This window comes from Halichoerus grypus, chromosome 6 (genome assembly GCF_964656455.1).
Source record: "Halichoerus grypus chromosome 6, mHalGry1.hap1.1, whole genome shotgun sequence".
In the NCBI taxonomy this organism is placed as follows: domain Eukaryota; kingdom Metazoa; phylum Chordata; class Mammalia; order Carnivora; family Phocidae; genus Halichoerus; species Halichoerus grypus.
In genome coordinates, this window is record NC_135717.1 from 82,509,732 (window position 1) to 83,068,438 (window position 558,707).

The 558,707-nt window shown below is 48.9% G+C and overlaps 24 protein-coding genes, 2 long non-coding RNA genes, 2 other non-coding genes and 1 pseudogene across 90 annotated transcripts in view; 13 read left to right on the top strand and 16 right to left on the bottom strand.

Moving 5' to 3' along the window:
- Window positions 1–2,567: 2,567 nt before the first annotated feature.
- CD9 (CD9 molecule) lies at window positions 2,568–35,764 on the top strand. Of its 3 annotated transcripts, XM_036117633.2 has the most exons (8): window positions 2,569–2,795; window positions 23,977–24,079; window positions 30,288–30,385; window positions 31,098–31,172; window positions 33,003–33,101; window positions 33,236–33,325; window positions 33,973–34,056; window positions 35,200–35,764. In XM_036117633.2, exons 1-8 carry the CDS (start codon window positions 2,730–2,732, stop codon window positions 35,263–35,265), a joined length of 681 nt encoding a protein of 226 aa, XP_035973526.1. In that variant the 5' UTR covers window positions 2,569–2,729; the 3' UTR covers window positions 35,266–35,764. The 3 variants fall into 3 exon arrangements, with proteins under 3 accessions (XP_077931642.1, XP_035973526.1, XP_077931643.1); XM_078075516.1 differs by lacking the exon at window positions 31,098–31,172 and having other exon boundaries at window positions 2,568–2,795; XM_078075517.1 differs by lacking the exon at window positions 23,977–24,079 and having other exon boundaries at window positions 2,570–2,795.
- LOC118551706 (uncharacterized) lies at window positions 22,460–25,124 on the bottom strand. Its single transcript, XR_004925206.2, has 3 exons — window positions 24,950–25,124; window positions 24,636–24,774; window positions 22,460–22,726 (listed from the first exon to the last, which is right to left on the bottom strand). It is a non-coding gene; the product is annotated as an uncharacterized LOC118551706 (long non-coding RNA).
- A 65,351-nt stretch (window positions 35,765–101,115) lies between the features above and the next one.
- PLEKHG6 (pleckstrin homology and RhoGEF domain containing G6) lies at window positions 101,116–117,357 on the top strand. 4 transcript variants are annotated; one of them, XM_036117643.2, is made up of 17 exons: window positions 101,121–101,588; window positions 101,933–102,088; window positions 102,809–103,014; window positions 104,307–104,462; window positions 105,023–105,187; window positions 105,543–105,638; window positions 105,919–105,969; window positions 106,358–106,507; window positions 107,431–107,541; window positions 107,696–107,845; window positions 108,035–108,172; window positions 108,480–108,599; window positions 108,990–109,122; window positions 109,240–109,355; window positions 115,392–115,537; window positions 116,240–116,932; window positions 117,139–117,357. In XM_036117643.2, the coding sequence occupies exons 3-17, from the start codon at window positions 102,877–102,879 to the stop codon at window positions 117,146–117,148; spliced, it is 2,373 nt and encodes a 790-aa protein (XP_035973536.1). In that variant the 5' UTR covers window positions 101,121–101,588; window positions 101,933–102,088; window positions 102,809–102,876; the 3' UTR covers window positions 117,149–117,357. The 4 variants fall into 4 exon arrangements, with proteins under 4 accessions (XP_035973540.1, XP_035973536.1, XP_035973537.1 ...); XM_036117644.2 differs by lacking the exon at window positions 101,933–102,088; XM_036117645.2 differs by lacking the exons at window positions 101,121–101,588; window positions 101,933–102,088 and adding an exon at window positions 102,117–102,577.
- A 195-nt stretch (window positions 117,358–117,552) lies between these two features.
- TNFRSF1A (TNF receptor superfamily member 1A) lies at window positions 117,553–130,269 on the bottom strand. 3 transcript variants are annotated; one of them, XM_036117648.2, is made up of 10 exons: window positions 129,807–130,269; window positions 122,350–122,503; window positions 121,978–122,106; window positions 121,606–121,755; window positions 121,300–121,378; window positions 119,616–119,689; window positions 119,382–119,489; window positions 119,050–119,078; window positions 118,597–118,873; window positions 117,553–118,443 (listed from the first exon to the last, which is right to left on the bottom strand). In XM_036117648.2, exons 1-10 carry the CDS (start codon window positions 129,843–129,845, stop codon window positions 118,127–118,129), a joined length of 1,356 nt encoding a protein of 451 aa, XP_035973541.2. In that variant the 5' UTR covers window positions 129,846–130,269; the 3' UTR covers window positions 117,553–118,126. The 3 variants fall into 3 exon arrangements, with proteins under 3 accessions (XP_035973541.2, XP_077931644.1, XP_035973542.2); XM_078075518.1 differs by lacking the exon at window positions 129,807–130,269 and adding an exon at window positions 126,304–126,408; XM_036117649.2 differs by lacking the exon at window positions 129,807–130,269 and adding an exon at window positions 123,143–123,204.
- A 3,179-nt stretch (window positions 130,270–133,448) lies between these two features.
- Window positions 133,449–173,746, bottom strand: SCNN1A (sodium channel epithelial 1 subunit alpha). Of its 12 annotated transcripts, XM_078075519.1 has the most exons (16): window positions 173,223–173,746; window positions 171,643–171,747; window positions 170,900–171,160; window positions 162,365–162,401; window positions 156,017–156,376; window positions 144,816–145,083; window positions 143,778–143,968; window positions 140,315–140,418; window positions 139,756–139,919; window positions 139,216–139,314; window positions 138,903–139,020; window positions 135,852–135,930; window positions 135,661–135,718; window positions 135,435–135,490; window positions 135,211–135,286; window positions 133,449–134,851 (listed from the first exon to the last, which is right to left on the bottom strand). In XM_078075519.1, the coding sequence occupies exons 3-16, from the start codon at window positions 171,102–171,104 to the stop codon at window positions 134,471–134,473; spliced, it is 2,196 nt and encodes a 731-aa protein (XP_077931645.1). In that variant the 5' UTR covers window positions 171,105–171,160; window positions 171,643–171,747; window positions 173,223–173,746; the 3' UTR covers window positions 133,449–134,470. The 12 variants fall into 12 exon arrangements, with proteins under 12 accessions (XP_077931645.1, XP_077931647.1, XP_077931646.1 ...); XM_078075521.1 differs by lacking the exons at window positions 170,900–171,160; window positions 171,643–171,747 and adding an exon at window positions 158,560–158,610; XM_078075520.1 differs by lacking the exons at window positions 170,900–171,160; window positions 171,643–171,747 and adding an exon at window positions 158,560–158,798.
- Window positions 173,747–173,880: 134 nt separating this feature from the next.
- Window positions 173,881–254,357, bottom strand: VAMP1 (vesicle associated membrane protein 1). Of its 6 annotated transcripts, XR_013449064.1 has the most exons (7): window positions 254,112–254,355; window positions 251,270–251,396; window positions 250,678–250,836; window positions 249,908–249,959; window positions 224,624–224,786; window positions 185,642–185,723; window positions 173,881–174,518 (listed from the first exon to the last, which is right to left on the bottom strand). XR_013449064.1 is itself a non-coding variant. In XM_036117654.2 (5 exons), coding segments are annotated over exons 1-5 (423 nt in total). In that variant the 5' UTR covers window positions 254,114–254,350; the 3' UTR covers window positions 185,758–186,549. The 6 variants fall into 6 exon arrangements, 4 of the variants coding, with proteins under 4 accessions (XP_035973547.1, XP_035973546.1, XP_035973548.1 ...); XR_013449065.1 differs by lacking the exon at window positions 224,624–224,786 and having other exon boundaries at window positions 254,112–254,335; XM_036117654.2 differs by lacking the exons at window positions 173,881–174,518; window positions 185,642–185,723; window positions 224,624–224,786 and adding an exon at window positions 185,758–186,632 and having other exon boundaries at window positions 254,112–254,350.
- LOC118551714 (calcyclin-binding protein pseudogene) lies at window positions 189,965–191,015 on the top strand (annotated as a pseudogene).
- CD27 (CD27 molecule) lies at window positions 234,148–238,858 on the top strand. Its single transcript, XM_036117652.2, has 6 exons — window positions 234,148–234,669; window positions 234,813–234,944; window positions 237,514–237,696; window positions 237,893–237,982; window positions 238,237–238,356; window positions 238,612–238,858. Exons 1-6 carry the CDS (start codon window positions 234,534–234,536, stop codon window positions 238,734–238,736), a joined length of 786 nt encoding a protein of 261 aa, XP_035973545.1. The 5' UTR covers window positions 234,148–234,533; the 3' UTR covers window positions 238,737–238,858.
- TAPBPL (TAP binding protein like) lies at window positions 238,803–246,511 on the top strand. Its single transcript, XM_036117651.2, has 7 exons — window positions 238,803–239,791; window positions 240,553–240,771; window positions 240,891–241,148; window positions 243,287–243,625; window positions 244,235–244,537; window positions 245,746–245,829; window positions 246,023–246,511. Exons 1-7 carry the CDS (start codon window positions 239,725–239,727, stop codon window positions 246,064–246,066), a joined length of 1,314 nt encoding a protein of 437 aa, XP_035973544.1. The 5' UTR covers window positions 238,803–239,724; the 3' UTR covers window positions 246,067–246,511.
- Window positions 254,358–271,023: 16,666 nt separating the features above from the next.
- Window positions 271,024–272,197, bottom strand: MRPL51 (mitochondrial ribosomal protein L51). Its single transcript, XM_036117686.2, has 3 exons — window positions 271,945–272,197; window positions 271,750–271,860; window positions 271,024–271,341 (listed from the first exon to the last, which is right to left on the bottom strand). Exons 1-3 carry the CDS (start codon window positions 272,021–272,023, stop codon window positions 271,145–271,147), a joined length of 387 nt encoding a protein of 128 aa, XP_035973579.1. The 5' UTR covers window positions 272,024–272,197; the 3' UTR covers window positions 271,024–271,144.
- Window positions 272,198–272,292: 95 nt separating this feature from the next.
- NCAPD2 (non-SMC condensin I complex subunit D2) lies at window positions 272,293–299,983 on the top strand. Of its 2 annotated transcripts, none has more exons than XM_036117669.2 (32): window positions 272,293–273,035; window positions 273,604–273,753; window positions 282,301–282,376; window positions 282,655–282,713; window positions 283,200–283,378; window positions 283,688–283,830; window positions 286,164–286,291; window positions 286,364–286,487; window positions 286,660–286,807; window positions 287,766–287,963; window positions 288,286–288,420; window positions 288,518–288,605; window positions 288,699–288,879; window positions 290,049–290,173; window positions 290,764–291,000; window positions 291,282–291,456; window positions 291,720–291,804; window positions 293,729–293,862; window positions 294,232–294,364; window positions 294,456–294,540; window positions 294,617–294,784; window positions 295,086–295,255; window positions 296,046–296,157; window positions 296,230–296,353; window positions 296,435–296,590; window positions 297,256–297,433; window positions 297,520–297,614; window positions 298,031–298,111; window positions 298,223–298,406; window positions 299,042–299,168; window positions 299,255–299,416; window positions 299,654–299,983. In XM_036117669.2, the coding sequence occupies exons 2-32, from the start codon at window positions 273,627–273,629 to the stop codon at window positions 299,737–299,739; spliced, it is 4,203 nt and encodes a 1,400-aa protein (XP_035973562.2). In that variant the 5' UTR covers window positions 272,293–273,035; window positions 273,604–273,626; the 3' UTR covers window positions 299,740–299,983. The 2 variants fall into 2 exon arrangements, with proteins under 2 accessions (XP_035973562.2, XP_035973563.2); XM_036117670.2 differs by having other exon boundaries at window positions 272,293–272,952.
- Window positions 282,795–283,123, top strand: LOC118551742 (small nucleolar RNA U85). The gene has a single exon (XR_004925222.1). It is a non-coding gene; the product is annotated as a small nucleolar RNA U85 (small nucleolar RNA).
- A 2,622-nt stretch (window positions 299,984–302,605) lies between the features above and the next one.
- GAPDH (glyceraldehyde-3-phosphate dehydrogenase) lies at window positions 302,606–306,749 on the top strand. Its single transcript, XM_036117685.2, has 11 exons — window positions 302,606–302,665; window positions 302,933–302,973; window positions 304,626–304,725; window positions 304,813–304,919; window positions 305,040–305,130; window positions 305,257–305,372; window positions 305,471–305,552; window positions 305,763–305,914; window positions 306,009–306,087; window positions 306,187–306,368; window positions 306,472–306,749. Exons 2-11 carry the CDS (start codon window positions 302,951–302,953, stop codon window positions 306,539–306,541), a joined length of 1,002 nt encoding a protein of 333 aa, XP_035973578.1. The 5' UTR covers window positions 302,606–302,665; window positions 302,933–302,950; the 3' UTR covers window positions 306,542–306,749.
- Window positions 306,750–307,567: 818 nt separating this feature from the next.
- On the bottom strand, window positions 307,568–319,998 carry IFFO1 (intermediate filament family orphan 1). Of its 4 annotated transcripts, none has more exons than XM_078075526.1 (9): window positions 319,183–319,997; window positions 315,159–315,219; window positions 314,940–315,035; window positions 314,132–314,272; window positions 312,997–313,154; window positions 312,748–312,868; window positions 312,378–312,473; window positions 309,810–309,940; window positions 307,568–308,869 (listed from the first exon to the last, which is right to left on the bottom strand). In XM_078075526.1, the coding sequence occupies exons 1-9, from the start codon at window positions 319,947–319,949 to the stop codon at window positions 308,773–308,775; spliced, it is 1,668 nt and encodes a 555-aa protein (XP_077931652.1). In that variant the 5' UTR covers window positions 319,950–319,997; the 3' UTR covers window positions 307,568–308,772. The 4 variants fall into 4 exon arrangements, with proteins under 4 accessions (XP_077931652.1, XP_035973575.1, XP_035973576.1 ...); XM_036117682.2 differs by having other exon boundaries at window positions 307,568–308,873; window positions 319,183–319,996; XM_036117683.2 differs by having other exon boundaries at window positions 307,568–308,873; window positions 312,378–312,470; window positions 319,183–319,995.
- A 466-nt stretch (window positions 319,999–320,464) lies between these two features.
- NOP2 (NOP2 nucleolar protein) lies at window positions 320,465–332,719 on the bottom strand. The gene is made up of 16 exons (XM_078075529.1): window positions 331,860–332,719; window positions 331,473–331,579; window positions 328,983–329,028; window positions 328,727–328,815; window positions 328,307–328,551; window positions 326,471–326,526; window positions 326,193–326,355; window positions 325,895–326,092; window positions 325,649–325,738; window positions 324,720–324,807; window positions 324,502–324,642; window positions 323,767–323,906; window positions 323,528–323,617; window positions 323,243–323,365; window positions 322,895–323,123; window positions 320,465–321,243 (listed from the first exon to the last, which is right to left on the bottom strand). The coding sequence occupies exons 2-16, from the start codon at window positions 331,573–331,575 to the stop codon at window positions 320,588–320,590; spliced, it is 2,457 nt and encodes an 818-aa protein (XP_077931655.1). The 5' UTR covers window positions 331,576–331,579; window positions 331,860–332,719; the 3' UTR covers window positions 320,465–320,587.
- A 130-nt stretch (window positions 332,720–332,849) lies between these two features.
- CHD4 (chromodomain helicase DNA binding protein 4) lies at window positions 332,850–363,424 on the bottom strand. Of its 8 annotated transcripts, none has more exons than XM_036117666.2 (40): window positions 363,265–363,424; window positions 362,210–362,387; window positions 358,524–358,645; window positions 358,101–358,295; window positions 357,763–357,881; window positions 357,400–357,641; window positions 357,016–357,143; window positions 356,637–356,772; window positions 356,305–356,483; window positions 355,879–356,118; window positions 354,821–355,024; window positions 354,497–354,702; window positions 354,007–354,138; window positions 353,830–353,926; window positions 352,687–352,878; window positions 351,992–352,192; window positions 351,664–351,801; window positions 351,259–351,380; window positions 350,991–351,164; window positions 350,500–350,641; window positions 350,282–350,413; window positions 350,044–350,161; window positions 347,246–347,370; window positions 346,667–346,904; window positions 346,327–346,502; window positions 341,982–342,162; window positions 341,811–341,897; window positions 341,632–341,720; window positions 341,394–341,527; window positions 340,723–340,867; window positions 340,450–340,615; window positions 340,102–340,199; window positions 339,861–339,990; window positions 339,385–339,456; window positions 338,932–339,069; window positions 338,565–338,673; window positions 338,320–338,452; window positions 334,761–334,956; window positions 333,652–333,815; window positions 332,850–333,473 (listed from the first exon to the last, which is right to left on the bottom strand). In XM_036117666.2, the coding sequence occupies exons 2-40, from the start codon at window positions 362,307–362,309 to the stop codon at window positions 333,456–333,458; spliced, it is 5,718 nt and encodes a 1,905-aa protein (XP_035973559.2). In that variant the 5' UTR covers window positions 362,310–362,387; window positions 363,265–363,424; the 3' UTR covers window positions 332,850–333,455. The 8 variants fall into 8 exon arrangements, 7 of the variants coding, with proteins under 7 accessions (XP_035973559.2, XP_035973558.2, XP_035973560.2 ...); XM_036117665.2 differs by having other exon boundaries at window positions 334,758–334,956; XM_036117667.2 differs by having other exon boundaries at window positions 334,758–334,956; window positions 356,305–356,444; window positions 358,101–358,316.
- On the bottom strand, window positions 340,285–340,424 carry LOC118551741 (small Cajal body-specific RNA 11). The gene has a single exon (XR_004925221.1).
- Window positions 363,425–371,355: 7,931 nt separating the features above from the next.
- On the bottom strand, window positions 371,356–384,162 carry LPAR5 (lysophosphatidic acid receptor 5). 12 transcript variants are annotated; one of them, XM_078075532.1, is made up of 3 exons: window positions 383,909–384,162; window positions 375,250–375,796; window positions 371,356–374,962 (listed from the first exon to the last, which is right to left on the bottom strand). In XM_078075532.1, exon 3 carries the CDS (start codon window positions 374,764–374,766, stop codon window positions 373,660–373,662), a length of 1,107 nt encoding a protein of 368 aa, XP_077931658.1. In that variant the 5' UTR covers window positions 374,767–374,962; window positions 375,250–375,796; window positions 383,909–384,162; the 3' UTR covers window positions 371,356–373,659. The 12 variants fall into 12 exon arrangements, with proteins under 12 accessions (XP_077931658.1, XP_077931660.1, XP_077931662.1 ...); XM_078075534.1 differs by lacking the exon at window positions 383,909–384,162 and adding an exon at window positions 382,667–383,485; XM_078075536.1 differs by lacking the exon at window positions 383,909–384,162 and adding an exon at window positions 381,228–382,095 and having other exon boundaries at window positions 375,701–375,796.
- Window positions 384,163–385,397: 1,235 nt separating this feature from the next.
- ACRBP (acrosin binding protein) lies at window positions 385,398–394,516 on the bottom strand. 2 transcript variants are annotated; one of them, XM_036117700.2, is made up of 10 exons: window positions 393,650–394,516; window positions 393,129–393,347; window positions 392,852–392,946; window positions 392,227–392,344; window positions 391,149–391,593; window positions 390,532–390,664; window positions 387,909–388,088; window positions 387,620–387,787; window positions 386,382–386,465; window positions 385,398–385,734 (listed from the first exon to the last, which is right to left on the bottom strand). In XM_036117700.2, exons 1-10 carry the CDS (start codon window positions 393,690–393,692, stop codon window positions 385,612–385,614), a joined length of 1,608 nt encoding a protein of 535 aa, XP_035973593.1. In that variant the 5' UTR covers window positions 393,693–394,516; the 3' UTR covers window positions 385,398–385,611. The 2 variants fall into 2 exon arrangements, with proteins under 2 accessions (XP_035973593.1, XP_035973595.1); XM_036117702.2 differs by lacking the exon at window positions 387,620–387,787.
- A 142-nt stretch (window positions 394,517–394,658) lies between these two features.
- Window positions 394,659–401,738, bottom strand: ING4 (inhibitor of growth family member 4). 5 transcript variants are annotated; one of them, XM_036117705.1, is made up of 8 exons: window positions 401,584–401,738; window positions 398,542–398,613; window positions 396,674–396,840; window positions 396,388–396,493; window positions 396,126–396,231; window positions 395,738–395,885; window positions 395,418–395,479; window positions 394,659–395,306 (listed from the first exon to the last, which is right to left on the bottom strand). In XM_036117705.1, exons 1-8 carry the CDS (start codon window positions 401,618–401,620, stop codon window positions 395,267–395,269), a joined length of 738 nt encoding a protein of 245 aa, XP_035973598.1. In that variant the 5' UTR covers window positions 401,621–401,738; the 3' UTR covers window positions 394,659–395,266. The 5 variants fall into 5 exon arrangements, with proteins under 5 accessions (XP_035973598.1, XP_035973597.1, XP_035973596.1 ...); XM_036117704.1 differs by having other exon boundaries at window positions 396,379–396,493; XM_036117703.1 differs by having other exon boundaries at window positions 396,126–396,234; window positions 396,379–396,493.
- Window positions 401,739–404,136: 2,398 nt separating this feature from the next.
- ZNF384 (zinc finger protein 384) lies at window positions 404,137–423,263 on the bottom strand. 9 transcript variants are annotated; one of them, XM_036117711.2, is made up of 13 exons: window positions 423,113–423,263; window positions 422,840–422,901; window positions 421,911–421,970; window positions 416,154–416,224; window positions 415,632–415,869; window positions 415,349–415,396; window positions 414,817–415,150; window positions 413,865–413,957; window positions 409,978–410,202; window positions 409,092–409,274; window positions 407,489–407,567; window positions 406,086–406,244; window positions 404,137–405,514 (listed from the first exon to the last, which is right to left on the bottom strand). In XM_036117711.2, exons 4-13 carry the CDS (start codon window positions 416,217–416,219, stop codon window positions 405,113–405,115), a joined length of 1,827 nt encoding a protein of 608 aa, XP_035973604.1. In that variant the 5' UTR covers window positions 416,220–416,224; window positions 421,911–421,970; window positions 422,840–422,901; window positions 423,113–423,263; the 3' UTR covers window positions 404,137–405,112. The 9 variants fall into 9 exon arrangements, with proteins under 9 accessions (XP_035973604.1, XP_035973605.1, XP_035973606.1 ...); XM_036117712.2 differs by lacking the exon at window positions 422,840–422,901 and having other exon boundaries at window positions 423,113–423,256; XM_036117713.2 differs by lacking the exons at window positions 415,349–415,396; window positions 423,113–423,263 and having other exon boundaries at window positions 422,840–423,102.
- A 4,320-nt stretch (window positions 423,264–427,583) lies between these two features.
- PIANP (PILR alpha associated neural protein) lies at window positions 427,584–434,375 on the bottom strand. Of its 2 annotated transcripts, none has more exons than XM_036117727.2 (6): window positions 434,316–434,375; window positions 431,861–431,920; window positions 431,082–431,593; window positions 430,246–430,327; window positions 429,197–429,418; window positions 427,584–428,871 (listed from the first exon to the last, which is right to left on the bottom strand). In XM_036117727.2, the coding sequence occupies exons 2-6, from the start codon at window positions 431,875–431,877 to the stop codon at window positions 428,850–428,852; spliced, it is 855 nt and encodes a 284-aa protein (XP_035973620.1). In that variant the 5' UTR covers window positions 431,878–431,920; window positions 434,316–434,375; the 3' UTR covers window positions 427,584–428,849. The 2 variants fall into 2 exon arrangements, with proteins under 2 accessions (XP_035973620.1, XP_077931665.1); XM_078075539.1 differs by lacking the exon at window positions 434,316–434,375 and adding an exon at window positions 433,836–433,855.
- Window positions 434,376–455,198: 20,823 nt separating this feature from the next.
- COPS7A (COP9 signalosome subunit 7A) lies at window positions 455,199–462,794 on the top strand. 2 transcript variants are annotated; one of them, XM_036117729.2, is made up of 8 exons: window positions 455,199–455,348; window positions 455,827–456,031; window positions 457,926–458,001; window positions 458,245–458,333; window positions 459,552–459,754; window positions 460,418–460,523; window positions 460,687–460,838; window positions 461,014–462,794. In XM_036117729.2, the coding sequence occupies exons 2-8, from the start codon at window positions 455,870–455,872 to the stop codon at window positions 461,051–461,053; spliced, it is 828 nt and encodes a 275-aa protein (XP_035973622.1). In that variant the 5' UTR covers window positions 455,199–455,348; window positions 455,827–455,869; the 3' UTR covers window positions 461,054–462,794. The 2 variants fall into 2 exon arrangements, with proteins under 2 accessions (XP_035973622.1, XP_035973621.1); XM_036117728.2 differs by having other exon boundaries at window positions 455,217–455,375.
- Window positions 462,795–477,621: 14,827 nt separating this feature from the next.
- MLF2 (myeloid leukemia factor 2) lies at window positions 477,622–482,376 on the bottom strand. The gene is made up of 9 exons (XM_036117731.2): window positions 482,167–482,376; window positions 481,510–481,587; window positions 481,093–481,219; window positions 480,801–480,836; window positions 480,098–480,151; window positions 479,571–479,699; window positions 479,241–479,400; window positions 478,425–478,637; window positions 477,622–478,175 (listed from the first exon to the last, which is right to left on the bottom strand). The coding sequence occupies exons 2-8, from the start codon at window positions 481,557–481,559 to the stop codon at window positions 478,450–478,452; spliced, it is 744 nt and encodes a 247-aa protein (XP_035973624.2). The 5' UTR covers window positions 481,560–481,587; window positions 482,167–482,376; the 3' UTR covers window positions 477,622–478,175; window positions 478,425–478,449.
- Window positions 482,377–487,183: 4,807 nt separating this feature from the next.
- LOC144382339 (uncharacterized) lies at window positions 487,184–491,103 on the bottom strand. Its single transcript, XR_013449066.1, has 3 exons — window positions 489,974–491,103; window positions 488,147–488,346; window positions 487,184–488,000 (listed from the first exon to the last, which is right to left on the bottom strand). It is a non-coding gene; the product is annotated as an uncharacterized LOC144382339 (long non-coding RNA).
- Window positions 491,104–492,501: 1,398 nt separating this feature from the next.
- On the top strand, window positions 492,502–497,866 carry PTMS (parathymosin). The gene is made up of 6 exons (XM_078074150.1): window positions 492,502–492,530; window positions 493,195–493,654; window positions 496,583–496,654; window positions 496,857–496,935; window positions 497,078–497,139; window positions 497,311–497,866. Exons 1-6 carry the CDS (start codon window positions 492,502–492,504, stop codon window positions 497,359–497,361), a joined length of 753 nt encoding a protein of 250 aa, XP_077930276.1. The 3' UTR covers window positions 497,362–497,866.
- Window positions 497,867–499,338: 1,472 nt separating this feature from the next.
- Window positions 499,339–505,464, top strand: LAG3 (lymphocyte activating 3). Of its 2 annotated transcripts, XM_036117722.2 has the most exons (8): window positions 499,340–499,760; window positions 500,069–500,216; window positions 500,602–500,888; window positions 501,518–501,775; window positions 502,195–502,470; window positions 504,128–504,370; window positions 504,607–504,737; window positions 505,283–505,464. In XM_036117722.2, exons 1-8 carry the CDS (start codon window positions 499,703–499,705, stop codon window positions 505,397–505,399), a joined length of 1,518 nt encoding a protein of 505 aa, XP_035973615.1. In that variant the 5' UTR covers window positions 499,340–499,702; the 3' UTR covers window positions 505,400–505,464. The 2 variants fall into 2 exon arrangements, with proteins under 2 accessions (XP_077931666.1, XP_035973615.1); XM_078075540.1 differs by lacking the exon at window positions 504,128–504,370 and having other exon boundaries at window positions 499,339–499,760.
- Window positions 505,465–514,260: 8,796 nt separating this feature from the next.
- CD4 (CD4 molecule) lies at window positions 514,261–554,377 on the top strand. Of its 2 annotated transcripts, XM_078075541.1 has the most exons (10): window positions 514,261–514,392; window positions 520,491–520,595; window positions 520,699–520,863; window positions 548,420–548,578; window positions 548,990–549,247; window positions 549,902–550,234; window positions 551,235–551,435; window positions 552,006–552,130; window positions 552,467–552,534; window positions 552,898–554,377. In XM_078075541.1, exons 2-10 carry the CDS (start codon window positions 520,547–520,549, stop codon window positions 552,926–552,928), a joined length of 1,389 nt encoding a protein of 462 aa, XP_077931667.1. In that variant the 5' UTR covers window positions 514,261–514,392; window positions 520,491–520,546; the 3' UTR covers window positions 552,929–554,377. The 2 variants fall into 2 exon arrangements, with proteins under 2 accessions (XP_077931667.1, XP_077931668.1); XM_078075542.1 differs by lacking the exon at window positions 552,006–552,130.
- A 916-nt stretch (window positions 554,378–555,293) lies between these two features.
- The window catches only part of GPR162 (G protein-coupled receptor 162), a 5,775-nt gene continuing 2,361 nt past the window's right edge, over window positions 555,294–558,707 (top strand). The window contains exons 1-2 of the mRNA XM_036069324.2: window positions 555,294–555,423; window positions 557,033–558,339. Coding sequence (XP_035925217.1) covers window positions 557,473–558,339 — 867 coding nt within the window. The 5' untranslated portion in view covers window positions 555,294–555,423; window positions 557,033–557,472. The remainder of the gene's footprint in view (window positions 555,424–557,032; window positions 558,340–558,707) is intronic.

Below are 558,707 nucleotides of genomic sequence, written 5' to 3' on the forward strand. Positions count from 1 at the left end.
AGATCGCTGCACTCACATTATAAGGACCCCCTTGATTGTATGTAATTTGGAGCTTCACCATACCCCCCTCCATTGCTTCTGTAACAGTAACAGGCGTGTGACAGGCACTGTACTTAGCCCTCCTAGGGGATTACCTCATTCAATATGCACATTACCCAAGTAGTTTCTCTTATAAGCTTAAATATTTAGCTTTAATATTTTAATATTTTAAATATTTAGCTCCTCCCACCTGCACTGGTTAACGGGTGGGGGTGAGGGAAGGAGAGGAGAGAGGAATATCAAAAGATAAAATCCTCTTTCCCTCCACCTGTTCTCCCTCCACCGGGGAACACCCACCTGAGAGCGGCACAATGGGACATTGTCTGATTTTCTACCGCCCCCACATACTGCCCTGCCCCAACCATCCTCAGTGGACACTAGATTAGGGTGAGTGACGAAGGTGAAGCATTACCAAAATTCCTCCACTCAGCCGCTCTTGGTATTATGCAACACTGAAGGGAGCCCTGGTCTTTCTGCTTCTGGTGCCTCCTCTCAGTAGGTTCCCAAGAAGCATTAGAACACGTGAATGGAGTTCCCCATAATCTGCCTCCAGCTATTCTGGCTGGGATCTCCCCCACCCCTCCCGCCTACACACGCATACACACACACACACACACACACACACACACACGGTCCTCTCTTCTGGTTTTGCTGCACTGTCTAGCCTACACCCCATCACCCCATCTTGTTCACTTCTCTCTCACCTGACCTATTCTAGAGCCTCCTAACTGCTCTCCACATGTCCTCACCTCATCTTTTGTGTCCCATGCTCCCCTCATACTACCCAGTTGCAGGGCCCCTGATACAACACATCACCTGTCACCTTCCTCATAATCCCCCAAAGCTCTGAGCCAAGGTCAGGACAGACAAACAATAGTCCTTATCCTCAAAGGGCTTGCTGTCTACACCTCCTGCCCTCCTCCACCCAACTGCCTAAAATACAGGTAGCCATCAACCTAAATCACACAGCAAGGGGAGGCCCCCCCTCAACTCACCAGCTGGGTCTCCAGCTTTACCTACCCGGTACCTCCCCCAGCTATGAGCTCCAACCCAGACCCCAGACAGCTCCAGGCCCCAGACTTTGATTCTCCTGTGAAACAACTGTTCCTTTGGTTCTGCAGCATCACTTCCCAGTCTGTGTCAGAGGCTCCTCCTTTGAGCTCCCTCAGCCCCCAACCCTATCTCTGTAGCCCCAAACCGTACTCTCCCCCATCGTCTGGCTGCCTGAATCCCTCCACCGGGGGACACCCAGCTCCTGCCCCTAATGATTCCCTTATGAGTAGATCCTGAAAAATGTTTTTGAATGAATCAATGAGACAACTGAGAGTGATAATAAGCAGCAAAATAAGAGCTACAAAGGGCAACATCCTGTTTCTAGTGGGTGAAATTTGACTTATGTTCTTTTTTTCCTTGTTGGTATTTTCTGATGTTTCTTGCTTTTTTAAAGGAAACTTCATTTTGAAAAAAAAAATACAAAGGGGTTTGGGGACTTCAAAAGAAGAGGGAATCTCCTCATCCTCTGGTGAGCAACAGTAGAGGAATGTTGGAGGAGCCTCGGAGTTTCTACAACTGAAGAAGGTAGGGCCAGGCAGCCAGAAGGCACATACCACATGCCAAAGGCAGGGCTAGGCCACGCGGAGGTGGGGAGCTGAGGAGGGCAGCGTGGGCCAGGTAGAGCAGCGTTCAGCACAGACACAAGAGGAAGAGAATGCAAGATGGGGAATTTCAACTTGGGTCATTGCATGTGGGGAGCTACAGAAAGTTGTCGAGCAGAGGAGAAAGGGGCTCAGACCTCAGCATCTGGAGGTCAAAGTGCAAGAGGGAAGGTGGAGGCAAGAACAGAAGCCTGGCTACCAACTCTGTCTTCTCTCAGGGCATCTAACCCCAAGGCCAGGAAGCACTGCAGGACCATCTGACTCTCAGCCATATTACTGTTCGGCAATCGTATTTGAAACTTACTCCCATAAGCCTCCAACCTCTCTTCCCACCTGGACTGCCAGCTGTGCCAAATACAGAGTGTCCTCCATGAAGGAGCAAGGAGCCGCCTCAAGGAGAAATAAAGCCAGGCAGCTTCCCTTCAAATCGAGCCCAGCGCAAGAAGAGCCCTCATTCCGCGGGCAGGCTGCCTTGAGTAAGGGGACTCGACCCCAACCCCCAACGACCCGAGAAAGGTCTCCAAGTAGAGGGCTCAGGCAGGAAGACCAGAATCAACAAAGCGAGAACTGAAGGGCAAGGCCTCCATAGAACTCTTAGGTAAAAGCCGGGGGGGTGGGGAGGGGGCAGCCTGGAAAGATCCCAGGACGGTTGAGAGGAAAGGGGGAGGTCCGCGGCGGGAAGGAGGGTATGGCCAACTCGGTGGGGGAGAGGGCTATGCCGGAGGCAGGAGGGGAGAGGGGAGTGCGGGCTCCAAGACTGCTGAGCCCCGAGTCCCCCCGGAAGCTGGGCTGGAGCCCGCCTCGGGGCATGGGCGGGGCAGGTGGGGCCAGGGGCCGGGTCGGCCGGGGGCGGGGTCCGCGGCACATGCGCACCGCAGCCACCGCGCGCAGTAAGGAGTGGCACTTTTTAAAAGTGCAGTCCGGAGGCCCACCCGCAGCCGCCGAAGCCTCGGTCTGAAGTGCGGTGCCCCCCGTCCCGGCCGCGCGTCCTCCCACTTCCACACCAGTCCGGCCCAGGCCAGTCTAGCCCGCACCATGCCGGTCAAAGGAGGCACCAAGTGCGTCAAATACCTGCTCTTCGGATTTAACTTCATCTTCTGGGTGAGTGAGCGCGACCGCCGCGCGCTCCTCTCCGGAGCCACCTGTTCGTCCCGGGGACCCTGTCTGCGGTCGGGGCTGCCGGTAACTGGCACTGCCCGCGCCGGGTGGACTCCCGGCGGGAGGAGACGAGGCACCGCGGCCGCCAGCTGGCTCCTCGACCGGGGCCGGAGACGAGCGGGGCGGGCACGATCGTAGGGGGCTCCTCCGAAGCCGAGCCGGCGGCGGGACGCGGGGGGTCCTGGGGAGCTGGGGCGTGGAGACCGGCCCTGGCCCTCTTTTTCGCCGAGGGTTTGGGGTGGGAGTCGTGTCTGCTCCCTTCCCCTCAGCTCCTCCGAGTGAAGGAGGGGAAGGCGTCAGGGAGAAACGGAGCACCCCTCTTCTGGGAACTTCAGGCCCTGGCCAAGGAGGACTGTGGCGGGCAGTGCGGTTCGCGATCTGGGTGGGGTCTCGCGAGTGGCGGGGGCCGCGAGGAGGGGGGGATGCGGGCGCTCTGCGGACTTCGGTGGAGCGGGGAGAGCTCAGCCCAGAGCTGTTGACACTTTTACACTGGAAAGGGAGAGGGAGAGAGGACTGGGACCCCGTCCCTGAGTGAGAGTGGGAGACCCCCTCCACCCTCGAGGTACCTGCAGGCTTGATTCTGAGCCCGCCGTGAGAAAGTCGGAACTCCCTCGAAACTACCTGAAAGACTAGCTTGTCTTGATTTTTTTTTTTTTCTCCCAAAGGCGATAAGTATCAGAACTGGAGAGAACTCTGGGAGAGTTGGGGAGAGGTGGGGCAAATGCCTGTTGGCGCTTTTAGTCCTGTGTTTCTCCATTTCCGGGGGAAGATGAGGTGCCATCCGCCCACTGCCAGCCCGGGTCCTCCCGCCTCGCCTACACCCCTGTGCCGGCCCACCCAGTGGCTAGGCGGGGCCGCGGAGAGTGGTTCACCTGGAGAGGGCGCCGGGCCGGGCCGGGAGCCGTAGGACTCCCACTGCTGGCCGCACTCAGCCTTTAGGCAAATGGAAAGCCTGAGGCAGGCAGCGGAAAGGGGGATGTCCCCTCCACACCTTCTCTTGCGGGATTAAGGGACCACCCAGAGGCAGAAAGAAGCAAGGAATAGGGAACCTTGGTGTCCTGAGTCTGCACACAGATGGACAGAAGGGGTTTGGAAAGGCAGCCCCTGTACTACTAGAGAGATGGCTGTAGAAACAGGCTTGCCACCAGAGCCTTGTAACAAAAGATATACTGTACTTATTCCCCGGGAGCTGGTCACTGGGGTCCCCACGAACCTTGGGGCAAACCTCTTGAGATTTTCATCCTCCCTCCGGAGCTGAAGGTAAGAGACTGACCTGCCCTTGCAAGAGTCAACATACACAACACATGTTCTAATGAGGATGGCACATAGATGTGCCCCTGCCCAACACTTGGCCTGTTTTAGGGAGACCCCTCCCTGGCAGTGGGCAGTTCTTCCTCCTGGTGTTCCCACCAGCCCCCAACAGCCAGCCAGCTCTCTCCCAGGCTTGGTTTCCTCCTCTCACCAACCTCTGGCACCAGAAAAGAATGTGAGAAGGCAGGCTAGCCACGCCCCACCCCACCCCTGTCCTTGGGGGGAGTCTTCCTCTTCCCTCCCCAGCGCAATCTCCCCTGCCAGGCTGTTGCTTCGTCCTCAGCTATCTGCCTAGGCTGCATCAGGGTTTCAGGCCAGGAAGGAACCACAGACTGCCATGTGCCTTCATTACACACACACACACCCACACACACCCCTTCTGCCGTGTGGCACATGCAGGAGCCTGATGGGAGGCTCCAGGTCTCCTCTGGTATCTGCTCAGTCTCTTATTGTCTCCAGCCCACCACCCCACCCATATTCAGAGCTGCCACTGCCTGGACCAGCGCTGCTGGTCAGCTATGTCATTTGAAACAGACATGACTGAATCTGGAAATGTTTGGGTCCAGAATTAGGAATGACTTCAGTGGTCATCCAGTCCAGCCCTGGTAGTCACAGTGAGGAATCAGAGAACAAGAGAGGGGTGATGGCCCAGGATCCCAGAGACCAAACCAATACCACAAGCCCTTGGGTCCCTGACTTGAGTCCCATCCTCTTCTGTCTCCGTCACAAAATCAACAAGGGGACCTGGTAATGAGCGGGGGGGGGGGGGGTGGAATAAGCTACGTTTTCCTGAATTAACAATTGTTCAGTAGTCCTGTATTAAGGTCCCTGTAGAGATGATAGAATAAAGGAGTATCAGGATCCACTTGTGCAGCGTTTTACAGTCTGCAGAGGCTTTTTCCAAGTCCCATGACATAAGCCAGAGCAGGAAGCATTATCCCCATGGTACCGATGACCAGGAAACCAGTCCCCAGAGAGGTTAAGTGACTTACCCAGGGTCATGTGTAGCATCGAAAGTAAGTTTGAAGGCAGGTCTGGTTAGCTTAAAGTGCAGCTACTTTCCATCCCAACCTGGTGCCATGCCCAGCTGGGCAGAAACAAGCTCTCAAAAATACCTTTAAAGGGAACGGCTCGGGTTGTTATGATGGCACCAGTTACCTTTCTCTCTTGAGACCAGAAATTTATAAACTTGGCGTTTGGGATCTGATGTGGGCCTTGAAAAACAGGAGTTGTGAGGCCAGGAGCCACCAGCACCTCATGAACAAAGGATGCTGAGAGGGGTGGCCTAGCAGGGACCCAGAGAGAAGAAACCCACCTCAGTGGCAGTGGGATGATCAGGGTGGGGAGAAGATACACCTCTGCGCGGGCCCCGGCCTCAGCCCCATGGGACCCTGGGTGACAGCTGAGCCTGCCCTCCCCGAGTAGGGCATCTGATGCTCACAGCCAGAGCAGCAACCAGTCTGTTCATCCAACACCCCCACAACGCTAACTTCTTGGCTCTCAGTTGTTTCTCTGTTTTCCTCTAGACCGCCCTGCCTTCCCCCCCCCCAAAAAAATAGTGGAAATCTGGACAGGGACCTGGGTATTAGTCTAGCTCTGTCCTTACGTCACTTTGACACCTTGGGGAGGTGGCTTTTGTGTTCCAGACCTCCGTTTGCTCATCTGTAAAACCAGTGGGTTGAAATAAATGGTCACCAAAGGTCCCTTTCGCTCAGTCTGTGAGCCCAGCCCCACCCCCAGTGCCTGCAGAAACAGCACTTTCCCACACAACCCAAAACCCGAGTCAGGAGATGGAAATGCACAGGGGCTACTAAGGCTTGTCCTCGGAGCCTGGCTTCATTGGGTCTTTACCTCTGAGGCCTGATTCTTGGTCTCTTTCCTTTTAACCTCACACTTCCCTCTATTGCCCTGGGTGGGGTCCCTCTGTTTGGGGGTTTTCTGTTTTCCTGGCCCTCAGCTATCTGTGGTAGTCCTGTGCACTGGTCAGTGCACGGCTCTGGATTCAGCACTCCCGCCGCCATGAGCAGACGGAGCTGGCGTCTACCCCATAGAGTTGCCGTGGGTTAAACAAGACAATGTATGGGATGCCCTTGGCATAGTAGCTAACCCCAGACACAGTAAACTTCCAACCCAAGCTGTTGTTACGCCACAGTTGAGAAAGTAGATTGAGGCGGTGGAGAGGGTGGGAGCCCTTCCCCAAGAAGTGTGGAAATTGAAGCCAGGGATGTAGGCAGGCATCCACACTCCACACATTCCCCCCCGCCTTCTCTTCCTGCATCCTCGCGATCCAGCCCACCTCTGTGATTCCTGCTTCAGGACACCCACTCCACTGCATGTGCGGCTCCACGTTTGACTGTGGGGTGGCCCCACTCCTGAAAATAAACTACACGGCAGAGAACCCCTAAGACCTCAGGCTTCTGGGTCTGGGCAGGGTACGGACCTAGCGAGGCAGGCAGAGGCAAAAGCCCCTCCCACCCAACTTGCTGCTTCCCCCAGAAGCTGTTGGCCTTCAGCATCGGGCTGAGCAAGCAGCTGGGACCGTTGCCTAAAATGGCTCCCCACCTTTGGCACACAGACAGCGGGCGCTCTGGTAAGGCTGGCAGTGTTTGCACCGAGGCTGGCAGGTTGGGGAGAGGTGAGGTGAGGCCAGGTGTCTGCATCTGCTAAGGAAAGGAGGACTTCTCCCCTGCCCGGAATCTTGATGGCTTGCCCCTCGCTTTTCCCTGCAATGGTTGTCAGTAGCGAAGCTCCAGCTCCTGATTTGGGGGGGATGGGGGATTCCTCTACACATACACACACACCCTACCCCTTACCTTTCAAAGTGCCCCATGGCACCATTCCAGACCTTACTCTTTCGTACTCAAAGGAAGAGGTTTTGGGATTTGGAACCACTTTGATAAGCAGCCCCGTGGAGGGCTGTCCTTGCCAGAGCACCTAACTAACTCTGCTAACTGAGTCCTCTGTGGCTTCAAATGTCACAAGTCTGTGTTCTCACACCCTTTTGTATTAGAGGTGAATCTTCCCTGTTAAACGCAGTGCTGGGTGTCCCATGTTTGATTTGCGTGTTTGTTTTCCAGTTCAATTCCATTTTATAAGGAGGTGTGGCTTTGGGTCGCACAGTTTGGAACTTAATAATACACCTTGAGCTGGCAAAAGCGCCTTTTCTTCTAAAGAACCCAAGCCTTGACAGTTCTTTCCTGGGTGTGCCTGGCTGTGGGTGAGGGTAGGGGACCTGAGGTCATGGGTCATCGTGGCTTCTGTGGCCTGTTGTCTCCTTAGTAGACCAGGAGTATTCTCGATAGACCTGTGTCCAGCTGGGGAGAAGAGAGTGAAGTTTGAGGAGGTGCATGTTTATATTCTGCATTCCCCCCCACCAGTTCTGGGGGACGGGCGGGGGGTTCAGTGGGACTGCCTCTGGGCCTGCCACAGGTCTTTTCAACCAAAGCTGTGCAGAAACCGTCTCTCCATCTCTTCCATACGGGAGAGCAATGACTTACTTGTTCCGGGGTTTTGAAACTCGGCAAGAGCCTGTTGGCCCCGTGTTCTCAACTACTCGGAAATGTCCTCTGCAACTGAGGGAATTCAGGAGACCAGAAGGGCTAATCTTAACGATACATTTTTTTTTTTTAATTTATGTTTTTGAAGTCTGATGGGAGATCACTTGCCTGTTTCATTCTGTGGAAAAAGTAATGCTGGTCCAGGGACATTTTCATTTTCCATCAAGTGATGGCATGCAGCTGTGAAAAGCAGCATCCTGTCTCCAGATGAGATAATTTTATAATAATTACATCCATCCAGTAATTCCAACTCCCCCCCCACCCCCAACCACCACCACCACCCCAAAAAAGTACTTTGTTCTGAATCGTTTTTTTTTTTTTTTTTTTAAGATTTTATTTATTTATTTGAGAGAGAGAGAATGAGAGAGAGAGAGCACATGAGAGGGGGGAGGGTCAGAGGGAGAAGCAGACTCCCTGCCAAGCAGGGAGCCCGATGCGGGACTCGATCCAGGGACTCCAGGATCATGACCTGAGCCGAAGGCAGTCGCTTAACCAACTGAGCCACCCAGGCGCCCTGAATCGTTTTTAAGTACTATGTGCCATCATCCTAGACTCATGGACCTTAACCTTTTTAGGGAATTCCACAAAATCAATGAGACCTGCCTCCACAAAAAATGCTTTTGCTTCTTTTTTTTTTTTTTTTTTTTTGGCTTGTGTTCTGGAGGCCAATGAACACCTCATATTGGTTTTTCTCTCTTGGTTTCCAAGCAACCTCTTCTCTGTTCTGAAATCCCGTGCTTCAGCCATGAGCAGGGGGTTGCCTCGCCACTACCCAGGGACTGTGTGGCAGAATACAGGGTGATTTGAGAAAGGCTAAGTTCCCTGATGATCAAGAGCAGCCTAGACTGGAGAGCTAGACTCCCCACCCATACTTGCTCTGACTCTCAGCTTAATCATTGCCCAAGGAGTGGCTTTGACTCTGGATTAATTTAATGAGTATTCTGTATTTCTAGTCCACATGAAGAATCCAACTTTATGAGCTTCTAGCTAAGTTTTGCTTCTTGGGTTAGGTTTTCCCGTAGCTTGGGTAATTTGTATTTGTTTAGGAAGAACTGAGTTCTGTCTTTCCCTCTGCCTCCTTCCCACCAAATGGAGACTAAGATCAGCCAACCTTCCCTGGCCTTGTCCTTGAGGACTTTGGAAAGGGAGGAGATTGGGGCGGGGGGGGGGGGGGGGTAGTACGTTGTTTGGGGATTTGGACTCCTGAGGAGATGATACTCAGCTTGGTTGAATAGCAGGGGAGGGTGAAGCCCTCTGATGGAGAGGGGCCTGGATTCATTTGATTCTAGCAAAGATCCCTGGGTGGAGAGGTGTGGGGACTATTGACTTGGAGAAAATCAGAAATCTGGTTTTGAAAGGTCCTTCTTGTTCAGTCCTCTTGCCAGGCATTGCGCAGGGATGCTGAAACAGTGACTCTTGCTGGCCTCTGTTAAGAGTCACCCTTCAAAGCTTAATCCTGTTACTATTATGATCAACGTACATTCCAGGTTCCAGTGTACACCTCTTAGACCAGGCAGGCCAATGGCCCATGACTTCTACCAATCCCTCACCTCCAAATTGCTCAGGACATAGCCCTTTGCTTCTGTTCCCAGTATGAGCTGCATGTCAGTGTCCAAGTATAAAAACAATACAGCACATGGATCATAGCAGAAAATCCTTGACTGGGACTTAAAAATACAATAAAGTAAATCAGACAGTTTTACTGAAATCAAAACAGGTTTCTATAACATTCTAGTTTTATTTTTAAACCTACATTGATTGAAGCAATAGCATGATAAATGATAAACTGATTTATTAAAACTTGATATAGAAAGATCAGCAAAGGGACATCTGGGTGGCTCATTCGGTTGGGCATCTGCCTTCAGCTCAGGTCATGATCCCAGGTTCGTGGGATCAAGTCCCATATCAGGCTCCTTGCTCAGCGGGGAGCCTCCTCCTCCCTCTGCCTGCTGTCCCCCCTGCTTGTGCTCTCTCTCTGTGACAAATAAATAAATAAAATCTTTAAAAAAAAAAAAAAAGATCAGCAAAATCATACTTATGAACTCATTGCTTTGCAAGTCAATGGAAGTTTGGTGTTTTTAAAAGACAGTTTGCTATAGATTGGAATGTTTGTATTCCCCCCAAATTCATATGTTAAATCCTAAAACCCAGTGTGATGGTATTTGGAGGTGGGACCTGTGGGGGTGATTAGGTCGCGCGGATGGAGCTCTCTGTGAATGGGATTAGTACCCTTATAAAAGAAGAGGCCCCAGAGAGCACCCTCCTCCCTTCCAGGATGTGAGATTATAGCAAGAAGACAGCCCTCTGTGAGCCAGGAAACAACCCCTCACAGACACCAGGTCTGTTGGTGCCTCGATCTCAGACTTCCCAGCCTCCAGAACTGTGAGAAACAATTTTTGTTGTTAAGCTGCCCGATCGATGGTCGTTGGTTACAGCAGCCTGAACGGACTAAGACATAGTTATTTACAGGTTCGAATCGACATGCCCTCTCCCCGTCTAGGGGAGTAGTTGCAGTGCGCCATTTTTCACGCCCAGCTCACATCGGTGTCCCCCTGTAGTGGGCAGCAGGCCCCCTCACCCCCACAGCAGCCCTGCTCCAGTCCAGAGAGACAAGAAACCCTTCCCGCTAAGACTCTCTCCCCGCTCGCCCCGATGCAATGTGAAGGCCTCACATTGCTTCTCGTGATACGGGGCTATGGATTTAAATCCGTTATTATGCTCGGGCTTTCTAAAGCTTCCTTTCTCCCAGCCTCAGAACCTCTTCTCATCCTCTACTTTCCCCCACTCCCACCATAGTCTAGTCGCTCTGACTCCCTAAGACAGATAACCCTTAAGAGACCCCGAAAGCTTATTTCAAATGGAAATTAGCTTCTCTCCCAGTGCTGGGGAGGGCCCATTAGGATGAGAAGCTGGCATTATCCTCCTCCTGTGGCAGGTGCTTCCCAGGACCCCATAGCCAGGGCTGTAACACAGGCCTGTGGTCATGCCCGCTCGTGCCCTTTGGTGGCAGGATGGTGCTGTGGGGAAAGGGTAGGGTTCTGGGCCTCCCCTTGGGGCCATTCCTATAGGGGCCGCAAGGACGGTGGCCAGTGGGCAGCTGCAACCATGTCTGCACTGTGAGGCTTGCAGCAGTAGCAAAGCTGGGGTGAGAAGAAAACACGCCAAGTTACTCTGGGGAATCTATTTCCCAGAGCAGTGCTGTGTCCACGCTGACTTTCTGGCCAGTGCAGCAAGGGCATGGATGAAGTTCTCGGGCCAGAGGCCAGCAGGAAAAAGCGCATTCTCTCTCTCTAGACTCCGTCCATCAGGCAGTTGGCCTCAGAGAGAGGCCAGGGTCAGGTGGCACCTCTAGGCCAGGTGGCTGAGGCAGGTGCCTTCCCATCCTGAGAAGGTAGGGCCCTCTGCTAGTTCAGGTGGGCTCCCCTGGGATCCTTTATGGATAGAAAGTGCACTTTTGAAATGGGATCAGTTATATGGCTGGGAGGGAGACAGGACAAAAGTGAAAAATTCTGAAATTAATGACACTGATGAAAAAGACAGTTCCACAGAACAATTGAGAATCTGGGCTTTGCAGTCAGACTGTCCAGGGTTCGAGTTCTCGCTCAGCGGCTTATTTGCTATGTGATCTCCAATGAGCTGCTTCTGTGCCCAAGTCTTCTCAGCTAAAAAATGAAAGTGAATATTACCTACTTGGTGGGTCTGTTGTGAAAATTACAGAGTACAGGTGAAGTGCTGCAGGCGGGGTGTAGCACATAGCGAGTGTTACAGGCTCGCTGGTCAGGAATACAGTTGACCCTTGAACAGTGTGGGGGGTTAGGGGCACCAACCCCCATGCAATCAAAAATCTCTTTAGAACATTTGCCTTCCCCAAAACTTTACTACTAATAGCCTACTGTTGACCAGAAGCCTTACCAATAACGTCGTCAATTAACGCATACTCTGTGTGTTATATGTATCATATGCTGCATTCTCACAACAAAGTAATCAAGAGAAATGAAAATATTATTAAGAAAATCATAAGGAAGAGGGAACACACTTATAGAACTGTACTGTATTTATCCCAAAAATCTGCATACAAGCTGAAACCCGTGTTGTGCAAACGGCAGCTATAATTAAGAGACCCGAAACGAAGGCAGAGATCATGGCAAAGGGATAGGATAGACGATAGGTCGGACGCAGCAGTTGGAGACCTCGGCTCCTGCCCCTCCCCTGGCTTGGTGTTCAGAACGCGCCATGATGGGGAAGGAGGGCCATTTAACGGAGCGGTGCTCAGTGTGCCTATTGCCCGCACCGCCAGTCCACACGCCACGTGGCATTGCTTCAGAAGTATAAACAAAGGGGCATCTCCCACCACTCGGGGCCCTGCAGGCAAGTGGTAACCGGTCCCGCCAATGGAATGAAAGCTAGCTGGTCCACATGGCTGAAGTGTGTAAACAAGAGTGGAGTGTGTGTGTGTCTAATCGCCAGGCATCTTAGTGAGGCATACACAATGAAAACAAATGTGTGGTATTCTGGAATTTAAAGCAAAACATCCCCAAAACAATCCCCCACATCAGATGATTTTGGTTAAGATCAGAATGCCTGCTTTCAGCAGAAACCAGATTTATGGGCTGGCTGATGTATGCTCCATGTCTGGCAAACAGGCCGTGGAAACTTGCAGTGAGGTTCCTTGTTTAGAAAGAGGTTATCTTGGGCAGAGGCCCTCCCTCTGGAGCCTTCATCCCCAAACTACTTAATATTAACACACCATATTAGCTGAAACTCTTCTTCTCTTTTGGGCCGAATAGGGCTCTGGTTTTTAAATGATGCTGACTTTGTCCTTGGAAGGGAGGATTTGTCATCTCTTGAACTTGTTCAGACCAGGTCGCTGCCTAATTACCATAAAGGTGTGCTGACAAAAAGCCTACAAGGCCCTTCATCCCCTGCCACACCCCAGAGAGGGGACCTCGCTAGCTCCCTTCCACCAGGGATGAGCCAGGCAGTCAAGTACCCGACCTCTGCATGGCCCGAGCTATGCATGTGACAGAGGGAGAGAGCTGATGGCTAAGTTGCTCCATACCTGCTCTGTGACCTTGGGCAAGTTACTTTACCTCTCTGAGCCCGTTTCCTCATCTCCAGCTGGGATGTTCCTAACTACTTCAAAGGGTATAAGGCAGTCCTACCAGCCCTCTTACATTCAGAAGGGGCAGCAGGGCCTTACTGTAGAAATCTAGCTCCCTCATATTCCTCTTCTCCCTGGGAAATCCCGCTGTTGCTCCCATAGGGCATGTTCCCCTGAGGCCAGGCTGGAATACACCATGGCCCCAAAGAGCCATGCTTAGCAAACTGAGGGCACCCGTAGGCTGGTAGCTGTTGAGCCCCTCCATCCAGGAGACCCCCCCCAACCAAGTGCACAGTATCCCCAGAAAGTGAACCCCTGCAAGGTCAGAGAACAGGCTAAGCGGGTGCTTAGGACATCAGCAATGCAGGTAAGCCCGAGGAATCATGGGGAAACTAAGCACTTTTTTGAACTTCATTATATTTATTTTATAACTCCAATTTTTAAAGTATTGAATTATATAGGTGATGGGATAGGTGTCATCATTTTTTATACTGCCCGTATTTATACATTTTTTATACTGCCTGTATTTAGGGCAGTAAATGGTCACAAGAGGCAGAAGTGTGCCTCCCCAGGGGCCTGGCTTCTCAGGGATGCTTGGGTTTGTCATTGACCTCCCGGTGTGCCCGCCCGACATGCCCCGACGTGCCGTCAGGGAGCAGCACACAGTGGTTGGGGTGGGAGGAGTTGTCAAAAATGCAGATTCCTGCTGGGAAAGCAGCAAATCAGCAACTCTCCCTATGCCTCACTTTCCTTATTTGAGTCATGAAGGTAATACCGCCGAAGTCTTAGGGTTGTTAGAAATGATGGCGTATTTAACGTAAAGTGTGTCGAGGTGCCTGGCTCAGAGCAAGAGCTCAGGTGTTGGTTTGGGCAGCTATGGCTACAGTGACTGTTACCACGGCCTCTCAGAACGTTTCAGAGATTGAAGTTGTCCTAAGCACTCACACTCCTCTGTGTCTTCTTGCTTCAATTCTGTAAAGCCGCCTCACACAGGATTGTTCCGGGCTGAAACTTTACCACGAAAGGCATCCCTTTCAGAAGGTGAATTCGAGAACTCCTCTTTCCAACTGTCCACAAAATGCCCATTTCAGAGATTTCCCCAGTGTGGGAAAGGTGAGTGAGGAGAGGGCCCAATTTTTGAACAATTAGCTGGCCGTGGCCCCGGCATCAGGGCCATTTGGCAACACCCCCCCCCCCCCACCTTGTGGAGTCTACCTAAAGCCATAGGGAAGAAGAAATCTGCTCTGCCTCCAAACCAGGAAGGGTAGCCTTGGCACCTCTCCTGTTCACTTCTCATGCTTCTCAAAAAGAGGTCGATTCCTCTTATCTAGAACTCTCTTGATACCTTGAAGCCAGGCCCCAGAGCGGGGCAGGGCCAAAGTCGCCACGGCTTCTATGTGGACACCACAGGGAGGAAAAAGAAGGTAGAGCTGGCCCCAGGGGGTGCCTTTTCATCACCCGGCGATGGTGGGCTTGACACCACCACCTTTCCCAGCCTCAACAGAGGGGGAGGGGAAGAAGAGAGAGAGAACAAACCCCAAGAAGTTAGTGGTCAGCACTCTGTCCCTCTTGGCTTTCCCCTCGGCGGGGGCCGGTGCCCTGAGTCTGAATCGCCTCGGCGTAGCAGGCAAGGTAAGGTTTAGGTCAGAGCATTTTGTCAAATTCAGCATGTCCGGAGGACCTTCTTGTCCCCCAGGAATAGTTATTAGGGGTTCCCAGTCTTCCCATTCCCCAGCTGGGCAGGGAGAGAGCACAGTGTCAGGAGGAGGGGAGCTTTGAGTCGTCTATGTGGATTAGGTTCAGTGTGAACACAGCCCCTTGCAGGCTGTCTCTCTTCAAGCAAGTTGTTACTTAACCTCTTGGAACCTGTTTCATCTCTAAAATAAAGGTGATTAGATGATTAAATGAGATGATGTACGTCGGTCACCGCCTGTAATGTGGGACGCGCATGGATACTCATAGAGAATAACTGCTCCTGTTATTATGTTACTGAGTTTCCTTTGTCTAGCCTCTGAAGGAGTTGCTCATGGCAGAAAGGCTGCCAAAAGTCAACTCAACACTAGCCTACAACGTCATTACCCATCAGCCTCTGCATGTATTCTTTAAAAAAAAAAAAAAATTTCCCCCTAGGATTTAGGGTTGGCTGAGGAAAAGAATCCACTCACACGTAATGGTAGCCCAGCCTGAGGAGAATGCGGGTTGCAGAAATCAGGAGGAAGTTTTTACCAAGAGTACCCTGCTACGGAGGCTGTGGGAATCATTGTGGCTTCTTGGGGAGGAGAGTTCACAGGGCTGAGCCTGTGTAATGAATATACTTCTTTGGAAGCCAAATGCAGGTTCTAACTTGACCCATTTACTATGAATGCCCAAGCTCAGTGGGTTCAAGATGGAGTTGTCCAGCCATTATCTCTTTCATACCTCTTGCTTCCTTCCTGTTTACCTGCCCTGTATCCTCCCCCTTAACTGTCACCATGCAGCAGTTCAAGGTGGCCTGAGGCCCAGTCCCATGGCTCTACAGCGCAAGGTGGGACGGTTGAGCCCCCACTCTCCGGATTGCAGTGTAAATTGGAATGGCGAAATTCTGCCCCATGTTGGGTGGAGCCCCGTGAGAGCTCATACCACCCCCCCACCCACCCCCTCCATGCCTTCCTGCCCTTCAGCACTGGCATTTAGAAAGCTAGTTTCCAGGTTCAGAACCCCCAGAGAAAGCTTCTCCATGTGGTTCCGATTGTTCGGTGCTTATATAAAGGCCTGGAGCATTGGTTCTCAGACATGAGGGAGCATCAGAATCATCTGGCGGGATTGCTGGGCCCCACCCCACTCACCTCTAATTCAGTAAGTCTAGGATGGGGACAGTGAATTTTCGTGTCTAGTAAATTCCCAGGTGATGCTGCTGGTCTGGGGACCACATGTTTCCCAGTGGCCCAGCTTCTTTTTTTTTTTTTTTAAAGATTTTATTTATTTATTTGATAGAGACACAGTGAGAGAGGGAACACAATCATGGGGAGTGGGAGAGAGAAGCAGGCTTCCCGCTGAGCGGGGAGCCCAATGTGGGGCTCGATCCCAGGACCCTGAGACCATGACCTGAGCCGAAGGCAGACGCTTAACAACTGAGCCACCCAGGCACCCCTGAGCCACCCAGGCGCCCCCCCAGTGGCCCAGCTTCTGCCCTCGGTGGCTCGGTAAAAGCCCCAGAGCAGAAGGGGTCCAGAGGGCCGAGATGACCCCCAGGATGACCGTACTCACAGAGGGACTTACTCTCCAGGACCGTCACCTCCAGGGTTTTTTCCGACTCGTCTCTACAAAACTAAAGTTAATGTTGATATCTTCAAATTCTGCAAGGAAGTAACTTGGGATCCTCAGCGAAGGCAAGGCATGGCAGTTTTTCCTGCTCAGTAGAGCAGAGTTGCGTTTTTGGTGGTGTTTCTCTCTGCGGTGGGACCGGGTCCCGGAGGACTCCAGCCTCGGCTCCCGCAGGGTGCCCGTGCCCTTCCAAAGATGACAGCTTCAGCCTTCGTCAGGAGGTGGGAGAGGAGGGTGCCAGCAGAGGATCCGAAGAGGTGGTAGGGACTGGGCTCCTGTTTGTGCTTGTCGCCAGGGCCCGGCCCGGCCTCCTGACGAGTGAATCAGCCCATCCGAGGCTTGGCAGTCCACCGTGAGCCAGGGTTGCCATGGAGATGGGTGAGGCCCGAGCCCACAGGTCTGGGTGGCCTGACTTGTTTTTAAATGCTGAAGCCTGTGTCCTTATCTCCACTTCTGAGGTTTTCTTAAAGTGTGACTGGTATTTTGGGGCCCGGAAAAGGCTGATAGGGGAAACTCACATCCTTGGCATTCGGTCCGTTACTGATTTCCTGGGTGCCATGGGCAACTATGCCTACAGGCCTCCCAGGCTTGGTACCTTTTAAAAAATAAATAATAACAACCGGGGCTGGTACATATCTTTCTGAAGGAGGGAAGTGAAGAGGTAACATCCCCTCCATTTCTGGTCCACAAATACCTCCTTCCCACAGAGGTAATTCGCATTACCATTCCTGCCGCATCCTCACAGAGCTCCCGGGAGGCGTTATTGGTGTGGGGAAGGTAAATTTATCCATCGTCCCTCCACCGCAGGGCACTCGTGCAGACCCACAGAAACCAGAACCCCAGTGTCCTAAATCGCCCTGCTCCCTCCTGCCCAGCCGCCGCCTCAGGTCGTAGAGGGACACAACCGAGAGCCACCGAGTGCCATGAATCACCCCCCTATCGTCTTGTGTCTTTCTCCAGGTTTATTATTCTCATTCCTGGCATTATTTTCCCTACAGAATCCCACCGGCTGTGCCACGTCGTGGCTTTCAGAGTGTTGTGTGTGCCTCACCTCGCTCAGTCCTCCCCTCCCAGCTAGGTGAAAGGGAAGGCAGGCGCCATGCGATCTGTTTTCACAAATGAGACCTCTGAGGTGTGGAGAAGCCAAGGAAAGTGCTTAGTGTCAAACAGCACTGAGGTGGCAGAGCAGAGTGAGACCCAGAGTCCACGGCCGGCCACAAATCCAGGGCTTCTCAGCAGAAGTGTGCCAGAGGGGTGCCTGGGTGGGCTCAGTCATTAAGCGCCTGCCTTCAGCTCAGGTCGTGATCCCAGGGTCCTGGGATCGAGCCCCACATCGGGCTCCCTGCTTGGCGGGAAGCCTGCTTCTCCCTCTGCCTGCAGCTCCCCCTGCTTGTGTTCCCTCTCTCTCTCTCACTCTCTGACAAATGAATAAATAAAATCTTTAAAAAAAAAAAAAAAAGAAGTGTGCCAGAGACTCCCCTAGTGGGATGGGGGACTCTATGGACGCACGTATGGCATCCCCTCAGGGGCCTCTGACACCTGGCGCACGTAGACCAGGCCCTGGGTGGCACAGAGGGCGGAGCCGGGGCCGCCACCTCCTTGCTTTGCCCTTCTTTCTGTGAGGCCGCCTGCCCCTCACTGAAGAATGCTACGGCATCGCCCTGACCACAGGTTCACCAGAGCCACAAAATGGCCATTGCTTTTCCAGAAGGACAATGGGAAGCGGGAAAGCAAGCAGCCCATTTCCCCTAGCCCTAGCCCTAGCCCCTTAACTGCTGCCTGCCTCCAACCCCAGCAAAGTGCCAGTGGGACTACCTAAGGTCTGAGGCCGGCCTCGGAGAAACGGCATGTGGAGAATGAGCCACTCTGCCCCTTCTGGGCTTTCTAAGGCAGTTGGATAGAGACATCATAATGAATATTTTGTCTTTTAAAAACAAATGTATGACCAGTCAGGTCATATTACAGAAGAAAAGAAGGCACCAGGAGGAAAGGGGGGGCCTAGCCAAGACCACCCAGTTTGTTCACCATGAGAAGATTTTTCTTTGAAGTGGGATTTGTCCGAGGCAAACAGGGCTCTTTCCACCTGAGGGGGTGGGCTGCAGGGCCGCGCGCGCACACACACACACACACACACACACACACACACACACACACACACACACACCACAGCTGCTCTTTTCCTTCTTGTCACATCTGTCTGCAGGCTTTCTTCAAGTGCTTCCGTCAGGGTGGCTGCCTGTCTGTAAACACTTCCTCAGGCCCTAACTAGAGCCAGCTTTGCAAACTCGGCATAGGGTCCGGAGCAACGAGGTGCCCCTAACTGACGTTACACTTCGATTTGTTTTCAATCTGCCTTCGGCATTAAAGCCATTGCCTCTAACTCCAGGCGTGTTTTAGCATAAGATTTCCGGGCCTGACCGTCCAGCCAGGTTTGTGGGGTGACTCACTGAAGTACTCATCTTCCCATGGGTGCCTTTAGCGAGGTGTGCGTTCAGTGGTGGCAGAGGGGATGACCAGGAAACGGTTCGCCATGGGCCTGAGTGGGTGCACTGCTGGGTTCTCGTGTCCCCTGGAACCAGCATAAGCCCCAGGTGACAGGGTTACCTGTGCGCTCATCAAAGACCGGAGTGTCGAACTGGACTTCTTTGTGGGGTGAGGACAGTGACTCATGGGCTCTTCATAAAGTCTCATTTTCAAAAGACTTTATACGGATTTGTCCCTAAGTCTCACTGCGATATTCGTCACATGCCCTCGTGGGTCTTTCTCAGTATTTTCTCTGGACAAGTTACTGTTCTTGGCAGTTTCTGACTTTTATAGTGAGATCTGGATGAAAAGCCAGGTGGGAAAGGAGGCTTGTTGAAGGGAAGAGGGGAGAGAGAGAGAGAGGAGCTTCTGGTGGGAGTTTCAGAGATTCTGTCCCCTTGAAGTAATCCTCTTATTGATGGGATAATTATTTGTTGATTGACTGATAATTTATTCACTGTTATGCTCGAAGTATGGACAGGGCAAGGGACTAGAAAGCCTGAGAAACAGCCCTGCCCTGAAGGAGCTTGTGCTTCAGCGAGACCCGAGCCCAGCACACCCACGAGAGGAAAGGCGCGTGTGAGGGCGCTGGAGAGAACATGCGCGAAGCTCGCGGGTTTGCGTTTCCTTGGGAGGAGGCTGAGGACATCTTGGTGGGGAAGCAGCGGGCCTCAGTGGCCAGGACGGCCTTGCAGGGGGAGGGGCTGGTATGAGCAGAGGCGAGAACGCAGGAGACTTATTTGGGAACCTGAGTGATTCCATCTAAGGGACAGCTGAGGAGGAGGTGGGCTCAGGGTTCAATTGTGTCATGCTGCTGAGAGATCAGAAAAGGTGAACCACAGCTAACGCCTTAAAACTTAAAACTGAGGGGCGCCTGGGTGGCACAGTCTGTTAAGCATCTGCTTTCAGCTCAGGTCATGATCCCAGGGTCCTGGGATCGAGCCCCACCTTGGGCTCCCTGCTCAGCTGGGAGCCTGCTTCTCCTGCTGCTCCCCCTGCTTGTGCTCTTGCTCTCTGACAAATAAATAAAATCTTAAAAATATTAAAAAAAAAAAAACTTACAACTGAGCAACTAAGCCACGTGAGCCTTTCAGGGAATTGGCTGCTGCCGCACATGGAAGGCGGGAGGCATGGAGGGCAGGAGACAGGCTGGGTTATATAGCAACTACTTTCTGGGGACCTGGAGGTGGATAAGCCACCAGCTCAGGTGTCAGAGCACCGGGCAACCAGAAGGGAGCAGTGAGCCTGGAGGAAGAGAGGGTTTGTTTCTGTTTCGAATTTTAGGATAGACCTAGGATAGGCTTTGAAAGAAAAAAACCCAGCTTAGTTTTAGAACCGTTTCAGATGTACAGAAAGGTTGCAAAGAGAGTATAGAGAGCCCCCTACTCCCCCATCAGTTCCCCCTATGGTTAACACCTCTAGGACCACATTGCATGTGTCACAACTAAGAAAAAACCAACGTGGTACATTACTATTACCTAAACCAGGCTCCCTCGGGCCTCACTTGTTTCACCAGTAACATCCTCTTCCTGTGACACTTCGGGTCTTCCCTGGTTTCTCAGAGATGACCTTAGCACTTCTGGGAAGTGCTGGCCAAGTATTTTGTAGAATGTCCTCAATTTAGGTTTTTCTCCTGGCTATCTTCTAAGAAAAACAAACATGCATGAGGAATTCAAGCATTCCCAACACAACAGTGGGGAAAAGCTCTCCGTTTTCTGTCTGCACTGTCAGGTAGATGGGCCCATTTGGGGGCAAAGAAGCTTTTCTTGGCAAAACTTAAATGTTTCCCTTTGGCTTCCTTTGGGAACGAGGTAACCAGGTAGACTCTGCGGTGCCTCGGGCTGGGAGTCGAGGCTCTGGACTTTTCACTTCCATCCCTACCACACAGTTGGTGATCTTGGACAGATTGCTGTCCTTTTCGGGGGGGGGCCTGTGAGCAGGAATTGGCTCACTGAGCGTCTACATCAGACCTGCTCAGATCTTGCATTATTGCAAAAGCAAGATGGCAGCCATGGTAACGGTGTGGCCCACGTTTCTGCCACAGGTCAGCTCATTCACCCGGGTGGAAACCAGTAACTTCTTGGCCTCCCGGACCCCTGTTTTCGTAGTTTATGGAGTCCCTTCATAATTGACTCCATGCCCTTTTTTCAAAGTTAAAGCTCTCTCTGGTTCTTGCCATTTGTTTTCTCCTAGTATTCCAAGTAGCTAGGGGTAAGAGCCAGGTGGGGGGGCTGGGGCACCCCCCAGTGCCACACCAAAAAGTGAATTCTTCTAGAAAGTACTCCAGAGCTCCTTAGATAGTGCCACCTGCACACCCAGGAGCCATTATTAGGTGGTGCCAATTATATGTGACCCTGTGACCCCGAGCCATCCATCATGACCCTGCCGACTGAAGCAATTTCTCCCATAGCATTCCAGAAAATAGGGCAGCTAATGGCTTACATATCTTCCCCTCAGGCCAATTAACTCAGTAATTCAATCCAAAAAGGCTGTAAGCGCACTCCTCTGATTTCTGTGAACCATGTGCTCCCAGTCCTACCCCCTGACCCTCCCTTCCACCTGGGTGTTTTGAACCTTCCTCCTCCTCCTCTCTTTCTGTGAGTTTATAGGCATAAGAAACTGAGATCAAGCACTGCTTTTTCCATTTCTCCAGAGCCAGCCGCTTTTTCTTCCTCATTTTAGTGAAATGCTGTAGCTTTGACAACCAAGCAGCATGATGCTAGGTTTTGGGTAGGGTCCACATGTGTGGGACCCCCAACTCTCTCTGGCCATGTCCTTGGCCGGGGTGAGACCTGAAGTCTTTCTTCTCCTGGTTCCAGTTCTCTAGCATGATGTCCTTCTCGCCACCAGTGTGTGTAGACCAGGTAAACGATCGGACTTCTACAGATTTGGCTCAGGCTCCTTGAAATGGTAAAATGGAAGAGGCCTGACCATTGCAGGGGTTTTTTGGGTACCACTGTTGTTATCTGTGGAATCATTCCCAAAGAGAAATAATTGCGCATAATGGAGAAAGCATAGAGCAGAAAGGACAATAAATGGCACAGGCCTTTCTTCGGTCCCAGGCGTTCTCAGCAATAGCACCAGCAAGATGAGGGCAAGAGGGAGGACTGAGGACAAGGTTTGTGTCCAAGCGCTGACTGAAATTGAGACCTCCCTCCTGTGCATGGGAAGTCCCTGCCTATAGCATTCTCAGGTTAACACGGTCATGTGCACAGGGAGGCCAGCAGCCTCAGTCTCCCATTGTTCAGGGCTCTCATTGGGCCTCCATATGTTGTGGGGAGATGAGAAAGCATTGCCTTCTTTCCTTTAACTCTCCAGGACCCCAGGGGAGCTAGGCCAGGGCCTGACCACCACAGTCAGGACCCACTTAGTGTGTGCTTGTCCTGGACTCAGAGCACGGGCATGTCCCAGCTGGGCCCCACCGTGTCCCTGCCCCAACGGTGGCACTCCTGAGTCAGGAGAACCCAGTCTGAACCAAGGTACCCAGGCTAGAAATGGGGGAGTGACTCCTACATCTCCCCCCCTTCCCAGAGCCATGTCTGCTGTCTTTGGATTAGGCCAGGAGCCCCTCACTCACCTGCAAGTCTTTTGTGAATAAGAAGGAAAACCTGGCATCCATGAGTTTTTCTTCTCTGCATTGTGTAGCTATGGGGCACCTTATGTTCCATACTTACTGATGTGTGGTGTTGCCTTCCATCAGATGAGAGCTAAGAGGTCTGGGGAGATGCTGAATGACTGTCCTCCTCGGGGAGGAGTGTGACCCTGGTGACCTGAGTGCTGATCGAGTTATTCTCACAAAGCCCACTTGGTGGTACCTCCTTCGGAAGGACTTCTAGTATCATCTCCTTTATTTCTAGCCATACTGAAATAGCAAGGAGGGGCCACATGTCACCATTCCCGTTCTACAGATGGGAAAACTGAGGCAATAGAACTCTGAGCCAGGAATTCCTGAGCCTCGCTGTGGAAACGCAGTGCTGGAGGCATGGGCAAGGGTTTGACCCTACTGCAGGCCGCGGCCCTGGGTCGTCATGTCCGCTGTCGCCACCTCCACTCATCACATCTGCGCCCATGGCCGAGCCCTGGGGGGGAGAGGAGCAAACAATTACAGAGGGAGAGGCCTGGCCACACTGCACCGCGGCTGTCCCAGCTCCCAGGGCAGAGAGCCAAGCTCCCTCAGGAGCAGGGCTCTGACACAGGGCGCCTCTGTCGAGGAGGGTGAGCCACTGTCCCTTGGGCCCTGCACTGCAGCCTGGGAGTCACTCCCGTGCAAGCCCCGGGCCGAGTGAGAGACGGGGAACTCAGCTCAGCACTGGGGGTCGAGGACCACTTTGCTGGGGGCCTCCTGCACAGGCCTCTAGTTCCACAATGCCGGGCCGGGATTTGGCACCTTGGTTGTATTCCTTAGTGGGAAAGTCTGCCCTTCAGGGTCCAGTATCTCAACTTGCCCACCTATAAAACAGGATTTTCGGAAAATTGGGAGATTACTCAGACGTGTCTTACCTGATGTTTATAAGGATTACTCGTTCGGAAGCGTGCGCCTAAAACCTGGAACGGGGCAGGTCAGCCTGTCAGGTTTGCCAGCGTGAAAAGGAAAGGACAAATGTGGGCCACTCAGGGGAGACTCTGCTCTGTCACTTACTGAGCCGTGTGATTTCGTGAGGCATCACGGCTGCCCTCGTGGGTGCTAGACTGCCCACTGAGCAACTGTCTTCTTTTTTATCGTATGGTACATATACAGGGTAGTGCATGAAACACCAACGGTGTAAAGCCTAATTATGATGTGAATATCCACGGCACCACCACCCAAGTCCAAAGCTAGACTATTACCAGTGCCCTAGACCCTGCCCTTGCAAGGGCTGTGCCCTCCCTCCCCCTGCAGGGCACCACACACTTGACTTCAGGATAATCGCTTTCTTTTTCTTTTCCTTTGTCATTTACACGTACCCCTAAGCAGTAGAGCACTTTCTAACTGTAAGGGGTCCCACTGTATGTGTTTTTGTGTGCCTTGCTTCTTTTGTTTGGCATCATGAGATGCACTCACAGTATTGCACGTAGCTGACAGTGGTCCGTTGTCACTGCTGTGTAGTATTCCAGTGTCCGTAAAGGGCCCGTTCTGCCGCTGGGCTGCTGGGAGGTGACTGTTCCCAGCTGGCTGATATTTTTAGCAAATGGATTGATCTCCGCACTGGCTGCTGTTACTAGCAGGTGCACGGTGAGAGGCATAGATGGAGGCGGCTCCCAGAGCCCTTTGCAAGTCTCCCCTCCGGTGTCGTGGCACGGTGCCCCCCTGGCAGCCAGGACTAATGCCCATATCCGGGATATCTTGCAGCTTGCCGGCATTGCAGTCCTTGCCGTTGGACTATGGCTCCGATTCGACTCTCAGACCAAGAGCATCTTCGAGCAAGACAGTCAGCCTTCCAGCTTCTACACAGGTGAGGGGGACGGGGGCACTGAGAACCTCCTCAAACTGTGGAGATTCTGTGCTGATCCAGGGACTGGCCTTGGGAAAGATTTTTGCTCTGGCCCCTTTGGCCTGTCAGGTCCCTTTCAAGCCACACTTGGTGCAGTCCAGCCCACGAATTTGCATTTGACTGATGTGGTTTCTTTAACATGATGACTAAGTCTGGCATCCTGAATATGCCCCCAGTAGGAAGTTGGCTCTGCCCAAGGTGCAGACCCTCTCTTAATGCCGTGTCTTCGTAGTCTTGCTCAGTTCCTTAATTCAGAAAACTTTGTCCTGGGGACCCAGAGTGCCAGGAGTAGGAGAGGTGAGTCCTCCCCACTGTGCAGATAGATAGGGGCTCTGAGACCCCAAAACACCTGCCTCCTGGATCATACAGTCAAAATGAATAAGAGACTAGCAGAGATGCCAGTCCGGCAGACCCCGGGTGCTGGTAAATGCCCTGGGTATTGGGTTTTATTCGTTTGTTTCCTAAATTGCTTTTGCTTTGGGGCAAAGGTGTGCAGCTTAGACACAAATAGACTTACCAGCTTACATGTGGCTCCTGGGCATCTTTTCATCTTTTCTAGCATTTTTCTGTCCTTTCCGCCCACCGCTGAGGCTTGTCAAACTGTGCAATTCCCCGGTTTCTAGTCAACTCACGAAATCTGAAATCCGCAGCTGTTTCTGTATGGGGGGATAGGAAACACTTCATTTACGAGAAACAAGAGCAGCCCCCTATTTTTAGGACGATGCTGCCATGTCATCAGGCTCAAAGTGTAAGTTTGGTCATTTCCTTCCCACCCACCAAAGAAGTTATTTAAAAAAAAAGGTGGAGAACACAGCCTGAAGAGAGTCATACCCCAGGCCTTCTGGAAGGACGCGGCAGCTGGTGGGCACACGGACCCCCTTCCCACCTCCCAGACGCCAGCTGAGCCAGGCCTGCATGGGCCACTTGGCTGCACGCACCCAGCCCTGTGGACGTTTCCCTGCTTGTGTTGCCCGTTGCTATTGTTTTGGGGATTTTTTAGGGTGTGTCTCCCTATTTCCGGAAAGAAAGTGAGGGAAAGAAAAGCACAAGTATGTTTTTTGAAAGAAACTATGTGCACGCGCGTGCGCACACACACTCATACGCCGAGTTTTTAGGGAGTAGGTCTCTAGAGTGCCCTGACTTGTTTTAGCAACAGCATTTTTGCAGGGTGGCGGGGGAGGGGGGCCTGGAATGCTGCCCTGTGGAGAGGGAGCAGCACAGGGGTGCTGTGCCGAGGGGGACCTGGCGCCCTCCTGGCCCACTCGTTGTCACGTTGTCACGCCAGGGAGCTGCCAGGGAGCTGCGGGCCCTCTGGGGGAGAGAGGAGAGCAGATCTGCGCAGGAATGTGGAAGGGGGTGGCAGCCGATGGGGCCGGTGTCCTGAGGAGAGCCTGGCCTCCTGCTTGGCTGCCATTGCGCTCTGCAGAGGGCCTGGCTGGCTTCCATCTTTTGTTTTCTAGGACTCTGGCTAATTCCCCGTGTTTTTAGATGTAGGAGGCAAGGATCTCATTGGCGAGTGGAGGAATCGGGAGGAAGACAACCCCTTCTTCGTGTGTTGCTCACTGTCTCACACGTGTTGTTACGTGATTTAATCCTCGTAAGTCTTTAGGGTACATGGAATGATTTCCATCTTACCAACGAAGGAACCAAGGCGTAGAGGTTAAAGAGCTTGCCTGAGCTCGTACCCGTCAAGAGGCAGGGCTAGGATTTGAACCCAGGCCTACGAAAGCTGCTGCTTGGATTGTCCGTGCTAGGTTGTGGGGAGCACTCCCCATGGAGGAAGAGACGGTCTCTCTACCAACTGGATGTTCCCCATTGGGGGTGCTGGGCAGGGTGGAGGCTCCTTTGGCCTTTGACCTCACCCAGATTGTAGCTGGGGGGCGGGAAGCCTGCAGCGCTGGTAGCCCTGGCCGGCAGATGACAGGTGGGGAAGGGATGCAGGGTGGCCGGAGAGTGATGAGCCCGTGGTTGGAGGATCCACAGCTTGCCTGGGAATCACAGGATGCAGGATGGCCAGTGGTCCTAGCCGGAGTGACCAGAGGCACGGTCCCAGAGAGAGACACACAGGGATCCCTAGTTGGAGGCCAGCGGCCCCTGCCCTCAGCTGCAGCAGAGGAATATCGACATTTTGCTTCCCTGGGAAAGGGCTCAGCTCTGGGATTGTTCTCCGCCTGCAGAAGCCCAAGCAAAGGAGAGCAATGCAGGTGACACTAGAGCATCAGTCAGACAAGTGACCACTGGGGTCTGGCTGGGCCTTGCCCTCCACCAAGTGCGCTGGGAAACGGAGTCATCGTCATTCATGGGCAGAGGGCCAAGGAGGCTTCATTCTCTGGATCCCCTTCCCCCTTGAGCTGTGACACCAGCCTTTGTATTGGTCCGTGCCCCATCTTCTGGCAGGCTACCAGCTCCACCCCTGCCAATATTCTGGGCATCATGGGGTGACTGTACCTTGCACGGGGGCCCTCACCCTCTGCCAGGCAGCCCACCGGCCAGCCTGACCACACAACCGACCCTTCAGAAAACCTGAAGGACCCAGGGGTGGATTTTCTCCAGGAGGGCAACAACGGCTTTTAAAATAGAGAAAGAATGCATAACCAGGCCGAAAAGCAAGTGAAAAAAGAAACTTTCCAACATTCACAACAGTCAGTAGTGAATCCAGAACGTCTGACAGCCTTATATGGGCCTTCTCTCCAATTCAGGTCCTGGGAGATTCAGCCCGTCAGCAGTATCCATAATCCCAGGCCGCAAACGTGTTGGGGAACTTCATTTTCTTGGTCCCAGGCCAGCAGCCCTTCTTAACTCCTTGGTGTCCTTCCAGAACCATAGCCACTGAGTGAGGGCATCTGGGGGCTCCAGCCAGAGGCCGTGGGTGTCCATCCACCCCTCCCTGGGACCATTCCTCTTTTTATAACAAGGTGCCTGACAGTTTCCAGGATACATGGCTTTTGCCCTCAGTGAGCTTGCGGCCTCGGGCACTTTGTTTTGTTGCTCTGCACCCCGTTCTCCCCAGCCTGAGACGGGCAGAGCTCACACACCCACACCTCTCCAAGATAGAGAAGTACCGTGCTTGGCAAATGGAGTACCACCGTGGTGCTTATCAGTGTCAACGGCCATCTACGGGAGGGAGTGGGACCAAGAGAGAGCCACTGGGGAGCAGCATAGGGTTCCTTTGAACCCCTGATCGAGTATTTGGAGACCAGAAACTGTTGTTGTAAGCTGCACGCCGGGGCTGGGGCTGGGGCAATGGGGGCTGGGGCTGGGGCAATGGCCAGGGGCTGATGTGTCCCTCTGGAGCTAAAGCCCAGAGCCCTGATACGCAGGTGAAAAGAATGCTCAGTGTTGTGTATAAAGGACACCCTGGCATATGCTTCTGCTCTACCAAAGGCTTTTTTTCTCTGACCGTATAATGTCAACCTGAAAAAAGAAGAAACAGCCTCCAAGCAAATTAATACAGTAATCCTGGAGAAGGCTCCGTGACGAATAACTTTTTCCATGAGTCAGACAGAAAGCTAACATTCACTTGTTTTGTAAAGGGGAACGCTTTGTCATTTCTCATTGGCAGCCTTTGCCAACAAGCTCAGGGTGTAGGCTAGGAGGAGCCTGTCCAGAGGAAGCCCAGCATGGCCCTGCTGAGAAGCAGCCAAGCCCTCCAGTGGTCCCACGGCTTCCGGGGGGGGGGGGGCTGCTGTTGCAACGGAGCCACCCTCTAGTTTCATGGCCACTGCTAAAATGCCTGTAAATAGCTCCCAGGGAATTGCTTATCTTCCTCCCCAACCGGAGAGGGTGAAGCCAAGACACCCCACATCTGCAGCTGTCCGAGCAAGATGTAACACCAACAACCTTTGTCCTGCAATCTTCATCTGCTGAGCCCAAGAATGAGTATTTACCACTAACCAAGAAGCCATTAGGAAGAGAATCAATTGCATTCTCTCTCTCTCTCTCTCTCTCATATGGGGAAATGCTTTTTCCTTTAGTAGCTCACTACTGCTGCCAGCCCAACTCCCCTCGGTTTACAAACCGGGATCTGGACTTAGAGAAGACATGTCCATCTGTCCATTCCCACTCGACTCTATTCCATGTGCTTGCAGATCCTTTTGATCTCTTAATACCCCCTATGTATTCAGCCCCTGCTATGGAGCTCAGAGGAGTGACCTCATCCTTCGTTGCCTTGCCCCGATGAGATGGGGAGAAACCGGGGCCATTTGACTGCTGCAGCTCAGCTCGCTGGTGTCCCCATGGCAGAGCCTAGAGCCGAGCGGGGCCGCCCCTCCCGCGACACCCGTGCAGTGCGTGGGGCCGCGCTGCCTGTCCGAGTCCGGCCCGCCACCTCACACTATCGGACAGCCCAGGAGGCTAGGACTTGACTCGAGGACAAGCTACATTTGTCCCCATGCCCAGTCTGGGCCGGGCATGCAAGGGAACAATACCCATATTCATACGACATAGGGGTTTGCCAGTAAACCCACGTGACTTGACATCACGACAGATGGGGGGGAAAGAGGAGAGACACAAATGCTCCCTTGTGTGCGCTCCACTCGGGGCTGCCCGGGAGCCTCAGCTGCAGGCGGGCTGCATGGTTTGTTGCCTGCAAAGCCTCGGCTCTGGACTAGGGGTGCAGATGTGGGACGGTGAAGTCACTGTAACACCTGCCAAGGTTCTCACTGCACTATCCTGTTGTGCATTGTGTGGAAACATCACAAACACTCTCTCTCAGCTTCGGCCAGCACTTTGGGGAAGTCTCTCTAGTCCCAGTGAGTAGGGAGGGATCAGCAAGTATATAAAAATGCATCACTGTGGTTCTGAGTGATTGTCATCCATCCCTCGTATTATTCAGAATGACAGCAGCTAGCATTTGTTGGGCACGTTTGGATCCTGTCCCTTCGTCTGCACAGCGAGCCCTGAGGTAGGCATCGTTAGCGCCCCCGTTTTGCAGCTAGAAAATTGTCGCACGGAGAGGTGCAGTGGCTGTCCCAGGGTCACAGCTAGCTCGCAAACTCAAACGTGCTCTCGCCACGTGACAGGAGCCCCTCCCCAGATTGAACAGAACTCGCCTGCCAGACAGGAAGGCCCGGGACCTCTGCCAGTTTCCCCACGGGGCCTGTGCGCTGGCGAGCAGGACGGCTGTGGCTTCTGCAGAGTAGAACTGCAAGACCCCTCTGGGCATTCCCTGGGGGGTGGCGGAAGGACAAGGGCCAGGCTCCACTGCGTTCCCCTCCCAGGGTTTTGCACTGCGTTGGGTCCGGGAAGAAGTCACTGCCCTTCTCACTCAGATTGAGGACTTAGAAACCGTGTCCTCACCCTCCCTTTAAAGGAGGATCCTTTTCACCCTTCACCTGGAACAAATGAACTGCAACTGTAAGACCTCTTCACCAGTGTGCTCTAAGGGATGTTTTGAAATTTCCTAGCCACCAGGCTCTCATTTTACTGATAAAGACACCGAGGCCCAGAGGGGGAAAGCATCTCAGCCAAGATCACACAGCAGTTAATAGCAGAGTTGGGATCAAAGCGAGGGTCTTCTGACACCAGGCCGGTGTTCTGTGCACTAAAGCACTTATACCTCTGCCGACACATGGCCTCGGTCTTACTGACCGCGCGGGCCTCACTGCCCCCGGGAAGCAGGGCAGGGAGGCATCCCTTCTGGGAATGAGGCAGAGCTGGCCCACCCTGAGCATGGCTGGCTGAGTGCACAGAACCCCTTCCTGCTGAAGGCTTGTGCTGACACACTCTTCGGTCCAGGGAGAGGCCAGCCCGGGGCTCATCGGAGTCCCAGGAAGTCAGCCCCGGCCTGGAGGGTCTATTTTAATTAGTGTGAGTGGATTCATCTTGCTGGAAACAGCTGACAGACTGGATCAGTTTGTGTCCTGAGCCGAATCTGGGGATTTCTGTGGATCTCTTTGTCCTGGTTAGGGGGTTGTGAGTACCTTCCAGGAAGGTGAGGGTAAGATGGGAGTGAGGGCTTGATGGGGCCGGGTCCTAGAAGAGAGATTGGTGGGAAGAGATGGAGGAGGCAGTTTTTAAGGACGGGACACTTCTTTCCTGAGGGAGGGGCAATAAGGATGGGGCACGGCCCAGAATCTTACAGAGGGAAAAAAGGAATTGCAGGACATATCTGGGCCTCCACACCAGTGACTCCATGCCTTGCCCTCTGTCCTCTCCCTTCTCCCCACAGGAGTTTATATTCTGATTGGAGCCGGTGCCCTCATGATGCTGGTGGGTTTCCTGGGCTGCTGTGGGGCCGTGCAAGAGTCCCAGTGCATGCTGGGATTGGTGAGTACCCCTTCCGCTCCCTGCGGCCACTCTGACCCCTAGGCCCCCGCCCCCAAGATCTCATAGAACACATGGGGTGGGATGGGGTGCAGAGGGTACCCCAAGGGCTTGAGCTCTCCTCAGCTCCTCCACTGCAGGCCCCGCCCCAGCCTCCGAGCCAGGCAGCTATCTTGTCCTCCTCCCCTGCAAGGATGCCTTGCTCCTCTTCCTTTCTCTGTCTTATCACTTCCCTTAGGCGACTAAATGCCAGGACTTTGTTTTCCCCTTTTTCGAGGACCGCGTTTGCTTTTTTCCCCTGAATCCACAGGTACCTTTGCTTTCTCTTATTTTAAAATTTGTTACCGTTTCCTTCAAATTCCGAAGTGTATTCACTTTCTTTATTTCCTCAAATCCCTGTGGTTTTTGTGAGTGAGCGATGGTATTTTATCACTGACTCTTCATTAACACCTTAGAAATACCAATTTTGGGGTTGGCTGTGCCCTGTTCTTTTCCTCCTGAGGAATCTCTTCCTACTATGGCTTTCGCTCCTCTCCTCGGCTTAACGCTCACAGTTCCCTAAACTTCTTCCCCGTCCTTTCCAGGCTGTTCATTTGTTGCCCAGATTCCTGACTCATAGAGACTTGTTGTTCTCCCTCGTTCTCCAGAAACCCTTTGGTTGCTCTCATTGGCTGGCTGGGATTTCTCCTCATCCTACCCCTTCTTTGCCTTCTAGTTCTTTGGCTTCCTCTTGGTGATATTTGCCATTGAGATAGCTGCGGCCATCTGGGGATATTCCCACAAAGATGAGGTAGGTTTCTCCTGTAAGATCTCTTGGGGGTGATACAGGTTTGGGAATTTGGGGGTGGGAGTGATGAGGGCGGAAGGGTGTCCCAGCTGGCCACTTGGGTCAGCTTTCAGCCATCACACATGCCTCTTACTTCACCACGTTCCCACGTGCCCATCAGAGCATGAGCCCCCCCGGGGCAGGGGATGTGGGTGTCGTGCCAACCACTGCTTCCGGTTCCCTGGATGGTTCTGGCACATAATAGCTGTTCAGGAAAGATTCACTGGGTCCGTGTATGTGTATGTGTGTCTCACAACTCAGCAGCCCTGCCCCCATCTCCTCTGCAAAGATGGCTTAGGAAAACAAGGCTTTGTGTGGGCTGAACCCCCCTGCCCCTTCATCTAGTCTCTGAATATGTGTCACTATAAGCCAAGTGCTGGCCAGGCCCCATGTAGATCCAGAGATGCGCAAGCCGTGGGCCCCTCTTGAAGCAACTGCCACCTACGTGTGGGAGAAGGATATGCATTTGATAAGTGTCACAGAAGTCATTTATATCCAGAAGTTCCATGGGGTTGGAGAAGGTAGCATGCCAAAGGGAAACCTCTTCTGGCTTCGTGGAGAAGCAGGCATCGACCTGAGCTTTGGATGAGAGGATTTCAGGAGGAAAGTTGGTGGGAGATCGAGTACTTTCCTTTATTTTATTTTTTTTTAAGATTTTATTTATTTATCTATTTATTTGAGAGACACAGAGAGAGAGAGAAAGAGAGTACGAGTGGGGCAGGGGTGGCAGAGGGAGAGGGAAAGGGAGAAGCAGACTCCCCGCTGAGCAGAGAGCGCGACGTTGAGCTCAGTCCCAGGACCCTGAGATGATGATCTGAGCCGAAGGCAGATGCTTAACCAACTGAGCCACCCAGGTGCCCCCCTGAGTACTTTCCTTTAAAGAGAGCTAAATGTGGGCCTCCACGGAGAGCCACTGAAGAGTTGTGGGCCAGGACGGGCCACGTCAGAACACTGTTTTAGAAAGGGCTGTCTTGGCATGTTCAGCAGCAGGGAGTGCAGGGAGACTGGGTGCTGGAACCCTGTTTAAAGAGAGAGAGGGAGAGATTTAACTATCCAGATATAAATGCTGCAACCGTAGAAATAGGAAGGGATGCTAGTGGAAGCTGCTGAAGGAGAGATTCTGGATGTTGGTCAGTTAACTGATTGGGGATGGGGGGGCGAGGGACAGGCGTTTGTTAAACTAGGGTATACCCAGGTACCCAGGTACAGGAGAACAATTGTCCATCATATTATAATAGCTAGTACTTATTCCAAATTTACTCTGTACCAGACACTGTGCTAGGGCTTAACATGCAATATCTCATGTAAATCCTCGCCATAACCTCTGAGGCACAGACTGCTGTAATCTCCATTCCACGTACACAGAAACGGAGGTACAGAGAGGTTTAGTAATTTGCCAAAACTCACACAGCCTCTAAATGAAGAAGAAAAAAATGGAAGCCTGAGGAACTAGTAGGGTCAGGAGTAGGATTTTTTTTTCTTTTCTTTTTTCTTTCTTTCTTTCTTTCTTTTTTTTTTGGCTATTACTGTTCCTTAGATTGAGGAGAGTCCATTTTGTTCACAAGTGGAAGGGAAGGCGCCAAGTGGGGTGGAAGGGATCCGCCAAAGGTACAAGGGAAGAAGGGAAAATGGCCGGAGTGGGTTAGGGATGTGGGAGGAGACGAGAAGGGCCCCGGAGGCCCTGGGAGAGGCAGGACAGTTTGGTGGCTTCAGTCAGGAATCTTGTTGGCTGAGCATGAACAAGATGGAACGGGTGACATTTGTTCAAGAAAATGCCCTGTCTGTCCATCGCAGGTGATTAAGGAAGTCCAGGAGTTTTACAAGGACACCTACAATAAGCTGAAGTCCAAGGACGAGCCCCAGCGGGACACCCTGAAAGCCATCCACTACGCGGTACGTCACCTCCGCAAACGCTCCGTCGGGACACGGGTGCGCACAGGGGGCTGGGCGCACCAGCCCCTGGGTCTGTGTACCGGTCACCTGCATCATTCGTCTCTCCCACCCCATCCCTGCCCTGCCCTCTGCAGTTGAACTGCTGTGGTCTGGCTGGTGGAGTGGAACAGTTTATCTCCGACATCTGCCCCCAGAAGGATGTTCTGTCAACCATCGCAGCGAAGGTAAACTCGTGTGCCCCCCGCCTGGCTGCTCTGGACAAATCCCAGCAGCGTTGTCGTGAAATCTCGCCCCCTCGTTCTGGGAGGACAGGCATCTGAGTGATCCAGAACTACTTCTCGCCCCTGTGAAAGGGACCCACGGTGGGGCCATCTCTTTCCTCCCTGGCCTGGGGCAGCAGAACAAGGACCAGAGCAGGGAAATAACAGAGTATTCTAGCTGCCTGCAATGATTGGGCCCCGGAGCTGCTCGCTGCTGCCTCACATTCTGCCTCCCCCAGTCCTCAAGCCAGCGGGTTGGGTGTGCTCTGACTTCTGGACTCTTCGCTTTTTAGGTGTATCGACAGCTCTTGATTGGAAGTGGGAGCTAACGTCCACACTTCAGAATAATCAGATGGCCTGATATGAGCTAGACCCCAAAGCAGGGCCTTACCCTTCTTCCTTCCCTTATTTCTTACCGGGACTTTAGGGACCCACCTCCATATCCCTCAGTTCTCCCTTCTGTCCACCAGCCAGGACACCTGGGCACTCCCGTCCCCAGCCCTTTCTCTGGGACCTGCAGCACTCCTGGCATGAGATGGGTGCTGTGGGAGGGAGGAGGTGTGCCGGAGCAGGGATTGTATGTGACCTAAGTCTTGGTTTGCCCTCCTCAGCCCTGCCCTGAGGCCATAAAAGAGGTCTTCCAGAACAAATTCCACATCATCGGCGCGGTGGGCATCGGGATTGCCGTGGTGATGGTGAGTATTGAGGACACCGGGAGGGAATGAGCGTCTTAGTGGTTAACATCTATTAAACACACGGTCTGGCCAGGCACTGTGTTAATACATCAATTCGTTTATCAACTGATTTAATCCTCACCACACCTATGAGGTGGGAGACTAGGGAGTGGAGAGATGGAGAGGTTGAGTTGATCAAAGCCTCTGAGCTCATGAGTGAAGCATCTGGGATTTGAGCTCTGTGTGTCTCCAGAATGCGTTGTCTTAACCATTAAGGTTCAGGGGTAAATGTAAGGTGATGCCGGTGCTGCTGGTCCACAGACCACACTTTGAGTAGCGAGGGTGTAGGTCACCCAGACCTATTAGTTATCCTGGGATCATCTTCAGGACATGTTTTTGTTATGTGCCTGCTTTTCCTTTCCCCAAGAAAGTAGTTCAGTAAAAGTTACATGGATGGGAATTGTTTCTCTCTCACACACACACACACACACACACAAACACACACCATAGTCTGAAAGGCATCCAAAGGTGGACAGCCATAAGGAAGATTCCAGGCTTCAGATAATCTACTGTCCTGCTAATCGGCCCCTAGAAACCATTAAGGGCAACCAAGGTTCCCTTGGGTCACCACCCCCCTTGCCCCAAGAGGAAGTGATAAGAACCGTGTAGGGGACTTAGCCCTCCTCTGCCCCAGTAAGACTATCCCAAAAGTGAGAATTGCTTCCTTTTCTTGGGGGTTATTTGCACCTAAGAAAGGCTTGAGGCCGCTTTCAGTAAAAGCCATAACAATACTTTTTAAAATGGAATATAAAACACAGACACACACATAGATGGAAAGTATAGGCCCGTGTGGATCATTGGAGTATCTGGCCTTTGAGCATTAAATTTAGCTCTGAGCTTATTTGTCACATTCTGGAAGTTTCCTCAGGGAAGTGGCTTGTGCAGTTTACATGAGCAAGTGGCCACAGACCTGCAGAATCCCAGCAGTCAGTGACTCTTCCCATTACCCAGCCCCCGTCTCTCCTCCTTTGGCACCCTTCAGCATGCTTGGCCCTGTGGTCACTATTCCTGTTTGCCTTGGCCCAAATGACTCACGTCTTTCCTCTCCCTCACCCTTCCCTCCGGAAAGCCGCCCTGTTCCTCATGTTCCTTTCTGTCTTCTAGATATTTGGCATGATCTTCAGTATGATCCTGTGCTGTGCTATCCGCAGGAGCCGAGAGATGGTCTAGAGTCAGCTTGCCCCCCCTGAGCAGGAAGGTCCACCCCTAAAGATTGTTGGTTATTTTCTTGCAGTTTTGGTTTTTTTGTGTTTTGGGGGGTTTGGGGGGTTTTGTGGGGTTTTTTGGTGTTGTGTTGTTTTTGTTTTTTGACTTTTTTTTTTTTTTTGCCACTAACCTTAGTATTCATTCTGCATTTCTAAACAAAAAAGTTATTCCATGTTTGTCTTTTTAATGCTTTATTCAATATTGGTATTTGTAGTTGAGAAATTTGGGGATTTGGTTTGCTTTGGTTTATATTTTTTTCGTTGGTTGTTTTTGCTTATTATGTTAAGCAGAAATCCTGCAATGAAAGGTACTATATTTGCTAGACTCTAGACAGAAGATATTGTACATAAAGAGAATTTTTTTGTCTTTAAAGAGATAAAAAAAAATGTCTATCAAACTTAATCAGGTTGTAACTTATGTTGAAGACAATTTGATACATAATAAATAAATGATGATGACAATATCCTGGACCGGTTTTTGTTTTTTGCTTCCTTTATATTTTTAAAGATATTTATTTTTCAAATGTCTTCTAACCACATTTATATGAGAAATAGGTTGGAAAGTTGGTCTCCCTCTTTGACTAATGAAGAAAGCAAGAGAGGAAGGGATTTTGATCACAAGATCACTCAGTTGTTAATAGAGTCCACACCAGAACCTAGCCCATGACTCTTTCCTGTAACATCAGGTTGTATCTCGGGAAGAGAACAGTAAATGTGACCTCCCTGATGGCGGGGGACTTGTTTTATTCACTGCTCTACCCCCAGCACCTGGAACCTACTGTCTCTAGTGCGTAGTAGGTGCTCAATAAATATTTGTCGGCAATTAATATTGGTTGGTTGAATAAATGAGGGTGTTTGATCAGGGAGGCAGAATATTAAATGTTAAATATTATAATTTACATTTTATGTGTGTGTGTGTATAATTTGCTGCATAGATTTGACCTTGTACAATCATTAGGGTTGGTTCGGCAGTCTCTTTAAGACCATTGCCTTTGCATCAGACATGAACTTGAAGCCCTGTGGTCACAGGTCAGATAGGAAGGACAGCTGGATGTAGTTGGGGAGAGCAAGAACAGGCCAGAACTCAACCAGGAGCTAACACCCGTGAAGACAGACAAATCTGTGTCAATTCTTGTTCCTCTCATGGGGGGTGTGGGTCCTGCAGAGGCCAGGACCCTATGTGTTGGAGCTAAACACACACAGGCCAGGAGCTGGAGGAGCTGATAGGAGCCAGCAAAAAAAGCAGCTGCAAAATGCCTCATTGCCTTTCAGGCCTCCCATGCGAGGAGGGGAGGCCTGAAAGCTTGCATCTCATTGCTATTCTGTGGCCCCAGGAGCCTTATTAATCTGAGCATTTGAGGGCTAATTGTACTGTTTCAATGTGGAAATTGCAGGTCAACTGTTCTTTTTATGAAAGTGTGAATGAGCCTGTCTTAAGTCAGCATCACAATCCCTGATTAATTCTAATATCTGCCAGTGCCCTCTAGGAAAAGCAGGTTCCATCTACACACTTTCCACTCTGCTTCTGTGCTGAAGAGTGGATGGGGTCAGATTATACCAGGCTTGCTACTACTTAAATCGAGGAATACCTTAGGGTCATACCCTGTCTTCTCAGTTTGTCATAAATAATGGGCCCACTGACTAGCTTAAGCGACAGCTTAGGAACACAAGTGGTGACTCCTGGAACCCAAGAGTGGAAACACAGTTGAGCCATAGGAAGTTTCTAGAACCATGGACTAGGAACTCTTGGAGCTCTGCACTTCTGAGTGCTGTGTTCTGCTCGCCAAAGAGACCACTTGTCTCTGCTACTCAGTCCACATGGGTTGGGAAAAGGGCTGGTGTTCAACCCCCAAGTTTATGCAGACAACCTCCAGTAGCCTCACTTGAAATTTCCAGAGAGAAAATCTGCCCCAGTTTTCAGTGCCATATCTATCCCCGACTTCAGTGGAGGGGTACATGTAGTAAAGATTGAGCCACCCTCTGACCTATAGACTGAACCTAAGACCAGAAGAGGAGGGATCATTGAGAGCTGGCGGACACCCAGAAAGAAGCCAGCTGGTCCACGCTGCCCTCAGTCCAGCCCAACGAGCTCACCCGGACTCCTGGTGGATGGGTCTAGTTGAAGCTCTGCAACTAAGGCAAAACCAAGATGTGCCACAGCTCTCGGGGCCTGAAGGGCTTTTGGAACAAAGGCCTTCAGGAAGTTTTAGGTCACAAAAAGGCAATAGACTGGGGACGGGGGTGGGGGGATGGGTTAGCCTGGTGATGGGTATTAAGGAGGGCACATTCTGCCTGGAGCCCTGGGTGTTAATACGCAAACAATGAATCATGGAACACTACACCAAAAACTAATGATGTAATGTATGGTGATTAACATAGCGTAATAAAATAAAATTTAAAAAAAATAAATAAATAAATTTAAAATAAAAAAAAAAGGCAATAGACGCCAATAGCAATAATAGCTATGGGTCCAGAAAGAACCTCCTTGGGCAAAAGAGGAATGGATACACACCTGGGTGTGTCGGCCTCCTGGTTCAACTGTGAAAGGCAGTGCAGGGGCAGCAAATTTGAATATAAACAGGTGGATAGTAAAGGTTATTAAAGGTGCCCTTCAAGGACTGAAAGTGCTTTAAAATTCCCGAACTCCACGCCTTCTAGGGTGGAGCTGAGTGGTGCTAGGGTGGAGGCAAGACCACAGGTATCTGGCACTCCTTCCATGCTGCTGCAACTTCCCTGCAGAAGGAGTTTTAACTAGTGCATTAGGACACTCCGGAAGGGCAGTGTATTTTTGTTTCACTGAAAATGAGGGCATCTCATGAGCTGCTTGGGCACAGGATGGAGTAGTATGGGTGGTCTTCCAGCACAATCAGGCAGATCCATAGCTGGGTGAACACTCCCATACAAGGGGAGAGATCCATTGGTGGGCTGGAGGGGGGAGGGGGCTGCTTTGCCCCATCCGGTCAATGTTTTAAATAACTTGGAATACGATTAAATATTACAGGTTTCACAAAGCTCTGAGGAATACCCAGTAATGTGAGTAACGAAATTATAGTTCAAAGAGATCTCAGGATCTGGAATAATGGATTATGACACCCAAAGGATATATCTTACGAGGAATAAATAGTAAGTAAATGAAATCAAGCAGTCTACATATGTTTTAACACAGCTCCTCATCCCTTAAACTTGTAGCTGAAGAAGAAGTTAAGTGCATGTTTGGCTGGCTAGATAATAGGGTTTTTTCCCTTATGCATTAAGCCTGGAGGCAACCACAGGTGTTGATTTAGCAGCTGAATACTCACAAAGAGGCCATCTCTGTGATTCTCTTGGCTTCCCTCACTCTGTCAACAAGGCAGCTGCCAGGGCTCCAACCATCTCTACATTCACAGCAGGAAGTAGGAGAAGGGCAAATCCTTGCTACAAGTACCCCTTTTATCTAAAATGCAAAAGCTTCCCCCAAAAGCTCGGAAGCTGACTTCCATTTGTGCTTCATTGACCAAAGTCTGTCACATGAGTACTCAGCTACAAAGAAGATGGGAAAGGGACACATGAGTTACCGGTATTTTATTCCATTTTAAAGTTAGAGGACTTGAGGTTTGGAGAAGCTAAGTATTTGCCCCCAGATCATACAGTTAATATACTGGATACAGATTTGAATCCAGTTCTCTGTCCCCAGGCTTATTGCACATTTCACATAGTGGCGTCTCCAGGATTAATATCATAGGAAGAAATTTAACAGGAACATACTGGAACCACTTGCTTGGAAGAACTCATTACATAAATGCAGGATGGAGAAAGAATTTCATTTGAAAAAAAAAAAGGCAAGGAAATACAGCTTACCACAAACTTAAAAGAAGCCAAAACTATGAAGTAAGGCTGTCTTGGCTTCCATCCGGAGAGGTAAGTGTCCAGATGGAGGGAGATAATAAAGCCACCACGGATGCAGGAGTCAGGCCCCAGGGCAGTATGATACTCCAATCTGGGGCCTCTCCTCAAAAAGTGAGGGAGCCTACTACAAAGACCTGGAGGTAGGGGAGACCTTATTGGGGAGGGGCCTAAAACCATGTCATCCAAGAGGAGAGTGAAGGACCAAAGGATTCTAACCTGGGCAGGGTGGGGGAAACCTACAATACAACAATCTTGGTTTTCAAATATCTAAAGGACTGTAAGTTGGACCAGGGACATATGTGGTCCCAGAGGCCGCAATGAGAACTCATGGTGGAATTCACAGGGAACAGATGTTGGCTTAATAAAAAGAAAACTCCGTAGAAGCTGGGGCTGTCCAACAGAGTAGTGGGCCCCAAAGTGTGAAGGAGGCTCCAGGAAAAGCTGGAGATGGGGTGTGCCAATTCCTGTAACAATGGGGCCTTGAGGAACTCCTATAAGCCTCCCATCTCTAAAATTATATAGAGATGTAAGTCTCCAAGCAAATATTCAGTGTTGGGGAGGAGGATTTTTCTCTGCCCTTCAAGGTCCTTCCAGTTGGACTAAGAATCAAATTGACATGAGACAGATTAACAAGAGAAAGCCATATTTAATAGCGTACATTTGGGGAATCCACACAGACATGGAAATTCCAAAGACAGGCAACATGATGCTTGTATGAACTAAGGAGAGGAGTAAATGTCTGAGGGTACAAAGGGGAAAAAGACCAGGGAGGTGAAAGGAGATGTTTGGAAAACAAAGGTTGCCCTATTATGTAGGTAAGTGTCTTTGGTAAAGAGGAATCTTTGTTAACAGCTCTCTTCCTGGTACACACAGTTAGTTGAGGGGGAGGTAGAGAGCTTTTCCTGAATCTGCTGGGTTTTGATTACTTTTAGCTCAAAATAATGTTCATGCCAAAGTGGCCCATCTTGGAGCGCCTGCCCTTGGCCCCTCCATCAGGAAAGCAGTGCTCTCTATATATGTTTTTCTTTTCATTATGGGCGGAGGGGGGCAAGAGTGAGGGGAGGACCTCTCATCAAGGTTAAAGTAATAGGAACCTTGAATATTTCTATGGGCAACCCAAAAATATATCAAAATAATGTTTTATATCTGAAACTGTTGCATTTTTTTTTCATATTCAGTGCCATTGTTGGGCTCTTCAAGATGCAATGAAAAGAGCACCCCAGCCCTTAAATAATAGAGTTTGTTGAAAGGATATTCAGCATCTCAGCAGTCATACCACAACTTCTGAATTTTTGTACTTCTAGCCTGGATGGTGCAACAGGCCTAGCAGAGGTCTGAGATGGGCTCATCCCAGCTCTGCATATGCATCTCTGCTTCTCCCTGCATCTCACATTCAAGCTCCCTTAGCAGAAAGGATCTAATGACTAGTTTGGCACTGTCCAATAAGAAGCAACCCCATTGACATCTCTTGTCAGGCACCCATCCCTGGTCCCATGGTTGTGGCCAAGGGAGCAATGTTAATGTTCAGGATGCCCTTTGGATGGCGTTCCAAGCACAGGAAATTAGGCAGAAAAGACTCCCTGGGACCACTTTCCTGGTCAGAGCTAACTGGCTCAAGGATGCCTAGGTCAGCCACCCTAGATGAGCCCTGCCACAGAGTTTTTACCCCAAGAGGATCTGCAATGGAATTCTCAGAGTAAATATGCCTGGTGAGGATGTTCTCCTTAAGTGTGACCACACCCCAAGAGAGGTAGGATTTTATGTGTGGGTCTCTGAGAAAGGCAAGTTCCAGAGAGGTCTGTGAACCATGGAAAGTTAATGGCAGAGGCAGCTACAGGTTCATGAGTCCCAAGCCAGGGATCATCAGAGGCTAAGGACTTTTACCCCACCGAGCTAAGTTCTCTCCTTGTCCCCTCAGCCCACCCCACCTGCCCTCAGTTTTAATGCTGGGTTGGAGAGGCCTGAGAGGCTAATGTAATAGTTTTTACTCAAGCATTGGCCAGCAGACCCCTGGAGAGCTAATTCAATTTCTTTACTTTTAAATTAGATTTCCCCAAACCATCTGCTTCCCCTAGACCAATGCAGGCAGAATCAGATCTTATCCCAATGTGGAATCGCTACTACCCTGCAGGGCTCTAGGAGCCAGAACTGACATAGCCAAGCAAGGCAGTGAGGGACCCTGGGGGGCTATTCCAACACACCCTGCAGGGACAGTCACTGGTACCCACAGATCTCATAGCAGGGTTTGGGCTATCCAACTGACCCTCAGCACTACCCTGGGAGTTAGGGAAACATGAGGAGTATTCTCCATTCTTAACACATGGGGACACTGAGGACCAAAGAAAAAGAGGCAGTGACGTGCCCAGGACCACAATACTCAATCAAGCCTAGAGAAGCCCATTGGCTATGGGGGAAAGGTCAGAGAGAGACACTAAAACAGATCTACATTCTAGCATTCAACTAGCATGGTCTTGGACCTTGGTTTCTTCGTGTGTAAGAGCTGACACAACATATCTCACAAGGAAGTTCTGAAAATTGAAAGTGTTTAAAAAACAAAAGGGACCAACAAGCTGTGAAAAGACATGGAGGAACCTTAAGTGCATATTGCTAAGTGAAAGAAGCTAATCTAAAAAGGCTACATACTATCTGATTCCAACTATACAACATTCTGGAAAAGGCAAAACTAAGGAGACAGTAAAAAGATCATTGGTTGCCAGGCATTAGGAAGGGAGAGAGGATGAATAGGTGGAGCACAGGAGATTTTTAGGGCAGTGAAACTATTCTGTATGATACTATATGTAATGGTGGATACATGGTATCATGCATTTGTCAAAACCCAGGGAATATACAATGTCGAGGTAAACTATGGACTTTGAGTGATGACCGTGTGTCAGCATTGGTTCATCAGTTGTAACAAATGCACCACATTGATGCCAATGTTGATGGTGTGGGAGGTTATATGTGTAAGGGGCATAGGGGAGGAGGAGGTATTTGGGAACTCTCTGTACTTTCCAATATTCCTGTGAACCTAAAACTGCTCTAACAAATACAGTCTATTAATTTAAAAAAATTTTAAATGTTAATCTGTGTGTAACAGGATGGTAACATGGAAGTTTCAACTCAGACATCAAGATACAGTAGATATAAGATTCCACAGTAGGGTGCCAGATGCAAATTTTCTATGGATCCATCTAAACACTGGTTACAGAACTCTTGAGCCTTCTTGCCATGGTGGTGCTGGGTGGTAGCAACTTCCATGAACTTCCATGAGGAGTTGGAGGCTACTCATTGGCATGCAGGCCAGAGTAATGATTCTTTTTTTTTTTTTTTTTTTTTTTTCTTTTTTTCTTCATAATAAGGGCACTCTTTAACTCCCATCCCCTATTTTCCCCCAAACCCCCACCCACCTCCTCTCTGGTAGCCATCAGTTTGTTCTCTATAGTTAAGAGTCTGTTTCTTGGTTTGTCTTGCTCTCTTTTTCTTTCCTTTGCTCGTTTGTTTTAGTTTTTAAATTCCACATATGAATGAGATCGTATGGCATTTGTCTTTCTCTGACTGACTTATTTCATTTAACATTACACTCTCTAGCTCCATCCATGTTGTTGCAAAGATTTCATTCTTTTTTATGACTGAGTAATATTCCATCATGTATATATATTGTACATCTTCTTTATCCACTCATCAGTCGATAGGCACTTGGGCTGCTTCCATAGTTTGGCTATTGTAAATAATGCTGCAATAAACATAGAGGTGCATGTAACCATTTGAATTAGTGTTTTTGTATTTTGGGGGTAAATACCCAGTAGTGTGATTCCTTTCCATTTTTAACTTTTTGAGGAACCTCCATACTGTTTTCCAGAGTGGCTGCACCAGTTTGCATTCCCACTAACAGTGCAAGAAAGTTCCCTTTTCTCCACATCCTCACCAACACTGGTTGTTTCTTGAGTTTTTGATTTTAGCTATTTTGACAGGTATGAGGTGATATCTCATTGTAGTTTTGATTTGCATTTCCCTGATGATGAGTGATGTTGAGCATCTTTTCATATGTCTGTTGGCCATCTGGATGTCTTCTTTGGAGAAATGTCTGTTCATGTCTTCTGCCCATGTTTAATTGGACTATTTGTTTTTTGGGTATTGTATTGCATCAGTTCTTTATATATTTTGGATACTAATCCTTTATTGGATATGTCATTTGCAAATATCTTCTCCCATTCCATTAGTTGCCTTTTAGTTTTGTTGATTGTTTCCCTCACTGTGTAGAATCTTTTTATTTTGATGTAGTCCCAATAATTTATTTTTGCTTTTATTTCCCTTGCCTCAGGAGACATATCTAGAAAAATGTTGCTACAGCCAATGTCAGAGAGATTACGGTCTGTTCTCTCTTCTAGGATTTTTATGGTTTCAGGTCTCACATTTAGGTCTTTAATCCATTTTGAATTTATTTTTGTGTATGGTGAAAAAAAGCAGTCCAGTTTCATTCTTTTGCATGTAGCTGTCCAGTTTTCCCAACACCATTTTTCTTTTTCCCATTGTATATTCATTCCTCCTTTGTCAAAGATTAATTGACCATATAATTGTGGGTTCATTTCTGGGCTTTCTGTTCTATTCTATTAATCTATGTGTTTATTTTTATGCCAGTAACATACTGTTACAATTACTACCATTTGTAATATAAGTTGATTTGTCCCTTGACTTCTCTTTCTCTATTGTATTCTCTTAGCAATATCCCAACCCTCATTGCATCTAGATTTCTACTTACACCACATGTACATCTGAGCAGTGGTGACTGATACTTGGCTGACTGATACCTTTTAAATTCCTACCCCCAGATCTCAACTGGGTCCTTAACTATCTTATCGTATTTTTCTGATGATCTCCTGCTCTCTCAAAGGACACATTTATATTTTCTCGCTCCTCTCTGACTCATTTCTATAGAGAAATAGTCATTTTATTCCATCTTCTGTGTCACTTCCTCCACTTCTTCCTCACCATCCCTTTACCAAATCTGCCCCTGCACATGCCTCCCCTCACCGTTATAGGGAATGGATTTCTCTTTGCCCCAAGTACAGCCAGCATGAATACATTGCTCCCATCCACTGTGCTCATTCACAGAAAGCTGTGGACTCTCATTTTTTACTCCTTTTTCACTCCCATCAACATACAGTCACAAAAAACTAACTCTCATATTTAAAAATAAATCCCATCTTAGACCCCACAACTTCTTTCAACTATATTCCCATTTCCCTGTCTTAATTTATAATAAAAATCCTTGAAAATATAAAAAAAAAAAGAAATCTAGAGTTGTGATACCTCCAGTTTTGTCTTTCTTTGTCAAATTGCTTTGGCTATTCAAGGTCTTATGTGGTTTCATACAAAATTTTAGGATTTTTTGTTCTAGCTCTGTGAAAAATGCTGTTGGTATTTTGATAAGGATCACATTAAATCTGTAGATTGCTTTGAGTAGTATACACATTTTAACAATATTTGTTCTTCCAGCCCATGAGCACAAAATGTCTTTCCCTCTCTTTGCATCATCTTGAATTTCTTTCATCACTGTTTTATAGCTTTCAGAGTACAGGTCTTTCACCGCCTTGGTTAAGCTTATTCCTAGGTATTTTACTGGTTTTGGTGCGATTGTAAGTGGGATTGTTTTCTTAATTTCACTCTCTGCTGCTTTATTATTAGTGTATAGAAATGCAACAGATTTCCATACATTGATTTTGTATACTATGACTTTACTGAGTTCACTTACCAGTTCTGGTAGGTATTGGGTGGTGTCTTTAGGGTTTTCTATATACAGTATCATATCATCTGCATATAGTAAGAGTTTTCCTTCTTCCTTACCAATTTGTATGCCTTCAGAGTAACTATTCAGACATGTGGGATGATTCAGCTTTGATTAAGGTTGATGGTAAAGTTATAGCTTTGTTTAAGAGTGCACTAAAGGTGGTGAAATTTGTGAAGCTTCTGACCAAAACTGTGGAACACATAAAACAAAGTCTGTTAAAAATCATTAGAGAGAAGAAGGTGGAGAAGGAGGAGAGGAAGGGGGAGGAGGAAGTCAAAGGAAGAGGAGGAGAAAGGGGAGGGAAGAAGAGAAGAAAAAGAAGGGGAGGGAAGGGGAAGGAGGAGGGGAGAGAGGTTGAGAGGAGGAGGGATGGGAGGAAGAGGAGGGAGAAAGAGCAGGAGCACACAACTCCAAAGAAACAATGAGGAGTGGAAGCAACAACAGACAATTACTCTGACATTTGGACGGAAGGCAGCAGCATTTACTGAGCTACCTTGGTTTGGTTTGGAACTAAAGAGGAGCAAACTCTCCCTGGTCCATTTTTCTTCCTCTTTAAAGGAGTTATCAGTAATTAAATGAACCAGAGAATGAAGATGAAATGTAAAGATGATATTCAGCAAATCAAAGTTAGGAGTCCTCTGAATCTCTTGAAAACAAATCCAACCCCATGATGTCAAGAGAGACCCAGGGGAACATCTTTTCATCTCTTCTGCCGTGTCTCCTGCCCCCACTAGCCCTAGAAAAATCTACACTCAAATTCAGTGGCCACCACCTTTTATATCAGGCTGCCCGCTTCGTTTCCTTCTGGACCAGAGTAGAGTCCCTCATCTCTTCCTCACTCCCAGATCCTACTGATGATGCTGATGTGATGGAAGGTGTATTCATAGTTTGGTCCATGAATGACATATTAGGCGCCCTCTGGGTTAAAAGTGGAGGCAGAGAAGGAAGGTCATAGCACTCAGGCAAGTACAAATCTCTCCCAGGGAGAGCAGTACTTTATTAAACCCTGGCTTACATAAGCAAATGTTACATCATTTTCTCCATAAATAACTCACTGTTAGATTTAATATAATTTACATCTTTCAACTGTGACTGGTTGGATATCGTTAAATAACCAATGTATAATCAGAGTCTGACCAAGAAGACAGAATCTAAAATAGGTAATTCATCAGAAAGAATTGAATACAGGGAGTTGGTGAAGGACATCTATTCTGAAAAATCAGAAAAGAGAAGGAGGGACTGCAGAAGTAATAACCACAGGGTAGGGGAGCAGAGGGAGGAGGTAAGGCTATCAGGCCCCAGAAGCCCAGAGGAGGGGCCATGTTCCCACTGCTGCTGGCACCCAGAGGGCTGCGGAGAAGCTGATTCTATGCCTCTGATCATTGGCCTGGGATAGCTAAAACCTTCTCCAACTGGGAGCACAGAAAATGCAGTTAGGTGAGCAGAGGAGAGCAAGCAAGAAAGGAGACGCTGGGCACACTCCTTTCCAGGCCCAAGGAAAGCAACCATATCTTTAACTATAATTGGAAGCTTTGACTATGACCTGTGACTAAACCTTGTAATTCTGGAAGGAAAACTGTGTTTTGCAACTCAAAGTCGCTGTAGGACTTTACCCAGAAGTCACCAGGATAGTCCTAAGACTGCCACACATCCGTCCTGGACAAAAATGAACTGCTTCCGCTGCACACAATTTAAGAACAGGGCAAGACAAAAGAGAGTGGCTGTAAGGTTACAACCCAAGGCCCTGATTGTTGGGCCTACTAAGTGGAAATAGAAAGTGCCTCACACATAGTAGGTGCACAATAAGTAGCCTTGTTACTACTAGATCCGAGGGCTCTGACCCCTCCCGCAATGTTACATGGACACAGAGCTCATTGGGATCAGGATTCCCCTTCTCCGAGTGGGAGGGGCTGCCCCAAACTCAGCCCTCCCACAACTTACTATCCCACGGAGCCAAGGTTGTCCCCTACTGTCAACAGTGAGCACCCACATCCAGACTGGCTGGCCCCAAGCAGCCCGTGGGTTTTTTCACTAACAAGGTTGCTTTTGTATTTGCCCTATAAAAAGGGCCAGGGTCTCTCTACTAGAACATGACAACTTAGTTTGGCTGACCCTGGGCCTGTACATTTTCTTTTTCCCCACCCCTCAATAAATAAATAAAGCCTGCTGTTCCTTTATCCATGCCATGGAATATTGTGGGCTTCATCCTGAATCCCGATGCTTACCAGGTAGGGACCCAGATAGAGCCCATCTGCATAACAGCCCAACTCAACTCTGGGCACACAGACATGTGAGGCCCTCTGTATTCTGGTCTCATTCCCTCTTTTCAAGTTTATAGACCTCTCCACCCCAAATGCAGCCCTTACACCAACCAGGTCCCCTTTGAATCAGCTTCTTCCCTTAATACACCCTGTGCCCACCACCACCCACTGAAAGCCCGTCCCTTCCCCCCTCACCGGGTCCCTCCCCCCTCAAGGCCCAGACCCTCCCTCATTACCCCACCATCAGAGCTTCCAGCCCAGAGGGCCCGCTGACTCTCAGGTGTCCCTACTCTCCTCGTGGAGGATGCAGTTGTTACTGGAAGGGGCTGCCCCGCCAGTCTCCTTGCACCCAGGAGGGGCTGCATGACTCCATCTAGCCAGTGAAATAAAAATACAGGTGATGAGTATAACTTCCAGCCAGAAGGGCTTAAGAAGCAGGTGTGCCTTCCCCACCCCCACCTGGCGGCTATACCCCAAGCAGAGAGAGGAAGGAAGACAGGATCTTGGGTCCCCGAATGACCACACAAAAGGCCACCTGGTCGGGACTGCGCACTGACAGGGACACAGGGAAAAACAGCTTGTATTGCATTAAACCCAGACTTCCGGTCGCTAGCTTGCAGCTCGGGCTGCCCCGACCCCTGCTTTGCTTGACCTTGCACGGCGCTCACAGCCAAGGCCATCTGATGCCACACTCGGCCTTAACTGGTTAAGATGCTTTGGGCTACAGGTTTCAGGAGGCTGAGCTCAAAAAATCTTAACCAATGAGGAATTTACTCACGTGCAAGAAATTCAGAGGGAGAGCAGCTCCATGGCTGGCCGTCCTCGGCACCCTGGCTTTCTCCCTAGCGAGTGCCTTCGTGGTCACAAGGTGGCCATACCAACTCAAGGCTTCATCTCCTCCCACAACATCTGTATTTAAAGAATAGAAGAGAAAATATTTCTTCAGTATGTCTTTTCCTTTTAAGAACATAAAAATTCTTCCCCAAATTCCCTCAGAAGACATCCCCTCACATCTCACTGGCCAAAATAGATTACATACGCATTCTTTTTTTTCCCCAATACTCGTACTTTTTAAAAATTCTTTTTAAAAATTTCTTAACTGAAGTACGGTTGACGCACAATGTTACATTAGTTTCGAGGGTACAGCATGGTGGTTCAGCGCGTCGGTACACTACGCTGTGCTCACCACGAGTGTAGCCACCATCGGCCACCATAGAAGGCTAGCACAACCATTGACTGTATTCCCCACGCTGCGCCTTTCCTCCCTGTGGCTTATTCACTCCATACCTCTGTACTTCCCACTCCCCTTCACCCATTTTGCTCCTCCTCCCACCACCCTCTTTGATTACACACTCATTCTTTTTTTTTTTTTTTTTTTTTAAGATTTTATTTATTTATTTGACAGAGAGAGACACAGTGAGAGAGTGGGAGAGTGGGAGGAACACAAGCAGGGGGAGTGGGAGAGGGAGAAGCAGGCTTCCCGCCGAGCAGGGAGCCCGATGCGGGGCTCGATCCCAGGACCCTGGGATCACGACCTGAGCCGAAGGCAGACGCTTAACGACTGAGCCACCCAGGCGCCCCTACACACTCATTCTTAAATCCAGGCAAGTGGAGTGGAATTACCATAAGTGGGTCAGACTAAGCAAGACTCATTCCCCAGGGCCCAGGCCCAGGACTCGGAAGGGTCGCAGCCTCACCTGGGGCACATGGCCCCTGGACACCTGGAATAGGATGGGATCTGGTGATTAGGTAGGGCCCTAACACTGTGAGCCAGGTTCATCGATGTCCCATACTCTCCTTTTATCGTCTCAACCTGTGGAAGGTGTAAACTACTGGGCAGGAGACCTGGATTTTGAAGCCACCAAGATTTTATAGGGATAGTGTTGGAGATACTTTTTACCAGGTACTAAAAACTTCAAGAAATGATGAGGAGTGACCTAGGAGTTTATAAATGACTAATCCTTAATCATTGTTCCATGGCTTCTAATTCTTTCCTGCATTATGACTCAAGCCTCAGTTTTGTCGTTTGTGAAATGTGGAGAATCTCTGAGGTCTCAAGTCTCCTGATTGTAACCTCCTGAAGCCAGGGCCCAGCCTCCACTCTTTCCCTATGACCCCAGTGCAGCTCTGGGTACAAGGTTGGCATTCAGTGGAAACAGAGGCCATTCAAGAATTTTGTTGTTGGGGAGCCTGGGTGGCTCAGTCAGTTAAGCATCCGACTCTTGATTTCAGCTCAGGTTTTGATCTCAGGGTCATGAGCTCAAGGCCTGCATTGGTTGGGCTCCATGCAAGGCGTGGAGCCTACTTTTAAAAAATAATTAATTAAAAAATAAAAATAAAAACAAAAGAATTTTGATGTTTACATTTCACTCTGTGAGAGAACCTGTGACGTTGTGAGTTATCATAAGAAATATGTATTTGTAGGGCGCCTGGGTGGCTCAGTTGGTTAAGCGACTGCCTTCGGCTCAGGTCATGATCCTGGAGTCCCTGGATCGGGTCCCGCATCGGGCTCCCTGCTCGGCAGGGAGTCTGCTTCTCCCTCTGACCCTACCCCCTCTCATGTGCTCTCTCTCATTCTCTCTCTCAAATAAATAAATAAAATCTTTAAAAAAAAAAAAAAAAAAGAAATATGTATTTGTATATGTATTTGTATCCCATTTCTGGCATAGAGCTCCTTTAGGAACTTCCTTGGAACTTCCTTAGTGATAAGAACAATAACAGTGTCTCGATATTCATAATAAACCCCTTTCAACCACACCTGCGGTTATATGAATGAGGTGACTTTTGGAACAGCACCCAAGGGTGGGCGCTGGGTGTTAGGGGAACCAACCATGTGATTGGAGGGTTGGAACTTTCAGTCCCACCTGCCTGACATGTGGGGACAGGAGAGGGGCTAGAGGTTGAATTAATCTCCAGTGGCCAATGATTTAATCAATTTACCTATGTACTGAAGCCTCCATAAAAACCCTGAAGGAGAGGGTTTGGAGGGTTTCCACACTGGCGAACAAGAGCGTATCCACGTGCCACTGTGTTGGGCCCCAAACTCCATGGAGACAGAAGCTCCTGTATTGGAAACCCCACCCTGTGTATGTCTTCATCTGGCTGTTGATTCATATCCTTTAACATCCTTTGTAATAACATGTAATCTAAGAAGTAAACTGGTTTCCTGAGCTCTGTGAGCAGCTCTAGCAAATCAATCAAATCCACAGAGGGGATCCTAGGAACCTCCCACTGATAGCCAGTCAGCTAGAGGCACAAGTAACAATTTGGGCTTGCGATTGGGGCCTGAAGCTGGGGGGGGGGTACTCTTGTGGGATTGAGCCCTCATCCTGTGGCATCTGTTGCTGTCTCCAGGTGGACGGTGTCAGAATTGAGTGGAATTGTAGGACACCCCACTGCTGTCAGACAATTCCTTGGTGTAGGGGAAAAAAAACCCACATATCAGAACTGGAGTCAGAATTGTAGAACCCAGCCTCCATGAAATGTAGTGATTTGTAGTTGTATTGAAGCGTGAAATCTGAATGTCATGCTGTGAGGACGGTCTGTAAGAGGGAATCGATCAGCTGTTGAGGGAGGCTGCGGGGTTACATTGCAAAGCCTTCCCTATGAAAACAGACCTGAGTTCAAATCGTGGCTCTGCCACTGAGTGACCTTGGACAAGTCACTTAACCTCTGAACTCCCGGCTCTCTTCCTTAAAAGGAAGGGGAATTTGTACCTTGCAGGATTCCTACAGAGCACAGAGAGGAGCTCAGTGAATGAAGGCTCACCTTGATATTGTATTGCTGTGATCACTAGTGAGCATGCATAGAGACAGTGGAGGGATGAGTGAGGAGACCAGCCCCTAGGGCTGTGACCCAGGAGTCAGGAGCAGGTTGCTAGGGCTACTGAGGCAGGTTGGAATATGCTGGTGAGGAAAAAAGAGCCATCAGGCTCCTGGCTGGGGAAGCACAGGAAAGGATTAGAACGAGAAGTCTTAGAGCAAGGAGCAAGCACCACCTCATTGCAATCATCGACAGACTCCCAGGACATTTCTTAAAGAGTTTGGACCCTTTATCATAGGTAAAGTATCTTTCTCTCTGGTACTACCCCTGTAAAGTCTTGGTGATTTCAGGGTTCACAATAAACTCCTTCCAACGACCTGGCCCGTTAGTTGTCTGACCTTCTCACCCACTCGCATGGCCAGTGGCTTTCAAACTTGTTTGTCCATGACCCAACCATACACGTGACTCCGTATAACACCCACCATATATAAATACCCACATCCAAACATACATAAATGAAATAGAGTTTTATAATATGATACTTACCCTTGCCACACGTGTTGTGCTCTACTATTTTCTATTCTGTTCTACTTCATTTTTATAGATGCACCAACTTAAATTTTATGATGTCTCTCAATTTAGAAAACACTGCCCTAGACTTTTTCATTACTTCACTCCAGTTTTGGAAATCGAAAAGCTGAAGAGAAACCAATGAAGGAGGGTGCCTGGGTGGCTCAGTCAGTTAAGAATCTGCCTTCAGCTCAGGTCATGATCCCAGGGTCCTGGGATTAAGTCCCACATCTTGTTCCCTGCTCAGCCGGGAGCCTGCTTCTCCCTCTGCACCTCCCCCCTGCTTGTGCTCACTCTCTTTTTCTCTCTCTCTCACACACAAAAATAAATAAAATCTTTTTTAAAAAATAAAGATTTATTTATTAAAAAAAAAAGAAAGAAAGAAAGAAACCAATGAAGGAGATTGATGTGAAGTAGCCAATGAGGTAGAAGAACGGAGAACCTTCCTCCACTCAATCCAGGTATCACACTCTTTAATCTCTCCCTGTCACTGAAACTCATTGTCTCTCATAGCCCGGATCCAACAATCTCCCAACCCTACCCAGGGCCTCCCAACCATTGATCTTATCACCTTCTCCCTGCCTCTCACCCCCATGATGTAACTTCCTCTTTATCTGGTTTAGATTACATAGCTCTTATAATAATAATCCATTAATTGATTCATTCAAGAAATAACTGTCCACTCTGTGCCAAGCACTGTTCTAGATGCTGGAGACACAGCAGGAAAGAAAACAAAGGCCCTGCCTGCAAAGAACTTTTTATTGGGAGGAAGCAGACAGTAAGCAAATAAACATGAACATTGAAGCTCTTTCAGGATAACAGGCAGTGCAAAGGCCTAAGGCAGCAGGGTGCCCACAGGTCCTGGGGTCAGCACAGAGGCCAGCAAGGCTGGAGCGGAGTGAGCAAAAGGGGGAGTCACAGGAGAGGAGGTCAGAAGGAAGCAAGAGGGCAGGTGGTCTCATAGGCCATTCCAAGGATGGCAGGTTTTCCTCTGAATGAGATGGGCAGTCATTGCAGGATTCGAGCAGAGGGAATGTTCTGATCTGATTTATGTCTTAAAGATTTCGCTCTGGTTGGAGAATGGATGGTAGGAAAACCAAGGAGGAGGAGGATGCAGGTTAGGATACTATTGGATTAATCCAGGTGAGAGCTGAGGCTGGCTTCCACCAGGGCAGTAGGGGCGGAGGCAGTGAGAAGTGGGCACCATTTTGAAGGTAAACCTAATGGGATTTGCTGATGGGATAAAGTCAAGGATGACTCCAAGGTTGGGGGCCTGAGAAGGGTATGCGATATAGGAAGGCTTGAGGAGGAGGTGTGGGGAGTGAAGGAATCAGGAGTTGAATTTTAGACACGAGAGTTAGAAACCCCAGTAGAGAAAGACTAGTCAGAAGTTCAATATATGAAGTTCAGGAGTGGGGGAGGGCTGGTTCTGGGCAGCAGCAAAAACTGGGAGACATTAGCATATACTTGAGAGGAAAGCCACGAGTCTGGATGAGAGGACCTATGAATAAGTGACAACAGGAGGGAGAGGACAGGGCCAGGAGGTCAGGCGGGCGAGGAGAAAGGGGCAAAGGAGACCAGGAAGGAGCAGCAGTGAGGGAGGGGATCTGCCCGACAGAAAGGCCTGCACAGGCGCACGCAGCTAATGTTCCCAACGGTGCTGTTCATTACTGCAAAGAGCTGGAAGAGCCCAAGAGGTCATCGGAAGGAGAGCAGATAACTAAACTCTTCCCTTTGCATGATGAGATACTACATAGCACTGACCGCGAATGAACGGAGTCACCCTTTTAAAAATATAAGTCAGAGCATGTACTCGGCTCAAACCCCTCAGTGGCTTGCCCTCTCTGGGTGAAAGCCAGTCTTTACCAGCGCCTGCAGACTCTGGCGTGCACCTGAGATCCTCATCATTTTCCCTCCAGCGCGGGCCGAGCAGGTGCGCACCTCCACTCCTATCTGCCTTAACCTGCTTGCTTGCTTTCCATAGCCCCTGTCACCCCGATTTGCCTCCCCTGACCAGAATAGAAGCTCCTGGAAGGCAGGACATTGTTTTGTTCTAGTGTGTGGCAAGGTGCCCAGCGCTAGGTCCCCCTCCAGCGGAGGCATGGTGGTCCTGGGCAAATATTCCTTTTCTGGGCCACTGTCTAGATACACAGTTTGAGTCACACAAAATCAACATGTCAGCACCATTCCGGCAACTCAACCTTCTGGGATCCCACACCCGCCAGCAGGAGCAAGCCGACTCCAGGCTGTTCTCCTGGGGCTGAGGCCTGGCTACAGAGCCCCCGGAGGACCCCTGGGCATGAGTCCCAGAGCTCCTTGGACCAAGTTCATGCACGGCGTAGAGAGGGCCAGAGGGCCCGCTGGAGCGGGAAGGGGGCAGTGAAGCCCAGGCCCGTCTACAGGTGGTACTGCCCAGTGCACTGCATGTGTCCCTAAAAATTATTGAACAAATACCCTGAACTTGATTTTTTTCCTTCCCTCTTCTTCGGTCCAAACACTGGCTAAGAGACCTAAGTGCCCGCCTAGACAGAGACTCCCTGCCACGGGGTGCAGTTTACCAGCTCACATAGATGGGTACGCACAGAGAACGGCAGCAGGGCCCCTGTCCATGCCCAGGGCTGTGGGGTGTCATTCAGGGAAGCAGGAGCAGCTTGACCTCCACGAATGAGCTTTCTGGGCCTCCAGGGCTCAGGGTGTCGGCCTGCAAGGCTCACACAGGGGATGCTGTCCCCGCTGCCTTCCTGAGCCACCTTGGCTGGAACCACAGATCAATCTCCCAATGGAGATCTAGTGAGGCTTTTCTAAGAGCCCAAGGGAGCCAGGCTGGGGGATGGGTGGGGGCGCCAGGGGAGATCCCCCTCCTCTGAGGGCCCGGAGGCTATAGAGGGCAGGGCCAGCCTCTCTGCTCCCCGGACCTTGACCTTGAACATGGGGGTCTCGTGCAAAGCCCGTGCCCTGTCTTACCTTCCTCGTCCTCTGAGCAGCCCTCACCATGAAGGTGTTGTGATGCCCGTGTTTACAAATGAAGACACTCAGGCTCAGAAAGTTTAAGAGATTGGCCCAAATTGACACAGTAAGTCATGGAGATGGGAGTCAGGACTGAAGCATGTCTGTTTGCCTCCAAAGCCTCCAGCACCAGCGTCCCATACCCCCATGCTTTTCGGGAACCCAAAGGCCTCCAGAGCCTGGGAATGTGACTTCTGTAGTGCTTCATGGGCAGCCTTCAAAGCCCATAACAGGGGACAGGGCATGTAGATACCGAGGAGGCAGAGGAGGGGCTCTGAATACAAGAGCCCAAAGTGGAGAGGGATACTATGGGCTTCATGCTGGGGGTGCACCTGAGCTCAGAGTCTGGCAAGCGCCATTTCAGACCAAACCCTCCTGCCCTCTGGCCAGGGTGCCCACTCACTGTGGCCAAGTCACAGGGGAGAAAAACCACAGAGCTGTGTGGGATGAGAGGCTGCAGCCTTTAGCTGAGGTCCAGTGGGGACTTGTCCTCGCAACAGAGTTTCACCGGCCACAAGCCAGACAGGTGGAGGTGGCCTCACCTGGCCAGTCCTGGGAAGGGCAGCGCCTCGGTTGGCCTCAGACACTGTCTCATCCCCGCTCCTGCGGGAGAAAGAGCCAGACCCTACTGGCGCAAGAGCACAAGGCAGCCGCTGACTCAGAGAATTCTCAGAAAGCATCTGCCCGCGCCCAGGACCCCCGGAGGAAGGCCTGGAGCCAAAATGAACATTCTGGGTGAAAGAAAGTGGAATTCCCTAAGAAAGAAAATGTGGGGGCGCCTGGGTGGCTCAGTCAGTTAAGTGTCTGCCTTTGGCTCAGGTCATGATCTCAGGGTCCTGGGATCAAGTCCCGCATCTGGCTCCGTGCCCATCAGGGAGTCTGCTTCTCCCTCTGCCCCTCCCCCTACTTGTGTGCACTCTCTCTCTCTCTCTCTCTCTCTCAAATAAATAAAATCTTTTTAAAAAAGAAAGAAAGAAAATGTGAGGGAGTTAATTTTACTTCTGAGAGGAAGAGGATGGTGACAACAGAGGGCATAGGAAGGAAGATGAGGAAGGGGGAATGCCAAGCAACAGAGAGCAGGAGCTGAGGCTGTAGAAATGGCCACGAGAGGCCTGAATGAGAACACGCAGTCTAATACCCAATTTGTAGTCCTCACGGCTGCTCTGTAACTCCTCTCCATCTCCCCAGGCCATCAGGAAAACCTGCCACACAGACACTTCATGGTGGGGTGGGGAGGAGGTGAGTTTTGAAAGAAAGGGGAAAGGTTATGAGGTTGACAAACAGGATCTGCCGAGTCAGTCGTGGTAAGATCGCTGCCTGGGCAGAAGCAGGAACTCAGGGCCAACTGACCAAGAGAATGAGTTCCAGCCTCCACCCCTGGCAGTCCGAGAAATCTTGAGGAAGACACTGGACTTTCCACAACGGAGGTGAAGGAACGAGGCAATCTGATCTTGGTATGGAGAGGTGGCATGACTCAGGTGCCCAGCCGCCTCCTTTCTGGTAAAAGTGTGTGCGTACTTTCCATCTGGGTCGAACGCGACTTCACATAGCTCTGCTCTGGTCCGCTGCATGTTGGTTTTCCAGTGTCTCACCCAGAAAGCATTCTTGGGTCCAGTAAAGAGGAGATGACTCCTTGATGACTGTATGCCACTGTAGCTCTGTGGCCCTGAGTTAATCTTGTCATTTCTCGGAGTCTTTTTTCTCTCTTCATCAATAGGGATCCCAATAACTACCTCCCAGGTCGCAGGGATTAGACAGAAAGGCCCCTGTGATGGTTAGCTTTATGTATCAACTTGGCTTGGCCACAGTACCCAGATATTTGGTTAAACATTATTCTGGGTGTTTCTGCAAAGGCGTTTTGGGGTGAGATTTACATTAAAATTGGTGGACTTTGAGTAAAGCCAATTGCTCTCCATTGTGTGGGTGGGCCTCGTCCAATCAGTTGAAGGCCTGCATAGAACCAAAAGCCTGACCTCCCTGAGCAAGAAGAATTTCTGCAGCAGGTGACCTTTGGACATGAACCACAACCTTGGCTCTTTCCTGGCTCTTCACCCTGACAGCCCACCATGCAGATTTGGGAATTGCCAGCCTCCATAATCACATGAGCCTGTTTCCTAAAACAAATGGTTTTCTAGGTATATAGATGCATCCTACCTGTTCTATCTCCCTGGAGAACCCTAATAAAACCCCTCACCATATCCAGCATGCTCTAAGTGTGTGGTCACAGTCTTTGCTGTGACCAGGGTTACTGTGAAACTGGAAGGAGATAAGCTTTGCACAAAAGTTGGGTCTTATCGGCTCTGGGTCTTATCAGCTCTTCTTGCCTCCCCGCTGGTGGGATGCAGCCAGAGTCTATGCGATTCTGAAGCAGCTTTTAAGAGGCATAAACAACTTCCCTAATTGCTCCTCTGGTGGGCAGGGGCCTGCTTTCTTGTGGGCATAGGATTGCTGGGTGAAACCTCACCATCTTCTTCCTCCAGGAGAGACGGTCCCCGCTGTGGCGAATGTGTAAAATCTGAGAGGTATCCCTCAAGCCAAAGAGGCTTACACACGGAAGGGCCCTTGGAAACACTCTGGCCACTGCTCTCGTTTTGCAGACGGGGAACAGAGGCACAGAGGGGAGAGGCTATTTGCACAGGACAGTTAGGGACAGAACCACGAGCAGAACCCTGGCCCACCAGCATCATGCTGAGCACTTTCAAGTAACTTCCATCACTGAGAAACAGGTCCAGGAACTTTCCCTAGATCACAGCGCAATATGTAGAGGAGCTGGGATGTGAACCCAGGTGTGCGACACTGGGAAACCCACTTGCCCCCAGGACAGCAAACCCAGACTTAACTGCAGTTTCAGCTTCTCCAGGAGTGGAATTTTAAATCAGTCAATCTGGAATTTTCTGGTCAGCTCCAATGAGGTAATCTGTCACATGGGCGCTCTCCATCCTTCAAAAGAAGATGAGGAAATCCACCTAAAGAGACCCCTTGCCCTTCTCCCTAAAGGAAGATGACCTGGGGGCACCTGGTTGGCTCAGTCAGTAGAGCAAGTGGCTCTTGATCTCGGGAGTTGTGAGTTCGAGACCCATGTGGGGTTTAGAGATGACTTAGAAAAATAAATAAAGGAAGGAAGATGACCTGGCCTGAAACAATCTTTGCTTTTGCTAGTAACAGTCTTGCCCCTCCCTCCTTCCTATAAAAACCCTCCATTGTGTACAATTCCTGGGAGCTCCCCTCTGCCTGCTAGACAGGATGCTACCAAATTCATAAAACACTTAATAAAGCCAATTAGACCTTCAAATTTACTTGGCTGGATTTTGTTTTTTAGCAGAGGTCACGGACCTTGCACAAATCAGTTACTAGAACACTGCCCACAGGATGCAGGTAATGATGCGGCTAAGCACACAGGTTCTGGAGGCAGATGGCCTGGCTTTGAAACCGGAATTACTTACTTGTTATGTGGGGATTGCACTCAGTGTGATCACACTTAACCTCTCCAGCCTGGGTTTCCGCATCTGTAAAATGGGCTCATAGTAGTATCAACCTCTTTGGATTCAAAGGGTCAGTACATGTAAGTGTTTAGAACAGCACCTGACACATAGAGCTCAATAAATATTTGACCAAGAAACACAGGGCTGAGGGGATGAAACTGGGTGAGGGCAAGGAACCGAGCCTACGCTAATCTTTCAAAAAGTTTAACTCTGAAATGGAAGAGGAAAACAGTGGAAGGCGATTGGGGGGAGGGTTTACTTTTTAAGACACAAAGAATCTGAGCACATTTAAATGCTGATTGGAAGGAGCCAGAGGACAGTTTGAAGATTTGGAGAGTGCAGGGGAGGAGTCAGATTTCAGGTGCCCAAAAGAGGGTGGGAGGGAGGTGAGGTGGGGTAAATGCCCATAAATGGGTAGGTGGGTGTGTGTGGGAGACCCAGGAGACCGTCTGTTTACTCCCTGAGGTAGAGATGGTGCCACCAACTCAAAATGAGGAGGTAGGTGAGAGGGAAGCAGAGAAGGTCCAACCTGCCCTTCAGGAAAATGGAGGAAACCACTTCGGACTCAGGCTGAGAATAACCTTTCACCGCATAGGACTTGACAATTCACAGGCCAATTTCTCACCTCATCCTCAGTCCATCCCTCAACAACCCCAAGGAATATTCCTGTTATCCCTTTGCAGGAAGGAATCAGCCTGAGGGGGGTTGAGGCCCCGGCTTGGTAGTGAGATCCTAGACCCAGAGCCAGGTTTTCTGAGTGGGACCTCTGCACTCTGTCCTGCAGGCCTTGTTGCTGGCGCACACACAAATGCACACAAATACTTGTGCACTCAGCACGCGCACGCACGCACACGTACACACCCCTCCCTCCATGCCATTCCCGCTCACCAGGGCAAAAGGCCTTCAGAATGCAAATGAGCCCTGTTATAGGGCCGATCTCGAGTTACCGATTCACAAGTGAAAAACCAAGGTGCAGGACAATGGGAAGAGTATGCTAACACTTACGTAGTAAGTGGGGGGAAAGGATGTGGGTGTGAATGTGTCTGCCTGTATGTGCCTAAAACATTTCTGGAAGGAGGCCGACAATTCTACAACAGTTCCCTCAGGGGAGGGAGCTGTCAGGCGGGGAGGAGGGAGCTTTTTCAGTGTATTCCCTTCAGTGCCTTTGGAATTTTAAAATAGTTAAATAAGTAAATATATGCTTTGAAATACAAACTAGTGCTTTGACTATGATGAGGGACACACCACTTAAAACACAGCCCACAACTGAGCTATGTTGGGACGCAATGACTGGAAATTCACCGTTCCTCCCCACGGTCCTCCTGGCCCTTCCTTTCTCTCCCCTCCTTGGCTTCTGGTCCAAATCTTACCCCTACATCAGGCTCTTGCCCCAAGGCATCGCTATGAACCACAGGAACCAGTGACCCAAGTGTGGGCGGCCATAGGCCTCAGGCACAGGCCTTGAGAATGCGGCAGGGCAGACCACATGGGGCTCTGGGACCGTCCTCGTGCATCTCCCAGTTGCCACCATCACTCTCACTCAATTAGATCTCAAACGGATGGGATTTTTGTAAGGAATTTACAGCAAGAAGGCTCTGAGGATTCCAGGAACAGCCATACGGTGGGCCTTCTAATTCAGGAAGGGGACAGTGCTCAGGACCCACGCACTCCGGAGCCCGGATCACCTCTCCGGTGGGCTGTCCCTTTACCCCTCCTTCTAGGCGGCCTCCTGCTTGTGCCCCCTCTCTGTCAGAAGGCCCAGCCCATCACTGACCATCAGTCCCTTGTGGGCACTGTCCTGACACCAAAGCCTCACCACAGGCCCCTGGCTCAAGATGGTTCCTCTCAGAAGGCCTGAGGGCAGGTTGGTCATATGGTACACCCCAAAAGCCTCCAGGACACCTCCAGGCTGGCCTGGCCTCACCTGACCCCCTCGCTTGGATGAGCTCCTGTGAACAGTGGTGTGGATACCTTCCCCGAGTCTAAGAGCCAGAAGAAATAGCTCCGATATTTGCTACAAGGGAGAAGGTCCAGGTTTATAAATACCTGACTACAAAGGGCCCACACAGGCACACCCCCGCCTCCTCTCTCCTCCTCCGCCACAGCCTCGGGCGGCCACCCTCCACTTCCTGCCTTTGCCAGCCTCCAGCAGTCGGAAAAATATTTGGAGATTTTGGACAATCCACGCACACAAAAATAAAGAAAAACAAACCACAGAAACAGCATGGGATTTTTAAATCAGCAAGATCTCAATGTGATTTCTACATCTGCTACTTCCTAGCTATCCGATCTTGGGTCACTTAACCTCGCTGAGGTTCACCTGTGAAGAGAGAGCAACAATATCTAATTCACAAGGTTACAAGAGAATTAAAAGAAAGAATGCGCGGGACAAAGCACACAGACGCTCCACAGATAACTCTTACCCCTTTCCCTCTCCGTGCACTTTTCCTCTTCTCTCTTCCCTGCAATAAAATCCCCTGACTTGAGTTCGCCAGAGTCCAGCTCTGTTGGCTGCCACCGAGAACACAAGATACAGAGAGATGGAGCCTGTGACTCTCTCTTGCCCTCACCGCCCAGCCCCCACATAGCTTTACAGTGGGGGACATTTGTCCTGTTTTCTCGCTGCCCCACACTCTGAATACCCTCCCGGTGTTTGGGGAATTGCCCTTTTCCGAGGTAGAAGTCGGAAAACTTGCTTTAGCAGCCTCCTTTGGAGCTAGGTAGCAGTCACGTGACCCGTGCCCCACCAACCAGAGGCAAGGAAGTGAGGTTTCACTTGCAGGTGAAGACAGAGAGAAAGGAGGCGGCTACCCCGTGGTCCGCACGTCGGGCTGATGGGGGAGATGCAGGCACCGGCGTCTGGGGGCTGCTGGAGAGGCCGTGCCGGGGTTGGGGGCCAGCGTGGGCCACCTGAGATGCACCTCCCGTGACCAGGGAGGGTGGCGGGCCTTTCTGATGGAGTCAGAGGAGGTAGGGTCCCGGTAGACGGCTAGCTAGTTTCCCTGGTCCTCCCCGAGGTTCCCCGGGGAATCGAATATTCCAAAACAAATTCCTTTTCCGACCACAACAGGAATGACTTCTATACTTGCAACTAAGGACACTGATACACACACACATATACAGTACCTGATTGTTTTTATTTCAGCCTTACCAAGGTGTAATTGGCATGTAAAGTCGGAGATAAAGTGTACCTCATCGTGGTGATTTGATACACATATGCACTGTGAAAGGGTACCCCATTCCAGTTCATTAACGTCTCCATCACCCCACATACTCACATATTTATTCTTTCTTTCCTTCCTTCTTTTCTTCCTTCCTTCCTTCCTTCTTTCCTTCCGTTCTGTTTTCTTTTCTTTACTTTTCTTGGTGAGAACATTTAAGTACTACTCTCTTAACAATTTCAATTATACAACATGTTATAGTAACTTATAGTCACCATGCTATACATTAGATCCTCACACATTCTTCATGTTATAGCTGAAAGTTTATACCCCTTTACTAACCTCTCCCTATTTCCCCCAGGCCCCAGGCCCTGGCAACTGCTTTTCTACGTTCTGTTTCTATGAGTTTCTATGAGAAAACTTTGTTTTCTTTTTAAGATTCCACATATAAGTAATATCATGTAGTATTTGTCTTTCTCTGTCTGACTTATTTCACTTAGCATAACGCCCTCCAGATCCATCCATGTTGTTACAAACAGTAGGATTTCCCTCTTTCTCGTGACTGAATAATATTCCCCTGTGTATGTGTGTGTGTGTGTGTGTGTGTGTGTGTGTGTATCTCACATCTTCTTTGTCCATTCATGCACTGGTGGACACTTAGGTTGCTCCCATACCTTGGTTGTTGTAAATAATGCTGCAATGAGCACAGGAGTGCACATGGCTCTTCAGTATCCTGTTTTCCTTTCCTCTAGATAGATACCCAGAAGTGGGATTTCTAGATCATAAGGTCATTCTATTTTTAGTTTTTTGAGGAATCTTCATACTGTTTTCCATAGTGGCTGCACCAATTTATATTCCCACCAACAGTGCACAAGGATTCTCTTTTCTCCACATCTTCACCGACACTTATTCTTGGTTTTTTGATAACAGCCATTCTAATAGGTGTGATGTGATATCTCATTATGGTTTTGATTTGCATTTCCCTGATAACTGGTGATGTTGAGCACCTTTTCATGTATCCTTTGGCCATTTGTGTGCCTTTTTTAGAAAAATACCCGTTCAGTTTGTCTGGCCAGTTTTAATCCAGTTAGGAGATTTTTTGTGGATTTTGTTTGTTTGCTATTGAATTGTATGAGTTCTTTATATATTTTACATACTAACCCTTAGCAGATATGATTTGCAAATATTTCCTCCCATTCAATAAATTAACTTTTCATTCTGTTGATGTCTTCTTTTGCTGTGCAGAAATTTTTTCATTTGATGCAATCCCTCTCATTTATTTTTGCTTTTATTACCTTTGCTTTGGGGTCAGATCAAAAAATCATTGCCCAGGCTGATGTCAAAGAGCTTATCCCCTATGCTTTTTTCTGGAAGTTTTATGGTTTCAGGTCTTACATTCAAGTCTTGAATCTATTTTGAGTTGATTTTTTGTCTGATGTGAGTTAGGGATCAGTTTCATTCTTTTGCATGTGCCTGTCTAATTTTCCCAGCACCATTTATTGAAGAAACTATCTTTTCTTCATTGTATATTCTTGTCTCCTCTGTCATAAATCAATTGACTAAATATGTGTGGGTTTATTTCTGGGCTCTCTATTCTGTTTGATTGATCTGTGTGCCTGTTTTTAATGCCAATACCAAACTGTTCTGATTACTGTAGCTTTGCAATATAGTTTGAAATCAGGAAGCAGGATGCCTACAGCTTTGTTCTTCATTCTCAAGATTGCTTTGGTTATGCAAGGTCTTTTGTGGCTCCATACAAATTTTAGGATTGTTTTTTCTATTTCTGTAAAAATGGCCATTGGAATTTTGATAGGGATTGCTTTGGATCTATAGATTGCTTTGGGTAGTATGAACATTTTGACAACATTAATTCTTCCATACATGAACATAGACTATCTTTCCATTGACTTGTGTCTTCTTCAATTTCCTTGATCATCTTATAGTTTTCAATGTACAGATCTTTCACCTCCCTGGTTAAATTTATTCCTGGGTATTTTATTCTTTTTGATGCAATTGCAAATGGGAGTCTTTTCTTTTCTTTTTTAGAGAGGGGCTGGGGACAGAGAGAGAGGGAGAGAGTGAATCTTAAGCAGGCTCCACACCCAGCGTGGAACCCAATATGCGGCTCAATCACAACGCTGAGTTTATGACTTGAGCCAAAATCAAGAACTGGATGCTTAGCCAACTGAGTCACCCAGGCACCCCACACATAGGAGTGCTTTCTTAATTTCTTTTTCTGATAGTTCATTATTAGCATATAGAAACCTAACTGATTTTTGTGCAATGCAGGGGTTAGAGGTGTTGACCCCTAACACAGTTGAAAATCCTTTTATAACTTTTGACTCCCCAAAAACTTAATTACTAATAGCCTACTGTTTTTTTGGGGGGGTTGTTTTTTGTTTTTAAGATTTTATTTATTTGACAGATAGAGACACAGCGAGAGAGGGAACACAAGCAGGGGGAGTGGGAGAGGGAGAAGCAGGCTCCCCGCCGAGCAGGGAGCCCAATGCGGGGCTTGATCCCAGAACCCTGGGATCATGACCTGAGCCGAAGGCAGACGCTTAACGACTGAGCCACCCAGGCACCCCATTAATAGCCTACTGTTGATCAGAAGCCTTACCAATAACATAAATAGGTAAAAAAAAAAAAAGAAATCCAATAACATAAATAGTTGATAACTTGTATATGTATTATTTACTGTATTCTTAAAGTAAGGTAGAGAAAAGAAAACGTTATTTTTTTATTTTTTTTTTTAAGATTTTATTTATTTATTTGACAGAGAGAGAGATAGCGAGAGCAGGAACACAAGCAGGGGGAGTGGGAGAGGGAGAAGCAGGCTTCCCGCTGAGCAGGGAGCCCGATATGGGGCTCAATCCCAGGACCCTGGGATCATGACCTGAGCCGAAGGCAGACGCTTAACAACTGAGCCACCCAGGCGCCACCGAGAAAAGAAAACGTTATTAAGAAAATCATAAGGAAAAGAAAATACATTTTCAATACTATATTTATCGGGGAAAAAAATCCACATATAAGCAGATCCATACAGTTCAAACCCGTGTTGTTCAAGGGTCAGTGGTATATTGATTTTGTATCCTGCGACTTTACTGAATTTGTTTATTAGTTCTAACTGTTCTTTGGTGGAGTCTTTAGGATTTTCTATATATAATATCAAGTCATCTGCAGTTAGAAACAGTTTTACTTCTTCCTTTCCAATTTGGATGCTTTTTATTTCTTTTTCTTGTCTAACTGCTCTGGCTAGGACTTTTAGTACTATGTTGAATAAATGTGGTGATAGTGGGAGCGCTTGTCTCGTTTATGATCCTAGAGGGAAAACCCTTCGGTCTTCACTGTTGAATACGATGTCAGCTGTGCGCTTGTCATACATGGCCTCTGTTGTGTTGTGTTCCCTCTATACCTAGTTTTGTTTGCAACATATTCCTGTTTCTCCACTTTTCTTGACTCTTTGCATTGGTTTCTACACATTAGATAAAACAGCCTTCACTCCCAGTGAAAACAGTCTTGAAGGATTGGTATCATGTAGGAGATGAACCTTATCGTTCAGTCCAGCCTGAGCCCTTAGTTGTCTCTCAAACTATATGATTGTCCAAGCCACCTTCTTTGTTCTTAGTGGCTCCCAGCAGTTTAGAGCATGCCAAGACCTGTCAGTATCCCAGAGGGGAGGACTTTAGTCCGCACTTAGATGCAAGCTTATTGGAAGCTGGACCCTTAGGTAACAGCTTTTAAAGTATGCAAATAGGTCTCCGTCAGAGAAAGACTGAGAGATGGACATTTTTGTCTGCCCCCTCTGAGCCCTAGGAGGATAGCTGGTTAAGAACTGTTTCTTTTCGGGGGCGCCTGGGTGGCTCAGTTTGTTAAGCATCTAACTCTTGATTTTGGCTCAGATCATGATCTCAGGGTCCTGGGATTGAGCTCCACATCAGGCTCCATGCTCAGCAGGGAGTCTGCTTGAGGATTCTCTCCCTCTCCCTCTGCCCCTCCTCCCTCTTTCTCTCTCTCTCCAAAATAAATAAATAAATTTAAAAAAAAAAAAGAACTGTTTCTTTTCTCTTCTTCCTTCCTTCCTTCCTTCCTTCCTTCCTTCCTTCCTTCCTTCCTTTCTTCCTTTCTTTCTCTCTTTCTTTCTTTCTTTCTTTCTTTCTTCTCTTTTTTGGCCACAGTCCTGTGGGATCCACAAACACAAGCCCTGCCAGCCACCAGAGCCAAGTGATCAAGGGCTGCATCCTCTAGGTAGCAGTTGCAAAAGCCAAGGCACCAAGCATGTGCACAAGCTCCTTCCACGGAGACCCAGGCTACTTGAAGCAGGCCAGATGGTGAACACAGAGACAACCCTCCCAGCCTCCCCATCTCTGCTCTCTGGGAGGATCACAAGTTAGCCCCTAGACGTGTCCTAAATTAGAAGGCTGACCCTCGGGCAGCAGATTTTAAAGTGTGCAAATATGCCTCTTTCTGGGAAATACAGAGGTGGACATTTCTGTCTGCTCTCTCCACACTGAGTCCTGGGGTTATCCCATTAAGGACCATTTCTTTGTTTACTATAGCCTTGTGGGTCCTATAGATGCAAGCCCCATTGGTTTTCAGAGCTAGGTATTTTGGGACCTTAGCCCTCAAGTAGAAGTCTTAAAAGTTAGGATATAAGATATTGGGTCCAAGCCCTCTGCTCCTCAGGGAGAAATTGGGAGTTGTGAGTTCTCTCCCAACTGCATGTTGCTGTGCCATGGTGGGGGATAGGGGTTATGGCAAGAGTCTGTCCCAGCCTTTCCTACCCATTTTGATGTATCCATCCAATGTATAGAAGTCACTGATTTGATTTCTGGATTTCTTTCAGAGGAAACTGCTCCATGTGTAGCTGTACATTAGGTGAATCCATGGGAGAAGGTGAGTTTAGGAGAAATAGAAAATAGAAATGTTGCCATCAATCTGTTACACTGCATTAAATTTCACCAATGTGAAATTGATTATAAAATATCTACTTTAAAGACCCCTAGGAGCAACACTTGTTGCATTTATCAGGAGCCTTTGCTTTCCTTATCAACTGTCCATGAGATCAGATGCACGAAGGAAACAGGAGATTTGGCTACTTAGAACAATGGGAACAGAGGTAGTCTGTATTGGGTTAGGGGGTTCAGTGAGGTTCTGCAGAGGCCTCCTTGGAGGCCTAAGGGCTAGTGTGGGAGACCCTAAAAGGTAGGTCAGACACAGAAAAGGAAGCAAAAAGATGTCATAGCAAACCACTTCTGCCTTGCTCACTCTGCTCTGAACACACTGGCTTTTTATTGTGTCTTAGTGGTGCCAGGCAGGTTCCTGCTCGGGCTCTTCCTTCTGTGTGGATCACTCTCCCCTTCCAATAGCTGCAGAGATCCCTCACCGCTCCTGCAGGTCTGCTCAAATGTCAACTTCTCAATAAGGCTTACCCCAAACACCCTACATTAAATTTCAGTCACACCTGCCCCAGCACCTTTATCCCCTTTATCCTGCTCTTTTTTTTTTTTTAAGATTTATTGATTTATCTGAGAGAGAGATGGGGGCAAGGGGAGGGCAGAGGGAGAAGGAGAGAGAAACCCAAGCAGAATCTGTGCTGAGTGCAGAGCCCAACGCCAGGCTCGATCCCACAACCTTGAGATCAGACCTGAACCAAAAAGAGTCGGATGCTTAACCAACTGTGCCACCCAGGCGCCCCTCCTTTATCCTGCCCTTTTTATTTTTCTATGACACTCATCATCTTCCAACATTATATATACATATAATTTATTGTCTGTCTCTCTGCCTGAGGGGGATCTTTGTCTCTTTTTTTTTTTTTAAGGTGGGGTCTTTGTCTGTTTTGTTCATTAATGTATCCCGAGCACCCAGACCTGTGCCTGGAACATAGTAGGAATCAGGAAGCAGTCACTGAATGGTGACTAAATTTATACACCAGATATTTAGATATTAGATAAGATCTTAGATATTTAGCTTCACCAGACCCCATGCCATCCATGTCTACACAATGAAGACACAGTCCTTGCGTTTATGAAGCTTACAGTCAAGCTTGTTATCTGATGAAACTAAGACATGTTGAGAAATGAATGACTAGATAACGTGCTCACCTTTCTAGGAAGTGTGTCATCTCTACAGGTAAACTTTTTAATCCAGAGAAATGGTCCTCCTCTGACTTGAGGATTTCAGCCTGGCCATTTCTGAGCTGGGCAGTCTTCTGGGTACCTCTCAGATTACAGCGAGGAGGCTACCCCACCCACACAGACTGCCGGAGTCCCGACCACAAAGGAGCCCTGAGACTACCTCCTTCCTTCCTCATTGTTAAGACCATTCTCTGGATCTGTCAGAGCCTCAGCAGCAGACAGAGAATGCATCCAAAAAGGGCAACTGAGAAGAGTTTAATGCAGGGGCTAACCCTAGCGGGACAGGCAGGGTTGAAGGAAACCACCTAAGGATGGTGCAGCACCCCGGGGCTGGCAAGAGCCGGAAGCCACGGCCTCTGTGAGGCATGAAGAAGCCAGGGGAAGGAAGCAGGAGCTGGTGAGGTCTGAGCTTCAGCGGGGGCTACCTGCCAGGAACTGGGGCTTCCCGGAGAGGAACAAGGCCACTGCCAATGAGCAGCCCAGTGGCAAGTGAGCCGGGGGGATGAGTGCCCGTCCCATTGTCCTCTCATCCTCCAGGTCTTGGGGTGCCCCCCATGGGCTCTGACGAGAAGCCAGAGGGCAAGGGAGCCCACTAGAAGAGGTCCACAACGGTCAGCCTGCTGGGGTGCAGAACAGGTGGAGAAAGGTGGAAAGTTAAGTATGGAGGGGCAAACGGAATATCCAACACACTCTCTTTGTCTTCCTTTGGTCAGGCTGGGAAACTGAGGCACAAGCAGCTAAGCCTGGGGAATCTGTACTCCATATCAGGCATGGGCTTGAGGTTTTCAAGTCGCAAGGAAAAGGCACAACAAACATTCAGTTCTGAGAAGAGGGGAAACAGCAGTGTGCTTGTCTGAACATCACCATGGCAACCACGGCTCCGCCTTCCAGCCCCAAGCCCTGGGAATGGCTGGAAGTCACTTTTTCCATCACCCACCCATTCCATTCCTGTCCCTCTTTCCTTCCTCCTCAGTTCCAGAGCAAATTCCCTTGTTGCCTCCATTCCCAAAGAGCGTTTTTAAGAGAACAATGGGTGGCAGCCCCGGGAGGGCGGGCAGCCTTCGGGTAGGGACAAATGATGTTATGTTGGGGCGGAAGCAACAGAATGAGGTGGCAGAGGGGTGCCAGAGAACCCAATGAGAAGGAGAGCCAGTTATGGGGGAGTCATCTATGAGGGGTGACCTGGCAACCTCACATGTTTAGACTGTTGTCAATAAGCACCTTTGACTGTGTTGGCCGCACAAGGACGTATCAAAGTGTAGCTGCCCTGCCCCTCCCCCTGCCAGGGAGATGGGAGGAAGAAGCCCTTCATTCATCCTTCCTTGTCAGCGCACCCAAAATGGCTACCAGTGAGCGGCAGATTCTAGAGGGGCATGGCACCAGGTCTCCCTTCAGAGGAGACTACTAGAAGAAGGATGTGCCTTTTTTGCTTGGAAAAGGAAGGGAAGGGGCCAGAGCTTCGTTTGGTGAGCGCTTTATGACACCCTTTTGTGATGCTGGTGCCTAAGAGGCCTCCAGGCCCCCGGTCAGTCCTGCTGAGCTGGGGTACAGGAGAAATCAGAGCAAGGGGTGGCCTGGAAATGCAGTCTCTCTCCCTCAGGCCTCCCCCTCAGCCCAGCTCTGCAGCTCCTCTCATGGCACATTTACCCACCCTCCACCCAATTCCAACCTGTCCTTCTTAGACTGAGCTGGTTCCAGTTCTTTAGCTGCATAAAGTATTTATTCTCTGGCCATTAAAGCTACACTCTCCCTCTGAAATGCCAAAGCATATACTGCTTATGGTACTCAGTTTTCACCCAGCGTTACCCACTTCTTTTTCTCTGTGGATTGCCCTGCTTCCCAACAAAAAGCCTAGAACCCTCTCACACCTAACTCCATACCGGGTACATAGGGTAGGCTCTCAGTAAGTACACTCCGATTCAATGAGGAAGGGAGGCAAGCTTCTAGGATGTACCGTTGTCAGGAACTTTAATATCAGCTGCTGCCATCTTGGGAATTCCCTACGAAAGGGTGTATTACCCCTCACTCTGCCAACCAGGAAAGAGAAAGCTCAGTTTATCCAACTCAGTGAATATAGATAACATGGTGTCACCATTGATTTGCAGTTAGCAAAGCACACCTTTGCAGACCATCTCATTTGAACCACACAGAAACCTTGTGACCATTTAACAGATGCGGAACCTGAGGTCAGAGAGGTTAAGTGATAGGACCCGGGGCACACGATTAGTTCAGCACACAGGTAGGTCCCTAGTCTCCCAGCCGTGCACCTACTATAGTATGTGCACCTAGCATTCGGCTTAACACTTAGTACCAGGGTCACCTGGGGGGCTCAGTCAGCTAAGCATCTGACTCTTGATTTTGAGGGAGGGACAGGCATTAAGGAGGGCACGTGATGTGATGAGCCCTGGGTGTCATACGCAACTGATGAATTACTGAACCCTACATCTGAAACTAATGATGTCTTATATGTTGGCTAATGGAAAATTTTTAAAAATAGTGAAAATTAAAAAAAAATAGAAGAAAGTGGGTTCTACCCCAGAGGTTGGCAAACACGGCTGTACAAGAAAATGGCGACAGCTGTCTCTTAAAATAACCGATTCCGGGGGCCACTCAACCCTACTGGCTCAGTCCTTGGGGCAGCAGGGCTCCATCTCATCTGTGCACCAGCACCATCCCAGTGCCCAGGCAGACTCCCAGAGCTATTCAATCAGCATCTCTAGAGGGTAGAACCTAGGCTTTCTTCAAGTCCTAAAGTATATATACTTACTGAGTATCCGTGTAGGACCAAGGCTGAGAATCTCTGCTCTCCAGTGAGCTAGGGATCTGTGTGTTTAACAGGCTCCCTAACTGATGCTAATGAACCCCAAGTCCACCTCACTGTGTTGACAAGTATTTGAGAAACGCTGCTAAAGGTAACTTTCCTTAAAGCCACAAGTGTGGTCTACCAAACCAGCAGGGATAACGGTGGAGGCCAGAGGCCAGGTCCTGGCACAATGCAGATGCTCAACAATGGGACAAGAGTGCCACTCAGCGATTCTCTTCTGGCCTGTGGCACCTCAGGAAAGCTATAGAGCTTGGGCCTCCAGCAGGAGGAGCAGAGCTGACAAGGCCAGAGGAAAATGGCTCCTCCCTCTGGTTGCTGGGTTTAAGGCTGTCCTCTTCAGACACCCCGAACCCAAACCATTTCCAGTGTATTACCTGATACCACTCATATTCGAAGTCAGTCGCATGTACATGGTATCTAAAGGCAGGGGATCTGGGTTTAATCCCACACTGCACTTGCTAGCTGTGTGATCTTGTGCAAGTTACCTAAGTTCTCTGAGCTTCTGTTTCCTCAGCTGCCATATGGAGCTAATCATAGTATTTATGTCTTTGTGTAGTTGTGAGAATCAAACAAGATCATTAATACGTGAGGAGCACTTGGAACAATACCGGGCATGCAGTAAGTGCCCTATAAAGATTAGCCGTATAACTATATTAGGGCTGACTATGTGCCAGGCACTATTTTGGGCACTCTCCTTGCACCTTGTGAGTGGTGACCCAGGAGCTCTGGGCTCCCTCTCCGAGGCCCTGGGACAAGTCACTTCCCTTCCTGGGAGGGATCTCCAAAGCGAGGCTGATAGCCCAGGCTCTGCGACATCTCCCGAAGCCTTTACAGCCCAAAGTTCTGAGCCAGACCCTCCCGGGGCACCTTCTTCAACCCGCAGTTAGGACCCAGGGGTTCCTATTCTTTCCGACTTGCTCTGAGAAGAGGTGAAAACACCCGGGCACACCCAAGAAACGGAGCAGGCTCTTTCCGTGTGGTTTTGGCAGGGGGCATGTTTCCCTCTGCGCTACGCCCACAGCCCAGCCCTGGCACACAGAGAAGGCCCACAGATCCCGGCCCAGGCCAAGGCGAAGCCCTGAGCCCCTTCTAGCGGGAAGCAATTCCCGACGGGAGGGTGAGGGACACCCCGTGCCGCAGGAAATGCCCCCCGGGGCCCAGACCCAGGACCCCCTCGGGGCAGCCAGGGCCTCCGGGGGACGGGGGGCGGGTTAGAGGGGGCGACAGCCCTGGAATCCCGGGGGCGCCCAGGGCCCAGGCGAGCAGAGTCTCCTCCCGAAGCCCTGGTCCCACAAAGCAAAACTGCGGGGTCCAGCGCGCACCCCGGCTTCGCGAAGGCCTGGAGTCCCTGGGCTGGGCCCAAAATGAGTCCCGAGAGGGCCGGGCCGAGGAGAGGGGGCACGCCGACAGGGCGGCGCCCAGGGCCCGACAGGCTCCCGGGGCCAGCTCGGTGCGCGCGGCCAGGGCCGGCGAGGGGGGAAAGCGAGGCCCGGACGCGGCGCGGGACAGCTGACTCATCCTCCCACCGCCGCCGTGAGTCACCCGCGGGCGCCGCCGCCCCACGCGGCGGGTTCTGGCCCCGGAGGCCGGCCCGCGGCGCCCCCTGGCGGCCACACAGGACGCGCCGCCCGGGTCCCCACGCCCCCTGCCCGCCCTCGGCTCCGCCCGAAGCCCAGCGGCTGAGCGGGGAGTCTCTCTCTCTCTCTCACTCTCTCTCTCTCTCTCTCTCCCTCCCCCCACAATGCGTTGTCCTTTTAAAAGATGAGTTTCTGGGCCCTCTCAGGGACTCCAAGGCAATGCCACATTGAAGCCGGAAGCTGGGGCCACCTCCCCACCCACCGCAACCCCCAAGAGGAAAGACCAGACCATTAGCTTCCAGGGAGAAGACCAATGACCGAGGCTACCACCTACCGCTCCTATCCACCTCTGTCCCCACCTGGGATGTGGGCCCGAAGAACAGTGAGCCTGTCTGGCTGGCTCATCCCCACCTCCCCCACAATCTCCACTCCCATCCCCGTACACCTCCCCCAACCCTTCACCCCTTCCCCCTGCACTGTGAAGCGCAGGATTTTCACCCAGCAGACCCTCCATGAAAATGTACCAAATGAATGAATGGGTGAGGGACTTTGGAGTGCAGGGGAAGGGAGCAGGCAAAAGGAGAGCAGGGGTCCCCATCCACTCCTCCAGCTACACTTACCCCTAGAAATCTCACAGGCCTTCTTCATCAGTGGGCCTCTTCCTCCTTCATCCCCAAGGAACTGAGGCACCTTGTGAGCCCCCCACCGCCCATTGCCTGCTCACCATGTCAGGCCCAGGGGGATCCCAGGCCTGGCCCCCAGCATCCTAAACCCCAGCCCTCAGCCCAGCACAATTACCCATTTCCCCTTCCTGGTGGAGCTTCGTGGTCAAACAGCAAAGAATTCTCTGGAGATGAACAGGGGAGGAATGATCGTGGCCAACATTTACCCAGCACGAGTGCCAAACATCTTGCTAAGACTTTTACCCGCTTTATTTTATTTAATGCTCACAGCCACCTGGGGGAAGTAGGTGCTGTTATGTGTCCATACTCAGAGAAAGAGATAAAGACTTAATAGCATAATGACAATTTATAAAGAACTTATTTAGGCAACACTTTCATTTAATTCCACAACAATCCAAGGAATGAGAGATTATTCCCCTGCTTTACAGATCAGCCAACAGGACAAGTCTTTTAAAAAGTAAACAATTTATTCAAGGTCACAGCCCCAGCCCTCAGACACCAAGCCCCCTGGTGTTCTTTCTGTCTCCTTCCAGGGTCACCCCACCTCTTCCTACCCCCAAGCAAAAAAAGTGACTCACTCTCTTAACACACTCCACATCCAGATTCCAGCACCCGTGAGTAATTTACCCTGCTGGTGGCTTTTGCATCAAAAACAAACCTAAACAGGGGTGCCTGGGTGGCTCAGTCAGTTAAAGGGCTGACTCTTAACTTTGGCTCAGGTGGTGATCTCAGGGTCATGAGATCTAGCCCTGCATCCAGCTCCCTGCTCAGCGTGGAGTCTGCTTGTCCCTCTCCCTCTGTTTTCCCCGCACCCCCACCCCTACCCCCCCACCCCGAGCTCGCTCATGCTCTCTCTCTTTCTCTCTAAAATAAATAAAATCTTAAAAAACAGAAAAACCTAAACAAATCCTCCTGCTAAGCAGCCAGCTCCTGGGACAAGGATTTCTTTTTCTATGTTATGCTCCCTGCTGTTTCTCCAGTGCCTAGAACAGTCTGCCTATCTAGGGCTCAGTAGACTTGTGTGGAATGAATGAAATCTCTACACCAAATGAGGCCAGAGAGCCCCTAACAGACTTCAAAAAGATTGGAAGATAGGGAAATGAAGGATTGGGAGGTGGGGGACAGTTGTGCTCCTAAAGCCTCTCCAGGAAGAAAGGGCACCTTCTAGGGCTCTGTCAGCTGCCAGTCTTCATGCCTCGTACCCTGTCAAGGTCAGGTATTTCTTCTTCAAATCTAGCCTTGAACATACTCTCACATTCCCCACATACTTTAGGGGCCAGAGTGAGGTTGGCGTCCTTCTGGCTCTTCATGGCTGCTTCCAGAAGTTACGTCCCACCACCACCCCTGCCATCCCTTATAAATATCCCTGAAGAATTCGGGCATCAAGCTTTAGCACCCTGTTCTCTCTCTTGCACCATCTTCTGGCCTCCTGGCCACTCCCCTTCCTTCCCTGCAGACTGAGCTCCTGGTCCCCATCACCGTGGCCTCTCTTTCCCTGGTCCTCTTCCTTCCTGATGACAAATTCCTCGCCCCTCAACTTCCCACTCCTGAGCCACACCTTGGATCTTATCATGTACCTGAGACTGCCCCACCTCCCCAGGCACCTGTCCCATCATCCCAGCTCCGGCCACCTGCTCAGGGACCGCCTGTAAACCAATTCTTTGGTGTCACAGAGACCTCCAGCCTGTCGCCCCTCCTCTGGCTTCTCTTCACTCTCCACCAGCCGAGGGTCAATGGATCCTCATTAGACTCACTCCCTTGCACAAGTCCTCAATCCTTTCCCTCCCCTCCCATCATACTCACCTAACAAAACCTCAGCCCTGGATAACTTCTCCAGGCCACACAAACACAGTCGAGCATTGCTGGAGAACACACGGCAACCAGGCAAATGACATTGCTATGATTTCTTCCTTACCAGCCTCCAGGGGGCTCCAGAAGCAGCCCCTGATCCTAAGATGTTTTTGAACCAAGTTCTCCCTCCCACTCTCCTTGCCCCTCAAAACTGCTCCTGGCCCCTGCCCCTCCCGAATTTCACCTGACCGCTTTCTTCTCACTTCCCCAGAACATGGAGCCATCAGACAGGAGCTTTTTCAACTTCCTGTGACCAGATTCACCTACACCAGACCCCATCCCCTTTTCCTCTCCTGAGACCACAGAGGACGGGTCCCTCCTCCCAGAGACAGGCAGTCTGCAGGAGCCCTCAATCCCATCCTCCAACTTCTCCTCTTAGCCCTCTCTCTCTGCCACCCCCATCCTTCCCTCCAACATCACACATGCTCTTATAAATGCATTTGCTTTCTAGTTGGATTTTCTTTCATTTTCTTCATTTTTATTTGTATTGAAGTACAGTTGACACACATTATATTAGTTTTAGGTGTACAACATAGTGAGTCTACAGTTCTATACGTTATGAAATGCGCATGGTAAGCGTAGTTACCACCTGTCACCATACAAAGTTATTATGCTAGTATTGACTATATTCCCGATGCTGTTCATCCACGTGATTTATTTATTTTATAATTGGAAGTTTGTACCTCTTACCCCCTTCCATGTGTTCCGTCCATCCTCCACCCCCGCCCCCGCAGTAGGCACCAGTTTGTCCTCTGTATTTATGAGTCTGTTTCTGTTTGTTTGTTTGTTCATTTGTTTGGTATTTTAGATTCCACATATAAGAGGTCATACGGTATTTGTCTTTCTCTGTCTGATTTATTTCACTTAGCATAACAACCTCTAGGTCCATCCATGTCACTGCAAATGGCAAGATATCATTCTTTTTTCATGGCTGAGTAATATCCCATTGTCCATCTACCACATCTGCTTTATCCAATTCATCTGTCAATGAACACTTAGGTTGCTTCCTTATCTTGGCCATTGTAAATAAAGCTGCAGTGGACATGGGATGCCTATATCTTTTGGAATTAGTGTTTTCATTTTCTTTGAGCAAATACCCAAGAGTGGAATTACTGGATCACAATGCTATTTCTATTTTTAAATTTTTGAGGAATCTCCATACTGTTTTCCTCAGTGGAAAGCATTTTAAAAGCCAAACAACTACCAAAACCCCTGTTCTTTCTCCACATCCCTCTTGCTCGGGACTGCCCATTTCTGCCTAGCTTCCTGATAGAGCTGCCTGCCCTCCCGTACCCCCATTCTCCCTTCTGCTGGCCTCTGCCCCTAGCTTGGGCTGGAACTGCTCTTGTCACCAACGGCCCACCGTGCGGCCCAGCCCAGGGGGTGCTGCTCCTCTGCCTTCTATTGTCACTGCAACCACCCCACAAAGGATTACTCCCTCCTCTCGGCCCCTGGGCCCCACAATTCCTCCTTGTCCTTCTAGTCCTCAGCTGCTGCCTCCTCCAGCCAACCGTAAACATCAAGGTCTGGTCCTAGGCCCCCATCTTCTCCAGTTTGCTCTGCCTCAGCCATCTCCACCATCCCCACGACCTCAGAGACCATCTATGTCACCGCGACTCCCGGAGTCTCTTTCCTGCCCACAAGGCTCATACCCAACTGCCGACTTGACGTGGCCCCTTTAAAAATGGAACAACACTGTCCACGGTTCCCCATCAGCAGGCCAGGCCACCCCGTTGCTGACCTGGACTCCATAACATCCTTGCACTTTGGGCTGTCTCCAACCCTTCTCCACCCCAGACAGGGTGATTTTGTGTCATTTGAAATTTGTGTCAAACTCATATAGTATCATTTCTAAAACAGGAATTAAAAAGAAAAGAAAAACAATTGAAAGCTGGGTCTGGAAGAGATATTGGTACACCCATGCTCACGGCAGCATTACTCACAATGGCCAAGAGGTGGAAACAACCCAGTGTCCTTTGACAGATGACTAGGGAAGCAAAATGTGACATACATACACTGGAATATTATTCAGCCTTAAAAAGGAAGGAAATTCTGACACAGGCTACAACCTGGATGAATCTTGAGGACATAACGTTAAGTGAAATAAGCCAGTCACCAAAATATACAGTATACTTGTGTATCGTATGATTCCACTTGCATGGGGTACCTGGAGTAGTCAAATTCATAGAGACAGAAAGGAGAATAGGATTGCCAGGGGCTGGGAAGCGGGGGGGAGTTGTTATTTAATGGGTGTAGAGTCTTAGTTTTGCAAAATGAAAAGATTTGTAGAAAACCATTGCACAATGTGAATGTACTTAAACTACTGAGCTGTACACTTACCAAGTGGTTAAGATGGTAAAATTTATTTTATGTGTTTATTTTTACAATTAAAAGTAAAATAAGAAAAACATAAATGAGCTGGCGTTTCTCCCCTGTCTTAAACCCTACGATGGCTTCTCATTTCCCTGAGAATATTGATGTCGTTTTTTTGGAGAGGTCTTGGTGAGGTCCGGAGCCGACAGCCAAGAAAGAATTCTTGAGCTGTCTTCGGTGCAAAAAAAGGTGATTTTATTAAAGCACGGGGACAGGATCCATGGGCAGAAAGAGCTGTTGCTGCCCCAGGATTGTGAGGGGCAACTGATTTTATACTTTGGGGTTGGGGGACTTAAAGTTAAGGAAAGTTCCAAAAGGATTTTCATATGCTAAAGAAGATTCACCGGATACCAGAGGCCTTGCTATTGTCAGACTAAGGCTGTCTTTCCCCTCTAGCAAAGCATTCACCTTAAGACAGTTGGGAGCTTCCTGGAGGAAGGTTTTCCTCTGCAGGTTATAAGGACATTTAATTTTATCAATGTTTCCTTCTGCCTTTGTTGCCCACATCAAATATGACTTCTGCTTCCCTGTCACCCTCACCTCTGCTCCTGATCCCCTGCTCAGCCAGGCCATCAGCCTCTCAGATGCATACCCGGGCCAGGCTCTTCCCTTCTTGGAAGGCTCTGTCTCGGCCTCTTCCCATGGCAGGCTCTTTTATTTTATTTTATTTTATTTTTTTAAGACTTCATCTGTTTATTTGAGAGAGAGAGAGAGAGAATGAGAGAGAGGGCACGGAGCAGGGGGAGGGGCAAGCAGACTCCCCGCTGAGCTGGGAGCCAGAGGCGGGACTCGATCCCAGGACCCTAATGAGATCAGGACCTGAGCTGAAGGCAAGACGCTTAACGGACTAAGCCACCCAGGAGGCCCTGTTTTGTTTTGTTTTGTTTTGTTTTTAATTTTATTATGTTATGTTAGTCACCATGCAATACATCATTGGTTTTTGATGTGATGATCCACGATCCATTGTTTACATATAACACCCAGTGCTCCATGCAGTATGTGCCCTCCTTAATACCCATCACTGGGCTAACCCATCCCCCCACCCTCCTCTCCTCTAGAACCCTGTTTGTTTCTCAGGTCCATAGTCTCTCATGGTTCATCTTTCCCTCCAATTCCCCCCCTCCATTTTTCCCTTCCTTCTCCTAATGTCCTCCATGCTATTCCTTATGTTCCACAAATAAGTGAAGCCAGATGATAATTGACTTTCTCCGCTTGACTTATTTCACTCAGCATAATCTCTTCCAGTCCCATCCATGTTGACGTAAAAGTTGGGTATTCATCCTTTCTGATGCAGGAGCCCGTTTTATCCTTTAGTCTGAGCTGAGCTGCTATTTCCTCAGGCCTCCCCTAGCCAACCTCCCCGGAGATTTCCCCATCTTTCTGTGTTGCTGTCCCCTATTTATTTACTCCAGAGCACTTTCCTTAATTTGCAGCTGCAGGCATTAATGTTCACTCTGTTTCCCACCGACACAACCACCACCAGCAGCACTCCTCCAGGCGCTAAGCCTCAGGAGCGCAGGAAGCAAGCCTGTCCCGTTGCCCCCTCTACCCCCGGCGCCCAGCACGCCCCTGGACACACACCAGTGCCTCCTGTGTGTTTGCCGGTGAGTGGGTCCCACTTGCTTGTGTTCCCCGGAGTAGCAAGAGCACAGCAAGAGCCAGCCGCTCCTGGAATTAAATCCCAGCCTCCCCACTACGTAGCTGTGTGACCTGGAGCAAAAGGTCCTTTCGCCTCTGAACTTCAGGTTCTTTATCTGTGAAGTGAAGGCATCTTGCAAGGTAGTTTCGAGGATTGTGTTAAATAACATCTATTAAGTGCTTGCCACTGGTAGATGTCAACACGTTAGTACCTAACATCACTGCAGCCGATACCGTCAAGGGGACGCATTACGTTCTACACCTTCAAAGGAATGGCGTTGCTCTGGGGGGGAGCGGGAGGGGAAACGTCACAAATCCCTTTGAGAGTTTGATTAAAACTAAAACTTTCCTCTGACTGGAAATACACAGCTCATCCCAGGGACACGTATTTTACATATAAATTCTAGATGTTCACTGACCACAGTCACCAGGTTAAGAACCCTGAATATCAAGGAGAAAAACAAAACGAATATCATTAGACTGCTGAGGCTTGGGTGGCGTTCAAGAATGCCTGTCGCCAACAGCATTCTAGGTGGACTCACGGAACAACCTGGCTGGCGTCCCTAGTTGTACAGTGCCCCCTGGTGGTGGGCTGTAACTCTGGCATCGGACTCCCGGGCCGGAGGAGGAAGGGCAGGATTCCCTGGAAATGTGCTCCACCCTGGGAGGCTACCCTCAACACTTCACGTGGTCTCTGTCTACCTATTCAGCCTTCAGTCACCTTCCCCGCAGCCCATCTCGTTCCTATTAAAATCTCTTGGAGCAGTGAAGTGTTTCCAAGAACAGCTTTATCAGGGCGCCTGGGTGGCTCAGTAGGTCAAGCATCTGCCTTTGGCTCAGGTCATGATCCCGGGGTCCTGGGATGGAGCCCCGCATCGGGCTCCCTGCTTGGTGGGAAGCCTGCTTCTCCCTCTCCCACTCCCCCTGCTGTGTTCCCTCTCTCACTGTGTCTCTCCCTGTCAAATAAATAAATGAAATCTTCAAAAAAAAAAAAAAAAGAACAGTTTTATCAACTGTAGACTGGTAGTTTCAGGAGGAAAAAAAAGGTGATAAACAATTTTGCTCCCTATCTTTCACAAATTGGAAATATGACATTGATTATGGCTGTCACAGACATCTCATTATGTTAATAATTATTACATTCCCAAAGATTTCAGGACTGCTTTAATTAAAGGGGCCAACTTACGCATGCTTTTGCTTATGTTTTAAAATGTACTTTGTGTGTTCACACTGTTGTGTTATGTTATATCCCCAAATTATAAAAAGTCATTAATGGTTCAAAAGTGCTTTATGGAGTCATAAAAGTAGCAATGACGATAGTAATATAAATCTGACAACTCAGAACAATGTCATCTGTACACAGTGAGCAGGAATTCAGTGGGAATATAATATGTCTGTGTCTACTGAGACAAAGAAAAATGTAAGAGTGATTATTTTGCACAACAAGCAAAAAAGAAACTGCAGATAGGAGCTGCCACAAAGATTACCTGGAAACTCGGGTTTCTTGACCATTCACCCATTGTCCCCAGTGCATTATCAGCTGTGAAATGTCAAATCATGGCTCAAAGTCATCAAAACTTGTTTATCAGTCACAGGCAGAGCCTACTGATTTTTTTTTTTCAAAATAAGCACAAAATATTTTTTAAAAAAGAAACCATTAGTGCAAAAGAAGAAAGACCAAAAAAAAAAAAAAAAAAGCACTTCCCAGACTAAAAATTTACCAGAAATAGAGCACATCACTCCGAGTTGTCCTCATTCCTCCGAGCAAATACAGGTAAAAGTCACACAGCAACAGAGAAGACAGACGACCCAGTTGTGAAGTTAATGACCTAAATACTTAGACAGAAAGCAGCTTTATCAAACGCCATGGTTGGATATCACATAGCTGGCAGATGAGGTGCTACACGGACTATGAAATCACTGTGGGCGTGGGGACCACATACACGATGGCAAAATAGTCAACGAAGTTTTGTTCTCCTTATCTCTAAAATTCCCGACTACAGGAGAAAAATATTTTGTGCTATTAGAGATTATTTTGTGAATGAAAGGAACACATTGGCATCAGCACAGATGGAGAACTGGCTTTGGGAGCAAGAAGGCAGGAGGCTGAAGTTGTAATAAAAGAAGTTTACCAGGTACCTGGGTGGCTCAGTCAGTTAAGTGTCTGCCTTTGGCTGAGGTCACGATCCCAGCATCTTGGGATCGAGCCCCACATCAGGCTCCCTGCCATCTTCTCCCTCTCCCTCTACTGTTCCCCCGCTTGTGCTCTCTTGCTCTATCAAATAAATAAAATCTTTAATAAAAAAAAAGTTTACCTCTTTGGGGTTCAGTTTTTTCCCTTTAAAAATTGGAAATCATGATGATACTAATAATGATAACAATACCTATTTCATATAGCTGGGGTAAGGATTAGTGAAGAAATACATATGAAGTGCTGAGGACAATGTCTGGCAGACAGCAAGGACTCAATAAAGATTATTATTGTGAGCATCACATGAACGTCAGTTGGAACACTTTAATTCACAGAGAACCACCGAGAGTCTTCAATATGCCTCCTGAATCCAAGTTAATGTTGAAGGAAATAGAAACATTTCACCGTGATTCAGATTGCAGTCACCAAGGATGTATTCTTTCCAATGTGTTCAGGTAGAAATAAACAGCACATAGAAGAAACTGCTTCCTCCTCCCAATGCCTAGAAAGTACTCTGACTCTAGAGGGCAAAGGTCCTCACATGAATTTGTTCTGTTCTGTTTTAACACTTTTATTGAGATGTAACTCACATAACATAAAATTCACCATTTTCAAGCGTATGCTCCAGAAATTTTAGTATATTTACCATATTGTGCAACCATCGCTAACTCCAAAACATCTCTATAACCCCAAAAAGAAACCCTACCCCTATTAGCAGTTAGTCCAAATTCCTTCCCTCCCCCAACCCCTGGTACATGCTAATCTACGTTCTGCCTCTATGGATTTGCCTATCCATGGAATCATACAGTATTTGGTCTTTGGAGGTTGGCTTCTTTCACTTATCGCACTGTTTACAAGGTTCTCCCATGTTGTAGCAAGTATCAGTACTTCATTCCTTTTTATGGCTGAATAATATTCCATGAGATGGCTATATCACATTTTGTTTATCTATTAATTGCTTGACGAACATTGTGTTGGTTCTACTTTTTGGCTATTGTGAGTAACACTTCTATGAACATTCACATACAAGTTTTTCTGTGAACATGTTATCAGTTCTTTTAGGCATATACCTAGGAATGGAATCGCTGGGTCATATGAGAATTCTATAACCTTTTGAGGAATTGCCAAACTGTTTTCCACAGCCGCTGAACCAGTTTATATTCCCAAGAGCAGTGTAAGAGTGTTCCAATTCCTCTACCTTCTCATCAACACTTGTTATTTTCCTTTTTGTTGTTATTATTATTATTTTAACTATTCTAGTGGGTGTGAAATGCTATCTCACTGGTTTTGATTTGCATTTCTCTAATAATTTTTTTTTTTTTAGATTTATTTACTTGACAGAGAGAGAGATAGCGAGAGCAGGAACACAAGCAGGGGGAGTGGGAGAGGGAGAAGCAGGATCTCCGCTGAGCAGGGAGCCTGATGGGGGGCTCGATCCCAGGACCCTGGGATCCTGAACTGAGCCAAAGGCAGACACTTAATGACTGAGCCACCCAGGCGCCCCTGCATTTCTCTAATAATTAATGATGTTGAGTGTTTCTCCATGCGTTTATTGGCCACTTATTGTATCTTTGGAGAAATGCTTATTCAAATCCTTTGCCCATTTTTTAATTGGGTTGTCTTTTTACTGTTGAGTTGTAAGAGTTCTTTATATATTCTGGATACTAAACCCTTATCAGGTATATGATTTGCAAATATTTTTCTCATTCTGTGTGTTGTCTTTTCACTTTCTTGTTAGTGTCCTTTGACCCACAAAAGTTCTTAATTTTGATGAAGTCCCATTTATTTATTTTTTCTTTGTGCTTTTGGTGTGCTAAGAAACCATTGCCTAATCTGAAACCACACAGAGTTTCACCTGTGTTTCCTTCTAAAAGTTTTCTACTGGGGCACCTGGGTGGCTCAGTCGTTAAGCGTCTGCCTTCGGCTCAGGTCATGATCCCAGGGTCCTGGGATCGAGCCCCGGATCGGGCTCCCTGCTCTGTGGGAAGCCCGCTTCTCCCTCTCCCACTCCCCCTGCTTGTGTTCCCTCTCTTGCTGTGTCTCTCTCTGTCAAATAACTAAATAAAATCTTTAAAAAAAATAAAAATAAAAATAAAAAAATAAAAAAAATAAAAGTTTTCTACTTTCAGTTCTTTTATTTAGATCTTTGATCCATTTTGAGTTAAGATTTGTGTATGGTATGAGATAGAAGCCCAAATTCATTCTTTTGCATGTGGATATCCACTTATCGCAGCATTATTTGTTGAAAAAGTTTTGTCCCCATTGAATGGTCTTGGCACCTTTGTCAAAAATCAATTAACCATAAATGTATGAGTTTGTTTCTGGACTCTTAATTCTACTCCATTGGTCTATGTGTCTATCCTTAGGACCACACTGTCATGATTACTGTAGCTTTGTAGTAAGTTTTGAAATTGGGAAGTGTGAGTCTTTCAACTTTGTTCTTTTTGGTTGCACAACTTTGTTCTTCGGAGGGAGAGACGAACCATGAGAGAGAAGATTTTTTGGTTATTCTTGGTCCCTTGCAACTCTATATGAAATTTAGGATCAGCTTACCCATTTCTGGGGGAAAAAAAAAAAGCAGTTTTGACAGGGATTACATTGAATCTGGAGATCAATTTGGCAAGTATTACCATCTTAACCATATCAAATTTTCCAGACAATGAACACAGATGTTCTTAGATTTACATTACATAGACCATCTTTAATTTCTTTTAACAGTGTTTCAGAGTGTACAAGTCTTGCACTTTTTTGGTTAAATTTATCCCTAAGTATTTTTATTATGTTTGATGCTTTTATAAATGAAATTGTTTTAATTTCACTTTCATTTTTTTTAAAGATTTTATTTATTTATTTGACAGAGAGAGACAGCTAGAGCAGGAACACAAGCAGGAGGAGTGGGAGAGGGAGAAGCAGGCTTCCCGCTGAGCAGGGAGCCTGATGCGGGGCTCTATCACAGGACTATGGGATCATGACCTGAGCCAAAGGCAGACGCTTAAAGACTGAGCCACCCAGGCGCCCCTTAATTTCACTTTCAGATTGTTCATTGTTAGTGTATTGCAACGCAACTGGTTTTTGTATATTGATCTTGTGTCCTGCAACTTTGCTGAAATTATTTATTAGCTCTAATTGGTGTTTTTGTAAATTCTTTAGGGTCTTCTCTGTATAAGATCATGTCATCTGCTAATAAAGATAGTTTACTGCTTCCTTTTCATTACATGAGTTTTTGAAAGGCAAGGTGACACTTCATGACATTGATAATGCCAACAAAGAACATTTCTCCAATTGCAAATGGTCTACTTACATAATGTACCTTAGTGATATGTCAGAACCTATCACTCAGAAAGTCAATTATCATAGGGTCTCACTTATTTGTGGAACATAAGGAATAGCATGGAGGACATTAGGAGAAGGAAGGGAAAAATTAAGGGGGGGGGGAATTCGGAGGGAGAGACGAACCATGAGAGACTATGGACTCCAAGAAACAAACTGAGGGTTTTAGAGGGGAGGGGGGCGGGGGATGGGTTAGCCCGGTGATGGGTATTAAAGACGGCACGTTCTGCATGGAGCACTGGGTGTTATACGAAAACAATGAATCGTGGATCACTACATCAAAAACTAATGATGTAATGTATGGTGACTAACATAGCATAATAAAATTAAATTAAATTTAAAAAAAAAAAGAACCTATCACTCAGGACCAAAATTTCACAATTTTAGTGTTGGGGATACAATATCAGGATGTCTCAAAACTAGAACTGGCACAGTGGCAGCATCAAAGCTTTACTATTTCCCAACATTTGATTTATTTGAAAAAGAAATAAAAAATATACTATTGGATATATTTAAAACCACTTTGATAAAATGGGAAGCTTTATGTTATGTATTTTACCACACACACACACACACACACACACACAGAGAAACCCTTGAAATTCTACATCATAACAAGAAGTGCTTTCCAGTGCTGAGCAAAGCCAAGGATTGGAGAAGGAATCGATTTGCCCCCACCTCCTAGGTTAAAACAGTCAATATTCCAAATTTTGTGCATAATGTGCTTACAGACCTAGGTCCTGGTAGTCTGGCAAACCATTTCCACTGACAGTGCTCTCCACAGTCCTGAATCCAAGTTTAATCTGCTTACCCAGGACTGTCTGATGAAGCACTTGATGCCATTCCTTCAATTTTCCTTAGTAGAAATGGTTAAAAAAAACCCAAAAACCCTACGGGATATGGGATCTGAGCTATGGTTCAAACTATCTGACATCAAGCTGAATATAAATACTTTAGTGAAGATTACAAATATATCTTTCTCATTGACTTAAATCAAAGCCATTGGGGTGCCTTGGTGGCTCAGTGAGCGAAGCAACTGCCTTCGGCTCAGGTCCTGATCCAGGGGTCCTGGGATCGAGTCCTGTGTTGGGCTCCCTGCTTAGCGGGGAGTCTATTTCTCCCTCCCCCTCTGTCCCTACCCCTGCTTGCACTCTCTCGCTCACTCTCTCTCTCAAATAAATAAATAAATAATTTTTAAAAAGCCACTGATGTGGGCGCCTGGGTGGCTCAGTTGGTTAAGCGTTTGCCTTCGGCTCAGGTCATGATCCCAGGGTCCTGGGATCAAGTCCCGCATCAGGCTTCCCCTACTCTGCGGGGATCCTGTTTCTCCCTCTCCCTCTGCTGCTCCCCCTGCTTGTGCTCTCTGTCAAATAAATAAAATCTTTAAAAAAAAAAAAAAAGCCATTGATGTTACTTCTTAAATGTTTCATTATATTACTTTAAATTTTGTGACAATTTTTTAAATGTATCAAAAATTTAGGTACTTTGTGTATACCAGACATCCATTAAAATGGTCTATGGATGCCAAAGTTTGAGAAATGATGATTTCGTAAAAAGAACATTGGATTGGGAGCCAGGAAGGCTAGATTTTAGCCCTGGATTTGACCTTGGCTATGTTAATTAACTTCTATAAGCCCCATTTTAGAATAGATTGGCATTTTTTGTCCTGGCTTCCTCCCAGGGCTTCTGTGAAAAGCAAATGAGACAGTAGATACACAAGTGCTTTGTAACCTGTAAGACTGTGCAAATGTATGAAATGAGATAATCTTTTAAAATCTATATTTTGGCTTCCCCTTCTTTTGGTTCCTTTGTGTACATCCCCACCACTTGTCAAATAGACCATTCCTCCTGGTTTTGCATTTGTAAATTTGGCCTATAATAGGGCACAGACCCTGTTTGGCCCTGGTGAAAAATGTTGCCAGGTCTCCCAAATCCTGCTCTGACTCTTCTGTGTCCCAAGGTTCCCTGTCTCTCCGTTTCCTGGGGTCCTCCCATAAGTATTTGGAAAGGGTGGAGGCTGCACGGTTCTTAGTCACACACTGCATATACCCCCGAGTCCTGATGACAGCTCCATACCCCGGCTTCTTTCATCCTCTCCCAAGGAAATTCACACCTGAGATTCTGTAGACAAAGACATTCTCCCACCAACCACCTCTGCTACATCCCGGGCAGCTCTGCTGTCCTCGACCCTTGTGCTGAGCCAGACAAGGGAGAGAATAGCCCCATCTGCAGACCCCACCCTCCAGGACCGGATTTATGCTTTATTGTTGGTGGCAACCATGGAAACCACAGGTGACTATGAGTCAGAGGATAATAAACAGGATTCTTTACTAACAGGAGTTGCCTGGGGCAACCCTGCGAAGGCAGGGCCCTGGATTTCTTGGTTTGGCCTCTGAGAACCTCCAAGAACAGCAGAGGTCCCAACTTGGCTAACAAGCACGGGTAAATCATTTGCCATTCTTCTAGAGTTCCTTCTCAAGACCCCCAATATCCCCTTGAACTTTGAGTTTCCCCATCTTGAGCTTCCTTCCATTCCTCAAACTCACCATGCTGTCTCTTGACTTTCCTACCTGAGCTTCCTGCTCCCAGAAATTCTCTTATTCTTTTTACTCGGAAAACACCTATTCGTCCTTTACATATCAGGCCCCTTAAATGTCCAGGGCCTTCCCCACCCCTGGAAGTGTCAGAACCCCAGAAAACATGGAATCTTATTTCTCTCTCACTGGAGTAATGTCTAGAGATACAGAGTGCTCTTCATGGAGTCCTCGAGGCCCCAGGCTCCTCCCCACTCTGCCAGCAGCCCTACAGTGCGTCCCTCAGCCTCATGATCCAGGATGGCAGTATCTGCTCCAGACAGCAGGATGGAGACAGGAACAAGTAAAAATGGGACCAAGGGCTTGTGCTGGCTGAGGCGTATACAGGTCCTTAAATCTGCCAGCAAGTACTCAGCACCACTGGAAGGCAACTGATTTCCACCAGCTCACATTCCCTGTCGCCTCCTTACTAAAACATTCCTGCCTGCAGTCAAGGCAGCTGCCAATTCTCTTGTCCCACCAGCCTACTGGCATGCGCCACTGTTCTGCCACTGTATAAAAGAAAGGTAGACCTCTTATCAACGGTGTGCAAGACCAGGGTAGTGGGAACTGTCGCCCCACCACCAAGGGCAGCCTATGGGCTGCACTGTAGAGAACGTTAAAACAGTGATCAACCAAAAGCCGGCTGCTCTTTATTATCACCTCAACCAGCAATTCTAAACAACATCAATGATAAACTATTCCTTTCCTGAAAATATATTTTGTTGGTCTAAGTTTTAAATCTAAACTAATGCTGTGGTTCCCGTTGGCTTTCCACAATAGGTATTAGCAAATTAGCATTTTTTATAATGTGTTTCTAAGAAACATTATATTCTACAGAGAATTTCACTTCTGGAATTTCCAATGATACAGCGGGCCCCTCGCCTCCCGACTGAGCCAAGTGTGCCCCTTTCCAGTTATAAGGCCCCTTCATGCTAGGTCAGCGCATCCATCTGGGCAAACTACTTACCTCTGCGTTTAAACAGGAGATTCAAAGGAAGGGATGACAGCAGTGAGGATGTAAAGACAAAAGAAATAAATTGAGTTATTTTACCTCTGTCTACTTGGACTTTTTATCTGTGTTTAAAATTTAAAACAGTGAAAAAGAGGATAGATTCCAAGTGGGACTATTTTTGTTTAATAAGAGTAAGCATGAAATGAAATCATTTCATTTCATGATTACTACAGAAAATAATTTTGTCTAAAAGAAAAGAAAGGTGTTAAAAAAAATAATCCACGCTGGGGTGCCTGGGTGGCTCAGACGTTAAGCGTCTGCCTTCAGCTCAGGTCATGATCCCAGGGTCCTGGAATCGAGCCCCGCATCGGGCTCCCTGCTCGGCGGGAAGCCTGCTTCTCCCTCTCCCACTCCCCCTGCTTGTGTTCCCTCTCTTGCTGTCTCTCTCTGTCAAATAAATAAAAGTCTTTAAAAAATAAATAAATAAATAATCCACGCTATTGTCAAACACATCAGCCTCAGCCTCTCATCTGTCCTGGCTTTTATTAAGATATAATGCCAAGAGGGCGCCTGGGTGGCTCAGTTGGTTAGGCGTCTGCCTTCTGCTCAGGTCATGATCCCAGGGTCCTCAGATCGAGTCCCCGCATTGGGCCCCCTGTTCAGCGGGGAGCCTGCTTCTCCCTCTCCCCCTGCCTCTCCCCCTGCTCATGCGCTTTTTCTGTCAAATGAATAAATAAAATCTAAAAAAAAAAAAAAAGATATAATGCTTAGAGTGAAAAAGCTTGGTGGCCCCAAACAAAGAAAATACCAAAATATGGTTTTCAGTGAATCCCCTTGTAATCAAATCAGCACAAACCTATGCTAGGTCTTCATGTCTTCTCTGTCATGTATATATTGTTCTTACAGGCACACTGCGAAATTAACAGGAAGATATCACGGCCCATTTGGAAGCTGTGGATTCAGTTAGAGCTTAGTGCAGGGCAGCCGGATGGCAGTATTAATTTCCACGTGCCCCAAGTTGTCCCAGACTGGCGGGAGGGAGAACCCCTTAGCACAAAGTAATGAAATACTAAAGGTATCTTATATCATACAGGTGACAAACTCATAGCAGAGCTCCATGCCCGATCTACCCATCTTAAAACTATTCATGATTTCAGTTCCAGTTCCAGCTGACAGTTCCAGCTGAGAGCCAGGCCACCCGGCTGTGCCCCCGGCAGTGCCATGCAGGCGGCCAGGCCTGGGGTTCCTCCCCGGGCGCCCCCAGGGGCCGGCAGGGTGCCTGGCTGGTTCAGTCAGTAGAGCCTGAGACTCTTGATCTCAGGGTTGTGAGTTCCAGCCCCACGCTGGGTGTAGAGATTACTTAAAAATCTATTCGTGGGGTGTCTGGGTGGCTCAGTCGGTTGGGTGCCCAACTCTTGATGTCCACTGAGGTCAGGATCTCTCAGGGTCCTGGGGTTGAGCCCCACATTGCAACAGGCCCCACGCTCAAGCGGGGAGTCTGCTTGAGGATTCTCTCCTCCCTCTGCCCCTTTTCTCTCTCTCTCTCTCTCAAATAAATAAATCTTTTTTTTTTTTTTTTAATCTATGCGTGGGCACCAGCGTGGCTCAGTCAGTTAAATGTCTGCCTTTGGCTCAGGTATGATCCCAGAGTCCTGGGATCAAGTCCTGCATCAGGCTCCCTGCTTGGTGGGTAGTCTGCTTCTCCCTCTACCCCTCCCCCCTGCTTGTGCTCACGCTCTCTCTCTCTCTCTCTCCCCCCCCCAAATAAATAAATAAAATCTTTAAAAAAAATTCATGATTCCTAAAAAGGATCTGGACAGTGCTGACCTGCTGCGAAGCGCACTCTGCGCCTTCACCAAGCAGCCTGCGGTTAGATAGAGTGCGGCCAGCCAGCGCCCTCAGCCATCCGGTCTGGGTCTGTTCTCCTTTGCACATTTGCATGACTTCAAGGAGGAGGAAGTGAAAAGTTTCACATTTACTTTCAACAGAGGAACACAACATCTTTAAATAAAAAGAACATATATCAAAGGCACATCAGTGTTTCATATTTTTGTAAACATTTATTGACTTGTAGAAAAAATTTTCATTAACTTTTGCCCCCAAATTATTGGATGATGGAAACATCATGGTCTTTTCTTTTTTTAATTTGGGTACGAGTCTCCTGCTTGCTGTCAATTATCAATCACTTCTCGGCTCATTTGTTTATTCTGACCATGTTTCTATTAAATTAATTTAATATCATCTGTGATGTGCTCTCCTGTAAATAATGCATTCAACAACAATCATTAATACATCTTTCGTAAGCCTCCAATTTACTGGTAATCCATATTTTCTTGTTAATTTGCCCTGAACCTTAATTATTTTAGCAATAAATATGTGTCCATTGATGCATTGTATTTACATCATACACAATATATCAGGTAAAGTTCTAAGGACCTTATAATATTAACTCATTAGGTCCTCATCACAACCCTCTGAGATAGATATTATGAAGAGATTGAGGTGCAGAGAGGGTAAATAACTTGCCCAAGGCCAAACACCTAATAAGTGGCAGAACCAGGCTTCCAGTCCAGGCTACCTACTCCATTCATAAGCTAAACAACTGCACTCTGCTGCCTCTCTAAAAAAATTTAGGTCAGGGGAAGCTCTGTCCATCTCACTGGGGAAGTACAATCCCAATAAACTTTTAAGTTCAATGTGAGTTTAACATATATTTCTGTTTTGATCAGTTTTATACTAATCATCCTAATGATGTTGTAGGTTATGGGAGACAGCAAACAGGGCAAAATATTGATAACTGATGAATCCAAGGAAAGTGTACATAAGCAGTCATTGCATGATTTCGCAACTTTTTTTTTTTTTTAAGATTTTATTTATTTGACAGAGAGAGAGATAGCGAGAGCAGGAACACAAGCAAGGGGAGCGGGAGAGGGAGAAGCAGGCTTCCCTCTGAGCAGGGAGCCCAATGTGGGGCTCGATCCCAGGACCCTGGGATCATGACCTGAGCTGAAGGCAGACGCAAAACGACTGAGCCACCCAGGCGCCCCTGATTTTGCAACTTTTAAAAAATGTTTTAAAATTTTTTAAATCAGTTAAAATAAAAGTGAATCCTTTTTTGATGTTAATATTAATAATACACTAAAAGTTGCATTTGAAACTATAAGGAAAAATTTTAGATCTAAAAAACATGCAAGGATGTATATCGTTTCCCAAAATTCTTTTAGTCGTGGTAACAAGTAACAAAGTTTGAAGACAGCAGTCTTAATAAGGAACATTTCAGGAAATGGCCATGTGATTCTTTTGCTTTCACCCCATTGGCTAGAACTCACCACGTGGTCATTGGCCTACCCTCTCATGGGTGAGTTCCTGGAAATTAGAATGTAAGATGAAGATATGAATGGAAGAGGTTTATTGGAAGCACTCTTGGCCTCAGCCCTTGTGGAGGGCAAATGAAGCAGGCCTGGGCGGAGGGAGAAGTAGGGAGACCACACAGTTGCAAGAAAAACCTTCGGGGCCCCTGGGTGGCTCAGTCATTAAGCACCTTCGGCTCAGGTCATGATCCCAGGGTCCTGGGATCCAGCCCCGCATCGGGCTCCCTGCTCGGCAGGAAGCCTGCTTCTCCCTCTCCCACTCCCCCTGCTTGTGTTCCCTCTCTCGCTGTGTCTCTCTCTGTCAAATAAATAAATAAAATCTTTAAAAAAAAAGAAAGAAAGAAAGAAAAAGAAAGAAGAAAGAGAAAGAAAGAAAGAAAAGAAAGAAAGAAAGAAAAAAAAAAAAAAAAAAAAACCTTAGCTGACCCCACAGGCAGCTCCAGAGCTGGGATGGCCCTGCAGAGTTGTCCCAAATTGGAACAAGGGGGCCAGAACTTTATACTTCCAAGTCAGCCAGTCATTGGATGTAGGCTATCCCAGAGGAGGGGGCAGACACTTGAGTAAGGCAGCTCTTCAGCTGAAGCAATCCATGGAAGGGGAGAGAGCTGCAAGCTGTCAACAATGTCTCCTGCATCCGCATTTTACAGATAAGGAAGTTGAAGTGCCTGGAGATTAAACAGCTTACCCAGGGGCGCCTGGGTGGCTCAGTCCATTAAGCATCTGCCTTCGGCTCAGGGCATGATCCCAGGATTCTGGGATCGAGCCCCACATGGGGCTCCCTGCTCAGTGGGGGGGCCTGCTTCTCCCTCCACCTCTGCCACTCCCCCTGCTTGTGCTCGCTCGCTCTCTCTCTCCTGCTGTCTCTCAAATAAATTAATTAAATAAATAAAATCTGTGAATAGCTTGCCCAAGGTCACAGAGCCGGTAAACAGTTGTATCGGTTCTCTACTGCCACATTAATGGTGCATAACAGACATCCACAAAACCTCTAATAACAGGCTAATGATAAGTAATTAGTTTTGTGCGTGAGTCTCTCAGTCGGCTAGGAGGTTCTGCTGATTTGGGCCGGGCCAGGCTCACTTCAGCTGGGCTCACTCATGCATTTGTGGCCCTGGGTCATGTCCTCTGCCTGGCCTCAGCTGGGATGACTTGGCTGTCCTCCTCATGGTCACTTGTCCTCCAGTAGGCTACCTTGGGCTTATTATCATGATGGTGGGAAGGTTCCCAGAGAGGATGAAAGTGCCCAAAGCCTTTGGAGGCCTGAGACTGGAACTAGTACATCGTCACTTCTGACACTCTGTTGGCCAAAGCAAATCACCAGGCCAAGCCCAGAGAGCCGCAGAGGCATGAAAACCCAGGAACGGTCCGCCACAGTGAGGCAGCAAAGTTCAGAGACCTCCCTTGACCATTATTTCCCAGCCACCTCCCTTTCAAATCTTTTGTAGTCTCCATTTCAAGTTCTGTCATTTCACAAGCCCAGCACCTTGGCGGGCACTGTGGAGAGACAAGGTCCGACTTTCAAGGAGCCCACAGCCTAGTTAAGGAGATGAGACACCACCGTGGAAGGCTTGGTGACAAGAAAGGCAAGACAAATGGTAGTGGGACAAAAGCAACGGGAACCAAAGGTAGCAAAGGCCGCTGTGGACTGGAGAAGTGGGGAAGGTCGGATGGGGGTTCATTTGGGTCTCGCACAATGTTCAGCATTGAGTCAGATGGTAAGTAAGGAGAGACAGATCACTCCACGTCCTCCTCTCTCCCCCAGGTACTGAAGGAGGGGGGAACAAAAGAGATGGAATGGGGGGCCCAGGAAGAAATCAACTTTTTAATCCCCTCTCCAATGTGTCCTCAGCTCATTAGGGTTTCCTTCCACCTCCCTTGGACGTGCATTCTGTGCCCAGCATGCCAAGGCCAAGCCTATTCAATTTGTATATGGGTTTACTACACCCTTTAGAGAATGGTAGGCTCTGAAAAATCTTTGGTTTTACTGAGCAGAAGGGTGGACAGAGCTGCAGAAGGGAAGATGAGAATGGATGGCTTTGAAAAGGGAAGGGAGTGGAGCTAGGCAGAGGGGTTGGAAGGAGACAGAAGAGAAGATGGGAGAGGTTTGAACAGAGGCTATGAGGAGGGATCTTTTGGGGACAGGGAATGATGTGCAAAGAGGCTGCTTTTTAGGAAATGCTGCTGTGTGGTAAGCTGCAAGACCCTGTGCTCCAGGTCAACAGCCTTTAGCAAAGACCAATGTTACTTTTCAAGGCTTCAGGAGTTAGATTTCTGTTTCTTTGAATGCTGAGATGACCTTGAGGGTTGAAACAAGACAGTTGGTGTTCCCTGGTTTTCTTGCCATATGGCAAGCTACACACAGCAACCCATTTATTTTCCCATAGGATAGTGGGAAAAGGTGCAGGCTTTGGAGTGAGACAAATGTGAGTTCAAATCCTGGTTTTTCTTCCTGTTGACTCAGTCATCTGAAGCATATTATATAACCGCTCTGAGCCTGTTTCTTCATTTGTTCTAGGAGAGTAATATCTAACTCAGAGCTTTTGTGAGGATTAAATGAAATGAAACATGTCAAGTGCTTAATTATGCTTGCACATAGTAACTGCTTTATTAAAATATTAGCTGTGATTATCATAATGATCCTAAAATTTAATATTATTATCCTCATTTTACATATAAGAATGGAGACATAGCGGGCGCCTGGGTGGCTCAGTTGGTTAAGCAACTGCCTTCGGCTCAGGTCATGATCCTGGAGTCCCTGGATCGAGTCCCGCATCGGGCTCACTGCTCGGCAGGGCGTCTGCTTTGCCCTCTGACCCTATCCCCTCTCATGTGTTCTCTCTCATTCTCTCTCTCTCAAATAAATAAACAAAATCTTTAAAAAAAAAAAAAAAAAAAAGAATGGAGACATAGAAAAGTCAAGTCCTCTTGCCCCAGACGCCCTTGAGAAGGGCTTGTCTTTGAACAAAGACACTGACACGGAACAAAGAGCAGGAAGGAATGGGTAAGGCCATGACTGAAGGTCATTTAGGCAGACAGAAAGGATTAAGGCAAAATTAGGGTGCAGACCAATGTAAAATGGAAGTAAGGTCAGAGGAAGACATCTGTCCTAAATGCTCACAGAGGTTTCCTGTTTGGAGGCTAGTGGTTGGACCAACTCCCAGCTCTAAAGCCTTGTTAGATGTGGGGATAGGATCCCAGTTGTTCTACATGCTGGCTTTGTGACCTTAGCCAAGTTACTTTACCTCCAAGACTCAGCCTTGCATCTATCAAATGGGATAATACTAGTCATACCTGTTTTCATTGGGTCGTAGCAAGAGAATGTTGATTAATCTCCACGGGGCATCCAGCACAGTGCCTGGCGCACAGACCTGGGGGCCTCAGACCTGGGTGCCTGTCCACATGAACCCAAACTGACCACCAGGGTCTCTGAAGGATGGTCTCTAAAATGACCCAAATTGTGGTTCAGTGATCTGAAAAGGGGTTCATGCTACAGAGAAGGACAGTTCTGGGCGTATGAGGAAATTATCTTAAGTTTGAGCTGGAGGTATTTGGGTCAGAGATGAGAAAGAACTTCCTGAAAATCAAGGTTGTCAAATTAAATTAGAAATAATGATTTAGGACTGTGGTACTGGCATCCACCCAAAGAATAAAATATCTGCCCATCTTCCTGGACTGGGCAAGATGTGTCATAATGAGATGGGACGAGACAGTCCGCCATCCTGGGCAAATGAGCCTTAAAATACATGTGCCATGAGCAAGGGCTGGCTGCAATCTTGGACTAAGTAACGAGGGCCACTGTGCTAGAAGTTGACCATGGCAGGGAGCCAAGATGTTCTAACTTGGAGAACATTTGCAAAGACCAACTGGAGCCTTAAACTTCACAATTACAGGTACTTTTGAGTTAACCTCAGGCTGAAGAGGTGGAGACCCATTGTCAGGATAGACCTGAGGGAGGAAATCAAATGACTCCTCAGGAGGAAAGGGACTTGAAGGAAGTGAGCACACCCCCATTAATCAAAACCACTTGAACAAAGGCACAGACTCTGGGAGCAGCACTGCAAGAGGTTATCAGGTAGAGGCCTGGGCCATCTGCCAAGATCATTAGCCAGTGTTCTTGCCTGAGGAGGAATGTTGGGTTGTAAGACCATATGGGTCCCATTCAAGGGGGAAAGGGCAGGGCTTTGGGACGTGTCCGCTCCTGACCCCAGAAACCAAGTCATAGCATTTCCAGGGGATGCCACTAGGGGAGACCATGGCCCTCAGGTGCAACGGAGCAAAGACAGGAAGCCGGGAAATAAAACATTTCTAGGTATTACTCACTTTTGATACATTCTTGTCATTCTTTTAAAACTTTCTTTTAAGATTTTATTTTTATTTATTTATTTGAGAGAGAGAGAAGGTGCGCACACTGGAGAGGCAGAGAGGGGGAGGGAGAGGGAAAAGCAGACTCTGCGCTGAGCATGGAGCCCATCACAAGGCTTGATCTCACGACCCTGAGATTGTGACCTGAGCTGAAATCAAGAGTCAGACCCTTAACCAACTGAGCCACCCAGGCGCCCCTCTTGTCATTCTTGAAGCCTCAGCTGCCTAGGAGGAGAGAGGAATCAGGAACATTCCCACAGGTGGGAAACTCCTTGTCATCACCTTAGCTTTACCTGCTAAGGAACCTGCTGGGGATCCTGAACCACTAAGCCCTATTGGTCTGGCTGAGTCCACAGCCCCCTCTGGGGACTGATCATGTCAAGACCATGAGGGCGCCCAGTAAGAACACAGACCCGGATGTTCAGACACTTGACTCCAAGGTCTGCTCTAGGAAATCTCAAGAAGGTAAATCTACCTTTGGAGTCCTCAGCTCCTCTTCTGCTCACTGTCCTCCTTCAGCTTCCACCAGAGGCAAAGGCCCTGGGCTCTCCCAGTGCCCCAGTCTTGGCTTCATGTAAGTAAAGTATCTGATGAACTAACAGAAGGCAGAAGGAGCCCTGCCTCCTCACATGGCAAGTGTCACTAAGCCATCTTAGGGCCCTTTCTTCTTCTTCTATTTTTTTTTTAAGATTTTATTTATTTATTTGTCAGAGAGAGAGCACAAGAAGGGGGAGCGGCAGAGGGAGAGGGAGAAGCAGGCTCCCCACTGAGCAGGGAGGCTGACATGGGCTGGATCCCAGGACCCTGGGATCATGACCTTAGCTGAAGGCAGACGCTTAAGCAACTGAGCCACCCAGGCATCTGAGGGCCCTTTCTTCTGAGCCCTCATCATCCACAGAATCCTTCTTGGCCTAATATTCTAAGGAAACCACTACTAATCCATCAGCAGTGATGTGCAAGGTAAAACTTACACGGCGTGTTCGTCCTAACGGGTCAGAAACCTCTAGCAGTAGCACTGAGGAAATGCTGAAGCTCCAGTAACAAAGCAGGAATGCCAAACTAAAATTATGGAAGACTCCCAGATATTTAAAAAACAAAGGTGTTTCCTTTGAGCAGGGACAGAGAGATGACAGAGTAGGCAAGTCTACCCACAAGTTGATTCTATCTGGATCCTCTAGCTAATCAATGCGGTTCAACCCCACAGACACTGGTCGCCAGTCCTAGGCCAGGCCCTATGCTGGTGGCTGGCTGCCCTCAAGGGGCTTGGAGTCTAGTGAGGGACATGGGCATATTGAATAGCAATAGTACTGGGCACGTTAAGAATTATGTCTTTTACAAAGCAGGAAAGAATGTCCAATGGAAAAAAGACAGTCTCTTCAACAAATGGTGTTGGGAAAATTGGACAGCCACATGCAGAAGAATGAAACTGGACCATTTCCTTACACCACACACAAAAATAGACTCAAAATGGTTGAAAGACCTAAATGTGAGACAGGAGTCCATCAAAATCCTAAAGGAGAACACAGGCAGCAACCTCTTCAACCTCAGCTGCAGCAACTTCTTCCTAGAAACATCGCCAAAGGCAAGGGAAGCAAGGGCAAAAATGAACTATTGGGACTTCATCAAATAAAAAGCTTTTGCACAACAAAAGAAACAGTCAACAAAACCAAAAGACAACCGACAGAATGGGAGAAGATATTTGCAAATGACATATCAGATAAAGGGCTAGTATTCAAAATCAATAAAGAACTTATCAAACTCAACACCCAAAGAACAAATGATCCAATCAAGAAATGGGCAGAAGACATGAACAGACATTTTTCCAAAGAAGACATCCAAATGGCAAACAGACACATGAAAAAGTGCTCAACATCGCTCAGCATCAGGGAAATCCAAATCAAAACCTCAATGAGATACCACCTCACACCAGTCAGAATGGCTAAAATTAACAAATCAGGGAACGACAGATGTTGGCGGGGATGCAGAGAAAGGGGAACCCTCCTACACTGTTGGTGGGAATGCAAGCTGGTGCAGCCACTCTGGAAAACAGTATGGAGGTTCCTCAAAAAGTTGAAAATAGAGCTACCGTATGACCCAGCAATTGCACTACTGGGTATTTACCCCAAAGATACAAATGTAGTGATCTGAAGGGGTACGTGCACCCCGATGTTTATAGCAGCAATGTCCACAATAGCCAAACTGTGGAAAGAGCCAGGATGTCCATCGACAGATGAATGGATAAAGAAGATGTGGTATATATATACAATGGAATATTATGCAGCCATCAAAAGGAATGAGATCTTGCCATTTACAACGACGTGGATAGAACTGGAGGGTGTTATGCTGAGTGAAATAAGTCAATCAGAGAAAGACATGTATCATATGACCTCATTGATATGAGGAATTCTTAATCTCAGGAAACAAACTGAGGGTTGCTGGAGTGGTGGGGGGTGGGAGGGATGGTATGGCTGGGTGATAGACATTGGGAGGGTATGTGCTATGGTGAGCGCTGTGAATTGTGCAAGACTGTTGAATCACAGATCTGTACCTCTGAAACAAATAATACAATATATGTTAAAAAAAAAAAAGAAGAAGAAGATAGCAGGAGGGGAAGAATGAAGGGGGGGAAATTGGAGGGGGAGATGAACCATGAGAGACGATGGACTCTGAAAAACAAACTGGGGGTTCTAGAGGGGAGGGGGGTGGGAGGATGGGTTAGCCTGGTGATGGGTATTGAGGAGGGCATGTTCTGCGTGGAGCACTGGGTGTTATGCACAAACAATGAATCATGGAACACTACATGAAAAACTAATGATGTAATCTATGGTGATTAACATAACAATAAAATTGAAAAAAAATTAAAAAAAAAAAAAAGAATAGTGTCTTTTAAAGAAACACAGGGACCAAGGCCGTGAAAGCAGGGAGGAACGTGGTCCCTCTGGTTGGGGGAGTAGCGGGAAATGGTTCATGAAGGAAGCAGCCCTTGGGAAGGACCCTGAAGGGGGCAGAAATGGAGATGGGAGGACAAGGGGCCAAGAACATTGAGCGAGCTAAGGGGAAGGGCTCAAGCAAAGGCATGGAATCAGGGCCACTGAGGCAGACTTAGAGACTGGGGACATGTCCAGGGATGGAGTAGGGGAGTAGCAAGGGAAAGGCCGGAAGTGTAATTGGGGTCATATTGAGGAGGTCCTTGAATGTCAGGGAGAGGGTTTGTCCTCCTAAGCCACACCGCCCAGCGATCAGCTGCTCGGAGGGTGGGAGGTCCCCAGGAAGCCACCACGGCTGGCTTTCAGGAGGCCTTTGGGAAAGCCTGCCCTTTTCCTCTTGCTTTTTAAACACGCTCCTCCAACATGTCAGGGTCTTTGTTCACGCTGTTCCCTCCTCCAGAAATGCCTTCCTCCTCCTCAGTGCAGCAAACTCCTACTCATCCTTAAAATCCCAGCACAAAGTTCTCCTCCTCTATGACGCTTCCCTGGCTCCTTTATGCAGCTGTTAGTCCCTCCAAAGTGTTCCCGTAGCTCTTGGTTCGTTCCTTATATGTTCAACTTGTAGATCAGTGTTCTGTTCACCATCCGTCTGTCTCTCCCTAGTCTGTAGCCTCCTGGAGGCCAGGGACTGTCTCTTATACTAGGAAGAGGGCTATTCCTCATACTGGGAATATGTGTTCTATACACTCCTCGTACCTTCTTGCACCAATGAACACTGTCAGTAAGCATGGAAGGAAGACCAGGAGGGAGTGGGGGGAGAAGGAAAGCAGCAAAGGGAAGGAGGGCATCAGTTCTGGTCTGTGCCCAGGGGCCTGGCCTCCTGGCGATTAGCTGCCTCACATGCCCTGGTGCCTCCCAGCTGGAGCCCTCAGGTTCCCCTCCTCTTCCTGACCCTGGGCCCAGGAGGATGCCCCTGCTAGCACCTCATTAACCCAGATGGCCTCCGCCCTGCCCTGAGAGGTGCTGGCTAGGCAGAGCTCCGAGCTCAAGTGAGTCTCCCTGTGAGGGAAGGGAGAAAGGACATGGAGTCCCAGAAAATTACCCTCATGCTCTGGATCCACAAAGCTCCGATCTTGAAGACAGACACCTTCTCAGGAGCTGGGGCATACCCTGATGAAACTTATCCACACTAAGGGAGAAACTCAGGCTCGGAGGAGGGATAGGACTCAAGCTAGAAGTGTGAGGAAAGTCCGGGCCAGCCAGGAGGAAAGACAAGCATCCAGGTGCCCCTCTCCGGGCCAAGGGCCAGGTGCTCCCCAGTGCCCCACAGTAGAGGCCAACCGTCCAACCCCCCTGCTCTCTGGGCTTCATTCAGCTCCCTGAGCTGTGTTCCGCCTCAGCCTGTCTGAAGGCGGCTCTCCACAGCACAGCCAGGGTTTCAGGGAAACAAAGGTTGTGAGGGCAAGGATCTGACAAGGCCAGAATAGAAGGACTAGATCACAGGAGTCCCGCCTCCCAGCCCACAGCTTGCATCCAGCCACACCTCCCACTTTCAGAACTCCAGCTTTCCCTGGGAACCTCTCCTCCCAGAGAGGCTGAAGACAGGCCCCGAGGCAGTGGCGGATAGAGATTGGATCTCAGACTTGAGGGAAGTGAAAGGGTTAACTCTCCGCGTGTCCACCGGGCCAGTCCAGCCAGCTCACCCCAGAGCGCTCTAAGTCCGGGCCTGTCCCTGGTGTTCTTTCAATTTCCATTCCCCGCTTACTCCTCCTTCCACCTCTTTCTGCGAGACTTTGGGAGGAGAAGCTAGGGGCCCCTTGGCACCAGCTCTCTCTGGGGTGTCATTTAATACTGCCGGTAATCACCATCTCCTGGTTTATTAGCTCTCTTTCCCTCGTGGCTACTCTTGTCACCCCTGAATATCTCTCTCTCTCTCTCTCCCTCTCTACCACACACACACACACACACACACACACACACACACACACACAGGCTGTGAATGGAAGAGAAAAGGGCTTCTCTTCACTACTGTTCCCGCCCCACCCGACTCCTCTCCGGAAAACCAATGCTGATCTACCTGGAGGCAGGAAGCAGGAGGTAGGATACAAGGACCTAGAGGAACTCTTCTGAAACAACAGAGCAATCACGTAACAGCAAGCTCAGAAAAAGAGACTTTCGGAGGGCAAATATGAGGAGGCCAGAGGAAATTAGAAACCATCCCATAATAAAGATTCCTCTCCCAAACAAAACGGAGTCATCAGAGTCCGAGTGAGGACTAGAACACTTCCAATCACTTATGGGTTCAAGGTGGCAGACAGGAGAGGAGCATGGAGACCCCTTTCCCTACTGCTACAATGAGATTATGCTTTTGAAAGTGCTTGATAAATTTCCCAATGCTCTACAAATGGAAGGAGGCCTATCGGTCACCGCATAGCTGATTCGTGGGAGGAAGACCACAGGGCAGGGAGGAGGGGTGGAGGCACTCAGGCCTGGCCATCGGCACCGCCACAGACTCTTCGGCTTCCTGATTGTAAGATCACAATGACGCCGCATCCGTGGACACTTCTGATCACCAATATCCAGGGCTTCTGTCAGGCGATGTGTCGTGAGGTGGGGATGTGAGAATGTGGTCCTTTCAGGCAATGCCCAGCGAGTGCCCTTGAACGGTGTCTATGTCAGCAGCCCCCGTGGGTGCTGGGATGGCACCCTCACTGTAGGCGAAGCCCGTTTGCCAGTGAAGTGTGGGGATGCCCCCATCTGACACCCCTGTCCTCCCACCCCCGGTTTCAGGAGTGGGAGAGGCGTTGGGTCAGGTCTCAGCCTGGCGCCCGGTGCCATCCCTGGAGCAAAGGCAAAGTCCAGAGAGAGCCTTCCACCCGATGGCCAGGGCAGCCATGTGAGAGATAAGGGTCACACTTTGGACTGACTCAGCCAGAGAACCGGCGTGAGGGCCCCAGGGTCCTGTGGCCCCTGTGCCCCTTCCGCTGGCAGTCCCACTCCCCTTAGGCAGGGGGAGGAGGGGAGAGCCAGCCACTCACTGCACCTGAAAGCAAGGTGGCACCAGAGATCACCGGGTCATTACCCGCACCGCCTCCTCCCGCGACGCCCAGCCTCGCATTTGTGCCTCATTCCTCTGGTGCCTGGAAGGGGTCTGGCCGGGAGGGGAAGGGCGCCGGGGCGGCGCGCGGTTCCCGGCCTTCCGCCCCGGCCAGGTGGCTGGTGAGTTCAGGTGCGAAGGAGGGAGGGGAAGGGGAGCCCTGCGCAGGGAGCTTTCCTCGTCCGGGGAGGGTGGCGGCTGCGTCCCGGGCACGGGACCCTCCGTCCCCAGGGCCCCACGGGCGCCCGCACAGCGCGGCCGGGTCCGGGACCGGCGGTGAGAGGGCGGCGCCAGCCCGCGTCCCCGCCCCTCTCCCTCCACCTTCCCTCCCGGCCCGGTCCTGCGCTGCCCCGGGTCCCGCGGGCCGCTCGGTCCCAGATCCAGCCCGGGCAGCGGGGCTGGCATTGCCGGGGGAGCCGTCGGCGACCGGGAGCCCCGCGGGCGGGGGTCGGCAGCGCGAGCGCCGGGACACCTGCGGACACAGGTGAGCGGCCGCGGGGCCGAGCGGACGGGGGCGGGGCGGGCAGGGGGGCTGGGGCCGGTGCGGGCGGCGCGGGGGCTAGAGGGGAAGGCCAGCCGGCGTCCGAGCTCGGAAAGGACCAGGGGGAGGGAGAGGGAGAAGGAGGGGAGGCAGCCCTGGGGGGGGGGGGGAGGATTATTGGGAGGGGCCCGGGGAGACAATGGACTTTTTCCTCTTTTCGCTCAGAAATCAGAGAAAAGGGGAGGGCTGAGCAGGGGCCTCAGGCCATCTGAGGGGGGACAAGCACCTGCTTAGGAGGCCTCTGCTCTCCAGGCCCTGCCCACTCAAAGGGTGGGTCCTCTATCCAGGTTTAAGGGGAAGGGATGGAGCCCCCGACCTGGCTCCCAGCTCCGTGGAGGTGTTCCCAGAGGCTGGGGAAGACCAAACATAGCCTGCTGTCTCTAAGCCCAGCGGCCTGATAGCTGTCCTCCCTCACCTCCCTGTCTGTGGCCAGGAGGGTCCAGGTAAGGGGCGGGCAAGCTTTCAGTAAAGGGCCAGATAGTAAATATTTTAGACTGGACGTCTATAGAGACAGTCTCTGTCACACCTAGCAAGAAAGCAGTGGTAGACAGTTGGAAAGGTGTAAATGTGGCTGTGTTCCAATAAAACTTTATTTATGGACCCCGAGATTTGAATTTTATATACTTTCTATGTGTTGTGGAATATTATTCTTCTTTTGATATTTTTCCAACGATTTAAACACATAAAAAGCATTCTTAGCTTCGGGGCTGTACAAAAATAGTGGGCAGGTGGTACAGTCTCCAGCATGCCCCCACCCCATGCCTCCCAGCAGCTTTTCCCTAGGCTACGAGAAGGGTGTGGCTCGGTGCATGGGAAGGAAGGACACCCAGGAAGCCTGGGGACCTGCCTGTGACCCTTGCTCCCAGCTACTCCGAGGACTACAGCATCCTTTGAGGCCCGTGAGGGAGCTTGTACACCAAATGTGCATACATGTAAGGGAGGACGCATAGCTCCAAGGGGTTTTCTCCCCAGCATGCGGGGTCATACCCTACCCCCACCAAGTCACAGATAGGTTGCTGTGCTCCCGCAGTAAGTGACAAGCCCTTGGCCCTTCCTCCCCCACTCCATCACCTTTCCCTCCCCCCCTCCCCCTCTTGGTCCCCAACCTGGTGCCACCCACTGATCAAGGCTGGCCCTTCCATTCCTTTATTTTCTCTTTGCAGCCTCAGGGGACCCTTTTCTCCTGGATATTGAAGCTATGACCCTTCAGAGGTGACCCAGGAAAGAAGAGATGCAGACCTTTGCTCCTCCAGATGAGGGTCCCCTCCAAGGACTTGTGGCGTCCCGCATTGAGACTTACGGGGGCCGGCATCAGGCCTCCAACCAGGGCTCTGCTGGCAGTCTCCATTCCCGAGGAGGCCCTGGGCTGGTTAGTCCAGGCTGCCCCAAAAGTGACCTGCATGGGGCAGGAGGGAGGATAGCGAGGCTTTCAAGTCTGTCTTCCAGCTTCATGGGATGCTCTATTCCTGTCCCTCACCCCTGCCGTCTTTCCTGGGTTGCGAGGGACAGGAGGGCCATGTTGGGCCAGGCTCCCAGGACTCCACACCCATCCCAGGCAGATGGGTGAAGCCAGGCCCTCAGAGGAGGTGCTGTTAGACAGGTCTGAGGCCTGGAGCTGGGGGGGTGGTTAGGGAGAGAGCGGGGAGTGTGCCACCCGCTGGGATGGGCACCTCCCAGACTCCAGCCTCTAGTTGGGAGGAGCCTGTGGGCTCCCTGAGACCTGCTCCCTCTGAGTCAGCACTGAAGGAAGAGCAAAAGTTCAGGGTGTCCCTACTCTTCAAATGGGGAGGGGTGAGGGACCTGCCTTGGCTTCCCCGCAGCTCCACCCTCCTGGCCTGCCTCAAATGCTGACCAAGGAAAGGGGTGTGGAAGCCGTGCAGTCTTTCCCTCAGCCTCCAAGCTTCCCCTTCACCTTGAGGACAGTTCTGCTTCCCGCTCGGGGTATCCCCTGCTTTCCTGGAAGAGGATTTGGCCGTGGGAGACCGGGAGGACAGCTGGGGACTCTCCCAGGCCGAGGGCAGGAAGGGAGACTAGGAAGTATGTGGTGTTTAGTCAGGCCACAGGCAGATCACGGAATGTGACCAGGCCTGCCCAGGAGGAGACTTGTGGCTTTGGTGTCGGTCTCTCATGAGGAAGCACAGCCACTCCCAACTGGAAAGGACACAGGCTGCATGCCCCTGGGGAGGAAGCCGCACATGTGCGTCCCCTCATCCCCACGTGCGAGGGAAGCCGTTCCCACGCAGGGGAAGCTGGGAGGGACCCAGAATGCAGCGCGCACTGTGCCTTGTGCATGCAGGCCCGTGGGACAGGGAGCACACGTGTGAGTGGGCAGATCCTGGGGGCTGTCCACGCCAGAGCCCGGGCGTGTAGGTACCTGTGCTCCTGCTCTGGAGGAGGCCCCACTTCAGCCCCGGGGCCCACTAGGGGGGCCAAGTTGGCGTGCCCCTGCCCAGCTCAGCTTGGCCTCCCTGGCAGCCGCTGCTGTGACTCAGAGCAGTAGTGACTCACCCCAAACTGGTTTTCAGGGGAGGGGTGAGCAGGCCCCACTTGCAGGGGTAGGGGACACCATCTGGAGTCAAGCCCAGCCCTCACTACCTCTCTGGGACTTCTGGGAGAAGGGAGGCCCCCTAAGAGCTTACCCTGCTCTTCCCTCTCCTCCAGGATCCCAGTCGCCGACGCCTCCACGGCTACGTCCCCTTTGCCAAGGGCTCTGGCCAGGTCCGAGCCGTGTCTCCCCTGAAGTTGCGAGAACCAGAGCCTGAGAAGAGGCATGGAGGCCATTTTGGGGCTGGCCCACCACACTCCCCCAAACTCAAGGTAAGGGGCCCTCCTTCTCCCATCCCCGTGCTCACAGTCCGAGCTGTAGTGTCCTCCACAGATGATCAGAGCAGAGAGCATGGCCAGCCCCTCCAAGAAGTGGGATTCGGTTCTGTGGAGAGACCCTCTCAGGGATGCATCTGCAAGCCATGCTGCCTCATAAAAATGTCCATTTTATAGGCAAATGTCAAAATGTCACCTGAGACCGTGGGTCCCCTGGTCTCTACCCGCAGGTCCCTCTGAAGGGTTCTGTCTCAGGAGAGCCCTGGAAAGTATCTTTCTGGTCAGGGAGACTAGGTCAGACTCCTTTGTCAGGCACCTTTCTGCAGGCCAAGGTGTCTCTCCACCCGTGTTCCAGCAACGCCCTTTCCCCTGTCCCCCAGGCTTCCGTGTCCCCACTCACAGACAGTGCTACTTGCCACCTCCCATTCCCAGACATACATGCATGCGCACACGCGTGCACACACACACACACGTGCACACGCACACAGCCATCCCCAGGCCAGGGGTCTGCGTGTCCAGGCCATGGCCAGGACTGATCCCCTTTTCGGCTCCCCCAGGAAGTCACCAAGGCCCACCAGCTGGAGGTGAGGCTGCATACATTCAGCATGTTTGGGATGCCCCGCCTGCCCCCTGAGGACCGGCGGCACTGGGAGATAGGAGAGGGCAGCGACAGCCGCCTGGTCATTGAGAAGTCCTGGAAGGAGCTGGTGCCTGGGCACAAGGTGGGCCTGGAACAAGGCGTCTGGCCCTGCGGTGTCATAGACGCACACATACACCTCACCTCCACCCTGGACGAGGGAAGGGCCTTGGGAAGTGGGGTCACGTGGGGAAAGCATTTGGAGACATCTTGCTCTAGGTTCAACTCCTGGTTCTGCCACTTACTAGTGACACCTTGATGGAGACAGGAAACCTCTCTGGGCCTCAGTTGCTTCATCTGTAAAATGGGGATAACACCACCTACACACTTGGGGATTAAAAGGTCATCGTCTGTGAAGTAGATCTAGTAGCATTTAAATCGGTGGCAGCTGCCATTCTTGTCATGATTCCCCAACTGAACCAGGGCTGCCCCCACCGCAGGAGATGAGCCGAGAGCTTTGCCACCAACAGGAAGCGCTTTGGGAGCTGCTGACCACCGAGCTGATCTATGTGCGGAAGCTCAGGATCATGACTGATGTGAGTTTCCCCCAGCTCTGGGCCAGACCCCCACCTCAGCCATCCACCCATCTCCCTTGCATGGTCCCCCACTCCTCCCAGGCCAGGGAAGAAGGACCATGGAGGGGGGTGGGGGGAAAGTGGGGACAGATAACCAAGAGATCCCCCCATTGGAGACCTGCTGGGGATCTTGGGAGGCAGGTTAGCAGTGACGAAGCCGAGGGGACACGTTGAAGGGCTAGGCTGGGGTCCCCAGAGGAGGAGGTCAGGCGCTGACCCCCTTGGCCTTCCCTGCTCCCAGCTCCTGGCCGCCGGCCTGCTGAACTTGCAGCGAGTGGGACTGCTGAGCGAGGTGAGTGGGCGCTCGGGAGGGCCTGGCACATGCCAAGCTCTGGGGCCGCGGAGTGGAGGTGGGCTCCCAGAGAGCCCCCCAGGCTGCTCTGTCTGATTTCCCTTGACCCCATTTCCCAGGACACCCCCTGCCCTCCTACTCCCCTTCCTGCTCTAGACCCCAAGCAGGCTGGCCTCCCCTCTTTTCCAGACTCAGCAGAGCTCAGCCCAAGTGCCGGAGGAATAGAAGGGAGAGCCCCAGCCCCTTAGATCTCTCAGCTCCCCTGCAAGTTTCATCCTGACCCCCCCCCCCCTCCCAGCCAAGCCTGTGGGTCCTTGCCTGTCCACAGCCAGGGCTGACTGACGGTGACCTGCCAAGGCTTATGGCTAAGTTCTGCTCCATCCTCCAGGTATCAGCTGAGACCCTGTTTGGAAATGTCCCCAGCCTGATTCGAGCCCACAAGAGCTTTTGGGAGGAGGTGCTGGGGCCCACCCTGGGGGCGACTCGAGCCTCAGGCCAGCCTCTGGACCCTGTGAGCCTGCAAAATGGCTTCTTGACGGTGAGACATGGCAAAGGGCCACGTCTGGCTGGGGCGGGCCTGGGAAGGCCCAGAGAGGTCCTATCTGCAGGGTGTGCCTCTGCCCCTTGGACTCTTCTGTGACTTGAGGGGGTCTGAGAGCACAGCCCCCACCCCAGAATATCACCCCACCTTCTGCCCTTCATTCCACAGGTATGATCTCTGTCCCAAAGGTTCTTTGGTCTTTTGGTGACTCTTTTGAAATGAAACACAGCTATCTCAGGGAAGGGTTATACCTAATCTCTTAACTATAAAATCTTACTTCTTGGCCAGAGATGCATTGCCAAACAGCTGGGAGAAGAATGGGGCCTAAGCAAGGCATCCCCCAGGTGACTGGGGGAGGGGGCATAAAGGCTCCAGAGCACCCCGAGCATGGAGAAATGTGATAAGAGAAAGCAAGAGGCCTGGGGTCAGACTTTCTTCCACAATTTTACCCAACCAGGAAGACGTGGGCCTTGCAGAGCTGGAATGGGGTACAGAGGTGGGGGGCTCATCTCCTGGGAGCCATAGGCAGGCCCCTTCCCCAGGAACAGGGCTTCTGGGCAAGCCGCAGGTCACTAGCCACCACCTGTGTGAAATGGGACCTGCAGTGTCCTGAAAACATTCCAGCTGAATTATTGATGATGGGAGAGTACGTCCCCAGAGCGGCAGGGCACAGCAGGGGCTGTGCAAGGGGACTCAGAGAGTGGCAGTGGGTCTGCCTGCTGGGACCTCAGTTTCTCCCTGGAATCCAGAGAGAGGGACTGGCAGTCACGGGTTGGGGAGAGCGTCATGGGGAGTAGGGATTGGCAGGAGCTGGACTAAGGGTCAGTGAGAGGCTCCCTCCCCACTGCCCCCCATGCTCTGCAGCTGGAGGCTGGATTTCATGACCTTCTTACCCCTGTCTGCCCATGTCTGTCCCTCAGTTCAGCCAGCGGTTCCAGCCCTATGTCCAATACTGCCTACAAGTGAAGCAGACCATGGCTTACGCCCGGGAGCAGCAAGAAAATAATCCTCTCTTCCATGCCTTTGTGCAGGTGGGAGAGGGGGTGCCTGGGAAGGGGCCTGGGGCAAGCCCTAGACAACCAGGTCATCCCTGATCGCCAGCTGGGTCCGAGGCCGAGTCCGTCACTGGAATGGGGCAGCAGGGGGCTGGCAGACTCCTGACCCCCTGCCCCCCTCTGCTGGCAGTGGTGTGAGAAGCACAAGCTCGCGGGGAGGCAGACGCTGGGTGACCTGCTCATCAAACCCCACCAGCGCATCACCAAGTACCCACTGCTGCTCCAGGCTGTGCTTAAGAAGAGTCCTGAGGCATGCACCCGAGAGGCCCTGAACACCATGGTAGGTGGCCTGGCAGGGCCATGCCCTTGGGAGCTGGGGACTGATTTCCAGAAATTCTTAAGGGTCTCTTTCCTCATATGTATGTGGCAGCGTGGCACCGGCTGGCCGCTCACGTTGTCACGGACTGGGGGAGACGTACAGGGTAAGGAGCTGAGCTGTTCCTCCTTCCACACCCTGCCCGTCACCTAGATTGCCGCTGTGGAGGCATTCCTGCGACACATCAATCAACAGGTCCGCCAGGGCGAAGAGCAGGAGAGCCTGGTGGCTGCAGCCCAACGCATCGGGCCCTACGAAGTGCTGGAGCCGTCCAGTGAGGAGGTGGAGAAGGTGAGGGAGGGCAGAGGGAAGGAGGCTCCGAGCAAGCAAGGTCCCCAGGGGAACAATGAAGCAGCGGCCTGGAGGGTAAGGGGCAGAGCGGCCACAGAGGGGCCGTGCGCATCACTCCTTCCCCATGAGGAGGGCCTAAGGGGTGATGTTCCAGAGACTGAGAAGGAGGTACTGGATGCTCCCTCTCCCTCCAAGAGGGCAAGGATGAGGCGGGAAGGTGCTGGTGACAGAACAGAGAACCACCGTGGCTGGGAGGGGGAGGCAGCCCTGCCTGGCCCCGTGATCCTCCCCACCCCGTGTCCCTCAGAACCTGCGTCCGTTCTGCACCCTGGACCTGATGTCCCCCGTGCTGGGGGTTGCTTCTGAGCACACCAGGCAGCTGCTGCTGGAGGGACCCGTGCGAGTGAAGGAGGGGCGAGAAGGAAAGGTGAGGGGCTATGGGGAAGCTCGGAGAAAATGGGAGGTAGATTGAAGAGAAGAAAGGGATGCCAGGAGACAGAATACAAGTCAGAAAAGCTGGAAATGGGCAAAGAGGTGTGTTTATGTGTGTGTGTGTCTCTCTGTCTGTCTGTGTCTGTGTGCGTTGGGAGGAGGACATGGCGTGGTAAGCTCTGGTTGTTTGTACGCCCCTGAGTCAGCCATGGTTCCTGCCTGTGAAGTGAGAGACGGGACCGAAGTGACACCCCTTCCAGCCCTAGCACCCACAGTTGTGCACGTGTGTACACGTGCACACACACCACACAAGAGCCTGATCCGTGTCCTGCCCTCCCCTGCTCCAGCTGACCCTTGTCTCTTTCTCCTACACATGCCCTCCCAGCTGGACGTGTACCTCTTCCTCTTCTCTGACGTGCTCCTGGTGACCAAGCCCCAACGCAAGGCAGACAAAGCCAAGGTCATCCGCCCCCCACTCATGCTGGAGAAGCTTGTGTGCCAACCACTACGAGACCCTAGTACGTCTCTCCTGTGGTGGCCTTTCCCTTCTCCTTTCCTCTTGGTAAGGGGAAGGAACAGCCAGGATGGGCATCAAATAAGGTCTAGCCCTTGAACAGACCTTCTTCTCCACGCAGACAGCTTCCTGGTGATCCATCTCACTGAATTCCACTGTGTCTCCAGTGCCCTCATCGTGCACTGTCCCAGTGCTGCAGACCGTGCCCAGTGGCTAGAGAAGACTCAGCAGGCCCAGGTGTGTGGAAGCCAGAAGTGGGGAGGGCTGGGGGGCTCCTCAGAGGTCAGAGATGGGAGCACAAGAGGGAAGGAGGGAGAGAAAGAGGCTGGGATGGATGCAGGTTGAGTCTGGTTCAGCCCCTGGGATGGATGCAGGTTGAGTCTGGTTCAGCCCCTCAGGAGGGAGACACAGCCTTGACCATCCATAAGAGCAGGAAAGAAAGCCTTTGGCCAGCGACTGTGCCAGTCACTGGGAGAGCCCAAGACAGCATCCCCTAAAGGTTTTTACACCCTGAAACAATGGTCCTCTGGACTTTGTCTTCCATTCAACATCAGTGGAGCACTTGCTAGGTGGAGGCACTGGCTGGGTGCTAGGGACTCAGAAGAGAATAAAGCACCATCCCTCCCCTCAGGGAACATGCACTGCAGCCTAGCTAGACATGTTAGTATACAAACGATAGAAACCTGTACACAGACTGGAACTATGGCCGAGAAGGGAGATTTTCATTCTGTCTGGTGGGTTGGTTGGGAAAGGGACAATTCAGAGGGATGGATGCTGAGACCCCTTCACAGGCGGCTATTGTCTGAGCACCATTTGTGGGGATATCTAGGAGTTCGTTAGGGGAACAAGGATGGGAAAGAAGGGTATTCCAAATGGAGAAGCAGAATGTGCAAATGTGGGAAACATGAAACATCATGTGTGTTGAGAGAACCACTGGCCTAGTAGTTCATATTACCAGGATATAAAGTCCAAGGTCAGGTATACTGGCAGAGAGGCTGGGAGGTAGGTACTACCAGATCATGCCTACTACTGGATGCTATGCTAAGGAACTTGAACTTTGTCCTATAGATGACGAGGAACAAGTGAAGGTATTTAACAGGGCAGATTTATGTGATAAAAGCTAGAAGAATTCAAGAGATCCAAATAGAGCTTTGTTAGTTACCAGAAACTTAATGGCTTAAAGCAACAGAAACGTATTCTCTCACATTTCTGGAAGCCAGAAGTTGAAAATCAAAGTGTCAGCAAGCCCTCATTTCCTCTCCAAGACTCTAGGGGAGAATCCTTCCTTGCGTCTTCCGGCTTCTGGTGGCTTCAGGGGTTCCTCAGCTTGTGACTGTCTCACTCCAGTCTCTGCCTCTGTCTTCATGTGGCCTTCTTCTCTGTATGTCTCTGTGTCCAAATCTCCCACCCGGGTCTCTTATGCAGACACCAGTCATTAGATTTAGAGCCCACCCTAAATCCAGGATGGTCTCATCTTGAGATCCTTAACTGAAGATCTTTGCACATCTGAAAAGACCCTTTTTCCAAACAAGGTCACAATCAGGTTCTGGGGGTGAGGACCTAGACATATCTTTCTGGGGCCACTATTCAACCCACCATAGAAGCAGAATGACCAAAGAGTAAAGATTTAAATTGGCCTTTTAAGGCTAGGGAAGACCATGAGCAGAAAAATCAAGGGAGCAGTTGGGCTGGATTATCTGGGGGACAGGGACCATGTCTGTCTAAGTCAGGAGCAAAGGGTTTATGTGAGCAAGTGATGAGAGGCCAGGTTCTACAGGACCCCCAAAAGCTACAGAAGAGGGTGGACAGGATGAGGTTGAATTGAATGGGTTGACAAGAGAGAGCCACCATGGATTCTTGAGCAAGGGAATGCCATGGTGAAATCAATGTGTTCATCTTGAATTGACAGCTGGCAGGGTGATAGGTGGGCTGGAGGGGGCAGAGATTGGTGGCAGGAGATTTACTGTACTAGTTCGGGTGTGAAAAACAGAGGTTTAGTGCCATGTTCTTAGGGACATGTTGCAAAACAGGGGAAAAAAACGTGGGGGGGTGGAGGTAGAGAAAGGAACTAAAGAAGAAGAAAGAGACAGGTGAGCCTTTGGGAGACTGTGGTTAAGAGCCCATACTGAACGCAAGAACTGGTTCGGACACCCATTCTACCTCTTCCTAGCTGGGTGACGTTGGGTGAGTTATGTGCCCCCCCACACACACACAAATAATAACAGTCCTTGCCTCATGGGGAAGAGTCAAGGAAGTCATTCTAATTAAACAGGCAGCCTACTGCCCAGCTCTAGGTAAATGCTCCCAATGCAGGTCACAGGTTAGGAAGATTTGAAAGATCGCTTTGGCAGTGGAACCCCTGAGTAAAACTAAATCTTACAAAGAGAGAAACCTGTTGGGTTAGATGTTGCTTCCTGGGAGGGGTGGGTCTAGGGTACTATTCAGTTTTAAGCGAAAGCACTTTGAAAATGATGTAGTGGGGGATAGCCAAGTGGAGATATCTTAGGGGCTTTGGGAAGGATAGAAATATAGCCCTGGGGTTCAGGTGGGGACAAAGGATGAACTATGAAAGTTGCTAAGAGAATAGATCTTAAAAGTTCTTACCACAAGAGAAAAAAAAAAATTTTTTTTGTAAAGTGTATGGTGATAGATGTTAACTAGACTTACCGAGGTGATTATTTTGTAACATATACCAATAGTGGATCATTACTCTGTACACCTGAAACTAATATAATGTTATATGTCAATTATACCTCAATTACCAAAAGGGCATTTTGAACGAGGAAAGACTATTTCTAAAGAATGCAACTTCATTACTTTTACAGTTTAAATCAAATTGGTGGTTCTCATAGGGCTTGCTTTAATGAATAGATAATAATGATTTGTCATTAGCACATTAGGTCATTAGGGCTTCTGGAACTTGTGAAAATAGTTTGTCCTTTAAACAATTTTAAGCATTCTTCCTGCAATCTTTCCTATAATACCATATCATAATGTGGAGAGCTTATTTAAGAAAAGGAAAGTCAGAGCTTAGTCTCTGTTTAAATAGTGTATTTAAAACTATGAATTAGGAGAGTAAAAAATAAATATGAGGATTTTGCCATTTAAAAAAAAAAGAATAAATGAAAGACAGAACCTCAAGATCTTGTGTCTTTCAGCTCTACGGGACTGCCACTTCCTTGAATACCTAAACAAGCCACAGGGCTCCCCAGGGCAGCAGGCGGGGGACCCTTACTGGAGCCCCTTTCCTTCACCACCCCACTGTCAGAACTTTTTCTTCTTCCTTTGGTTCCCAGTCCCAAGATGACACCCCCCTCCCACCTCCCTTTAGGACTCCCAGGGGACCACTACAAACTGTTAGGATTTTATTCCAACTAATTCACCTTCAGAAGTCTCACTCCTGGTTAACAGGGGAAAGGAGGTCACTTCTGATACATAACCAAGCAGTGCACCAGCTCCCTGGCCTTGCTTAGCAAAACAAAGAACAAAGAAATTGAAATTAGTTTGTCCTGCTATTGTCTCACACCGAATTCTTAAAGAAAACTGCTCTCTGTTGCCACCAGTCTTTGTAAACTGATGGGAGCAATAGAATATCTGTTGGTCCCCTTGATAGAGCAACCGCCCGGGGATGGGACTGTTGCTTTCTCCCCCTCACAGAAATGTAGGTGTAGATTTATTCCCCACAGGTCTAGCCTGGGTAGCTTAAACTTTTAGGGGAAAAAATGAGCTTCTCCAAGGAAGACAGACTAAACCTGGGAAATGCCCATGCTTAGGGACCGGGAAGAGGAAAAAGGAACCAGTGATGGGAACAAAAAAAGCTGTCAGAGACAGAGGTCCAAAAATGACCGGAGGGGAGACTGAAGCAGGCAGCTGAGGGAATAGCCGGAGCCCAGCTCTCACCTGTTATCTGTGTTCTTACAGGAGTTATGTCATCTCTCCAACCCCAGTCACCATCTGGGGAATTGCAGTGATAGTGGGCACTACCATGCAGGAGAGGTGGGACAATTATTGTTGCTGCTTGGCACAAGGCCCAGGACTTAATGGGCGCTCCATAAATGTTTGTCATTGTCACCATTAAAAGACAGTGGTGGTCAGTGGCGCCAGGGCAGGGCTATGTATAGCTGACTGGGGAAAGGCCTCACAGGGGCTGTTCAGAGTCCGTGGGCACCTTGAGAGATCCGTGTTAGTCCACTTGGGGAACTCTGGGAGGAGCAGATGAATCGAGGAGCAACCCCAGAGGCAGCAGCGGGAAGAAGAGGTGTTTCCCGTCAAGGCTGTGTTCTCCACCAGAGCAAAGGACAAGAATCCTGCTGGGGGAGCCCTCCCTTCCTCTTCTTGGCTTTGTGGAGGGGTCACATTTTGGCTCAGGCACCAATTTCCTCTTCCCTTCCCAACTTGTCTCTCCTCTTACCCAAGCTGAGAAGATCCTCCCAGTGTTGCTGGAGAATCTTTGGGGTGTCTGGGAGGACCTCAAATAGCCCCATTCCCTGGTGCCTGAAGTCCCCTCCCTCCCTGCCTTTTCCTATGGTTGGGCCAGGGGCACGTTTAGTGGACATACTTGCGCTACCCCACCCCTTCCTTCCAGTTCTTTCCTTCCACACACCATTCCTATCCTGGACTTCCCAAACACTCAATTGAACTTGGGTCATGTGGGGCCAAGGGCATGGCATCTCAGCCCGACAAGCAGGCTGTTCCAGCTCCACCCTGGCCCCAAGAATGACTCCGCCCACCGTCCTTATTTCTTGTTCTATCCCACATTGGAGAGGAGGGAGGAGGTCATAGGACCTGGCCCTGGTGTGCCAGTTTCCTACCCCCAGGCACCATCATCCCTTGCTCTGGCCAACTAACTAGTCTTATGAGACTGCTAAGAATCTTTGCACTGCTTTGTCACTCATGAGACTGAAGGACTGGAGACCCAGAGAAAGGAAACTTGCAGTATAAACCTGATGCCATTTTCCTATCCCTGTTCATCCATTTTTCCAACATGTCTCTTATCCTGACCCAGCTACTGGCTGTGTTTCTGGAGAGGCTTTGGGAAGGTCCAAGTGTCCAGGAGTTGCTGGTTCATATACCTCAAGCTGGGGAGATAGTCAAAATATTTAACAATCAGTATGGCATGGTCATCATCCAATCAGAGTGGAGCATCTTGGGGGTGGGGAGTGTCCTAGAGGTCCCCTGCTGTGCCATGTTATCCCTCTAGCTGCTGGATCTTGAGGGATGGGGTAGTCCTAGGGAAGGGAGGCAGGAGGCTCAGATAGCAGCCCTTTGCTTACCAGTTATGCAAGCACTCCAATATTTTAACAATGATATGGCCATACCAGCGAGTACGGATATCAGAGCTGCCCACAGCTGCCACCAGCACCTCCCTTCTGCCCAGCCTCTGCCTGCAACCTCTCTGCAGGTTCTGCTGCCTTCCCTCCCCCTCCCCAAGCAAATGTCCTTTAGCAACTCTTTACCCTTTAAGGCTGCCTTTCAAAAACAGGGCAGTTGCTGAACCAGGACTCAAAGAGAAGGCCCAGTCCCAGTTCTGCTTCTCTTCCCATGGGACCTTGAGCAAAAGCCTTTGTCTCTCTAGGTCTTGTTTCCTCATCTGTAAAATGGGCTAATATCCATGCTGTCCACCCTGCAGGGTGATGGTATATATCATATGACCACATGCATGTGGAGATGCCCTATAAGCCACTTCTCAGATGTCACTACTTGATTATCAGGGCACCTGTGTGAAAATGTTGAGGGAAGAAGACAGAAAATATAGTGTACCCTCTCTCTATTCCTCTTGCAATGGTCTTGCTTTCACCTCTGAAGGACAGCAGAGGAGAATGCCTGACCCTGTCCACCCTGGTGGCAGGAGCAACTTGAGGCCCAGCACCCTTCAGAACATTTACATTGCCATCACCATCTATCAGGGAGGGCTTCCTGAAGGAGGGGACAGACTGGATAGAGGGCTTGCAAAGGGGGCTTGAGAAGCAGGAAGACCTGTGCAAGCAGGAAAAGGGGCCTTCTGTTCACCCCACCCACCCCCAGGGCCAGCTCGAGAGTTCAGATCCTGGCTCCATCCCATTGTCCTTTGCTTCATGACCTTGGCAGTTACATAGCCTGAGTTTTTCCGTAGTAAAGTAGGAATAACAAATAATATCTGCCTCATAGACTTCATAATATATTCAGAATCTGTGAGGATTAAATGAAATAATGTCTGTAGAGCACTTAGCACCAGTCTGGCATACAGCAAGTCTCAATAAGTGAGAGCTCTTAATGAAAGTATGCCCATCCCAGGTCACCCTGCAAAAGCTGAAGGCAGAGGAGTATGTCCAACAGAAGAGGGAGCTCCTGGCTCTCTATCGGGACCAGGACCAGGAGTCCCCAGGCACCGGGCCTTCCTCGCCTTCCCCTGAGGGCTCTCAGAGCAGCGCAGAAAGGAGGTAAGACCCACAGGGACCACAAGTCTCTCAAAGTAGGGGAGCTGCGGGAAGGGAGAGAGAGAAGAGGAACCCACAAGACAGAGAAATGTCAACACAGTTTTGGGGGGCATTGGGAATAGATCGAGGAACCCAGGCTATGGGTTGGAGCAGAACAGGTTTGGCACCAGCCCTGCAAACGGTCACATGGGACAGCCTAGGGGGTTAGCCAGCCTCCGGTTGCCCGGATGAAGGAAACAGACGCAAGCAACGAAAGCTCCCTGAGAGGAGCAGGCTCCCCAGGCCCAGGGATGGAGAGGGAAAACCAGTATGGATTTGCAGAATGTTCCAGCTGCAGGGATCCATTGAGTCCAAATCCCTGGAGAGGGCAAAAGGTTCATTCACAGTAACACAGCTGTTCAGCAGCATGGTTAAGGAGAAAACAGATCCATCACTGGGGGATAACCTCAGGGGAGCTCAGGAACCCTTCAGCAAATACCTGAGCACCTGCTTGATACAAGGTCCTGGCCCAAGTGCTGTGGCTAAAATGCCTTAGAGGAGCTTACTACAGTCTAGCCAGCAAGGTGAGAAAATAATCATACGGTGTAAAGGCGATACCGAAGTAAGTTTGGAGGAGGGGCCATTTCTGAATGGGATGAGACTTCCTGGACTTGAACTTGACCCTTCAGCACGGGACTGACCATTTACCATTACTATTACTTGTAGGACTCCTGAGTTCTCGACCATCATCCCACACCTGGTGGTGACAGAAGACACAGATGAAGACTCTCCGTTGGTACCAGATGATACCTCAGACTCTGGCTACAGCACCCTGATCCCAGGCTCCCCCAAGGGGCCCCACTATGTGAGCCATCTGCGCCCACAGGCCCTTCGGCGTGACCCTCGCCTCACCTTCTCCACCCTGGACCTCCGAGATGTTCCTCTGCGCCCTCAGCCTCCTAACCCCCAAGCTCCCCAACGCCGAAGCATCCCTGAACTGCCAAGGGAAGTTATCCGAAGAGGAAGCAGCCTTCCCAGGGGAGATCAACCAACCTGGTCTGAGGAAGAAGATGGGACCTCAGTGGGAGGGAATGTGGTAGCGGAAATCTTGCATCGGGCCCGACTTCGGGGACAGCTCCCCCCATCCCCAACCCACACAGACTCTGCTGGGGAAAGCCCCTGGGAGTCCTCAGGGGATGAGGAAGAGGGGTCCCTCTTCCTGGGACCTGGCTGCACCCTCTCCCCCCACCCCCTCCGGGCTGAGGATATGCTCAGAGAGATCCGGGAAGAACTGGCCAGCCAAAGGATCGAGGGCATCCCTGAGCCTGGGAACAGCAAGCCTCGGAAGCTGACCCGGGGCCAACTGCAGAGGATGCGTGGGCCCTACATCATACAGCTGGACACCCCCCTGTCCACATCGTAAGTGCTGAAGGGAAGGTGGCCTGGGAGGGAGCAAAGAAGGCCCATATAGAGTGGGAGGGGGTGCCAGAGTAGGATGTTGGTGGGGCGGAGTCAGTATAGAAGGAGGGCACTACCAGAGCAGGGGCCATGGCAAGGAAGGGCACTTAGCCTCGCTCTTCACCCCACATCTGACTTGACCTAACACCCACCTCCTTTCTTTTCAGAGAGGTGTGAGGGACACTCAGGACCTTTGGCATTTCTCCCAGAGGAAATCTCTCCCCGAGAGTGCTGGTCACCACCCCACCCCTGGACTCTACCTCAAGGACCACACTTTCCACTAAGAAGCCACTCCGCCTCTCCTGCTCAGAGGGCTTTGGGATCAAGTGCTGTACATTTTTGTACCATAGACATACCAGAGCCCCACATAAAGTCGTGCATAAAAATGACTGCCTGGCTAGATGAGGGTGGGAAGAAAGAGAACCTGATGGGGAGGGGCGTGCTCACAGGCTACTCCTTTGTCAACTGGCATCATGGTGGTGGGACGTCTGGCCCAAGCTCAGGGCCTTTCCCATCCCACCCCATCAGGAGCGGGTCTCTGCCCCGGCCTCCCATACCCACCACTCAGAAGGACCACCCCCTCCAGGAGCAGAGCTTTAATTCCAGAGTTTTAGTGTATTTACAAAAGTCCACAGCTCCAGCTGGCGGCCCCATTGTTCTGTGCTCGCCCCTGCCTTCGGACAGGTCAGCTCACTCTGTGCTTGTCCAAACAGGGGGCAGAGGAGTGCCCAGTTTCTATTAGTGTAACATAATTGATACAAACATTGCTTATCTACTGTGAAAAAGGCCCAGGGACCAACCAGAGGCCCCTAAGCTGCCCTGCTTGGTTCTCCAAACCCAAAATGGGCGGTGTCTCTGCAGCCACAAGCTTGGGCTCCTGGCACACTCAGCCACTCTCAGGATCACACACACACACACACACACACACGCCTGTCACACACACAAGGCTGAGCCTCTGGCAGTGCTCCGGCAGCTGAGAAAATCTATGTACACTGAGAGAGTAGCACCAAGTAGGTGGCTGACAGCCATGCCTGCCCTTCCAAGGCCCCTGTCCAGAAAAAAGGGTCCGAAGGGCATCTTGCACGGTCTTTCCGGGCAGCCCCGCCAGAAGGCATCGGTCCTCAGGGCAGGCCCCTGCCGGGGCGGGGCGTGGCCTCATCGCAAGAGGCGGGGCGCCGGCGAGAGGGAGGCGGCGGCACACAGCGCCTCCTCGATGTCCTCCAAGCAGCCGAGCAGGTCCATGTCGCGGAGCACGCGGCCCAGCAGCTCCAGCGTGGCCTCGCGCCGCGGCGTGCGCCGCCGCCAGGCCGCCAGCATGCTGTAGTGCGCCTCCCGCAGGCAGCGCCCGTTCTGCAGCTCCAGCCGCTCGATCTCGTGCTCGCTCAGCCCCAGCCGCCGCACGAACTCCTTCCAGCGCGACGGGGGCACGCCGTCCACCACGGCATACAGCGTCGCCGGGTCCGCTGGGTCGGCTGCGGGGAAGCGGGCGGTGAGCTTCCAGCGGCGGCGGCGGCGCCCCGGCCCGCCCCCCTGCGCCCCGTGCCCCGCCCCCTGCCCCCGCCCACTCCCCGTCCGCGCACGCGCCCTTTAGGAGCCCCGCCCACCTGCTCCGTCTAGGAACTCACTTTCTGGGCGCTGAGTGTGGGTGCTGTCCTCCCACTTCTGAGCAGGGGTGGGGATGGGGGTGGACGCTGGAGCTGCGGTGAGGATGGGGCCGGCCTCCTGGTAGGGTGAGGCCATCTCTCCAGAGACTGATGCAGCCCTGAACTTAGACCAGTCACTAGGGGTGAAGACGGACCTGGGGCTGAAGGTGGGGTTGGGGATGGGACTGAAGCCCGTGGTGGGACTGAAGCTCGTGGTGGGACTGAAACCTGCAACCGAGGCCAGGGTCTCGGGCTCCCCCTAAAAGAGAGAAGGCACAGCATTAGCAGAGGAGAGGAAAAACAGCCCCAACCCTCTTTACTCTGGAAGGGCGTGGGACTAGAGGGAGTTAGGGGTGGCCGAGGGTCATTTGGGTATCACAAGATTATAATGGACCATCAGGGAAGATTGGGGGTAGGTTCCTAGTTTCATCTTACCTCCTTTGTAGGTGTCGATTTCCCACAAACTGAGAAAAAAGAAACAAAGCGTCACAAATTTCACTTCCTCTCTCAGCCCTGGCACCCATACTGGGGCTGGCCGTGGGGACTTGTGGTGACATGCTTCGGGGCCAAAGTGGCCCCGGGGACAAGAGAACTACTGATGCAGTGTGACCTCTCACAAGCCATCAGGGCCGCCTCCTGCCGACGGGATTCTCGGCAGCAAACGAAGGGGACACTCCTCATTTCCCTCAGTGCTGGTCCATCTTGCCCACTCACCCTCCTCCCACATCCCCGCCAGCATGCTTTCCCCTCCCAAAGGCCCCACTCACCAATGGAGAAGAACCTGGGCTTCTGCCATTGGTAGCGGCACATTACACCAATGAAGGATAAAACGCAAATGCCAAAGAAGATCACCAGGGGCAACAGCACTGCGGTACCTGGAGACAAGGCAGACTGTGGTCAGAGGAGGGGATAGCAGGAGGCAGCAGGGCTGGCTGGGTGGGTGGAAGGGCAAGGATTAGGACAGGGCAGGTGAGCATGGGAACCGGGTGATTTGTCCTCACCTGGGTCCTGAGGGACCTTAACCGTTTCCACGGGGGGTAGACACCACTTCGTGCACTCTGTGTTTTTCTTACAGCTAAAAGAAGAGATAGCACAGGTGAATAGGGGCCCTCCCATAAGAGGAAGACGGGGGGTGGGGGGGGGGGGAAGACAAAGAAAAAGAAAAAAAACTCCACCTCATTGCAAATTCTTTGCTTTACGAATATTTTAGCTCTCTCTTGATATAATGGAAATTAAACCTCTCCTGGGAAATTAAACCTTTCCTGATGCAGAGGAATGAAACCCCAGTTAATCACAAAATCATTTAATTTTAGAACTGGTCTTGAGGAGGCTGTGTAGAAAAAAATTAAAAGCGGTGAGAGGCAGGGCATGAATTCCAGCCCATTCATTGGCTAGCAGCGTGAAATCCAAGCAAGTCATTTAACCTGTAAGCCTTAGCTGGCCCATCCACAAAATAAGGCTCTTACCCACCTGCCAGAATTGAGGAGTTAAGTGAAATCAGTCTGCCTGACATATAGTAAGTGCTCAGTAAATGGTAATGGTCACTGAATCGTTTTACTGATGAGAATCCCATGGTAAAGAGAGGCTGGAGAACTTTTTCTTGAGATAACACTGCTAGTGACAATCCCTGACTTTGAGAGAGGGGTTAAACATGCATGTGAAAAATTTTAAAATACATATTGTTGGGGGCAGCCAGAGAGCACTCTAGAACAAGCGCATCTTCCCCCATCGGGAGTTGTCACTGGCAGCGTGGAGTGATGAGAACCCCATGGGGGGCTAGAAGGAACTCAGGGGAAGGTGAATGCTCAGCAGGAATCTGAAAGCAGGAAGAGGCACTTTTGCCCACCTCACAAGCTCATGGTGAGAACCTCATGGAATGAGTGTGAAAGCTCTTTGAAGCAGCAGAGCGGACTTAGTAGAAAAAGAGAAATAGTTCGGTGTCAGACACTTTGTAGCCATACAACTTGCCAAGTGGATGTCATTAGCCTTACTTTAAAGTTGAGAAAACTAAGGCTCCGAGATGTTAAGTAACTTGCCCAAGGTCACACAGCCCAAGTGGCTCGGCTGAGATTTAAACCCAGGTCAGTTGAACTTTAGAGCCCTCAGAGTTCCTTCTTTGCAAGCGAGTGTGCAAGACCAGGCTCCGTGGAGCCAAAAGAGGAGGCCTGAACAGAGACTGGGGAAGAAATACCATACTGCAGCAAAGATGCCATCGAAAGTAAGAAGACTCATTATTTACATACTACATACACACACACACACACACACACACACACACGGAGCTGCCAGGTAAATCATGATACATCATCAATTGTTAGATGCAGTCTGATTTCAGAGATGTGAAAATGAGCGTCCTAGAATCGATGAACTGTAGTAGACCCTGTCACCCCACAATCCAAATGTCTGAATTAAAAGAACTGCAAATCCATGAAGTATGCGCTCTATTCCCAAAGACTTCTTCAGATTTTAGGAGCAAGTCCCCCCGTGGTTGGGAGGGGGGTGTGGGAGGAAGGACTGTCTGATGTTTTGACACTAAGTGTCAACCACTCAAACAGCCAGTAAAAGCCAGAGCATCCTGGGGTGTCTCCCTTGCCCTGCTGGTGGCTCTCACCGGCAGTCACCGCACCCCAGCCCAAGCCCCCTCCCCACCCGATCCGGTGCCCAGCAGATGGCAGAGATACTCACTGAACACAAGAGACGCATTCATTCTCTCTTAGAAAGAAGCCCGCGTGGCAGGTGCACACGGTGTTCTGTCTCTCCTTGCCTGTGGGGAGAGATGCAGCACAGCTAGGAGAGAACTGCCCTGCACCCCAAGGATCATGGGGAAAGCCAGGAGGGGCAGGAGAGTGGAGGTGGTCCCACAGACTTCGGGAGTGGGAAGGAGGGGAAGTGTTGCATCAGGGAGCGGGGGGCACAGAGGCAGAGAGCTTCCTCCTGAGCCGGGGCCACCCTGGGGCAGGGAGGGGGCTGGAGCGGGAGAGCCATGCTCACAGGAGATCTGCACCGTGCCATTGGGGCAGAGGCTGCAGTTCACGCACTGGAAAAGGGTTTCACTCCAGTAATGCCGGTACTGGTTCTCCCGGCAGCCGCACACAGTGTCCCGGTACACGGTGCAAGGAGAAATCTCCACTTGGTTCATTTCTGGACAGGGGAGGAGATGGGGTGTGAGCCCCTGCCCCACTGCAGTGTGTGTGTCTTTCTCTGCACACACGTCCCCACCCATGCACTCACCCATGCACGCACATTCCCGCCCACACCCACCAGCAGAGGTCTGTCCGCCCTCACGGGGACAGGCGCGCACCCTGCTCTAACCAAGCCAACTGGCGCTCTGTTTAAGAGCCCTTGCCGCTTCCTGAGACTCACCTTTTCGGCATTTGGAGCAGCTGAGGCACTGTCTGAGGTGGTTCTCGGAAGCTGTGAAGGTGCCATTTTCACATTCCCTGCAGTCCGTGTCCAGCCCTGGGCCGGGACAGTCATTGTACAGGTAGGTCCCTGTGAAGGGGTGGCAGGGTTAGAGCTCAAGGAAAGAGCCCCACGCTAGAGAGAACAGCCAGGGCCACCCTCCTCCCCAAGTCTCTAACAGAGGAAAGAAGGGAGAAGATCCCAGCCCAGGAGAGGCAGCAAAGTTAGGAGACTGGAGGTGAGAGACCCCTAGGTTCTAGAACCTCTGGAAAAGGCAAAGGAAGAAGCAGGACCGCATAACTGAGCAGGTTCACTGTTACCGCATTCTCCTACCTTTGTGGCACTTTGTACAGCAAACGGAATTATCTCGAGGGTGAATATATTTTCCTTGGGGACACAGAATAGCTCTCTTCTCCCGGTCCCTGAGGTGAGGGACCAGTGCTGTAACCCTTAAGGGGTATATTTCCACCAACAGAGCCAGGAGCACCTGGGGAAGAATCAGACAGAGGAGATCCCATCAGGAGAGGGTGGGTGGGAGCCTTAGAGGTAGCAAGTCCAAAGCCTTCCCAGCTGAAGTCCTTTCTCAGTGGAACATTCTCCCCAGGCCAGGCCACTCCCGCTCACACTCAGTGTTCTTTCTCTAAGCTTAGACAGCTGGCCCCATGTGATCCAGTGCTTAATTCTTCCCTAGATGTTCTATGGACTAATTTTTGTCCCTCCAAGTCAAGGCTATAGACCCCAAGCCTGGGCTCTATTTTATCCTTCTTTCCCCATAGCAGCTAATAGTGCTGGACACGGGGCAGGTGTTTAAGGCATGTTTTTTTGATTGAGAACTGGCAGGTTACCTCAATTATGGCCTTTCCTTCCAACAAGGAGCCCTAAGGATTGGGGTGGTGTTTTTCCATCCGGGTGCTATGTTCGTAGTGTATTCACTTTGTGAACATTCACAGAGGTGAACAGTTAGGATCTGTGCACTTTCCTGGATTGTGTTATACCAGCAAAAAGGTTTTTTATAAAATTGGATTGGTGTGGAAGTAAGTGATGTTTCTGTGGGCACCATTCCTGGGGAGTGGGCAGAAGCAAAAGGAAGAATTTCTTTATAAATCTCTATCAGAACCTCACTTACGATTTTGTCCTCAGACTCCAGGCCACATCCCCTTCTACCACCAAATCTGCACAAAGGCCCCAGGCTGGCCAGGGCAAATGGGGAGGGGAATAAAAGGGAAAGTTGTGGGTCAGGAAAGAGGTTGGTGACTGACGAAGTTTAGGGGCAGGCAGGAGCGGACAAACGCACGTAGGTTACACGCAACTAGAGCTGGCCAGAGGCTGGTGTCCGGCTCAAAGGACCATCAAGTCTAGAGCTGAGCACGGCTCAGGGAGTCCTGCAGCTGTCTGCACACCAGGGCATGCTGGGAGGCATGTTTTACAGCCTCGGGGCAAGCCCAGGGCAACTGAATCACCTGCCCAGTTCTGGCTGCAGAGCCGGGGACAGCAAAGCCAGGAGTGTGGGGAGCTCCAACCCAGACTTTGCCCCTTGATCTCCTGTCAGCCTCGTTCTGGCTTTCCCTGGGTCTCGATTTGGTTTTCCCTCTGCTATAAGCGCCACTTTATGTAAAGATAAGAGGATATCCTCAAAGTGTGTTAAACACTGGGGAGCAACAGATCACAGAAACCCCAGTCTGGGACAGGAGGGCATCACAGCCAACAGCCCAGTAGGCAGGCAGGTGGGCAGGTGGGCAGGTCATGCTCTGAGGCACCCTCTGGGGGACGCCGCAGCCTGGAAGCTGGAGCCTCAGCCTCAAACAGAAGCCACCCTGAGAAACACAGCAGCAACACCCCCCCCCACCCCCACCCCCCGCAGGGCTGGACTCCCCTACTCAGAGGGCAGCACCCTCCTTGGCCCACTCCGGAACTATCTCCCCTGAGCAAGACTGGGGCGTCCAGGGCAACAGGAAGAGTTTGGGGTGGTTATGGGAAGACCTTCCCAATCCTGAAAGTGTGGTTCCTTTCCCTGAAGAAGAGCTCCCAGCACCTAAGGTTACTGGCACTTGAAATTCCACGTGGGCCCGCCCACCCCCCACCCCCAGGAGCAAAGACAACCAGCAGAGACAGAGTCAGGGAGAAAAACTAGGGGCTCCAGTCCCGGGACAGCCTTGGTGGGGACCTTTTCAGGGCCCACCGGCCTGTGAGGTATAAGCTTCCTGGGGAGCGAGAGAGGGAGGGAGAGAGGCTTTCTCAAGCCTAGTGTCTCCCTCCCTCTCCAGCACTTTGGGGGTTAAGTCAGATCCGGGAAAGGGAAATCTTTTCCCAGCAGCTCCGCCCAGTGACTCAGGCCAGGGAGGGAGGGCATCTAGGGGAAGGGAGTGAGAACCAGCAGCTTCCCCAGCTCCTCAAGGGTCATGAGTCAGCACAAAGATTGAGGGACCAGCCAGCCATTAAGACCCCAAGTGAGCCCTTCCTCCTGTGGGCCAGGCTCTGCCTCCAGTCCCCACTAGGAGTACGCTTCCTCCCCCTCCCCTTCCTCCTCAAAAGAGCCAGGCAAAGGACCCCTGTCCCACTTGGCCCACAGATTTCGGGAAATGGCTCCCTCTCCCATTCCATCCCAAAGGGAAGTCTCCTCAACCCCTGGCTTCCTCCCATCGGGTCACTACCCACCCCTCCCTGAGGGGCCTCTCAGCTCCTTCCCGCCCCTCAGCATCCTTCCTTTAGACCAGGCCCCGCCCTGGCTCCTCCTCCCCATTCAACCAGTCCCCAGCCGACAGGCCTTTTCCCTGGGTTCTCACAGGAGCCCCCTGACACTCCCCAGTTCCTTCCAAAAGAAAGCAAACCAAGGCCGCCCTCCCACCCGGGGTTCACTGCATTCCCACAGCCTGGCTGGTTCTGGCCAGTGGGGTTGGGGTTGGGGACCTCCCTGAGGTCCCCAAACAACCCTTAGGAAATAAGGCCCGTTCTGAGTCTCCACAGCCCGCCCCCAACCAAGTCCACTGGCAGCACAGGAAACATTCCAGAGCCCTGAACGCCCACGTCCAGGAGTGAGGAAGCAGGCGAGAAGAGATGTAAGACAGCCAGCCCCTATTTCCCAGGGTTCTCATAGCCCCCAGCAGCACCCCAGACAGCCCTCTCTGACCCCTAGTAGCCAGGGCCTCAGGCCCCCACCACTGGGTACCGTTTGCTGGCATCAGCTGGCTCCAGGGAGCAGGTCCTCAGCAGCTGTATCTTGCAGCTAAATTAGGAGGTGAGCAAGCTCTGCGCCCCAAGACCCTAGCCAGCCTGCACCTGTCATCTGGAGAAGGGGAAAGGCAGGAAGCTGGGAGGTGCCTGAGGAGAGATAGTTGAGGGGGTGGCCCAGCACCCCTCCAACTCCCCCACAACTTCCGCCTGGGGAGACTTTAAAGTGTGACTTCCTGTGCTGGGGCTGCAAAGGGGGCGGAGAAGCCAGAGAAGCGGAGAGAGCGACCCTGTGGTCTAACCCTGACCCAGCACCTCATGACCTTCGCTGTGTCCTTCCCCTGCATTAATTTGTTCATTAAATTAAAACGTGTTTGTTCTTTGAATGTCAAAATCTTTGGGGAGCTTACGACAGCTTCTCCTCCAAGAGCTCAGTCAGGATCCCACCTCCCTCCCCTGAAGCCCTCCATTAACGCCACTTCCTCCACTCAAGCTCATTAGATGCTCAGCCCCCTGTGAACCTCAATACCATGAATTAACTATATCTACTTTGGGCTCTTACTATAATATAATTATCCTGGGTGAGTAGATAGGATCTCCCCAAACAGACCATAAACTCTATGAGATGAGCGATCAGAGAGAGTGTATGGTCAGAGATGGTGTCTTATCCTCCTGGGTATCTTCTCAGCTCCCAAAACGAGAGGAGCAAAATAAGTATAGACTGATTGGCCGATCTAACAACTCATCTGTGCTCCACTCCAGTTGAAGCCAATGCTTCCCAGAGAGGGAAGTAGAGAGTCAGTGCCCCCTTGTAAGAACACACTTATCTCCAAGGGAGAGTTCTCAAACCATGCCCACTCCTTCACACACACACACACACACACACACACACACTCCCCCACTGGAGAGTCTGACGAGTGTTCCTCTCCTTTTGAGCATCACTGGTGACTGAATGCAGCCCATATGAATGATACGAAGGCAGATAAGAGTTGGAGAAGCCCTGCTCTAGCCTGTTAGGTGCGCACTTCACCTGGCTGTTCCAGAACCCTTAACATGCCCCACACTCAACGGATCCATCTCCTGGTCTAGACAAATGTCACACCACCAACTTCTCCGCACCAGTGCCGAGAGCTCTGCTACCCTTCTCTCCTCGAGGCCTCCCTGTCCCGATCCTGCGGCCACTGGGTCTGTCGGTTCATCTTGCCAGTCCTTCTTCAGTGATCTCAGTCTTGTCCATACCCATGGGTTGCCTCACATTTGGATTATTGCAACTGTCTTCCAGCGGACTGTCCAGCCACCAGCCTCTTTCCTGCTCCAATCCATCCTACACACTCCTTTATCTGTGTTCACGCTTCAGCCTGTAGCCACATGTGTGGGAATCATCTTCTCCAGAACCTGACCTGGAACATCATTTCCACAGGTCACTCTTTCCCTGGATGAGTACTTGCAGAGGTCCCTCACTGCTATTCTGAACACGTTCCCAGGCACCATGGGCCCTCAGAGAACTGTTTCTGAATGAATGAATGAATGAATTCCTCTACCTGGGACCACATTCAAGATTCTCTCTTCATCCCCTCCCCCACTCCCTCTAATTTTCTCATTCTCATTTCTTCTTGTTCCTCAACATGCTCCTTCCACTCCAGCCAAGGCGTTCTCCTTCCTGCCACTGCCACTCCCAACACAAAATCCCACCTCTCCCTTCCCCTACTCTCCCTCCAACCAGTCTATCTTCTTTCTAGCCACCTGCCAGTCAGTGACTTCGAATCTCAGCCCCAAATCCACTTTTCTATGAGGTTTTCCCTTCCTCATTCCATCTGACCAATGCCTGTTCCTTGATTCATGCAACAAAGAGTTAGGGAGCACCATCTAGGCACCAGGTCCCATTCGGCTGCTAGGGGTCTATAGCGAATACACTGCTCATGCTGTCCAGTTCTCAGCTGGGTCCCTTGTAGGCTCTTCGGTCTAGGCAGGGAGTGCTCCTGGAGCACTGCAGCCAGAGTTGAGGCAGCTGGATGATGCTCATTCCCTTCTCTGGTTCTGCCTCCCATCGGTGTTCTAGGACACTACATCAAAACGCTTTTGTGGGTATTCCCTCCCCCCCCCCCCCCCCCCCCCGCCCGCCGACTGTTCTGAAACCATTTTTTTGCTGCAGGCTGTCTTGGCTCCCAGACTGTAAGCTCTTTGAGAACAGCAAAATCCTATGAGCTTTGTCACAGTCTCTCCAATATTCTTCCCCACTATCCCCACACACACGGCATACTCCTGTGCTCAGCATTGCCCACCGAATGGTGAGCAATTGAAAAGCTCAGACACCTCGAAAACCTTCTGTTTCCCTTCGGGCTCCAGGATGAGCTCGGGTCCCTTCCCAGTCACACTCCCACAGGGGCTGGATGCTCCACCCCAGCCCCCAGGCACTTTCCTCTATCTGTTCAGACTACCCATACCCTCTGTTTTCCAAACACAGTAGCCACCAAGCAATCACTACCAATACTACTAATACTAACAAGACAAACCTAACATTTATTGAGTGCTTTCTATTTGCTATACTTTATTTCTCTACTAGAATGTAGACTCCATGGGGGCAGCGATTTTGTTCACTGCTGTCATCCCAGCACTTAAAATAATGTCTAGCACAGACCCAGCACTTGCTAAGTTGAATACTTAACCCACAGTTGACCCTTGAACAACGCAGAGGTTAGGAGCGCCAGCCCCCCACTTAATGAAAAATCCATGTATAACTTTGAATCCCCCAAAACGTAACGACTCATAGCCTACTGTTACTGGAAGCCCTACCGATAGCAGAAACAATTGATTAACACACATTTTGTATGTTATGTGTAGTATATACCATATTCTTACAATCAAATAGGCCAGAGAAATGAAAATGTTATTAACAAAATCATAAAAAGAAAATACATTTACAGTACTGTATTTAATGGAAAAAGTCTGCACGTAAGTGGACCTGCGTGGTTCAAACCCATGTTGTTCAAGGGTCAACTGTATATCAATCTATTTAATCTTCAAAACGACATTATGAGGTAGTGTTTATCACATACGTTTTAGAGATAAAGAAACTAAGACATGGAAGGTTCTGTAGCCTGCCCAGGTTCAGGCAGCTAGTTGGTGAGGGAGCCAGGATTTGAATCTAAGCGATCTACCCCTAAAGAGAGAAAAGAAGTAAGAACAGGCAGCTGGAGGGGGGCGGAGGGAGCCTGGGAGAAGGACAGTCTTGAGAGAAGTCAAGAGACGGGGCTGGGGAGACAGGAGGTGGGACAGTGAGAAGAATAGTGAGGCCCAGATGGAGAGAGGTGCTGCCTGGGGAATCAGGGTCTAGAAATGTGGACTCCAGCAGAAAAGACAGGGAGAGGGAGGAACCAGAGAGAAAAAGTTTCTTTTCTTCTTTTTTATTTATTTATTTATTTTTAATTATGTTCAGTTAGCCACCATATAGTACATCATTAGTTTTTGATGTAGTGTTCAATGATTTATTAGAGAAAAAGTTTCAAAAAAGGAGACCGTCGTGGGGAAACTGACAGAAAAGGAAGGAATGCTTAGGAGAGACAGCACAAGACCCAGAGGAGAGGACAGTGGGGATGTAGGCCGGGAAAGGGCAGAGACCTAGAAGAAACTGGCCAGCGCAGGCCGGGAAAATCCACCCCAGTAGGTGGGAGACAGGGGCTCAGAGTATGGCACAGAGTGACTCCAGGACAAGCAGGGAGATCAAGGATACATTGAAACGAGGCTGAGGCACAAGAAAGGGACATTTTCCAGTGACGAAAACAACTTTCTACTAACTTCCCCAAACCAAGCTGTAAAAGAAGAAACCAAGACATTGTTGTTTAGGCCTGTGGGAAGGGGGCTGGAAGGCTGGCACAGGGACGGGGACAAGGCACCAGGTGGAGGTGGTGCTGGTTGTCCAACAGAAGCCACCCATCTAGAAGCTGAGCCAGAGGTAGAGGGTGAGGGATGCCTCCAGGTGGGCGTCCTGGCCCTGGGGAGGGCACTGGGGACGCTCTCCATGGGGTTGCCCTGCCCCTACCCAGTTCCCACTCTACTCCCAAATATCCCCCTCCACACAGGCACACACACACACACACAGCATCCCAAACTTACCCACCAACCCATGTCCATTCCCGGACTCAGTTTCCCCCTTCACTAGCATCCAACTCCTACCCTCTGCCAGGGTTTGCTCAGCCGGGGCCCACCGGCAGCCTCCCCTCTCCCAGCCCCACACACACCGGCTGGCCAGCCCACCAGAGGACAGAACTCTGAATCATCGGGACTCCGAAGCCTGAATGTCCTTCTTCCACTCCTTCACTTACTCTCCCGAATCTGCCCCACCCTCGGGGATCACCTGCCCCCACATTCCCGGCCACCTCCTGGCCCCAGCAAACTTCCTTGGCTGTCCTCGACTTCTCTTTCACTGTCCCCCTGGCCTCCGACTCAGGGCCGGCGGCCGAATGGGGAACCCGAACGTCTGGCCGCGTTTGAAGTGGGGCCACGCTGGCCCGAGGCCCCCCCGGGAGGCCGGGGCGAGGGCCCACTCCTGCGGGGCGGCGCCCTCCTCTCCCCTGCCCCTCTCCCCTCCCCCCAGCCCACTCGGCCCTGGTCGCGGGGCTCACCAGTGGCAGCAGCAGGCCAGGCACGGTGGGGAGGCCCATGTCCGGCCAGCTGTGGCCTCTCACTCCCCCATCAGGGCTCAGGCAGTGGCGGCGGCGGCGGCGGAGTCCGGGATGCGCGGGCCCGGCAGGTCCCGAGAGGAGCCCGGGGCCGTGGGCAGGGGAGCTGAGGTGGAGACCGGGGTGAAGATCACGGCTCGGTCGCGGGCCGGGACCTCCAACCCCAAAGGCCAGAGCTGGAGCCCGAGTCCTGAGAACTGGGAGAAAATTAAAGCCGAGAGGAGCGAGGAGGTGGGAGGGCAAGGAGAGTGGCAGATGGGGTGTTGCAACTGCGGGACAGGAAGAGCCTGGGGGCGGAGAAGGGAGGAGGCGGGAGGAGGGGGCGAAGGGCTGTAACCCTTTGGAGCTCAGTCTGAGGCGCCCGAGTCCCGGATCTGGCGGCCTCGGGCCCCCAACTCACCAATCCGACCCCTCCCGAGCCAACGCCAAGGTGCATAAGCCCCTCCCTCCGCACTCACCCCGTCACCCGACCTTTCCCACGTGAACAGTAATAAACCAACTCAGGGCTCTGGAGTCAAACTCACTGGGTTCCAGTTCAGAAGGCTCTACTTTTTAGCTGGCTGGTCCTGGACCAACAACCTACACCCTGGGAGTCTGTTTTCCAATTTGCTACAGGGAGAGAACCTAGCTCGGGGGGGGGGGGGGGGGGGGGTCTGTAAAAGTTTTACTGAGACAGGACAGGTTGAGGGTCTGACCCGTGACAGGTACTCAGTGTTCCTTAGTAGCTCTTCCCTTGCCCCGGAGTTCTCCACTGACATCCTGATCTCCCACTTTCTTGGGTAATTATCCCTCCAACCCAGACTCAGAGTGAACCCTCACCCTAGTTTTCTGTCCTGCCTGGGGCCCTGACACCCTCCCCCCACTCGGGTGCTCATCCACTCTACCTGGCTGGGGGCCCCAGCTGCTGATCCCGGCTATGCCCCAAAAAATCGGGGACCTGAGGCAAAGCCTCCACCAAGCCTCATTTACTAAGTGAGAGTAACATTGCCTGGCCCACCTACATGGGGAAAATGATGTCATGAGGATAAATGAGATCATACCTGTGAAAATGCTTTGGAAATTATAGATACCTCGATCACATTTTACCAGTACATTCTCAGTGCCCCTCTCCCAAATATTCTGATATATAAATCCAAACTGACCTTAGACATAATCTACCACAGCCCTCTGTTGTATAGATGAGAAACCTGAGGCCTGGAGACACACAAGGCATGTTCTCTGCACGGCCAGCTGAAGCCTCTGAGCCCCAACTTCAGGCCAAGGGCCTGTTTTGCTATTATAGACAACATTACCACTTTTCTATCTGTCCCCTTGAGTCAAACACCACACTCTGGGTATTTCAGGCCACCCCCTCTGTGCAGGATATATCCCAGATGAGTCCCACAACAAGGGTACAACGTTCACCCACATATCCTCTGGGCACAATGACTTTCAGGTCCCCCAGCCGCTGAGGTTGCTAGAAATGCAGGGAGACCCAAGAGGTCTCTGTGACTTGGAATCAGAGCTTCTGGCCCCTTCTCCCCTGAATCTACCATGTGACCCCACCTCTTGGACTCCAGCCTCCCTGGCTCTCCCTGGCCTCCCCTCTTTGATCCCAAGGGCAGGGCCTCTGCAGGTGAAAATGGAGCTCAGATGCCCCCCACCCCTGGCTGACTTCACTCCATTTTCCAGCTTCTGAAAAAAGAAGTGTTTACCATATATTAAGCATTCAGTAAGTGGTAGCAATGTTAGGAGTTGCACAATGAACAGTATTCCCAATTAATAACAACTTTAATGTCCTATTTTTAATGTTACAAGGAATTTTTAATAGTCTGTGCCAACTGTCAAAGCCATTATACATAGCCTGACACAAAAAGAGAGTTTCTTTCATTGTTTAGGATAAATGTGTATTTACTTTAAATTTTGAAAAATGTGGTATTAAATTGTTCAATAAAATTCTGTCTCAAAAAGATGGTGAGAGGTGGGTGCTGGTAGGAATAGGAAAGGCTAGTCTCATGGAGGAGGTGAGAATGTGGCCATGACCCCTCCAGGGGAAGAAGAAATAATGGTGAGGGAGGGAATGGCAGAGATGGAGAAATAGGAGAGGGGTGAACTAGGGGATGACAGAATTGGCTGTTAGGGCTTGTGGAGCAACAGATGAAGAAGAAAGAGCACAGACCCCCCTCTCCCCTGCCACATCACACACACACACACACCCCACACAGCAGCAGAGTGATGGAAAGGACACTGGACTCCAAGTCTGGGTGACTTGGGTTCTAGGCCCAGCCCTGTCATCTGACTCCATGTCTCACAGGGAGACAGGATGGGTCATAGCAGGAGATCTGGCTGGTTCTGTAAGAATTAGGAGCTTGGGCAAGTCACGTCACCTGCCAACCTCCTCAATAAGGAAGAGAAGGCAACCTAAAGCCTTTCTCCTCTGACATCCATTCTGACTCCTAACCCTGGGGTCCAAGGGTATGTATAGATAAGACATAAACAGCTCAGGGTGGAAATGCAGTGGGCCGGGAGAAACTCCAGTGTGGGCTGTTGAGGGGTGGGGGGGTGGGGAGGAGCTGATTGAGCTCGTCCACAATAGAGCCAGCTTCGTCCTGCAGCCAGAGGAGAGGGGCTGGGGACCGGAAGAAGCAAGGCCCAGAGAGCAGACAAGGACAGGCTGAACCTGAGGGCTCGGACCGAGGAGACTGTTGTGACACCACCATTTTCCCCTCATTGGTTCGAGTCTAGGAAAGGGAAGTCAGAAGTCCTCACGTCAGTTCCTGGTCACAACCTTTTCTACCTCTCTGCTCCCTTCACCGCCCCCCCCTTCCCCAAGGTTCCCGTGGCTCCTCAGGACAGGGAAGATTGTAATTGAGAGGGGTAAGACCAAGGCAGCAGGGAGGTGTCCTCGAAGATGGTGAGGAAGAGTAACTTCCAGGATCCAGGTCTGATGCTAGAGTGGAGAAAGGAACCGGCATTCCAAAAACTGGGGTTCCACTCACACATCCCTGTTTCTCCTCTAATAAAAGCAGGCGGATTCCTGCCGCTGCTCTCTGCAATGATGAGAGAATAAGAATATACCAGGCTTTGAGGTTCCAGAAGGAACTGGCCTGAGTCTCATCCTCCCCCGCACCCCGCCCCCACGAACTACTGGGCAGTTGATGGGGAGGTAGGCAGGTGAGGGCGTTATCTTGCAACTGGGAGGAGAGTCACTCCAATTGCACTTAGCAGTTGGAGAGGTGGATGACTGATGACGGTAAGCAAAGTTGGGGAGGGAAAGGAAGTTCAAACCGTGGACAAGGGTGAGTCATCCCAAGCGCTGCCCAGTAGGTGTCCTGAGGGGAGCGGCATCACGGCTTCGCCCTCCCACCTAACGTGGTGATGGCCACCTAGCAGATGTCCAGCAATGCCCATGGCAGAGCTGGCGGTCCAGTTTGTCTCTGCCAATGCCCCTGAAGAATGGTTGCTTCCATAGTGAAGCCAAGGGCTATGGAAGTCTGGCCCCTCGCCCCACCCTGGGACCTCTGAGGAGCTTGGGCAGTGACCCAGGGACTTGCATCCACTCCCTACCCCCTTGATGGTGCCCCCGTACAGCTCTCCAGACATTCCTTATGCAGCAAACATTTATTGAGCACCTGCCTACTTGCTCCAAGAGGGACACTGGGCTAGACTCTGAGGATACATAAATGAACAAGATTCCAACCCTGACCACAAGGAGCTCACAGTCTAGTTGGGGAGGCAGACACAAAGGAACAAGAAAGCATAAGCCAACATCAACTCTCCAACAGATGTTATGCCGTGCTATGGGAGTCCAGGGGAGAGGGAAGTGATCAATTCTGGGGAAGACAAGAAGGAGCAGAACTCTTCACAGAAGTAGTGGTGCCAGGATAGGGTTCTAAGGGATGCATAGGAATTCTCCAGATGGTGTGGAAGGCTTCCAGGCTGAGGAAAGAACTCGGGCCAATATGCAGAGGTATGAAGGACTCAGAGGCATTGGGGTATGGCTCTGTTGGGGCACAGGGTAGATGAGGCTGGAAGAGTCTTGGGGCCAACTAGGCATGGCCAAGCCTTTACTACATCGGTCTGCTCCAGCCCCTGCCCTGGGAAGGAGAATTGCCCAAGAACTAACAAAGGGGGCTTTTGGGTGGGGTTCCCCACTCAAGTTCAAGAAGAGGAGCAAACATGTCACTGGAAAGCAGCGTGGCCAGGCCCGGGGTTGGCTTTAGTCATCTCTGGGTAGGAAGTGTGCATGCCTTTGTGTGCCCTTGTTTTTGTTTCCGGTCGCCAGTGGTTTCCTAGGAAGGTTCCTTGTCGAAGCTCCAAGTTTGGCCTGGCTGATCCAAGGGAAAAGTGGACTTGTTTGCGCTCGGGTAGGGAAATCAGCATCTTCTAGAGGCAGGACCAGAGGGGACAGGGCAGAAGACAGGGCAATTCCAGGCAGGTTCCTTGGCCCCTGTTCACTGGGCAATTTCTGTAGCCCCTTGTCCATCCTGCTTCCCTCCCCCACACCAAAGGCAGTTGGGCAGTTCTGAGAGGAAGTCCCCAAACTTTCTCTCATCCTGCCAAGCCTGGTCCCCTCCCACCAGGGGAAGCGCCTGCCTTGGGTGGAGGGGGGACATGCTCCTTCCCTCTCAGGGCTCCTCCAGAGTATAGGCAGAGTAGTCAGTCCGCACCAAGCTGGACGGAGAAGGGCAGGGGCCCAGAGTGGCATAGGCAGGCGGAGGGGCTGTCAAGGCTGGGGAAGTGGCAGGGCCTGGTGGGGGTGGGGAGGGGGATGTGGAGCGGGGGCAGTAATGGGAGGGGAGGGAGGAAGCCGGAGTGGAGGCCACCTCCTGGGCACCCCTGCCCCCTCGGCCCGGAGACCAGTATCGGCTTCGGAACCTCCGGAGCAGCATGAGGAACGTGATGACCAGGAGGTCAAAGATGAGCTCGGCCATCTCTACCACAGACAGCACCGAGGAGCCGAACCACAGGCTCCACTGGCTGCCCAGGTTGGACAGGAGGGTGACCGTCTGTAAGGGAAAAGGGCACACTGATCACTAGGGCAGAGGTGGAAGAAGAGCCCCATCCCTCCTTCCACGAGGCCCTCACCCACCCCTTTCGGCCTCTTGGTGGTCCCCTGGACCCCTTCCTTCTGTCCCAGTCATACCCATCTGGCACACCCTCCCCTCTCACCATGCCCAGAGACTTCATCCCCCAGCCAAGCTCCCCTTCTTCCAACCTTCTCAACCTCACCCTTGCCCTCCCATCCTTTCCTTTTCCCCTCCCTTCAAGGCCCAGACCCCTGTGGCCCCACAGAGGCACCCCTTGTTTTCCCTGACGGCCATCCGCTAAGACCTCCAAGAGAATCGCCGGCTCAATAAGGACATACCGTGACAGAGGGAGACTCAGAATTGGTTTTGTATTTCAGCTCCTTGAAGAAGATGTTGAGTTTGGCAACCCCATTTCTTTGGAGTTGAGGAGAGGGTAGGAAGAAATAGCAATGGATTAACTTCTCAGACCCTCACAAACACCCTCCCCCAATCACGTCCTCTTCCTAGATTGGTTTTCCCTCCCAGGGACTCCTCTCCACAGCCAGATCAGGGTAGGACTGACCTTTTGTTGTTGATGGTATAATTGTTCTGTCGGGATAGCATCTGGAAGACCCAGTCCTGAAAAAGAATGGGGGTGTCAATGGGGTCACCCCATACTCTTTAGGCTTATAGGGTTGGATGTGGCATCAAACACATCCATATACATACCCAGAGAAGACCACAGTGTTACACACACACACACACACACACACACACACATCCCCTATCCCTCCCCTTCCCCACTTTACCTGGGATGTCACTGAGGGCCATCGTGAATAACCGGCAGAGAGCTCGTAGCCGGTCACACTGGGGATGGAGAAAGCAACTCAGTGATTGAGGTGAGGTTCTCCCGCTCAAAGGCTTAGCCAAGTACCCTGGACTCTCCCCAGCCAAGTGGCCAGCGATCCAACCTGTGCCCCCAGGGGACGGAGACACTCACCTGCATGGCTTCCGGCACTTGGTGAAACAGCCCAGGCGGTCCGAGGAAAAGGCATCCTGAAGCTTATAGTAACAGTAACCTGTGGGTGCAGAGAGGTGCCCATTTTCCTGGGGCACCTCCACCTTCTCCACCCCAGACCCAAGAGGTCTCCCAAGATAGGAGCGTACCCACATTACAAGTAGCGTTACAGGGATGCCTCCTGAGTGGTAGCACGAGAAAGTGTTTAAGAAATTAGGCTAAGTCAGGAAAATTTAAAAACAAACAAACAAACAAACAAACCAAAAAACAACCCAGGACACATCTATGTAAAGATGAGTAGGATATGGACAAAAATCTAAAATCAAAAAGAAAACTGGGAACAACTGTGTAAGAAATATGAGCTTAAACCACAATGAGATGCCACTTCACACCCACCAGGGTGGCCATTAAAAAAATAAATAAATAAGTATCGGGGAGGATGTGAAGAAACTAGAACCTTCCTACATTGCTGCTGGGAACGTGAAATGGTGCAGCTGCTTTGGAAAAGAGTCTGGCAGTTCCTCAAAATGTCGAACACGGAGTTACGAGATGACCCAGAAACGCCACTCCTAGGTATATACCCAAGAGAACTGAAACATAGGTTCACACACAAAAGAGAAACAGGAAATAGAAACAACCCAAGTGTCCGTCAACTGATGAACGGGTAAAAACACGAGGCAGAGCTGTACAATGGAATATTATTCAGCCCTGAAAAGGAACCAAGTACCAATAGATGCCACAAGGTGGATGACCCTTGAAAATGCTATGCTAAATACAAGAAGCCAGTCACAAAGGACCACATAGCACAGGATTCCATTCACATGAAATGTCCAGAATAGGCAAATCTGTAGAGACGGAAAGTAGATTAGCGGTTCCCAGGGCTGCGGGTGCAGGACATGGGGAGCTCAGAGAGTGCTAACGGGTAAAAAGTTTCTTTTGGGAGTGGTGGAAATGTTCTAAAGTTGACTGTGGCTGCCACACAGCTCCGTGATTATACTGAAAACTAAAACTATACTAAAATCAAATTGTGCACTTTAAATGGGTGAATTACCTGGGACAGAAATGATCTCAATAAAGTTGTGACCTAAAAAGGTGGGGGATGAGTCTATGGATCCCCCTTCTCCCCTATTTGCCAAGTTCCAAGTAAGGTTATTGTGTCATTCTTGCTACTTTGTTGCCCGTTCTGGAAGTCCTCCATTTCTGACCCAAATCACTTCGTCTGCAAGGACTAGGGGGGTCTGGAACGGCAAAGCATGGGGGGCAGCTGGGCCCTTTCCTCTGGGGAGTCAGGAGTCCTTAGGAAACAGCAGACCATGTCCCCCAGTTCCTCTCCCCCATCCTCCTGGCTTCTCAGCAATCAGCATTATTATTTTTCTCTCACAGATCCTCAAGCTCACAGCCATTTAGAAATCATTGGGGGCAGCGAGGAGCAGTGGGCGGGGAGTCCCTGCTCTGCACATGGGAGGGGGGACATCACATCACATCTTCCCCCTGGGCCTCCGCCTGCTCATCTGAGAAAGGAGCCGGTGACGCCAGATGGCCCCGGAGTTTCCCTCCAGCTCTGGTGCGCTCTGACCTAAGGCAGGAGAGATGAGAACAGGAGGCCGGGACTACCAAGTACAGGGCAGGGGAGAGATCCGTGGGGAGCACCCCCAGGGAAGGGAGGAGGCAGAAAGATCCACAGGGACAGAACCAAGAGAGGGGTCTGCCCCATCCCCTTACATGTGTGGAGGCTCATCTCCTCCAGCAATGGCCACCAGCAGGAGGAGAGCTGGGCCCAGGGGAGCCCGGGGAGGAGGACCTCGGGAGGACCGGTCAGGTGCGCCAGGATTGCCAGTCCTCTATTTTCTAGTTTCTTTTTGGGATTTTCTTTCCCTCTTAGGTTCCTAGAACAGAGCTTCCATGCAGCATAACTCAGCTATAGTTATAGAAAGGAACAGGGATTTGTCTACTCCTAAACCAGGATAAAAAGGAGATTTCAGTGCTCTCCAAACTTTTTTGATTATGCCCTCCTGTAGGTAAAAAATTCTTAACTTCGGGTGCCTGGATGGCACCCCTCTGACACTTGGTTTCAGCTCAGGTGGTGATCTCAGAGTTGGGAGATCGAGCCCTGTGTCAGGCTCTGCACTCAGCGCAAAGTCTGCTTGGGTTCCTCTCTCCTGCCCCTTCTGCACCTCCCCACCCCCCCATGTGCTCTCTCTCCCCCCAAAATAAATAAATCTTTTTAAAAAAATCTTAAATAGGGGCGCCTGGGTGGCTCAGTCGTTAATCGTCTGCCTTCGGCTCAGGTCATGATCCCAGGGTCCTGGGATCGAGCCCCGCATCGGGCTCCCTGCTCCGCAGGGAGCCTGCTTCTCCCTCTCCCACTCCCCCTGCTTGTGTTCCTGCTCTCGCTGTGTCTCTCTCTGTCAAATAAATAAATAAAATCTAAAAAAAAAAAATAAATAAATAAATAAAAATAAAAAAATCTTAAATAAGTAACTCTGTATGTATTGATTTATAAATTCCATACTTGCTACTACAGAACTGATCCATTAGGTACATTATAAAACATATATAGAATGGAAGATGTTAGGGAATTGGACAGATACATGTAACTTCTAGTATTTTCTTCCGCACCCAGTGAGCGGTCTTGTGCCTTGCCCAGCACCTGGCAAGTGAGACGGGGAAGCTACAGGCAGGGTGTGCACTAGAACCTCAGCAGGCAGAGCGTGGAGCGAGCGAGGAAGACTTTCCTCACGTGCTTTCCCTTCCTTACGCTGTGAGTCATTTTTAAATGGGGCGATTCTCTATAAACACACAGAAGCCAAAACACAGAGAGAGAAGCTGGGAGGGAGGAACAGGGATAGAGGAGAGAGGAAGAGTGAGAAGAAACTGAGAGGTGAGTCTAAGGGCTGGAACACAGGAGAGAGAGAGAGAGAGAGAGAGAGAGAGAGAATTAGCGTCACAGAGGGACCCAGAGGGGAGCACGTGCTTCCGCTCCAAGAAAGCCCTGGGGCCCCGGGGCAGACCAGGGGCTCCCTGTGGTCTCACCCCAGGAATTATGCTTCCTGTAGTCACAGAACTCTGCATTCTTGGGCAGCGGATAGAAGATGTAGGCACAGCCACACTCCTTGATCATGTTCTCCTGGAAGCAGGAGCGGATACACACCTGGAGGAGACGGGGGTGGCGGGAAAGGGGGTTCAGGCCTGCCCTCCCCCCACACAGCCCCAGAAGGGAAGGACAAACCATTCTCTGCACCCTTCTTTCCACCTGTAACTCACACACACATACACCCCTCCAACTTTCGACGGACCAACAGGGCAGGCCTGGGAGATGGTTGCCATAGAAACAGGCTGGTCTCACCTGCTGTGTGTACTTGGAAAGATAAAGGTTCTCCACAGGGACATCGCTGCCATTCTTGGTACAGTCACCATAGTTGCCCCCAAGTCTGTCCAGGGCTTCCTGCGCACCCACACACACAATGAAGTCAGGGGTCAGAGGTCAGAGGTCAGAGCAAGTGGCCCAGGCCCCTTCCTGAATTCTCTGTTTTCCCTCAGTCCAGAGGGTTTATATCTCCTACCCTGCCAGCCTCTCTGGTCTGTCTCGCCATTTCAAAACATGCCCCCAGGGGCCCCCAATGCCCATCCCAGTGCTACTTGCAAGGACAGAGCACCCTGGGAACCCTAGGCACGTCCTGAACCCTTCTCAGCACTCCCACCCATGGTCCCTCCTCAGGTCCCTACTTCTCCAGCCCCTCGCTCCTGATTCTGCTCCTGAAGACCTCCACCCGCCTCAGACCCACCCCACATGAACTCCCTCTCCGGTCTTCTGGCTGTCGAGTCACCTCTCCTGCCCTCTCCAACCTGCGGCTCTCCTCCCAGGCCTCCCAGGCAGCGCCCTTGCCTTCCTCATGCTGATGGAGGTCTCCACGCCAGGCCGCAAGTTAAAGCCGCCGTCATCCATGAAGGCAGGCTCATCCTGCCCGTGCACCATTACCCTGGCCCCAGTCACCGTGGACAGCAGCGGGATGAAGTCATTCTGCTCTGTGCGCAGCGTCAGGGACAGGCCTGGGGGTGCAGAGGGAGCAGAGTGGGGGAGGTCTTGGAGAAGTGGTAGGGGACGGAAACCCCCTCTCCCACCTGCCCAGTCTCTAATGCTTCAGGGGAGGGGAAGGCCAGGAAGACTCACGTAGGGATTTGGCAACCCCTGAGCTGGATTCGGGGGTGGGCAGGCAGAACTGGGACAGGATTCCTATCACACCTGGAATCGAGTCTGTGGTGCCCATGGGGGACAAAGAACAGAGAAGACTCCTTCCAGGATAGAGATAGGCACGCTGTGGGGAGGCCCAGCGGCACACAGCATCTCTTAAGACGTGAGCACGAGGTGGGTAAAGGCGGGTGAGCAGGGCCATGGGAAGCCCTGAGGCAGAGGCCAGGGATGGTGGGAATGAGGAGTGGCTCACCATTTTTGATCCCGGGCATGGAAGACATCCAGAGGTTAGAGTTGTTCTTGCCATTGAAAGTGTAGCAGTTCCCATATATCGGGTGGTGAAAGTGAGAGTAATTCCTGTCCAGGAGAGAGAGAAAGTAGGATCAGAAAGGAAAGTGTAGGGGGTCAGAGAGAGCAGGACTTCCAGTGACCTTTGTTTCCTGACCACCTACTATGTGCCAACACACCCTGGGAGCTTTACCCACGCTCCCTAAGCCACTCCAACCAATAGCCTGGGAGAGCATCACCCCCACATCACAGAAGAGGAAGCCAGGGCTCAGAGAGGTCAAGGAGCTGCCCAAGGTCACACAAACAGTGATGACAAACTTGGAACTCAAAACAGGTCCTCTACCTTCTAGCCCAGTCTCTTCCCTCCAGGCCACCTGACCTCACTGGCCTTGTGAGCGCTCTTGTGTCACTGTGTTGCATTATGAAGACTTTAGCAGTTTCCCTAGCTTGTCACATGTCTAAACCTTAGTTCCCCCTTTGGACTGTGATCTCCTTGAGGACAGGGGTCACACCTCACTCATCTCTGTATCATCTCTGGGTTAACTGCATGGTTCCTGGCATAGAGACGACAGAGGAGATGGCTAATAAATAGTGGTTGAACGAATGAAGTGGAGAACTGGGAGGGAACAGAGTTAGAGGAGACAGTGAGACCAGTGGTGGAACATGGAGCTGGAGGTCAGATCCCAGGGCAGGAATGAGCAGGGTTCTGCTGGGATGGCCCTGAGCAAGTCATTTTCTCTAAGCTTATCCTCCTCATCTATCAAGTAAGGAGACTGGAACTAGATGATCTGGACTATTCCTTTGGCCTTAAAGAACAAAAGCCCAGAGATGTGGAACACGGGTGCCCGTCCTGGGAAGTGCTAGGGAGGATGGAAGAAGAGGCTCCGGAAGTGAACAGAGGCCAGTCCTGAAGGGCCTGGGAGCCCTGCTCAGGGGAGAGAGGGCACAGACAGGTCTGACAGACAGTGCTGGGGTGCCTGAGCATGGCTCAGTCAGTTGAGCATCCAACTCTTGATTTTGGCTCAGGTGGTGATCTCATGGGTCATGGGATCGAGCCCCGTTGTCAGGTTCCCTGCTCAGTGGGGAGTCTGCTTGCAGATTCTCTCCTCCTCTCCTTCTGCCCCTCCCCCTCAAACAGATAAATAAATCTTTTTTGTTGTTATTGTTGTTGTTAAAGATTTTAGTTATTTATTTATTTATTTGACAGAGAGAGACACAGCAAGAGAGGGAACACAAGCAGGGGGAGTGAGAGAGGGAGAAGCAGGCTTCCCGTGGAGCAGGGAGCCCTATGCGAGGCTCAATCCCAGGACCCTGAGATCATGACCTGAGCCGAAGGCAGACGCTTAACCGACTGAGCCACCCAACCCAATAAATAAATCTTTTTTAAAAAGGTAGAGGGGGCGTCTGGGTGGCTCAGTCGGTTAAGCGTCTGCCTTCGGCTCAGGTCATGAGCTCAAGGTCCTGAGATCGAGAGGTCCTGCTCAGTGGGGAGCCTGCATCTCCCTCCCCCTCTGCTTCCCCCCCCCCCCGGACCCCTCATTCATGCTCGCTCTCTCTCTCTCTCTCAAGTAAATGAGTAAAATCTTTAAAAAAATAAATAAAATTAAAAAGAATGAAGTGCTGTTACAACATGGACGGGCCTTGAAAACACTGTGCTGAGTGAAAAAAGCCAGAGACAAAAGGCCACATAGAATATGATTCTATGCATATGAATTGCCCACGATAGGCAATCCATAGAGACAGAAAGTAGATTCCTGCTTTCCAGGGCCTGGAGGAGGGGAGGGAATGGGGAGAGTGACTGTTAGTAGGTGCAGGGTTTCTTTTCAGGGTGAGGAAAATGTTCTTAAATTAGATAGTACTTGCACAATTCTGTGACTATACTAAAAATCACTGAATGGTATACATTTAAAGGATGAATTTTATGGTGTGTTGTATCTCGATCAAGCTGGCATTAAAGAAAAGATTATGGAGAGAAGGAGAAAGCCATGATAAGGGGCTTCAATTCGATTCCGGAGGCCATGAGAGACAGTGGAGGATTTTAAGCAGGACTAACTGGAAGAGCTACAGAATAAAGAGAGGATTTGGAGTCAGAAAGACAATGGGAGGTGAGGGGATTATGATAAGCTGGGTGAGAAATGATGAGGCTCTGAGCTAAGAAGTGACCTAACTGTCAAGACTGAGATGAACTCTGGACTTGCCGCTGATGGGGAGGTAAGCCCGGGGCTGGCACAGTGAGAGGACCATTGGGAAGGTGACATTTAGGTGGCAGGTGTAAGCCTCCCAGCAGGTAGCACCTGTCTTCCAACAAACATGAGGACGAGAAACAGGAACAGAATCTTGCACTGGCCAGAGTGTGTGTGCCAGGTGAGGGTGGGGGCAGAAGCAGGTGACATGAGAAGCAGTGCATTGCAGCGACATGAGAAGGAAGGGCCCCTCAGCACCCTTCCTCAGCCTGGCAGAGACAGCGAGATGGCACCTGAAAACGTGAAGATCAAGCAGCAGCAGGAGGAGGGGAAGGCGGGAGTAGGAGAGGCCAGAGGCTGCCACCTGCCATGACCTCTTTGCAAGGACATAATGACAAGTTCTGGCAGAGGGAATGCCTGGCGGGCAGTGCAGGGGAGTGGGAAGGATCCTTAGCTAGGGCTGGCCTGGCGGCCTAGGGCAAGCCACATTCACCTGTTGGAGTTCAAGAGCAATGAGACCCATTTCTCCCTGCGGTTTACAAAATGCCCTCACATTTATCTCATGAACTTGGAGATGGGTATAATCAACATCCTCATCGCTTGAAAAAAAAGTGCCAAAAGGCCAAAGATTATATTATTTTTCCCATTCGGTATATCCCAAATTCCTAAAACAGTGACTGGCACACAGCCCAGATAGTAAACAGTATTTGTTGGATGAACACTGAATGGATCTCATTTCCCACCCCCCACCCCCCATTTTACAAAGAAACGGGCTCTGCAGAGTGATGTGAAATGCCTAGAGTCACCTGGCTGGGAAGTTACAGAGCCACAGCAGGGACCCAGGTTCGCTCCCTCATTCAATCCATGCTATTTCCACCAAACCATTACTGTCCACCTTCTCCAAGAAGATGACCTCCCAGGCACTCTTAAGTTTGGGGCTAGTGACAAAGAGGCCTTAGAAAGATGGAGAAGCATACTTCCAGCCATTGGAGTCTCAGAGCCAGGGCTCAACTCCAGCCTTCCCAGGGCATCCATATTCAGCTGTCTGACTCACACCCAGCCCCGCAGGCAGCGAGAGCGGCAGAAGCCCTGCAGGATAATCCACGGGACAGAGGTGTGGACCTGAGGCGCTTCCCTCTCCTCCCTGCACCTGAGCATTTCCTGGGCGCTGCCCACATGAGCCTCAGATGGGCCTCAGGGAAGGAGACCCTGTGGGGAGCAGGGAGCCAGGCAGGAGGGACTCACGCCTGATTGCAGGGGGCCTGGTTGAAGCGGCAGGCGAAGATGAAGTTGTCCAGCATGTCCTCCCCCGGGGACGGAGAAGTGTCCCCCAGGCGCGAGAGAATGTTGATGTAGTGGAAGCGGTACCACTCCCTCACTGCATCCACCCCTGACGAGTAAGTCTGGTAAAAGCAGTCCGATTTGTTCTGGTTGCACTAGACACAGAGACCACAGGGTGTCAGAGGGCCAGCAGCAGGGTCCAGGCTGCAGGGGAGGCTGAGGTCAAAGGATGAGTGGTCTGGGGTCCCGAGGACTGCTAGACAGGGGTGGGGAGCCAGGAGTGGGGAAGAACAGAAGGCAGACAGAAGCTGAAGCCCGGAGGACAGTGGACCAGGAAACCATGGGCTTAAGGGAGTGGTTGGCCAAGGAGACCGGGAGCTGTGCACACCTTGTGGGTCATTTATACAGTCTCCGCGAGAGGGTGGAGCAAGCATTCGTCTCCCCATTTTACTGATGGGAAGACCGAGGAATCAAGAGGTTTGCCCTAGCAACTGCGCCAGGACGAGAACCCAGGTCTCCTGGCTGTATGGTCCACTGTCCCCAAACGGGGTCTCTCTTCCTTCCTGTGTTACTCTCCCACTTCCGCTTATTCTCCATTTTATTTTTTATTAAAACACTTTTTTTAAGTCTTTTTCCTGTCTCCTTATTCTCTCTTAGGCCCGCAGAGTCCCAGTTCCCTACTGATGGGTCCCAACTGAGTCCCACCAGTGGGGCCTGACGATTCAGAAAGGTGCTTTTTCCACAACGGATTTGACTTCCGGCCGCTGGAACGCTCCCAACGGAGGCCGGGGCGAGGAGACCCCACAAGCCGGCAGAGAGATGATAGTTATTCAATTAATGTATTTTGCCAGCGGGCCGGCGAGGTCCCGCCTCCCGTCGCTAGGCAACAGAGGCGGGGTCCGGAAAGGCAGCCCAGTCCAGGGCGCCGGCGGAACCCGGGGGCCGGGGCGCCGGGGCGGGGCGGGGCCTCCGGGGGCGGGGCCTCCGGGGGCGGGGCCTTACCAGCTGGAAGCCGATCTTCCAGTCCTTCCAGTTCACTTGGGGGTTGTTGTCCCGCACAATGGAGGCGGTGCTGCGGGCTGCGCGGGCCCGGGAGGGCGGGGCCGGGACCGCCAGGCGCTGCAGGGGGTGCGGCCAGGTCTCCCAGAGGTCGCGGCGACCGCGGGGGTGGGCCCCCAGGGTGTTGGAGGAGTTGTATTTGTACAGGTCGTAGAGCGTCTGCTCTGTGATGCGGTCCAGCTCCTCCAGCTCCTCTTTAATTTGCGTGTACCTAGAAGGGGCGATGGGAGGAGGGTCGGACTGGGGGACGGCCTCGCGCGAGTGCCTGGCCCCTGCGGGCCTCAGTTTCCTCGTCCGAAACCGGTGAGGTCGGTTCATCAAGGAGAAGCCTGCGGGGAATAGCTCTGGTGGCTCCAGGGCTCTCTCGGAGGACGGGGGACGTGGGGGTGTAGACAAGGTGTTCCGCGGGGGCAGTGGAGGCGACCGTGAGCCCCTGCGGTGACGGCATTTATTACGGCCTGTTTATCAGAAGGGAGAGGCGGGAGGCGCCTGGCTGTGGGGCGCTCTCCTCCCACTCGCCCTGGCCGCGATGGGAACCCGGAACTCGTCTGCCCTTTGCCGAAGCGGGAGAGGGTGTGGCCTCGTCCTGCGCCCACACGCTCGCTCGGACCGCGCTGTGCGGGTCGGGGCCTTTGGGCCCGTCTGCCACCCGGCACCTTCTAAATTAGGGGTGCTTAACTGCACTTCTAGAATCTCCCCAGGAACTTTAAAAGTACAGATGCCGCACACGGCCCCTCCCATCAAAGACTCAGTTTTAATGAGTGATGGGTGGGGCCCAACACCAGAAGTTAAACACTGTCCAGTATAAATCATCACATTCCTTCTCAGTACAGGCCCTATTACCATCTCCATCATGAAAGTCCATAGTAGCAGTGCCTTAGGGCTAGAATCTACCAAAACAAAATACACACAACCTAGAACTAATAAATTCAACAAGGTTGTAGGATACAAAACCAATGTACAAAAATTAATTGTATTTCTACATATTAGCAACAAAAAGATGGAAAAATGAAATCACAAAACAAAACCATATTAAATAACATAAACAACATCAAATACCAGGAATAAATTTAATGAAAGATAGGCAAGAGCTCTATCCTGAAAATCATGCTGAGAGAACTCAAAGGCCAAAACAAATGGAGAATTACATGAGTTCATGGGTCAGAAACTCTGTATAGTTAAGGTGTCTCCCAAATTGGTCTTGAGGTTCAGCACAATCCCTATCAACATTTCAGCAGACATTCTGAAGAAACGGACAGGCTGATTCTAAGGCGTATGTGGAAATGGAAAGAATGTAGAGTGGCCCAAACAATTTTGTTTTTAAGTTTATTTATTTATTTTTAACTAATCTCTACACCCAACATGGGGCTCGAACTCAGAACCCTGAACTCAAGAGTCACACACTCTTCTGAGCCAGCCAGGCACCCCTCAGACAATTTTGGAAAAGAGCGAAGTTGGAGTACTTTATCTGACTTCAAACTTATAGGGAAGCCACAGTTAGCAAAACAATGTAGTGCTTATGTAAGGACAGACCAAACTCACATGTATACGGTCAACCGAGTTTTGACCAAAACACCAGTTCAATTCAATGGGGGAAATAATTTTTTCAAACAGATGGTGCTGGAACAGCTGTATGCTGTATTGAGAAGAAAAAAAAAGGAAACTCAAGCTCTACCTCAGTTTATACACAAAAATTAAGTCAGGTTGGATCACAGACCTAAACATAAAATTCAGAACCAGAAATATTCTAGAAGGAAACATCGGAGATACCTTCATGACCTTGAGGTAGGCAAACGTTTTTTGGAAAAAAAACATCTAAGGAAGCAACTGATGAATCACTAAACTCTACCTCTGAAACTAATAATACATGACATGTTAATTAATTGAATTTAAATAAAATAAAATAAAAAATACCTTAGGAAGAATTTATCCTGCAATATAAAGACCTCTTACAAATCAGCAATAAAGAGGCAAATTGTTTTTAAATGAACCCAAAACAAAACAAAAATAATAAAGTAAAAATGCACCAAAACATATACACAGTCACTAAACACATGAAAAGTGTTCAACATAATTAGTCCTCAGGGAAATGCAAATTAAAGCCATAATGATTGATTCACTATGGTATACACCTGAAACTGAGAGAATATTGTTCGTCAACTATACTTCAACAAAAAATACAAATTTTAAGAAAGGCAAACTTCTAAAAAAAAAAAGGAGGAGGAGGAGGTACCATTTAACATCCATTAGGAAGGCTAAACCTAGTGCCTGGGTGGCTCAGTCAGTTAATCATCTGACTCTTGATTTCAGCTCAGGTCTTGCTCTCAGGTCCTGAGTTAAAGCCCTGCATTGGGCTCCACACCCAGCGTGGAGCCTACTTAAAAAAAAAAAAAAAAAGCCTAAACCTAAGGTATAATTGGGCGCCTAAAAGACTGACAATGTCAAATGCTGGTGGGAATGGAGAGCAGCTGGAGTTGCAGCTGGTGGGAGTCTAAAATGGCACAGTCGGGTAGCCCTCGACTACCAAAGTTAAACACACATCTACCTGATGACTCAGCAATTTCACTTCCGGATATTTTACCAGATTCCACTCCTAGCTATTTATTCAAGCACAATGAAAACATAAAGACTTGTATGTGAATGTTCATAGCAGTTTTATTCATAATAGCCAAAAAGCTTGAAAACAACCCAAATGTCCATCAATACCACTCAGCAATAAAAGGAGGCTGATACAGGCAAAAAGAATGGGAGAATTTCAGAAACATTAAGGTCAGTAAAATCAGTAAGTTGAGCCAGACACACGCAAAAAAACCCAAAGTCACATTGTGTCAAACTAATTGATGGTGACAGAAGTCAGAGAATGACCATGGGAGAGGGAGAGGAATGGACTTCAGATGGCCACCAGGTAATGGAAATGTTCAGGATCTTGACTGTCAAACCTCAGTGAGGACTTAAGATTTGTGCATGTTATTGTATATCAATTATACCTCAATTATTTTTTAAGATTTTATTTATTTGAGAGAGAGAGTAGGTGAGAGAGAGAGAGAGAAGGAGCAGGAGGAGGGGCAGAGGGAGAGGGAGAAGCAGACTCCCTGCTGAGCAGGGAGCCCACCGTGGGACTTGATCCGAGGACTCTGGGATCATGACCTGAGCCCAAGGCAGACGCTGACCCGACTGAGCCACCCACGCGCCCAATTATACCTCAATTAAAGAAAAAGTCAATGGGGCGCCTGGGTGGCTGAGTCATTAAGCGGCTGCCTTCAGCTCAGGTCATGATCCCAGGGTCCTGGGATTGAACCCCGCATCGGGCTCTCTGTTCAGTGGGGAGCCTGCTTCTCCCTCTCCCTCTGCCTGCTGCTTCCCCTGCTTGTGCTCTCTCACTCTCTGTCAAATAAATAAATAAAATACTTAAATAAATAAATAAATAAATAATAAAAAAATAAAGAAAAAGTCAAGGGGCGGTGAAATTGAGCCCTGCATCGGGCTCCTCGCTGGGCATGGAGCCTGCTTAAGATTCTCTCTCTTCCTCTTCCTCTGCCCCTCCCCTCACTCACACTTTCTCTTTCTGTCTCTAAAAAAAAGTAATAATAAGAGGAAGGAAGGAAGGAAGGGAGGAAGGGAGGGAGGGAAGGAGGGAGGGAGGGAAGGGGAAAGGAAGGGAAGGGAAGGGAAGGGAAAAAGTCAAAAACCTGTGTGTCAGGGGCACCGCCAGAGATCCGGGTTTCGTGGGAAAGGGTGGGGCCCAAACAAGATTGTTTTACAAGAACCCCAGGGGCCCTAACCAGTCTCTAGGCCATATCCTCACTACCTCCTCCACTTGGCTCGGTTTCTCTCTCCTTCATAAAGTCTAGCTGGCTGGGCCCCAGGCATCAACTCCAGCTGCCCCTCCTCTCCTCAGAAAATGTAGCTCAGGTCAGAGGTGTGTGTTTGACACTCCCAGAGACTTGCTTGTGATTGGTAATTATAAACGATGGCAGAAATGGCTAGTCTTTATTGAGCACTTACTCTGAGCCAGGCACTGTGGTATTAGAATGGACATTATTTAATGTACTCTTCAGTGTAATTCAGCAAACTATTGGCCATGTCAGCTAATACTATTGTCATTCCTTTTTACAGGTGAAAAACCTGAGGGAGGTGGCTTGTTCAAGGTCACCCAGCCAGGAACCGGGTCAGAAAGCGCTCTATCCACCACACTGTCCTCCTCTCTGTCCCTGCCGGCTCTGGCTAGTTGAGGAGGTTGGCAAGCTGCCCCAGAAGGAGCACCGGAGCCAGAATTGACCAGATGTGGGTCCTGGTGTTCCGGCCACACACTTCAGCAGGGTAATGTTGGTAAGTAATTCAACCTTTCGGAATCCAGCCTCAGTTTCCCCACCTGTAAAATGGGCATAGCACTAGATCTGCATATGACGTGAAGCTCTCAGGGGGTTAAGAAAACATTCAGTGACACAAAATAAAGAAGCCACTGAATATCAGGAAGACACGGGCAGGAGCCTGAAGCCCGGGAAACGCAACCGTCTTTCTCCTGGTCACATAGGAAGAATCCAGGTCCCCCAACCTTGGCTGGAGTTATTTTCACATAGGCCACCACATCTCTGGCTGAGCATTCCCTTTCCACATCCCCATAAGCTGTCTCAAGTTCCTCTGTGCCCCTCTTCTGCCTTGTACACCCCCCTCACCCTCATCATCGACTCAGAGTGGTCTATCACCTTCTCTAGCCACATTGCTCCTCCCCACGGAGCCCCAGGCTGTCCCTATGCCAGTTCTCCCCTCAGCCCACCCCCCCAGTCAGCTCCTTCCTGCCCCTTCCAGAGAGGCCTCTGATGAGACCCCACCCTCCACCCCCAGAAGAGGCCAGGCTCCATACAAAACACTCCCTCTTCAAGGTCTTCTCTCCTTTTTTGGGGGGGAGAGACGCATTCCCATATCACCCCTTCAGAAAACAAATCTCCCTCCCCTTCAGCTGACACCTAGAACCAAGAGAAGTGACACTGAGTAAAACCCACTAATGACATCAGATCTTATCCTGCAAGCAGGAGGGTGCTGGCAAGAGGAGAGCAGGGCAGGGGAGGGAGTTAAGAATGCAAACATGGGGCTTTAGCAAGACAGTCCAGCCTTCGAACCTTGACCTCCTACCCAGTCACCGCCCCCCCATCTGCTCTGCCGGACAGCCCTACACTGGAGGGTGGGCACACCCTCACAGAATTCAGTCAGGCAGGCATTACTATCTCCCTTTGACAGCTGAGGAAACTGAGGACCATCCATCACCTGGGCAGCTTCTCTAGGGCCACTCAGCAAGGAAGTCCCAGAGCCAAGATTTGAGCCCAGGCTCTGGCCGACTTCATGGTCCCTGCTTTTCCCACTACTTCTGCCTCTGGGCTCAGAAGCACTTGAGAATGGGCAGCAAAACCTCCTTTCCCTGCAGCTGGCCATCTCCCCTCTGGTCCCTCTTCTCCTGCCCAGGGCAGACTAGCAGAAGCAGGGAGACTGAGGGACTTAGGGGCTGAGACCCCGGCCGCCTTCCGGTGTGCATCTCCTCCCTCCCCCTTGCCCCTCGATGGCCTCCTCACACAGGAGAGCCCTTCTCACTGGGCATTGGATTTGCCCAGGCCTTTGTCCCACCCCCCAGGAGGACCCTCAGAGAGCATTCTCAGCCAGCACTAGGCAGGATGGGCACTGGAAACTCACCAGCTTCCTCTCTAGCCAGTGTGCATCTGGGGACCTACTCCCCTCCCTCCCTCCTCCAGGGACCACCTAGAAACTTTGACTTCCCTTTCTTTGGCCCCTTCCTCAGCCCCATTCTTCTCCACATCTCAGCGCTTCCAATCTGCCTCCCAGGGGAACCCTTCAAGACACACACACACACACACACACACACACACGGCCTCTGGGAGCTCAGCCTTCACCACGCTGTGTTCATGGGCAGGTGCCCTGGAGCAGCCCCTCAGCTGTGAGCAACTCCTGAAGACAGAGTCAGCCCCTCTAGAGTCAGTTCTGAGCTCTCAGATTGCATGTTCAATTCAGTTCTGGCCGCAACATTTTAAGAGCAATAGATGTTCACAAACTAATGCTTGTTCGGAGGAGGGACAGCCTGGGGGGTGAAAGCTCTAGAAACCATTTCATCCAAGGAACTAAGGAACTAAGTTCTAACAGGCTCTGCAGGCGGATGTCTGAGCCTTGCCCACTGTTTAGATGGTTTGCCTTGGAGCAGTCACTTATCCTCTGTGCCTCTGCTTCACCACCTATAAAATGGGACTAAATGTGGCATCCAGTTGTTACGGGAAGTAAATGAGAGTTAATACATGAAAAGTCCCGAGAAAAACACCCAGCAGAGGAGGCACTGTGCAGCTCCTGCTATTGTCTTATTATCGCTACTGTTGGTGGGGAAGAGCAGGCCACGGAGACATGGGGGCACTGCCTGCCTCTTACCCACCATGTAACTCTACGGGCTTAAAAAAGTAGAGCCTAAGAGCAGATTCCAATGCTGGCCCCTCCGCCTAACAGCCGGGCGACCTTTGCAAAGCCTGTAGGGTCTCAGAGCCTCGGTTTCCCATCTGACTCGGGGGAGGAATCTCCTTCCTTATCTAACAAGCTCAGGAGGAGGATCAGCATTGATCGTGGATTTTGCAAGCTGCATGGCCGGTGCTGCTGTCCGAGTCAGTGGGTGAAGAAGGAGAAGGTGTCTACGGTTCCTTCCAAGAGACAGAACCAGGAAGAGACGCTAGACGTTTTAAAGAGGCCAACTGCAGCTCTATCTAAGGAAGACGTTTGGTTCTTTTTGAAGAACCAAACGAAGGCTCCATGCCCATCCTGGAGCCCAACACGGGGCTCGATCCCAGGACCCCGAGATCGTGACCTGAGCCGAAGGCAGACGCTCAACCAGCTGAGCCACCCAGGTGCCCCTAAGGAAGAATTTTCTAAGGACAGCTGCTACAGAAGTGGGGAGGGTCCTGAAACGAGAAGGAGCCCAGCCCTGGGGGCCAAGGAGGGCAGTTCTAAGAGTCTGGGCTCTCGACCCTGCCAAGCCTGCCACCTTGCAGGGTTAGGACTAGAAGGCCCAACTCAGAGCCCTCCCTCCCCACAGCGTCTCTCTTTGGGGAGTTGCCCCTCTCCTCATCCCACCCCTGTGCCGTGCCTCTGCTTGGCCATCTTGGGAAAGGGTTCCATGACCTCTTTTGTTGTCTGAGAATCTCAAGCTCTTCCTTAGGTCCAGCCTCAGTCCCTCCCGGGACAAGACGAAAAATATGTTCTCCGGCTCTGTTTTCCCTCGATGTGGATATGACTGGCTCTCTCTCTTGGGTCAAAAAAGCCCTTTGTTTGACCAGAAAGAAAGGGACTGCGCTGGCTGACGCTTCCCACTGGATTCTTAGTGCTTCCTTGCTTAGTATGGAAGGTCTTCAGCCCTTGCCCCCTCGCCCAGAAATGACAAAGCCGCCCAGGACCGCTCCGCCTCTGCTGGCCGTGGGCATCCTGCTGCGTCCCTGCTCTGACTTTGCCTCATTCCTGTTATCTCACCAGCTCTTCTGTCCTGTCCACTGGTCTCCGCCTCCTCCCTGCTGCTTGCCTGTAGGAATCACTCGTCGGGCCCATCTCCTATACCTGGCCCTGACCAGCAGCCATGAGTCACGCTTGGGTCACCGCCCAGCCAGCTGCATTAACCTGTCCACCCACCCCTGCCTCTCTCCTGGAACAGGAGCCAAGTGCCCTGGATCCCTCTCTCCTGCTGAGTATTCCTGATGAGTACCCCTCATCTTTTTTTTTAAGATTTTATTTATTTATTTGAAATGGGGGGGGACAAAGGCAGAGGGAGAAGCAGGCTCCCCACTGAGCAAGGAGCCTGATGTGGGGCTCGATCCCAAGACCCCGGAATCATGACCTGAGCCAAAGGCAGATGCTTAACCGACTGAGCCGCCCAGGCGCCCCGAGTACCCCTCATCTTATTCCTCCTCTTCCCCATGGGCCCCCACCAGCAGCCCAAAACCCTGTGGTGCTTCACCCAGCCCCTCCTTAAAGTGCAGAGGGAGAAAGAGCTTTGAAATCAAACACACTTGGTTTGTGACTCAGCTGTAACCTGAGATGCACTGGCTGCTAGGTGGGGTGGGTGGGGGTGGCAGGGTGATTATTCACCTGTGTGAACTTGGCCAGGTTACTTAACCTCTCTGGGCCTCGATATCCTCATATATAACACAGGACTAATACTAGTACTTACTTCAGAAGTCTTTTGTGAGAATTAAATAATTTCATATAAAATGTAAACTTATATCTGGCACATTAAGTACTATAGAAGTGTTAGCTATTATTTTTTTTTAAGATTTTATTTATTTATTTGAGAGAGAAAGAGCTCACAAGCAGGGGGAGGGGCAAAGAGGGAGGGAGAAGCAGGCTCCCCGCCCAGGCAGGGAGCCCAATGCGAGCAGGAAGCCCCACGCGGGGCTCGATCCCAGGACCCTGAGATCATGACCTGAGCCGAAGGCAGATGCCCAACCAACTGAGCCACCCAGGTGCCCTGAAGAGTTAGCTATCATTGTTGTTATTTATTATTTGCTGTGTGACCTTGCTCAAATTATTTCACCTCCATTTCCAAATGGAAATAATAATAATTTCTTAACCATGGACTTGCCAAGATTAAGTGAGATAGTGCTTATAAAGCACCCAGCACAGGGGCGCCTGGGGGGCTCAGTCGGTTAAGTGTCTGCTTTTGGCTCAGGTCATGCTCCCAGGGTTCTGGGATGGAGCCCCATGTAGGCACAGGGCTCCCTGCTGGGTGGGGAGCCTGCTTCTCCCTCCCTTTTTGCCCCTCCCCCTGCTTGTGAGCTCTTTCTATTGTGTCCTAAGGTGTGTCACAGACCAATCCCAAGACCTCTCCCTCTCCTCACCTCTCATGCTGTCTCTCGATATCTCGGTCTCTCTCTCAAATTAAAAAACAAAACAAAACTCTAAAACATGAAAAAAAGAAAAAAATAAATAAAGCACCCAGTGCAGGGATGAGCATGTAGCAAGTGTTCAACATTGTTCCCCATGCTCGGGGGCCTTCCCTGGCTCCCCTCCCATCCTGGGTGCACTCTCTCTGCTAAGCCCTGTGGCCACCAGTTGCCTGGTGAGAGAGGCACGGAATCTCACGGAGGAGAGATTCTTTCTGTGCGGACACCTGCTTCCCAGCCTGCCGCTCTGGTCTGGCTCCCGGGGCTTTTTCCTGGCCTGCCCATGACCTGGCCCCTGCAGAACCTTAGGTAATTTGCAGGCCTCAACAGATGGAGCCCGGTCCTCTCCATCTCCCACCTGTGTCTTCCAGGCACAAATATTTATGAAGAACCTACTACCCAGCCTGTTGTCCCTCCCACCTGCCTGCCTTCCCAACTCCCTGCTGGCTCAGAGCGGTCCAGGGTCCCACCCCTCCACCATGGCCCAAGGGGGTGAAGGAGAGTAAGTGGGGGAAAGATCAGGGCAGGGAAGCAGCAGAGGGTCAAGAAGAAGGGGAGCAAAAGCCCATGGGCACCAAGGAAGAAAAATGAGGCTGAGCAGGTGTGGGAGGAGGGGAAGGAGAGCCAGGAAATGAGATGTAAACATCTGACTACAGACTTCATCTACTCCATGTCCCGCACCTGGGGTATTAAGAGGAGGCAGGGGTTTGTGATCAGAGAGAGGGTCAGAGAGTAAGTCACAGCTCGGTCACTATCTCGGTGACCTTGTGACTTGTCTGTCTTTGCCTCGGTTTCCTCCAATGTTAACTAGGGGTAATAACAGTCCCTGCTTTGGGGGGCTGCCGGGGGAGCTGGGGTGCTGCAGAGTACTTAGCAGTGGGGGGTGCACGAAGCAGCTTCTCAGGAAATGCACCCTTCACCGTGAGGGCATAGGGAGGCCAATCCGTGAAATAGCCGGCAGTGTTTTCTCTGTGGCACAGGACGTCCCAACCCTTAATTGGTCTGTGACACACCTTAGGACACAATAGAATGCATGGGGGGCCTCCACCCCTAGTAGGTGACCAATCTCCATCAGCCGTGATCGCACACACACTCATGCAGTCACACCCGCAGGCACTCATAAATCTTACACTCCCTGAAGGCAGAGACTATGACTCTCACAGTCTTTATTAGACTGATCACACTGTCCTGCTGTTCTGGTTTTTGGGGTTTTTTGTGTTTTTTTTTTTTTTTTGTCCTGCTTTTATTTGTGCTGCCTGTCTCTTCTGTCTTACTCTATCTTCCGGTCCCCAGAACCTAGAGAAGTGCCTGGCCTTCGGTGAAGATTGAATGAATGAATGAATGAATGATCCCATTTGCAGGGGGCCTAGCACTGTGTGGGGCATGCTCCAGGTGCCCTAAAGGTGCTGCGCAACCCAGTGAATGAATACAAATAAAAGGCATATATATATATATAAACACCCAGCCCCGACCTCCTTTCTTCTCCATGGTTACCATCCCCTCCGGCTTCCAGAAAAGCTGGCAGAGTAGTGATGAAACCCAAAACTGCAGGACACACCCAAAGTCAGGCACCTGGCAGGTGAGCCGTACAGCCCGGCAGGGGTCACCGCTGGACCGGGGGCTGCTTTCTGTCCTGTCCTGGTCTCCTCTAGCTCTATCCCCAGCCTCAGGGCTCTGGGCCCGCTTCGCTGCCACCCCCCACCTTGCTTTCCCGGAAACAAACTCCCCCTTCTACGCCAAGACCAACAGACCGGGGCCCAGCCCCTGCCCGCTCCCACCCACCACCCACCACCCGCCACCCGCAGCACCAGCCACGGCTTCACCTCTCCATCACATTCTTCTCTCCAGGTGGAGGAGGCCTTGTTCTTCGCCCTCCTCTTGCTCCGGGAAGGGATGGGAAGGATCTCTACCCGGCCCTTTGGAGTTATCCGCATCTCACCTCATCAGCACTCCCTCCCACTCGCGGACTTAGAAGGCAAGTGAAGAGCGGGGCGCTGTCGCTCCCACAACCGCACCGTGAATAAGCCGCGGGCGCTCGGACGGCCCCGCGGGTCAGAGCCGCCAGCCCATCAAGTCGGGGAGTCCCTCTCCTGCCCCAAGGGCGGTCTACCTGGGCGCAGGAGTACCACCTGCTACCGCTGGGTCTGCGGGTCGGCCTCTGGCCCCTGTGAACCCCCCCTTCCCGGCGCCCGGGACGCGGCGGAGGGATCCGAGGGCTGGACTGACCTGTAGGGATTGAGGTTGCAGATGGTGACGGCGGGGAAGACGAGCTTGTCGGAGTTGAGGTTGATGTTGAGGCTGACGGGGTAGCTGAAGTACTCCCCGAAGAGCTGGCCGAACTGCCAGTACATCATGCCGAAGGCGCAGAGCCACAGCACGGCCCAGAAGGCCGTCTTCATGCGGTTGTGCTGGGAGCACACCAGGCGGATGGCGCCATGGATGGTGGTGGTGGTGCAGAAGGACTGGAAGAGGTCTCGGTAGGAGCGGTAGAACTCGATCAGGGCCTCCTCCTCCTCCGTGGGCTGCGGGGGCGCCGCGGGTTCGGGGCCCAGCCCCTGCTCCTCCCGCTGCTCTCCTTTCATGAGCCTGGGCGGGGGGGGGGGGGGTCATGGAGGGCCGGGGGTCAGTGCCGAGTTCTGGGCCCTCGTGCCTCCCCCATCATCACCTTGACCCAGAGTGAGGCTGCTCCTGGCCAGGCCCACATCCCGCCCTGAGCCCCCTCTTCTCCGCCCCTCCCTCCCTCCCTCCACCTTCCCCGGCAGGAGCCGGCTGACCTGCGGGAGTCCGGGCCAGAAGAACTGCGGCTGGGCTTCCCTGGGAAGCTACCCTTCGGGATTCTGTCCCTGCACCTCCCTTTCTGTCTCCTCAGCTGTCAGTCCGCCCTATCTTTAGTCCCTCCTGTAGGACCTCTGTGTCCCAGTGCTGGCTCGCTCGCTCTCTCTTCTTTCTGCTTCTCTTTGGGTCTCTTTCTCAGCTCTCTTCTTCCTTGCCTGTCTCCTGTCTGTGTGCCAGGCTCTCTGGTCCTGCCTCTCTTCCTCTTCCTCCCCGCCTTGCCCCTCTCAGTCCTGGTGGGCTCTCTGCTGTGTCTCTGGCCCTGGCCTTGGGCCGTGTCCCGACTCCCTCTCTGTCCCAGGGACTGAAGGCCTCCAGGAGGTCTGAACCGCCTCCTACTCCCAGCTCCCGGGTTGTGGCTGGACTGGGACTGGTTCCTTTCCAGTTGAATCTGGCAGGCGATCCTCTCCTCCCCCTCACCTGACAGGTGCAGGGGAGCCCGCCCGCCAGGCTGGGATGGAAGCGACAGAAGCCTCATTAGCATCTCAATTAAAGGTGAGCAGGGCAGGGGGGAGGGGCAAAGGAGGAGTCTGAGCTGAGAGTTCTCCAAAGGGAGGAGAGCTCTGAGGGCAGGTGCCCAGGGAGTCCTGGGACTGGAGGGAAGGTGAGATCCCCCCCCCCACACTAGTAACAGTGGGGGGCTGACAGACAAGGAGACCAGAGACAGATTGACAGGGGAGGGCCGGAGATCATGGACTAGGACAGGAATCCTGAACACCAAGCCAGGAGGGCAAAACAAAGAAAACAAACCAACCAGGATGAGGGGGACTAAAGCAGGGGAGACTAGGAGAACAGGGAAGGCAGAAAAAGGGAGATCCATGGAGGAGGACAGGATGGATGCCTGGGAGGGGGACAGAGTTGGAGGAGAAGGAGAGAGATGAGGCTGAAGGCGAGAGAGCCAGCCCTGAAGGGACTCTCCCCTCCCTGGCAGGAGATCAAGGGGAAGAAGCCCCAAGTGGGCTTCCAGGAGCTAAGTCCCCTCCCTGGGGACTCCTTCCAAAGGCACCCCTGGATCAGCCTCACCCCCAGGTCTTGTAGAAGAAGAAGGGGTATCTGCAAGGTTCCTCCCTGCTCAATAAAGTGGGAACACCTCCTGGACCCACTGGGCCCTGGAGCACAGAGTGCCCCTCTGCCTTTCCCTCCATCATCTTCCCTCCTGACTCCTCACTACCACCCCCTACCTTGTCCAGGCCAGGGAGGGGCCCAGGTGAAGCTGAAGGTTGGGCGGGGCCCTGGGACATTCTGTTCTATTTTACACCATTGGCTGCCAGGCCAGGAATGTGTAATGTCCCCTGTTGTGGTCACGGGGTTGCAGGAATGTGGTCACCGAGAGGCAGCACCGAGAGGGGCCAGGCAGGGCACCTGGGCACAGACCTGAAGCCCAGGGCACATTAGGGACAGCAGGCACTGAGGGGACAGGGAGGGATGTGGGCAGCACTGGGTGTCAGGGAGGAAGCGGGTGGGCATGGCCCCAGTCTGCACCAGCCCTGGAAGGAAGGAAAAGCTCACTGGTCAGGGCTGTGTTTTTCCTCCAGAATCTCTGCTCCAAACTTAATCCAGCAAGAGGATAAAGAGTGAAGTGGAAGCAGTGAGCACACAGAGAGGGTAGGGGCAGGGAGAGGGCTCAGAGAGAGAGCCAGGGGAGGCACGGAGTCACAACCACACAGCCCAGGCCCTGAGCCTGACGGCAGGTCTGCCCCGGTGGACCCCCACCGGACCCCCACCGGACCCCCACTGGAGGCAGCCCAGAGCACGTTCCCTGGCTTCTCCCGCCTCCCGGAGGAGCAGACCTGGGATGTGTAGACACAGGCCCCGCCTGAGCACTGATGGAGTCGCGTGGAAGAGGACAGGCATGCAACCTAAGATAAGGACTCTCGGTGGCAGAGATAAGAGCGAAGTGCTGAGGGAGCCCCAGGGGGGCAGGGAGAGGCACTCACCCTGCGGAGACTCAGGAAGACTTCCTGGAGGAGGTAACGTCTCTGCTGCATCTTGGGGAACACGGAGGAGTGTACCAGGCAAATGAGAGGGAAGTGGGATACACCAAACTCAGGGCGCAGCTGGGTCCTGTGGCTTCCTCTCGGGGCAGGAGGTCTCTTGCAGCCTCTTCAAGTGAGAGCTGCTGTCAACCAGGATTCCCAGCCCGGCTTCCCCTGATGCCTGCGGAGGACAGCCCCCTCTAGGAAGGGAAAGACTGGGTTTTCTTTCATTTTTCAGATGAAGAAATTGACCCTCCACAAAAAGAAGCCAGTTTTCTGAGGGCACAGAACAAAATGGCAGCCAAGTGAAACACAAAATCAGAATTCTCCGGTGGGGTTGTCTGCTTAGGGTATTTGCCATTTATTTCCCATGACAAACCAGCCAGAGACTCATGGGGAATTGAGGCTCTCCCCGCACCCCCCCTTCCCCGCACCTGGCTTTGAAAGCTAGGGAGGTTCGCACACAGAGCCCGTGGGCTCATCAGCAGTCTGGGTACCAGTTTACCTCCCTGGCTCTGTGAAAAGCTCTCTACGCTGTCCCCACGTTCCCACGGGACCGCAACACTCCTAGATCTTCCATTCTCCCTGGAGCCAGGTCCTTAAACAAGGAGCAATCCTACCTACAAATAAGGTATGCAGCACCCCGCCTGTTGGATCTGAAAGGTTCACAGAGGCACCTCCCAGGCTTCTGGATTCGCTAGCTGGTATCTGAGATCCAACCGCGGCTTAAAGCAGCGCAGCACATAGTTTTCATCTCAAGGGCTCTGTGAGAAGAATTGCAAGGTCTGGGCTGGGATGAGTGGGAAAGCTCGGTGTCCCTGTAACTGCCCAGCAGGGTACCGGGAGGCAGCGCATGCTTTGAGAAAGTGCCCTTCTAGATCTGGAACGGGCCAGATCAAGTTTGTGGTTGTGAGAAACAGAAATCTGAGACCTGCAGTTCTGTTTCTGTCGTGGCGCCATTTAAAATATTATCTTTGAAAGTGCAGAAATAATGCCCCAGTACATTGTTGTCGCGATGCAGCTTTCCAACAATACAGAAATATACAGAACAACAAAAGCTCCCCTTTGTTCCCTTTCCTACCCACCCCTCTGCCCAAGGAGAGTCGTCGTAATCTGTATATCCATCTGGATCTTTTTGTGTGCCTTTATAGGCCTACGTGTATTTTTTTTTAATTTATGCTTTTTTTTCATAAATGGGACCATGTCATAGGTATTCTGTGACTCCCATTTTTGCCTTTAAACTATGTGACTTTGAAAAAGGCACTTTACCTCTCTGGGGCCCTGTGCTCTCATTTGAAAAGTGAAATGGCAGAGGGGAGGGAGGGCGAGGCAGCCCAGATGGTCCCAAAGGCCCCTTCCAATTGACTTAAAGCAGGAGGGAACCAAGGCCCGGAGAAGCAAAGTGACGTGCCCACAGTCACCCAGGAGTCAGGAGGGGGGCCAGATGGAGAGCTGAGCCTCTTCATTTTCCACGCTCAGTGCCGCTCCCCTGACTTCCAGAGAAGTGGAGTCTTGCTCGGTTGGGGACCCAGGGCCTTGTTGTCCTCATTTTGGAAGTTCCCCCAGCCTCTCCCAGAGCCAAGCTGTTCCTTCCCTCCCAGCACTAGCCATCCCCTGACCCTGGGGTGTGGCCATAAAATGGGCAAAGGCTACAGGGAGAGAAGTAAAATAGAGGGTCTGCAATGGGATGAGGTCATGAGTTCAAAGGGTCTTCTGGCCTCTTGCTCTCTGGGGAACAGAACGTGATGGAAATAATCACTTTCTCTCCCACACTCCCAGAGAAAGCCTTGTTGAGAATTCTCTGGCGGCACTTACCACTGGATACTATCATTATCCTGGTATGCGCATGTGGATGTGTGTGGATTTGTGTGTGTGCGTATGCACAGATCGTACTATGAGTTCTCTGAGAACAGGCCCTAGGCCTATTCGTCTTGGTGGGCCCACTGTCTACTGGTCACTGTTTGTTGACCCACTCTGCAGAAGACAGCAAAATTAGCATCTTCAGACTCAAGGTTTATCTTTGGCAGAGAGTGACGTGCCATGAGAAAGCATCTCCATCAAATATCCTGATTTCCTCTGATAACTTATTAATTTGTAATCTATTAATTTATCTAAATTTCCTTCACTTTTTCCATTTTAGCCCCTATCCTTTCTAGTGTAAAAAATGAGTCACTCAATTAAATGCAACTCTCTCTATTCTCACTACTTAGAGCTAATTAGCCTTTCAACACTGGGCTGCCCGCTGTGGAAAACAGCGATCCTTCTGTCTGCACTTATATGGTGTGAATTTCTCCTTAACCTAAAAGGATGCACCAGAAAATTCCTCCTTGCCACTCCTACTCCAGTCACCTGGCAGGAGGCTTAGAAGTTCACCATTAGAAGTTTATTCCTTTGGGTCAAGGCAGGATTTCTCTACCTTGGCACAAATGACAATTGGATAATTCTTCAGGAGAAGGATGGCCCTCACCCGTGACACGTCTCTCAGTGTTTCCCAGACCCTTTCTAAGGGCACCAGTTGGCTAAAGAGCAGTGTGGGGAAGAGGAAAGAAAGAAAGAAAAAGAAAGAAAGAAAGAAAGAAAGAAAGAAAGAAAGAAAGAAAGAAAGAAAGAAAGAAAGAAAGAAAGAAAGAAAGAAAAGAAAGAGAGAGAGAGAGAGAGAAAGAAAGAAAGAAAGAAAGAAAGAAAGAAAGAAAGAAAGAAAGAGAAAGAGTATCTAAAAGAATCCATTCCTGGGGTGCCTGGGTGGCTCAGTCGGTTAAGCATCTGCCTTCAGCTCAGGTCATGATCCCCAGGTCCTGGGTTCGAGCCATTGGGTTCCCTGCTCAGTGGAGAGCCTGCTTCTCCCTCTCCCTCTGCCTGCCACTCCCCCTGCTTGTGTTCTCTCTGGTGCTGCCCAAAAGAAATCAGTAAAACTTGAAGGAAGCTGGTGAAGAACACAAAGGAAAGAAACCAAGACAATGCTCTGCCCATAAAGAATTCATGGATCCCTGCTGTGAGTTTCCTCCACCCTCCCGGAGAAGGTTGGGTAGGCATAACAACCATTTATTGGTAAGCTTTGTCCATCGTGGTCCAGCTTAGAAACAGGAAAAGCTCTAAGTCTTTCAAGTGGAAGAAATTTAACTCAAGGAATTGGTCCATGGGTGATGAAGGAGATAAGAAGCCAACGGGGTACAGCGAGACAGAAAGCAGCAAAGCAGGAAGCTGCTACACCTCCCAGGGCTGGAAAGTCAGCAAGTCATGTAGCATTATAGACCCAGAGGCCCCCTGAGCCATTCGGCAGGAAGTAAATAGTGGGCGCTGCCCGAGAGGAGAGGGGATCATGAAAGGAGAGAAGAAAGAAACACAACCAACCACAGGTGAGGTCCGATGTCTGAAAGCAGAGAGACAGGGAGAAAGAGCCTGGCTTCCTTCCTCCTCCCACCTACCTGTCCTCCTCCCACCTGTCTTCCTATTGGTTGAACCTACCCAGAAGCCGGAGGAAAAAGGAATCTGGGAAATGTAGTTTCTAGTAGTGAGGCCGCACAGAGCAGAGGAAACTAGAGAACAGATTGGCAAGCAAACCAGCAGGTGACTGGCAAAGAAAAAAGAAAAAAAAAGAGGCCCAGAGAGGGGAAGTGATGGGACCAGGCTTAAAGTCCAGATCTTAAGGCTCTCGTTTAGGACCCAGAGAGTCCTCGAAGGCTGATGTGACAGCATGAGATTGGCAGCGGAAAAAAGAACGTAGTCCAGCCAGCTGGGCTTTAAAAAGATCTGAGATAGTGCTTACCTGTGAAGCAGGAGCCTTTTGAAGTGCAGGAAATGTTCTGGGGAGATATACAGAAGCGAAAATTCACTGATTTGTATATATGAGATTAGTGTACTTTATGCATTTCATTGTTTATAAATTATACCTCAGTTAAAAGAAACAAGAGTTCCTCCTGTATTTTTTATCAAATCCTGTCATATTTTCGAATGAAATATGTCTGGGGTTTGCTTCCAAATAATTAAGGGAAGATTGGAAGAATGGAGGAGGGCTGTATGGAAGACATAAGACTGGCCGTGAGCCGAAGCTGGAGTTCACAATATTATTTTCTTCCTTTTTGTGTATGTAAATGTTATGTGCGAATTTCCATCATAAAAAGTAAAAAAGAAAAAAGATAAAAAAGGCTCTAGGGACCCTACACACACACACATACACACACACACACACACCGCTTTATGCACTGAAGAGCTCAGTGGTGAGTCCAGTCCCAGCCCCCAATTCCCTTGACCCGGAAAGGGCATCGCCCTGAGCAGTGCATGCTGCTCTGAAATGGGCAGCCTTGGACCCTCCGTGTAAACACTTGGCACAGAGTGCAGATCTGAGGCCTGCACCAGGAGGGAGGAGTGAGATGTCTAAACTCAGGCAGGCCCATCACTGTCTTGGGAGCCCTCCTCCCCAGAGGCGCTCCTGCCCCAGGACTTCCCAGCTCCCCCCACCAAGAGCCTGTCTAGCCAGTCAGACCAACCAACGACCAACCACCGACCAACGGCAAGGATGAATGCAGAGCCCTGCAGGGAGAGGGGCAGGACAGGGTCCCGGTGACCTATCTCCAGAGAGAAATCCACCCTCAAGCCAAAGGAGGCAGCGTGGTTGCTGGAATGAGCGTGGGACCCAGGAATCAGGAACTCTGGAGTCTGGGCTGGTTCCGCATAGACTGGCTAGGTGATGCGGGCAAGGCCTCATCATTTACTCCATAAATGTGTACCAGACCCTTGGAATGGGCCAGACTGGGCTAAGCACTGGGACCCAGACTTAAGGATTCCATCCAGGCCGTTGCAGAACTCACTGCCTCGTGGGGCAGGAGGCCAAAAGCAGCAGGTTCCAGACTGCAGTGGGTGTGGGGGTGCTTCCCAGAGCCTTGCTGAACCTCAAAGGACAGATGCGAACTAGCCAGGAGCACAGAGACTTGAAGACCAGCGAGCCTGGCATCAGGGGACATGGGGGTGCTGTTCATGGGTTGCAGGGAAATGATGGGAAGAAAGGGGGTTAGGGACGAGACCAAGCCCCCCGGAATCCCGATCTCCTCTATGTGGCCCCCCTCAGCCTCTGTCTTCTCACCCTTAAGGCGAGGGGGCTGGACAGGTGGGCTCTCAGCCTCCTCCAAGTGCAGAGGGATTCAGAGGCTGCTGGGTGAGGAAGATGGGCCTGAGGGCCGAGGCTGCCCAGCTCCAGCGCAGCCGCCCCTACTCGTCTTCGGGAGCTGGGTCTACCCATTCCTCCCTGTCATCTAAGGACTGGGGAGCAGGGGCCACTGCCCTCTCAGCAGTGTCTTGTAGGTGACCTGTGCCCACTAATGTGGATCACGCACAGGGAGGGCCGGCTGACTCGTGATTCCTTTGTAGCTTATCTTTAAAAGTCACACAACAGGACAGGAACCCCCAGGCGTCCAGATGGATGCCAAGTGGGACTTCTGTTTCCCAGATGCTGCAACTGGCTGGCCGACTGGGGGCCTCTGCGGGTCCCTGCACTCCCCCTGTGTGTGTCAGTCACGGGCCCTTCCACTTTCAGCTCTGGCACCCAGCTGGACATGGCTCTGTCTCTCTCCGTCTCTCTGTTCCAAGGCAGCTCTGCCCTGCTCTCGGAGGCCCATCTCTGTCCCCCTGGCTCTGCTGCCCGTTTCCCACCTAGCCTGCCCCTGCAGTCCTCCCCTCCTGGCCAGGCTTCCGAAGAAGGGAGGAGGCCCGATTCCGGCCCTGCTGCCCTCACGTGCTTTCCCGGCCGCCCCCTCCCGCCCTGCATCGGGGCCGCCAAGCCTGTTCCTCTTCCCCGATTGCGACAGCTGCCTCTGCTCCCAGAGCTCCCTGTCCCCGCCCCGAAGGCCGGCTCGCTCCACTCCCACTTCCTGAGCCCAGCGCTGGAGCCCTGGAGGCCAGGCCAGGCCGCTGGGCCCCCGGGGGCGCGTCAGCCCCAGCCCTGTCGCAGGCCCCGGGCTCGGGAGGCTGCCCTCACCGCTGCCCAGGACGTGCAGGCCTCCCACCTTCCTCCCCCGGCCTCCGCCCCATCTGGCCGACTGGCCGACTGGCCGCCATGCGCCTGCCCTGGGCCGCCTCCCCCTGCGGCCTGGCCTGGGGGCCACTCATCCTGGGCCTCTGCGGTGTCCTGGCAGCATCCCAAGCCCAACTGGTGAGGGCGGGGCCCGTGCAGGTGGGTGGCGGCGGGCTTGGGAGGGGAAGAGGGGGTCTGGGCAGCCCACTCTCTAGTCCCTCTGCCCTCCCCAGCTGACCCCCGAATAATTCTCCCCCCACCTCCATCTCCCCTTGAAGGAGCCCCCATACCACACAGAGAACCAAACCTGCCGGGACCGGGAAAAGGAGTACTACGAACCCAAGCATCAGGTCTGCTGCTCCCGCTGCCCCCCAGGTGAGAGGCAATGGCCCAGGAAGCGGGGGACGGGCGGTGGGTTGCGGGGGACTCGGGCCACCTCGCTGCCTCGGGGGGAAGACAGACACCATCTTGCAGGAAAGCCAGCCGGCCATCCTTCATGGGTGGCCAGCGAGAGGACAGGGTCCCACAGCAAGCGGCCGAGGCGAGGGGGGGCCGGGCTGCCCTGACACCGCGGTGGCCCCACTCCCATTCCCGCATTCTAGGCACGCACGTCTCGGCCGAATGCAGCCGCAGCCGGGACACCGTTTGTGCCCTGTGTCCCGAAAATTCCTACAACGAGCACTGGAACCATCTCTCCATCTGCCAGCTGTGCCGTCCCTGTGACCAGAGTGAGTGGCGGGGGGGGGCGCGGGGGGGCTGGGGGGGCTGGGGGGGCCGGCATGTCCCCGACCGCGGCCCCTCCGCTGAGCCCTCCTGTCTCCCCACCAGTGCTGGGCTTCGAGGAGACCGTGCCTTGCACCAGCAGACGGAAGACCCAGTGCCGTTGCCAGCCGGGAATGTTCTGCGTGCACTGGGACACTGAGTGTGTGCACTGCGAGCCACTCTCCGACTGCCCGCCTGGCACCGAGGCCCAGCTGACAGGTCAGAGGTCACTGCGGGAGGAGGGCAGGGAGGCCGCCGGGTGTCGGAGATCTTGAAAGGGGGCAGGGAGCACTGAACTTCGCCGGTGGGGGGAAGCCCCCCAGGTAGTTCTCTTCAGTATAAAGAGCCCCTCTCCCTCCCTGTGAAAGTCCCACTGGGGGCATCTGCAGAGACATGGAACCAGGACAGAGGCAGGGCCTCTGGAGGCTTCTCTGAGCAAGAGGGCGATCAGGAAAGGTGCCACAGAGTGAGGTGGGCGGGCAGGGAGGGGCCGTCCCATGGGAGCAGCGGAAACTCACGTGGAGAGACTCTCCCCTTGCCCACTCACCCTGGCTGGCCTTGCTTTTCTCCTGCCAGATGAAGTCGGGGCGGCTAACACGAACTGTGTGCCCTGTAAGGCAGGCCACTTCCAGAACACCTCCTCCCCCAGGGCCCGCTGCCAGCCCCACACAAGGTGAGTGTGCCCCCACGCCGCACCTCCACCATCCCAGAAGTCCCAGCTGCTGACCACCCTGTGCTCGCACCCACGGGCTCACCTTGCCACCCCCAGCCCTGTGCCCACCTGAATCGGGCCCTCTTTCCTCCGCAGGTGTGAGGAGCAGGGCCTGGTGGAGGCAGTTCCAGGCACTGCCCAGTCTGACACCAGCTGCAGAAATCCACCAGAGCACCCTGAGATGCCAGGTGAGGGACCTGGGGCTGAGGGGCACATGGGGGCCGGGGGAGGCTGGGAAGATGCCTTTATTCCTTCCATCTAAAAAAATGGGGAAAAGATGAATCCTCCTCTCTCAGAACGGGCAAGCAGAGAAGTTCCCTAGGGTGTATCCCTAGGCCAGCTTAGCATACACAAATACATATACTCTTTTTAAGTTATGTATTATACATATAACTTGTAGGTTACACATAATATTGTGCCAAGGACCACTCCTACACTGATAGGTAATTGTAACTGACATCACTGTCATCATTCTGGACCTGCCACCATCACATAATCTACTTACTAGACTGAGAATCTCTTTATTAGATTACACACTTTCATTATTAGACAGTTCATCCCACATTTGACTCTTTCTTGGTTGTTTTTTTTTTCTCTGTGAAGTTACTGGTTTCCTAGCCTAACAGATGATTAAGGGATATTTCTAATGACTGTAAACATTATTAGTTGGGAGAGAGTTTATTAACTTTTTTTAAATTACCAAATCTTTATAATAATAGCTTTCATTTATTGAGAGCCAAGGTGTCAGGCACTCTGCCAGCAATTGACAATCACTAACTCATTTAATCTTTTTTTTTTTAAGATTTTATTTATTTATTTGAGACAGAGAGAGAGAGCACAAGCAGGGGGAGGTGCAGGCAGAGGGAGAAGCAGGCTCCCTGCTGAGCAAGGAGCCCGATGCGATTTGGGGCTCAGGGCTCAATCCCAGGACTCCAGGATCATGACCTGAGCCCAAGGCAGATGCTTAACCAACTGAGCCACGCAGGCGTCCATAACTCATTTAATCTTGCTTAATGACCCTACAAAGTACAGCTGACTGTTGAACAACATGAGTTTGAACTGCGCGGGTCCACTTACCTGTGGCTTTTTTTTTTCAATAAATACAGCACAGTTCTGTAAATATATTTTCTCTTCCTTATGATTTTCTTAATGACATTTTTTTCTCTCACTTTATTGTGAGAACACAGTATATAAATACATAACCTACAAAATATGCATTAATCAACTGTGTTACTGGTAGGGCTTACTGGCCAACAGTAGACTATTTACATAGTTAAGACTTCTTGGGAATCAGAAGTTATACATGGATTTTCGACTGCCTGGGGGTCGGCGCCCCTAACTGTCATGTTGTTCTAGGGTCAATGTAGTTCTGTTATTATCCTCACCGAGGGGAAGACGCTCAGCAGAGTTTATGTGACTTGCCCCAGATCACCCACGTGGTAACTGGTATTATGAAAACCTATATTCGGTTCTTTCTTACTCCAGAGCCCGTGCCATAGTGCATGCACACCATAGAAAATTAGAAAATTCAGAGAAACAAAACTAAAAATCGCCCACATGGGACGCCTGGGTGGCTCAGTCGGTTAAGCGTCTGCCTTTGGCTCAGGTCATGATCCCGGGGTCTTGGGGTCGAGCCCCACCATGGGCTCCTTGCTCAGTGGGGAGTCTGCTTCTCCCTCTCCCTCTGCCCCTGCTCATGCTTTCTCTCTCTGCCTCTCTCTCTCAAATAAATAAATAAAATCTTTAAAAAATAAAAAATAAAAATAAATAAAAATCACCTATAGGACCATCACTTAGCATATCTACTCAACATTTTTAAATAGATCCTCCCAGACATTTTTCTGTGTATGTCTATACATATAATTGTTTTTCTAAAAGTGGAGTCATTTGAATATTTTGTAACTTGGTTTTTCATTCAAATACATCATAAGTGTTTTTCCATGTCCTCTTGTTACTTTTTAACCGTGTATCAAATACTATTGGCACTTCAGAGCTGGAATTTTAGACAGTATGTACCTAACCCCCCTCATTTTCTTTTTGAGGTGCTCCAAAAGGAGGAATGACTTAAAAAGTCACCCAATTGGGCCGGGACCCAGATGTCTCGGACTCCAGGTCCAGTTTTTTTCCCATGCCTCCCACTCTGTCTTCCCTCAGGCCCCAGGTTTAGGTGGATCAGAAAGGGCAAGCTCCCAGGATGCAAATGTCCAAGTCTTCCTGACCTTCCCCAGAACACACTTGGTGGGCACTGTAGACTCTGCTGTGAAAGACAGAAATTATCCACGGCTACATACCAGAACCTGAGAATCCCAAGTCCCAGCCTCCCTTCCCTCCCTCTCCTGGAACCTGCCCTGAGCAAGGGAGTGGAGACCTTGCAACCCCTCCTCTCCCACCCCCATAAACACCCCCACAGAGATAGAGGGGCAATCTCAGCTCCTACAGTGGCCTCCCTCTAGGATGCTCATGTCCACAGAAGTGTGGCTCTACCCTGTGGCCTGAGTTGCTTATAAACCCAAGCCCCACCCTCCCTGTACCGCCTCCCACCCCTGCTCCCAGCCCTGGAAACCCAACTGCGCATGCACCTGTTCTCACCCACAGGCTGCCCCAGTCCTTGGGTCTCTACGTGGTGGCCACCAGCACCACCCCCAAAGACCTCCATCTATGACAGAGTTTCTCCTGGCTGTCAGGAGGTCCTCCCCAAGTCCAACTTGGTTCCCCTTCTCTGTAACCCAAGGGAAGTTTCTCTAATTCTGCCTTTAGGAACTGCAGTGGGTCTGGAAGGGGAAAGCTGCTCTCCCTTTTCTCTGGGTCACCCAGAGAACTAGAAAGCTGGTCCTTAGCGCCCCACCCCCACCCCCAGACCCTGCCCTCCGTGGTGTCATCATGGCTCTCCTGTCTGCTGTCCTGGCAGGAACTGTGATGGTGCTGGCCATCCTGCTGCCGCTGGCCTCGTTCCTGTTCCTCACCACCGTCCTGGCCTGCACCTGGAAGAGCCACCCCTCTCTCTGCAGGAAGCTGGGTAAGAAGGAGCTGGATGCAAGCGGGGTGGCGGGCCTGGCCGGCTGGCTGTCCCCACCTGCATGACGGAGGGAGTTTGGGGGAGACAGTCAGCTTCCCCGGGCCAACCCTTCCGCCTGTCCATGCCCTGAAGACTTGCAATGCCCACCCCCAGCACAGACATCCTCTCCACCCAACCCCCCCATTCTGAGGCTGAAGATAAGGCAATGATAGCTCGTTCCTTCTGGGAACCCAGGGTGGGGGGCAAACGCCTCAGTGGGCTGTGAAGGGTGCGAGCCCGGGGGCCCAGGGCCTACTGGAGGCCTGACCCCCATTTCATTTTCCATTGCAGGATCCCTGCTCAAGAGGCGTCCAGAGGTAATGGGGAAGGCTGAGAAGGCAGCAAGCAGGACAGGCGGGGCTAAGTGAACAGGGAGGGGTAGGCAGGGTAAGAGTGTACAGGCCTCAACATTCACTCAGCTAATAAGTGATTGAGCCTACCACGTGCCAGGCACCGTTCTGGGTACCATGGATATAGCAGTGAGCAAAGCAAAGTACCTGCCCTCCTGGATTTACAGGCCAGGGGAGCAAGACTAAAGTTAAAGAAATACATTATCAGGGGGTCATAGTTGCTAAATAAAGCATGGTAACAGGACAGTGAGTGACAGTGGCAAAGGGTGGGGTACATTATCTTAGAGTGGACAGAGAGGGCCTCTTGGATAAACTGATATTTGAGCAGAGAGCTGAAGAAGTGAGGGAGCCATCCATCAGAACATCTCGGGGAAAGTGCCCCAGGAAGAGGGACATCTAGTGCAAAGGCCCTGTGGCAGGGAGCATGAAGTGGAGTAGAGAACAGTGAGCTGCCTAAGCATGGGGTGGGGGGTGGGAATTAAAGAAAGCTGGGGTCCGAGGCCCACGTCATCGGTCGGTTCTCTGCCTCTCTCCTACAGGGAGAGGAATCAAATTCTGCTGACGGAAGCTGGGAGACTCCAAGGGTCAACCCACATATCCCTGACCTGGTAAAGCCACTTCTGCCCTTCCCTAGAGATACGGCCCTGGCCTCGGCCAGGCTCCCAGCGCCCCCGAGTTTGGAGGAAGAGGTGCTACAGCAGCAGAGTCCTCTCAGCCAGGCCAGGGAGCTGGAGCCTGAGCTCCCAGAGCAAAGCCAGGTGGCCCATGGTGAGCCTAGGGCAGGCAGCAGGGAGGAGAGGGGGCAGGGAAGGGAGGGTGGGGCGGGAGGGATGGTGGGCAGGAGGAGAGTGTGAGCCAGACAGAAATGAGAAGACTAAAACAGAGCAAGACAGAGATTCCAATAGCTCGCCGTTGGCCCCTCTCACTCTGCCTCCTTTCCCACAGGCACCAACGGCATTCATGTCACCGGCGGGTCTGTGACCGTTACCGGCAACATCTACATCTACAATGGGCCAGTCCTGGGGGGAGCACGGGGCCCTGGAGACCCCCCTGCTTCCCCAGAGCCTCCATACCCCACCCCTGAAGAGGGTGCCCCTGGCCCTCCCGGGCTCTCTACACCCTACCAGGAGGATGGCAAAGCTTGGCACCTGGCTGAAACAGAGACACTGGGCTGCCATGCCCTCTAACAGGGCCAAGGACCCAACTCGTCACCCATGCCTCTTGGTGTCTGGGAACAGCCAGGAGAAGGGAGGTGCAAGAGCACCTTCTCCCTGAGGCTACCCTACCCACACGGGATTGACCGAGGGCCTGGGTAGGGCCCCTGAGAGGCAGACCGTAAGGGGCCGGGCCTCAGACACGTCTCCGAGAGCAGGGCCAGGCCCTGGCTGGGTATGTACCCGCCACAAGACTCTCACCACCATCTGAGCAGGCCTGAGACTTCATTGCAGACCCTCCTGCCCACTGGGCCTGCAGCAGCTCAGCTTCCAGCACGGACAGGGCATATGATGCTCGCTGCTGCCCACCACGGTGTGCTGCACCCTCAGCATGGCACACAGGGAGGCCAGTCCTTGTCACTTGCAAGGACATCAGTGGGACCTCCAGCAGATTCGTGGTGCTCATCCCCAAGCTTCAGAGGCCCTTTGAGAGCCCACACGTCACACGGACTGAAGTAGACCCTATATGAAGATGGAGTTACATGGAGGACCACCCCTCCCCTCTCCACCTAGACAGGAAAGGGAGTCATTAAAAACCGGGGGTTTGGACACACTTACTAGGTAGAAGGGGGAGTTTGGGAGGGGGAGGAAAATGGCTAGTGTATTTATAAATTGTAACCACATGCAAATAAAGAGGAGATTGAGACCTAGATCACTCATTTTCTTGGGATTCACATAGAAACACTATTCCATTGGGGCAATGTCAAAGGCAAAGGTCAAAACATTAAAATACAATCCTACAAAGGTATTTCTGTGAGAGACTGGTGTATGTAATTCAGGTGATAACTGTATTAGCCCGCGATCGCTAACAAGGTGCCAGACGGTGTTCTAAACGCTTTATAATATTAACTTACGCAGTCCTTACATCTCCCTGAGATAGATGCTTTTACTGTTCTCCTTGAACAAATGGGGAAACTGAGCCACAGAGAGGGTAAATGACTTGCCCAATTCAGCTGCAAATGGCAAAGCTGGATTTGCACCCAGTCGGTCTGGCTCTGGAGGCCTCTCAGGTAAAAACTTCACATAACACACACCCTTATAGAATTTCTCTGAACAAATAAAAAAAAAAAAGGGTTTTCTCAATCAGATCTCCTTCATGTCCTGTGGGCATTCAGTCGGAGCCAACTCTCACACCGCCAGCCACAATGCAAAGTGAAAGAGTGTTCTTTCCAGATGGCCGGTCAAAGGGAAAGATAGGCACTTTAGACATAAAATATGAGAGACCAAGTTCACATCCTGTTGGTGAAGGGATCTAGGCCGACCTCCTTCAACTCAGAAGGGGCACTCATGATTTTTACTTGTTTATTCCTTTTTGTCTTATTTTATTTCTCCCCCAAAGAACTTTAAATATTCGCAAGCTCTTTTATTGGGAAATGTTTGGGCCCAAGACTTTATCTATCTCACCGCCTGGTAGAGACAACCTGAACTTGAAGGATTGTGACGGAAGCGGCTGCTGCGGACTTCTCCTTCCATAAAAGGCCACCGTCTGGGTTTGATGTTAAGAACCCTGTCGCTGGGGCTCATCAAGATGGCATGGCTACAAAACACAGAGCCCTCTGATCCAACTGAGTGGTTGGGTTATTTAAGGTTGACCATGAAAGTATTAGATCCAAATTCCTTTTTTAAGAATTAAGTCATGGGGCACCTGGGTGGCTCAGTCAATTAAGTGTCTGCCTTTGCCTCAGGTCATGATCCCAGGGTTCTGGGATGGAGCCACGCATCGGGCTCCCTGCTCAGCAGGGAGTCTGCTTCTCCCTCTCCCTCTGCGCCTCCCCCTGTTCTTTTTCTCTCTCTCTCAAATAAAATTGAAAAAAATCTAAAAAAAAAAAAAGTGGTTTAAAAAGAGTTATAGTGAGCTGTATTTTTTTAAGATTTTACTTATTTATTCATGAGAGACACAGAGGCAGAGGGAGAAGCAGGCTCCCCACTAAGCAGGGAGCCTGACACGGGACTCGATCCCAGGACGCTGGGATCATGACCTGAGCGAAGGCAGACGCTTAACCATCTGAGCCACCCAGGTGCCTGACCTGCATCTTTAGAGTTAATACCCCTCTCTTCCAGTATGCCAGGGCCAGACCATGTGAATCCTTAATCATTGCTCCAGTGTATTTAGATAAAAACCAAATTTTATACATTTTTCAACAAAATAAAAAGGAGGAAAGCTTTTTAAAAGAAATGGTGCTGGGCACCTGGGTGGCTCAGTCATGAAGCGTCTGCCTTCAGCTTAGGTCCAGATGGAGCCCCGCATCGGGCTCCCTGCTCAGTGGGGAGCCTGTTTCTCCCTCTCCCTCTGCCTGCCATTCTGCCTACTTGTGCTCTCTCTCTATCTCTCTGTCCAATAAATAAATAAAATCTTTTAATAAATAAATAAGTAAATAAATAAATAAATAAAAGAAATGGCACTAAGGTCCTAGGTGATGCAATTCACATTTGGGACTATACCAGCCTGTGTTAATTTGTTAGGGCTGCCGTCACAAAGCAGTGCAGGCTGGGGGGCTTCGAGAACAGAAAATTATTTTCTCACAGTTCTGGAGGCTAGAAGTCCAAGACCAAGGTGTCAGCAGGGTTGGTTTCTTCTGAGGCTTCTCTCCTCGGCTTGCCGATAGCTGTCCTCTCCCTGTGTCTTCACATAGTCTTCCCTCCTGTTTGTGTCCTAATCTCCTTTTTTTTTTTCCTTCAATGAGAGAGAAAGAGCAGAGGGAGAGGGACAACCAGACTCCACGCTGAGCATGAGCCCAGTGCAGAGCTCCATCTCAGGAGATCATGACCTGAGCCGAACCCGAGAGTCAGACACTCAACCTACTGAGCCACCCAGGGGTCCCCTAATCTCCTCTTCTTATAAAGACACCCGTCAGATTGGATAAGGGCTCACCCTAATGACCTCACTTTAATTTAATTATCCCTTTAAAGACGATCTCCAAGCACAGTCATGTTCTGAGGTACTGGGGTGCAGGACTTCCACATACGAATTTCGGAGGGCACAACTGAGCCTCTAACACAGCCCATGCTTATTTTGCCAGTGCTGAGTTCACATGGGCTCCAAGCCACGCTAACAGAGCCCACTTTATATTGAGAAGAGCTCTGTCTAGAAGGGAGGCTGAGAGAAAAATCAACGAAGACAGCCTCTTGATTGTTGTCTTCAAAAGAAAGAACCAGATACAAGAATAGTTGAGACAATTAGGTCCGAATCCAGCTAGCCTCCCATACTTTATTTTTGAGAATGCCCTTCCTATATCACATGGGGGACAGAGCCAGTGCCGAAACCAATGACAGCATGGGTACAGGGAGGCCAGGAAGGAGGCTAAGGCAGCAGTCCATAAGAGAGATGGACATAACTGGGTTTAGAGTAGTGGCAGTGGGAGATGTGGGGTTATGTTGTCCTAGGGTAATTAAGATTTTTTTTTTTCAAAAGATGGAGTGGCTCACATCAACAGCTGTGATGTCTTTCTGCAACCTCCCCAACAGACTTCTGTACCTTTCCTAGGAACAGAACCGCATTTCTGTACTAGGGCAGAGATTCCATGATATGAGGAGAAGAGGCCCTTTCCTCAATCCCAGGAGCCAGTAAACCCATTCCCTTTTGCCAGAAATTGGTTTAGATGGACATGAGATCCATTTCGGACCAATGACACGTGTAGGGAAGTCTTCCTTCCCAGGACAAAAAGCATCATTAGGAGAAAGTTTTTGGCCTTCCTTGTCCCTTCTTTCTTGTTTGGGGGATGTTTGTGTGAGAACATGATGACTGAGCTGTGGTAGCCATCTTGCTATCATGAGGAAAAGGCCATGGAGATAAAAAGCCAGTCCTCTGAGGATGGAGGTCCTGGAAGAAAAGAAAAGAACATGTTCATGAGACATTTCTTTTTGTGTAAATCAGAGTAAGTTATGTTTTCATTTTCTTTTCTAGTTTTAACTTTGTTTCCTTTCTTTGGGTAGGTAATTTATTAATAAGGCTCAAAATTCAGAAAATATCAAAGAGTAAACTGTGAAATGTCTCTTCCACTCCTGACCCTCAACCACCAAGGTGCCCTCCCTGGAAGCAACCAATGTTACTGTTTCTGATGCTTTTCCAGGGGTAATTTACAAATATATACACTTATAGTCTCTTCCTCCTTTTTTCCATAAATGGTAGCACATTCTCTGTATATCCTTCCCCTTGCCTTTTTCTTTTATCAAAATAGCTTGGCCATAATTCTGTATCAGTATCAAAAAGCTCCCTCCTTAATTTTTATATCTGCTTATGCATAGTATCCCATTATATGGCTGCCCCATTTAACTAGATCTCTTTGAGGCTTTTTAATTCATTTCCAATCTTTACTATCAAAAACAATTCCAGGGGTGCCTGAGTGGCTCAGTTGGTTGAGTGTCCGACTCTTGGTTTCAGCTCAGGTCATGATCTCAGGGTCATGAGATAGAGCCCCTAGTCGGGCTCTGTGCTCAGTGGGGAGTCTGCTTGAGGGTCTCTCTCCCTCTCCCTCTGCCCCTCCCCTGCTAGCATGGGTGCATGCTCTCTCTCTCTCAAATAAATAAATAAATATTTTTTTAAAAGTTCCACAATAATAACGTATATTGTTTTGCACATGTGGGAGTACTGCTATCAAAAAATTGCTAGAAATAAAATTGGGGGTCAAAAGATAGGTATATTTTATTTTGATAAATATTACTAAATAGCCCTCCATAAAGACTGAACATGAGCTATTTTTAATAGTGTCCATTTCCATATGCAAACACCAACTTTGGTGTGTTATCAAACATTTTGATCTTTGCCAATCTGAAAGGTGAAAAATGTTATCTCAGTGTAATTTTTATTTGCATTTCTTATTGTGACTGAACTTTTTCATTTCATTTTATTTTATTTTTTTAAAGATTTTATTTATTTGACAGGGAGAGACACAGCGAGAGGGGGAACACAAGCAGGCGGAGTGGGAGAGGGAGAAGCAGGCTCCCCGCGCGGGGAGCCCGATGTGGGGCTCGATCCCAGGACCCTGGGATCATGACCTGAGCTGAAGGCAGACGCTTAACGACTGAGCCACCCAGGCGCCCCTGAACTTTTTCATTTTATTGCGAGTAAACACTTTCATTATGTTAAAGAGTCATTTGTAATTTACTTTCCACTGTCTGTTACCTTTCTTACTATTTTTCTATGGGACAATTTCCAAATGTTATCTTGCTATCCCTGAAATCACCTATTAAACAATGTTTTTTTCTTCACTAATTGGAAACACTGCCATTATCATAAACCAAATTTGTGTAAGAACTTGCATTTACTTCTGGATTTTCAGGTCTCCTCTTTTGATCTATCTTTTTAATCTGCTAGCACCCACAGTCTTTCAATTAATTTAGTTTATATTTTAATATCTTTTTTCTTAAGATTTTATTTATTTATTTGACAGAGAGAGAGAGATAGTGAGAGAGGGAACACAAGCAGGGGGAGTGGGAGAGGGAGAAGCAGGCTTCCCGCAGAGCAGGGAGCCCGAGGCGGGGCTCGATCCCAGGACCGTGGGATCATGACCTGAGCCGAAGGCAGACGCTTAACGACTGAGCCACCCAGGCGCTCCTATATTTTAATATCTATTAGAGCTCCTTTTGATCTCCTTCTCCAGAATGTTCCTATGTTTTCTTACTTTTTTTTTTTTAAGATCTTTATCCATTCATTTGACAGAGAGAGAAAGTGTGAGCACAAGCAGGGGGAGGGGCAGGCAGAGGGAGAGGGAGAAGCAGGCTCCCCGCTGAGCAGGGAGCCCGACGTGGGACTCAATCCCAGGACCCCGAGATCATGACCTTAGCCAAAGGCAGACGTCCAACTGACCGAACCACCCAGGCAGGCCCTGTTTTCTTAATTTCTTTTTCAGAATGAATTTTAAGATCAGCTTCTTTAGTACCCCTTCCCCCAAAAAACTCCTATTGATGTTTGTATTGAGATTGCACCGGATTTATAGATTACTCAGAGAGAACTAACATCTTTCTCATGCTGGTCTTCCTTTCAAGAACATGGTGACTTTTTTTTTTAACGTTTTATTTATTTATTTGACAGAGAGAAAGAGAGAGCACAAGCAGGGGGAGCGGCAGGCAGAGGTAGAGAGAGAGAAGCAGGCTCCCCGCTGAGCAGGGATCCTGATGCAGGGCTCAATGCAGGACTTGATCCCAGGACCCCCAGGATCATGACCTGAGCCAAGGGCAGACACTTAACCGACTGAGCCACCCAGGCGCCCCAGAACATGGTGACTTTCTCTGTGTTGATTCCTTTTGTGTGCCTCGGTAGTGTTTTAATGTTTAATTTTTTTAAATATAGATCTTGAGTATTTCTTGCTAAGTTCATTCCTAAGTGCTTTATCTTCATAAATGCTACAGAAATGGGATCTTTTCTGACTCAATTTTTTTAACCCGGGTACCTACTGAATTCTCTTATCAACTATAATAGCTTTTCAGTTGATTCACTTGGGTTATCACCTTTAAGTCCTGTGAAATTAATCTCTACTGTCTAATTTTTATACTTCTAATACATTTTAATCTCATCAAAATACATTGCCTAGTACCTTGAGAACAATGTTAAATGGTCATGGCATTAATGAACATTACTGTCTTGATCCTGATTTTAAGGGGAATACTTTTAGTATTTCCCCATTCAGCAGGAGTTGTAATAGGTTTATTTTATTTTGCTAAGAAAATATCCATCACTTACTATTTCACTGAGGTTTTATTTTATTTTTTTTTTTTTTGAAGATTTTATTTATTTATTTGTCAGAGAGAGAGAGCACAAGCAGGGGGTGCTGCAGGCAGTGGGAGAAGCAGGCTCCTCGCTGAGCAAGGAGCCCGATGCGGGACTTGATCCCAGGACCCTGAGATCATGACCTGAGCCACAGCCAGCCATTTAACTGACTGAGCCACCCAGGCATCCCTCCACTGAGGTTTTAAACTTACAACGGATATTGAGTCTTTACAAGAAGCAAACACATGTCATTTAAGCCTCTTCAGAGTTGATCACACTACTTTTCTCCTTAAATCTATCAGCCTGATGAATTACATAAGTCAGTTTCCTAGTACTAAACTATCTTTACTTTTCTGGAAAAACCCACACTTGATCTTATTTTATTTTTCTTTTAATGTACCTCTGGAATCCTGTTTGCTAATATTTTCAGATTCTCATTAATGAACTGGGCCTATAATATTGGTCTGTTTTATATTCCTCAAAGCTTTATAATTATATTTATATTTCTGACAGAACAGTTCATCTTAAAGGAATTATACCTTAGAGTTAATTTAGTTTAGTATCTAGGACTGCCAACCTTTCACCTCCCCCAACCCAGTGTAAACACATCCTCCATCCATGCTTCTGCTCAGCACAGAGTTATATAGTTCCGTGTTAGGAGATCATCTTCTAGGCATCCGTTCATTTTTATGTGCTTATCATGAAAAGATTTATTTGTTCCACGTCGTATACCTCTGAAATCCTCAAATTATGTACTGACCGTCAAAACACCTGTTTGATAAAGCTGCTTGTCCAGTCAAATAGGGCAATTCATGCAGAAGCCATTCCAGAGCAACAAGCCCTCAAAAGGCAATTATTTTTATACTCAAGGCCCAAAGACTCCCTTTGGGATTAGTTCATTTGTAAAAAGCATTGTCCAACAGAACTTTCTGTAATGATAAAAATTATTGGGGCGCCTGGATGGCTCAGTCGGTTAAGCGACTGCCTTCAGCTCAGGTCATGATCTCAGGGTCCTGGGATCAAGCCCCGCATCGGGCTCCCTGCTCTGCAGGAAGCCTGCTTCTCCCTCTCCCACTCCCCCTGCTTGTGTTCCCTCTCTCGCTGTGTCTCTCTGTGTCACATAAATAAATAAAATCTTTTAAAAAAAATTATTATCTGTGTTGTCCAATATAGGAGCAGCCAGCCACATGTGGCTAAGGAACTGAATTTTATTTTAAAGATTTATTTATTTATTTATTTATGAGAGAGAGAGAGGGGTGGAGGGGCAGATCAAGAGGGAGAAAGAGTCTCAAGCTGACTCTGCACTCAGCTCAGAGCCCAAGGTGGGGTTCCATCCTGGGACCCTGAGATCATGACCTGAGCAGAAACCAAGAGTCGGCCGCTCAACCGACTGAGCTACCCAGGCACCCCTGGAGAAACTGAATTTAAATTTAATTTAATTTTATATTTAAATAGCTACATATGGCTAGTGGTTACTGTACTGGACAGCACAGCTCTAAGAGGTCTATGGAGAAACTGGATTCAATGAGCCTGTGGTTACCAATAGCTGGGAAGGTACAAAGAGCTCAGGCACTGAGGTATTCATGCATTCATCAAATCTCAAATATTTAACTACTGAGCACCTACTATGCGCTGCTAAACATTGTTCTAGGTATCAAAGATACAGAGCTAAACAGACGATAAGGGCACACTCTTGCTCTCATTAGATGAGGCAGATGATCAAAATAAATCGGGAACAATAAGTATTATCCTGAAAACTGAAATAGGGCAAGTGAGAGTAACTATATAGCTACTTTAGACTGAATGGTCGTGGAAATCTTTTTGAGGAGGGGACATCTGAACTGAACAACCAGAAGGAACCAGTCATAGGAAGACCAAAAGGAAGAATGTTCCAGACAGAGGGAACAGCTAATGTGAAAGTGCCTAGGACCTTAGGACATTAGAGGAGTTAGGAGAATACAAGTCTAGGCTAGAGTTGGGGGGGTGAGGGTGCTCCAGACGGAGTCAGATAGTCATAGCACATAGGGCTTCATAAACCAAAATAAGGAGTTTCATTATATTCTAAATTCAGAGAAGCGATTGGAAAGTTTTGAGCAAGGGAGAAGTGCAATCTCTTTTCATGTTAAAAAGGATTAATCTGGCTGCTATTGGGAGAATAGACATTAGGGCATTATTATCTGTAATAATCCAGTGGATAATGAATAAAGAATGGAAGCAGAAAGACCAGGTAGAAGGCTCCTGCAATAGACAGATGAAGAGAGTACACAGTTTGAAGATATCCCTTGGAGATAGAGTCAACAGGGTTTGTTGATTGAGTCTCAGATCATACTCTGTGGCCTTGGACTACTCATTTGTTAAATGAGTAATCCAAGGCTCACTTTCAAAATTAGCATCCAGTAAATATTAAATGAGTATGTACTATGTACCGGACATCTGAAGATAAAACAAACAAACAAGACGGACCTACTACCTAACCTTCTGAAGCTTGAAAAATAATTACAGTGAAGTAAGTACTATAAAGTAGAAGCACACCATATAATCAGAGACCTAATCTAAGCTTGAGGATCAGGATATGCTTCCCTGAGGAAATTCAGGATGTGACCTGCAGAATAATTAAGGTTAGCTAAGTGAAGTGGGGAGGAGAGAATTCTCCCAGTGGAAGGTAGGAATGGTGCATGCCTAAGCCCCGTGATAGGAAGAATAGTTTGGCTGGAGCTTGGGAACAGAGAACAGCTGGAGAAGTAGGTAGGAAGCAGATCACTCTGACTTATAAGCTATAATAATGATTTTGGACTTTAAAAGCAATAGGAAACCACTTAAGTTTCTTTTGTTCCCCACTATAGTTTTTATTCTTCTTTATTTCACATTTTCTTACATCATAAGATACATATGGTAAACTATGTAAAGTGTACTGATCTTAAGTGTACAGCCCGAAGAAGTGTTACATATGGGTAGACTCATGTTGCCATCCCAGAAGATACAGAACATTCTCAGCACCCCAGAAGACTTCACACCCCTCCCCCCCCCCGCCCCCGGTTATCCTTACTGCTTGGATCTCAGTTAACATTCTGGGAGATAGGTAATATATCTTGTGATACAGGATATCTCTAGAGTTATTCACTATTTAACTTATGACTTATCCCCGTCAATTAGTCTATAGAGATATTCACTATTTAACTTGTGACTTATCCCCATCAATTAGTCTATTAAGCTGCCTATTTAGTCATTTTATGTCTGACTTCTTTTAATCAATGTCATGTTTTTGAGATGTATCCTTGTTGTTGCTAGTTGGTAGTTTGGTTTCTTTTTAAAATTTTGCCATGTATGGGGTGCCTGTGGCTTAGTTGGTTAGGTGTCCGACTCTTGATTACAGCTCATGTCATGATCTCAGGGTTGTGAGATCAAGCCTGGCATCAGGCTCCGAGCTGTGGAGCCTGCTTGGGATTCTCTCTGCCCCTCCCTCCTGCTCACGTTCTCTCAATCTCTCTCTAAAAAATAAAAAAATTATTTTGCCATGTAGTATTCCACTGTATGAATACACTTAAATTTGTCCATTCTCTTGGTTCTTTCTAATTTAAGGGTTGTTTCAAGTTTTCAGCAATTCTGAATAAAGTTACTACAAATGTTCTTATACATGTCTTTTTACAGACATATGCACTCATTTCTCTTGAGTATATACCTAGAAGTAGAATTGCTAAATCATAAGACAGAAATATGTATAGTTTTAGTTAATACTGCTAAAACATTTCTAAAATGATGGAAGTAATTTACAATCCCACCTGCAATGCTTGAGACTTCCATTGTTTCACGTATTTACCTTAACTTGGGATTGTCAGTCACCTTAATATTAGCCACTTTAAAGGACTGTGGGGTTTCCTTTCTCAGTAAAGTATTTACTTTAGGACAATTTTAGAATTACAGAAAAGGGGCGCCTGGGTGGCTCAGTTGTTAAGCATCTGCCTTCAGCTCAGGTCATGATCCCAGGGTCCTGGGATCGAGCCCCACATCGGGCTCCCTGCTCAGCGGGAAGCCTGCTTCTCCCTCTCCCACTCCCCCTGCTTGTGTTCCCTCTCTCGCTGTATCTCTCTCTGTCAAATAAATAAAATCTTTAAAAAAAAAAAAATAGAATTACAGAAAAGTTGCAAAGGTAGCACAAAAGTTTTGATATCCTTCACTCAGCCTCCCTTATTTTATTTTTTTTAAAGATTTTATTTATTTATTTGAGAGAGAGAGTGAGAGAGAGAGAGAGAGAGAGCACAAGAGGGGGGAGCGGGAGAGGGAGAAGCAGACTCCCTGCTGAGCAGGGAGCCCAATGTGGGACTCGATCCCTGGACTCCAGGATCATGACCTGAGCCGAAGACAGTCGTTTAACCAACTGAGCCACCCAGGCGCCCTGGCCTCCCTTATTTTAATATCTTACATACTCATGATTCATTAGTTAAAAGTAAGAAATTAACATTGTTGAAATACTAATTAAGCTATAGACTTTATTCAGTTTGCACCAGTTTTTCCCTAATGTCCTTTTACTGGTCCAGGATCCAAACCAAGATACTAAAGGGTCATGAATGACCCTTTAGTCTTCTCTGATCTGTGACAATTTCTGTCCTTATTTTTTTTTCTTTCCTTATTTTTTCCTTGGTAGTTTTGAAGGGTGCTAATCAGTTACTTTATAGAATGTCCTTCAGTTTGGGTTTGTCTGATGTTTTCTCATGATTAGAAACTGCCAAACTGTCTTCCAAAGTGACTATAGAATACCTTTTTGTACTTCCCCTGCAATGAGAGTTCCTTCTGCTCCATCACATTTGGTGGTGGTGGTGTTGATGTTAAGCAATTCTGGGAGGTGAACAGTGGTACCTCATTGTATTTTAATTTGCATTTCTCTAATGACAAATGTTGACCATCTTTTCATATGTTTACTTGCCATCCATATATCTTATTTGCCAAAGTGTCTTTTTAAATCTTTTGCCCATTTTTAAATTGGGTCATTTGTTTTCTTATTCAGTTTTAAAGATTCTTTATGTATTCTGGATACAAGTCCATTATCAGATATGCAATCTGCAAATATTTTCTCCTAGCCTGTGGTTTGTCTATTTATTCTCTTAACATATCTGTCACAGAGCAAAGTTTTTAAATTTTGATGTGGTCCACTTTATCAACTTTTTTCTTTTATGGATTGCGTTTTAAGTAATCTCTACACCCAACGTGGGGCTCAAACCCACAACCCGAAGACCAAAAGTGGCATACTTCACTGACTGAGCCATCCAGGCACCCCATGGATTACATTTTTGATGTAGTATCTGAAATCTGATCACCAAACCCAAGGTTGACACAGATTTTCTCCTGTGTTTTTTGTTGTTGTTGTTTTTAAGATTTTATTTATTTATTTATTTAAAAGAGAGAGAGTGAATGCACGAGCAGGGGGGAGGGGCAGAGGGAGAGCAGACTCCCTGCCAAGCAGGGAGTACAATGCGGGGCTCAATCCCAGGACTCTGGGATCAAGACCCAAGCCAAAGGCAAGTGCCCAACTGACTGAGCCACCCAGGTGCCCCTCTCCTGTGTTTTCTTCTAGATATTTTGTCACTTCACTATTTCAATTTAAGCTTATGGGCCATTACTTTTTGTGTAAGTATGAGGTATGTGTTGAAGTTTGTTTTTTTGTGGTTGAAAAGACTGTTCTTCCTGCATTGAATTTTCTTTGCATCTTTGTCAAAACTCAGTTGATAATATTTGTGTGGGTTTATTTCTGGGCTCTCTATTGGCACCGCGGGCCTATGTGTCCACCCTTTTTCTAATACCACACCATCTTGATGACTGTAGTTTCCTAATAAGTCTTGAAATTCAATAGTGTAGTTTCTCCAACTAGTGTTCTTTTTTTAGTTCCTTTCAGTTCCTTTTCTTTTCTGTATAAATTTTAGAATCCACTTGCCATTTTCTATCAAAAAAAATTTAAAAGGCCTGCTGTGATTTTGATTGAGGATACACTGACTCTATAACTCAAACTGGGGAGAACTGACATCCATACAATATTGAATTTTCCAACCCATGAACACAGTACATCTCTCCATTTATTTACATCTTTGCTGATTCCTTTTATTAGTGTTTCATAGTTTTCAGTATACAGATCCTGCCCATACTTTGTTATATGTATACTTAAATACTTAAGTGGGGGGTGAGGGGTGGGGGACTATTATAAATCATATTTTTTTAATTTCAAATTCCAATTGTCAATTGCTGTTATATGGAAATATGTTTGACTTTTGTATATTGGCCTTGTATCCTACAAACTTGCTAAACTTACTTATTAGTTCTAGGAATATTTTTGGAGATCCTTTGGGATCTTTACACAGATAATTATGTCATTGTCAAACAAAGACAGTTTTATGCCTTCCTTCCCAATCTGGAAAACTTTTATTTTCTTGCCTTATTACATTGGCCAGGACTTCCAGTATACTGAATAGGTGTTCTGGTCATAGATTCCTTACAGCAAAATGATCATACCTGTCAGAGCATTCACAAATGGTGTAGCATTTATAGAACAGACACAGCAATAGTACCAACATGATACACCTAACATTTAGAAAAGCCAGTACAGAATAGGGATAGAAGAAAAGAAACTAACATGTTCTAGAGAGCCATTACATACATTTTATATTTTTGTACTAATTTGACTACCCATTTTCCCCCTTAATCTACTGCTATTTGTACCTTACAGTAAGTTTGTACATTACTATTTAGCATAGAAATCAGCTAATGGTTAGCTAGATCCAGGTCTTCCTCAGGCCAATCATTTTCCATAGGTATTATATCCTGAGGAGGATTTAATTCAATCCCCCAATACATTTGACCATTGATATCAGTATTACCACAAGACTTATTTGCATGAGGAAGGTGAATTTTACCAACATCAGTATATCACAGTATGATCATGGTACAATTCGCTTTCATTACAGAACAAATCAGTAAGAATGACAGAGGTGTTTGCTTTGCCTTCCCAACAGAAGCTACCTTTGCCCAAATACCAGATATTATTAAGAATGGGCCTTGTTACAATTGGCTATTGGGTTATTTCTGGGTTCCAAGTTAACTAGGGACAAAGCCAATGATCCCACCTCATCTCCCAGGCTTACTGAGACTGGTTTCCATTCCACAAGTGGTATTTAAAATAGTTTCTATCTCTACTACCTATACTACAAGATACAATTTATTTCTACCTATCTTGGGGTGGATAAGTGCTTCCAGGGAACTACCATGAGTTTGCCATAAGATTCCATAATCTTCCATAAGATTCCCATTGGTGTGCCCCTTGAGCCTCAAAGCTAGGACTGAAGGCTGTTACCCCATGGCCACTTTAACTTCCTTTAACCTGTGTTAAAATAGTCAAGAGACTCTATTGGGCCAGGGTGCAAGTCCTTTCCCTGTGCTGGGTGCTAGCGTTATCCAGCATTATTTGTTAAGTCAGCCTGATTCACTCTGCTAAAGCCTTGTTATCCTTCCAGGCTGACTCCCATCATTTGCCTTCCTCCTGAAGAGAACTCCCTCTAATCTGCCTAGTCTAGTTAATGAATCTTTTTCTCTGAATATCACTCTTTATTAAAAGCAAAATCCATTTGTCCCAAGATATCTAGACTGGCTAAGTGCTCTCATAAGTCCCTTTTCTGTCTTGTGGGCCAGTATTGTTTAATCCACCACTCATGCTGTTGCCATTGTATACTAATGGCCCAAGTGCAGTTAGGAAACAAGTTTTATACCCAAAAATGATGGGTCTCCTATACTGGAGTTAGATGAGAGGTAGCCACACCGAGATGTAATTTAGTCTGACTATGCCACAAGGCCTCCCACAGCCTTCCTTGTCTCAGGGTGTGGCCATTCTCTGAGGGAACTCGAACTCACCACATCATGTCCACTACTTTAATCCCTTCAGGTCCCATTGTATTTCCCTGTTTTGCTTAATAGCTTTCTATCCACAAAAGCAAGGGTGATATGTATTTGTGTATGCGGCCATTATATATTGTCAATTATAACCAGGGACATTTCTAAGAATTTGATCATCAGGATTTAGTTACACAACCATCTGTCAGTTGGGAGCTGTACACCACACAGTTTGAAGTCCCAACAATTCTCAGAAATTTCTTCCCAAGTGATATCCTTTGTAATAGATATAGCCTGAAAAATAGGACTTAAGAGATATGGAACATCACTAGAGGCCCACTTAGTCATTAACAGTTGGTCTAGCTCACCATCATGTCGTATGAGCAGAATGTCTCCAGAGCAATGCCCACTCAGGTTTCCAGTCTGCCATTTGCCCTTGTTGGTGTCAACCTAAATAAAGGAGGTAAAATAAGGCAAGTTCACATCACTGGAAATTGAGTTTATTTGGGAATAGCAGATGAGTTGCAATTCGGGAAACGCACGCTGTAGCAAGCGACAGGCAAGTCCATTGACTGCTTGGGGTTGGCTGTATTTATGGGAAAGGAGTGCAAAGAGGGGGAAACCCAGCTGGAGTCCAAGCACAAAGTTCATTGGCTTGAGGATGAGGAGAGGTTCTTTGTTCATTGGATGTTCATTGATCAGGAGATACGTCCCGGTCTTCTGTAAATCAGGCATTTAATGAAAATCAGAATCTTGGTTCTGTTCTGAGAGCACATGTGTGAGGATCTTCGTGTCATATCCTCTGGTTCCATTTTAGATTGAAATCCTTTCAGATCATAAAAGCAGGGGTTCTCTCAACAAACACATAGATTTACCCTTTCCAGGCATCTGATATAACTGTGCTGAAAGATAACAGTATTCTCTTGCTCTGAGCCTCTCTCAAGGTATTACTATACGTTAGATTCCTCTTATTGCATAACCCACTTATTCATTCCTTTATCCTCAACCATTATTTCTCTTTCTCTCCATATATGTTTACCCAAACATTTCCACCTTTGGAAAGCACACCAGGTTCCGGCCACTGAGCTGGTCCAGGTTGCTGACAGCAATACTAGTTTAGCAAGTTCCTCTCTGTCAGTCCACTCCCATTCCTACAGAGAAGGGTGACACAGGGGCAGAAATAGTGGCTGTCTTGACCACGAGGCAGCAAGCAGTATCCACCATTAACCCCAGTTTTGCCAGATGTGGTCCAGGCACAGTCCACCCTATCAGGCCCTTAAGATTTCTGGCATAAAGTTGTAAAGGTGTCGTTAATCCCTGCTCCTGGTGCCCACAGCTGCATCACTGGTCCTGGGACCACTGCATCAGATAGGAAGAAAGAAAACACGGTGACATGGGGAACCATGTAGTCACACCAGCATCCTCCCCCACCCACTTCCCCAGGTCCCCAAGAGAGTTGGAGGACCCATCCAAGGGGCCTCCCCTGAGCTCCCCCTCACACTTGAGCGTGAGCACACACTCAGGAAGGCATGTAAACATGGTGACATGGGGAACCATGTAGTCACACCAGCATCCTCCCCCACCCCCTTCCGCAGGTCCCCAAGAGAGTTGGAGGACCCATCCAAGGGGCTCCCCTTAGCTCCTCCTAACACTGAGTGTGAGCACACGCTCAGAAAGGCATGTAAACCAGCCCCTCATGATTTTATCTCCCCTGCTTTTAGGCAGCAAATGTTGCAACTACCTATTCCAATTCTCTATTGGACAGTTACTCTGAGGATGATATATGGCATGATTCCTTTATTCGACGTGATATCTCTTTGCCTCCCTGTTGGACACTATGGACCATAAAGTGCATCCCTTGGTCTGAAGAAATGTTCCTCAGTGGTGCAAATTGGTACAGTGTCTTCTGTACCAAACCTTTAATAGTATTTTTAGCATTTGGATCTACTATCAAATATGCAAAGCCCAGCCCAGCATAAGTGTCTATTCTGGTTAGGACCTATTTATAGTCCCCTGGGGCTACCAGCATTGGTCCAATGTAGTCCACACACCATCTATGTGCACAGCCTTCCCCCGGGCATCTTTCCCAGAGCCATCTGCAGTCTCTCTCTTATGGCATTGTGTGTCTCAGAGCGCACAAGAGGAAGATGTTTAGATCCAGCCCACCTATGTACTGCTGCAGCACCACATACCCACTCACCTCAACGGAGTGCCCCAAAAGGTCTAATTCGTGGTGTCAATCACCTTCTAAATCCGGAAGGGAGTCCTTCCAGTGGGGATCGACATGCCCTGCTTTAATGTGCCCCTTAAATTCCCAGAGTGATTTCCACATGGCCACGCCCTATTCAGGCATCCCCTTACTAGTCCAGTTTTCTCTTGCCCATCTACCGTGGCCCTATGGCCAGGCCACTGGCTACTGCCCATGAGTCTGTAAAAACCCAAACACGGGGGCTTTTAACCAGTGTTCAATTCTTGCATCACCGCTAGAAAACAGCATGCAGTTGAGCCCATTGAGAGATGATCCTCTTCTATCAGTCTCTCCATCTGACAGTCTTTTTTTTTTTAAGGTACAGCAAGTGAGCATATTTGGCTTCTTAGAACATACATACTGGTTTTCTTTCTTTCTTTTTTTAAGATTTTATTTATTTGACAGAGAGAGACACAGGGAGAGAGGGAACACAAGCAGGGGGAGTGGGAGAGGGAGAAACAGGCTTCCTGCAGAGCAGGGAGCCCGCTGCGATGCGGGGCTCGATCCCAGGACCCTGGGATCATGACCTGAGCCGAAGGCAGACGCTTAATGACTGAGCCACCCAGGCGCCCTCCATCTGACAGTCTTAACACGGCAGTCTTTCAAACAGGATACTGGCCATTCATCTCAGAACCATCATCAATTTTCATCCCAGCTTTCATTTAATTCCATCAACTGCTGCATCTGCATATGCTCCTAACCTAATTTTAGGCCCTGTTAAAACTCCACCCACAGGTTTTGGATTCCCGGTGCGCTGGGCTGCTGTGTCAAGGAGCATCTTGTCGTATGTCAAGGGTAATGGGTTTATTCAACAGGTGAATATCCTGGTCATCATAAAGCCACAAAGCCAGTCCCACATGGCTTGTATAGGAAGCTCATCCGTTGCTTCATCTGCAGTGTTCCACTTGGCATTTATAGGGGAAGTTGGGCAGTTCATCTTCTCAGGATAAACACACTTTCCAGTGTTTCCTATCCCGTCCACCAGGCCTGGGGCACTTTTGGGGCACTCTGTTGAGGTGAGTGGGCATGTGGTGCTGCAGCAGTACATAGGTGGGCTGAATCTAAACACCTGAATAATCTCCTGTGCATTCCTGGATCGTGTATCATCCATCTGTGATTATTCCATGGTGAGCTGCAGGTCCTATATCAACCCAAACATGCTCTTCCATTCTGCAGCATTCAAAACCAGAGACACAGCCCCCAAATCAATTACTCTTACAACCCACTTCAGTAAAAGTTCTTCAGGGAGCCGATGATACCAATCTACAAAATAAGACAACTCCTTCACACTATACTCCTGCTTTCAGTAGTTTCTCAGTTTTGTTCCCTACCCCCACCCCCATCTTGACAACCTTCATGGGAAACGGAGGCCTTAGAGCATAATTTTCCTCTTTGCAGGCAGCTTTGAGGCTAGTGGCTGAAGCTAGTGGTCCAGCATCCAAGTCCAACCCACCAGTTTCTTCGACTTTCACTTTGGCTGTTACAGATAATAACCAAGGGAGTGTATATTTAGCCTGCTTCTCATTATTTTTGCATTTCTTTATATATCTAATGAGCCAGCTCCTTGAGAATCAGGTCTACCCCCATTTCTAAATTCTATCCATGGCTGATCTCAGCCCAGCTGCAGTTTCAGACCATGAGGGACTAGGTGGCCGTCCAGGGATCAAAGGTTCCTTATTCCCTGCCCTTCCTTACTTTCTCTTCCCAAGCCGTAAGTTTCTGCGAGCCATGGCTGTTTTAGCAAATCCCACTCCTCTGATGCCAATTAATAGGATCTGTTCCTACTCACAACACTTGTGACACCAAATGTGTGGGTTTTTCACAGCAAGAAATTCTCCAATTCTCTGCAGATACCAACTTAGTGTCTTGCAATTTAGCTCAATTTTGACACTAACGACACAGAGCTAGGAGGTTACCTACACTTCTGTCCAACTTGCCTACAAATCAGGGGTTCCCAAGACCCCCTCTTCAACTACAATAATTTGCTGCAACAGTTAATGGAACTCAGAGAAATACTTTACTAACTAGTAACAGGTTTATTACAAAGGATATTATAAAGGATACAAACGAGCAACCAGATAAAGAAGTAACCAGGGCAAAGTCTGGAAGAGTCCAGAGCACAGGAGCTTCTGCCCCCACGGAGATTGGGGTGCACGACGGTCCCCTGCTCACAGATGCATTCACCAACCTGGAAGCTCTCTGAACCCCCTAGTTTAGGGATTTTTATGGCGGCTTCATCATGTAAACAGAATTATTAACTCAATCTCTAGCCTCCTCCCCTTCCTGGAGGATGGGTGGGTAGGGCTGAAAGTTCCAAACTTCTAATCATGGCTGAATCTTTCTGGTGACCAGTTCCCACCCTGAAGCTATCCAGGAGCCCGCCAAGAGTCACCGCATGAAAACAAAACACAGTTGGGAGGCGCCGCATGAGGAGGCGGTCACATCTGACTCAGGGTCGGGTGTGTGCACAGGGGCGGGCTCTGCCTCTGAGTGAGCAGGCTCCCTGCACCGTTTCCTGTTCTCTCCCCTGCCCCGCTGCAGCTCTGGCCTTGCCCGACCCAGCCTGACTGCGGCTTCAGCTTTGGAAGAGCTACAGAAAGATCCAGAGGAGGTGAAGGTGCTGCTGGAAAAGGCCTCTAGAAAAAGAGTACATGATGCCCTTACAGCTGACAAATCCAAGATGGAGACAGAAATCAAGACCAAGATGCAGCAGAAATCACAGGGCACAGCAGAACTTCTTGACAGTGAAAAGCCAGGTACTGTGCTTGCTCCCATCACAATGGGATAGACAGTGAAAATCAGTAATTACGGATGGGATCAGCAGATAAATTTGTGAAAATCTACATCACCTTAAGTGGAGTTCATCAAGTCCCCACTGAGAACGTGCAGGTGCACTTCACAGAGAGCTCATATGATCCTTTGGTAAAGAATCTAAATGGGAAGAGTCACGCCATGGTTGTGAACAATCTCTTGAAACCTATCTCCGTGGAAGGCAGTTCAAAAAAAAATCAAGACAGATACAGTTCTTATATAGAAAGAAAGCAGAAAACACATGGTGGGACTACCTGACTCAGGTTGAAAAAAGAATGCAGAGAGAAAGAAAAGCCCTCCCACAGCACTGAAATACATCCTAGTGAGGGATTGATGAATGTTCTAAAGAAAATTTATGAAGATGGAGATGATGATATAAAGTGAACCATTAATAAAGCCTGCGTGGAATCAAGAGAGAAACAAGCCAAAGGAGACACAGAATTTTGGGACTTTAAAGTCATTTTGGTGGGACGCCTGGGTGGCTCATTAGGTTAAGGGTCTGTCTTCAGCTCAGGTCAAGATCCCAGGGTCCTGGGATCGAGCCCTGCCTCAGGCATCAGGCTCCCTGCCCTGCTCAGTGAAGAGCCTGCTTCTCCCTCTGCCTGTCACTCCCCCAGCTTGTGCTCTCTCTCTCTGTCTGAAATAAATAAAATCTTTAAAAAATAAATAAATAAATAAAGTCATTTCGGGAACTGTGGTATGGAAATATTGATGTTCCCAATAAGATGTTGGTGAGCTGCACAGATACATTTGACAGATAACTACATACACAGCCTTCTTCTAAGAAGAGGCAATGAACTCTCCCATTAAGAGAATATGCTTATTAAACACTTCCTCCAAAGATGGTTTCTTTAGTAATCTGGGCATTTTGTTCAAGAAAGGATAATATTGCATTCATGTGTGAAATGTAAAAAAGCAAGTCTTGCCTAATGATAATGCCACATTGTGTTTCTTTTTGTTCAGCTAACAAAAGTTATTGTTTGCCTGTAAGTTCCTGACATCAGCTCCCACCAATGTAAGAATAAGTAAAAATAAAATCTGAATTTTTGCATAAATGAATAAATAAATATAAATAAAACAAAAGACATTCCTATCACTCAGGAAATTACAAGGGTTTTAGGAGCTCTGTGTCAGGAACTGAGGGCAGAGACCAAATATATATTTATTATGTCACAGGAATGGTGAGAGAGGACATCCTTGTCTTGTTCCCAGTCTTCACTCAATCTGTCACTATTAAGTTTAGTGTTATCTGCACATTATTAGGTTAAGGAAGTCCCCCTCTATTCTTTGTTTGCTGAAAGTTTTTATCATGAATGAATGTTGAATTTTGTCAAATGCTTTTTCAGCATTTATTGAGATGATCATATGGTTTTTCCTATTTGGTCTGTTAATATGATGTATTGCGTTTATTTCTGAATGTTGACCCAAACTTGCATTCATTTGGTTATGATGTATTATGCTTTAAAAAAAAAAAAAGATTTTATTTATTTATTTGTGAGAGAGAGAACGAGTGAGGGGAGAGGCAGAGGGAGAGGGAGAAACAGACTCCCTGCTAAACACGGAGCCAGATGTTGGGCTCAATGCTAGGACCCTGAGATCAGGACCTGAGCCAAAGTCAGATGCTTAACTGACTGAGCCACCCAGGTGCCCCCTACCCAGTTATCCTTTTTATGTATTACTGGATTTGAATTGCTGATATTTTGTTGAGGAATTATGTATCTATGTTCATGAGGAATATTGATATCAGTAATTTTCTTTTCCCATAACATCTTTGTCTGATTTTGGTATTAAGGCAATGCTGGTTTTATAAAATAAGCTAGGAAATATTCCTTCTTCTATTTTCTGGAATAGATTGTGCAGAATTCTATTATTTCTTCCTTATGTGTTTGGTAAAATTTATCAGTGAGTTAATCTCAGCCTGGAGTTCTATTAATTAGAAAGTTTTTAACTACAGGGGCGCCTGGGTGGCTCAGTTGTTAAGCATCTGCCTTAGGCTCAGGTCCTGATCCCAGGGTCCTGGGATTGAGCCCCGCATCGGGCTCCTTGCTCCGTGGGAAGCCTGCTTCTCCTTCTCCCACTCCCCCTGCTTGTGTTCCTGCTCTTGCTATCTCTCTCTCTGTCAAATAAATAAATAAAATCTTAAAAAAAAAAGTTTTTAACTACAAATTAGATGTCTTTCAGGTTATCTATTTTCCCTTGAGTGAGTTTTGGAAGTTTGTGTCTTTTGAGGAAGCAGTTCATTTCATCTAAGTTATCAAATCTGTGGCCCTAAAGCTGTCAGTCTGGTTAGTTGTTTATCACGTTTATTGATCTTTCAAAGAACCAGTTTTTGGTTCTTTAATTCTTTCCTTCTGTTTGCTTTAGGTTTAATTCGCTCTTCTTTCTTTTAAGGTGAGAGCTTATGTTACTGATTTTAGATATTTCTTCTTTTGTAATATGTACATTTCGTGCTATAAATTTCCCTCAAAACACAGCTTTAGCATCATTCTACAAATTTCAATATGTTGTATTTTAATTTTCATTTTGTTCAAAGACTTCCCCTTTGGCCCATAGGTGATTTAGAGGAGTGCAGTTCAGCTTCCACATATCTTCAGACTTCCTAGATACTGTTCTCTGATTCCATTATGATCTAAGAAGATAGATATTTTGTATGATTTATATTATTTTCAATGTGTTAAGGTTTGTTTTGTGGCCCAGAATATGTTCTATTTTGGTTAATGGTCCATGTGCATCTGAGAAAAATGTATATTCTGCTGCTGTGGAGTAGAGTGTTCAGTAAGTGTCAATTCAGTTAGGTCAAGTTGGTTGATAGTGCTATTCAGATATCTGTATCCTTACAGATTTTCTGCTTATCTGTTCTACCAATTACTGAAAGAAGAGTGTTGAAGTTTCCATTAAAATTGTGAATTTTTCTATTTCTCCCTTAGATCTTTTAGTTTTGCTTCATATATTTTGAAGCTCTACTGTTAGTTACATGTATGTTCAAGATCACTATATCTTCTTGGAGAAATGACCCTTTTATCAACATATTATGTCCCTCTTTATCCCTGATCTGTTCTTGTTCTGAAGTCTACTTTATGTGAAATTAATATAAACATTCCAGCTTCCTTTTGATTAGTGTTTTTATGGTAAATTTTTCTCTACTTTTCTATTTTTAACCTATTGAATAGTCTATATTTAAAGTGAATTTCTAGTACACAGCATATAGTTGGGTCTTGCTTCCTAACCTCTATCTTTTAAGTGGTATGTTTAGACTATTCACATCTAAAGTGATTATTGATAGAGTTAGATTAAAATATGCCATCTTGTTTGCTGTTTTCTTGTGTCTGTTTTTTTGTGTGTGTTTTTTTGGGGGGGGTGGGATTTTCTGTTCATTGTTATCTGTTAATAAATTTGATTATATTAAAATGCAAAATTCTGTCCATTAAAAGACAATATAAACACAGGACAGACTGGGTGAAGATACTTACAATTCATATGCCTGACAAAGAATTAACATCCAGAATGTTTAAAAAAAAAATCAGTAATAGGTTACATCAATGGGGCACCTGGGTGGCTCAGTCATTAAGCGCCTGCCTTCTGCTCAGGTCATGATCCCAGGGTCCTGGGATTGAGCCCCACATCGGGCTCTCTGCTCTGCGGGAAGCCTGCTTCTCCCTCTCCCACTCCCCCTGCTTGTGTTCCCTCTCTCCCTGTGTCTCTCTCTGTCAAATAAATAAATAAAATCTTTAAAAAAAAAAAAAGAAAGAAAAAGACAAACGATCTGACAGAAAAATAGGCAAAGAATATGAATGGGCAACTCACTAATGAAGAAAACCAACATTAAAAAAAGTATTTTTAAAAAAGATGTTCAGCCACAGACTCTTAACCATAGAGAACAGTTATCAGTGGGGAGGTGGGTGGAGGGATGAGTTAAATAGGTGACAGGGATTAAGGAGGGCCCTTGTAGTGATGAGCACCGGATGTTGTATCAAGTGTTGTATCACTGTATTGTACACCTGAAACTAGTATTACACTGTATGTTAACTAACTGGAATTTAAATAGAAACTTAAAGAAAAGATGCTCAACCTCACCAGTAGTCATGAGAACACATATTAAAATAAGGTACTGGGGCGCCTGGGTGGCTCAGTCGTTAAGCGTCTGCCTTCAGCTCAGGTCATGATCCCAGGGCCCTGGGATCGAGCCCACATGCTCGGTGGGAAGCCTGCTTCTCCCTCTCCCACTCCCCCTGCTTGTGTTCCCTCTCTCGCTGTCAAATAAATAAATAAAATCTTTAAAAAAAAAAAAAAAAACAAAATAAAGTAAAAATAAAATAACAGGGTACTATTTCACACATATAGATTTAGCAAAAATTTAGAAATCTGATGAAATCAAGAATTAGCAAGGATTTGGAGCAACCAGCACTTTCATGCATAACTAATGGAAAAATAAATTTAAATAATTTTGAAGAGAAAGTTGGCCATATCTTGCTAAACAGAAGATACATATTCTGACATACGATTCACATTTCACATCTAGGTATATAATCTAGAGAAACTCTTGTTCACATGCACAATGAAACATATAAAAGAGTTGATTGGGGCATTGTTTTCTTTTTTTTTTTTTTTTAAGATTTTATTTATTTATTTGACAGAGAGAGACACAGGGAGAGAGGGAACACAAGCAGGGGGAGTGGGAGAGGGAGAAGCAGGCTTCCCGCTGAGCAGGGAGCCCGATGTGGGGCTCGATCCCAGGACCCTGGGATCATGACCTGAGCCGAAGGCAGATGCTTAACGACTGAGCCACCCAAGCGCCCCTGGGGCATGGTTTTCTAATAGTTAAAAAGTAAGGGGCCCCCTGGCTGGCTCAGTCAGAAGAGTGTGCGACTCTTGATCTTGGGGTTGTGAGTTCAAGCTCCACATTGGGTGTAGAGAGAGAGAGAGGTGTCACAATAAAACTAGTTGCTAAAAAGATACATACAATTTAATGCCATTTATATGAAATTAAGAAACAAGCAAAATATCATATATAGATTATAAAGATATTTGTAGAAAAATTATTAAAATGTGCAAGGAAATGATGAAACCAAATTCAGGATATTAACTTCTTCTAGGGAAAAAGGGTAAAGGGATATCAAAGGGCCTTAATTTTACATGCAGTGTTTCACTTTTTAAGCAGAACCATGGTTATGTGTGTGATTAATTATGGTATTACCTATACTTTTTTCTTTCCTTTCTTTTTTTTTTTTAGAGAGAGAAAGAGAGCACATGGGTGGGGAGGGGCAGAGGGAGGGAGAGAATCTTCAGCAGCCTCCACGCTCAGCATGGAGCCCCATATGAGGCCCTATCTCACCACCCTGAGATCATGATCTGAGCTGAAATCAAGAGTCAGACGCCTAAGCAGCTGAGCCACCCAAGCACCCCAACTGCCTATGCTTTTTTTGCCAGAAATATCTCATTAAAAATAATTTTTTAAGGAAACTAATAGAGAATTTCCAGTTTCCAGTAATAACAGACTAGCTTTTTCAGTCCAGACCTCTGGCGGAAAGCAACTAAAAATAATGGATACTTTTATAAATCATGGAAAAAGCACCAGAAAGATGACAAGATCATAAGGAATTACCCAGAAGAGACAGTAAGAATACAGACCTTGAGACAGCAAAAGCTTAAACCTCACTTCACCAAAAAAAGAAATCCAAATGGCTGATAAACGCATAAAAAGGTGCTCGGCTTCGTTAGACACCAGAGAAATACAAATAAAACCACACCCACCAGACTGGCAAAAATTCAAAACTCTTTTGCAAGTACATAGTATTAAATATTGATAAGTGTGTGGAGCAACCAGAACTCCCACATACTGCCCAAGAAGTGTAACTTGGTTCAATTGCTTTTGAAATCAGTTTGGCATTATCTAGTGAAGCTGACAATAACGTATGGCCCAGCAAGTCCACTCTTAGGTATATACCAAGAGAGATGCATGCATATGATTATAAGGATTCCTGTACAGTAGGGTCGACAGAAGCAGTGTTTATAATCCCAGTTCCAAAAACTGGAAATAAACCCAGTGTTCATCATCATCAACAATGGTTTAGTCACAGAGTGAAATGTTATATAGTAGTGAAAATGGATGCACTAGAGTGAAACATGGCAAGAAGCATGAATGTCATAAACATTCTGTTGAGAAAAAGAAGCAAGACAGAAAAGAAAACATACAGTGCGATTCCACTCATAACGTTTAAAAAACTGAACTACGTTGTTTAGGGATACATACGTAAGTGGTGAAACTAATATAACAAAAAGCAAAGAAATGATCATCACCGAAGACTATGTCAGTGATTGCTCTAGGAGGGAGAGAGTTGATTATGGTTGGAGAGGGGCACATAGATGACTTCTGAGCTTCCAATGATGCTCCATCTCTTGATATAGATGGCAATTATGCCATTTCACTTTGTAATCATTCACTAAACTCTACATACGCACTTATGCAATTTTCTGTTTGGATGTATATTTCAAACACAAAGTAAAATAAAGGGGAACGGAGTTCGGTTAAGTACGGCAAAGGACCTGAAAGATTCAGTTTTGAGCATTTGGAGTATGTCTGTGAGACATTCCAACGTTGGGGCCAAATAGGTTGAAGACATAAATTTCGGAGTCCTAGACTTAGAGATGATAAACGAAGAGGAAGAGTAGATCGCCTACAGGGTGTATGAGGGTAACAAGAGAAGAGGGCCAAGATGAGACCCCGCAGAGCACCTGCACTTGACGGCCAAGGAGAGGAGGAAGAACTAGCAGAGGAGACGAAGAATAGCCAAAGGAGGAGGAAGAAATCTAGGAAACATGATGTCTGCGGGGAAAAAACGTTTCAAGAAGAAAGGAGCGGTCTACTCTGTCAAATGCTGCTGAGGGGTTAAATAAGATGGAAGAGTGTCTGCTGGATCTATTAAAATGTAGTCATCGACCTTAGCAAGAGTAGATCCAGTGAAGAGATGGGGCGGAAATGAGATGAAGGATGGGTGGGAGGTAAGCAGGGCTACCACATGGCACAGCCGTGGAAGGCGCCTTTCAAGTTATGCCCCAGGAGGCACCATCAACGCAGACTACAGAATAATGAGGTCTGTGGAGCTGTGCGATGTCAAGCCCCCAGAGAGAAAATGGAGCCCACGAGTAGAGTGATTTAAGAGCATTACCCCTAAGGTCCAGCAGCCTGTCCTCAAACACTGATTGCAACACTTACTAACAATGTGAAGTTGGTCAAGTGGCTCAAACTTTTCACACCTCAAGGTCCAAATCTATAAAAATAATACCAATGCAAGAGGACTGTTGTGAGAGGTAAATATAACAATTTGCATTTCAGCACATAATAAGCATTCAATCAGTGTAAATTATTATTTTCTGTACTTAGACAAACTCCTTCATGAAGCATGGCCATCATGGGAAGAGAGCAATGACAATAGCTACAGGGGGATATGGAATTGAAGGAAGGTAGTGATTGCTTTGTTTTGTTTAATTTCATTAATTAACTTTATTTCTTAAAGCTTCAGTTTACAGAAAAATTGCACAGAAAATACAGAGAGTATCCATATATTCTTTCTCCCCCTCCACACACAGCTTCCCCTACTACTAACATCTTGCATTAGTGTGGTACACTTGTTACAGCTTATGAACCAAATTGATACATTGTCACTAACTAAAGTTCATAGTTTACATTAGAGTTCACTCTATGAGGAATGTATAGTGTCATGTACGCATCATTATAGTATCGTATAATATCGTACAAAGTAGTCACTGCCCTAAAAATCCCCTATGATTCACCTCTTCATCCCTCCCTCTCCCCAAGCCCCTGGCAACCCCTGATCTTTTTACTGTCTCTATAGTTTTGCTTTTTCTAGAATGTCACAGTCGGAATCACACAATATGTAGCCTTCTCAAACTGGCTTCTTTCACTTAGCAATATGCATTAAGATTATTCCCTGGGGTTTTTTTGTGGCTCAATGGCTCATTTCTTTTTTTGCAGAATAATATTTCATGATCTAGATGTACCACTGTTTTTATTCATTCAACTGTAGAAGAATGTCTTGGTTACTTCTAAGTTTTGGCAATTATGAATAAAGCTGCCAAAACATATGTGCGCAGGTTTTTGCATAGACATAAGTTTTCAACTCATTTGGACAAATACCAAAGTACGAAATTGCCAGATCATATGATAAGACTATGTTTAGCTTTGTAAGAAATTGCCAAACTGTCTTCCAAATTGGTTCTGCCATTTTGTATTCCCACCAGCAATGAAGGAGAGTTCCTGTTGTTCTGTATACTCACCAGAGATTGGTGTTTGGGGTTTTAGCCATTCTAATACGTGTGCAGTAGTATCTTATTGTTTTCATTTGCAATTCCTTAATGACATATGAGGTTTAGCGTCTTTTCATATGCTTATTTGCCATCTGTACATCTTCTTTGGCAAGGTGTCTGTTCAGATCTTTTTGCCCATTTTTGCGGCCCATTTTTGAATTGAGTTGCCTATTTTCATATTGTTGAGCTTAAACAGTTCTTTGTATATATATATATTTTTTAAAGATTTTATTTATTTATTTGACAGAGAGAGACACAGCGAGAGAGGGAACACAAGCAGGGGGAGTGGGAGAGGGAGAAGCAGGCTTCCCGCCGAGCAGGGAGCCCGACGCGGGGCTCGATCCCAGGACCCTGGGATCATGACCTGAGCCGAAGGCAGACGCCTAACGACTGAGCCACCCAGGCGCCCCTCTTCGTATATTTTTAACACAAGTTCTTTATTAGATTCGTATCTTGCCAATATTTTTTCAGTCTGTGGCTTGTCTTCTCATTCTTTTAACAGTGTCTTTCACAGAGCAGAAGTTTTTCATTTTAATGGAGTCTCATTTATCAATTTTTTTCTTTCACTTGTGAAAGTAGTATTTGTACTACTTTTGCTGTTGTATTTAAAAAGTCATTGCCAGCCAAACTGTGGAAAGAGCCGAGATGCCCTTCAACAGATGAATGGATAAAGAAGATGTGGTCCATATATACAATGGAATATTACTTAGCCATCAGAAAAGATGAATACCCAACTTTTACATCAACATGGATGGGACTAGAGGAGATTATGCTAAGTGAAATAAGTCAAGCAGAGAAAGTCAATTATCATATGGTTTCACTTATTTGTGGAACATGAGGAATAACATGGAGGACATTAGGAGAAGGAAGGGAAAAAGGGGGGGGGGAATTGGAGGGAGAGATGAACCATGAGAGACTATGGACCTGAGAAACAAACAGGGTTTTAGAGGGGAGGGTGGAGGGGGGATTGGTTAGCCCGGTGATGGGTATTAAGGAGGGCACGTACTGCATGGAGCACTGGGTGTTATACGAAAACAATGGATCGTGGATCACTACATCAAAAACTAATGATGTATTGTACGGTGACTAACATAACATAATAAAATTTAAAATAAATAAATAAATAAAAATAAAATAAATAAAATAAATAAAATAAAAAGTCATTGCCAAGCTCAAGGTCTCCTAGATTTTCTCCTATATTATCTTCTAGTAGTTTTATAGTTTTTGCATCTTACATATAGGTCTATGATCCATTTTGAGTTAATTTTTGTGAAAAGTATAAGGTCTATTCTAGAGTCTTTTTTTGTATGTCGGGTTGTGCCAGCACCACTTGTTGAAAAGACTATGTTTTCTCCATTGATTGCCTTTGGTCCTTTGCCAAAGATCAGTTGATTATATTCCTGTGTATCTACTTCTGGGCTTTTTATTCTGTTCCATTTATCTATCCATTTATTCTTCTTGCCCACCCCATACTATCTTGATTACTGTAGCTTTATAATAAGTCTTGAAGCACGCAGTGTCAGTCTTCTTCTGACTTTATCCTTCTCCTTCAATACTGAATTGGCTAGTCTAAGTCTTTTTTTTTTTTTTTTAAGTAATTTCCACACCCAATGTGAGGCTCAAACTCACAACCCCGAGATCAAGAGTCTCATGCTCTTCCGACTGAGCCAGCCAGGCACACCATGGGTCTTTTTAACTTTAGATTGGCTTGTCAATATACACAAAACAACTTGCTGGGATTTTGGTTGAGATTGTGTCCAATCTACAGATCAAGTTGAGAAGAGCTAGTATTTGAACAATATTGAGTGGAAGGTTTTTTGTTTTTGTTTTAAGATGAAGAGAAACTTGAGCATATTTAAAAGTTTTGGGGAAGGAGCCCGTAGAGAAGAGGTTGAAACCTCAAGAGGGAGGGAATCATCAACATAAGATTTCTGAGCAGGCTGCAAGAAGTGGGTTTCAGGGTGCACGTGGAGGAATTGATAGGAGGAGGGACCTTTGTCCATTGTAAAGGAGGATAGGGAGTGAGGATATATGTAAAGGCAGGTGTATTTGTAAATTTGGTGGTGTTTAGTTTTTTGGTAAAGATGGATGCCAAGTCAGCTGCTGAGAGCAAGAGGATGAGGTAGGACTTGGAAGTTTGAATGGAGGAAGTGTGAGTAGTCGTGGCATGGAGGGAAAGAGCATGTTCGCCAGAAGGATGGAACAGGATCACCAGGTAGTGTTGAGGGCTCCGTTGGTGACCATAAACTTGAATCCATGCGGACCTGTGAGACTGCCCTGTGGTACAAAGAGACCCAGTTGTATGCATAGAGAAGGAAATCGTTCAGTCCATCCGGGATTGGGGTGCTTCCACAAAGGTGTGATTAAAGGTCAGAGAGACGAAGGATTTTATAATATCAACAAAAGAGTGACAGAAGTAGTGGTGAGCTGTCGGATCTAAGACAGACAGAGAAGTGAAAATGGAAGGAGCTAATGGCTGAAAATCAAGCGGAGAGGCAGGGGAATGGCAGCCAGAGGGAAGACCAGGTGCAGTGGGCGTGGTTGAGCAAGAACTAGAGGTTTTGGTCAAAGAGTTTCCATCTTTGTTAAGTGGGGGAAACAAGAGTTGTAGTGACAATTAAACGTGACAGAATGTGTGCTCTGTAAACAGTGAAACACCACACCGACGTTTGTTTTTTCACTAGACGGTACACTTGAAGATGGGAACCATGTCTCCCGCTAGCCTAGTGCCTAACATGGAGTATGTGATAATGAACCTGTGAGTGTTAGAAGGCAGAGCAAATGAGCTGATTTCCCTTTAAGATTGAGGCTCTGCCAGAATTTTGGACTTCCAGTCCAGAAAATAGCTGGTCCTTCCACATTCTTGTACACAGACTAGCTAAAGTCCGACAATGAGGTCATAGATCAGACTGCTCGCTAAAAGCAGAGTAGCTTGTATTGACTACAGTAGTTGCTTCTTATCCACGGTTTCACTTTCTGTGGTTTCAGTTACCTCCGGCCAACCACGGGCAGGAAATAGATGATCCTTCATCTGACGCAGCCTCAGAAGGTGGCCTAACACCGTATCACAGTGCCTACGTCATTCACTTCGCTTCATCTCATCACGGAGGCATTTTACCATCTCACGTTACCACAAGAAGCGTGAGAAGAGTACGAGAAGATGTGCTGTGTGTGTGTGTGCATGTGTGGCCACATTCACATAACTCTTGTTATAGTATGTTGTTATCATTGTTCTGTTGTTTTATTATTAGTCATTGTTATTAATCTCTGTGCTGAATTTATACATTAAACTTTATTATAGGTATGTATGTATAGGAAAACACAGAGTACATACCGGTGCAGTACCATCTGTGTTCTTAGGTTATCCCCCACAGACAAGGGGGGACTACTGTATATATTTATAAACTCTGAATAAAATATTAAAAAACAATTATTTGAAGACATTGGAGAGTCACCAAAAGGGTAGAAACTGGAAGAGATTTAGTGCTTAAAAAAAGGAAAACATACTGAGGGAGATCCATATTTATCTGGCTTTTACAGGTTTTCATGATGTGCATGGGGGAGGAGGGTGGATAGAGCCAAAGAAGAAATTGGCACTCTTGTTAATGAGTCTAAGTTTGGCATTGTCAGTTCGGCTGGAAATTGAAGGGCACTCTCAGAAAAGAAGGAAGAAGAGGAGAGCCCCCAAATCAGCAAACTCCTTCAAATCCTTAGCTAACTCCTGAACTATGGAGCAATACTCCAAGGAGCCAATCACAAGAAGAATGTCCATTCCTCGTCAGACATGGTTTAAGATTTTTTTTTTTTAAAGATTTTCTTTATTTATTTGACAGAGAGAGACACAGCGAGAGGGAACACAAACAGGGGGAGTGGGAGAGGGAGAAGCAGGCTTCCCGCTGAGCAGGGAGCCCGATGCGGGGCTCGATCCCAGGACCCTGGGATCACGACCTGAGCCAAAGGCAGACGCTTAATGACTGAGCCACCCAGGCGTCCCAGGCATGGTTTAAGATTAACCCAGGACTGGGGCGCCTAGATGGTTTAGTCGGTTAAGCGTCTGACTCTTGATTTTGGCTCGGGTCATGATCTCAGGGTCGTGGGATTGAGCCCCTCGTCAGGCTCTGCACTCAGTGGGGAGTCTGCTTGAGGATTCTCTCTCTTCCTCTCCCTCTGCCCCTCCCCCAGCTCTATCTCTCTCTCAAATAAATAAATAAAATCTTTTTAAAAATGTAACTCAAAGTGGATAAAATACCTAATACCTAAATGCAAGAGATAAAACTATAAACTCTTAGAAGGAATATGGGTGTAATCTGTTTTACCCCTTCCAATCAGGCAATGATTTGTTTGTTTGTTTGTTTTAGATATGACAATAAAAGCACAAGCAACAAAAGAAAAAAGGCATAAATTGGACTTCATCAAAATTAAAATTTTTTGTACTTCAAAGGATACCATCAAGAAAGTGAAAAGACAACCCACAGAATGGGAGAATATATTTGAAAACCATGCATCTGATAAGGGACTTGTATCTAAAATATATAAAGAATTCCTATGACACAATTTTTAAAAAGGACAAACAACCCAATTCAAAAATGGATAAAGAACTGGGGTGCCTGGCTGGGTCAGTTGGTGGAGCATGTGACTCTTGGGGTTGTGAGTTTGAGCCCCATGTTGGATGTAGAGATTCCTTAAATAAAAAAAAAAAATCTTTTAAAAAAATGGGAAAAGGACTTGAGTAGACATCTCTCCAAATAAGATGTATAAATGGCCAACAAGCACATGAAAAGATGTTCAAATCATTAGAGCTTAGAGAAATGCAAGTAAAAATCACAATGAGATACCACTGACTAGGATGACTATAATTTTAAAAAGACGGATAATAACTAGTGTTGGTAAGGATGTAGAAAAACTAGAAACTTCATACACTTCTAGTGAGAATGTAAGATGCTGCAGTCATTTTGGAAAACAGTCTAGTGACTCTTAAAAAGATTAAACATAAAAGTACCACATGACCCAACAATCCTGCTCCTAGGTATATACCTGAGAGAAATAAAAACACTTCCACACACAAAACAGTTGTACAATTGTACACAAATGTTGATAGCACCATTACTCATAACAGCCCAAAAGATGAAACAATGTAAATGTCCATCAACTGATAAATAGGTAAATAAAATGTGGTATATCCATACAATGAAATATTACTTAGCGACAGGAAGTACAACATGGGTAAAGCAAGAAAACATTATGCTAAGTCAAAGAAGTCCATCACAGAGGACTACATATTGTAAGATTTCATTTATATGAAATGTTGAGAATAAGTAAATCCATAGAAACAGGAAATAGATTGCCTATTGCTTAGGGCTGGCTGGGAGGGCTTGAGGGAAAATGAGTGGTGATGGCTCAGGAGTGTAGGCATTCTTTTTGGGGTAATAATGAAAATGTTCTAAAATTGACTGTGATGATGGGTGCATATTCTTCAAGAATGATGAGAGGGGCACCTGGGTGGCTCAGTCAGTTAAGCGCCAACTCTTGGTTTGGGCTCAGGTCCTGATCTCATGGTGGTGAGATTGAGCCCCGCATCAGGCTCCACGCTCAGCGTGGAGTCTACCTGAGATTCTCTCTCTCCTTCTGCCCCTCCCACTTGGGCTCTCTCTCTGAAATAAATAAATAAATCTTTTTTGAAAAAATTTACATGGTATAGTCATACAATGGGATATTTGACAATGAAAAAGAATGAAGTACTAATATATGGTACAACACAAGATAAACCTCAGAAGCGTTACGTTAAGTGAAAGAAGCCAGTCACAAAGGACCACATTATCATATGATTCCATTTATATGAAAGGAGCACAATAGGCAAATCCACAGAGACAGAAAGTAGACTAATGGTGGCATAGGGCTGCCTTAATGGAGGAAATAGGGAGTGACTGCTAATGGCCACATGGTTTCTTTTGGGGATAACGAAAGTGCTCTAAAATTGTAGGGATGGCTGCACAACTCTGTGAATATGCTAAACACCATCGACTTGCACACTTCAAATAGGTGAACTGTATGATACGTGAATTGAATCTCTAAACTGGTTAAAAAAAAAAAAAGACAAGCCAAAAGCACACACCTCCACATCAGCAGCAGGCAAGTGAGAGCCATAGTTCAGAGCCTGCAGAGGGGTTGGGCTGACTGCCTTTCGAGTACGGGGGGATGACATAGGGTAGGCAGCACAGAATGCAAGCAGCACCGTGGTAGTAACATGGACAGAGGACAGCCTACCCACAGGCCCACACACATGACTCAAGCCCAAGGCTTGGCAGTGGCCATATTACTATCCCAGAGCCCTGAACATTTCCAACTTGAGAGGCACCCCAAACCAGTGTATCAGCACCATTCTGGTGGCAGGGATCCATACAGGACCAGGTCTGGTCCAGAGGCACCCTGCCCAGATGGCACTGCCAGGCTCACTGGTCCAAGGCACTGGAGGACTTAAAATTCTTGAGAAAGGCGCTCCAAAGCACAAGGCCCCCTGAGGTGTGGGACCCTGGACAGTCTTGCTTCTGTCTAAGGGCAGTACTGCAGAGGGTATGTATAAAAACCAAATAAGATGGTGAACTTAAACCCAACCATATTGATAAGTGCATTAAATGTAAATGGATTAAACACTTCATGTAAAAGATTATCAGAGTGGATTTTTAAAAACCAAGGCCCAATTATATGCTTTTTATAAGAGACACACTCAAAATAGACACAGACTGGTTGACAATAAAGGATGGAAAAATACTATGCACACACTAAATGTAAGAAAGCCATTTCTTTCTTTCTTTTTTTAGCATTTTTATTTATTTATTTGACAGAGAGAGAGAGAGAGCACACAAGGAGGGGAAGCAGCAGAGGGAGAGGGAGAAGCAGGCTCCCTGTTGAGCACGGAGCCCAACAGGGGGCTCAATCCCAGGACCGTGAGATCATGACCTGAGCCAAAGGCAGACACTCAACTGACTGAGCTACCCAGGTGCCCCAGCCAGTTTCAATATAAGTATTACAGAGATTTTTTTAAAGCTCATTTCATAACAATAAAAAAGTCAATTCACTAAAAGGAATGAATTAAGTATGAATAATTAAGAATTAATAAGACTATATGTGTATACATCTTAAACCAGAACTTCAAACTAAATGAAACAAAAATATTACAGGAAGAAATAGACAATCAGTTGAAGATTATAAATTCCTCTCTCAGGGCGCCTGCTTCTCCCTCTCCCACTCCCCCTGCTTGTGTTCCCTCTCTCCCTGTGTCTCTCTCTGTCAAATAAATAAATAAAATCTTTTAAAAAAATTTAAAAACAATAAAAATTCCTCTCTCAGTTATTGATAGACCGCATAGACAAAAAATCAGGAAAGATGTGGAAGATTTGAACACTAGCAACCAATCTGACCTAACATAAATTCATAGCACACTCCACCCAACAACAGCAGACTATGCATTCTTTACAAGTGCAAATGGAACATTCACCAAAATATATCATAGGTTGGTCTTTAAGCATTTTAAAGGACTGAATTTAAAAGATTATGTTTCAGGGCACCTGGGTGGCTCAGTCTGTTAAGAGTGCAACTCGTGATTTCAGCTCAGGTCATGATCTCATGGGTTGTGGGATTGAGCAGGAAGTCTGCTTAAGATTCTCTCTCTCCCTACCCCTCTGAGCCCTTCCTACCCTCCCCCACCCCGGCTCTCTCTCTAAAGTAAACAAATAAATCTTTAAAAGAAATAAAAATAAAAGATTATGTTCTCTGACCTCAACAGAATTAAATTAGAAATAATAATATCAAAAAATCACCCAATAATTGAAAATTAAGTGAAATACTTGTAAATAATCCAAAGGTATTAATGACATACCATTATACACCCACCAGTGTGTATAGCATTTTGGGGTTTTGTTTGTTTGTTTGTTTTCTGTGGGTTTTTTCATTCACATATTTATTTATTTATTTATTTATTTTAAGATTTTATTTATTTGACAGAGGGAGACACAGCGAGAGGGAACACAAGCAGAGGAAGTGGGAAAGGGAGAAACAGCCTTCCGTGGAGCGGGGAGTCGATGCGGGGCTCGATCCCAGGACCTGGGATTATGACCTGAGTCGAAGGCAGACGCTTAACGACTGAGCCACCCAGGCGCCCCTCATTCACATATTTATTCCACGATCAAAATAAATCATAATTTAAAGCCATAACATTTTTTAAAGATAAAGGAGAATTTGTGTCACTGCTGCATTAATAAAGCACAAAGCTAATAAAACAGCCTGGCTGGGTGCCTGGGTGGCTCAGATGGTTAAACATCTGCCTTCGGCTCAGGTCATGATCCCAGGGCGCTGGGATCGAGTTCCACATCGGGCTCCCTGCTCCGCAGAGAACCTGCTTCTCCCTCTCCTTCTGCCTGCCTCTCTGCCTACTTGTGCTCTCTCTCTCTCTGTCAAATAAATAAAATGTTTGGGAAAAAAAAAAACAGCCCGGCTAAAATTTTAAAAGCTGACAACCACAAATAATAGCAAGTAGGTAGAAGAACTGGAATGCTCATAAATTGTTAGTGCAAGTTTGAAATGCTACAACTACTTTGGAAAACTCTTTGGGGGCTTCTTAGAAGGCTAAATATACACCTATCCTATGACCAAGAAATTCCACTCCTAAGTATTTAAGAAAAATAATAACGTATATCCAAAATGCTTGTATAAGAATCTTCACAGGAGCTTTGACACTATTAGCCAAAAACTGGAAATAACCCACATTTCCACCAAGAAGTGAGTGGATAAACAAATTGTCGTATATTCACATGATGGAATACACTCAACAGTAAAAGGAAATTATGGATACAGGCAGCAACACAGATGAATCTCAGAAACATTACGTTGGGCAAAAGAAATCAGACAAAAACAATGATCCCATTTACATGAAATTCTAGAAGGACTAATCTGTGATGATAAAAACTAGAACAACTGTTGTATTTGGTGGGGTGGGGGAAATGGGTACACGGGAACCTCCCAGGGTGATGGAAATATTCCCTAACTTGATAAGAATGGTGTAACACGTGCATATGCAATTGTCAAGATTCATCAAACTGTACACTTAATATCTATGTGTTGTATTGCACATAAATTACACTTCAAAACAAATGTTAGTGTCTTTAAAAAAAAAAAATCAAGCTCTTTTCAGGTGCCTCTGCATCCTGCCACACTGCATATCTTCCCAGAAAATGCTATCAGAGACGAAGAATGTGCAATCACTTACCATTGGGGCATTAAAAGTTAGGGATCCTCCTGTTAACAAATCAATTAAACAGCCAGAAGTGGTTGGATTTAGCTGGCATAGGCTAAGATGCCGTGGGGTTGTCCAATACCTCATAGTGGGAGACAATTTTTGAAGAGGAAGATAGTCCAAAGAGCACCATCAACTGTTGCAGACTTGAGAAGTGGCAAGAAGATTGGATAAGGTCTGGGGCGCCTGGATGGCTCAGTTGGTTAAGTGTCTGCCTTCAGCTCAGCTTGTGATCTTGGGGAGCTGGGATCGAGCCCTGCATCGGGCTCCCTGCTCAGCAGAGAGTCTGCTTCTGCCTCTCCCTCTGCTTCCCCCCCCCCCACCCCGCACTCATGCTAGCTATCACTCTCTCTGACTCTCTCATATAAAGAAATAAAATCTTTATTTTTTTTAAAGATTTTATTTATTTATTTGACAGAGAAAGAGCAGGAGAGCACAAGCAGGGGGAGCAGCAGAGGGAGAGGGAGAAGCAGACTCCCCACTAAGTAGGGAGCCTGATGTGGGGCTTGATCCCATGACCCTGGGATCCTGACCTGAGCCGAAGGCAGACGCTTAAACAATTGAGCCACTCAGGCACCCCTAAATAAAATCTTAAAAAAAAAAAAAAAAAAAGATTGGGTAAGATCTGGCTTTGGAAAGAGAACCCCTAGCTGGGTAAGAGCTTGGAGGGAGGTGATACAAAGGGTCAAGGGGGATATGTTTTGGTGGGCAAGATTTCCACTGGGGTGAACTCAAGAAAGGGGGAGCAGTCAGTCTGGGTTCAGATGGAATATGGACAAAGGCAAGCGTGACTGGGCCTTCATGGCAATCATAGACTTAGTGGGGCTCTCTGAGGAGTCCCCAGACTCTGCAGCCCCCCTCCTACGCCCAGGCCCTCTCCTGGCACCTGCAGCTCCAACCCAGCACTCTGGCGCTGAACCTGACATCACCAAGGTCAGGAGCTGGCCTGAGAGCTGAGTCTCTACTCCATTTTCTAATCTCTAACTCTGCCTCCCATCTAAAACTTGCTACTGAAGCAAAGCCTCTTATTTGGACTGTGTCCTGAAAACCAAAATCACAGCCCCAGACTGTCCTTCTTTCTAGTTCTGGCCCTGAACCAGAGCCAGTAGCAGGAGTGATAGTGATAGCCATGGTATGGGGTAGTACTGTTGTTGTAAATAGGACTAGTAATTAGAGTAATAGTGGTAGTTAATGATGTAGTTGTTGAGATATATATACATATCTAGTAGCATTGGTAACTAACATTTAATGATGCTTGACTATATGCCAAGCCCTGTGCTGAATGTTTAAATGCTTTATCTTATTTAATCCTAACAGATGTCCCCATCTTCCCAGGGAAGCGATAGAAACTCAAAATCCTCTACTGTAACTTTATTTGTTGTTGCTGCATAATTAAGACCTATTCGTTATAGGAAAAAATTGGAAGATTCAGGTTAGCAAAAAGTATAGAAAATAAAAGTCATCCATCATCACATCCCTTTAAGTTAATCACTACTGTGACCTACCAGGTATAAATTCTTCAATATCTTTATAAAAATAGTATTAGGCAGTATGTAGTTTAATCTGCTCATTTCATTCAATAATGTACTGAACCTTTCCCCTATTAATAAATATACTTTTAAAACGTCATTTTAGGGGCGCCTGGGTGGCACAGTCGGTTGAGAGTCCGACTCTTGATTTCAGCTCAGGTTGTGATCTCAGAGTCCTGGGATCAAGCCCTGCATCAGGCTCGATGTTCAGTGTGGAATCTGCTTGAGATTCTCTTCTCCCTCTGCCCCTGCCCCCCCACTCCCCCTCTGTCTGTCTAAAATAAATAAATAAAATCCTTTAAAAAAATAAAATAAAGCATCTTTTTAATACCTACTTTATATTCCATCATTTTTTTTAAAGATTTTATTTATTTATTTGATAGAGAGAGACACAGTGAGAGAGGGAACACAGCAGGGGGGTGGGAGAGGGAGAAGCAGGCTTCCCGCTGAGCAGGGAGCACCCCTAGATTCCATCATTTTTAACACAATACACTTACCCAATCTCTTATTATTGGACATTTAGATTATTTCCTTTTTTTTCAATGTTTAATATTTTGCTTTGTTTTGTTTTTATGTTACTTCCTTTTGTTTTTAATGTTTTTTAATGTTTTAATTTTTTTAATGTTTTAATGTTACAGAAATTTTTTCACAGACTGTCCCTATAGCTTTGAACACATCTTCATTTAGTTCTTGAGTTGTTGAGTTAAAGTGTGGGCATTTTTAAGGCTTTGAAGTCAGGCAGCCTTGACCTTGAATCCTGCTCAGGGCCTGGCCTGTGGCCTGAGGCAAAGCGCTTCTGGGTGCTGAGTTTGGGCTCCATGCTCCTTCCCCTCCTATTTCCTCCTTACTACATTTCGCTGTTCTTAGTCTTGTCGGGACTCATCACCGCTCACTCAGTACTTTTACACTAGCAATTCTGAGCTAATGCTCCTCAGGGCTGATAGTTCTCAGAACATACCTTGTTCTTCTACATGTCTCTGCCTTTGCCCACATCTCAGGGCTGGAGACCCACATGGTGCCTTTGTGCAAAATAGGAAAAGGAACCTCTTCCTTCCAACGGAGTGCAGGCTGGATTTCACGCCCCACTCATCCCTTGGCCAGGCACCATATTGCATTGACCAATCGGGATACCATTTCTGAAGCCTGGACCAAACACAGCTAGCCCGCCTGCCTAGCAAACCTCCATTCATCCATCAAGTTGCAAGCTCAAGTGCTACTTCCTCTGTAAAGTCATCTTACTGTAGCAGATATAATTGGTTTGTTTGCTAAGGTTCCTCTGCTTTTTGAATAGCCTCAATTAAAATAATTAACTTTAATGAATTATGGCCATTTGCCTAAATACCTCTCTATCCCATTAGATTCTCAGTGTTTTTCCTCTTTCATTCCTCATACAAAGCCCAGTTCCTGACACATAGGAAGTGATTGCTAAGCTTGAATGATGAATAAATGAACGAGTGATGTTTTACCTCTGTGGTCCTCATGTTGCTTGTCCGAGAATAAAGGAATCAGAATAACAGATGCCTGAAGTTCCTGCCAACTCTAAACTTCTCTTTCCCAACATGCATTAAGTAAATATCTGTTGAGCAAATGAATAGCACCAAACCAAAAGAAAATCCCTTTAAAGATGTGTCTTAAAGGATCATGGATCAATATGTTTAAGTTTTATTCTAGAAGCAGGCCAGTGTGAGTTTTTCAATCTCTTAAATATTTTGCTTTGCCTCTGGAAGCCTTTCAGAGACATTTCAGACCATTTGAAACAGAATTTAAGACTTGCTTTAGGAGACCCTTCCAGAGAGTGGCTTACCTTCCGCCTCATTATGTGAGTCACCTGTTTTTATTATTTGTCTTTCTCAGACTTTCACAAAAGGAACGTCTGTTTCTCAACACAAGGCAGCTCCTTACACATCTTGAGGCTAATGATGTTACTTCTCTCACAAGAAGTTTTACCGTGTCCTTTCTCTGTCTCCAGATGTCTTGTCTTTATGTGGACATTGCCAATCTCCTCAGAAGGACAGCAAATCTGAGGGCATCAAGCCTCTGAAACACTAACAGAAGCAGGAATCTAGAGTAGGGGCTTTTACAAACTATAGGCATCCTTGGATCCCCAAAGAGTTCACTAACTCCCTGAAATTCTACTCACAATATCATATGCTTGTGCATTTTCTAAAGGAAAATCCACATCTTCCTTCGGAGCCTCAGAGGAGCCCCTTGGCCCCAAAAGAGCTAAGTAAGAGCCACTGGTCTACAGCCTGGGCTAAAATAGGCTGGAAAGTACAGGGGCTTTTAAGATCAGATAATGCTCTGGCACATTCTTTGGAGTTATATTAAAGACAGAATCCTCAACAGCTACAGACTGGAGTCTTTGAGACTAAGTCCCTCCCCTCATATCAGTTGACTTCATTTGGGGCTTCCCCAAATCCCAAGGACTCACTGAAACTTAGCCTGCTCCGCAGACACAGAAAAGCTTTGGGAAGAGGTCAGATGGCTGGCACCTCTGCCCTTATATTTTAATAGTAATGACCTTGGAGCCAGAAGATTGGGTTCCTGTGAGGGCTTGGCCTCTCTGAAGACCAGAATCACTACTCCACCACAAGGTGGCACCCAAAGCCCGGACAGATGGAACAACAAGCATCCTGCCTCCGCTCAAATTCTAGCGTAGGACTCAAGAGCAGAGTCCCTCAGACACTAAGCCTTTTTACCCACACCCAGTGTCCCACAGGGGGCCTTGTTGCTCTTTTTAAAAAGTCTGTGTGTGGTTCTTGCTGGCCTCAGTCCTTTTCCTAGAGGTGACCCTGAACCCTACATTCCTCCCTGGGGTCTACCCTGGATGTGTAATATGAATTATGAAGATCCTGATCCTGGGTATACATAGTGCACACACTTATAATCTCCACGCTCTGGAGTCACTCCTGGGACTTTGCAGGGTCCTAACCCAGTGCTCGGAATCCTTAGTATGATTTCCAGGTCGTGAGCACAATGACAGGATGTCACTGAAACATCTCTACAGTTGTGACCCACTCAGACAAGAATAAGGAAAGGATCAGTAGTCACTTAGGCCAAAGGGAAGAGTTACCAAGAGTAGCTGCAGCTTAAGTGGGGATCCCAGACTGCCATGTACTCTATAGTGAGGCTGCAATTTGGATACAGAAGGCAGGATGCCAATCTAAACCCATCAGAAGAATATGAACTTAGGCAAAATCAAAATACTAAATTTACAAATGGAGTTGAAAACATTTAAGGGAACTTAGTGTACTCAGTCAAAAAGACTCACCTAGATGTTTGTGAGCACCAGGTCTGGCATCCTAACCTCAAATCTCGGGCAAATAAACAACTTTAGCCTTCTTGAGATGGTAATCACAGATCATGGTTATACATTGTCCACATGAACTAGGCAAACTGCTCACTTAAGTGAAGAGATATCCTTTTAACTCCAAGAAGGTTTGGAATTAACATGGTGGCTTTGTACTCTGTCAGCTTAAGGAAGACGAAGCCACATTTGTCAAACGGTTAAAGGTTAGGGCTGGCCACAAGAGAAATGGATGTGAGATTGGAAAGGGCAAAAGGCAGAATCGAAGCAACAGCTATGATGCTGTCAAGGTCAGTCTGGGGCGCTAGGACTGCCGCAGCTCGTACACATCGGGGCTGCTCTGCTGGTTCACTTTGTGGGCATGGGGGGCAGCCAGTCCGGCGGGGCCTCCAGCTCCTATCAGATCTCTTCCTTCAGACTCTAATTCCTGGGCCAGGCACATATGCATCACCAGGTCCCTCTGCAGAGAGCCCAGATCATCAAGGCTGGGGGTGGTAAAGGGCAGATAGAGATTCCACTTGGTCCTTGCTCTCCCGCACCTCACAGCCAGCATGTCTTCCGCACTGACCTACGCTGATCTCAGGCCTACCACAGACGCACAGGCAACAGGCCTCCATAGACTCCTTCACCAGTTCCTTATTCCATTTCACTCAGAGTGGGTTTTCTTCTCCAGTCAGACCTTCACTGATACAAACCAAAAGTGATGGAGCAAATGAAACTCAGGCTAAATTTCAAAGAAGTTTAAATCATTGGGAAAATCTATGTAAGTTTGTTATTTAAAGTTTTTGTAGTGCTTAAAAGAATTTAACATAGTAGAACTATAAGATTAGCCTCACTGTTCTATTAAAAATGTGTAATTGATATGTGGAATCCAAAAAACAAAACCAAACCCAGCCTCATTGTTACAGAGAACAGATTGGTGGTTGCCGGAGGGGAGAGGGTTGGGGAGAGGGCAAAATTAGTGAAGGGGATCAAGAAGTACAAACTTCCAGCCTTAAAATAAGTCATGGGGGGCGCCTAGATGACTCAGTCGTTAAGTGTCTGCCTTCGGCTCAGGTCATGATCCTGGGGTCCTGGGATGGAGCCCCGCATCAGGCTCCCTGCTTGGCAGAAAGCCTGCTTCTCCCTCTCCCACTCCCCCTGCTGTGTTCCCTCTCTCGCTGTGTCTCTCTCTGTCCAATAAATAAGTAAAATCTTTAAAAAAAAATAAAAAATAAAAATAAAATAAGTCATGGGGATGTGATGTACGGCATAAGAAATATAATCTATAATATTGTATTAATTTTGTATGGTGACAAATGGTAACTAGATTTATTGAGATGATCATTCCACAGTATATACAAAGGTTGAATACTACATTGTACACCTGAAACTAATAATATTGTATGTCAATTATACTTCAATCTAAATAAAATAATTGTATGGAAAAAAATCAGAGGATAAAATACAATTTGTAAGTGATAACAATACAATTTTAAATTAAAAAAATGTGTAATTGATTTTCAATTAGTGATTCTAAGTTGAAGCATGTAAAAGGTGTCGACCGTAAACAGAATTATAATGTTTGAGGGAACTTATGATTCACTATAGCTAAATATCTATGAGGCTTACAACAAGTATTTAAGTATTTAGTAAGTTTTTTCTTGTTAGGGTCAATAAGCTTGTCCAGTCATGTGTCTGAGTACTCAAAAAGAAAATCAAATATTTGAAATTTAGATATGCAATTGAAAATATTTTAAAGGATTCAGTGGGCTATAGCTGTAAACGGAATTGATTGTTAATGGAATTTAGATTGTTCGACTTAAGTTAATCGAACGTTACTATAAAAAGTGAAGATTACTGGGGGACTCTGGGAAGATGGCAGAGTAAGGAGCAGGAATCTGGCGCCTCTCCTACACAATAGCTGCACTGGCAGAATTGGTCTGATGTAACTGCTTTAGTGTCTGTTGAAGGACTGCAACTTCCACGGGGAAGACTTGGATGGTAAATTATGGTGAATTTTGGTCAATTTCAGCTATTTTCACAGCAGCAACTACCCATTCCTTATCCCCAGACACATGACAGGCAGCTGAGCTCATGTTCCTGGAGCAGCTTGCACACAGCCTGGGAGAGCCAGGCTGGGCAGAAAGGACACTGTCCTCTAAATATCAGCAATCTGTGCTCTGATGGCTGATTGCTGCTTCTGATCACAGAGGTGCAGATGAAAAGGCAGGAGGCTCTTGGTTTTGCACCTCCCGCAGTTGTTGCTAGGTCTTCCCTCTGTGGATGAAATGATTTTGAAGGGACTTAAAGGGCCAGTGCCCTTTCCCCCCTCTTCATTTTTTACTTTTTCCCCTTCTGGAGCCAGACACTAACAAATAGGACATTCAAAAACAACTGCATATATGGGGAAAACTAGAAAGTGACAACGTATGTCCAGGGAAAAACCCAGAAAAGACCTGAGAAAACTTAAGTTTATACTTCAGGCTGATATTCAGTATGAAGAGAGCCAACAACAACCAAAAAAACAAGTAATAACAACAACATTAAAACAGACCTTGAGGAAGAGGGAGAATCTGATTTCCAGAGTTACATTATTAGATTCAAATGTCCAGTGTTCAACAACAACAAAAAAATCACAAGGCATGTAAAGACATAAGAAAGTATAGCCCATTCAAAGGAAATAAACAGATCAACAGAAACTGTCCCTGAAAAAGACCTAATGGCAGATATACTAGACAAAGACTTTATTTTTTTTTTTAAAGATTTTTTTTTTTTTATTTGAGACAGAGAGAATGAGAGAGAGAGAGAGAACACATGAGAGGGGGGAGGGTCAGAGGGAGAAGCAGGCTCCCTGCCGAGCAGGGAGCCCGATGCGGGACTCGATCCAGGGACTCCAGGATCATGACCTGAGCCGAAGGCAGTCGCTTAACCAACTGAGCCACCCAGGCGCCCTAGACAAAGACTTTAAAATAACTGTCTTAAAAAGGCTCAAAGAACTGGGGTGCCTGGGTGGCTCAGTCGTTAAGCATCTGCCTTTGGCCAGGTCATGATCCCAGGGTCCTGGGATCAAGCCCCACATCAGGCTCTCTGCTCAGCGGGAAGCCTGCTTCTCCCTCTCCCACTCCCCCTGCTTGTGTTCCCTCTCTTGCTGTGTCTCTCTCTGTCAAATAAATAAACAAAGTCTTAAAAAAAATGCTCAAAGAACTAAAGGAAGATGTGGAGAAAGTCAAGAAAATATGGTGTTGAGGGGTACCTGGGTGGCTCAGTCGGTTAAGCGTCTGCCTTCAGCTCAGGTCATGATCCCAGGGTCCTGGGATCAAACCCCACATCGGGGTTCTCCCTCTGCTCCTCCCCACTGCTTGTGCACTTTCTCTCGCTCTTGCTCTCTCTCTCTCAAATAAATAAAATCTTTTTTTAAAAAAGAAAATATGGTGTTGAATAAAATGGAAATGTCAATAAAGAGACAGAAAACTTGAAAAGAAACCAGGAAGAAATTTTGGAGCTGAAAAGTGCAATAACTGAAATGAAAATTTCACTAGAGGGATTCAAAGGCAGATCTGAGCAGGCAGAAAAAAGAATCAGTGAACTTGAAGATAAAATGATGAAAGTTATGAAGTCTGAGGAATAGGAAAAAAATGAAGAAAAGTAAACAGAGCCTATGGGGCCTGTGGGACACCATCAAGAGGATCAACATAAGCATCAAGGGGGTCCAGAAGACTGAGGTGGAGAGAGAAAGGGGCAGAGAGAATATTTGAGAAAATAATGGCTGAAAACTTCCCAAATTTGATAAAAGACATAAATATCAGCATCAAAGAAGCTCAATGAACTCCAAGTAAGATAAACTCAAAGAGACTCATACCAGGACACATATAATCAAACTTTTAAAGGGCAAAAAAACAAAGAGAATCTTGAAAGCAGCCAGAGAGAAGTGAATCATCCCATAAAGGGGATGCTCAATGAGATTACTAGCAGATTTCTCATAAGAAACTTTGGAAGTTAGAAGGCAGTGGGCCAATAATTCAAAGTGCTAAAAGAAAAAAAAAAAAAAACTAAGAATACTATATCTGCAAAACTGTCCTTCAAACATGAGAGAGAAATTAAGACATTCCTAGGTAAACAAAAGCTGAGGGGGTTCATGACCACTAGACCTGCCCTGAAAGACAGGGAGTCCAGCAAGGTGAAATGAAAGGACACTAGACAGGAACTCAAAGTTGTATGGAAAATAAAGATCTCAATAAAGGTAAATACATGGGCAATTATAAAAGCTAGTATTATCATGAGAGTGGTTTGTAGCTTCACTTTTTGTTTTCTATATGATTTAAGAAATTAATACATTTAAAGAAAAAAAAATATTAGTGGAAAAGCTAGTATCACTCTAACTTATGGTTTGTGACTAAATCTTGTTTTCTCCATAATATAAGAAACTAATGCATTTAAAAGAATTATTAGTTTATGTTTTGGGGCACACAATGTATAAAATGTAATTCTGGGACATCAACAACTGAAAGGGGGTGGAGATGAACTGTGAAAAGAGCAGAGTTTTTGTGTGTTATTCAAGCTGGTATAGGTTCAAACCAAAGTGTTATAACTTTAGGATGTTAAATGTAAGCCCCATTATTTCACTACAGTATTTCATTATTTCACTAAATATTTCACTACAAAAAATCAACTAAGCACAAAAGAAGACAGAAATGCAGGAAATGAGGGACAAAAAAGCTATAAGGCATATAGAAAACATATAGCACAATGACAGTACACCCTCCTTATCAGTAATTACTTCAAAAATAAATGGATTAAAGTCTCCAATCAGAAAACAGAGATTGGCAGAATGACTGAAAACACATAATCCAACTATATGCTGTCTATAACAGAATCACTTGATATCCAAAGACAGAAACAGATTGAAAGTGAAAGAATGGAAAAAGATATTCCATGCAAATAGTAACCAAAAGAGAGCAAGGATGGCTATGCTAATATCAGGCAAAATAGATTTTAAATCAAAAAAAGGTTACAAAAGATAAAGGACACTATATATTAATAAAAAGTTCAATACTACAAGAAGATGGAGTGCCTGGATGGCTCAGTCAGTTGAGCATCCAACTCTTGATCTCAGCTCAGGTCTCAATCTCAGGGTCATGAGTTCAAGCCCCACACTGGGCTCCATGCTGGGCATGGAGCCTACTTAAAATATATATATATATTGCAAGAAGATATAACAATTAAAAACATTTACATACCTAATGACAGACTATCAAAATATAAGAAGCAAAAACTGACAGAATTGAAGGGATAAACAGATAGCTCTACAATGATAGTCGGAGATTTCAATATCCCACTCATAATAACAGGTAGAACAACCAGACAAAAAGGTAAGGAAACAGAGGATTTACACAAAACAATAAACCAACTAGAACTAACAGACATGTATAGAACATCCTACCCAAGAATAACAGCATATACATTCTTCTCAAGTGTACACGGAACATTTTCCAGGATGGACCATATGTTAGGCTGCAAACTAAGTCTCAATAGACTTTAAAAGGTAGATATTATACTACGGCACCTGGGTGACTCAGTCGGTTAAGCAACTGACTTTTGGTTTCAGCTCAGGTCATGATCTCAGGGCCCCGGGATCGAGCCCCATATAGGGCTCTGTGCTCAGTTGGGAGTCTGTTTGAGGCTTTCTCTCCCTCTCCCTCTGCCCCTCCTCCCGCTTGCTCTCTCTCTCTAAAGTAAATATAAATTTTTTTTTAAAGAAAATACTTAGATATAAATGCAAATAAAAACACAGCATACCAAAACTTTTTTTTTTTTTTGCTTTAAATATTTCTTTAGGGGAGGGAACATCACACTTCTACTTAATTAAGAGAAACATCTTTAGAGTCTAGAGGTTTGTTTTGTTTTGTTTTGTTTTTTAACACTTATCATGCCATAAATTCATAGGGAATAGGTTCCAGCTGCTCAGGCTCCTTTCCACTGGTTCTCACAAAGGGTGGAGCAGGCTGATACTTCAGTTAAACCCAAGTACCTTTCTCTTTGACTTCCTTCTTTTTCTGATCTTTTTCCTTCACATGTTTCAGGAAGCTATATTGGCTCTTAGAGTGCTTAATATGCTCAACATGTACATTAATTCTCATGGCAAGAATCATACCCTTGATGTGTTTGTTTAGAGCAATACCAATAGCATGCTGGGCAACACTGTAGATTCTTCTAGATTTGCTATTGTAACATTTGTGGGGCATTACTTTTTGAACAGTGCCTATTCTCATGTCTATAATATCACCTTTCTTGCAGATTCACGTGTATGTGGCCAAAGGAACAATTCCATGTTTTCTAAAAGGCCGAGAGAACATAAAACAGGTGCCTCAGGTGCCTCTCCTCTTTCCCTTTGTGTTGGTCATTCTGGCAAGCTACCAGAAGATGGTGGTGCTAGCCAAAAGGCTCATACAAAACCTTTTAGGATGCAATGAATGTGGTACTAAGGAGTAAATTTACAGCTGTAAACACTCACATTAAAAAGAAAATAAGAAATAAGAAAGTAAGAAAAATCTCAAATCAACAACCTAACATTACAACTTAAGTAACTAGAAAAAGAAGAACAAACTAAACCCAAAGCTAGCAGAAGGGAGGAAAATAACAAAGATTAGAGCAGAGATAAACTAAATAGAAAATAGAAAAATAATAGAGAAAAATCAATAAAACCAAAACATGGTTCCTCAAAAACACCAAAAAAAAAAAAGGAGAAACCTTTAGTTAGATGGACTAAGAGAAAACTGAAATTACTAAAATCACAAATGAAAGTGGAGTATTACTACCTATTTGACAGAAATAAAAAGGATTAAAAGAGAGTACTATAAACAATTGTACACCAACAATTTGGATGAAAGGAACAAATTCTTAGAAACACAAGACCTCCCAAGACTAAATCATGGAGAACTAGAATATCTAAATAGACCTATAACTAATAAGAAGATTGAATCTGTAATCAAAAATCTACCCCCCCCCAAAAAAAATCTCCCAACAAAGAAAAGCCCTGGACCCAATGATGTCACTGATGAATTTTACCAAACATTTAAAGAATAATTAATACCAGCCCTTCTCAAAATTTTTTTCAATTTAAGAGGAGGAAACACTTCTTAACTCATGGGCCTCTATGAAGCCAACATTACCCTGACACCAAAGCCAGACAAAGAAATTATAAGAAAAAATAACTAAGGAACAATATCCCTTTTGAACATTGATGCAAAAAAAAAATCCTCAACAAGTAAAATTCAGCAGCATATTAAAAGGATTATACACCATGACCAGGTGGGATTTATTCCTGGAATGCAAAGATGATTCAACATACGAAAATCAATCAATGTAATATGCCACGTCAACAGAATAAAGGAAAAAAAAAACACATGATCATCTCAATTGATGCAGAGAAGCATTTGACAAAAATCAATACCCTTTCATAATAAAAACACCCAAAAAACTAGAAATAGAAGGTAACAACTTCAACATAATAAAATCCATATATGAAAAACCCACACAAATTCAATACTCAATGGTGAAAGACTGAAAGCTTTTCTTCCAAGATGAAGAATTACCTAAAAATGCCCACTTTTACCACTTCTATTCAACATAGTACTGGAAGTTTTAGCCAGAGCAATTAGACAAGAGAAAGAAATAAAAGGCATCCAAATTGGAAAAAAAGAAGTAAAATTATCTCTGTCTGCAGATGATATGATCTTATATGTAGACAACCCTAAAAATTACACACACACAAAACTGTTAGAACTAATGAATTCAGTAAAGTAGCAGGATACAAAGTCAACACACAAAAATCACTTGCATTTCTATGCACAAACAATGAATAATCTGAAAAACAAAGTTACAAAACCAATTTCATATACAATAGCTTCAAAAAAAATACTTAGGAATTAACTTAACCAAGGAGGTAAAGGAATTGTAGGATGAAAACTACAAAACATTGCTGAAAGAAATTAAAGACATAAATAAATGAAAACACATTCCTGTTCATGGACTGGAAGACATAATATTGTTAAAATGTCAGTACTACCCAAAGTGATCTACAGATTCAATGCTATCCCTATCAAAATCTCAATGATATTTTTTGCAGAAATAGAAAAATCCATACTAAAATATATATGGAATCTCAAGAGACCCCAAATGGCAAAAACAATCTTGAAAAAGAACAAACTGGAAAAAAAAAAAAGAAAGAAAGAAAAAAGAAAAAGAACAGGGACACCTGGGTGGCTCAGTCAGTTAAGTGTCTGCCTTCAGCTCAGGTCATGATCCCAGGATCCTGGGATCAAGTCCCACATTGGGCTCCTTGCTCAGCAGGGAGCCTGCTTCTCCCTCTGCCTGCCGCTCCCCCTGCTTGTGCTCTCTCTTTCTGACAAATAAATAAACAAAATCTTTAAAAGAAAAAAAGAAAAAGAATGAATTGGAGAACTCACGCTTGCTGATTTCAAAACTTACTACAAAGCTACAGTAAATAAAATAGTGTGGTATCAGCATGAAGACAAACATATAGAACAATGGAACAGAATAGACAGCCCAGAAATAAACCTTTGTGCATGTATATATTTATATTTATATGTCAAATGATTTTGACAAGGGTGCCAAGGCTATTCAATGGGGAAAGAACAGTCTTTTCTACAAATGGTGCTGGGATAACTGGATGTCCACATGCAAAAGAATAGTTACCTATTAACTCAAAATGAATCAAGGACCTAAGTCTAAGACTTAAAACAATAAAACTCTTAGAAGAAAACACAGAAAGAAAGCTTCACAACATTGGCTTGGCAATGATCTCTTAGATATGACATCAAAGGTACAGGTAATAAAAGAAAAAAATAAACACCCTGAACTTCATACAGTCACAAAAAGACAAATACTGTATGATTCCACTTCGTGAGGTACTTAGAATGGTCAAAATCATAAAGAGAAAAAGGAGAATGGTGGTTTCCAGGGGTTGGAAGTAGAGGGGAATGGACAGCTTTTGTTTAAAGGATACAGAGTTCCAGTTTTACCAGATGAAAAAGGTTATAAGGATGGATAATGGATGGTAATAGTTGCACAACAATGTGAATGTCTTTGATACCACTGAACTGCATACTTAACAGTTAGGATGGTAAATTTTGTTATGGGTACTTTACCACAATAAAAGACATACTCCCCAAAAGTGAAGATCATTGTCTTTGTTTTACTATATTATAAATAATCAAACAAAATCTATAGGCTGAAATTTTTAAAAAAGCAATAAGTAAGATTTTCAAGTTTATTAGATTCAAAATAGAACAACAAAAATTGTAATTTGAACTTTAAAAGCATAAGAAAAATTAGATTTTGAAGTTGATAATTTTTTAAAAGATTTTATTTATTCATTTGACAGAGAGAGAGAGAGAGAGAGCACAAGCAAGGGGAGTGGCAGGCAGAGTGAGAGGGAGAAGCAGACTCCCCGTTGAGCAGAGAGCCCGACGCGGGGCTCGATCCCAGGTCCCTGGGATCACGACCTGAGCTGAAGGCAGACACTTAACCAGCTGAGCCACTCAGGCAGCCTTAAAGTTGATAACTTTAATAAACTAATATTTGTTTAAAATTCTAGTAACTATGCATAACCTTTTTTTTCCTGTGCCCTCAAATATAAAAACATACAAACTTGCAATAACCTATTTCTTGCAACTGTCCCTAGCCAGCCTGTCCCATTTCTCTGGCATGAAATGTAATGGGGTCTCCTCAGCCCCAGAACCTTCTACATTGCCCATCTTAAAGTTTCCATTGCTACCTCTGAGCTCTAGTAAAGGAGAGATTTGTCCCATATACTTTCCATATACCTCTCCTGAAGGATTACTCTACCCTTTCCCTTCCACTATGAGCTCTGTGACACTTCGGGAGTCCTAAGCTCACACTGCCCCAACCCCAAGAAAGGAGCTTGAGGATCAACTCATACTCCAAGGAACATTTACTAACACCTTTTGCATCAAGCCCTGTGCGGGGTGTGCCCCCATGTTACCACACTTAACTTTTCACATCCACCCTATCAGCATCCTCATGTTACAGTGGAAACAGACTCATAGCTTAAGTAACTGGCCCAGCTAGCAAGTGATCAAGCAGAGAAATGGCCTTGGACATAGTCTAGGCAGCACAGATCTACCTTGACTGGTCTTCCACTTCTCAGATTTTCACCATCTGGTTGATCCTTATACTTCCTTCCCAGAAGATTCCTCTGACCACCTCCCTGCCGCAAGCCTCCAGGACCCTGCTTGTGCCTGTCACCCTCAACATTCCTTTATGGGCAGGATGCTCACCAAAGGAAAGAAGATTCTGCCCAATTTGCAGGTAAGAGAGAAGGTTACCACAATCCTTGCTCTTCAAGAATAACTGCAGTGGGGCCCCTAAAAACCACGAAGGAGAGAAGGGTCAGGAGAAGCACTTGTGAGAGAGGCAAAAGCCCCTGCCACTAACCCACTCTTTTCCTCTCCCAGTCGAGGAAGCCTTCAGAAGCAAAGGGGTGTGGGAAAGATGAGTCAGATATATTTCCCTTTGCGTCACAGAATCTAACTCTCCATCTGTGACTTAGATAAGTTCCAAATAAGCCCAAGCAATGGCCCACAGGGTGTGATAGCAACACACCTACACCACAAGGTATCCCTTTCTAACTCTGTGAAGAAAACAACTGCCTCTTTCAAAAGTCAACATGTTACACGAAAAATGAACAATTCGAAAATGAAACTAAGAAAACGATTTTATTTACAATAGCATGAAGAAGAATAAAAGATTTAGGAATAAATTTAAGGAAGAAAGTACAAGACTTATACACCAAAATCTACAAAATGTTGAAAGACATTAAAGGAGACCTAAATAAATGGAAAGATATTTTGTGTTCATAGATTGGAAGACTTACTATTATTAAAATAACAGTACTCCCCCAAATTAATGTCCATGTCCAACCCAATCCTAAACAAAATTCCAACTGCCTCGTTTTTCAGAAATAGACAAGCTAATCCTAGAATTCCTACAGAAATGCAAGAGACACAGAATAGCCAAAATCATCTTGAAAAAGAAGAAAAAGTTGGAGGACTCACACTTCCTGATTTCAAAACTTACTACAAAGCTATAGTAGTTAAAACAATGTGGTACTTGGCACCTGGGTGGCTTAGTTGGTTAAGCATTTGCCTTCGGCTCAGGTCATGATCCCAGAGTACTGGAATCAAGCCCCACATCGGGCTCCCTGCTCAGCGGGGAGCCTGCTTCTCCCTCTCCCTCTGCCTGCTGCTCCCCCTGCTTGTACTCTCTCTCTCTCTGTGTCAAAAAAATAAAATCTTAAAAAAAAAAAAAAAAACAATGTGATACTGACATAAAGATAGGCATATAGATCAATGGAATAAATTCAAGAGTCCAGGAATCAACCCATATATCTATAGTCAATTGATTTTAACAAAGATGCCAAGGCCATTCAATGTGAAAAGAACAGTCTTTTCAACAAATGGTGCTGGAACAATGTATATCCATAGGCAAAAGAATGAAGTTGGACACCTACCTCAAATCATATACAAAAATTAACTCAAAATCGCCCAAAAAAATAAATGTAAGAGCTAAAACCATAAAAATGTTAGAAACAGATAAAAATCTGTGTGACCTTGGATTAGACAACAAATTTCATATGACACCAAAATCAAAAGAAAAGAAATGGCAACAAAAGAAATTGGACTTTATCAAAATTAAAAACTTCTACATATCAAGGATACTACCAAGAAAGTGCAAAAACAACCCATAGAATGGAGAAAATATTTGCAAATCATATATCCAATAAGGGTCTAGTATCCAGAATATATAAAGAACACTTACAACTTGGGGGCACCTGGGTGGCTCAGTCGTTAAGCGTCTGCCTTCGGCTCAGATCATGATCCCAGGGTCCTGGGATCGAGCCCCACGTCAGGTTCTCTGCTCAGCGGGAAGCCTGCTTCTCCCTCTGCCTCTCCCCCTGCTTGTGCGCTCTCTCTCTCTCTCTCTGTCAAATAAATAAATAAAATCTTTAAAAAAAAAAAAAAAAGAACACTTACAACTTGGGGCAACTGGGTGGCTCAATCAGTTGAGCGGTTGAGTGACCGACTCTTGGTTTTGGCTCAGGTCAAGACCTCAGGGTCATGGTATCAAGCCCCAGCCCAGCCTTAGGCTCCGCACTCAGTGGGGAGTCTGCTGGAGATTATATCTCCCTCTGCCCCTCCCCCAACTCCCATTCAGGCTCTGTCTCTCAAATAAATAAATAAATCTTAAAAAGAAAAGAACTCTTAGAACTCAGCAAAAAACACAAATAATCCAATTTAATCATGGACATAGAAATAGACATTTCTCAAAGAAGATATACAAATGGCCAGTAGGCACATGAAAAATGTTCAGCACCGTTAGTCTTAGGGAAATGCATATCAAAACCATAATGAGATAACCCTTCATTCTAACTAGGATGGCTATAACTTTTTAATGGAATTAACGTGTGTTGGTAACCATGTAGAGAAACTGGGATCTTCATGTACCATTGATAGGAATGTAAAATAGTTCAGTTGTTACGGGAAACAGTTTGTCAGTTCCTCAAGAAGTTAAATATAGAGTTACCATATGATGCAGCAATTCCACTCATAGGTGTATACCCAACATATGTTCACACAAAACTTGACATGAATGTTGATAGCAGCATTATTCATAATAGTCAAAAAGTGGAAACAACCCGAACGTCCATCAACTGATAAATGGATAAACAAAATGTGGTGTATCCACCAATGGATCATTCATCCATAAAAAGGAACAAAGTACTGATGATACATACTACAACATGGATGAACCTTGAAGATATTATGCTAAGTGAAAGAAACCAGATACAAATGGCCACATATTATATGGCTCCATTTACATGAAATGTTGAGAATAGGTAGTGGGGGAGGGTGGGGGAGGGTAGACAGGGGAGGGGGCAGAGGGGGTAGGGCAGATAGGGGAGGGTACTGGGACTGACTGCCAATGGGTGAGATTTCTTTTAGGAGAGATGGGAATGTTCTCAAATTAGATAGTGGTGATACTCGCCCAACTTTGTGAAAATGCTAAAAAACCACTGAACTGTACATTACAAAATGGTTAAAATGTTGAATTTATTTCAACTTTAAAAGAGTCAACATGCAGGGGCGCCTGGGTGGCTCAGTCAGTCAAGCGTCTGCCTTCAGCTCAGGTCATGATCCCAGGGTCCTCGGATCGAGTCCCATGTCCAGCTCCCTGCTCAGCGGGGAGCCTGCTTCTCCCTCTCCCTCCTGCTCCCCCCTGCTTATGGGCGTGCTCTCTCTCTGACAAATAAATAAATAAAATCTTAAAAAAAAAAAAAAGAGTCAACATGCACCAAGGAGCCCTTCAGTCTAGGCTCAGGGTCACTGTAGTCTTTAGGGAGGCATCTGGTGCTGAAGCAATGGAGTCTAAGGGTCAGCCATGTCCCAACTTCCATCTCACAAAAGAGCTAAGGGATACCACTTCCGAGCAGGTCTGCAATCTCCTAAGGCTTCTTAAGGGATGGGACAGGAATGACCTCCCTTGCCACAAGGAGGCTTTTCTCAACCCCTAGGGCAGATGGGAAACATCTAAAGGGATCCACAGGATTGGTAGACCCTGCATATTGGGTCACAGAGCAGAGGAGTGTGTAGAGAAGAGCCAGGAGTGAACTTTAGAACACTGGTGGTGACACAAGGATAAAGACGTCACAAAAGAGGAGATCCAAGCCACCAATGAATGCGGAAGACGCTTGGCCTCATTGGCAATCAAAAGAACACACGCTCAAACAACAATGAGACAGCATTTTCCCCCAATTAGATTGTCAAAAATGGTTTGCTAATGTGAAATTTGGCAGGATGTGAGGAGATATGTGTCCTCAATCCACTGCTGGTGGGCGTGTGAGTTGGTAGAGCTGCTTTGGAGGGCAACTTGCCAGTATCTATTAAAGTGAACAGTATGCATACCCTATGACTCAGCGGTCCCAATGCCCAGGATTTATTCTAAAGACACACTCCCACATGCGCGGGGAGGTATGAGATGTTTATGTGACACCATTTGTAATAATGAAATGTTGGGAAAAAAACATAAGTATTCATGAACAGGAGAATGGCTAAAAAGCCTATGTACATCCATTGTCTATTTAACAAAATGAGGAGTTCTAGAAGTATAACATAAAATTATCTCCAAGGTATGTTATTGGATTTAAAAAAGCAAAAAGCAAATTCTAGAAGGATATATATCATTTATGAAAAAACTAAACAAAACCCAAAACACAAGTGGGCTGAGGCCCTTGGAGATTTCTGAGAGGCAGGCCGAGATGCTAGGCCAAATAAGAATCCTTTATTTATCTGGACAAAGATGGACCTTAAAACGCAACACAAGAAGAACATGGGATTGCCAGGCTTGGGGCTATTTGACCTCCAAGAGATAATTTTTTTTTTAAGATTTTATTTATTTATTTGACAGAGAGAGAGAGAGCACAAGCAGGGAGAGTGGCAGGCAGAGGGAGAGGCAGGCTCCCCACTGAGCAGAGAGCCCAAAGCCGGACTCGATCCCAGGACCCTGGGATCATGACCTGAGCTGAAGGCAGCCACTTAACCAACTGAGCCACCCAGTGCCCCTAAGAGATAATTTTCTAATGAGTGGAGAGAATCAATGCATGATTTGTTCCTTAGGCTTTATTTCTTGTTCTGTGTTAGGAGAATTACTACAGGCCTGTATAATACTTCTTTTAGAGAACAGAGGTAACCTACCATGCCCCAAGTAAAAAAGGAAAGGTTAAAATTAGGTGTCCTCATCGTCAGTGATCTCAGGTATCAAAGAAGGAGATAAACCCTTGCCAGGGAGAAGTCATGACCACATGCTGCACCATGAGCCTTTTCACCCACCTCCCAGGGGGACAAGGGGTCTTCCCTGCTCTGACAAATTCAAGCAGAGGGTTCTCAGTAGGAAAGGGGCTGGGATCAGAGTAAGAAATAGCTCATTATTGCTTAATAATATTTTAAGTAGAAAATAAAAGGGACTCGGGGAGCCTGGGTGGCTCAGTCATTAAGCGTCTGCCTTCGGCTCAGGTCATGATCCCAGGGTCCTGGGATCTAGCCCCGCATCTGCCTCCTTGCTCTGCGGGAAGCCTGCTCCTCCCTCTCCCACTCCCCCTACTTGTGTTCCCTCTCTCCCTGTGTCTCTATCTGTCAAATAAATAAAATCTTTAAGAAAAAAAAAAAGAAAAGGGAGTAAAAAAAAGGAGAGAAAAGAGACTTTGTTGGAAAGATCCACCTGATTCTTTGCTGATAGATGTCTGTAGACAGAGGTTTTGCTCTTTCCATTCTCTGCTGTATAAAAAGAACCAGTTTATCACCCTACAGCTGAACAAGGGAAAGGGATCTTCCCTCATTTTTGGCCATGAACATTCCTAAACTAATAAAACATACACACATATAATTTATTTGTTTGTTTAGAAAAAGTTCTGGAAGGGGCACCTGGGTGGTTCAGTTAGTTAAGTGGCTGCCTTCAGCTCAGGTCATGATCTCAGTGGGGAGCCTGTTTCTCTCTCTCTCCCTCTGCTGCTCCCACTGCTTGTGCTCTCTCTCTCACGCTCTCTCTTTCCCTCTCAAATAAAAAAATAAAATCTTAAAAAAAAGAAAGAAAGAAAAAGTTCTGGAAGAATACTCACTAATCTGACCAGGGCTGGGGAAGAAGACTGATCAAAGGGACTTTGAGTCTTATCTAGAATTGTTCAGTTTTTTTTTCCATTTTCACTTCTAATTTTTTAAATAAAACAGGATGAGATAAAGTTGGGGAAGACAATATTTAAAGATAATGTTATTTTTACTTATTTACAACAGAAAAGATCTTTCTGCTCCCACTAAAATATTAATATATAACAAAATTTTATATAACATTAACAATATTTAGTAATAACATATTTTCACAAAATCTTGCTTCAGCATAGCCAAAACAGTTCTTAGAGGGAAATTTATAGCCTTAAATCCATACATTATAAAAGAAAAATTTTAATGAATGAACTAAGCATCCAATTCAAGAAGTTAGAAAAGAGGGTGCCTGGCTGGCTCAGTTGGGAGAGCATATGACTCTTGATGTTGGGGTCGTGAGTTCAAGCCCCGCATTTGGTATATGGATTATTTATTTAATAAATAAAACTTTTTAAAAAAGGAAGTTAGAAAAACAAGGTCAGAATAAACCAAAGAAAGTAAAAGGAAGGAAATAATTTAAAAATTACACCAGAGAGTAAAATGAAACAGAAAATAAAGAAATAATAGAAAAATAGAATGAAATCAAAAAGTGGCTCTTTGAAGCAATTAATAATTAGATATATTTCTTGCAAATATATCAAGAAAAAATGAGTAAAACATAAATAAACAATATTAGGAATGAAAAAGGGAAAACAACTATAGATCTAGCAGTGATTTAAACATTTACACCCATAAATCTGAAACAGATTAAATAGATAATCTCCCAGAAAAATATAACCTACCAAACTGACCCTAGAAGAAACTGAAAACCTGAATTAAATCAGCAGTGAAAAGCCTACCCTCAAAATACACACACAACACACAAAAACACAAATTCTACCAAGTCTTCAAGGAACAGATTATCCCTATTTTATAACATCTATATATAAGAAAAACTATTATGGCTCAAAAAGAGAAGTGGCCAAAGAAAAAAAACACAGTGGTGTCTAAAAACCTAAACCAAAGGAAGAAACAATTCTCAAGAGGGTGGAGGGAGAGCTGCGAGATCACACACAGCTCAGCAAAACTTCCTGGCTGAATCATTCCTCACCCCTGAGGGGACAGGCACCCTGTCTCTGCCCTCCAGGGTGCTGCAGTAATGACCATTACTAATAACTTTACATTTGTCTTTGAGACGATTTGATCAATTTCTGATTCACTGGTGTGTCCGTTCCATGAGGGAAGAAACCACGTTTATTTTCTTTCATCTTTGTGACCCATTACTTAGCTGGTACCTGGCACAGAATGGACATGCAACAAATTCTTGCCGAATGAGGAGTGGAATTTAGGAGGTCAATGTGGCCGTGAGCCCCCTGAAATTTCAAACTTATAATTGTGGATAGAACCGTTAAGGAATAAGGCTGAGGATAGACCATCCATCATTCAGTGAGTACCTTAAGTGCTAGGCGATAGTAGGAGCTGGAGTTGAGATCCTGAAAAGTGGTCAGAGTTTGGAAAAAATGCCCACAAATGCTCAGTCCCCTGGGAAACCCAGACAGGAGTCCCACGAATGCAAATTATAGAACTGGGAAGTGAGCTCACCCCACTGTCCTGCCCAGTTGGTCTGTCAAAGACTCACTGGGAAGGAGGACCTAAAGCAGGGAGGTGTAGGGGTAGGAGAGGTGTAGGGGAGGTCACCAAAGAAAGTAGGAGTGGAAGGGGTGCTTGGGTGGCTCAGTTGGTTAAGTGTCTGCCTTTGGCTCAGGTCATGATCTTGGGGTCCTGGGATCGAGCCCCACATCGGGCTCCCTGCTCCACGGGGAGTCTGCTTCTCCCTCTCCCACTGCCTGCCACTCCCCTTGCTTATGCTTTCTCTATCTCTCTGTCAAATGAATAAATAAAATCTTAAAAAAAAAAAAAGAGGGGCGCCTGGGTGGCTCAGTCGTTAAGCGTCTGCCTTCAGCTCAGGTCATGATCCCAAGGTTCTGGGATCGAGCCCCGCATCGGGCTCCCTGCTCTGCGGGGAGCCTGCTTCTCCCTCACCCTCTGCTTGCCTCTCTGCCTACTTGTGCTCTCCCTCTCTCTCTCTTTGTCAAATAAATAAAGAAAATCTTTAAAAGAAAAAAAAAAAGAAAGTAGGAGTGGAGGATGAAGGAATGGAGTGGAGGACAAAGAAGGCTAGAAAAACTAAGGGGTTTGGTTGATAAGGATCAGGAACAGTGATTTCTGCCATCTACTTAATGTAACAGAACTTCCTTTTAAGGAAAGATCTTGGAGAGAGTTTTGTTCCACTGGGTATTTTGACTGGTTATAGATTTATAAAGGGCCAAGACTGATTTGGGGATTGGGGGCTGAAGACAAATGAGGTATGCTGCCTGACAGAACACTTCTTTTTTTTTTTTTTTTTTTTTTAAGATTTTATTTATTTTGACAGAGAGAGACACAGTGAGAGAGGGAACACAAGCAGGGGGAGTGGGAGAGGGAGAAGCAGGCTTCCCGCGGAGCAGGGAGCCCAAAGCGGGACTCGATCCCAGGACCCTGGAATCATGACCTGAGCCGAAGGCAGACGCTTAACGACTGAGCCACCCAGGCGCCCCCTGACAGAACGCTTCTGAAAGGTAGTCTGTGCAGGGTGGGGGACGCTGTCAGCAAGATGGTCAGTGCCTTTACTGCCTTGTAAGGTAGCCAGACCCTGATAAATCTCTGGGGTGGGACCGACCATTGAGAACAAGAATATCCAAAATGCAATTTTAAGTTGTATCCCTATGATATATAAACCTTCAGCAAAAGTTTTGCCACACCTAACAGCCTTCTGTTTGCAGTTGGTTTGGAGGAAAATTCCAGAAAGCCCTGTGTCCCAAATTTGGAACCTGTGGCAGGGCAGAGGTAAGGGAACAGGCAGGAGCACAGAGACAGGAACAGGACTTTAGCTGAGTGGGGACGAGAGGTGACTACAACAGCTGACCCACTGGAACTGGTGCCAAGTGACAGTTCTGCCTCCTGCCCACTCTGTCCAGGACCTGTCCTGCTTGGAAGGCGAGCAGTGTCTTACCTAGATATCAAGGAGCAGGGTGGCCCCTGCTGACATCCAGGCTATGGTCACTGCTCCAGACCGAAGGTTTAGTCAGGCCCTCAAAACTAATGAAAATCGGGCGCCTGGGTGGCTCAGTTGGTTAAGCGACTGCCTTCGGCTCAGGTCATGATCCTGGAGTCCCGGGATCGAGTCCCACATCGGGCTCCCTGCTCAATGGGAGTCTGCTTCACCCTCTGACCGTCTCCCCTCTCATGCTCTTTCTCACCCTCTCTCTCTAAAATAAATAAATAAAATCTTTTAAAAAAAAAAAAAAACTAATGAAAATCATCAAAAGAGAAGTGCTGGGCCTGTCCCTGGAGATGCAAGCGAAGGAGGGAGCTTTTCAGAAGAGAAGATGTATCTCTGTGCCGGCAGGTGTGGAGAGAAGCCACACTCCCAGAGAGAATGTGGTAGTGGCAGATTCCCAGGGAGAGGTCAGCAGGCTGCACTTGCAGGGCCTGTGGACAAGAGGAAGGAACTATCCAGGGAGCCAGTCCAGGACAGGCCAAGACTCACCAGAAATTGAAGCAAACAGCACAGAAGGCAGGAGATGAGGTCATTCCATTTGCCCAGAGGAAAGTGAGGTCCAGAAAGCTGGCTTTCCTCCTCCTGGCCAGGGTACACCAGGAGAGCCAGGCAGACCCTGCTCCTGCCCTTTCCCCCATGAAGAGGGGATGATGGGTCCTAGCACAGAGCACTGAAGCCTCCCTCGCATGGGTGAGCAGCTTGCGGATAGTCAAAGTTGTCAGTCCTCTCAGGGTCCTCCAATTCCGCTTCCTGAAAGTTCTCCCTAAAGGTCCCAACTCCTCATTGTTCTTGCATGGTGTCATCCAACCCCACACACCCCCGCCTCCCCGTGCCCACCCAGGGTTTAAGATTCACAGGGAAGGGGTGCCTGGGTGGCTCAGTCCATTAAGCGTCCAACTCCAGGTTTCGGCTCAGGTCATGATCTCTTGGGTGGTGGGATGAAGCCCCTCATGGGGCTCCACGCTCAGCAGGGAGTCTGCTTGAAGATTCTCTCCCTCTGCCTCTCCCCCACACTCTCTCTCTCAAATAAATACATCTTTTAAAAAAAAAAAAAGATTCACAGTGAAAATAGTGACCATAATCTGGGGATAGGGCAGGACCGTTCGTGACAGCCCAATCCTCAGATCGCAAGGTTATCAGTCTGAGGTGGGAATTCAGGTGCCCTGCCGGATAGTGAGAAGGATGGCTGTGTAGAAATAATTCTTCAGATCACACTCATATGTGGCTTCCCACATGTGAGGACCCTCTTAAAGAGAAGAAGGGGCTGGGGAAAGGCAAGAGGATGGAAAATATGAAGAGAAAGGAAACTAGAGTGAGATAGAGAACAGAGCTAACAGGTGAGGTCACAGGAGTGTGACATTTTATGAGCAATGTGGAAAGAACAGCAAAGCCCCTGAATGAAAAGTGACCTGGAGAAATAAGCCATGCGTTCTCAGGACTCAAAGAGAGAAAAGTCCAGCAAGTTCCAATGTCCCCAGACCAGCCTTCCCAGGAAAACAGCGGAAACAGGGAAGAGATGACCCAGGGAATCTGATCCCAAGTGCCAAGGCTGGGAAGGGAGGATGAAGATGATAGTGAGGTGACCAGGGAAGGCTGGATGGACTAGAGTGATACCCATCCCCCAGGCTGGCAGGAAGATGAAATGAGATCACACGTGATCTCCGAGCAGAGTTCAAAAGAGAGGAGAACACAGGTTTAAGTCCCTTGTTTGCAATTCTGAACCATTCTGTAGCAAAGTCTTTTGGCCATAAAACCAGACCTCAGTTGATGCAAGGGTTAATTACGGTCCTTATTCACCCCACTTAGCTTAAATATTCAATTCTTTAAAAAAAAAAGATTTTGGGGGTGCCTGGGTGGCTCAGTCGTTGGGCGTCTGCCTTCAGCTCAGGTCATGATCCTGGGGTCCTGGGATCGAGTCCCGCATCAGGCTCCCTGCTCAGCGGGAAGCCTGCTTCTCCCTCTCACACTCCCCCTGCTTGTGTTCCCTCTCACTGTGTCTCTCTCTGTCAAATGGATAAATATAATCTTTAAAAAAAATAAAAAATTAAAAAAAAGATTTTATTTACTTATTTGAGAGAAAGAGAGAGGGCATGAGCTGTGAGGAGGGGCAGAGCCAGAGGGAGAGGGAGAAGCAGGCTCCCCACTGAACAGGGAGCCCTGATGCGGGGTCAATCCCAGGACCCCGAGATCATGACCTGAGCTGAAGGCAGATGCTTAACCGACTGAGCCACCCAGGCGCCCAAGTATTCAATTCTTTTGCTGCAGAAATGTTGTGCTTGATTGGGCGCTACCTCGGCCCCATGAGGGCATCTTGCGGGCCTAGTTACTCCCCAGAATCTGAAAAATTCTGAATTCTAAAACTTATCTGACCCCAAGAGTTTCAGCTCAAAGTCTGTGGACCTGTACTCAGTTCAGGCTCCCCCTCCTTCTCTAAACTGGTATTAGCTTGCAAGCTGTGAACAAGGGGCAACGTGGGCATCTTTGCGTCTGAGCGCGTGAATGGGAGAGGTGGCAACCCCATTCAACACTCTGTAAAAGAGGCAGGCACGGGTGGGTTACGATCTCAGCGGGCACAAGAGCGAGATGGCAACCGGGAGAGGCCGGCGTGTTGGGGGAGATGGAGGGCTTCGAAGAGCCCCAGGTCTTCTGACAGTGCTTGCCCTTTAATACTCTCCTTGGCACCCAGCACCCAGCACCTAGCACATGGAAAAGGGGGAGGGGGTGGAAGCCACTGCTCTGTGAAAAAAAACCAGCCACAATAGAGCTGCAGCTGCCATCAAAGATTGGCTTGCCACCTGAAGCCGGCACCTCGAAGAGGGCCTGCGGCTGCTGCCGGGACGTACAGAGACTAGGGCACCAGCACCCGCTGGAGGGGCCAGCTCCACGGAGGCCAGCCGGCAGCAACTGGAGCGCAGAAAGGGCTCCCTGGGCAAGAGCCATGGCCCGGCCACCTCCCTGCTGGCTGTGGATTCTGGGGACCTTGGCAGGGCTCTCGGCGACCCCAGCCCCCAAGCGCTGTTCGGAGAAGCACTACTGGGTCCAGGGAGAACTGTGCTGCCAGGCGTGTAAGCCAGGTAAGAGGAGGAGGCCTCGCCACCGGGGGGAAGGGCAGCGGAGAGCGCATCTGAGCTCAAGCAAGGACAGGAATCCTGTACCACCTTGAAGAGGGCAGAGAAGTGGCCTTCCTTGGGCCTTGACCCTGGACCTCTGCTCACAGGGACTTTCCTCGTGAAGGACTGTGACAGGACTGGCGAGGCTGCTCAGTGTGACCCGTGCATCCCGGGGGCCTCCTTCTCACCAGACCACCATTCCCGGCGCCACTGTGAGAGCTGTCGGCATTGTAACTCCGGTGAGAAGGGCAACCCTCTGGGGGAGCAAGGTGGCAGAGCTGGGTGTGGAGAAGCAAGGAGGAGGGGGTCCGAGCTCGTCACTTTGAGGCTACCGCAAGTGGAGCCAATGCAGGGCATTGGGCAGGGCAGGGCACATATTGATGTGGGGAGAACTCTGGTGTTACAGGGAAGGGGTCAGCAGAGTTGGGGGGCTGCCAAGACTGCATGTACAACTCAGATCACGACAAGAAAAAGGAGTAAGTGAAAAATAGGGGAGGAAGGAAGTGGCCCTAGGTCCCCAGATTTCAGATGAGCGACCCCCCCCCATTGATGACCTGGCTGTCTGAAGCGCGCATTTGTTTGGAACTGGAGAACCTCTTTCTTAGGGTACAACAATACCAGCCAGTGGTGACATCCTTCTTCTTGTCTTTTTTTTTTTTTTGCACAAAAGCCAATTTAGGAAAATGAATATGTATGTGGCCCATGTTTTTCTTGTTTATTTTGTAATTTTACCTTTTTTAAATGAAGAAGTGTAATGTCTGCAGCTCTGTTATGAATTCTTTTATTATTCCTCCAGCTTAGCTAGAATTTCAGAAACTGTGCCAGCCGGGATAGAGTCACAGACTCTAAAGCGGCCCCTTTGAATAAACGTTCCCCCTGGGGACCCTTCTGAGGACTCCGGGACTGAACTACTACACTGCTTACCTATAAAATGTGCTTGGTCTCAGTAGGCCTTTTACACTGTCCTCTTTAAAAATGAACTCAGCAAAAGGTTTTGCCATTGCCAATCAGTCAAAAAACAACATCTTAAATACACAAGTATTCCTCAGTCCACTTAACTTAAAAATATGTTAAGGGATGCTTTTCTCTTCTTGGCAGCAACCCCAGCAGGGTTGGAATATTTTGGTCAGAGCCTCCCCACTCGCTGCAGGCCCCACCAGAAGGCCTTTTCCCAATACTGAGCTGCGCTCCCTTCGCTGTGCTCCATGACCCTTCTCTGTAAGACTCAGCCCAGAGGCCTCCATAGCACCCATGCAGCGACTGGCTGCAGGACTCCAAGGGATGGTGGCCAGGGGTGAGGTGGTCAGGGGGAGGCTGAATGAGTATGGCCCCCTCTGGACCTCAGTGTTCCCCTGGGTAAGATGGAGAAGTGCCTGACATCAGCCTGGAATTTGGGGCACAGGGGCGCCCTCCTCATGGTGAAGAGAACTCCCAGGTCTCTGGATCCTCATCACTGAAAACCGTGGCAATCCTCCCACGGGTAACCAAGCCCAGCCCTCTCCTTAACCCTTCTTCCCTCCGGGCAGATATCCTCCTGACCACCGCCTCTGGTGATCTTCCTCACCTTTGCCTATCTCTTCTCTCTCCCACGGTCACTGTTACCTCCCCCATCACTGTTCTCGTCCTGCAGACCCTTGTCCAGGCTGGCTCACGATTCCTGGTAAGCCACAAGGAAACCAAATTCTGGTAGCAACTACTAGTCAGAATTCCAAAAGAAGCAACCATAGGGGCATAAAGATGGGAAGAAGGAATCTGTGTCCCTCTCCCTTTCCTGACAAAAGGCATCTGCTAAAGGAATTGTTAGAGCCCTGGTCATCATCTTTGGCATCCTCCAGCCTTCCTTTCTGTACCCCTCTTCTGCCTGTCAGGAAGGCACTGTCCCAGGGCCCCACCAGGCTAGGCTCAAGCCTGGCCCACATCCGGGTGCTGGTGCCTTCCCCAGAATCACCTTCCTCTTCTTAACCCTGACCACCTGTGAGCCCAACCCAGCCCAGTTCCGCTCACATCCTCCTCCCCTAGTATAATCTATCGGCAGTCACTCAGCACCTGACATCTACACTTGAATAAAATTTATATTCTAAAGGCAAAGTATGTTACTAATCAAGGAACCCTCTAGTAAAGTTAAAAACCTATCGGGGACCATAGCAGCACTATTCCTGATTGCTTAAAAACTGGAAACTACCCAAATGCCCGTTAACAGAACAGACACATGAATCATGGTATATTCATACGGTGAAATGCTATACAGCATGAGAATGAACGGTCTGCAGTTACGATATGGATGAATTTCACAAAGGATTGAGTAAGAATGTCAGACACAGTGAGTACCCAGGCATGACTACACAAATACAGGACAAAAAATAAGCAAAATGAACTTGCAGCATTAGGAAGTCAGGCTAGTGGCTATCTGTGCGTGGGAGGACGTAGTGCCTAGAGAGGAACGCTGCCGCTCTTGTTCGTGGGTCCAATTTGTAGCGAGTTTACACTTATGACCTGTGTACCTCTCTGTCCACCCATCAAAGTGCCAGTGAATAGGAGAGAAAATCCTGCAAGCTGTTTCTACTTTTTACAGTTGGCATTGCTGAACCATGAATAAAGGAAAAACCCCAAGTGTCTCCTTGAATGACACTAGTAATAAAGGCAGAGGCACTGGGTGACAGGGAGGGAGGGGCAGGCCTTTGTGCAGTTGGGGCAGGAGTCTCCGGAGGTGGGCCTGGGAGGGGAGCCCAGGACAGGACTTAGCAAGTGCGCCTGGCAGGTCTCTGAGGCCTGAGCTTCTTGTGTTCCTCCCGCCCTCCTCGTCCCTAGGTCTTCTCATCCGAAACTGCACCCTCACCACAAATGCAGAGTGTGCCTGCCCCAAGGGCTGGCAGTGCAGGGACAAGGAGTGCACGGACTGTGATCCTCCTTCAAACCCCTTGCTGACACTGCCTCGACCATCTCGGGCCCCGGGCCCACATCCACAACCCACCCACTTACCTTATGCCAAAAGTAAGTTCCAGGCAACACTTTGTCCAGTCACGGGGATAAGGGTCGCGCCCCAACCACCACCCTCCCCACATAAGCTGCCTGGCCATCTGGTCAGCCTTCCCATCTCCCCGTGCCTCTTAGGCCTCAGGCCTTCCTTCAGCCCAGGCTTGTGCCCTAGGAGGTTCCCTGCTGCTGCTCACCCTGTCTCTTTTTCCAGAGATGCAGGAGGCCAGGACAGTCCGGCAGGTGCAGACTCTGGCTGACTTCAGGTGGCTGCCTGCCCCAGCTCTCTCAACCCACTGGCCACGTGAGTTTTCTCCCCATTCTCTACCCCCAGAGAGACTGCATACAGGAGAGGGAACCCAGCCAGAAAGCTCCTAGGAGTCAGGGGAAGAAGGGGAAGAAGCAGAGTCTAGGGATTAGGAAAGAATTTAGTCCAATGGTAGCAGTGGGGGAGGGGTGGGAGAGAGATGGGAGGAGGGGTGACAGGCTGCCTGGGCTGAGGGGAAACAAGATGTAGGCCCTCTCCAAAAACCCTTGCATGGCCCCTGCCTATCACAGCCCAAAGGTCCCTGTGCAGCTCAGATTGCATCCGCATCTTTGTGATTCTCTCTGGAATGTTTCTTGCTTTCATCATGATCGGAGCCCTGTTCTTCCATCAACGAAGAAAACACAGACTAAGTAAGAGACAAAATACAGGTCTCTAGTCCTGTCCCTGCACCCTACTCTACCACCCCAGCCCCGCTGTCCATGCCAGGAACCTCACAGAAGCCTTCCTCACTCTATCTTTACCAATCCTGGCTCCCACCTCCTCTTCCTTTCCTCTTAGCTGGCAGCCCCGACCTCCCTCCCCCAGACTGACCCTCCTTGGCTCATCTCCACTCCCTTCACCACCCCCCACTGCCCGCCAAGGTTCATCTGATTCTCCTCCCGCAGACAAAGAAGAAAGTCCAGTGGTGCCTACAGAGCCTTGTCCTTACAGCTGCCCCAGGGAGGAAGAGGGCAGCGCCATCCCCATTCAGGAAGATTACCGAAAACCAGAACCTGCTTCCTACTCCTGAGCTCCCGCACTGGCGGGATGGGGCCGGGGCGGGGGGGGGGGGGGGGGGGTCATCACTGCAATAAAATCCCTGCCTCCATCCCACCCCAGCAGCCATCCACGGGGAACGAGACCTGGCACACCCCACCCCCCACTCCCCGGCCCCACCCCTACCCCCGGGTTTCAGTACCATCCTGTCATCAGGACCCTTTCCTGTGCGCAGACTTGAGAAAGTGCCTTTTGGAGACTGGCAGTGACAAGGGCGCATGGGAAAAGGTGGAGGGTGGGGCGCAGGGGCCCCGCGTGTGCCCTGGCCCAGCCACCTTCACCCCTGCGCTGCACTGGAGGGCTGGGGCCCTAGCTGGAGAACACATTTTCCCCTAGGAACCACCACGTGCTGTATCACTGACCTAAAAATTCGGCAAAATAAAGTGCCAGCCAACCACACACCCAAGCTCTCCCCGCGCTGTCTCTCTGAAATTCCAATCTCACGGTGCAGGCCACTCCCAGCCTCTTCTCCCAGATCGGGGATCTGAGGGAGGAGCTTTCTCCAGCGCAGACTAGTGTTGGGGCCCCGCCAAGTCGGGGGGTGGGGGTCGCGAGTGGGTGTGGCACCCACAGAAAATGAAGAAAGGTCCCCAGTAGCCCTTCAGTCTCGCCCTTCCCCTTCCCCCTTATTTCAGCTCCACTTTCTTGGGTGGGGAGCAAAAGGGTGCATGCAGTAAAGTCAGGTCTTGAGATAACCAGAGGATTTGGCAGGGGAGAAAAAGGAGAACAATGAACAGGACTCTGGCAGGAGCACCCGGTGGCTTCACTCCCAGGCAAAGGCAGCCGCGGTGACAATCAAAGTGAAAGCGAAAGAGGAGGAGGCCAAGGACTGATGAGAAAGCAACAGGCCGGCGAGGGCGGTTTGGAGAGGCCCCCTCTTCCGCAGCCCGGCCGTGCCATCGGGAGGCCGTGCAGAAGGGCGGTGGGGGACGCGGGAGACCAGGGGCGGGCGCACCGCCCCCATGGGCACGGGGGAGGGATGGTGCCTGCTGCTCTGCCTGGCTCTGTCCCGGGTGGCGGCTGACCCAGGTGAGTGGGGAGCACTGGCTGGGGGGGCGGGGGGGAGAGTGTCGGGCCCAGGGCGCACCAGGTAGCCACCCGCCGTGAGATTCCCAAAGGGGAAAGGGTTGGGGAGAGGGGCAGGGATGGCTTCCTATCGCCTCCTAAGCCCAACAGGAACCAACAGGAAAAAGGCTGGCAGAGTAGGACACCAATGGTGTTGGGGAGAGGGTAGAAGACTGTGGGAAAGGCCAAATGAAGAGAAGAGGGGCCTCCTGGGTGGATGTGGTGGGGGCCTAGCCAAGAGGAGACCGTGAAAAGGAAGGGTTCCCGGGGCTAGTAAATCCCCGCGGGAGGTGAGCCCTGGAGGTGGGGGAGGGGAAGGCCACCTGTAATGGCAGAAAGCGGAGCAGACCCAGTGGGCTGGCTGGGAAATCGAGAAGATGGTTGCCAAGGCCCCTAGCCACACAACTGTCCTGTCTCCTCTCCCAGTGGCAGTTTTGCTCATTTATTTGCTTTTGCTGAGAATTCTTTTGACTGAAGAGGTAGTTTTTTTGCGACAGTTGTAGTAAGAATAAAAACAAAGTCTTCTGAGCAAGGCAAATCCAGCATTTTAAATAATTCATACCAAGTATGTACCTGGAGTAGCAGGGGCTTCCCAGAAGGCTGGTTTGGGGGTGACAAGAGAGAGACACAGAGACAGCTAGGACCCTGGAAGATTTTTACCCCTTCCTCGATGACTCCACAGATGGGGTGGGAAGAGGGTGCTCACCCCATCTTTTAACCTGCAGCTGAAAGGCAGTGGCGGGCAGTGGATGTGGTCCTAAACTGCTTCCTGGTGGAGGAAGGTAGGCAGCATGGAGGTTTTGCCAGCAGTAGGAACACGGTGAAGGCCTTGCTCGTGCTGAGGCAGGTACCAGTGCTGGATGACGGCTCCCTGGAAGGCTTCACCGATTTCCAAGGGGGCACACTGGCCAAAGACAACCCACCTGTTACCTTCGAGGCCTCGGGTAAGAACCCTCCACCCTATGTCCCAATCTTTCTGGGCTCCCTCTGCTGAGACAGCCCAGTTCCCGAGGGCCAGGTGTCCTCAAACCAACTAGACCTCTGTGCTGCCCTTCTCCCCCAGTGAACTTGGTACAGATCCCCCAGGCCGAGGCCTTGCTCCATGCTGACTGCAACGGGAAGGAGGTGACCTGTGAGATCTCCCACTATTTTCTCCAGGCCACTGTGAAGGCAGCTTGGTTCATCACCAACGTGCAGGTATCCGGAGGGGGACCTAGTGTCTCCATGGTGATGAAGACTCCCAGGGATGCTGAGAATGGGGCTGTCTTGCACCCCACACTGAACCTGCCCTTGAGCCCCCATGGGATGGTACCGACTGCAGGTGAGAAAATTAAAAGTAGCAGAAAGAAAGTTTGGCGTTTTTTTTTTTTCAAGTGGTCAGCTATGGGGGGGAATAGAAGGAGAAGGAAGGGAACAAGCCCACCTCCATCCACATCAGTCATCTCAAGGTGTCCCCTAGCCTCGGTCCTTTCTCCTAAAGACCCAAATAATTGGATTGGGATAATTTTCACCTCTGGGATAATTTTCACCTCCCTCATCTAAGGAAATGACCTGTGATGCTCTATTCACATATGCTGTCCCTAGCAGTCTTATTAAGCCAAGTACCAGTTGTAGCCCAGTGAAAGCCAGCCTGGTCTGGCGCTTCAAGATTAGAGCAACGACAGCGATGCAAATTCGTTCATTAGCTCTTATTAGTAAAACCTGGTCCTTGCCCTCTCCCACCCAGCACATCCCACCCAGCGGGTACAGGAAATTGAGAACATGATGATAGGTTTCTCCAGAATTCATCAAATCCAGTATTTTGCCTCCAAAAAGAGACAACCAAGTCCAGAGATTAGGGGGCTACCCTCCTATCCGTAGGAAGCCCCAGAACATTCGAAGCTTTCTGTGGTGCAACCTAAATTTATCCTGCCACATTAGAAAAGAGGAGTTCTCTTATCTGTCCAGTGGCACAGCTAAGTAACCCCCCTTTTATCTTGGGATATTTCAAACCTACAAAAAAAAGGTGAAAGAATAATGGGCAAAAAATTGGGTAAAAAAATTGGGTAATGAATACCCAATTATTAATATTTTGCCACATTCTCTCTCTTGATAAATGGAAGGATAGATAGCCTCCCCCCTGAACTAATTGAAAGTAAGTTGCAGATATCTCAACACTTCACCCCAAAAGTTTCCATGCAGAGCATGTATTCATTTAGAACACAAAATTTATAACCAAAGACAAGGATATTCTCCTTCATAATCACAAAACCATCACCCCAGCAGCAAACCAAGGTGGGGAGCGGTTTACAGTGGTGCAGGCAATAAGGGGGTACAGTGTGTTAAGAATTCAACAACATATTCTCACCATCACACCATCACCATATCGGCAATCTTGAACACTATTGGTGATAAAATACTCCTCCCTGCCAGGGCACTCTCTTCCCATCGCCCCCACCACTGCTTGGTACGCCACTGAGCATCAGACATAAGAAACTTTAAAATTGATACAGTAGTACTGTCAATATAGAGTCCAAATTCAAACTTCTCCAGTTGGCCCAAGAATGTTCTTTATAGCTTTCTGGTTTGTTTTTGGGTTTTTGCTTTTTTTTTTTAAAGGCCAGGATTCAAACAAGGATCATGCATTGCATTTAGTTGTCCTGTGCCTTTAGCTTCCTTTTTTTTTTTTTTTTTTTTTAAGATTTTATTTATTCACCTGACAGACAGCACAAGCAGGGGGAGCAGGAGAGGGAGAAGCAGGCTCCCTGATCAGCAGGGAGCCCAACACGGAGCCTGATCCTAGGACCCCAGGATCATGACCTGAGCTAAAGGCAGACGCTCAACCAACCAAGCCACCCAGGTGCCCCAAGCTTTTAGCTTCCTTAAGTCCAGAACATTCGTTTCCTCGCACTGACATTTGGAGAGTCCAGGCCCACTGTCTCGAAGAGCATCCCACCATTTGGATGTGTCTGATTGTTCCTCATTAGATTCAGGTTCGGCACGTTTGGCACAAATACTACCACTGTGTGCTTTTTAAAACTCTTACTCCTATGTAGTCTCACAGCAGGCTTTCCTTAAGCAGATGACCCTGGCAACCCTTAGTGACTTGCCCAAGGTCACAGAGCTAGTTAGTGGAAGAAACAGGGAGCCAAAGCTTTTTCTGCTATTCCAGTGGTCTGACCTGAAGGTCAACATTAACCCATAATTTTGCATATGTACTTTTCTGGTGAGAAGTCCGTAGCTTTTGTCAGATTGTCCAGGGGTAAGTGACTCCAAAATAGTTAGGATTACCATGTGTGCCAGGCTGCCTTTCCAGAGCACCATTTCTTTGTGGTTCCATCTAGTGGGAGATGAGCTCAACTGGTCTCATTGTCCAGAGGAGGAGGCAGGGGCAGGTGGATGCCCACAACATGCCCACAGCTAGAGATCAGGTGGACTCAAGGAGGAAGTAGCCCACAATCACCCTTCTTCTCACTACAGTGGAGCTCCAAGTGACAACACAGACCCCGTCCCTGAACTTCCTGCTGGGGTCCTCAGCCTCCCTGCACTGCGGCTTCTCCATAGCACCGGGCTTGGAGCTGACCGGTGTGGAGTGGCGGCTGCGTCATAAGGGCAACGGCGAGCTGGTGTACAGCTGGACCAGGGCGCAGCGGCAGGCCAAGCGGGAGGGCGCCACCCTGGAGCCTGAGCAGCTACTCGTGGCCGGGGATGCCTCCCTCACCCTGCCTAGCCTCACTCTGAAGGACGAGGGGACCTACATTTGCCAGATCACCACCTCTCTGTACCAAGCTCAACAAATCATCCAGTTCCACGTCCAAGGTTAGGCCATACTCGGTTCTCCAGGGAGAGGGGAAGGGATATGCCTATGCGAGCATTTTCCAGGACAGAATCCAACACAGGGGCAATTTCTCGAGAGGCAGACTGCATTGCCACGAACTAACTGCCATCTACATCCTAGGGGCACAGACTGCCACCTGTCAGACTCTAGGATAATTCCACCAGGCGGTGTCCCAGCCCTGGGTCCTGCTGCCCTGTCCCAGCTGGCTGTCTCCCAAGTAGCCCAGTCCTCTGGGCCACATCCTGAGGAGGGGCAGCAGCAAACCAAGTGGGGGCCATGGGAGCGGTCCGACTGGCAGGAGTATTTCATCACTGATGTCCCTGAAAATCAGCGGCTTATCGTGATGATAAGAAGCCAACCTTTACTTGGTTTTACTATCGCTTTTCAACTACCTGTGGAAGATGTGCCCCCTTCTGGCCTGCATCCAGGGTGGACCCCTTACACCCGCCTTGGGCACTCCACTCAGGGGTTAATTGACTTCAGCATCCACAACCTACTCTCACTGCCAGCAGGAAGAGAAAGAAGGCTTTGGGCAACTCTGCTGTCAGGTTGGAGCCCTCTGGAATCTTATTCCTCATTCTTTCTTCCAGCTTCCCCCAAAGTACAACTGAGCTTGGAGAACAAAACTCCGCCAGCCACCCTCATCTGCAACATCGCTGGCTATTACCCTCTGGACATGGCTGTGACGTGGACCCGAGAGGAGCCAGGCGGAGCCCCAGTCCCAGTATCTGGTGCCTCCTTCTCCAGCCTCCGGCAAAGCCCAGCAGGCACCTACAGCATCTCCTCCTTCCTGACGGTAGAACCTGGCCCTGCAGGCGCCACTTACACCTGCCAGGTCACCCACAGCTCCCTGGAGCAGCCCCTCGGGGCCAGCACCCAGGTCTCCCCACCAGGTACTAGGAGTGCCCTCTTTGCCCCACCTCCCTACTTGGGCTCGTGGCTCTCCTGCCCCCAGCTCGTCTCTGGCCTTGTTCTGCTTCCCACAGCACTTCGTTGAGCCTCCGCTTCTTGGTTCCCGAGGCAGCAGCCTCCATAGCTGCCCCCACATCCCAAGATTCCGCTATACCCCAGGTTCCAGGGCACCAGGCAATGTACTGAGAGCTGGAGATCAAGGGTGAATTGTTCCTGCCCTCAAGCAGCTTAGTCAGCTTGGAGGGACGGACTAGGCAGTCAGGGAAGATGGCCTGCAGGAGACAAACCAGCCAAGTGAGCTAGCTCAGGGGGGGAGGGCAACAGCCAAGATGGAAAGAACGGCACACGTGAAGGCCAGATTATAAAACAGTCTCAGGAGAATTTGGGGAACTGCACAGCTAGAGCCAGGGGTGTGTGGGAAAAGGGAGAAGTGGCCCTGAAGCTTGAAAGTAATTACATTTATTGAGCATTTACACGAAGCAAGCACTGTACTAAGCACTTAGCTGTATGATCACATGTATTATCATGACTCCCATTTTATTGATGAGCAAACTAGCACTTATGGATGTTAGGTAATTTGCCCAAGGTCACCCACCTAGTAAATGGTAAAATATGAAAAATGGGCAGCCTGACTGCCCTACAGCCTTAAACCCTCAACTGCTATTAGTGGGCAGATCACAATGGGCCTTCGAGCTGGAATGTCATCCTAAAGTCACAGAGTGTCATCGAAAGGTTTTAAAGAAGAAATGCAAACGTCCAGGAGCATTGGGCATTCTTTGGTGGCTCGCCAGACTGCAAGCTTCCCCAGAACTGGGGTTTTGTCTCAGCTTACATCATTCCCCAGCTAGTCGCAAAATTTCAGTTCACCTGTGAACAACTCATCTAACCTAAATCTCTCTAAATGTCCCAAGGTGGGAAGGGGTAGGAAATTCCGTGTGGAGGAGCACACGGATAGCCAACAACCTTCAACAAGTACGAATACTACAGTGTGCCCAGTTCCTGGGTGAAAGCAGAACGCTCCTTAACCGGGGATGGGGACGCATTCGTGCACACGCTCAATCTCTCTCTCTCTTTCTCTCTCTCTCTCTTCCTCCCCCCCCCCCTGCTTTTTCCCTCTTGCTGGGGTGGGTGTGGGCTTGGAAATTATTCCAACCTACTGATTCCTGCCCATGCTGCTCTCAACCTACAGAGCAGAAAACAGCCTTTGGAGTCCTTTTTGCCAGCAGCCTCTTCCTTCTTGCCCTGTTGTTCCTGGGGTTTCAGAGACGGCAAGGTAAGCACCTGCTTGCCCTCAGCCCTGCCCCTGCCCCTCCTTACTTGTAGAATCAGCCGGATCTAGCCACCTCCCCACCCAGACCAGGGATGAAGCCCGTGTCCTGAGTTCCAGCCAGTCCCCATACTACAGCCCCCTGCTTTTGGGGTTACCTCAACTGAAACCAACCTCCTTCCCTTTTGTTTTCTCCTAGCTACCTCACCAAGATCTGCCAAGACTCTGAGGCCCTCTGGGTAACCGCTTTCCTGCCTCTGAGCAAAAGGAAAGAGTAGTCACATTCTCCCAGAAGGACTCCAGCCAAGTCTCAGAGCTCAAAAAGGCCCCAAGAAAGGCATGAAGGCACAGATCCTGGGGACTCTGGCTCTGTGTGGATCTCTGCCTTCCTTCATTGTGTCCCCGGGCTGAACACCAAGGGAGAAAACATGAAGAGGTGACAGAGTGGTAGGAAAGCAGAGTGTCTGGGTGAAGGTTAAAAATGAGCCTGCGGTAGGAAAAGAAAATGGGAAGATATTAAGAAACGAGCAAGTGGGCAAGTCATGTTCTCATGGTTTGTGAGATCGAGCCCCACAGTGGGCTCCACACTCAGTGGGGGGTCTGCTTGAAGATTCTCTCCCTCTGCGCCTCTCCCCCACACTCGTGCTCTCGTTCTCGCTCTAAAATAAATAAATCTTTTTTAAAAAAAGGAGCAAGTGGGGGGCAGTGGGACAAAGGGGTCGGGGGTGGGCCATAACACAAGCATTTGAATTCTGTCCAAATAAAAGCCCCCTGTGTCCTCAGACACAAAGCTTTTCCACTTTCCTGTCTTTCCCCACACTGGACGCAACTGAGCCCTGTCCCCAAGCCAGCTGCACCAACTTGCAGAGTGTTCAGGATGTGAAACGAAGGCCCTCAGAGGCAGCCCTGGGGTGCCATGTCAGTTGCCCTGTGTCACCCTGAGCTGCAATTAAGGTAATTTTGGACAGCTACTGGGTGTTTCAGGATACCTACAAGCACCTCACTCCCTCGGAGAGATTTCTCCTTTCATCCATTTCTAAAATGTGTCTGGTCAGGACAGTGGAACTCAGCAGAAGAAAACTGGCAGTGAGGCTGCTGGGGAACAGGGTGTGTTTGCAGAGGCCTCATCTGGGCGCCCCCTCGGACAGGCCGAGCAGCCTGAGGACCTAGGAAGGGGGTAGAGGGGAGGTGTCTGAGAAAACCTGCAGTGGTTTCTGATGTGATGTCTGAATGCCCACCCGACTTCCTGTCATCACTTCCTCTCACTAGCACCTGGAAGAGTTGGGCCGCACCAGGTACGAACACAGGGTGTAGAGACCACTTCCTCTGCCAACACACAGATCTTTAATCTCAAGAATGCCACCCGGCACACACAGCCAGCCTTCCGGCCTCACGCAACATCACACTGTGGAAGGAAAACAACCCCCTCCCCCGCCCCTCCTCAGTTACTCCAACCCAGAAAACAACCAAGGCAGTTTAGTGGTAGGAATTTATATTTTTTTGCCTTTGTTCAGGATACATGAAGTTGCTAAATATGCCACATGCCTTTGGTGGAAGTACAACGGTTATTATTCTATACAAGTACGAGGTTGGGGGTAGGAAAAAAGACAAAGGTGATGACAGACACACAGTGGAAACCCCACATTGCCTCATGGCAAACCAAGGAAGAGGGAATGTGGGAAGCTCGGCTTCATTTGACTGCAAAGTCCCAGGGTTTGGTTGCATATTTGCTCATGCACATGGGTGGTGGGAGGGAAGAGGGACAGCAAAGACACAGAAGAGGGTACAGGGTGGGGTAAGAAAGAAAGTAGAAGGCCAAACATCCCCAAAAGAACAAAGCCAACTACATCTGGTGAGCCTCAGAGGGACAGAAACCCAGGAAAGAATTCCTGTGCCAGGGCTGGGTGGGCTAAGAGTGCGAATTTGCTCCAGGCTCGGGACACATCGAGGACAGTGGTGGTTCTTCTCCAGCGGTGACCCCCTGCATTAGGCAAGGAGGAGCCCAAAGGAGAGTGGAGACCTTCGAGGGGGGCCGTTGGGAGGGTACACTGACTGCTTTCTTCCAGCTCTTCAGTCCTGCCCTGGGGCAGGACGAAGGGAATGTGGGAAAAGGGCAAAGGGAGAGGAAGGATGGTTTTGCGCAATGAAATGCTGCTGCATGGAAAGCGAGCATCCAGACCCGGCCCAGCCTGGCCTCAGCCTCTTCCTGCTTGTGGGCTGGAGGATGGGAGGAATAAGGGGTCATGGGTGTTCCCCCTTGCTGCTCCCAGCCTCCTTCCTCCCCTCACACCTGGGTCTGTTCCACTCCACACGCTATCCTGAAGCCCAGCCTTGGCCTCCCATCCTCAGGTTCCACTGTCTGCCCCCACAAACCATGCAGAGAGGAAAGGAAAGGAGGCAAAGTGGAATTCAGAAGGGTACCAGTGGTTTAGAAGGGGAACACAGTGTAGGAAGAACAGACAGGTGGCTCTAGATAAGAGGGCCCATGACAGCACAGCAGTGCACATGCGCACCTGTCCACAGACGGTCCCGCCTCCCACCCAAGACCGGGTTGGCGGGTATACTGGACTTCTTGGAATACTCAGAATCGGCCAGCCTCAGGAAGGACCTCCTGCTTCATCCCTGTCTTTGCTAAGTACATGGGAAGGGTGTAGAGAAGAGGAGTCCCCAAGAGCCCAAGGATCCTCATTTCTAACACCTCACACGTTATCAACGGGCAGGGAGGAGCAGGACCCTCCCCAACGAACAGGCAACAAGTGGCTTCCTCTGAGCTTGTTATTCTCAAATGAGGCCCTTGACTCATTGTTTCTCTATAATTAACACTCGTTCTCTCTTTATCTGTGCCAACAATTAAAACTAACTCAGAGTCTCCAGCTTTGGCTATATGAAATTATTTAGTGCTCTCATGAACAATACAGAATGCTGCAGAAAATGTGAACGAGAGACAGCCCCTTGTAGTAATGAGCTTAGGGGGCTGCTTCTAAGATGGGAATGAAGCCGGTCCTTTTGCAATTAACGTGTGTTCTGTAGGTCTCCAGAAAACAAAGCAAAAGGCTGTAAGATCCCTGACGACACCGAAAATCTCAGACTAATAGATCAGAAATAACCACAAAAACAGATTTGACTTTCTGAAAGGGTACTACCACAGAACCAAGTTGGACTTTGGGCCCACCTCAGGCTCTTCTGAGGCCTGGCCTAGGAGAAGAACCCCAAGTGACCAGGGCAGTCCTGAATGAGCTGCAATTCTCCCCACTGTTCCCAGCCCCCTCCAGCGGCCTGGCCTTTCCTGGTGACACCATGGGCACCAACACCCTTCTCCTCCCCCAATCTTGGCACCTTCTTGGGCATGTCACCGCGGCTACACGCCTTCCTCTTCTCTTGGCCTCCAACTCTTTTTGGCTTTGGGGGAAGCTGAGAGTACGTAAGAAGAGGGTAGGGAGTGCCACCTACGGCTCTTCGGGGAGTTACTTCGAGACTGTGCCAGGAGCAGCATTTCTAGTGTTGAGGGACCCAGTGCAAATGAAAGCAACAGAAATGGAAGAATGGGCAACGGAGAAGCCAGGACAGGGCGGAGGAAGGTAGACGGGGACGTTCGTTGAGAGAGCAAACAGAGGGAGAGGGATGTGAGTCTCGATGGCAATGGAGAACAGGGAAGGGGTGGCACATTCTCAAGTAAAAAAGTAGACTGGACACAGGAATCAGGAAGTCCCAGATGGAAAAGAGAAAGAGACAGGAGAAAACAAGAGGGCAAATTACATCAAGTTACTAGACATTCAGGCCTTTCAGTTGCGGGTGTCCCATCCCCGTGGTCTCCCTCTGACCCAAGCCAGTGACAAACAGCACAGCCCCACTTCCTCAGGACAGGAGGGACCATCTTCCCACGGGATCTTGCAGAGGGAAGGCTTGTCCATCAAGGAAGTCCCTTGTCTTTGTCCTTCCTCCCTCCCGAACCAGGTGACGATCCCACAGCAGCGATCTCCATACCTCAGTCAGAGCAGCCCCATTCCCCAGGCAGGCAGGGCTGGGAGAAGACTCCAGGACCTTCCCACCTCTTCACCCCACCAGCAACCTCAGCGATACTTACTTACAATAACTACCACGATGATGGCACAGATAGCTCCCAGCATGATCATCATCTGAGGAAACATTGACCAAGAAATGGGTCCTTGGATTTGGGGAAGAGGAAAGATATGTTCCCACTAGAGATGGGAAAAGAACTTTCTCCGTCCTTGGGACAGTGGAAGAAACCACACATCACCCAGGAGATAGGCAGGCCTCTTGGGGAGGGCAAACCCTCCTGTCTCATGTTCCCCATGAGACAACCACCCCTGGACCACCACTGAGGCTTCCCAGAAACATCAGAGCATCTGCAGCATGCTCCATTTCGCTTGGCTCCCATTGCCTGAAGGCTTTGAAAGGAATGCCAGTGGAGGTGCAGACTTGGGATCTTTAGTCAGTTGGTTCATTTTTCATTGTGAAGTATTCCGCTAATTCCTAAAAGCTGCAGGTATTTAAATATATACCTACCCTAGCCATCGTGTGGATGTTGGCTGTGTGTGGGGAAGGGCCAGGCGAGATTTTCCCAGGGGTCTTTGGGGGAAAGCAGCCTGACTGACCACTTCTGAGCTCCTCGCGTAGGGCTGGCACCCAGTTAGTGGTTCTGAGTACTCTGGCCTACCCTGGCGGCCAATTCTGGGTAATGCATCTCAAGGAGGCTTTCAGATTTCCTCCCCAGAGTTGGGCAGGGCAGAGATCCTGCGCCACCAGAGGTGAGGAAGGTAGAACCTGAGGGCTTTCTTGCCTTCTATGAGTTGAGGCCCAGGAAGAGAAGGCAGAGAGGACAAGACAACTCACCTTGCAGTTTTTCCACCAATACTTCCTCTTTAGCTTGGCAGCACTGCTCTCAAATTGTGATGCTCCCACCTGCAAGGCATCAGCTCGGTCATCCAGCTGTGACAATATTTCATCCCTCTTCAGGACCTTGTCCACATTCACACGCATGATGTCCACCACCTGAGGGGGTGCAGAAACAAAGCTAGTAAGCTTCCCTGCTGGAGACAGGGGTAAAAACAATGGAATCTCAAGTCTGGCCCTGTGTAACTCAGGGATGCCTTGCTTCCCAGAGCTTTTAGCTACCCCTCTATTTAAAAAAAAAAAAAAGTTTGGGCGCCTGGGTGGCTCAGTTGGTTAAGCGACTGCCTTCGGCTCAGGTCATGGTCCTGGAGTCCCTGGATCGAGTCCCACATCGGGCTCCCTGCTCGGCAGGGAGTCTGCTTCTCCCTCTGACCCTAACCCCTCTCATGTGCTCTCTCTCATTCTCTCTCTCTCAAATAAAGAAATAAAATCTTTAAAAATAAATAAATAAATAAATAAATAAATAAATAAATAAAAAGTTTCTAAACTTGTATCATCTGGAAACTCTCAAGAGAAAGAGTTCTCCACTTACTTCCTCCACTTGTGCCTGGGTTTGTTGTAGTCGTCTGTTACTGGTCGTATTAGGAGGTGGGCCAGGGGGACCCCCTCCTGGGGCAGTCCCTTCTGCCCCTTCAGTGGATGGCTGAGCTGGAGCAGACCTGTGGAGGGAAGCGGACCAAGTACACAAAGTAACTGAGACAAGAAAGGAATCACGTGCATTCTCGCCCCCTACCACGAACACAATGGTGATTAGGCTACCTGCAACTAGAAAGGATTCTAACTTCTTGGCGACTCCAAGTAGGGAGATGCAGCATAGAGGAAGAAGCAAGGGATGAAAGATCCTGTAACAACATTTACGTGGGGTTCAAGGACATCCAGGGTGGCATCAAGAGATCCTGTTTGGGGCTATCCTTTCACCCAAATTCAAACATCCTCTACAGGGACATGGCTACAGGGACGAATGTGCCAGCCTTGGACTAAATGGCACTTCCCTGACAGAAAAAAAAGCCTTTCACATAAAGTCAAACTGGAAAATTCCTCTCCAGGTTTAGAAGTTCGTACAAAGGACTAACGCCTATGGACCGAACAGCTCTTTTACGCAAAGTCTAAAGAAGACAAGCAAGTTGACAGACCTTGCTTAAGGGAAACCGGTTATTAATTGTTTCACACAATGACTAGTATATCGGGGCTGCTGTAAGGACAACTTGGAGAATCACCAAAGGCAAGGCTTCTGTAGGTAGAGTTGAGTCAGGACTGTTTGCTTGCTTTGTTTTTGGCAGAGAAGATGGGTGTTTCACTTAGATAGACCTGGGGTGCCAGGCAATTGTGTTAGTTATGAAATTTTTCCAAGAGCATAGACAGGAAGCAAGAATATGAGTAATGGTCCTCGATGTAATGCATCATAGACATCATGTCCCTTCCTTTTCTAGATTTGGCATCAAGTCTCAGGAGGCTCCCCTAGTGCTTTATGTCTCAAAGGGAAATCCTGGTTCACACTACTACACACAGAGATTGTTCTTTCTTTCCCTTAGCCTTAGAAGGGATGAATCTAGTGTGGGTCTTCAAGATAAACTCCTTTCCATGTCCCAACACACAGAGACTAAATTCACCTCCTAAAGAATTCCCAGAAATCTAACCTAAGGCATGAGATTTTTCTCTCCCAAGAAAGAACCCACCAACAGAGGGAGATCTCTCAAACTTGATGGAGAATAGAAGTTACAGCAAGAACGCCTCACACAGGGGCACAATCTCACCAAACATACCTGCCAGGAGCAGTACAAGAGTAAATGCATTAGGAATTAAATCATCACAAGTCACCAAAAAGGAAATGCCTTGACTACTCACAATAGAACTAATACCCAGAAAATTCTTCCTCCCTAAGTGAATTTCTTTTGGTCTAAAAAGATAGAGAATAACTCTTCAGAGAGGCTTTACTAGCAGATTACACCCAACTCAACCCCATTAAAAGAAATCGCTTTCTCATCTCCCTCAAAAGCACAAAGGAAGCAAAAGAAAGAAAGATACTAAGCCATGGAAGCCACAAGACTCTTATGTTACTACTGAGCTAAGCAATCTAGTTCTCTGAAGGTGGAAAATTCAGTGAGTAGCTAGCAGCCAGTATTTGGTGTTGGAAGCAGTCCAGGATGGTGGCACCAATGACAAGATTAAGGTCAGAGACCTCGTGATGCCTTGCTAGTCACCATGCTTTCTCCATTTCCTTCAGTTCATCCCACATGTGTGCTGTTGGGAACGAGTCCATTCACCTCCTCCCCAAAGTGTGGGGGGGGGGCGGGGGCGAATGGAACCTTAGGGCTTGGCCAAAATGCTTAGAATATCACATACAGTTAAAACTGTAGAAATCAAATAGAGAAAAAACGAAATTGTTATAAAGCGTCTGAAGGGGCCATTTCACTTACTATTTGTTGGGAGTTGGGAACACTCAGCAATAAAACATCCAGGGGTAATCATAAACCATATGTCACATAAATAAATCTTTTCCCTTTTTTGTCACTAAGAGAAGCAACATAAATATATCTAGGACAAGCCAGGACTCCAGACAGTAATAAGAAAGAAAAAAATCTCTAATAAATATATGGTGGTGTCGCCACAGTTCTCCCTCAGGATCTTGGGATGGGGGTTGTGTTGAAGGGGGTCAGAGACTAAATTGAATTGTTGCGGGAAGGCAGGGATCCTCAGTTCTATTTCTCTTCCAAATACTTGGCTAAGACCGGATGACAGGAAAACAGCTTCTATACAGGTGGCCTTGAGATGAATGGCTGCTTGGAATCACATGCCACTGCCCCCTGAGTCTTTCTGAGCTGCTCACCTGGCGCCAAAGAACTGTCAGATAAGTTTCTGGTTCTTTGCTCACCGCCAAGAGGGGGTGGGCGAGTAGGGTAACATGGCACTGGGGCGAGGGGCATACATAAATCCGGAGATTGCAGGGCAATTCAAGTTACTAACTGGCAGGTGCACCCATTACTGTTTCCAGAGGCCCTAAGTACAGATTCGATCAGACAACAAGAAAGGGTCTCGAACCCCCTCCCCGATGTCTCTCCATGCCCCACCTTCGCCCTGTCCCGGGCTTCACTATTACCGAGACCTGAACGGGGCGCCCAGCAGGCGAGAGAGAGTGCCATGAAGGTGGGACCCCGGCGCCCCTACCCCGCCCGTGGGGTGCTGGCGTGGCTGCTGCAGGAATGGGGTGCTGCCCTCCCTCCCCAGGGGCGGCCAGGTCTGGGGGCGGCGCGCGGTGGTGGTTCCCCGCGTCGCCGCAGCTGCTGCAATGCGCCATTTTCCGTCCCGCAGAGTCCGGCGCTGGGACTGGGAGTTGGCAAGGAGGTGTCGAGCCCCCCACACCAGAGTCAACTCACATTTCTGTGACGGTTGAGGGATCCGTCTTGTCTCCTGAGGCTGCGGCCAGATACCCGGCCGGGGAAACGCTGCGGCTGAAGTCTACGGAGCCGCCAAGCTCCGCCTCCACCTGACCACCCGGAGCTCTAGCTGCGGTGGAACTTACCGCAGCTGCCGCGCGGGTCCCACACTTTATTAGCGTCGGCCACGCCTCCCAGTAACGTTGACAATCCCGCAGCCCAATAGACGCCCAGGACAGGCGCCCGTCCCGAAGCCGAGCCCGACTAAGGCCGAGCCCGCCCCGCCCCTGCAAGTTGGCCAATCCCAGCTCTCCTCTCACAGTCCGTCTCCGCGAAGGAGCGGTGGCCGAGGGGATCGTTCACCGACCACTACAACTATAGTTTGCTTACCAGTCTAACTAAGCGACAGGGCTGAGTGGAAATATGCGCCAGCTCCCTGGAAGGGCGGGGCCAACAGTTTGATTGAGGCTCTTTGGGTACCTGCCAGCCAATCGCTGAGCAGTTCCTGAAGTCCGGGCCCGCCCACGGCCCCCGGCGCCCGCAGCTCCAGCCAGTCACAGTCGCTGGCGGGCCTCAGCTTGCTGTTGCCCAGACCCCAGAGTGCTAGGTAACGAGGCGGTCCCGCCGTCTACTCACAGCGGGGCGCGCAGACCCTACGTTCCCATCCCTCACAAACAGCTCTGAGGTGCAGAATCCATCGAGGCAGAGCCGGGGCCCTTGTCACCCAGTACCGGGCGCGGGGTTCGGTCCCTCCAGAGCAATTACGAAGGCTTCATTCATCTTTTCCCTTCAACATAGCCAGCAAGCTCCTCAAGCAATGTTTCCTAAAACGAACTCCCCCTGCAAGCCCTCCCCTTCTATCCCTTCCACATAGGTCACCACATCGACTCAGTTGCCCGAATTAAAAACCTGGAAACCATCCTAGATTTCCTTACCCGTTCATCTGTACCCCTCTTCTGATAATTCACCAAAGTTGAGTCGATTTTTCCTTCTTCATTTCTCAAGGATTCGCTCCCCCTCTTATCACGGTCCTACTCTCACTTTAGGCTATTATCCCTTGCCTGGACGCCATCAGTTGTAAAACTTAACCATTATTTCAGCTCCCGTTAAGAAAAAAAGGTAGCAAATAAACTGACACCACGCTTTCTTATCACTTCGAATTTTTATTTTATATTTATTGAAAGTGTAGATTTATACAGATACAGATTCTATCACAGTTCACTCTTGTACGTACATAAAAAGGAAATTTAAAAAGAGTAACATGGTAACAATAGTCCCAAAACTTCACATTCAGAGCCTGACTCCTAGGATTCTTTTTTTTTTTTTTTTTTTTTTCTGACTCAGTCTTACATGTCCATGATTTTTCACACAATGCAGCCCTCTGTGCATGCCATCAAGGGCTGTGGTGATGCAGCATTTCTTAAAAGAATGTTCCTCTTCTGTCTCTGGAATTTTCTTCCAAGCCTCAGACACCCATTTCACAAGTTTTAATTCTTCTGAGTAGGTATGACAAATACAGTATGACTACTGTCTGGCTGATAGTTATAATGAAACATCCCAATTTAGATGTTAAAATGAAAAAACAAAATGCCTCCTAGAATCAATGAAATATATATCTTTCTGCTTCTAGTCTTGCCCTCCCTCATATCCATCCTCTAAGAAACCACCAGGAAGATCTATCCAAATGTCACAACCCTGCTTAAACCCTTAAGCCCCACCAAATCTCCCTTGGGGGAAAAAAAAAAAAGGTGAAAAAGTCAGTGAATTTTTTAAAAATTAAGATGTTTTTAAACTTGTTGAAAAATAATTATAGATTCACACGAGGTGGCCCCAAAAAGAGTACAGGGAGGTTTCCCTATATCCCTTCACCTAGTTCCCCACACTGGTAACAGTACAGTATTAAAACCAGGAAATTGACATTGGTACAATCCACAGAGTTTATTCATATTTCACAAGTTTTACATGCATTCGTATATGTGGTTTTATGCAATATGGGTGTAGATTCCTGTAACCACAACCACAATCACCATACAAAACTATGACATTACTACAAGGCTCCCTGGTGCTATCCTTTTATAGCCACACCTGCGCCCATCCCTAACCCTTGTCAGCCACTAATTTGTTCTCCATCTTTATAACTTTATTTTCAAGAATGCTATATAAGTGGAAGGATACAGTATGAAACCTTTTAAGATTGGCTTTTTTTCCAGGGTGCCTGGGTGGCTCAGTCATTAAGCGCCTGCCTTCGGCTCAGATCATGATCTCAGGGGTCCTGGGATCAAGCCCCGCATGCATCAGGCTCCCTGCTCAGCGGGAAGCCTGCTTTTCCTTCTCCCACTCCCCCTGCTTGTGTTCCCTCTCTCGCTGTCTCTCTCTCTGTCAAACAAATAAATAAAATCTTTATTTTTTTTTTAAAGATTTTATCCATTTAACAGAGAGAGAGACAGCGAGAGAGGGAACACAAGCAGGGGGAGGCCGAGCAGGGAGCCCGATGTGGGGCTCGATCCCAGAACCCTGGGGTCATGACCTGAGCCGAAGGCAGACACTTAATGACTGAGCCACCCAGGTGCCCCTAAATAAAATCTTTTGAAAAAAAAGAAAAAAAAGATTGGCTTTTTTTCCTATTTTTGCCTGTGGATGTCCAATTGCTCCAGGACCATTTGTTGAAAAAGCAGCCCTTCCTCCATGATGCCCTTGAAATCCATCCAACTTACCAATTTTCATTGCTGAATAGTATTCTGTGGAATAATTTGTTTAACCATCTACCAGATTAAAGGACATTTGGGCTGATTTCAGGTTAGGGCTGTTATGAACAGTCATGTACAGGTTTCCATGAACATGAATTTTCATTTCCCTGGGATAAATGCCCAAGAGTGCAATTACTGGGTAGGAAAGTAATCGCATGTTTAGTTTTAGAAGAAACTGCCAAACTGCTTTCCAGAGTCGCTTTACCATTTAAATTCCCACCAGCAATGTATGTGGGATCCAATGTCTCCACATTTTCACCAGCATTGGTGTTTTTCTAGCCTTTTCGATAGGTCTATAGTGATATATCATTGTAGTTTTAATTCTCACTTCTCTGGTGGCTGATGATGTTGCATATGTTTTAATGTGTTTTTTACCATCCATGTATCCTCTTTGGTGAGGGCTCTGCTCATGCCCTTTGCCCATTTTCTAATTGGGTTGTTCCTTTTTTTTACTATTGAGTTTTGGGAATTCTTTAAACATTCTAGATAAAGTATTTTGTCTGATAAGTGGTTTCTCCTGTTCTGTCATTTGTCTTTTCATCCTCTTAAAGGGAACTTTCATAGAGCAAAAATTTATCAACTTGTCCTTCTATGGATTATACTTTTGGTGTAAAGTCTAAGAACCTTTGCTAGCCCTAGACCCTGATGATTTCTTTCTTATTTTATTTTCTAAAAGTTGTATATTTTTTATGTTCCACATGTAAGTCTGTGATCTATTTTGAGTTCATTGTTGTATAAGGTGTAAAGTTTAGGTCAGAGTTCATTTTATTGCCTATGGATGTCCAATTACTCCAGGACCATTTGTTGAGAAAGCAAACCTTCCTCCGTTGAATTGCTTTTGCACCTTTGTCAAAAACCAGTTTGGCGGGTGCCTGGGTGGCTCAGTTGGTTAAGCCACTGCCTTCAGCTCAGGTCATGATCCTGGAGTCCCGGGATCGAGTCTCGCATCGGGCTCCCTGCTCAGCAGGGAGTCTGCTTCTCCCTCTGACCCTCCCCCTCTCATGTGCTCTCTCTCTCATTCTCTCTCTCAAATAAATAAATAAAATCTTAAAAAAAAAAAAAAAAAACCAGTTTGGCAACACAACCTAACGGCACACCTAAAGGAGCTGGAAAAAGAACAGCAAATAAAGCTTAAAGCCAGCAGAAGAAGAGAAATAATAAAGATTAGAGCAGAAATAAATGAAATAGAAATCAAAAAAACAGTAGAACAGATCAGTGAAACTAAGAGCTGGTTCTTTGAAAGACAACAAAATTGATAAACCCCTAGCCAGACTTATCAAAAAGAAAAGAGAAAAAACCCACATAAATAAAATCATGAATGAAAGAGGAGAGATCACAATGAATACTAAAAAAAATACAAACAATTATAAGAGAATATTCCAAGCAATTATATGCCAACAAATTGGGCAACCTGGAAGAAATGGATAAATCCTAAAACATAGGGGCGCCTGGGTGGCTCAGTCGTTAAGCGTCTGCCTTCGGCTCAGGTCATGATCCCAGGGTCCTGGGATCGAGCCCCGCATCGGGCTCCCTGCTCAGCGGGAAGTCTGCTTCTCCCTCTCCCACTCCCCCTGCTTGTGTTCCCTCTCTCGCTGTGTCTCTCTCTGTCAAATAAATAAAATCTTTAAAAAAAAAAATCCTAAAACATATAAACTACCAAAACTGAAACAGAAAGAAATAGAAAAATTGAACAGACCCACAACCAGGAAAGAAATTGAATCAGTAGGGTGCCTGGGTGGCTCAGTTGGTTGAGCGACTGCCTTCGGCTCAGGTCATGATCCTGGAGTCCCTGGATCGAGTCCCGCATCGGGCTCCCTGCTCGGCGGGGAGCCTGCTTCTCCCTCTGACCCTCCCCCCTCTCATGTGCTCTCTCTCTCTCTCTCTCATTCTCTCTGTCTCAAATAAATAAATAAAATCTTAAAAAAAAAAAGAAATTGAATCAGTAATCAAAAATCTCCAACAAACAACAGTCCAGGGCTGGATGGCTTCCCAGGGGAATTCTACCAAACATTTAAAGAAGAGTTTATACCTATTCTTCTCAAAATGTTTCAAAAAACAGAAATGGAAGGAAAACTTCCAAAGTCATTCTATGGGGCCACCATTACTTTGTTTCCAAAAAAAAGACAAAGACTCCACTAAAAAGGAGAGTTACAGACCATTATCCCTAATGAACACAGATGCAAAAATTCTCAACAAGATACTAGAGAATCAAATCCAACAGTACATTAGAAGAATTATTCACCATGATGGGTGCCTGGGTGGCTCAATTGGTTAAGCAACTGCCTTCAGCTCAGGTCATGATCCTGGAGCCCCAGAATCCAGTCCCGCATTGTGCTTCCTGCTCAGCAGGGAGTCTGCTTTTCCCTCTGACCCTCCCCTCTCTCATGCTCTCTCTCTCTCTCTCTCTCATGCTCTCTCTCTCTCTCAAATAAATAATCTTTAAAAAAGACACTTAAAAAAAAGAACTATTTTCCATGATCAAGTGGGATTTATTCCTGGGTTGCAGGGGTGGTTCAACATCTACAAATCAATGTGATACACTACGTCAGTAAAAGAAAGGATAAGAACTATATGATGCTCTCATTAGATGCAGAAAAAGCATTTAACAAAATACAGCATCTTTCTTGATAAAAAACCCTCAAGAAAGTAGAGACAGAAGGAACATACCTCAACATCATAAAGGCCATATATGAAAGACCCATATTCAGGGGTGCCTGGGTGGCTCAGATGGTTAAACGTCTGCCTTTGGCTCAGGTCATGATCCCAGGGTCCTGGGATCAAGCCTCACATCAGGCTCCCTGCTCAGCGGGGGGGCCTGCTTCTCCCCCTCCCTCTGCTTCTCCCCCTGCTCATGTTCTCTCTCTCTCTCTCTGTATCTCTGTGTCTCGAATGAATAAATAAAAAAATCTTTAATATCATCTTCAATGGGGAAAAACTGAGAGCTTTTCCCCTAAGGTCAGGAACACAACAGGGATGTCCACTCTCACCACTGTTGTTCAACATAGCACTGGAAGTCCTAGCTAAGCAATCAGACAACAGAAAGAAATAAAAGGCATCCAAATCAGCAAGGAAGAAGTCAAACTTTCACTGTTTGCCGATGATATGATACTCTATGTAGAAAACCCAAAAGACTCTAGCAAAAAATTGCTAGAACTGATACACAATTCAGCAAAGTTGCAGGATAGAAAATCAACATACAGAAATCTGTTGCATTTCTATACACCAATAACAAAGCAGCAGAAAGAGAAATCAAAGAATCAATCCCATTTATAATTGCGCCAAAAACCATAAGATACCTAGGAATAAACCTAACCAAAGAGGTAAAAAATCTGTACTCTGAAAACTATAGAACGCTAATGAAAGAAATTGAAGAAGACACAAAGAAATGGGAAAACATTCCATGCTCATGGATTGGAAGAGCAAACATTGTTAAACTGTCTATACTACCCAAAGCAATCTACATATTCAGAGCAATCCCAATCAAAATAACACCAGCATTTTTCACAGAGCTAGAACAAACAATTCTAAAATTTGTATGGAACCAGAAAAGACCCCAAATAGCCAAAGTAATGTTGAAAAAGAAAAGCAAAGCGGGAGGCATCACAATTCCAGACTTCAAGCTGTATTACAAAGCTGTAATCATCAAGACAGTGTGGTACTAGCCCAAAAACAGACACATAGATCAATAGAACAGAATAGAGAGCACAGAAATGGACCTACAACTCTATATATGGCCAACTAATCTCCAACAAAGCAGGAAGGAATATCCAATGAAAAAAAGACAGTCTCTTCAACAAATGGTGTTGAGAAAACTGGACAGCCACATGCAGAAGAATGAAACTGGACCACTTTCTTACACAACACACAAAAATAAATTCAAAATGGATGAAAGACCTAAATGTGAGACAGGAAACCATCAAGATCCTAGAGGAGAACATGGGCAGCAACCTCTTTGGCCTGCAACAACTTCTTGCTAGATACATTTCTGGTGGCAAAGGAAACAAAAGCAAAAATGAACTATTGGGACTTCATCAAGATAAAAAGCTTCTGCACAGCAATGGAAACAATCAACAAAACTAAAGGGCAACCTACCAAATGGGAGAAGATATTAGCAAATGACATATCGGATAAAGGACTAATATCCAAAATCTATAAAGAACTTACCAAGCTCGGGGCACCTGGGTGGCTCAGTCATTGTCTGCCTTCGGCCCAGGTCATGATCCCAGGGTCCTGGAATCGAGCCCCACATTGGGCTCCCTGCTTGGCGGGAAGCCTGCTTCTCCCTCTCCCACTCCCTGCTTGTGTTCCCTCTCTCGCTGTGTCTCTCTCTGTCAAATAAATAAATAAAATCTTTAAAAAATAAATAAAAATTAAAAAAATAAAAAAAGAACTTACCAAACTCAACACCTCAGAAATAAATAATCCAGTTAAGAAATGGGCAGAAGACATGAACAGACATTTCTCCAAAGAAGACATACAAATGGCCAACAGACACATGAAAAAGTGGTCAACAGCACTCATCATCAGGGAAATACAAATCAAAATCACAATAAGATAACACCTCACACCTGTCAGAATGGCTAAAATTAACAACTTAGGAAACAACAGATGTTGGGGAGGATGGGGGAAAAGGGGAACCCTCTTACACTGTTGGTGGGAATGTAAACTTGTGCAGCCACTCTGGAAAACAGTATGGAGGTTCCTCAAAAAGTTAAAAAATAAAACTACCCTACGACCCAGCAATTGCACTACTAGGTATTTATCCAAAGGATACAAAAATACTGATTCAGGGTGCCTGGGTGGCTCAGTTGGTTAAGCCACTGCCTTCGGCTCAGGTCATGATCCTGGAGTCCTGGGATCGAGTCCCGCATCGGGCTCCCTGCTCAGCAGGGAGTCTGCTTCTCCCTCTGACCCTCCCCCTTCTCATGCTATCTCATCTCATTCTCTCTCTCAAATAAATAAATAAAATCTTTAAAAAAAAAAAAAAAATACTGATTCAAAGGGGCACATGCTCCCAATGTTTATAGCACATTATCAACAATAGCCAAATTATGGAAAGAGCCCAAATGTCCATTGACTGACAAATGGATAAAGAAGATGTGGTGTATATATACAATGGAATATTACTCAGCCATCAAAAAGAATGAAATCTTGCCATTTGCAATGATGTGGATGGACCTAGAGGGTACTATGCTAAGCAAAATAAGTCATTCAGAGAAAGACAAATGCCATTTGATTTCACTCACATGTGGAATTTAAGAAACAAAACAGACGAACATAGGGGAAGGGAAGGAAAAATAAAATAAGATAAAAATAGAGAGGGAGGCAAACCATAAGAGATTCTCAACTACAGAGAATAAACTGAGGGTTGCTGGAAGGGAGGTGGGGGGGATGGGCTAAATGGGTGATGGGCATTAAGGGGGGCACTTGTTGGGGCCCCTGGGTGGCTCACTTGGTTAAGCAGCTGCTTTCAGCTCAGGTCATGATCTTAGGGTCCTGGGATTAAACCCTGAGTTGGACTCCCTGCTCAATGGGGAGTCTACTTCTCCCTCTCTCTCTGCCCCCCTCCCACCCAGTTCATATGCTCTCCCTCTCTCTAATAAATAAATAAAATCTTTTTTTTTAAAAAAAAAAGGAAGGCACGTGTTGTGATTAACACTGAGTGTTATATGTAAGTGATAAATCACTAAATTCTACTCCTGAAACCAGTACTACACTATATGTTAACTAACTTGAATTTGAATAAAAACTTGAGGAGAGCCTGGTTGGCTCAATCGGTTAAGCGTCTGCATTCAGCTCAGGTCATGATCTCAGGGTCCTGGAATGGAGGCCCCATCGCTGCCCACCCCCCGCCCCCACGCTCAGCAGGGAGTCTGCTTCTCTCCCTCTCTCTCTTCCTCTCCCTCTGCCCCTCCCCCCACTCGTGCTCGCTCGCTCTCTCAAATAAATAAATAAAATCTTCAAAAAAATTTTTAAATAAATAGGGGCGCCTCGGTGGCTCAGTCATTAAGCGTCTGCCTTCGGCTCAGGTCATGATCCCAGAGTCCTGGGATCGAGCCCCGCATCGGGCTCTCTGCTCGGCAGGAGGTCTGCTTCTCCCTTTCCCACTCCCCCTGCTTGTGTTCCCTCTTTCGCTGTGTTTCTCTCTGTCAAATAAATAAAATCTTTAAAAAAAATTTTTTTTAAATAAATAAAAACTTGAAAGAAAAAAATAAAAAGGTGTTATTTCTCTTTAAAAAATCAGTTTGGCAGGGGCGCCTGGGTGGCTCAGTCGTTAAGCATCTGCCTTCAGCTCAGGTCATGATCCCAGGGTCCTAGGATCAAGCCCCGCATTGGGCTCTCTGCCCGGTGGGAAGCCTGCTTCTCCCTCTCCCCCTCCCTCTGCTTGTGTTCCCTCTCTCGCTGTGTCTCTCTCTGTCAAATAAATAAAATCTTAAAAAAATAAAAAATAAATAAAAAATCAGTTTGGCATACTTGTGCAGGTCTATTTCTGGGTTCTCTATTCAGTTCCACTGACCTGTATGTCTTTCCTTCTACCAATAACACACTGTCTTAATTACTGTAGCTATATAGTAAGCCTTAACATCATATAGAATTATTTCTCCCACTTCATTGTTCTTTTTCAAAATTGTTTTAACTGTTCTAGATTTTTTGCCTCAAAGGTTATTTTTATATTTTTTTATTTTTTTTTTAAGATTTTATTTATTTGACAGAGAGAGACACAGTTAGAGAGGGAACACAAGCAGGGGGAGTGGGAGAGGGAGAAGCAGACTTCCCACTGAGCAGGGAGCCCGATGCGGGGCTCGATCCCAGGACCCTGGGATCATGACCCAAGCTGAAGGCAGACACTCAATGACTGAGCCACCCAAGGCACCCCTCAAAGGTTATTTTTAAAATGCATTTATGAGCTGACAAGAGAATAAAGACTGTGTAGACCAAAAACTAAGTTAAAGCTGGTACTCAGAGAGATAAGCTGAGCACTGAAGCCTGTTTTGCCTTACGGGCATTTGCTAAAAAGTTGAATTTAGGCATGGTGATGGCCTCACTGGATGCCACGGTGGCAGAGGAGACAGAGCTCAGGGCTTTTCTAGGGTTGGAAATCTAACAGAAGGTCCCCACCATAAAGTCAGAACCCCTATATTGCCATGTAAGAGTGGATTTAAAATATACTCACACCCACACTGCCCTAGGGGACTTCATAGAACATTGCTTATCTGGAACCTAGGTGCCTAGTGGAGATCTGTTTTTTGTTTTTTTTTTAAGATTTTATTTATTTATTTGACAGAGAGAGTGAGAGAGGGAACACAAGCAGGGGGAGTGGGAGAGGGAGAAGCAGGCTTCCTGTCGAGCAGGGAACCCGATTCGGGGCTGAATCCCAGGACCCTGGGATCATGACCTGAGCCAAAGGCAGATGCTCAACAACTGAGCCACCCAGGCGCCCCGGAGATCTGTTTTTTTTTTTTCTTTTAAATACTAGCAGAGAATTTATAACCACAAGTATGGTTTTTCTGCCTGAATTTTTTGTTGATCCTAACAATAAGATGGTAAGAATTTAAAGTGGTTTTAGGTTAATAGTGCCACCAAGCACCAGGCAGAAGCAATGCAATCCTCTCTGGATGAGCTCATCCTCAATCTAGGCCCTGGGGAATTTCCACAGATAGAGTTCCAAGAAATATAAATTGTGGTCAAAAATTGCAAACAAATAAGGAACAAGGTTCCAAGAGCAAGAGCCAACAGAGATAGAGATAGAGATAGAGATAGAGATAGAGATAGAGATAGGAAATAAGAAAGTTAGAAAATCAAACCAAATAGTCCAATGTCCGACTAATAGGAGTTCTAAAAAGAGAAAACAGGATATGAGATAAAATGAGAAAACAGGATTATAAGAGAAATACAAAAAAATTTTCCTGAATTGAACAAATCCTTCTGGATTAAATAATGTGCTATGTGCCCAACACAAAGAAAAAAGGAAGCACATCAAGACACATTTTTACAAAATCAGAATATTATGGAAAAAGAGAAGATCCTAAAAGAATTCAATAAAAGGGGAAAAAAGGAAAAGGAATCAGAATGGCATCTCAATACAGTATTAGAAATAGAAGACAGTGTGGCAGTTCCTTTAAAATTCTGAAGAAAAATGATCATTAATCTAGAATTCCCTACCAACCAAACTATCCATATAAGATCAATATAAAAAATAAGATCAGTATATATCAAAAGGTAGAATATAGACTTCTTTCAGCATCAAATTCTTACCTCCCTTTTCAAGTAGGTTACTACAAGATGTGCTCTGGCAAACAAGAAAGAGAAAGACAATAGATGTGGGGTATGGAATGCTGGATCCACACACTGGTGAAAGAAAATCCTTGGAATGGTAGCTGTGCCACAGACCCAGAAAGAATGTGTCCTGACTGAAATAAGAGGATAGAAAAAAACTGGGAAAGTCTCCAGAGAAAAAAATTGATAAAGTATCTGACATGTTTAAATATTTGAAAAATAATATGAACAATTATTTTTACAGGTGTGATGAGACATATGGAAAAAAATTAGAGCTAGATACACAGAAAATTATACAAAAGAAAAAAGGCAATTACTAACTTAAGGAAAAACAAAAAGTTAAATACGAAATAGAAGTTACTTCACATTTATGTCAATTGATTTTTCAACAAGGGTGCCAAGACCATTTAATGGGGGAAACAATAATCTTTTCAACAAATAATGCTGGGACAAATGGATGTCAACATGCAAAAGAATGAATTTGGATGCCTTCCTCTCACCATACACAAACATTAACTCAAAATGTATCAAAAACTTAAATATAAGAGCTGAAACTATAAAAGTCTTAAAAGAAAACATAGTTCTATGTCTTCATGGCCTTGGATTAGGCAATGGTTTCTTACATATGATAACAAAGGCACAAACAACAAAAGAAAAAATATACAGGGCATCAGCAAAATTTAAAACTTTTGTGCTTCAGGGCACCTGAGTGCCTCAGTCAGTTAAGCCTCTGAATCTTGATTTTGGCTCAGGTCATGATCTCATGGTTGTGAGATCTAACCCCAAGTCAGGCTCTGCACTCTCTCCCTCTCCCTCTGCTCCTCTCTCTAAAATAAATAAATAAATACAATCTTCTTAAAAATAAAACTTTTGTGCTTCAAAGAATGTGATCAAGAAAGTGAAAAGAATTCACAGAATGGAAGAAAATATTTGCAAATCAGATATCTGATATGGTAATTGTCTAGAATATATAAAGAACTCTTCCAGCTCAATTATAATAAAAAAGTTTGAAAATGGACATAGGATCTAAATAGATATTTCTTAAAAGAAGATATGCAAATGGACAATAAGCACAAGAAAAAATGCTTTACATCATTAGCCATCAGGGAAATACAAATCAAAGTGACAATGCGATACTACTTTATGCCCACTAGGATGGCTACAGTGAAAAACAAAAACAAAAACAAAACAGATAATACCAAGTGTTGCCACGCATGTGGAGAAATTAAACCCTCATATACTGCAGGTAGAGATGCAAAATAATGTGGTCAATTTGGAAAAGAGTTGGCAATTCCTCAAACAGTTAAACATAGAGTTACCATGTGACCCAGCAATTCCACTTCTAGGTATATATGTAAGAGAAATGAAAATGTCCACACAAAACCTTGTTACACGAATGTTCATAGGTCACATTATTCAGAATAGCCAAAAAGTAAAAACAACCCAAATGTCCACTAACTGATAAATGGATAAATATGGTGTGGTATATCCATACAATGGATTATTCAGCAATAAAAAGGAAGTACTGATACATGCTACAACATGGATGAACCTTGAAAGTACTATGCTAAGTTTAAAAAGCTAGTCACAAAGGATTAAGTATGGTGTGATTCCATTTAGATGAAATATCCAGAATAGGCAAGAATCTATAAGGACAGAAAATGGATTAGTGGCTGTCTAGAACTGGGAGGGAGGGGAAATTGAGAGTGGCAACTAAGGAGTATAGGGTTTCATTTTGGAGTAATGATGAAAATGTTCAAAAATTGAGTATGATGACGGATGTACAATTCAGTGAATATACTAAAAGCCATTGAACTGGGCAAATTGTATCTCAATAAAGATACAGAGTTTTTAAATAAGAAACACATGTTATTCCACAGTACACTAAGTAGTAAACAATATTGCTGTGGTCCTAATAATGTAGATACTGCCTACTGATTTAAGCCAAAATGCTGAGATAACTATAATGAAGAGGACTGGGGGTGGGGACTATAAGAAAGGAAGGGATTGAGAAGTATAAATCCAGTTTCCTGACAAGATAACTAATAGAAGCCACTGGCTTTCTCTTCCCATATCAAACCTGGAGAATCTATTGAAGCTATAAAGAATCATAAATTTCAAGAACTAAGAACAAAAGCAAAGGAATGTGGTATATATATTGGTAGATATATATACCAGTGTGGTATATATATGTATCGGGGAGACTGAAGACTATAGTTATGGGTTGAATTGTGTCCTTCAAAAATTTTTATGTTAAAGTCCTGGGGCACCTGGCTGGCTCAGTTTTTGGAGCATATGACTCTCGATCTTGGGGCTGAGTTCGAACCCCACATTCAGTGTAGAGATTACTTAAAAATAAAATCTTTTTTCAATTTTATTTTATTATGTTATGTTAATCACCACACATTACATCATTAGTTTTTGATGTAGTGTTCCATGATTCATTGTTTGCGTATAACACCCGGTGCTCCATTCAATACCTGCCCTCTTTAATACCCATCACCAGGCTAACCCATCCCCCCAACCCCCTTCTCTCTAGAACCCTCAGTTTGTTTCTCAGAGTCCATAGTCTCTCATGGTTGGTCTCCACCTCCGATTTCCCTTTAAACAATTTTTTTATGTTGAAGTCCTAACCCTCAGTACTTCAGAATGGGATCTTATTTGGAAATAGGGTTGTTGCAGATGTAATTAGTTAAGATGAAGTCATATTGGAGTAGAGTGGGCCCCACTCTGGTATGACTAGAATCTTTATAAAATGGGAAAATTTGGAGACACGCACACAGAGAGAATGCCATTTTAACATGAAGGCAGAGATCAGGCTGATATGTTTACAAGACAAGGAACACCAAAGATTGCCAGCAAACCACCAGAAGCTAGGAGAGAGGCAAGAAATAGATTCTCCCTCATAACCCTCAGAAGAACCAACCCTGCTGACACCTTGATCTCAGACTGCTAAGCCTCTGGAAATGTGAAACAATAAATTGCTGTTGTTTAAGCCACCAAAGTTGTGGTATTTTGTTATGGCAGCCCCAGAAAACTAGTATATACAGCTATCTTGAACTACATTGTTTTATACCCCAAACCAGCAACAAACATACATATATTGTACATGCACATTACATATGATTGTGTAATAGGTGGTGAGAATACCAAAAGGTACTTGAGGCTGTGTAAAGTTTGACCTGTTATAATAAACACTGATAAGTTTAAGAAACTAACAAGACTAAATAAATGCGTTTCTTAGAATATGAATCATCCTAGACAAAAATAGAACATTTTTGGGGTGGCTAAGTGGCTCAGATGGTTAAGCGTCTGCCTTCGGCTCAGGTCATGATTCTAGGGTCCTGGGATCGAGCCCCGCTTCGGGCTCCCTGCTTGGCGTGGAGCCAGCTTCTCCCTCTCCCTCTACTGTTCCCCCTACTTGTGCTCTCTCGTTCTGTCAAATAAAATCTTAAAAAAAAAAAAAATAGAACATTGTTTTTCTGGGAGACCACATGATCTTTACTTATCCATCAAAAGATGTGTTTCATTTTTTTATTCCTTTTTCCCCTATTCCCCTCCCGAGCCACAGACATTATAAATTGCTTGATATAATTGTTTTTGCAAAATGTGTACTATTTTCTGTTCATGTACTTTTAATTTACATACATGATGTTTCTTTTTTAAAAGACTTTATTTATAGGGCGCCTGGGTGGCTCAGTCGTTAAGCGTCTGCCTTCAGCTCAGGTCATGATCCCAGGGTCCTGGGATCGAGTCCCACATCGGGCTCCCTGCTCGGCAGGAAGCCTGCTTCTCCCTCTCCCGCTCCCCCTGCTTGTGTTCCTGCTCTCGCTATCTCTCTCTCTGTCAAATAAATAAATAAAATCTTTAAAAAAAAAAAAATAATAAAATAAAAAAAATAAAAGACTTTATTTATTTGAGAGAGAGAGAGAGGGCACAAGCTGGGAGAGGGGCAGAGGGAGAGACAGAAGCAGGCTCCCTGCTGAGTAGGGGGAAGGGTATAGGGAGAGGGAGAAGCAGACTCCTCAATGAGTGTGGAGCCCAACATAGGGCTCCATCCCAGGATCTTGAGATCATGACCTGAGCTGAAGTCAGACTCTTAACCAACTGAGCCACCCAGGCACCCCCCACATTTTCTTTATCAGTTGATAGACATTTGCGTTGTTTCTTCTTAAAGATTTTATTTATTTTTTGACAGAGAGAGACACAGTGAGAGAGGGAACACAAGCAAGGGGAGTGGGAGAGGGAGAAGCAGGCTTCCCGAGGAGCAAGGAGCCCGATGCGGGGCTCAATCCCAGGACTCTGGGATCATGACCTGAGCCGAAAGCAGACGCTTAATGACTGAGCCACCCAGGCGCCCCTTGGGTTGTATCTTCTTTTTGGCTATTATGAATAACAATGCTATGAACATGTTTTCATTTGTGTTGGATATATACCCAACCCGGAGTGGAATTGCTGGGTCATATGCACCACTGAGCACTCTTCTCTTCCCTGCTTGAAATGTTCTCCCACTTCTTTCTTCCCTTACTGAAATCCAACCTCTTCTAGGACACCTCTCCTGATCAGGCCAAATACAATCTCTTATCTAGATCATTTATCTCCGTGTCAGAGGTTTCCAAACATGGCTAATTAAAATTACCTGAGGGATTTTAATCAGAATTATTGAAAACTAGAGGAGTAATACTTTGAATAAGTAAAAACCTGGAAACAACCTAAATATCTATCAAAATGAAACTAGTAAAACATTATGTATGGTATAGAATGTGAGGATATAAAATATCCAAGTTATATTAAGTAAATAAGAAAGGTACAGAACACTGGGTATGGAATCCTACTCTTCTCAAAAGGAGATATACAGTTAATATATGCTTGTACATGCACAGTATATGTCCAAAGGACTAAAAAAAATCTTTTAAGAATGGTTGCCTCTGGGAAAAAAGAGTGGTGACCTCTGTGAAGGAGCACAAAAAAACAGGCTGTGAGAAAACTTTTTACCTGATTACCCTTTAGTAATTTTAAATTTTGCATTGCATGTATGGATACATTTTTAAAATGTGTTTAAAAAAACAACAACACATAGATGTGCAAAACTCAGCTCAGCCCTACAGATCACAAATCTTTGGAGGCAGGGAGCAGGCTTTTGAAATTACGAAACTACCAAGATGATTCTGATGATCAGTCAGGCTTAGGATGTAAACCATTCATATGGTACTCAATGCCTCCTATTAAAGCGTACATGCGTGAATATATCTTTACTCCCTAACTAGAAAAGCATATTATCTATTACATTTTGTTATTCCTACAGTTCTCAGCTCAGAAAAGGTACCCAATATTTTTGATGAGAATAATGCAGAAGCGTAATTCCACTTATCTGTTACATTTCAACCAATGTGAAAGTGTTTTTAAAAATACATTTAACATAACAGAATTATGAGGCAATTAAAAATACCATTTTCAATACATGAAGGGCTAAATGTCAAAAAGCGCCAACAATAATTTTTCTTTTTTAAAAGTTATAGGTAGGGCGCCTGGGTGGCTCAGTCGTTAAGCGTCTGCCTTCAGCTCAGGTCATGATCCCAGGGTCCCGGGATCAAGTCCCACATCGGGCTCCCTGCTCCGCAGGAAGCCTGCTTCTCCCTCTCCCACTCCCCTTGCTTGTGTTCCTGCTCTCGCTGTCTCTCTCTCTGTCAAATAAATAAAATCTTCAAAAAAATAAAAATAAAAATAAACAAATACATAAAAATAAATAAAAGCTATAGGTATGGCTAGTCTGCAAAGGGCAAGTGGTTAAGTCCAAACCATAGGACTTATGGATGAGTCAGACTTCATAGTCTACTGGAATGAGTAAAAGTAGCATCTAGTGTAAAATAAAGTGTGTGGATAACAGATTCCAAAGAAGCCCCATTTTATTACAAGGAGCATACAAATTCCTTTCCTTATAAGGAAAAGTACTGTTCCCCTTCTCCCGGGTGACAGATGTGCCTCTTCCACAGTTCCCAGCTTTCTCTTCTACCGATACTTCCCATGTCGATTAAAGTGTTTGTAGAGGTAGTTGATGCGTTTGTTAAGGTTGTGCAGGTCATCAAGGAACATCCTATTTCCAACCATTTTCTTCTTTCGGATACAACGTTGTAATTCATTCCCCTTCCAGCCTCGAAGCCATTTGGGGCCCTTGATCAGTTCTTTGGGGTGCATTTTGAAGTCTCCTGTGTAACGTGAGAGAACGTATTAGTTCCAAGACAAGTGGGAAGTGAGCCTCGACCCAGTTAAGCCTTCAGCACACAGTTGCACTTCCCTGAGCTACACCTACAGACAAGACACATTACACCACATGTTCAAGAGCACACACTCTGGAGCCAGGCTGCTTGGGGTTCAAATTCTGGCACTGCCATTTACTAGCTTTGGGAAAATCACACAACGTCTCTGTGCCTCAGTTTCCTTGCCTGTAAAGTGAAGAAGTTATTATAAGGAGTAACAGCACCGAACACAACCTAAATAGACACGTACATGTCTGCTCTTACGATTGAGCACGGTACCATTCCTACACAGGTGGAAAAAAATCTTTACGGCACAAGTGCCATTCTGAAATTCTGTGCCATGGAGTCGCGTCTTACCCAGGATCCCGATGTTGTCATACACCCCGAACATGGCCCTCTTCTCGTTCCAACGATCAACCACTTTGGGAGGAGGGAGGGTGAGCCTTACGTGGAACATTCTAGGAACACCTAAGGATGGGGAAGAAATGGAATGAATATGAGCCCCTTACAGACAAGCAGTTCTTGGGGAGTTTTTCTACATCAGCCACTTACCCAAAGAGAAGCTTCTGCAGGCCAAGGGCACCCGGCCCCATAGGACCCTTCCTGCCCCCAAAAAGAGGCTCCCTGCCATTGCTCTCGTCTCTCCCCCACAACAGCACCCGCACAAGCATAAGAATAGCGTCGCACGTGGCCTTCAAGGAGCTGACAGGTACCCTCCGCTCTAGCGTCAGAGGTCCCTAGGTGGAGGCAGCCATCTTGGGCCTCACTCTGCCTCGGCCCCTCCTTCCCCAGCCATAAGCCCCGCCCCCCGGGTTCCGGTGTAGAGAGGCCTTGACACCCTCCCGCCCCGCCTCGCCTCGCCCCGGCATTTCCGGTTCGCCCGCGGAAGTCGTGGAGCGTCAGAAGAGCTGAGCCACTCGTATCGTCGTTGCCTGGGACGCCCCCAACCTGAATTTCAAGAAAATTCACCCTTTCCTGGGGGGGGGGGTCCCTCAACTGTGAGGGAGATGAAGGTGCAGACCCTGGAACCCTGAACTTCCTTTTTCTGTGCCTCACAGCAGTTTTGCGCTGTAGCTGTTTTTATTAACCCTTTTCTACAGGGGAGGAAATCTAAGGCTCAGAGAGTGAAGTGACCTGCTGGACGTCATATAGCAGAGGCGATGGCGGAACGTGGATTAGAGCCTAAGCCTCCTAAGTTCCCGGCTTGGACTTGCCTCCTGTCCTGGGGGGGGTGACTGAGTGGGTTCCCAGCCCAGGGGCGCTACCACTCCCGGGTTAGAAGGGCAGCAGAACCGGGTGGCCGCGAGGCGAAGGGGGCGGGTACTAGATCTAGGCCCCGCCCCTCCCTCGGCGGCGCTGCCCGGCTTCCCGACTCCTGCGATGTGATTGGCCGGTCTCCGCAGTGAGTGTCGCGATTGGCCTCCTAACGGCCGTTGAGATTTGAACTGCACGTTTGTGGCTTTGCCCGCGCGGCGCCTGGCTGTGAGGCGGAAATTTGGCTCCGCCTGCCGGGGATTGGCCGGTTTCTCTGCCCGCTCCCGAGTGCTGCCGTGCTCATTGGTGCGTATTGTGCACTGTGTGTTTTTTCCTTCGTTTCGGACTCACGACCTGAGTCGGAGGAGCGGCCGGTGAACTCTTCTGAGGTGTGGTGTTAATGGGCAGCGGGGAATGAAAGACTGGGCATGTTGGCTACGGGACAATATGACGCGGTATTAGGCCGCGTTAGGAGAGGCGGGGAGGTTCCATGCGTATATATTTGGGGTAAGATGTAGAAACAATAAGTTTTACAGATCCGCTACGGAATATGGGCAAATCGCTTAACCTTTCTTAGCTTCAATTTCCTCATCTGTAAATTGGGTTATGTTATTATGCATTCCTTGAGATTGGCGTTTGGAGAACTATATCAGATATGTCCATTTTCATATCCCTTGACTCATTTGATCGTCACAGCAACTTTGTAAAATAATCAGAGATTAGTAACTCCGTGTTGCAGATGAGGTTCACGGGGTTATGTGACATGACCAAATGGCAGAGTCACAACTAGAATTAGATTCTAGTCCACGGTTGATCTCACATCCTCTAAGATAATGTTACCAGCTTGATAAAAGTTTGATATAAGCGTTATATATTGGAGAGGGGAGGAATAATAGAACCAGATAAAAAGACAGGCCTTAGATATAAACCCTGACCTATTTCCTGTTTGGTTTCCAGCCCTGTGAGCCAGTGGGAGAAGGATGTCTCCCCAACTGTATGAGTTCCATCTGCCCTTATCCCCAGAGGAGTTGTTGAAAAGTGGAGGGGTGAATCAATATGTTGTGCAAGAGGTATTGTCCATCAGAAATCTTCCATCACAGCTTAGAGGTAAGACTCCATAGCTGCTACTGTGCCTAGCACTTCAAAACAACCCTCCCACATGTAATTATATTGTCTGTCTGTCCTACTACACGACTAAGCTCCATGAGGGCAAAGAAACTTGTCTTGCCTAGTCACTGTTTTTTTCCTAGCGTTGCTTAGGATGTATTACATGGAGAGTATACACATTGACCTCCTTTCCTCAATTATTCAATAAACAGCCTAGGTGTATGTGGCTACTCTTTGGACAAAAACTTATTTTTGATCTTTACCTCTTATAAACCAAAGTTAAGTTCTGGTGGATTTAAAGGTTATAGGCTTTCTCAGAATGTGTGGGACTTGACCTGACCTGTTTCAGGTAATACTTTTTTAAAGTCTAGATCTCTTGTTTCCAAGAGTGTGCATTAATTGGGGGGGGGGGGGATGACAAATACGTACAGCTGCAACACTGAACAGTGTATGGACAATGCAGTTATCCATTGAAACCTACAGATGAACAAGACAATTTAAACGTTATCAGTGAGACCCCATAATATCACTATACTTATTGGAAGTGGTCTTCTATCAATTAGGTTGCTTTGGAGAGGTACATAGAGTAAAGATTTAAGACTCTGGAGCCAAGCTATCTGAATCTGAATCCTGGCTCTACCACTTTGACCTTGGACAAGTTACTTATTCTCTCTGTGCCTCAGTTTCCTTATCTGTAAAGATAGGGATAATAACCTACTTTGTTATCTCCTACAACAAGAAGAGTTGGCTAATGCAGTAGCTTGATAATTTAACTCCAGCTTGTCTCCTCTTGGCCTTCCCATCATGGTTGCTAGATGGTAGCTCCTTGCTCTGATGTCCAGAGGTAGAAAAGGTGATTTTTTTTTTTATCTTATGCTTTTTCTTTTCTTCTTTCCTTTTTTAAAACTTTACCAGAAGCCTCCCAACAGATTTAGCCAGAATTGGGTTTTGCCTATTTCCCTGACTAATTACGGTAAGGGAAATGGAATCACCCAGATTGTCTAAATTGATCAAGATTATTATCTAGGAGCCTCCCCAAACCTAGACATATCACCATTTGGTAAGCAAAGAAGGCAGAGTGTGGCGGTCCATGGGTAGGTGGCTAGCCAACAGTATCCACTCTAGGGGAGAGATAGACTGTTCTCTCCATACTGTGTTGATATAGGCATCACCAATTGCACAGGCTACACTGTAGTCAGTTGTCCTTCAGTTATTATAATGCATAATTTTTAAAATAATCACTGAGAGTTCTTTTTATAACAATTGCATTGCTTTTGGTGTTTAGAACCCTAACTATAAGTTCTGCAAGATCAAATCGCTTAATTTGTTGAACAAGTATTTACTGACGATACACTGTGTGCCAGGCACTGTTCTGGGTACTGGATATACAACAGTAGACAAAAAGACAAGTTGACAGAGTTCTTTCTCTCAAGGTTCTCAACAAGGAATAAATAACAAATAATGGGATTTATCAGATGGTTGCAAGTGCCAGGGAGAAAAATAAGCAAGATAAACAAGATATGGCATGGTGGGGTAGGAACTGCATTTTATGTTGGATGATCAGAGAAGGCTTGCTGATAGGTGATGTTCGAGCAGAGGCCTTAAAGGTGAGGAAGTGAACTATGCCAATTCTCATAGGCATTCTAAGCAGAGAGAAAATCCAATGCTGTGGCTCTGAGGTGGGAAAATGCCAATACGGTTGGAGTGGAGTAAGCTAGGGCAAAAGAGGTCAGATGAGAAGTGATGCAGATTCCTCTACAGTCATGCTCTTCTAAGTGTGGTCTTCAGACTAGCAACATTAGAATCATGATTTAGGAACTTATCAGAAATCCAAGATCCAACTCAGAACTACTGAATCAGAAAATCCATTTTTTAAGAAGATCCCTAGGTAATTCAGATGCGCATTTAAGTTGGAGAAGCACTAATCTAGAGTCTTGTAGGTCATGGTAAAGATTTAGCTTCAGTGTGAGTGAGTTTGAAAGCCATTGGGTTTTGAGCACAGGAGTGACACACTGTGACGTTTTAAAAGTATCACTGTTGTGTTGAATAGAGAGAGTAAGGGGCAAGGGAAGAAGCGGGGAGACTAGTTGAGAGGCTAATACAGTAGTACCAGGTAGCTTGCCTGGGGTTGATAGCAGTGGAGGTAATCGTAAAAAGTTAGGTACTGAACAGATGTTGAAAGTCGAGCAAACAGGATTGTTGATGGATTGGCTTGAATTTATAGGGTTAGAGAAAGAAGAATCTAGCATGATGACAAGGCTTTTGGGAAGAATGGAGCTGCCATTTACTGAGATGGAGTAGAATATGAGAGGAGCAGGTTTATTTACTTTTTTTTTAATTTTTTATTTATTTATTTGAGAGACAGAGAGAGAGGTTGAGAGAATGAGTGGGAGAAGGGGCAGAGGGAGAAGCAGACTCCTTGCAGAGCAGGAAGCCTGACAATGTGGGACTGAATCCTAGGACCCTGGGATCATGACTTGAGCTGAAGGCAGGCGCTTAACTGACTGAGCTAATCAGGCGCCCGAAAGGAGCAGGTTTAGTCTGTTGGTTGTAGAGTTCTGGAGTTCAGGGGAGAGGTGCCAGCTACAGCTATACATTTGGGGTTTAATATTCAGCATGTAGAGGGCATTTAAAGCTATGAAATTTGAATGTAGTTGGAGAAGAAAAGCAATTTAAAAACATAAGATCTGAGACAGTCCGATAGAATCTGGGAAGATGAGAAAGAAACCAGTAGGAGAAACTGAGGACCAGTCATTGAGGCAGAAAGTGAACAGAGGTGCTAACTGGAGGCTAAATTATGAGAACATTTCAGAAAGAAAGGGAGAGCTCAACTGCAAATTAATGACTGGACTTCGCAATGTGGCGATTGCAACCTTGGGGAAAGCGGTTTCAGAGGAGTGGTGGGGGCAAAAGCCTAATTGGAAGAGGCTTATGAGAAAATGAGAGGACAGTTTAGATAACTTTTTGTGGTTGTTTTGCTTTAATGAGGAACAGAGAAATAGGGTGGTAGTAGAGGAGGAGATAGAGTTGAGGGAGGATTTTTTTGTAAGATGGGTGGCATTGCATGTGCATGTGCTGAATGAATGGAAGCGATCAGAGAGGGAAAGTTTGATGATGCAGGAGGGAGAAGGGATGAGTGTTGGGGCAGTATCTTTAGTAGGTGAGAGAGTGTGTGATCTGGTGCACAGGGGAGGAGATGGTTTCATTAGAGCATGGGTTAGTTTATCCGCAGCAGCAAAAGAGAAGGCAGAGTACATGGGCACAGATGCAGATAATGCAGGAAGCTACGGATCTTGGGGCGGCTGGAAGTTCTCTTCTGTGTGATTCTATTTTCTCCATGAGATAGGAAGTGAACCCTTTAACTGAGAGGGAGCTGGAGAAGAAGGTCTTGATCTTCTGAGCAGAGGAAAAGTATGAAATAATTGCCTAGAAGAAAGTGAGTAGGCCTGGGAATTTGTAATAGGCTTAGCAAGAAATACTAAGGGTCCACTTGAGGTTAATGGGCATAAGTTTAAAGTGAGAATAGTTGGCATGATTGTGTATTTTTGTCAAGCCATTTTTATTTGTGTGGTTACATGAATGGAGTAAGCAGTCAGTTGGATTTAATCCAGATTTGCCAGGGGAAAAAATGTGTTGTGAATTTTGGGGGCGGGGGGAGCATAAACAGGGAGGAGGGGCAGAGGGAGAAGCAGACTCCCCACTGATCAGGGAGCCCAACACGGGACTGGATCCCAGGACCCTGGGATCATGACCTGAGCCAAAGGCAGACACTTAACCGACTGAGCCACCGAGGCGCCCTGTGTTGTGAATTTTAGTGGAAAAAATTAGAAATACCATAATGTCTAACAATAGGGGCACCTGGCTGACTCAGTCAATAGAGCATGTGACTCTTGATCTCAGGGTCATAGTTCAAGCCCCATGTTGGGCATGAAACCTACTTAAAAAAAAAGAAAAAGAAATACCATAATGTCTAACGATAGAAGAACGGTAAGTTAATTAAGATACATTCAGTGGAATATTATGTGACCATTAAAAATTATTTACAAAGGTTTTATAATATGCTTATTGTAATTTTAAATTTTTTTTTTTAAGATTTTATTTATTTATTTGACGGAGAGAGACACAGCGAGAGAGGGAACACAAGCAGGGGGAGTGGGAGAGGGAGAAGCAGGCTTTCCACTGAGCAGAGAGCCCGATGCGGGGCTCGATCCTAGGACCCTGGGATCATGACCTGAGCCGAAGGCAGACGCTTAACGACTGAGCCACCCAGGCGCCCTTGTAATTTTAAATTTTAAAAAAACAGAACAGAGAAGTGAATATGTGATATGGCCTCAACAGCAGAAATGCTGTGCATACAAAATAGACAAAATTTAGCCAGGTGTTAACAGTGCTTATGTCTTTCTCTTTTTTCCATTTTCTGTATTTTCCAGATCACAGAAAGAGGTTTGTAAGATTGGTTAATAGTTTACATATACTGAGTTACATTGTGTGCTAAGTATTGTTCTGATTGCTTCATGGGGATTATCTCTACTTAACCTTTACCAAAAAATTCTGAAAAGCCCTATAGGTGTGATCTTTTATTACACCCAATTTAGAGAAGAGGAAACAGACTTAGTAAGCTAAGTAGCTTGGCCTGGTAAATGTTCAAGTCAAATGTAAACCTAAAGCAGTCTGACTAGATCAGTGGGTAATGCTTCAAAGAATTAAAGAGATATGTGGACCAAGAAAAATCATTGGTTGTAATGAAAAATGGGTAGTTGGTCATCTTTGAGAGAATAGTTGTTAGATTGGTAAATCTCAGAAACAGATTTCAGGAAATTGAAAGAGGAAACACTATTTATTTTTTTTCTTTTTTTTTTAAAGATTTTATTTATTTATTTGACAGAGAGAGACACAGCGAGAGAGGGAACACAAGCAGGGGGAGTGGGAGAGGGAGAAGCAGGCTTCCCGCTGAGCAGAGAGCCCAATGCAGTGCTTGATCCCAGGACCCTGGGATCGTGACCTGAGCCGAAGGCAGACGCTTAACGACTGAGCCACCCAGGCGCCCCAAGGAAACACAATTTAAAAGTGATATGATAGCAAGGTCAAATGAAAGGCATTGAGCATTTTTGTTTGTTTGTTTTAAAGGGAGGCCTAAGGGACGCCTGGGTGACTCAATAGGTTAAGCGTCTGCCTTCCTCTCGGTTCATGATCCCAGGGTCCTGGGATCCAGTCTCGTGTCAGGCTCCCTGATCAGCGGGGAGCCTGCTTCTCCCTCTGCCTGCTCTGCCTGCCACTCCCCCTGCTTGTGCTCTGCACTTCCCCCCCCCCCCCCCCCGCCTCCGGACAAATAAATAAGTAAATCTTTAGAAAAAATAAAGGGAGGCCTGAGCATATTGGCACGATAAGAGCAAGTCCTGGACAGGATAAAAAGCAAAGGTGAAAAAGAGGAGATAAATCTTCGGGGCAGTGGGACAGATTAGCTTTAGAAGAGAGAAACTTTTTGCTTGAGACTCAGGCAAAGAATGGGAAGATGTTGGCAGAGATGTTTGTTGATAGGCAGGATTACGAGAGAACCTGTGCTTTGGGTCTCGTTCTTTTTGGTAAAGTGGAGAACAGTCATCTATTAAAGTCAGAGAGGCATAGGGTAAGAAGTGTAAAGGAAGAGGAGAATGTGTTATGATTATAGTGCTAGGGAGGCTGTAAGAACTGGAGGAATAAGACAGCCTGTTAAAAATCACAGAGGACAGGGCACCTGGGTGGCTCAGTCGTTAAGCGTCTGCCTTCGGCTCAGGTCATGATCCCAGGGTCCTGGGATCGAGCCCCATGTCGGGCTCTCTGCTCAGCGGGAAGCCTGCTTCTCCCTCTCCCACTCCCCCTGCTTGTGTTCCCTCTCTCGCTGTCTCTCTCTCTCTCTGTCAAAATAAATAAAATCTTTAAAAAAAAAAAAATCACAGAGGATTTGTACGTAGTTGGACGTCCTAACATTATAATCAATCAGGTCAATGCCAGCAGTGATACTTGGAGTACAAGATTCTGGCTTTACTTTCAAGGCAAACCAGCTTGGTATTGCAGAAAAGAAGAATTTGGTGGAATTCTTTCCTTCCCCGTCCTCAGAAAGAGCTTGGTATATAACTTGGGTCAAAACCTAATTCCCATACTGCCTTGTCACTCCTACATGTTGTAAGACATAATTCAACTCTACTCCCCTTGATACTGAAGTGTTTATCTAGAAGCAGCACGATCAGGATGAAAAGAGCACTGGGCCTGAGAATCAAAAGACACTGGGTTTTCAAAATGTAATATAAAGTGGTAACAAGTACGTTACAAGTGTTTCACATAATCACATTATAGAGTCGGAAAGAAAAGAACTAACCTACGTAACTTTGAAAAGCAGTAGTATTTTGACTATATACTCTGGAAAAAAGAACTTTACACAATTATTGTAAGCTAAGTTAGTAAATATTTTTTTATAGGAATATAGGTTAGCAATTCTGAAACTTTTTTTTTTCAGATTTTATTTATTTATTTGACAGAGAGAGACAGCGAGAGAGGGAACACAAACAGGGAGTGGGAGGGGGAGAAGCAGGCTTCCCACTGAGCAGGGAGCCCGACGTGGGGCTCAATCCCAGGACCCTGGGATCATGACCTGAGCCGAAGGCAGACGCCCAGTGACTGAGCCATCCAGGCATCCCCTGAAACTGTTTTATGTTTATACTAGGATTAAGTAAATATGTAAATGAACTCATTTTTTAATATATACACATATAAAAATAGATATAGGGGATATGTGTGCATATACACATACATGCCTGCTATTCTCTACTGAGAGGGCCTAAAAACTATGATACTCCAATAGCAGTCAGCCTAACTAGTGCCTTGAACTTGGTTTCTAGATGCCATACTTCCATAAAGAAAACCAGGACTCTGTTGAGAATGGTTGATTCCAGGACTGGGCCAGAGAAAGTACAAGATGAGCCTGGAACATCTTGTGGTACAAGAAACTGGGAGAGCGAAAGTAAAGGGAATATGTTGAAAGGACACAGGTCAAGTTGATGGAGCTCCCAGTGGTCAAGTATGGGATAATTTGAGCAACAAAATAGATCGTAGGAGGAATGGATTAAAACAGAATAAAAGAAATGTCCATGGGTCTACTCCAATTTGAATAAATAACTGAGGGGAGGGACACCTGGGTGGCTCAGTTGGTTAAGCGGCTGCCTTTGACTCAGGCCATGATCCCAGGGTCCTGGGATCGAGCCCCGCATCGGGCTCCTTGCTCAGCAGGGAGCCTGCTTCTCCCTCTCCCTCTACCTGCCTCTCTGCCTACTTGTGCTCTCTATCTCTCTGTCAAATAAATAAATAAAATCTTAAAAAAAAAAAATAACTGAGGGGAAAGGGACAGCTCATCCTTCGAGTGGCATTCCGATTAGTAAGTGTAGAAGGAATGATGGAGATGGAAAAATCACCCTATATGGGCACCGGGCTGGCTCAGTTGGAAGAGCGTACGACTCTTGATCTTGGGGCTGTGAGTTCAAGCCCCACATTGGGTGTAGAGATTACTTAAAAATAAAATCTTTTTAAAAAAAGAAAAAAGAGAAACCACTGTATAGTAAATACCTCAGTGATAATTGTGGCAGGCAAGAATCATGGACAGATGCCTAAAATAGTGGGCAAAATGTGATGAGAGAGGATATTTGCATAGGTTGAAATTATCTCCCCACAAGATACTTAATTACTGCAAAGGGGAAAATAGTAACTTTACAGGGGAGATACCTACCTTTGACTACCAAGTGGTCAAAGTTAACATAGTAATAAGGCATTGATATCATGTACTTCTTGATATGATGCATTGAAAAGACCCAGCCTCCCTTCTGCGTTCATCTTGCCAAAAATGCATAACCTCAATCTAATCATGAGAGAAAGCAAACAAACCCAGACCAAGGGACATTCTACAGAATAACTGAATAGCACACTTTGAAAGTGTCAAGACTGAAAGGCAAAGATGGGAGGAGACTAAGGAGACATGACAGCTAAATGCATTGTGGGATCCTGGATCGGATCCTGGACCATGAAAAGGACTTAAGTAAAACAACTAACAGAATTCAAATAAGGTCTGTAGATTGATTAATAGCATTGAGTTAATGTTAATTTCTTAGTTTAGAATAGATTCTTGTGCTGTGGTTGTGTAAGATGTTTACATTATCAGAGTGAAAAGTATAAGAACTTTGTACGAGGGCGCCTGGGTGGCTCAGTCGTTAAGCGTCTGCCTTCAGCTCAGGTCATGATTCCAGGGTCCTGGGATTGACCCCGCATCAGGCTCCCTGCTCCGCAGGAGGCCTGCTTCTCCCTCTCCCACTCCCCCTGCTTGTGTTCCCTCTCTCGCTGTGTCTCTCTCTGTCAAATAAATAAATACAATCTTTAAAAAAAAAAAAAAGTAGGTTACATCGAAATGAACGGTCTCTTTCTGTGATTCAACCAATAAAAGTAATTAACTCGATTTTCTGCCATGAATAGAATTTACCAAAAAGCCCTCTCCCCTTTATTAATTAGTTTCTTTCATCTTCATAGCATTTCAGGCTGCCTTCCGAGCTCAGGGGCCCCTGGCTATGCTGGAGCACTTTGATACTATCTACAGCATTCTACAGTAAGTATAAAGCACCTAGCTGGCTGGTACTCTAAGAACTGTTCGCTATCGACCCTAACTTTGCATGTTAGTCCTGAAATTCCAAATTATAGGTTCACTGATAAAGGCCCTGGGTACTGATATCTCTACTAATGAGCATTGACCCCAACTTAACACCACATTTATTCAGTTGAGCAATTTCACGTATTTTTAAGTATTAGATTCTTGAGGTTTGATCTGATCTAGAATGGGCTCTGCAGTTTCCTGTCTCACCCCCCCACACTTTCTTTCCCTCATAGTCACTTTCGAAGTATAGATCCTGGCCTCAAGGAAGATACTCTGGAATTCCTGATAAAAGGTGTTTATGGGTCAGGGGGTAGGGGATGGAAGGTGTTTGTCACTGTTTGTTTGTTTGCTTACTATTTCCTACATTTTATCAGCCACATGATGATATCAAGGCTGTGGTGATTCAGTTGGTTTGGCTAAGCCCGGGGACCTTTGACCTATTAAGGTCTGTAATCTTGGTGGGCAATACAGAGTTGTGTGTGTTCGCTGTAAGGGCAGACCAACAAGAAATATTTCCTACTTTTGAACTACCTCTTTTTAACAGAGGTGGTTCTTCCAGTCTCCAGAGAGAAACTGGGGTAGCTGGAGTGAGAGAGTGGGGACAGGGCATGTTCAGGGTATCGAGGTCGGGGGTCCCAAAGGACTTGGCTTGTGTTGTGACCACTGAGAGATGAAACACAGATCTTTGGTAATCTGATGGCTGCAGTTGCCGGGTGTTTTGAAGTTGGGGTGTATGAGAAAAGTGAATGAAGCCGACTCCAGATTCTGCCCCTCGCAGTGGTGTCCCGTCATTCCCAGGAACTTCCCACTATCCTGGATGATGCAGCTTTGAGTGTGTCAGATAGGAGCGCCCACCTAAATGCTCTCAAAATGAACTGTTATGCTCTGATCCGCCTCTTGGAATCCTTTGAGACCATGAGCAGCCAGACAAGCCTCATGGACCTGGACCTTGGGAAGGTAATTTGGAGTTTCTGGCTCACTTAATATGGGGCCTGGAGAGAGGGGGGGATGGATGGGAAAGAAGGGACTCCAACAATTCTGGGAGTCCTTTCTGTCCTTATTTAGGGTTTATGGGGAAATACTCAAAAGTATCACAGCATATCTTTCCCTGACAAGAAACTCTTCTATATTTTGGAATTTGCTTATGTCTTCTGTGTTAGGTTCTACCTTGTCTCAATACTGGGTAGTTTGGGCACTCAGACTAGCAGATCTTGACCCGATTTGTTTTCTTATTTTTCCCTACATGTCCATATGGTCATTTTTTAGGGAAAGAAAGCCCGGGCCAAGACAGCCCATGGCTTTGACTGGGAAGAAGAGAGGCAGCCAATTCTTCAGCTTCTAACACAGCTGCTCCAGTTGGACATTCGTCACCTGTGGAACCACTCAATAATTGAAGAGGAATTTGTCAGGTGGGTGGTTAAGATGGCTACGGGTAATAGTGAGCTGTGAGGTACAAGGACTCTGTTGCTAGATATGTCTTCTTTCTGAATACTTCATTTCATGCCTCACTTCTATATAACACGTAGAAGTCTACTCATTAACACTGAGTTGTTTGGAAGTAGATGACAAATGTTAGAAACTGCCATGAATTTCTTATCTTTAATGCCCATTTATTCATTTATGACATAGTATTTGCTGAGCATGGCTGGGTACATGGCTGGTATTATGACAGGCACTGGAAACAAAAGTTTCTGCCCTCTTAGAGTTTATATTATAGAGCAGAAGATGATTTTTAAAATAAGTAAAATAGGGGCCCCTGGGTGGCTCAATTGTTAAGCAACTGCCTTTGGCTCAGGTCCTGATCCCAGGGTCCAGGGATCGAGCCCTGCATTGGGCTCCCTGCTCCGCGGGAAGCCTGCTTCTCTCTCTCCCACTCCCCCTGCTTGTGTTCCCTCTCTTGCTCTGTCTCTCTCTGTCAAATAAATAAAATCTTTAAAAAAAAATAAGTAAAATATATGGTGTGTTTTATAGATTATTACTGTGGAGAACAAGAGAGGAGGGGATGGGGAGTTTGATGGAACAGAGTTGTGATCTTAAACCAGCTGTTCTAGCACCACCTCTTTGAGGTGGTGACATTTGAGCAAAGACCCAGAGGAGGCCATGTGAGCCATGAGAGGATCTGGAGGCATAGCAAGGGCAAGGAGTGGCACAATGGAACAGCGGGTACAAAGACCCCGAGGAGGGCATGTATCTGGCACAGACAGGTGATAGCAGCGAGGCCAGGGACAGGGCAGTGGGGCAGATGAGAGGGACAGGCGGTGTGGAGCTGACTGTGCAGCTCCTTGGCCGTCATGGTGACCTTGGCATTTTCTCAGCGTGACATGGCGCCGCTCGAGGATTCCAAGCAGGGGAGGTGGTCTGACTTGGGCTTTAACAGAATCATCGTGCTCTGGTTACTGTTACATTACTAAGAAGGGAAAGGAAGAAAGCAGGACGCCAGTTAGGGGGCTGTTGCAGTGACTTGGGCAAGAGATGGTGGGAGTTTAGTGCCAAGAAGGGCAGTGGAGATGGGGAGAAATGCATGGATTCTGTACCTGTTTCCCGAAGGTAAAGCTTACAGGATGAGCTGACAGATGTGTGTGAGGTTTGAGGGAGAGTCAAGGATGACTCCTCCAGGGTTTGGGCTTGAGCTTTCAGAAGAACGGAGTTGGCAGCAATTGAAATATGGGGAAGACTGGGGGACATGTTTTCGGGGGGACAATTAGAAGTTCTGCTTTGGATATAAAGTTTGAGATGCTTATCAGACATCCAAGCAATGTTGTCCGACTCTGATGTTGAATATACAAATTTGGAGCGCAAGAGAGAGGTCTGAGCTAGGGTACCCATTTGGGAATACAGTGTATTTATATAAATGGTATTTATGGCCCCAAGACTGGATGAGATTACTAAATCAGTAAGCATAGCTAGAGGAGCGCAGAAATCCCTATTGTACCCTGGGGAAGGGAGTCTGGCATCTGGTCAGATGTGTGTTTCCAGGAGAATGGCGTGATCAGCTGCATCCAGTGCAGCTAAAAGGTTGATCCAGATGAGGACTGAATTAACCACGAGAAGTCTTTAGTTACTTTCTCCTACCTTTTATCATATATTTGGGTTCTGTGTAGGCATCATAACTGGTTGAAAGTTGGTAATTTTGAAAGACAGAGCACCTATCTAGAGTCAGCAAAGCAAAGCAAATTTTTTTTTTAAAGATTTATTTATTTATCTATTTGACAGAGAGACACAGTGAGAGAAGGAACACAAGCAGCAGGAGTGGAAGAGGGAGAAGCAGACCTCCCGCCGAGCAGGGAGCCTGGTGCGGGGCTCGATCCCAGGACCCTGGGATCATGACCTGAGCCAAAGGCAGACGCTTAATGACTGAGCCACCCAGGTGCCCCAAAGCAAAGCAAATTGGTGTAGAAGGTGATCAGTAGAATGAAGAAAGGAACGCCTGGGTGGCTCAGTCAGTTAAGCGTCTGCCTTCAGCTGGGGTCATGATCTCGGGGTCCTGGGAACTGGCCCCGCGTCGGGCTCCCTGCTCAGAGACGAGTCTGCTTCTCCCTCTCCCTCTGACCCTTCCCTCTGCTCATGCTCGCTGTCTCGCTCTTATTTTCAAATAACTAAATAAAATCTTTTGAAAAAATAGAATGACGAAAGCTAGAAGCCCCTGACTTTGGGGGCAGGAGAGGGAGAATGAATGAGGCAGGGCCCCGATAGAATGGCATCCACACAGCTGACTTCATCATCTCCCTCCCTTCCTTCTCAGTTTGGTTACTGGCTGCTGCTACCGCCTCCTGGAGAACCCCACCATCAGTCACCAGAAGAACCGCCCCACCCGGGAGGCCGTCACGCGCCTGCTTGGTGTCGCCTTAACACGTTATAACCATATGCTCAGTAAGTTAGCCCTCTGCTTTGCCCCACGTTTTCCGTTTTGCCTATAACTTCTCACTGTTAGCACGTCCACAGGTGCCACTGTGAAGATCATCCAGATGCTGCAGCACTTTGAACACCTGGCCCCTGTACTGGTGGCGGCTGTGAGCCTGTGGGCAACTGATTATGGAATGAAGAGCATAGTGGGGGAGATTGTAAGGTGACTCTTCTCTAAGTTTCTGATTCTCCTCTCCCTCAGGGGGAAGGTACAGAAAGATTGGAAGTACATTCTCTGTGCACAGTAGATTTCTTCAGATATGAGATAGCAGTCTTACCTTTCCTTACTAGGAACTGAATTATCTTGCTGTGGCTGTGTTTTCTTCCCTGCATAGAGAGATTGGGCAGAAGTGTCCCCAGGAGCTGAGTCGGGACCCTGCAGGTGCAAAAGGCTTTGCAGCCTTCCTGACAGAACTAGCAGAACGCATCCCAGCCATCCTGATGTCCAGCATGTGCATTTTGCTGGATCATCTGGATGGAGAGGTACGTGGTCCCCTGGGGATCTCAGGTTCTTCTGGGGACTTTAAGTCCATTGCTAAAGGCTGTTTCTTATAACCAGAAGATGGCTTTCCCATGAAGTCAGGTTATCTAAGCATAACTCGGTGGCAGTTTCTTCCTACAGAGAAGCAGATAAATTTCATTGACTGAAGAGCCATTTATTAATCCCCATTTCAGTATCAGTTGGTTTTATCCAGGTCTGATGGGGGGCTGGCAATTCCGCACCTAAAGTCTAGTGCGAGTCAGTCAGCTATGATTCTGAGTCCTTTCCATTCCTCAGGATGAAGCCCCTTCCGTTCTTCCTACCACCTGGCTCGCCTGCACTCCAAACAATGCCACCTCTCAATTCTTTCTGCCTGGCTGCCTTCCAGATTGATGCAGGGCACTTCTGGGTGAATGTCAAGGACAAAGACAGTCTACTCAGTCATCTAATCTACTTTAACTTCTTGTGCAAGACCCCATTCTCTGGCTCCTGGCCTGGCAAAACCCCAATCCTTATTCACCAGATTCTGCAGTGGACTTGCTTGGCACCCTAGGGCTTACTTGTGCTTCCCCGTGTCTCATTTTTTGTCAGTAAAATGTGAGATGGGGAGTGGGGGGAAGAGGGTGTTTTATTAGTAAGGATCAAAGGCTTGGAGGCCTCCGATGAAAGGTAGAAATGAATGCTTTTCAAATGTGTATAGATGTGATGAGCCTTATGGGGAAAAATTGTTTGGGGCTGTTGTTTATTTTGTCCCTGTGTTCTCCTCTGAGCAGACAAGGGCCCTTCCAGTGACCTCAGGGGTGAATACATAAGCAGCTGACCAGAAAAAGTCTTAGTGAAGCAAGCTTACCCTTAACTTAAAGCCTTGTCACTTGTGCCTCGACAGGCTCAAGAGTTTGGGGAAGGCGAGTTAGGATTGGAGTGCGGAGCCCTCAGACCAGCTCTGGTTCTCTCCCTTAGAATTACATGATGCGCAATGCTGTGCTCGCAGCTATGGCAGAGATGGTCCTGCAGGTGCTGAATGGTGATCAGCTGGGAGGAGCAGCCCGAGACACCAGAGACCAGTTCTTGGACACCTTGCAAGCCCATGGCCATGACGTCAACTCCTTTGTGCGGAGCCGTGTTTTGCAGCTCTTTACCCGAATCGTCCAGCAGAAGGTGAATAACCTGCATGGCATAGACATACAGTACTCTATGTACAGGCCAAACAAAAAAGGAATCCAGTGTCCCACAGAAGAGTCCAGGATTCAGATTGTTACTGGCAGTAATAAAGGTCTTCCTCTACCAAGGACAAGAATGCCTGGCTCCATTTAAGGATTACACTGTATCTTAACCACTACAAAGAGAAACTGTTTTATATCTCATAGAAAAGTTTCTTTAGAATGAGTGGGTAGCTCATGTAGAGCGTACTTCAAGATCATCTTGAGCAGAATGGATGATGTGGGATGTGAGCCCCTCCTTCTCTCCCTCCCCCACACAGGCTCTCCCCTTGACACGTTTCCAAGCAGTGGTGGCCCTAGCAGTGGGACGTCTGGCAGACAAGTCGGTGCTAGTATGTAAAAATGCCATTCAGCTGCTGGCCAGCTTCCTTGCCAATAATCCCTTTTCCTGCAAGGTAAGTAAGCTCGATCTACCCAAAAGAGAAGGAATTAAATGGAAACAGGGATCAAATTCTGTAACTAGTGACCCTGCAACTCATTTGACCTTGGCAGCTTAGTGACACTGACCTCACTGGACCACTGCAGAAGGAAACCCAGAAATTACAAGAGATGAGGGCCCAGAGACGAGCTGCAGCTGCTTGTAAGTAGTTCCTGCGTAGGATTCCTCACCCGAGACATCCTGCTCCCTGCCGTCAGAAAGTCCAAGGAAAGACTCTAAGACTTTCTCATTCAGCTGCAGCACTGGACCCAGAGGAGGAGTGGGAAGCCATGCTGCCAGAGTTGAAGTGTACTCTGCAACAGCTGCTAAAGCTTCCCCAGGAAGAAGAGGAGATTCCTGAGGCAATTGCTAATACAGAGACCATTGAAGATGTGAAAACACGCATCCATCAGTTGCTTGCCAAGGCTAGTTACAAGTATGTGAAAGATTCTCTAATGACCTTTTTATGTTTAGAATTAACTTTTGAGGAACAGTGTTTCTTTAAGATGAACTGTACTTAGGGTATGCTGCCACCAGGTGATGGTAGATGTTTTCATTGTAGTAATGGCCTGAACACCAGATTTATGCCAAAGGCATAGTCCACAATTAAGCATGCATTTCTACTTTTAGAAATGTTTAAAGAAACTTCACAAACAACTAACTGTAAATAATATTATAATTAAATATGCAAAAGCTGTCCATTTGAAGAAAAGAGCCTATAAGTATAATTCTAGTTCTGTAGTTTCAAGTAAGTTGCTTAAACTTCTTGGGCCTCAGTTTCATTATTTGTAAAATAAGAAATTGATGAGGGGCGCCTGGGTGGCTCAGTGGGTGGAGCGTGCGACTCTTGATCTCAGGGTCATGAGTTCGAGCTCCACATTGGGTGTAGAGATTACTTAAAAATAAAATCATTCAAAAAGAAATTAGTACATTCACATGGTATAAAATTTAAAATTACAAAAAGGACATGTATTGTAAAGTCCCTTCCAACCCTATTTCCCAGCCACTTAGTTCTCCTTTCCACAGGGAAGCAACATTCTGAGTTTATTGCACATTCTTCTAGAGATGACACAGACATGTAGTCAAACGTATGTTCTTTTCTTCGCCTTCTTACGCAGGTGATAGAATTTTCTACGTGCTGGTCTACCACCTTGCTTTTTTTCACTGAATCATGTATCATAGTGTTTTTAATATTTATGCGTAAATAGCTGCCTCATTATTTTTTATGGCTATACGGAATCCCATTGTATGGATGTACCATAAATTAACCAGTTATTGAACACTTCTTTTTTCCAAACTTTGACTTAGCAAAGTTTTTAAGCAGATGTCTGGTATAAGTAGGTTTGTGACCTTTAAAATTTGAAAAGCCTTATTTGAGTTTCTTGAAGACTATATAGTAAAGCCTTGTCACTTGAGAAATGGGAAAAGTGTTTTGAGCTCTACCCTTAGTAGGTGCTTCTCAGCTTTGTAAGCATGAGAAGTGTTCCTTTTCTTTGGGGCAGTAGGTCTAGCTTCTCGATGGAACCATGAGGTAGGCTCCGTGACAGAAGGCTGCAGTGATGCTCTTGTGGGTCCCGAGTTGGCAACAAAGAGATGTTCTTCCAGGCAGGCCATCCTTGTCGCTCGAGAAGCCATAGGCCACTTCCAGGAGTCTGAGCCTTTCAGTCACATGGACTCAGAGCAGTCAGAGGAGACCAGGTTCCTGAATCTCCTGGAGACTGTCTTCAAAGGTAATTCCTTTTCCTTTTTCAGTTAGCAAACAAAACATTTCAGCTAGTACATATGGGCCATGGACTTTATGCCAGATGCTGACCTGGCTAACAGAACCCAGAGCTGAAGAAATCCAGAGGAGAGTTTGCAGTGGCTCTGCTCCGGAATGGAAGCAGCCCAAGGGCCTGAGATTGATAGTCATACGCTGTGAAAGGATGTTTCCAAAACCGTAGAGGACTTTAGAAATCTTTATTGAGAAATGAACCAAGATGTTTTAGCGTAGGTTCTAAATGTATACCTTTGGGGCGCCTGGGTGGCTCAGTCATTGGGCGTCTGCCTTCGGCTCAGGTCATGATCCCAGGGTCCTGGGGTCGAGCCCCGCATCGGGCTCCCTGCTCAGCGGGAAGCCTGCTTCTCCCTCTCCCACTCCCCCTGCTTGTGTTCCCTCTCTCACTATCTCTCTCTCTCTGTCAAATAAATAAAATCTTTAAAAAAATAAAATAAATGTATACCTTCCCACTGTGGAAATAAATATCCAGGGATGTTACAGCTGTTGGATTACCCCATATGCCCTCGAGCAGTAACCATCCTGTAATTCTCTAACTCCTAGGCCCAGCAGCTTCCACACAGGAGAATACCCAGGGGCCGGCAGGGAACATGGGCCCAGAACAGATGGACTGTAAAGACAAGCCCAGTGTGTCCGAGCCTGGGAAACCCCGGGAGAACGATGAACTGGTGAAGCAGGAGCTGCTGGTGCAGTATCTGCAGGATGCCTATAGGTTCTCTTTGAAGATTACAGAGGCCGTTAGCATCATCAGCAAGATGATGTATGAAAATACAACGACAGGTATGCCGGCGTCCCTCTCTGTAAGGCCTGGGTCTTGGGGTTGGAAACGCCAGTCTCGTCCATATGTTATTGATGACTATCTGCTCCTTCAAAAGGCAGGGATTCTTTATTTCTGTTGGCTATGTATAGCCCCATGGAGCATGCGCATTTTAACACACACAGTATTTCACGATAGGGCCATCTGGGAGTTGACATTCTCGGGGAGAATGAGGAGAGCTGCCACTTCTAGTACTGGGGAATTTTGCCAAGCAGATGGGTGACATTTGTGTCTGTCCTCTCAGTCGTACAGGAGGTGATTGAATTCTTTGTGATGGTGTTCCAATTTGGGGTACCTCAGGCCCTGGTCGGGGTGCGCCGCATGCTGCCTCTCATCTGGTCTAAGGAGCCTGGCGTCCGGGAAGCTGTGCTTAATGCCTACCGCCAACTTTACCTCAACCCCAAAGGGGACTCCGCCAGGTATATGTGGTACTTTTGCCTTTGCCAACTTTTCTGAGGTCAGCTTCTCATGGGATGTCTGGCGGGGCCGGGGGCATCCTTCTAGAGGAGTTCCAAATCCAGAGGCCTGTAGATCTGTAATGGGGTTCAGGGTGGGGCTGGACTTCCGGTCAAGCCCATCCTACATAGTTATCCGACGCTGTGGTCAGATAGCCCTAATAACCTGTGTGCCGGGTTCGAACTTACCAGTTTTTAATGACCTCTGCTCTCTGCTCTTCCCACAGAGCCAAGGCCCAGGCTTTGATTCAGAATCTCTCTTTGCTACTAGTAGATGCCTCAGTTGGGACCATCCAGTGTCTTGAGGAAATCGTAAGTCTCCTTTCTTCTACTTTCTTTCTTTCTTCCTTCCTTCCTTTCTTTCTTTTTTTAAACTTATTTATTTATTCAAGTAATCTCTGCACCTAGCATGGGGCTCAAACTCACAACCCCAAGATCAAGTATCACACATTCCTCCAACAGAGCCAGCCAGGTGCCCCCTTACGTCTACTTTCTTTATTCACTCAAGAAGTATTAGTGAGTGGTTACGGTGTGTTCAGCAACTTACTCAGCACCACAAAGTATAAGATTGTTTTCAAGTTCCCAACTTAAAAGGAATCAACAGTATGGTGGGTATAGCCAAACATAAAACACGGGACGGTGTAGCACACGGGTAATTAGTGCCAGGGAAAGTGGCACAGGTAACGTTTGTAGCAACAATGGTAACACAGTAATACTTCTAATATGGCAGGCGCTATTCTCAGCAGTTGGCTCGTCCGAACCTGTGTGATTCTCACACAGCCCTGTGGGGTGATACTGTTAGTGCACATTTTACAGTGAGAAGTCTGAGGCACTGAGAGGTTGAGGAACTTGGCTAATTACAGCTGGTTCGCTGGAGAGACTTGCAATAAGAGCTCTGGACAACATACTCTTAACTTCTGTGTTACTCTGACGAGTCCCAAGTGGGAAAGAGAACAGTGTGAGGTAGGTGGTAGGACTTAAGCAGGGTCTTGATAAGTGTGATATAGAGAATCGGAGAAAGGAGAGAAGGACGTAGATGGAAAGCCAAGAAAGAGCACAGAGAGTTGCGGAATGAAGATCGTATTCGGGCTGGAAATTGTTACCTGGAAAAGCTAATAAAGTGGGAGTGTCAGTTGGAACTGGATTGTAAAGTTCCCTGAAGGCCTTTCACACGTCCTGGACTTTCCCCTTGTTCGCCAGCCTTTCATTTAGGCGGATTTGCTTGTGTAGCCTTTGGACTGTGGGGTCCGAAGGTGGAGGTGGTCCTGACCACCGGCCTCCACTAGATGGAGCATGATGCTGGCTGCCTGTCTCTCCTTGCTGGGGGAAAGAAGAGCCTGCTGGCGGCCACTGGCCTGAAGTCTTGTGGGCTAGCTCCTGGTCCGGAGCCCCTACCGTAGGCAAAGAAGAGCTATTTCTACAGGATGAGCAGAGGTGTGGCATGATGAAGTAGGTGTTTGGGAGACTAGTCCAACACAAACACACAGGTTGGTGGAGAGGAGGCTGCTGTAAGTGTGCAGTGTCAGGGCTGGACGGGGTGGGAGGAAAAGCTATGGAACTGCACTTAATGGAAGATGGAGTTTAAAGGAAGAATGGGGGGTGTGCCTGGGTGGCTCAGTTGGGCATCTGCCTTCGTTTGGCTCGGGTCATGATCCCGGGGTCCTGGGATTGAGCCCCGCATCGGGCTCCCTGCTCAGCAGGGAGTCTGCTTCTCCCTCTCCCACTGCCACACACACACTTTCTCTCTCTCTCTCAAATAAATAAATGAAATCTTTTTAAAAAACGAAGAATAGGTAAGACTACGTGAGAAAAAATTAGTTGACAGTGCAGTTCTAAGTATATGTGACTAAGAATGTTGGTACTCTGGGCAAAATGAGAAGGCAAGGAAGGATGGAGCCTTCTGTTTTAGACATGTTGAGTTGTGGCAACAGTAACAGGACCTATTAGAAATCTCTCAAATGTGGTCAGAACCACGGTTCCACACAGAACTGAACAAGGTTACTGTCATTATGTCGTCTTAACAAATGTAGTTTTGAGGCCATGTGGGTGGAAAAGTGACAGAGATGGAAATACCTCCCCAAACCCCAACTTCACGACTCGAGTCTCCTTCTTCCTTTGCCGGGCCTAAGTATTGCTTTTACCCACTTCGGGTTCTCCGTGTTCTTTTCAGAGAAGTGGACCAAGGACCGGGCGAATCATTATTTTCTGGCCTGAGCCCTTTTTCTTTTCTCTTCAGCTCTGTGAATTTGTGCAGAAGGATGAACTGAAGCCAGCAGTGACCCAGGTGCTGTGGGAGCGGGCAACCGAGAAGGTCCCCTGCTCTCCTCTGGAGCGCTGTTCCTCGGTCATGCTTCTGGGGATGATGGCGCGGTGAGGCTCAGGTCCCGACAGGCAGTAGAGATGAGAGGGGAAGGGAGGGCTCTGAGAAGGTTCCCTTCCCTTTGGCACCGGCAGTCAGGCCCGGCAGCTGTACGTGAGTTGCCTCCCTCAATGAAAAGTAAAAATAAAATAGTGCGAGTACCAGCCCCCACCACCCTCCCCCCGCCCAGCCCAGCAGAAATCATGGGATTTAGGCCAGCAAGAGGGATTCTGAGGGCCAGCCGTGTTAGAGCCTCTCCTGGAGCGCTCCAGGGCTCCCAGAAAGCCTTGCACTGAGTGCCATTGCCTACTCCACTTGGCGTTATCCCCTACAGAGTGCTGTTCCTGACTGGCTCTAACTCTGTGGCTTCCTTCCCCTAGAGGAAAACCAGAAATTGTGGGAAGCAACTTAGACACACTGGTGAGCATAGGGCTGGACGAGAAGTTTCCACAGGACTACAGGCTGGCCCAGCAGGTGTGCCATGCCATTGCCAATCTCTCTGACAGGAGAAAGGTATGTGGGGGTCTCCAAACCAAGGAAAGTGGGGGGTCCTCTTATCCACTCTCAACACATACCCACGTTTTGTCTTTGCTGTTCTCAACAGCCTTCTCTGAGCAAACGTCACCCCCCCTTCCGGCTGCCTCAGGAACACAGGCTCTTTGAGCGACTGCAGGAGGTGATCACAAAAGGTGAGCTAGCACGAAGGCCTTGGGCAGAATCGAGTCCTTTCTCTGCAGTGGGTAACTTCTCCCTTCCCCTCTGCAGGCTTCATGCACCCAGACCCACTCTGGATCCCATTCAAGGAGGTGGCGGTGACCCTCATTTACCAGCTGGCAGAGGGCCCCGAGGTGATCTGTGCCCAGATATTGCAGGGCTGTGCGAAACAGGCCCTGGAGAAGCTGGGAGAGAAGAGCAGCACCCAGGAGGGCCCGAGTGAGTGGGCAGAGGGTCCCCAGTTGGGCAGGCAGCCAGATTCTACTGCTTTCCTTGTCGGGCCAGAAGCTGCTGCCAACACGGCTTCGTACAGCAGCCCCTGACCCGCCCCCAGACCACCCTCTGTCACTTTTGTCACTCAGATCGGGCCAGTCGCTACCGCCATCTCCCCGCCCCCACCTCTTCTTCGCTGCTTTGCGTATGGCCCGTGAGCAAGGAGAAGAGCCTTCAGAACAGGGTGCAGGGCTCCTGAAACCTGATTTTGTCTTTTTCTCCCTGCTTTCCCTCTCCCCTCCTCCAGAGGACACCCCCATGCTCCCCACTTTCCTGCTGATGAACCTGCTGTCCTTGGCTGGAGACGTGGCCCTGCAGCAGCTGGTGCATTTGGAACAGGCAGTGAGTGGAGAGCTCTGTCGGCGCCGGGTTCTTCGGGAAGAACAGGAGCAGAAGACTAAGGACCTAAAGGAGAAGGTGAATGAAGTGCCTGGGCATTTGGGTTTGTGTCCCAAGCCTTGCCCAGCTTTGTTTCATGGCCTGGGGTCATTCACATTTCCTCCTGGGGATCCTTGCTTTCCTACCGTTAAATAAAATGAGGAAGAGGCTCTGCTCCTTACTGTTACTACTCTGGGAAAGATTAGTGAGAACAAAGATGGAGCAGTCCGTTCACCATCACCCAGGAAGGAAGGTTTTAGGGAAACACAGGGCACTGAGTTAGGGACCTCAGGCTGGCCCCCAGAGGCGCTGCATATGAGGACGAGCACACCCCCTTCCCCCCTTCCCATCAGCCTTGGTCACTGGGCCTGCCACCTGATGGGGACATTGTGTTCTCCACTAGAGGCAGTGATGTCTTACAAACCAGTTAGACACAGAGCCTTGCAGCAGTGGAATAAGGTCTGACCTTTGTGACCTTGAACCACTGTCCACGTGATCTGTCTGTTGACTGTATACAGGAAACGGCCTGCTTCCCTGAGGATGGGTTCCGAGGTGGAGGCATATGCTTTGGCAACTTGAATATAAATGCCATTTGTTCAATTTTGAATTTGCCAATTCAGATTTGGCAACGTGAAAACAACACTACAGAGACCTAGTTCTTTTCCTCTGGAATTCAGGAGCCTCCCTCTCCACAGACACATTTGGCAGTTGTAGGAGGGGTTGTGCAGTACCGGGCTTTCCCCAGATGCAGTCCTACAAAATGAAAGGTAGGCTGCAGTCAGAAACGCTGTCCCGGACGAGCCGTGACGCCTGGTTTCTTCCCCACCAGAACGCCAGCTCTGAGACCGCCATGGAGGAGGAGATGGGGCTGGTGGGCGCAGCTGCCGACGACACGGAGGCGGAACTCATCCGCGGCATCTGTGAGCAGGAGCTGTTAGATGGTAAGGCTGGCTGAGGGGCCTGCTCCCCGGCCGACATAGCCCGTCCCAAACCGAGCGCCGTTCTGCTGACAGGCACACAGGTCCTGGCTGCCTTCGTTCCACTTCTGCTCAAAGTCTGCAACAGCCCTGGCCTCTACAGCAACCCGGAGCTCTCTGCGGCAGCTTCACTTGCCCTGGGCAAGTTCTGCATGATCAGGTAGGTCCTGGGGGCAGGAGCGCCCGCTCTGAGAGGATGGGGATCGACGGTCTCCCTAATGGTCCTCTCCTGGCCCCCTAGTGCCACTTTCTGTGACTCCCAGCTTCGTTTGCTGTTCACCATGCTGGAAAAGTCCTCACTCCCCATTGTCCGGTCTAACCTCATGATTGCTACTGGGGATCTGGCCATCCGCTTCCCCAACCTGGTGGACCCCTGGACACCTCATCTGTATGCTCGGTAAGAGAGCCCTCATGACACTTCTATTTTTTTTAATTTTTTTTTTAAAGGTTTTATTTATTTGACAGAGAGCACAAGCCGAGGGAGCAGCAGGCAGAGGGAGAGGGAGAAGGAGAAGCAGGCTCCCCGCTGAGCAGGGAGCCTGATGCGGGGCTCGATCCCAAGACCCTAGGATCATGACCTGAGCCGAAGGCAGATGCTTTACAACTGAGCCACCCAGGCATCCCTCTCATGACACTTTAGCAGGCCTCACCAGCTCTGGGAGGCTGCAGTTCGGCCGGTATAAAAATCACGAAAACTGTGTTTGGTCTTTAGCATTACCCTGAACATCTGCTTGATACTTGACCTGTACAGGCCCTGGCTAAATATGGCCCCAAAGAGATTGGCGGCTCTATCCAAAGCCTTGGCTACAAGCTTGGCCTCTTCCCCCAATCCATTTTCTAACTGCTTCGAGGATGTCACGTTAAGAAGGGGTACTAGAGGGGCACCTGACTGGCTCAATCAGTAGAGCATAAGATTCTTGATCTTGGGGTCATGAGTTCGAGCCCCACGTTGGGGGCAGAGTTTACTTAAAAGAAAAAAAAAAAGAAGAAGGGGTAATAGATTCCTGCTGAGGGCCTTTCCTCGCCAGCGTTGGTCCCAGTGACTTAAGATTTCATTCCCAGGCTCCGGGACCCAGCTCGGCAAGTTCGGAGAACAGCGGGGCTGGTGATGACCCACCTGATTCTAAAGGACATGGTGAAGGTGAAGGGGCAGGTGAGCGAGATGGCCGTGCTGCTCATCGACCCCGTGCCTCAGATCGCTGCCCTGGCCAAGAACTTCTTCAATGAGCTTTCCCACAAGGTGAGAGGCAGCCAGGCAGCTGAGGGCTCGCTGCTGAGGGGCAGGCACACCACCGTCCCTCTAACGTGACTCTCTCTCTCTCCCAGGGCAATGCGATCTATAACCTCCTTCCAGATATCATCAGCCGCCTGTCAGACCCCGAGGGAGGGGTGGAGGAAGAACCTTTCCACACCATCATGAAGTACGGTTCCCTGGGCCCGGGAGCATATTTTTCATGTAGCACATGCTTAGGAATCAGACAAACCTGTGTTTGAATTCTAGCTCTGCTACTTTTTAGCTATATGGCCTTGAGCGATGACTTATCCTCTCTGTGCCTGTTCCTCCTCTAGGAAATGAGGCCTAGGCTACTTGCCCCTTAGTTCTTGAGGATTCAGCACGATCACGTTTCTAACATGGTGGTAGGCACATAGTGGTCCTCACCACCCGGCAGCTGCTTTTGTTATAAATTCCCATTCTCGGTGAACGTTTCTCCAGGGGTGGGGTGGACCTTTTTCTGAGGGCACAGGAAGAGGGCAGGAGGAATGGCCAGGAGGGCTGGTGCTGGGGGAGGGATGGCTGCCCCTGGGAGCTCACACGCCCACATCTCCCCTCCCTCAGGCAGCTCCTCTCCTACATCACCAAGGACAAGCAGACCGAGAGCCTGGTGGAGAAGCTGTGCCTGCGCTTCCGCACCGCCCGGTACGCTGCCGTCCCCCTGGGGCGGCCCTGAGGCCGTGGGAGCCGGCCGAGGAAGGACAGGCCTTTGCCTCTCCGCCCCGCGACTCCTCACGAGGCCCTTGCCGTCTGCAGGACCGAGCGGCAGTACCGGGACCTGGCCTACTGTGTGTCACAGCTGGCCCTCACAGAGCGAGGCCTCCGCAAGATGCTGGACAACTTTGACTGCTTTGGGGATAAACTGTCAGATGAGTCCGTCTTTAGTGCTTTTTTGTCGGTCGTGGGCAAGCTGCGGCGTGGAGCCAAGCCCGAGGGCAAGGTGAGCCTGCTGCCCCAGACTGCCCTGCAACCACGTCACCAGCACCACCTGAGACCAGCTCTTTCTGTCTCCAATTCCTGTTTCTTTGTTTCTTTTTCTCTTTTTTAAAATAAACTTTATTTTCTAGAGTAGTTTTAGGTTCAAAAGCAAAATTGAGTGGAAGGTATAGACTTCTTCCATTGCCCCCTGCCCCCACACATGTCCAGCCTTCCCCATGATCAGCATCCCCCCCCAAAGTGGCACATTTGCTACAATCGATGAACCTGTGTTGACACATCATTATCACCCAAAGTCCATAGGTCACTCTTGGTGTGCATTCTGTGGGTTTGGACAAGTATATAATGCCCTGTGTCCATCATTCTAGTATCATATGGTGCAGTTTCACTGCCAAAGAAGTCCTCTGTGCTCCCCCACTGACCCTCTGTCCCCCCAACCCCTGGCAACCACTGATTTGTTTTGCTGTTGCCAGTTTTGCCTTTTCCAGAACATCCTATACTTGCAGTCATGCAGTATGTACCCCTCTCTCGGTGATCTACATTTAAGTTTTCACCATGTCTTTTCATGGACTTGTTTCTTTTTCATCATAGAAGTAACTGTGTTTCCAGGCCTGCTCTTCATCTCTTCTTCCCTTCCAGGCTATAATAGATGAATTTGAACAGAAGCTTCGGGTCTGCCACACCAGAGGGTTGGATGCAGTAGAAGACCTTGAGGTTGGCCAAGGGGGTAGCCAGAGAGCCCCATCAGCCAAGAAACCGTCCACTGGTATGTGAGGCAGCCCCACGGGTGAGAGATCCGGCCCTCCTCTCAGAGGTTCCTTTTTTGGGGACTCATGTCTCTGCCTTTTCTAGTCTCTAAGCGGCACCAGCATCTGGCTTCTGCAGCCTCATCAGACGGTGACTTTGTCACCCCTGAGCCCCGCCGTACTGCCCATCGGCATCGAAACACTCAACAGCGAGTTTCAAAAAAGAAACCCAGAATCATCTTCTCGAGTGATGAGTCCAGCGAGGAAGGTATGATGCTCCCTCCTGGCCTTGGTCCAGAGGGGGCGTATTTTCGGGGGTGAGGCCGGTTCTGCTGGGGTCCTGCTGTGTAGATTGTCTCCACCCCCTCCCCCGAGGTGTCTTCCCCGCACAGTTTGGGTTTTGTTTCTGCTGCGTGGTCTGGGGCCATCCCACTTGTTGCCTGAGATCTATTTTTCACCATCTTTGTGACTCAGCTTTTTCTCATTCCTCCAATCCTCTGAGTAGAGCTTTCAGCAGAGATGACAGAAGATGAGACACCCAAGAAGACCACACCCATCCGCCGAGCACCTCCTCGAAGGCACAGGCCCTGAGAGGTCATGTTGCCTGTTTCCGTCCCTGCTGTGCAGGGTGTCTTGTGGTGTGACCTAGAAGTCCATTGCTCTTGTAAAATACTTGTTTGCCTGTCTTCTTGTCTTTTTAATATATAATGGTCTTTATAATGTAAAGCGTCTCTCTTAAACTAGCCCAACTGAACTGAATTGAGCTGCTTTCATTGGAATATATGTCTGCCAGTCTCCTTGTTTCCTAGTGAATAAATGTTTTTATATACTTTTAGACATTTTTCCTAGGCTTGTCTGTTTCATCTTTCACATTGGCCCAGATGCAGGAGAAAGGGAGAGGATTATCAATCCAGAAAGAGGAGCCCCAACGTCCTGGGGCCTATCTCAAGATCTGATAAGCTCCATTCTCCCTTGGTGCCTCATCTTCCCCTTCTCGACCTCCCCACACTGCACAAGTGACAGGACTGCTCCTCGGTGGGTGACGAAGCACGCAGTGTTTAGTCTCCGGATCAGCGTGCTCCACCTGGGGGCGGTTTTGCCCTCCAGGAGACATTTGGCAATGCCTAGAGATTTTTTTGTCGTCACAACCTAGGTGGGAGGGATGCTGTCTATCAGCATCTAGTGGGGAGAGACCACGGATGTTGCTAGATACGGTATCATGCAGAAGACAGACTCCACAACAGAACGATTCAGCCCAAAGCATCAATCTGTGGTGCTGAGGTGGAGAAACCCCTCTCTAGACCAGGGGCTGGTCTCTGTGCTCCCCTCCCCCATTCGTGCTCCCCGAGCCCGACTCTGGGACAGGTGACCACCAGACTGATGGAAGATCAGGTCCCCTCCACCATCTGTGGAGACCGTCTGCCTACCAAGGCATCACTTGACTGTACGGGGTCTGTGGGAAGTCAGCACCTCATGCAGGCACTGCTTTAGCCTGCCCACCCCCTCAGCTCCCCAAGTCTGCTCTGCTGAGTCACCCGGACCAGGAGGCAGCGAGCGTGCTCTCATGAACACACTGGTCTTTGCTGTCATGACGACGGCAGGCTGCATCGGTAATGCTCCATGGGCACCGAGCTCCCTTTTTGGCAGAAGACACTAATGAGAAAGGACATGCATGTAGCAAAAAGGGAAGATGGGAGCTCAGCCACACATTCTAGGTAGTGTGGGAGCATGGAGGGGCTCCGAAGGGAAAGGGTTAATGGTCCTGGTTGAGCCTGAGCAGGAATGGAACGGTTAGCAGCTGAGTCCCTACCCCAGGCCCCAGCCCATTGCTTGTGGCGCTTCCCACCTCCCATCACCATTAGGCGCCCTCTGGCCCTGCTCTTGGGGTTCGTGAAAAGCCTGGGAACCAACCATGCACATGGCTGCCAGGCAGACATAGATTTGGCTCTGGGGCCCCAAGGAGGGACGGCAGTCCCAGAAAGGGCAGGGACTGGGGGGTGGGAGTCGAGGTGCGAGAGAGCGCGTTCTCTGCCTTTTAAGCAAAGGTTATCACCAGGCGGGCTAAACTTAGCCACAGGCTCTTCAGCTAGAAAAGGGGGCTGGTCTCAGGTTACGCTGGGCCAGCAAAGAGGCCCCTGGATCCCCAGCCCCCAGCACCTGCTGATGGGCCATGTCCATTCCACCCCACCCCCTTCTAAACCCTCGTTCTCGGCTCAAGCGTTCTGAACGGAGCCCTTCTTCCATCCTCAGCTGGCAAAACCGGCGCAGCTGGGGCTCCGGACTGTTGGAGGAGAATGGATCCCTCCTTCTACCTCGCGTGGGGCTGGGGGCCGGTTCCCACTACGTGCCCAAGACCTAATTCTTTCCCTCTTCTGGACTCCTCACCCTGCCCCCAACATCCCCGGGGCGCGCAGGCAGGGAAGGGGAGTCCCTGGCTCTGGGGCTGGCCGGCACGTCCCAGGATGGGGAGGGACTTCCGCCCTCACGTCCCGCTCTCTGGCCGGGGTGGGGACGGTGAAAGGGGCACTGTCTCCCGGCCTGGGCGGCACAGCACTCAGGTCTCCCAGCAGCGACTCTGTGGGAGTCCTCCGGCCTTGCGTCCTCCCCCTGCGGCCCAGCCCCGCCTGGGGGAGAGCAGCTGGTGCAGCTGGTGCACACAGGGCCTGGTTTGTCCGCCCCAATTATCAGCTCTCCGGGCTGCCCGAGCTTGCAGGACAGCGTGACCTTCAGTGCAGAAACCTCCCCCCACCCCCCAGCCACCTCCCGAGCCTCCTTCCTCTCCAGGCCCCCACTGCCCAGTGCCAGCCCAGGCCCCCGGCCCAGGGAGGCCAGGAGCCAGGGCCTGGAGAGAGGGAAGTGGGGGCTGGGCAGAGCCGGCAGGAGGCGGGCGGACCCCTCCCGGGCCTTTTCCTCTGCAGTTCCTCCGCCACTACCGAAGAGCCTTGAGGAGAAGTTCCTCAGCCTTCCCGCCTCTCGGCCTCTGAAAGAAAGGGGATGGGGGTGGACGCGTGCAACTGCGAGGGGTCCCGGCTCCGGCTCCAATTCCCCATCCCACCAGCTCCCAAAGTCCTCCCGTTTCATCTGTGCAGCAATTTTAATGGCCCTGGCTCCCGGAGGCTTTCCGTTGTCACCAGGAGCCCGGTCCTGGGGTCCACAGTCCCTGCATGGCCACAGGATGCCCACGAGTGCCATTAGCGATCACCTCCTCCCCTGGGCTAGTCTCAGTCCCCTCCCCCACCCCGCCCCTAGCCCACACGCTCGGTGCGTGCACACGGGAAGCAGCAGGCGGGTCAAAAAAAAAAATTGGGCCCGGCTACTCGCGGCTTTACGGGCGCACGTAGCTCAGGGCCTCCGCGCCCTTGGGCCCCGACTGGGCGAGCCGACAGGAGGCGGGGCCCGCGCCCCCCACGCCCCCTCCCGCCCCGCCCCGGCGCTATAAATTGAGACTGCAGCCTCCGCCGGCGCTCTCTGCTCCTCCCCGTTCGACAGATAGCCGCATCTTCTGGTGCAGTGCCAGGTAAAGCCCGGCCGAGCCAGACGGAGGGGAGCCGCGAGAGGCCCGGGCACGGCTCCGAGAGGGGCCCGGGGTGCTCGCGAACCCTGGTTGGGCTGCGCGGCCGCGGGTCAGGCGTGCCCGGCCGGACCTCCGCATTGCAGGGGGCGGGAGGACGGACGTGCCCGAGCGCGGGGTGGGAATGGAGGCCTGGGGGGAGGGGAGGGCAGCGGCCGCACTGCAGCCGCCGCCCGCCCCCGCGCTCTAATACTCGCCTTCCTCTCTCCGCAGCCGCGTCCCCGAGACACGATGGTGAAGGTCGGAGTGAACGGGTGAGTTCGGGGCTGGGGTGGGGCATCGAACCCTGCGGCCCGGGCGAGCGCGTGGGTGGGGGACGCGAGTGCGGTGGTCCTACCCCCCCCCCGCAAGGAGAACTCAAGGTCGGCGCTCTGACCTGACGGAGCCCCCACGCCGCAGAGGGCCTCGTGGCCCCCACCCCAACCCCGGCTGTGGCGCCTCCTGCAACGCCGCCCCTGCGGGTTCGAGGCGCCCGCAGCCTTCCCCTCCCACCTGCCTGCGATCCGCGGGAGTGGCGCCCTCCCGGCTTAGGAGCCATCCCCTTAATCCCCCGGCCGGGGCTTCTTTCTTTGCTTTCGCGCCCTGCGGGGTCACGTGCCGGGGAGGCGCCCCTCCCCCCAGCCCCCCCCCCCGCCGGCGCGGTGCCGGGCTCCCGGGCCTCGGCGGGGTGCGCAGCCCGCCGGCACGGCTCGTTTGCGGTAACCCAGTCGCCATGTTGCAATGGGGAAGGACGTGAAGGAAGCACCGTTAGGAAACGGCCCGTAGCTCTTCTCCGTTCCTCCTTCCTCGCCTATGACTAAGCCTCCTCGGCCTGCCTCGGTGGGGTGGAGTCGCCTCTGTCCCATGAGCCAGGTGAGGCAAGGCTTCCGGCAGCCTTGCTGTCGAAAGAGCTGGACTTCAGAACTCTGAGCACACACCATCCGCTAGGCTGCCACCCATTTCCCTCAGGGCTGCCCTTCCTCCATGAGCCTCTGGTGAATCAGAAACCTGGCTTTAGGGGAGTCCTGTCCTTTTTCTCTTTTTTTTTTCCCTGCGGAGAGGTGTGGTAGCTGCAGCTTAGTGCCATGCTGGGGGAGCTGAGTCATGGGTAGTTAGAAATTTTCCACCACAAAATGGCTCCTGTGGCGCCAGCCCCTTCCATCACACTGGCCCTCCTCGAAGAAGCGCTCTTCTTCCTTCGATGCCTAGAGCTGACCCAATCCTAACGGCCAAGGCTATAAAGGTCACTGGGAGGATTAGGTGTCTGTGAGCCTTGGGAATCCTGCCCTTCTCGCCAGACCATCTTCCAGAAATCAGATCCCCACTTCACTCTAATCTGGGGTTAAATATAGCTGCCTGACCTTTCTGCAGCTGGGGGCCTGGGCTTCTGCTCTCTTTTACCTCTCACACGCGCGCACACGCACACATCTGTTGCTTTTGCTCCTGTTTAGAAGAGGGCTTGCGAGGACAGGTAGCTTAGCACACTAGAGCCCTGAGATTAGGGGGTGGGGAGTGCTCCTTTTTCCCCTTTCCATTTTGGAGGAAGGGATGGGCTTTCCCCATCCAGTTAATTTCTGACCTTTACTCTTGCTCTTTGAGCTTGGTGTTGCTAAGTGTGCAAGTCTCTGCTGCCCAGAGGGTGTATCCTGAAGCTGGGCCAGACCATGCCCTGCACTGCTGTTTCTCCTGGTAGGACTTGGAGATGCTGGGGAGTTGGGCAAGTGTTTGAACCCAGTCACCTCTTGGGCAGGCTGTAAAGCCAGGCTGTCCTGGCGGGGTTGCGCAGGATAAAATTAGACCTTCTGGGACTTTCCTGGTGGCCAGGAAGTGCCATCCTCTAACCCCTGAAAGAGGAGGAGTTGGGCTGCTTCCATGCCCAGGAGGATTCCCCCCCCACTCATTCCTTCTTGCCCCTTGTCTTTCTCAGATTTGGCCGTATTGGGCGCCTGGTCACCAGGGCTGCTTTTAACTCTGGCAAAGTGGATATTGTTGCCATCAATGACCCCTTCATTGACCTCAACTACATGGTGAGTGCTGTCCCTGCAGGTGTCCGAGCTCTGCAGAGCCTGGCTGAAGTGCAGCCCCTCACTGCCCCCTCCGACCCCCCCCCCCAGGTCTACATGTTCCAGTATGATTCCACCCATGGCAAATTCCACGGCACAGTCAAGGCTGAGAACGGGAAGCTTGTCATCAATGGAAAGTCCATCTCCATCTTCCAGGAGTAAGTGTGGAAGACGGAACAGGAAGAACTTTGCTTTGAGGGAGGTACTAGGATGGGAGGACCACCTTGGGTATGTAGTACCTCATGTCCCTGAACTTGGCGTCTTGTCTACCCTTGTAGGCGAGATCCCGCCAACATCAAATGGGGTGATGCTGGTGCTGAGTATGTTGTGGAGTCCACTGGGGTCTTCACCACCATGGAGAAAGCTGGGGTGAGTGCCAGGGAGACTAAAGATGGGAGGGGTTGACCCTGGGATTTGGTACAGCGGGAAACATGGGGACTGCGGGCTTAGACCGGGAAAGGGAGGGCCTGGATTGTCATGACTCCTCTGCTGCAGGCTCACTTGAAGGGCGGGGCCAAGAGAGTCATCATCTCTGCTCCCTCTGCCGATGCCCCCATGTTCGTGATGGGTGTGAACCATGAGAAGTACGACAACTCTCTCAAGATTGTCAGGTAAGCTTGGCAGAGGGGAGAGGAGTGGAGAAGTGGCTGGATCATAACTGTGTGATAAGATGGACCTGCTTGCCCTTGACGTGCATCCCTCTTTCCAGCAATGCCTCCTGCACCACCAACTGCTTGGCCCCTCTGGCCAAGGTCATCCATGACAACTTCGGCATCGTGGAGGGACTCATGGTACGCGTGCTGGGGAAAGTGCGCAGAGCCCATTGATTTCTCACCCAGGACTACATCTTCCTCTCTGCTTAGGACGTGGTCCTGGGCTGGGGGGGTGCCACAGGACCCTGGGGGTTCCAAGGTCAGGTCACTCTGCCCCTTAATTCTCCCCAAGGGTGGGTGAGGTGATGAATACTGCACAGGCCCTCACTCCTTCCCCCGCGCTCGCAGACCACCGTCCACGCCATCACTGCCACCCAGAAGACCGTGGACGGCCCCTCTGGGAAGCTGTGGCGCGACGGCCGAGGGGCTGCCCAGAACATCATTCCTGCTTCCACTGGCGCTGCCAAGGCTGTGGGCAAGGTCATCCCTGAGCTGAATGGGTGAGGCTCCTGGCTGCTTTCCTGCTCTGGGGGTCTTGGGGGGGCAGTCAGGAGGACTGGTGCTGACCCCGTTCCCCCCCACCCCAATCTGTAGGAAGCTCACTGGCATGGCCTTCCGTGTCCCCACCCCCAACGTGTCTGTCGTGGATCTGACCTGCCGCCTGGAGAAAGCTGTAAGTGGGGGTCAGAGAAGGTGGCGCACTAGGGATGGGCGTCTAGGGGAGACCGGCAGAATTGGAACCTGAATAACCATCTCGATTTTACCTTGTCAGGCCAAATATGACGACATCAAGAAGGTGGTGAAGCAGGCGTCAGAGGGCCCCCTCAAGGGCATCCTGGGGTACACTGAGGACCAGGTTGTCTCCTGCGACTTTAACAGCGACACCCACTCCTCCACCTTCGATGCCGGGGCTGGCATTGCTCTCAATGACCACTTTGTCAAGCTCATTTCCTGGTATGTGTCCGGGGTGGGGCAACACCTGGGGAAGTGGCGAGCGTCGGGCGCCCTCTGGTGGCCGATTCGGGAAAATAGCCTTTCACGCTTGATCTCCTTCCAGGTATGACAATGAATTCGGCTACAGCAACCGGGTGGTGGACCTTATGGTCCACATGGCCTCCAAGGAGTAAGAGCCCCCTGGACCACCAGCCCCAGCGAGAGCAAGAGGAAGAGAGAGGTCCTCAGCTGCTGGGGAGTCCCTGCCCCAACTTATTCCCCAAAACACTGAGAATCTCCCAACCTCCTCCGTTTCCATCCCAGACTCCCTGAAGAAGGGGAGGGGCTTGGGGACCCCTACCTTGTCATGTACCATCAATAAAGTATACTGTATCTAGCCAACTCTTCGGGTTTTTTAGCTTATTCTGAGGTCTGGGATAAAGGGGAGGGGAGCTAGGCTGGGTGCCAAAGAGAAACCAATCTTGCGGACAGTACCCAAGAAAGGCCCAGCATACCCCAACTAGGCATAAACTCCACATCTTGGGCCCAACCGAGAGCATCTCTCACAAAGGGGTGTGCACTGCACTCCTAAGAGCCATTGGGATTGGTCTTCGCTTTGGCTTAGTATCCCTTCAGGGCCCCTAGGTGCTACATGACCCAACATGACGTCAGAGGGCAAGTCCGTTTTGTCACCAGATGACCTGGCTGCCTCTGTCTGAAAGCCATTCTGTCTGCAGCCACCTGGAGGGTAACCCTGGCCCAGGAAGTCGCACTCTGGAACTGGGCTAGCAAGTCCTGCGGCCTTGACTGGCTCCCGCTGCGGAGAGGTCTGTACTGTCACTTGCCTAGTGTGCCCTAGTTACTCCATCTGTGAGATGATAGGCCAGGCCCAGCCCCTCCGGGTCCTCTAGAAGGATTCTATTCGGTCGGCTGAGCACTGTGTAGCCCGTGACCAGGAGCGCCAGAGTGACCCCCACCGCCAGGACTTCCAGGGGCATGGGAAGGGGAGCCAGCATCTGCAGGAGGGGGTTTCAGGGGTGGCGCACAGGCCGCCACCAGCCACGTGGGCAGAGGCCCTGCGACCGGGGCAAGTTACAACCTCCCCGGCCTCACTTGGCACCTGCCTGTGTGTCAGGTGACGAAGAGCAGGGCCTACCCCCTGCCCAGAAGGGATCGGGTAGCTGCCACCAGAAAGTGCTTGGAACAGTGACACAAAAGTGTTCGATAAATACTCTCCAGTTTGATTATTATTAAAGATTCCATTCCAATGTCAGCCCAGCCTCCCTCAGGCAGGCAGACTGATGTGATGTGTCCTCGTTCGCGCGCCCCCAGGTTCCCCCAAGCTTTTCCAAGTCCGGACATTTTAGCCTGCTGCTCTCAGTGCGTGACAGACACGGAGGAGGCGTATCTTCAGTTGAGATGCTTGAAGAGACGGAGACCCTGAGCGCACGCACGCACACACGCACAAAGAGCTTCACCTTTTTCTCTGCCACTCAGTGCTGACTGGAAACAAGCAGGGGCTTCCATCTCCCTCCACGACGCTGCACCCGGTCATTCCCAGAAGCCGCCCAGACTGGAGGCACTAAGGCCCCCTGAAGGCAGGCACTGCCTGAGGGAAGGGCGGCCACCACATCGCTTCCATCCCTGGGCAGACGGCCGGCCGGCCAGGAGCACTAGGCCAACGGAGGGAGGACGGAGCGCCCTGCCCAGGCCGTCCTCCCACCTGCACCACAGGGGGCGGCCCTCTCCCACAGCATGTGTTGCACAAGCCATGCAACGTCCAGCCTCACCCAATTCATACCAGTGCCTGGGCCAGTTAGCACCAGTACAGAATCAGACTGTAAGCTGGCTTGAGGCCACAGAAACGGAAGGAAGATCTGACGATCACATTCCTTACTCAGTGGACAAAGTAAGGGGCCATGATCGCTCTGGCAGCATTTTAAAGATGAGAAAGTAGGGGCGCCTGGGTGGCTCACTCGTTAAGTGTCTGCCTTCGGCTCAGGTCATGGACCCAGGGACCTGGGATCGAGCCCCGCATCGGGCTCCCTGCTCCACGGGAAGCCTGCTTCTCCCTCTCACTCTCCCTCTGTGCTCTCTCTCTCTCTCAGGTAAATAAATAAAATCTTTAAAAAAAAAAAAAAAAAGGATGAGAAAGTAGCAGCCACCCACGCATGAAGGCAGGAGAGCCCCGGCTGTGGTGGGAGTCACCTGGGACAGGCGGGCTAAGCCTCGCTCCAGACACCTTAGAACCCTGGAGGCCAAGGTCACAGGCAGGAAGCCCGAGGAAGGAGCGCCCCAGTCCCCAGGGGCAAGGCTTGGTGCGGCGGGACGGATGATATTCCCCTTCTGTGAACCCCCCCGCCCCTCTGCCTCGGTGAGTTCCCAGCACAGTGGGGCCCCAGGGCGCTGGAGGCGGGTCCCTATCTCATGGAGCTATCAGATGAGACATCGCGATCGGAGTCCTCAGCCTCGCTTGGCGGCGGCGGCGGGTCGCTAAGCGGGACCGCAGTGAAAGCAGGAGACTTTCTAGAAAAAAACACCAGTTGTCACCCTGGGGCAAGCAGGAATCCTGATGAGGAGGGCATTCCTCTCTCCCGTGGCCTTATTCTCGGGCAGGCCGGTGAACACCAACTCAGGCAAGGACAGGAGGGCCCCCTGGGTAAGGGTGGACGCAGGGTGAGGGAAGCCGGGAAGGGGAAAGAAAGCTCTCGCACCCCGTCCTGTTGGGGGATATGGTCCATGTCTTTATCTTGGAGACTCTGGGAGGCTCAGAGTCCAGAAATATCTCAAATCACAGGAGCACACCTGGGTGGCTCAGTCGGTGCCTACATCTGACTTTGGCTCAGGTCATCGTATCAAGGTCCTGCTTCTCCCTCTTCCTCTGCCCCTCCCCCCACTCATGCTTTCTCACTCTCTCTCTCTCAAATAAATAAAATCAAAGAAAAGAAAAGAAAAGAAATATCTCAAATCACAGTATGAGAGATGTTACCTGAGCCCAAGTGCACAGGCTTGATGGCCCCAGCTTTATGTCTATCTACAGATACTACAGTATTTTTGTGACTTTTTAAAATTGACTTTTTTGTAGAGACAGAACTTACACAGGGTCAAATGCACCAACTGTGGCCCTGACTTTAGATAAAAATCTGCCCCCACACCTCTTCTGTCCCTTGGCAGTTTTGAGCTGCTTCTAACCAGGGAAACCCCAGAGCTGGCGGCATTGGGAGGTGTCGGCCGTCCAGCCACGAACGGACGCCCACCCATCGCCCCACTGCTGAGAGAGAGGAGGCTGCGGGGCTGGGCCAGACACACCGGGTACCCTCCCACAAGAGCCCCACGTCGAGATGGGACTGAGTCTCGGGGTGCTCAGGGCTTGCCCACCACGCCCCCTCCCTGCATGCACCCCCGGAGGAAGACACACGGGGGAAGGTGGGCCGGGCCCCAGCCCCCAGGAGAGGTCCTCACCGGTCTCCCGACTGGGTGATGAGCCGGCGACAGGTCTCCATCTGCACGTCCAGGCCGCGCTTCATGCTGCACATCTCCATGTACTCGTGCAAGTGGCGGTTCATGTCATTCTTGGCCGTGGCCAGCTCCAGCTGTGGCAGGGGCAGGGCAGGGCCGAGCAGGTCAGCAGGGCCCCGGCCCCACACCCCCAGCAGGCGAACATGCCAAGAACACCGTCGGGCAGGGGGGCCCAGGCGGCCGTGGGCAAGGGCTCGGATCTAAAAACCAGTCTGACCAGCCAGAAGGCACCCACTATACTATCATTCCTTCTAGTTTTCCTGGGAATCTTCGCCTGCAGAGGAAGGCGGAGGTCTCTGCTACGGGCCCGCATTCTTGCAACAGAGCCTCCCTGACGAGAGGAACCCAAGTGTGGGCAGGACAGAGAGCCCGCGGCAGCCGTCTGTGCGCGGCCCGGCTCCCTCCCTGGGCTTCCTGCGGCCCCGTGCCACGCTGCACCCCGTCTGTCTCCCTCACTCATTTGGGTGCTTCTGGAAGGCCGGCCACGGCTCTTACTCATCTCTGCCTGTGCAGGCCCAGCACCACGCTGGGAAATGACTTCGTGAACTTCGAGAAGTGGCGACAAGCCTCGAGGCACAAAGGAGACCTGCCTGCCTGCTGCAGGAGGCTCGACCCTCCCCTGATCGCCTTTGTCTCTCGTGTGAGCCACTCGCAGAGCCGCACGGAAAGACTGCTGCCACCCCCAACGTCCTACTGCTTAGATGGATCCCAACTCAAGAAACGTTCCATGTGGGAAATGTGGCCTCAGAATCAAGGAAATACGGCCTCCCTCGCAGAGGGAGAGCTGAGAGGGGCCGAAGGCGGGAAAGATCTGGGCCGGAGACAATCTGCTGCCTCTCTTCGTTTTGGGTACAAAGGACAGGGGCCAAACGAGAAGCCAAATAAAACTGCTTGGAGGTGATTTGCTTGACTGCCTGGGAGCAAAGAGAAAGGGTAGGAAACTACCCGTGAATAATCCGAATTGGATAGAGGAAACCACCCAGAACTAATCCAAACTGGACAAGGAGAGGACGGGAACTCAGGGGAAAAAGTCAAGGGGTCACAGGGCCAGACGTTAGAGATGGTGGCCCGGGTGGCTCGGGCACCCTGGCGGGGGCAGCTTGCATGGCAGCCCTGACTGCAGAGCCGGGCCGCGGGCCGCGCGACTGCTCAGCCGGGAAGACGGTATGAGGTCACCCGCTCCTGCGCAGCCTGGTTGCCGCCCCCACCCCGGCTTCTCCAGCTCAGGCGGGCGGGAGGGGAAGGGGCTAGCTTCCGGAGCCCATCCCTCGCGACGACGGGAAAGACGGAAATGAAGCAAATATATTCTATCCAAAGGCGAGGCTAAGACCGTCACCCGTGGCCTCTACACATCCGTACGTGTCCCCTTCCTTCACACGTGAGGGAGGGCGGCCACCGCAGGCTACCAGGTACCCAACAGCTTCCACTGAAAACCCGAGCCTCGCTGTGGGACCGGAGGGCCGGGTAGTGCTGGGACTCGGTGGGGAGGAAGGAGACAGGACGGCAGGAGCTCCCTCCCACCTTGCTTCCACCTGGGCCCTGGCTCTACCGCTGACAATGGGCAATTATCAGGGCCAGCAGTGCACCCGAAGCCCCGTTAGCTCTCCCAACACCTCTCCTAAAGCCGTCCTCCTGCAAGACAAGAGGGAGACCGCCGGGATGGGTGTCCGTGAGTGGACAGAAAGCGGCACCCCCCCCCCCCCCCGCCCCTCTCCTCAGCGGGGAGCAGACACCCCGGCTGCAGGCCTTTAAAACTCAGCCTGTCTGCCTGGGCAAGAAACAAAAGCGGGTTTGGCTTCAAGGAGCAGGACCGTGTGGAATGCGCAAGTAGGAAAATCATCTGTCAACTTCCTTCTCGAAATGCCTGGCATTGCGAGAGCAGCAAGGGTATAAACAGGTCACGTGGGCTTGAAGAGAGGCCCACGCAAGCCGGGGCACTCGGGGCTCAGGGAAGGGCCCTCTCCAGGGCCAGGAAGCCGCCGAGAGCCGCGTCCCGCCCGCCCTGCCGCCCCTGGGCCCTGGCCCCACAAACCCACGGCCCGCGGCCCTGCAGACCTAACTCTAAGTTAGAGCACCGGCTTCCCTTGCCCACCCAGGAAGCTCCCTCCAGGCTAGGGAATGACAACAGAGGGTCCTCCATCCACTGAAAGGCTGAGCTGAAGAAACAGCAAAGTCCGAGTCCACTTCTTAGTGGCCTCTGCTAGGGCACGGACAGTAAGCTTCCCAGGAGACAGGCACTGCCCTCAGCTCTACTCGGGCCTCGTTTCATCGGGTGTCAGGCAAGCCTGTGAGGGAGGGACAATTAAGATCCCACCTGACAAATAAAGAAACAGGCTCAGAGGGGGGAAGTAGCCCGTTAGAAGTTGGAGGCGACAGGGCTGAGCCTGGAACCCACATCTGTCCGCCCCCCGCCGGAGCCTGAGGTCTGAAGGCTCCACCCCCATAAGAGAAAGGAGAAGGCCCGGTGTCTGGGGTTCCCGGGGTTGCGGCTTCAGAAACCCCCAGCCTTACCTCTATCTGGTCAATGGTTTCCTGATATTCTTTCTCCCGGGTTTTGAACAGGGACTCCGTATCTTTAATCACCTTCTCCAAACTGTCTTCCTGCTGCTGGTGCAGAAAGGGAAGCAAGGGGGAGGCCAATGGGGAGGGTGGGATGGGGGCATTCCACAGGGCCGAGGCGGGGAAGAGAGAGAGAGTCCGGTTAAAGGAAACTGGCGAAAGCCCAGAGAAAGGATAAAGGAAGAGGGGAGAAGCAGGTAGAGGATGGAGGCCACAGAGGGAAAGCAGCAAGGAGTGCAGGGAGGCGAGGGAGGGGACAGGGCGTCCAGCTGGGGGGGCGGGCAGGACTGGCAGGGGCCCTGAGGCCGGGAGGGGCCGTTACCTCTCCCTGCGCCTCTGCGGCTGCCATGGCATAGCCTGAGAAATCCTCCCAAAGCAGCAGGGTCTCCTCAGTCTCCTCCCAAGTCAGGCTGTCACAGTCGTCCTCAAAATCATACTCCCTCCTGGAGACAGGGAACCCGCCGTCAAGGAGGGCGGGGGCCTTTCTGCCGGGCTTGGGGGGGGGGGTGCCTCCGGCCTCGGGGGGAGGGGGCTGCTGCTGAGGGCTGGGCCTGCGGGACTCGGGACTCACAGCTGGTTGAGCATGCGCTGCATCTCCTCGTTGATGCTGAGGGCTGTGCTCTCCTCCTCATCCCCATCGGGCTGGCGGGGCCCGTCACTCTCCGACAGGGAGGTGTCCTCCTCGATGGCAGCCTTGCGCTCCCGCTTCCGCCCCCCCATGGATGGGACCTTAATGGGAGACAAGTGCAGAGACTACAGAGACGAGGCCGGGTGCGTGAGGAGAAGGGCGGGTGGGCGCCGGCGGGGCGGGGGGGGGGGGCGCGGGGGAGGCGGAGAAGCGTGAACCAGCGGGAGGGTGGGGCGGACAGAGAGAGAAGACACAGTTACAACGACAGGAACAGAAACCGGAGTTACCGAGACACAGGCAGACACACACGGATGGGGGCAGGGCTGCAGACTGAGAAGGAAGAAAAAGGAGAAACAGAAAATAGGGCGGTAAGATCAGGGAGAAATGGCCCGGGGCGACCACATCAGATGTGCATAATGGCTACGGAAGATTTGTTTTCTTTAAAAAAAAAAAAAAAAAAAAAGCCTTTCTAATGAAATGACCGAACTAAAAGGAAAGTTTTTGGCTGCAAGGAGGAGGAGGACGTGGTGTATACAAAGGAGAACCCGAATCACACATCCAGATCTGGAAAAGCCAGAGGAGAAGGTATAGAAAGAAATGAAGCAAAGAGGGAACAAGATAGAGAAAAGGGGGAAGAGCAAGGAGAACGGAGACAGGAGAAGAAATCTGGGCCCAAAAGCCCAGCGGGTCAAAACTGACGGCCAAAGGCCCGGGTGGCTTAGAAACTGGGACTGGGACATTAAAAAGCTTGCATGAGAGCAAAACTAACCAGCTTCTTCTGTGGAGAAAGCAAGAGAAGATGAAAGGAAGAGAGGAGAGGAGGCGAACAGAGGAGAGAGAGAGGGAGGGAGGGGAGAGACGGTGTTAGAGGCGGCTTCCGAACCTTCTCTTCAGAGGCTGTTCCTTGCCCCCCAGCCGAGTCCCACTGAGGGCCCCCAGTGCCAGGGTGAGGCCCCCCAAGAAGGAGGGGCCAGGCCTGATGAAGGGCTCTGGGCCTGCGCCCCCTCCCGTGAGGAGCTGAGGCACTGGGCAGGCGTGGGCAGGGGCCCGGGGCCTGCGGGCAGCCCCGTCCCCTCACCTGGAACATCTTGATCATGTCCTCACAGTTGCGCTGCTGAGCCACGTCGCACAGCTTGGCGGTGATGTCGATGCGGCGACAGATGTCCATATCTACCTTCATGGCTTTCTCCTGGATCTTTGTGTCCAGCTCAGACAGGTTCTGTCCAGGGAACGCGGGGCGCGGTGAGGCGGCAGCCGGCACCCCAGACAAGGCCAAGATCCTCCTCCTTGCAGTCACACACCACCGTTGCCCCCTCTTCCTGGATGCCCTCCCCACAGCACTCATGGGCTGCTCAGGCCACTGGCCCTCTGGTCAGACGGGGAGCCCCAAAGGGCACGGCACAGGACCTGCGGGGGCTCCCCCCTGAACTTATGCTCCCAGAGGGAGAGACCACAGGGAGTTACAAGAGCGGAGAAAGTACTGCAAGAAGAAGGATGGCTGTCACTTATTCCGCATGAAGTCTGGGCCAGCACGGTCCCAAGTGCATCATCATCTCCATAACCACTCTGCAAAGTACATGCCTTTCGGATCCCATTCCACAGAGGAGGGCAGAGAAGGCCTTCAGCAAGGCCACCCTGCAGGCAGCTTGCAGAGCCGGGGTCTGGCCCCTTAATAGCCGCTTGACAGGCCATACTGCCTCTCGCCTATGACACCGACACCCAAGCTTTTGTTCCTTCCTTTCCTCTTGAATGAGGGTGGGGTGGGGGGCCAGCCAGGGGGAGACGGAAGCCCAGCAAGGTGGGTGAGGGCTGTGACCAGGAAAGCCACAGGCCCAAGCCAGAAAGGCCTGCTCTGCCTGGTCGCAGGCCTGAGGGGCTGCACTCACATTGCTCATGAGCCCCTTGAAGACCACCAGCTCAGCTTTCAGCTGCTCCACCTTCATGGCCAGCTCCTCCTGGCAGGCATCGGCCTCCTGGGCTTCCTGCAGTCAGGGAGAAAGCCCCGTGAGCGGTGCTGCCCACGCGGGAGGCAGGTGCCGGCAAGGAAGGGCCCGGAGAGGCCCGGGGGGGGGGGTGCGGCGGGGTGGGGGGGATCCAGCCCTCACCTCCTGGAGCTCGTTCACTCGCTCCTGCAGCTGCATCCGCACAGTGTACTCCTCTTCCCACCTGGCAGACATGGGGGACAGGGAGGGAGCCTAGGTGCGGGGTCCTGCCCCGGCGGCTCCCCGCTCCTCACCCCTCCGGCTCAGGCCTCTCTCCCACTCTAGCTCTGGTGCCCGGGGTGCACAGGGGCCGTGGGCGAGGCCCGGCCGGCCCGTGGGTGGCCAGCTGCAGCTGTCGGGTGGCTCCACGCTTCCTGGCAAGTGCAAGCCCGCCTGCTGCCTGCCCGGCAACCCTGGGCCGCGCCCCAGGAACCGTGTAAGACTAACTGCTGCCACTCTGCTCCCTCGCAGCGCCCGTCCCGCTCGGGCCCTGGCTCAGCCAGCTGCCCGGCTGGCCTCCTCCCCGCTCGGGCCCGCACCAGACCCCCAGGCCACCTTCAGGGGCACAGATCTGGTCTCCCGCCTCCTGCCCGCACCAGCCCAGGGCTCCTCCCGTGGAGCCGTGTCACCCTGAGAAGCAGCTGCAGGACACACACCACATCAACAGGGTTGGTCAAGAGCCTGGTAGGAGACACTCAAAGTCCATCCCCCCGCAAGCTCCAGAAACTGTCCCCCCGGAGCCCCGTCCGGGAGCCCTGGAGAGGTGATGGGGCTGGCCCTGAGGCATGAAAGCAGCGGGAAGCAGGAGCCTGGGGGTCCCAGGCACCCAAACCCCAAGGGCAAGGGAAATCAGAGTAGGAAAAATCCGTTCATCCGGTGGCTGGGAACTAGAAGCGGCATCTCCTAGGCTCCAGAACTCCGAGACCAAGACCACAAGCAGCTAAGAGGCCACAGGCAGGGTCTGCTGCATAGGACTAGGGTTTTCACTAGGCATGAGTGCACCACAAACCAGTGCACAAGACTTGGCGCAGCAGAGGCGGAAGGGCCAAGCTGGGGGCAGCACGCTGCTGGGGGATTCAAGACTCTGTGAGGGTGCCCGGGCTGGGAGAACTTCTCAGACCCCATTCAGACAGCCCATCACCTCCTGCCACTTCTTCCAGGCTGAGAAAGGAGGGCACGGTACCACGAGAGAAACTGCAGGATCAGAAAGGTGGCCAGAAGACACAAAGAGGACAGCAAGAAAACGAAAGCCTGACCGAGCAGATTCTGCAGACGTGGGACTCTGTCCTCCCTCCCCCGCCTCCATCTCTCCCCCACCTCGCCCTCCTCTCCCCTCTGGGCTCTGCCCACAACCTCTTCCCTCCATGCCCTCCTGCTCCTCACTGGGCTCTGCACTGCAGTGTTCCTAATAATAACTCCTCTGCGTCACCCACTGCCCCTCCCTTGTGGGCAGGGGCGAGGCAGCCAGCCCGGCTGCCACCCTGCCAGCCCGTCATGTAGCCCAGCTCCCGGGCCCCTTGGCTCTCTGCCCACCCTTCCTTGCTGCCCCCCTGTCCTTCCTCCTTTTGCTCTGGTATTCTCCATCAGATGGTTGGGGCCGGTGAGGGGCCCTAGCAGCGTCAAGTGATATATTTTCATAGATAAGACATATTTATCTTTTCTGGGCCTGTGGTTTCTTCATCGACAACCTGAAGGCATGGGATGTGGTACCCTCATACCCCTGAGTCTGTGAGTCCCTGGAGGAAGCAAGACTGGCAAGGGGACAATGACCCTGGGCAAGATGCATCAGGAAGGGTAGGAAGCAACAAATTCAGGTAGAAATTTAAGTAAGGAAGTTAGGGGAGGATTGAGATGAACAAAATCTTACAGAGTAAAAAAAAAAAAAAAAATCTGAAAATAAATCATCTGGAAGCTTACTAGAATAATTCTTTAAAGTTTATTTATTTATTTTTAGTGATCTCTACACCCAATGTGGGGCTCAAACTCACGACCCTGAGATCAAGTCACATGCTCTCCTGACTAAGCCAGCCCGGTGCCCCTGGAAGCTTACTAGAATTCTATTTGTTCTCCAGCCAGACTTTCCCACAAATAGGTCCCTTCTGACCTCCATTCAAATCTGGTCTCACTTACAAGGTTCCCTTGACATGAGTAGGATTTGAGGAATTTCCATGTATTCTACCTTTACTAAAGACCTCCCTCCCCAATAAACGGTATCCTTGAGCAAAGTGAGGAAGCAGGGTCCATTCCTACACTGGAAAAAGGGAGGCCAGGAGGAAGAGATCCACCCAAGGTTGCCCATAGCAGGGGAGCTGAAAATAGAACCCAGGAGGCCTCAGCTCCTTCCCAGTTTAGTGCTCAAGCTATCCCCATGCCTTCTGGGCCACGGACAGGAGCCACGGTGTTTTAAAGAGAACAGAACGAGGGCACAGGATCTGGGGTGGAAGAATGAGTAACTGCCAGTGTCACGTACCATACAACTCTAGCTTCGGGGCCCTCTGCACAGCAGCATGCTGCAGAGCGATGAGCTCATCAATCCCCAAGGAATAACTCTCTGCTGCCCTGGACAGCTGGACCAAGGACAAACACTCTTTCAGTTAAGAAAAAACAAATACCCGAGAACAGCAGTTGTTTCTGTGGTTATGGATGCATTCCAGAACTGTCCGTGTTCTGCTGCTGACCGTGTTAATTAACTCCTACAGGGGCAGGGACAGGGGGTGCAGCAGGCTGGCTCTGGGTGGCATCTAAATGACGGCTTTTGGAGAACTGAGACTCCCAAAGGCACTTATAACATGGGCTACGACGAAGGAAGCCAGCATGAGGACAGGACTCAACCTCAGAAAGCCTACTGATCTGAGATCTGCTAGATTCTGGTAGGCTACAGATCCCTGAAGGCTGACCCCAGACCCAGAGGTAAGCTCCTGGAACATTCAGCCAAGCCCCAGGCAACACACCAGTGTCCGCTACACAGGGCTGCTAAGGTAGTTCCCCAGCCTGCCCACAAGGGGTCAGAGGAGCCCATTAAGAGGTTAAACCTGATGGCTCCCAAAATAAAGCCTCCTTCTGACCCGTCATCTTCCTCCTCAACCATGGCATCCGTCACAGAGCCTACAGAGAGCTGGCTGTGCTCATGCTCCTTCCTAATGGCTGGGTTATCAGGCCTCTAAGGGATCCACTTGGTACACAGCCAGCACCAGCATCACAGCCCTTCCCCTGGCCCCCTGTGCTACTCTGCCAGTCCCCTGCAGAAAGCCAAATCCTCATCCTCAGAGAGCACTGGGCCTGCCCCCCAGCTGCCTTATCCTCACAGGGTGTGTCCAGATTCTCAACTTTTCCCCACTCAGTTCCTCTGCTGGCTTCACTCACATTTTGTCATCCTTTGGCTCTTTGCACTTTCAGAGATTCCCCCAGCTTCCACAAGCCCTCTGACAACTAGCAGTCCCTTCCCCTTTCCCTAGGGAATTCCTTTTCCCTTTTTTCTTTATTTTACTTTTCTTTTATTGACTTACTCCAAGCAATGTCCTGAGGTCCCAGAGCCTTTCATATGGAACTGGAGTAGGTACCCAGTTTCCATCGACATCACTTTGGGAAACCCAGAGCAGGGGCAGGATCGCCCACTGCCAGATGCAGCCCCCCGCCCCCTCACCACTCCCTTCTAATTTCACTTAGACTCCCAAATGAAAGCTATATCCCTGGTCTCTTACTTTTGATCAGTAATGTGGAGCATCTATCACAAAACTGCTCTGGGGGCTGAGCCTGGAGAGGCAAAGTAGTACCCCAGATGTGACCTCTCAAACGCGTGTCCCTTTCACACGGCACACAACCCCACAGTGAACACAGTCATCCAAACACTGCAGCCTAGTTGAGACAGAAAGAAAAGCCGCAAGAAAAATATGTATGCCCCACAGTACTCCGCTCCGAGTATCCTTCTTCCTGTCACGAGTGCGACTTCTGCATTCCCTGTGGATCCCCGTCTTCCTGTACCCAATTCCGTCTACTTCCAAGCTCCTCCTTACACAGCAGGAACTTTACTCTCATCTTATTCCTCCCTGATTCTTGGGCCGCACTGCTCTCTCTCGGATCCACACCTGGTCTCGGCCCCACGTGTGGCATGACACTGAACCCCGTCCCCACCTTCCCGGTCCCCTACCTCCGCTTGTACTCGTCCCGCTCGCGCTTCACTTTAGCCAGGACGTTGTAGAGCGCGCGGATCTCGGGGGTGATGGTGTCGATCTGGACGCCCACCCCGTCGGGATGCACCCACGACAGGCCAGGCCCTTGCACCAGCGTGGGCTCCAGTCCCGGCCCGAGCCGGCGGGCGTGAGAGAAGGACCAGATGGTGCCGGGCATGAAGCGGGCTGACGAGGAGTAGGAGGTGGAGGTGGAGGGCGACGAGTGGCAGGCCGCGGAGGGCACGAGGGGGCCGGCTGGCGAACGCGCGGGCGAGCCCAGCACCCGCGCCGAAGGGGTGCAGACGGCGGCGGGCCGGGCGCTCAGGGGCAGCCCCAGGGGCCGGATGGGGCTGACGAAGCCGGTCTGCACGGCCTGGTCGCGGCGAGCCAGGCCCCGCCGGCCCTGCTTACCCTCCTCCAGCGCCTGCTGCAGCTGCTTCTCCAGCAGCCGGTTGCGGCGCTCCAGCTCGTGCACCTTGGCCAGGAAGCAGCGGAACCGGAGGTTCAGGGTCTTGAGCACGTTGATGTTGGAGCCCAGGTCGTTGCGGAGAGCCATGGCGGCGGGGGGCGCCGGGCCCGGCCCGGGCGGCGAGTAAGCAGCCGGGCCGGCCGGGGCGAGCGGTGCCGGGGACACGTCCCCTCCCCCGGCGAAGTGGTCGCCTCCGAGAGGGTCCCCCAGCGGCCCGGCCAGGCCCTGCTGCTCCTGCTGTAGGAGGAAGAGGTTGGGGCCGAATAACGGATTCATGGCTGCGTCTTCTGCTGGGAGACGGAGACCGCTACAGGAGCAGGGATGGAGGGCGAGGGAGAAGAGCCAATGAGGCGCCAGGGGGACGCGGCGCAACCAATCAGACGGCTCGACGGAAGGGGCAGAGGTCAGGGGGGCGGGGCAGGGCAGAGAGGAAGCCAATGAAAGGTTCAGTTGGAGGTTGGCGCCTGGACCTTTCCGGGTCCGAGGCTGAGCTGACCCCAGTCCATGCCCACAAGCCAGGGTGGCAGAGAAATAAAATCCAGGTCCCTCAGTATTCCATGGGTTCTGGTGGCAGGAGGCCCATCCTCTCCCCAGAGTCCAAACACCCTAAGCTCTGACTCCAGGACTCTCCCTCCCTGGGACCCTGAGGAGACCAAGGGAGCCCAGGAGCCTGAACCGGATTTCTCAGTATACCAGTTTCCTCTCTTCAGAGGGGCCCTGTCCCACCCTCCCACCACTACCCTTAAAGCAGCAAAGCCAGTACCCAGTCCCCTCAAAAAACACACAGTGGCCAGAGATTATAAAATGTGTATTAGTTTTCATATACACAGTGGGGATGCCAACCTCACAGAGGTAAGAGTTCCAACCCACTGCCCACAGCAATGAGCCACCCCAGTCTAGTTTCAACTATTCATCTAAGACAACACTGGACAGCTGCTGCCTCTGGACTGAGATTTTCTCCTCTTTGCTGGTGGGGGCCGGCTGGAACCACGGGAGGACATGGTGGAAGTCTCCAGTCCCTTGAGGGTGCCATTCTGTTTCTGGAAGGCAGCTCTCTTAGAAGGCTGTTCTGGCAACTGCTGCTTTACCTTCTCAGCCCCTTTGGCGTTTCGAAGGGACTGATCACAGTCCTCAGGCTTGAGAGTGGCCTGGGTCTTGGAAAGGGACACTTCTGTGTCCGTGCCCTTAGGAGGACCATTCTGCTTCTGGAAGGCGACTTTCTTGGAGGACAGTGGCGTAGCTGACTTTTGCTTTAGTTTCTTAGCCGCCTTTGGTCTCCTGATCACTTCAGCTTCTCGAGCTGGCTGACTGCTATCTTGGACCTTGGAAGAAGCTTGGGACTTTGTGTCACAAGATACAGGGGACAATCCTAAGTCTGTCCCTTTGGAGATGCCATTCTGCTTCTGGAAAGAGGCCTTCTTGGGATTTTGCCGTTTCTCCAACTGCTGCTTTGCTTTCACAACCACTCCAGCCTTCTTGGCAGGCTGGCTGCTGCCCTCAGGCTTGGGGGTCACCTGACCTTTCACCTCAGGCAAGTCTAGGTTTGTAGGGGTGGACGCTGCAGAATTTCCTGGGTTAAAATTAAACATGTGGTTTAAGAAAATGGGCCTCATCACTGGGACTTGATCATTAGTGGAGAAAGTAAGCAGCGGTATCAAGATAAGGAAACTGCCTGCCTGTCAGCCAAGTGTGCCACACAGCTGGGGTAGTACCTAAGAGCAGACTACCTACATTCATATTACTTAGTATCACCTGGCCTTTATTCAAGTCACATGTGAACCTTGTATTAAAGAGAAAAGGATCAAAAAAGTAAAGAATGAAAGAAAGAGAGAAAGAGAGGGGAAGGAAGGGATCAAAAAAGTAAAGAATGAAAGAGAGAGGGGAAGGGAAAGGGGAAGGGAAGGGGGAGGGAAGGAGGAAGGGAAGGGGGAAGGGAAGGGAAGGGAAGGGAAGGGGGAAGGGAAGGGAGGGAGGGAGGGAGATCATTATTGATCCTTGGGCAAAAAGTTTTCAGAGGAAGCTATGCCCCCTTGAGGACAGCAGGTCACATGACACTCTAAGGAGGCGAATCCTGAATAAACCTAAACCACTGGGCTTTCTTTTTAAATTAAAGACAGGTTTTTGTTTTTCTTTTTTTCAATGTGGATTTTGATGAGATGCAAGAAGTCACACACAGCAACTAGAAACAGGCTAGTAAGGCACAAATGAGAAATGACATTAAATACGCACTTTTAAAGGTACAGTGGAAAGGAAGTTATAGCAAATTTTGCCAGTTCTTAGGGTTTCTCTTAATATTCAGATGTGACTTTTGTGAGGAACGTTATTTATAAAGAAAAAAAAGAAATCAGGGTGCCTGACTGGCTCAGTCCGAAGAGCATGCAACTCTTGATCTCAGGGTCATGAATTCAAGCCCCATGTTGAGCAGAGATTAAACTTTTTTTTTTTTTTAAAGATTTGACAGAGAGAGACACAGCGAGAGAGGGAACACAGCAGGAGGAGTGGGAGAGGGAGAAGCAGGCCTCCCGCTGAGCAGGGAGCCCGATGTGGGACTCGATCCCAGGACCCCGGGATCATGACCTGAGCCAAAGGCAGACGCTTAACGACTGAGCCACCCAGGCGCCCCTTAAATAAATAAACTTAAAAAAAAAAGAAATCAACTCAGTCAGTCACAGTTTGTATTCAGAGAAACTCGCCTCTCCCTCTTCCAACTAAACCCAGCGTTCTATCCCAGCATGCAGAACCGCGACGCCTGTTCCAGAAAACCCCACCCTTCCGGAGATCCAGGCCAGACTCAAGATGGCTGAGAAAAAGATCTGCAATTAGTGTGATGGGCTCAGAGAACTGCTGATGGTTCCGAATAGTCTTGTGCCAACCCGATGCTGACAATGCTGGACCAGCAGAGGTCCGTTACCAGGAAGGCAGCCCTTGGCCAAGAAGGAAAAGAAACCACAACTGCACTGGGAATGCATTTAGTGCTTAAAGACTGCAGCCACTTGGCAGAATCAAGCAAAAACGGTCCCCATCTGTACGAGTGCTTTCACATGTACTAAAATGGGGTCCAGGCTCAGGAACGATTCTAATTGGGATGAAAGAGGCCGCTCATCCAAGCATGCAAAGGCTAAGGGAGGCAAAAGTCCCTCCCTTCCCTGCAGTCAGACGCCTCCTGAAAGGCAGAAAAGAGCAAAGGTGGTGATGAAGGGCAGAAAGAGCAGACTGCTTACCTGTTTGGGACTGGGGGATAGAATTAGAGAATTTCTTGAACTTGGCAATAAAGAAACCATCCATATTGTGGGTGTGAGGGTAGAAGCGGCGGGTAGAACGCAGGGTGGGGTGGAAGCGCCTTTCTCGAAAGCGAGTAAAACCCTCCTGGCCAAAGTCTAGACCTGTGGGCACCAACCGCACGTTCCTCTTTTTCAGGGCATAGTCTACCACCCACTCATTCTCTTCCACCTGGACACGTGGGGGAGACAAAAAGAGAAGGAAAAGCAGAGCTGGAGCTGAAGGGAGCTCTAAGGGGCAAACAACCTCCTAGCCCTGTCCCCTCAGCTCTGCCACAACAGAGGGCTCACCATGACGGAACAGGTGCAGTAGACTAGGTAGCCTCCTGTCTTGGACGTGGCATTGACAGAGTCAATAGCACTCAGGAGCAACTCCTTCTGAAGGTGAGCACAGCGCAAGATGTCCTTCTCATCCTGTCCCAAGGAGAGACGGATGCAAGGGTGTCAAAATTTCAAAAAGACAGCCTCAGGAGAAGAGATGAGCTATTAACTGCTCAGAATGCTCCTCCACCTCCCATTCCACTCCGTAAGGCCCAGCCAGACCTCTCAGCTGGTCCCCACCCCCCAACTCCCCACCTTGTTAGTCTTCACAGCTGGGTCTTTGGAGATGACCCCAGTGCCACTACAGGGAGCATCCAAAAGTACTCGGTCAAAGCCCCCCACCACCTGGGGAAAAAGGGTATAAGGTTAATTAGGTGTTTTTGGCAATCTGAACCGTACCATATTTCCTAGGGACAAGTCTAAACCTGTGAGGTCAGGAAGGGGGCAGGTGAATTGGAAGACACACAAGAGAGACGCACAGAGGGGAGCCGCACCTTGGGAAACTGGCGCCCATCGTAGTGGCTGATGACAGTGTTGGTGACTCCCAACCGGTGCAGATTTCCCACGACACTCTTGAGCCGCTCAGCATTGGCATCGTTGGCAAGAATCACACCTGTGTTCTTCATCAGCTGGGCTGAAGGGAGAGAGGCACAGCGCTCACCAGCCAGCTCCTCTGCCCCCACACCCGCCAGCCACCCTCCAGCCCAAGACCCCACAGCTGAATTCTCACCACTGCAAGGTGACTTCACTCCCAATAAGCCTCCTCCCCACTGTCTACTGTACAGGTCTGCCAACCCGCAGCCGCTGAGGAGCGCGACTGCCGGTGTGGTTTTGTTGTTACTGAGCATCTTTTTGGTCCTACAGACTAACTAACTTCTTTTAAGTGATAACAGCTTAATAAAATGGTTATGACTAGTTATGTGCCAAACACTTTGCTAAGGACTTCTAAAAGCGTATCTCAACCCTAACAACCCAAGTATGATATAACCGCCAAGCCAAGCACAGTTGCTACCCCATTTAAAATAAGAAGATCAGGGGCTTGTCCGAGGCCATATGGATAGTTAGTGGTACATGGGGCTGGAACCCAGGCCAACTCCAGAGCCTGTCCTCCTCCCCACTCTGTGACTTGCTTGTGCACTGTTTTCTTGAGCACTAGAGAGGCAGCGACCCCATTTACTTCCAGAAGCAGAGAGCCAGATGGCTCCTACTCCTGCCTGCCCTTCTCATACCTATGTAGCTAGTCTTTCCTCCAGGGGCACAACACATGTCCAGGATCCGCTCGTGCTCCTGGGGCGCCAAGGCCATGACCGGCAGCATACTGGAGGCTCCCTGAAGCATATAGTGCCCAGCCAGGTACTCAGGGGTAGCACCTGTGGAGGAGGACCTGTCTGTGACATGCTGGGACAACGGCAGGGGCAGAAAGGGCTATTGGGCAGGGAACACTTACCAATGGGCACAGAAGAATCATATACCACCAGTCCAGTCTTTGACCACTTGCCCAGGGGATCCAGGTTAACTCCACGATTAATTAGCGCCTGAAGATAAAGATTTTAAAACCTCGTAGGCTACCATATCCAGAAAACAGGTGGAAATATGAAAATGTGGTTCTACTGAGGCCTGTGGCATCGCAACTTCCAGAGCTTGTAGTTAAAACACAATCGTCACAGACTCTTTGACCTCAGCCTCTCCCACACCATTCTCTGATGTCCTCTCCCTTAGCCTCAGGCTCTAACTCAAGGTCTGAACTCTAACCCAGTGGAGCAGACTGCCAGCTCCTATCCTTTTTTTTCTCGGAACTGAACTCTGATTTTCCAATAGGCTCGACCCCTTACCATCCTAAAATGTAATGTCGCTGGCTATAGCACACGAAAGATCAGAATCAGGTAGGTTACCTTCGCACCCGGGGAAAGACTACACGTAGGGCCACACCACTGACCACAGAACAGCAAGCAGTCTTTAACATGGGGTCCCTGAACCCTTGGAAACGATGAGTTTAAAAGACTGTTTGTGCATGTGTATCATGTCTTTTTCTGGGGGCAGGAATCAGTTTCACCAGCTCCTCAATGATCTAAAAGGCAGACAACTCCCATTTCATTCTGAAGCAGAATTTTTATTCTGAAGCAGTGTCTCAACCCTGTCAAAGGGAGCAGAGGCTGAAGGGACGAGTTTCCCACTTCACAGAGGTCATCCTGGGCCCCAAGCCAGTCAGATAAATCCAGCATAACACTAGGCCTACCTGGGTTTGCCTCTGGATCATGCCTGTACCAAGAAATGCTTAGGTACTAAGACCCTACCCCTCATCCCCTGCGTCAAAGTGAGATAGGGGTGTCTCTGGGGTTAGAATCCCTGAGAGAAATCTCAAAATCCACCCCTCACCTGAGCAAGGTCTCGGCGCCGGGTTTTCAAGGTATTGGTCCTGAGGGTGATGGGCCGAGGCACCTCATTAGCTTCTAAGAACTCCACCAGCTAGGAAAGCAAAATGGCAGGGAGCAAGTCAGCCTGGCCAAGGAGCTCAGCCGGATGACAAAAGAGTAAGGAGGCTGACCATCTTCCTCACATAGCGTCCAATAAAGAAGGTGAGAGAAGAGAAGCAGAAGTGGCATTAAATTAGCAATTCAGTACCTCAGACAGAGGGAAGAGGTCCATGAGCTTGCCAAGCAGGAAGTCTCCATAGGAGTAGTAAGTGGCCAGATCCTTCTGAAGCCGGTGCAGATACTCAGAACGAGACCGACCTTCCTCCCGCTGAGTCCCAAAATCACGCAGCACTCCCACTATATCCTGGATGCGCTTGTGAATTCGTTGCAAGTCTGGAGCCTGGGCATGTGGACGTGTTAAGGAACTGTTTCATGATGTCCCAGGGCCTGAAAATCCGCTCTCCTAAGCACCTGCCCCCTACCCCTCCACCAGGCACTGGAAGGATATCCTGCTCCATCTCCCCAGCAGGGGGCAGCACAAAGGGCTCCTCCTCATCCACATTGATCTGTAAGCCCCCATCTGTCTCATCATCCTTTTGGGGGCCTGACTCAGGCGACCCTTTCTCCTCTTCCTCCTCCTCCTCAGTCTCCTCCTCACTCCACTGGCCCCTAGAAACAGGTTCAGAAAAAGTGATTCACAGATGAAAACAGATACCGGCTCCTCCCTCAATTCCTTCATCCCAGCTGCTGCCTGGTCCCCATCCTAAGAGTTTCAAAAACTTACCCAGCCACAGCTTCCTGGGCCTTTTGCTTCTGAGCAGCCCTCTCAATGGGCAGCAGCTGAAAAAAGAGACAAGGGACTAGTAATGCAAAGCCTGCCCTTCCACCCTCCCAGGTAGTAGTCTATCTCGGTATTTTATTGTTTCCTAAAGGCAAACGAAACACTCTCAGAGAAAAGTATGGAACCTAAAGAAGCTAATGTAAGACTGGCAAAATACTGACCACTGTTGAAACTAAGTAACAGATTAAAGGGTTTCATCAAAACTGTTCTACTTTTTTGTGTAATTCCTTTCCCATTAAAAAGTTCAGAACGTGGGGCACCTGGGTGGCTCAGTCCGTTGAGCAGCTGACTCTTGATTTCGGCTCAGGTCACGATCTCAGGGTTGTGAGATTGAGCTCCCGCCAACGGGCTCCGCGCTCAGTGGGGAGTCTGCTTCTCTCCCTCTGCCTCTCCCCCTGCTCATGCGCACACGCACACTCTCTCTCAATGAGTATTTTATTTATTTGAGAATGAAAGAGAGAAAGAGCACGCATGCACGAGCAGGGAGGGGGAGGGAGAAGTAGACTCCCCCGCTGAGAAGGAAAACGCAGGGCTTGATCACAGGACCCTAGGATCACGACCTGAGTGGAAGGCAGATACTTAACCAACTGAGCGACCCAGGCGCTCCTAATTAATCTAATTAAAAAAAAATTCAAAATATTAATATACCCCCATATGTATACAGAGGGAACAAAAATTGTCCTTGGACATCCATTTGGCACATTTCTTCCAGACATACTATTTTTCACAAAATTGTGATGCGTTTTCAAATCTGTTTCCTGCCTTTTCTCATTCACAGATCACCAGCATTTTCACAGACACAATGGCCAAATACTAAGTGTATAAAGGAACTATAATTTACTTAAGCATATTTGTTACTTTGGCTGTTTCCAGAGTTTTGGGCATTATGGCCCACAGGGTGCCTGCAAATCTCATAACAGCAACTCTGTATAGAAAAGGGTAGACTGGGAGAAAGGGTGCAAATGGGAACTTCCTTTTCATCCTATACAACCCTGTATCGCCTGAGTTTTTCTTCCTTTTTTTTTAAATATTTTATTTATTGATTTATTTGTCAGAGAGAAAGTGCGAGCACGCGCGTGCCCAAGCAGGGGGAGTGGCAGGCACAGGGAGAAGCAGGCTCCCAGCTGAGCAAAGAGCCGGATGCAGACTCGATCCCAGAACCCTGGGATCATGAGCCGAGCCAAAGGCAGACGCATAACCAACTGAGCCACCCAGGTGATTTTTTCTAACATACTCATATATTAACTGTATACTAATACAAATAACTAACTTTTTTTAAAGTAATCTCTATATCCAACGTGGGGTTCAAACTTCAACCCCAAGATCAAGAGTCACATGCTCTACCGACTGAGCCAGCCGGGCGCCCCTACATAACTTCTTACACCTCAGTAAATAAATCTCTGTCCACATTCTGCAGCCTCTTCTGAAACAGAATTACTAGGTCAAAACGAAGAAATCCTCTAAGGTTCTCAGATACCAAATACCTTATTAAAAAAAATGTGTACACACTTCTATTCCCCTCAGTGGGGCACGAAAGTATCTACCTGACCAGGTCCTCACCAGCACTGAGCAGTCTCAAATTTCAAAATGCTCTACCCTACAGCTTTTCTACACTTGTGTGTGCACTGAGCAAACATAGATGACAGGAAAACAGTGATGGAACACTAAAACCCCTTTTCCCTACTCAGCTTATCCTTATCACTGAGGGCTAGTCTCAAGGACCTGGAAAGACTAAAAGGCAAGGATCCCTTCCTAAACACCCAGAGAGCTAAACCTCACCTCTTCACCTTCATCCTCGTCCTCCGAGTCGGAGTCAGCACCGTAATCATCTATCATATCGGCATCACTGTCCTCAGAGCCCCAGAGGTCTCCCTGGTTCGGCACACCATCCTCTTCAGAGTCTTCCTCCTCCCCTTCCTCCTCGCTGCTATGGGCTGGTGCTGGACGCTTCTTGCCTTGAGTAGCATGAAATAAGGACTGGGCTCCCATCTTTCTGGGGGTCTGGACAGCTCCTCCAGAGATTCCTAAGGGTTTGAAGAATTCTGGACTGATGGCAGCCACACACCGATGGAGACTGCACTTTCTACCCTTAAAAATGTCCTCTGGCTGTTTCTTTCACTCCAGAATGCTCAGCAAGCCCTTCCCTACCCAGCACACAGAGGACTCCTCATGTAGCATACAGCTCCTATATTCACTGACCTTTGGGTAGCTTTCCAGGCAATGGTTTGGCCCCAGGGAACTTCTGCGTCTCAAGGGCTTCAGCAGAACCCAACTTCCTCTTGGCTGCCCTGAAAAGATATAAGGAGTGAGGAAATGGAACATACCTCTAAGGCTCTGCCACAAAAATGGGACGGTCCCCAAACAGCCCTTCCCATCAGTATAAGCACATGTGATTATGTGACTAAAGACGAGCAATACCAATTTAATCTAGGTAAGCCTGGACATCGACACTCACCTTTTTCGAGCACGACTAGACAGCCTCTTAGAATTTTCATCACCAGCTGTATTTAAAAAAAAAAAGAGAAACAGAATAGTATGTCACAGGGAAAATGAAAAAGAACATTAGAAGACAAAATAAAAGTAGGGAAAGAATATACTAATTAAAGGGGATAGACTGTGACTCGCTCCACAGAGCTTTATGAGGAGCTGGATGGGAGATGTAAAGGAGATGATCTTTATGTGGTTGTTCATCAACCAAATCCAAACTGGGCCTTCCTCCAGACTTCTGATTTTAATAAATAGCATTACCACAATCTTGATAACAAGAGAGATTCAAAATTCATCTTTTCTCTCTGGCTTTGGACCTGGTTTGTGGCAACATGGCTAAACCCACCCTCAGGAAAATGGTGAAGAAAACTGAAATAAGCCAGCATGCCACATACACTTGCTCCTTCTGTGGCAAAACCAAAATGCAGACCGAGCTATGGTGGGGCGCCTGGGTGGCTGGCTCAGTCGGTTGGGCATCTGACTCTTGATTTTTTTTTTTTAATTTTTATTGTTATGTTAATCCCCATACATTACATCATTAGTTTTAGATATAGTGTTCCATGATTCATTGTTTGTGCATAACACCCAGTGCTCCATGCAGAACGTGCCCTCCTCAATACCCATCACCAGGCTAACCCATCCTCCCACCCCCCTCCCCTCTAGAACCTGACTCTTGATTTTGGATCAGGTAGTGATCTCGGGGTCATGGGTCATGCACTGGGCTCCACACACTCAGCAGGGAGTCTGCTTGAGGATTCTCTCTGTCCCTCTCCTTCTGCTCCTCCCCCTGCTTGCACTCTCTCTAAAATAAATACAAAAAATCTTAAAAAAAAAAAAAAAGAAAAAGAAAAAGAAAGACGACAACTGAGCTACAGGGATATGGCACTGTGGATTCTGCATAAAAACAGTAGCCAGCAGTGCCTGGACCTACACCACCACTTCTGCAGACTGAAGGAACTGAAAGACCAGCAGAAGCTCCACCATTGCAAACACTGCTAGTCTATAATAAATGGATTTATGTAACAAAATTGTCTTTTCTTCTGCTTTCCTTTACTCTCAATTTAATCAGTAACCAACCATAGATTTTACCTTTGTAACTGCGGTTTTCCATACATTTTCCAAGAAATAAAAGGCTTATTAAATCTCAGCCCTGTCACTTACATGGCCAAGTTGCTTAACCTCTCAGCATTCATCTCCTTAACAATGTCTCTCACAGAGCACTAAGAAAATGAGGTAACATACTGTGTCCAAAGGATTCAGTATAATGCCTAACACTTTGTTAAAAGACTTATTCATTTTAGAGGGAGACAGAGAGAGAGAGCAGGTGCACACAAGCAGGGGGAGGGGCAGAGGGAGAGAAAAAATCCTCAAAGCAGACTCCCCGATGAGTGCAGAGCCTCATGCAGGGCTTGATCCCACAACCCCGAGATCATGACCCGAGTGGACATCAAGAGTCCGACGCTTAACCCACTGAACTACCAGGCACCCAGTGCCTAGCAAGCACTTTCTAATACCTCAAAAACCTGTATCTTTTAACTAAAGCCCAACACAAACTATCTGTCCACTCTTCTCTCCCACCCAGCCTTCCATGCAGACTATTAACCATATGGGAACCAGATCTGTGCCTTCCCATGCCCCCTCCTCCACAACGTAGGTGATGGTGACTGGTCTGTTCCCTTCCCAAATTCCAGTTACTAAAATGTCAACCACTTTCCAAAACCCAGATTAAAATCTTTTTAAACTTGGGCCCCTGGGTGGCTCAGTCGGTTAAGCGTCTGCCTTCAGCTCAGGTCATGATCCCAGGGTCCTGGGATCAAGCACCGAATGGGGCTCCCTGCGCAGTGGGGAGTCTGCTTCTCCCTCTGCCCCTCCTCCTGCTTGTGCTCTCTCGCTTGCTCTCTCTCTCTCTCAAATAAATAAAATCTTAAGGAAAAAAAAAACTTTTTAAACTCTAACTGCATAGGTCCTCTAATAATCTCCCTCAGTGTTAAACTACACCTCTCTTTGCATGGATATTTGGGTCTCTGCTGCACTGTCCCTAATTTCTAAGTGCTGATGACAGTGAGTGTTTCATTCATACTTTCTTTTATTTTAAATTTTTTTTTTTTTGAGAGACAGAGTGGGGGTTGGGTGGGTAGAGGAAGAGAGAATCTTAAGCAGACTCCCCACGGAGCAGGGAGCGAGACAGGGGCTCAATCACAGGACCTGAGGTGAAATCAAAAGTGGGATGCTTAACGGACTGAGCCACCGAGGCGCCCCCATTCATACTTACTTTCTAATAACTCATACAATATACTCTGCTTTCTCCTCAAATGTATAAATCTAATAACTCATTCAAAGAAAATTCCGCTCCAAAAGAGAGTGAATACAGAGACTAAAAACGGAGGAGCATGCGATACAGATTTAAGAATGGTGCAAAACCTGGATAACTGAGGGGAAGGACACGCCTAACCCTTACCTGCAGGCAAGAACCTTGCGAGTTCGGTCTCAGCACCCTTCTGTTTCCGGGCCTTACGGCCTGGCCCGCGCTTCTCCTTCGTAGGGTCCAACTTGCGCCCCATAGCACTGGAGAAAAGAAAAATGGGAGAGGGTAGAGTCGCGCGTATTGGAAAGGAAAACGGAGACCGCAGACTTAGCGTATTAGAGTGGGAAAGAGGACCGCCTCGAACCTCGACTCAGCAACCCCCAAAGTCCCTCATGGCATGACCAAACCTCCATTCCACGCTCGACCCAGCCCTTGGATCCCACGCCATTTGTACTGCGTCCCCCTCCCAACGCCCCAGTCTGCATCGGTGCAGTCAACCTTCCCCGACTTCTTCCACACCCACCCGAAGCCTCGGCTCACCTGAAAAAGGGTCCAGGCACGAGGGACCTCCTCGGTAAGCGGCGCGGCACTCCACGTGCACGCCGAGGATAGCGTTCGGACACCACACGCCAAGGTAACGTTTCACGCAGGCGCACAGAGGCGCGCTCGCCTCGCGGCCCCGCCTCTTCCGGTCGCTTTTAATCGCCCGCAAACCCGGAACGGACGCTCGCCGGGAACGCGCGCGGGACTGGCGGCGGGGGCGCCGGAGGAAATTCGACGGCGGACCGCTTCACTCCCTCCCCGAGGGCGGAGAGAGCAAACAGGACGGAACCGTTTTCAACTTCCCCGCCCTTCCCGCAAAGCGTTTGGCTTCTTGCCTCACTGCAGACTTCAGTGGGATAAACTGGTACCTAGGACCCGCGGCCCTCCTTCTGGCACTCTCCACCCTCAATCTAGTCTCAAGATCATGGAATCCCATGCCATTCACCTCCTCCCAACCCTTTCATTAGGAAACCCGCTTCTTCGACCCTACCGACCCCTGCTCAGCCCATCAGGTAAGGTCTCTGCCTGGCTTCACATGCGTAGAGGCCGGAGGAAGACCTCTTGTGTCCTAATTTCACACAAGTTAAAAAACTTCAGCCTTCCTTCGAATAAACACTAAGGCGGTGCTTAGTAGCTGTTAAAAACTTTTCCAAGCACTTTACTAGTTTTATCTTCTCAACTCTATGCAGAAGATATCTTTATTTTATGAGAAATCTACAGCCCAGATAAGTTAACTTCCTCAGATCACAAAGCCATTAAACAGTGGTACAGGGTATGAACCCAGGTGTAGTTTTGAAGCATCTCATTTTCCAAGGGGCGGTCATCCTTGGTCCCGAGCACAGAAGGCACATGCACACAGAACATGGCTCTTCTGTAGGATACCGGCACACAAGTTAACCCCCTTCGTTTTCAGGTAACACATTTCCCAGAGCTGCTGTCCATACACACTCATCCATCTGCTCCTACACCCACACTGAACCAGAGCACTAAAATACAAGGAAACTTTTATTTTCAATTTTCATCAAGAAATTTGCTGTGGTTTTTTATGCTTTTGGTTCTTTTCCTTTTTTTTTTTTTTTTTCCACTTTATTTCATTCTAGCTGCTCAGTGGCTGGAGCCGCTGGGTTCCTGGTATTAAAAAGATGCCAACAGAGGTAGCTGTGTCTCGCCCAGGGGCCCGGCCCACTCTGAATACCCCAAAAAAGGAGAAAAGAAAACACAAAATAAACCAACAAAATAAAACCAAAAGGAGGAAGAAATTCAGATCATTTTCTTCAAGCCTGGCGGGAACCCACAACAGTTTGTGTGTAACAGGCGTTACAGTGGGGAGAAGCCAGGGCCCAGAAGAAGGCCAGCCCGCCAGCTCCCTGCAGACGGCGCCGGCGCTACTGCTGCATGTCTCTCCAGCAGGAAGGGCACCACTGCCCCTCGCTCCCTCCCCTTCCCCAGTGCACGGGGGCTGTTCCTTTACAACACGGAAGATGGGGCAGAAAGAAGGAGAGGGTCTCTCAGGCCCCCAGGGGAGAAGCTGGGCAAGGGAAAGTGAGGAAGGTCACTGCTCAGCGGTGGAGGTGGTATCATCGATCCGGGTCTTCACTGCTGCTGGGCTACCTGGAGGAAAAGAGAGCCAAGGGAGTCAGAATCCCAAACCACGGGAAACTACCCAATCCCAAGGGAACTCCCTGGGAAGAGCCCCATCTGCCCAGTATATGAAACTCGGGGCAGAGAGCAAAGTCACGAGTTCCAGAATGGCTCTGCTGAAAGAGCTAGCCGGAAGAAAAGGGTCTACCTGCTGTGGAGTAGGTTCAGGTGCTCGGTTTGCCAGGCGGCTGAGGATGTTGCGCTCTGACATCTGTAACCTCACAGCAACCGGGGGAATCCGGGCAATAGTGGCTGGGAGCCGGGTCACGTCGGCTTTCATGTCACTCAGCAGTTCTTCTAGCTGTTTCAGAACTGCACAGAGGGAAAAAACAGGCGGTGAGCTGTGGTGGTCAAGACTGAGATCCTTCTGGGGCGCCTGGGTGGCTCAGTCATTAAGCATCTGCCTTCGGCTCAGGTCATGGTCCCTGGGTCCTGGGATCGAACCCCGCATCGGGCTCCCTGCTCAGCGGGAAGCCTGCTTCTCCCTCTCCCGCTCCCCCCTGCTTGTGTTCCCTCTCTCAAATAAATAAATAAAATCTTTAAAAAAAAAAAAAAAGACTGAGATCCTTCTTACCGCAGTGAACCCGGCCCCTCGTTTATTCTCAGTGACCAAGCGAGTGATGTGCTGGAGTGCTGAATATTGTTTTAGTCACTGAGTCGCCTGACCCACCTCAGCCACACTCGTTCCTATTCCTCATATTGCAGTTCCAACTGTCCATGATGCTATGCATTTTTACATCCCCTAACCCTCACTGTACCTTGCTCCCTCCTGTCTCTTATTTTCTCCACTCCCTGAGAGAAGATTTGTTTCCTTTTCTCACCATCTTCGCCTTTCAGAGCTGTCTTCTCCTTCCTTTGAACCAGCCTCCTTTTCCTCATTTCACCCTCCACCCCCCCATCATGTTTTAACTTTAATTAGAAATGTTGAAAGGGGTCTAGAATTTGACGGGATCTTAATTCACCAGAAGTTAACTCTACAATATCCCAGATAACACTGTATTATTCTGCTTTCCTTTCCACCTCCAAGAACTTGAATATATTGAGTTAAAAGAGGCAAAGAACTACTGTCCTCGATTGCCTCTAAGATATTAGCTTTCCGAGGAAGAAAGCAAAGATCCCCAGCACATCCTAAGTGCCCAGACAGAGGGGCTCTGAAAAAGGTCTGGAAACCAGCAGTAACTGTGTGTTTGGGCAAGGGGGGGGGGGGTGTAGCGGAAAAAGGCTGAGTCAGCAGGAGGCAGGGGAGCCACTGGCTACCTTTGTGCAGGACCGCATTGGCAGGCTTGTTTCCGGCCATTGACTCCTTGGACAGGTGCTGGTGACTCTCCGCCAAACACTCCACCTCAGCAAAGCGCGTGTTTAGGGCCATGGAAGGGTGAGAGGGGTCCTCTGACATGTTCAGGTAAGCTGCCCGGCGCAGCTGTTCCTCAATCACCAGGGCTTGTTCTAAGAGCTGGAGAAGGATAAAGAGGAGAGGGGAGCTGCACGGACACCAGCTTTGCTTATTTCTGATGGGTCTCTCCCAATCAATAAAAAACCTTACCGACGGCTCCCCCACACCCAAGCCCTTCAACATCGCGTTACTTTGTTTACTCCCATTTGGAAGTTCATATTTCTAAAACTCTTTGCCCTTTATGGATTCGCTTATACAAAAATGATTAAAAATTCAGTCCAGAAAATAGATCGTATAAAAAATTAATTATCACAAGTAATTGCACCTCCCAGAGATACTGTTAACATGTTGAGGTTTTTCCTTGCATCTGTATTTCTAAAGTAGCTGAGGTCACTCTATATACCTGTTGTGTTTTCACTCAAAGTTCCATGGCAAAAACCTTCATTATAACTGCCCTTCATAAAAGGTGATTTTTAATGGTTGCGTGGTAGTCCGTCCTATGGCTATACCTACCACGTCGTATTACTTAAGTTGTTTTACTTTTTAAAAGTATTTGTTGTTTCTTTTATCTCCGTATCTCACTCCCGTTCCTTTCCGTCCCCAACAGGCAATGCTTCTACTATACTTACTGCGTGGCTTCGTGCAAGTGTTCTTGAAGACTGAGTTTTGTTTCATGTGCACATTTCTAATTTACAGAATGTTGTTCTGTACACATAAAAAGCCTTTTATCCCTTTCCCCACTTCAGATCTTTTCAAAACGTTCAATTTATGTTGTTCTAACACATCTATTTCGTTCCTTCTAACTGTTGCTTAAATGCTCCATGATGTGAATCCACATTTTACCTATCCACACTCCCAGTCAATGTCCCAGGCAAACAGCTAGGTTACTTCCGGGCCCCACCCCCAAAAATCATACTGCAATGAACACTTACACAAGTCACCTGACGGAGCTATGTAAAAGGTTCTTTGCAATATATTCCAAGAGACAGAATGTTGATTCAGAAGTTATAAGACTTAATTTGCTCAAGTATCCATCCACTGGTTCTTAAAGACAATAAAGCCATTAGGGGTCAGGAAACAGGACAGTATGAGAATAATGGGCTGTTGTTTCTTCCACAAGACATGCTCCATCGAGCAGAGTAATTTATCCCCAGACTGACCAAGCATCTACTTTCGATCTACATACCCTGTGTCTCCTTCACTGCCTCCTCCTGTCCCAAACTATGAGCTTTCTCCAGGGTCATCGGCCCTTGGCTTGCTGCTGTTCTTTTAAAGAACTCCCTTAAGTGATTTCTCCTCTCCCAGTTCAGCCAGCCCCTCCGTGCAAAGGGATCTGATGCTTTTCAAACCTGCATTTCAAGCACTGAGTGTTCTGATCCCACTCATGTGTGGTTAATCACTCTTTGATCCCACTTGTTTATGGTGTGAGGGGTAGGTAGTGGGAGGATATTAGTTAGGACTTTTCTAAAATTGAATTTACTCTTTCTACAAACTGCTCCCTCTCCTCACCTCCCTGATCTGTCAATGGTAATTTTTCTCAGTGACTCGGGCTCAAAACTTTAGTTTTGAGTGACTCTTGACTCAGCAAACTATGGCTTATGGGCCAAATCTGGCCCACTGTGTTTTTGTATGGCCCAAGAGCTAAGAATGGTATTTTTACATTTTTAAATGGTTGGAAAAAAATCAAAATAGTTTGTGACACTTTATAAAAAATATATGATGTTCAAATTTTCCTATCAACAAATAAAGTTTTATTGGAACACATTCATACTTCTTCGTTTAGAACCTGTGGCTGCTTGCACACTATGACAGAGTATTTGCAACATGTGTGTCCCACAGGGCCTGAAATAGTTATTATCGGGCCCTTTAACAGAACAGACTTACTGGCTCTACAATAAAGCAGTAAATCCTATCAATTATTTGGTCTCTTGTCTCCTTTACCTTATCCTTTTCATTTTCTACAACCAGCATCACAGCCCAGCCCTTACTACCTCCTGACCACCGGACAGTTCTATAATCTCATGAGTGTTCGGTTTCCATTTCTCCTGTCCTATTAAAACTCTTCATGAACCTTCAATGGCTGCCTGTTAACTATAGGGTAAAGTCCAAACTCTTATCTGGTGCCAAAAACCCACCTACTAACCTCTAGCCCTTACCTCACTCTCTAATCTACCTCCCACTATCACCCAACACAAATGTTTTCTACAGCTCAACTGGGCTACTTGCTGCCTCCAAACACCATAAGCTCTGCTGCCCCTAGGCCTTTGCCCTCCTTAATCCCGTTGGTTCAAACAACCTTCCGCTTCTATCCAGCTATCTCTAGGACATTCATCAAAACTTCATTCCAATACCATCTTCTCCACGAAGCCGTCCAGGAGCTCTCTCTGGGCTCCCCAAATTCCCCCGGAGAACTTCCGTATGATCTCTCCCAATACACAGAGTGGCATTCATTTGATCACACATTTGCCTCTACCTTAAACCAAAAGCTCCTTGAGAACAGGCACCATGCCTTATTTGTCTTTGTATCCTCGTGCTACTCCCCATTGCTTGGCACATGATGTTTAAAGGTTCACTAGTGTACATTTCTTATCCCCCCAATGATACTCAGTTTAAAACTCACATGTCTTGTCTTCGTGGTATCCCATTTTGATGGTCTGCACACAGTTGCCCTCAACATACATTTGCTGAATTCCAGACTGAGACTCCCCTCAGTCCTGGGTTTACTAACCCTAGCGATTCTGAGAATGAACTCTACCTTTGCATTTCCTCTTTGCAACCACCCTACCCCTTATCCACACAGGGGCTCTCAAACCCACTGACAGCCCTCCCTCTTCAGAAGTCCAATTTAATCCCACCTCTGTATCTTTCCTGAATACTCTAACCTACAGTGGTCCCCTGACACATCCACTGCATGTCTGTGTCATTTATTAGTTTTCATTTATTTATTTTTAAGTAGGCTCCATGCCCAATGTGGGGCTCGAACTCACAACCCTGAGATCAAGAGTCACATGCTTTACTGAGCCAGCCAGGTACCCCTTCATCTGTGTCATTTATCAGGCATGGTCATCTTCCGACTTGAAGAGCTGGTTAATTTTCAAGTCTGTATGTCTTGATTTCTTTTTAATTTTTTTTTTATTTATTTACGTAATCTCTACCCCCAACACGGGGCTCAAACTCACAACCCTGAGATCAAGGGTCGCATGTTCTCCAGACTGAGCCAGCCAGGCGCCCCTGTTAAGTCTTGATTTCTAGTATTTAAGATACTTGGGAGCACAACCTTTCACAGAATACAAAGAGTTAAGCCAAGTACACTGGAGAATATACTAGACAGTACGTCTGCACGACCAGACTCCCTCCTCTCTAGTCCCTTCTGCATTTCAAAGACTGTCACTTCAACACCATATTCCTCCTCATCCTGCTCACCTTGAACCTTCGGGCTAGAAATTTATTCTTGATCTCTAAGAAATTGCCACGATTCATTTCACCCTTGAAAGGTTCATTGAGGATGGCATAGCGTGGGTCATTCTGGATGTCCTGCCACCGGGCATAGCCATGGCTTTTGGAAAACTGTTCAGGAAAAACAAAACAAGGAAAAGTAGGAACCTCACACAGTGAGACCTTTAGAACCCTTCACCGAGAACCTCAGCCTAGACTCAGGCAAAGGATACTTTATGATGCCAGCCAGCAGCCAGTAGTCATGCCGCCGATGCCAGATCTCGTAAGTCTTCTTGGTGACAGTGGCTGCCCGCTCCTCATTCTGCCAAAGGGAGTGCAACTCTGAAGAGGAATTTGGGGAAGGTTGACGAGAAAAAGAAAGGCAAATATCTGTAAGAATGCAAAAAGCTATTTATTCCTGCCCCCACAGATGCCATCTTAGGAGTACACCTCTGGCTTTCCAACAGAGGCAGAGGAAGGTGCAATCAACTTGGCAGTCCCTCATCTGGTAGAGGTGAAGTCTTTGTACCCTCGCTTCTGACAAGAACCCTAATTTCACTTCAGATCCTTCTAACCCCAGTTGGTCCCTCATTGTCATACCGGTAAAACCACCATCCGCGATGTTGAACATGAAACGCTGTTTAATATTTTTTTTCTGCTTCTCATCATTCAGGTCCTTGGGGGTCTCTCCATTCTGAAGCATCACCTCCTTTTTCTCTTCTTCTTCTTTCTTCTCTTCTATAGGACATGCAGGAAAAAAAAATGTCAGCTCCAGGCAGAAGCATAGCACCTTGGCCCTTACCCACAGCATTCTATGCTCTAAGTATCCAGCCACCTCCACCCTTTCTCCACACAGGTATTTCTCAAAGCTGGAAAAAGGTGCCACTGGCCCATAACAATCATATGCAGGGACAGATGAAGTCTTTTAGCTTGGGATAAAGTAACTATCTGGGTGTGGATGGGGAGAAGCCAGCAGAGTGTCCCAGAGATAAAGCCCTTGCATATAGTTTTAGAGTCCTTTACAATCACAATCAGCTTTCTCCAAACACTCACCTTTGTCCTCTACCACAATGGGGGTCAGATCTACTGCTGACTTCTCCTCTACCTTCTCCACGTCAGCAACACCTGGGGGGGAACAGATGGCATTGAAAGTGTATAAAGAAGAAGGTTCTGGGGTGTCTGGCTGGCTCAGTTGATACAGAGCATGCAACTCTTGATCTTGGGGTTGTGAGTTCGAGCCCCACGATGGGTACAGAGGTTACTTAAAAATAAAATCTTTAAAAAAAAAAAAAAAGGAGAAAAAGAAGGATGTTCTCCTCTGTCCCACACCATAGCCAACCAGAACAGTCTTAACCCTACATCAATGATTAATGTCATAAAAGATGTCTTAAGGGGTTAAAAACCCTCAAGTTAAAATCAAGGGTGCGGGATTCTCCAGTGTGTCCCTTCCTCCTGATATGTCCTTAGCCCAGCTAGAAGTCCAAGAGCTTCACAGGGATCTGGATGTAGTAACTTGAAAATGTGGATACCTTTGGGCTCTGTCTCCATCGGTTCCTCTGTTCTCTCCTTCACCTCTGCCTTTTCCACTTTCTCCTCTCCCTCGGGAGGTTCAACAAGGACTTTTTCGTCCTCTGAGGCAGGGGCAGGGGCTTGTGTACACTTCAAAGGAAAAAATACAGAAGCTGAGGCAGATAGACCAGCAACCGAAAGGATGAGTGGGCTTATCCATTTATCTTCGGTATGGCATCCACTCACCCCCCCAGCTCTTACCTCAACAGTGGCCTCTGGGGCTGCAGATTTAACCTCCTTTTCTCCTTCTGCACTCTCTTCCTCTTTAAGGCTATTCTCCTCTATTTTTATCCCATCGTCTGCAGATCAATAGAAGTCAATTAATTAGGAAGAAGGTTCGAGATCAAAGAGAAGGTCACGCCTTCTCAGTTGGTCTCATCTTTAATTGTCCTCTCGTGCCTTTAAGAGCCAGCCCTATTCTTAGGACGGCTCTCCTAAACTGAGAGGGAGATTGCTGTGTGTCCTGCCAGACTCCCCTGTCAGAGCTGAGCACAAGAGAGCAGAAAAAGCACTGGCAAGGACAGAAAAGGACAGTACAGGCAGACTTACCAGCAGGTGGGGCAGGTGCAGGGGTATTGGGTTGTGTGTCCCCTGGAGTGGAGGGTGTAGGAGTCTTTGGGGAAGGTGACCCTGGCTGAGACATTTTCTTGTTTTCTTCTACTTCAGCAAGTTCAGGCATGCTCCAGCGCCCATTAACATGTTCAAACTCCTGAACCTGTAGCAATGGGACAAGAAAGTGAAGATCCAATTCCAGCTCTAGGCTCCTTTCCTGTTGGCCCTCTAGTTTCCCCTAGAAACTCTGAACAATGCAGAGGGGCTCACCTTCTTTCGAATCAAGGACATGACACCAATCCTAGTAAGGACATGCTGGCGAGACAGGCCTTCTCGGGGGACACCATCAGCAAAGGTCTCAGCCCCATCTGCTCCTGGCTCACATAAATGTCGCATGAAAAGAGATACATAAGCCCTGTAGTAAAGAAGTGAGAAATGAGTTAAACAGCAATAAGGCCAACTCCTAGATGAGATCTTTCCCACTTATCCTAGACAATAACTCTGGCTCCATCTTGACATAAAGCCTGCCATCACACTGAAGGCCAGTTCTCCAGACCCCACACCACGCCCTGGGTTCTCCTCCAGGGAAGCTAGGAACACAAAGAACCCTATTACTAACAGCTACACCTGCCAACTTCAACAGAGAAACTGCCAATTTCTGCACAGCCTGGACTAGTACCGTGGAATGACCACAGATCAAAAGCTCTTGCTTGGGGGGCCTGGGTAGCTCAGTCAGTTAAGCGTCTGCCTTCAGTTCAGGTCATGATCCCAGGGTCCTGGGATTGAGCCCCGCTGAGTCCCGCATCAGGCTCCTTGCTCTCTCTCACTATCTCTGTCGTTATCTCTGTCTCTCAAATAAATAAAATCTCAAAAAAATAAAAAGAATAAAAAAATAAATAAAAGCTCTTGCTCTACATCAGTCATTCCAGCTCTCAACTTACTTGAACTCTTTCTCTGATTTGCCTCGCAGATCTCTCACAAGCCACTGGGTGGTAAAAGCATCCTGAGGTGGCATCCCATATCGCATAATTGCATTAAGAAAGGCTTTTCGCTGACGAGCATTAAAGCCAAGTACCTAGAGAAAGAAGGAGCCTAGGTGAGAGGGAGCAGGCCTTACTCCATTAAAGACCAAATATCTAGCACTCACCCACCCCCTCCTTAGACTTATATGACACTTACTTCAATATTCCCACCAACACGGGCCAACAGAGGAGGCAATGGCTTATCTTTATCATTCCGCAGGCCCTTACGACTGGGCCTGCGGGGAGCTGTAAGAAGAGAAGAATACATGAGTGACACTGGTAGGGGTGTTAATCAAAGCGATATTTAAAAAGCTAGCAGAAAGGCATAGCTCTCACCTTCTGAGCGTTCATCAAAGTCTTCATCACCTTCCTCTGAGGCCACTGAATAATCGGACTGGTTGTCGGACTGGTCGTCCTGCCAATCTGGAGGGAGAGAGGGCAGATGAGCGGGGCCCACTGCTCTAGTGGAACGGCCCATGGGTGGGGGGCGGGGCCGGCCACACACACCTCGGTCCTCCTGGGAGCCATCATTGTAGTTGACCTGTTTACGGATTCTTTTTCCTTTGCCCAGATTTCGGGCTAGATCTTCTTGCTGCTGCTCATAATGGTGCCGCAGCAATTTCTCCCAGTAGTCAGGATCCACACTTTCTTCCTGTTTTATGATTTCTCGTTCTACCTCCTCTTCCTCCTGGGACAGAGGGAGGGCCAGGACTCAGGGGTGCTGAAGTCAGCACCACCAGCTACCCCTGGTCCTCAGTTCCCATTCTGCTAGCTCCTTTTCAGGACTGGACTCTGACATACTTAGTGTGCCTGCTTGGACCTAAGAACTTAAAAAGAAATTTAATTGACAGGACATGGGTCCTCATAATTACATATAGATTAGCAGTCAACATAACTAAAGAAAAACATGGGATGACACTGTTATCACAAAAGGATGAAGAGACAGTATGCTTTCTTCTAACCCCTTTGACTGACACCTATACCGTTGGGAGACAGCAAAATGTAGAAAAGAGAGGTTAGATAGCAAGGCAGAACGTAAGGGCTTCTGAAATGCTGCAAAAGATTTCTTAAGACATAAAGTAGAAGGGCCATAAGCTCTTCTGTTCATTACTTCATAAAAGTTTGCCAACTATGTGCAAAAAACAAAACAAAAAACCCAAACAAATTATACATATATATCCTCCTATGTCCCAGTAATGTTTATGCTCCTCTGAAATTTTTATATTTTTTTCAAACACTTCAGGACCAGTAATTGATTCCAAATCCCTCACATTAGAACTAAACCACTACTAACAGCATAGTAACAGAAACAACCTAAATGTCCATCATTATGGAACTAACCGAACAAATTCCTGGTGGTGGGGAGTGGGCAAAATGGGTGAAGAGGGTCAAAAGGTACAAACTTCCAGTTATAAACAAGTCCTGGGGATGCAATGCACAGCCTGGTGACTACAGTTAATAACACTGTATTACATACTGGAAAGTTACTCAAAGTAGTTTTTGTTGTTGTTGTTTATTTGAGAGAGAGAGAACGCACGCACATGAGCAGAGGGAGAAGTAGGCTCCCCACTGAACAGGGAGCCCGATGTGGGACTTGATCCCAGGACCAAGATCATGACCTGAGCCAAAGGCAGACGCTTAACCAATTGAGCCACCCAGGTGCCCTCAAAGTAGATCTTAAAAGTTCTCATCACAAGAAAAAAACTGTATTAAGTATGCATGGTGACAGTTGTTGACCAGACTTATCATGGTAATCATTTCACAAAATATACAAATATTGAATCAATTTGTTGTATACCTAAAACTAACATTAATGTTGTCTGTCAGTTATTAACTCAATCTTAAAAAATAAATAAGCTACAGTACTTCCAAACAAGGATATATTATGCAGCAAGAAAAAAGGGAAGGGGAGCCTGGGCTGGCTCAATCAATAGAGCATGCAACTCTTGATCTCGAGGTTGTAAGTTTGAGCTCCACAGTGGGTGTAGAGATAACTTAAAAAAATAAAATCTTTAGGGGGCGTCTGGGTGGCTCAGTCCGTTAGGCATCTGCCTTCGGCTCAGGTCATGATCTAAGGGTCCTGGGATCAAGCCCTCCATCGGGCTCCCTGCTCAGCAGGGAGTCTGCTTCTCCTTCTCCCTCCGAAGCTCCCCCTCTGCTTGTGCTCTTTCTCTCTCTCACCCTCTCACTCGCTCTCTCTCTCAAATAAAATTTTTTTAAAAATAAAATCTTTTTTGGGGCACCTGCGTGGCTCAGTCATTAAGCGTCTGCCTTCGGCTCAGGTCATGATCCCAGAGTCCTGGGGTCGAGCCCCGCATCTGGCTCCCTGCTCAGCGGGAAGCCTGCTTCTCCCTCTCCCACTCCCCCTGCTTGTGTTCCCTCTCTCACTGTGTCTCTCTCTCTGTCAAATAAATAAAATCTTTAAAAAAAATAAAAATAAAAATAAAAAAATAAAATCTTTTTTGGGGCGCCTGGGTGGCTCAGTCATCAAGCTTCTCCCTTCGGCTCAGGTCATGATCCCAGGGTCCTGGGATCAAGCCCCCCATCGGGCTCCCTGCTCAGCGGGAAGCCTGCTTCTCCCTCTCCCACTCCCCCTGCTTGTGTTCCCTCTCTCACTGTGCTTCCCTCTGTCAAATAAATAAATAAAATCTTTTTAAAAAATAAAATCTTTTTTAAAAATTTGAAAAAAAAGGAGGGGAGGTCTTTATGTACCAGTTTGGACTAAATCTCCAAGATTGATTGATTGACTGATGGATTTAAAGATTTTATTTACTTACTTGAGAGAGAGAGAGAGAGAGAGCAGAAGCAGAGGGTAGTGGCAGAGGGAGAGAGGGGAGAGGGAGAAGCAGACTCCCCACTGAGCAGGCATCCCAATGAGGGGCTCGATCCCAGGACCCTGGGATCATGACCTGAGCCAAAGGCAGACGCCTAACCACATGAGCCACCCAAGAACCCCTTACTTATTTATTTTTAAAAGATTTTATTTATTGAAAGAGAGTGCGAGCAGAGGGGGGAACAGGGGCAGAGAGGGAGGGAGAGAGAAACCCAACAGACTCCCCACTGAGCTCAGAGCCTGGCTGGGGGGCGGGGCTCGATCCCACAACCCTGAGATCATAACCTGAGGCAACATCAAGAGTCAGATGCTTAACCAACTAAGCCACACAGATACCCCTAAATCTCTTAAGATTTATTAAGTGGACAAAAGCAAGGTACAGAACATTACGCATAACAAACTACTTTGTGTTTAAAAGAAAAAGGGAGGGGCGCCTGGGTGGCTCAGTTGGTTAAGCACCCAAGCAACTAACTCTTGATTTCGGCTCAGGTCAAGATTTCAGGGTTGTGAGATCGAGCCCCATGTCGGGCTCCATGCTGCGCCTGCTTAGGATTTTCTCTCTCTCTCCCTCCCCCCCTGCCCTGCTTTGTGCTCGTGTACTCTCTCTCAAAAAAAAAGGAAAAGGGAAAAAAGTGTTTGTGCGTGTATGTGAGCACAGGCACATGTGCATATATATGGATAGATATACATGTAACTTGTATGCACATAAAATACCTTTAGAAAAATATACAAGAAACTGAAAACATCAGTTATCTCCAGGGAGGGAACTAGATGGAAAAGAGATACCTTGTATCTTTTGAATCTTGACCAGTAAATCACTCTTTATTCAAAAAATATGATTTATAAAAGGTAAACAGCAGCTACAGTTACTTATGAGAGAGGGCCACCTGTATACCTGAGTAGCTGAGAGCAGAGGTTATCAATGGGAGGACCCCCCGCCCTTCCCCAACACTCAGCATGTGCTGCCCCAGCCAATCACCCCCATGCAGCCACTGCCCTGACAGAAACCCGGAGCACCTTACAGGAGGGCTGCTGTGATTGAATACCACTGGTCCACAGACCGAGGTCAGAATTTTCAGCCACAGTTACACACAACCGAGGCTGGCAGCACCACCTCCCGAGGAGAACAGAGATAATGGGTATATATGAGAAAAACATAGCAAGGGGGATGGTTTTGAGTGAGAAGGGTGAGAAAAGATGGGAAAGACTACCAGAAATCTATGTCAATTCAAAGAACACTGAGTTGGGTGGTCTAAAGGGGGGACCAGAAGAGAAAGTAATTTTGTTTTTTTTATTTTATACTTCACTTCTAGGGGGAAAAATTATTAAAGAAGCCACACATTTATCAGTTTTACATTTTTTGTTTTTGGTAAAAAAGACCCAGAAAAGGAAGGGAAGAGAAAAAGGGAAAACAATTCTAATGTTTTAAAAAGTACAGAGAAGTAGGCTGCTTAGATATGTATCTCATCTCTTGCCTTTTCTTTTTTTTTTTTTTAAGATTTTATTATTTATTTATTTGAGAGACAGAATGAGATAGAGAGAGCATGAGAGGGTCAGAGGGAGAAGCAGACTCCCTGCCGAGCAGGGAGCCCGATGTGGGACTCGATCCCAGGACTCCAGGATCATGACCTGAGCCGAAGGCAGTCGCTTAACCAACTGAGCCACCCAGGCGCCCCTCTTGCCTTTTCTCCAGAGACTTGAGATAGCAATCAGAAGTTTATTTGTAGGGTTAATAAAATACGTAAGTGAAAATGAGATTCTGATAAGGAAGAGCTAATATACGTAAAAGTTTTCAGTGTGAAATTTGGCTGTGAGTTTCCTGACAGCCACAGCAAAAATGAGAGCATGACTGCCCATATGTGACAGTATTTATTTCCAAAGGAATAGATAGATCAATTCATCAATGTACTTACTGACTTACCTACAGATGTTTTCCTCTTGTCTCAAATACCATCCTGGTCTCAATAACAATTTCCAGACCAATCACCAAGCACAGCATTGCCTTGGACTCATACTCACCCCCATCTCTTCTTCCCGCACCACGTACTGGGCCACTTTGAACGAGCTCAAATACTCATTCATGCCCTGCAATTCTGTGTCTTCTGTCTCATCCTGATTACGGTCCAGAAGTCGCTCAATGGCCTTGTCATCATAGTGGATAACACTGCTATCTTCTCCCTCTTTGTTGTCTCCTCCTATAAAGAATCAGAGGTCCACACCCTCAAAGTCAGCTTCAGCAGCTGCAGTGGTAAAAAAAATCCCACAGGACCCTAGGGCCAAGTCTCAGGACCCTAAGTATCAAATATATCCTTTCGAGAGGCCAAACCCCACACCAAAACAAGTTTTCCTGCTAGCTTACCTCCGTCTGTGGCTTCATCCTTAAATAGTTCCTCAGTGCCAAACTTGAGGATGTCATCAAGCTCCTGTTTGGACATGGATCCAGTCTTGGAGCCCAGCCCGGGCCGAACCACGAGATGCGTCAGCATCATCTTCTTCTTTGCCACCTGCGTGATGCGCTCCTCCACTGACGCACGGGTCACAAACCGATATATCATCACCTTCTTATTCTGCCCAATACGGTGAGCTCTGCTAAAAGCCTGAAGTTGGGCACAAAACAAAGTCAGAAACTGAAGTAACCATATTTTCCGGCTTCTGCTCTTGCCCTGACATCCACATAATAAGCTAAATCCAGCACGAGGCAGCTTGCTTTCACATGAAACTCTAAAACTCACCCCCCGCCCCAGACCCCACCCTCCATCATGTTACTCCAAATAAGACCACAGCTAACCCAAACTCTCTGGCTCACAATAAGGTAAAAGACATAAAAAGAATCTAATGTTTGCCCCTGAAACAACTAATTCCAGATGGTGGAGTCTTCACAGAGAACACTTGCATTACCAGTGAATTACTGTATACAAAGGCCGCTACCTCTGCTCACCTGGATGTCATTATGGGGGTTCCAGTCAGAGTCATAGATAATAACTGTGTCTGCAGTGGCCAGATTGATTCCAAGACCTCCGGCTCGAGTGGAAAGCAAGAAGCAGAACTGTTGAGCACCCGGTGCTAAGAAAGGAACCAAAACACCATTAGAAGTGTCTCCTGAGGGGCGCCTGGGTAGCTCAGTCGTTAAGCGTCTGCCTTTGGCTGGGGTCGTGATCCCAGGACCCTGGGATCAGCCCACCTCGGGCTCCCCGCTCAGTGGGAAGCCTGCTTCTCCCTCTCCCACTCCCCCTGCTTGTGTTCCCTCTCTCACTGTGTCTCTGTCAAATAATAAAATCTTTTTTAAAAAAATCCATGTAATGAGCCACATTAACAGGTTAAAAAAAAATTCTGATTGTCCCAATAGATATGAAAGTGCATCAGATAGATTTCTAGCATTTATTAATGATCAAAAATCTTACATTAAGGGGCGCCTGGGTGGCTCAGTTGTTAAGCGTCTGCCTTCGGCTCAGGTCATGATCCCAGGGTCCTGGGATCAAGCCCCCCATCGGGCTCCCTGCTCCACAGGAAGCCTGCTTCTCCCTCTCCCACCCCCCTGCTTGTGTTCCCTCTTTTGCTGTGTCTCTCTGTCAAATAAATAAATAAAATCTTTAAAAAAAAAGAAAAGTGTCTCCTGAATTCCAATTAATAAATGTAGAAGGCATGTTAAAAATACAAAACATCATCAGGCAAACACCATGGTAGTAATCACTGTAAGCAAGGTCCACAGATGGATGCTGAAATCAATGTGCAAGTTTAAAGAGAAAAGGTGCATGACCATAGTCTCGAATACCTCCCTCATCCAGTTATGGAATGGGTAAGTCATGGGGGTGAAAGGCAGACACAGAGAATACACTCAGTGATACTGTAATAGCGTATCACAACAGAAGGCAGCTACACTCATGGTGAGCCTAACTCACAGTTGTCCAATCACTACCTTGCACAGCTGACACCAATGTAACACTCTTGTGTCAACTATACTTCAAATTTGAAAAAAAAAAAAAAGACATTTATCAGTATCAATTCTAATGGGAAAAAAAATTAGTTTACCGTCAAGAAACTAAGCAGATACCACCTGAACTGAGTGATCAAAGTTAACATCCCCAGTAATGGGACATTACCAACATCTTGTCCTCCCCCTGATACGATGCAATGAAAAGAATACAGCACTGCTTCTATGGCATTCTTGCCCAAAATGTCTACTAAGCTCAACCTGCTGTAAGAAAACACCGGACAAACCCAAACTTAAGATATTCTAGGGGCGCCTGGGTGGCTCAGTCGTTAAGCGTCTGCCTTCAGCTCAGGTCATGATCCCAGAGTCCTGGGATTGAGCCCTACAACGGGCTCCCTGCTCCACAGGAAGCCTGCTTCTCCCTCTCCCACTCCCCCTGCTTGTGTTCCCTCTCGCGGTCTCTCTCTGTCAAATAAATAAAATCTTTAAAAAAAAAAAAAAAAAAGAGACATTCTATAAAATAACTAACCAGTGATCCTCACAAGTATCAATGGCATGAAAGCAAAGGAAAGAATGAAGAACTGTCACAGATAGGAAAGAGACACAACAACCAAATGCAATGGGGGATCTGGTATTGGACCCTGAAATAGGAAAAGGACATTAGGAGGAAAACTGGTAACGTTCAATTAAGATCTACAGTTTAGTTACTAGTATGCCATCAATCATCACTTCCTGCTTTTGACAGTTATACTGTGATCACGTAAGCGGTTATTATTGAGAGAAGCTAAGTGAAGAATATATATAAACTCTGTATTATTTTTTCCTACTTTTAAGTCCAAAATTATTTTTTTTTTTTATTTTTTAAAGATTTTGTTTATTTATTTGACAGAGAGAGACAAAGCAAGAGAGGGAACACAAGCAAGGGGAGTAAGAGAGGGAGAAGCAGGCTTCCCGCTGAGCAAGGAGCCCGATGCGGGGCTCGATCCCAGGACCCCGGGATCACGACCTGAGCCAAAGGCAGACGCCTAACGACTGAGCCACCCAGGCACTCCCAAAATTATTTTAAAATAAAAAATGAGGGGGTGCCTGGCTGGCTCAGTCGGAAGAGCGTGCAACTCTTGATCTCGGGGTCATGAGTTCGAGCCCTACGGTGGGTGTAGAGATTAATAAAGAAATTAATAAATAAACTTTCTAAAAACTAACTTAATGAAATCAGAAATAAGAAGGAGGGGGAAGAATGGGAGGAGTGGCAGCTCCGGAGACAGGTATGCCACATATTTGCGAACTGAGCTTGGTAAAGTCTTGGTCCCTCTCTGGGACTCAAGATACAACGAAGAGGGTTAAATAAAATGCTCTTCGTGTGGCAAAAAGAATGAAGACTCCAAACGGAAAAAAAAAAATCTGCCAGGAATAGTCCAAAACATCCTTTCAATCAAGGCATTCAAAAGCTTTATTCTTCCATATCACAATTGACAAAAACCCTAAAGAACCATACAGAAAAGCAGACAGACAAAAACAAGTGATCCAGGGGCGCCTGGGTGGCTCAGTCGTTAAGCGTCTGCCTTCGGCTCAGGTCGTGATCCTGGGGTCCTGGGATCAAACCCCGCATAAGGCTCCCTGCTCGGCGGGAAGCCTGCTTCTCCCTCTCCCACTCCCCCTGCTTGTGTTCTCTCTCTCGCTGTGTCTTTCTCCGTCAAATGAATAAATAAAAAATCTTAAAAAAAAAAAAAAAAAAGAACAAGTGGTCCATACAAAGACATGAGGAAATGAGAATGCATGGACTGAAACCACTCCCTCCCACTTACCATTGAAGCGGTCAATGGCCTCTTGCCGCATGTTCCCAGTGATCCCACCGTCGATACGTTCATACTTATAACCTTCATGTTCCAAGAAATCCTCCAACAGGTCCAGCATTTTGGTCATCTGGAAAAGGAGCACAGTTCAGTGAAGGGGGAGTCAGATGACAGTTGCTTTCCTCGCGTCGCTGAGGGCGGTCTACTGCTTTCTCCTCAAGCTCCCAGCCCAGCCCAGCCCACACAATACCTGAGAGAAGATGAGTACACGGTGCCCACCCTCCTTAAGGTTCTTGAGCATCTTCTGAAGCAGCAATAATTTCCCTGATGCTCGGATGAGGGCACTGCCATCATACATGCCATTAGGCATCTTAGGGGCTTCCTGAGGAAAGAAGCCAAAAAGAAACAAACACTGAGCCAAATGGAGCAACTCCAGCGCAGCGGGGGCTGAGAGGAGACAGGGCGTACCATCGCAGCCACAGGGAAGAGGTATGGGTGGTTGCAGCACTTCTTCAGATCCATCACCACATTTAGCAGAGAGACCTGGTTGCCACCACCTCGAGCATTGAGTGCTTCAAAATTTCGAGTAAGAATGTACTTGTAGTATTTCCTACGTGGACAAGATGGAGAGAGAAGTCAGACTCGAGAGCCTTTAGAGGACTCTTAACCTTTATATGACTCATGACACAGTCCCAAGGTCTGAGATCTTCCTTCCAACACATCTCACTTTAGGACCTAATGGCTGGAAACCTAACAGGCAGCACCACCAGCACCATCACGTGAAGGGAGGTATTTAACTACATAAGAACTAGGGCATGAGGTTTCTGTGTGATCTCGCTTGCTCCCGTCACCAGATGCCTGGCAGCAGAGTACAGGAAGGAATCAGAAACACTGCAGAGTAGTAGGTATCTAACTACTTGGACAAAATGGAGTCAATGCTTCTGTCCCTTCTGACTCACTTCTGCATAGGGCTCAGCTCCACGCGCACAATCAGTTCTGTCTTGGATGGCATATTCTTGAACACATCAGCTTTGAGCCGCCGCAACATATGAGGGCCCAGCATGTCATGCAGTTTTTTAATCTGGTCCTCCTTGGCAATGTCAGCAAACTCCTCCAAGAAGCCTTCCAAGTTGCTTCAGAAAGAGAAAGGAAAGCGATATAGGAAATGGGCAACAGGAAGAATTAGAAGCAGAATTATCAGCTGATTATGGAGAAACACACACTTACTGGAACCTCTCGGGGGTGAGAAAGTTGAGCAGATGAAACAACTCTTCTAGATTGTTTTGTAATGGAGTCCCGGTCAGCAACAGCTTGTGTTGGAGTGAGTAACCATTTAACACTCGGAAGAACTGGAGAAGCATATGGAGAAGGTGAAATTCAATGAAAAGAGAAATCTGGGAGATGTCTGCAAACCTGAGCTGTTTCACTGCCCAATGGTTAAGCCTCCACCCCGCCCCCCCCCCATCTCCATCCCCCTTTTAAGGCCTGGCCACCAAGAGGAATCTCAAGTGAGGAGGGAAGGCAAAGACTATTTGACCCTTTCCTCTCCTCCCAGGTCCTCCTCCCCTTAAGGAGTAGGTGGTACTAGAAAACTCAAACCGGAGGCAATAACCTCCCTCCCTTCACTCTCACCTTTGACTGATTGTTCTTGAGCCGATGCGCTTCATCCACAATGAGGCAGGCCCAATCAATGGAACCCAAGATAGCCATGTCAATGGTAATCAACTCATAGGATGTCAGCAGCACGTGGAATTTCACAGATGCCTCTTTCTGCACAAAGAGGCAACCTGGTCACTAACGTCCAACCCCTCCAGTGAAGGTTAACCCAAGGGACTTATGGGGTTTTCCCTCCTCCCAACGGTTATCCTTCTGCCTCACCGCAGGGACTAGAGTCAGAAGGAAGCCGACTAAGCCCGCAGCAACAACTCCCTCTAGGGTGGTCTCCCTCCCACTGAGATACCTTCATGCGAGAGGCTTTCTTGCCACCACGAATGGCATTGTCTTCAAAGGAGAACTCATTCTCTCGGATGATGGCACGGCTGTCTTTGTCACCCACATAGGTCACCACATACATATCTGGAGCCCACATTTCAAACTCCCGCTCCCAGTTGATGATGGTAGAAAGAGGGGCACTCACTAGGAAGGGGCCTTTGGAATGACCCTTGGAGAAAGAAGAGAAGTGGCGGAGTAAGGACTGCGGGCCCCAGCACCCATTTCTACCTCTACCACTGCCCCCAAGGCCGGCTGAGGACTGGCATGTGTGCTGCTACTCCTACCCTCACCTTTGTCTACGCAGGAGAACACCTGGCCTACTCCTTCCCACAGCACACCCACCTTTACAGAGAGTTTAGAACCCGACCCCATCCTGTAAGTCTTTCTGTGCTAATTCCACTCACAACTCTGCTTATCTCAACGGGTATTTGTTCCCCTAAGACTGAGGCTCTATGCACCAATCATTCCACCAATGATTCTACCCAGGGCTCCATCCCTTCAATCCATCTCTGTATATGTGTGTCTATCTTACTGTCATTCAACAATGTTCTTCAAGTTCTGTGACCAATTTTTTCCTTCCTTTTTCTCTCTCCTCAAGAGCGTGAAAAAACCACAAACACAAAATACCCACACACAAAACAACTAACAGCCCAGCGTTCCTACCTCCTTGTAGAGAGAATAGAGGAAGACTGCTGTCTGGACAGTCTTCCCAAGGCCCATCTCATCAGCCAAGATGGTGTCGGTGCCTTGAGCCCAGGAGAAGCGCAACCAGTTCAAGCCCTCCATCTGATAGGGGTGCAGGGTTCCACCCGTAGCATCCAGGTACTCTGGCTGTCGCTCATACTTCACTGTTGGCTGAAGGATGAAATGAAGGAAGTCAAGAGCTGGCAAGGAACTCCCTTCCTTGCATAAGACAGCAGATGCTTGCTCCTCACACATCCTCACTAGATCCTCAAGAGCCACAAAGAACTGTGGGGAAGAAGATCCTCAAGAGCCACAAAGAACTGTGGGGAAGAAGATCCTCAACGGCTACTGTAACTTTGCGTTTGATTTAGGATCCTCCAGGAAGCAGGGCAACTAAACCATCAGACCGACTGAGATCTTGGTCCTACAGATCTCTGACGGAAGACAGCATCATATAGCCTCCCTAGCAATATAGTAATTCTGCTAATCAAGATCCACCAGGTCAATAATCCTATGTTCCTCCTAGAGTCCTCTTTTTTTTTTTTAAGATTTTATTTATTTATTTGACAGACAGAGAGAGCCAGAGAGTACAAGCAGGGGGAATGGCAGAGGGAGAAGGAGAAGCAGGTTCCCTGCTGAGCAGGGAGCAGGGAACCCGATGTGGGGCTGGATCCCAGGACCCTAGGATCATGACCTGAGCCAAAGGTAGATGCTTAACCGATTGAGCCACCCCCACATCCCTAGAGTCATTTTTTTAACCTTAACAGTCCTTATGTTATATTATACAAATGAAACCCAGAAAAAATAAGCCATGAATTAAGAATCAGAAGACCCAGGTTCCAGTACAAGTTTCATAAAAGCTTAGTTGTGTGACCCATCCCTAGGTAACACTTTCTCAATCATAGAGAATACCATCTCCTATGTTTTTACTTTTCTGATGATGCAAAGAGAAAACGATGCTAGCATTTCTGTCGTCTAGAGGAGCGGAGCAGTGGGCAAGCAGTCTAGCTCTGACGCTGCTACTGGCAGAGCCGCACTAAAGGCCCCATCCGGAGACTGGAGCACACAAGACGGAGCGTCCCCCCCAACAGATTGTACCCTCCTTCTTCTGCCCCAACTCACATCAACTGTAGGAGTTTCAGGAGGCCTCTCCAACTTCCTCAGCTTCACCTTCTTGAGCTTCTTGCCTGGTCGTCCTTCCTCACCCCTCATTAACTCCCTAAAGAAGACAGACATCACACAGCTACCCAAGGTCTTTCCCGGTAAGAACCAACTCCACACCTCAGCAAAGCTGCCCACCTGTGGTTCCAATAGCTCTGCTTGAACAGGTCGTAGTCCTGTATTTCCACATCCTCACTCTCCCAGGATGCCTGATCGTAGGGCAAGTCCCGCCACTTGATCAAGTAGTGGACGTGGCCCTTCTTGTCCACACTGAAAGGTCAAGGAGAAAAAAATCCTCACAGCCAGAAGGCCACTTCTCACTCTCAAAAAGTGCCCAAAATGTACGTTCCAAACTAGACTTCTAGGAAGGCCAGATGCCACACGTATTTAGAATCTCTACCACACCAGTCTCTGGACCTAAAATTACATCTAATCTATAGTTTTCTCCTATGGCTCAAATACCAAGATTCAGTCAGATAATAATAATAAAATGACATATCTCTTCCAAGTTTAAATCACCGGTGACATCCATTTTCTTACTCCCTTTGGCAGCAGTCTCCCAATGGATATGCTGCCTGCCTCCAGTACGCCCAAGACCACCACCAGTCTGGCCCAGCTCCACTGGTACCTGTGGTTGAGAATTCGGTGGATCATCATCCACTCAGGTTTTATCCCATAGCGATAGAAGCGTTCCTCCATCTCTGCAAATTTAGGGTCTTTGTTCTTGCGCTTCCGGCTCTTCTCTTCATCACCACCAAAGTCCCCAGAAGGTGGTTCGTCCATATCATTCTTCCGCTGATAGTTTCGGAACATCACTTGACAGTGCAGCTCCAACTGCAAGCAGGAAGAGACATCAGCCACCATGGTGGCATCCGCTCCTTCCAGCCACAAGGCCATTTCTCATGACCCTCTTCACTGCAGCCCCCAGATCTCTAGCCTATCCCAGGTTTACCTGCAGTTCAGACACCCAGGAGCAGTGCCAGTAAGACATGCCTTGCCATTTCACAAAGAACTGCCGCTCTGGCCGCCCCTCCAGGGGCTTGGGAGAGGGAGTATTGGGATCAGCATCTGGAGGCCGAGGCACTGGTGTGGGAGATGGTGGCTGACCCCATTTCCAGATTAGAATCTTCTGAACTTTGCCCTTAAGAGCTGGACACTGACAGAAAAAAACGATTCAACAACAAACCATTACCGAGGAGAGGAAATGATACAGTCCATAGCCTCAACCTTATCAAGGGATTATTAAAATCTCATTTCAAGAGGTGCCTGGGTAGCTTAGTCCATTAGGAGTCCGACTCTTGGATTCAGCTCAGATCACGGTCTTGGGGTCATGGGATCAAGCCCCGCATTGGGGCTCAGTGTGGAGTCCGCTTGAGATCCTCTCCCTCTCCCCCTCCGCACCCACCCCCATTCGTGCTCTCTCTCTCTCTTAAATAAATAAATAAATAAATAAAATTCTTAAAATCTCATTTCAAGAAGGACCATTCTAGGTAAAGAATAATAGAATTCCCTCTCCACTTCTGGACTTCATCCAGAATTTGAGTGACACTATCACTCCTACCTGTTTAACAGAGCCAGTAGCTAGACTTCAACAATAACCCAGAACAAGGAAAGCACAGAAAACCCCCAGACCTAGAGTCCAGAATTCCTCTCGTAAGCAACTGAAAAGCAATTAAGTGACCCTATTAGCCATTCTAAACTACCAAGACCCCAAGGCTGGGTGTGAAGACAGAATGGATGCCCTAGGCTAGAAGAACACTGCTTTAAGAACACCCCTTAAAAGAGCTGGCAAAGCATCAACTCTTCTGTTCAAAGTTAATCCTACATTTTCCCAAAGCTATCCCCAGACTACATGAAAAAGGAAAATAACCTGTCTCAGGGCTAAAGATAGAGTTCTCCAGTGACCTCTCCTGCGCCCCAGCCCCCGAAAGCCTACACATAAAAGAGGTACACCCTTCCGCTAGACTACACTGCCCACACCTCCCACCTCGGCTGGGGTCAGTCACTCACCGTACAACGGGGACAGAGCCATTCACCATTAGGGATCTCTGGAAGTGGGGGGTTCAGGCAGTGGATGTGGTAGGATGAAGGACAGGTGTCACAGCAGAGCAACTCCCCACCATCCTTACAGACACGACAGAATTCCATATGGTGGTCATCCTCCTCTTCTGGGTCTCCCCCAACCTCTTCCAGGATCTCCTCACCCTCTGAATTGTCCTCTTTAGCCTCCCACTGGATGCCTTCCTTCTCCTTCAGTAAAGGACCACAGAGTCAGATTATTACCACCCCCCACCCACCCAAGTCAGAACCACACCCAACATTCTTTTGAATGCTTCCCAAAGTCCACACCAGCAACACCACCCAGGCCCAAAAGATCTCTATCACCCCACCCTTCCTCTTGAGGGTTCCAAAGGGCCACAATGGCCAGGTACTCACGCAGTGTGGGCAGCTCCACTTGCCCTCCGGAGCCTTCTCCATATCCGGATCCAGGCAGACCATGTGGTAAGCTCGGGGACAGGTATCACACAGGATGATCTCACCGCCTTGCTGGCACACCTCGCAATAGTCCTGGTGGTCTGTCTCATAACCATCCACAGCAGTCACCTCCTCCTCGCCTGGGCAAGGAAGAGGGAAAGCCCAGTTATTAGAAAAAAACTACCTCCCCCCACCCCTCCTAAAATAAACCCAACCCCGATCTCCTTAGGGAGATTCTTCCCCAGTCATCCCCACCCCATCCCATCACACACAGACCCAAAAAAGAAACACACCTTTCTTTTTCTTTTTGGTCGTTCGCAGTTTCTTGCGGCTGCGGCTACTGCGGCTGGTGGAACCGTCAGAAACGGAGTAGCTATTGATACTGGCATCGTCGAAGTCAGACTCTACGTCCAAGTCGTCATCCTCGCTCTGGCAGAAGAAGAAGGAAGGTTAGAGCTTGAAGCCAACAGGAAGGAGGGTGCTAGAGAAGGGATCGCTCTACTAGGGGTGCGAGAATCCCAGCAAGGACGCTCAAGTAAGAAGCCTAGTCACCGTGTTCTAGGGCCAACAGTCCCCCCCCTTACGTGCCTACCGTGAGGGCTAGACCCGGACATAACGTTAACGTCGTACTACATACGGCACCCTCACCACAGGGGCAGGCTGGGCTCTCACCGAGGATCTCTTACGCTTAGAACCAAAACCTCCCAGCTTGATTTTCAGGGGAGCTACTTTCTTGGGTTTAGGCTTCTTGGCATCAGGTACACGAGGGCTGCCCTTGGGCTTCCTCCGAGCATTGGGACCTAAAATCAGAAGAGCACAAGTAAGATTATATATTCCAAATGCACGACAAGGCAGAAGATGGGGAAGATAATACAATGTTCTCCACCTGAGCGGGTTTCCCTGTGCCCAGCTTCCCAAATTTCTCTCGTAAATCCAAGATTCATTTCCCCCTCACACTCCTCTATCTGGAGGCTGACAGAACAGCATCCCCATGCTTCCTCTGTCTTCAACATCCCACACCCACACCATCCCGCCTCGCAACGGGTCCCCTTTCACCTTTGCCCTCCTTGGTCTTGGCCTTGCGGATAGGCACCTCCACAGGGGGAGGAGGTGGGGCAACTTCAGTGGCCGTCACCATGCTCTCCACCACAGCCACTGCCGCCGCCGCCGCCGCCGCCACTGAAGCCCCAGAACTGCCTTTGAAGGGATTGTTGGTGCTGAACTCACGCCACTTTGCACCCAAAACCATCATCATCTTGGAGACAGCAATCTTGGGGTTTTTGGCAGCAATGAGAGGCCTGGTGGAAAAACGGACAAGAACAAAGAGGAAAAAGTTTAAGAATAAAAGAGAGAGAAAGAGAAGCAAGAAGATATTATACAAGCACTCTCCTCCCCGGGGCCCAAGACCCTCCTGTTTACCGGACAAACTGGCTGAAGGCCTTGTAGTTGGTGAGGGTGCGGTAATCCTCCTCTGAGAACACATGGTCAATGTCTTCCATGCCCCAGTCTTCCAGGAGCTGAGCAGAGGATTTAGGCTCCTGCAGAGAGAGCAAGGTCAAGGACCTGACACCTAGTGCCCACACTTGCTAAAGGGAACCTGAGCTGAGACAAAGGCTTGCAAGCCCAGGGGAGGGGAGCGGAGAGAAAATCATTACAAACAGGGAGAGAAGACACTCGAAGGGGCAGTGCAGTCTCTGGGGGACAAAGGACAGGACTGTCGACAGCAAGCATGGAGGACAGGACAGAGGTCAAGGCACCTTTGAATCATCGTCATCGTCATCCTCCTCCTCCTCTTCCTTCCGCTTGGATTTGCTCTTCTTTTCTTTCTTAGGTCCAAGCTTCTTCTTCTTCTTCTTGCCAGGGGTATAGTCGCTGCCCTCACTGTCTGAGCGCAGAGCCACCTCTTCCTCCTCCTCCACAAACTCCGGCCCCTCCCCAGAGCTGTCCCCCAGCTGCCGGCACAAGAGCATACGCTGGAGCAGGGAAAGGGGAGAGGGAGAGGGAGACAGACACACACATGCTACACACATGCTGACCTCAGGACAGCCCTGAGGCTCATCCCCAGGACCTGGGCCCACCACTCTAGAAGAAGAAACAAATGCCCCCCGCCCCTCAACCGTTCTCATCAGAGCTTCTCCCCTCTTCTTCTTATTCCCCAAAACATCCAGTCACCCACTCACCTCCTTTTTTTGGCGCTTGCTCTTAGGGATTTTAGGGTCCCGAGGTTTCTTAGGCTTTTTCTTCTTCTTGAGCTTTGGAGTCTCTGCTTCTGACAAATCCTCTTCTGGGTCCTCTTCATTTTCTACATATATTTGGCAGAAAGAGGCAAGTAGAGAAAAGATCAATAGCAAAAGGTTAGAGCCTAATCCAGAGGCTTTAGACTATTCCCCCACCTCTTGTCCCAGATTCTACTGAAGAGAACTGCTATACTCACCACAGAAGGAAGCTGATACTCAGGACAAAAACAGACAAAGAGAGAGCTGTATATACCCGAAATAGGCCTGTCAGGCCAGATCAGGCCCACCTCGGGCAGCTGTCCAGACCCCTGCCTCCTTTCCCTCATCCCTAACAGGAATCCTCTATATGTTCACCAGTGCAGCTGAAGCAAGCTGCTTAGAATTAACCAAATAAGAGAAACAGGTCTAGCCCTCCTCCAACTGTCCACCAAATATCCTACAAACCAGGGAATGAAAATGAAAGGTCGTACCCATAAGGCAAAAACGAGAGAATACACCTTCACTACATTCCCAGAACGCTATCAGTCCAGGGGTCCCAGAAACCACACCCTTCACTACCCACTTTGGGTCATCATTGCTTAAAACCACCAGAATCCTCAAGCCCCAGGTTCAGTTGTCAGCCCAATATCACACCCACTCCCAAACATAATTTCCTTTCCCCATCTCCAGCTCCACTGTTCCTCCCCAGCTTCTCCTGGGTCAGTAGCCTCTTCTCCCCAGGGGCCCAAATCAGCCCAGCTGTCACCATCTCCTCCACACACCACCCCCCCATCCTCCTCCCATCTGGCTCCACCTCCTCCCCTGGCTGGGAGCACACACAAAGCCTGGGGTAATACTGAGAGCTCCTGGGCAGGGATAGGTGGGAAGGGGCACAGAGGGGGAGGAGAAGGCCAGGATGCAGCTTCCTTTGTAACTAACACACATTCACACCACCTCCCTCCTCCCTCCTCTCTCTCCTTCTTCCTAAGCCACCCCCGCCCAGGGAGGGGGGGAGTGGAGAAGGGAGTGGAGAGAAGGAGGGAGTGCCTCACCCACTGAGGAGAGGGAAAATGGCTCCTGACCGCAGAAGCCAGCCCAGGGCACCCAGCTGCCAACATAGGACAGGAAGTAGCAGGGGAGGGGGGTGGGGTTGAGAGAGGTAGCCGAGGAAAGACTACCCTCACAAAGACTTCCCAAATTCCTACCTGGCCCCAGGTCCACATGCCACTTCTCCTAACACCTATTCTGGGATGACACAGTTCTCAAGAGGCCACTCTTAATGTCCTAGGCAAGGAAACCCAAGACAAACATGAAGGGTAATACAAGAGGGACTGGGTTACTCCCTCAATCGTAATTATTTCTCCAATCATCAAAGCTAAGATTTAACAAAGGCTCAGTGGAGCTATGATCAGAGCATACAACCTTCTCAAATTTTTGATATCCAAAATATCTACCTTGAGGAACGGGAGCCCACGAGAAGTCTCTACAACTCAGTTTCCTCCTCACCACCTACCTCCCGAAGAGTCCAAGCCATAGATCCTAAACCACCTCTCACAGATTAGTAGGAGCCACCTGGCCAACAGATGGGAGTGATGTCTACACCAAGAAAAAAGGAGCAGCACCTGGACAGTGCTGGACAACAATATGCTTTCTTCAATCCTACACATGCTCTTCGCCCCTGACCCCAGAACTAGCCCTAAAATGCTTCTGGCTCCGCCCTTCCTGAGCAAGGCAGATACTAGGGAACATGAGACATTAAGCTTGACAAAGCACCATCAGCCTCCCCCCACTCAGCCCAGGATCAGGCCAGGCATAAGAAAGCCCCTCCCATTCCCTTGGGAATGGAACACCAGCCTGGATCTCACCAGAAAGAATCATTTTCTTCAGGCTTCTCCCCAGCAATCCCCATGTCGTCCCCCTCACTAATCAGTTACAGCTCTTGGTTCCTCGTCTCCCTTACCTCCATAAAAGCTGGATATAAGGACAAACCCACGCAGGTGAAGGGGATACCCATCCTCATAAGACCCCCAAACTTCTCAGGCAGATAATGTGCTGAGACAACATGCGGCAAAGTAGCTGAGACATAAAAGATTTGGGAAAGGGGCAGGAATGGGGTGTGGCAAGTGGAAAAACTGGGTCATGCTACAGCTTGGGGCAGAGTTCACCCTGGGAGCCTGCACAGCTCCCAATCAACACGGGGGCAGCCCCAGACCAAGGGGCCAATGGGAAGCCAAGATGTGGAACCAACATTGGCTGGATAGCACTACTACTCCTCTGGCCCCTCACAGAAAGGATCAGATCATATTACCTATACCACCACCCCACCCCCACCTTGGGCAACAGCACAGAAATTTGCCACCTTGGCCTACACAGTGATAAGACTCAAGCCTAAGTTTCTTATCCCAACAACCGAAGACTCAGTAACAACACTGACCCCTCTCCTAAGTGGCCTCAGTTTCAAACGAAGACTTCCAAACTCAGAAGACACCAAATGTAGAAACATCTTTCCCAGACCACCTCAACTTGCTGCTAGAGCTAAGGAGAGACAAGGCAGAAGTGAAATATGTTTGATGGGAAACAAAAAACAGGACCGGAAAGCTCTGCAATTAAAGGAAAAATAAACATAAGCAGAGAGGATAAAAAAATGGCATGGAAAAAAAAAAAGCTCGAAAAAAGGTCAAGGAAACAAGTAGGTGACTTAGCTAGGAGCTCTTTAAAAGACAGGCGAAAGAGACATCCACTTAGATGCATGACATCAATCACCATTTGAGAAGAGACAAGGGCTACTCCAATCAGGCAGGGTGATTATAACCATACGGGTTTGGCCAGTCCAAGGAGCCACCCCCAAACACAGACAGAACAACCCCCAACACACCTACACAAACACTTCATGCCACCAGCCCAAACCCTAGGCTCCCTGCAGGGAGGGAGAAGCCTCTAGGAAAAAAAGCCTCTATTATGTCCACTTGCCATGGGAAGGGGGGGGGTGCCCAGGGTGTCACCTCTGTTCTTTTGCCCCTCCCTAGTATATCCTTCAGGCTGTGACATCCTACCCCTAGCCCCCATCATTTCCCCACTTGAAACATTCCAGCAATCTGCCTGGCTAAAAGCGCTGCACATCCCAGCTGAGGAGCGCAATTCAAACTTCACACAGTTGAGACAGCACAGAAAACCGGTAACTGATCAGAAGCTAAAAATAATCAGATAGAGAGTAACCAGCACTCCCTCTCTCCTTTCCACAGCAGCAACCACAGGATCCTGCTAACACAGATGACCTGCAGGTCTCCAACATGCAATTCTCAACACCCACCCCCCACCCCCACCCCGCCTCCAGGGGTCCCAGCCACCTGCATTCCTCCATGGACCCACACAAGGTAAGGTCGGCCAGCCCAGAGAGCTCCCTCAACCGGGAATTGCATAGCATTCCTGAAGACAGTGCAGCAAGCTTGCATCTCGGTCCCAGAGCCCAGGAGGCACATGGCTTCCACCCCCTCCCACAAGAGCTCCGCAGAAGGGAACCACTCCCTTCGGATGCCCTCCACCTCAGACTCTGCACAGAGAGAGAGAGAAACTCAACCCTGCCTCACCAGAGTCGCTAGGGAGGGCCCAAATGCCTCCTTCCTGCCCTGGGCCCTTGGGGAAGATGTTACCTGGGTGGGGTGGGGGCAGGCTGTTGTTCAAAAGTGCATCCATATCTTCCTCCTCGCTGCCCGCCGAGCAGGGGGACGGGGAGCCCAGGCCCGACGCCATCCCCTTCCGCTCCCGGCCAGGGAATTGGCCCAGCTGCTCCTGCCTGCGGCCTGGGGCCCTCTACACTGGCCCGAGTCACTGTGCGGGGGAGGGGGGGAAGAAAGAGAGAACAGTCAGTGACGCGCACTGTCCCCCTCCCCCACACCCACCCGCTCTTTCCGCCCACCACCACCAGCGGCCCCCCCACCCCAGCCACCCTAGCAGGGCACCCGAGCCACTCAGGCTGAACTTAGTTCCACACTCCTCGAGGGCAGCCCGGAAGCCGGCTCCCCAACCGGAGCCCCCCGCATGAGCGGGAGCGACGCCCCCGAGGGCAGGCTGGTGCAGGCGTGGGGAGGGGGAAAAACCAGGCTGGACCGAGCAGGGTGTGACGGGGGGGCGGGGAGGGAGGGGGGTCCGAGTGGCCACGGCGCGGGGGGGCCCGGGGGAGGCGGCAGGCGGCGAGGCGCTCGGGGACACAAGGTCACTTGGGGGTGGGGGGGCGCCTCCCTGCGCCTGGGGAGGGGCCAGTCCCCAGACAGGGCAGCTCTCCAAAGGCTGTCCTCTGGGACAACTCAGGTTCTCCGGAGGAGCTGCGGGGCCGAGGGGGCGTGGAGGCTCGGGCGCTCCAGGGGGCTGGAAGCTGGGACGCGGGGGGCTAGGGAGCGCCCACCGGGCAGGGGGCCGGGCCACGTGTCCCGGGGGGCAAGTGAGCAAAGGGCGAGGGGGCGGGCGCCGGGCATTGTGGGAGACCAAGCCCGAGGTGGGAGTCGCGGGGAGCAAGACTCGGGCCGGCTTAGGGCGGGGGTGGGGGGGCAGGGCGCCCTGCAGGCAAGGGAAAAGAAGGGTCGGCTCCTCTGGGCAGGGGGCGGTCCGCGAGTCCGGGACGTCTGAGGAAGGGGTGGGTGGAGGGATGAGCTTGGGGGCTGGTCGGGCTGAGAGAGGCGTCTCTTTGGGAACCCCGTGCTCTCCTCACCCCGGAGCCGCCGCAGGTCGCGCTGGGTCCGGCCCGGTGTCACTCCCGCTCCGGCTCCTCCTCGCCGCGGCCGAAGGGGGGAAAATGGCTCCGGCTCCGGCGTCGCCTCTTAAAGGGCCCGAAACACCGGCCGGGAAATCCCACCGCACAGGCCCCGCCCCCCCACGGACAGCCCATAATAACCTCAACCAACTCCAACCCCCCCCTCCACTACCGCCACCCTCCTCCCTAGGTCTCCCGGGCAACCCCCGCCCCCTCGTCGCTCAGGCAACCGTTGGCCACGCCCCCTTCGAGCGCGCGCGCGCGTGTCACCCGGGCAACCACCCACCTCCTGGCCATCCCATAATACACACGGACACCCCCCACCACCACCCCCCCACACACACACACTCCATACACCTATATGCCAAAGCTGTTGACATCTCATAATATTGCAGACCTTTTGCAACTAACCCTTTCCCCACCTCAGACATCCCATAATAGCCATCCTTTGCCAACTTCTTCACTCTTGGCCCCTAATGCTAACATCCCATAATAATTCGTCACCTCTCCTTCCCCATGGCCATCCCATAATAAGCACCCCTCCCAGCACTTCAGCCTCACAGCCCATAATACTCATCCCCATCCCCCACAGACATCCCATAATAACCACTCTTCGTCCACCCCCAATTTGATATCCCATAATAGTCAGAAACTCCCCCCCCACCACCACATTACAACAACGGACACTTCGGCCTCCTCCCACACACATCCCGTAATAATCAGTTTCCCACTTTCTATACTGACATCCCATAATAACCAACCCCCTAGCCTGAGCTGCCCTCAGCCCCTGCAGGCTAGGGTCTAGATCCTCACACCACCACCCTCAGCCTTCATACATTCATTCTAACTCCACAGCCCATAATAACCACTTCTTCTCTGTCAAAGAGATATCCCATAATGATCCGCAGCCTTACTGTCACCCTACAGATGGACATCTAATCTCCCTTTCTCTAAACGCTCGAAAGATATCCCATAATTTTACTCCCCCACCCACACCCTGATATCCCATAATAATGTCAAGGAGCCCGTGGTCCACCAGACATACTCTAACACTCCCAGCGCAGCCCAGTGTCACATCCCATAATGCTTCATCTCCAGCCACCACCCCTATACCTTTCCAGCCAGGCATCCCATAATATTCATATTCAAACCTCCCCCACCTCCACAGGCTGTCAGTCTATTCTAACACCCAGAGCCACAAGGGTGAAGCAGGCTACCCACACTGCCCTGTGCCGGCCTCAACTTGTACACACCTTTATCCCTTTCTGGGCCAAAGCAGTATCCTGGCATAAAGCCTCTTGATGTCTAGAACAAACCCTACCTTCCCTCATCCCATCATTTCCAGACACTCAGGAACTGAGAGTTAATCTAGGGCCCCAGCCAATCCCACCAAAATCCAGTTATTCTCCAGATGCTTACCTTCAGCTCTTAAGTTTTGAGTAAGGCCAACCAAATACCATGCTGACCAGATGAGCCATTTACATGAAGTTTAATTCAGCCACAGCATCCCATAATAATTATAAACTCTTATCTTTAGAAAGGAGTCTTTAGACTATTTCTTAACATTTCAGCAGCCCTTCTCCCACGTCACCCTGCCTCCCCAGGTCAGGTGGTCCAACACGCCTGGGCCACTCCCATGGATGGACAACCCACCATGATGTGAAGTGAGGATCCTGCTATGTATATGCCAAGAACCAAGACCCGCTCTCCCTCTCCTCACTGCTACTCATGTTCATTCAACAGATGCTGCCAGAGCACCTAGGAAGGCACCAAGCTGGGCACCAGGGAATGCAAGGACCACAGGTGCCTCCCTTCAAGAAGCATAAACAACCCATAAAACTATGAGACAAGATAGAATGTCTGATGTCAAGGGAACACTGCAGAGTTGTATTTCCCAATTTCCTGTTACAGAGAATAAAACAAATCCCAACTGGTCTCAAGAGAGATCAGATCCCAGGAGAGGTTCTTGATGGTCCTTCTAGAGGCTAGAAGGTATTCCAAAAGGATTTATGATATAGATGGGTGGTCAAGATATCTCCTATCCATTCCCTACTGCACTAAGGGATTTTGATTGGAAAGCAATGTCCATCTATCCAGTGTTTCTAATACTGAAATCCCATAATATCATCATGTGCCTCCTTCTTGAAAGACACTTAACATGCCAGAATTGTTATCCTCATTCTTGAACACCAAATTCTGCTCACCCTCAATGTCCTGTATTTTTTAGCCACTTTCTTGTTTATATCCTGAAGTCTCATACTTCCAACTGCCCCCATTCTCATCTTGTTGGGGCCCCATTCTCCATCCAAAAAAACCCTTTGATGTATATAATATTCACCATCTTCCCTCCTCCCATGTACAAGCCAACACTCCAGGATGCCTCCTTCATTCAATTATGCTACAAATTAGCCTTTCAATGTATACCCTCCCTTTCCCAGACTGGGCCTATCTTGCAGGTACCTTGGGGACCCAGTTCTGGGAAGTCCAAGAGCCCAGTCTTAACACCTGTTAGCCCTCAGAGAGCCTGATCCCATAAACCTGTCACTTTTCCCTCTTCCTGATCCCCAGGGAACCAGGACCCAAGTGAAAACCAATGTCCCAGCACCACTGCCTTGCTGCCCCCAACCCCCAAGGCAGAGATAATGTCTTTCTTTGCTCTCATGTGCCTTTTTCATACAAATACAAGACCTACGGCGGTGGAACAGGTTGGAGAGAAACCGGAAAGTCCTACGAGGAGCCTTCCTGATCAGAAGTGAGTAGGATGAACCTCACATGGCCTCTGCATTGCTCTTTTTATCCCCCTTTCCTAGAGAAAGGGCCTGGCCAGAGGACTCTGCCCTCCCCTGGGAACCCAGGGCTGGAGATGTGACGAGGAGAAATAAATTCAGGAGAGGTAAGAGCTTGCTTCAAGAAGTTAGCATCCCTTTGCTTCCAAGGAGAGCACCAGTGATGCTGATACATCTTTTCACCAACTCCTACCTCATTGAACTCCCTGGACCACCCTTTTGCCACATCCCTGTGGCGTGCAGGCCGTTTCCCCCGTTCTGCAAGGCTGCCATAGTCTTCCTCGTTCACATCTCATGTTATCAAGATTGGGCCCCATTCATTTGTGCAAACCCTCCCCCATGACTGTTCTGAGTACTAAGGATGAACCTTGTACTCCTCACTTAGGGGAGAAAGGCAGCTCTTTTAAGATACCATAATGTGGGTATACCTTCTTTCAACAAGATTCTCCTTGGCATGTAGAGCTACTAGATACCTATTACGCCCTCCTCTCTCCCCTTTTCTCCAGGGAATCCAGCCTGCCTATGGGCCTCAAATTCCCTTCTGTAATATCTCCATCTGCCCCACAGCCCTTTCTTCTCATATATATACCCCATTACTACGGTGATTCATAATATAAACCAGGAAGAGAGTTTTATAACGGTAGTCACAGCTCTGTGCCCGTGATTGTAAACACGGATCACTTTTGTCCCCCACAGTCCTCTGCCCCTAGCCCTGCAAGTTCTACCCACTTATCCCCTGCCTCATCTTACTCTCCACCTCTCCCTGCTCCCAAAACAAGGAGAATGTTAGAATCCCTTCCTCTCTTCTTAAGTTCCAGAGAGGGCTAGGGTGTGTGTGTTTATGTATTGCTTTTGTGGTCTTTATGCTTCTTTGCTCCCCCACTCCCTACCCTGGCTCCATGCTACCCTTCCAGATAAATTACAAATAAGCCACTAGCATGATTGGCCCACAGAGACTAAGGGTGGGATAATCTCCTGATTAATGCACCCAGGGGGACAGCCTCTCTAGCCGGTTACCTTAGAGTTCTGTTTCCATCTCATGGTAGAGAAGAACCTAGAATAACCCTCAGAGTGGGTTGTCCATGGAGTTTTCAGCACATGCTCTCTCTACATCTCTTTTCTCTGTGAGCCCCAGAAAGTCTGCACATAAGAGGTCTAAGGGACCGGTGTTCTCTTGCTTTGTCAGAAAAAGGGCTTTGGAAGGACAACCTAGGGAAGAAAAGCCACACCGACAGTGCATTGTGATGGCTAGACAGGATGCAGGTGGTGCAGGGCGTGGGGGGGGGGGGTGACAGGCCAGGCATTTGTCCTTCAGGAGCCAACAGAGCCTCTGTTCCCTGGGTGTGACTGCAAGGGTGCAAAGCCCCCCTGGCCCAACCCACCTACCTGAGCTGTGGTCCCAAGGCTCAAATCCAGGAAGGCAAAGGGGGGAGGAGAGTACTTGGGTTCTGTGGTCACCCAGGAGCACTATTCCCTTTGGTGTGCCACACAGCCAGAACCCAGGCGCTCTCACTGCCAGCCCAGCTCTGCAGGCCCTGGACTCAGCAACCCTGCAGCTGACAAGCTGCAAAAGGACCCAGGTGTCCCGGGTTCAGATTTGACCAGCTCTAGCCTGCCCCAGGGGCCCCTTCAAACAGCTGTCCCAGAAGAACCTCTCCAGCCAGTTACTCTTGCCAGGCCTCAGGTCTGGCTCCAGGGCTCACCCCACCCTCCCCAGCTCCTTTCCCTCCCTCTTCCTTCCTTTCCTTCCTCACCAACCCCCCCCACAACCTCCCCAGAGCTTCACCTACCCAGGACAGCCCCACCCAGCTGTGCAGGGCACATCCCATAATAATCCTTCTCCTTGCTAGCCCCCACCCCCCCCAAAAAAGAGAGGCGGCCATCCCATAATAGCCACCCACAAGAGACATTCCGCGGTGACCGCCCCCTCCCTGCAGAGCTGCCGGGAGCAGCCATCCCATAATAGCCGGCCGCCTGTTTTACTGGTTACGGCTGTGGAGGGAGCTGGAGAGGAAATGGAGGGGAGGGGGGAGGGGAAGAGGATCAGGGGGCCCCCACTTTGTGGAGGGAGCAGGGGGAGGAGAGTGGCCCAAGGGGATTGGGAGCCAAGGGGACACCGTGCAGGTGGGAGGTGTGGTCCACTGGCCAATACAACTCTGCTTTAGGGCTTTCTCCCCATTCCCCAGGGGCTGCCTTTCCCCCTGAGCACCCTGGAGGTGTCTGCTAGTTAGGGGAGATGCCTAGGATGGGTTGAGGTGCTCAAAGTGTGTGCGTGTGGGGGGTGGATTTCAGGTGTTCCCCTTGGGCCGTTTGAGAGAGAAGGCAGACCTTAGAGAGGATGGCAAGAGAGTAAGGAGTGGGGGGGTTGGAGAAGAGCTCCTCAGGCCCTCCCCATTCTGCACCACCATCCCATAATAATCCCCCCAGCCCCACTCCCCCTCCCACACACGACATCCCATAATATCTTCTGGAGAAGCAGTCCCCGCAGTAGGTACAAAGAGCTATCCCATAATATGCTCCCCACCCCCACTCGCCACCCCCCCAACTTGGCCCCCCCCTCAGTCACATGCAGCCGGTGCCATCCCCCGCTGCTCCCCCCTCTGGCCACCGAAGGCCTTGCCAGCCCATAATACTCTTGCCTCTGGTCGCAGGAGGCCTCCAGCCCATAATATTCCCTTCCACCACCACCCCCCCCTTCCCGCCCCGCACCCCTTCCTCCCGCCTCCAGTTGGATCCGGGCCTCACCAGCCCATAATATTCCCCAGTCTCCTAAGGCTGTTCTAGCCCATAATACTCTCCCTGTCTCCTAAGGCCTCTCCATCCCATAATACTGCCAGACGCCTGACCTGTGGGCCAAACCCCAGCCCGTTCCACACATCGAGGCTGTGTCAGCGCCGCTGGTCTCCCTCCCTGTCCCTCCCTCCTCCCTCCTCGGCGCTTTCCCTCCCAGGCTCTCTCCCGCCCTCCTGCCCTAGGCCCCCCTCCCGGCCCCACCCTGTCTGGGCCCTTACTTCCCCTCCAGCCTCCTCTCTTGCCCTTTCTCCTTTGCTTGGTTCTTCATCCCATGCCCCCTCTCCTCTCCCTTTCAGGCACTTTTCTACCCACTCCTCTGTCTGTGGGATGGACATTAGGCCTAGTGGGGAGAGAGTGCCCCCAGAGGGCAACAGGCCAGTCACTGCCCCTGAAAACTGTCTACTTGACCTAGCACCATGGAAACTTGCCCAGCCTGCCTTGCTCACCCATCCCCTGGCCCTGGTTCTGATCGCTGGCAGAGCTCTGTCTGGGTGAGGATTCACCTTGAAGCCCTTGCTGTCTTCCAGAAACACTCCCCTTGGGCATCACAAACAGACTTTACCAGTAGCATCTCCTCCCCACACTCTTGTTGAAAAGAGAGCTCCCCCTTTTGGGATTTCTCTCAGGTGCCTTTCCAAGGTGATATCATTGACCTCACAGCAACCCAACAAGTAGATACTATGATCCCCATTTCACAGAGGAGAAAACAGAGGTTCAGAGAGTTGAAGTAACTTGCTAAAGTCACATTGTCAAGAAGTGACAGAGCTGAAATTAGTACCCGCCCAGGTTGGTTCTGAGAGCCTTTGGGATTCCCCAAGGCCCGTGTGAGAAACTTCACTTTTTGGTGCTATCTTCTCTGGAAAGGATATAGCATGGTGAGAGCTACCCAGCCTCCCTCTGTCTCCAGGGTCTCCTGAAAGAATGAAGAAGGGAGGCCTGTGGTGTGAGATTTAACTCCCCCTCCCCATTTCCTCCATGGGACCCCAGGAGGCAACCCAGTGGGGATTTCCCTCAAGACAGTTCAGGGCTAAGAGAGAAGCATCCCTGCCCCTTTGTGACCCCTTACCTTGGCCCTGGTTCTCCTGAATTTGTTCTATTTCAAGACCAATGATTGTTACTCTTCTCCAGGCTATTCTCACCATGGGGAGGGCCCATCCTACAGAGGAGGCAGTTGGTGGACAAGCAGGAGGGCGGCCTTGGAGATGCTGGGTACCTCCCGGCTAAGGGAGGAAAGTCATGGCCAACTGCACCCAGGCTGAGCCACCCGGCCCGGGTATGCCACCAGCTAGCTACTCCCTTCTAAGGCCTCGATGGGGTGTGTTTCGGGGCTTGACACGACTGGAACCGCGAGTGAGCCCAGTTCTCTGTGCTGACAGCTGCATGGTGCTCTGCGCAGGAACCTGGGGCCGGTGGAGGGGGAAGGGGCAGGTGGGGGGGGGTAAGTGGGTTAGGAGTATGGAGGAAGTAGTGGAGCAGAGATGGTACAGCAGATTCAGAGTGAGAGAAGTAGCTGGGAGAGGTGGTCCGGGTGAGGAGGAGAAAGGAAACCAGGGAGGGTAGATGGGACAGAGCCAGGGGGAGAAGGTGGGAAGCCCCAGGAAGGGGAGATACGGTGGAATGTACTGCAAAGAATAGGAGCTTGGGAGCCAAATAGAAACCTCTTCCTGGTTGTGTGACCTTCAGACCGCAGCTTCTCTAGGGTGCTTCATCTGTAAAATGGGGATAATAATCGTCCCTAACTCAGAGGCTTATTATAATAATCAATCACTAAATAATATAATCAATAGTGGAGATCCCGGCATAGGGAGTATTTCCAAAACTCGTTAATGCTCTTCTCCCTCCATCTAGGACGTTCTCATTTTCCTCATTTGGATTTTCCTAAACCACAAATGGGGTCACTCTAGGACGCGGGATGAAGGCTCTGGATCCCCTCACAGCTCGCGTCTGTCCTACTGTGCCCTCAGTAATTGGAGAATCCTGTAAAAATGGCAGTGGTTGGCTACAGGTGTTCTTAAACTTCCCCAGCCTGTTACTTGTCAGCTTCTTCTGTTCCTTCCCCCTCTGCCTGCCATATCTCCTGAATCTATTCCTGCCTCTCTATTCTCGTGATAGAAACTCTTTGGATGTACTGAATGCGCCCCCAGAGCTTAAACCCCAGAGATTTCACACTGGAGGTGGCCCATTTCCATCCACCTCCACAGGCCATGGTCACACACTCCTTGACAATTTTAACAGCAGCCTGACCAGTCTTCCTTTCCCCCTTAGACGCCCCGCCTCACTTCCCTACCCCACACTATGTCAGAGTGAGCAAAACCTCACTCAAGAACCTTTAGGGGCTTCCCACTGCCCACGAAATTAACTGCCAACACCTTACTCTGCATTCTTGCATCCTCTGTCTTGAATGGTAATTGTTGCCTTGTTCTGTGGTCCCCCACGAGATAGTAAACTACTCCACACCAAAATTCAACAATTCATCATTCAACAAATATTTATTAAGCACTTCTTTTGTGCCAGGAGCTGTTCTAGATGCTGGAGATACATCAGAGAACCAAGGAAACAAAAATCCCTGCTCCCAGGGACCTTACATTCTACCTGGGGGGGAAGGGGTGGAGAAACAGACAGGAAACTATAAAAATTATAAAAATAAATAATTATATAGTATGTTAGAAGATACTTGCTCTATGAGTTTTCATCACTTTGGAATTCATTCACATATCAGAATATAAAAATACTCAAGTAATTTTTAAAAACTGTGTTCAATTCAGTTCAGTTTGGATAGGGCAAAGTTCTGAGACTTTGGACTACCACCACGTTTTATGCTCCCGGGGCATGGGTCTTGAACCCAAGGATGAAGCAAGATGGAGCAGGTGCTAACCATCAGGCCTCCTCTAGAGCTACAGGAGGGCCTGGCCTGGGGCTCTATCTTCCCACCAGATGGTGGAAGGCTCTACTTGAAAGCTATCACTGAGGAATCTGGGTCAGTTCTCCGCTTTGGCCACCAGGGGTCATTTTACCCCTGTAAATCACCATCTGGAGCAGTTCCTTGAAGACACACAAAAGGCTTAGTCCAAACTAAAACACATAGAGACACACACAGGGAAACCCTGACAGTCTCTCTCTCTCTCTCTCTCTCTCTCTCTCTCATACACACACACACACGCACACGCATGCACATCATTGAGAGACCTAGCGACAGAAATACATACAGGACACACGCATGGCAGCAACTTCCTCACTTATGCAGAGTCTCAAGATGCCAACTCTGCAACCCCTCTCAGCCCTACTCCGGTAAAGAGGGAAGAAGGAAACAGTAGGTGGCCCATTAACCAGTCTTCCATTTCCTTGCCTCCAGCTTGCTAAGACCAGACAGCCCGTTCCTGTCTTCCCATTGCACTCTTATTTCCCTGGAAACTTCTTTCCTGGCTGTAGCAACAGTCCCCTTCTCCCTTTCCTGGGAAGGAGAAGCCCCACCCCTCCTCTGAGTGTTTGTGTGCCTAGTTCACCCCCACCTCAGAGCCGCCGCGCGCGCACCAGGAAGCCCAAAGTAATGTTGCATTGGGTGTGCAGCTCCTACCTGCCCCTGCACACCCTCAAGCCTTTGGGACTACAACTAGCAATTGATTTGTGGAGCGTTGCCCTGTCCCCCGCAGTAATAAAAAACAATGTATACATATGCCCTGGGAAGAAGTTACACGGGAACTCTAATACTGACTCTTGGAGGATGTCCACAAGGTCAAAGTTATTTTCGGAACACTACTACTCCCACCATGTTGTTTGTCCTTTGCAATCTCCTCACTCACAGGTATACGGTGGAGTTTTCCAGAGGCTTCGTCAAGTGTGATGACATTATTGCTCTCACAGCTAATGGAAGGTGTGCTTGTGTGTTTCTCTTATTACAACTTAGGAGTTTTTATTTCTAATATGGTTAAGTATGAAAAGAATAAAGTATAAGCAAAAACTCTTTGGAATCCTCGATTTTTAAGAGTTTGTAAAAGGGTCTGAGAACAAAGTTTGAGAGCTGCTACTTTAGTACAAAGAATGTTCTCCTTAATTCTAGATGAAGCGCCAGAGGCAGAGAGAATTTAGGACCTAGAATGGAGGAGGTCTCGGAAGTGGGGTGGGGTGGAAGGAGAAAGGACACCTAGAAAGGGCTACAGGGACCAGACTGGGGAGAAAACAGCCCCCTAACTCACAGTTCTATCCTGCCCCCAACCACTCCATGCTGCGTGTCAGGTCTAAATTGTTACAAGTCAGGAACCAAGAATGAAACCGATTCTGTCTGTATCCAGTAAACTCTTGTATCCTGCCTCCATGCTGGGCAGGGCAAGGCCAGGTGGAAATGAGAGTGGGTGGCACCGGAGGCACTAAGACTGCCGTGGTTGGTCTAAATCCAGGACACTCATTTTCTGCTCCATCTACCAGCTCTCCATAGTGTTTCATGCCCACACCAAGGGCACGTCATCCAGTCGTCTGCCTCTGCACTGGGGAAGCTTACTGCATCACTCCCTCGGGACTGGGGAAGGGATCTGCCCCATGCTCCCCATCACCACCAAAGTAAAGAAGGCATTTCCACCAGCACTCTTCCTTCCCTGTGCCCCTGGCTCCCCGCACTTTGTTCTCTCATGCATTTATGGGCAGCAGTTGCCACCCAGAAGTCCAAGTGCCCAATTCACTTCCCTCACGTACACACCCTGTGAGCGCGCGTGTGAGCGGCGCGGGGCGGGGCTGGGAGGTGGGGGTGAAACACACAGGCACGCGACCGCACGATGTGCGTTCAGAGGGCCGAGTCCTCGGGGCGCTGGGTCAAGGGCGTCCCGAAGTTGGAAGGCCCAAGCAGCTGCTGACTGGCGGTAGCCGGACTGGTGACGAGGGTGCTCTCGATGGGCCGTTCGGCAAGCGCCCCCTGAACCCCGTTGGTGGCCAAGGTCCTGGCGCGGAGCGGAGTGCCCAGGCCGCGCAGGGTGTTGCGGAAACCCTCGGCGCTGAAGTAGTACACCAGCGGGTCCAGCACGCAGTTGGCGCCGGCCAACAGCACCATCACCATGAGCACCTGGCGCACCCGGCCGCAGGCCTGGCCGCTGGCCGCCACCAGGTTGCCCCGCAGCAGCCCGTAGACCGCCAGCGTGGCGTTGTAGGGCACGAAGCACAGCAGGAAGATGACGAGGTTGGCCAGCAGGAGGCGCACGGTCTTCCGCCGCCGCTGGCTCCGCGTGGCGTCGGGCCGCGCCAGGGTCCAGAAGACGCGACCCGACGAGTAGAGCATGGCCGCCAGGGGCAGCAGGAAGCCCAGCGCCTCGGCCAGCAGCACGAGCGGCAGCAGCTTGCCCTTCCACAGGTTGTCGCCGAAGCTCTCGAAGCACAGGTGCACCTGGCTGCCGTTGTAGCTGCAGGACGAGGGCCGGTGCACCAGGACGGTGGGCACGGCGAACACCACGATGAGCGCCCACACGCCCAGGCACAGCAGCCGCGCCACGCGGGGCCGCCGCAGGTGGCGCAGCCGCAGCGGGTGCACGATGGCCGCGTAGCGGTCCACGTTGATGAGGGTCAGGAAGATGCAGCTGCCGTACATGTTCGTCTGGAAGATGGCGCCCGCCGTCTGGCACAGGAGGTCGGGGAAGGACCAGTAGTGCCGGGCGTAGTAGGAGATGCGCACGGGCAGCGAGAGGGTGAAGAGCAGGTCGCTGGCCGCCAGGTTGCACATGTACACGCTCACCACGGAGTGCACGCGCAGCGCGCGCAGGAACACCCAGAGGGCCAGCGCGTTGAGGGGGAGCCCGGCGACCAGCACCAGGCTGTAGGCCACCATGTGCAGGCGGTGGGTGCTCCGGTAGTCAGGGCACGGGGGAGCCAAGCTGGAGTCGTTGGCAGAGTCGCTCAGCATCGTACCACAGTGTGAGGAGGAGCTAGGCGGGGGGCATCGTCGGGCACGCTAGGGTCCTGGCATCGTGTTCATCTGCGCGGTGGAGCCTGGAGGCTGCGCAGAGACCGTCGTCGCCGCGCCGGCAGGGCATGGGAATGTGGGCTATGGCTGTCAGGGGTTGGATGCTTTGGGGCACCGCTTCATGAGCGGTGGAGACCTGGAATAGGAAGGCAAGCCGAAGTCAAGATTATGCGAGGACGGGGTAGAAGTCACAAATGGTTATCTAGCTAACCTGGCTGGCCTCTTGAGTCTTTTCTCAGCCTCAGATCTTTCCCCCACTTTCCATCCGGCCAGAGAGGCTTTCTGCAGTAAGGCTATATCGCCCGGTGTTAGAGGCCCAGGCTCTGGAGTCAGACTACCTGGGTTCAGATCCTTGTTCTGCCAGCTTGCCTAGCTTTGTCCTCAGAAAGGTGACTTAATCTCTCTGAACCTCATTTTCCTTACCTGGGGAAAAAGGTGGTGGTTGGTGGTGGTGGTTTGGGAATGCAAACTGGTGCAGCCACTGTGGAAAACAGTCTGGAGGTTATGGGCAGCAGTTGCCACCCAGAAGTCCAAGTGCCCAATTCACTTCACGAGATTGTTAGATTAAATGAGATATGTGTCAAGTGCACAGGTTCTGCTAATAATATCTCTTCCTTTCTTCTACAGATGTTTACTGAGCTTTAGAAGGTTCCAGGAATGTTCACAGCCCTGAACAAAACAAAGGACTTGCCCCCATCTGCTTTACATTCCACTGAAGGGAGACAGATAATAAAGTGCAAATAAATAGGTATTATGTCAGATGGTGAGAAATATGATGGAGCGCCTCCCCTGGAACTCCCCAGTTCTGCTGGCTCCCCATTATCTAAAGAATAAAGTTCAAATTCCCCAGTACAGTACAAAATCTGAGCCTCACTTATCACATCCGTGGTCGCTCCTGTATGGGCTGTGTTTGTGGTCAGAACAACCCAGGTTCAGCTTGATTGTTTGACCACTCTCTCAGTTTCTTCATCTGTAAAATGGGGATAATAACATAATGGGCTCTCATGGGCTGATCACACACCAGCACAGTCCTGCCAGGCAGGGGAAGGTGCTGTCGGTTGAACTTTTCCAGGTGCTCCCCGGGAGGATCTGCCTAGGGAGCTTCCCAGCTGGGGTTCTGCGATGGAGGGAGAAGGTGGTTTTTTAGTGAGGGCTCAGAGGGGACCCTAAGTCCAGAGAGTGTGGCAGTGAGGCAAGGACGTACCAAGGGCACTGCCAAGGCCACTGGAGAGAGCAGCCCCCGGCAGCCACAGTGCTCAGGCAAAAGCTCGTGGACAAAGGATATGGCCAGGAGATAGGGGAGCCAGAGGACAGGACATGGTCTCAGAATCCCACCCTCCTTAACGCCCTAATGCCACAGAAGCTACTCTTCCATCTTTGGGGGGTGGGTAAAATATACACAACATAAAATTTACCATTTTAACCTTTTTTATTTTTTAAGATTTTATTTATTTATTTGACAGAGACACAGCAAGAGAGGGAACACAAGCAGGGGGAGCGGAGAGGGAGAAGCAGGCTTCCCACTGAGCAAAGAGCCGGATGTGGGGCTCGATCCCAGGACCCTGGGATCATGACCTGAGCAGAAGGCAGACGCCTAACGACTAAGCTACCCAGACACCCTAACCATCTTTAAGTATACAATTCAGTGACATTAAGTACACTCACGATGTTGTGTGACCATCACTGCTATTTCCAGAACTTTTTCATCCTCCCAAACAACCCTATACCCGTTAAACACTAACTGCCCATTCCCTCCCCACATTCCCTCCAGCTCCTGGTAACCTCTATTCTACTTTCTGTCTCCAGAAATTTGCCTATTCTATTTGAATTAGTGTTTTCATTTTCTTTGGGTAAACACCCAGTAGTGCAATTACTGGATCATAGGGTAATTCTATTTTTAATTACTTGAGGAACCTCCAGACTGTTTTCCACAGTGGCTGCACCAGTTTGCATTCCCACCAATGGTCCACAAGGGTTCCCTTTCTCCATATTCTCACCAGTACTTGTTATTTCTTGTCTTTTTTTTTTAGAGGGGGGAAGGGGCAAAGGGAGAGGGAGAGAGAGAATCTTAAGCAGGCTCCACGCCCAGTGTGGGTCCCAACACAGGCTCTATCCCACAAACCTGAGATCATAACCTAAGCCGAAATCAAGAGTCGGATGCTTAGTCCACTGAGCCACCGGGCGCCCCTCTCATCCTGGTTTTGATTTGCATTTCCCTGATGATGAGTGATGTTGAGCATCTTTGTCTGCTGGCTATCTGTATGTCTTCTTTGGAGAAATGTCTCTTCAGGTCCTCCGCCCATTTTTAAAATTAGATTATTGGTATTTTTTTGGTGTTGAGTTGTGCAAGTTGAATTTGCCTATCCCTCATTTGAGTGGAATCATATAATAATACCTGTCCTTTTGTGTTTGGCTTCTTTCACTTAACATAAAGTTGTCAAGGTCCATCCATGTTCTAGTATGTATCAGAATTGCAATCTTTTTTATAGCTGAATGATATATTTATATACATTTTTTGTTTATCTAGTCATCTGTCCATGGTTACTTGGGTTTTTCCACCTTTTGGCTATTGTGAACAACGCTATGAACATGGGGTCCACATGCCATCTGAGGGAGCAAAGTTGTCCAGAGACCCTGAGCAATTATCCCAAGATCCTGGATTTTATTCCTCTTGGAAGGAATTTTTTTTTAAAGGGCGCCTGGGTGGCTCAGTCAGTTAAGCGTCTACCTTCGGCTCAGGTCATGATCTCAGGGTCCTGGGATCGAGCCCCGCATTGGGCTCCCTGCTCTGCGGGAAGCCTGCTTCTCCCTCTCCCCCCTGCTTGTGTTCCCTCTCTCGCTGTCTCTCTCTCTGTCAAATAAATAAATAAAATCTTTAAAAAAAAAAAGTTTTTTTTTTTTTAAGATTTATTTATGTGAGAGAGAGAGCAGCATGTGCCAGCACGAGTGGGGAGTGGGGCAGAGGGAGAGAATCCCCAGCAGACTCCCACTGAGTGCAGAGCCTGAAGTGGGGCTCACCGCAGGGCTCAATCCCAGGGCCCACCATATCATGACCTGAGCCAAAATCACGAGCCAGACGCTTAACCAACTGAGCCACCCAGGTGCCCCTTACGATTTTATTTTTAAGTAATGGCTACACCCAACGTGGAGCTTGAACTCATAACCCCGAGATCAAGAGTTGCACACTTCACCGACAGCCCACCAGGCGCCCCGGAACTGCTTAAATTCTTACGTGGAACCAAGCTGTAAACCTGACTCTAAGTAAAGCTTTCTTGTGGGTTTCTTTGTTCATTTGTTCTCCCTTCAACCATGACTACCAGCAGTTTAAGACTTGTAAGAGGTTCAGTAGAACAGTTAAAGGAAATAAACATTTCCTCTGCAAAATACCAATTTCAGGGGGCGCCTGGGTGGCTCAGTTGGTTAAGCGTCTGCCTTTGGCTCAGGTCGTGATCCCGGAGTCTTGGGATTGAGCCCCACATCAGGCTCCCTGCTCCGCAGGAAGCCTGCTTCTCCCTTTCCCACCCCCCCCACTTGTGTTCCCTCTCTCGCTGTCAAAATAAATAAATAAAATCTTTAAAAAAAAAAAAACCAATTTCGGGGCACCTGGGTGGCTCAGTCATTGGGTGTCTGCCTTCGGCTCAGGTCATGATCCCGGAGTGTCGGGATCAAGCCCCGCGTTGGGCTCCCTGCTCAGCGGAGTGCCTGCTTCTCCCTCTGCTGCTCCCCCTTGTTATGCTCTCTCTCTCTCTCCCTCTCAAATAAATAAATTCTTTTAAAAAAAAAATACCAATTTCAACAACGAAAATCATACCAAATGGGGCTAAAACACGCTGAAAAGCAAATAAGACCAGACTCTTTCCCTGACACATGCCCCACCTCCCATGCTTCTTTGCTCCAATCACACCACACTAATAATAATTCTGCACAGACCTTAATGTGTTCAGGACTCTGCTCTTGCACGTGTAGTGCAGGCTCTTCTGCTTGGAATGCCCTGCCTCCCATTCTCCAACTGGCCAAGTCAATCATTTCTTAGGACTCTGTGAAGCCTCGCCTGCCTTCCTCCCTCCCCACAAGGCAGATGTCTTTCCACTTTGTGCATGGTTCACCATAGGTGTCCCACCTGTATTGTAATTAGCTGTGCTTAGTCTGCCCCTCCCGTTAGACTGTGAGCTCCTAGAGGGGAGGGGCTGTGGACTGTGACTGAGTCATATTTGTCTTCCCAGCCACTACCTCCATAAATGTTGAGTGAAAAGTACTAGCGATCATTTACTGGCCATTCGCCACGTCCCAGGGTTTTTGTTTTTTTTTTAAGATTTTATTTATTTATTTGACAGAGAGAGACAAAGCGAGAGAAGGAACACAAGCAGGGGGAGTGGGAGAGGGAGAAGCAGGCTTCTTGCTGAGCAGGGAGCCCGACGCGGGGCTCGATGCGGGGCTCGATCACAGGACCCCAGGATCATGACAGGACCCTGGGATCATGACCTGAGCCGAAGGCAGACGCTTAACGACTGCCACCCAGGCGCCCCTACATCCCAGGGTATTTTATACACGTGGTCTTTAATCCTTCCAACAGCCCTTTGAGGTAGGGGTTTATCCTCATTTTTACAGGAAAGGAAACAGAAAGCTCTAGAACTCTGTCAGCATTCAAATTCAGGATTCAAACCCAGCTCCCAGCTGCCCCAGGGCTGCTTGCAGCAAGAGTGGACGGTGGGATATGAGGATGCACGCTGCCCAGAGCACCTGGTCCCTTACAGCTGCCCATAAGAAATCTGGGCCTACAGATAAACTGTTACTTCCTTATTTGCCCAGTTAAAATATACACTTTTTAATAGCCCACCCTTTCTCAAACTTCCAACACTGGTAACACAGACTCATCTTGCTTTCACACACACACACAGGAATGCCCCTCCTTACGATGTCCTCTTACCTACTTAAGCACTTAAGTAGTTTGCTGCTTTGAACTTCTCAGGTTGTTTTACGTGTGTTTATTTGCTTCCATCAGCCCCGGCTGGATGGTAAGGTCGTGGGGTGGGGCCCAGTCGTCCATTGCTTTATTCCTAAGCTCACTCACACTTCAGTCTCCGTTCTTAGCAGGCCCATGTGACATTCACTGACTGCCTGGAAGGAAATCTGTCCCCCCCACCCCATGTTCACACGTCCTGTAATCTCGCTATAATATCTCTTGTATCGGTTCCGCAACTGCTTATCTTGCTCTATCTTGTCCACATGTATAACTCACTTAGTAGAAGACCATGCCCCCTAAAAGGCCTGTTTGGAAACAGCTTGCATTACAATCTCAGAAACAGTTTACACTATAATTACAGTCACACTTTGTCATTCTCAACCATTACCTGGAGAATCAATAGCTTCTTACAACTAGGAGGCACATAGGAGACAATGAATGAGTGAATGAATAATTATTTTCCAAGAATTCCAAGTATTTCTGTCAACCAAGTTACAATGTTAAAGACACCGAAATGTATTAGGTGAGGTGCTACTTAAAGGTAAAGTGAGGAAGCCTTTAGTAAAGCAGATGGTGATGCTTTTGTTACTGGATTCCACAGTGGAGAAGTCCTTTTTGTCAAAAAGTCATCCCTTTCTGACAGATACACACACAATGGCCCAAGCCGGGCGTTGAGAGCTGCCAGGCCCCTGCCCTGGTCCCCACCCCATCTGCCTGCTTCCCTGGGGCTCCTGTCATGGAGCTGCATGGGCACAGTGCCAGGCCAGATGGCAAAGATGGGGAAAACTGCCAAAAAGGAGGTAAACAGGAAATGGAAGGAGGGCTCTAGCTGGGGGGGGGGAGGGGCAGCCCGGGATCTCACCCCAATCCTGCCTTGAGAAAGAGGTCAGGTTGTAGAGGAGGTGGAGGAAGCGAAGACACAGCAGCTGTCCCAGAAAAGAACGAACACCGAGGCTTCGTGTCACCAGAGAGGAGGAGGGACCGGGAGGCCCACATCATCTTAATAAGCTCCACGCGCACAGATGTGGTAATGAGCATAGCACTACACACATATGCATGTGCAAAGACACACAGAGGTGTAGGTACGCTAAGAGACGTGCACGCAAGATCCCTGCTAGCACACAATCACTATATACACACACCCGCTAACACACAAGTGGGAGCATGCACCGAGGCGTGGACAACCAGGCCACAGAAGGAAGAGTAGACACAGCCCTGGCCTTAGGGACAATCTTCTTACCCGGACAGAGCGTCAGGCAGCCTCAGGAGCACATCCCCACGCAGAGGTGCACGAACAGATCCCAGCGCCAAGACACTGAGGGGCCAGGGAAGCACCCTGGGTACGGCCCAGTGCACACCACCCGCCCTCCACACCACTCACGCACCAGAGCCTGGACAGCCGCCTTCCTCCTCCCCCGGGGCTCTTTCAGCTTCCTACCTGCAAGTCCAAGGCCTAGGTTCCTGACGGCCTCAGGGCCTCTCCGGCCTGTCCCATTGCCCTCTGAGCTGGGCTGGGCACTGCTCTCTGCTGAGATAAGCCAGAGGGGCAGAGCTATTTTCTGCCAGGCAGGAAGTGAGAAATGAGTAAAAATGGGCAGGAGGCTAGGTCACGGTCATCCCTCTCACTCCTCCACACAACCTGCCTGTGCCTATCCACACTTCTGGAGGCTGACCAGCCTTGCAGAGAGGGTTGAAGAGAAAGGAATAGGTGATTTGGGACAATGATGGGGGCAGGGAGGGGAGAGAAATAACTCTTCTTTGTCCAGCTTCCTCCTGTCTACCACACTCTCCATGCGCACCCCCCCCACCCTCCTGCACACCCGCCAAATGCCTTGCTCTGTCTCCTCTCTTTAGTCATTCACATCCTCCAGAAGTTTGAAAAGAAGGACTCTCAGATCTCATTCCCCTTGCCCCAGAAGATCTGTTCTAGAACAGCCCCAAACCTCATTTTAGAGTCCGGAAGCCACAGCTGGAAGTCACAGCCAGCCAGTGCATCCACCCCTGTGCGTTCTAACCGCCCTGTTAGCTAAGTTCACTTCAGCCGCTGTGTGCGGGCAGCATTGGGAGGATGGCCCCTTTGCCCATAGACAGGCTTAATTCTAAATTATACCCCTTTTTAAAAAGATTTTATTTATTTGAGAGAGAGAGAGCATGCGCATGCACGAGCCGGGGGGGGGGGCAAGGGGGAGGGAGAAGCAGGCTCCCCGCTGAGCAGGGAGCCCCACTTGGGGCTCGATCCCAGAACCCCGGGATCATGACCTGAGCCGAAGGCAGACGCTTAACCGAATGAGCCACCCAGGCGCCCCTAAATTATACGTCTTAATACGTGTATGTTCAGACCCCAGACGGATCCAAACTAGGCAGGAGCCTTCAGCAGAAGCTTACCGAAGTGTGAAATCTTTGTGAACAGCTCTGTCCTAGAGCTGCTCTGAGGACACAGATGAACCCCGCTCGCCTGAGGGGTCTACGGCGCGGAGATAGTACAATGTCACCACAGTGAGTGGACGGCCTCTTCCTTCCCCGGGGGAGTGGGGGGACACACAGGCCCCCCGCGGCTGTTGTGCCCTATCTCCACGGTCCCTCTTCCTGTTCCAGGCCTGCTCTGCTTCTCCAGCCAAAATTCCTGCTCCAGCCTCTCCCCACCCGGCCCCACCTCAGCCTGTCTCTTCCTGCATCATCCAGTATCATCCTCTGCCATGTCTTCTCCCCCTGGGTATTCTGACCTCATCTCTCCCATTTTTTTCTGGGCAAAAGCAGAAAGCAAAGGTGGCCTACAGCTCAGGAATTGGTTTCCCCTGTGTGTGGATGTCACCTCACCACCTGCACATCTCCCTCCACCCTGCTTTCAGGAGCTGGAAAAACAGGAAATAAAGTCACCATCCAGAGAAGTCGCTCGGACCGGATCAGCCCGCTGCCGCAGCCCTGTGCCCTGAGTCGTCCGTGCACATCTTGCCCTTGCTTTGGGGCCTGGATGGGTCCTGCCCCCGCAGAGAAAGCCGGAGCCTTCTGATCTCTGACCTTGCTCTGAACTTGTGCTGCACTTCTTGCACGCCTCTGGCGTCGCCCTCCCCCTTTCTGCTGCTTCCTTCCGGTGTCCCCCCACCCCTGCACACAAGGTGTCTATGCTGCTGGGGTATACTCCGGGGGCAGCAGGCTGGGGGAGGGCCAACAACATCAGGCAGAGACAGATGGAGCTGGGCTCTAGTGTCTCTTGAGAGGCCAGGAGGTGAGGCTTACAGGTATGGGCAAGTTCCTATTTTTCCCTCAATCCTTGCCTCCATCTCCCCCTGGGGCTACAACTTCCTCACCCTAAAAGGAGCCGGAGATACAACCTGGTGGGAGTTCCTCTTCTTGTCATGGGGGCTCCCCTAAATATAGGTAAGAGGTAGGCAGCTGCCCTCAGTAGTGTGATCCAAAGTTATCCTAAGGCCTTGCCGACCCTCAGATAGTTCCCCCACCTGTCCTCAATACCTGAAATTCCATCCCCTTCATGCCACTCATGAGCCACATCCTATCAGAGTTATAGGGACATTAGAGACCGTCTCGTCTAATCCTCTTATATAGAAGATGGACGCACTGGGTTTAAGCGGTGTTTCTCAAAGACCCCATTAAGATACAACTTGGTTAGCTGGGAAGGATAACCGCAAGAACACATCTGTGCCAGTAAACCCATTAGTGGAGTTTAATCAATTAGTTCATTGTCATCTAGCAGAGGGTTTGGCCTGGGGGGAGGGGGGAGGGGGGAGGGGGTCCCGGAGCTAAGTTTTATCTGAGAGTGGGAAAGGGCTAGACACCACCCCCAGAGAGCCCTCCTCAGTGGCTGTGGGAAGCCCAGGGTTCAGCATAACCATGGGGGCTTCGGGGGCGGGGGAAGGAGAAGACATATCTCCCCAAGATGCTCCAGTGTGAGGGCCTCGGGCTTCAGAGGGGCACTCCTGGATGTGCCAAGTGTGGTGGCTGCCTCCCCTGGCTCGCTCCCCTTTTAGCTTTTTACTCTATTCAAAAAGGTTCTCCAGGCCCCATGGCGCACTCTCATCTCCATGCCCACCCATGAACCCCGTTCTAAAGGAAGGACTTGTGCCCCCTGCAAAGTTCAACCCTGCGGTGACAGCCCCATACCTGTGCTCCCTGTGGCTTCCGCTGCCTGCTCTGGGCTTGGCTGGGCTGGTAGGACCTGCTCCTGAGGTGGGTGGGGACACGCTCTCCTGGCAGATCTCAGCGTGTCCCAGCTCCCTGCACTCACCCAACCCCACACGGGGCAGGGAGAGAGAGAGGAAGCAGTGCCCTCAGTGGCCTTTGCAGCCGGTCAGTGAGAATGGCACTCAGTCCAGCCCCAGCTCTTGCCTACTGATGCCTCCCCCAGCCCATTGCTCACACACTCCCTAGCTTCCGGGAAGCTCAACTGCCGCACCCACCGACTGATGCTAGATGACTAACCACCCACCCCGAGCTGTACTTACACCAGCTCCCCCTGGGCGTCTCTTTCTCTTTTGGGTTCCAGCAGGTAGTTTCACTCTTGCCATTCATGGCCATGCCCCTCCCTGCCCGGGGCCATTCCTCCTTGCTTCTCTCTGGCTCCCGTAGGCTGTGAGCTCTGGGGGATGGGGGGACTCAGATGGTAGCCCCTTGTTCTGTGCCCTCTGGCTGGGCCCCTTACTTTCTGCATCAACAAGGCTGGGCATGTTGTCCATGCCCAATACACAAAAACAACTTAAAATTTTTTGAGTGTAGGTGAAAAAGGATATTGCGGTCAAATAAGTCTGAGAAACACTACGCTGAACAGGTTTCTCTATGATAGGACTTCTCATGGTCTTTACCATGCCATTAGAAGATTGACCATGTGTTCATGACCTGAGCTGCAGACAGTCGCCCGACTGAGCCATCCAGGCATCCCTTGACCATGTGTTCATAAGTGAAGCTGGGTGAAGGGTGTACGGGGTGCTTTATACTATTCTATTTTTGTGCGAGTTTGAACTTTTCCATAAAAGACAAGTGTTTTTGTTTTTAATACTGTTAATCACCGTGTACCTGTAGGAGGAGAGACTGTATGGTTTCCTGAACATATGTGTCCCTAGAACACATTTTGGGAGATCCCAAGTTATTAACGGCCAATGCTGGAGTCACACCTCAATGTATGTTGTCAAGATGTGACCACCTCAAAGTTCAGATCATCTGGCCCATCACTGGATGTCAAATCAAGGGTTTCCTGAGCTCCAGATCCCGGATGTCTCCTCCCTCCTGATGAAGTGCAAGTTCTGCCCTACTTCCCTGGGGTTATTCCCCCCACCCCCGGGACATGATCTCAGGCAGGCTCTGGCCTTTATCCTCCAGAGGGACAATCTTATACTCATCTGAAGTCACGGGCTTCAGAAATGAAGACACACGCCCTCATGGCCCACACAATCCCTAAGACCCCAGCCACGGCCTTCTTCAATCCAATCTCCAGATTCCTTAGGTCTCCTGGCAGTTGGCTACTTCCCTGAGTACAATTCATGAGGTCCTTTCATCTTCAGACGGATCCATAAATCCCAGGGGTTGGAGTGTTGATTCCCAGGGGGCAGGATGGCAGTGCTGAGTCTGGGATCATAACCAAAGTAGGCCACACAGGTTGAAAATAAACACTTTATGCAAAGACATCCTTTAAGGTGGGTGGCGTTCCCATCATGGGCCTCTCTGGGACTGCTGCCCCAACCCAAGGAAAGTTAGTAGGGGCCAGGTAAGAGACCCATAAGGGGCAGCCAAGAAGCAAACTGACAGATGGGGTCTAAGAGCAATGGAATGCGGAAAGGTCGGGCTGGGGTGGAGACAGGATGGGCCCCAGCTCAGCCGGCTTGGCCGAGAGTCAGGGTGCTGAATTCCTGGCTCCATCGAAGCACGAGGTCCTCACTTTTGGCCTGGCTCAAGACGCTGTAAGTCTCGTTCTGCAGACATCTCATCCGGGACACCTACACAGGGATCGGGGACACAGTCTGTGTCACAGAGCCCAGGGGGCAGAGGCGTGGAGGTGGGGAAGTGGCATTAGTCCTGCAGGAACCAGAGGCGAGCGGGGACGGGCACAGGGCAGTCGGAGGAAGGAGGAAACAGATGTGGGTTTTTAAGGCTGCAAGACACACCAAGTAGCCCAACCTCTCCTTTAAGAAGCGAGGAGGCTGAGGATGGAGAAGGAAGTGACTTATTCCAGACTACCTGGTGAGTAAGAGTCCAGACCTCAATATCCAATGCCCAACCCAGCTAGGGATTCTTGCTGTGGTGCCCCGAGGGCCCTCTCCTTTTATTTGCACATCCCTCCTGGACACCCCTCCCCCCGCCCCCCCCGCCCCCCCGCAACCTCTGCCTTGGAGGGCCTCGCTTACTCCAAGACAGGAGGGGGTGGGAGAGAGGGCTCTGGTGGAGGCCTCAGCCCAGAGAGGCAAGCTGGGAACTGTTCTCGCCCCTGTTGCTCAGAGCAGAGTGGGGTGTGTGTGTGTGTGTGTGTGTGTGTGTGTGTGTGTGCGCGCGCGCGCGCGCGCGCGCGCGCGCTCAGAATAGACCCCCCTGTGGTGACCGATTGAAGGGCTGAGGGGAGAAGGAGGGGGTGGGGTGAGGGGCTTACCTTCCGGTCCCGGCTTCTCATCAGGCACTGTTGGCTTTTGAAGGCACAGTAGTTTGGGTACTGTACATAGTCCGTGTCACAAATCTAAGCCAGGAGCCAGGAATGGGGAGGTGCGGAGACGTCAGAAGCCTTCTAAGACGCCAGTCCTCCAGAGAGAGCCCATAATGGCCAAACCAGGGCCGGGGGTAGAGCCCTTGAGAACCAGACCTTCCACACCCAGGGTGCCCCCTTCTCTGAGGAATAGGCCTCTGTCCCCTGTGCCTTTCCTGTCCCACCCTCAGTCCCAGTTCGGTGCTGAACAGAAGCCAGGAGGCGGAGAATTAAGTGGCTGCCCTGCTGGTCAGCTTGCTGGGAAAGTTGCTGAGGAATAGGGAATGGGGAAGGGGCCCCAATCAGGGGTCCAATCTCAGGGAGCCTTCTAGTGATGGTTACGTGAGGGAGAGGGTAAAGAATCTCTAATGTGTGACCTTGGGTGAATCACTTCCCTCTGTGGATCTCACCTCCCCATCTATAAATCCAGGGGAGGAGGAGGGATGATCTCTGAGACCCTTTCTAGGGTCTACCACTCCTCAGGCCCAGGGATAAGAGCTGGGCAGGGGCCCCTCATCTCAGCTACCAACCCTTTCTTAAGCTGCCCCGGCTTTTCCTGGCCTTGACTTTTCCTGCTAAACCACAGGAGGGAGGGGCCTGGCTGTCCGTCAACAACTAGTAGCTCCACAGGGGAGGTCACTCTGGGGAGAGAGGGAGCAAAGTTGATTCCACTGAGCAGAGAAAGTGCTGGAACCGTAGGGCAAGGAGCCCGCCAGACTGAAGCAGGGCAGCACTGGGTCACAGGTCCATGACACCTTGGGCATCCCCTCATCATTGGTTGTAAAGGTGAGTCTAACTTTGGGCCAGTGTGGGAAGTGACTTGACCAAAGTCCCTCAGCAGGGACCCTGCAGAGCTGGGATCAGAACCTCTGTCTCCTGCCTCCCAGTCCTGTGCTCTCCCGGCCCCTCCGCCCCTCTGATTCCTACTCCTTTCACAAACACAATCCTGTTCTTTTTTTTTTTTTTTTTTGAGAGGGGGTGGGGGGTGGAAGGGTGTCTATTGGAAAAGAGGCAGGGGCTCAGTGAGGACTGGTCCCCCAGAAGCCAGAGGCCTAGCCCCCTTGCATATCTTAGGGCTACTTAGAGCAAGGAACTGGAAGGAACGGGGACAACTGGGGTAGGGTTGAGCTTTGGGTAAAGGCTCTGACCTTGGTGGGGAAATCCCCATCCTGGAAGCTAAGGAATTCTGTCTGGAGCCAGCCGGACACCCGAATATCTTCACAGCCCTTGGTGGCCAGCCGGGCGCACCAGAAGTCCATGCGGAGCCCACCATACATATCCAGCCCGTAGAAGCGGCCTGATGTTGGGGTCCCTACCTGTGGCACAGGGGACAGGGGGGAGGTGCACGCCCCTGCCCCCCTGCAGACTTCCCTTCCCACTGCCCAGTCCTTCCTGGAGCCTGAGGCCTCCCCCACTGCAGGCTGCCCGGCTAGGTACCTGGGTACCGATGGACATGCTCTGGGCTATGAGCAAGGGGCTGATGAAGGGTGTTTTGTGCGAGTTGTCACACAGCTGTCGCTGCAGGACCGCCTCCGAGTGGCACTGTTCCAGCTTCAGGGAGCAGAAGTCACAGAGGGCACAGGTGGCTGTGTGTCGCCGCCCAAGGCTGTCACAGACCTGGGGCAGGAGTGTGGTTGACAGACTGAGGCTGAGACACTTCCAGCCCTGCAGAACCGTCCCTGCAGAATGTCTTCCCATTAAGGCTCTTCCGAAGGCTTCTCTGGCTTTCCTCCCTGACCCCTCCCCAAGGCTCCTCCAGGACCTCTGCTCAGTGTTCTAACTCTTCACCTTCTTCCTGCCGTGTCTACTCCCAGGTAACCTCACCTTTCTGCAGGCGACACCCAAATCATATCATCCGTTCCGATCTCTTTCCTGAGCTCCAAATCCTCACTGCAAAGTCCCTGACAGATGTCTACCACCAGGTGACCTACAATCACTCCTTTTTTTTTTTTTTTTTTTAAGGAATTTATTTGAGAGAGAGAGCACACACAAGAAGTGGGGAGGGGCAGAGGGAGAGGGAGAAGCAGATTCCCCACTGAGCAGGGAGTCCGACGCGGGGCTAGATCCCAGGACCCTGGGATCATGACCTGAGCCGAAGGCAGACGCTTAACGAACTGAACCACCCAGGTGCCCCCAATTTTTTTTTTTTTAGATTTGCAATCACTCCTTAGACTCTGAAAAGGACTCATGACCTTCTCTTTCCCTCTCTCTGCTAATGATAATGCTAATATCTACACAGTCGACACAGTGCTAAGCACCATGGCCATAAACACTCTCGTCTCAGTTAGCCTTCACCAGAGCCCTATGCTAGACTAGGTACTAGAAACATCTCCATTTGACTGATTAGGAAACGGGCTCAGTTGAGGCCGAGTGATCTGCTCAGAACCACGCGTCTAATAGATGGTGGAGCTCTATTCTGCTAACTCCCAAACCTACACTCTACCCAAGAACCCAGGTCCAAAATCTCCAAGTTCTTGGAAGACATTCTTCAGAGCGGAGTTACCCATCTCCTAGCTGGGGGCTGCGCCCTGACTGGGCTTCCTCCGCATTCTAGGCTGGGGCTTGCTAACCAGCATGTCCCATTCATGCCATCCTCCCCCTTCACGCGTGGGTACACACGTCACAGTGCACGGAATCTCTTATGTCACCTTGCTTACTCCTCACACCAGCACGGAAGGGAGCATCATCATGTCCTTGACTCAAATTGTTATCGGGTTAGTGCTTCCTACCAAGTTCAATACAAATGCTTCAGACCGCTGTTTGAGATTTTTCACCTTAGGCCCCTTCCTATCTCTCCTGCCACTCTGCTCCGGGTAAAAATGGGCTCCTGACTGGTCCCTTAACCAAACCCCGATATCCAGGGAGCTCTCCATGACTCCTGAACTTCCTACCCTCAAAAAAAAAAAAAGAAGTCTCAGGGGGCGCCTGGGTGGCTCAGGCGGTTAAGCGTCTGCCTTCGGCTCAGGTCATGATCTCAGGGTCCTGGGATCGAGTCCCACATGGGGCTCTCCTTTCAGCGGCGAGTCTGCTTCTCCTTCTGCCCCGCCCCCCCCATGCTCTCCCTCAAATAAATAAATAAAATCTTAAAAAGAAAAGTCTCTCTCCAACACCTACTGCGCACTTCTTTTATAATGCTACTGAATCCCTCATGCTTTCAGACCCCTTAAGGGCGGGAGCAGTATGCTCATTCTTGGTGCCCTACTATTCCCTCTAACAGGAACCTCTACCAAGCCCCTTCTTTTGCCTGCGTAACGTCTTTCATCTTCAGGTCTCTGTTTTAAACATTGGTTTCTCTAGGAATTCTCTGATCCTCCCAAACATGGACCGTGGGGTGCCCCATCTGCTGCGTCTGGACTATGTACTTATCCATGGTTGCATTTATCCATCACACTATTCTGCCTGTTTCCTCATCTGTCTCTCCTACTACAGTCTAAGAAGACTGGATCTATTTTACCCATCACCAACATCTCGAGTACCTAGTACAGAGTTGGTACGCTATACTAAAAAACCAATTATTTAACTTGCTCGTTGGCCATCCTCTGGGCCTGGCACTATGCAATATTGAACAAACGGATGAATGGAAGGCATGCTCACTCTTAACAAGTGCTTGCTAACTTGTCTTATTTGAAAGCCTACAGAATATCTTCCCGGGAATAGGATTCGCTGGGTGCTGAGGGCACACTGAGACTGGGATCTCTCTACAGATCCTTGGAACGGGATCTATGGCCCCCCTGGAAAGGAGAGCTGCATCCAAGGCAAAGCCAAGTATTGAAGATGGTGAACTAGCTCGGAGATAACTCAAGCCTAACAGCTCAGAGAGATGAAGACTGAACTCTGGACTGGAAAGGATTCCAAACTAGGTCTTGGGCCTTTTTCCTTTAAGATGAGCCGGAGATGTCCTCCCAAAGAAAGATTCTCATTCAGAGAGAATGTCTCTCCAGTGATGCCTTGTGCTTTCTGTATCCCTGCCTTTCCCCCCTCACTCTCAAGGCCCAGTCTAATGCCGGGCGCAGAGGATGGCCAAAGAGCATGTATCCATTAAACAGCATTGCAGGCATACCGGCTTCCCGAAGCCAAGGATCTCCTCCTCTATGTACTGCCAGGCCCTGGCTGTGGGGGTTATGGTGCAGGTGTTCTCCACAATCGAGTAGCATAGCACCAACAATGCCTCTACGTGGGGCATCTGCAGGAGGCTGCAAGAAGACGGCACTGGCTGGTGGGCATGCCGGAGGGCTGGGGCAGAAAGCCACATCCACTCTTCCCCCACCCCTCCTTGGTGTCTGGTCTTGGTCACACACATTCAGCATGATGATGGGGCTTTAGAGGCCTCCAGGCCAACTGCCTCCTTTCACAGATGAGGAACTGAGAAACAGAAAGGGGAAGTAATCCTCCCCAAAGCTGCAGTGCTAATCAGAGGCAGAGACAAGACCAGAACCCAGGCCCAGGTCCAGGGCCCATACCAACCCATCACACAGAGCAAGGGCATCTAGGACAGTGCTTAAGGCAGTGATGGAGACAGAAGAGGTGAGGCAGACAGCTGCTAGGCGCGCCTGAAGCCCAAGCAGGTCTGAGTGGGTCTTGGAAGCCGAGGCTGGGAAAGGGAGCCTCGCCTTCCCAAAAAAGGCAGCAGCGGGGATAGGGTGGTGGCCGGGGTGTGTGGGTCAGAACGGCCTGTACCTGTCACGGGTTGGCTTTTTCCAGACGGGTTCTTCATCATACAGATCATTCATTTCATCCATTTCCTGGGCTGATCGGATGAGCTCCTGGATGTTCTCCATCATCATAGGAGTGGACTCCACTTCCCGGACTCGGGGAGTGAAGGAGAAAGGGTTGGAAGACACAAATTCAGACTGGAACTTGAGCTCTGGGTCTGTCTGCAGCCCAGCCATTGACTCCAGTCCCTCCTCTGCCCCCTGTCCTTCCTCTTGCTTTCCCTCCTCCTCCAGCTCCTCTTCTTGCTCTTCTTGCTCCTGGCCCTGCTCCTGCTTATGCTCCTGGCCCTGCTCCTGCTTGCGCTCCTGGCCCTGCTCCTGGCCCCCCAGGGACAGGGAGGACTGTAGCAGCTCCTCCACGTTGTTGTTAAGCCTCTCGGGCCAGGGCTGGAAGGCCTGTCGTTCTGTGGCTGCAGAAGGGTTTGGGAAGGACCGAGAAAGAAAATGGGAAGGAAGAGTCAGGCTTCTGGCCCCTGAGAGGGACACACACAGAAACACAAAGGCACAGGAAAGCAGCCTAAATGACATTCACACAGCCGAGCATAAAAGACACGGGGAAGACTACGAGTATGAAAATAAAAGAAAAATTGCCATGGCAATTATGGCAACCGTGGTTCTCCTTTCCACCTCCCCGAGAAGTGCTCCTCTTCCCTAGCTCCCACCTCAAATCCCACCTTTTGTCCCTCTCACTTAGGAAACACCAAAGATGCTGAATAGCGAGCAACGAATCCTTTCTAGAGTGAAGATGGCGGCTTATAAAAGTCCCAGAGGACTTCCAGACGCAGGAATGTTTGGGGGAGCTGGGAAAAGTGAATTTTTCCTAGAATTGTAAGCAATGTCAGAAGATACTCCTGGACGGGAAAGCCCCACCTTGTATTCATAAAAAGCAGTCTCCAGCCTTATGTAACCATGCTGCCAGCCCCCCACCCCCCAGCCCTGCTCAACATTCTTCCCCATTCCCTACCACTGATGCCTTAACTCCTGGGCTCTGGGATTTGTGGAAGGGCTTGCAGGTAGCCTCCCAGGTACTGGCAGGGTCTCACCTGTGACATGAGATGAGAGGCGGGAGGTCATCGTGGTGGGAGGGACATCAGAAGAACTGTCAATCTCCTTGAGAGTGTTAGGTGAGAGGATTGAGACTGGTTGGGAGCACCGGACCCTCTGCAAGAAGAGAAGGACAGTGGGCATGCGTTTCCCATAGGGCAGACTTCTACTCCAGCGTCCAGCTCAGTCCTTTTCTGGCATGTCTCCTCTCTCACAGTTGCTGGGCAGGGATGAAGGGATATGGTCCTGGTGGAACCCTCTAAACCTGAGAAAGGGTTCCCCTGTGAGATAAGACTCGGTGTCTGGGCCACACCTCTGCCTTCACTCTTGTGTTTGACTTGAAAGAAATCACTCAAGTATTAGAAGAAAGGGGAGGCCTTGTCCCTTTGCCTCTTCTCTGCCCTCTTCCCTACTTTCCTTGCAGGAACAAGACTATTCTGACAGTCTGGACGCCCAAGGTGAGACTGTACTCCTACGTACTCTGAGTAAAGGATTGGCAAAGTGGCAGGGAGGGAAGATCTCAGGATGGCCCTCCTGGAGCCCTTCTTCAACGCCTCACCTCCCCGGCCCCCAACTCCCCCGTGGTCCTCGGACACCAGATCCAACCTTTGTCCCCGGCCTCACCTTGGCGTAGTAGACGTGGTTGGAGCAACGATACTGAGTAAATTGGCAGAAGGACTCAAACCAGGAGGCATAAGGGAGGTCGGAGCAGACAGCGCCTGAGAATGGGCAGGGGTGGAGAAGGTGAACACACACAAGGGGGGACCTCTCTCCCCGAGGGGGAGGGGGCGGTGGGCTCCTTGGGTCTGCAGAGTGGAGAATATGGCCCCCGGCTAAGGAGCCGGCCATACTCCTCCCGTCTCAAGCGAGCACGGGGCTGCCCCACCAGTCTGGCCCTCACCGTCCGGCACCAAGCCGTGATTTTCGTATTGGTCCAGCTGGACGAGGGTGGGGTTCCGGCAGCCGTGCGTTGCCCGGAGACGGCAGGTAGTCTCTGCTTTCCAGGTTGGGGTCAGCAGTGCGAAGAAGCGTTCATATTCGGTGGGAGAGAGAGGGCTGCCTGGGGTGGAGGCCGAAATTGAATCCTGGGCTGGGGCAGGTGTCAGAAGCAGGAGCAGCCCTGCGGGGCAGGGAAACAAACGGATGGACCGAACTCCAAAACCCGCCTCGGGCCCTGGACAGACAGACTCGCAAACGGGCCCCGTGGAAATCAGCAACTGGGGGATGTCTGGCCGGCGATCCCCGCGGATCACGGTGAGGAGATTCCAGGGGCAGAGGGTAGGGTCTGAGCCCAGAAGCTAGGGAGCAAACCCAACGTGACCACCCTGAGAAAGCGTTTCAAAACCTTATAGCAAGGGCGCTTGGGAGGTGGAGGACTGAACCCCGGGAGAAAGACTGCTCGAGTAGGCGGGAACCTCTCACCCTCGAGGAGTGAGAGAAGGAAGCCGGCGGCTAGCTTCCTCATGGCCCCAGTCGATCCGCCCGCGTTTCCCGGACCAAAGCGGCCTCTAACGGGCCAAGCCAAAGAGAGCCGGCGGGCGCGGGCTTGCCGATGGGGGAGTAGAAGGTGCGGCCCCGACGTCACAAAGGGCGGGGGGCGGGGCCGCGAAAACCGCCGCGCGCTCTGGGGGTCACCGCGCCTGCCCGGGGGGCGGGGGGAAGGGTGTAAGGGTCCTCACGTGTGTCATATTCCACCCCCGGAGGATAATGACGGCAAAAGCCATCACGGACTCAGTACCTTCGACGGAGTAGGCCCCGTGCTGTTCTTTGTATGTATCACCTTATTGCATTCCCGAGGTAATCCTACAAAGTGGGTACTGTTATCCCTGCATTACAGATGACAAAACCGGGGTTTGGAGAACCAGTCTGCCTGATGGGTGGTGAGGCCTAGATGGGAATGTAGGCGGGGTTCTAGGGCAGGCAGGGATGGAGTGTACAGAACAAAGTCAGCCTACCTGGAGGTAAGAAATGAGCCAAAGGGGGAAGCAAGCCGGGTTCGGGTGAGGAGGTGCTCAGGTGTAAGGATGGTTCAGTCTAAGGAAGGCGTTTCCAAATGGGAGGTGAGCAAGACAACCCATCGGCATAGGGGCAAAATGTTTTTCCGTTTTGTGTTTAAAATAAGAAATCAAGCTAATAGTATAATAGTACATGCATAAAACACACATACACGTTTATTGGAAATTAAGTGAAAGATGTTTTATGGAGAAAAGATGCAGAATTTTAAAAGTCTGGGAAAGCCCCAGGCTGCAGCACTTCCCCTCCCCCCCGCACCCCTGCCCAAGGTGAGAAGTTGTGGATTCTGGTGCAGAGGTACCGCTTCTGGTTTCATGTCTTGTTCTACTTCCTCCCACCTCTAATCCAACCCAGAGGATGCAAACAAAATGTTTAGCACACGTACTGAAATACGGTCTCTACAATAAACACAGCAGGCCAACATGGATAGCTTTTATTCACCTACTCAAATTCCTTTACACATGTGTATGTGCATTCCACCTTGCCCCCTCTCCCACTCACAAGGCCAGGATGAATCCTCTTGGCACAGAGGAAGGGGTGCCCCTTCAACTAAGGCCACAGCCCAGATGCTCTGGGGGATCCCCTACCTTGGAAAAAGCAGGAAGAGAACAAAGAGAGTTTATCACACCAGAGCACCCCCACAGGGGGAGGGAATCAGGAGGGCAGGGGAGTGCCCCCATGCTACTGCCCCAGTCCTTAAATACAAAGCAAGGGGAGTGAAGAGGACCATCCCTTGGAAATACAGCACCAACCTCAGCACAGAGGCAAAAGGACAGTGGGCAAGACCACTTCCCTCTGAGGGGGGCAGGCTGAATGAGAGTACAGACGGTTAGCGGCTGCGGCACCCCTCCCCACCAGGGTTTGGATGCAGCCTCAGCACCAGGAGTGGGCAGAGGGGAGGAGAAGGGATGACTACACTGCGCCATCCACTCTCCCGGAGCCCCCGGGCCCCAGCACAGGCTTTCCTCTCCCCACTAGCCCAGGTCCAGGGATGTAGAAGAAACCGTGGGAATCCAAGGCCCCTATCTATTTCTTCTTGCGTTCCTGGGAGCAGCGTGGGCAGAACCTAGAGAGGAATGTGATAGAGAGAGGCGGAAGGAGAAAGTGAGTGAGAGGGAGTGCCCTCCTCCACGCAGCTCAGGGGCAGCCCGGCGCCTGCCGCAACTCTCTCACTCACCACTTCCCCCGAGGCTTGGTCGTCAGCCCCACACAGGCAAAGTGGAACCACTCGATGGAACACTGAAAAGGAGGAAGATGGAAGAAGCAGAAGTCAGGGGCCCAGGTGGGGCAGAGGAAAGACAAGAAGTTTCCTCCACAGATTCCTCAGAAGTGTTCCCATATTCCGTCCCTTTGTAGAAATCTTGGAGGTCCCAAGGCCAACCAACTCCACCTTCCTGTTATTCTGGAGTCCCACTATTCAACCGTTTCTTCCCCTCTTGTACCCGCTCCCTCGTGGCCCCCAGAACCCCATCTGGAGGCAAAACGGTTGGTTCTCACATCAGGGTTGTCACAGCCAATCATCTCTCCATAGGAGACCTGGTGACAAAGGCAATAGGTGGGTTCGTTGGGATCCACAGGCATATCCAACACATCAGAGGGGTGGACACTGCCAAAGGTCACTGAGGGCATCCCATACTCAGGACTTCTGCATGCCGAGAGGAAGAGAACGTGTCATCTGCAGAAAGGGAAGCTAGAAAGGTGGTAGAAAGACAACCTGGAGGGGCAAGTGATTTGTGGTGTCTCTTTTCTATCCAGCAAATACCACAATGACAAGGAGAAGTTACTGGCACAGAAGATGGAGAGTGGCTAGGGGCAGTGTGGGGTGGGAGTGCGGGGCAGGAGAAAAAAATACACTGTGTGGCAAAGCGCCCCCTTGTACACTCACGTGCGCACAAGTTTCAACTTCTTTTGGGCAGCTTTGGGAGCTTCTTCATCTGAGTTTTTCCCTTTGGAACGAGCACGGGCAGCTTTCTTCTCCTTTTGGGTCCGGCCTTCTAGGAAAGAGGGGGAAAGCCAGAAGGCAGGGAGACAGAAAGATGGGTTAAGTCTTCCTGCTCGAGCCCCTCCCCTGTAGCCGGAGTGTGGCCGCTTCTCCCTCGGCACCCCCGCCCCCTCTCAAGCCCCGCCCCCCTCCTCACTCTTTTTGCCTTTGCTGGAAGAGCTGTCATAGTCACTGGACTCAATCTGCTTCTCCTTCAAATCAGCCTCGAAACGGGCCAGGTCTGTGTCCAGTCGCCGAATGTGTTTGTCCACCTAGGTGCAAGGAAGGAAAAGAGAGAGCTAAAAGGCTGGTTTGGGCAAAAAGAAAATAAGGCTAAGGCACATTCTGTGTATCTCCCAGACCCAAAACAGATCCCCACACAGCTGAAGGAGGGGTCCAGGACCCCAAGGATTAGATGGGAGGTAGGTGGGGAGCCGTGAACAGGGCCATACCATCTCATAGGTCTGCATGGCAAGCTGCACCTTGTCGTCACCAAATTCCTTGCACTTGCCATAGGCTTCCTGGATCTGTTTGAGAAGGGCCAATTTTTCCTCGGAGCTCAGGCTGCGGGCGCTACTCATATACTCAGTGGCCAACTTGTCAATTTCAGCCTTCAGGTCTACAACAGAGACAGAGGCCGGGTCACAAAGGCCCCTGAGTGGCTAGGTGAAACACACTTCTTCCTCTTGTTTCTTGGACCTTTTCCATTGACCAGCATCATAACCTTCGAACTAAAATGCCCTGAAAGTTCACAGGTACTGTGCCATTTACTCAAGTAATGCAACATATTGACAGTATTTGTTTTAAAGGTGCCTTCAGGCGAACTGAAGTTAGTGAAAAATAAGGAGGGAGCCTTTGCACACCGCACTAATACGAAGTATATTTTTGTTGGTGTCCGCAGATGCTTCTTTGCAGGGCTTGCTGCTTCTTGAACCATGAATCTTGTCTCACAGGCTTCCTGATTTCTTGTCTCAAAAAACATTCCACAACAGCTCTGAGTGCTGCGAAGCCGGCTGGGTCATCTGCTGCGGCCGCCTTCCAGGTCTGTACATCTGTGACTCATCATTTAAAACTAGGCCCTAGTTCATTTATGTAACAGTTCTTCTACCCTACTTTGCTCGTCTGCAACCTGCTCGTATTTCCCGTCACTTTTTCTCTGTTTGTTCATCTTAGACATTGCTCCGAACATTTTAATATTGGAAGGCTGGCGACGTCCCCAGACACTGAGACTGTAGATGCCTACCGCCTACTATTTGGTAGGACTCATACAAAATGTCGATGAAAAGAGACAAAAGAGTGACTGTAACGTGGTGCAGCGACAGACAACTGGAAGGATCTGTGTGCACACTATGTTTGTGCCCCCTTTCATGGGAGGAAGCTGAAAATGCATGTAGTTTGATAATCTCCCAACCGGTCTTTCTGTGCATGAACTCAAGAGTAGGGACTGTGATACAAAGGAAGCAAGCTGGTTCTCAGCATCCGCCAGGCAGTTCTCGGGGCCGGGGGTGGGGTGGGGTGGGGTCCTACATCCAGGATTTTACATGATGTTCACCTTTTCATGAGTAAACTTACCCAGAGTAACTGAAATCACAGCTTTAGGTATTCTAACACCAGCTTGTCACATCCTTGAGCATGGCTACATAAGGATGGAAGGTAAGACCTATATATCCTTCAGCAGGTATGGGGCATGGCTCCAACAGACGACATCTTTGCCCTTGAAGAGACCAACCTGACCACTGTAGTGTAGCCTCAGGCTCCAAGTGAATGCCTCAATGCAGCCAGATTTGCTCAACATCCAAGGAAGGCCACAGATGGTATCTAGTGCTTCTGTAAGGTTGAAGAATACAGTGTAGAGATCCTGTTGTTAATTGCTGCTCTTCCTTCTTTTTTTCTTTCTCTCTCTCTTTTTTTTCTTTTTAAGAACTTCTCTACCAACATGACTTGCAGTCTACAGCCACACTGAATTTTGTGATACAACATTAACAATCCAGCAGAGTAGAAACATCCTAGTCTTCCTATAGATATATTGAATACAGAGAACAGAAACGATTCTAGAGTTGACTTCTTTTTGAATTCTTCTTGCAGATATAAAGAACAGAGCATCTTTGAGTTCTTGAGGCATTGCTGCAATACTCTATTATGGAAACGCTGATCTAGAAATGCAGATCCTCACTGCTCTCCTTTTAAGAATTGCGAGAGTAAAAAAGAGAGAGAAGCCACAGTTCTCCAGATCAGACCAGATGATATGGTAACACCAAAGAGAAAAAAGAAATGATCATACACACTCATTATACACCCAAACTCCTTACTCTGTACATACCCTCTGTTCTTTGGTCCAGGTCCCTCATGAGCTGAAAGTTTCTCTGCAGTTCGAAGGGGAGATTTTCAATACCTAGGGAGAAGAAAAAAACTGAGAATCACTGCACTTCATAGGCCTTACAGCTGCTTTTAAAGCACAGATCCAAAAGGGGACTCAGTTTCCCCTCCCTGGAACAGCTGGATTGATCCAGAACAGCAGTCATCATTCCTTTTTCAGTGGAGGCTGTGTCTGCATCTCTCCACAACTAACTTTGCCATCTCTTCACAGCTTTCCCACCATTTGCCCCTTCAGTGACCTTACTCTATCAATCAGCCCCTTCTTTCCCTTGATTCCCTTCATGCTCCTTGCCCTCAATCCAAATACCCACCTGGTATCCTCCACTATCACTCACACACACACACACACACACACACACACACACACACACACACACACTTCCAATCTGCTCTCTGTATCGTAGTCAGAATATTCTCTTAAAAAATGCAAATCTCATCAAGTCACCCTCCTGCTTTATAACCGTCTGGTAACTTCCTATCACACAATTCCTATTCCTATTTTGTACTTTCTGGCCCATGCTCGCCTTACTCCAGCCTTGATTCAGGTCGGTCCCCCTTTGTGCTCGGTCTGCCCTGATCAGACTGGCCTTCTCTTGAGTGCCCCCCAACTTTGCCAGGGCTCGTACTGCTACCCAGCTTTCCACGTGCTGCTTTCTCTGTCCGGAGTGACTGCTTGTTCTTCATCCCACCCCCACCATACTTCTTAGCCTACTAAACTGCTGTTCATTCTTCAAAGTTCAGCTCAACTCTGACTTCTCCAGACTCCAAGTGCCCTGGATGATGCCGTCAAGTTATTCTAGCTCTACCCTTTTGGGCACTTATCCAACTGCAATTAAATCATTAATTGTGTAACCAGTTATTTGGTATCTCTCGCCCTAGCCCTCCAGAAGGACTGGACACGTCTGTCTTCTCGCTTATTTTGCTATGACTTGTGTACAGAGGGTCTTCAATAAATACTTGAATAAATGCACACATAACTTAAGTCTCTCCATAAAAGAAAAATCTCTTCCCATGACTCCATTTCAAACTTTTAAAATACCTCCACTGCTTTAAACTATAACGTCAGGTCTGCCATCCCCAGTTTACTGAGATTACTTTAAGTCACCAATGACTTACCAAAACAAATGATCTGTTATTAGTCCTATCTTAAAAAATATGTCTGCAGCAGCTGGCACCATCTTCTTTCCTTCAGTAACTTTCTTCCTCTTAGGATTCTAAATCTCATCATATACTTTCTGATAATTCCAACAGTGATGTTTCTTTAGCCTGTCCCTTAAATGTTAATGTTTTCTTTCTTTCTTTTTTTTTTTTTTTAAAGATTTTATTTATTTGACAGAGAGAGAGACAGTGAGAGAGGGAACACAGCAGGGGGAGTGGGAGAGGGAGAAGCAGGCTTCCCGACAAGCAGGGAGTCTGATGCGGGGCACGATCCCAGGACCCTGGGATCATGACCTGAGCCGAAGGCAGACGCTTAATGACTGAGCCACCCAGGCGCCCCTGTTTTCTTGAGATTATACTTTAATCCTCTCATTTTCCCACTTTCGTTATATTCCCTGAATGATCTTGACCTCATTCACTCTCATACAATTACCATGCCTATGCTTAAGTTTAAAATTGAATTAGGTATATTGCTGTTACTCCTGATTCCCTATCTTGCTGATGGTATCATATCCACCTCACTTCCCAAGCAGGAAATCAAAGAGTCACCTTAGATTCTTCTTTCTCTCTCAACTACCCAGTCATTCAATCAGTGCTGTCCTTTTAGCTCCTAAAGACTTCTGTCACTCTCTGAGACCTGAACTTATCATACATCAGTTATTTTCCCTTATTAAAACCTATTTTTAAAATCTGTTGGTTCTTTGCTATCTAAAGTACAAGCCTCTTAGGCTGACTTAAAAGACCTTGCACAATCTAGACCCAGCCTTTCTCCAGCCTCACTTCCCAATCTTCCACCTTAGAGTCCTATCTATCAAGCACTCTGACTTCACCTTTCCTTGACCTGCCACAAATCCACCATAATACCTTTGCTGATGCCTTCTCCAACCAGAAATTTCCTTTCCTTCTCCACACTGGCAAATAAACACTCAGGTTTCAAAACTCTATTCAAAGATCACATACTCTGATAAAGCTTTACCTACATCCCCAGGGAATTAGCCCCTCTTTCTCCAGTGCTACCAACTGTCCTTTTAATGTATTTCTATTATTTCACTTGTCACAGTTTTATAATTATTTATTAGCAGAATCTGTTTCCTCCTAGACTATGAGCACTTGAGGGCACGGTCTGTGTCTTACTCATTTTGGTATCTCCGCAGTACCTGCCATTATGTCTGACCCAGAGCAGGGCCTCAATAAATGAATGGATGACTCCCAACACTAAGACAAATAAATGTAAGCGCATAAGGGTGACAGGCTTCGTGAAGGGGTGGGTAGGTAACACAAATGGCATAAACACAACACCAGATTTCCATTTGATAGGAATTGGATCTTTACTCCAAGAAGAGAAGCGTTCCAGTTTTACTACCTGACAGTGGTCACTCACAACCCGCGACCCCCATGAGAAACCGCTTCTCAGAAACAACTGAGCGGAGGAGCTGCGAGCAGGTCTTTGTCGCTGCTCCAAATAGCAGTGGGCGATATACTAAAACGACCGATCCTAAACGATTGTGGGGGGGGGGAGGTGAATATCCTGAGGCTGGAGACCCTGGAGATGGGCTCGGCAAATACCTTCCCAGCTCTGCCCATTAGCCCTACAAGAGACATCCCCTCAGCCCTACCGCGCAGCCCCTCCCTCGTCTACACCCAAAGCCAGGCCCCGACCCTGCTGCCCCGCCCCCTCTTTCTTCACACCCTCCAATATTTTCTCTCACGGAACCCCTTCACAATTGTGACTTTCTGACCACCGGGACTTCGGGGCCGTACAGCTCCTCAGCCCCGATCCCCCCCGCCACTCTATGACCCCTGACCCCCTCCTCCAGCCTGCTCTTACTGTCCAGATAATGTTCCAAATACATCCCCGCAGCCATCTTGAAGCAAAACAAAGCAACTTCCGATCCGCCCCGGAAGTGACTGAAACGCAACAGGCGCTGAAGCTATTATCCTTGGGTTGGAGCCTTTCCGCCCTTAAAAGGAGAGCTTCCGCCCTCAGTAAATTATTTGCCGGGACACATCCGCCCGACGTTGAAACTTTCCTTTTTGCGTAGGTAGCCGGGGCGGCCCGTGCCGAGGTGTCTTGAGGTGGCTTTAGCACGCTTCCGCCCTTACTGAGACCCCAGTACGCGACCGAAGCAGGCATGACGTCACTGCGGGTCGCCATTTTGCATTCCCTATCAAACTTTTTTTTTTTTCCCTCCAAAACCAGGATGTGCGGTAATGAGGGGCAAAAAACCCCCCTTGTCTCTTTAGGATAGTATTCCATAAATATACCTTTTCAGCGACTGGGGACTCTGCTCCTTTTTGCAGGATATGAATCTAGTGACCAGAGCAGGTCCTGGCTGAATCAAGACTTTCTTCAAGGGAGCTAGTTTCTTAACGAAGTTAGGAAGGCGTAGCTGGTGTTGCGAGATTTAAACCCTCCGCACTTCTTTTCAATCGCACGAACATCGGCTCCCCAGGATTATTTTTAACTTGGAAAGAAATAATTATTTATAAACTGTACTTATAAATACAAAGACTTACACAATAAAGCTGTAATTCTTCACAGTTGTCAGGGTTCCTGTCCTTTCACACTCGAATACATTCTCACGTATAAAATGACATAGTATTTTTGGCCTTGCCCCTTGTTTTTATCCGCCCCCCCCCTTTTTTTGTTTTCCAGTTTATATGTGACATTAACTAGCACCATGATTCTGAAAGGATTGGCGCGCGGAGCTCTGTCACAAGTGGGCCAGCTGTCATCCTAGTCAGCTACAGTATAATGAGGACTCCACATCAGGATGGAAACCAATCAAGTGCATGACAGACTGCCACCACACTGGGGAAACAACTCAAAGCCCGTAACCTTAATAGTGGTGTTAGTAAGATAGTGTTTTGGAGACTGTTGTCCCCCCTACCCCCAACTCACACATTCGTGATAATTATCAATGCCACAGGGCAGCGTTTTTAATGAAAGATTTTCAGTCACCTAATTTAGACCAAATATGTGAAGAAGGGTAAGATGAAACCTCAGGTTTACTACTGAGCAAGTGGTAAGATACAGCAGTTGGATCTAGAAGACTTCACTCGAAGTGTCATGCCCCTGGATAACAATTTTATTCCGGTGCTTATGTCCTTCTCTATAAATTGAGACTAGTAGTACCTACCTCATAGAGTTCTTGCTATGATTGTGAGTGAATCCTTAAAAAGAGTAGATTCTGGTTTTAATAGCTGTGGTGAAGATAGGGCAGTCAGGACATTTTCAGCAATTGGCGAGAGCAGGGGAAAGAAGTATTCAGGAAGCTAGCAGACATTGACATGTTTCATCATAGATGATACATTCATTAGTGTCACAGCGCAGATTGAGAGGTCTTGGATGCCCACCCAAGAGACTGGCTGAGCCCAAAACTTAAGTGGGCATTATTACTTCATGGACCATCCACATTCCTCTAGGTCATGAGCACAGTTGCCCAGCAGTACGCAGATAGGCATGTTATTGGATGTTGGAGATTTGTCACGTTTTCAGTGCTTAAAGGTCCTTAATTCTCAAAAAGGAATCTTGGAGGCGATCTAGTCCGATCCCTTCTTTTAACAGCTGAAGAAGCCTGTCGGTGAACACTGCTTGGCGGTGGAGCCAGGGCTGAAGTCCAGGTTTCCTGACCACATTCTACTTTTCAAGCACTATAACTGTCCTGCATTGTTACTCAGTTCTGGTTATGGCTCCCACCACTGCAAACCTACAGATATGGATAATAGATATATGTATGTACGCACTTGGCCGGCTGGCATTAGCCCTGAGCTGGTGATGCTCAGGCAGGAGTGTAGGCCCTTTCAAGAGGACATGCTTCCATTTCTTTCATGGGGAGCTTAGTGGTTTTATCAACACATGACTGAAACCTTGCTCTCATATATTTAGGCATCGCAGGCCCCATAACAGGATTTGTATGTAGAAACCCTCATAAACCAAGATCTCACTTTAAGTATCAATGCTGTGCCCTTCTACGCTTGGGGATACATACACCGAGTCTCATCACACAGCATTCACTCTTCACATACACACACTCTAGTGTAAATTCTTAGTACTGCTCTTTAACATCTCCCCAGGTAGCTTCTTCCCATGCTCGCTCATATCAGCAGCTCCACTGCCTCTGATCCTTTTACACGAATTTATTTCTATACAAGGTTCTAAAAACACCCCTTGGTTTGTACATAAGTTTTTTTTTTCTTCATTTTAAATTGCTTTATAACAACTGGTTTCCTGATTTTTTTCATTTTCTCTTTTCTCTGAAATCTGCCATGATTTAAAAACAAACAAACAAAAAGGACAAAAGGAAATAAAAATGCCGTTGGCCAGAAGACAGGGTGGGTGGAGAGAAACAATAAGGACAAAAATAAACAAAACATCAAATATGAAAATTCTCAGAGATAATGCATTTATAAACACAGAAATGGTTACAACAAAGATGGCCGTGATGAGTGGGTATATATATATATATTTATATATATATTTATATATAAATCCGTGTCCGGCAACTGACCGTGGCACCTAGGGAGCTAAGTCCAGTCCTTGTGTTTGCCCTGAACTCTCCCTTCTCTGCAACACCCCTTGTTTTGGGCTTTCATAAAGAACACAAAGCTCCCACAGCTCCTCTGGCTTTGGGATTGGGAGACTGAGTATGGGGCCTTGGCTGGCAGAGAAGGGGAGAGGCTCCAAGGAAAACCATAACCCACACTTCTAAGCCACCCTTGACCATTATGGGGATCTCCGGCCCCTTGGGGACCACATCTCAGCCCTTGCCCCTTTACAAATAAAGGGGGTCTGACCCCCACCCAGATCTCCCTCTTCCAGCATTAGGTAGGAAGTGAAGTGAGACCATGAGGGGAAGACGGCTCCCGGGGATCGGGGCATGTGAGAAACCTCTGTTCTTTTGCAGGCAAGAATAGAATAGGAGGCTGGTTGCATTTAAGGCTCCCTTCTCTCAGAGATCCGGGAGCACCAGCCTCTAGTCTTCCACCAGCCCCAACTTTGAGGATTATGAGGGTAACGAGAGGGTAAGTGCCCACACTGGAAAAGTTTCTATGAGGTCATAGCAAATCCCTCCCTTGAGCACCAACCCCCAATTGTGAAAAGCTATGCTTAGAAGGGGAGGCTGCTGGATTACACTACCAGCTCATTATTCCTTTGCCAATCAGGAGGGCTGATGTTCCTTTTGAAGAGGAGTTGAGAATAAGCATGGTATCCTGTGTAGGAAGGCCGTGCCTGAGGCCCAAGGAGATGGAGCCAAGGCCTGTCAAGGAAGAAGACTTTTCCCACCAAGAGAAGTTGGAGAAAGAAGGGACCAGAACTTCTTTCCCCTCTTCCCAGTGGGTGGCAGCACAGGTCTCTACGAGCTGGCCAGGTGCTCCACCTGGATGGTGCTGGTGGTGACAGTGAGGCAGATGTCCTTATGATGCTCCGCCGTCTTATAGGGGGTCAGGTCAAAGGAACACTGGGGTGGAGGGTTGGGGTTGCTGTCCCCACCGCCCCCACCCTGGGGGGCTGCCCCAGGGGACTGGAAGTGTGGTGGCTGTGGCTGCTGCTGCTGCTGGGATGCCTGGGAGGCCTGGGCCTGGGCCTGGGCCTGGGCCTGGGCCTGGGCCTGAGCCTGAGCCTGAGCCTGAGCCTGGGCCTGAGCCTGAGCCTGGGCCTGAGCCTGGGCCACTGCCGCCGCCGCTGCTGCCGCCTGCACTTGTTGCTGGAGATCAGGAGGGTTGTGTTTGCGCATATGTTTCATAAGGTACGTTTCCTGAAGGAGATAGAGAAAAAGAGTTGAGGGATGAAAGAGAAGGAAAGAGGTTACTTCTAACTAGCATCCTGGGCTCTTACTTTACTTTAAATAGAGCCATACTTCAACAGAGACATTCTGGAGCCGTGGGCAAGTTCTCCCCAGGAGCCTCTGTCAGTGCTCACTATCGGGCAGGAAGGAGAGGGAGACCCTCAGAGTCACAGTAGGCATTCAACCGGCACAGGGAAAACTGTCATTTCCCCAAAGATCTTTGAGTGGAACGACTTTACCACCACTTCCTGGAGTCCAATGGAAAACATCTAACTGAAATCTTTCTCCCCAGATTGCAAGTTATTTTGCCTTATGTTTAAGTGAAATTAAGAATCATTACTTAGCAATCTTTCTCTATAGGCTTAAGAGATCAGGCACCCCCTAAATTCCTTAGCTATAGATCTGTTTAATTTCGCCTCTCTTTATGGATTCTGACGAGCTGGAGCTAGGGAGCTCTCTCCGGGAAGATGGGGTGAGGTGGACTGTGTGGTCCCGCAGGCCTGTGGGGAAGCGAGGGGCAGACACTGGCCTGAGCACTCACCGACGTGTATGCCCGACTGCAGATCGTGCAGGTGTACACCTTGGCGTGCTTCACCGTGTGCGTAGATAGGTGTACCTCTAGGGACGCTGCGTCCGTGTACGCCCGATGACAGTTGTGGCACTTGAAGGGTTTATCTTTGTTGTGCTGCCGTCTGTGGGACTGGGAAAATGAGGAGAAATCAGGATGAGTGCATCAGACTCATCCTTCCTGCCTCCTTGACCTTAATGCCAGAGCCCTGAGCTGGGGTGTCAGCCTCTCAGGTTCTCCTTCCATCTGAAGGCAGCAGGAACTGCTTTCAGTAAAACTTGAGGAGTTACAGGCTAAGGGAAGAGGCATAGCTCCTGCAGGACCTCCCAGGAGCCTGAAAAGGGAGGACGGCTATGCTGGCCCCACTAGCCCAGTGGTTCCCAAAGTGAAGCATGGGGGGGATGCTAGGGAATACCAAGAGCTTTCCACAGGGCCCCCAAACTCAAAACTATTTTCAAAATAATAGTAAGACCACGTTTGCCTTTTCATTCTCTCATGACTGTACAGAGATTACCTAACGTGTAACGTAGCAAAGACTGAGCACAGCAGGTAGGAGCATCTAGCCATCTTCCGGTAAGCTCAACATTAAAAACGTGCTGGAGTCTAATGGGAAACATCTAAATGAAATCTTTCTCCCCACATTGCAGGTTATTTTGCCTTATGTTTAAGTAAAATTAAGAATCATTGCTTAGCAATCTTTCTCTATAGGGGCTCAGTCAGTTGAACGTCCGACTCTTGATTTCGGCTCAGGTCATGATCTCAGGGTCATGAGATTCAGCCCCGCTTTCAGCTCCACACTGAGCGTGGAGCCTGCTTAAGAGTCTCTCTCTGCCCATCCCCGGCCCCGCTTGTGCACGCACTCACTCTCTAAAAAAAAAAAAAAAAAAGCCAATCTTTCCATTTTTGGGGTGTGTGTGTTTGGAAATACGTTATATACGTTAACATACAATGGGTTTATTACTTTTTTTTAAAGATTTTATTTATTATTTGAGAGAGAGATTGAGCAAATGAGTGGGAGGAGGAGGGGCAGAGGGAGAAGCAGACTCCCTGTGGAGCAGGGAGCCCAACACAGGGCTCGATCCCAGGACCCTGAGATCATGACCCGAGCCAAAGGCAGGTGCTTAACCAACTGAGCCACCCAGGTGCCCAGGTTTGTTATTTTTTAATGAATTACTAAGTATTTTTTCAAGTTTTTCAGTTTCACGTTCTCTGTGTAGACAGGTATTACTCACATCAACAAAAACTCTTTGGGTTTCCCAGTAATTATCAAGGGCGTAAAGGGGTCCTGAAAAAGTTCGGGAACCACTGTACTAGTCAAATGGCACTTTGACCCAAGTCTTAGACGCAAGGCCCCGTGTGGAGGGGGGAACATTTACCTGCAGATTGGACAGCTGTGTGAAGGCTTTCTCACAGCCCGGGTGTGCACATTTGTATGGTCTGTCACCGGTGTGGATTCTGCATGGGATGAGAAAAGAAGAAAGGGAAAGGATGTCAGCAAGGCCACTCAGGGATTGGCTCCTTAACCAACCTCCTCAAGGCCACGCCTGCCCTCCTATGAGAGTACAAGCTGGGTTCCAGGAGATCCCAGACTCAGCTCCTCTCTGACACGGATCATGCCATAGTGCCTGATTTCTGCTCACTGCCTCCGTCACTCAGCTCAAGCTGGGCTCCTCTGATGGGGGAGGAGGGAATGGTGGCTTGGCAGCCAAGACACAGGCAGTCCATAATTTGACATACAAGTCAGCTCCTACAGTAGCTGTCCCTAATGAATGTTCAGAAACATAACGTAAACACATTGGTAAGGAAAAAGAAACATAGAACACTTCTTCCTTGGCCCCCACCATACAACCAAAACCTATTCCCTCAGCCTTGAACACCGCTCCCAGAAAAAGCTTTGGGATCAAAGAAAAGCAGAGTTATGCTAATTATGGAGAGTAGCAGCGATATTAATACTCATGGAAACTCCGTGGGGCTTTTCCCAGTCCGGCCCCCTAAGGGCAGAAATGCCTAGTTTAGTACCAATTCGACCTCTTTCCCAAACACTACAGGGCCCTCCACTGAGATGAGCCAAGGACTTGAGGGTCTGCGGACACCTGCTCCTCATCAGAGACTTCAGAGCCATCTTTGTGACCAGGTGCTTTTCTGGACCTCCAGGATAAAATGTTGGAAACGTCACAAGACGTGTCTCTTTGTGAGGAAAGCCCGACTCCTCCTCTTCGCAAAGCAAGATGTCTGACCCCTTTGAGGGGGAATCACCGCATCCAGAAGCAGCCAGGTGAGAAGGCTTCTGAGCAGTAAGTCTGGACTCCAGTTCAACTTGAGATACCCTTGAAGGACATCAACTCTTCCAGTTAGCAGGTTCACTTCCTCCTAGTCACTCCAGATTCACAGGACAAACGGTGGGCATTCTTATGAAGTATGAGCGTTTTCATTTTGTTGGCCAGTTAGTTCTCTGTGACTATTTTGGACATGTTTTGGTTTGTTCTCTACTCCTGGCATCCTTGGAACCTTGCTGGTTGCTGTAGGGGTCACGAGGCTGGTACCCAGCTCAAGGCCAATGATGTCTCCTGCTCACAACTGGTGCCCTAAGGGCTAGCGGTATGGTCTTCTCCAATCAAATGCCCTTGCTTTGGCACCAAGCAAAAAATCTTGCGAGATGTGTGCACTGGTGTTTTCAGCGAGAGAAATGAAGGCAGAAGCTGTCTCTGCCCCGGGTTCGTCTCTTCCTCCCATGCATCAGGGAATGCCACACAGTCACTGCATCTCCCCCACGCCGCTTGTGCCCCAAAAAAGTTCTCTCCGAGCGTCCGCTTGTGTCTCCAGGGTCGTGGCTGCTTCTTCTCCCAGACGCCGGTCGTATTCTCCTCCAGCCAGGTCTGTCCCCCGCCCCCCGCATGCGGGTTGTTGTGTGTGTCCGGGGCGGGGGTGGGGAGGGCATGCCAGCGGGGGCGGGGGCAGTAGCCCGCCACTCTCCCTTACCGTGTGTGCTGCTGGAGGTGGGAGAGCTGGCGGAAGGCCTTCTGGCAGTAGGAACAGTTGTAGGGCTTGGCCCCCGAGTGGATTCGGAGGTGCTGGGCCAGGTAGGAGGTGTTGGCGAAGGTCTTGGAGCAGTGCGGGCACTTGTGGGGCTTGATGGTCTCCGTGTGCATCTTGGAGTGGATCCTGCCGGAGAGGAGAGGAGAGGAGGGAAGGGGGGAGGAGGAAGCGGTTCGACACCATGGGCTCAGCTCTCTGCTGGGTGAAATGATGTTGCTTGACGGATGACAGCACCCCCTCCTCCCTCCTCCCAAACACACTCCGGCCTGGAGAGGCTAATGACGAGGACACCCGGATCTAGGTTGCTGCTGATCTTACGTCGGCGGCTAGAATGGCAGTGAGATGATGAAGAGCTGCGACCCCTGGCTCCTGGTCACCTTAACGACTTCAGTCTTGTCAACCCTCTGCTTCGTTCTAAGGTTAGCACTCACCACAGATACCCTGCTTCCAAACAGTAATTTGAACAAAGACCAATACCGCCTGCTCCCCATGGACCTGAAGTTGAATGCACACCTTGGCTCTGAACTGAAGCATATAGTATAAGCAGGGCCTGCTCTGCAGAAGATTTCCAAACACAGACACAGAGAGAAACCACAAACACCGTTCCAGACTTTGGGACTGGAGACCACCATTGCCCAGGCCCCCGCAAACTGCTGAAATACAGAGTTTATTTTTCACAGACAGTCATGAGAGCAAACTGAGGCTCCCGAAGGGCCAAGTCAAAAGGGAAAAGAGAAACCGTGAGGAGAGAAGAGTAGGCTCAGGCAACGTGGCCTTAGGGGCAGGGGCTCGCAGCCAGGTGGCAGGGTAAAACCAAGAGCAGCCTTACCGGGTGTGCTGCTGGAGGTGGGACAGCTGGCGGAAGGATTTCTCACAGAAGTTACAACTGTAGGGCTTGGCCCCTGAGTGTATACGGATGTGCTGGGCCAGGTAGGAGCTGTTGGCGAAGGTCTTGGAGCAGTGCGGGCACTTGTGGGGCTTGGTCTCGGTGTGGGACTTGGAGTGGATCTGCATCTCCGACTTTGAGTAGAATGTCAGTGAGCACATCCGGCACCTGGGCCAAGCGAGGGCAGTGGTTAGAGCCTTCCCACTGACAGGGCGCTGCCCCCTCCCTCCACTTCCACAGAAACCAGCCTATCTGATCTCCCGCTTACTGCACCTATGCTGTAAGGCCCTGAGACGAGGAGCTGTTCTGATCTTTATAGTCTAAGCTTCTCATACAGACCCACACAATACAAGTATTCAATAAATATTCGAAGGATCTGACTCCCTAAGTGTGTAGAGAAACAAAAATTCAACCAGAAAAGACAGGTAAATCTTATCATCGGCTCTAGGCTGATATGGATTCCGTTGGGCCAGGTTTATCGACTTACTTCTGTTTTTCTTCTGCCTATAACTTAATTTCAGACTTTTAAAGGGCTCCCTTCCCCAACTTCCCATCTATAAAGGACATGCCTTGGGTATTTCTCAAGTTCCCGAGATGCTAATGAGGACAAACTAGTCGACTATACTCCCCAGAAGGACTTCTCTCCTGTCTCCTCACATAATTGCCTTCTCTCAGATTCTCTCCTACTTCCTTTTTGCCAGTGATTCCTAGGGGGATGGGGGTGGGGAAGGATCGGAATTATTTGGGGGGGCTTTTCCAAATCATGTATGTCGGGCCTGCACCCTGGATCTGGTGTTCCACCGGCCGCCTCCACCCCCGAACCCCTTGGCCATCAAGTGAGAACTACTTTTGCAAAGAGCTGAGGTAACTGTTGGGAGTGGGCTGTCTCCCCTCAAACACTTAGGAGGAAAAGATTTGTGAAACACTGAGCTTCCATGCTAAACCTTTCCTCTTTCCTAGCACATGGACCCAAAGTCAGCACTTTGGGCTGACATCAATAAGCAGCTGATATACTTTCACCCATCACCTGAGTGGGTAATCCTTCCTGTTCTGATATTGCCCAACAGTATCAAATAAGGAGGCCTCTGAGCAAGATAAGCCACAACTATTCAGACTTTATCGAGTAAGAGTTATCTGCGTGTGAGCTGGAATGCTCTCATTCCTCAACAACTCTGCAGTGCACAGTGTGAGCTGGTAGGAAGGGCAGCACCTGGAAGCCAGGCAACTGGGGACAAAGTCCCTCTGCTCTGGTTCCTCCCCAACTTCTTTCCATAATCTGGCCTCAGGATGGTGTGGGGTGATGACTTCTGCTTTCTTCTGATCCCAGGAGAATTTTTAGAGAATAACTGAGATCAAAACTAAAAAGAACTCTGTGCTCCTCAGAGAAAAAAATATTACATTATTTGGGGGTATGGTCTCTATTACTAATGTTTCTACTGAAATTCCGATCATTAAGGTCAATTTCTACATCTCTGGTCACTTGAAAACTCTGAAGGAAATCTGGTTCCCAGTTCGCCAATCCCTGGCTATTGTCTGGCATGCCCAACCATTATATGGGAGGCGCACAGGTTCTGTTTATAGTTAGTACAGTCCAAAGGACACAGCCAATGGAAGTCTGGACACCTGGGCTCTACTCAGGGCTCAGTTATAGGCTTGCTCATCAATCTAGACCTCAATTTTCTGGTCTGTAAAATGGAGAGATAAATATCTTCCCCTAGAAGGGCCGGCAAACCCGCAGAACAGTCAAAGCTAAGCCAAGTGCTCTCTAATAATAAAACTGCACAAATGTTAACAGTACCAGTGCCCATGGATGAGCTCATGCTACTAATCTTCCACTGAGGTTAGAAACTGGACACATTGTCACTTGGAGGGGAAACAGTACTAATGTTACAACATAATTTCCCTTGGTTGCTAAAATTTCTCAGACAGGTGGAACAACACATTCATTTTAACTCAAACAAAAGCTCATAGTTTATGTGTGAGTGTTGAACACACAACTGCACCCTTAGTATGAAATTAACTACAAAAGAGAAAATAACCCTCTTTATCCAAGTTTCAACTAGAGAAGAAACTGCAAAACTTAAATCCATAGACAATGGACTGGCAACAAAATAAGCAGTCTCAAATGACGATCATAATAACCATAATAATAGTTGCCATTTGTTGTGCCAGATATTGCCAGGGCCCCACACCAGTTAGGCACTTGAGACACACTGTTTCCGCTCCTCACAACAACCTGGCAAGTATTATCCCTGTTTTACAGAAAGGAACACTGAAGGCTCAGAGAGGTTAAGTAATTTGCCAAAGGGCAAACAGTTATTCACTACACAAAGCTATGATTCTAACCTAATCTGAGATTCCTCACATTAGACATATTCAAGGAGAGGTAGACTATCATCTGTCAGGAATGTTTAGAAGACTGAACTACAGAGAAGGGGCTGGCTTAGGTGACCATTAAAGTTATTTCCAACTCTGAAATCCTATGAAGCCAGATAAAAGAGCACAAGTCCTTTAATGCAAGGTGTTGGGTGGTTGGAAAGAAATCTGATTTAGGAGCACTGTGGCAGTGGGCAGTAGTCACATCCAACACAAGAATGGGGCCCCTTTTAAGGCATGCAATGCAATGACCCTGTTCACAATAACAACTTTGAGTCACCCCATTTTTTCCCTAAGATATTCAAAACCAATTTCAGATACTCCGATTTTCCCTCAAAACATTTCCACATGATAAATGGGGGGCCGTGACTGATCTTCCCATTTTACAGATGGGAACAAAGAGCTAGAAAGAAGGTGACTTGTCCAGACTAATAGAACCCAAGTCCAACAATACCCAGTCAAATGCCACTGACCACAGGAATGAATGTGGTTGACCCACACATGCACGAGAATAGGGATTTATTTATTTTTGTGTGTGTGTGTTGTGTGTGGATTAAAAAGATTCCTTTGGAACTTCAGAGTTCTGAGTTTCTAAAGAAATTCCAGTCACCTAGAATATAATTAGGCTGCCTTAATTTCAGAGTTCTCCTTAGTCACCTGGGTGTGGGGCCGGTCAAGAATTCCAAAAACACTAAGGGTGTAGAAAATGCTACCAGGGTTTCCTTCCAATTGTATATTCACATTTCTTCCCATAGACACAGTTTAGGAAGTCCAGAGACAGCTTTAATGTGGGCCCAAAAAATAAACAAGCAAAAGCAAAAACAAAAACAAACCCTTGGCAGAATCAGAGTACCCTGATCCATGTGCAAAGCTCCAAAGGGTGTCAGAGACCTAGCCCATTACTCTTAGAACAACACATTTTCTAGAGGTGTATCTCCATGTCACAATGACCTCACTTTAAGCAAATACATAAAAATCCAGATTTCTACAAAATAAAAGGGATTTTCACTTTATAAAATGATATACAAAAGATACTTTTAAATGAATCAAACTTGTCAGGTACCTTTATAAAATATGATGTAAACATTTTCCAGGAACACTTTTATTGTATAAAGTGGGATACACCTGTAATAATAAAGCTGCAGTGAACTTTCGGATTAGAAGCTGGATTCTGCAGTGCTCAATACTTTCTGCATAGCAACACTCCCCTCATTTTCACTTACAAAGAGGAATTTAAACACTCTGTAGTTGTGGCTACTCTCCACAGTAGATGTGTACAACACAAATACAAATAAATGCTAAATGACAACTACTGCTTCTCTCTTTCTTTTGAAGTTCCCAACATTTCAAATCTTAGCTGATATATATACTCCCAACAAATGGGAGGCATAAACAGAATTCTCCCCATTTTACAGATGAGGAAACTGAGGCCCAGAGAGGGGAAAAGGACTTGCCCAGGGTCACACAGCAAGTTCGTGGTGGAGCCGGGAACTGAATCCATGAGCCCAAGGCTCTGTCCATTTCCTGTGCCGCAGTTCCCTTCGCTCCTAAAATGGGAACAACATTGCCCATCTCGGTACACTAAGGACAGACCCAGTCTCCCAGCCATGCACACCTGCCCCTGTCTGCATCAAAGCTGTGACAGTGGTTATCCCACTCTGTAACCTGGGACCAGACTTCCCAAACCCACTAGAGCCCTTGATAGTTTTCAAGGGGATTAAAAGACGTCCAACTTTCAAAGGGCAGGGAGTTTGCTTCTGAAATTCTTTTTGTATAGCGCCACATGCAAATATAAGACTATTTGGCAATGGACAACTTAAAGGAAGTAGAGAATCAAAATGACTTTCATGAATTAGAAAGTGAGCAAACAGGCATTTTATAAGCATATAGTCCAAGGCGGGGGGGAAGGGCGATATCCTGTTCCTCCCATCTTTTTACACAGACCCCTCCCATCATCCCAACCATGCAGGGTCAGGCAGTCAGTGCTCAAATATGGCCCAAGAACCAGTGGATGGCACGCAGGTTAAGGTTAAGGGCTTATCAGAACAGTTTCTTAGAAAATAGGAATGGAAAGTGTAGAAAGCACAAAGGAGCTGGAGACGGAGTCTGAAATCCAATCTAAAGCCTTATCATAAGGAAGAAACTCCGTTAAGTCATTCAAAAATTAGTCAACGCTGACAACCCCTAAAGGAAGGCATACAATGGGTCTGCGTCCTGGGGAAGAGTCACTAGAGAAATGCTAGTTGGAAGCTCTACGTTCCTGCCCCACAACAGAACACCTGACATGCAAGTGGATCTGAGGTAGAAAGCTGTCCGCGTAGAGCCCGATTAGGGGCAAGACACAAAGGGGGTAGGTAAGCTGAGACAGTGATCCTCACCCATTGCTGCCCTGGCTCTGATCCTTACCTATAGGTCTTGCCGTCTTTCTGATGGTCATCATCATCCTCGGGGGAGAGGACATAAGGGTCATTCATCTCAGGTAGCCCTGATTCCAGCATCCGCTTCTTCTTCCGGCCCCGAGGGGGCTTGGGGGCCACATTGCCACCTCCACCACCACCTCCGCCTCCTTCCTCTGTTAGGGTTGATGCTACCTTCTTGGAGAGGTCAGGGACCACCTGCAGGGCTTGTGAGCCGGGGGGAAGAGCTGAGACAATCATGGGAGCCGAAATGGGGAAGGTCTGAGCTGATGAGGCTGTGGTCACAAGGGAGCCTGAGGGGGACGTGATTACCAAACCAGGACCTAGGATTGGGAGAAAAAGGAGATGGTGTCATGTTGTCCAGTCCTGATCCTATTTAATTTCCCCCAGATCATTGTCTAACCAACCCCTCACCACCGCCCTCCCAGCCCAGAGTATATAGGAAACCCCAAACCCTGTAGAAAAATAATGGTCTCCTAACCCCTGTCCCCACCCCACCCCCGGTTAACAGTGAGATTTACCCCTTGATTGACTCCCTTCTCTTCTCCACCTCTGAGAACAGGAGACTCCTTGATTCAGAGAAGGAAAGAATGTCACCTCCTCAAAGGCAGGGACCGCATCTTCTACTTCTTTGTATCCCCCACAATGCCTAGCGCATTGCTAGGCACACAGTAGGCACTTAATAAAAATGTGATTGAGTAATCAAACACATATCCCACTCCCCATGTCCTTGGAGCCCTCCAGCCTGGGGTACTGATCATGGAAGATCAACACCTCAGATTGGAGAAGAGCAGAGTGGCTCACCAGCAGTCATCAGTCCTGTAGACGGCACAGGGACCACGGTGATATTCTGGGTAACGGACGCCTGGCTATGTGGGGTCAGCTGGTCTGACTTGGACTCTGTGTCCATACTGATGCCTGAGGGCAGGGACACTGAGGCAGGCACTGTCAGCAGGGTGGGGTAGTGGGGTGGAGCCAGCCCACAGCCCTTCTCTGGCAGCAGCTGATCCTTCATCTTGTTGATGAACATCGTGTTCTCAATCTAAAAGAAAAGGAAAGGGGAGGCAAGCGGTCTCCTCAGAAAGAGCCTGATTTTGTCTGCTCCCTAAGCACTTTGCATAGTCTGTCCTCCTTGGAGATCAAGAAGTATAATATCTTTGTGCTTCCAGAGAGAAGCCATGACAGAAATTAGAATTCTCAGTGATGGGGGACCTGGTGAAACAGCATGTGATTTATCTTGCTTCAGTCTCCACAGTAATAGAACTTACTGCTCAGAGTTGAAAAAAGTACATGAAAGGGAAGGAGCAAAAACCAAACACCACCTACCTGTCCTGAGACTGTGGGGATAGAAGGCCAGAAGTACGGGTTAGAATTGAAGTGAGATTCTTCCATTCTACCTGAAGAGAGAAAGAGAAACCACGTCACACTCAGGACTAAATCTGAAGAAACGCAGCAACGGAGAAGGGCAGTTGAGGAATTCCTGGCCCCTTCTTTGGCACCTGACCATAGAGCTGGAAATTCAGAGTGAAGATCTCAGGATCTGCCATATTAGTCCCAGAGAGCCACTCAGCATGAAATCCAACAGAGCCTATCCTTTGTAAGATGCCAATGAAAGAACTTGTATACACATCTCACCTACAGAATGTCTCCCATAACCCAAAGAAACAGACCTGGTAATACTTTCCTTTGGTGACAAAAAGAGAAAGTCAAGTCATTAGCAGGGAAGGGATATACCCACAGTCACATGAAGTAAATCACTGACTGACTTAATAACAGCCAGGGTACCTATCCCTGCTCCTCTTTTCCTTTATCCCACAAATCCATCTTCCTTAAAATAAAACATTTTAAGACTTCCAAATGACACATTTGTAGTTCTATGCAGCTTGAAAAGGTTCTAGGCCAGAACACAAAATGTCCAAGGGAATTAAAAGAGTGAAACTGGCAGGAATCACAATCAGTGCCAGATGATACCTGGGGACCATGCCCCCCCAAACCCACCAAGGTCTAAGAACATTCATGGTGCTGCACTGGGTACTACACATGCTGAACGGAGCAGTGAGAACCTGGAATCACCAGTTTAAAAGAACGTTCTAGCACCAGGAGTAGCAGTAGCACCCTGATTCCTACTTACAGGGATTCAGAAAAGGGACAACAGTGGACCAGAACACATTAACACAGTACTAGACTCCTGCTTTGTAATTCTCAAACACGATGCTTCTGAGAGTTCAAGTTCTTCTCTGTGTGTGGATGATAATTAAGCTTAAAACTTTGGGAGGGAGGAATAAGCAAGACGAGCAATCCCTCAGAATCATGTTGCAAGCCACAGATGGGTACAGAATCTAGGCATCCCGCCATTTTCCCACTCTGATCACTTCTCCTAGCAAGGTAGTATGTTAATGACAGTTATTCAAGAGTAGTTTCCCCAAATCCTGGACCTAGAAAGATCCAGCCCAGCAGAAGGCAGGTGAAGAGGGAGTATGAAACTGCTGGAATGGGGAAATGATGAACAGCAGGAAATAAACATTATCATCATGCTGCTACTCTGAACCAGAAGTAACCAAGATTTAGGTGGGGAAGAAGGACCTGTGACTTACAGCCACGAGTGGGTCCCACTGAGGATGTGCTGGAGGCAGATACCAGAGCTGCTAAGTACTGGAGGGTACACTGGGCACAGAAACCAGGTTTGAAGTAGATTAAGAAAACTAGGAAAATCTGTAACAAAGGAGAAACAGAAGGGACATCACTCTAAACGTAACCCTGTTCCTTCTCCTTCTCCAGAAATCTCATCACATTTTTTGCTCTATTAAACAGCATTCTCGATTTTCATAAAACCTATAAAGGGAAGCAGAACTGAATTGCAGCCTACTCTTTCCTAAAAAGTAGCAAAGGAGAGGAGAGGAATGCACCAAACCTGTGACTACAACTTCACACAAATAAGACTCAATAATTAACTGACTCGAGAAATCAACCACAGGCACATCCTGCTCCCCAACTTATAAAATACATCAGAACAGTCTCCAACATTGGTGCTAACCTTTTCCTTCCAGCACTAACTTTATAAAGGGGTCTCAGGTCCTCCTTAGGCGACAGAAATCAAGAAATGATCAGATCACAGTTTAAGGCGATCCAATCTTGCCAAGCCTTTTGGGAAGCTGGGATCCCATCTTGGACCTCCCCACGGTCTCCAACACAGAACTCCTCACCCAGTATGCAAGTCCACATTTAATGGACTGAATGACACTGGACTCTATACAGATTTTGAAAACAATGCTAGGGGGCTCAAACCATAACTCATAACCCCCATCTCTCTAACCTTCTAGTTGAAAGAAATGACACAGACAAGAGTGGTGGCATATGGTGGCAATGAAGTAGAGAATTAGGCTGCAGAGTAAAGAAAGGAGGGTCTAATTATAATCTCCCCCTAAAGAGTCATGCAAGTAAACACATTAGGGATGTGAAAATTTAGAAGGGAGGAACCAAAAGCCTGAAAATAAGAATGTCTTCCAATAGGGTTCCGAAGCACAATGCTCCTCCCTGCCAATAAAGATTAGATCCATTCATATTGTCCTACAAGTGGCTCAGGTGAAACACTTTCTGAGAGAAAGAGCCCCTGTGGGTTCTTACAAAGGGGGCACACAAAGTGACGTGGAGGACAGGACAATGTCACCACCACCATCACCATTAACATCTATTAACTGCTCGTTGTGTTCAGGGCACTGTTCTAAGCCCTTCGAAGTACTTCACAACGACTGCATCATTTAATCCCCACAGCAACTCCATGAAGTAGGTACTGGGATCCCCACGTTTCAAATAAGGAAACTGGAGTCACAGAGTCAAATAGTAAATATTAGAGCGGGGATCTGAATGCAGATACCAAAGAGCAAGTTAAGAATGGGGGTTCTACAAGAGACCCGAACCCTACAACTGAAGTGCATACACTCTGATATTGTGACTTGATACATCAACTAAAATTTACAGCATTTTCAGGAATGGACTATGCATTTTTGAGATAGTTCTCTGTAAATGTTTCCAAAAATGAAATTTTTGATAACAGCAAAAATGCAGTTAAAAGAGGATATTCTCTGTCCACAACCTGGGAGACCTCACTTGGCCACCAAGGTAATTGATTTTAGAATAATGGAATCTGAGTAAAGGGGCCAGACCATCCGGAGGGGTTAAACTGAATAAAAGGCCTCTCCATTTCCCTGGATACCCAGGCTATCCCTCTGCTTTGGTTAAGAGAACAAAGCTGAAGATCAGAACCACAGCTGGTCCTAGGACACAATGATAAATGTGCCTTGTGGGCTTCCGATAAACATGTCTGCCCCAAAGAGGGGGGTACACGGAGAGTTCTGCTCACCCAACTAGAAGCAATATTTGCCTACAAAATGACACCTATATGCTATACTACTGTTCTGAAAAGGCTGACTTCAATCTCTGTATCCCTGAAAGGAGATCAAATGGAGAGCCAAGAAGGAAGGCTCTTGCCAGAATACAATGTAAAGGGCGCCCCCTGGAGTTGTGTAACAGGGCGCTCCTGGTGCCAGATCACTCGATACCTTTTTACTGTCCATTAACCTCTTAACTTTCTATGTTTCATGGAATAATTCTCCTCCCCAAACCATCCCGACATCCAAGCAGGCATATACCAACATTCTTAAAACCTGAAGAAGCCCAATGATATTATGAGGAAACCCCATTTCTACACAGAGTGCCAGTTTTGATGATTATGCCAACATATCAATGATAATAAAAAGAACTGGTTTACCCTAGATTAGGAAGGAAGTAGAAGGCTTTTATTACAGACCCAAAGAGCAGGAAAGAAAGAAAAACATAGTAAGTAGAAAGAAGAATGTTGGCAGATTGAAAATCTGGGTTCTAATTTCAACTTTACTATTGCAGCATACCTCAAGCATTCTGTTAACAAAAAGGAAGGTTTACTATAATTAAGTTGAACAGTATTTTTCTTTCAAGAGGGTCAAAGAACTACACATTTCTTTTCCAATCTCAAAAAAAATCTTGGAAGCACTGAGAAGGTGAAGAAAAAAGACAATTATTAAGTAACACCCATGAAACATTTAGTAAGTCTTGAACACTTGCACCAGAGCTTTGTCCATCTGTCCATCCTTCCACAGCGCGACCAGCCATTCAGGAACAAAGATGCCGCCGCCTGCAGCATGTGGTTTTGGTAGACATGGTAAAAAGACTACAGTCTCTTTCCTGGTACTTACTACATTTAAAAAAATTGTTGTTTTTCAAATAAAGCCCGATTTTTCCTCAGGAAAGCAATATTCTCTTAACACAACAAGTCTTGAGAAAATCATGAAAGACTTGCTCCAACCAAGTGTAGTAGCTGGAGAATGAACCTAGAAATCAAGACTTCTGGAATCTAATTCTAGGTCCCACATCAGTGGTTGACTCTGAATAATTTACTATTCTACTAAGTTTCTATTTGGGTAGAGGATGGAGGAGAATAAACCCCTTAAAACAAATTCATAAGGCATATGGTGATGGGAGGCAGCTCAAAAAAGAAAAAGAAATAAAATGCTTCAAGTGCTCCCGAAAGGAAGAGAGTTAGGGAAATACTTCCATGTGCCGAGGACTACTAGTGACAATTACTGACAATTACATAAAGACCACATAATTACAAAGGTACTACCCAAGAGTATCAGGTCTATAGCCTCCAGCTCAGTAATCATCAACTAGAAGCACCAACAATAAATAGAGATGCGAAGAACAATCAACCCAAACTCAACTGCAGAAAGAACTTGACCCACCAACCTCAGACACTCTACAGAGAAAAACTGCTCCAAAATGCACAACTGCAGGAAGGCTGCAATATTAGCTAAGGACTTGAAATGAAGAAACACAGAGAACCATTTTTCTCTCAGTTAGGAAACAAAATCTTTTTCCTCAGGTTCTAAGGGCACTCAGCAAGGGCCGTCCCAATAGAATTTGGGGGCCTTCCTACCATCTGTGAACTCTTCCAAGTCCAAAATAACCCAGAATAGGTTTATCCCAATTCTACTGGGAAAGACCATCACACCATGCCCAAACACACCAACAGGACCACTACCACCACAAAGTTGGCAATCTGAGCCAGCAATGTCTACCCTGGGTACCGCTGGACTATGGTACCGAGTACCCTGTGGGAAGAAGAGCACAGTGGTTCCCCCTGTCCTGCCTACTTCACTATAAATGATGGATCTGGGAAATATGAGGCAAAAAAAAAAAAAAAAAAGTGGGCAGGGAAAAGGGGGCGGGGCAGTTGGAAAAAAAGAAATATGCACTTAATATTTAATTATCAACTTGGCTCAGAAGCCTATGGGGAATAAATTTTATAAACCAGACTGGAATTGGTCCTTAGAAGACATCTCTAGGATTATAAGCTCTGAACTCAAACTCTTTCGGGTCTCACATTGTCATTTTCAGACTACCTAAAACTCTACCACCATCAAACCTCATTATTTTGAATTCTTCCAGACCTACTTCTGAAGTTCAGTCCATACAATTTTATCCACTTTACTTCAAACTACCCACGAACCAGGTGTTGGTTTTTTGTTGTTGTTGTTTTTTTTCTGAAAACTTCACCCTGACACACCAAACTGAAATAACCCTGTGTCACAGATTCTAATCACTCAACAGGTCCACTTGAAGCACTCCTCTGTGACATTAAGAATATGAACTCCACTCTAAACTCAACTCTGCTTGTTCCAAATCCAGGAAAGCAATTCCATAAGCTATACCACAAGGACTATACTGGCGACTGGGGCCCATTTGTCCCTAAAGCAGAATAAATTTCTCCTTTGGACACAATGCAACCCTACTCAGTGATTTCACTTGGACATTTCATAAATCATTTCTGAATACTGGTGGGAATGGAAAGTGATGGGGTACAGTGCTAACTTTTTACACAAAAACTTCCTGGGTATCTTCAAGAGATCATTTTTCTCTCACAACAAACACCAGTATTAAAATTGCTATTACTAAAAGAATTTTGTCAAATTGTCCCCAAGAAGCCCATTTAATTATGACCCCTTCTCCCCCCAAACCAGAAAAGCCATTAACCCAAAATTGTCTTACCCTCTCTCTCTCTTCCTCCTGTCGTCTTATTCCTTCTCCTTTCCAGGGCTCCTGAACTTTCTGTAAACAAATTGTCTGGGTTACAGGGGCCAGTAAGGGTGCAGCCACCAGGGAACTGTGGAGAACCTCAGGAATTCTTTTGACTGTCAGCAGTCAGTCTGGAAGGCAGGCAGACCCCCAAAATCCAAAGATGCAATGGTATAATAAGGAGTGTAGTGCCACCCACTATGTGGATACAAGGGAAATAAATCCAATTCCCAGGAACTAAGATGAACTCTATCACCAGTGTTTGGGTTCCACTCCTGGGCTCAGACACTGGCTCTTCTTCATTCCCCAGGGCCACGGGTAAGCAGGAGTCAGAGAACAGAGGAGTTGGAGGAAAAGATGGGCCCCTGCCCCCTGAGGATTGCCTCAGAAGGCAAAGCTGAAGACTAGGGGGATGCACAAGCCCTTGTGTCAGGCACAGTGCCAGTTCAGGCCCAGCCACTTCCTCTGGCCTCCCCCCACTTCTTCGAGGACTTCGCCCCTGCCTACCCAAGGCCTTGCGCCAAGAAGTACCTCCCTCAGCCTGCACAGGGGTCTACCTATTGGACACCCCAGCTGTCCCCAAAACACCTTCGCTCCCCTGAGACAGCCCCTGGGAGCCTTCTCCTGATGTCACCCCCAACCCCTTCCTCAAAGACCCTTCTTTGGGACGTCCCTCCTTGCCCTCCAGGGAGCTGAACTCTGCCACCCACCAGACAGACACCCGCCCCCTAAGCCCCCCCATTCCTCCCCATCGCCCGCTCCTCCACAACCACTTCCGGTTCCGGGACGGACACACATACAGTCACACCGTGGACCCCCCCTTCCACGCCCCCCCAAGGAAAAGGGGAGGGGGGAGGAGCAGAGAGCTTGGCGCGCGCCAACTGCAGCGGCGCGAGACTCACCCGGCGGCGACGGCTGCGGCGGCGCCAGAGCCTGAGCCAGAGCGCGGGAGGGGCGGCGTTTGCTGGGAAAGGAGGGAGCCGAGTGGGGCGGGAGGACCAGCAGGGGGCGAAGGGAGGGGGGAGAGCGCGAGGCGGAGCGCGCGGGCACGCACTTTCGGCGCGAGACAGACCCACACACTCACACGCACGGAATGCGCGCGAGACACCCGCAGGGCGGGGGCGCGAGGCAGTGGGTGGCCCCCTCCCTCCGGCCCTCCCTCCCCTAACACTCACCCGGAAGTGGTGCTGCAGCTCGTGCTCCCGAGAACCCCGATTCCTCCACGCCCCCTCCCTCCCTCCCTCCCTCCCCCCAACAGACTCGGAGTAGAGCTGCGGCGGAGAGAAGGCGGGAGCGCCGGAAACGAAAAGGGGGGAGGGAGGGAAATGGCAATGCAGGGGGGGCGGTAAAGGGGAAAGGGGGGAATGCAAAGGTCGAGTCACTTCCGGGAGCGGCAGAGCATATCCGGCGCTGCCAGCGCTCCGGGATATTCAGGGCAGAAGTTACGACAAGTAGGGGCGGAAGTGGCTTCTGCCCAGGGACGTGATAGAGTCCTGTGTGGATGTGACGCCACAACGGAAGCGAAGGCGGATTCCGCTAAGGGCAGAAGCTGAACCTCCAGAATTGCGGTCCCGGCTTTCCGGAAGGGACTTCTGGGGAAGTGGGAGGGTGAAAGCCGACAGGTTTATGAATTATGCATCAGGTACGGGGCCGGGGGTGGGGTGTGTTGGGCCGGGGGAGGCGGGTAGGGATTCTTTTTTTTTTTTTGCAGGTAGGGATTCTTAAAGGACTATGGATCCGTTTCCCTTCCCTCAGCGTAGAATAAACTGATGTAGGAAGTTACCATTATTTTTCGTTATACTCAATATTTCAGTGCTTTGAATTGCGGGAAAGGATGAGGATGTGTCAGTTGTTTTCTGAGGTCCCTACTTAGGCCCCAAGAGTAACTGATAACCTCTCCCTGACCACACCACGTACTCTTGGCTTTGGGTCTCTATGTTCTTGTTGCCCCCATCCACATCTCTATCTCCTCACCCTGCTCTACTTTTATTTTTTATTTTATTTTTTTAAAGATTTTATTTATTTGACAGAGAGAGAGAGAGACAGCGAGAGAGGGAACACAAGCAGGAGGAGTGGGAGAGGGAGAAGCAGGCTTCCCGCTGAGCAGGGAGCCCGATGTGGGGCTCGATCCCGGGATCCTGGGATCATGACCTGAGCCGAAGGCAGACACTTAACGACTGAGCCACCCAGGCGCCCCCCTGCTATACTTTTAAATAGAGCACTCATCACCCCCTGATATTATATTGTTTGCTGTCCACCTCTTCCTGCTGGAATATCGGCTTCATGAGGGCAAGGGCTTTGAATTGTTCACCGCCGTATCCTCAGAGCCACGCATTTAGTAAGTGGTCAGTAAACGTCTGTCGCATAAATGAACACTGTATGAAGTCTTTCAGGAAGCCTTACGGGATTGCTCGAACACATAACGGTTCCGTTCTCTGAATTTCCACAGCATTTAGTCTGTACCTTTTGTTGCTCTTTTAACTATTTCACATACATGACTCTTCAGCAAGATTGTCCGTTTCTCACGGAAGAAACGGTCTCGTATATGGTATCCTTCCCACTGCTTTGCTGAATACGAAGTAGATGCTGAATAAATATATGCTATTTGAGTAAATGAATGCTGCCTGCACCCTGATCTGGCCAGAATCCCCTTGAGCTGAGCTCTATTTTGGCTGAAGCAGAATTGAAGTCCTTCCTACTAACAGTAATAGCCCCTTGCTTAGAAAGCAAAACAACGCAAATAAAAATAATTGTAATGTTCTCTTTATGGATAATGAAAATAAGACTCTGAAGATTTAAGTGATTTTTTTTTTTCACAGCAAGGAAGTAGCAAAAAACACCTAAAAATAAACATTTACGTTAAAGGTTTAAATAGGAGATATGTATCCTTGGTTTGTAATTATAGTTTATATCCTTTTGAAAATGTCTACTCTCTCAACCATATTTTTTGGGCTCTGCACTCAGTCTGTGTTAACTGAATAGCAACAGTTGGCAGGATAAGATCTTAAGGGCTCAGATGTGACCAGACCTAGTTGCTGCATGGGTTAGAAATGGCTAATTCCAGAAACGTTGACTTTGGAGGCTGAGGTAAAGAAGTGGGAGCAAAATGGTAGTAATCACTCTAAGTCCCGGTGGTCCTCTTATTCTTTTCCTATTTTCATTAACTGGTACTCCCTGAGCCTCAGTGTCTCCAACTGTCAGCCCTGCTCCTGCCCTTGCTATAAGAAGCCAGTTTTTTAAGTGCTTTGAACTCCTTACAGAAGAGCTTTAGAGTTAAATGTGGGGCGTAGGGGGAGGAGGGCTGTTAATTTTAGCCTGGGGTTTTCCAGCTGGCACACTGTTTCCATCTTGAATCACTTCCACACCCTGAGCTCTGCCTGGGAGATCCCTCCTCCTGGGGGCTTCCCCATTTCCTGGTTTGGTCTGAGCCATAATGGTAAGCATTCCAGAAAAATGCTTAAGAGAAGCCTGGCTGAGTCATCTGATGCACAGCTCAGGAGGCAAAGAAAGTATAGTGATGAGAGATGCTGGTCCCAGTGGTGCTTGTGATGTGTGGCCTCCAAGAACCAAAAGGGTAGTATGACCATTTTTTGGTATTTTTGGTCTCTCACTAAGCAGTGACTCTCTGCTCTACCACTTGCAACCTTCAAGGACCTCCAAAGGCCCCATAGTCTGTTTCAGTTTCATGAGAGATAGAGGTTAGGATTTGTTCCCCAGGGCCTCCCAACTCTTTGTGGTTATCCTGACGATGTGAGGTAGTTTGGGATATTTCCTTTAGGACAACTGGGAAGACTAGGACATCTCCTTTCTCCTGTCTTTCCCTGCCATATGACTTTCCATAGGGAAGGAGGGCATTTAGGGAGAAGGAACAGGTGAGGATTTCCCAGTGTTTTGCTGGTGTATTTTAATTTATTTAAATTTAGAGAAACAGCAGGCTAATCAGGCAATAATTAATTCCCTCTTCATTAGGGGCCTTCATGCATGCCTTTTGCATATGGATGAGCCTCGGGGTCACACTGTCCCTCAGAAGAACTACAGTTGGCAGAGGGTGATAGAGCCCCAGCGTGCTCTCCAGGCACTTGAGCTCCTTCCCCTTCTAAGCCAGTGCTCCTTTTTGCCCACCCACCCTGACCTGACAAAGACTAGATTCTTGGGGGAAAAGAAGGGAAATGTTAGTGAGGCTTCTTCTCCCATCCACCTCAGATCTCACCCTTACTGCCCCCGACCCATGTCCTCGGCACCTCTTCCTGCACTCTCATGTTCCATCCAGCCCTCTCCCTCCACCAGCTGCTGCTGGGATCTCTACAGGCCCCACTGAGTTGACCTGGAGCCCTCCTCAGCAGCTGTTGGCTTTGCACCTCTGCTTTTAGTTGGTTCATGACTCCTTTTGCCCCTGCTCTGCCTTTTTCCTCTGTAGCACTGTTTTTCTTAGGGAGACTGATGCCCCGAAAGTATATACTGTTCTGATCCTGAGAAATATGCTCCCTCCTCCCCACTCACCATTGTGTGCTATATGGATTCAGCCACACTTCCTTGAGTAGACAGTAAAGCTCCCCAACACCTAAAACACACACCTACCAACACCTATACACTCCTAATTCTAGCTGCAAAGATAAATACATGGAGGCATTTAGAGTCCGGGGCAGCCCAGACTCGCTCACTACAGTCTCCTCCCTGGAGCTCCCCATTTCCAGGGAGCAAGTGGGGCACAGATGGGGGCGGGGGAGAAATGGGACCTGGGTGGTTACCGTGGCAACAGAGCCTAGCAGCAGCTGAGAGGCTGATGTGTGGGCTCTTGCAAGGCTGTCACTAGAGCCAAACCTAGAATGGGGGGCTCAGAGGTGATTGATCCCAGCTGGGCAGCCTGTGTTCCCTCCCCCAGACATACCCCTTGATTCCACCCCCACACCCTAGCAGCGCCTCTCTTTCAGAGAGGGCAGAGTGGGGAAAGCTAGGGAGAGTTAACCACAGGGGTTCTAATGCTGCACAGCTTTTGGGGGGCAGCTGTAGATGGGGGTGAGTTAGGGAGCAAGGCAGAAAATAAACCAAGCAGGGCAGCCTCTTTCTTGTGGCCCCTCTCACCTCTTCCTCTTTACTCCATTTCTCTCTCCTCCTTTCACTCCTTACCCTCCATATGTCTTATCAGCTCTCTCCTCCTTTTCTTGCTTGCTTCATTGCTTGTCCCTTTTCTCTGTCTCCTTTCTCATGGTCTCTCTTGACCTTCCCTGGCAAGTAACAAGCAAGCCACTCTAGTTTCTCTTGCTCTGGCTGCTCCCTTCAGTTTCTCCCTTCCATTCTCTCCCAAGTTAAAGCCCAAGGGGCACCTGGGTCGCTCAGTCAGTTAAGCGCCTGACTCTTGATTTCGACTCAGGTCATGATCCCAGGGTCATGAGATCAAGCCCCACGTCGGGCTCCCCACTGGGCTGGGAGCCTGCTTAAGATTCTCTTTCTCCCTCTCCCTCTGCCCCTACCCCACTTAAAAAAAAAGCCCAGGAACCCTAACTCCAGGTCAGAGCAGGCCAGTTCACACTGAATCTTAAAGGTTTCCCTCCAACCTCCCATCCTTCTTTTCCTCCCTTCTTGGTTGCCTGTTGCCGCCTCCCTCTCCTCTCTTCAGGGTTCATAAGCAGAACCAGGGGACTCCAGTATCTTGCAAAGGCTTTATTTGAAAATTTTGAAACTTACATCCCACAAGAATTCAAGATTATCACCACAAGAAGAAAGAGATAATACAAAAATATATATCACAGCATAGGAGCCAGGTAAGAGAGGAAGAAAGGAAGAAGGTGGAAAAATGGTGAGACGCAGGGACAAATGTGAGGGGAAGGGCGGGGGACAGGCAAAGGAGGGAGAAGTGAAAAAACCAAGGAGGGCAGGGAGGAGGAGTGTGAGGGAGGCCAGGAAGGGGAGGGATAGATTGGGAGGCAGAGCTCCCGATGGCCTTGAACCAGCTGGCCCCAGTCCCTGGCAGCCCAGATGAAGTTAGGGAGACCCTCAGGGAGGCCTGGAAGTGGAGGACTGGCTCAGGGACTCTGAATTCCAGAGAGTGACCCACACACGGACAGCCAGGACAGACAAGACAAAAGGGACTTAGGAGGAAGGGAAGGGCAAATGGGAGCCCCTTTCTCATGTAGTGCAGCAGGTGACTCCCCAATACCCATCTCCCAGACAACAGAATTTAGCAGTTGGGGGGAATTTTGGGGCCTCACTACCCCATTCCCATGGGGGAGCCCTCAGGGTAATGAGCACGCCCTTGGAGTGGGATGGGGGAGACAATGAAACACATGACATGGAATGGGATGGGACCATGACAGATGGGGGCACGAGAAGCCCCCAGCTCACCTCCCACCCACCTCTGGGGCAGCATGCAGGGGCCACAGAAACTAGATCAGTGGGTGTTCATGAGGGAGAGTGTAAGCACAACACACAACACCACAACATGGGGCCAGGAAATGCGAGTGAGAGGTAACGAGAGAGTCACCCACTGACCACTGAGTGACTGAGCTGAGCCTGGAATGTGGGAGGAAGAGAGCGAAGAGTGTGAAACAAAGGGCGAATGTGAGGGATGGGAAGGGGCGGTGTGGGTGGAGAGAGGGTGCAGACTGGCTGTACAAGGGCACAAATGTGTGCGATGGCCCGGGAGGGTGGAGGTGAGTGTGCAAGGCTTTCATGTGAGTGTGCAAGGGAGGGGATGGGGGACCAGAAGCCACAAATATGTGAGGCCCCCCACCTAAAGGAGGGTGAGCAGGTAGGATTGCCTATGGGGCCAGTGAGGGTTCCAGGGTGGTTTGCAAGGGCAGGAGCCAGGAGCCCCTGTGGCCCCAGCTCCCACAGCTGCCCCACCCTCAGTGGGATGGGGGCTATGCCGGCCCCTTGGCCTCCTGCTTGGCGGCACCCCAACATTGGGGGGCATCACAGATTCACCAGGGGAATCCTGAGAGGAAGAGGGAGAGGGCACAGTCAGGAACCACTGGGTAAGCCAGAATCGAAGGGAAGTCCAAGGCAAAAAAGGGACTCCAGGATAAGAGGGCAGAGTTGAGTTAAATGACAGCGTGAGAACAGGACAGAGATCCACAGAGAGCGGGAGAAGGAAGGGTCCCCTAGAGAGGACCTGGTCCAGTCCTAGGGAGGGCCAGGGGCTGTGTGGGGTCTAGGTCTACCTCCTCCCCACCCACCCAGGAGGGAACACCCCCAACCGAGGCTCTGGACCAAAGTTGCCTTACCTCCCAGCCCTCCCAGCCCTTTGCCCCTGCCCTCACCGGTTCAACTGGAAGGCTGGAGCCCCCTTGGGCTGGGGCATCCCAGGCCGGGGTCCCCCTCGGGGCTCCTCATGGTCAGGGGTGGGGGTAGGCGAGTCCCCGAAGGCCCCCAGCACAGTGACCCCAGCTGGGGACAGGTCTGTCAGCGGCTGCTGGCTCTCTTCCTGCCTCAGGGCACCTTGCTGCCCAGAGGGCCTGCGCCGCTTCTGGCTTCGGTCCCAGCTGGTACACAGGAAGGAAAGAGGTTCTCTCACACATTTAAGAAGCCCCCATCCTGGGCCTGCAGTGCTGGTGACGCCCAGCCTCCCTCAGACACCCCAACATCCTACAGCAGAGAAACGGGCCTCTTAACAGTTCCCTATATCAAGTATCTGGAGACTGAGTGTCCATAAAGCTACTTTCCCTATCCCCCAGGGGGTTCAGGGATGTAAACCATCCTCCGGACCTGGTCCAGACCCGCAGAATCAGTACCTCCTCCCCATCAACACAGAGTCCCCCAGAATTGCCCCCTCCCCAATACATACCCGGAAGAGCCATTTCTCTCCTCAGCAGGCGCCTGGAAGGTTTAGTTCTAGTTCAAAATCAGCTAATGACCTGGACACCTGAGTCTAATGATTCTCTCAGCAAAGTGTGAAGGACTGAGTGACCCATTATTAAATGCGTGCAAAGAAACCTCCAGACTTTCTCCCTCTTCCCCAGGCAGCCCCAAGAAGGGGCTCTGCAGAATGGGTCAGTTTTCTCTGTCTTGGAGGAAATGGGGACAAGGGATGCCCACCAAGGCATCCCTTGCAAGCCCCCAGTGCACATAAATAATTCTCCTCCCTTTCCCATTATCCTTGTATTTCCCTGGGAAAAGGAATTTGCCCTGATTCCTCACCATCTCCCCCACCCAAATCCTTACCACCTTTTCCCAAGGTTTTTCTTGCTTAAATCCACCACTTCCTAGCCCACCTCCAGCAAAAATGCTGCCCTTGCTCCTGCCCTCCTTCCAGCCAAACATTGCCAAACTTAGGTCCCCATCTGCCAGCACCCTCCTCCCTGCAGCTTACCAGAACTTGAAGATGATGCCAGTGGCCACAAGAACAATAATGATGGAGATGGTAATTGTGACATAGAGCTGGGGGTCCACACCTGATTGGGGGGGAGAAAGTTTTAGGGAGGCCTGAGGTGGTAGGAGCCAAGAGGGGGTGGGGTATGGGATTAGGCTGCAGGTTCAATAAGCTTGCGGAGCGTTGCCATTTGAATCCACAATGTCCAACTCTTTCTGCTTTCCTGACCCCCCCGCCCTTCACTCTTAGCATCAGCTTTCCCTGAAGTTTTTAGTTCTTTTCCTCCACAGTCCCAAATCTTCTGTGTACATGTGATGAAGAGGAGGCTCCAAGGTCAGAGAGAACCCCTCTCTCTGTATAGAAACTAGGGGTGGAAATGTCCATCTCTGCACTAGCCCCACCCCCAAACTGGCCCTATCTTGGCATTCCTTGAGCAGAAATGTCACCCTGAAGGTCCCTTTCATTCAAGGTGTTCTTCTGCATGGAATACTCCCACTCCATTTTCAAGGTCCAGCTCCAATGTCAATTCTTGGAAGGTGTCCTGATCCCCAGGCAAAAGTCCCTCCCTTCTTTTCCTAAAAACATGCTGTGTGTGCCTCTATTAGAGCACTTAGTACATTGACTCATCCCTGAGTGTTCACACGTCTGTCTTGTCCAGTGGACCTGAGTCCCTCCAGGGCTCAGAGGGTGTTTCATCTCTGCCCCTGTGCCGGCACAGAGCCTGACACATTTGTGGGAGGAGCTAACAGACAAGATCTCTGTTGCTGCCCGTAGAGACTTCAACCAGCCTCCCCACCCCTAGATGCCCCCTACCAGGCTCTCCCACTCGCACTCACCTTCCCCATGGGTCCCAAAAAGGAACGGCCGCAGGGTGGCAGGTGCTTCTCCAAGGATGAGCCCATCTCCATCACCCCGCATGGAATCTGAGTTGGGGTGTGGGGTTGCCAGCCCATGGGGGGCTGCAAAACCATAGTCCAGGGGCAGAAATCCAGGATTGGCAGAGTTGGGGTCCCCCCCATCCTCTCGAGACACTGTAGGGCCCCATACAATAGCCCAGGGGTACTGGGATGAGGGTGGCCCCTCCTCAAAGCCAGATGGGGTGGCAGGGGGTGCAGTGCCTGGCAGGACCTGCCGACGCGATCTTGGGACCCGAGGGGATCGGCTTGGTGGGGGTGCCCGCTCCCACACGCACACGTGGCGTGGGGCAGAGGGGCCTCCCCGGGCACAGGGGGGCCGGGCTGGGGCTGGTGGGGTTCGAGGGGAGGAGGAGGAACCTTGAGCAGGTGGTGGGAGGGGCAGCAACAGCAGTGGCCAAAGAGGGAGGAGGTGGGACAGGAGCAGTGTGGGCCTGCAAGAAGGGAGAGAAGGGGGGTGAGACAAAGCCCGTCTGTCTTGGGCTTATTGTGTGCGGAGCACAGGCTCATACCAGAGGTCCCGGGCTGCCTCCCTCCAGCTTTCTCGGGAAAAGCAGGTGGGCTTTGGGAAGATTGGCCTCATTTCCTCCCTTCCTAGGGTCTGGCCCTTAGGAAGGAAGGCCCAGGGTGGACCTAGGAGGGAAGAGGCCGGGACCCCAGGAGAAGTGGACTCCAGGCTCCCTCTGCTGTGCCAAACTTACCACATCTTGGATTTCATGTCTGAGCTCTTCCTCAGCTGTGACCCAGATTTTCAGCCTTTACTGGGGGAGAGAGGGGGTCGTCACATCCCAACCCTGCCCTGAGCGCTTCCCCAGCTCATTCAGCCACCAGTCCTACCCGGATCAACCCTCCAGATCCTCCGAGGCTGTCAGCTGCCGCTTAGCATCCTTCTGGGGGGTGGGGGGATCTCCCAGAGTGGTTCCTGTCCAGCCCCCAGCCCCTATCTACTACTGCCCAGAGATCCTTGTAACTTCCCCACCTCGGGGTCTACTCTTACTTCTCTGGCTTCCTGCCTTCTCACTTCCTCTGCCCACAGCTCCAAGCTCTTGTTGGAGCTTAATTTAGAGCCAAGAACCTTGTGATTCCTTGAGCACCTACCGCTAGGGAGGGAGTCTGAGAGTGGGGGAGGGAAGAGGAAGTCAATCCGAGTGAGTGCGTGAATGTGTGTGTGGCGGCGAGTGCACAAGGGGAGCACTCCAGCCTGCCCAGCCTGCTTGGAGTCCCAAGCGGTTCTCTTCTGATGGGCCCCGGGGAATCTACATCTTCAGGAGAAGGGAAATAGGGGATGGAGGGATGGAAAGAAAGAAACAGAGAAAGAGCGGCGCCTGGGTGGCTCAGTGGTTAAGCGTCTGCCTTGGGCTCAGGTCGTGATCCCAGGGTCCTGGGATAGAGCCCCGTATCAGGCTCCCTGCTCTCTGGGAAGCCTGCTTCTCCCTCTCCCACTCCCCCTGCTTGTGTTCCCTCTCTCGCTGTGTCTCTCTCTGTCAAATAAATAAAATTAAAAAAAAAAAAAAAGAAGAAACAGAGAAAGACAGAGGTGGGTGGGAGAGAAACTACAGAGTATAATTTTTGCTCAATGTTAAATCATCCAAATGCATAGGTGCTCTCTGAAGGGAGGTGGAGCTGGGGAGAGGCCACCCCCTCAAATGTAGCTCTCCTGGGTAGAGTCCTGGGAGAATCTGGATAGTTGGGTTTTGAAAGAGGAAGGACATGTTCTCAGAGCTGAAGGGGGTGGATCCAGGGGGGCCAGGCTCCCCAGAGTGGATGAGGATATGACACCCTGGGTCCTCTGGATTCTGGGTCTACATCTGCACACTAAGTGCTCTCAGAGAATAACAGGAGAATATGATGGGAAAGTCTGGGGAAGGGCAAGGGGAAGTGGGCTGTGGGGAGAGGGGTGAATGGTAAGAGTATGAGGAGAAGAGAAAGGTGAAAGAAAGGTGAAGAACTGGGCACAGAGCACGGCAGGAGGGAGAGGAGTCCGCCTGAAAGAGGATGGACTGGGAAGGGTGTGGGTACGGAAGATTGGAAGCCTGGAGGATGCTGAAGGGAGAACAAGCTAGGAGTACAGGTGAGAGAGGGAAACAGGGAAAGCGAAGGGGTCGCAGGATCAGGGGAAGAAGAGGCAAGGGCAGGAGGACAGGGAAAGAAAGGTCTAGGCAGGACGGGAAGTGGAGAGAGTGGAAGGGGAAGAGAGAAAAGGGGTGGAGAAGACCAGGGACGCGGAGAAAGGAAATGGAAAAGGAGAGAACATCATACCGAGGACCAGATGAGAAGAGGAAGGGACGGGGGACTGAAAACGGAGCAGCAAAGATGGAGGAGTTGGAAAGTGTTTCTTCAAATGTAAAGGGATATGGAGCTCTGGAAAGATATAGGGATGGGAGCCTGGTGGGCTGAAGGGAGAGAGGGACGCGAAGAGAAGGAAGCTGGAGGGAGGGATCGAGGGAGGGAGGAAGGAGGTTAGAGCGAACCAGTGAAGCGGAGAAGGGCTCACGGGGACATCTGTGGCCAGCTGACTCCAGGACTCATTTGCCTCTCAGCCTTATGCATCCCCCCCCCCAAACCAACGTCAACTCCAGTCCCTGAGCCCCGCATCCCCTTTAGCCACCCCCTCCAGGAAGCCCGCAGTCCCCAGCCTGGCGCGCCACCCCCACCCTCTCCTCGCTTCTCACCGACCTGTTGTGCGCAGGAGACGAGCTGGGGGTGGGGCGGGAGCCTTGGGGTGGGGGAACCGGGCCCCATCCCCAGCGCTGCCCCGGGCCCCCCCCTCCCACCGGCCCGCGCTCCCCGTGCAGGCTGGAAAGGGCGGGAGTGGGGAGGAAAGCGAGGACCAGGAGGTCAGCGAAGGGACTGCGAGGCAGGCAGCGCCGAGAGCAGAAAGGGAACCCGAGGCAGGAGGATACACGGAGCCGAGGGCTGAGCCGAAGGCGGGATGGAGGCAGCCGCGGGGACTGTGACCGCTGCGCCAGGAGGGCAGGATGGAGTCGGGACCCGCGGAGGGATGGAGAGCGCGGCGGGGAAGGCGCGCCTCGGGGCCGGCGGCTCGAGCCCGGGCCAGGGACCGCGCCGGGAGGGGCGGGGGGCCGAGGGCGCCGAGTCGGGAAGGGCAGGGCCGGGCTCCCGCGGGCGGGGGCGTGGGGGGTCCCTCTCGCTCACCTGCATGCCTGGCGCGGCGGCGCGACAGCTGCGGGCGCTCGGGGCGGCGCGGGGCTGGGGGGTCGCGGGGGCTTGTGGGGCACGGGGCATGGTCGGGGGGGTTGGCCGGCAGCCGGGGCGCTGGAGAGGGTGGGGGGTGGGCGCCCGGGGCGCGGGGCGGCGGCGGCGGCGGCGGCGGCGGGAGATGCTCGGCTCGGCTCGGCTCGGCTGGGCTCGGGCTGCGCTCGGCTCGGCTGGGCTCGGCGCGGCAGCTCCGAGCGCGAGGTCTCCGCCTCTCCCCCTCCCGCGGTGGGCCACGCGCGGTTTAACCCTCCCACTGCCGCGCCGCAGGACTGCCGCCCAGCTGGGTCCCAGGTGGAGGGTTGGAGAGGGCAGCGGAGCGGGACCGACAGTCTGATTCCCGGGGTCCAGGGAGCGGGCTTCTCCACCCCTTTCACCCAACTCCATGGATACCCATGGTCATTCCAGTCACTTTCTGAGATTCTGAGTCACCTAAGGCTCTGCATCCCCAAGGCCGTTTCGCCCCTGGTGGACATTGCAGAGCGCCGGGGATCTAGGTGGGGCTGGGGGTGGGGGTAAAGACCTCGAACCATCCTTGGATTATCCCAAAGGCTTGATGCCCCATTTCACTCTGGCCCTGCTACAGTGCATCCTCCTGGAAGCTACTCAAATGATCTTTAAAATAAGTAGATCAAGTTGCATTACTCAGCTTTTCTAGCACTCAGAATATTCAGGCTCCTCATTGTGACTTACAAGACCCTATATGACCTGTCCACTAGGTTGCTTTCTGATTTCCCCTCCTCACACTCTATGCCCCAGCCACATTGGACATGATCTACGTTCCTAGAACTAGAGGATCTTAACCTGCCACTGGGCCTTGGCACTTACTGTTCCCTTTGCCTGGAATGTTTTCCCCTGGCTTTTCACAATGACTCACATTTTTTTTCGTTAAAATTTCACTGAGATCCAATGTCACTTCCTCTGAGAGGCCTTCCCTAACTCCTCTATCAAAAGTAGCTTCCCCTATCCCCACTCTCACTCCATTCTACCCCATCCTTCTCAATCATGTTTTATTTTGTTTTTTTGGGTTTTTTAAAGATTTTATTTATTTATTTGTCAGAGAGAGAGAGGGGGAGAGAGCACAAGCAGGGGGAGCGGCAGGCAGAGGGAGAAGCAGGCTCCTCGCTGGGCAAGGAGCCTGATGTAGGACTCAATCCCAGGACCCTGGGATCATGACCTGAACGAAAGGCAGATGCTTAACTGAATGAGCCACCCAGGTGTCCCAATCATGTTTTATTCTGATTGCACTTGTAGGACACCACTCTCTTCTTAGTTTCCCTTCAACTTCACTGGCTTTCCCTTCTCAGTCTTCTGCTCGACCTCTAAATGTTAGCGCTCACTATGCCTCAGTCCTTGGTTCTCTTCTCTTTCCACATTCTCTGTCCAGTGATGTCATCCAGTCCTAGGGCTTAAATACTATGTAAATGTCAGCAAGTCCTAAATTTATATCCAAAGCTCTAGACTCATTTATCCAACAACCTGCTTGACATCTCCACTTGGATGTCTAATGGCCATGTGAAGCTAATGTGGCTAAAATAAATGGCTTGAATTCTTCCCCCACCAATCCATTTCTCTCTTTGTGTCCCATCCTGGGACATGACAACTACTTGTTTGGGCTGAAAACCTAGGGAACATCTTTTTCCTCCTTTCCCCTTTCTCTCTAATTCTTGCCCTGTATCTAATTCACCAGCAAGTTCTGTGACCTCTGCATGCAAAATACATCCTGAACCCACCCACTTCTCTCCACCATTGTTACTTCCATCCTGGTTCAAGCCATCATCTCTCATCTGGAATAACGCAATAGATTCTTAGCTGGTTGTTTGCTTCTGCCCTTGCCCTATACAAACCAGTCTTCACAATATCCAGTAATCTTTTTATAACCAAATCATATTATGCTCTTCCCTGCTTAAAATATTTGAGTGGCTTTTCATTGTACTTGGTATAAATCTGAGCTCATTGTTAGGAGAGGCCCTCCAACTTGTACTCTTCCTCGATGTTCAAACAATGCTCCTGCCAGATCAAATCTCTTGATGTTCTAGAACATCTGAAATGATTCCCTTAGCACCCTGGCACTTTTGACTACCTCTTCCCGAAATCCTTTGCCCACCCCTCACCCTCTTCTTCACCTGGTTGGCTCCCTCTTGTCATTCATTCACCCACTCTGTCTCTTCAATATGTTTCATTGTCTTTCCAACTCATCACTCTCTAAAGTGATCTTATATTTGTTTACTGTTTATTGCCTCCCCCTGCCCCTGCCCCACCCCCAGCCGCCATACACCAGAGAACAAAGATCTCCTTTGTCTTGTTCACCTTGTATCCTCAGAGCCTGGCACATAGTAGATGTTCAATATTTATTGCTTGGTAAACTTTACCTGGGACCCCTGCCCATTCTCTTCTCTGCTCTCCCCCTGCCTTTCCTCTCTGTCTGCCTGCCCTCCCTGATCTCTGCCCTGTGCTGAATGCTGTAGGTTGAGTCTCTGCTCACACCCACGCCCCTCCAGACTCTTGCCCTTCATCCTCTGCATTATTACTGTCATTAGCCTGGCACTCCTGCCTCCCGGAAGGAAGCCTGCTGTTCTGACCAGCATCTGCAGTGGTTGCCCTCCTGTTTGTCCTTCCCTGACAGCCCTTCATTCAGAAGTCAGCACAGCAGTGACTGTACCACCCTCCTAGTGTTTCCCGGTGGCCGGGGAAAGACGGTACACATTGAATGCAAAGCAGGCCATGCGAGGCAGGGTGTGCAAATCATGCCATATCCTGGGCTGGCGCAGTAAGCCCCATATCCTGAGGACATGCTCTAAGAGGACTCATTATGTGATGGGTGTGGGTGAGATTTACCAAGTGAATATTCACTCCCCGTGTAAGTGCCCTTTACACTGAGGACTTTGGATCATTACCAATTATTTCTAGTATTCTTTTTTTTAATAAAGATTTCATTTCTTTATTGGACACAGAGAGAGAGAGAGAGAGCACAAGCAGGGGGAGGGGCAGAGGGAGAGGGAGAAGCAGGCTCTCCGATGAGCAGGGAGCCCAATGCAGGGCTCGATCCCAGGACCCCGGGATCATGACCTGAGCCGAAGGCAGACACTTAACCGACTGAGCCACCCAGGCACCCCTATTTCTTGTATTCTTGATTCATTCATTCTTTCGATGACTCTTTTGGGAACATGCTGGGCACTGGTGCTGCTGGCTGGGGATACGGCAGAGAGCAAGAACAAAGTCATCAATGTCCTCATGGAACTTAGAATCTAGTGAAGGAGACAGTGAAATACAGAGTGATAAATGTGTCTTCGGATGAATTTGAAAACCTTCCCACACTCCACAATCTAGAAATTCTCTCCCTGTGTCTGGCTCTGCTGGTATCTTTATCATTATCTCTGTGCTCATTGGGGTTTCCCAGTATTTGTCAGGGTAAATTTCTGTCTCTTTCCTGTCCTCAAATGTCCAACGTCCTTCCAAACTCTTCTCACTCACAGCTGATGATCCCGCTTGCTGCTTCTCCAAGAGAAGAGAAGCAGACAGAAGAGAACTCTCCCCCACCCCCACTGCCACTACATCGCAGCCCACCTCTCCTTCTGTGGGGGATCGCTGGCTTTCTCAGCCACCTGAAGTCGTCACTCCAGTGGCTGTCCTCCCTCTTCTGTGGCATCACTCTCCTCTCTACTTGCTTATCCCAGAAGCATGTGAGCACATTGTAATTTCTTATAGCCTAGAACAAGCCTTCCCTAGCTCCACCTTTCCCTCCAGTGTCTGCCCTTCTCTGCTTCCCTTTACAGCAAAGCCTCTCAAAAGATGGTCTCTATTCACCATCTCTTCCACTTCATTCCTTCTCTTTCTCTTTTATTACTTTAAATTAAACTCTTTAATTTTTGCAATTCATTAGTGGGTTTTTTTTCTTTTCTTTTTTTTTTAGGGATGGGAGGAGCAGAGGGAGAGGGAGAGAGAGAATCTTAAGCAGACTCCAGGCCCAGCTCAGAGCCCAACACGTGGCTTGATCTCAGGACCCTGAGATCATGACCTGAGCCAAAATCAAGAGTCAGATGCTTAACTGACTGAGTCACCCAGGTGCCCCTACAATTCATTATTTCGAATTGGTAATACATTCACATGTGCAAGGGAAGTTTCCAATATATAAAAAGGTATATAGTGAAAGTTCTCATTGTTTCCCCTCTCCACCATCTTTCCAGTTCCAATCCTATCCAATCAGTGTGACTAATTTCTATGCATTCTTCCAGTTTATGCATGCACAAGCAAATAGTAATATAAATCCCTTATTCCCCCATGTGTGTGGTTTTTTTTCTTAAGATTTTATTTATTTATTTGTCAGAGAGAGCACAAGCAGGGGGAACTGCAGGCAGAGGGAGAAACAGGCTCCCCGCTGAGCAAGGAGTCCGATGCGGGACTCAATCCTGGGATTATGATCTGAGCCGAAGGTAGCCACTTAACTGACTGAGCCACCCAGGCGTCCCTCCCCCATGTATTTTACATAAAAGTTGGTGTACTGTGTATACTGTTCTACATCTTTCCTTTTGACTTAACAAAGTATCTTTGTTATTTTGCTGTATCAATGAATAGAGATCTTCGTCACCCTTTTTTATGCAGCCTCATCATATTTTTTTTAAGATTTTATTTTTATTTATTAGAGAGAGAGAGAGTGAGCATGAGCAGGGGGAGGGGCAGAGGGAGAGGGAGAAGCAGGCTTCCTGCTGAGCAGGGAGCCCGATGCGGGGCTCGATCCCAGGACCCTGAGATCATGACCAGAGCTGAAGGCAGACGCTTAACAACGAGCCACCCAGGCACCCCCCCCTTTTTTTAAAGATTTATTTACCTATTTTAGAGAGAGAGAGAGAGAGCATGGGGGGGGAGGAGCAGAGAGAGAGGGATAAGCAGAAACCTCGTTGAGCCCAGAGTCTGATGCGGGGCTCCATCCCAGGACCCTGAGATCATGACATGGGCTGAAATCAAGAGTTGGACGATTAACTGATTAACCAACTGAGCCATCCAGTCCTCACCTGACTTTTAAGATACTACACTGTCCTGATTTTTGTTCTACCACACTGATTCCTCGGTCTCAGCCCGCTTTGCTAGCTCATCTCCCTGACAGCCACACCTCGGCTCTCTTCTCTATCTATGGTCATACCCCGGGGGTTATTCAGTCTCTGGGCTTTAATATCATTTTTTTCTAAAATAAATAGATAGATATCATTTTTTCCCCTGATGACTCCTAAATTTTTGTCTCCAATCCAGCCTCTTCCCTCCTTCCAAACTTTTCAGTCACAAATCTGCCTCTCCCTTAGCACTTCTTCTCTCTCTCTCTCTTTTTTTTAAGGTTTTATTTATTTATTAACAGAGAGAGAGTGAGAGCAGGAACACAAGCATGGGGAATGGGAGAGGGAGAAGCAGGCTTCCTGCCGAGCAGAGAGCCTGATGCAGGGCTCCATCCCCAGACCCCGGGATCATGACCTGAGCCGAAGGCAGACGCTTAATGACTGAGCCACCCAGCACCCCCACACTTACTCTCTTTTAAATGGCATCTTTATTCTTCCAGTTGATCAGGACAAAAATGTTGGAGTCATCCTTTTTTTTTTTTTTTTAATGTCTGTAGAGCTGGCTAGTATTTTCTTTTATTTAACTTTATTATCTAAGTATATAGATATACAAATATAATACATATGTATGTGGCGCCTGGGTGGCTCAGTCGGTGAAGCATCTACCTTCCGCTCAGGTCATGATCTCATGGTCCTGAGATCGAGCCCCATGTCTGGCTCCCTGCTCAGTGGGAAGTGGGTTTCTCCCTCTCTCTCTGCCCCTCCCCCCTACTTGTGCGCTCTCTCTCTCTCTCTCAAATAAATAAATGAAAAATTTATACACATATTTATAATATAAATATTAAAAAGTTTAAAAATTTATACAAAATATTTACATATAAATATAACTTTACATATATATAAAGCTTGACACCCAAGATATTATATGTATGATAGTTATGTATGATAGATATAGGAAAATAAAATGAATATCTGTAAACCCACGACCCAACCCGAGGACTAGAAAGTTGCCAATAACTTGCATCTATGGGATTCCCCTATCTTCTCATTCCCCTGTCTCCTCCCTATAATCACTATCTCCTGAATTTTTTATTATTCCATTGTTTTTTAGTTTTTCTAAGGATTGTATTTATTTATTTGTCAGAGAAAGAGAGAGCGCCTGCGCAGAAGCAGGGGGAGCAGCAGACAGAGGGAGAAGCAGGCTCCCCACAGAGCAGGGAGACCTATGTGGGACTCGATCCCAGGACCCTGGGATCATAACCTGAGCCAAAGGCAGAAGCTTAACCGACTGAGACACCCAGGCATCCCATTTTATTATTATTTTTTTTTAAAAGATTTTATTTATTTATTTGACAGAGAGAGACACAGCGAGAGAGGGAACACAAGCAGGGGGAGTGGGAGAGGGAGAAGCAGGCTTCTTGCCGAGCAGGGGGCCTGATGCGGGGCTTGATCCCAGGACCCTGGGATCATGACCTGAGCCAAGGCAGACGCTTAACAACTGAGCCACCCAGGCGCCCCCCATTTTATTATTTTTTTTAAATATAGTTTTCTCACAAATGGATGTAAGCTTAAATATACTTGTTAGTCTTGTTTATTTTCAAGCTTGATAAAAAATGGTATGATATGTTGTCTTCTGGTACGTTTGTTTTTTCATTCAATATGGTGTTTCCAAGATTTATCCATATTGTTGCAGGTAGCTGGAGTTCATACACTTTCACTGGAATGTAATGGGCCACTCTGTGAATATGTCAAATAAATCATTGTCTATTCTGTTGATGTATTTATGAATTGTTTCTTTCTTTTTTTTCTCTCTTATAAACATTGTTGCTATGAGAATTACTGTATTTGTCTCCTGTATATATGCAAGAGTTTCTCTGGAGTGTATACCTACTAGTGAAACTGCTAGGTTGTGAGGCATAAGAATAATAATCTTTGAGCGAGAATGCCAAATTGTTTTTTCAACTTACACTCCTACCATTAATATTTGAGTTCCCGTTGATTTACATTCTAACACTTCTATTTTTAGACTTCTTAATTTTTGCCAATCCAGTAGGTGTGTAATAGTATTTCATTGTGGTTTTATTTGGCATTTCTGTAATTACTAATACCATTGAGAATCTTTTCATATTCTTATGCATGTCTTTTGAATGTCCTCTTCTGGGAAATGCCTAATCATTTGCATTGTTTGTATTTTTCTTATTGATTTGTAGGAGTTCTTTATATATTCTGGATACTAACCTTTTGTCAGCTTTATATGTTGCAAATATCTTCTCTTTTGTGAGGTATTTGTGACTTGTACTTTACTTTTTTCATGATGTATTTTGCTTATCAGAAGTTCTTTATTTTAACATAGGCATCTTTATCATTTATGATCATGCTTTTTGTATCTTGTATAAAAAAATCACTCTCGGGGTGTCTGGGTGGCTCAGTCATTAAGTGTCTGCCCTCAGCTCAGGTCATGATCCTGGAGTTCCGGGATAGAGTCCCACGTTGTCAGGCTCCCTGCTCAATGGGGAGCCTGCTTCTTCTCCCTCTGCCACACCTCCTGCTTGTTCTCTCTCTCTCTCTCTCTCACTGTCAAATAAATAAATAAAATATTTTTAAAAATCACTCTCTACCCTCCTGGTCAGAAAAATATTTTCTTACATATTCTTCTAAAGATTTTAAACTTTTGCTCTTTATATTTAAGTCCTAAGTCTACCTAGAACTGATTTTTTGTGTATGGTGTTTTTTAACAGTCTATTTTATATTTTTTTAATATGGAAAATGAATTATCCCAACCTCATTTATTAAATAGTCCCTCTTTTCTGCCTGATCTGCTTTGCTAACTCAGTTATGTATCACATTTCTATATATACATGGATCTGTTTCTGGACACTATTCTATTCCATTAGTCAACTTTTTAAAACCTGCACCAATAACGCATTGTTCTATAGCTTTTTTTTTTTTTTTTTTTAAAGATTTTATTCATTTATTTATTAGAGAGCGAGCGAGAGAGAAACAGCATGAGAGGGGGGAGGGTCAGAGGGAGAAGCAGGCTCCCCGCCGAGCCGGGAGCCCGATGTGGGGCTCCATCCCAGGACTCCGGGATCATGACCTGAGCCGAAGGCAGTCGCTCAACCGACTGAGCCACCCAGGCGCCCTAGCTTTTTTTTTTTTAAAGATTTTATTTATTTGACAGAGAGAGAGCACAAGCAGGGGGAGTAGCAGGCAGAGGCAGAGGGAGAAGCAGGCCCCCCGCAGAGCAGGGGGATGCCTGACGTGGGACTTGATCCCAGAACCCCGGATCATGACCTGAGCTGAAGGCAGTCGCTTAACCAACTGAGCCACCCAGACACCCTGTCCTATAGCTTTTTAAAAAAAATTTTATTTATTTATTTGACAGAGAGAGAGTGCACAAGCAGGCAGAGTGGCAGGAGAGGGAGAAGCAAAGTTCAATTTGAGTCAAATTGACATCCTTTTGATATTGAAATTTCCTACCATGGACTTGGGATATCTCTTCATTTATTTAGGTCTTTAATGCCTTTCAGTGGCGTTGTATCATTTTCTGCATACAGATTATGCACATCTGTTTTATTTATTCCTAGGCACTTTATTGCTTTTCTGTTTATGGTTAATGGTATCCTTAAGATGACATTTCAAATTGGGTTTTTGCTGGTATATAGAAATGCAATTGATTTTCAATATTGGTTTTAGAGCCAACCATTTTGATAAGCTCTCCCTTCTGTATAATTTTTCTATAGACTTTTTGAATTTTCTACAAAGACAACCATGTCATCTCCAAATGTTGGCATTTTGCTTTTTCCTTTCCAATACTATGCCTATAATTTCCTTTTCTTGTGCTGGCCAGAACCTTTAGCACAATGTTGAATACAAGCAGGGATAGGTGGCATGTTTCTTTTGTTCCTGGTTTTAAAGGAAATGCTTCCAATGTTTCCCCAGTAAGAATAATGTTTGCTGTTTGTTTGTTTGTTTGTTTTAAATAACTTTTATGAAGTTAAGGAAAATCCCTTTCATTCCAAGTTTGCTAAGAGATTGTCAAGTATGGGTGTTGAATTAGATGTTCTTTAAAGCCCATTTTTATTGTGAAATACAACACACATAAAGACAAATGCAATAAAACATAAATGTAAAATATATTGAATACGTATAAAGGGAATACTTACAGCGGAAATACTCATGTGACTGCCAACCAGGCTAACTAAAAGAACCTTACCAGTATTTGAAAAGGACTCGTGTGTCCCTACTTGCTCATACATCATTCCCTCCTCACCATAGGTAAACAGTATTCTGACTTATATGGTAATCTCTTATTTGCTTTTCTGAATAGTTTCTTCATATGTGTGTGCGTTCCTTAACAATATAGTTTCTTTGGTCTGCTTTTGAAGATATATGTATAATAATGCTGTATGTATTTGCTATGTATGTAGAAGTGGAATCAATGCATTATAGGGCATCTTCCACTTTATTAGATAATGCTAACCCCTTTTCCAAAGTGGTTTAACCCCTTGTGCTCCCATTAACTATATATGAGAGTTGTTTTTACTCTGTAGTCTTGCCAACACTTGTTATTTTCAGACTTTAAATTTAGCTATTCTGGTGCGTACAGTGATATTTCATTATGGCTTTAATTTGCATTGGTTTGATTACTGATGAAGTTGAGCACCTTTTCATATGTTCGTTGACCTTGTGAATTTCCTCTTGTGAAGTGCTAATTGAAATCTTTAGTTCATGCTTATAATTTCTATTGTTAGGAAGGTTTTATTTTTTCTATTAATTTGTAGCAGTTCTTTACACGTCCTGGATACAGCCTTTGTCAGTTATATGTTATAAATACCTCCTTCTATTCTGTAGCCTGTCTTGATGAATAGATGGTTTTGATTTTAATATAGTCAAATGGATCAATCTTTTCTTTATAGCATATTTGAATCTTAGAAAATGCTTCCTTGGGGCACCTGGGTGGCTCAGTCATTGGGCGTCTGCCTTCGGCTCAGGTCATGATCCCAGGATCCCGGGATCGAGCCCCGCATCGGGCTCTCTGCTCAGCGGGAAGCCTGCTTCTCCCTCTCCCACTCCCCCTGTTTGTGTTCCCTCTCTCGCTGTGTCTCTCTCTGTCAAATAAATAAATAAAATCTTAAAAAAAAATAAAGAGAAAAAAAGAAAAAAAAATGCTTCCTTACCCTGAATTCATGAATATATTCTGTATTATCTTCCACAAGGTTTTTAATCTGCCTTTTACATTTAGCTTATAGTACAGTTGGGAATGATTTTTGTGTATGGCTTAAGGTAGGGGTTTGGTTTTATTCTTTCATATAGATGCCCAATTGTGACAGCAACATCGAAAAGTGTCCTTTTTCTCCTGCTCAAAAAGTGCAAACTCTATCATAAATCAAATGTCTATATATGTGTGCATCTGTTTTGACTTGTATTGTGTCCCAGTGGTCAATTTATCTATCTCGCGGCAATACTACACTATCTTAATTATTATGGCTTTATAATTATGTCCTGGTATCTGGTAAGGCAAGTCTCTCCACCTTGTTAATCTTCAAGAGGCTGTTCTTGGGCTTTTGTTTGTCCATGTAAATTTTATTTTATTTATTTATTTATTTATTTGACAGAGAGAGACACAGCGAGAGAGGGAACACAAGCAGGGGGTGTGGTAGGGGGAGAAGCAGGCTTCCCGCGGAGCAGGGAGCCCAATGCGGGGCTTGATCCCAGGACCCCGGGATCACCACCCGAGCCGAAGGCAGACACCCAACCGACTGAGCCACCCAGGTGCCCCATCCATGTAAATTTTCGAATCAGTTTGTCAGTTCCATACACTCACAAAAAGCCTGCTGGGATTTTGATTAGTATTGCACTAGAATCTATAAATCACTTTAGGGAGAATTGACATCTTCATGATACTGAGATCTCTAATCCACGAACATGATAATATCTCTTCATTTATGTTAGTCTTCTTCAATGTCTCACAATAAGTTATAATTTGCTGCACACAGGTCTTACACATTTTGTTATATTTATACATTGGTATTTGGTATTTTTCATACTATTACTGGTGGTAATTTAAAAAATTATTTATCATCTAACTGCTGTTCATATATGGATATATATTTGATTTTGTATATTTTTGGTCAAGCAAATTTGTTAAGCTTTTATGCTAATAATTTATTTGTGGATTCTTTTGAATTTTCTACATATGCTATCACATTTTTATATTTTCCATAGATGGTAACAGCTTTGTTTCTTTTTTATCTAGCCTTTTTACCATTTTTTTTCCTTGTTTTAGTGTTGTGGATCCCCATTACAAGACTGAATAGAATTAGTGATACCAGGCATTCCTTTATCAGATTAACAAGTTCCCCTCCAGTTTTCTAAAAAAAAATTTTTTTAATCACAAATGGATGTTGATTTCATCACATGCTTTTTCTGTATTTATTGAGATGATTGTGTGATTTATTCCTTTAATCTATCAATATGATGAATAAAATGAATGTATTTTCTAATATTAAGCTCCCCTTAAATTCCTTACATAAATTCAAGTGAGTCTTGGTGTATTATCTTTTTGCACAACGCTGGATTCAGTTTCCTAGTGTTTTACTGAAGATTTTTACATCTCTGTTAGTAAGTGAGATTGGCCCATAATTTTCTTTTCTATTATTGCCCTTTTCTGGTATGGTTATGAGAGCAATTCTGGCCCCATATAATGAATTGAGGAGAGTCCTTTCTTTTCCTATTTTCTGCAAAAGTTTATATAAAATTAAAATGATCTGCATTTCAGCAGTGTGGGGCAACTTGCCTGTAGGATGTTGTTCTTAACTCTTTCTTTTTCGTTCATACCTCACATCTAATCCATTTGCAATTGTTTATTCTAGCTTTCAGTTAAATTCCAAATCCAACTACTTCTCACCTCCACTGTCACCACCCTCACCTAAGCCACCACCCTCACCTAAGCCACCGCCATCTCTCCCTTGGATAATTGCTGTGGTCTCCTAACTGGACTCATCTGCTTCAGTCCGTGCTGCCATCAAATGAAAAAATAATTTTTTTTTAAGTAATCTCTACACCCAATATGGGCCTCAAGCTCACAAGCCCAGGATCAAGAGTCACATGCCCCTCAGGTGCACTGCAGCCATGCTACTGTAAACATAGAGGTCAGATCCAGTCCCTTGTCTGCTCAAATCCTCCATTGGCTGCCCATCTCACTCCGAGTAAGAAGCAAAGTCCTTACAAGGGCCCACGAGGCCTGATAGGATTTGGCCACTTTGTTCTCTCTCTGACCTCCCCTACATCTCTCCTCTTTCTCACTCTGCTTAGCCATACAGGCCCCCTTGATGTTCCTCAAACACATCAAGTATGTTCTCATCTCAGAGCCTTTGCGTTTGTAGTTTGCTCTGCCTGGAACACTGTCCCCACAGAAATCCACGTGACTTGCTCCTTTTTCTTTTTTAAAGATTTTATTTATTTGAGAGAGAGAGAGACAGAGAGCATGAGCTGGGGGGGGGGGGAGGCAGACAAGAGGGAGAAGCAGACTCCCCGCTGATCAGGGAGCCTGAGGCGGGGCTCAACCCCAGGACCCTGGGATCATAACCTGAGCCGAAGGCAGATGCTTAACCGACTGAACCACCCAGGTGCCCCTACTCCTTTTTCTTTTTAACATCTCTGCTCCATTTTCTCCTTATCAGAGAGTCCTTACCTTGCTACTATATATAAAATAGAAAATGTCTCCTGCATTCTCCCTCCCCTTCTCCTGGCTTTGTTATTCTTCATAATATTTATTACCTTCTGACCATTAATGTACATATGTATGTATTACCTGAGTCTCACCACAAGAATGTAAATACCAAGAAGGCAGGTAGTTCATCTATGTGCCTAGTAGCTAGAACAATGCCTGGCAATATATACCTTTTGAATCAACAGTGAATATTTTATTCTGTGTCTGACTCCTTGGTGTCAGTCAGTTTCTCTAGCTTTATTTCGTGCGTTTTGTTTTCTATCCTTTGCATTAAAAACAGAGCACCTGGCACATAGCCTTGTACATAACTGTCACTTAGTAACAAGTGAATGAATGAATGTCACATCCTAGGCTTTGCTTAAGTTGAAAGATTTTATTTATTTATTTGACAGAGAGAGACACAGCAAGAGAGGGAACACAAGCAGGGGGAGTGGGAGAGGGAGAAGCAGGCTCCCCACCGAAGCAGGGAGCCCAATGTGGGGCTTGATCCCAGGACCCTGGGACTATGACCTGAGCCGAAGGCAGATGCTTAACGACTGAGCCACCCAGGCGCCCCTAGGCTTTGCTTAAGTTTAATGAGCTCCCCTCCTCCTGTTGGAGAGCATCTTTAGTTTTCTGCACTTTCCCTCAACTCTATTTCTTTCGTTTCTTTTTCACATCTCCTCCTCCCCTTCTCTGCTCTTTTTCTAAAAAGATTTCTTCATTTATTTTTAGACAGAGACACAGTGGGGGAAGAGGGGCAGAGGGAGAGAATCTTCAAACAGACTCCCCACTGAGGACCCTAAGATCATGACCTGAGCTGAAACCAAGAGTCTGGAGGCTCAATGGACAGAGCCACCCAGGAGCTCTGCTCTTTCTAATCTCACTTCTTAAGTCCATCCCCTCTCCTTTCTTTCTCCAAATTTTCCTTTTCTACTTATTGTTCTCTCATCTTCTCTCCTTACTCCTCTTACTCTGTTTCATAAAACATAAAAATCAGAATTGGCTTTAGAAAGTCTGTTGTCTAGGGGTGTCTGGGTGGCTCAGTTAGTTAGGTGACCAACTCTTGATTATGGCTCAGGTCATGATCTTGGGGGTTGTGGGATGGAGCCCCCTGTCAGGCTCCACACTGAGCATGAAGCCTGCTTGGGATTCTCTCTCCCTTTGTCCTTCCCCCCCACAAAAATTCACTCACACGCTCTCCTCTCTCTCTTAAAAAAAAAAAGAAAATTTTTTTTTTAGGGGCACCTGGCTGGCTCAGTCTCTGGAGTGTGCGACTTTTGATCTTGGGGTTTTTGGTTCAAGTCCCACGTTGGGTGTAGAGATTACTTTAAAAATTATAAAATCTTGGGATGCCTGGTTAAGCGTCTGCCTTCAGCTCAGGTCATGATCCCAGGGTCCTGGGATCGAGCCCCACATAGGGCTCCCTGCTCCGCGGGAAGCCTGCTTCTCCCTCTCCCACTCCCCTGCTTGTGCTCTCTCTCTCACAAATAAATAAAATCTTTAAAAAAAAATAATAAAATCTTTAAAAAATTCTGTTGTCTATTCTCTCACTTTGTAGATAGAGAAAAGGATAGCACAATATGCTTTAAGGTCACAGCTGGTTTAAGGCTGAATCAGGACTAGATCTCAGGTTATCTCTTTCTCCCTCTTCTCTCTTTCCTTTCTGCTTTTCCTTCTCTTTCTTTTTCTTTTTTTTTTTTTTAAGATTTTTATTTATTTATTTGACAGAGAGAGACACAGCAAGAGAGGGAACACAGGCAGGTGGAGTGGGAGAGGGAGAAGCAGGCTTCCCGCGGAGCAGGGAGCCCGATGCGGGGCTCGATCCCAGGACCCTGGGATCGTGACCTGAGCTGAAGGCAGATGCTTAACGACTGAGCCACCCAGGCACCCCCTCTTTCTTTTTTTTTAAGATTTTATTTTTAAAAATAATCTCTATACCCAATGTGGGGCTCAAACCCGGAGATCAGGAGTTGCATGCTCCAATGGCTGAGCCAGATGGCACCCCTTTCTCTTCTCTTTCTTAACACAGTGTTGAAATCAGACAAACTTGCATCTGGATCTCAGCTCCACCACTTATACTGACCTTTAATAAATTACTTAACTTCTGTGATACTCAGTGTCCTCAACAGGTTAGCTAAGATATTAGTAAACACCTCAAAGAGTTGTTTTAAAGATTGAATATCAACAACAACACCCTACAGCTAACATCATGCTTAGTGGTGAGAAACTAGAAGTTTTCTCACTAAGATCAGGTACAAGATAAGGATGTCCCTTCTCACCACTCCTCTTCAACACTGTACTGGAAATCCTTGCTACTATATTAAGGTTAAAAAAAAAAAAAGGACTACCCTATGACCCAGCAATTGCACTACTAGGTACTTACCCCTAACATAAAAATGTAGTGATCTGAAGGGGCACCTGCACCGCAATGTTTATTGCAGCAGTGTTTATTGCAGCAATGTCTACAATAGTCAAACTATGGAAAGAGCCTAGATGTCCATCAAGAGATGAATGGATAAAGAAAATGTGGGGTGCATGTATATATATATATATGTATATGTATATATACCCATATATATACATATATATTTAATGGAATATTATGCAGCCATCAAAAAATGAAATCTTGCCATTTGCAACGACGTGGATGGATATTATGCTAAGTGAAATAAGTCAATCAGAGAAAGACAATTATCATATGATCTCACTGATATGTGGAATTTAAGAAACAAAACAGAGGACCATAGGGGAAGGGAGGGAAAAATAAAACGATGAAATCAGAGAGGGAAACAAACCATAAGAGACTTTTTTTTTTTTTTTTAAGATTTTTCATTTATTTATTTGACAGAGAGAGACACAGCAAGAGAGGAAACACAAGCAGGAGGAGTGGGAGAGGGAGAAGCAGGCTTCCTGCCGAGCAGGGAGCCCAATGCGGGGCTGGATCCCAGGACCCTGGGACCATGACCTGAGCCGAAGGCAGACACTTAACGACTGAGCCACCCAGGCGCCCCAAGAGACTCTTAATCATAGGAAACAAACTGAGGGTTGCTGGAGGGGAGGGGGTGGAGGGAGGGGGTAAGTGGGTGATGGGCATTAAGAAGGGCATGTGATATAATGAGCACTGGGTGTTATACACAACTCATGAATCACTGACCTCTACTCTGAAACTATTAACACATTATATGTTAATTAATTGAATTTAAATAAAATAGAATTTTTAAAAAGGAAATAAAACATATACAGATTGGGAACAAAGACATCAATATGTCTTTGTTTGCAGATGACATAATCATTTATGTAGGGAATCTGAAAGAATTGACCAAAAAAAAAAAAAAAATCCCTCCTGGAATTAATAAGCAAGTATAGCAAGGTTTGGGGCACCTGGCTGGCTCACTGGGTGTAGCAAGGGGTTCTTGATCTTGGGGTTTGTAAGTTTGAGCCACAAGTTGGGCATAGAGATTGCTTAAAAATAAAATCTTAAAACAGAAAACCAAAAAAAAAAAACAAAAGTCAGTTGCTTTTCTATATACCAACAATGAACAAGGGGAATTTGAAATTTAAAACATAACATTTACATTAGCACCCCCCAAACGTGAAATATTTAGGTATAAATCTAACAAAATACACATAAGATCTATATGAGAGAAACTATAAAATTCTGATGAACAAAATCAAAGGAGAATTAAATAAATAGAGAGATAATCCATGTGTATGGCTAGGAAGACTCAATATTATCAAGATATCAGTTCTTCCCAACTTGACCTATAGATTCAATGCAATCCCAATCCCAGCATGTTATTTCATGGATATTAACAAACTGATTCTAAATTGTATATGGAGAGGCAAAAGGCCCAGAATAGCTCATACAGTACTGAAGGGGAAAAACAAAGTTGGAAGAGTGACACTGTCTGATTTCAAGAGTTACTATAAAGCTATAGGCAGTAGAGTATTGGTGAAAGAACAGACAAACACATCAATGGACCAGAATAAAGAGCCCAGAAATAGACCCCCATATATATAGTCAAGTAACTTTTGATAAAAGAGCAAAGGCAAAAAGATGGATCAAAGATAATCTCTTCACTTTCAGCGACTGTGAAGCTGAGGATATCCTGGCCTGGCTGAGGATGTCAGATCTCACTGTCCTCCTAACTCTTCAACCTTTCTCTGAAGCCACTCAATAAAATGGTTGGATTCACCGCCCCCCCCGCCCCGCCCAAAAAAGACAATCTCTTCAACAAATGGTGCCGGAACAACTGTACATTCACATGGAGAAAGAAAGAAAAAGAAAGAAAGAAAGAAAGAAAAGAAAGAAAGAAGAAAGAAAGAAAGAAAGAAAGAAAGAAAGAAAGAAAGAAAGAAAGAAAAGAAAGAAAGAAAGAAAAAGAAAGAATGAATTTAGACACAGAGTTTATACCCTTCACAAAATTTAACTCAAAATGGACCACAGATCTAATGTAAAATGCAAAATTATAAAACTCCTGGGAGATAGCATAGGAAAAAACCTAGATGACCTTGAGTATAGTAATGCCTTTTAGCTACAACACCAAAGACACACTCTCTTAAAGAAATAATTGATAAACTGGACTTAATTAATATAAAAAAACTTCTGCTCTGCAATAGCACAATTAGAAGAAGAGAATTAGGGACGCCTGGGTGGCTCAGTCAGTTAAGTGTCTGCCTTTGGCTCAGGTCATGATCCCAGTGTCCTCGGATCGAGACCCGCATTGGGCTCCTTGCTCAGCGGGGAGTCTGTTTCTCCCTCTGCCTGCTGCTCTCCCTGCTTGTGCTCTCTCTCTTTCTCTGTCTGTCTCTGACAAATAAATTAATTAATTAAAATCTTTAAAAAAAAAAAAAAGAAGAAGAGAATTAGAAGACAATCCACAGACTGGAAGATATTTGCAAAAGGCACATTTGATAAAGGACTTTTATCCAAAATATACAAAGAAGTCTTAAAACTCAAAAAATAAGAAAACAAACAACCCAATTAAAAAATGGGTCAAAGACCTTAACAGATACTCTACCAAAGACACAGATGGCAAGCAAGCATATGAACAGATGTTCCACATCATATATCATCAGGGAAATGCAAATGAAAACAACAGTGAGATAACACTACACATCTAGTAGAATGGTCAAAATCTGGAACACGACAATACTAAAAGCTGGCCAGGATGTGGAGCAATAGAAACTTTCAGGGGCGCCTGGGTGGCTCAGTCAGTTAAGCATCCGACTCCTGATTTTGGCTCAGGTCATGATCTCAGAGTTGTGGGATCTGGCAGAGTCCGTCTCCACACTGAGCATGGAGCCTACTTGGGATTCTCTCTCTCCCTCTCCCCCTGCCCCCCTGCCCCCCGCTCATGCTCTCTCCCTCTCTCTCCCTAACAAACAAAGAAAAAAGCAAGCAAACAAATGAACAAAAAGAAACATTCATACATTGCTGATGAGTACAGCCACTTTGGAAGACAGTTTGGTGGTTTCTTACAAAATGAAACATACTCTGGGCACCTGGATGGCTCAGTCTGTTAAGCGTCTGCCTTCTGCTCGGGTTATGATCCCAGGGTCTGGGATGAAGCCCCACATCAGGCTCCCGGCTCAGCAGCGAGCCTGCTTCTCCCTCTGCCTGCCACTCCCCCTTCTTGTGCACACACTCTCTCTCTCAAATAAATAAATAAATAAATAAAATAAAAATTTAAAAAAAAGAAACATACTCTTACCATATGATCCAGCAATCATGCGCCTTGATGTTTACCCAAAGGAGTAAAAAATTTTGTCTATCCAAAACCCTGCACATGAATGTTTATAGCAGCTTTATTCATAATTGCCAAAACTTGGAAGTAACCAAGATGTCCTTCAGTAGGTGAACAGATAAATAAACTGTGGTACATGCAGACAATGGAAGACTAGTGGTGCTAAAAAGAAATGAGCTATTAAGCCATGAAAAGACATAGAGGAATTTTAAAGTACAAAAAGCCAATATGAAAAGGCCACATATGGTATGATTTCCACTCTGTGACATTCTGGAAAAGGCAAAACTGTGGAGACAATGAAAAAAGATCAGTAGTTACAAGGGGTCGGGGGTGGGGGGAGATGTACAGGTAGGGCACAGAGAATTTTTGGGCAGTGAAAATACTCTGTATGATAATGATGGATATATGTCATTATACATTATCCAATCCCACTGAATGTACACCACCAAGACTGAACCCTTAGATAAACTATGGACTTTGGGTGATTATGATGTGGTCAATACAGGTTCATCCTTGGTTAAAAAAAAAAAAAAAAGTACCATTCTGGTGAGTGATGTTGTTAATGGGGAGATTGTGTATGTGTAGGAGCAGGAATTATTATGAGAAATATTTGTACCTTGCTGTCAATATTATTGTAAACCTAAAACTGCTCTTAAAAAAATAAAGTCTTAGGGCGCCTGGGTGGCTCAGTCGTTAAGCGTCTGCCTTCGGCTCAGGCCATGATCCCAGGGTCCTGGGATCGAGCCCCGCATCGGGCCCCCTGCTCCGCGGGAGGCCTGCTTCTCCCTCTCCCGCTACCCCTGCTTGTGTTCCCTCTCTAGCTGTCTCTCTCTCTGTCAAATAAATAAATAAAATCTTAAAAAAATAAAATAAAATAAAGTCTTAAAGAAAAGTTGAACAGATAAACATATGGCACATAATAGAACATATGTGGGCTCTTGTTTGTTCCTCATATTTTTCTTTTTCTTCCCTCTTTAAATTGATAAGACTAGACTCATTAATTCTTTGGTTCTTTCAAACTTTGGCTGTTTTATTATGCTTTTGATTCCTTCTCCTCACTTTTATGTGTCATCTCTTCCATTATTTTCTTCTTTTTTACTTTTTCCTCTGCCTCTTCCTCTCCTTTTTTTTCTCCTTCTCCCCGCCTCCATCTCCTTTCTCTGTTTTTGCTTCTCATTTGCTACCATAAACCAAGCCATGTGGACCATAAACTTTGAGTTTAAAGTCCCTTCCACTCCAGCAGTCTACCAGTCCTGTGATAGTCTCTTCATTTATGTTCCCTTTTTTTCTCACTGTCTCCTCTTTCCATTGCTTATAAATTACTTAATTTCCCTAGGCCTCAGTTTTTCCATCTGTAAAATAGAAACAATAATAGATTGTTATAAGCGTCAAATGAATTAAGTAAACCTCTTCGTTCAGCGCCTAACCCAACGACCTCCAAGCTGTCATTAACTTTATTCTTATTTGACCTTCTGCCAGCCCAGTATGAAGTGTAAAACACTATAGAAATGTTAGTCGTTTACTATTTTCCCTAAAGTATCATGGTAACATGGAAAGTTGGCTTCGGGCTTGAAGAGACCTGAGTTCCAGGCAAATCTCTAAATTTTTATAAGCATCAATTTCTTTATCTCTAAAGTGAAAATAATAACAGATGCCTTCCTTACACCTAGGGATTTTTCGTCTCCCAGGAATTAAGAGACTCAATATACAGGAAAGCCTCGCTCTACAAGTATATGTAGTCATGATAAACCGTGTCCTGGAGTCACACTGGGGATGCAGTATAGTTATGAGGATTTAATGGGATACAATTTCAAAAGATGTCTGACCAATAGTAAGCACTCAATACATGGTACGTATTATTACTTCCTTTACTTTTTCTACTTCTTTCCTCTTGCTCCTCAAAAAAAGTAGTGGTTAAAATAGCCCGGAGATCCCTGACGCTAAACTTCTTTGATTGATTCTTGTCTCTTTCCTACCTCTCCTCATTTCCTTCCCTCCCTTTTTCCCTCCTCCCTCTCTCTTTCCCATTACACTTTCCTGTCGCCTCAGGCACCCTGTGCAGCCCGGATCTCCAGATTTCGGGCAGCTCTGAGCCGACACCTAACCACCCGGTACCTGCAGGACAGGTCCTCCCTCTGCATTTACCTTCCAGGGCTCCTCTGTCAATAAAGTTTTATTGAAACAGAGCAGAAAAAAAAAAGGCGCCCGTCATTCTTCCTCAACAGCCAATCAGAGAGTAGAATGACAGGCGCTTGCAGGCGCTTCAGCCGTCGGAAGGCGGGGGAGGGGCATGGCCCGCCCGAAACCGGCCTCGTAAGAGCGGAAGTACGAGCCGGAAGCCAGCCATAGAGTTTAGCGGCCAGAGCGACTCTGCAGGGAGGTGGCAGGAAAGGCTCGGAACGGCTGCCGGAGGTGACGGAGCGGCGGCCCCGCCCGGTGTGCTGGAAGACGAAGCTTCCAGGTAGCGGCCCGCAGAGTCTGACCCAGGGTACGACGGGGCAGTCGCCGTGAGCCCACGGTCCCTGGGCGGCCTCTTTAAGGGAGGGGGCGGAGCCACGTGGAGGGATCGTGAGGGTGAGGTCACGTGGTTTAGGGCACTTGCGGAGCACCACGGAAATTTGAGGGAGCGTTGTTGTTGGGGTGGACACCATGTGACACCCCTTCCCCCACTACATCCTGTGCCTTGGGGTTCAGTGGGGTGCACGTGGTGGGGCTTGGGATCAGGCCCAGGGATGGGGGAGGGGGCGTGGCAACCCTGTCTCAGCCAGGCTTCCATCAAAGTGGCCGATTTTAGGATTTCTAGATCCGAGTTTTAGACTGCTCCATCTCTCATTCCTCATTTGCAGAAGTGACTCAGTGCCTCTGCAATCCAGCCTCCCTGTGCTTCCCGCCCTCCCAGTGTTCAGGGGCCTCCAGCTTCACATTCTCTTTCCTTGCAGCTCCAGATATCCTGAGCCCAGGTCCCCCCAGCTCAGTGCAGCCATGAGTGCCGAGGTGAAGGTGACAGGGCAGAACCAGGAGCAATTTCTGCTCCTGGCCAAGTCGGCCAAGGGGGCAGCGCTGGCCACACTCATCCACCAGGTGCTGGAGGCTCCTGGGGTCTACGTGTTTGGGGAACTGCTGGATATGCCTAATGTTAGAGAGGTGGGTTCCTGGCCTGGAGAGCCCACAGGGAAGCTTGGGGCTAAGTTTCAATTTGAGAATGGGTGGGCAGGGCTCATTTGCAACTCCATAACCATTCAGTTGAACAAAAGTACGATGATGATTAATTAACAGCTGCAAAAATAAGTAGACAAGTAAACCTCTTTCTTTTGGTGATGAATCATCTGTAAAACCCATTATTTTTCATTTTTTAAGCAAAAGAGCATGTGATTCAGAAAAGGAGACCTGATTCCAGCCTGTCTCCGCCAAGGTAGTAGCTCTTAATAAAATCATGTCACCTTGATGAGGTCACTTTTACTTTAGGGCCTCTGTTTTTCTCTTTTAAAATCAGAGCTGATACTGCCCCTCATCCTCAATTATAGAAATCAGGTCAATTATGGGAAGTGTAAAGTCCAGTACAAATGGAAGGAACGAACATGAAATTGGCATACCCTCCTCTCCCCACTTTGTACCCTTTGTTAATTCACTTAATCTAGAAGTGTTAGAAGGTGTCTTTCCCCGCAAAGACATGTGGCAAGGTGCTAGGAACACAGCAGAGAGAACTGTTCACATAGAAGTGGCAGAGTAAAGGGGTACCCGGGTGGCTCAGTCGTTAAGCGTCAACCTTCGGCTCAGGTCATGATCCCAGGGTCCTGGGATCGAGCCCCACATTGGGCTTCCTGCTCAGTGGGAAGCCTGCTTCTCCCACTCCCACTGCCCCCTGCTTGTGTTCCCTCTCTCGCTGTGTCTCTCTCTGTCAAATAAATAAATAAAATCTTAAAAAAAAAAAAAAAAGAAGTGGCAGAGTAAAGAGTTTAAAGTGTAGAGTGGGTGGATCACCAAGATGTATGAAATAAGCCCAAGTCCTGAGATGTTATTGGTATGTGGGCAAACTATGGTAAAGTTTTGAGGGCCAGTGATTGACTGAGTCAATGGATTTACCTTTGGGATCACTCTGTGGTATATGGAGAACACTCTGGCTGCCTTCTTTCCCTGCTTTCCTCTGCAGTGGAACTAAAGAGGGTCCATTAGGGTGAAGAAAAAGAAGCATTTATTGGGTGCTTATTTATCTCTCTGCTAGTCATCTGGGAATACCAGAAAATACAAGACACAGTGCTTATTACTCTTCCAAAACTTACATTCAGTTGCAGAGATAAGATGAATGGATATGGATGTGTAAATTACTTATTTAGCAAGTATTTGTTGAGAGCTGAATACTTGCCCAGCTTTGCTAGACCTAAGTGGGTGGGATACCAGGGCCTGGGTCTGTAATCTTACTGGAAAGAAAGATATTCTTGGGTAACAACCGAAGGGTTTGATCGATTAAGTGCCAGAATGAGTGATCAGTGATAGGAGATGAGATCTGGGTGAGCTGGCCTGGGTGATGAAGCCTCTTGGGTGCTACAGGTCTGACACAGAGGTCACAAATTCCAGCGCCTGCTGAGGCCATGCAGCGGTCAGAGATGAGTGAGGCTAAGCAGGAGTGTTTGGTGAATTGGCAAGGACAGCAGACTGCCTAATGATATTCAGATTGAGAAATACTAAACACACTCTAAGGACCAAAACACAATTTGCAATGTCTGGGTGTGCACATGCCTACACACACTACTGAACACTCTGAATTTGTTCAATTCTGAATTTAGGGTAAGAATGAAGACGTATGGAGGAAGAGGGCATGGTGGATTGGGGCGGGGGTAGTGTAAATAAGGGTCTGGAGGTGGAAATCAGGTCTTTCAATGGGGAGAGTGATCAGAGAGGCAGAGAAGTCCTTTTGGTGAGCTGGGAGAGCCGATGGGAGAGGGGAAAGATGGGGCCAGAAAGTGGAATTCAAAACGGAGTGGGGCTGGGAAGCTGGAGAGTGGCCCGTCCTGTCACCTCTTCCTTCATATTCTTGCAGCTGGCTGAGAGTGACTTCGCTTCCACGTTCCGGCTGCTCACAGTGTTTGCTTATGGGACATATGCTGATTACTTAGGTAACCAGAGGGCTGGAGCTCTGGAATAGTGGAGGTGGGAGAAGGGCAGTTTCTGGAAGGACTAGAAGAAATCCTGGGAAACCCTCCTGGGGTACACAGGGTCAGGGTCAAGACCTGAATTGGCATGGAAAACTAAAAAAAAAAAAAAAAAAAAAAAAAGCAGCAGCAGTAGCAAGGGAAAGAGGCTAGGACTTCCCACAAAAGTGTAATCAGGATTTCCTACACTTTGTCCTTTTTTCCTAGCTGAAGCCCGAAATCTTCCCCCACTCACAGAGGCTCAGAAGAATAAGCTTCGACACCTATCAGTTGTCACCCTGGCTGCCAAAGTCAAGGTGAGTGACAGTCCCGTCCACCCCCCCCCCAGTCCTGAGCCAAAGGGGAATGTCCCTTCGAAGGGCCTGTCTGAAGGGAATTTGCGGTCAGACAGCCTTTGCCCGCAGTGTTGCTCTTCTGCCTTCCCCACCCCACCACATCCCTTCAGGGTCTATATATGAACTCCACTACCTGCAGCCTTTCAGGCTGAATATTATTCTCTTAGTTTTCTGTTTTGTTTTTGTTTTTCATTCAACATTTTTTGCATCTTGGGTCAAAATAGCAACCAGGATGCCATTCACTTGTTTAGCAATCACCTTCCTCCTCACTAAAGAAAGTCCCACACAGGGGCGCCTGAGTGGTTCAGTCAGTTAAGGGTCTGCCTTTGGCTCAGGTCATGGTCCCAGGATCCTGGGATCGAGCCCCGCATCGGGCTCCCTGCTCAGCGTGGAGTCTGCTTCTCCTTCTCCCTCTACACGCCCCCCGCAACCAGCTTGTGCCCACTCATGCTCACGTGTGCATGCTCTCTCTCTCAAATAAATAAATAAAAATCTTAAAAAAAAAAAAAAAAGAAAGTCCCACTTAAACGGTCTCAATTTTCAGATCTGGGAATAAGGCTCTCTCTCTTCTGGTGAAGTGCGAGGCTTCTATTTGCTAAAGTCAAAAGTATATAACCCAGAAGTATCTCTGTAGTTCCAGTTAGGTTCAGTTTTTTTTTAAATATCCCTCTCCCACCCACCTGCATTCTCTCAGCTGTTACTTGACTCTCCTGTGGTCCTCCTGATTTTACCTAAACCAGGCTCTCTGTCATGAGGTGCCTCTGTGGAAGGAAGTGGGGTATAAACGATAAATAGTAACTCAGAGCCCTCCCCCACCACCTGTTCCCGCTACGTCAGGCTTATCTGGACCAAGGTCTGTGTGCTGTCCTGAGCTATGGCCAGAGGATTGACACCCAGGCAGATGTCACTTTCTTCCCCTGTGGGGTGGGAGGTAAAGGGTGGTAGGGGAATGTAAATCTTCTATCTTATTTGCAGTTGTCCTTCGCAGGATGTTATTTTTCAGGGGGCAATACTTTCACTTATTTTGCCTTAGAACCAGCCTTTTAGAGGAAATCCTTTAGGAGTAGGAGTGGAGAGTAGGCAGGGGAGCTGAGGCTGGGGGGAAGGAGGGAAGAATCTTGGAAGCCCTTCTGTGCTGCAGAGCCTCACAGATCCCCGCCCGACCTCCCTGCACCCCAGTGTATCCCATATGCAGTGTTGCTGGAGGCCCTTGCCCTGCGGAACGTGCGGCAGCTGGAAGACCTTGTCATCGAGGCGGTGTACGCCGACGTGCTCCGGGGCTCCCTGGACCAGCGCAATCAGCGGCTGGAGGTTGACTACAGCATTGGGCGGGACATCCAGCGGCAGGACCTCAGTGCCATTGCTCGAACCCTGCAGGAGTGGTGAGACGGGTGCCTTGGCCCTGTTCCTTCCCTCCTCACTCCGGGAAAGGGGGAGGCCCTTGGGAGGGGCAGGGCTGGGCTGGGCTGCAGAGGTGGAATCCCAGAGGATGAAGGGAGAGGAGCTCATTCCTCCAAAAGCTTCTGAGGGCAAAAGGGAGCAGAGGAGGGCCTGCGGGGCGAGAGGCCAGAAGCAGTGTCCTTGGCATAGTCCTTGGGGGGCGGGGGAGCAGTACTCTTGAGAGGATCCTCACCGGGGTGTTGGATCCTCCCTTGTCTTTAAGCTGGATTCATCCCATCCATCCGTAAGCGGCACTGTCTGTAGGCCATGCGTCTCTCCCCCTTCCGTTTTTCTCTTTGTGTTCTTGTCTGACTTCAATATACCTTTTTTTTCCTTCTCTCCAGCATCTACCTAGTGCTGTTTTTAGTTCCTCCTCTCGCATGTTGCACGTTACTCCAGGCACTTCACCTCTCTTATCCCCCCCGCCCCCACCCCGAGTGTCTTTGTGGCTCCTGGGACTACTGTTGCACGTGGTTTCCAGGCGCCCTGGCGAGGGTTCCTAACTCAGACGAGGGGTTTGTATGCAGGCTATTCTGAGTCTGTTTCCGTGAGTGTGTGCTCACAGCCTCCTCCCGCTGACGCGTCTCCTCTCCTGATTCTCGCAGGTGTGTGGGCTGTGAGGTGGTGCTGTCAGGCATCGAGGAGCAGGTGAGCCGCGCCAACCAGCACAAGGAGCAGCAGCTAGGCCTGAAGCAGCAGATCGAGAGTGAGGTGAGTGGGCGAGGGATTGGGACAGACCCAAGCTCCCGCCGCCTGGGCCAGTTGCCCTGTGCAGACGGGTTGGGACCGTGGCTGTAGCAAACAGACGAGGTAGGCAGGGACGGTCCGATTCTGGGACTTTCCTTACTATCCCCCATTTCTTTCATCCGGGTAGGTCGCCAACCTTAAAAAAACCATTAAAGTTACCACAGCAGCTGCCGCTGCAGCTACATCTCAGGACCCCGAGCAGCACCTGACTGAGCTGAGGGAACCCGCCCCTGGCACCAACCAGCGCCAGCCCAGCAAGAAAGCCTCAAAGGGCAAGGGGTGAGCCGCTGTGGCAGGGACCGCTTGCTTCCGGGTGTCCTGCCTTTACTTCAGAGACCTGGCTGTCCTCACCCCCTGTAGTCATTTGCATGGGGGTAGACAGTGGGGGGAGCCCGCAGGGGTGAGGGGATTCCCTGCAGCCTCTCTCTCTCTCTCTCTCTCTTCCCCTTACCAGGCTCCGAGGGAGCGCCAAGATTTGGTCCAAGTCGAACTGAAGGGACTGTCGTTTCTTCCCTGGGGATGCGGGGTCCTAGCTTCCTGCCTGTCCTTTAGGAGTCCTCCAAGAGCCTTCCTGTGCCCCTGGTCAGCTGATAATCCTAGGTTCATGACCCTTAACCTCCCTCTTCTCTCCCGACCCCCAAGTGTAGATCACACCTTCTCTAGGGAGGAGGCAAGTACAAGTCATGTTTTTGTTGGTACTTCTGCTTTATGTGACTTTATTATGTGTCCCATTGTCTCCCTCCCCCTCCCTGCCGTGCTCTCTCCCTGTTTCTTTAAGGGCAGGGGGGGCGGCCAGTGTCTATCCCTGTTCATTATACGTCATGGAGTGGAGGGGGGGGGGGGGGCTGCTGCTTCTCCAGCATAACCCACGTGTGTTTCTTCTCGGACCACCACGCCCCTGCATGCCTACTCCCCGATTTGTACTGCTTACCCCCAGCCTATCTGGGCAGCATCTGAAGAGCCATAGGCCTTCCACCTTGGTTCCCACCCGGAGAATTCTGGGAGCCAGTCTGCCGTTCTGGGAGTCACTGGACACTTTCGTCCTAGAATCCTGTTACACCAGAGTTGTTTCCTTTCCTCTCTCCTCCCCTTGGGTCCTGGGGATGCTGCTGCTTCAATGACCCCAGAGCCGAAGAAGGGCAGCTGTCTCTTGAGATGTTGAGAGATGGCTCTTTCTTACGCCTGGCTATCTTGGAAAGCCTGATGGCAATCCGGGAAGGATTTATACTTCCTTTTGTGAGTTTGGTGGGGAAGGGAAGGGGATATATAGATTGTATTAAAAAAAAAAAAAGTATATATACATATATCTATATATAACATGAAACCGAAATAAATCTATGAGAAGTCTATCTACAAACATGCCCGGAAATGGGTATCTTCTGTCTTTGATATGTGTGGATGGGAAGAAGGCTCACTGTCCATCCACTCTAAAGCAAAGTGCTGGAAAAAGAAGAGAACCAGATACTAGGTGCTGAGTCCTGGCCTAGGAGCCAGTAGACCTAGATCTTGAGTCGTGGGACTTTGGACAAATTGCTCAGTATCCCAGCACTCATTCAGAAGCAGCGGATACTTCCTGAGCACCAACATGTGCAGAGCACTGGACATGCAAAATGACTGTCACTGGCCGTGCTCCCAAGGAGCTGGGCTTCAGCCTGTTGCCTTCCTTCTTACAGAATTATAAGGGGGAAGAGTTGATAATAACCTTCGGTTTTTGCATCAGAACCACACAGAACTCAGATCTGCAGTAAGCAGCAGCAGGCTCCTGTCTGCTGTCCAAGGCAGACCTTCCTGTATTGGGACGATTGGTGTCCTTGGTCTAGTGCACTGCTGTGCACTCTTTAGAATTGGGAAACTCTAGTGTAAGGGACAGTTGACCCCCCCACCCCCCGAACTTGCACGTGAAGCGGTTACCTCCTGAGGGCCCCAGTGTTGACTGAGCTGCTCTCCAGGGATTGTGTTTTTCTCTAGGTGGAGATTTAGCACAGACCACTCTTTGCGGGTGCTAAAGGTCTCAGTCACAGAACTAGAAAGTGGGGTGGGATCCTGAGGTTTTGGTTAAAAATGGGCTGGGCGAGCCTCTTGTTTTGAGGGGGCCGTGGAAACTTACTGGGGCCCTACTTTGGGAGTTGATACTTCTGGCTTCTTGGTTACCTTTGTCCTCGACGAGCTTGTTGAGCCTGTTTTGTCTTGGTTCTCAGTCTCTACCTCTGCAATAAACCCCTTCTTCCTCCCACATCCTCCAATGTGTAGAAGTTGTTAATTCCTGGCACTTGGAACCTGTCCCCCCCTCCCTCTGCCCCTGCCCCAACTTTTAACTTAGTATCCTGTTTTCTTGTAAGCTAGTTCCAGCTAATGGCTGCATAACTTCTCTGAGCTCTCTAGTTCCAGCCTTCAGTGGATGGCTCCAAAGTCTAAGTGTGGGCTGAGCTGGGACTGCCTGGTTAACACCCAGAGAGGGAGGGGGACCATTGACATGTCCCTGAGGACACGCAAATTCAATTTGTCTTTGCCTTAGAAAGGTGGGGCTCTTGGCTACCAAGGCATGAAGAAGGGGGAGCAAATGATTTCGGGGCTCAGTTTTTTGACCCTGAAACTTGGTTCAGGATTTAGAGATTCCATGTATAACCAAGCTCAGGGCACCAGAATATTTCCGACCAAGAATCTTGCCACCACTGGTGCACTCTCACACGCTGATCCCCTGATGTACAGCAGTCTTACGTGGTCTTAGGGCTGGACCACTATGGTAAGAGGAGGAGGAAGAGGACTTGCCTTTATGAGAATTCAGAGTTCATGCCCATGAAACCGGTGACAATTAAAAGACTAAGCCAAAGTGTCTGAAGCTAAAATCAGCGACTGGGCTGGTGTAAATCTTTATGCACAAGAGCAAAGATAATGTCTACAGTCAGTATTCATGAAATCCTGTTGAAGAGGGATTGGAAATTCTCTGTTTAGGTGTGTTTTCCAACATGGATGGGTAGAAGGGAGCTTTGGGCAGTCTAGGCAATGTATTAGTTATCTAATATGGTGTAACAAATTACCCTAAAATTTAGTGACTTAAAAACAACACACGTATATTATCTCAGTTTCTGTGGTTCAGGAATGTGGGCACACTTTTTTGCCTCAGGGTCTCTCACAAGGCTGCAATCAAAGAGTTAGCTGGAGCCATGTCATCTCAAGGTTCCAATGGGAAGGACCTCCTTCCAACCACACTCAGTGTATCAGCAGGGTTCACTACCTCGTAGGTGGCTGGACCGAGGACCTCATTTCTGGGCTGGCTGTTGGTCAGAGGCAGCCCAGGTAGCCCGCTCCATCAGAGCAAGAGCCAGAGAGACCGTATCAGGAAAGCAGAATCAGTCTTGTAACTTAATCACAGAAGAAGTATCCCATCACTTTTACCAATCACCAGGTCCAGCCTAGTGACTGTCAGAAGGCAGGGATCGTTGGAAGCCATATTGGAAGTTCTCTACCACAGGCAGTGTTTCTGTGGGCCACCAGCAACAGAAACATCAGGGGAACTTTTGAAAATGCATATTCCTGGACCCCCCCCCCCCAGTTCCTACTGAATAAGAATCCCCAGGATGTGGACCAGAAATATGCCTTCATTGTCCTCATTGTCTCAGCTCTGAGCTGAAAAGTCCCATTTATATAAGCAGACTTGCCCAGATTAGTGCCAACTTGGACTAGCTGAGGAGGCTTCTTACTGCAGGGCCTTGGAGGACAGGTACAGAGGCCCAGGGTCGCCATCTGGATGAGAAGGATGTGCAAAGGTGAAACTTTGAGTACAGGACAAGAGAGAGGACTTGTCCTTTGAGGTTCTTAAGTATATGGTTAAGTAATTAAAAGTGTGATAAGTGCTAAGAAGTATAGGGTGACATGAAAGCCCTTAACATAGGGATCTACATTTTACCTGGGGCCAGGAAAGCCTTCTTCAAGGATGTGACCTTTCAACTGAAACTAAAAGCCCAAGTGGCAGTTAGCCTAACAAAGGGAGGGAGGATGAGCATTTTGGGTGGAAAGAACAGTGTGATGAACACCTAGTGGCAGAAAGTTTCATCCTGTGACCTACTGCCTCTCCCGTAATAAGAAAGCATAATTTGGGGAATGGGGCAGGGAATATAATTCTATACTTAAATATTCATTTGTCTATTCAATGAATTGGTAAATACATCTTGACTGAAAAATCTGAAATAATATAACCATAATGTGTATGTTAGGCCTCTTGACATTGGAGTTCTGGGTGATTTTTGTCTTTTTGCCGATCTCTGTTGTCCAATCTTTTTATGATACTTTAAGACTAATATTAAGTGCTTACTACAGTCAAGCATTATTCTAAGTGCTTTACATACATATAAACTTATTTAATCCACACAACCACCTTCTGAGGTTGATACCACTATTATCCTCTTCTAAAGATGACAGGAGAGGTACAGAGAGGTTAGGTAACTTGCTCGGGACCACACAGATTGTAAGTGGAGTAGGCGTACCCCACCCCCATCACTCCCAGTGCTCCTGGACAGAATGCATGGGGCAACTATCTGAGATCTCAGAGAAGTAAATGGTGGCAGGGAGAAAGAAACCAGAATTTGAAGTTCCATGAAACCAGTGGTGAGTTTGCCATCCCCCCCCATTATTGCCCAGAGTGGACTCAAAGGTGACCCCAAACCCAGAAGTGTGCATCAGGTGTGAACTGAAAGAGCTCCTCTTGGAGCCATCTATTGCAGGTCTGAGGAGCCGGAAAGGGACTCCTAAGGGTCAGAGAATAGGGGAATCTCCTGTTGTTTTTCTTTTTTCCTTCTCTTCCACCTCTAACCCCAGGCAGTACCATGGTGGGGTAGCTACAGCAGCATAATGACAGCAACAGTGGGCAGGCACTGAAAACTGAAGGAGGAGAATTCCTCTAGCACAGGAGCTGTGGTCTCAAGAGTGCGAGGCAAATCTCTCTGCGTTTTTCTTTGTTCTCTTGATGCTTAGCCCAGGTACATAGTGGAAAATGCTCAGCAGAGTAGAGAAACTAAAGCCCCCCCCCCTTTTTTTTTGGCCAGAGGATTGGGAAACGAAGACCCAGAGAATCAAAGTGTCAGGGAGATCAGAGAGAGCAGGGAAATTGAGAGTCCCATAGAGTTGTATGTGAACTCCTGGGTTCACCTCAAAGCTGCACATGGATCTGACCTTAAACATCTTACCAAAGCTTTATGAATTGAGCTACAGGGTGGACCACTGTCCAGGTCTGACTGACCACTGGGTGGCACACATATGAGACTGATGTAGGTAGCACCACAAACTGAAAATTAAACTGACGTTGGAACCACAATCCAAAGAAGGTAGGTTGCTGCCTGAACCAAACCTGGTCAATCACCCGCTAAAACAAAAAACATTCCCATTAGGGTTTTAATAAGATCCAGAGTCTCAAACAATATTCAGAATATCCAGGATACAATCTAAAATTGCCCAGCATACAAAGAACTCTCCAGGGAAAAGACAACCAACCCCAACATAACAGAAATGTTGGAATTGGAATTTAAAGCAAAGACTTCAAAGCAGTTAGTATAACCATACTGGAAGAAGAAAAGGAGAATGCTTTTGAAACAAATGGTAAGATAGAAAGGTTAAGCAAAGAAATAGAAGACCTAAGGAAAAGTCAAATGGAAAATTTAGGACTGAAAAGTCGAAGTAGCCAAAATAAAATATTCACTGGATGGCAGAATGGAGATGACAGAGGATTGACTTTGAAGATAGTCAATATAAATTATGCAATCTAAACAAATAAAAAAGATAAAACAGAATCTCAGGGACCTGTCGGACAAGACCAAAAGATCTAACATTTGTGTCAACAGAGTCCCAGAAGGTGAGGAGTATGAAATAGAAAAATTATTGGAAGTAATCATGGCTAAAATGGTCCCAAATTTGGCAAAAGACAAACACAGATTCAAGAAGCTTGGTGAAGAGCAAACAGAATATACTCAAGTCTATGACCAGGCATAATAATCAAATTGCTGAAAATAAAAGACATAGAAAAATATCCAAAGAACATCTAGAGAGAAACAACTGATTTCATATAAGGGAACAATGACTCAGATTACTGCAGATTTCTCATCAAAACTATGGAAGCCAGAGGAACTGGAATCACACTTAAAGTGCTGAAAGAAAGCTGTCAATTCAAAATTCTGTACCCAATGGGGGTGCCTGGGTGGCTCAGCCAGTTAAGTGTCTGCCTTCAACTCAGGTCATGATCCTGGAGTCCCGGGATCGAGCCCTGAGTCGAGCCCCGAGTCAAGCTCCCTGCTCAGCAGGGAGTCTACTTCTCCCTCTGCCCCTCCTCCTCCTGCTGCTCGTGCTCTCTCTCAAGTAAATAAATAAAATCTTAAAAAAAAATTCTAGGGGGGCCTGGGTGGCTCAGTCGTTGGGCGTCTGCCTTCGGCTCAGGTCATGATCCCAGGGTCCTGGGATCGAGCCCCGCATCAGGCTCCCTGCTTGGCCGGGAGCCTGCCTCTCCCTCTCTCACTCCCCCTGCTTGTGTTTCCTCTCTTGCTGTGTCTCTCTCTGTCAAAAAATAAATAAAATCTTTAAAAAAAAAAAAAATTCTAGGGGCGCCTGGCTGGCTCAGATGGTTAAGCATCTGCTTTCGGTTTGGGTCATGTCTCAGGGGCCTGGGATTGAGCCCCACATCAGGCTCCCTGCTCAGTGCAGAGCCTGCTTCTCCCTCTCCCTCTGCCATTCCCCCTGCTCGTGCTCTCTGGCTCTGTCTATCTCTCTGTCAAATAAATAAATAAAATCTTTTTAAAAAAAATAAAAATTCTGTATCCAGTGAAAATGTCACTCAGAAATTAACATAAAATAAAGACATTCTTATGTGAAGGGAAGTATAAGGATTTGTCACTAGCAGAGCTGCTCTTAAAGAAATGCTAAAGGGGGCACCTGGGTGGCTCTGTTGGCTAAGCGGCCAACTCTTGATTTTGGTTCAGGTCATGATCTCAGGGTCAAGAGATGGAGCCCCATGTCGGGCTCCATGTTCAGCAGGGAGTCTGCTTCAGGATTCTCTCTCTCCCTCTGCCCCTCCCCTTGCTTGCTTGCTCTCTCTCTCAAATAAATAAATCTTTTTAAAAAATAAAAGAGGGGCACCTGGGTGGCTCAGTCATTAAGCGTCTGCCTTCGGCTCAGGTCATGATCCCAGGGTCCTGGGATCCAGACCCAAACTGGGCTCCCTGCTCCACTGGAAGCCTGCTTCTCCCTCTTCCACTCCCCCTGCTTATGTTCCCTCTCTCGCTGTCTCTCTGTCTGTCAAATAAATATATAAAATCTTTAAAAAAATTTTTTTTAATTAAAAAATAAATAAAAGAAATGGGACATCAAAAAGAAAGAGAAACAGAAATGGTAAATATAGATTGTTCTCCTCTTAAGTTCTTTAAAATATTTATGACAGTTGAAAGTAAAAATTATAAAACTATGATGGGGTTTTCAGCATTTATAAATGTAATACATATGACAACTACAACATAAAGGAGAGACTGCCTTTCAATTTGCATCTTATTTTTATTTCCCTTCCTCTATGTTCATCTGTTTTGTTTCTTAAATTCCACATATGAGTATTGTCTTTCTCTGACTGAATTATTTTGCTTAGCATAATACTCTCTAGCTCCATCCTTGTCATTACAAATGGCAAGATTTCATTCTTTTTTATGGCTGAATAATATTCCATTGTGTATATATACCACATCTTCTTATCCATTCATCTATTGATGGACACTTGGGCTGCTTCCATAATTTGGCTACTGTAAATAATGCTGCTATAAACATAGGGGTGCATGTGTCCCTTTGAATTAGTGTTTTTGATTTTTTGGGTGAATACCCAGTAGTGTGATTACTGGGTCATATGGTAGCTCTATTTTTAACTTTTTGAGGAACCTCCACACTGTTTTCCAGAGTGGCTGCACCCCTTTACGGCACAAGTTGAGTGTTGCAACAGACATTGTGTGACCTGCAAAGCCCCATATTATCTGGCCCTTTACAGAAAAAGCTTGCCATTCCTGCCCCAGGGCAACCACTTAAAAAAAAAAAAAAAGTAAAAGAAAAATTTAGTGAAAAAAATAAAGTAGAATACTTTATATCTAATAATATCCAAATGGGGGCACCTGGGTGGCTCAGTTGGTTAAGTGTCTGCCTTCAGCTCGGGTCATGATCTCAGGGTCCTGGGATCAAGCCCCACGTGGGGCTCCCAGCTCAGTGGGGAGTCTGCTTCTCCCTCTCTCCCTCTGCCCCTCTTCCATGCTTCTGCAAGCATGCTTTCTCTCACAAATAAATAAATAAAATCTTATAAATAAATAAATAAACAAACAAACAACATCCAAATAAGCCAAAAAAAAAAAAAAAAAGGCTGGAAAGTGGAGATAGCTGAATTATAAACAGGACCAAACAGAATAATAAAATGATAGAAGTAAATTCAACCATATTAATACTTATATTAAATGTAAGTAGCCTAAAACACCAATTAAAAGACAGATTATAAAAATGGATTTTAAAAAACACAAAAGATCCACTTATATGCTGCCTTCAAAAAAACCCATTTTAGGGGCTCCTGGGTGGCTCAGTCGTTAAGCGTCTGCCTTCGGCTCAGGTCATGATCCCGGGGTCCTGGGATCGAGCCCCGCATCGGGCTCCCTGCTCCGCGGGAAGCCTGCTTCTCCCTCTCCCACTCCCCCTGCTTGTGTTCCCTCTCTTGCTGTGTCTCTCTCTGTTAAAAAACAAAACAAAACAAAACAAACCCCATTTTAAGTATAAAATAGGTGGATTAAAAGTAAAAGGATGGGAAGACATATACCATGAAAACACTAACCAAAAGAAAGCTGAACTGGCTAGAGTAATATCAGGCAAATTAACTTCAGAGCAAAGAAAATTATCAGGGTTAAAGAAGAACAGTACATAATGATTTAAAAAAAAGTTTGTTTTTTCCAAGAAGACATTATTCTAAATGTCTCTGCATCTAACTACAGAGCTTCAAAATACATAAAGCAAAAACTGACAGATAATAAAGGAAAAAAATGGACAGATCCACAATTGTAGTTGAAAATGTCAAAACTCTTCTCCCACTAACCAACAGAACAAGTAAACAAAATTAGCTGATGTATAGAAGTATGTAGAACTGAATGATGTCATCAACCAATAGGATCTAACTGAAATTTATAGAACACTTCCCCAACACAGCAGAATCACAATTTCTTTTCAAGTATACATGACACATTTACCAGGATAGACCATGTCCTGAGTCATAAAACAAACCTCAACAAATTTGAAAGGATTGAAGTCATACAAAGTCATACAAAGTATAATGGAATTAAAACTAGAAATCAATAACAGAATGGTAACAGGGAAATCTCCAAACACATGGAAACTAAACAACATACTTCTAAATAACCAAATGATCAAAAAGGAAGTCCCAAGAGAAATTAGACAGTATGGTGAACTTAACAAAAATGAAAATACAGGGGCACCCGGGTGGCTCAGTTGGTTAAGTGTCTGACTTTGGCTCAGGTCATGATCTCAGGGTCCTGGGAACCAGCCCCATGTCGAGCTCCACACTCACTGGGGAGTCTGCTTGTCCCTCTCCCTCTGCCTCTCCCCTCCACTCTCTGCTCCTCTTTCAAATTAATAAATAAAATCTTTAAAAAAGGGCGCCTGGGTGGCTCAGTCGTTAAGTGTCTGCCTTCGGCTCAGGTCATGATCCCAGGGTCCTGGGATCGAGCCCCGCATCAGGCTCCCTGCTCAGCGGGAAGCCTGGTTCTCCCTCTCCCACTCTCCCTGCTTGTGTTCCCTCTCTCGCTGTGTCTCTCTCTGTCAAATAAATAAATAAAATCTTTGAAAATAAAAATAAAAATAAAGTCTTGAAAAAAAAGGAAAAAACAATATCAAAATATGTGGGATGCACCTAAAGCAGTGACTTGAGGAAAAATTATAGCATCAAATGCTTATATTAGGAAAGAAGAAAGGTCTCCAGTCAACGATCTACACTTCTACATGAACAGCCAAAATAAACACAAAGCAAGCAGAAGGAAAACATAATAAGAGCAGAAATTAGTGAAATTTAGAGGTGCCTAGCTGGCTCAGTCGGTAGACCATGCAACTCTTGATCTTGGGGTTGTGAGATTGAGACCCATGTTAGGTGTAGAAATTACTTAAAATAAAAAATCTTAAGAAAAAAAGAAATTAATGAATTGAAAACAGAAAAATAGAAAAATATCAATGAAGCCAAAGTTAATTGTTTGAAATGATCGATAAAACTGATAAGCCTCCAGCCATACTGACCAAAAAAAATTTTTTAATTTAAAAAAGACTGGCTGGCTCAGTTGGTAGAACATCTGACCTTTTTTTTTAGCATGCGACTTTTGATCTCAGGGTTATAAATTCGAGCCCCACGTTGGGTGTATAGATTACTTAAAAATAAAATCTTTAGGGGTGCCTGGCTGGCTCAGTCCATTGTCTGCCCTCGGCTCAGGTCATGATCCTGGGGTCCTGGGATCAAGCCCCACATCGGGCTCCCTACTCGGGGGGAAGCCTGCTTCTTCCTCTCCCACTCCCCCTGCTTGTATTCCCTCTCTCACTCTGTCTCTCTCTGTCAAATAAATAAAATCTTTAAAAAAAATTAAATTAAAAAAGAACACAAAATACCAGTATCAGGAATAAAAAGGGGATATCACTGGGGCGCCTGGGTGGCTCAGTCATTAAGCGTCTGCCTTCAGCTCAGGTCATGATCCCAGGGTCCTGGGATCGAGCCCCACATCGGGCTCCCTGCTCCGCGGGAGGCCTGCTTCTCCCTCTCCCACTCACCCTGCTTGTGTTCCCTCTCTCGCTGTGTCTCTCTCTGTCAAATAAATAAATAAAATCTTAAAAAAATAAAAATAAAAATAAAAATAAAATAAAGGGGATATCACTACACTCCCCCACAGACATTATAAGGTTAGTAAGGAAATACTACAAACAATCCTACACATATAAATTCAACAATTTACATGAAGTGGACCAACTACTTGAAAGCCACAAGCTACCAAAACTCACCCAAGGGGGAAAAAAAGATGTAAATATCAAATGCACAACTATAAAGCTTTTAGGAGATAACATAGGAGAAAATCTCAGCTATCCAGAGTTAGGCAAAGTGCTCTTAGATATGACACCCAAAATATGATATAAAAGAAAACAATGGTAAGTTGGACTTCATCTTCATTACAACTTTTGCTTTGAAAAAGATGTCAAAAAAAAAAAAAAGAAAGAAAGAAAGAAAAGAAAAAGAAGATGTGAAGAGGAGGAAAAGACAAGCTACAGAATGGGAGAGAATTGTTTGCAAATGCTATTTAACAAAGGACTTCTCATCAGAATATATAAAGAACTCTCAAAACTCAACAGGAAGGAAATAAACAGTCCAATTTTGAAAAATGGCAGGAACTTAAACAGACACTTTATCAAAGAGGCTATGATGATGGCAAATAAGCAATGAGGAGACGCTCAACATCATTAGTCACTAGGGAAATAGAAATTAAAACCATGACAAGATATCTATTAGAATAAATAGAAGAACGCCTATGCACTTAATAGAATGGATCAAATAAAATAAGAACTGACAATACTAACCGCTGGCAAGGATGCAAAGCAACTGGGACTCTCTTACATTGCTGGTGGGAATGTAAAATGGTGCAGCCACCCTGGAAAAGTTTGGCATTTTCTTATAAAGCTAAATATGCACTTACCATATGACCTAGCAATCCTACTCCATTTCATTCCTAAAGAAATTAAGACATGTTCAGACAAAAACATGTGCACAAGCCTTTATAGCAGCTCTGATCATAATTGCCCCCAAACTGGAAACTAGAGTATCCTCAGACAGGTGAATGGATACACAGACTATAAACACACAGAATACTACTCAGCAATAAAAAGGAGGAAACTATTAATACATGCAACAACACGAGTGAATCTCAAAGGCATTATGCTGAGTCAAGGAGCTACTCTCATATGTGGTTTCATTCTATGACATTCTGGAAACGGCAGAATTATAGCAACAGAGAACAAATCGGTGGTTGTCAAGGTTAGGATTGGAGGAAGGGTGTGACTACAAAGGAGCAGCAGGAGGGTGTTCAGGGTGATGGAACTGTTTTGATCCTGACTGTGGGGGTGCTTACACAAATCTGCATGCGTTAAAACTCGCCAAACTGTGCACACACACATACACAAACACACACACACACGGAGCAATTTTACTATCTGCTTAAAAAAATACAAGATTTAAAAAACAGACATACTGGGCTACTGGCATTCATCATTTTAAATATGGTGTTATTACTTGAGTAAATTTTAATATATGTTAAAAGTGTTTACAAATCACCAAGGAACGGTTTGAAAGACCCCCCCGTGGTGAATCATTCTTTATAACACTTTGGTATCGTTTGTGTCAGTCTGGATTTTGAGTCCTGGCTCTTGCAGCCCTGCTAGGTAGCTAGCTGCGTGGTGTGCAACAAGTCACCTCTGTTTCTTAAGCAGTGACAGGAGCGGGGGTTTGGAGGATCTCTGTAACTGTTGCTAAGGTGCATTGGAATCCTCTTCAACCTCCAGATCCTGCTTTAGTAGATCTGGGGTGAGAAGGTCATCTGTGAGGTCTCTAACTCTAAATGTGCTATTTATATCCTATACTGGGTTTGCTTAAATTAAGATCTGAATTGGGAAGCAGCTTCTGTCCCTCCCTGGCACGTTCCCTGTGCATTGGGAATTCCGCCCCCGACACACACAAATCCGGGATACCTTAACTAAATTCACCAGCAGTTTTCTAAGAACCTTTCCATCAAACCATTTCCCACCTCAGTGTGACCTTGACCTTTCCTAAGGTATTTCTGCTCCCCCTTTTAGAGACTCAGTGACACCTCTACGACCTCTGTCTTTCCCACGCCCCCTCTCCTATCTTCCAGCTTCATGTGTCCAAACGTCCGAGCCTCAGACCGCTCAGACGCGGGGTTGGCCTCTTGGCTGGAGAACACTGACATCTTGGAGATAATTGTCCAGAACCTGCAAGCTCTCCAGGCGGCAGGTGACAGCAGATGAAGAGGATGGGATGGATGCTGAGGGAAACGGGGGTTGGGGGGGTAAGCACCCTATTCCTTTGCAAAAGATAAGGTCCTCGGGGAAGAAAAGAATCATAAAAGGCAGAGAAAGGGCAAGGAACTCTGAGTACTAACTTAGCTCATCTCATCCCAGGGCTAGTCCAGAGGGGTGGGTGGGGAGGGGAAGTACTGAGCCCAGAGGGAGAAGTACTACCTGCTGGTCCTGGTCTCCCTAGAGTCACCATTTAAGGGCGGACATTGAGGATGGGAAGGCTCAGAGCTGTCAGCACTCTCTGCCCACCTTCCATAGCAGCTCTGCCAGGCTTCTGCACCCCGGGCCCCTCGGGTGCACTCCCCTCCCGCCGTGTAAGCTGTGCCCCCGACAGGCTCTCCCCAGGGACGGAGGCTAGTGGGGACGCTGCTTAGGAGAACCAGCTACCCAAGGTCTTCCCTCCCCATGCCCCCGGTCTCCTCAGTTTTTTTTTTTTCTCTTACCTCTTAGCACCTCCTATGCCTAACTGTCCCTATCTTCACCTCCCCAGCTTCTAGTGCAGCCTCACCTGGAGCCCATCTCTCCTATCTGAAGACCCCAGTGATGTCTAAGAAGGAGAGAAGTAAAAGCTACTTTTTTCTTTTTTCTATCCCAACTGGAATGGCCTGGGAGAAGGAGTCCTTGGCCCTTTCTGCTCCCTCAGCCCTTGGGACGAGCCATGCCCAGGACTGGGAGCATCAGGGCAGGGCAGGTATGTGGAGTATTTAAGCGGACTTGGAATACGTGGGCTGGGAGACTGAAATACTGCGTTCTTCTTGTGGATCAACTCCTGGTTCTCTGGGTAACCACTTTGTGACTTGGGCATTAGATTGCAGAAGGACAGAGGAAGGGGGCATTGGGTAAAGGGTGTTAGTAGGACCCAAGGCTCTTTGTTAGCCAAAGATGGAAAGCATCCCAAACTGCAAGCAGGGCTGGGTCAGAGTGGCCTCAAACATTTGTTTCTACTTGTTAGTCTATAAAGCTGAGGCATGAAAAGTGTGAACAGTAATAACTGTAGCTGGGAGAACAGAGGGCTGGAGGCCAGTATGATGATTTCCAAGTTGTGTCCGGAAGTATTCTAGGAATCCCGAGGATAGACCCAGGGATGAGGACCACCAGAGAGCACTGAAGGAGCAAGACGGAGACACCTGGGTGGCTCAGTCATTAAGCGTCTTCCTTTGGCTCAGGTCATGATCCCAGGGTCCTGGGATCGAGCCCCGCATCGGACTCCCTGCTCCCTCTGCCTGCCACTCCCCCTGCTAGTGCTCTCTCTCTCTTTCTCTCTGTGTCAAACAAATAAAATCTTAAAAAAAAAAGAGCAAGACAGAATAATCAGGGAGAAATCAGTCATTTATATCCCATGTACTGTGTCAAATGCTTTCTCTGTACTAACTCAACAGATTTCTCACCATTCTGAGGTATGGACCCATGTCCCGACTGCCATCAGTGCCTAGAAAGGCCCATTTTACAAAGTGGGAAACTGATGTTGAGAGATTAAGAATCTTTCCCAGTCATAGCTAAGTAGTGGAGCCAGGTCTTGCTCATGCCAGGCTGTATTCACCATTTCATTCCTCTAGATAATTCAGTCTCCCACCGAATATCAGCCACGGGGGAAATAATCGGAGTCTTGACCATGTCCCCAGGATGTTGGGCCAAGGGCTGAGGGGATGGCTGTTGTGAATGAGGCCGGGCCCAGTTGGAGAGCTGACCAGAAATGAAATGTCAGCTTTCTTCCTGAGAGTTCCTTTCCTCTCTTTGTCCCCAGGCCCTCACCCCACACTGGCAGACAGCCCCGGAAGTGCCGGGGGGCTGGTTCTTGAGCACCTCACTTGGCCGCGGCTGCGAACTATTTTCCCACAACATATCCTTACTCACAACTAGTCACAGGCCCTAGGAATGAGTGCTGGGCTGAAGGGTGGTCCTCACCCAAGAGCAGGGGTGAAAATTAGTTCATGTGTCTGAAAGCCAGGCTCTACATGGGAGAGCTTGTGAAACACTAGGTTGACTCACCTAGACAGAGATCAGGGCAACCCTTGCCCTGCCCCGGCCCCCACTCAGAACCATAGCCATGAGTGCGGGCCCTGTGGCTGCAGTCCGGGTTGGCAGGTTGGGCATGAACTGTAGCCTAAGGTTTTACAGGTAGTAGGGAACTTCGTAGCTGAGGTCCTGGGAAGTGGATGACCTGCCCAAGACCACTTGGCTAGGTTGGCGGCGGAGCCGAGGACCCAGCCTCTGGGCATCCTTTACAGGGCTGGCGTGCTTTCAACGTGGCCTCCTCAGGAGACTGAGGAGAGCTGCTCCCACTCCCAGAAGAAGTAAATACGTGTCTATTTGGACAGAGCCCAGGTGACCCTTGAAACTGAGGGCTGTGTTCACTGAGTCCCATCATCTACAGTCAGCAACCCAGGTGGAGATGAATTCTCTCTACAGGACCCCCTCCGCCCCCCTGCTTTTCAAAAGTTCGCACTACGCCCCTTCACTTTTACAAAAAGACCAACATTAATACCGGTTTTGGCTGAAGGGGATTTTTGCTCGTACGAGACCGAGTGAAAACGGCTGTCATCGTTGGGTTTGCAGCAAGTTAGAGAGATGGCACGCACCCTGAGCAGGAGAGCGGCCCCACCAAGCTCCTGCCCCTGGAACCATCCTCAGCTCCTCTGCATCCAGCCTAGCTTTGAACTGCCTGTGAGCTCTATTTTGTGCATCCCTTCACAATTTCAGAAGAATCTCAAAATTTCAGAAAGATTCCAGAGGTCGTATTTCGGGTCCGGGAATGCTCAAGTACTTTTCTGTGAGTTAATGGTAATCGATTCGCTTTATGCCATTTCAGCTTACAAAAGTTTTTGCAGGAATGCTCTGCTTCTGATAGTGGAGGGAAACCTGTAGCTGTTTGACTTCTGAGATTCCTGGATTCTTCCAGCCACCAGGCTGGTTCCCTTAACCCTGCTCATGCATCTTCACCAGCCCTATTGAATGAGATTTGGCACCTGCCCTGAAATACAGAGTCAGTGCCCAGTTGTTGCACTCAACTTCATCCCTCTGCTCATTCAGCAACTAGACAGATGTCTGGAATCTGTTTGTTCGCAGAGGACATGGGAAAGGTCCTCCCTTCCTTGAGAAGAGCTAAAGCCTTGAGTTGTTTGTGTGTGTGTGTTTTTTAAGTAAGCTCTAGACCCAATGTGGGGCCTGAACTCACAGCCCCAAGATTAAGAGTCGCATGCTCTACTGAGCCAGCCAGGCACCCCCATTGTTTTGTTTTTTCACTTTGATTTACCACAAACTGAAAAGAACTGAAGATTTTTATAAAGAAGAACCCACCATCAGACCCTTACACGCATCCACCATCATTAAATAAGTTCCCAAGAACAGAGTGACCCATTTGGCCGGGCCAGGTCAAGCAAGAGTGAACATCTTGAGAAATTTGAGCACCTCATGCCCTTCTAGTACTGCTCAGGTTCCAGATTAGTTTTCTTCTCTGGTCTCCTTCCCTGGGCTCAAATTCTCAACAACTGAGGGTGGAAGAACATTACCAACCCCAGAGTGCCTCCCCCTTGAAGGCCTGGGCCTTCCTGCTCGGTACCACAAGCGTTCCCACCCACAGTCCGGGGGACAAACTCTGCCCAAGGGTCAAGAGGCAGCAAACTCCTCAGGCACCTAGGAGATACGCCCTACACTCCCCCCGACGTGTGAAGTGACAGCAAAAGCAAGGGAGACAGCCACAAGGCAGCAGCTAACGTTTTCACCCACCAGCCCTAGTCCAGCTGACTTCCGCTGCTGCTTTCCATCTGCCAGGGCTCTGACAGTCCCACTGTCATTACCACTGAGGTACTGGGCTTGAACTCAAGTTCAGAAGGCCACACGTGGAGACAGAGGGAAGGTAAGAAGGGGACTGGGAGACAGGAGGGTTGAAATTGAACGGGGACAAGATCAAAAGTAAAGCCAGAATCCTCCTTGGTCTTTTTTTTTCCATTCTCCTTTATTCCATAAACACCTAGTTACAAGTTGCACAAATCAAAAAATAAAGGCAGAGAAAGGTATAGGGAAGAGTTCTGTGATGTGCAGAGGTGGGAAGGGAGGAAAGGCTGGGAGCCAGTCCTCTCCCTCCACAAACAGCCCCGGATGAGGGCTATGGCCCCTGCAGGGGGGAATCTGAGGAGGAGGTGGGCAAAGATCCAGGGTAGCTGAGGGATGGAGGAAGCCCCTAAACCCAGAGCTCACCCCGAAAGCCCCTTCAATGCATGACAAGGGTAGAATGGGGACGGTGAGGAGGTTCAAAGATGGAGCAGCAAAATGAAAAATCAAGTTAGCAGATACAGGAGAAGTGGAGTCATCATGGTAGGGGCTTAAAGAAGGAAAAAGTAGGTAAAGGGGGCAGTGAAAGGTTCTCCCTGAGACCCCCAGGGAGAGGTGGGGGCCAGCTTGCTTGTTAATTTAATATTAAATTGGGAGTGGGAGTTGGAGAGGAAAAAGTTATTTCAGGGGATGATTTCTCAGCCTCTCAGCCTGTACCTGGAAGGGGAAGAGAGAAGAGCACAAGTCAAAAGAAAGACAAAATATAAAAGGCAGGAGTCGGGTTTAATCCCCTCTTGCAGTGAGAGCATTCTTCTCTTTCTATATCGAAGAAAACTTCTACCACCGAAGGCAGCATTTGCCGCGCACCTGGACTGCTGCTGCCCCGTGGCAAAGGCCTGGCACAGTATGCTCCTCAACCCCCCTCCGTGCTCCACACCTTGCCTGTTCCTCCCCCTCCATACTTACAAGAGAGGCTGAGGGCCTAGGGCCCTCACCAGTCATAGCGGCGGGACTGTCGGGAGGGGGAGTCCTCGGGTCCCTGTATAGCCAGGCGGGGAGGCCCCTCAGCCCTTCGTCCCCCGCCCCCTGAAGCCTCATGCCGTCGAAATTCCAGAGGGCGCTGCTGCCGGAATCGGGATGTCTCCCTCCGCCATTCATCATCAAACGCTGCGGCCTCACCTAAGAGCACAGAGACCAGACGTGACAACTGAATTGATAGGCTGGCTTCTGGAAGCAGATGCAAGAGTGAGCCACAGCCTTCTAAGATGAAGAGACAGGGCAAAGGTTGAAAGTGTTACGTGTGGGGATGTGTTGAGGGAGAGCAGCAATTTCTTTTCTTAGTATTTTGGGGTTCCGTATGGTTCCACTAGCTAATAAGCCAATAGTGATTCCAATATGGAAGCCACCAGCAGGCCTGAGGCACGACTACTGAAGAAATTAGGAACGGCATACTTATTAAGTTAAGGAGCATCATCCCAGGCACACAGTAAGTATTTAATAAATATCTGTTGACTTGGGGGAAAAAAAAAAACAGAGGGAAGAAAAAACTGATCCCGACAGTTGGCCCCTCCTTGGTGAGGACATTGCCAGCACCTGACTTAGCCCCTGAAGCTGACAACAAGGCTCAAGTGAAGTAAGACCAGAGGGCCCACCCCTAACTTTACCAAGAAATATCTACAGAGGTAGGGAGAGAAAGTTTCTATCTCCTAGCTCACAGGAACCGGCCCGGGGGCTACTGGCCCAGGAGTCAGAAAGGGTGATGGAGTGGGAAGGCAGGCTCACTCTCATCCAGGTTGATATAATCCTGCCGCTCCTCCTGGTCCCCTGTGCGGTGGTTTCGGGAGCGCTGGAGGATGTGAGCCCGGTCTCGGATGTGGTGCCCAATGGACATCTGCTCTAGCCCACTGTCTGAGTCCCGTACAGTCCTCCGGGTCTCCCGGATCTGGGATGAGGCAGAACACAGCACACTCAGCCACCCTTTCCAAAGCCCTTGCAACACCAAGCCAGGACAGACAAACCACCCACAACCCAGTCCTGAAAAAGGAAGCCCGGGTTTCTGGGCATGCCATTCCGTTCTGTCTGCTCTGGGAAATGAGGGGCCTTCCAACTCACCCCGCCTGGAGCCGAGCGCATCTCTGATGTCTCCTGGTAGACCTTTGGGGCACCATCTCCCGTGTTGGAGTAGGAGATGACAGTGGAGGATGAAAAGGTCTGGCAATTGCCTCCAGCTGTCATGTGTTCCTGAGGAGGGAAAGGTAGGGCAGGACTGAATGGCCCCTCTGGGGGAGGGGTCCCACACGTCCGCTGCCTGCTCCTGTCCACAGCTCTCTCACAAAACGTGGGAACCGAGAAAACATCAGGACTCATCAGTGCCCCCCCAGTTCCTCGGAGTCCAACGACAAACAAGAGGGACCTGACGACGTGGAGCCTTAATTGCACACTGAAGAAGATCGCTGCCCGTGCTTGCTACCCAGGCACGAGAGCAGGTAAGGGAACCCAGTGGCCTCCAGGTTCCGCGACTTCATCCAGCTTGAGCCCTTCACCAGCACACTCTTCCCTGCCCCTGCCCCAGAGGACTCAGGAGCTGCCAGCCACCACGGAGCACAAGACTGCAAGAGCGTATGGGGCAAGAGCCTCACCATGTTCCCAATCATGTCGTTCATCATCCCAAACATGTCCATGAAGCCACCCGACTGCAGCAAAGAGATGGAAGAGAGAGTCAGGAAAGCACCGTCAGTGCTCAGATGGTCTCCTTTAGGTACCCTCTAGACAGACACATGGCTACACGTTCCCTTCCTCTTCTTCCTCCACACACAGCAACTGCTCGGTCTCTTCATTAGCATGACCAGAATATGGAATGTTCTCTTTGTGTTTCCCTTCCTGTATTACTACTGCTGCCTTCCTCCTCAGTCTCTACGGCTGCTCTGATCCAATTTTCTTTCTCCCGACTGTCCTGTTTCCTCCTATCTTTAGGAAGCACACCCAAGTAAATGGATTCCAACCTATAAAAGGGTTGGCCATAAAACTGTAAAAACAACAACAAAAAACTTCTAAAAGCCATTTTTGTTGGCCCTTCAACTGCATCTCCATCCTCAGAAAGACAAATTTTGCCAGGCAATTACATTTTCCTAATAGGTATGGTTCCTAGAATGCAGGAATCAAGAAGTTAGCATCTTTAACCCACAGGACTCCTAGCACACAACAGGCCCAGAGCTTTGTGAGCACTATAAAAAGATTCTAGGGTTACCCATAAGGCTATTCCAGAGAGCCACATTTGGAAATAACATCTAAGGGTATACAGTGTGTTTGAGAATGGAAGGACCCAAGGACATTAAGACTCACCATTCCCAGCATCCCAAAAGGGGAGACAGCCCCAGCCTACAGGAAAACATAAAGAACAAATTAGAGACCACGTCCTATCTCACTACAATCGCAAACCGAGCCCATGGCCTCAGCTTTTTTTCCATCCTCCTCTCAAAAGGGGATCACAGAGCCCTTTTGCCAGACCCCTTCCCCCACTCCTAAAAAAGATCACTCCACTTGCTAAGTTGGCTGAAGTGCAAGAAAAATCAAGGACTTTACTAACCACCCTCCAGCATTTCTTTGGGTCTCAGGCATGTCACAGCACCATTACCTGCATCCTACGGCTGGCGGGCCTGGTTCCAGGCATGTTACCATCTGTGATGCTGAGAAAGGGGCTATACCCAAAGCCACCTGACAACATTCGGTTCATATGCTGCCGGTGAATAGCGAAGGGGTCCCTGTGGAGTGAGTATACAGTGTGGATGGCTGAAGGACCAAGCAGTCAACAACCCCTGCAAACCCCACCCCCGCCCCCCACCCCCCCACCCCCGCTCCGGCAAAACGGAAAAGTCCTAGGGAAACAGTGGCACAGATGCCTAGTTCCTCTCTAAGTCTGAGCTGGAGCTGAGTATCCAGCTGGTTCCAGCCAATGCAAGCAATGGGAACCCAGATGTCTGTCTGAACTACTTAGAGGCCTGAAGTGGAGTAGGATGAGCGCTCTAGAACAGGAGGGGGAGGGAATACTCACATCAGGAACATGGGATCCTCGGGCTCCACGTCCCTCATGAAGCGGAACATCCTGATTTTAGCTCCAGGGGGCTCCACACTGTAAAGATGTGGAGGCTCAAATACTCGGAGGTAGCCAGGCTTCTGCACACCCGGCTCAGTGTGGGGTCTCTCAGAACACTGTCCTTTCCAAATGCTGTAACCGACCCCCGCAAACTCCGGTGAGACCCTTCTCCAGGTGGCGTTCGACACCACCCTCAAGGGAGAGAAGAGCTCTTCAAACCTCTCAAGGAGGGCCGTGGAAAAATTTTCCAAGCTTCGCAGTTTTCTGCCTCTCCCCACTCACAGCCATCCTCTCCCCAGAGCCCTGGCCAGGAGCATCCCCCCCTCCCCCTGACGCCACTGTTCCGGATGCGAATCCCGAGGGCTGGCCCTCGCTCCAGCAATGACCCCAGCCACCTCGCCCCCTTCTCACCCCCCAGCCGCCTGCCTGGCCTCCCCCGGGCGGGCCTCACTATCCCCACCGCCCCTGCCCGCCGCTCCCCCGGCCCCCGCCTCCCCGCCGGGCGAGCAGGAGCGGCGGGCCTGGCCCTCTCCCCTCGCCGCATCCCAGGCTCCCAGACCCCGCAGCCCCGCGGGCCCGCTCCCGCCCCGGCCGCCCGTTCTGCTCGAGCCTCACCGGTCCCCGACTCGGGCTCAGCGGCCCATCCGGCCGGTCTCGCCTCTCGGTGCGCTGCAGGATCGGGGGTTGCGGCCCGGGACGCGGGATTGGTCCGGGCTGGCTCTCCTCGGCCTCCCGCGCCGCCTCCTCCCACGGCTGCCACCTCCGTACCCCCCCCGTCGGCCCACGGAGCCCGAACCACGGCCAGGCCCGGACGGAAGTGACGTCACGATGGGACAGCCCGCCCCGGGGCCGGGCCCGCGGAGCTCCGCCCACTGGCGGGCGAGAGGAGAGGGCTGGGGCCCGCTCCCGGGGCGGCGGAGCGTGGGGCCGCGGGGCCCTCGGGGAACCAGGGGAGGGGAGGCCTCATCGCCAAGCTGGATTTGGGCTCTGTGGACAGGAAGAGGCTCCCTGTGAGGGTGCGGGGGAAGAGCAGGGGCGCCCCTTCCTCGGGAGGGACTGGGCGGGGAAGGGCGGTGCGGCACGTTCCCTCAGGGGAAGGAAGAGGACGAGGGGCAGATTCCCATGGGGGGGAGGGGCGGGCTCCCTGTGGGCGACGAGGTGGGGCGGATCCTGGGGGGAACATTAAGCAGTTTTTCTACCCGAGCGGCGTTCAGCCCGAGAGGGAGGAAGGGCGGCCGTTCTGCGGGGGAGGCGCTAAGGGCCAGTCCCTTCGGGAGGAGGCGCGTTTCATGCAGGGGCGGGGTCCTCGGAATGACGTAGAGGGGGAGGTGACAGTTCTGCCCCAGTCTAGCTCTGGCTTCGAGAACTCCGGCGGGGCCAAAGAGATTCCAGGTTGGGAGGGCAGGCCGCCAGGTGGCGCTCTCGGCCAGGCTGGAACTACAGGTCTTCGGGAACCGGCGTTGGCGAGGTTCCTGGACCCCTCAGTTACCCTGTGTGAAGGGTCGGTCTGGGCAAAAGTTGTCGTTCTGAAATCATTTAGTTTAGTGCCAGTCTCTCCCCTTTGTTTTTTTCTAACTGCTGTGTCCTCAAGAACTCTCAGTCCCGCACTGATCTTTCTTGCCTCTAGTCAGGTAGGTAGGTCAAGGGTCTAAAGTCTGGGAGAAGAAAGAGGTGGAGAGCTCCATTAACCAGGATCACCCAGGGGCGGAGCTGAAATCAGACCCAGAAGACCCAACTCCAAGGCCAAATATTGAAACTTTGACATACTAAATGTCTTGCATAAAATCTGGCCCAACTGGAGAGAAGCGCCCTCCCCCAGGGTGTCAGGGGAATTTGGACCGTCTACGATGGACTTTAACCAGACTCATCCAAACTCTAGCTCTCCCTGGTTCTTTACTCTGGCTGCTAGCCATATTAGTGCTATGTGGAGCCTGGCAATGCCAAAGACTTGTTCCCAATACTTCCCTAGGGGTGAAGGGGGGGTCCCTGGTGACTCAGGAAAAGGTACTGGGGGCAGGGCTTCTCAGGTTTCTTTGGACTTCATCATTAAAGAGGGAAAAACAATAGTGGAGACAGAGGGGAACAGATAATTTAGAAGCTGTCATACTGGCAAAACCAAACAAAGATGAAGACAGAATAAAAGAAAATTTGCTTTTCATTGATAATTCTGGGGAAGAAAATCTTTTCAATTTATTCTCCAGATCCTCTGTGTCTGGACATCCCACCCTGCAACTGCCCCTTTTCCTCTTGCCTCAAAGGCAGTTTGACATGTGATCAGGTATTCTCTCAGTGAGAGTCCTGTGGCCCAGGCTTAAGTAAGTGTGGTCCCTCACCTTCCAGCTTCACAGAATTGGATAGGAGATACAACTTAGCTTCTGGCCTCCTCCTTTCTCCATTACTTGGTGCTCTCTACCTACTGCCTTTAGGTGCCTAGAAACCTTTCTCCCCTTCCTTACAAAATGTAAATACCAGATATCAGTCATATTTACCTTTGCCTGATTTTAAATCGGTGTATTACCTCGCCTAGGAGTATTTACAAATTACAACTTAGCTTCTAACTATGAGAGAAAGTCCCGAACCTGGGCTTTGTCTGAGGTTAAAAAGAAATTCTTGAATAGGTGGGGATGAAGAAGGAAGTGCAAGAGGTCATTTTCAGAGTCCCCAGAGACATACCACATAGGCAACCATCTACTCCAAAAATGGAAGGAATGTAATTTTACAAGTAATTTTTATGTCCCCCACAACCAGAGTTTGTGTCTGTCTCCCTTCTCCCTTCCCTTCCCTTCCTTCCCTTCCCTTCCCTTTCCTGTCCCTCCCTCCCATTCCTTCCCTCCCTTTCTCCCTCTCTCCCTCCCTTCTTTCCTTCCTTCCTTCCTTCCTTCCTTCCTTCCTTCCTTCCTTCCTTCCTTCTCTGTCCAGTGAACTCTGAAGAACAGAAATTCTCAGTCACTGGAGTGTCCTATATAAGTTGTAGGAGGGAGAGTGGGCCCTGCTAGGAGTGAGGTTTAACAAAGGAGGATAGGATTTGGGGAAGGAAGAGAAACAATGTGGTTCTTAACATTCGCTGCTCTATCTGATGGAGTCAAAGTCAGAAGGTCCTTGTGAGAGTAGAGCTGGGCCAGAAAAGGGACCCTCTTTAGATGTGAGGTCATACATTTGGGGCAATCCCAAGACAGTTGGATATTGGAACAGAGTGAGGATGGGGCAATGATGTGCGAGTTAGGGGAGACTGGATTTCCTGCCTGAGCCAAAGTGAATGGGTGTGACTGAGTGTATGTGTGTATGAATACGGGCATATGTCTTGAGGAAGAGAGAAAAAGCCTGAAAATTAGTGCTGAGTTGCCCTAGATTGAGTTGTACTGTGGACACCAGGTCAGAGTAAGATTAAAAAGTGACTCAAGAGCATTTTTTTTTTTAAGATTTTATTTATTTATTTGACAGAGAGGGACACAGCAAGAAACGGAACACAAGCAGGGGGAGTGGGAGAGGGAGAAGCAGGCTTCCCGTGGAGCAGGGAGCCCGATGTGTGGCTCGATCTCAGGACCCCGGGACCAAGACCTGAGCGGAAGGCAGATGCTTAATGACTGAGCCACCCAGGTGCCCCTCAAGAGCATTTTTTTTTTTAAGATTTTATTTATTCACTTGAGACACAGAGATACAGAGAGAGAGAGAGAGAGAGAGCATGAGCGGGGGGGGGGGGGAGGCAGAGGGAGAAGGAGAAGCAGGCTCCCCACCGAGCCAGGAGCCCGTCGCGGGGCTCGATCCCAGGACCCCGGAACCACGACCCGAGCCGAAGGCAGACGCCCAACCATCTGAGCCACCCAGGCGGCCCCCTCAAGAGCATTTTTAAAAAATCAACTTTTCAGCTTGTTTTCATATCCACATCACTCAACAAATATTTATGGAATGCCTACTATGTGTCAGGTAATATTCCTGGCTCTGGAGATACAGTAGTGACATAGACAAAAATAAAGCACGGGAGAAGGGGGACAGAGGAATAGGCTATTGGTTGGGAAGTGGTAGTTGCTTTTTAGGGCGACTAGGGAAGTCCTCACTGATCAGATGACATTGCAGCAGAGACCTAACAAGCTCAGGAAAGCTGACGTTAGAGCATTCTGGGCAGAGGAAACAGTAAGTACAAAGGCCCTGAGGCAGAAGTATGCTTAGTGTGTTCAAGGGACGACACAGAAGCCAATGTGACTAGACTGATGTGAATGAAAGGAAGAACAGTAGTAAGAGACAAGTCACAGTGAAAGAAGGAAGCCAGATCATGTGGGACTTTGTAAGACCTACAGAAGGATCACTCTGGCTGTTGTATGGAGAATAGACTATTGGGGGGACAACAGCAGAAACAGAAAGACCTATTAGCATGCTGTTGCCATAATCCAGGTGAGACCCTGTGATGCCTTAAGAGTAGATTCAAAACAGCAGAGGAAGAGTGGTCAGATTCTAAATATATTTTGAAGATGGAGTCAACAGAATCGGCTGATGGATGGATGTGGTATGAGGGAGAAGAGTCAAGAATGAGTCTGAGATTTTTTGACCTGGACACCTAAATGAGAAAGAAATGACCATTCTGGAGCACCTGGGTGGCTCAGTTGGTTAAGCATCTGCCTTCGCATCAGCCTTCTTGCTCAGCAGGGAGCTTGCTTCTCCCTCTGCCTGCTTCTCTCCCTGCTTGTGCATTCTTTCTCTCTCTGACAAATAAATAAATAAGTAAAATCTTAAAAAAAAAAAAAAAAAAAAGAGGGGCACCTGGGTGGCTCAGTCAGTGAAGTGTCTGCCTTCAGCTCAGGTCATGATCCCAGGGTCCTGGGATCGAGTCCCACATCGGGCTCCTTCCTCAGCGGGGAGCCTGCTTCTCCCTCTCCCTCTGCCTGCCACTCTGCCTACTTGTGCTCTCTCTATCTCTCAGTCAAATAAATAAAATCTTAAAAAAAAAAAAAAAAGAAAGAAATGACCATTCTGCTTGCGGCACTGTGCTGAGAATATACAAGTACTGGTTTGAGAATATATTGAATATATTGAAATCGTATCTGGCTGTAAGATCCTGATCATGTGGCTACACAGGATAACTGAGCCAGATGGTCTTACCTTTAGCAGCTAACCATCTAAAGTAGGAGGAGATGTAGAAATAAGTGAATTCCATACCCACTTTGACCGCAAGGTATTAGTTGTTAGACCATCTTGAGTGGATATGCTAATGTGAATGGTCAGCTTAGAATTTGAAGTTTTAAGTCTTAAGAACTTCCTATTGTCTGATCTCTTCAAGAAGATATCCAGAAGGGGCAAAAGACCTTGTGATTACCACGGACATTAAGGGCTGAAGTTTGAGCTATACCTGTGTGACAGTTCATGTCAAAATCTACTGAGCTCTTACTCTGTGCCGGCGTAGTGCTAGGGCCTGGAGATAAAAAGGCAAGGAAGATGTGCTCTCTGCCCAACCAGCTTCACAGCCTAGTGAGGGCGGGCAACATGGAATCGATTATAATCCTGTGATGAAGGCTGCAGTAGAAAGATGTATATTAAAGGGGTAAGGGGCGCCTGGGTGGCTCAGTCGTTAAGCATCTGCCTTCGGCTTAGGTCATGATCCCAGGGTCCTGGGATCGAGCGCCCTGCATCGGGCTCCCTGCTCTGCGGGAAGCCTGCTTCTCCCTCTCCCGCTCCCCCTGCTTGTGTTCCCTCTCTCGCTGTGTCTCTGTCTGTCAAATAAATAAAATCTTAAAGAAAAAAAAAAGGGTAAACGTGGTTCAGAAGAGGGAGTGAGTGACTTGGGGGCTGGGGTGGGGAAGCCAGGAGAGCATTCCAAGCAGGAAATGTGATCAATGCAAAGGCACAGAGGTATGCTCCATTTGGGAAGAATTGTAAGGAGTAGAAACATTGATGAAGCAAAACTTTTGAGGGAACAGTGCTGAGAGATAAGGGTATATAGGTTAGGCTTAAAGGGACCAGACCTCGAAGGGCCCTGCTTACTTCTGGACTTCATCCTATAGGCCTGGGGAAGCTATCAAAAGGTTTTATGTAGGGAAATGACAATAGTCTATTTGTATTTTATTTTATTTTTATTTTTTAGTCGATTTGTATTTTAGGTAGAAAGTCAGTTTATGCATTTCAGGAAACATTTTTGAGCTTCTACCATATGCCAGGTGGGGAGGTAAGTGCTGAAGATACACAAATTCTTTTTTTTTTTTTTTTTTAAAGATTATATTTATTTATTTGAGAGAGAGAGAATGAGAGAGAGCACATGAGAGGGGTTAGGGTCAGAGGGAGAAGCAGACTCCCTGCCGAGCAGAGAGCCCGATGCGGGACTCATCCAGGGACTCCAGGATCATGACCTGAGCCGAAGGCAGTCACTTAACCAACTGAGCCATCCAGGCGTCCAAGATGCACAAATTCTTAAATCATGGTTGGAAACTCGAATGAATTAAGTCAGCACGTGATGTTGACCCCTGGAACAGAGACAGGACTGAGTTTGGAGAGAAGGGGAGGCACTCAAGGAATCTTTAGGAAGTCAGATGCAGAGGAGCTGGGGAGGGAAAGAATAGGTGGTCTTGGGTGACCCCCCTGGCAGGAATGAGTGGGTGGAGGATAGTACCTTTAACTGAACTGGAAAGCGAGAGAATCTCAGTTGGATCATGTGGGGTTTGAGGAGCTCCAGAGCAGCGAGGGATTGATGACCAGAAGGGAAGGAGTCGCAGCGCTAGAGGTGGAGGATCGTGAGTCCCTGGCGTTAGAAGTTTCTGCTGGCAATGGGACCGAAAACCAGGGAAGTCCATGTGGAATCGCTAAGGGAGACTGTGAAGGGTAAGAACAGGACCCCTGAGACTGGAGTCACCTGGAAGTGTTCGGGCACCACTGTCATTGCCTCCTCCTGGTTCCTGAGTCCTCCCTCCGTCTTTTACCCTCTGGGCAAAAGGAGTCCCTAACTGTCACTCCAGATAACATTTCCGCTAGACTTTTCATTTCTATTCTCTGTCCTCTGCCTCAGGCACCTGGTCTGTTTAACCCTTAAAAGTGTGGGAAACCTGGACAGACTTGCACCTACAGTAAAGTATATGACAACAGCGGCCCAGATGACCTTCAACACGGCAGCCAGAGCTGCTCTCGCCATTCTACCCACAGAACACTGGGGATGGAGAAGGGCAAGAAGGTGGAAAAAGAAGAGACAGTTTATGGCTGAGGTCTAAAGTGGTGCTGCTGTCCAATATGGTAGCCACTAGCCACAGGTGGCTATTTAAGTTTAATTAAAATTAAATGACATTAAGAAACGCAGTTCCTTAGCTGCACTAGCCACATTTCAAGGGTTCAGTAACCACACGTGGCTAGTGGCCACTGTATTGGAAAGTGCAGATATAGAACACTTCCATCATCACAGTAAATTTTATTGGGCAGAGCCAGAAAGCATCTATAGATTGTGATCTTCCTTCCGGACTTTTCTGAAGGCCCGTGAAGGCTTTCTGAAAAGCGTATGCAAGGAGGAGAAATTGAAAGGAGGGCAGTGGCAACTATGCTCGGTCTAAAAATGAAGGAGGTCAGGAAGAGGGTGTGGAGAATTAGAAAGCCAATCAGAACATCTGGAGGAGACGTAGGATGGTAAAACCAATTCTTTTTGCTGGGGAGAGGATTCCCAGGGAAGTAGGAAAGCCACGTAACTTTTGGTTGTGATGATAGCATAAAAGACAGTGGCCTCCAGAACATCAGTAGTTACAAGATTCCAAGTCAGAGTGAGGCTACTCAAAGAGAGAATGTTGAGAGGGCTCTGCGAATGAGGCCAAAATGGTGTGTCAGGGCTACGAAGTCAATGATTTATTGAGCTCTTCCTCTTTGGTGCCCAGCATCGTGGTAGTTATTAGGCACAGGAGAAGGAGACAATCAGTAAGGGTGGAGGAACCACGGGAGGCTGTTCCGAGCTGGGAACAATGGATAAGGATTTGTAAAATCAGGAGAGATCCGGGAGGCATTCTAGAAAAGTGTACCCATGGAGACAGTGGGCTGTCTGCCTGGTGGAAAGAGTGCTGGATGCATGTCCCTTTTCAAAGGTTTTTTTTTAATTTTTAAAGATGTTATTTATTTATTTTTTTGAGGCAGGGGTGGGGGGGGGGAGAGAGCACAAGCAGGGGGAGTGGCATGAGGGAGAGGGAGAAGCAGGCTCCCCGCTGACCCTGGGATCATGACCTGAGCTGAAGGCCAATGCTTAACTGCCTGAGCCACCCAGGCGCCCCTGCCTGTCCCTTTCCAGGCTGTACTTTGAGCTCTCTCCATCTATTCCTTGAGGGCAGGGACCATCTCTTTTTCAGCTTCGTGTCCCCATCATATAGCACAGTGTCTGACACTGAGGAGGAGCTCCCTAAGTTTGTTGAAGTGCAAGAGTTCAAGCTTGGTGCAGAGGGCAAAAAGAAAACTGAGAATGAAAAAAGTTTACCTCTACTTAATACAATGTGACAGGGTAGTGTTCCTGATGGATGTGCCTGAGTGATGTGAAGAGGCTTTCTTAAGGAACACTCCTGCAGGCAACAAACGCAAACATGATCAAATTTAGGCTGGTTTAGGTCTCTCTCTAGGAGTCCCTCTCCTCTCAACTCTCCACTGACCTGAATTTTGAAAAGATTAAAAAAAAAAGAAAATGAAAAATGAAGAATAGAGAATGAGTTATACTGGAAGTGGAATGGGGATAAAAAAGTACAGTGAGGAGTGGGGAGGTTCAACTTTCAGGTTTCTGTTGTCCAATGCCTCCAAGGATCACCAGGGCTTCCTTAGCACTTAACTTATCAGAAAAACAGGCAAGCTGAAAAAACTCAGGAAGCTGGAGACAAGGAAGAATTCACTTAAGAATGAGATGGCAAGAGCTAGAATTGAACACCTTTCACACAGTAGTGAGGTAAATCTCTAGGATGTCAGGCCAGCAGCCATGGTCTCCATGGGGCTCATGCCTCCCTCGTTCTCAACTGGCTTCCTTCTTCCCACCTCCAGAAAATGTGTAAGAAGCACCAGGTTTCCCCATTCAACTAGTGGGAGAAATTCTCAGTTGGACTGAGGAGTAATGGAACTCTAGGAATAGGAAAGCCTCTACAAGGTCCCAGAAGTAGTTCTCTGGAAGGAGCACACACAAGCTGGCATCATTTACCACCACTGGCCCCAGAGGCCCAGACAATAACCCTAAGGACTATGGGGTTAGGCTTTCAGCATCCCACTCGCTCCAAATTCATCCCAAGTTCCACTTCTAGCTTCTTTCTCATGAAGCCCAGACGTCAGGAGGCCGGGTCTGTTGTCCAACCAGGCAGGAAAGGATAAGAGATGCTTCTCCCTGTGCAGGAAGGGAATTAGATCCAGGCCTTCTGCTTCCTGGATCTTTTTCCTGTGGTCCCTCGGGACCCTAGTGTCCAAACTCTTAGATTCTCAAGGCACTCCCTTGGGCCTTGGGGCAGGATTCCCATTCTCTGCCTCTCCATCTCCCTGGAATTTTCCACTGCAGCTGCCTCCGCTCCCAGACACCCCTCCCTGGGCAAAATTCCCGGCTCCCTCCGCCTCCCATTCCTAATCACACCTCATTCCCACCCCCAGCCCAGAGGCCCAGCCCACAGTCCGGCCCACTCCCCACGCTAACCCCGGTGGTCCCAGTTTGAGAAATGGGAGGCCAGGCCCTTATACGAGGGTGACAGGGAGGGTCCCAGGCTCTCTCCAGGGCGGGGAGAAAGGACAGTGGAGGGGCTGGTCCCCTGTGGGGCTGGAGTGGGGGGAGTGGCCCTCCTCAAATCCCCATATAAGGCAGGGCAAGCAGTTAGACTCCTGGATTGGCTGATTCAAATGAGCATTCCACCTGGCAACAGTGTTTCTATTGGCTCTCAGGAAAAATAGGAGGAAGGTGGATGGAGGTTGTTGGTAGCGGTGATTGGAGGGGGGGGAGGGGAGTGGAGGTGACCGGAGTGGGGGGCGGTTACCAGGGCAACAGGGTAAGAGCCCAGCAGGGTGTCCGAGACGGCAGGCGGGGCTCGGAGGTGGAGAAGGGGAAGAGGAAAGGAGGGTGGGAGGGAGAGGAAAGAGACTGACGGGAGGGAGCGAGACAGGAAGACTGGGTGGGGGGTAAAGGAGAGGGGAGAGGGAGAGAAATGAAGCAGGAGAGTACAGAGATGGAGAGGGTCAGAGATCGCTAAAGACATCCGTGAGTGAGTCAGAGAAACAGACTGAGATAGAGATGGAAAGATCTCAGAGAAAGATGATCAGAGTCCGGCAAGGAAAAACCTGGGTGGGGCTCCAAGATTTTTGAAGAGATGGAGACTGAGAAACTGATAGGAAGAGTGGGAAAGAGAAATTGGGAGGCGTGAACACCATAGGACCAAAAGATGGCATATTTAAGCACTCAGATACCAAATGATGATGATTGATCAGTGTGTCTTTCTTGTTAAGAAAATGAAAATGATAAGACAAATAATGATAATGATAGACAAATATGGGAGGGCACACACACCAAGGATATCTTTTTCCAAACCCTAGCCTTCCACTCCATCACCTTCCTGACCATTAATACACCCAGCTCCTGAAACCCCCAAGCTTCTCAAAATGATCCAAAGATACTGAGACTGCAGGCCAGGAACTGAGGATGAGTGGAACGGGGTGGGGCTGGAACTCCAGACCTTGCAAAGGAGGCAAATACAATCCAGAAAGGCTGGGGAAGATGGCAGCAGAGGAAAGAGAAAAGCAAAGAGAGGGAAAACGTAGAAGATCAATCAGGACCTGAAGAGAAGAATTGGGGGAAATCTTCGAAGGGTATAGGGCCAGGTGTCAGACTCGGATGATACAGGAACAGTGTGGTCCCGGACAGGGGGGAAGGAGATCAGAGATGGAAGGGCTGAAGAAGGGAATGAGAAGTGGAGAAGAGGCAACAGAAGAATGAGAGACCTGAAGGATAAATGGTTGTGAGGGAGGGGTCTGGGTACAGATGAATGAGCAGGGATGAAGAGAAAAAGACCAGGCAAAGACGAGTGAGATGAGATGGGCGAATAAGAGCGGTCCAAGATGGAAAAGAATGAAGGAGCCTGGAGGGCCTCTGACTCCTCTAGATCTCCAGAAAGATCCAGGAAGGGAGGAACCCAGGCGGGTTCACAAAAGTCAGCCTCGGGCAGGACAGAGGGTGGGTTGCCCTTTTGGCCCTCCCATCCCCTCTTAAGGCCACCCAGAGAAAGGAGATGCAAGACGAGAGGGGAAAGCCAGCGTGATGTGGAAGTATCCCCGCCACCCTCTTCCTCTTCTTTAAGCTTTTGGTTTCTCAAATACCTGCCCGGCCTCTCCATCTGCTTTTCCCACCCCATCCCTTGGCAAAATCTCAGGGTTTCTTGGGGGTGGGGGTGGGGAGGGTCAGTAGGATTCTGGCCATCCCTCCAGCCCGCCCCCAAAAGACAGACTCCACTTTCGCAGATAGTAGGTCGGGATTTGGAGAGGTCCCTCCCCGCAGGAACCCCACCCCTTCCCACCTCCTCGCCCCACTCCCTTCTCCGCGACCGTCAGTCTCTCCATTTCCCCCTCCTGGTCCTGTCCTCCCTCCCGCCTCTCGCGCGCTCCCTCCCCTCGCTTTCATCCTCCTATCCCCACCTCGCCAACCTCCGCTTTCATCCCCCTCCCCTCTCCTCTCCTCCCCGCTCCCGCCAGCCCCACCCCTGGGAAGCCCCTCCCGTCGGGCAGCGCCGCCTTTATAAGCGGGTTCCCTGCCCGGGGGCGGCAGCGGCTGGTCGGCGGCAGCTCTGCTGGTGCGGGGGCGGCGAGCCGAGGACCGAGCGACCGCGGCCGGAGCGCGCCGGCCACCGCCCGCACCGCCCTTCCGCCCGCCCTCCGGACGGCCGCAGCCCTGCGGGTCTCCGCTCCAGACCCACCCCCGCCCCACCCCGCGCGCCTCTGCCGCCTCTTCCAGAGACCCAGCTTGCTGAGCGGCCGCCGCTGCCGCTGTCGCCGCCGCCGCCGCCACCGCGCCAGGTTCCGGCCGCGGCCACCCTCCGCCGTCCAGGGCCCCTCCGTCCCGGCCCCGGGACCCCGGCTCCCCGCCAGCCCCGGCCCCGGCCCCGGCACCATGTCGGAGAAGAGCGTGGAGGCAGCGGCCGAGTTGAGCGCCAAGGTACGGGCGGGGACGGCGGCGGCCCGAACCCCGCGCGACCCCCGGGCTCCGCACCGTCTGGCGCCCCACGCCGCCCCCGACGGCCCCACGCTGCCCCGGCGCCGGGTCCCGGCGGACCCCACTCCGCCCTCCCCACCCCCTCCCTCCCCTGCCCGGCGCTGCCTACCCCGCTTCGCGCGGCTCCCGCCAGCGCCCTCTAGCTTCCTGAGCGCGGCGCGCCGCGGCTCCGGCCTCGCCGCTCGGCCCGCGCCCGGCCCCCGCCGCCGTCCCCACCCCTCCCCGGCTCCGGCTCGCGCGCCTCTACCCCGTCCGCTTCCCGTCGGAGCGCGCCGCGGCTCACTTTACCGTGCCCCTCCCCCGCTCCCTCTCTCCGCGCTCCGTTTCCCCGTCTCTCCTTCCAGTCTGACCTCACCTTTCCTCTGCTAAGCGGTTTGACATCCTCCAGAGTAAACAGGACTCTCCCGGGAGGCTGCTTTGCTCTCGGGCCCCTCCCCTCGAGGCCCGACCGCCTCTTGCTTCTCTCGGACGGCTGCTGCCTCCGTCTGTTTTCTCCTTCTCTCCTTTCCTTCCGTCTGTATCCATTTCTTCCCCCACTGGCCTTCAGCTCTCTTTTCTCTCCATAGCCTCCTCCAGCCTCTCCCCCTCCCCCCCCTACACACACACTTAAAGAGTCTTGGATTCCTAAAAATCATGAAGGGGGCGAGAATCGCTTTCGAGAAAGCTGAAGCTCAGCGTTGCATGGCATTGCATCGAGCCGTCCTTGCTCTCATCGGCTCCCTTCCCTGGCCCCATCCCTTTGCCCTTGCTTCTCTTCCAGCCTTCCTCTAATTTCCCTAGGGAACCTGCTGAGTATCGCTTTGGGAAATTAATTCGGCCAGCGTTTGGGGGCTGGGAGCCCGACTTTGGTGGGGGGTGGGGTTGGTTGTTGAGGAGGTCACAGAGGTCTCCTAGAGGCCCCCCGAAGTGAAAGGGGGCCACCAACGGGATTAAAGGCAGTGGCAGAGAGGGGCTATGTGTGAGAGACGATAAGGTGTGCCGTGGGGCCCTCCGGTGGGCTGTGTGGTGGCATGTGACTTCGCTGAGTAGGTGTCTTTGTATGTCTGAAATCCAGCGAGTGTGTGGGACTGCCCGTGTCAGTTACATGTGTGCATGTGGAGACGGGGATGTTCTGGAGCCATGTTGCTGCTTTGTGAGTGCCGAGAGGCCCCACTGCCCTCTTGTGCGCTCTCGAGAGTGTGTGCCAGAATGCCCAAACACCGGGCCATGTGTCTCCGGATCTCGGGGGCGCTTCTCTGTCGCCGGGCGTGTGAATCGGTGTCAGCCTGTGTCAGCGTGTGGGCCTGTGTTGAGTAAATGAGGCCAGAGAGCTGCTTAGCACAAGACCTCGCTCACATAGCCTCCTGGAAAAGGGATCATGGAAGGACAGTGACCAGAAGGACGGGACAGGGGAGGAGAGGGCCCGGCCCCTTGGACTTTGGTCTCTGGTAGGCTCCCTCCCTCCCCGCTCTAGAATTCTCCCTCCCTCCCTCCCTTCCTCTGTCAGCCTGGATGGGAAACTCAGGCCAGGGCAGCACAGACCTGGTGCTGGGGCCCCCAGAGAGAAGCCGACCAGCCCCTGGCTCTCCAGGCCCGGCATGCAGGGGAAAGCCCACCAGGTGGTAGGAATGCCCTATGGACCATGTGGCCAAGAAATGAGGACAGAGAAGGGGACTGTGTTCCCCTTAAAGGGAGAAGGGAATTGGGTGTCCCTCCAGGTCAACCATTCTGCACCAACCCCTACTGCTGTCCCTGATCCTGGTCCAGAAAGGACACACCCTCCAGGGTGATCTACTCACACAGAAAACTTCCATCCACATGGAATCAGATACGCAGAGTTGTCACCAACACCAGATCAGATCACACAGGGACATCCACAGTTGATCGGCGCCTGCCATGGGCGCTTGGGGAGGGGGTTGGGAAGAGGACTGGAATCTAAACTGGAAGAGCCCGTGTGGTGTCCAGAGAGAAGGGACCCAGGAGCATCCCCGTCTGCTATAGCAGAATGGGACATTAAAGGTGTGCCCGCTGGGCTCCTGGGGTGAAGGAGGGAGGGTACTCCAGACAGGTACCTTCTCCATCTACCATCTCATCTCATCCCAGCCCGGACGCAGACCTTGTTTGTCTTCATCTACCATGGCCAATACCCTCTCCCTTCCATGTTGCCTTTATCCTCCTGTACTGCCATTCCCCCTGGAAATGGTTACTTCTACCCTTCTACCATGCCAGTGCGCACACCACGGGCACACCACACCACCCGCCGGGTGTAGGGGGGAAGAAACTACTCGAACTGGTTTGGAGTAGGTGTGCATCATGCTAGGGTGCTCTTCCTGTTCCCGTCGTGTTTGGCCACGTAGGAGCCTGAGGAGTAGGGGGACACACGGACAGAGAAACAAAGGCATTCGAGGAGGCTGAGGGGGAAGCTGGGAGAGATGCCCAGGAGAGAGAGTACTCAGGAAAAGGCCCCAGAGGTAGACAAAAGGCAGAGCAGGGCAGGCAGCGGGAGGGGGCAGGCCAGGAAGGCGGAGGGACCTCAAGAGGGGGTGGGGCATCGGGGCTGCGAGCAGATGGAGGGGATTTGCTTTGCTGAGCTGAACTCTTCAGCCCGTGAGGTTTTGGAGAACTTGACGGGAGTGATGAGCAGTGACGTCGGCCGTCCATTCCTCTGTGTTCATCACTTTCCCTCCTCCCTTGAGTCTTGGGGACGGTGCTCGTGCCAGCCCCCTTGTGGCCTTGCGGACCCTGGGACCTCTCTTCTGCCTCTGAGCTGCTGTAGCCAACTCCTTCCTTCTCACAGTCCTCTTAAGCTCACTGCAGAGGGAGAACGGGGCAAGAGGGACCGGCTGCGGCTCATTTGTGGTGACAGGAAGGTGACCTCTTTCTCTCTTGCAGGACCTGAAGGAGAAGAAAGAGAAGGTGGAGGAGAAGGCCAGCCGAAAAGAGCGAAAGAAAGAAGTGGTGGAGGTGTGGAGGGGTCAGGTGGAGGATACTCGGAGTTCCCCTCCACTTACCTGGGGGTGGGGGGGGCTGGGTCCTGCCTCCGCTCTGGCCCCTCCCACCCTTGGGTCCCGACGCCCCTGCACCCCTGTCATTGGTGGTGGTGGAGGCACGCGGCCAGCCTGACGCCGCTCCCTCGCCCCTCACCCCTTCATCCCGGTCCCCACAGGAGGAAGAGAACGGAGCTGAGGAGGAAGAAGAAGAAACTGCTGAGGACGGAGAGGAGGAGGATGAAGGGGAAGAAGAAGGTGGGGAGGGGCAGGGGAGGCTGGGCTCAAAGGAACAGAGTCAGGGTGGGTTTAAAGACCTGAAGCAGGGCTGAGGGCGACCACAGGGGGTCTGTGCCAGAGCTTCCTGCCCTTCCCCAATGACCCGTTTCTGGCTCCTCAGATGAGGAAGAAGAAGAAGATGAGGACGAAGGGCCCGCGCTGAAGAGAGCTGCTGAAGAGGAGGTTTGGGCTGGGTTGTGGGGCCTGAGGGGCTGTCAGGGATGCAGCCGGGGCTGGGAGCCCTTTGGACTTGGACCTGGATCCCTGTGGTGCACGGGTGGGGGCTGGAGCAGGGCAGGGACAGGGGGAGGTCCCTCTCCCATTTTGCAGCTAACCCCAGCTCTCCTTCCACAGGATGAAGCGGATCCCAAGCGGCAGAAGACAGAAAATGGGGCATCGGCATGAGCCCCCTGCCAATGGGCTGGGGGTGGGAGGCCCCTCCGGGCCTGGAGGTGGGGGTGAGAACAGACGAGTGCAGCCACTCTTCACCTGGCTCCTGGCTCTGGACCCTGCACCAGAGCTGCCACCCTCTTTGTCCCCAGCCTTTCTCATGTCCGCCTCTCCAGACACTGCCCCTTCTATCCTCACTCTGCCATTGTTCCACCTCTTGACCTGCTCCATCTGAGCTCCCCAGCTGGTCTCCAATCGCTCCTCTCCCTGACCCTGCTCTCTCCCTCCCTCCCCGACCCCTCCTCCGGTAGCCTCTCCTTCCTCACCTCTGCATCCCAGCCTCATGTCCTGTCCATCCCTACCCTGCCTGATCCCTGGGTCTCCCTCAGATCCCCTTCTCTCAGACAGCGCCAGGCCGGGGTGGGGCCAGGGTTGGGGCCGAGCCCCACAGCTGCCCCCCTCCCCTCTCCTCCCCTTTTTGTATAATTTAATAAAGAAACGGTCGCGCTTCTGTTTTTAACCTGTCTCCTGCTTTCCCGGGGCAGGGGGAGGGGGGTGGCAGATGTCACATTCCATGAGGACCCTTGCCTTCTATAAAAAAGCAGCTGTACCCTCCTACCACCCACCACTCAAGAAGACAAGATCAGCACTCCAGGGGTGGACACGGAGCTCGCAGCTTCTTTGAGAACTAACTTCTTTCCTGGTTTTGGATTCTTGGGGATGCTCCTCCCCAGCAGAACACACACACTTCCCTGCTAGCCCACACCAGGTCTAGACACTGCTGAGCCCAGTGGAAAGCTACCAGCTCTTGTTGTGCTGAACCAGGCAAAGAAGTAGCCTCAGAAACAGGAAGTCCCGCCCTTGAAGTGGGAGAGGGCTGGGAGGCCTGGGTCTCAGCCTCCTGGGACCTGGAGAGAGAGTTGTCTGGCATCAAACGTGTCCTCCACCTGGTAGTGAGGAAGTGAGCACTTGGTCAGGCAGGGGAGAAGTCCAGGGCCTCTTGTGGGTCCCAGGTGTGGTGCAAGTTCTTGGCACCCATGCTCCACCTCTCTGGGCTGGGCTCCTCTGGCTGGGTGGGGTGGGGAGCAAGAGTTCCCTTCTGTCAGACTTCCTTCCCTAGTTCTGTCTCAGTTTTTCTTGAGTTTGATCTCTGTTGCAGGATTTCTGCATTTCTCCATATCCCTTGCCCTGTTAGTTCAAAACCTCTGGATTGGGAGAAGCTGCTGAGTACACAGTGGTCTTGAACTGGACGGGTGTGTGTGTGTGTGTGTGTGTGTGTGTGTGTGTGTGTGTGTGACTCACTGACCCCACCATTCTTCGAGAGGACATCCATAACTCACCCAGAGTCTGGACTACAGACACACCTTTTGGCTTCATACTCCATAACTGACCTTGGTCAATTAATCTTTGAGTTGCCTCAGTTTCTTCATCTGTATAATGGGGGATATCAGATTTCATGAGTTACTATCTGTAAAGTATCCAATACAGTCCCTCCACCCCGTATCTTCACTAGTATATAGTGAAGGCTCAATATAATGTAGCTTTTCTTTTTCTGAGGACTTGGGGTGCCCCTCCCCAGACCTACCATCTTTTAGGTCTGCTTTATTCCCAGGAGCCATGGGATGGGTGGGGAGGCAGGCTCATGCTAAATGAAAGTCCTGGGAGGTTAAGGGAATGAGGGAGGAGATGAGTACCAAGGGAAGGGCTTGCCAAGAAAATGTTGAGACTGGAGCAGCAGCTTAGAGGTGGGCAAGCAGGTAGTTCCAGGCAGAAATGGCTTGGAGAGAATGCAGAAGGTCCGCGGGAAGAGGAATAGTCAGAAGGGTGGGGGAGGGGTCGGCGGGGACACCCAGGACCGAGGAAATAAACAAGGGGAGCGCCACCACAGAGGTGGAGGGTAATGCTGCTGGGAATCAACCCCCTCAGACTTTCCACTGCGAAGCGAAACCGTGAGCCTTGGGGTGTGTTGGGGGGGGCAACGGGGAGGGGAAGTGGGGAAGGTGGAGGGAAGGTAGAAGGACAGGGTTGAGGGCCCTGGGAGCAGCAGAACTGCCTCCCAGATCAAGACAGCCACCTTGCCTCCACTCTACTCTCTGCCACTGCCCTGCCCATTTGCTGGAACCCCCCGACTCCCCCCCCCCCAAACTCCTGCTGCCTGATCTGGCCAGCTTGCCTCTGGATTCCAGCCCTCTGGTCATTGGTTCTTCCCTCTATCTCCAGGTCTCTGTCCTTGTCCCTCTTCTAGATTCCCTTCCTCCACCCCATATCTTTGCAGAACTCTCTTTTGTCCATCTGTCCCTCCTTTCTTTCTGACCTCTTCCCTTTGGGGGCTCAGCGTGGCCCAGGCCTAAGGGAGATGTGGGAGGCTCAGTTCCTGGTTCTTCTGCTTCTGCAACTGCCGTGGGTGGCTCCAGGTAAGACGGGGCTGACCCTCTGGGAGGGCTGCCCTCCAGACCCATGGGTGGGGGAGGGGTGGTCAGCAGGGATGTCTGGACCTCACAGATGCCAAGTTCCTTAGCTTGGGTGGATTCTTCTAATGCCTTGCTTGGGGCAGTCTTTCTGCCCCCAAAGCCTCTTGTCAGTCTTCCCGTTGGGTGGGGAAGGGACAGAAACCCAAGGTCTTCCTCAGCCCCGTTTCTCCTTCAGGTAACTGAGGCTCCTTCTCTACTCCTAAGTCTTTTAGCTCACAGCCCCTCCCCTTGGCCTCTTTTTTCCTCCCCAGTGGAGGCTCCAGGGTCTGGGACAGAGGTCCGGGTGGTGTGGGCCCAGGAGGGGGCTCCGGCCCAGCTCCCCTGCAGCCCCCCAGCCCCTTTCCAGGATGTCAGCCTTCTGCGAACCGCAGGGGTCACTTGGCACCACCTACCAGACAGGTATGCACCCCTAACTTGGGCAACAGGACCCCCACATCCAACAGCAGTGGCATCCAGACTCATAACCCCAGGCCCAAGCTAGCCCTCTGTCTCCTCCCCTGAGCTGTCAGTCCCTCTGAAGCCAGAGGCTCAGCTCCCCCCGCCGCCTTTCCTGCTTTTCCTCCGAAGCCTGCTCCCCTCACACCTGCATCCCTTCTACACCTGCTTCTCCAGAGAGTGGGTGGCGCTGGCCCGACCCGAGGGGAGACGGGGATGAGGACGGTTAGCGGGCCAGAGATCTTCCTTTTGGGTGCCTTTCCTCATCCTCGAAGTGGGGTTGGACCGCCTCTTGCCCCGGGCTTGTTCCCCCTCGCATTTCTCAGTGCCGTCCCTCTCTCCCGCCCAGCGGCCCTCCGGCGCCCGCGCCCAGCCTGCGCCCCGCCGCGCCCTCCGCCCGGGGCCCGGGTCCGCGGCGCTACGTGGTGCTGATGCTGGCCGCCGGCGGCCTGCGCAGCGGGAGGCCCCCCCTGCAGCCCCGCGTGCAGCTGGACGAGCGCGGCCTCCAGCGCGGGGACTTCTCGCTGTGGCTGCGCCCGGCCCGACGCGCCGACGCCGGCGAGTACCGCGCGGCAGTGCACCTCCGGGACCGCTCCCTCGCCTGCCGCCTCCGTCTGCGCGTGGGCCAGGCCTCCAGTAGGTGGGGGCGGGCCGCGGGGAGCGGGGCTGGAGCCGGGGCGCCGCGGTCCCTGTCGCCCCGGGAGGCAGGAAGGGCCGGGGCAGGGGCTGTGCTTCCCAGGAGGCGCCCTGGGCCCCGCCCGAGAGCCCCCGGGAGGGGAGCGGGAAGGGGTGGGGAGCAGAGTGGAAGGGGCGCCCCCAGAGAAGCACGTGTGTGGGGAGAGGACCCTCTGGAGAGACTGTCTCACCCCTGGAGCTCCCCTCCCCCACGCACCTGGGAGTGCCAGGATGGAGGAGGGGAGGCACCCCTGGGTTGGGGGGAGAGCGCAAGGCTAGAGTGACTCATTTCAGACATCTGTAGCTCAGGGGGTGGGCTGAGTGGGGATCCTCAGGCAAGGCCTGGAGAAAGGGAAGGGTCGACCATGTCAGCCAAGTATACTGGAGGCCTGGGGGGGCGGGGGGCGTGTGCAGGGGAGGGAGGCAGGAGATCCCGGAGCATCCATTTTAAGCACCTCCAGGTACCAGGCACTGGACTGGTGGGGGTTGGGGAAGGGGGGTTTGCGGGCGGTGGTCGGAGGACGACGGTTGGGGAGGAGAAGACAAGTGTTGGCGGTGGGGCTAATCAAATCTTCTTTATCCGTGAGCAGTGACTGCCAGCCCCCCAGGGTCCCGCAGGATCTCCGACTGGGTCATTTTGAACTGCTCCTTCAGCCGCCCTGACCTGCCAGCCTCTGTGCACTGGTTCCGGGGCAGAGTCCCTGTTCACGAGTCCCCCCATCACCACTTAGCTGGAAGCTTCCTCTTCCTGCCCCAAGTCAGCCCCTCAGACTCTGGGCCCTGGGGCTGCATTCTCACCTACAGAGATGGCTTCAATGTCTCCCTCACGTACAACCTCACCGTTCTGGGTAACTCCTCCAGTCTGCCTTCACCCTTGACAACAACCCCTCTCTGCCCCCCATCACCTCCCCCTGACTTATGGGTCCCCAAACCAGGTCTCCGGCAGCTAGCGCCCACTGTGAATGCTCTGGGCCTCACGGCCCCACTCCCTTTTACCTCGCATTGCAACCTTTCAGCTGCCTTCCCCACTTCTGGCTTTTCCCTGGGCCATCCAGCCTCACTGGGCCACCTTTGGCCTCCTGGTGGCCCGGCCCACATGAGGGGCTCTGAGCATCCTCAGTTCATCCACATTACTCTGCTCCCTTGCACTCTTCGGAGCTGGACCACCTCCTTTGCTCTTCTGCCTCCCGTCCCTGCCGCCCCAGTGCTCCAGCCTCTCTGTACCTCCCCCTCTCCACTTCAACTTTGGCTTCTCCTTCTTTCCCAGGTCTGGAGCCCTCAGTGCCTCTGACGGTGTATGCCGGAGCAGGTTCCAGGGTGGACCTACCTTGCCGCCTGCCCCCCGGTGTGGGGACCCAGTCTTCTCTCACTGCCAAGTGGACCCCTCCCGGGGGAGGCCCTGACCTCCTGGTGGCTGGAGACCATGGCAACTTTACCCTCCAACTGGAGGCTGTGAGCCAGGCCCAGGCTGGGGCCTACACCTGCCACATCCATCTGCAGGGAGAGCAGCTCAGCGCCACGGTCACTCTGGCAGTCATCACAGGTCAGCCCCAGGTGGGAAAGGATGAGCTCCCATCGCAGGGGAGCTGGGACAGGGAGGGCAGGCCGGCGGGCCAAGACTGGGCAGATCCGCCTCATGATACAAGGCCACCGTGTGCAAGTTGCAGAGGCTGCCCTGGTGGCCTCCTCTTTTCTCGCCCCCACATAAAGAACTGAAACTGAAAATCTCCCCTGAGTCACTAGGTGAACATTCCACTCTCCTCTAAGGGACTCCCCTGCTCTGAATTGGGAGGAGGGTCTGAGAAGTTAGAAGGAGAGGTGGCAAAAGTTTGAATGGTTCAAAAGAGGTGGACTCTATTTCTAGAATCCTCATCTACTTGGGGACCAGTGCTTGGCTTAAAGTTGCAGGAAGTGGCTTGGATTTGGGAGGAGTTAATAAATCAGTCCCTTGGTCAGCAAATATTTACTGAGCAAGGACTGTTTTTTTGTTTTTTGTGTTTTTTTTTAAGAGGGTATAAAACAAACACAGAAAAAAAAAAACAACAACAAAAAGCCAAAACTCGGAAAGCGTGTGTTGATGGATTGGTAACTAGGAGCCACAGCAGCTCAGCTGTGTGTGTAGCATTCACCTGGGGTCACTAAACAGTAGCACCTCATAGTAGGTGCTTAATAATGTACATTGGTTGAGTGAATCAGTGAGTACGCTGACAGGTCATACATCTCCCAAGGGCCAATGCTGACTTTCCACCTGCTCCAGGATAGCTCTCCCTCGATGTCATACCCACACCCCAGCCTCACTCCGAACCCCATCCTTTCCTCACACCACATGTCCTCTTGCTGACTTAACCTTTCTGTCTGTAACTCCACCCGTATCCCACTCCCCTGAAACTTGGCCTCCTGTTTCCTCAACATCCAGTCAGCCCACAAAGCCTCCCAACTTTGTCCGTCCTAGGTCTTCTTGAGGGTCCGCTGTTTCCGGTTAGTTGTCCAGGCTCTCTGCACGACAGCTCACTGGGAAAGATTGTTGCCCCTGTAGAGAAGGAATTTCTCAAATCACAGGCCTGGGAAGTGCCAGCCTCGGGGTCTAAGGTCAGGTGTGTGTGTTGCCAAATCCTCAGGTGGCTCCACCACTCTGCTCAGCTCAAGACCCTTCACCACTGGTGTCCTCCTACCGGCCCTCTCTCTCACGGTACAGCTTTGAGATGCTCTGTCTGTAGACGGATGGGTCAGTTCACTATTCTCTGAACATTCAGAAAAGGGGGCAGAGTTCATTCAGGGGCCACCTCAAGGCAGGGGGCACTGATGTGAGCCAAGTCATGGAAACAAAAAAAGTGCAAGGTGTATTGGGAGGGGGGCAACACACCTGACTGATCTTGGGGTTTCTGAACATTTGAGTGGGAAGTCGTGTAAAAGAATCCAAGATGGTATTTGTTACGTGATCCTTCGGGGCCAGTTTGAGTTTGAACAGTCCGGGATGGCAGTAGAGAGCTTGGAGGCTGTTAAGCTGCAGAGGGATCTGCCGGGAGCTTTGTCTTGATAAGATTGATTTGGCCCTGACCCTGATCTCCACCCCTCAACCTCACCCAATCAGAGCCCAGGTGAGAGCCTGAGTGCCGGGCGATTGAGACGGGGGAGTTGAATCTATGGTTTCAAGTAAGGGGGTCGGGCCCCCAAAGATCTCTTCCCTCTGATTTTCTCAGTGACTCCCAAATCCTCTGGGTTACCTGGCAAGCTGAGAAAACTGCTTTGTGAGGTGACCCCGGCGTCGGGACGAGAGCACTTTGTGTGGAGCCCCCTGGATAAGCAGTCTTGGAGAGGTTCCCCAGGACCCTGGCTGGAGATGCAGGAGGCCAGACTCCTTTCTCAGCCCTGGCAGTGCCATGTGTACCAGGGAGAGAGGCTTCTCGGGACAGCAGTGTACCTCACTGAGCCGGCTGGCCCAGGTCTGAGACCAGTCCTCTTGACCCCACTTTCCAGACCCCTCCCCACCCGCATTCCAGATCTTTTCTTTCTAACCTCCGACTCTTGTCCAGGCCCCAACCCACTTCTGTCATTCATTAGCTAATGATCCTGGATAAGTCCCTCAACTCTGGGCCTCATTGTCTGCGGAATGTACGAGGGTGTGGCAAGATACCCTTCCAGCTATGACCCAGTACCTAATGCTGTACTTCTTCTGTAGGTGCCCAGCGCTCTGGGAGGGCCCCAGGTGCCCTGAAAACAGGCCATCTCCCTCTCTTTTCCATCCTTGGTATCCTCTTTCTGCTCCTTTTGATGACTGGAGCCTTTGGTTTTCACCTTTGGAGAAGACAGGTGAGCCGGGGATACCCCTCAGCCCCCACCGGCCACTGGCTTCCCCTTTTTTCAGTTTTCTTTTCTTTTTTTTTCTTTTTTTTTTTTAACATTTTATTTATTTGACAGAGAGAGACACAGAGAGAGAGGAAACACAAGCAGGGGGAGTGGGAGAGGGAAAAGCAGGCTTCCTGCTGAGCAGCGAGCCCGATGCGGGGCTCGATCCCAGGACCCTGCGATCATGACCTGAGCTGAAGGCAGACGCTTAACGACTGAGCCACCCAGGCACCCCTCTTTTCAGTTTTCTGAGTGCTGTCTGGCACCCCTTCCTCAGGGAAGATGAGCAAGGCGGACTCCTCATCCTGCCTTGAGAGCCCCCCTCTTCATAAGCCTCTCCAGGGACTCCTTGTGCTTGAAGGACCCAAGGGAGGCTTGAAGGGGCTGAGAAAAGGCCTGGGACCAGAAGGGGAGGGCAGGGGCCTGGAAAAGAATAGACTCACTCAGTATCCTCCTTATTGTCTTTCCCTTCATCCTTCTCCGCACCCACCCTCCATGTCTTCCCACAGTGGCGTCCAAGAAGATTCTCTGCCTTGGAGCATGGGACTCACCCACCTCAGGCTCAGAGCAAGATAGGGGAGCCTGAGCCGGAGCCTGAGCCGGAGCCGGAGCCGGAGAAGCTCTGACCTGGAGCTCAGGCAGCCCGCAGATCTCCACAACTCAGTCCAAATAAACTCCCTGTCAGCAGCAAGCCTGAGTCTGGCTCCTTCTGTCCAGGGAAGGTTCCTGTGTCTGCCCAGCCTCTGGGGGCTCCCTTCTCCCACCTCAGCCTTCCGACCTACTTTCCCCAGCCAATCTCTCTTATCTTCCTCTTTTCTGTTCCTGGTCTCTCCGTGATTCTTTCTGCCTTGGTCTTTCTCTTGCTGTCTCTCGCTCTCTCTCTCCCAGGTAGTCGTTTTTCTGAAGCTCCAAAAGCCCTCACCCCTTACCTCTACAGCTCTCTTCTGCGTCCTTTGCTCAGGTTATGCTGGCTGCCCTGGTTTCCTTTGTATTTTTGTTCCCCTGGCCCACCCCACCCCACACTTGGCTCCATTTCACATTGTCCTTGGCCCTTTTGCTGCAGTGCGCGCGTGCAGACACACACACACACACACACACACACACACACAGAGGAGCCCTGTCATGTCACGTCCTCCAGGGGATCAGGTCTTGCGACCTTTCTGGGCAGCTGGCTGAGGTTACTGCTTGCCTCCTCCCCACCCCCATGTTCCCTGGCTCTGGGCAACCTGTGTGGTCCCAGGCACGAGAACACACTGCCACCCAGTGGCCACTGTTTGTCATGCCATGGGAGGTCACTGGGCAGGCGGGGGCAGGCTGGAGGAGACCAACAGCGCAGTGGTCCAGGCGGGCCCAGATCCCTGCGAGCGGGCACCACCTCTGCGGTGTTCACTTTGTGCGGTCCGCATCTGAGTGTGCACCAAGCAGCGGTCACGTCCCCTGGGCACTCTCCAGGAGAGGGACCGAACCATGCCCGCCTCAGGACACAGAGCCCCGGCCCTGGCAAGGTTATGATCCAAGTCTGACAAAGGGGAGTGCTGCGAACAAAGGGCCCCGTGGCGAGAAAAATGGCCAGCAAGACAGCTGGTTATGGCACAGCTGTGGGAGTCCAGAGACCTGGCTTCGGATCCTATCTCTGCTGATGTGACCAGAGCTGACCTCCTCAGCCTCGGTTTCTTCCTATTAAGTGGAATAATGATAATGACCCATGAAAAGGGGTTGCTGTATCAGATGGTCAAAGGGCTTTGAAAACTGAGGTGCCCCCGTGTATATGATGTGCTTGTCGGGTTCCCCACTTGTGAAGGAGGTAGCCGGCCCATTCTGGTCACGCCAGGAAGGGTACCCAAGCCCCACAAGCATACCTGCCTCCCTCATTGTCTGTCTTTGTCTTGGAAAGAACATTCCCCTGAGCCGTGCTGACTGTCCTTCAGCAGAGCACACACACAGCCTTGGCCCCCAGCACCCCCACCCCCACCCCCCAGGGAAACTAGACCTCCATCTGCGATATGCGCAGGGCTCTGGACTCAGCTGCACACAGCTCTGCCAGGGAATGTTAACCCTGGACAGGAGGAAACAAAGATTGGAAGGGAGTGGGAGTGAGCCTGCAGGAGCAGGAGACGCATGGTGGCAGACACCCTACTTCGTATCCCACCGAGCTTGGGTGCCACGTGCACAGTGACACAAACCAGGAGGCTGAAGACATATCCCTGTGGAGACACAATGGCCCGAGACTTGGGGACAGAGGGGTACCTTTGTTCTGGGCAGAGCCTCAGAGGGCGAGGGGCACCCTCTGAAGCCTGAGTAATGAACCATTTAAAGCAATCTGAGTTTCTGAGCCTTAGGATGGTGGTAACCCTTGCCTTGTCACAGGTGGAGAAACAGTGATGAGGACAGAGGCGCTGACACTCACCAGAGATCATCACGCTGTAAGGTGAAGTCCTGAAGTTCCTTCAAGAAGCCTCGAAAGCATCATCCCCACCGTTTACTGTGGGCTGGGGACAGCTGCTGAGGAGACCCCTCAGGTCTGCCCTATGACCCCGCTCTCCATAGCTGTAGTGGAAGCCCCCATGTTTTATTTTATTTTATTTTATTTTTATTTTTATTTTATTTTATTTTATTTTTTTGCCTCATGTTTTAACGGGGCAGGGGTTTCCTGGAAAGTTCTGTGGGTGGCAATTTTCCTTTCTACTGGGTAACAGCCTATGCCCTTTGGGCTTATGAGAGTAGTCATCAAGGATTCACCGTCGTCTATGTGGGGACTTCCCCGTGCTCCTGAATGAAGGGGACAGGGAGGGGACAGAGGCAGAATGAAAGGCCACCTTGTTCCTCTACCCACTAAGAAAGAGAAGAGCAAAAGGTAGAAGGAAGAGGGGGCATGGGGCTTTTGCATACAGGGCTCCTTCTTTCATTCTTACTCCTTCCTCTGTGGGATCTCTCCTAGGGGTGACACATTCCTGCTCCTCCCCCTTCCCCCCCAAAGCCCCATTCCCCATCTGGCAGGATAACCTCCGACCCTTTTACTGTCCTCTTAAGGTCCCCCAAAGAGCTAGGTGAATTTATCTTGCATCTCCAAGTTCATTGGCAAACCAGTGTTCCAGGTTGGGGTCCTGGAGGGGAAGGGACACGAAGGAGGCGGGGAGCTCAGGAAACTTCAGTGGGTGCTGGGGTGGTGGATCATCTCAAACCCTTGTTAAAAAGAAAGGAAGTGGGGTGCCTGGGTGGCTCAATAGGTTAAGCTCAGGTCATGATCCCAGTTCCCTGCTCAGCCGGGAGCCTGCTTCTCCTTTCTCTGCTGTTCCACCTGCTTGTGCTCTCTGGCTCTCTGTCAAATAAATAAATAAAATTTAAAAAAAAAAAAGAAAGGAAGCAAAAAAAAAAAAAAAGATGCTCTATTAGTTACCTATTGCCACATAACAAGCCACCCCAGAAGTTAGTAATTTAAAACAATAAACATATGATCTCACACCGTCAGGAAGCTAAGAGCAGCTTAGCTGAGTGGTTCTGGTGCAGGGTCTCTTGTGAGGCTGCTAAGATGTGGGCCAGGGCTGTGGTCATCTAAAGGCTTGGCCAGGGTGGAGGATCTGCTTCCAAAAAGGCTCCCTCAGGTGGCTGCTGGTCAGAGGCTGTATTTCCCCCGTGAGTGGGCCTCTTCATAACGCTGCTCACTGCAGAGCAACTGGCTTCCTCTGGGGGAGAGAGTGGCCAAGAAAAAAGCTACCATGTCTTTATAACCTCATCTAGAAAGGGATATACCATCACTTCTGCCCTAGTCTATTGGTCACACAGACCAACGCTGGTACAACATGGGAGAGGACAACATAAAGGGTGAATTGGAAGTAGCAGGAAGCACTGGGGGCCATCTTGCTTATGACAGCTTGGCTATCGGGGGGGAACAGTGCCTGAGAGAGAGAGATAGGCCAAATGAGGAGAAGGAGCGTCTCTGAGTTCCTCCATCCCTAGCCTTGCAATGGGCCTGACAGCCTCCTCTACTGTCTACTGTCCAGAGGTTCTGGAAGCCAAATGAGGTCCAGGGTCTTGCCAAGTCAAGTGTGTCAGGCAAGAGGCCATACTGTGCTCATTCAGACCCGTGGTCACATTTGCCAGTGTGCCCCCCACTTTGACTTGGTCTTCTCATGTCCCCGGGCCAGGGCAGACACAGAAATTTCCCTGCCCCACCACCCCCACCAGGCAGAAGTGTTAGGGTTCAGGCCTGAGCCCCTGCTGTTGCCGCCCACCCCCCTCCAAAGGAGACGAACAAAGAGCTTAGGTGTCCCTGCTCAGGCCCCGCCCCAGGTGGAGTTAGCCCTTTGAAGGGAATGGGGTTGGGCTGAGGATGGCTTCTAGCTGCTGTGGCTGACAGTTTCTCCAAGGGCTGCAGGTGCAAGCTGGCTGAGCCCAGGCCGAGCTCTGAAATTTGTCTGCTCCAACCTCCCACGGGAGGCGGGAAACCCAGGAGCCTCCCTCCGAGTTGCCGAACATGGTCATAGAGCTAGGGACAAGATGGCTGGGGTGGAGGTGGGTCAGGCCTCCAAGACTCTTGTTTCCCAAACAACAGCCTCGGTCACCCCTCCCGCACCTCCCCCATCTCCAAGCCCTGCCCCCAGCCCCCTTTGCAGAGGGTGTCGGTGCAGCTACAGAAGGTTCTGGTAAGGAGGCCACCACAAGACTGCACCTGGGGCTGCCAACTCCTTACTCCACAGGCTGCTCTACCCCTTCTCCAACAGCCTGGTCCGTGACACTCCATCAGCAGGTCACCAAGTGGGTTTCGCTCTTCTCCCCATCTTTCTCCCACCTTGGGCTCCTTCCCCTCCTCCAGCCTGGAGACAGAATACACACAGCAAAAGTAGCTCTCTATCAGGAAGCAGGAGACTTCTGGAAATCCCCATGTTCCATGCTTACAGGCCTGTGATGGAGCAAACAGTTTCACTTCAGTTTCTTCTTCTGCAGAAGGGGGAACAGTAATACCCACCAAAATGTTTGACATGTGCAAATGTATGTGAAAGTGCTTGGAAAATGGAAAATCACTCAGTCGATGTGAGGGATCATGGTGGCGTGAAGCCTCATGAGGCCCCAGACGTGCTTGTCACCCTCCTACCCCTTCATCACTGTGGGAGAAGACTTCTCTTAGCTGTCAGCCTGGCCTTCCTTTTTGTTTGTTTGTTTGTTTGTTTTTAAGCAATCTCTACACCCAATGTAGGACTCAAACTCATGATCCTGGGATCAAGAGTCACATGCTCTTCCAACTGAGCCAGTGAGGAGCCCCCGTCTTGGCCTTTCTTACTGCAGAGGAGAGGCAGTGGGGGTAGGGAGGCCATCCAGGGCTGGGGCCCAGCAGCTAAGTTGGAATCCCAGTTCCACCAGTATAGTTTACCAGCTCTGTGACTGTTAGCAATTTTCTTAAACTCTCCGAGCCTTAGTTTCCTCATCTGTGTGATCTGGAGAAAAGCAGTGTGCCCTCTCATTGTCATGAGGATTACATAAAACATACAACCATATAAAGCACATAGCAGTCCTAACTGCTCAGCAGAAACTTCTTCTCTCCTCCTGTTATCTTTTCCTGCTTTGGAAACCCCAGAGGGAGAGTCAGGTTCTTGGGGCCTCTTAACTCCTGAGAATCCAACTTCATGGGTGCTCAAGGTCACAGACACAAGGGCTGGACAGCATCACACAATCCATCTGGTCCATTGGTTGCAAATTGGTGGCCCTACGCTAGATCCAGCCCTTCGGAATGCTTGGTTTGACTCACTCAAAGTTAGAACAACAACAGAAAATTAGTTGCCAATATTAAAATTAGGGGATATCATATAAATGTTTGGTTTTCCAGTTTCCCTTGAAAGTTTGGCAGAACAGGCAGGCAAGTCTGAGTTTGCATCCTGGTGCCACCTCTCCTGTCAACGCAGCTGGAGCTGTGCGGTCAGTGGCTGCCCTCATTACAAGACGCCCATACCCTCCAGGTGACCCACCTCAGTCCCCACCCCCCCTACGTTTACAGCCAGCCTGCTTTCCCACTCATGTTACCTAGCAGGCTCCTGTAGTCATTTGGTTTTGTGATCCTTGGCTTTCCATTCATTCATTCATTCAAAAAGTATTCAACAGGAATTTAAATAAAATAAAATAAAATAGGGGTGCTTGGGTGGCTCAGTCAGTTAAGTGTCTGCTTTCGGCTCAGGTCATGATCTCAGGGTCTTGGGATCGAGCCCCGTGTTGGGCTCCCTGCTCAGCGGGCCTGGGGGAGGAAGATGAGCAGTAAGTGTTTAAAGGGTACAGAGCTTCAGTTGGGGAAGATGAAGAAGTTCTGGAGATGGATGGTGGTGATGGCTGCCTAATAACATGAATGTACTTAATACCACAGAACTCTAGGCTTCAAAATGGTTAAAATGGTAAATGTTATGGTATGCATATTTACCACAACAAATTTAATACCAATAAACATCAATACAATCAATGTAATTCTATTTCTTTTTAAGAGAGAGAGTGCACCCTCATGCCCGAGGGGGGGTTGGGAGTGAGGATGGAGGGAAATAATCTTAAGCAGGCTTCACACTCAGCATGGAGCCCAACGTGGGGCTCAATCCCAGGACCCTGAGATCATGACCTGAGCCAAAATCAAGAGTTAGACGTTTAACCGACTCACCCACCCAGGCGCCTGTCAATATTTTTAATAAAGGATTCAGTACGTAATAAGGGTCTACCAGGCCCAAGGCACTCTGCTGGGTGCTAAGTAAGACAGATGTGGTCACCACTCGAGCCTGCCAGAAAGACACTAAACAATAATTTCATAACTATAACACGTGCTTGCAAGGGAGAAGAAGCATGGGGTACTGGGAGATCTTACCTTATTAAGGAAAGCTTGTTTCAACTGAGTAGCTTGAGAGGAGGGGTCACATGCAGAGAGGATAGCGAAGCAACAAGATCCAGACACACAAATTCTGCTGCGAAGTGCGGGGGTGGGTTGGGGGGTGCCCCCTCACCTACCCCTAACCTCTGAAGCACCTGCCTCCAGACTTCTTTTAGGTAAGAAATCACCTTCAGTCTCAGTTAAGCCTCTATTATGTTGAATTTTCTTTCACTTGCAGCAGAACCCAATGCTCCCTGACACACACTACCCAGGGAAGCCTTTCTTGATCTCCCAGTTGAAATAAGGTTCCCTATAATAAGATCCCCAGCACTCTGGGCATCTCTTTTGTAGCATGTGTCCAATTGTGATGACATTATTAATTGTTTAGTTTCTATGAAACAGGCTGGAGTGGTGACCACATCTAGCTTACTTATTACATCCCCAGCACACACAGAGTGCTTTGGGCCTGGAAGACACTTGAAGAGGGGTGCCTGGCTGGCTCAGTCAGTAGGACCTGCGACTCTTGATCTCGGGGTTGTGGGTTTGAGCCCCACACTGGGTGTAGAGATTACTTAAAAATAACATCTTGGGGGTGCCTGGGTGGCTCAGTCATTAAGCGTCTGCCTTTGGCTCAGGTCATGATCACAGGGTCCTGGGATCGAGCCCCACGTCAGGCTCTCTGTTCAGCGGGAGCCTGCTTTTCTCTCTCCCTGCTGCTCCCCCTGCCTGTACTCTCTCTGTCAAACAAATAAATAAAATCTTAAAAAATAAATAAATAAAATCTTAAAAAAAAAACAACAACAACAACCCAGCTTGTTGAATATATGAATGAACGGGCAGAACTGGATTAGTTCAGAGGTTAGAAACTTAAATACCTATTAGGACCGGTGAGGTAATAGTAAATGAGAAAAGCAGGCAGGCTATAAACAAGTCTGAGGCAGGGGCTGAAGCCTGAGGAGGACACACACCTTCCCTGTAAGGACAGCCCTTAGAGGTTGCACTGAATACTTGCACTTACATCCATTAACTGAAATTGAGTCATTTAGCCACATCCAGATGCAAGGGAGGCTGGGATTCAGTATACATTAAATCTGGGCAGCCATGAGCTCAGCTAAAAAAGGGATGGTTCCGTTACTAAGGAAGAAAGAGACAACATTTTGGGGACAATGAAAAGTCTGCGCAGAGAAATAGCAAAGATCTGAAGAAGGAACAAAACTTTCCTCGATTAGTGGTCCTCAAAGTGTGGCCCGTGGGGGGGAGGGGTCCCTGAGACTCTTTCAGGGAGATTTTGAGGTCAAGCTACTTCCATAAAAATAATAAGACACTATTGGCTTTTGTCACCATGTTGACATTGCGATGATGTTGCAAAAGCAATCTGGGTTAGACTGCTGCCTGAGCACAAATCAAGGCAGCGGAGCCAAACGGGGCTGTAGTCATTGAGCTCTTCACCGCCAGGCACTTGCAGTGAAAAAAGAATAAAAATATTAATGCCACTTTCACTTAAGAATGCCTTTGATGAAGCAGTAAATATTAATGTTATTAAATCTCAAACACTGAGTACACTGTGTTATAAAATGAGAAGTAGCATGACTCCTGTCTGCTGCAAATGAATCACAAGGTTGTCTCAAGTCGAAATGCCTGCATCAGTTGTTGGAGTTGCAAGCTCAACTAGCCACTCTTTTCATGGTAGGGGAAGGGCATGGTCACATGGGCACATTTAAATGAGCACTCAGGCTGTTGGTGGAGGATGGCCTAGAGGACGAAAGAATGGGGATGCCAGGAGACAGCGAGGAGGCAGGGGCTTTGGTCTGGGCACAGGATGGGGATGGCACCTGGGGTTGGAATGGATGGACCAGTGGTGGTGGGGCAGAGTGGCTTGGATAGACTTCTGAGAGAGTTCAAAGGTAACAACCACAGGAAATGGCAAATAAACACATGGGAGGGGTTGGGTGAAGGAGTCAGAGAGTATTCCCAGTTTATTTGGCCTGAGCAGCTGGGAGGTGGCAAAGCCCTCGCTGAGTGGGGGACTTGCAGGAGAAGTAGGTCTTGAGGGTAGTGGTAAGCAGGTGATAAGTGTAGTGTGGGACATATTGGGTTTGCTATGTGTGGTGAGCGTCCAAGTGGAGATGTCCAATGGGCAGGAGGATCTACACATCTGGAGCTCGAGAGAGACCTGGGTTAGAGAAATACTTGAGGGCTGGCCAGAGTTGAAGGGCCAGAGGAAAAGGGTCTGGTCAATTGTCACTCTGGGGGTCACTCTGCAGGCCTCAGCCCAGGCCCTCTCTGCCACACTGGGCCACCTATAGTGCCTCTGGTCCCTCCCCACTGAACAAATGCCCTCAGGACCCTGGCCAGGGGCTGTTTGGGGCTTACCAAATGCCCTCATGTGCCCCCCCCCACTTTTCCTTTCCTTGAAGCCCAAACCAGATTGTAGTATCATCAAGGCCGTCTTTTTTCTTGTTACACTACAAGAAGTTCAGCGACACTCTGTGCTCCAGCCTAGTTCTGCTCAACTTTTTCCCTTGACTTTGGCATTTTCACTTTGACATCTTTCCCTGAGAGGCAGGGGGTGGGGACCCCAGTCCCAGATGGTGACGTTGGGGGTTGGCCCAGGCCTGGGGTGTAGAGGAGCCTCACCACCGGGCTTCCTGTCTCTTCGTTTATATACATCTCTGCAGAAGTAACAAGCACTCTCCCCAGTGGGATCCTGGTTGCAGAGCTCCCCGCCCTCACGTAGATACACCTGTGTGAGAAGCAGAGGGGAGGAAAGACACAAGCCTGGAGGTAAGATGGATAGACTCAGCTTCATTCTTTTCCACGGGTCTGGGAAGGGGAGGAGAATGTGGCTGCAGATGCGTTGGAATGTTCTGGACTCCCAGTTCTCTGCCCACAACTCTGGCCACCTTCTCTTGTGTTTCGCACTAAATGAAATGTGAGATTCAAGAGGCTGGGGACTATGGCAAATTTCTCTCCACAACCCCCTGTGCTCAGCTCAGTGCCCGGAGCAGAAGGTGTTCCTCAGAGGGGCATTGAGCTGGATTGCAAGATCAGAGAAGGCACGGAGACTGGAGGCCACTCCGGGTTGAGAAAGGCAGTGGGAGACAACTAGTCAAGGGGCCGTGGAGGAGAAGATAGGAAGAGGGGAAAGAGGGGGAAAAGGGTAGAAGAAAGGGTGGGAAACGGATAGAAAGAATAAATATATATTAAGGAGGAAGGATGCCTTTAAAAAAAAAAAATGAAAAGAGGAAACAAAGGAAAAAGCAAGAAAATGAGAAGGACAAGTGAAATCTAGTCTAGAAGCAATGCTCCCCAAGTCAATTTTCCCAATGACTCAATTGCCAGAAATTCACCAGAAACCATATTTGTCTGCAGCATTTCATAAGCCTTATGACAGAGGTAGGTTCTTTTACTTATCTTTTCTGTTTATATTTATTTCTACATTTTGATCTTACTTTTGGGCATTTTTAGGATTTTTGAACAATATGTTTAAGGGCGCTTCCATTTTAATGAGCTTTAAAATGATTAACGAAATTCTCTGAAGGGGTTGAAACTGAGCTCTTAGGTATGCAATGCTATAAACATGATAGATACATATTCTTAGGTAAATACGTCATTAGAAAAACAGGTTCAAAGAAAGTTTTAGATGTCTCAGCTGCTCTAGAAAAGGAGGCTAGGTGGTTTTGAAAAGGATTTGCAGGTCCCTCCTGGGCTTGGTGTGGTGTTGGGGGGATGCGGGAGGTGTTACCCCTCAAGATGGAATGCCCTGTACAATCCCGCCTCTTGCCTCCATGCTCTTTGTCTTTTCCCCTCTCCTAAGACCTCCATGGCCTTGCAGCATTGTCCCCCAGGTGTCCTAAAGCCTTCCCTTCCAGACATATTTTGGGAGAGGGACCTTTTCGGTACCGTCAGATTCGTCAAAATAGAAAGGCCCCACTATCGCTAATTCAAACATTTTGCTCTGGGTGGGATAGCTCTTCCTGAGATTTCCATTTTCATGGGGCAAATTTTTAGGGGTGCAAGGCTGACAGTAGAACCTGCTGGGGGAGATCATTCCGTTTCATATTTTGACAAATAATTTCTTGTGCTGTGTTAGATTCTGTGGGCTCATACAAAATGGCCGCCCTCTTAGCCTCGGATGAAGGAGTTCCCAGAGGACAGGGTCAGAGAGAACTCCCGACATGATTTCCCTCTTTCAGTTGGGGGACACTTGTATAGAAGAAGTCTACCTCGAAATAAAAACTCCCCCTCACCAACTGGTTCTAGGCAGAAGCCCTGTAGCGTCTTAGGCCCTGATCTGGGCCATAATGGTGAGGTGGCCACAAGGGAGTTCAGTAGACCAAGGGCCTTGCTCATTTTAGACACTCAATAAATGTTGAATGAAATAACTTTGATGAGGGTGGGTGATGGGAAGGGACAGATAGGGGCCTGGGTTTTTAGGGCTCTAAAGTTGAGCTCTGTTCCACACCTTTTGGGAGATATAGGGGAAGGGAGGAAGGAGGGCACGGCACCCCCCACGTGGGCGTCTGAGGCAAAGGAGAGGATGGTGGAGGTTGCAGCCACCGAACCACAAGGGTCCCTTAGAGGGTCATGGTCTCTAGGAAGTTTACATGAAGCCAGTGAGCAGTAGAGAGAGTGTATGCGGTGGGGGGCACATCCCGCGGTGGGGGGCACATCCCACGGCGGGGCTTGAGGGGCTGCCTGGGGGCTCTGGGGAGAAGATGAAAGTGTCTGTGGGACCACAGACTGTTGCTGTGGTGGGGCTGTGCCCTCTTCCTCTCCCCAGTCTCGCCCCTCATCCCATCTGGGGGGCCAGGGCAAGGGCAACAGGAACCTCAAGAGCTCCGAGAGTTTGTGAGTTTGTGTTGCCATTTTGGTCTCATGGTTCTCTTGGTCTCTTTTGATCTCTCTTTTGGTCTACTGCTCTGGGCATGGGTGTTGCCTTTCAGAATGTCTTCATCTCTTTCCCTCTGACGCTGCCCGGTTTGTACCACCCTGGGCTTGGCATGGATCTGGGATTGTGTGAAGTGTAGCTAGCTGTGGCTTTAATGAGCTGCTCCGGGTCTCTCCCTCCCATCCTCCCTCACCCTCCCTTGGGGCCTCTGTGTGTTTCCTGGAGTCTGTCCTTTTCCCTCGGTCCACCCTGCAGACATCTCCCTTGCACCCACCTTTGGCTCCAGGCTGTGCTCTCAGGCTCCCTTCACATCAAAGCTGGTTGAAAGCCTGCACTCCTGCCAGAGGCCTGGATGCCTGCTCACTGGCAAGAAGGGGCTAGAGCTTAGCGGCAGCTGGAGGTGGAGATGAAAAAGGAGGAGAGGCAAGGGGCACTCTGGGCAAGACCAACAGAGCCAGAATTGGTTTCTGGCGTCTGAGGCCAAGAGGAAGAGAGGTTCAGGTGTGGGGAGTCGAGTATGGGAGCCATCAGTGTGGGGAGGCACAGACACAAATACACAGATGTGAGCGAGAAACAAGGAGAGAGAAAGGCAGAAAGAGAGGGAGAGAGAGAGACAGGGGGGCCAAGGCCTGGGGGACCAGCAAGCCCTCCCAGGCTCTCTCAAGGGGCTATGGTGTACAGGATGCCACTGTACTGGGGCAGAGCGCCTCTGGGGAGGATGAGGATGTGGGAATCAAAAGCCTGCTCTCTGGGGCGGCAGCGGAAGCCCAAGTCACCAAAGCAAGCAGCAGCTGGAAACCCATAGCCTCCTCCACCGAGCTGAGCCCTGGGTGAGTTGGGGCAGTATGAGGAGCTGGAGGTGGGGAAGTAGCCCTCTGCACAGACCTCAGGATCATGGCATGAGGAAGAAGGAATGACCACCATTCGGGGAAGGGTCAAGAATGTCCCTAGCCTTCCCTAGGCATCTACACTGAATTTGGACCCCAGGGAAGGGATATTCCAAATGGAGACTCCTTTACTTTCTGCTCACCAAGGACATATTGAGTCTGGGACGGGAGGACAGTGGGAACCACTCTCAGATATAAGAGCGGCCATACCCCACTCTCTCCCCTCAGCCTTCCTCTCAGCACCTCCATGCCCCATGCTAACTTGTAAACAACTACACCTGTGACCAGCCTCTGTCCTCCATTTCTGGAAACCTTCTTGATCTCTTCACTTCCTATTTCCCCGGTTAAAAAAAATTCTATCAGGGACATCTGGCTGGCTCAGTCGGAAGATCATGCAACTCCTGATCTCAGGGTCATGAGTTTGAGCTCCACGTTGGGTGTAGAGATTACTTAAAAAATAAATAAACTTAAAAAAAAAATTCTGTCAAGCCCCTATCTTGTGTTAGGCCCTGGGACATTCCTCTTTCAGGCAGATGGAGTGACTGGAGATGGCATATTTATCATATGTAATATATATGATATATATATCTTCCCCCAAACCTCATTAGGAGGCCCATGTCCCCAGCACATCTGAGGACTACATCCCATCATGGGCCAGTGCCCAGCAGGAAACAGAATCCGCCTCAGATGGTTCAAGAGACTGCAGAAAGGGGGTTATTCCCAGAGGTGTGAAGAGGGAACCAGCCAGCACATGGAGGGAGTATAGCTGTTGCTGGAAAGTAGGCCCGAGTAGGAAGGGAATTAGGAAAAATCCCCCAGCCTCCTTCCCTGACCCTCCCATCTTGTGGGTGCTTCCGCTGGCCAACCCCAACTAGTAGCAGGGGTGGGGTGGTGGCAAGGGAGCTGGGTGGTACGGTCTGCAGAAGTCAGCCTCCTTGTAGAGAGCAGGGCAAGGAGGTTGGAGAATGGCTCAGGGGTGGGAGGGGGGTGGGGAGAGGGGGTGGGGGAGCGCAAGAGTAGGCAACATGGATTGGGGTGACTTGGCTTCATCTAGGCCAGGGTTAGGTGTGGACACATTCTTAAATGACCCACTTTAGTAACAGAATTAATATGTTGAGTACAGAAAGAAGTCAGTGATTTTCCCTCCTCCATTCAATTCGATTTGGTTTAAGTTAACCAAACACATCCCAAATCTCTTCTCGATGCTCCAGCTGGTGCCAGGCCTGCAGTGGTGGCAGAGCTGGCTGGAGCATCATCTTCATCCTGGAGGAGATCAAGCTGTGGGGTGTGGGGGGGATGGGGGCCCAAATCAAAGACTGGGCTGGGGGACAGAGAAACAAGTCTGGACGCAGGATCTCTTCTTGCCAAGCTCTGGACCAAGTTCACGCTGACACTGTCCCCCAAGGCAGCCACCCCTCTGAGGCCTACTTCCAGTCTGAGCCTGGAGCTCAAAGATACGAGCCCTGTTCCCATCTGCTTTCCAGACATTATCTGGTGGCCTTCCTCCAGTCCCCACTCCCTCCATCTCATCTGGTCCCCTTCCTAAAGCTCTACACAGACCATGTCCCATCTCTGCTCAAAACTCAGCAGTTCCTCCCAGTTGCCTGCAGAACAAAGCCCTGACCCTCTAGCCTCCCTGTCAAGATTCTCAACCAAGCCTCAGATGCCTTCCCACATCCCACCCCCTCCCTCCCTGAGTCCTCTCCAGACTCCCAGCTAGGATCTCTGCCCTGCCCCGTGACAGGCTGCCTGACTCACTGCTGTGGCATGGTGGGGTGTCCCCCTCCCCGTCCTCCCCCCCTCAGTTTCTGATTCAGCAGGTCTGGGGTGAGGCCTGAGAATTTGCATTTCTAACAAGTTAACAGCTGCTGATGATCCAGGACCACACTTCGAGAATCGATGCTCTGGGTGCCTGGGTGGCTCAGTTGGTTGGGCATCTGTCTTCGGCTTGGGTCGGGAACTCGGGGTCCTGGGGCCCAGGGTGGAGCCCCGCCTCGGGCTCCCTGCTCATCAGGGAGCCTGCTTCTCCCTCTCCCACTGCCTCTCCTCCCTGCTTGTGCTCTCTCTTTCTCTCAAATGAATAAATACAATCTTAAAAAAAAGAGAGAGAGAGAGAATCGCTGCTCTAACCTCAGGCCGCCCATTGTGCTAGGTTCATTCAGAGCCTTTCTACACCCCCTCCCCTCCCCCCACCCCAGCCTCCACCATCTCCGGAGCTCACAGAAACCAAACAGCATTTTTCTGCCTTCCCTCAGAGGCCTTACAGGGTTGGTCTGAGAGTGAGCAGGGAGTTAACTCTCTGCTCCTTCTCTCCCTCACCCCACACAGTGTATCTGGCCCCAAGTCCTGGGGATTTGCCCTCAGACGTGCCCCTCAGGGCGGTCTCTTTTTCCACATTTCCATAATTCTGACTTGTCTGAGTTTGGGCCTGTCTTCTCTCACCAGGACTGTGGCAACCTTGCTTCCTGCGCTCGGCCTCCTCCAGCTTGCCTTTTACAGAGCCGCTGAGGGAGCCACTCTGCAAACCAAATCATGTCCTTTTTTTTTTTTTTTTTTTTTTAAGATTTTATTTATTTGACAGAGAGAGACACAGCAAGAGAGGGAACACAAGCAGGGGGAGTGGGAGAGGGAGAAGCAGGCTTCCCGCGGAGCAGGGAGCCTGATGCGGGGCTCGATCCCAGGACCCCGGGACCATGACCTGAGCCGAAGGCAGACGCTTAAGGACTGAGCCAGCCAGGCGCCCCTAAATCATGTCCTTCTTGACATAAAGTCCTTTACTGGCTCCCTGGTGCCTAGGGCCACAGCCCGGCCTCACAGCAGGGCACTCAAGGACCTTCACGGCCTCGCCTGGCCTGGCCGCCCCTGTCTCAGTCCCCACCAATCTGCCACCTTCTCTGTGAATCCTTCTCTGATTCCACTTTGAGAACCCACTCTGGCCTGGGCACAGCCTTGTGTAGCACGTCCGGATGGATGTCTGCTTAGCAGTCAGCATGTCTAGGTCCCTGGCTCGGCTGTATGGGTGAGGTTGCCTATCATTCCCCTGTATCCCTTTGAGCCCCAGGCCCAATAAATGCCTGCTGACTAATGACTGGTATCTCCCTCAGGCCCTGCCCTTTGTGCGGGGAAGGCCCAGGTCCCTGCCTGCCTCAGCAAGGCCACGATGAGTCGAGGGGCCGCTTTTAGGCACCTGCTCCTGGTGCTGCAGTTGGGTGAGTGCTCAGACCTTGGGGTCCTGGTGGGAAGAGGGGCTGCCTGGGAGATGCAAAAGTGGCGGGATGGCCTTGAGGCCTGACCTCCTTTTTTTCCACCTAGCGATGCTCCCCGCGGTCGCTCTGGGAAGAGAGGTGGTGTTGGCGAAGGTGGGAGACACAGCGGAACTGCCCTGCCGTGCTGCCCCGGGGAAGAACATAGGCTTCAACTGGAAACATTCTTCCATGATCAAGATTCTGGGGCGTCAGGGCTCCTTCTGGCTTACAGGTAGGGTGGCCCAGCTCCCCATCCAGGGAGGAAGACACCATGGACTGAACATCCCTGGTGTCAGGGCCCGACTTCTGGTAAACTCTGAGATCCCAGAGGGGTCTGGTTGACAGGCTCAGGGGTGCTCTCCCAGTCCAGGGTTTCCCTGTGCCAACTGCGGGTGGCCCAGGGAGTGGCTTTCGGTGTCTGTTATAATCTCAGAATTTTCATGTTCATGGCCTTATTTTAATGGATCTTAGAGAAATAACTATCATATAAAACCTGTAATTTCATGGATATTATTGCTACAGACCCAGGATGATACGTTTTTACTTCCATTAAAAAGCAACACAATGATATTTTTTCTCGCTTTTAAAGTAAAAAGAATTAAGATCTCCATACTTCTTAGGAACGTATTTTGCAGTAAAGGAGTTTTACTGTCACATTGAGGTTTGCCCTTATACTCTTCTTTAAATAATTCTTCTTTCTTGTATGTATGGCCTCTAATATTCAACTTGTTGAACAGAAGCACCATATGAGAAAACCTCATCAGCATGAAATGTATTTTTGTACATATGTTTTTATTTTATAAGTTTATTAGATTTACCATTGTTTGTATTTCATTGCTCATTTTTATTTTTATTGGTTTTTTTAAGATTTTATTTTAAAGTAATCTCTACACTCAACGTGGGGCTTGAATTCACAACCCCAAGATCAAGAGTCATACCCTCCACCACTGAGCCCACCAGGTGCCCCTTATTGCTTATTTTTAATATCTTTTTAATTATGAAAAATTTAAACATATATAAAAGTAGAATAATTAGATAATGAACTCCCATGTATCCCACTCAGCTTCAGCAATTATCGATTCATGGTCAATTAATGTTTTCCTTTCATCTACATCCCCAAACCTCCACCACCATATTATTTTATAGCAAATACCAAGCATTGTATTATTTAGTCTGTAAATACTTCGGTATGTATCTCTAAAATGTAATGACTCTTTTTTTTCTTCCCCTCCTAAAATGTAATGACTCATTTTTTTAAAAGATTTTATTTATTTATTTGACAGAGAGAGAGAGAGAGAGCATGAGGAGAGGGGAGGGGTAGAGGGAGAGGAAGAGGCAGGCTCCCCAGCGAACAGGGAGCCCAATGTAGGGCTCGATCCCAGGACCCCGGGATCATGACCTGAACCAAAGGCAGACACCCAACACACTGAGCCACCCAGGTGCCCCAAATGTAATGACTCTTTAAAAAAACATATCCACAGTATCATTGTCACCCATTAAAAATGAAGAATAATCCCTTAATGATGATAAATATCCAGGCAGGCAGTGTTCAAATTTTCCTAATTGCCTCTAATATTATTTTTACATTTGGTTTATATGAATCAGGATCCAGATCAAAATTTAGGCATGGTATTTGGTTGATATGTCCCTTAAATCCCTTTGAATTTACATATTTGCTCCCCCAGATTTTTTTCTCTTACCGCTGATTGGTTGAAGAAACGAGGCAACTGTCCTGTGAAGTTTTACACATTTGAATAGGAGCTGGCTGCATTCCCATGGTGTCATTTAACATGTTCCTCTGTCCCTTGAATCTCCTATCGATTGGTGGTTAAATCTAGAGACTTGATTAAGTTCACATTTAATTTTTTTAAAAGATTTTATTTATTCATTTGTCAGAGAGAGAGAGAGTGAGCGAGCACAAGCAGGGAGAATGGCAGGCGGAGGGAGAAGCAGTCTCCCTGCAGATCAAGGACCCCAATGCAGGACTGGATCCCAGGACCCTGGGATCATGACCTGAGCAGATGCTTAACTGACTGAGCCACCCAGGTATCCTCGTAATTTTTTTACAAGAACACCTCATAGGTGGTGTTTTGTACTACCAATTTCATCACATCAGGAGCTATGTGATGTCTATAACTCTTTTTGTGCTATTAAGATTAATTGATGGGCTCAAATGTTAGCTGTGATAATTATAAAAACATTATTTTTTGTTTTTAATAGTGCCTTCCATTTATGTCAAATGCTACAGACTCTCTGTTTATTATAGTGATACAAACTTTCCTTTTATTTATTTATTTTTATTATTTATTTTATTATTATTATTTTTAAAGATTTTATTTATTTGAGAGAGAGGGAGCACAGAGAGAGAGGCAGAGGGAGAAGCAGACACCCCACCAAGCAGGGAGCCTGATGTGGGGCTCGATCCCAGGACCCCGAGATCATGACCTGAGCCGAAGGCAGAAGCCTGACTGACTGAGCCACCGAGGCGCCCATTTATTTTTTATTTTTAGAGAGAGAGAGCATGAACTGGGGATGGGAGGGGCAAAGGGAAAGGGAGAGGGAGAATCTTTTTTTTTTTTTTTTAAAGATTTTATTTATTTATTCATTAGAGACAGAGAGAGAGAGAGAGGCAGAGGGAGAAGCAGGCTCCCAAGGAGCAGGGAGCCCGACGCGGGACTCGATCCCAGGACCCTGAGATCATGACCTGAGCCGAAGGCAGACGCTTAACCATCTGAGCCACCCAGGCGCCCCGGAGAGGGAGAATCTTAAGCAGGGTCCACACTCAGTGCGAAGCCCAATGCGATGCTCGATCTCACAACCCTGAGATCATGACCTGAGCCAAAATCAAGAGTCGAATACTTAAACTACTGAGCCACCCAGGTGCCCCTAAACTTTCCTTTTAAAATAAATTTATTTAGGGGCGCCTGGGTGGCTCAGTTGGTTAAGCGACTGCCTTCGGCTCAGGTCATGATCCTGGAGTCCCTGGATCGAGTCCCGCATCGGGCTCCCTGCTTGGCAGGGAGCCTGCTTCTCCCTCTGACCCTCCCCCCTCTCATGTGCTCTCTCTCTCTCTCTCTCTCATTCTGTCTCAAATAAATAAATAAAATCTTTAAAAAATAAATAAATAAAAAATAAAATAAAATAAATTTATTTAATCTAAAAAAAGTGAATGCATTTAAAGATGTTACATTAATAAGATAGGTAGATTTGGCCAAAATCATGTATAAGATGTGTGAATGGTTGATGTCTGGGGAAATACGGCTTTAGTCCAAGACTCTGACTTTACTAGTGAGGAAACTGAGGCCCAGGGAGAAGTCCCTGTCCCGAGTTTGTGCCCGGTTAGAGGCAGAGCTGGGGCTAGAGCTTTGGTCTTTCAACTTTCAGCCCTAGGCTCTCTTGTAGAAAGTTATCCTCAGTGCAATCAAAACTGAATTGGTCACAGTGCATAGAAAACCATCTTTGTTGAAAATGGATGTCTCCTCTTCTTGCCTCTGTCCAGTGGGAGAGAAGTCCTCCATTTTTGGCAAGGAGGTTTTTGCTGGGGCCCCAGAGTGACAATTCAGACACCCACCCATGTCCACTCTTCATGTTTGGACATGAAGAAAAAGGGGGATATTGGGTTGGATCTTTATTGACCCAAAGCCATTCCCTAAAATTAACAAAACCCCCAATTCCTGATCTCTTTCTGATAAAGGCACACAAAGCAGAAATCAGCAGGTTAACTGCCCTTTGCCTGCCCATGTCCTTTCCTTCAGACAGCTGTTTAAAGAGGACCCCATGGGGGCGCCTGGGTGGCTCAGTCAGTTAAGCATCTGCCTTCGACTCAGGTCATGATCTGGAGAACCTGGGATTGAGCCCTGCGTTGGGCTCCCTGCTCAGTGGAGAGCCTGCTTCTCCTTCTCCCTCTGCTCTTCCCCCACGCTCGTGCTCTCTCATTCTATCTTAAATAAATAAGATCTTTTAAATAAAATAAATAAACAAACAAACAAATAGGACCCTATGATCAAACTAACCTGTGTCCTTTCTTGGCCTGTGGGCTCCTAGTGCCCATTATGTAATTTTCACCCCGGCAGAGCTCAAGAACACTCCCACAAACTCTGCAAGTGATTTTTCTTGTCCTAGAATTTTATTCTGCTGAATTGCTTGAAATAAGCAGACTTCCAGCTGAGACTTTATTTATTTTTATTAATTTTAAAGTTAAAATGATTTGAAAAAGCAACACAGGTACATGGTAAACATTTAAAACCATACAAATGATACCCAGTGTGTTGAAAACAAAATTCAGCTGAGTAAATTTGGAGATCTAATTGGCTTTATTCAGTGATTCATAAATTGGGTAACATCCCGACTAGCAAATAGAAAAGAGCTCTGAAGAGCTGTAGAAAGGAAAGGTTTTTTGTTTTTTTTTTTTAGATTTTATTTATTTGACAGAGAGAGACATGGCGAGAGAGGGAACACAAGCAGGGGGAGTGGGAGAGGGAGAAGCAGGCTTCCCGCAGAGCAGGGAGCCCGATGCGGGGCTCGATCCCAGGACCCTGGGATCATGACCTGAGCCGAAGGCAGACGTTTAATGACTGAGCCACCCAGGCGCCCTGAAAGGAAAGGTTTTTAAAGGCAGAAAAGGGGTGGGGAAAAGGAAATTTATTAGCAAAGAGTGCATTGTTTCAGGCAAGGTCACCTGCTTGAGGGGACAGAAGGGGTCTGTCAGGCAGATTTCCTCACTAGTGCTGACCAGGTAATTCCAGATTGACTCATTAAAGGTTCTGTTCCTGGGAAAAGCTGAAACTGCAATTAGGTTAGGTATTAAGTCTTGGTTTGCTGATGTGGGGGTTAGCATAACTGACTCCATTTTGGTCCTGTTAGCTCTTGTTTCAAAGTTCCCCTCTTTTGATCATAGCTCACAGCTAAACTGAGCGTGGCATTAGCGCCCCTCCCAGCTACTGCTCTGAAGTTCTTGAAGTTTCTGTTGATTTTTTGTCTGGTACTCACAGGTCGTGACTTTTCCCCCCTAATCTCTGTGACATTCACAAGTTATAACTTCAGGTTTACAGTTTTTAAGTTGGTGGTTCTTTTTGTTCCTTTTCTGATGTTCCAGTCTTAGGGAGATCATTTGCTTGGTGGTTAACAGCAGCAAACAGTGTGTTTAAAACCTTTGAGAGGGAGGCACCTGGGTGGCTCAGTCCCTTAAGTTTCTGCCTTCAGCTCAAGTCATAATTCTGGGGTCCTGGGATCGAGCCCCAAGTTGGGTTGGGCTCCCGACTCAGCAGGGAGTCTGCTTCTCCCTCTCCCTCTGCCCCTCCCCTTGCTCATGCCTTCTCTCTCTCCAATAAATAAATAAAACCTTAAAAAAAGAAAATAAAGTCTTTGAGAAGATACAGTGCACCAGGGAGACTAGTGTGATTATTATTGCAGGAAAATTCCCGATGTTTGGAGTGCACTTTGGAGTCATGATCCCTAAGACCCAAACCAATAAAAATCAAGCAAGTCAAAGAAAGACCCCATTAAAAGAGTCACTTTTTTTTTTTTAAGATTTTATTTATTTGACAGAGAGAGAGACATAGCAAGAGAGAGAACACAAGCAGGGGGAGTGGGAGAGTGAGAAGCAGGTTTCCCACGGAGCAGGGAGCCCGAAGCGGGGCTTGATCCCAGGACCCTGGGATCACAACCTGAGCCGAAGGCAGACGCTTAATGACTGAGCCACCCAGGCACCCTCAAAGAGTCACCTTTTTAAGCCAAGTGACTTGGTCAGTGATCTTATGTAACTGAATTTCAACTTCCCTAGAAGTGTTAATCCAGGCTCAGCAGGTGATGTTGGTCATGGCAGACACTTCCTTGCTCAGCTAAGAGAGAATTAAAGTCTGTCTTATTATCAAGAATAACTTTGGCCAGAGAGCCTAAGGATTTTTGTCGGGCAGCTATTATTTTAGCAGTGGATTCTGCAATACTTTCAAGAGTTAAGACGTTCCTGATCGTAGCCTCATTTACATTTAATACTAGCCAGGGGAACACTGGTCTACCAAGCTAATTTTGAATCAGGAATGCCTCCTGGCAATTCCTGTTTGAGTCTGTGGTTCAGGACTGGAAAGGCGACAGTCATGGAGACCAGTAAAATTTAGGGGTCTGTAGACCACACAGGTGGTTTTCTTCTGATTACTCTTGCCTGGTGTCCCTTCCCCAGGTTTGGGATTGTTAACCAGAGACAGGGAAATGGACCAGGGGGTCTCTAGCATCATGGACAGATCAAAATTTTTGATGACCAATCTAGCAGTTTGAAGGGTTACCCCCCTTAACAATGACCTGGGAGATCCAGATGATAGTGTTATCTTTCCAAGCCAATGCCAGAGTAAAGGAAAGAAAGAGAGGAAGAAAGAGTTTCATGTTCGGTTTAAGTATGAAGTCTTGATCCAGCTCCTTGAGTGGAAGCAATTTATCTTAACATCAGCTACTTCTCTTCTTAGACAATCTGATTTTCAGGTGTCCAGCTCAAAGATTTTGAGGTGCACAGGGCCAGATGGCAGGTGGCGACTTCCTCAGCTGTAGGACATGTCCCCAAGGCTCAGGTCCCTGAAGTTTGGCTGCCATCTGGGTAGCGAAGAGGACCTGATTTAGTTCCATCCGAGGAAATTCAAAGGCAGTCTTTGTTCTTAGTGATTCCAAATCAAAAGGAGAAAAGAAAATTGGAAATGTTAGTTTGGAGAGTTGTAGCCAGATATTTGAGGGAACTAGAAGAATTCAGGACCCAGTCCAGTATACAGGTATATAAGAAAAACTCAAAGACAATTAACAGGGTTAGAATCTAATATAGACAAAGGTGCAAACATAATTTTTGTCTCTATAATTATCCCCATTTTTATCAAAGATAATTACAATAAAACTAATTCATTTGCATTAAACTTGGTATGATTATTTACATAAGTGCAGCAAGAATAGTGATTGACCATATAAGCTTTTCTTTCTTTCTTTTTTTTTTTTTAAAGACTGCTTTGCTCGAACATTATGAACAAGGTACCAGGTCAGTTTTTCCAAGGGGCTTTATTGGCTCCATAAAGTCAACCTTATTTCTTCAAAGCTGTCTGGTTATATCTGAATCTATGCTTGTCTCTCTTAAATAGAACATTCCAGTCAAAGCCTTGGTAATATAACCAATGTTTCCATTTGTGTCCTGTAACAAGGAGAATATTGTCTCATTGAACTTGTGTAAATAACTATTTTGTCATAAAAAGAATACTCAAGAGTTTTCAAATTTTGGAGGGATTAGGTAGGGAGAAAAAGTAAATGTTTCATCTTTGGTTACAGAGGCATACTTTACTAACTTGTTATAAGTCATAAATGGCTTAAGAGAAAAAGTTTCCTCAATCTGGAAAAATAAAACATTAAAGAACCAGCAATGTTTCAAGCAAGAAGTCATAAAAATTATAATCATCCTCCTCAGCTCATTAAGTCCCATGTTATTAATTCTTGCTTAAATCTAGTTTTTTTTTCCATTAATTCTGGAAAGTCTTACTTTGTTCATTTTTTTTAATCTTAAAGTTATCAGAAACCTGTGTTTGCTAGAGTCCTTTCAATGAATCTTTTTTTTTTAAGATTTTATTTATTTATTTGACAGAAAGAGAAACAGCGAGAGAGGGAACACAAGGAGGGGGAGAGGGAGAGGGAGAAGCAGGCTTCCCGTGGAGCAGGGAGCCCGATGCGGGGCTCAATCCCAGGACCCGGGGATCATGACCTGAGCTGAAGGCAGACGCTTCGACTGAGCCACCCAGGCGCCCTCAATGAATCTTCTTGATGAAGCACTTTTGTAGGGACTTTTGCAAAAGCATCAGAGTAATACATGAACTGTCTATAAGTGACAAAAGACTTTTTAAAAAATGTGTTAAAGATCTGATGAAAGAAAAAAAAAGATCTGATGAAAGTTCAGTATAATGAAATTGACAAGGAAATTTGGTTATTTCTGTGACACACAACATTTTATTTTATTTAATATTTCATTTCATTATTTCATTTCATTTCATTTCATGTTTTACTTTTTTGAGAGAGAGAGCATGAGCAAGGGCAGAGAGGCAGAGGGAGAGGGAGAGAGAGAACCCCAAGCAGGCCCCACACTCAGTGCAGAGCTGGGCTCAATCTAAGATCATGAGCTGAGCTGAAATCAAAAGCCAGACACTCAACTGACTGAGCCACCCAGGTGCCCCAAAACACAATATTTTAAAATGATAACTGGAGCCTCACTTTAGGACAAAATTATTTTCTTTTTCCTCAACCAAAAAAAGCATTTCCATTTTTCTTTTACCATACTTTTTTTTTTTTTTTAAGTCACAGGGCCTGAACTCATGACCCTGAGATCAAGACCTGAGCTGAGATCAAGAGTCAGATGCTTAACTGATTGAGCCACCCAGGTGCCCCTACCATACCTTCTTTTACCAAAAACTCACATCCTACTTTCCTTGCATATGGAGAATGTTTCCCTTATTATTTCAAGTTGTTTAAATTACATATATTAGACTTTTTTTAGCCCCTAAAAACCTTTAATTTCTAGTGGAAACTATGAAGTGAGCAATTGCATTAGCATTCTGTGGCTTGGCAGACATATAAATACATTTTATAACTTCTAGAAACATATGCTTTCTTTTTTTAAATAAAGATTTTATTTATTTATTTATTTGAGAGAGAGAGAGCATAAGCGGGGCGGGGAGAGGGGCAGAGAGAGAGGGAGAAGCAGACTCCCCACTTAGCAGGGAGCCCGATGCGGGGCTCAATCCCAGGACTCTGAGTTCATGACCTGAGCTGAAGGCAGACGCTTAACCGACTGAGCCACCCAGGCGCCCCGAAACATATGCTTTCTCATAGTAATTTTTTTAATGTGGCATAAAACATGGTTTACTAACAGATGCAAATATCTTTTGTTCCTCTATAAAAGGAAGCCCAAAGTAGATAAACCTATGTTCAGTAATTAATGTTTCAGTACTTTATATTATTTAGAAATGATCCAGATATTTAGACTATCCATCGTTTAACTTAGCAAAACTTTAAGGTTTCAGGTTACTAAAAAGATTTGGGGGAACCATCAAAAATTCACCTAAAAACTTTTATCTCACTTATATCTATTTAATTTACTTGTTCTCAACAATTATTTTTAGATTAATTATACAAATTTCATCATACCAAGTTATTTTTTTCTTGCAGAGAAGTTTTTTAACAGAGATAACAGGAACTTATTTGACTAATAACCCCAGGTAGAATAAAAGTTGTGTGTCTGCATTGTTTTTATTTTTAAAAATTTTTAAAAAGATTTTATTTATTTATTTGAGAGAGAGTGAGCGGGGAGAGGGAGAGGGAGAAGCAGACTCCCTGCTGAGCAGGGGAGCCCCCCTCCCCCCACACGGGGCTCTATCCCAGGACTCTGAGACCCTGACCTGAGCTGAAGGCAAACGCTTAACTGACTGAGCCACCCAGGCGCCCCGTCTGCATTGTTTTTAATGTTGATAATTCTAAAGACATATCTATTTTAATTAAACCAACAAATGTAAACTAGCTTTTAATTACTAAAGATTACCTCAGATCATGCGAACCCGAAAAGTGTTTGGTTTCATTTTTACTACATTTCTTTTTTTTTTTTTTAAAGATTTTATTTATTTGACAGAGAGAGAGAGCACAAGTAGGCAGAGCAGCAGGCAGAGGGAGAGGGAGAAGCAGACTTCCCGCTGAGCAGGGAGCCGGATGCAGGGCTCGATCCCAGCACCCCGGGATCATGACCTGAGCCGAAGGCAGATGTTTAACCATCTGAGCCACCCAGGCACCCCAGAAATCCTTTTAAATATCTTGTCAGTGTTCACCTGGGACAAACAGTAAATATTCTTGGACTCAAGAGGTAGCCACAAAGAGGGTGCGAAAGATATTTTATTTTCTCTCTCTACTTGGTACTACAGTCAGAGATAGAGAAGAGCTGACTCTGGTAGGAGTTCTCACCTTGAGCTGGGTTCTGCCAGTTTTTCCAGGATCCCATCTGTATGCAGCTCGGGTATCTACCAGAATTTGGCAAAGTTTTCCATTAGCTTTAATTTTAGTTTTCCCTCGGCTGCTTGAAGGGAATAACATAGCGGTTTAGCAAAAAATCCCATAGAGTCCCATCAACTCTGGGAGGGGTCCCGATAGGGGCTCTCTTTTGAGGATAGTATGGGTATGTCTGTAAGGTCACTCGTTTGGCAGACTTTTGTTGACGGTCTTGTAGTCTTTTCAGAGTGGAAAGACAATTCAGGCGGAGGATTACTGGAATGAGTAGTCAAAGAAGGATAGAGGGGAGCAGTGGAGTTACGTCAGTCTTATAGTGTTTTGTTTTAGGTACCGCTGTGTCTTTAATTTTTCACTTGCTTTTTTGCAATGCATCTTTTAATGAAGGTATTTTGGAATTTTGAAACCTTTTTTTTTCCATCATGATAAGTGTACTCTTTAATCCCCATCCCCTATTTCCCCTGTCCCCCCAACCCTTCCCTTCTGGTAACCATCAGTTTGTTCTCTATAGTTAAGAGCCTACTTCTTGGTTTCTCTCTCTCTCTCTCTTTTTTTCTTTGCTTGTTTGTTTTGTTTGTTAAATTCCACATATGAGTGAGATCATATGGTGTTTGCCTTTCTCTAACTGACTTATTTTGCTTAGCATAATACTCTTTAGCTCCATCCATGTTGTTACAAATGGCAAGATTTCATTCTTTTTTTTGTGGCTCAATAGTATTCCATTATATGTATACCACCTCTTCTTTATCCATTCATCTATTGATGGACACTTGGGCTGCTTCCGTATCTTGGCTACTCTAAATAATGCTGCAATAAACATAGGGGTGAATGTATTCCTTTGAGTTAATGTTCTTGTATTTTTTTTTAAGTTGTATTTATTTTTTTAGTAATCTCTACACCCAACATGGGGCTCAAACTCATGACCCTGAGATCAAGAGTCACATGCTCTTCTAACTGAGCCAGCCAGGCACCCCTTGTTCTTGTATTTTTTGGGTAAATACCTAGGAGAGCAATTCCTGGGCCATAGGGTAGTTCTATTTTTAATTTTTTGAGAAACCTCCATACTGTTTTCCCCAGTGTCTGCACCAGTTGCATTCCCACTAACAGTGCAAGAGGGTTCCTTTTCCTCCACATCCTCACCAACACTGGTTGTTTCTTGTGTTTTTGATGTTTGACTTAGCCATTCTGGGGAGGGGGGGAGTGATAACACGTAGTTTTGATTTGCATTGATTTACATTTCCCTGATGATGAGTGATGTCGAGCATCTTTTCATGTGTCTGTTGGCCAACTGTATGTCTTCTTTGGAGAAATGTCTGTTCATGTCTTTTGCCCATTTTTTAATTGGAGTATTTGGTTTTTGGGTGTTGAGTTGTATCAGTCCTTTATATATTTTGGATACTAATCCTATATCAGAATATGTCCTTTGTAAATACCTTCTCCCATTCTGCAGGTTGCCTTTTAGTTTTGTTAATTGTTTCTTTGCTGTGCAGAAGCTTTTTATTTTGATGTAGTCTCAATAGTTTATTTTTGCTTTTATTTCCCTTGCCTCAAGAGACGTCTTGTTGCTATGGCCAATGTCAGAGAGATTACTGACTGTGCTTTCTTCAAGGATTTTTATGGTTTCATGGTGGGTGGGAGATGGACTAAATGGGTGATGGGTATTATGATGAGCACCGGGTGTTATACATAAGTGATGAATCACTAAATTCTACTCTTGAAATCAATATTATACTATACGTTAACTAACTAGAATTTAAATTAAAATTTGGGGAGGGGAAAGGGTTTTTATGGTTTCAAGTCTCACATTTAGGTCTTTTTTTTTTTTAAGATTTTATTTATTTATTTGTCAGAGAGAGAGCATAAGCAGGGGGAGCTGCAGGCAGAGGGAGAAGCAGGCTCCCCATTGAGCAAGGAGCCTGATGTGGGGACTCAACCCTGGGATCATGACCTGAGCCAAAGGCAGGTGCTCAACTGACTGAGCCACCTAATTGATGATATAATTGCAGTTTATTTCTGGGTTTTCTGTTCTATTCCATTGATCTATGTGTCTATTTTTATGTCAGTATCATTCTGTTATAATTACTACCACTTTGTAGTATAACTTGAAATCTGGATTGTGATACCTCCAGTTTTGTTTTTCTCTTTCAGGATTCCTTTGGCGATTTGAGGTCTTTTGTGGTTTCACACAAATTTTAGGATTGTTTGTTCTAGCTCCATAAAAATTGCTGTTGGTATTTTGATAGGGATTGCCTTAAATCTGTAGATTGCTTTGGGTGGTATAGACATTTTATTTTATTTAAATTTTTTTTTGTTGTAATTTTATTTAATTTTTAAGTAATCTCTATACCCAACATGGGGCTCGAACTCATGACCCCAAGATCAAGAGTTGCATGCTCTCCCGACAGAGCCAGCCAGGTGCCCTAGTATAGACATTTTAATAATATTTGTTCTTCCAATCCATGAGCATGGAATGTCTTTCCATTTCTTTGCATCATCTTGAATTTTATTTCATCAGTGTTTTATAGCTTTCAGACTACAGGTCTTTCACCTCTTTGGTTAAGTTTATTCCTAGATATTTTATTGGTTTTGGTGCAATTGTAAATGGGATTGTTTTCTTAACTTCATTTTCTGTTGCTTTAGTAGTGTATAGGAATGCAATAGATTTCTGTACATTGATTTTGTATCCTACAGTTTTACTGAATTCATTTATCAGTTCTAGTGTTTTTTTTGGTGGAGTCTTTAGGGTTTTCTATAGATAGTATCATGTCATCTGTGTATAGTTTTACTTCTTCCTTACCAATTTGGATGCCTTTTATTTCTTTTTGTTGTCTAATTGCTGTGGCTTGGACTTTCAATACTATGTTGAATAAAGGGGGTGAGAGTGAACATCCTATGGTCCAGAAGCCATAAATATCTGTGAAAATGACCAAACCTTATTAAAAACAACCTAAGATTAGACAAATGAGCATGTGTGCTAGAAGGTGACATGCTTAACTTTTTAGAATTTAAGGATCCCATCTTTATCGTTATTCATTTGTCTTTTAAGCTGAGCCTTTGTCTCTTGAGCCTAAAGGGGATGTGATGCTGGGTTGAGAATTGGGTGATCTTTTACAGTGTATCTCAATCTTGAAATTGGTGGGTGACCTAATGTCAATCTAAACCATACCATGACCAACTTATACTGACACGGGAGTCTAGGTTAGGTGGCAACTGCTCTGACAACTTTTAAATGCTCAACCTGTGCCCAACAATTTTGCAGCTACTTCTGAGTAGCAATAGCCTTTATCTACACAAAACAAACCAAACATCTGCATCTTAATATACCAGCAGTAACTGAGAGATATTATTACTGTGGCCTGGCCAAGTACACATTGCTGTGTACCACCAGCAATTCCCAAACGTGAAACTGGGGTTTGGAGAAAGGATTGTACTGGCAAACCCCCCAAAATGAGGACTGTGGGCTGATTCCAAATAGCAGTTCCTATAGTGGAATCTAGGGAAATTCCAAGTAAATGTGGAATTGCAGACTAAATTGCTAGCAGTTCCCAGTTTGGAATCTGGGGATGGAACCAAGGACTGGGTTTTCCAATCAAATGGTGAACTGTGGTCCAAATTACCACCAGTTTCCAACATGGAACTAGTGGTTCCAGACAAATGAGGAACTGACTGGAAAGCTAATTAGATCAGGAGCTTGATGCAAAGAGTGCGGAACTCAGAACCAAGAGGGACTTACCCATGGCCCTTGGAAATGGTGAAAAATACAGAGAACTCAAAAGCGTTCACAAGTACCAAGCCTGTGTTTCTCATTGTCCCTGAATGCTGTCAGAAGTTTCCTTCAATCCCACCACTGCTGCCAAATCTGTGAAAAAACAAAATTCAACTCAGTAAATTTGAAGATCTAATTGGCTTTATTCAGTGATTCATGAATTGGGCAGCATCCTATCCAGCAAATAGAAAGGGATTCCAAGGAGCTGTAGAAAATGAAAGGTTTTAAAGGCAAAGAGGGGGTAGGAAAGTTTATTAGCAAAGAGTGCTCATTTCAGGCAAGGTCACCTTCCTAAGGGGGACAAAAAGGGTATATCAAGCAGACTTCCTCACTAGTGATGACCAGGTAATTCCAGACTGTCTGGTTAAAGATTACATTCCTAGGAGAGTCTTGGTTTGCAGATGTGGGGATTAGCATAAGTGACTCTATTTTGGGCCTATTGTCTCATTTTTAATAAATGATAATAAATCTTCCTGTACTGTTGATCCCGTTTCTCAGTTACCTTCCCCAGAGGCAACTTTTAACCAGTTTTTGTGTTTCCTTCAAGAGATGATCTCTGCATATATGTATACAGTCCCCTCTTTTCTTACATAAAATAATAAATTCATCATGTATATGTATGTACATATGTATATGTATATATTGAGCGCTTACAAGTGCCAGGTAATGTTCTACATTAGGCGCTGGAGATATAATACAGTGGAAAACAAAAGAGACATTCAGATAGTGGTTCTAACCTTGCTTTCTTTCTTTTAAATTAGACAGATATTGGGGCGCCTGGGTGGCTCAGTTGGTTAAGCGACTGCCTTCGGCTCAGGTCATGATCCTGGAGTCTCGGGATCGAGTCCCGCATCAGACTCCCTGCTCAGCAGGGAGTCTGCTTCTCCCTCTGATCCTCCCCCCTCTCATGTTCTCTCTCTCTGTCTCATTCTCTCTCTCAAATAAATAAATAAAATCTTTAAAAAAATAAATAAATAAATTAGACAGATATTCATATGTGTGTGTTTATATATCTATATCTGTCTATATTTCTACCTCATTTCTTTTCAGTGACTACATAGTTCTTTTTCATAATTATACCATGTTTTATTTGACTAACCCATATTGTCGCACACTTAGGCTGTTTTCAATTTATTGCTACCACAAACGGTGAATCAAACTGTGTATCTCTGGACATATATGCAAATATCTTTGTAAGATAAATTCCTAGAAGTGAAATTGGTGGGCCAGTTCAGCTTCATCTTTAGATATCTTTCTGTTATACAAATTTTTCTCCAATGGCATCTGCTATAAGATTTGACTATATATTAAGTTGCACCTTCCAATACATTACTTCCTTTATGCAGATTTTATTGGTGTTACTGTTTTTTCTCCAGATTTAAAAAGTATTACATACTCATTACAGAATATTTGGCAAATGCAAAAATGAATAAGGAAGAAAATCAAGTGCATGCATACTTCCACCATTCAGAGCTATCCTCTGTTAACATTTTGATTTATTTCCTTCCAGGCTTTGTTTAGTGTGGAAAATATACTGTATATATTTTTACATAGATGATATCATGCTGTATTACCTTTTATCTTACTCCCTCATTACATTTTATCATGTTGAGACAATTAATTATTAGACTAATTTTTAAAAGTAATCTGCCAGGGGCGCCTGGGTGGCTCAGTCATTAAGCGTCTGCCTTCGGCTCAGGTCATGATCCCAGGGTCCTGGGATCGAGCCCCACATCGGGCTCCCTGCTCAGCAGGGAGTCTGCTTCTTCCTCTCCCACTCCCCCTGCTTGTGTTCCCTCTCTTGCTGTCTCTCTCTGTCAAATAAATAAATAAAATCTTAAAAAAATAACAAAATAAAAGTAATCTGCCAAAGTTTAACAAAAACAAAATTATAACTCTTTTATGTAGTAATAGCTACTCTGGAAAATTTACTTGACAGAAATAAAATTGTGAATATTTCATGATATCTGTGCAAGGATGTTGTAAGTATTGCTTATACTATACAAGAATAAAATTCAACCTCAATATCCGTTAGTGAAGAAAGAATTGAACTATGGTACAAGGATAAAAAATTTCTCAGGTAATAAAAAAAATGAGGGCTTTCAGGAAAACGGAGTAGACATACATATTAGTCAGCTTGGGCTGCCATAACAAAATACCATAAACTAGGTGGCTCAAACAATGGAAATTTATGTTTTCACAATACTGTAGGCGAGAAGTTCAAGATTAGGGTATCAACACCGTTGGGTTCTGGAGAGAACTCTCTTCTCTCCAGGGTAGTGTCTTCTTGCTGTGTCCTCACATGGTAGAGACAGAGAAGAAGCAAGCTCTCTGGTGTCTCTTTTTATAAGGGCACAAATTCCATCATGAGGACCTCGTGACCTCATCTAAATCTAAATCTAATTATCTTTCAAAGACCCCACTTCCAAATACCATCACATTGAGTGTTAGAGCTACAACATATGCATTTGGGGGTGGGACACACAATTCAATCCATAGTAACATACTTTTTGCTAAGCACATTAAGTACAACAGAAAACCCTGGACATTACATATAGAACTAACATAAGAAGACTCTGAAAGGTGCAGAGTGGTAGAGACCCCAGGGTCTGAGGAACAACATAGTGGTGAGTTTTCTTTTGCCTTGTGTATCCCAGTCTTGGAGCTAAAGAGGTCAGCAACTTGGAAATCTCAATGGACATAGACAAAAATAAGGCTCAACAAAAAGCCTGCTCTCTCTAGCCAAAGGACCAGGAAAGGAGCAACCTAGAAAGACAAAATACTTTTAGATAATAACTGCCCTACTCCTGTCAGATACCAGAAGAAAAACAGTGGCTCCTTCCCATGCCAGAAAAGGCTGAGTGGGGAGCCTAAACTTCCACCCTCCTGAGGTTGTAATGAGGTACCCCAATACCCCCACCGGCCCCAGTAGAAGCCTGGGCCATTGATTCCCATCAGCCAGTGGCAAGGGTTCTCAACCCCCTGTATTGTCTGTAAAGATCATATAAGAAGCCTGGATTTCTACCCCCACCCAGCATTCATGAGGCACCCCTCCTTGCTGGGTGGTTGTCAGAGGAGGTCTAGTGGAGAGTCAAGACTTTCATCATCACTCTGCAATAACAAAGCTGCCACCATAGGGTTTATGGAGACCATGTGAGGAGCTGGAACTTTTACCCCTGTCCAGTTATAAGGAGCATCCCCTTCTAGCAGCAATGGAGAATGAGAGGGGAACCTAGATTTCTATCCCTACCTGGCAGTAGTAAGATGGTGCCACTCTCTTCCCTTGTCAGAGTGATGTCAAAGAAAGCCAGTTAAAATAGAAGGCTTAAATAAGATCCAAAATCTCATTACATAACATTCAAATGTCCAGGTTCCAATAAAAAAACATTCATGAAGGGCACCTGGCTGGCTCAGTCAGAGGAGCATGTGACTCTTGATCTCAGGACCATGGATTCAAGTCCTGCATTGGGTGTAGAGATTACTAAAAAAATAAACTTAAAAAAATAAAGCTATTTTTAAAAAATCATTCATGATACCCAAAACCAGGAAGATCTCAAGCTGGATGAAAAAAAGAATCAGTGCATGCCCACACTGAGATGAAAGAGATGTTAGAATTATGTGACAGGAGCACCTGGGTGGCTCATTCGTTGAGCGTCTGCCTTCTGCTCAGGTCATGATCTCCAGGTCTTGGGATCAAGCCCCACATCAGGCTCCCTGCTCAGCGGGGAGCCTGCTTCTCCCTCTCCCTCTGCCTGCTTGTGTTCCCTCTCTCGCTGTGTCTCTCTCTCTGTCAAATAAATAAATAAAATCTTAAAAAAAAAAAAAAAGAATTGTATGACAAAGATTTTAAAGAAGCCACAGTAAAAAATCCTTCAGCAAGCAATTACAAACATACTTGAAACAAATGAACAAAATGGAAAAAACTCAGCAAAAGAGTAAAAGATATAATTAAAAAAAAAACACATGGAAATTTTAGAACTGAAAAATATAATAACCAAAGTACAAAGATCAGTGGGTGGACTCAACAACAAAATGAAAAGGACAGAGGAAAGAACCAGTGAACTGCAAAATAGAATAATAGAAATTATGCAATCTGAACAACAGAGAGACAATCAACTGGAAAAAAATGAACAAAGCCTTGGGACCTGTGGGACTATAACAAAAGATCTAATATCTGTATCAAAGGAGTCCCAGAAGGAGAGGGGAAAAAATGGGGCTGAAAAAATACTTGAAAAAATAATGCCTGAAAATGTCCCAGATTTGGTAAGATATTAGTTTATAGATTCAAGAAGCTGAGCAAACCTTAAGCAGGATAAACCTAAGGAAATCCATATCAAGACCTATCATAATTAAATTTCTGAGAACTAAAGAACTAAAGGAAAAAATCTTCAAAACAACTAGAGAAAATTGACTATCTTACCCACAGGGTAACATTTTAAATGACAGCAGATTTCTCATCAGAAACCATGCAAGTCTGAAGAAAGTGACATGATATTATTCAAATACTAAAAGAAGAGAATAGTAAACCCAGAATTCTATACCCAGAGAAAATACCCTTGGGAATGAAGAAGTCAAGACACTTTCAGATGAAAGAAAACTAAGAATTTGTTGCCAGCAGACCTACCCCAAAAGAATGGCTCAAGGAAGTTCCTTAAACAGAAAGGAAATAATGAAGAAGGAATCTGAGAATATCAGGAAGAAAGAACAAAGTAAACAAATATATGGATAAATATATTAGGCTTTCCTTTTCCTCTTGAGTTTTCTAAATTATGTTTGACAGTTAAAGCAAAAATGAAAACATTATCTGTGTGTTTCTAAATGTACGTAGGGGAAATATTTAAGACAACTAATTATAAATGGGGACATTAGGGGCACCTGGGTGGCTCAGTCAGTAGCATCTGCCTTTGGCTCAGGTCGTGGTTTCAGGGTCTTGGGATGGGACCCTGTGTCAGGCTCCCTGTTGGGTGGGGGGTCTGCTTCTCCCTCTCCCTCTGTCCCCCTACTTATGCTCTCTCTCTCTCTCTCTCAAATAAATAAATACATCTTTAAAATAAAATAAAATAAAATAATAAATGGGGAGGTTAAAAGAATGTAAAAGCAGGTAAGGTAAAATGATAACAAAAGTAGACTATGACAGGTTATATATACATATAATATAGTACCTACAGTAATCACTAAAAATGTACAAAGAGATACACTCAAAATTACCACAGGTAAAATAAAATGGATTCTAAAACACATTTAAAAATGTTTACATCCCAAAGTATAAAATAAATATCTATGAGTCCATACTGATATAATAACTGATTGAATAAATAAATGGGGAAAAGAGACAAATCTCCTATGTAGAAGAATTCCAAATAATTTATGTAGATAATCTCCTCTCAAGGAGGTGGAGCGTAACTCCTCACTCTTTAAGTGTGGGTTGTGCATAGTTATTAATTTCCAAAGAGTACAGTATGGAAAGGGGAGTAAGAATAACTTTACAGTGGAGAAAGCTGAAGAATACTAACTTAGCCAGGTGATCAAAATCAACAACACTCATAAGTCATGTGGATAGTATGTACCCTTGATACGTAATGAAAATGGCACTTTATCTCTGTGATCTTCCCCCCTCAGACCCATAAACCCAGTCTAATCGAGAGAAAAACATTAGACTAATCCCCCCCAGTAGAGAGACATTCTACAAAATAACTGACCAGTATTCCTCAAAAATGTCAAAGTCATCAAAAATAAGGAAAGTCTGATAAACTGTCACAGCCAAGGAGACCCAAAGGAGACATGACAACTGAATGTAATATGGTCTCCTAGATGGGATCTTGGGGTGAAAAAGGGACATTAGATAAAAACTAAGGAAATCTGAGTAAAGTATGGACTAGTTAATAACAATGTGTTAATATTGATTTATTACTTATAACAAATGTTCAATACTAATATAAGATGTTAATAAGAGGAGAAATTTGGTATAGAGTATATGGAAACTCTACCATTTTCATAATATTTCTGTAAATCTAAAACTATTCTAAAAAAAATGTGTTACAAAAAGATGTTTAAGGGGCACCTGGCTGGCTCAGTCAGAAGAGCATGTGATTCTTGATCTCAGGGTCGTCAGTTCAAGCCCCACATTGGGTATAGAGATTACTTAAATAAAAATAAAATTTAGGGCACCTAGGCGGCTCAGTCGTTAAGCGTCTGCCTTCAGTTCAGGTCATGATCCCAGGGTCCTGGGATCGAGTCCCATGTTGGGCTCCCTGTTTGGCGGGAAGCCTGCTTCTCCCTCTCCCACTCCCCCTGCTTGTGTTCCCTCTCTCACTGTGTCTCTCTCTGTCAAATAAATAAATAGAATCTTAAAAAAAAAAAGTAAGAAAATACATGCAAACTACCTATCCAACAAAGGACTAGTACCTAGAATATGTAAACAACTCTCAAAACTCCATACCAACCCCCCCAAAAAAACAAAACCCCAATCCAATTAGAAAACGGGCAAAAGATATGAACAGATATTTTACCACAGAGGATATAGAGATGGCAAAAAGCCCATGAAAAGATGTTCAACATCATTAGTCATTAGGGAAATGCAAATCAGCACCACAATGAGATATCATTACACACCTATCAGAATGGCCAAAATAAAAAAAATAGTAACAATACTAAATGCTGGTGAAGATGAAGAGAAACTGGTTTACTCTGGCATTGTTGGTGGGAGTATATAATGGTACAGCCATTCCGGAAAAAAAGTTTGGCAGTTTCTTAAAAACTAAACATGCAACAACCCAGCAAATGCACTCCTAGGCATTTATCCCAGAGAAATGAAATGAAGATTTATGTTGACCCAGAAATTTGTATACAATTGTTTATAGCAGATTTACTCATAAAAGCCAACAAGTAGAAACAACCCAAATGTCCTTCAGTGGATGACTGGCTATATCTATACAATGGAATACTTTTCAGCAGTAAAAAGAATGAACTATATACAGCAACCTGAAAAAAAAAGTCAATCCCCAAAGGTAACATACTGTATAATTTTATTTATATAACATTCTTGAAATGACAGATTATAGAAATGGAGAACAGATTAGTGATTACCAGAGGTTAAGGGAGGGAGGGGTCTGGGAGGGAAGGGTCTGGAAGGAAGGAGATACGGCTAGAAAAGGGTAACATCCTTGTGGTGTTGGAAATGTTCTGTATCTTGACTGTGTCAATGCCAATATCCCAGTTGTGATATTCTACAGTTTTGCAAGCTGTTACCATTGGGGTGATGTAGGTAAAGGGTACTCAAGATTTCCCTATTATTTCTTATAGTTATATTGAAATTAAAATTTTGATTTAAAAAATCAAGAGAATAAAAAGATTAGCTCTCATAATTTCAAAATAAAACCAAAAAAATGAAAAGGCTCCATGTGTATATGCTTAGAACGATGTCTAGCATATTTTAAGTGGAAAGAGTAAGTGTATGTTAATATAATCCCATTTTTTTAAAGATTATTTGTTTTTTTTTTAAGATTTTACTTTATTTATTTGAGAGCGAGAGAGAGAGAGCACAAGAGGGGGTAGGGTCAGAGGGAGAAGCAGACTCCCCAGTGAGCAGGGAGCCCAATGCAGGACTCCATCCCGGGACTCCAGGATCATGACCTGAGCCGAAGGCAGTTGCCCAACCAACTGAGCCACCCAGGTGCCCAAAGATTATTTATTTATTTGACAGAGAGAGACACAGCGAGAGAGGGAACACAAGCAGGGGGAGTGGGAGAGGGAGAAGCAGACTTCCCGCCGAGCAGGGAGCTGATGTGGGGCTCGATCCCAGGACCCTGGGATCACGACCTGAGCCGAAGGCAGACGCTTAACGACTGAGCCACCCAGGCACCCCTATAATCCCATTTTAAAGATTTATTTATTTATTTGAGAGAGAGAGAAAGTGGGGGGAGGGGGCAGAGGGAGAGAATCTTCAAGCAGACTCCCTGTTGAGCGTGGAGCCCAATGTGGGGCTCAGTCCCATGACCCATGTGATCATGACCTGAGCTGAAACCAAGAATCAGATGCTTAACCAACTGAGCCACCCGGGCACCCCAGAATAATCTCATTCTAATTTAAAAATTCAATGTGTGTGAATATATGTTTGCATGAGCAAAGAAAAAAGTATGGAGGAATCCACACCAAACTATTTATAGTAATATTAGAAGGGTAGGCAAAGGAAAAGGGAAGCGCTGAGTCTGTATAAATTTTGTAATTCAAAACTAAAAAGTAAAGACTACTCTAATGCAACTTTTAAAATGTGTTATTATGAATATTTTTCATTTCATTAAAAATTGTTTTAATATAATTGCCCCCAAAATAATAAGATACCTAGGAATAAACCTAACCAAAGTGGTGAAAGACCCGTACTCTGAAAAACATAAAACACTGATAAAGAAATTGCAGATGACACAAAGAAATGGAAGAACATTCCATACTCACGGATGGGAAGAACAAATATTGTTAAAATGTCTATACTACCCAAAGCAATCTGCAGATCTAAGGCAATCCTTATCCAAATACCAACAGCAGGGGTGCCTGGGTGGCTCAGCCGTTTAGCGTCTGCCTTCGGCTCAGGGCATGATCCCAGGGTCTGGGATTGAGCCCCACATCGGGCTCCCTGTTCAGCGGGAAGCCTGCTTCTTCTTCTCCCACTCCCCCTGCTTGTGTTCCCTCTCTCGCTGTCTCTCTCTCTCTGTCAAAAAAGAAATAAAAATCTTAAAAAAAAAAAATACCAACAGCAGTTTTCACAGAACTAGAACAAACAATCCTAAAATTTGTATGGGACCATGAAAGACCTTGAATAGCCAAAGCAACCTTGAAAAAGAAAACCAAAGCCAGAGGCATCACAATTCCAGACTTCAAGTTATATTACAAAGCATTAGTAATCAAAACAGTATGGTACTGGCATAAAAATAGACACATAGATCAATAGAACAGAATAGAAAACCCGGAAATAAACTCACATATGGTCTACTGATCTTTGATAAAGAAGGCAAGAATATCCAATGGGAAAAAGACAGTCTCTTCAAAAAACGGTGCTGGTAAACTGGACAGCAACATGCAGAAGAATGACACTGGACCTCTTTCTTACACCATACACAAAAGTAAACTCAAAATGGCTTGAAGACTTAAATGTGAGACCTGAAACCATAAAAACCCTAGAAGAGAGCACAGGCAGTAACTTCTTTGACATCAGCTGTAGCAAATTCTTTCAAAAATGTCTCCGGGGGCAAGAGAAATAAAAACAAAATTAAACCATTGGGACTACAACAAAATAAAAAGTTTCTGCACAGTGAAGGAAACAATCAACAAAACTAAAAGGCAGCCTATGGAATGGGAGAAGATTTTTGCAAATGACATATCCGATTAAGGGTTAGTATCCAAAATATATAAAGAACTGATACAACTCAACACCCAAAACACAGATAATTCTTTCTAAAAATGGACAAAAGACACGAACAGACATTTCTCTGAAGAAGACATACAGATATGCCAACAGGCATATGAAAAGATGCTCAACATCACTCATCATCAGGGAAATGCAAATCAGTGCAAATCAAAACTATAGTGTGTCATCACCTCATACCTGTCAGAATGGCTAAGTCAAACATCAAAAACACAAGAAACAACCAGTGTTGGTGAGGATGTGGAGGAAAAGGAACCCTCTTGCACTGTTAGTGGGAATGCAACTGGTGCAGACACTGGGGAAAACAGTATGGAGGTTTCTCAAAAAATTAAAAATAGAACTACCCTATGGCCCAGGAATTGCTCTCCTAGGTATTTACCCACACCCCTATGTATACAGCAGCATTATTTACAGTAGCCAAGATATGGAAGCAGCCCAAGTGTCCACCCATAGATGAATGAATAAAGAGGATGTGGTGTATACACACACACACACACACACACACACACACACACACACACACACACACACACAGAGGAATATTATTCAGCCATAAAAAATAATGAAATCTGGCCATTTGCAACAACATGTATGGAGCTAGAGAGCATAATGTTAAGCAAAATAAATCAGTTAGAGAAAGACAAATACCACATGAATTCACTCATAGGTGGAATTTAGGGAGCAAAACAAACCAGCAAAGGGGAAAAAATACGAGAGACAAATCAAGAAACAGACTCTTAATTATAGAGAACAAACTGATGGTTACCAGAGGGGTGGTGGGTAGGGGGGATGGGTTAAATAGGAAGAAAGAAAAAAAAATTATTTGGGTTATTTTGGTGCCAAGCTAATATTCCATCAAATTAATGTACTCTAATATACAGACATTATCTTTTTGTCTAATGTTGTACCCTATTAACAACACTATTATTTTTTTTTTAAAAGATTTTATTTATTTATTTGAGAGCGAGAGTGAGAGAGAGAGAATGAGAGAGAGAACACGAGAGGGGGTAGGGTCAGAGGGAGAAGCAGACTCCCTGCTGAGCAGGGAGCCCGATGTAGGACTCGATCCCGGGACTCCAGGATCATGACCTGAGCCGAAGGCAGTCGCTTAACCAACTGAGCCACCCAGGCGCCCAACAACACTATTATTTTTGTATCTACATTTTGGTTTGCATTTTTAAATTATTGTATTAAGGATAACATTCTAGAAATGAAATTAAGGACATAAACTTTTAATAATAGATAGTATATGCTGCAAGACTGCTTCCAGAAAGGTCCCATCCATTTACACTAAGTCTAGCTGACCGTGCCTTTTCCACTAGTACCCTTGCCAGCACTGAATAGTATTATTTAACACTTCTCTTTCTTTCTTTGTTTTTCTTTTTTTGCTAATTTGATAGTTGAAAAATATATCATTGTTTTAATTTGCATTTTTTTGATAGCCTGTGAGGTTGAAACAATGTGCTCCTTTCTAAAAATTCTCGTCTTTTGTGTCAGTGCTTTTGTTCTGTTTTAGGATTTGATTTTCCTCCAGAACAGCTTGCCTTCTCAACTTCCTGATCTCTGATGAGGGCAGTTTCTCTCTCGTGACTCCCCCAGTTTCTGAACCAGACAGTCAGGATTTTTTTTTTTTCTCTACTTCAATCCCTGGTTTCCCATCAGTCACCCATGATGACCATTCCTCTCTTTGAAAATGTTTTTCTGTTTCATCTTATTAAAATGAAAGTGACAGGCCCAAAATGGTGTCACTTAGGGTAAGGCCCCAAGTCAGTAAACCAAGACTTAATACCTAAACTAACTGCAGTTTCAACCCCCAGAAATGTGACCTTTAACTAGTCAACATGGGAATTTCCTGGTCAGCACTAGGAAATTTACTGATGGACCCCTTCTCGTTCCCTTAGGAGAGTGATCATGCTTAAAACAATGGAGTCTTTGCTAATAATTTCCTTTTCTCCACTTCCTCTCTACCTTTAATAACCTTTCCTTTTCTGGGGTACCTGAGTGGCTCAGTCAGTTAAGCTTTAGCATCTGACTTCAGCTCAGGTCATGATCTCAGGGTCCTGGGATCCAGCCATGTTGAGCTCTGCACTCAGCAGGGAGTCTGCTTGTCCCTCTGCCCCTCCCCCCTCCATGCTCTCCCTCTCTTTCTCTCTCAAATAAATAAATAAATAAATACCTTAAAACAAACAAACACTTTCCTTCTCTGTAGCCCCTCAGAGCTCCCCTTTACTTGCTAGATAGGATGCTGCTCAATTCATGAATCCATTAATAAGGCCAATTAGATCCCTACAATTCACTCAGTTGAATTTTTGTTATTTAACAATCTTCTTTGTTCCTGTGAGAATGGCACGGTCATTAGCCACGACCACAGAACTCCCCCACCTGGATTACAGAGGAAGCTTCTGGGCAATTCTCTCTGTTCCTGGTCCCTCCTACTTTGATTTCTCTTCCACCGGCTTCGGTACTGACTTCCAAAGCAATGCCTTGTACATGTCACCCCTAGTCCATTGGACCCGGCCCAGAAGCCTCTGCTGGACATTCACCACCTGGCCATCACTTCCCACAGCTTCCCAGCTGGAAACCTAGACACCCTTGTGGTTTTCTCATTGCTTTGAGGTGGTTGCTTATACTGCTTTCCTGGAGACTTTCCACTTCCTGGATGTGCTCATTCCTCCCCCTTCATTCTGGCCCGCTGCCTATTCTTCTTTTAAGGCTTGGTGCAACACGGGTCTTCTCCACGATTTATCCCAGACTCACCCCTACTCTTAGACCTTTTGTACCACCTTGCGATCTCTTCTACAAAGTATGTGACAGCCTGCCCAAGTGACAGGAGGAAAAGGAAAGCAAGGAGGAAGAGTTATTTTAGGGAAAGGGTGACCCACTTCATTTTCAACCAAGTGAGTTTTGGGGGATGGCAGGATTTTCAGATAAAGTTATGCCTTGGGCCATTGGAAATGTGGGCCCAGAACTGAGAGAGGTTGAGTCCGGGAATATCAATTTGGGAGTCATTCACAGCGCTGACAGGCGTTGCCCTGGGATTTAGAATGTCTGTGGAAATGGGGAAGAGGACGTGAGACAGAGTCTGAGTAACACTTAAATGCAGTCTTCAGAACAAGAGCCCAAGATGAAGAAAAGGAAATGGTGCTCACGAAGGCAGAGAGGACCAAAAAGGTAGAAAGGGGGGTAGAACCCAAGGGAGCTACTAGTCTAAGAAGCTTGGTAAGTTGTGAAAAGAATGCAACAGGATTTCCGAGCCACAGGGGAGCTACCCAAAGTGCAGAGCCAGGAAAAGAGCCAGAGGGCAGGGACTCCCAGAGTCAAGTACAGGGCCCCTGGGGCAGTGCTGAGGGAGAGCCCAGGGTTACAGCTCATCTGGAAAGGTCTCCCGCGGAGGATGAGCCTGGGCAGTGGGGGCAGCAGGAGGTGGGGGAGAATGGTCGGCCGGCATGACCCCCAGGCTCCCGCACCCAGGCGAAAACAGGGAGAGGGTCCGTGACTGCTCAGGGGGACGGAAGTGGAGCCCAAGGGATTGAGGGTGGGGTTTTGCTCTCAGCCACCTTCGCCTCATCCCTCCAAATACGTATTCTAAGTAAAAATCGTGCATTTGCTGTGTAAGATTAGCCTTTAAAACCCTCCCTCTACAGGAATTCTGGGGCTGCCGCCACACCCAGAAAGTGATTAGCTAAAGAGAAGAACTTTCTCCTGGTGATGGTTGTTAGGTATGAAGGGAGGAGACTGGAGGAGGCCACATGGCCCTGCCTGAGGAACTTTCCAGACACAGTACTGCATAGTATACCTAATAGGCCTGGATTTTAATCCTGACTCTGCCACTTACTGGAGTCAAATCCAAAAGGTAGGAAAGGGTATGTAGTGAGAAGCCCCCCTCCCACACCTGTCCCAGGGGCAACCAAAGTTACCATGTTCTTCTGTTTACTTCTAGAAATATGTGTTCCTATACACGGCATCTGCAGAGAGATAGATATAGATAGATAAATTTCTCCCTCCTTTGTAGACAAATGGTAGCCTGTCTAATATCTTGCTTTGTTCAGTTAATGATGTTTCTTAGCTATTCTTCCATTCAGTAGATAGCTTCCTTCTCGTACAGCATTCCACTGAAGGGGCGAACTATAATTTACTTGACCTGTTCTTTCTTGGTGGACAGGTATTTTTGTATGTGCATTTGTAATTGTGGTAGATATTGTAAATTACCTTCCAAAGAAATCGTACTGGTTTATGTTCCTGCCACCAATGCGTAAGTACGAGGCGGGCAACTACATAGTAGGCAAAACAGGCCAAACAGTACCTACTTCCTGGAATTGTTGTGAAGATCACTTGAGATGATGCGTGTCAAGGATTGGGCACTGTAGGAGTTGGTGCTCTTGAAATAAGGATATTATTTTATTTCAGATTAACAAGATATTGTCCTGGCCAATTACGTGAGTGTGATGGGACCGCCTCACCAGTCTGGGGTTTTCTGACTCGGGGCAGATTCTGCAGGAAGTTAGGGACTGAGATCAGAAGAGTTGTGGGCTTTGCCCTCCCCAGGGATGCCATGCCTTCAGGCTACCCCAACCTCCTCCATATGGTTTCTGCTCCCAGGTGTCTCCAAGCTGAAGCATCGCGTCGAATCGAAAAAAAACCTGTGGGACGAAGGATCCTTTCCTCTGATCATCAAGGATCTTGAAGTAGCAGACTCAGGGGTTTACTTCTGTGAGGTAGAAGGCAAGATGCAAGAGGTGGAGTTGCTGGTGTTCAACTGTGAGTAGATGAGGATCCCTCCAACCAACCTGCCTTCCTCCCTGACTCCCGTTCATGCACCAAAGCCCAGCCCTGAGCTTGTGGTCCCTCCACAGTCCCGAGACGGCTCAGATGGGCCCCCACGTCTCCTCAAACCCTCCTCAGGCCTCCGGTTGCTCAGTGGGAAGGGAAGAAACCTGGGGGGCGGGGGGCGGGGAGAGAAGGGCAGGAGCCTGAGGAAGGAGGGAGAGCAACAGAGGCAGAGAGGAGGGGAGGTGGCTGGAGGAGGAGAGAGGGTAACTCTGCCTCGGGCTGGGTTGTTGGGTTGCTGGGTCTTGGCGGGGGTAATGGAGAGACACTCTTGGTGTCCTGGCTTCTTCCTTGCCCTTGGGGATAGCATGTGTGTGACACGGGTGGCCTGCTCCTCCACAGTGACTGCCAAGTGGGACACCGGCAGTGGCGGCGGCCCCAACATCCGCCTGCTGCAAGGGCAGCAGCTGACCCTGACTGTGGAGGGCCCCTCTGGTAGTAACCCCTCCGTGCAATGGAAAGGTCCAGGGAATAAAAGCAAGGGCAGTGGCCAAAGCCTCTCACTGCCTGGGCTGGAGCCGCAGGAGAGCGGTACCTGGACATGCACCATCTCCCAGAACCAGAAGACAGTGGTGTTCAACATAAACATCTTGGTGCTGGGTAAGAGGGGTGCCTCCCCCCTGCAGTCTCCCCTCTGCCTCAGTGGCAGACAGACCCGCCCTCCGCTCTCACTGCTTGGCTCCTGGGTCCGCTGCAGGCCAACAGAGGGCGGCTGGGGCTGGTCCCCCGGAGCTGAAATCTGTCCCAAGGAAATCCCGGCTCTGACTTAACCACGAGACCTTGGGCCGGTTACCGAATCTCTCCTTGCCTTGGTTTCAGGGATGAGGCTCACCGTGACAGTACCTACCTTGTAGTGTTACCGCGAGAATGAATGTGTGTAATGCACGGCACATAGTAAGCCCGAGGCAGGCATTTGCTCTTATCTTACGAAGGCTGATAAATTATGCACCTAAGTAGTGCATGCCAAATGCCCTCTGTGCTCCAGGGATCCTGGGGAGGGAGAGGCCTCCTGGGCTGGGCTGTTCTCTGAGGGCTTCCAGGGGGAGGAGGCGCTGCCTTGGGAACGTGCTGGGGTGGAGAGACCAGAGAGGATTGGAGAGGGAATTTAAGGGCCTGAAGTGGCAACCTAAGGGTTTGGACTCACCTGGTCCCTCCCCTTCCATCTCCTTGCCGCCCCCAGCCCATGCCCACCCTACCCCATACACCCTCATCTTCCTTTCTCCTGACCCAGCTTCTCTCTCTTCCCGCCTCCAGCTTTCCAGAAGGTCTCTAACACAGTCTATACAAAAGAAGGGGAGCAGGTGGAGTTCTCCTTCCCACTTAACTTCGAAGATGAAAACCTGAGCGGGGAGCTGAGGTGGCGGGCAGAGGGGGCTCCCTCCTCCCTGCTCTGGATCTCCTTCACCTTGAAGAACAAGAAGCTATCTGTGAAAGAGGTCCACCACCCCAAACTCCAGATGAAGACTTTTCTCCCGCTCAGCTTTATCCTGCCCCAGGCTTTGTCTCGGTATGCTGGTTCTGGAACCCTGACCCTGAGTCTTGACAAGGGGACATTGCAGCAGGAAGTGAATCTCATGGTGATGAGAGGTGAGGAGGTAGGCCGAGAAGGGGAGGGCAGGGGCGGGAGGTAGAGGGGCGTGGTCCAGGGCTCTGAGGTGGGATTGGCCCCAAAAGGGATGCCTCGGCCCTGGCCCTAATTTCCTGATGGAGATGATCCAGGGCCTTCTGGTTTGGGGCTGGTTTTGACCTGAGACTGGAATCCACTTGTCCTTCTTTGACATCCATGAGCCAGCCTGGCGTGGGCTCTGCTGAGAATCCCCAAAGGGTGGGGGCGCCTGGGTGGCTCAGTCGTTAAGCGTCTGCCTTCAGCTCGGGTCATGATCCCAGGGTCCTGGGATCGAGCCCCACATCGGGCTCCCTGCTCTGCAGGAAGCCTGCTTCTCCCTCTCCCACTCCCCCTGCTTGTGTTCCCTCTCTCACTGTGTCTCTCTCTGTCAAATAAATAAAATCTTAAAAAAAAAAAAAAGAATCCCCAAAGGGTGTGAGCTGAGAACCAGGCTCTAATTCTGCCTCCACGCAACCCTCTATGGCCCTGACTAAGCCCCCTGCCTCTGTGGGCCTCTTTCTCCTAATGAGGATAACAAAATCTGCTCTTAGTATGATAGCGATAAAGGTAATATCAGGCTCCACACTGAGCTCTTCACTTCCTTATCTCCCCCATCATCATAACTCCACAAATAATAATGGCTAATACTTGATGCTTCTTCGAACGTGCCAGACCCATTCAAGAGCTTTACATGTGTCTGTGAATTTACTGTGTATTTAATTAATGTCTGGGGCTTGGGTTGTCAAGTAACTTGCAGGGACACACAGATAGTAAGCAGTGGGGCTAAGATTCAAGTCCAAGACCCTGGGCCTCAAAAGCTGTGTTTTCTTTATGTAACTGCTTGAAAATGTGCTCCGAGAGGCTCAAAGAGGATCATCTGTGTGAAGCATTTTGATTGTTCTACTGAAGCCCCTTAGAGCATGGAGGTGCCAGGAGCTAAGAGATCCAGGCTCCCAGCCTCACGTTCTTCTCCCCCTGCAGTGACTAAGTTTCATAACAATTTGACCTGCGAGGTGCTGGGACCCACCTCCCCTGAGCTGACTCTGAGCTTGAATCTGGAAGAGCGGGCTGCCAAGGTCTCAAAGCAGCAGAAGCTGGTATCGGTGGTGGACCCTGAGGGGGGAGCATGGCAGTGTCTACTGAGTGACAAGGACAAAGTCCTGCTGGCCTCCAAGGTCGAGGGTGAGTGAGCATCCAGGTTCCACGGCCTAACTCCAAGCCCCTCCCTCTTCAGCTGTGGGACCTTCCCCGGGTTGGAGGAGACCACCCAGAGTCCCAGCCTCCCAATTCCTCTGAGAGGGGTGGGTTATTCTCTGCTGCCTGGACATACATGGGGAATGAGGTGAGGCGAGGTGTGGTTCCTATCTGTAACCCCACAAGTTCCCACCTCTTTGAGGTCTACAGTCCAGGAATGGGGCCTATCTGACCAAGAGCCGCCTCTCTTGGCTCCTTTCGGAACCTGGACACACACACACTCACACATGCACACACGCATGCCCTGTGCACAGCCTGAAACTGCTGCTTCCAGTTCCCCGGAGCGCCCTGTAGTCTCTAAACCTTAAAGCCCCTGCCCCAGCCTTTCCCGTTCAGCCCTGGTGGCCTGTGAGAGCCCTGTGCACCCTGCCCTGCTCTCCCAGCCCAAGGCTGAACCCCAAGTGTAGCTGGCCAGCAAGGCCTTCCTGGGGCCCTCCAGAATGCCCGGCATCCTGACGGAGGGCAGTGAGCTAAAACATCTCTCTCTCTTGCTTGCAGTTTTGTCCCCAGTGTTCACCAAGGCCTGGCCAAAGCTCTTGGCCATTGTGCTGGGCGGGATCTTAGGCCTTCTGCTTTTCATTGGGCTCTGCATCTTCTGCTGTGTTAAGTGCTGGCACCGCAGGGTGAGTGAGCTGTCCCAGACCCCCCCTTTCACTCCCCACAGGGCATCCGAGCCCCTGGGGCCAGTAGAGCAACAAAGGTATCCTGTATATGTGAGCTGCTTCCGCTCAGGCTCTTTGCCCGCCCGCCCACCCCGTTCCCTCATGGCCGACTGGGCCCTGTCCCAGGCCCCATGCAGAGGGAGAGACTGGAAAGAGCAAAGAGTTAATTCTGGGACAGATGGCCTCAGCCACAGTGACTGCTTCTCCTCTCCCAGCTCTCCCCACTCCCCCCTCCAAAGGGCACCTCCCTTCTGGAGGCCTGGGACCCTCATGACTCCCCTCCTTCTTCCTGGACAGCGCCAGGCAGAGCGGATGTCTCAGATCAAGAGACTCCTCAGTGAGAAGAAGACCTGCCAGTGCTCCCAGTAAGGAACTGGTGGGGGGGCAGAGAGTGGGAAGGGGAAGAGGAGGGTGGCGAGTGGGGGTGGGGGGGTGGGAGAAGAGAGGGAAGGGAGGCGGGATGGAGGTGAGAAAAATGGGGGCTCAAGGGAGATGGTGGAGGGCAAAGAAGGGTACAAAGGGGTGGCTTAGGAGGTAGGAAGCAGGAAGAGAGTGGAGAGCAGAGGCGAGGCGGCAGCAGGCCTGGAATATTTCTGGATACCACCCTGCAGCTGTGGCCTAGAGGCCGCCACTGCCCAAGAAGGGAGAGTGCGGACTGGGAGACATGGAGCTTCGAGGATGCAAAGGAGTTTGGAAAAGAATAAACTTGCTCTTCTTTGTTCCTCCAGCCGGTTCCAGAAGACATGCAATCTCATTTGAGGCGCAGGTCCAGGGGAGTTCCCGCTTGCAGCCTCCCCAGCTGTCTTTCCCCTGCCTTTCCTGCTGGGCTCCTGGGCCTGCGGACCAGATGAATGTAGAAGACCCCAGCACTTCCGGCCCACTCCTGCTCTCCTTTGTCCACACTTGGCCCTTGGTCCTCCTCTTGCAGAGGCCTACATCATTTCTTCCCCATTTCCTTTGCATCAAGCCTAACCCTATCGATGATTTCTTCCCAGCTCTCTCCCCCACGGCCCACTGGTCCCTGGGGAATCACGTGGGCCCAGCCCTGCCTGGCTTGGAGGGCAAGGCTGGGTGTCTGAAGCATGAAGCACACGACTGTCATTTTACTGGACGGGACCTTGGGACCAGAGGAGGCAGGGACCAGCCCAAGATCACACAGCTAGAGGAGGGTAGATCCAGATCCAAAGGCTCCTGACTCAGCTGCCTCCATGGCTCCATTTGGCCTGCTTCTCACTCTGAGTTGGCAGGACACACTCACATCGTGACCTGTGCACAAACAGGCAACCCTGGACCCACACCCATGTACAGAGCGCACACTTGTGCACAGACATGATTCCTTATCCAAGCAGTACGTGTCAGTTTATGAGCCAGTTTCACATCCTTTGTCTGTTTAAACCTTAAGAAGATCTTACAGAGCTTAGTAGTGTCAGGACCGAGATTAGCATCTCCAATTTATAGGCCAGAAATGGAACTCAGAGAGGTCAGCTGATTGCCCAAGTCACACAGCTAGTCAGTGCCAGAGGACTAGCCCAGGTCTCCTAACCCCTAGTTCCAGGGCCGTACCCTGAACACAGAGACAAGTACCACGCAGATCTCTGTAGCTGATTAGTCACTGCTGCCCAGGACCCACCTCTGGATTCCTAAGAGCACACCACCCCAGGCAGGGCCTGCCTCAGAGAGTTCAGAAACACGGACAGAAGCCTGTTGCCAGAGGACAAAGCTGTCAGTCCTCCTAATCAGAGCACAGGCTGGGAGCACGGGCCCTGTGGGAGAGAGTGCCCAGTGACCTACCACTCACCCTGTTGCAGAACCTTCTGGAAGGTGAGCTTTGCCAGGGGGAGGGGCTGGGGAAATGGCTGGAGAGGGAACCCTCTGAGGGGACGTCTTGTGAAGGGTGACAGAGCCGGGCTTCAGTCCCCCTGCCCTGTATTTTCCTTCATCCCTCCCCCAAACCATCCAGGATACAAGAAAATTGGGGTTACAAGTAGTCTTCTTCCTCCTCTTCTTGATCCATTTCTCTCAGGATCCCCAGCCTCCTCTGCCTCTCCTTCCTTCCCTTTCTCACCACCTGTCTCAGTCCCTACCCCCTCTCCCTAGTCTTCTCTTTCCAGCTTGCCCCTTCCAGGAGGACTCCCCACTGCTTGCTTGGTATTCCTGCCCCTGCGTCCCTGAGCTGACAGAAAAATACAATAAACTTACTGTAAAGAAGATGCTCTTCTTCGTGTGTCCGTGTGTGTATGTGACAGACAGGCAGACAGACAGACTCTTCTCTGGGGACCTGGATCTTCTGGATCAGACCCAGAGGAGAGGTTGCCAGGCTTGCCAGGGGAAGGAGATGAAGTTTCCCCGCGGGGGGTGGGGGGGTGTTAGGGGAAGGGGGGATTCTTTGGGGGCTGATTACCCACCTGCCCACCCCACAGGGCCCTGTGTGTGCCGGGGCCGCAGACTTTGTAATCCTGCGCTGGGGCTGTACCGAGGGCGAGGCTGCGGGGTTGTGTGTGCGCTACACACGCATGTGTGCGGGAGAGAAAAAGGACCAAGAGAAACTGTAATGTGTGCCTGCCAATTGTGTGCATCCCCAACACAAGTGTGAGTTTGTGTTCCAGGAGGAGGAAGCGATATGTGTGTGTGGCGGGGGGTGCATTGAGACCTGTGTCCCCCCAACCCCCAGAAGCCCCAGCTTCAGCACAACCTCCAGCACTTGCCCGTCTGAGCTGCACCCCCGGGCGGGGCGCAGCCCTCGCGGATACACACAGTGACACACGCTTCCTCCTCCCCGAACACCACCAGCTGCCTCTCTGAGCTGGTGTTCGTGTGGAAAACCGGGGTGGGGTGGAGGCAGGACACGAACCGTCTCACCAATGAAGCCGGTTCCCCGCCAGCGTCCTCGCCCCCTCCCTGCCGGCTCCTTCCCCGCCCCTCCCCCTCCAAGTCGCCGCCGTCCAGTTCCCCGCCCCGCACTCGCCCCCGCGCCCCCCCACCCCAGCCGCTCCCGGCCGGCCCCTGACCCGGGGCTCACGGGCGGCGCGCCTCCGGGAGACGGGGGCTCCCACAGACCTGGGGTGGGGGGCAGAGACTGAGTGAGCGGCGGGCCGAGCCCGGGAGGCTGGGACCGAGGGTGGGGGGGAGGGAGGCCCGGAGGGAAGGAGGGAGGGAAGGAGGAGGGCGGGCGAGCCGGAGCCGGCAGGCGGCGGGAGCCCGGGCGAGCGGCGTCGGGAGTGCGGTCTCCATGGCAGTGCCGGGCGCAGCCAGAGGTAAGACGACCCCGGCCCTGTCCCCCATGCGGCCCCCTCTCCGCCTCCCCCCTTCCCTACCCCCCCGCCCCCAGCCGCCTCCTCTCCCCTCCGGCCAGCCCCTCCTCCCCAGCCACCTGCTGTCACTGCCCGGGAGAACACGGTGGGTGGTGGGAGGGAGGAGCCGCCTGACCTTACCCCTTCACCCCGAAGGGCAAGGGACCCCTGTCCGCGGTGGAGTCCCCCAGATCCCCTCTCCCACCTTCCTCTGATCTTTCTCTGTCCTTCACCTCCTCTCTGTCCTTCACATCCTTCCTGCCTCCCTCCCTCTCTGACTCCCCATCTCTTTCTTCCACAGCCCACCCGCTGGGCCTGGGTGGGGGTAGGTGGGAAGGGGTGCAAGGCTGTAGGGGAGAGTAGTGGGGGGGGGCGCTTCTGACCAATTCCTTCCACCTCCCTCTGGCTGGCCATTGCCATGGCAACTAGGGTGTACTGGGCTCCGGAGGGAACAAAGGTGGGGGGTGGACTAGGCCCTCTCAGGGAGGGCAAGAATCTGAGGTTCTTCCACAGGAAGTAGACCCTCTCACTGCTGTGCCCCATTTTTACCCCTGTTTCCCCCCACCCCCCTCAAGCCGTTAGCTCATCCTTCTTGCCTCCACTCAGTTCAGGGCTTCCCCTGATTTCCTCTTAGCCCCCTCCCCAGGGCTCACTGAAGCTCAGCTTCTCGAAATTCAGGACTACCCGCCTTCCCATCAGAGGGAAACTGAGGCTGGGGCAGGAGAGGAAAGAGTGGAGGTCTACCAGTGGGAGTCAGCACCTTATTGAACATGGGGCTTTTCTTCTCAGCCTCCCTGTTTCCTGCTCCCTCCTTCCACATCACCCCTCTTGGCTCTCAAGCCTCCTTTCCAGGGGTCTCTGGAGGTTTCCTTCTATTTTCAGATACTATCACTTTGCCCCCTCTTTCTTTCTCTTCTGCTCAAACTCTCCTCCTTCCCCCTAGTTCCCCATCTTTCCATTTCTGGATGCTTCTGATGTCAGCGGTTTCCCCGCCTTCGGGTTCCCTAGCCCCCCCTCCCCTTGGTCCCAGCCTCCTTTCTCCCATCTTCCCAGATCCCTGGTGAGCTAGAGGGGGATCACACGGGCTTGGGGAAATGGGGCTGAGCACCAAGACCCCCTGGGCCCAGGAGCCAGAATGCTGGGGAGGAGCTGAGATAGCATACATATCCCAGTTTACCCTGAACCCTCAAAAAAGAAACAAGTCGTGCACCTGGCAGCAATAGCTCTGAAGAGAGATTCAGGGACATGAAGCTGGGGATCGAATAGTACTGAGCAGGGCACTTAAGAAGAAGGGACCTGGGAATGCCAGAGGGAGGAAAAAGGGCTGAAAGGGATAGACAGGAGGTCAGAACACCTTCTTTCCTGACAGTCAAGAAAGCAGGGCTCTTACCTGTGTGGGCTGTGTGACTGGCCATCTGATTTAAGGCAAGAGAATTTTCTGAATGACCCCGTGACCCCTAGTAGTCAGTTACTTCTATAGTTTCAAGAGAAGGGGGTGCGTGAAGTCAGTTGGAGAACAGCCTAGGCCCTACCTTTTGCCCTCCCCCTCCCACATGTCATTTCTCCCTTGCAGTTTGTCCAGGTGGCTGAGCCTCACCCCCCACACACACCCCTTGGGGCACCCAGAAGATCCCTGACTGGTCAAGAACCAGAGGAAGAAGAGACCCGGAAGTCCCGGCATGGGGACCAGAGCTCCTCAGCCAGCCTCGTAGTTGGGAAAGCATTCTGCTTGCCTCCCCCATCAACCACAGGGATACTTCGGGAAGGTTCCCACCCAATATGGAGGCTGAGGACCACCTCTGCTGACCCTCAGTCTCCTCCCCTGCCCTCCGCACCGCACCTTGGCTGGGTCAGTCATGCAATGCTGAGCAGTAGGGTAGGCCGCTGGGCGGCCTGCTCCACCACAGGGCAGAGATCGGGCGCATCATGGGTGTGTGTGTGAGTGGGGCTCCTGGGTGAGACCTAGCCCCCACCCCCAGGAGTTCAAGGGGGTGGGGGGGCCGAGGATATAGGATGGCTCGGGGAGGGGCAGGGGCAGAGGAGGCCTCCCTGCGCTCAAACGCATTGTCCTGGCTGGCCTGTGGGCTCCTGGCGCTGCTGGCCAATGCCTGGATCATCCTCAGCATCTCGGCCAAGCAGCAGAAGCACAAGCCGCTGGAGTTGCTGCTCTGCTTCCTGGCGGGCACACACATACTCATGGCGGCCGTGCCCCTCACCACCTTCGCCGTGGTGCAGCTCCGGCGCCAGGCCTCCTCCGACTATGACTGGAACGAGAGCATCTGCAAGGTGTTTGTGTCCACCTACTACACACTGGCCCTGGCCACCTGCTTCACAGTCGCCTCCCTCTCCTACCATCGCATGTGGATGGTGCGTTGGCCCGTCAACTACCGTCTCAGCAACGCCAAGAAGCAGGCGCTGCACGCCGTCATGGGCATCTGGATGGTCAGCTTCATCCTCTCTACGCTGCCCTCCATTGGCTGGCACAACAATGGCGAGCGCTACTACGCCCGTGGCTGCCAGTTCATAGTCTCCAAGATTGGCCTGGGCTTTGGCGTCTGCTTCAGCCTCTTGCTACTTGGGGGCATTGTCATGGGGTTGGTCTGTGTGGCCATCACCTTCTACCAGACGTTGTGGGCCCGGCCCCGGAGGGCTCGGCTGGCCCGGCGAGCGGGGGTGGGGGGCGGGGCCAAGGGGGGTGGGCCAGGGGCGTTGGGTACCCGGCCAGCTTTTGAGGTGCCAGCCATTGTGGTGGAGGATGCCAGAGGGAAGCGGCGGTCCTCGCTGGACGGCTCTGAGTCGGCCAAGACATCCCTGCAGGTCACCAACTTGGTCAGCGCCATCGTCTTTCTCTATGACTCACTCACAGGGGTGCCCATCTTGGTGAGATTGGGGTCCCCCGCCTGCTCTTCCCAATATCCAGGCCCCAGCACAATCACCTGACCTCCAAGTCCATCCGCCATACAGCAGCTCTGCCATCCACCTTCCTCTCTTCTGCCCACCCCCGCTAGATCTGTGAGCCCCCCACCTCCATCATCCATCTCCTCGTTCCCATTACCCCCAGCCTCGTTGTCTGTTTTCCAGTTTCTACTACTCAACTCCACCACCCATCCTCCAGCTCCACCATCTATCCTGCGGCTCCACGCTTCGGCCCCCAGCCCTACCATCCAGCAGCCCAGCTCGTCTCCATTCCCTAACACTCTTGGGATATACCACAGGGTCTCTGAGCACTCCGGTGGAAAGCCCAGAGA

Coding starts and splice junctions, on each gene's coding strand:
- CD9 (XM_036117633.2), top strand. CDS start 2,730: ATGCCGGTCAAAGGAGGCACCAAGTGCGTCAAATACCTGCTCTTCGGA. Junction 2,796..23,976: donor GATTTAACTTCATCTTCTGG/GTGAGTGAGCGC, acceptor GATATCTTGCAG/CTTGCCGGCATTGCAGTCCT. Junction 33,326..33,972: donor TGTCAACCATCGCAGCGAAG/GTAAACTCGTGT, acceptor TGCCCTCCTCAG/CCCTGCCCTGAGGCCATAAA.
- PLEKHG6 (XM_036117643.2), top strand. CDS start 102,877: ATGCAGACCTTTGCTCCTCCAGATGAGGGTCCCCTCCAAGGACTTGTG. Junction 106,508..107,430: donor TGCAAAATGGCTTCTTGACG/GTGAGACATGGC, acceptor TCTGTCCCTCAG/TTCAGCCAGCGGTTCCAGCC. Junction 109,356..115,391: donor AGAAGACTCAGCAGGCCCAG/GTGTGTGGAAGC, acceptor TGCCCATCCCAG/GTCACCCTGCAAAAGCTGAA.
- TNFRSF1A (XM_036117648.2), bottom strand. CDS start 129,845: ATGGGCCTCCCCACCGTGCCTGGCCTGCTGCTGCCACTG. Junction 122,107..122,349: donor CTGTACAAAGTGCCACAAAG/GTAGGAGAATGC, acceptor ACCCCTTCACAG/GGACCTACCTGTACAATGAC. Junction 119,490..119,615: donor TAAGGTCCCTCAGGACCCAG/GTGAGGACAAAT, acceptor CCTTGTCTCCAG/GTACCGCAGTGCTGTTGCCC.
- SCNN1A (XM_036117636.2), bottom strand. CDS start 171,104: ATGAGCACCACGAATCTGCTGGAGGTCCCACTGATGTCCTTGCAAGTG. Junction 139,315..139,755: donor CCTCCATCAGCATGAGGAAG/GCAAGGGCGCTG, acceptor GTGGGTGCGCAG/GAAGCCCTGGACAGACTTGG. Junction 134,852..135,210: donor CTGAGTCTCCCTCTGTCACG/GTATGTCCTTAT, acceptor TTTCCCTTACAG/ACGGTCACCCTCCTGTCCAA.
- CD27 (XM_036117652.2), top strand. CDS start 234,534: ATGGCCCGGCCACCTCCCTGCTGGCTGTGGATTCTGGGGACCTTGGCA. Junction 234,670..234,812: donor CTGCCAGGCGTGTAAGCCAG/GTAAGAGGAGGA, acceptor CTCTGCTCACAG/GGACTTTCCTCGTGAAGGAC. Junction 238,357..238,611: donor ACGAAGAAAACACAGACTAA/GTAAGAGACAAA, acceptor CTCCTCCCGCAG/ACAAAGAAGAAAGTCCAGTG.
- TAPBPL (XM_036117651.2), top strand. CDS start 239,725: ATGGGCACGGGGGAGGGATGGTGCCTGCTGCTCTGCCTGGCTCTGTCC. Junction 239,792..240,552: donor CCGGGTGGCGGCTGACCCAG/GTGAGTGGGGAG, acceptor TTTAACCTGCAG/CTGAAAGGCAGTGGCGGGCA. Junction 244,538..245,745: donor CACCCAGGTCTCCCCACCAG/GTACTAGGAGTG, acceptor CTCAACCTACAG/AGCAGAAAACAGCCTTTGGA.
- VAMP1 (XM_036117655.2), bottom strand. Junction 249,960..250,677: donor ATTGGTGGAAAAACTGCAAG/GTGAGTTGTCTT, acceptor ATGTTTCCTCAG/ATGATGATCATGCTGGGAGC. Junction 248,041..249,907: donor CATCGTGGTAGTTATTGTAA/GTAAGTATCGCT, acceptor CCCATCCTCCAG/CCCACAAGCAGGAAGAGGCT.
- MRPL51 (XM_036117686.2), bottom strand. CDS start 272,023: ATGGCAGGGAGCCTCTTTTTGGGGGCAGGAAGGGTCCTATGGGGCCGG. Junction 271,861..271,944: donor CTGCAGAAGCTTCTCTTTGG/GTAAGTGGCTGA, acceptor CCCCATCCTTAG/GTGTTCCTAGAATGTTCCAC. Junction 271,342..271,749: donor TGACAACATCGGGATCCTGG/GTAAGACGCGAC, acceptor CACGTTACACAG/GAGACTTCAAAATGCACCCC.
- NCAPD2 (XM_036117669.2), top strand. CDS start 273,627: ATGTCTCCCCAACTGTATGAGTTCCATCTGCCCTTATCCCCAGAGGAG. Junction 293,863..294,231: donor CTTCTGGGGATGATGGCGCG/GTGAGGCTCAGG, acceptor TCCTTCCCCTAG/AGGAAAACCAGAAATTGTGG. Junction 296,158..296,229: donor TGAGCAGGAGCTGTTAGATG/GTAAGGCTGGCT, acceptor TTCTGCTGACAG/GCACACAGGTCCTGGCTGCC.
- GAPDH (XM_036117685.2), top strand. CDS start 302,951: ATGGTGAAGGTCGGAGTGAACGG. Junction 304,726..304,812: donor TCATTGACCTCAACTACATG/GTGAGTGCTGTC, acceptor CCCCCCCCCCAG/GTCTACATGTTCCAGTATGA. Junction 306,369..306,471: donor TTTGTCAAGCTCATTTCCTG/GTATGTGTCCGG, acceptor ATCTCCTTCCAG/GTATGACAATGAATTCGGCT.
- IFFO1 (XM_036117682.2), bottom strand. CDS start 319,949: ATGAATCCGTTATTCGGCCCCAACCTCTTCCTCCTACAGCAGGAGCAG. Junction 312,869..312,996: donor CAGCGCATGCTCAACCAGCT/GTGAGTCCCGAG, acceptor CCCTGTCTCCAG/GAGGGAGTATGATTTTGAGG. Junction 312,474..312,747: donor CCGCAGAGGCGCAGGGAGAG/GTAACGGCCCCT, acceptor TTTCTGCACCAG/CAGCAGGAAGACAGTTTGGA.
- NOP2 (XM_078075529.1), bottom strand. CDS start 331,575: ATGGGGCGCAAGTTGGACCCTACGAAGGAGAAGCGCGGGCCAGGCCGT. Junction 328,816..328,982: donor TCTAGTCGTGCTCGAAAAAG/GTGAGTGTCGAT, acceptor ATATCTTTTCAG/GGCAGCCAAGAGGAAGTTGG. Junction 323,907..324,501: donor AGGAAAGACTAGCTACATAG/GTATGAGAAGGG, acceptor CTCTCCCTTCAG/CCCAGCTGATGAAGAACACA.
- CHD4 (XM_036117661.2), bottom strand. CDS start 362,309: ATGGCGTCGGGCCTGGGCTCCCCGTCCCCCTGCTCGGCGGGCAGCGAG. Junction 356,773..357,015: donor CTAAGCGTAAGAGATCCTCG/GTGAGAGCCCAG, acceptor TTCTTCTGCCAG/AGCGAGGATGACGACTTGGA. Junction 351,165..351,258: donor CTCACCCCCGAGAGGTTCCA/GTAAGTGTGTGT, acceptor CTCTTTCTGAAG/CAACTTGGAAGGCTTCTTGG.
- LPAR5 (XM_036117692.2), bottom strand. CDS start 374,766: ATGCTGAGCGACTCTGCCAACGACTCCAGCTTGGCTCCCCCGTGCCCT.
- ACRBP (XM_036117700.2), bottom strand. CDS start 393,692: ATGAGGAAGCTAGCCGCCGGCTTCCTTCTCTCACTCCTCGAGG. Junction 391,594..392,226: donor CCTCTCATCTCATGTCACAG/GTGAGACCCTGC, acceptor ACCCTTCTGCAG/CCACAGAACGACAGGCCTTC. Junction 385,735..386,381: donor TGAGAAGCCGGGACCGGAAG/GTAAGCCCCTCA, acceptor ATCCCTGTGTAG/GTGTCCCGGATGAGATGTCT.
- ING4 (XM_036117703.1), bottom strand. CDS start 401,620: ATGGCTGCGGGGATGTATTTGGAACATTATCTGGACA. Junction 398,614..401,583: donor TTTGGAACATTATCTGGACA/GTAAGAGCAGGC, acceptor TCTTCTCCCTAG/GTATTGAAAATCTCCCCTTC. Junction 395,886..396,125: donor AAGTTGAAACTTGTGCGCAC/GTGAGTGTACAA, acceptor CTCGGCATGCAG/AAGTCCTGAGTATGGGATGC.
- ZNF384 (XM_036117711.2), bottom strand. CDS start 416,219: ATGGAAGAATCTCACTTCAATTCTAACCCGTACTTCTGGCCTTCTATC. Junction 413,958..414,816: donor AAAGACGGCAAGACCTATAG/GTAAGGATCAGA, acceptor TTCCCATTTTAG/GAGCGAAGGGAACTGCGGCA. Junction 409,275..409,977: donor CACCTCCAGCAGCACACCCG/GTAAGGCTGCTC, acceptor CCTCTCCGGCAG/GATCCACTCCAAGATGCACA.
- PIANP (XM_036117727.2), bottom strand. Junction 430,328..431,081: donor TTTTGGGACCCATGGGGAAG/GTGAGTGCGAGT, acceptor CCCCCCAATCAG/GTGTGGACCCCCAGCTCTAT. Junction 428,872..429,196: donor CCAGCCTTCCAGTTGAACCG/GTGAGGGCAGGG, acceptor TCTTCCTCTCAG/GATTCCCCTGGTGAATCTGT.
- COPS7A (XM_036117729.2), top strand. CDS start 455,870: ATGAGTGCCGAGGTGAAGGTGACAGGGCAGAACCAGGAGCAATTTCTG. Junction 460,524..460,686: donor AGCAGCAGATCGAGAGTGAG/GTGAGTGGGCGA, acceptor TCATCCGGGTAG/GTCGCCAACCTTAAAAAAAC. Junction 460,839..461,013: donor AAAGCCTCAAAGGGCAAGGG/GTGAGCCGCTGT, acceptor TCCCCTTACCAG/GCTCCGAGGGAGCGCCAAGA.
- MLF2 (XM_036117731.2), bottom strand. CDS start 481,559: ATGTTCCGCTTCATGAGGGACGTGGAGCCCGAGGATCCCATGTTCCTG. Junction 479,700..480,097: donor ACGACATGATTGGGAACATG/GTGAGGCTCTTG, acceptor TTCCCTCCTCAG/GAACACATGACAGCTGGAGG. Junction 478,638..479,240: donor TTATATCAACCTGGATGAGA/GTGAGCCTGCCT, acceptor CTGTGCTCTTAG/GTGAGGCCGCAGCGTTTGAT.
- PTMS (XM_078074150.1), top strand. CDS start 492,502: ATGAAGAGAAAAAGACCAGGCAAAGACGA. Junction 493,655..496,582: donor CGGCCGAGTTGAGCGCCAAG/GTACGGGCGGGG, acceptor TCTCTCTTGCAG/GACCTGAAGGAGAAGAAAGA. Junction 496,655..496,856: donor GAAAGAAAGAAGTGGTGGAG/GTGTGGAGGGGT, acceptor CGGTCCCCACAG/GAGGAAGAGAACGGAGCTGA.
- LAG3 (XM_036117722.2), top strand. CDS start 499,703: ATGTGGGAGGCTCAGTTCCTGGTTCTTCTGCTTCTGCAACTGCCGTGG. Junction 500,217..500,601: donor TGGCACCACCTACCAGACAG/GTATGCACCCCT, acceptor TCTCCCGCCCAG/CGGCCCTCCGGCGCCCGCGC. Junction 504,738..505,282: donor TTCACCTTTGGAGAAGACAG/GTGAGCCGGGGA, acceptor GTCTTCCCACAG/TGGCGTCCAAGAAGATTCTC.
- CD4 (XM_078075541.1), top strand. CDS start 520,547: ATGAGTCGAGGGGCCGCTTTTAGGCACCTGCTCCTGGTGCTGCAGTTG. Junction 520,864..548,419: donor GGGCTCCTTCTGGCTTACAG/GTAGGGTGGCCC, acceptor TTCTGCTCCCAG/GTGTCTCCAAGCTGAAGCAT. Junction 549,248..549,901: donor CATAAACATCTTGGTGCTGG/GTAAGAGGGGTG, acceptor TCCCGCCTCCAG/CTTTCCAGAAGGTCTCTAAC.